This window comes from Pan paniscus, chromosome 19, assembly GCF_029289425.2.
Source record: "Pan paniscus chromosome 19, NHGRI_mPanPan1-v2.0_pri, whole genome shotgun sequence".
NCBI classification, from domain to species: Eukaryota; Metazoa; Chordata; class Mammalia; order Primates; family Hominidae; genus Pan; species Pan paniscus.
Genome location: NC_073268.2, coordinates 84,071,634 through 84,648,349, shown reverse-complemented (window position 1 = coordinate 84,648,349; position 576,716 = coordinate 84,071,634). Strand labels below are relative to the sequence as shown.

The window sequence follows — 576,716 nt, the reverse complement described above, 5'->3', positions numbered from 1 at the left end:
CTCTTTTACTTCTTAATAAATTCCATAGATGACCAGGCCTCCTGATTCTCCAAATGCTATTTTAAGCCTTTGTATTTCTTTTGTCATCCTCTCAAAATACCGGCAAACCTACCTTTTTCCATCCTTCCCTCCAGCCTTGAATTATATGCCTGTCTTCCTCTTTTCTATCCCCCATAGTACCTAGCATATCCACTTTTCTCCATTCCTCTTACATCCTTTCTATCTCTTTTTCTCCACTGATTCCTTCCCCCCTACCTTTAAACATAGCCAAATGTATGAGTCCATTATCATGTTGCTTTAAGGACATACCTGAGATTGAAAAAGGTTTAATTGGCTCACAATTCAGTATGGCTGGGGAGCCCTCAGGAAACTTACAATCATGGCGGAAGGGGAAGCAAACACATCCTTCTTCACATGGCAGCAGCGAGAAGTGCCAAGCAAAAGGGGGGAAATCCCCTTATAAAAACATCAGATCTCGTGACAACTCACTATCACAAGAACAGCATGGAGGTAACCGCCCCCATGATTCAATTATCTCCACCTAGTCCCCCCCACAACATGTGGGGATTATGGGAACTACAATTCAAGATGAAATTTGGGTGGGGACACAGCCAAATCATATCACCAGGTTTCCCTGCTTTGAAAAAAAAACTCTCATTTCTCACTTTATTTGCAGTCCCCTCCCACCTCTAGCTATCTTACCCTTTCACTCACCTTCTTTTCACTCTCAGAAAACTAAAAACATCGCCCCATATGTTCTACCTGTGTTTCCACACTGTTGGATTGCTCCATAGCTCCCTGACCTTCTGCTTTCAGCCTAATCACTCAACTGAAATAATTGCTGTTAGAGTTCAAGAACAATTTCTTCATTGTCACTTCTCAGTCTTTCTTCAGTCCTCATTTGTCTTGACATCTTTGCTACATGTGACATTGTTGATCACATTCTGACCTTAGCCTCATGTTCTTTCTTTTAAAACTGTGGTTCAATCCTAAGTCTTGGTGAACTCTGTGGCGGGCACTTTCAGTTGCCATTCTCACCATCTATCAACAACTGATCAGCCCCAATCATGGAAAACTCTCCCCCTTTGGCAGCGATTGATGTAAGGGCAGGCACATGGCCCATTTCTGATCAATGGTAAAAGGAAGACCTCCAAGAGGGTCTTGGGAAATATTTGACTCCCTATAAAAGGCACATAATGAGAAAAAACATTTCTTCCTTCCCTTCCCTTTCTTCTTGGGATATTCCCACATTAAAAACATAAAGCATTGAGCTGCATCATCCTGCCACCATGAGAAAAGGTCAAGAAGAATACAGAAGCCAGTGCTGTGTCCTGACATCTGGAACTGCCAAGTCAATGTTACAACTACACACATACTGGAATGACAACAGGTATAGATATAAGTAGGGAACTATTGGCTATGTTTGTATTATTTGCAACCAAATACATTGAAGCATTCCTCTGAAACTTTCTGCCTCATTCATTTTCACAGAATATATTGTGAGGTCTATGCTGACCTTATGAAAATCTTTATTTCCAAACTTCCCCACCCCCTAGACTCTTAGGGCACCAGATGTTTCCACCTGGATTTCATACCATCAGCTTAATGCAGCATATGCAAATCCAACTCATCAGTTTTCGCCTAACATCAAGAAGCCTTTTGTCATTTTCATTAGGATGAAGAACTCCGTTGAGCTTTGTTAGAAGGACAAGAGTTCCAAGAGCTCCAAAGTAGGGGGTATAGTACAGATAGGTGAGACAGACAGAATTTCAGATTTGTCTTAACATGGCTTAGCTCCGCCTGGGTGTTCTGGCCATTTCACCATGGCATGGATGAGACACAGAGTATATGGTAAGACGTGGCCAATGATAAAGCCAAAGTAGAAGCAGTTGTCAGATCATGAAAGATGCCTTCTGAAAGAGCTTGGCCTTAATAGTGTAGATGGTGTAAGACTCTCAGCTGTGGAACAAGATGATCAGATTTGTGTTTTGCAAAAATAGTTTCAGCAACATTATGAAGGATGGATCAGAATGTTCAAGACTGAGATTAGTAAAGCAAAATAAAAATTCTCTAGTCAGAAAATCATGAGGTCCTGAACAAAGACTCTGAAAGTGGCAATGGAGGGGAAAGGATATATTCGAAAAATAATTAGGAGAGAATTCATAAGATTGAGTATGGAAATTGAGGGAAACAGAAAAGTATAAAATGAGAATGTAGGTTGACCAAGTAGTTAACGGCATAATTGTATAAAAGGGAAGATTGTAATTATTGTGGGTCAATATACTGGAGTTCAGTTCAGCACATGTTCAAATTAGTTGCCCATGTAACATACAGGTGGAAATATCTAGTAGCCAGGGAAATACATGTTTCCAAAACTCAGAAGAAAGATTTGGAAACCCAGGTTTGGGAGTGTGAAAGATACTGAGATGTACATGCTCAATACCCATTCCAAACCCCTTCTTGCATGATTTCCTCTCCTGCAGAGGCTACAATGTTAAAAAAAAAAAATACGTTTCTCAGTTTCCCTAGTAACTAGATGTAGCCATGTTACTATGTTCTGTTCATTAATGTTAAGTAGGAATGCTGTGTGGGACTTTTAAGAAAACTACTTTAACTAGTGTAACTCAAATGGGAGGTAGACTTTTTGCCCTCTCATTCTTCCTTTTTTCTTCTGCTGAGGTCAAGAATGTGATAGCTGGAGCTCCAGCAGCCATTTTGGCCATGATGTGACCTTGAAGATGGAAGCCATATAGCAGGAAAATAGAGCAGAAAGATAAGAGGACCCTTGATTCCTAATTACTGTGGAGCCTCCATACCAACCCTGGACTGAGCACCCCCAGACTTGTTTTACATTTCGGTTTTATGTTTTATCCCCCAAAGTACAATCCTAAATGATACATTAAATCACTATCAGTTTATAGGTAATCCCCACAGAGGATGAGAGGTCACGTTAGAGCCATGGAAGTGGAAGAGATCTTCCAGAAATAATCTATACGATGGGGAGGAAAATAAGCACTGATTTCTAGAGAACCTCAATGCAAAAAGCAGAGGGAGAGAAGTCAGCCAATGAGACTTGGAAGGAAGAGAGAGAAAGTTAAAACGATGTGTCAGACCTAGAGATGGCCTGCTCAGATTCCTAGCTACAAGAAGTGTGAGGTGAGAAAGGACTCACTGCCTAGCTGAAAGGAGTGGGATTGGTTGACAGCTCCATCACGGTCTACCTCCAATTTAAGGTCATACTCTTCTTGGGCTAGCTCCTGGCCAATCACTGAGTAACACAGTAAGTGAAGATCACTTCTCAGTGCAGCTCTGCCAATGATTGAACAATGCATGGCACAAAACTTCCACCCACAACAGGACTTCTCTAACAGGCCCTCTTTGTTCCAGAGCTCTCTATTGGGCTGATAGAGACCATCAGACCTGCATCACCATCTATCTGATCTTAGTTCCTTCTGCCCAACTAATCTTTTGACGACCTAACTCTGTTTCAGCATCTCCTTGCCAGAAAACCCAGCTGGATATTAAGAGGCTGTACAAGTTAACATGTATTATTTGATTTGATTAAATATGTATAAAATCATTTACTTTCAAAGCGAAGAGGTAGGTTAATGATTTCTTCAACTTACCAAAACTGCCAAACACAGATGTTCTTACTCAAAGCAGTTCACTTTCCAATTCATGTGCTCAGTCCTCTCTGGTTTTTTATCTCTCTTAACCCAGAATAAAACCATATTCCATCAACAGTCCTTCCAAAATGTCCATTTCTGTTGTCTTACTTTCCATTTAAGTTTTATCTTGCAATCAAATATGTAGGAAAAATGAGTAAGAATGAATTAATAACATCACAAACAAAGGAATGCATTCGAGGCCCTTTGCGTGCATCATTACCGAATACTGTCCAGATTCAGCTATATTATGGTATAAATCACAATCACTCAACACATAACTCCATATGGTAAAAGCTCAATATAATAAGATTAATTTCTAAGGCAGGTATTAAATATGTTCCCAGAACATAATGGCCAAGAGTATTGTCAATAGAATTCATTGAAAAGGTCCTTGTTTCTGAGAATCCAACCATTTATTTCACAAAGGTTCATTTTCTCTTCCTTCCTTTTATGTCAATCATCACTTAGCACAAATTAATCTCCCAAGCAAAGTATGAATACCTGCAAATATGTTGGCATTTCCTTCTTATAAGAAAAGCAACAAAGCAGATAAAAATCTGCTTTCCTCAATTTCAGAGAGCCACTATTATTGGTGTACTATTGAAAACCTCTGATGTTCTCTTTGGAGGTCAGCAAACTACCACCCATAAGCTAAATCTGACCTCTCATCTGTTTTTTAAATAAAGTTTTATTGGCACACATTCCTGCCCATTAGTTTAAATACTCTCTATGGCTGCTTTTGTAGTACAAGAGCAGAGTTGAGTCACTGCAACAGAAACCATTTGGCCTACAAAACCTAGAATATTTACTATCTGCCCCCTAACAGAAAAGATTTGCCAACCCCTGTTCTAGTTTAAAAATTATCATGTACTTTTACATTTCAGGTATTTATCCACTCATTTCACTGACATTTTAACATGTTAACCTCACAGTTAATAGATGTCAATCTGAAATCAGATAACTCTTTTTAAAGATCATAATACATGCTCTTTTTCTTTGATTAATAGGTGGTTATTATTTTTAATTAATCTATTTTTAAAATTATCTTCTACCCAGATGACAGTTGTGTTTTTTCTCGGATGACATTAGAATCTTGACTCCAACACTTGATATTCGGCCATGTTTTAAGATAGAGGTTTAAACTTCAGGTTTTGGAATAAATAAATAAATAAATAAATTTTTAAAAAAGCTAGTCCCCAAAAGAGACTGGAAATAAAATATCTACTGCTTTAAGAGAAATAAAAAGATGAGTATGCCCTAATTCCAATGTTTTTCTGTCTTTCCTTTTGAAAAGATTGCCTCTCTAAATAAAAGAAAAAAGATGACAGCCTTTTAAAATGCCTTTTATCCTCAGATCTTTTGATGTCACAGACCTTCCTATTTTAATGGAGCAGCACCTTCTAAGAATTCATCAATGAATCGTAACACAAAAAGGAAGGGGAAGAGGAGGTCCGGAGTGCAGGAAGATTCCAAACTGCTGTCCTAAATGGCAAGTGTTATGCAGACCACAAGTTTGCTCAATTCAGAGATGCCCAGAAGGCTAAGCATGGATTTCTGGTTATCAGCTTCCTTCCGTGTGTCAGCTTTCGGCTGGGAGGTCTGTAGCTTACCCATAGAACATAAATTAACTTAGGTTTCTGTGTGATGACTTTGCCCTCCTCCTGAGGCTCTTTATTTTCTCTTACTGTTTCCTTCTCTGTAGTGCACACAACTACTTGGAGTTTGTGAACCATGGGTTCAATCATAACTTCAAGATGATCAAATCAGCATTTTTGAATGTAGTCTCTCAGTTTTCATATGCCAAGTAGATTTTTACTTTCCTTTTATTTCTAAAGTAGTGTAAAGATCTTTGCATAAAAATCATAAAATACTAGTAAGTAAAAAAAAGGAAAAAGAAAATTCAGATTATTCATAAATCCCACCACCCAAAGAAACCAATGTAAAATGTTGCTATATATTTATTTATGCATGCAATGGGTTGAGTGGTACTCATCCCTCACCTCACCTTCCAAAAGATACATCCACGCAAAACTTGTAAATGTAACCTTATTTGGGAAAAGAGTCTTTGCAAAGACAAATGTAATTATGTTAAGGATCTCAAAATGAGAAAAGTCTGGATTATCTTGTAGGCCCTATATGTAATGGCAAGTGTTCTGATTTCAGACTCCTGGCATCCAGAATTACGGAAGAGCACATGTCTGTTGCTTGTGGCAACTTAATAGCAATTTGTTACAGTAGCCTGAGGAAGCTAATATATTTATTCAGTAAATATTTATTGAACGATTGTAACTCAGATATTATACCAAGGAGCTGGTGTATAACACACCAAACAGGCTGGGCGTGGTGGCTCACACCTGTAATCCCAGCACTTTGGAAGGCTGAGGCATGTGAATCACAAGGTCAGGAGATTGAGACCATCCTGGCTAACATGGTGAAAACCCATTGCTACTAAAAAAAAAAAAAAAAAAAAAAAAAAAAAGCTAAGCATGGTGGCAGGCGCCTGTAGTCCCAGCTACTCGGGAGTCTGAGGCAGGAGAATGGCATGAACCTGGGAGGCAGAGCTTGCAGTGAACCGAGATCACGCCATTGCACTCCAGCCTGAACAACAGAGTGAGACTCCATCTCAAAAAAAAAAAAAAAAAGAAAGACACCAAACTTCTCAAAGTTTTAATCTATGCATACATAGAAATATATATATAAATATGTTTTTAATGGGTAATGATATGATTGTTATTAACACACCTTTTCCATCTAGTGATATAAACATCTTTTTATGAAAATAAATAAATATAGCTTAATCTTATAGATAAACCATTATTTTGCTCAGTTTTCAATTTTCAAACATTACACTTATTTCCATTTTTTTCTATACTGTAATAACCATTTTTTATCTAAATATTTACATACAACTTTAATGATTTCCTCAAATTTTTATAAATGGAATTCAGAAGTCAAAGTCTGTACCAGTTACGAATTTGTTGCCTCTCAGTTCCAAACCTACCTTTCTCTGTTGGGCTTTATGAAACTGGAGCTGGACCCTCTAGACATTCCTCCTTTACCAGTTGTCACAATAATAGGCTTTGTCAATAGAGGGCGCTGGAGGAACTCTGCAAGGCAGTAGTGGCAGGAAGACACTTCTCTGGGTCCCAGTCCTCAATTTTACTTCAGCATGGGAGCCCTGCAGCCTTCACCAACTAGCTCCAACCACACTATCAAGTCGCACTCCCCACCACCACCACTCTGTGGTTGTTTCCACAGTAGCTCTGACCATGGCCTCAGGCATCGGTAGCCCCTCCCATGGGCTCTTTGACAGATCAACATGGCCTGCTATCCAGAAAGTTTCTTCACCAACAGTGGCTGTTTTTTTCCAGTGGTAAACATGCTCTCTATAACGAGGTCTAAACTTCAGCCTTGGCTTAAGGGTAGGGGAACCCTCCTAGTCCTTAGATCCACTTTTCCTCAGCTTAGATGTAGCAGCTTCTTTTTTTAATTTTTGCAGCTGCTACTTCTAGATCCCTTTTACAGGTAGGTGTCTTATCACTTTTACTAGTTAATAATTCTTTTTATTAAATTTTTCCTTTTCAAATAATTGGTATGCTTTTCATCTCCTAACTGGATCCTGACTGATATAAAGTCTGTAGGCATTTACATTACCAAATTAACCTCCAGAACAGTTTCTTCAATTTACAATTCCTTCCCCAAGTCCTAGTTAATTCTGGATATTTTGTTGTTGTTTTTTTTTTTTTGCAATGAAAATGTGATAAGAAACAAATTATCTATTGTCAATTGTTTTAATTTGCATTTATCTGATTACTATTAAGGTAGAGGCAAAGCTACTTGAGTATATGTAGCATTGGAAGGAGTCATATCAAACCAACAATGGTTACCTGTGGGGAAGAAAATCAGATAGGGAAGAGGAAGAAGGAAGGGAGACTTTCACTTATTACTATAAAATTTTGTCTATTGTCCAAATATTTTAAAAAGAGAGAATATTCATATATTATTTGTAGAATTAAAAATAAATACATCATGAAGATATGGTGCTACTGAGTCCTCTGTCTGCCTAGATTCTACTGCTGCTAGTCGGAGTTACTGCCTTCCTTTGCAAAACTGAGCACTCACTTTGAAACTGGTTTGTCCAGACCTGATACCATGGGCTCCAGTTGTGTCCACTGACTTCTCCCTCTAAGGCTGCATCCAGAACATCAAAGGGAAGTGAGGGCTTAGCATATGTGCCTAGTTATGGCAACTATAGTTCCTGACTCTTCTGGGATAGATGACTTATGATTTTTAATACCCTGTTTCATGAGTTTGACCCCAAGTCCAGATTTCCAGTTCATAAAATATGGCCAGCATACATCTGTGAAAGAACAGAGGGAGAGTGTAGAAGCCATGGGGTCCATTTGCCTTTTCCTAGTTATCAAGTGAACACTGTGGAAGGTTGTGAAATGTAGGACTTAGTCTAACCCAGAGAAAGGAAGAGAGCATGATTGGTTCACCACAGACTTAGGCTGTAGTCATGCATCTATTTCTAAAATGATTAATCATCTTTTACACCTTTCATCCTTGCTTCCAAATTTAAAAAACAAAAGCAGCATGAAGAGAGTTAAGATGATGTCATTGTATTTGTCCCCACTGTAACTTATAATTTTATGATTCTTCATTTGTCAGAACTAAAATATCATAAAAACATAAATATTTGAAATTCTCCTTCCAAGACAGAAGAGTCCTTTAATTACTCAGCCAGCTAATAGACCTCCATCAGGCTGAACTGCATTGGGAATGGAGAGGGAGACAGAAGCCATTAAGAATGGAGACTATTGCCCTATGTATGAAAGGACTGAAGTGGGATGAAATAAAGAGAAGAGAACAGGCATAGGTGGGGAGGAGTTTATGGGAATTGGGGTGAGAGGTAAAAAGGAAAAGGAGATTACAAAGCCTGAACTTTGTGGAGAGAGACATGTATTGTGGATGTTTAGAAAGGAATACTAACAATTGTATACCTCCATAATGTAATTCCCCTTTTCCATTCCCTCAAAAATTACTGAGTGAAGACCCATGTTAATTTTCAAAGCTTTTTGGAGTCATTTCTATTTATTTTAGCTGTATTGACGTTCTGACACTGAACTTTGAGCCAGACCAAGATATTTATTTGTGTTACATTTGTTTAATGTTTGTCTCACCCACTAGCTGTGAATTCATACAGTGGATTAGGAGTTGCTAGAAAACAGTTATGATACTTTAAGACATGACATTCTAAAGACCCAAGAAGTCCCAGCTTCCCACCTTCTAAGAATAGCTGTACTGTCAAGGTAGTAAAAACTGAAACAGGGAAAACACATCTGTTGTTGTTCAGTCTGGCATGTAAAGCTCACATAATATATGCAAGAGTTCTGTTCAGATGAATTGCACAGTCTGAAAGCAGCCACGCATAAAATCTGTGAATTTCTTCCCCTTTTAAAATATAAATTCAGTTAATTTAAGTTGAAATTGCTCTTACACATATTCCTTGCCCTCTACCATGTATCTCCTTTAAAATAAAATAGAGCAAATTTCTTTGACTGCTGCTGCTTATTAACCTGCTTCACCTTAATGTCAAAGCCCAACGCTTTCTTTCAATGGTCTCTTTAAAAACCTAGAATAGCCCAGGATATGAGGTCACAAAATGAATCAAGTCAGATTTTTAATAAATATTGTAAATATGAAAAGTAAAGAGAATGAGTCATAATGTGATAGAGAATAATGTGACCAACATCCATATAGCACTACCCAACTTTGTCAAATTTTAACATTTTGTAATATATGCTTCAGATCTTTTTTCTAAGAAATCATTTCAGTTACTGCTGAAGCCCCATGTATAATCTTCAACAAGTACTTTTTTCTCACTTTAATTCCATATGTAATCACTGTGCTGAATTTGGTGTTTGCTAAGAACTGAATATCTGTGTTCTCCTCAAATTCATATGTTAAATCCCCAATTTGATGGTATTAAGGGGTGGGGTCTTTGGGAGGTGTCTCAGTATTTTAGTGTTGCTATAAAGAAATACTTGAGGCTGGGTAGTTTATAAAGAAAAGAAGTTTATTTGGCTCACAGTTCTGCAGACTATACAAGAAGTATGGCACCAACATCTGCTTCTGGTGAGGGCTTCAGGTTGCTTCCACTCATGGCAGAAGGTGAAAAGGAGCCAGTGTGTACAGAGATTACATGGCCATAGAGAGAAGCAAAAGAGAGAGGGGAGGGAGATGCCAGGCTCTTTTTTAACAACCAGCTCTCCCGGAAACTAATAGAATGAGAACAGTCTTCCTTACCCTCCCAGACATTAATATATTCATGAAGGATATGCTCCCATTACACAAACACCTCCCATTAGGCCCCACCTCCAACAATGGGGATAAAATTTCAACATGAGATTTGGAGGGGTCAAACATCCAAATCATATCAAGGAGTAATTAGAGTATGAGGATGGGGCCCTCATAAATGGGATTAGTGCCCTTATTAGGGGATGAAAGGACCAATGCTCACTCTTTCTTCAGTGTGTGAGGATACAACGAGAAAAGGGCTATCTGCAAACCAGGGAGAGTGTCCCCATCAGACACTGGATCTGCCAGCACCTTGATGTTGGAATTACCAGTCTCCAGTACTGTGAAAAATAAATTTCTTTTATTTAAGCCACCCAATCTATGGTATATTTGTTATAGCAGCAGACTGACTAAGACAGTATTCATTGTTCTTATGCATGTTTTTATAATTTTACCAATTTTTTGTTTGTTTCTTTTTCAGAGACAGGGTCTCCAGGCACTGGAGTGCAGTTGCATGATCATAGCTCACTGTAACTTCAAACTCCTGGGCTCAAGAGATCCTCCTGCCTCAACCTCCCATGTAGCTAGGACTACAGATGAACACCATTGCACCTGACTAATTTTTAAAAGTTTTTGTAGAGAGGGGTCCTATTATGTTGCCCAGGCTGGTCTCAAACTCCTGGCCTCAAGTGATCCTCTCTCCTTGGCCTCCCATAGTGCTGGAGTAATAGGTGTAAGCCACTGTGCCTGGCCTAGTTTGCCAGTTTTGAAGGTTATCTAAATAGTATCATACGCTACACACACACACACACACACACACACACACACACACACCATATTCATGTTTTCTTACAACTTAAAGATGTATCTTTGCTGAGAAAATACAGTTGCACCTCCTTCATTTTAACTGCTCATTATATAATAATACCACAATTTATTAACATATTTCCCTGTAGATGGATGTTTACTTTTTTGTGCAATTATTTGCTATTATGAGCCAGGCTACAGGCAAAATTCTTTTGGATGGAGGTATGCAACCTTTGTTTTTTATTTTATTTTATTTTGTTTTAACATAATTGAATAATAGGGCCAATAAAGTTGCCCTTTTTTTAATGTACAGTTCTGTCAGTTTTAACACATGGATGGATTCACATGACCACCATCGTGATAAGGATACAGAATAGTTCTATCACCCAAAACAACTTCCTAATGCTGTACCTTTGTAGTCATACCTTCATCATGGTCCCTAATGCCTGGCAGCCAATGACCTATTCTCTGTCACCATAGCTTTTCCATTTCTAGGCTATCATATAAATGTAATCACACAATATGTAACCTTTTGAGACTGGATTCTATCACTCAGCATAATGCCTTTGAGATGCATCAATGCTGTCATGTATACCCATATTTTGTTCTTTATTGTTTCTAAGTAGTATTCCATTGTATGATGTACAACAGTTTATCTATTTGCCCATTGAAGGACATATGCATGACTTAATGTTCGCAATTATTAATAAAGCTGCTATAAAACTTTCATAAGTAGGTTTTTATGCACACATAAGTTTTCGATTCATTTGAGTAAATACCTAGCAGTGGATTACTGGGTCATGTGGTAAGTACATATTTATGTTTTCAGATGTTTGGAGATTTACCAGATATCTCTCTGTCATTTATTTCTAGTCTATTTCTATTATGAGCAGAGAGCATAGTTTATATGATTTGATTATTTTAAATTTAAATGCTTGTTTTATAACACAGAATATAGTCCATCTTGGTAAATGTCATGTACACTTAAAAATAATGTGTATTAGGCTGCTTTTGAGTGAATTGTCCTATGAATGTTAAATTAGATTTAGTTGGCCAGTAGTATTTTTCAGTTCTTCTGTATCCTTGCTGATATTCTGTCTACTTGCTCTATGAGTGGCAGAAAAAGAAACACTAAAGCCTTTAGCTATCATTGTTGAATTTTCCCATTTATCCTTTCAGTTTTATCAGTTTTACTTCATGTACTTTGAAGCTCTATTGTTAGAGGCATACACATTTAGGATTATTATGACTTCTTGGTAAATTGTCTTTTTGATTGCTACTTTGAGTAATACTAATATAATTATGCTGGATTCCTTTTAATTAGTGTTTGCCTGGTATGTCATTTTCTATCCTTTTAAGTTACCAGTTGTCATATATACACCGGGTTTCTTGTAGGCAGCATAACACTGAGTTGTTTTTTAATTCATTCTGAAAATCTCTGTCTTTTAATTGGTGTGTCTAGGCCATTTATATTTAATATAATTATTGGTATGTTTGCATTTAGGGCTACCATTTTATAATTTGTTTTCTGTTTATTTCCTATATTTTTGTTTTTCTTTCCCCTTTTCTGCTTTCTTTTGTATGATTTGGGTATTTTTAGTGCTTCATTTTAATATATTTATTATTTTTATTATGTCTCTCAGCATAGTTTTTAATTTTATTGTATCTCTTAGTACAGTATAGTATTATAATCTAGGAATTATAACATATACATTTAATGTTTCTCAGCTATTTTGAATTAATATTTTACCACTTCAAGTGGAATGCAGAGTTCTTACCAACATACAAGTCCCTTTACCCTCTTCCCTTCGTATTGTAGTGGTCATATGTATTACATCTCTGTATACTGAATCTCTATCAGATAATGCTATAATTTTTGTCTTCAATTATTATATTTTGTAAAACTTAAGATGAGAAAAAATAATCTGTTATATCTACCAATATTTTCACCATTTCTGTTGCCCTTCCTTCATTCCTGATGTTCCAGGTTTCCCTCTGGTGGCATTTACCTTCCATCTGAAATCTTTCTTTAGCATTTTTGTTACAGCAGGTCTGCTGGTGATTGTTTCTTTTAGTTTTCTTTCATCTAAGAATGTCTTTACCTCATCTTCACTCCTGAAGGAACTAAATGCTGGAAGGGAACTTTGAAATTGTCTACCACAAAATACTTATTTACATGTGAGGCAAAGGAAGCCCAGAGACATTAAATAATTTGTCCCATGCCACCAAGCTAATGACTGAGCCAAGATTACAGTGTAAGCTCCCTAACTCCCAATCCAGTGCTCTTACTCTTCCTACAAAATGCCTTGGTTTGCTTTCTCAAGTATTTGGTTTATACTGGAAATAAAGTTGTGTGAAAAGATCTAGATTAATATATGCTTAGTAGAAAAAAATGTAAAATTCTCATTCTTCAGAGCTGAAAAGGACATTAAAGATCATTCACTTCAGTGTTTCATGTTTCAAATGAGGCAACTGAGACCCAGGGAAGGTAGTTCAGTTTCCCAGGGGAAATTTACCAATAAGTACAGCCATGACTTTTTATAGCAAGATCACACTAAATATCCATCATTTGTAAAGAACAGGCACTTATTTGTTTATTTGTGTTCCCCAGTAGCAATGATGGGGAAACACGTACTCTCTGTCTCTCTCTCTTTAGCGCCTTAGAACCTTATGACACAAGTTGGATGGCCAGTGTCAGACAATCGATCCTACCTAGCCTATCTGGAATCAAATCTGTGACTTTGTTCTCATTAGCACTGTCCTTTCAACCAGTGATTCCCAAACTTCAATGTGTGTCAGAATCTTATAAGCTGGTAAGAATCAGCTTATTGAAAATGTACATTCCTGGCCCCACCTCCAAAAATATACTAGATCTATGGTGTGGCCCTGGAATTTGCATTTTTATAAACACATCAGGTACTTCTGATCCACAGGCTGCACTTTGAAAATCTCTGGCTTATGTTGAGGCATTATGTGTTGGTCATGAATAGAAAATTTTGGACTTTCTACCTCAGAATAAGGTGTTGAGTACAATACTAAATCAGTTTCAGTTTCTTAAGTTCACTCCATTCTAGGTCTTCCATTTATAGTAATTTCAATTGCATCTCTTGCTGATTACTGAGACAGCTAGCAGGTAAAGGTAACATTCTTCACATGCATCTATACTATAATAAAAACTGTGAGGGACATAGATGTCTACATTTAGTTATTTCTTTATGTGTCTCTTACCTATTGGTTTTCCAATAGGACCAAGGCAATTTCCATTGATGTTCTAAGTAAACATCTACTGGGGCCGGGCACAGTGGCTCATGCCTGTAATCCCAACACTTTGGGAGGCTGAAACAGGCAGATAGCTTGAGCTCAGGAGTTGGAAACCAGCCTGAGCAACATGGTGAAATCCCATCTCTACAAAAAAAAAAAAAATTAGCCAGGCCTGATGGCATGAGCCTGTAGTCCCAGCTACTCAGGAGGCTTAGAGGTGGGAGGATCACTTGAGGTCAGGAGTTCAAGGCTGCCATGAGCCAGATCACACTCTGCCACCCTGCACACCAGCCTGGATGACAGAGAAAAACCCTGTCTAAAGAAAAAAAAAAAAAAAAAAACATAATGGATGTTTAACTTAACACTTATGTAGATATTCTAACTTAACACTTAACACTTATCTTGAGCTAGATTATATACATTTATGTTCTTATTTTAAGTGCTCTTTTCCAAACCACTTCCCACCTCCATATATGAACACACATAAACCCACAAACATCATTTATTCTGCAGGAATTTGCTAATTCTCATTTGCATGCCTTGCTGTGTCTAAGATCCTATGAAGACAGGAAAATAAAAAAAGAAAACATGTTACCCTTGAACTCATGGAGTTATAGTCTAGTATAGAAAACTGCCTACACAAACAAAAAACAACTAGTCAAGTTCTAAGCAACATGGGAACATGGGCAAGATAAAAATAGAGTCTAACCTTCACAGATAGAGGAACTTGGTGTTTAAATGTTGACTCTATTGTCTTCATGATTTAACTCCTGCAAGTAGAGAGCTTGATATTTAGCTAGACTGAAAGGAAACACAGCTGCCCTTTGCATTTGCTCCTCTTAATGCATGCAATGGCACAGATTGCTAATCTGCTCTGTGTACTACCTCATACTTTTTTCCCATTGGCTTGTGGGTACAGGTATAGCTGGACTCTCTGATGATCACAAAAGACTCTTGAAGGCAGGAAAGAATTGTGTCATATATTTCTTTATGTCTCCTACGGGTCCAAAGCTATGTCATCTTATTGTAAACAATAATTTAGCCCCTACTGTATACTAGGCCCTACGTGAGATTCTAAAGTTGTAGAGATGTCCAATATCTCTGCCTTCACTCAGCAAACATTTCTTGAGCATTTCTCAAATGATAGGCCCCATCCTCGGAGCTCTGTGTACATATATAAATAGCATTCTCCCTCTACACTCAGGAGTAGTGCTCCAGTGAAGATGGCAGACATGTGTACTGTGTAAATTTGCAATGGCTGCTGTAACAAAGTACCAAAAGCTGGGTGGCTTAAGCAACAGAAATTTATTGTCTCACAGTTCTAGAATTATAAATCCAAGGTCAAGGTGTCAGTAGAGTGGGTCTCTTCTGAGGGCTGTGAGGGACAAATTTGTTCCATGCCTCTTACCTAGCTTCTTGTGTTTGCTGGCAGTCTTTGGTGTTCCTTGGCTTATAGAAGAATTGCCCAATCTGTCTTTTATCTTCATAGGGCATTCTCCCTGTATGCATGTCTCTGTGTCCCAATTTCTCCTTTTTATAAGGACACAAGTCATATTGCATTAAGGGTCCACTCTACACTAGTACGATATCAGCTTAACTAATTATTTCTACAACAACCCTATTTCCAAATAAGGTAACGTCCTGAAGTATTGGAGGTTAGGATTTCAACAAGTGAATTTGAGAGCAGGATATGGTCAACCCATAACACATACTAAAAAGGAAACCCAACATGGCCAACGTTGTAATAGGCGAATATATGAGGAGCTGTGGGGGCACATGAGAGCACAAGGCACTGAGTTTAATGGGTATGAAGACAAGCATCAGAGAAAAATTGGACAAGTGGCCAAAGCTTGGGTGGACTAATGGGTGTTTTCCAGGTGGGGAAAGGAGAAAGAGCTTTCGGTTAAAGACACATCTGTGAGAGGTTGGAGCACTTGGGAATTGCAGAAAGTCTTGTGGAGTGAAGACCAAAGAGGGGGCATATAAAGAAGAAGGGAGGTAGAAGCCAGACCACGAAGAGCTGTGTCACAATGAGTGACCTAATCCGGCAACAAGGAGAAGCTCAGGGGGTTTTCAGGAGGAGAATATCCTGGTTGCCTCTGCATACTAGAAGTCTCACTCTGGCAAGAGTGTGTGTGGGCACTGAACTAAGGTGCCATGGAAGCAGAGGGACCAGTTAGAAGCCTATTTGCAAGTATGAGCAAGAGATTATGAGACTCTAGATACATCAAGATCAGTAGAGATGGAAAAGGAGGGAGGGGCTTCCAATGAAAGATTTTAAACAGAATGATGGGTCCCAGCAAACAGCAATTTAGGATACCTTCAGTGTGAACGGAGAGGATGTATGTGAGGCTGGCAAGTAAGCCAGGGCCCAAGACATGGAAGATCGGAGGAGCAGGAGAAGGCTCATTTCTAGGAGGGGTAAAGGTAGATTAGAGGCAAACCTGAGGAAGCCAACATCCTATTGGCCAATCCTACTGGTAGGATTTCCACTCTCCTATCCAGCTTCATTCACACTTAATATCTAACTCCCACACGCAGTTCTGCACTTGACTGTGACCTTTAAAGGGCATGGAAAATATGTTTACATAATTTCCAAGCAAGTTACACTATTGTTCCCTAAATTGGGGCCAGAAAAAAAAGAGTCTACTAAGCGAGTATGACCCCATGGGTTGAGGAGAATTGAAGTCACAAGACCTGCAGTGTCATCACATCCACGTCCTTTGCCAGCCGAGAAAAATGCTCACCAGTTTGCCACACAGTTACTGCAGTTACATCACCACCATTCAATGCCTGACTTCTTCATTCGCTTGCCGTGACATCTAATTAAACACATTAGAAGTTGCAACGTCTCTCAGAAATTGGAAATCAGTTAAAATTTAATTCCAGATAAAAAGGAGGAGGTTCTAGAACCCCTCAAAATGCCCACCATCATACCCAGAGGAGTGGAGTAGCTGGGAATAGTACCGTCTTGGGCTTTTTCACTTGGACTGGGCACTCAGGCCACAATGTTACGCCCCTGAAAGCAGGTTCCTTCCTGCTATCTTCCTTTTCCATCCTTTTCTATTTTTGTCCTAGCGATGAGCAGTCTCTAACCAAGCCTAGTGTACTACAGGAACTAATAAGTAATCATAATGATAGCAAACACATATTTCACACTTACTTAGGATGAGTTAGGAGCTCTTCTAAGTAATTTATACATAGTCAAGTGCCACATAACATTTTAGTCAATGCAACAGTGGTCCCATAAGATTACAATACTGTATTTTTACTGTATGTTTCCTATGTTTAGACACACAAGTACTCACCACTGTGTTACAACTCCCTACAGCATTCAGTAGTCGCATGCTGTACAGGTTTGTACCTAGGATCAACAGGCTATGCCATGTAGCCTCCGTGTGTAGTAGGCTGAACCATCTAGGTTTGTGTAAGTACACCCTGATGTTCACACACACAGGAAAATTGCCTAAGGATGCATTTCTCAGACGTGACACATAATTGTACTTCAATTCATTTAAGTCTCATAATAACCTTAGGAGGTAGGTTCCATCATTATCTTCATTTACATTTGAGGAGACTGCAAAGTCCCGAAGAAATCTTACACTGAACCACGGGGAAAAGAACTCTGGTCTGAACCCACAAGTCAAAGTATGTCTGAGGGTTCTCAATTCCAGCAAGGGAAGGGAGGGGGTTAAAGAGTAGAACTAACTTACATGGGAAGCTTTGCTGCCTGGGCAAGCAGCTTCTGGTGGATTTCCTGAAATTCAGCAGGGTGGGGCCGCCTCTCCAATCAGACTTCACTTTACTATACTATGGGGTCATTAAATAGAGGAGCCAGGAGTTCAGGACTCCCTCCCTCTTCTTCAAAAGGAAAACTGGGTGTGGGGAGGGTACATTACCTCACAGAATATCGGAGAAAGCCTAAATGTGTCCTCCAGTGATTCATTTGGGTGGACTACTTTCACACCAAGCTAAACTCAAAAGTTCGGAGTGGGGTCATCAGGGCCCCTCCCTCCCTGAGTGCAAGAAACATTTCCTCTTTTTAAAGTACAGGCAGAGTTGGAATCAAACTCCTTCCAAACAGGAAATCAGCAAGATTCTAGGTAAAACTGATACCTTACTTTTAAAGGTCAAGCTCTTTCCTTCACCAAGAGCGTGTTTCCTGAGCACCTACTATGTGCCAGGCATGTGGTAGGTAGTTGTTATGAATCTTGATGTGCCCTGCGCTCTGCAGGGGGGCGGAGGTGGAAGGGAACACAAAGAAAGAACAGATACCAACACTGCCACCCCCGCCTCCCCCCACCCCCCCCCCCACACACACACACACTCATTTGGCAAAGCTTACAGGAAAAAAAGGGTTTTAGGGGGCTTGTGGTGGTTTTTTTTTTTTTTCCTAAAAATAATAGAAATGGTAAAAAGAGGCTTCGGACCCCTCGCGTGAGTCCCTTAAAGTGACTGGATTGAGACCTGGGCAGGGAAAGTGGGAGGCCCGAGCAAGGGGGAGGGCGCAGGCAGTGGGTGGGTGACAAGGTGCAAGGGCAGCGCCGGCCTCGGATCAGGAGTTGGCCGTCAGCTGCGCCAGAGGCAGGTGCCAGCGGAGAGTGGGTGGGGGTGCCGGCGCCAGGCCAGGCTCGGGGAGGCCCCGCGCTACCTCTGCCTCTAGGAGTCCAGGCGCACAGACAAGCTCCCCGGAGCCGCTCCTGCTTCGCCAACTCCCCACTCGCGCCGCCCGTGCCAGCCGCCGGCACTGGCGTCTCCGCCGCCCGCAGGAGGAGTCGCGGGAGCAGTAGCAGCCGCCGCCGAGCGACAGCATCCTCAGGAGAGACGCCCCGGGCTCCGCAGCCGGCGGCCTCCGTCCGCCCTAAACGCTGCTCTTCGCGGTCGCCCACCGCCCCGTCGCCCGTCCGCCCGCGGTGGCAGCCGGCGCCGGCGCCCCGGGGCCCTTCACCTGCCGCGAGCGCCCGGGCGGGCGGGCGCACGGGAGAAAAGGTGCAAGAAGCGGGCACCCCGGGAACCCCATTCCCTCGGCTCACTCGGCGCGGAGAAGCGACGCCCGCTGACTCCGAGAGGCCCGGCGCTCCGTGCACCTGGTCCCCAAGTTGAGGAGCGACACCCCTCCACGGGGGACTAGCCCGCGCAGGGAGCATTCCGGTCTCATTGACCCCGGCCCACCCGCGGGACTCCAGGCACCTCTTCTGCCCGCACCCCGCGACCCCTCCCAGGACCCCGGAGACAGCCGGCCTGCCCCCGGCGTCCCCCTTGGCCAGCACGCCCCGCCGCTCCGCGCCCCGGCTGGGCCATGCCGGGGCTGCGCCGGGACCGCCTACTGACTCTGCTGCTGCTGGGCGCGCTGCTCTCCGCCGACCTCTACTTCCACCTCTGGCCCCAAGTACAGCGCCAGCTGCGGCCTCGGGAGCGCCCGCGGGGGTGCCCGTGCGCCGGCCGCGCCTCCTCCCCGGCGCCGGACTCGGCCGCAGCTGCCTCGGACCCCGGCACGATCGTGCACAACTTTTCCCGAACCGAGCCCCGGACTGAACCGGCTGGCGGCAGCCGCAGCGGGTCGAGCTCCAAGTTGCAGGCCCTCTTCGCCCACCCGCTGTACAACGTCCCGGAGGAGCCGCCTCTCCTGGGAGCCGAGGACTCGCTCCTGGCCAGCCAGGAGGCGCTGCGGTATTACCGGAGGAAGGTGGCCCGCTGGAACAGGTGAGGACCCCGCCCGGGACGCGGGAGAGCGGGCGCTCTGGCCGGGGCCTCCCCGCGCCCCAGTCTCGAGTTTCCTGACGCCCCCGGCCCAGGGCTGCAGCGGCTCCACCCACGGCTCCAGCCCTGGCGCTGGGCTTAGAGTGTGTTCCCCACCCGAACCCCACCAGCTGTTGCAGACCTCACAGTCCAGTCCCGGAGTCAGATAGTACGAGGAAAAAGTTTCTATTGCAGCCGCGCAGCGAAGAAACGCTCTCAGCCCCTCCCCTTGAGCGCCTGGGTCGTCGTTGAGCCCCACTCCTGCTCCCTCGTCCACTCCCGCTCCCTCGTCCGCTCCCAAACCCCACTCTCTGTCCTGATGTGGAGGAAAGCTGCCGCTGGACTTCGGGTTTCCAGAATGAGGCCCCAAACAGGGTGACTCCAGAGCTAGTTGGAATTCAGCACTTAACTGTGCTCTTTGGGTAAACCTGGGCGCCTTCCAGAAAGCATGTTTCTCCCCAAAACCCAGTTCTTTCCCTTTCCTTATTCCTCTGCCCAGTTTCAGAGATCACAAGGGGGTCATCTGAGGCAGGAAGTAAATGGTCAGTTCTCTGCCGCAGCCACCCCATTGTTCACATTTAAAACGCGGCTTGGGCCCCTCCAGCAAGTATTAGAACTTGAAGGCACTTTTATCATCTTGTATGATCCTGGTGATTTGGACTGACTTGGATCTGCGGCTTGATGCTTCCACAGACGAGAAAAAAATCTTTCAGGGAATTTTTTAAACCCAAAGCAAAATACAGAGGAAAAAATATCAAATATATTTAGGATAAAATTAAGAATCTTTCTGGAAAAGGATGGGGGTGTTAGGGAAGGCAGCACGCTCATTACTGAGATCCCTAGCTAGTGGCAGGAAGCCTTCGTATGAGTTAAGGACTCTGTTTTGAAGTACAGAACTTGTCTAAATACCACTCACATGCAGAGTTCACTATCGCACCACACCCATCTCTTTACTTAATACAAGAGATTTCAAAGTAAGATGTCATCGGTGGTTTTATAGTCCCTCCAGAGGATAAGCAGACCATAAATCTCTCTTGAAACTCAGAGCTGGGCCAATTTAACTGTTTGCTCATTATTTTGTAATGCTGAGATTGAAGGGAGAAAAAAAAACCTTCAGAAATTTTTGCAAAGGAATAAGTTGAGTTGTTGGCTGAATCACTGTGGTGAATTTCAGTAGTAACTCTACGGCTCACGATTTTATGTTAGAAAGAAAGTGATTCTCAATTCCACGTTAACTGTGTGCAGTAATAAAAGGCAGTTTGAGATTGCTTCTCAGACACTGTCATTTTCAATATTATCTTTATTTCGTCAAGAACATGGAAGTCTGGCTTAGTGAACCAGGAAATTTTGCCCTTAGAAAAAGTATCTATATGTCTACTATGGATCTGAGAATGAGAGACTTTGGACAAAGTCACTTGCTTTTGTAAATGTGATCAGCATTCATTTAGTCACATTTCTGTGGTCTTAAACTTCCCGGTGTTACTTTGGACCCGAAGCAAAGTCCAGGGGAATATTATGGCAGAAAAGCAAAAATCTTTCTCACCAAACTGTTCTACAATCAGTTTTAAGCTTGATTTCTACACCATTATGTGTCAACAAAGACAAAAAAAAAAAACTCGCGAAAACACACATACTTTCTGACCAGAAATGATCTTGGTCATTTAACAGAAGATCAAGTGGGGGCTGGTGACCTTACTATATTCAGAGATCACAGAGTAGTTTTGTGTGGTTGCTCAAATGTGACATTTTCCCAAGTAAGGTTTGTGGGCCACAACAGGAGGACCCGCTGCACTTATAAATGTTAAAACTGGACCTCAGAGGCAGAGAACACTCTCCTTCCACCCAAACTGGATAGTAAATGTTAACATGAACATATTAATAAGCAGATGTGTTGTTACTTATATCAGGGTTAAAAATGAAATACAAGGCCGGGCAGGGTGGCTCACACCTGTAATGGCAACATTTTGGGAGGCAGAGGGAGGATCACTTGAGCCCAGGAGTTCAAGATGAGCTTGGGCAACATAGTAAGATGTCGTCTCAAAAAACAAACAAACAAAATAGCCAGTGGTGACACATACCTGTAGTCCTAGTCACTTGAGGGACTGAGACAGAAGGATTGCTTGAGCCCAGAAGGTTGAGGCTGCAGTGAGCCATGACTGTGCCACTGCACTCCAGCTTAGGTGACAGTGAAACCTTGCCTCAGGAAAAAAAAAAAAAAAAAACATACAGAAGATTCATTAGCCAGGGTGAATTTGAGCCACACTCAGAGTTCTATTGTGAAAGGGAGTCACTCATTACCTTAAATGAGAGTGCTCCCTGCCGAATATGAGGATGTAGCAGTGCTGATGAAGACAGGGGGCCTGCTATTATGTGCAGGGTCGAGGACACCCCTAGATCCTAGCAGCAGACAAATAAATAGAATGGACAGCAGAGGAAGAAACAATGAAGGATCTTGCTAATTGTTTTTCTCTTCACAGACAAGCTCTCCTTGTTTGTAGCCCTGCCAGTATTTAAAATCTAGTGATTTATAAACATATGTGGGCCAGGCACAGTGGCTCACACCGGTAATCCCAGCACTTTGGGAGGCTGAGGCAGGCAGATCACCTGAGGTCAGGCGTTCAAGACAAAACTGGTCAACATGGTGAAATCCCATCTCTATTAAAAATACAAAAATTAGTTGGGCATGGTGGTGGGCACCTGTAATCCCAGCTACTCAGGAGGCTGCAGCAGAAGAATCACTTGAACCCAGGAGGTGGAAGTTGCAGTGAGCAGAGATCGTGCCACTCTACTCCAGCCTGGGCAACACAGTGAGATTCCATCTCAAAAAAAAAAAAATTGTGGATGCCTCCATGCCAATACCTAACATGAAGTCCTATCCAAAATAATTGTATCAGCAAACTGTCCACCACACCAGGAGAAGTACAGAGAATAAAATAAGCCAAATCAGTGTTCTTCGCCACTTGCCCACAAGAGACCATTAGTCTGAGTGATTTTTTTTTTTTGTAATTTTGACCATCATACTAACAAGAAATGGTATGAAGTCAGAAAGTATCCTTCCACAATTCAAGCTCATTACCAATAAGAGGTAGGTTATGGTGTGTCTCCCCACCTCCCCACTCACCCGCATGTTCCTTTTTGATTTCACACAATGGAAGATGACATTTGTGCAGTTTTGAATGTCTTGGGTTTTTAATTAATATTTGTTCACTGGATGTCAACATTTAGACATGTAGTTAAGTTACAAATGGGAAGACGTGTTGATTTTTAAGGTGGGCTGTCTGTGTGCTATCTGGCCCTGAAGCTTTCTGCAAACCTCCTTCACTCACTGTTCTTCCCTCCCTTCCTTTCCCCCCCAAAAATGTAACTAAGTGTGGCACAATCCAAGTTAAAAATGTAATTAGGGAGTGTTTTTGTCAGGTGGTCAGCTGCTGATCACAGCCAGCCAGCCAACGCCAGGCTCCATCAAGCATGATGACACATTTGGCACCTGTCTTGAATAGTGACGAGGAAAGTGCACAGGGAAGAAGGGAAATGAAGTCTTCACTTTCAGGCCATACACTAACAAGCTAGAATTGTGCTGCTCTTAGTCCTTTGCTTGAATAAGTGATGACCCAGGGCGGGCAGGCTTTACCTGGAGCACAGGTGATGGTTCACACTGTTGCTCGCCTTTGCATTCTTAGATACTGAGCTTTGGATTTCTTCTCTGGCCCACAAGCTGCCCAAGTCAGACAACATCTGTCTTTTGACGTGTCAAACTGATCAGCTTGGCCAGTTTTGCCCACATATCATTGGCCTTTTGGCCACATATCTTTGGTCAGTCTCTCTGTAACCCTCTGGTCTCGACAGGCAAGGTCAAACAGGGTCAGCTCTCCCTAGTGTAGAAATCCCAGCAGCTATAACACAAATGTGAGTTTTTGCTTTTCTTTCTTGACATCTTCCTCAGATGTCAGGAAGGTTATATTGTCTTGCAATTACAGATTCAGCATTTCTTGGGGGGGGGGGTGTGTGTGTATGTGTGGTTTCCCACATCAGAAACTCCTGTCTTCTTCACCCCTCCTCCTACCAATTGCTGTCACTGAAAGAAAACCTAGTCCTGGGTCTCTCTTTGAAAATCACCGCAAAGAGACTGGGCAGCTTTTCAAAAATGACAGTTGGTCAAAGGGAGTAAATTGGCTGAAGTTTTTCTGGGGGATGCTTTGAGAAGATCCAGAAGCCAAGGCAGATAGAGGAGAAGGGTGGAGAAGAAGTCAGGAGAGATGAAAAGGAATTCAGCTAGAAATAAGAATTTCCTCGTCTAGGAGCTTGGGGAAGATAAGCTCCTCCCTGCCCCAGCTCCCCCATGGCATCTGTGGAAGGAAAAATACAATCTCTCCATTCTCACTCCCATCTTTTTATCTCTGTCCTGCTTATTTTGTGCCTGCCCTAGAACGCTCTGAACCTAGATTTCTTGTGAGCAGGCAATTCAACCCGCAGGCTGGATGAAAGTCCAGGTTCTTACTCATGGATGGTGGCCATTTGCTTCTCTCCCAGAGTCAACAGGGCCTTGGCCCCTTGTTGGATTCTCCCGCCAACGATGCTAAGACAGGAAGTGGCCTCCTGTGATTTGGAAATGGACCTCAACCACGGCCCGTGTGTGGTTAGCAGAGAGAGTGGGGAGCCTGACTTCCATTTCCCATTTCTCCCAATTAGAGCCTTGCTGGACTAGTTTTGGAAAAGATATTATTTTAGTGGTTTCCAAATCCCTGAACTTGTAGTTGGAGGAAACCTCTCCACTCCTCTCAGAATCAAAAGCTTCAAGCAGATGGTTTCTGAGAGAGCTGGTCCAGAAGGCCATTATCAGGTTTTTTCTCCCTCATTCCAAAGCCTGTCCTCACTGCTGTTGCCACAGCAAAAACCTAAATCAGGGAGAGCATCAGTGTCATTCATCCAAGAAAGACAGGCACTTCCTGCTTCCAAATAGATCAAAATGAAGCCCTTCAGCTGAGAACCAGAGGCTGTTCCATTGTTCCCAACAACACTCTTCTTTCACCACAACCAAGTTCTCATCAATCCTGAGAACCCAAGTGGCTAATTTTTTGCATGCAAATGCTCCTACCTAAAACATGCTTGTTATGTGCCAGGCACATTACATACACTTATTTTAAGCCTCATAACCTCTGTAGAAATAGGTGCATGTGGTAGATGGAATTCCAAGACAGCCTTCCAAGATTTCCAGCTCTGGCATACACACCTCTCCTAGTTGTTCAGCCCACTGCTAATATGGGTACTGCTATAAAGGGATTTTACAGACGTAATTAAGGCCCCGTACCAGTTACCCTTGGGATATGGAGATTATCTGGTTAGCGTGACCTAATCCATGAACGATTTAAAGCAGAGAGTTTTCTTGGGCTGATCACAGGAGAGGAAGTGAGAGATTCAAAGCAGAATAAGGATTTGATGAGCCATTGCTGATTGAAGATGGAGGGGCCATGTGGCAAGGGATAGGAGCGATCTTTAGGCTAAGATTGGCCCCAGCTGACAGCCAGCAAGGAAACAGGGACTACAGTCCTACTGCCACAAGGAAAAGAATTCTGCCACCACCAAGAATGAGCTTGGAAGCAGATTTTTTTCCCCAGAACCTCCAGATGAGAAATCAACCTAGACACCACCTTAAATTCAGCTAAGTCCCTGTGCAAAGCATACAGCCACACCAAGCTGGACATCTGACCTACAAAACTGGGAGCTAATTAATGAGTGTTGTTTTAAGTTACTAGGTTTGTGGTACTCTGTTATACAGCAATAGAAGACAAATACAATACTGTTTTGTTTTTTTTTTTTTGAGACGGAGTCTCGCTCTGTCGCCCAGGCTGGAGTGCAGTGGCACAATCTCGGCTCACTGCAAGCTCCGCCTCCCGGGTTCACGTCATTCTCCTGCCTCAGCCTCCCGAGTAGCTGGGACTACAGGCGCCCGCCACCACGCCCGGCTAACTTTTTGTATTTTTAGTAGAGACGGGGTTTCACCATGGTCTCGATCTCCTGACCTCGTGATCCGCCCGCCTCGGCCTCCCAAAGTGCTGGGATTACAGGCGTGAGCCACCGCGCCCGGCCAGTACTGCTCTTTACTTCATTTTATAGAGGAAACTGGAAACAAGAAAGTTATATAACCTGCCCAAAGTCAGGCAGCTAGAAAACCACAGGCAGGGTTTATACCCAAAGGGTCTGGCTTCAGAATCCATGCTCTTAACCACCAGCTCCACCACCCTATGTCCTTTGATGCCCAGATGTCCCAGCTTTTCCTCCTTTGGGAAGGCTTTTCTGAATACCTCTCCCCACTGTGGTCCCTCCCTGACTATATACATCCTCTCCATATGTACCATATAATTTTTTGATTTTCCACTATGTCCAGCTGTAACTTCATGGAAGCTGTCTGGACCTTCACGTGAGAAGGAATGGTCACTTGCCCTTGGCATGAAAAGCCCCCAGCTTGCCCTGGTCGCTCTCATATAGCTGTTGCAGAGCCAGAGTAAATATCTGTGGAACAAATCATTGGAAACAGATGACACCAGGATTTAGGGGCTGTTAGTCAATGGCCTGTTATCTTCTTTGAAAATAGCCTTGAACAAAAACAATTCCAACTGTAAAATCATCCCACTTGTCTACTCCTCCCTGTAGAAGTCTAGAGCAAAACCACCCTGCTGAGACATTCTGAAATTTGGATGTGGAGTGCTCTTCTTATTGCAGTAGCCTAAATAAAATCAATGTCAAAAAAAGCCATGAAGGAAAGTTGAGAAAGCATCATTTGCCAAGAAAAGAGGGAATTTCTTCAGCTTCCTGTGCTTTCTGAGGAAGAGCAGCCAAGAAGTCTTGCATTAAAGAAAAATGGGAAATACAGAGACCTTGATTTAGCCAAAGCTATCCCTGCTCTGCCCCCTTGGCAGGTGCTGACCTGTATTTTTTGTAATTATTCATTAAGCTAGAGGCTGATGAGAGCCTGCGGATTCTGCTGAAGTAGGCTTGCATATGGCCAAAAGCCAAGTAGGGATAACATTCTAACCAGCTGCAGCTGTAGCAGAACAGAAGTTACTAGACATAAGTTCTTACCTGTTATTATAGGCAGGCACACACATATGCGCTTAATGAAAACCACAGTACAGAAAAGAGGCTTAGCTCTTTTTGTGCCCTGTCACTTGGCAGAACATCCTATAGTTGAAATGTGAAATCAGGACAGAACTGAGTTTGAAGTGCTATGGAGATGGCAGCATCCCTGACTTTCAATCCCTGTAGCCTGGCTTTGGAGACCAAGCACTGGGGGCAGCCAGTAGACTCGGGCTTGAGCAAGAGGCAAAGTCAAGTCCCAGGGAAAAGCCTGTTTTATTGAATTCACTAGCAATAAGCCAGATAATAAATTTAAGAGGCCCCAGGGAACACAGCATAGTAGAGGAGTACTGTTCCTAAGAAGCCAAGAGCCTGTAATAAAATTCAGCAAAATACGGAAAGTAAAAAAGAAATTTAAGAAGTGTTGGCACAGGGTACATGGACTGAGAAGCTAGATCATGAAAAACAAGGTGGTGTGGAAAGAGATGAGATTTTTAAAAGCTTGGGAGAGGTTGATGGGATAGGAAAGATGTCCACTGAAGAAAAACAGCGCTGTTCAGCCCTGGCAAGTGAAGCGCAGCTCTCAGATTGCAAATTTACCTTCAATCGTCAACACCTAGGTTGAGCTCCACAGGTTGTAGGCAAATCTTTTTGATGATACCAACCAAAATGGAATATATACGGAGGGACAGATTGTCTCTCCTGGCCAATTCAAGTGTCCTTACAGGGTCTCAGTTTCACCAGTTGAAATGGAATTTTTTTATAATTCTGATTTTCTTCAGTGGCTGAATACTCATAAATCCCATAGGGAAAGTATGTCTATCTGCCTCCACAGCTGGCTCACGTACTTTTTTTTAACCCCATTCATAGTTAACTCATAGCTCAGAATTATGCACAACCAGTAGCTGCTTATTTTCACATTCCATGCAGCCCTGAGCACTCAGATAGGAGAAAAGTTAGATTGACCAACCTCAATTCCATAATCAAATCCAGCCCCTTGTTAACCAGAGTTTCACTGCAGAAGTTTTGTAATTGGGGTCATTGGATCCCACTGAGTCCAGTTGGTGAGGTCCATTTTTCCCTTAAGTTTCATGCAAAATCTGCATCCAGTGCATATGTTCATTTTCCTACTGTTGCAGAACTTTCTCCTTAGTTCAGCTAAAACTGGGCTCTTTTCACACCACCAGGAAAGATTAGGTTCACGCACATATAGAAGGGTGAGGAAAACGGAATTTACTGGGCAAAAAGGAAAAAGGAAAGATACCTCTCAGCAGAGCAAGAGAGTCCTGCTAGCAAATTTCCCGCCTCACAGACTGAATCCCAGGTCACCACACAGGAACAGGAGAGGCCAGGCTCCTCCCCACGCAAACGGGGTGAGCTTCCCGAGGCTCCACCCCCATCCTCCCAGTGCGCAGGCGCAGGTCGGCGTGATTAAGAAAGGATCAGCTGGGAAAGGGAGGGCTTCACGTGGGACCAGCAGTCCGGTTGTTCAGCCTTCAGGCTGTTTTAGGCTTGAAGGTGGGGTTTCGCCAGGGACCCTTAACTGTCTCCTGTCTCTATCACTAGCAAATAAGTCATTATATTTTTTAAGTATTCCCCACATTCATCAGGATTCTGCGGTTTCATGTGACAGAAACCCAATTCAAACTCACTGTAGGAAGAAAAGGAAGTTTTAGACTCAGTAACCAAACCTCAGTAAGGGCAGAAGGAACTGCCCTCACAGCATTAAAAAGAGTCCTTGGGGCCGGGTGCGGTGGCTCACGCCTGTAATCCCAACACTTTGGGAGGCCGAGGCGGGCGGATCACGAGGTCATGAGATTGAGACCATCCTGGCTAACACGGTGAAACCCCGTCTCTACTAAAAATACAAAAAAATTAACCGGGCGTGGCGGCGGGCGCCCAGCTACGCGGGAGGCTGAGGCAGGAGAATGGCGTGAACCCAGGAGGTGGAGCTTGCAGTTAGCTGAGATTGCGCCACTGCACTCCAGCCTGGGCCACAGAGTGAGACTCCCTCTCAAAACAAAACAAAACAAAACAAAAAAGAGTCGTTGGACTCTGTGTCTTTGTCTCTATTCCCTCTTTCCATAGTTCATCTGCTTATCTTCATCCCTTCCTGTGGCCCATGTACCCAAAGCCTTGGGACTAGACAGAGAAGGTTTCTCTGATTTCCAAAAAGAAAGATCCTGGGCAAAGATGCTCATTGGCCAGGTCTGGGAATACAGCCAGGCTTCAGAGGGCTACAGTTGGCCCAGATGGAGGCTGATGCCCACCGTCCAACCAATCACTGATGCCAGGGAGGCGGAGTCATTAGAAGCACGTGGCTCAGAGTGGGGAAGAGCAGTTCCCCCGAACCAAGATGGAAATGCAGACTGACAGGGTGGTGGAGGGGCTTTAGTGACTAACATGGTACCAGAAAGTTTCTCAACTTGTGTCTGCTACAGTCACTGACTCCTATGGCTGCTGCTCTAAGGTTTTAAGAATTTTAGAAAGCAAATTCAATCATAAATTCACATGTGCAGACTTTTTATACCAACTATTAAAATCCTCCCAAGGAAATAGGAATCTTTATTTGGGCATTCTTTTAAAGCGACTTTGGTCTTTTTGTGAGAGCATAAAAAAGAAACTGATGGGGACCCAGCTCCTTCACGGGTTCATGTCTCTTTCTCCCACGGGTTCATGTCTCTTTCTCCCATGGGTTCACGTCTCTTTCTCCTGAAAAAAGAGGTCTCAACCGGGAGCAAAGATACCTGTGTGTAAGTCCTGAGAAAAGTGTTTTCTTCCCCAGGCCTCAGTTCCTGCTTTTGAAAGGAAGAGGGGGAGTCTGTGACCCCTGAGGCCTCCTTGCAACTCTGTTTTCCAAGCTTTGCACATCTTCCGAATTTCTTCTTCAAAGTCTACCCTAATGAAATATCAGACAATTTTCCAAGTGTGCTTCATGAACTTCTGGGAGGTGCTTCACAGTTTCTGCAAATGATTGATTGAATTTTCACTTTGAAAAAATATACTTTAAGGTAATTTTTATATAATTTAAGAAAACCTACACCCAATTGTGTTATGCATCATTATGATCCTGCCTCCAGTAACTGTGCTGACAGATGGCTTCTCCTCTCATCTTTGTTTAATTGAGGAGTATCCTGAGATTGCAAAGTGAGCTGTTAAAAGCTGTTTCCTGCTGCAACTACTTACAGATGTTTATCAGGATTTTCAATACTCTGCTACCAAAATAATATATAGAAATTGATTGGGTGCTAAAATAAGATTATTCCTGTCTCCCCTTACATCCAATTTTGAATGTTTGCATTAATAATCGTATTAACCTTCTTGTTTTCATTGATTAACTTTTTAAACAATTTTATATATTTGACCATATGTTAGATTTATATCAATAAATTACAAATTGTATCTATTTCATACATTGAAGTTTCTGTATAATATTTCTTTTGAAAAGAAGCTTCCACTTCTAGAAATTTTTTTTAAACCACTGATTTGCAATATTTGAAAATAGAGTAAACTTCCTTCCTTTCTCCAAAATTGATGTGCCCAAACCCAAGACTTCTGCTCCCCTTGCCCCCAACTCCAAACTATTATCACTAGTAAGAACATGGTATTGGTCTCTGATAACTCCTTTCCATGACTTTGACAATGCTTCTACCACTTGAGCCTAAGAGAGTATCTTTTAGGCCCTGTGTACTGTTAGCTTTTGCTGTATAACAAACTATTCCAATACTTAGTGACTTAAAACAAAAGCCACTTATTTAACCCCTGATTCTGCAGGTCAGCACTTCGGGCTGGGTTCAGCTGAATGGTTCTTCTGGTCTCTACTGGACTTACTCAGGTGTCTGTAGTCAGCTACTGCATTGGTTCCACTGATCTTGGCTGTACTGCCTCCCATGTCTGGGTTCTGGGCTGGAATGGTGATCTTGGCTCCACGTGGCCTCCACCTCTCATTCTCCAGGAGGCTAATGCAGACTTGTTCATATAGTGGCAACAGGGTTGCAAAAGAGGGTAGAAGCCTCCACAGCCTCTTGAAGTACAGGCCAGAACCTGTTAAATGTCATTTCTGCCATACTATGTTGGCCAACATAAATCAAAGGCTATCTGGGGAGATTCAGGAATCCTGGCCATTGAAGAGAAAGTGGTCTACACAACTTAGTTCTCTTCTACTGAGCAAAAGCTCAAGGGAAATCCATTCTGCCGGTAAGTTGTCCAGCAATGGGCAGACAGCTGATAGTGGTAAGACCCCGCGCCATATGTTAAAGTGAAAGAAATTGAATACAACCCTTCAAAAACCTAATAAGGCTGGTATAGACTGAATTGTGTCCCTTCAAATTCACATGCTGAAGTTCTAAACTCCAGTACACCTCAGAATGTGACTGTGTTTGGTGACAGGGCCTTTTAAGAGATAATTAAGGTTAAATGAGGTCCTGTGGGTAGGTCTTGATCCAATATGATTGGTGTCCTCATAAGAAGAGAGATACAAGGAACGCATGCACACAGAAGACCATGTGAAGACACTGAGAGAAGGCAGCCATCTGCTAGCCAAAGAGAGAGGCATCAGAATGAAATCAACCCTGCTGACACCACGAACTTGGACTTCCAGCCTCCAGAACTGTGGGAAAATACATTTCTGTTGTTTAAGCCACCTAGTCTGTGGTATTTTGTTATGGCATCCCTAGAAAACTAAAACAGAGGCTAACTCACCTGGAATGGCCAAGGACAATCTGCTGGCTTAGGCCTGCCTCCATCTCAGCTCCCTGGGGCAGGGGCAAAGCCATATCTGAAATTTTCTTTTTCCTCCCATATGGTTCTTACAGCCTCAAGAGGCCTCTTGGCCTTCCCTTCCTTAAAGAAGTGACCCCAGCCTCTCTGCCTCCCAGATGAGACAGACAGTCTGGAGCCTGGATCCTCTCCTTAAAGCAAAATATCTAGTTCATCATTTATTATCTTTTTAATCTATTTGTTTATGGATGGGCTTTGAGCTCCCCTTCTTCTGGGGCCCCCCCCCCTTTTTTTTTTACGTCAAAAGCTGAAAACTGGCTCTTTGTCTCTCTTGGCATTCCTCCTGTAATTGTTTTACTCCTACCAAGGCTGCAGATGCTGTGGTTGGATGAATCAAGCATACAATATCATCTCACAAAGGTTTTAAAGCTTGCTTTGTAAACTCATAAGCACTTCCTTTCATATTAACCAACATAATATGTAGAAACAAAAGTGAAGGTTTGTTTTTCTTCATCAGTTCTGCTGACAGCCTATATTTTATGTGTATTTCCAAGACCATTATCTGTTCATTTATCTATAGGGCACTTGTGATAATAGTTGTTAAGATTATTAACACCATGAACATGTAGAGTCCTTTCCACTTCTTGAAGCTCTTTTAAATCGTATGTCATTAGATCACCACAGCAAAATATTGGTCTTTATAATTCGTAAGACTCTGGCCTGAAAATCTCCATGGAAAGGCATCCAGCCAATTGATGTTTTATTATGAAGCAGCTTGCCCATTGCCCCAGACTAACTGGGCTTTAGTTGTCCACAGGGGATTCCATGTAGGGCCTCTGGTGAAAACATTCGGCAGGAAACACAGGGGCTGCCCTTGCAGTGACACCTCCTAGAGGCTGAACCTCTTGGAGAGCTCTCCACTCTCCACTGAAATGGATAAAAATGCCCTCAGTGCAACTTAATGATATCAAAGCAACACAGGTAAAAATTTTGTGCTCCATAGGTATTATAATGATAATCATTATGTTACTTTAATGTAATGGTGAGAAACTGAGACTGGATCTTCTGGTATAATTTGCTGTCAGAAAATTAGATATATCATCAAGGATGGATTTTCTGCTACACACTTTGCTGCACTAGCCTAGACCCTGTGGCAGAGAACTCTCTGTGAGCTGTACAGCCAAGGGTGAATGCCCGAAGTGTCACACTCCCAAAACATTGGAGGTCAGTCAGGCGCGGTGGCTCATGCCTATAATCCCGGCACTTTGGGAGGCCAAAGCAGGTGTATCACCTGAAGTGTCAAGAGTTTGAGACCATCCTGGCCAACATGGAGAAACCCCATCGCTACTAAAAATAAAAAATAAAAAATAGCTGGGCATGGTAGTGGGCACCTGTAGTCCCAGCTACTCGGGAGGCTGAGGCAGGAGAATTGCTTGAATCTGAGAGGCGGAGGTTGCAGTGAACGACATCACACCACTGCATTCCAGCCTGGATGACAGAATGAGACTCTGTCTCAAAAGGAAAAAAAAAAAGAAAGTTGGAAGTCAAGTCTTGAACCATCAGATCTCTTAGCATTGCCTGAGCAAGGTCTGAAAGGGAATTTGGTAACTATATTTGTTCCCTAGGGCTGCTGTAACAAATTGTCACTGTTTAAGCCACTGTGGGTGGCCTAAAACAACAGAAATGTATTATTTACAGTTCTAAAGGATAGAAATCTGAAATGAAGGTGCCAGAAGGGCAGCATGCCATCCAGAGGCTTGAGAGGAGCATCTGTTCTTGTGGCTGCCAGCTTTCACTGGCTTCTGGCTGCATCACTCCAATCTCTGCCTCCATGATCACATTGCCTCCTCCTCTTCTGTCTTTGTCTGTCTGTGTCTTCTCCTCCTCTATGTGGGTCTTTCTCCTATAAGGACACTTGTCATTGGCTATCAGGTCCACCTAAATGATTCAAGATGATCTCAAGATCCTTAATTTAGTTAAATCTGCGAAGACTTCTTCCAAATAAAGTCACATTCACAGGTTCCAGGGATTATCTTTTGGGGGACCATTCAGTCCACTTGAATCATGTTCCATGACAAATACAAAGGCCATGCAGTTACCATTTATCTTCACTCTTGTAAAAAAAATTTAATCTTTTAGATAAAAGATTATCTAGTAGATTATCTATACCTATATCTTTATCCAAGAGTTAATCTTTTAGGTAAATCACAAAATAATTCTGATATATCACAGTATAAAATGGTTGAGAAAAATGTGCCAAAGGAAAAAGAAGGATACACAAGACCAGTGGAGCCAAGAGTGAGGAACTTCTCAGAACACTTGCCATGAGAACCTTCCCACCACAGAGTCAGCCCTGCTTGGTGGGGAGGAGCCACCAACCATGTCTATAAGGTAAAAAGCAGCCAGTGACCCAGGAAGGGCACTGGTAGTGACTAGGTAATTCACTGGTAATTCCTGGTAGTGACTAGGCAGATGAATACCTTCCTTGTCCTTCTCGCCTCACCTCCTCCAAGAGAGGACACTGTATGGTGTCAGGACTAGCATTTTCCATCACATCCATAGGGGAATTACCCAGCAATGGCTCTCAGTGAGTCCCTCTGCTAGCACTGTGCCCCACAGCAAATTCCAAAGTCATGTCCCAGGCACCACCCCACCCATTCGCGGTCGTGGTGATCAAGCCTGCTTTCTTGTCTCATCTCAGGAGAGAATTTAAATTGCTGAGGCTCCAGAGGAAAGGGCAGCAGGCACATTCTTTGGGCAGCCCTCCATGAACCTGGATTTTTTTAGCAGGGCTTTTCACTGACATTGAGTGGCAGTGCATTTAGGATAAAACTTTCAGAAACACTTTGAGTGCAGTTTTTCAGGGTTGTCATTCAGTACAGAAAAATAGCACGTTTTGCCCATGTACCCTAGAACTTAAAGTATAATTAAAAAAAAGAAAAATTAACATAAAACCTAAAAAAAAATAAATAAAGCCATGGTATTGGTGGAAAAACAAAGAAGAATGTGTTTGCACGGATGAAGAGAGTGCAATAATACACAATGAAGACTCGGAAGTGTGGGAGGCAGAGGGGTTGAATAGAGGGATATTAATTAATAAACATAGTGTTTGTTATTTGAAAAAAAAAAATGGATTTACCAATTAACTGAACTTGGAGGTAGGAACAAAAGGCTCTTTCTGAAGTCATGGAGTCAAACAGGATAGGCAAGTGAACTCAAAGCCACTGACCTCTGTCTACAGGGAAGCCACAGGTCTAAGGGCCAGCCTAGATTCCACTTCAGACAATACCTTTGAATCTGCTGTGACAGGCGAGCCAGCGGGTAATCAATACCTCAAAGCCACATGCCATGGAATGTGGCTGCAAAATGTTTGGCTGGAAAAATACTCCAAGAGACTGTAACCAAACGCCTACCTTAGGTATTAAAAAACATCAATAAAGCAACCATTGAATGCCTAACTTTATCAGCGTAACTCACCAGTGGCCTCTCTGGGTTTAACTCATTGCAAAATGTACACCCCAGGTAACTGAATGAGACGACATTCTGTTCTGTTATTAGCTATAAAATCATTAAAAGGCAGGGGAAGTCAGCCAAATATGATGAGCTAGGATTTATAGCAGTTGGTCCGCAGCAGCTCTTTTTGGCAATTGTGAAGACAGTGGTCTGTTAAGGCTGCTTGCAGTTTATGATATTAAAGCCATTTTATTTGCATATAAGAAAATGCTTCTTCCTCCCTCTCCTGGCAGGAGATGCTATGCCCAACTCATCCAGAAGTATTATTTACTCATTAAGGCATAAATTAAGCTGATGAACCAGAATGGTCAGGCTCTACTGAAGATGTGAAGATGATCAGCAGGCTGCTTCTTGTCCTTTGGGTCTACTTTCAAAACTGCCCACTCAGAGAGAACTTTCCTGTCCTGCTGACCCACAGGGGTCCCAGATGTTGTCCTTACCAAGCCCTGTTTTATTTTCAGCTGGGCTCTTAACACCACTTAATGCCTTTTTGTGTATTGATTTGCTTAGTGTATAGCCTCATTAGATCTTAAGCTTTTTGTGTTTGGGTTTTTTTTGTTTTGTTTTGTTTTTGAGATGGAGTCTCACTCTGCCACCCAGGCTGGAATACAGTGGCACCATCTCGGCTCACTGCAACCTCCACCTCCTGGATTCAAGTGATTCTCCTGCCTCAGCCTCCCAAGTAGCTGGGATTACAGGCGTGTGCCACCACACCTGGCTAATTTTTGTATTTTTAGTAGAGGCAGGGTTTCACCGTGTTGGTCACGCTAGTCTCAAACTCCTGGCCTCAAGTGATCCACCTGCCTCGTCCTCCCAAAGTGCTGGGAATACAGGCGTGAGCCACCACACCCGGCCAGATCTTAAACTCTTCAAGGGTTGAATTGGTTTGAGTGGTGGCTCTATTTTGCATTCCCTAGGATGGCCCTTGAGGTAGGCCGAATAATGGCTCCCCAAATGATATTCATGTTCTAATCCCCAGAACCTGTGACTATCATCTTTTTTTTGAGACGGAGTCTCACTCTGTCACCCAGGCTGGTGTGCAGTGGCACGATCTCCACCTCCTGGTTCATGCCATTCTCCTGCCTCAGCCTCCCGAGTAGCTGGGACTACAGGCACCCACCACCACGCCCGGCTAACTTTTTCTATTTTTAATAGAGACAGGGTTTCACTGTGTCTCGATCTCCTGACCTCATGATCTGCCTGCCTTGGCCTCCCAAAGTGCTGCAATTACAGGCATGAGCCACCACAACCGGCCAACTATCATCTTATATGGTTAAAAAAAACATGTCTTTACAGATATAATTAAGACTCTTGAGATGAGGAGATCTTTCTGACTTATCCAGTGACCCCTAAGTTCCATGTCAAGTGTCCTTATATGAGGAAGGCAGAAGGAGATTAGACACAGACAGAAGAGGAGAAGGCAACGTGACCACAAAGGCCGAGAGTAGAGTGAGGTGGTCACAGGTTGAGGAACACCAATAGCCACCAGAAGACAGAAACAGCAAAGAAGGGGCTTTCTCCTAGAGTCCCCAGAAGGAGCACAGTCCTATTGCTACCTTGATTTCAAACTCTCAGACTCCAGAACTGAGAGAAGGAATTTTTTGTTATTTAAGCCACTAAGTTTGTGGTAGTTTGTTAGGGCCCCAACAGAAAACTAATAGAAAGATGGAGGCTTCTTTGTGTCTTCATCATTGTAACCCAGGTATCTAAAATGCTGTTTGTATATAGTAGGCACTCAACAAATATTTGGTAAATGAATGGTTAAGAGAAACTTGGCAGTCAGGCAACTCTGGGTTTAAATCCTGGCACTAATCTCAGCACTTTCGGAGGCCGAGGTGGGCAGATCACGAGGTCAGGAGTTCAAGACCAGCCTGGCCAACATGGTGAAACCCTGTCTCTACTAAAAATACAAAAACAAAATCAGCTGGGCCTGGTGGTGTGTGCCTGTAATCCCAGCTACTCAGGAGGCTAAGGTAGGAGAATTGCTTGAACCAGGACCTGGGAGACAGAGGTTGCAGTGAGCCTAGATCATGCCACTACACTCCATCCAGCCTGGGCTACAGAGCGAGACTCTGTCTCAAAAAAAAAAAAAAAAAAAAAAAAAATTAATCCTGGCTCTTCCACATAAGCGCTATGCAGGGCCAAGGCTCATTTCCTCCAAGCCTCAGTTTCCTGGTCTATAAAGTGGGATGTAATCTGGACCCCAAGAGGTGGCTGGGAAGATGGAGTCAGATCATGTACAGAACGCACTGAGCAGGGTGCCTGGGTTCCTACAGCACTGATCCTCAAGCAGATAAAGGACCACTGCTAGTTGATTATGCTTTAATATTCCTTACAGGTTATTTGATACTTATCGATATGCAGCCTTATCCATTTACGTTTGATGTTTGGGTGGATGATGATGATGAAATGGCTTTTGTGGCCTCCTGTTGTCAGGGAAAGGCACCAGTGCTTCCAGCCCAGCCATCGCCCTCACTTGACTTAGCTGCCTCTCTTGCTTCTAGCGAGAGAGAAAACACACATATTGATCTCTCCTCCATCACTTCGACGTCAATTACCTAATGCTTGCAAATGGGGAGAAAACACAGAACGCAATCAATCTACTTATTTTGGAAACTCTGCCCCCCTTCCCCTCCTACATGCGCATACCCTTCTCAGTGCAAACTGCTGAGCCCATGTTTCTCAATGACTTTCCTTGAAATGACAGGAATTCTGCTAATTCTAGGAACAACTCTTTTTCTTTTACTAAAGCATTTATTAAACTGGTTAAACAGGCTAATCTCTGCTCCCTGGAGACCTTCCCTTCAAACCGTGCCTCTGGTGAGTCAGTGACACTTTGATGGCAGGTGACACTTGTGCGGCACTTACTCTATGTTAAGCACAGTGCTGACCACTTCACACACCACACATTTACTCCCTGCAACAACCCCATAAGCAGGTACAGTCCTTATCCTCATTTTCAGATGAAGAAAGTGGCTCAGACAGAGTATGTTACACAAGAAACTGGATTTTGGCTGGGCACAGTGGCTCCCACCTGTAATCCCAGCACTTTGGGAGGCCAAAGCAGGCAGATCGCGAGGCCAGGAGATCGAGACCATCCTGGCCAACATGGTGAAACCCTGTCTCTACTAAAAATACAAAAATTAGCCGGGCATGGTGGTGCACACCTGTAGTCCCAGCTACTCAGGAGGCTGAGGCAAGACAATCGCTTAAACCCGGGAGGCAGAGGCTGCAGTGAGCAGAGATCACACCACTGAACTCCAGCCTGGGCAACAGAGTGAGACTCTGTCAAAAAAAAAAAAAAGAAAAAGAAAAAAAGAAAGAGAGAGGAAAGAAAGAAAGAAAAGAAAAGAAAAGAAAAGAAAAGAAAAGAAAAGAAAAGACAAACTGCATTTCGGAGATACCTTTTCAGCTCCAGAGCCGAAACTCAACACTGAGTTTAACTTTATTTCATGTCTGAGCCTGAGTCCTGGAAACCAATTTGAGAAGAGATTTGTGTCCAGGAGGCTTAGTGGGCCATGCTGTCACAGTACACCCCTTTGCATCAGGGCCCAGAGATTATCGAGGCAGAATTACTCCCAGTACCGTGCTCTGGAAGTATAGGTTGCTTTCTCTTTCTGGAGGGCAAGTTGGCAATAAGCATCAGACGTTTTAAAAGTTATCCAACTCATCCCTCCTTATGCACCATAGTTTTTTATTTTTATACAAAAGTTTTTTGGTTTTCCTAATCAGGGGGAAAAATCATTATTGGTGGTATCTTACACATATTCAGATGTCATACTCGGGTGTCATCGCAACGCTGCCTCGTACTAGCAGTGCCACCTTGGAGGTGTAATTTTTGCTGCCTATATCTGGTTCCCATATGTTTACAATGGTGGTAATAATAATAATACTGACCTTATAAGGAGTTTCTGTGGGGGTGAAATGAGTTAAAAGAGCAAAGTGCTTAAAACTGCCTGGCCCCATGTGAGTGCCACATAAGAGGTAGTTAGCTATTTTCCTCATTCACACTGTAGGCCCATTTTGGGACAATGGTTCCTCTTGAGTCTGATTTTTGCTCACCAGGGCAGAAGTCCAGGTGGTTTCCACCCTGGGACAATCCATGATATGACCCTTCTCATTCAAGTCCCCTCCAGTTCGGGGCCACTCCAGCTCAGAAGCCCCATGCCCCTCTCTGGGCAGGTTTTACTTAAGTGCTGAGCCAGGGCTGTGGTTCTATGAGGTCAGGATAAGGTTAAGGACACAGTTAGCTGGAGTGGAAACAAGAGGTGCATTGCAACATAGCATAAAACCAGCTCCCAGAAGAGGAAGCAATTGTATTTTAACGAGAAAGGAATGAGTTTTTGTCGGGAAACCAGCCCATTTCGCAAAAATCTCAGTAAAATCTTGGTACAGTCATTGCTTTCTCAACAGCAAACAGTTAATTAGGTTCTGTGTCTCCCCCCCACCACCACCACCATGATCTTTAAGAAGGCTCCAAGGAAATTCAAATTAAATTCTTGACAAAGCATTCGTTTCTCTGCAGCCACTGTGGAAGAGCAGAAAAAGCTCAGGTCACAACCCTGGCTTTTATTCCTCCTTTCCACTTATTATGTTGTTACTTCCACTTTGTGGACCTTAGTTTCTTTAAGAGCTTGAGGAGAGGAGACTAAGACAATAAATGGAAATAACCTAAAATGCCTTTATAATGAGATTTATGCAAATACAAACTATTAATAGTATTAAATCAAAAGACACATCCTATGTTCAATAAGTACCAAGAGGCTGTGGCAGAGGCATTTTCTGCTCACCAAAGTCCACTTGTTCTCCCGTGTGTTCCAGCCCCCAGCAGTTAGTTGGGGTCATGTGACTAGTCCTGGACAATGGGTTATCAGTTGATGTGATCTGCGTCGCTTCCTGCCAAAGCATTGAAGAGCCAGCACTTCATCTTCCAGTTCCTCTCTTTTCTTGCCCTGATGACTGTGAAGACCATTTGTTGGGATCTTGGTGTGTTCATCAAGCTGGGTCCCTGAGTCAGTGTGTGGAGCAGAATCCCTACTGACCTTCACGAGACAAGTAGCATGAGTGAGAAATAAGCTCTTGTTTTGATAAGCCACTCCGATTTCAGGATTAAGTTGTTGCTCTAACAGAACCTACCCTACTCTCACTCAATAGGTAAATGAATTCAGATGGATTTTGCTCTACAAACTCAAAAATCAAAGTAACATAGCATTGGTTTATTTTTCAAAAGTCCAATCACCTTGGACTCTAGGCCCTCTTTTCTGTTTGGTTGGCTAGAAATTTAGTCTGAGTCATCACTGGAGCTCCTTACCCCAAGCCCCTCACGTTGGGTCAATGTCCTTAGGGTGTCTGGGAGCACATTTGAGGAGGACCCATAGTCCATGTTCCATCACCTGGTCTCGTGCAGGTGGGTGGCACTGTTGGTTCTGCATCAAGTTCAAGCACAGGATTATTGGCTGAGACTCGGTTTCTGGTGCCTAAAATGAGTCTTTCTCTGCACACACCTCACTGTTCCCCAGCACATTGGATCACCTCCAAGAAACAGGCCAGACACAGACCCCAGTCAACTCTCCTTTCCTAACCTTGGAGTCTCTTCATGCTTCCCCAAAATTCTGTGCTTCTTTATGCACTTTCACATTCTCTGTTAAATCCCCCTGCCTAGCAAATGCCTTCACTGAGCCTAGACCTTTTTTTTTTTTTTTTTTTGAAACAGAGTCTCGCTCTGTCACCAGGCTGGAGTGCAGTGGCGCGATCTCTGCTCATTGCAACCTCTGCCTCCCGGGTTCAAACAATTCTTCTACCTCAGCCTCCTGAATAGCTGGGACTACAGGCACCTGCCACCATGCCCAGCTAATTTTTTTTTTTTTTTTTTTTTGTATTTTTAGTAGAGACAGGGTTTCACCATGTTCACCAGGATGGTCTCAATCTCTTGACCTTGTGATCCGCCTGCCTCGGCCTCCCAAAGTGCTGGGATTACAGGCATGAGCCACTGTACCTGGCCAAGCCTAGACATTTTTTAAAATCCAAGGAAGGAGTGAGAGAAGCCTGGCTACCTGTCTAAACTTCCCCTTGGTCCTGGATCCTAAAAACACTCTGAGGCAAGGAACACAAAGGCCCAGCTATCTTCTGAGAACAGGGGTGGGTAAAATTCCGGAAGAACAAAAAACACATTAATATCTCAATAAATTATCCTACCACATGGGTGACTGGTCATGCTGAGGAGGAAAGGAGGCCAACATTTGCTATCATTCTCTTGGTTTGCAAATCAGGTGGAAAAATAATACCACGCAAATTAGCACTAGCTCACAGGCCAAGGACTTGAAAGAATTTAATCTGAGTGAGCCACAAGGAAATTTGCTTATGAACCATGAAAATATGTGCCCCAGCCTAACCCCGTATTGTACCCACCTACATGCAGATTCCCCAACATTCAAATCCATCTCTCTTTCAAATGCCCATGCCTGTATGATAGGCGGTAAGGCAGAATTCAGACACTTTTGAAAATAAATATATTCTGGTAAATCTTTGATTATTAGAGGACCCAGGGGGTGGATTTTTAAAGCTCCTGCTTTGTCTTGGTTCTCTCAGAGTATTGCCTTTACACCACGTTTCTTCTTTTTGCATTCAGGAAAATGGTAGAGGAAAGAGAGGACACCTGTCTATCCAATGTCACTTGCTAATAGTGTGCGTGTTTGTGTGTGTGTGTGTGGTGTGTGAAACATATATTTATTTATTTTAGGATTACACAGTTGGAAGATTGAAAAGCACCACAATGATGACATTTAAATAAATCAATATTGCATCTTTTGCAACTAACACGTGTGTTAGTGTTTTATCAATATGCTTGTTAGGTTGGTAGAAGTCTGACAACTAAATGCTTGCTGACTCAAATTGGTTTCTTTTTTTAAACAATTAAGTAACATTTTTAATTTTTGGCTGTGCAGAAGCTATAGAAGGAGTGGAGAGGCTCTGAGGAAGGCTTTTATGCTGTCTATGGAAAATATTAAATTACACCGAGTCCAAAATCCATCAGAGCAATTTTCAGGCCATCATCAGAGGATTAAGTGCTTTATTTGCTCATTATTCTATGGCTCTAGCCCAGGATTTCTAACTCAGCATTACTGACATTTGGGGCCAGATCATTTTCTCTTGTGCAGAGCTGTCCTTTGCATTGGAGAATGTTTACAACAGCCCTCAGCACTCTCCCCACCAACTATGACAACCAAGTATGTCTCCAAACATTGCCAAATGTCCCCTGAGGGGTAAAATCGCCCCCAGTGGCGAACCACTGGTCTACAGCAGGGAGGCAACAGTTCTGCAGAAAGGGAGATTCTGCAGCTGCAAGTCCCCTGTGCTGCGTGAATCATCACATCACAATTAGGTTGAGGAGCTCCGCAGTCCAGCTTTAATATTTCATGTTTCCCAAAATGTGTCATGTACCATGCAGAATAGAGGGGAATTGGTGTGTGCTACGTAAGGAAATGGTTTAAGAGATGTCCTCTGAGCAGGAGCCGTCATGGCAGGACTTCTGCAAGCCTTGACTGTCTTTCTGCACATGGTCACTCCCCTCAGAGTCGTCACCGTTGGCAGCTCTTTCTAAGTTTATTTGTGTGGAGCTAGATGTTTTGGATCTTAGCTCTATAGCCAAAACAAGAATCTGGGAAACTTGGCCCGGATAGAAGGCATCTGCTAGTTCTCTGACTGGACTCCGGGGACTCTTAGATGAGGGATCATTCTTTCATTCTTCTCCAGGGTGTCTGAAAGTTGTTGTGAGGGCAGATAAGCAGACTTTTTACTATAGACAGAGTCCCAGCTCCTAGAATGTCCCTCCTGGCCTGCCCTAGGCAACTAGCTCAGCCTGGGGCCGTTTTGACTCAGATCTGTTAGGCTATTCAAAATGAACAGGGCTGAGCAAAATCAACAGGGCAAGTCTAGCCACTTTGATAAAACCATTTAAAACAATCATATTTTGATTCCTAATTTTTTCTCAGATTTGCTCATCAGTTAAGCAAGTCGTTTTGTCCCTAGGTCCCCAACTACATGTAACTAACGTTTTCTGTAGTACCCACCACTAAGTGTCTGAAAGGTGTCCACAGCGAGGATCTCCCTGCCCAGACTGAGCACCCTCACAGCATTTATGGACTTACAGGTCTCTCTCCCTGGGGAGGAGGCTGGGACAGTCAGAAGGGAGCCTTGGGCTCAGGGCTGCAGCATGAGGAGCCAGGAGGTGCCAGATGGACCATGATGCAGTCAGCATGTAGGGTCATGATGAAGAGCTTGGCCTAGGAAGCCAGTCGGCCAGGTCCAAATCACTGCACTGTGCCTGCCACTCACCAGGCAGGTGACCTTGAGCTAGCTCAAGTCAGTCTCCTCATCTATAAAATTGGCTAACAATGGACCTGTCTTATGGGGCTGTTGTGAAGAGTCATGAGCCAGCACATGTGAAGTCTTCATAAAAGGTGCTGGCAGAGAGCCATGGCTCCAGAAATGGTGACAATTATTACATGTGAGGTGTGGGGGATTGAAGCAAAGAGTGCTTGAGGCAGGTATGGGGGCAGGGTCTAGAGAGCCAGAGAGGACCATGGCACTACGAATTTGGAGCTGGCTGAGCTCTGGGCTTTTGTGCTCTTATGGGAGCTTGTTCCATTGGCTGGCCAGACCCATTTAAAGGGCTCAGCATGCAGCCAAGTTTCAGAATTCGGGATGAGATGAAGAAGCAAGAACCTCTCTCCAGCCTAACACCATCCACTTCCCCAGGGTTAGCTCCTGGGCAAGGGAAAAGCCATTCTTAGGGGGCACCCTTTGGACTTGGTTCTCAGAAACAGCAGTGCCTAAACATCACGCCCTGCCCAGTGGCAGCTGTAACTGCCAATGGCTGATTATGTGTGTGTGTGTGTGTGTGTGTGTGTGTGTGTGTGTATAATATAAAATATACAATATATAAAATATATATAATATATAAAATATATAAAATATATAATATAAAATATAATATATAATATATATAAAATATAAAATATAAAAAATATATAATATATAAAATATATTATATATAAAATAGAATATATTATATATAATGTATAAAATATAGAATATATTATATAATATATAAAATATAGAATATATTATATAATATATAAAATATAGAATATATTATATAATATATAAAATATAGAATATATTATATAATATATAAAATATATATTATATAATATATAAAATATATATAATATAATATATAAAATATATATAATATATAAAATATATAATATATAATATATAAAATATATAATATATAAAATATATATCTAATATATAATATATAAAATAATATATAATATATAAAATATCTAATATATAATATATAAAATATCTAATATATAATATATAAAATATCTAATATATAATATATAAAATATCTAATATATAATATATAAAATATATTATATATAATATATAAAATATATTATATATAATATATAAAATATATTATATATAATATATAAAATATATTATATATAATATATAAAATATATTATATATAATATATAAAATATATTATATATAATATATAAAATATATTATATATAATATATAAAATATATAATATATATAAAGTGAAGACATATATATATAAAATATATATATAAATATATATAAAATATATATATAAATATATATAAAATATATATATATAAATATATATAAAATATATATATATAAATATATATAAAATATATATATATAAATATATATATATATGTAAAGTAAAGTGAACCTGTGTTGGCCAGGTTGGTCTTGAACTCTTGGCCTCAGGCAATCCTCCTGCCTTGGACTCTCAAAGTGCTAAGATTACAGGCATGAGCCACTGTGCCTGGCCTGCTTGTATATTTGTAAAAGCCACCAAAACACATTATTACAAACTGAGTGGCCTAAAACAACATAAATTTATTGTCTTACATTTCTGGAGGCCAGAAGTCCAAGCTCAAGATGTATGCAAGGCTGTGTTCCCTCCTGAGGCTCTAGGCGAGAATCCATTTCTTATCTCTTTCAGCTTCTGGTGACTCCAGGAATTTCTTTTTTAAAAAAATATTGATACATAATAGTTGTACCTATCGACTAGTGGCCACCTCATGCCAGTCTCTGCCTCTGTGGTCACATTGCCTCATCCTCTTTTCTCTGTCTTCTTGTCTATGTGTCTGTTTTATAAGGGTTCTTGTAATTACATGTAGGGCCCACCCAAATAACCCAGGATCATCTCTCCATCTCAAGATTCTTACTTTAATCATATCTGCCAGCCCATTTGGACACATAGGGTATGTACAAGCCCAGAGATTAAGACGCAGATCTCTTTGGGGGCACCATTATTCAGCCTACCCCAGGGACCATCCTAGGGAATACCAAATAGAGCTCTTGACTTCACCTTGGTAAGCAGAACTCAGGTAACTGGGAAATTAAGCAGAAGTTGGAAATAATTCTTCACAGTATTCCTTCCCCTTTGTAAAGGATAAAGTTACCAGTACTGAGTCCCAGAAGTCATAGTAACAATAACTCACATGATGTTACGGTTTGAATGCTTGTCTTCTCCTAAATTCATGTTAAAACTTAATCTCCAATGTGGCAATATTGAGAAGTGGGGTCCTTAAGAGGTGATTGAGTTATGAGGGCTCTACTGTCATGAATGGATTAACTCATTTATGGATCCATGGATTAACAGATTAACGGGTTATCATGGGAGTGGGTCTTGTGGTGCTATAAGAAGAGGAAAGGAAACCGGAGCTAGCACACTCAGCCCCCTCACCATGTGATGCCCTGCACCACCTCAGAACTCTGCAGAGGATCGCTTAGGCCTAGGAGTTTGAGACCAGCCTGGACAACATAGGGAGATCTTGTCTCTATAAAAATAAACAAAATTAGCCGGGCATGGTGGCACACGCCTGTGGTCCCAGTTACTTGGGAGGCTGAGGTGGGAGGATCACTTGGGCCTAGAAGGTTGAGGCTGCAATGAGCCATGATAGCTCCACTGCAGTACAGCCTGAGTGACAAGAGTGAGACCCTGTCTCAAAAAAAAAGAACTCTAGAGAGAGTTCCCACCACGAAGAAGGGTCTCATCAGATATGCCCCTCAACCTTGGACTTCCCAGCCTCCAAAACTGTAAGAAATAAATGTGGTCAGGTGTGGTGGCTCACACCTGTAATCCTAGCACTTTGGGAGGCTGAGGCAGGTGGATCACCTGAGGTCAGAAGTTCAAGACCAGCCTGGCCAACATGGTGAAACTCTGTGTCTACTAAAAATACCAAAAAAATTAGCTGGGCTGGGCATGGTGGCTGGCACCTGTATTCCCAGCTACTTGGGAGGCTGAATCACTTCAACCCAGGAGGCAGAGGTTGCAGTGAGCCAAGATCACACCACTGCACTCCAGCTTGGGCGACAAGAGCTTAACTCTGTTGAAAGAAAAAAAAAGAGAAAAGAAAGGAAGAAAGAAGGAAGGAAGAAAGAAAGGAGGGAAGGAGGGAAGGAGGGAGGGAAGGAAGAAAAGAGAGAGAAAGAAAGGGAAGAAAGAAAGGAAGGAAGGAAGGAAAGAAGGAAAAGAGAAAGAGAGAGAAAGAAAGGAAAGAAAGAAAGAGAGAAAGAAGAAAGAGAAAGGAAAGAAAAGGAAAGGGAGAAGTGTTATTTCTTATAAATTGCCCAGTTTCAAGTATTTTGTTATAAAGCAACAAAAAACAGGCTAAGAAACATAAACTTTAATTCATTTAATCCTCACTAAAATTCTATAAGGTGGGTACATTTATTATCCTGACTTTTCACATGAGGTGAGGCGCAGAGAGGTTAGATAACTTGCCCTAGGTCACACAGCTGTGAGTGGCAGAGCCAGGACTCGGGATGAGGGATCTGCCTCTCCCACCCTTTCCCCTTTCTAGAGTCACAAACCCATCACTAATGGTGACTCTGATTTACAGATACAGCAGCATTTACCACCTATCACCTGCTCCTTAAAATCAAGCTTTGATTCATGAGCTAGCTGAAGCAGATAATCTTTCAGGGCTGGAAGGACAGCCTCCAAAGGGGGGGTGCATTTCTCTTTGGGGAGGTGACATGAGAAGGAAGTGGGAGCTCACTTTGGGGTCTAGCAGATCACTGCAGCTCTGGCTCACTCACATTGCCTCAGAGCTTTGTTTGGACTTCCCTTGGCCTCTAGGACACAGAGATAAATGGGCGAGGAGGCAGATGAACAGAAAGGGAAGCAATGAGAAATATGTTTTTTGAGCCCATGAGATGGAGCGGTGGGAAGAAGTCAGTCAACAATTCTTAAAACAAAAATAAATAAATAAAATTAAAAGAAAAAAGAAACAATTCTTCAGCCTGCTTATGACAACCCATAGAATTCTGATGATGAGTCAGCTCGTTCTGCTGAAGATGCATTTTGGGGAGAGTTGATCGTTCTGCATAATTCTATCATGAACACAGGCAGCCGGCACAAACGCAGTGCTGAGGTTTCAGAAATGAAGCCCATTCCAACAGTGAACACCAAAAAGCCATTTCCAAAAGCCCATGCCCTTCTTGGCCCAGTTACTACTACTCAGTGTTACTGCTCTGATGTTCTCATACTCAGAAACTGGTTAGAAGAATCAAGAAAGTCCATTGGATAAGGACCCAGACTTAATGTCTCTGAAAGTGCTCAACAAATACGTCTGGATTGTGAATTGCACAATTGCCTGTCAGAGGCAGATTTACTATGAAGCTGATGAAGCCTCAGCCCACTTCCCCTCACTTCCCCTGTGGGTGCTGAATGCTGTGGAGTTGAGAAGGGAGCCAGGTTATGATCAAGAAATATTTCTACATACAGCTGGGCACTGTGGCTCACACCTGTAATCCCAGTACTTTGGGAGGCCAAGGCAGGTGAATGGCTTGAGCCCAGGAGTCCAAGACCAGCCTGGGCAACACAGAAAAACCCTGTCTCTACAAAGAAATAAAAATAAAAATAATAGCCAGTTGTGGTGGAATGCACCTATATTCCCTGCTACATATATATATATATATATGTATGTATATACACACACACATATATATACACACACACACACATATATTTCTACATAAGTTTGATATCTTAGAAAAAAGCCTTCAAGTCACCAGTAACTTATTGATTCTTTTTCATCCTAAATAAACCTTTACTCTCATACCTGGTTTTGTATTCGTAATTTTGTACTCTTTTGCTTAAAGATGGTCCTCCAAATCGTATTAGCTTCAGGTCTCACAAAACCTGAATCCTTCCATGTCACAGGAGAAATAGAACAGTATGAAGGAGGATTCTTCCAAATTCATCACAGCCATGGGGAAAAAAAAAAAAAAAAACCTTGAGAAAATGTTCTTTCTAGGACCCACGTCAAGGATAAGAACACTGAAAGAGACATATGGATCAAACAGATGCAAGATTTAATTTAAAAGCCGAGTGCTATAGAAGTTCACTATAATGCTTTTCTAATTGTCTGTGTGACAGAGTGCTCTTGGAAATGTATTAAATGAGTGAGACCAACCTGATGAACTCCATGGATAGAATTCAAGTGCAATTCCTGTGTCCAAGGGATTTTCTTCCTCAAGTTTTGATACTAGTGTTTTGGAGTATGATGGAGCTTTGGCAGCAGGAAACGTGTTCAAGCATCTAATAATCGGTTATTTATAGAATATTTACTGTGTGCATAGCACTCCTGAGTGCTCCTTCAAATACTGAGGAGGATGCAAAAGAAATCCAGGGTAGATCCTTGCCCTCAGGAAACTTAGAGCTTAACTGGGAAGAAAGCACATGGCTCCAGATCTTTCATTGCTGTTCCATTTCTCTTCTGCTGGTATAGCACAATGAGCAGTAAATTCAGTTTCCAACGAAGAGATTTTTCCTGAGTGCTGACAGCCCCATTCTCATTTTCCTCTCACTATTTGGGATCCCAGGCACTGATGACTAGAGCTTCATGAACCTCTGCAGGTCAACCATCCTAACCCAGGTGATGGGACTGCGCGGACCCCATCATACCTCTCCATCTGACACAGTGCCTCCTAGAATTGCTCCGGAATGAACAGCTCCAGGAAATGTACAGGGGTTCAAATAATTAGAAAATACTTAATGGATTATCACCAAATTCCTCCCCAGGAGACCTCAGTATGAGCTCTCAAAACAGAAAGAGTGCCATTTCTCATAATAGCTTAGTAACCAGTGAATTTAGCAAAATATAAATTCTGTGGCATGCAATTTAAATAGCTATACTTGAGAGGACTTGGCATCACTACTTTTGGAGGAGAATGTGTGGCCAGATGCCAAAGGGAGACTAGTTATTTCAGCAGAAAGGACAGAAGTTATTTCTCGTTATCATTTCGGTTCATCCTAACTCAGGAAAGCCCCAGGAAATTTAAGATGTGACAAAGTTGGAAAGAAGGAAGAATGGGAGGCAGGATTTCTGGAAATTTTAACATTATAGCAAACATATCATATCCAGAGAGCATGCAAATCAACTTCTCCTATACTGGGCTTGAGTAAGCTTATGGTTCCCATTAGCTGTCTTTCCAGAAAAATACAGAAAGTCATTCTCCTGAAGCTATCATCCACTAGGTGTGAGATAAGGAGCACATTAATTCATTCAACAAATATTTATTGAGCATCTGTTGGCCAGGTGTAGTGGGTCACACCTGTGATCCCAGCACTTTGGGAGGCTGAGGCAGGCAGGTCTCTTGAGGTCAGGAGTTCAAGACCAGCCTGACAAACGGTGAAACCCTGTCTCTACTAAAAATACAAAAATTAGCCACGTGTGGTGGCAGGTGCCTGTAATCCCAGCTACTCAGGAGGCTGAGGCAGGAGAATCGCCTGAACCTGGGAGGTGGTGGTTGCAGTGAGCTGAGATCACGCCACTGCACTCCAGCCTGGGCGACAAAGCAAGACTCAGTCTCAAAAATATATATATATTTATTGAACATCTGTTATGTGCTCAGGATGCTAAGGATTCAAGGGTTAAGCAGAAACAGAAATAGACTCTACCTTTGTGGTGTCTAGGGTGGACGAACACAAGCAAATGTGAAACTGTAAGTGCAGCATAGATAAAGGAGAGAGACACTGTGCAACGCAACACAGAAACAGAGACATGGGACCTCTCCGGAGGCCAATGCAGACTTCCAAGGAATGAAGGCCTGAGCTGGTAGACATAGGAGACAAATGAGGAGGCAAAGATGAGGAAAGTGTGCCCCAGGCCAAGGATATGGCTGTTCCAAGCACCCATGGTGGATAGATCATTGCCTTTGTAGCTGGGATAGAAGAACAAGAACCTAGACCACTGAGTCCAATAGAACTTTTCACAATGATGAAAATGTTTTATCATCTGTGCTGTGCAAAAGGGTAGCCACTAGTTACACGTGGCTACTTAGTAATTAAAATGTGGTGGGTGTGGCTGGTGTGACTTTGATTTTTATTAGTTTAAATGTAATTAGTCACATGTGACTAGTAGCTACTGCATATTGGCCAGTGCAGGCCTAAGGAAGCTTGTTTTTATTTAACATCAATAAAGAGACATTGAGTGCTTCTAAGCAGGAAGCTAAAGGTTTAGATTTGCATTTTGAAAAAGCAATCATTCTGGTTACAGTTAGGAGTGCTGATCAAAGAGAGTCCCAATGGAACTTCCAGTTAGGAGGCTATCGGAAAAGTCCAGGTCACAGGCTAGGGTGAGGGTGGTAGAGAAGAGGGGTGGACAGATTCAGGAGCTGTTAAAGGAGGTAACATCTACACAATTTGGTGATGCAGGGGACATTTTGGGAAGGGAGAGAGAAATTTCAAGGATAACTCCTGGAATTCTGACTCCAGGATAACTCCTGGAATTTATGAGTCCTTTGCACACAAGTGATCATTGAAGCTAGGGGGGTGGATGCAATCTCATCCAAAGCAAGGCTAGAGGGAGAAAGAAAAAGAGCCAGAACAGAAGCTTTCAGAATTGTAGTGTTTAACGATGGACCAAGGTAGACTGAAAAGGAGGTAGCTTCTGTATGCTTTGTGGCTAGTGGCTAAGACACTGACCTCACCCTTAGAAAGATCGGGCAGTGCCTAGGAATTTTATTCTGTTAGAAACTCCCCACCCCTACCCAAAATATATCCACGTCAAATCCCTGGAACCTTTGAATGTTACCTTATATGGAAAAAGGGCCTTTGCACATATGATGAAGTTAAGAATCTTGAGATGAAGAGATAATCCTGGATTATCTGGGTATCTCAGTGCTTGCACAAGAATCCTTATAGGAGAGGAAAGAATAAAGAGAAGAGGAAGAAACAAGGTAACCACAGAGGCAGAGATTAGCATGATGTGGCCACAAGACCAGGGATGCCTGGAACCACCATAAGCTAAGAGAAACAAGCAATGGATTCTCCCCTAGAGAGTGAAACTCCCCTAGAGTCTTCAGAAAGCATAAGGTCTTGAAAATACCTTGATTGTGCACTTCTGGCCTCCTTAAGTATGACACAGTAAGTTTCTTTTATTTATTTTTAAAATTTTTATTTATTTATTTTAGAGATGGAGTCTCGCTCTGTCACCCAGGCTGGAGTGCAGTGACGTGATCTCCGCTCACTGCAAGCTCCACCTCCCGGGTTCATGTCATTCTCCTGCCTCAGCCTCCCGGATAGCTGGGACTACAGGTGCCCACCACCACGCCTAGCTAATTTTTGTATTTTTAGTAGAGACGGGGTTTCACCATGTTAGCCAGGATGGTCTTGGTCTCCTGACCTCGTGATCCGCCTGCCTCGGCCTCCCAAAGTGCTGGGATTACAGGCGTGAGCCACTGCACCTGGCCGTTTCTTTTATTTTAAATGATCAAGTTTGAGGTCATGTGTTATGGCAGCCTTAGTAAACTCAGACACTCCCCCCATTCTCTCTTTCCCCAAGAACAGTCATAGCCAATGACTGACCAGAGTAAGAGTATGTATTAGTCCGTTTTTGCACAGCTATAAAGAAATACCCAAGGCTGAGTAATGCAGAAGAAAAGAGGTTTAACTGACTCACAGTTCCGCATGGCGGGGGAGCCTCAGGAAACTTACAATCATGGCGGGAGGTGAAGGAGAAGCAGGTACCTTCTTCACAAGGTGGCAGGAGGGAGCGAGTGCAAGAACAAGGAAGTGCCACACTAAAACCATCAGCTCTCTTGAGAACTCACTCACTATCATGAGAACAGCATGTGGGAAACCACCCCCATGATCCAGTCACCTTGACCTGGCCCCTTCGTTGACACGTGGGGATTACAATTCGAGATGAGATTTGGGTGGGGACACAGAGCCAAACCATATCAGAGTACAAAGGCTCAGCTCCTTTGCTTCAATGCAGGACAAACTTTCAGGTATACCAAGCCTAACAGCTCCCCAAAGGATCAGACCAAGACTAGGACTTCTTTGTCTGGCTTCTTCCTCCCCTGTCCTCACTTTCTTACTGGTTTCTCCAGGGAGCGCCTTCATAATGAATCACCTGCTCCTAAACCCAAAGCCCAGGGCCAGCTTCAGGGAGAACCTGACCTATGACAGGTGGCCTTCACTGGGCAGAACAGAAGCCACAACTGAGGCCCAGGCTTAGAGAGACAATCAAGAGTTTAGTTTTAAACATGTTGAATGTAGATGTTTTTAAGGCAGGGGTTGGCAAACTGTGGCCTGCAGACAAAATCTGGCCCATGACCACTTGATTTTGTAAAAACAAACAAAAAAAAGCAGCATTAGAACACAGCTTTGCCTGTTCGTTTACAGATTGCCTAAGGCCCCTTTCGTGCAATAACAGCAGGTTTGGGCAGTTGAGACAGAGACCATATGGTCCACCAAGGCTAAAATATTTGCTATCTTGTCCTTTACAGATATGAGCAGTGGAATTTATGAGTCTACAGCTGAGAGAGCTGGAAGAAAAAATTTATGAGTCCTTTGCACACAAGTGATCATTGAAGCTAGGGCGGTGGATGCAATCACATCCAAAGCAAGGCTAGAGGGAGAAAGAAAAAGAGCCAGAACAGAAGCTTTCAGAATTGTTGTATTTAATGACGGACCAAGGTAGACTGAAAAGGAGACACGGACTAAGTGACCGAAGATGCAGAAGTAAATCCAAGGAAGTTCCTTAAATTTTGAAAGATCAGAAAAACATCTTTCATGTTGACCGTTTATTTTCATATCTGAAGACACTGAAAGCTTTTATTTTCTCCTGGAGAGTCAGCATTTAAAACTACCCATCAAAAGAAATGTGTTTTCTCCAGGGCAATCAAAATGATTTTGAATTAAATTATTTTGGAGTTAGTTTGTCCCAATGCAACTAAAAACAGAGAGATACATCGTATACCTATGCAAACCCTTAGCTCTGAACTACCCAGTGATGTTCAAACTCATAGAGAAGTGTCTAATCCTGACTCACGCTTTTGCTATTTTCCCTCTTTGACCCTGCTGTACCATTGCCTAACTCCTGGGGAGTTCCTTTATTTAGAAAGTTTTCTTTGTACACAACTTGGAGCGAAATACTCTGAAAAAGACCGTATTTGTCTTGGATTATAAACCATCAAACCCCTAAAATATTTTGTAACCCACTAATACCAAAAATATACTCAGGCCATAGTAGCTGCATATGTCAGTACTAGTGGAGAGCTTCCAACTTCTTTCCATAATCAATGTTAAGTACCTTCTGTGCACAAGGTGCTGTGCTAAGTTTTGGACGAGGCACAAAGTTGAGTAAGACATTGCCTCTGCCCACCCTCAGTTAGAAGAAATGAGAAATATGCCTAAATCACTATTACTCAAAATATGGCAAGAACAATAAAAGAAATTGGAGTTTTATGAAAATTTGGGGGAGTGAGAAAGAAAGCTCACATCTGGTTGGTTGTAGGACTGGAAAAGATTCAAGGAGGAAGTTCCATGGGAGTTTGGCTGGGAGGAATTTCTGGAGATGAAAATGTAGAAGAAGGCATTCCAAGGTGATGGAACAGCATGAGGTGGGAGGAAAGTACAGGAACACTAAACATAGAACTTAGGTAGGAGGGCAACGGGTGGGGAGGAAGATTTAAAGAAGTAAAACACTTGGGGAAATGCTAAAGTAGGAATTTGGATGAGAGTCCATGGACAACAAGGACCTATTGAAGGATTTCATAGGAGGGAAATAAGTGCTTGCAGCTGTGCCCTGGACAGTGAATTTGGCAGCGATGGAGGCCTGGAGTGGAGAAGGGAAGAAGACTGAGTTCGTGAATATCAGTAAAGAGACTATTCCAGGATCCAGATAAGAGGGTTAAGGCACAGGCAACAGAAAAAAAGGGGAAAATTAAGAGGTAATGGATGGCTGGGCATGATGGCTCATGCCTGTAATCCCAGCACTTTGGGAGGCAGAGGCAGGCAGATCACCTGAGGTCAGGAGTTCAAAACCAGCCTGGCCAACATGGTGAAACCCCATCTCTACTAAAAATACAAAAGTTAGCTATGCTTGGTGGCACACACCTGTAATCCCAGCTACTTGGGAGGCTAATGCAGGAGAATTGCTTGGACCCAGGAAGCGGAGGTTGCAGTGAAACAAGACCGGGCCACTGCACTCCAGCCTGGGCAACAGAGCAAGACTCCATCTCAAAAAAAAAAAAAAAAAAAAAAAAAAGGAGGTAATGGAGGTTAAACTCCAGGATTTAGAAATGATTGGGAAGAGGCAGGAACCGAAGATGTCTGTGCTTTTTAGCTGGGAGACCTTAGGAATGAACAGCTAGCTATATAGTTTTGGAGGGGAACAAATGGGGGTCTCAGCTTCCCCTTCTGATACTGCCCCACTTCTCCACTGTAACACCCATTGGAGAGGATTGCTGTGTCTATATTTGCATGGTCAGGTATCAAAATTACTCCAAAGGGGCCTGACCTCAATCCCCAAAGAACTGTTGAATATAGCAGCCATAAACCTTTGCTCTAAAACTAAGTTGGAGGCGGGGGGTCCAAACCTATTCCTTCTATTTCCTCAAAACAAGGAAATTTAGGCACTGGGGAAGATTTTCAGACCTGAAGCCGTGTGGTTAGTGACTAGGAGCATGGGGAGCCGCCCAGTCTTCTGAGAACCTTCCAAATCCTCCCTGAACCCTGTGAGTCACAGCCGTCTCCCCTCCCTGTCTGGAGCACTCGCAGCACCCCAGTGACTCTGCCCTCAGGGTCCCAGAAGAAAACAGGGTGCAGATTGGCACCCTCCTCACGCCCTCAGCTCCCATATCCCAGGAAGCAAATGGGACTCCAGGCTCCCGTTTAGGCCACCGAAGCTCCATTTCCAGGCTTCCTGCCATCCCCATGCCTGCAGACACCCACCTCCTAAGGCCCAAGCCCAGACTTGCCTTGGTTCTCCCTCTAATGCCTTGATAACCTGCCTATTGCTTAGTCTGCACACCAAGAGACCACAGAAAAGCTACAGCAGGATTCCAAGGTCCCTTGGATGATCTGCAGTCTCACACACATGCCAAGGCATGCAAATTGTGGTGGTGTCTAATGCAAGTATGACATAGATGCCATTCCCTTGCTTATGGGATGTTCCAAGGGATTTTGCAGTGGCTTGCAAAGCTGGTTGTTTCTGGTTAGCCAGTAGAACAGATTTTTGAAAAAAATCATCATCCACCTGGTCTCTCATCTTTATAAGTGGTAAAAATCATGATTAAAAATAGCCACCATTCTTGGATGCCTGCTCTATGGTTGAATATTACTGCACTTAATTCTGATGGTATAGGAGGTAGTATCAGCATTCCCCATTTCCCACAACAGGTAAACTGAAGCTCAGAGGGCTTAAACTACTTTTTAAGCCTGTACCCCATCTTCAGTCTTCTCATTTGCAAATTGTGGATAGGAATATGTATCTCGTAGGGGGCTGCAGGATCACATGAGACATCGTGTTCATAGCAACGACACTAGCATTGATTTTTGATGCTCCACTGGTAAGAGGCAGAACCAGGTCCTTGTGACACAGACTCTGCATCCCTTTCTGTTACTGCACTACCGATTAGTTCTTGTTCGACTTGCTGTGCATTCTGTGACCCTCTCACTTCATTACAGCAGGGGTCGAACTATGTCATTGTCATCATTGTCACCAACCAGTGACACCAAAACAGAGCCCTGTGTTTGGCCTTTGTGCTGTTTATCCTTTATTTGGGACAGTCAAAGAAAGGTTAATGCTAGAGATGGAGACATTTGAGGTGGTCCTTGAAGGACTTCTGTAGGTGAAGATTGATATTGAAATGGACTGACATCTTGGAACCATCTCAAGAAAAAGATTTAGGGAGATTTAAAGAGGTTAAAACAACAACAGTAACTCTAAATTAGTCTGGAGATGAAACAAGGGCACTGCGTGATAATGAAGGTTATTGAGAAAGATGCCTATCATGTTGACCCACCTATAAGATCATCTTAGGGAAGTGGTTTTGTTTGTTTAAGAAAAAAAAAAGCCCCTAAAAACTGTGGACATGGGGAACAAATTTCAGAGTCTTGCATGGACATCATGGGGCAGACGAGATTCTGTCCTTCCAGGGTGTGGGCTGTGAAAAGTGGAAGCTGACACCATCTCCCAGAGCCAGTGCAAGTGCATGGCACATCAGGAAGGGGTTTGCATCTTTCTTTTTTTTTTTTTTGAGACGGAGTCTCACTCTTGTTGCCTCGGCTGGAGTGCAGTGTCACGATCTCAGCTCACTACAACCCCCGCCTCCCGAGTTCAAGCAATTCTCCTGCCTCAGCCTCCCAAGTAGCTGGGATTACAGGCGCCTGCCACCACACCCGGCTAATTTTTGTATTTTTAGTAGAGACAGGATTTCACCATGTTGGCTAGGCTGGTCTTGAACTCCTGATCTCAGGTGATCTGCCCGCCTCAGCCTCCCAAAGTGCTGGGATTCCAGGTGTGAGCCACTGCGCCCGGCTATTTGCATGTTTCAAAGGGCAGCTTAAAAACTTAGTCCTAACCAGCTGGAGGAAAGGGATCCATTCCGTTCAGATAACTAAGTCCAAGTATGATGGCTGCATCCAGGCACTCAAACGATGCCTTTGAGCAACCTCTTGCCCTCTGTTGCTTACTTCACTGTTCAGTTTTCCTCAGTGGTGGCAATACCAGGCAGGCTTTCTGGTCATTGGCAGCTCTTCATGTACAGTCTTCTCATAGCTGAGAATCCCAGAAAATGAAAACAGCTCTTCTCTGCTAGCCTTTGAAAAATCTTTAAGAATCCTCAGATTGACACAGCTTGGGTCATTTGCACATGCCTGAATTAACCACACGGACTCAAGGAGATGGGGCATTGTGATCTGAAATTGTGGGTCACAGATCATGCAAGTACAAGAGGAAATATTTTTTTTGCCAGGTCTGGGAAATGTAATTCAAATGAGAAGATGCAATGCTTAAAATAAAAGGGGGGGGGATGGAAAAGGATGCTAGATGGGGAGACACATGGAGGAGTGAGAAAGAGGTATGCAAAAACAACTTGCAGTGTAATTTGTTTAATTGTACAATTACAGAAATATATAAAGTAAAAATGAAGCTACTCATGCATACCCCCAAGGGGCACCATCATTGAGTTTGGTATGTGCTCTTTTCATGCACACTAAATGAAAGTGTCTATGTCTATATAAGCACCTGTATATGATATTTTTAGCAAAAAGAAAAAGACCCACTCTACACTGTTCTGAAATTAGACATCCTTCTACGTCACTACATATAGAGATATCTCTTAAATACCCCTGTCCTAGATATTTCTCTTTTCTCCAGTTTTTACAGTTACAAACAATAATGAACATCTTTGAACATATTTTCTTGCACAGTTGTGCAAATCATTCTACAGGATAAGTTGCAGAAGTGAAATTGCTAAGTCAAAGGGTACACTCATTACACGTTTTGAAAGGTACTGGGGGCCGGGCGTGGTGGCTTATGCCTGTAATCCCAGCATTTTGAGAGGCCGAGGCGGGTGGATCACCTGAGATCAGGAGTTCAAGACCATCCTGGCCAACATGGTGAAACCTCGTCTCTACTGAAAAAACAAAACTTAGCCAGGTGTGGTGGCATGCGCCTGTAAATCCCAGCTACTCGGGAGGCTGAGGCAGGAGAATTGCTTGAATCTGGGAGGCAGGGGTTGCAGTGAGCCAAGATCATACCACTGCACTCCAGCCTGGGTGACAGAGGGAGACTCTGTCTCAAAAAATAAAACAGAAAGAAAGAAAAAAGAAAGAAAGAAATGTACTGGGAAATTACCCTCTAGAACGATGTGCCAACTACACTCTCATCAATAATTCAAGAAAACATTATAATAAGGCTACTTGATAAGCCTGTTTAAAACTTTTTAAGGTTTCCATTTTGAAAGCGTTTATATAATTGTAAAATTCATGTGGATAAGTATACAAGTTGGACTATATAGGAAAACTCTTTAAAAAAAAAAAAAAAGAGCAATCAAAAAGACTAGCCCCACCAGCTGTTAAAGTGTTTTATCAAGTTAAAAAAGTTCAACAGCATTGCCTTGGAATATGGCCAGACAGAGCATGAAACACAATGGAGCTTCCAGAAATAGACCCAAATACAAATGGAAATGTTTTGTCTGATAAAGATGACATTTCAAATCAGTGAACTAAAAAATGAATTTGTTTAATAAATGATTGTTAAAGAACTAGCTAGTCATCTTGGAGGGCGGAAAAAAGGTGAACCCATACCTAACACATTTTATCTAAATAAATTCTAGACCTCTCAGATATTTAAATGGAAAAAAATGAAACCACAAAATACTAGAGGAAACCATGCTTTGGTTTGGTTTCTTATTCTTGTAATTTCAACGTGAGACTGGCCTAAGAATTTCACACAAGTTGGAGCCATGAATAAGTGGGTTGGTCATTTCAACCTTATAAAAAATCAACATTTCTGCATTTTAAAAAATCACCATAAGTGAAGTCAAAAGATTGACAACAAACTGGGAGAAAAATGCAAATCACATGAGAAAAAAATGTAATTTTCTGAGTGTATAAACTCAATAGGAAAAAGACTAACAACTCAATACAAACATAGGCAAATGTAATGCAAATGACTCTTGAACAGAGGAAAAGATGTTCTGCTTCCCTCATAACAAGATAGAGATGCAAACTCAAAATGCACTGTGATACCATTTTTCACCTATTAGATTGACAAGGATCAAGAAGTGTCACTACACTGTTGGCAAAGCTTCTTGAATATAGTCTCATACAATGCTGAGGGAGAGGGATTAGCAGTATCTTGCCTTGGCAGAGGGTACTTTGGCAACATCAGTAACAATTATAAATGCACCTACCCTCTGACCCATCAACAACACTTACAAGAATTTATCATACCGATACACTCTCACACATGCAGAACGTCATATTTATAGGTAGAATGTCCCAGCATCGCTCGGCATAACAAAACATTACAAACAACCTAGAAGTTTGCAAGTAGATGATGTCTTCATCTATTCAGACTGCTATAACAAAGTAACATAAACTGATTGGCTTATAAACAAAAGAAATTTATTTCTTGCAGTACTAGAGGCTGGGAAGTCCAAGATTAAGCCACCAGCAGATTCAGTGTCTAGTGTGAGGACCTGCTTTCCGGTTCATAGATGAAGCCTTCTCTCTTCACATAGTGGGAGAGATGAGATAGCATTCCGAGATCTCTCTTTTTTTTTTTTTTTTTTTGAGATGGAGTTTCGCTCTGTCGCCAGGCCAGAGTGCAGTGGCGTGATCTCAGCTCACTGCAACCTCCACCTCCCAGGTTCAAGCAATTCTCCTGCCTCAGCCTTCCAAGTAGCTGGGACTGCAGGTGCATGTCACCATAACCCCAGCATTTTGGCAGGCCGAGGCGGGTGGATCATGAGGTCAAGAGATTGAGACCATCTGGCCAACATGGTGAAACCCGTCTCTACTAAAAATACAGGATATTTTTTAGAAGGGCACTAATCCCACCCATGAGGGCTCTGCCCTCATGGCCCAATCACCTCCCAAAGGCCCCACTTCCTAATACTATCATACTGGGGATTAGGTTTCAACATATGAATTTAGGGGTAACACAAACATTCAGACCATAGCAGGTTAATGATGTGATTTTCATACACTGGAATATGATGTGATGAACTTAACAAAGAATGAGGAGATTTCTGTGTACTGAATTGGAAAAATCACCAGAACCTATTGACAGGAAAATAAAGCAAGTTTCAGAACAGTGTGGATTTTATATTATCATACCTATAAAAATAAAAATGGAAAAAAACAATGGGGAAAAACACCAGCAACATTAGTTGCCTCCAGAGAGGGGAAGCGGGTTAACTCAGGGACAGGATGGAAGAGTCTTGACATTTAACATTTTGAGCCACGTAAATGCATTTGCTACTTAAAAAATAAGTAAAATCAAACGTTTTAAAATGCTCTTTTTTTCTGAAAGAAATACTCTTCTTTTTAGGAAACTATTTCCAAGGAAAATTCCAGTATTGCAGAGTCAGGAGCAAAGTGATTTCTACTTCTCCCCTGAAGATCATGTGATTTGTAACTAAGGTTTTATTTTTGTTGATGAAAGCAACAGCCATGAAGACTTTGTGCTTTATTTTTGTGATATATACTTTTTCTCTTTCCTTAAAAGTAAGGCCAGTGTTACCAGGCAATGGCCTCACTGTCCTACACAAATAGAAGGCAATACTATGGCATGGCTTTTGAGGGAAAATAAAAGTTTTATTGCAGAGTATGAATAGTTTTCTAGATCTAATAAAAAATATTACTTAGGGTTATTTTTAAAAGAAATGAAAGCATATGCTTAAAATAAGAGCATTTAGCTTTTGAGCCTTTCTGTGAACAAAGTACGTATTCGTTTTTTATTTTTGAGTACAAATTGCCACAAACTTAGACACTTAGAACAACACCCCATTTGTCCTATAGGTCAGAAGTCTGGGAGAATGTTTCAGGCTGTTTTGCGTTGCTATAAAGAAATATCTGGCGAGGTGTGGTGGCTCACGCCTGTAATTCCAGCTCTTTAGGTGGCCAAGGCAGGCAGATCACCTGAGGTCAGGAGTTCAAGACCACCCTGGCCAAGATGGTAAAACCCCATCTCTACTAAAAATACAAAATTAGCCAGGCAAGGTGGCATGCACCTGTAATCCCAGCTACTCAGAAGGCTGAGGCAGGAGAATCGCTTGAACCTGGGAGGTAGAGGTTGCAGTGAGCCGAGATTGTGCCATTGCACTGTAGCCTAGGCAACAAGAGCAAAACTTCGTCGAAAGAAAGAAAGAGAGAGAGAGAGAGAGAAAGAAAGAAAGAAGGGAGGGAGGGAGGGAGGGAGGAAGGAAGGAAGGAAGGAAGGAAGGAAGGAAGGAAGGAAGGGAAGGAAAAAAGAAATACCTGAAGCTGGGTAATTTATTTAAAAAAAAAAAAAGATGTAATTGGCTCATGGTTCTGCAGGCTGTACAGGAAGCATGCTGCTTCTGGTGAGGGCCTCAGAAAACTTACTCATGGCAGAAGGTGGTAGAGAACAGGCACATCACATTGGCAAGAGCAGGAGCACAAGAGAGTGAGCGGGGAGGTGCCATATGCCTTTAAACATCCAGATCTCACATGAACTCTGAGCAAGACCTCATTCATCACCAAGGAGATGGTGCTAAGCCATTCATGAGGGACCCACCCCTATGTTACAATTACCTCCCACCAGGCCCCACCTTCAACACTGGGGACTACATTTCAACATGAGATTTGGAGGGGACAAACATCCAAACCATATCCCATGGTATGACTCATTTTCTGCTAGGATCTCACAGGATTAAAATCAAGGTGTTGGTTGGCTGCATTTTCGTCAGCAGCTCAGGGGTCCTCCTTCAAGCTCATTCTCGTTGTTGGTAGAATTCAGTTCCTTGCCCCCATTTCCTTGCTGGCTTTAGCCGGGAAGCATTCTCAGCTCCTCATGGTGGCTTTCTGGTCCTTCCACTTGACCCAACAATAGTGGGTCTTCAAAGCCAACAATAGTGTGTCAAATGCTTCTGATGCCCTGGATCTTTTGGACTTCTGATAACAGCCAGAAAAAAAAACTTTACTTTCAAGGGCTCATGCGATTCAATCAGGCCCACCTTGACAACCTCCCTAAATTCAACAATGCCATCAACACAGCATAATCATGGAGTGAGAGTGCTTCATAGTCACAGGTTCTGGAAATGAGGGCATGGAATCTTAGAGGCCAGTTTTAGAATCCTGCTTACCATAAAATCATGTTTTCTTAGAGATACGTGACATGATTTCCCAAAGATTTTCAGTCTTGGGTTACGTTCATACAAGGAAAACGCCATGAATGGGGGTGGTGATTACCGTATTCTCCTCTGCACTGGGCAATCACGTCTGGGGATATTACACTTAATTCTGGGTGTCAGAAATAGGAGAGAAATGGTGAAGCAAAACTGCCTTAGTCTGTTTGGGGTGCCGTAACCGATACTATAAACTGGGTGACTTGTAAACAACAGAAATGTATTTCTCACAGTTCTGGAGGCTAAGAAGTCCAATACCAGGGTGCTGGCAGATTCCATTTCTGGTGAGGCCTCTTTTCCCGGTTCACAGATGCTGTCTTCTTGCTATAACCTGACATGGCAGAAAGGCTGAGGGGTTTCTCTGGGGTCTCTTTTATGAAGGCATTAATCCCATTCATGAGGGCTACCCCCTCATAACCTAATCACTCCCCAGAGGCCCCATCTCCAATACCATCACCTTGGAAGTTAAAATTTCAACATATGAATTTGAAGGAAACATAAACATTCAGTCCATTGCAATCACTAAGATCACAAATGGATTCAAATCCCTGTGGTATATTTTATTTCCTTCCCCATAATACATCTATTTTTATTTTGATAGAAAAGTAATTTTTTTTTTTTTTAAGTCAGAGTCTCACTCTGTCGCCCAGGCTGGAGTGCAGTGGCGCGATCTCGGCTTGCTGCAACCTCCACCTCCTGGGTTCAAGTGATTCTCCTGCCTCAGCCTCTCAAGTAGCTGGGATTACAGGTGTGCACCATCATGCCTGGCTAATTTTTGTATTTTTAGTAGAGACGGGGCTTTATCATTGTTGTCCAGGATGGTCTCAAACTCCTGACCTCAGGTGATCTGCCTCAGCCTCCCAAAGTGGTAATTTTTAAAACTCTCCACCAATGAGAAAATCGGACACGCCCAAATCTGCCATGTTTGTTTTGTTTTTCACCCCACCCCAGACCCGAGGTATACTATCACAGTTTGAGAAATAGGGATATATAGGAACTGCAAAACCCTGCCCCTATAATCCCACCTACCTCTCCCAATCAGCTTTTCCCAGCCAGATGACATCATACTAATTTGCCTTCCCTTCCAACCCAGAGGCCTCCGTCTTCTCATTCAACAGTGCATTTATTCAACCTGCCTCTCTCATCCCCAGATACATCCGTTTCTTGCCTACCTCTCACAGTGCTCATGTCCTTAATGCAGGAGTATCCTCCCTGTCCCCTTCAAGCCAAACACCCCCCCGTTCTTTAGGATCCAGCTGAAGTCTGCCTTCTTCACTGTGGTTGTCCTCAGGCTACTTCATCATGGATTCATCTTTTCCCTTCTCCAAAATGTTAAGGCGTTTCCATCTGAGCCACATGTTTAGCAGTTGATTTATAACAGCTTTGTATTTTGCTCTGGTTATTTCATAAACATACAACTTGTCTCCTAAATTACAGTCTACATCTCTAAATGGTAGAACCATCTTTTTTATTTTTCTCTTTTTTTCCTGGGAGAAAAGGCTACCCAAGCAGAACAAACAGTAAATGGCTCATTAATTCTTCTTTTCGTTTATAATCTAACTCAGCTTCCAGCCCCACTTAAAGATCTGCACCCTCTCTTCTTTTTATTCTCACCAATTGCCTTCTCCCCTCTATCTTCTGATTCTTTGGAACATAAAATACTGGGAAATGTAAGATAGAGAGTTTTAATGAGAAAGTGCATAAAGAGGCCCACAGTCTCACCCTGAGATCCCAGATTATATGAGGCCCTAGTTTTATTCTTAGCAATCTGCCTTTTTTCCTTCCCAGGATTTGTCCTGGTTTGTAATTAAGTATTTGTGTATGATATTATATAACTATGTGTGTGTTTGGCTCACTAGAGTGTAAGCCCTCTGAGGGTAAGAAAGGACCCCACAGGTGTTTTGCTCCCCAAGATATCCTAAGCACAGCTTAAAGCCTAGCCCTCATTAGATGCTTAATACACTTGTGGAATAAATGAAAGGATGAATAAAAAACTGCAGACAAGGTATCTTGGTGGGTCTTTGCATTCTTGTTCCTCTAATGAACAACTATCTGGCTCTTTCAGGCGACACAAGATGTACAGAGAGCAGATGAACCTTACCTCCCTGGACCCCCCACTGCAGCTCCGACTCGAGGCCAGCTGGGTCCAGTTCCACCTGGGTATTAACCGCCATGGGCTCTACTCCCGGTCCAGTCCTGTTGTCAGCAAACTTCTGCAAGATATGAGGCACTTTCCCACCATCAGCGCTGGTAAGGTTCATGGGATCAGGCAAGGGGGGACTGACTTTCTCCCAGAGAGTCTGGGTAAAGCATCCCAGGCTAGGCTCCAGAGTGGAACATTAGAAGCTTGACATGGACACCTGAGAGAAGAGGAACATATGCATTGATCTTTTTCCCTCTGGAAGAGATCCTATAACGATAATCTCATCCTGACCCCATAAGGAGGTATGCTGTTGTTTGGTACACCTAAAGGAAGGTTATCGCTACCATTTATTGAGTGTTGCTTTTGAAGCAGGCGACATTCTCTTTCATCCAAAGACCTTATGGCATGGATATTACCATTGCCATTTTACAGACAGGGAAACTGAGACACAGAAAGGTTAAGTAACTTGGCCAAGGACCTAGGGAGTGGAGCTGGAATTCAAACACAGGCCTGCTGATACCAAGTCTGTGCTGTCAAGCACTAAGACAATCTAAGTGACACAGCAAATTATTAGCAGAGACAAAAGCAGACTCAGTCTCCCAGCCAGGTATTGCTGGAGTGCCCACTGAAGGGCTAGAGAGCAGGGGTCTGGGACACAGCAGGGAAGGAGGCTACAGTCTCCTGGGCTCCAAGAGACCTCCTACGGAGTGGTCAAGGGCCCCAGGCTACATCACAGTCTCCCCTCTGGTGATCTGAACCAGAGTCAAGGGACCTCCATGTTGTAGGCTCTCCCAGGAACAAGACTGGAAGTTCTCATTGCCCTTCTCCTCCTTTGCAGATTACAGTCAAGATGAGAAAGCCTTGCTGGGAGCATGTGACTGCACCCAGAGTAAGTGACCTAGCCCCACCCCCACCCAGCCTCTTCACCCTCACAGCTGTGCAAACCCCAAAACCCACTCCAGTGGCGACCTTGGGCAAGAGTGGAAGGAGCATGGCTCTCTGCCTAACCTCTAAGAACTCAACGTTTCTCCCCATCCACCCACAACAAGAAAAAGCACTTAAGGGGAAGGGTTGTATAGGCCCCGCTGGGCAATGCGTGGCCCAGGAAAAGCATCATCAACATCACTGAGGAGCTCATCAGAAATGCAGAGCCTCACTCTCTTTCTGAATCAGAATCTGAATCTTAAGAAAATCCTCAAGTGATTGGAGCACGCTTTCAAATTCAAGAAGCAAATGGTGCCCACTATTGACAAAATATTAGAATCAGCCAGGCTCAGTGGCTCACACCTGTAATCCCAGCACTCTGGGAGTCCAAGGCGGGTGGATCACTTGATGTCAGGAGTTCGAGACCAGCCTGGCCAACAGTGAAAACCCGTCTCTTCCAAAAAATATAAAAAGTTAGACAAGCGTGGGAGGCTGAGGCAAGAGATTCACTTGAACCTGGGAGGTGGAGTTTGCAGTGAACTGAGATCGTACCACTGCACTCCAGCCTAGGCAACACAGTGAGACTCCAGCTAAAAAAATATATATATATGTGTGTGTATACATATATGTGTATATATATGTGTGTATATATGTGTGTATATGTGTGTATATATGTATGTGTATATATGTATATATGTGTATATATGTATATATGTGTATATATGCATATATGTGTGTATGTATGTATATATGCATATGTGTGTATATATGTATATATGCATATATGTGTATATAGGTATATATGCATATGTGTGTATATATGTATATATGCATAAATGTGTGTATATGTATATATGCATAAATGTGTGTATATATGTATATATGTATGTGTATACATGTATATATGTGTATATATATGTATATATGTGTATGTGTATATATATGTATTAGAATCACTGGGGGAGCTTTAAAAAGTGCTCCTGCCTAGCCTCCACCCCCAGGGGTTTTGATTCAAGTTCAGATGGTGAGGCCCAGGTGATTCTAATATAGCCAGAGTTGAGACTCACTAGGATAAGTGATTAATGGCATCAAAAAGCTAGGACTGAGAGTGGCAGAGCTCCCCTCCAGGAGTGCTGTGACCTGGTTATAGGTGGGTCTGGACCCTAAAGCCCTCAGGCCAGTCATCACCAGCCATGAGTGGCCCCATCCCTTTACTTCAATGTGTGGAACACACATCAGAAATGTCTACATGTGACTACATCTGATGGAGTGTGTCAAAATGTATTAGTCCATTTTTACACTGCTGTTAAGAAATGCCTGAGACTGGATAATTTATAAAGGAAAGAGGTTTAATTGACTCACAGTTCTGCAGGCTTAACAGGAAGCATGGCTAGGAGGCCTCCGGAAACTTACAATCATGGCAGAAGTGGGAGGGGAAGCAAGGCACATCTCACATGGTGGCAGGAGAGAGAGGATGCAAAGGGGGAAGAGCCCCTTATAAAACCATGAGATCTCGTGAGAACTCACTATCACAAGAACGGCACAGGGGAAACTGCCCCATGATCCAACCACCTCTCACAGCATCCCTCCCTCAACAATTTGAGATGAGATTTGAGACAAGGGGATTACAATTTGAGACGAGATTTGGGTGGGGACACAAAGCCTAACCATATCACTAAGGTTTGAAAATAAAGGTTTACAGGGCTCCAGGCTTCCCTTTTCTTCAGTTAAGCACCTGCCTTGACCATTTTATAGAACACAAGGTGAGTGAGGTATTGTCCTGACCCTCCAGAACCAGGGAGAGGGTAAGAGAAGTGAGGTGCCCAGGATGCAAAATTTAAGGAAGTAGCACTCCCTGCACCTAAGAAGCCCTCACTTGCCAAGCCCTGGTCCCAGCCCAGGTGTACAGTCTTAAGTAGAAAGAGGCATAAACAAACTAGTCTAATATAACAGAAGGCATAAGTAGAATCTACAAAGGTGTAGTTGAAACACAAAGAGGAAAGGGTTCATTCTTCTTAGGAAAACATTCTTCGGGGTTTTCAGTAAATGTCTTCATTGTATTTTTTGCTCTTTTCCCATACCAGCAGAAAATGTACTTTTTTTTTTTTTTTCAAAATGGAGGTCTCACTATGTTGCCCAGGCTGATCTCAAACTCCTGGGCTCAAGCGATCCTCCCGCCTTCACCTCCCAAAGTAAAAAGTACTGTCTTGAGCCCCTGGATACCGTCACTATGGCCTGACACCATGGCATTTACCCTGCAGGCTATGGAGAGCACATCCTAGTCTTTAGGGTCTCATTACATAAGAGGAAAGCGAAGTCAGCTGGGCTTATTGAAGGAACAGAGTCACAAGCCTGGGCTGAGGCCCGGAAGCATGGTTAACTCACCCTTCTGCCTTTCACAGTTGTGAAACCCAGTGGGGTCCACCTCAAGCTGGTGCTGAGGTTCTCGGATTTCGGGAAGGCCATGTTCAAACCCATGAGGTAAGTGACTGCCTTCCTCCTTTCCACACCCAGTTGGGGTGGCCCTGGGAAGATTTGGACCAAAAACTAATAAAAGTGACCTAAAGTCTTTCTGCCAGTTATTCAGAGATTCTCTAATCTGCCCAAGCACAGAACTGTTTGGGGTGATAATAATAATAATAATAATAATAATAATAATAATAATAGAAAATACTAAGAGCTTGTCTTTATCAGGCCCTTACTATCATCTATGCCACACAATGACCTAAGTTGTGTCCTTGGTTCACGGGCAAGCTTATGAGCCAGATACTCTTACAATGTCCACTTTACAAATAAAGATACTGAGGCTGAAAGAGACCATCTCATCCCAATCTTCCAGCTGCAAACAGCGGACCCAGGATTCAAACCCAGGCATCTGGGTTGCTAAGTTCACACTCCACCACTTTAATTGATCCCCACTTTTTTCCAGGGAAAGCACTCTCTTTTTGACATCAAAAAGTTTACAGACTTGTATACCACAATACTTGTTTCAACTGAAAAACTAGACAATCAAGAAAGGCTACTAGGAAGTCAATTACATGTTTACATTAATTTATATTTTATTCATAACAACAGCAACTACATGCCTTGAAAATTTTGTAAAACATAGAGATGAGTGAAATAATATGTATTTAGTCCTTAGACAGAGCTTGGTGTGAATTTGGGTTTCTGGCCCCCAGAGGATCTGCAGCCCATAGGTTAGGGTCTCCTAGAGTTCGGCCCCAGTGCCTTAGCCCAGGGGAATGCTCCTCCTTGAGATGATGAGGTGACCTGCAGAAAAGAAAATCGCCCCAAGAGGGGCCACGTTACCCAAGTCATGCTTTCCTCCAGAATGTGCTTCTTCCAGTGGAATACAATTAGACTGGCAGATTCCAAACCTTCAGCCATTCAAGGGGAGGCCCATTGAAAGCCCCAGTAGATGGTTCTAAGGGCAGGGCCTACTTGAATAAGCACCGAATAAAGAGTTTCAGTCCCAACTGCTTTGGCGAAAGCACCTCCTTAAAGAAGGGGTTGGAGTGGATCAGCTGCACGTTAGATTCACTTAAGGAGGCTTTAAAAATCCTTATGCCTGAGTCCCACCCTCAGGGAGTCCAGTGGACTAGCTCTGGGGGCTCTCCCTGTGATCCCAAGGCCCAGGCAACCTTGAGAACCACTGCCGTATAAAGAGTTCCTCTGCTGGGCACGATGGCTCACACCTGTAATCCCAGTACTTTGGTAGGCCAAGGCGGGTGGATCACCTGAGGTCAGGAGTTCGAGACCAGCCTGGCCATCATGGTGAAACCCCGTCTCTACCAAAAATACAAAAATTATCCAGGTATGGTGGTGCGTGTATGTAGTCCCAGCTACTCGAGAGGCTGAGGCAGAAGAATCTCCTGAACCCAGGAGGAGGAGGTTGCGGTGAGCTGAGATCGCACCACTGCACTCCAGCCTGGGCAACAGACGGAGACTCTCTATCTAAAAAAAAAAAAAAAAGTTCCCCCATTTTTCCTATGTGAAAGATCCCAAATCCTAGTTGTTAGATCAACTTAAAATTCTCCAGAAATGTACATGAGACAATTGAATGTCTGCTTATATTTATATTGATTTTAAAATCCCATCATATAAAACAGTATATAGATTTAGAAATATTGCTTTTGTCCTCCCACTATAGATTTTACTTGTCAAAAATCTGGGGAATTGGTTGTCATCATCACTTAGAGTCAAGTTGGGGGTGAATGTCAAATCAATATTAACTTATTTCCCCACTCCCCTCCCCCATCACCACCATCAACCTGTTGTAACCAGTTACACTAGGCAGTAAAACCAGCGCAAAGTCAAGTCATTCCAGGTTAATGTATCTGTCCCAAACAAAATAAAGTGGTTGACTAACTATGCCAGGACTTGAATATAGAGACTCCTTTCCAAGGGACAATTTCAGGAGAGACCTCATCTTGTATTCAGACATATAGAGTACTAAAATATGTAAATAAATACATTGTGTCCCTTTGAAATGACAGCTATAACAGCAAATACACATGGCAATTAGCAGAGGTTCCACAAGTAGACATGTGACTCTTTGGCACAATGCTCAGCTGAACACAAGAGTCACCAGTGAGGTTCTGGTTGTCATAGAGTTTAAATTATTGTTACAGTTAGTCGAGCACATATAATATATACTCAAAAGACAGCCCCAGTTAGAGAGAGGCAACCTAAGGAATACTGATAGAGAAACAGGAGATGTTAATGAGAAGCATAAAAGTAATGATAAATCTGCAAATGCACCACAAATCACCAGGTCCATAGATTCTGTTCTCCGAGCAAAATTTTTATGTGGCACAATAGGATGTCTCTAATATATATATATATATTTTTTTTTTTGAGATGGAGTTTTGCATTTGTTGCCCAGGCTGGAGTGCAGTGGCGCTATCTCGGCTCACTGCAACCTTGGCCTCCCAGGTTCAAGCAATTATCCTGCCTCAGCCTCCCAAGTAGCTGGGATTATAGATGTGTACCACCACACCTGGCTAACTTTGTATATTTAGTAGAGACAGGGTTTCATCATGTTGGCCAGGCTGGTCTTGAACTCCTGACCTCAGGCGATTCCCCTGTCTTGGCCTCCCAATGTGCTGGGATTCCAGGCGTGAGCCAATGCACCTGGCCGGATGTCTCTCATTTTTTAAAACTGGAAGCTAATATGCAATGGATGAGCTCCACTCTCAGTTCTTTTGTATCAGGGAGGAAAAACTGCTAGAACCTGTATGTAGCATTTCCTTTGCAGGAAAATAAATTAACATAACGCACAGCCTAATACATCTCTGCCTGGTCAGTTAAAACAAATACAGGCAGGCTGGGCACGGTGGCTCACGCCTGTAATCCCAGCACTTTGGGAGGCTGAGGCGGGCAGATCACGAGGTCAGGAGATCAAGATCATCCTGGCTAACACGGTGAAACCCCGTCTCTACTAAAAATACAAAAAATTAGCCGGGCGTGGTGGCGGGTGCTGGTAGTCCCAGCTGCTCGGGAGGCTGAGGCAGGAGAATGGCGTGAACCCGGGAGGCGGAGCTTGCAGTGAGCCAAGATCGAGCCACCGCACTCCAGCCCAGGCGACAGAGCGAGATTCTGTCTCAAAAAAAAAAAAAAAAAAAAATACAGGCATAGCTCGCTGTATCTGCGTTTCACTTTATTGTACTTTGCAGATACTAGGTTTTTTACAAAGTGAAGGCTTATGGCAACCCTGCATCAAGCAAGTCTATCGGTGTCATTTTCCCAACAGCATGTGCCCACTTTGTGTCTCTGTGTCACATTTGGTAATTCTCACAATATTTCAAACTTTTTTTTTTTGAGACAGAGTCTCACTCTGTTGCCCAGGCTGGAGTGCAATGGTTCAATCTCAGCTCGCTGCAACCTCCGCCTCCTGGGTTCAAGCGATTCTCTTGCCTCAGCCTTCCAAATAGCTGGGACTAAAGGCGCCGCCCACCACACCTGGCTAATTTTTGCATTTTTAGTAGAGACGGGGTTTCACCGTGTTGGCCAGGCTGGTCTCGAACTCTCGACCTCAGGTGATCCGCCCACCTCAGCCTCCCAAAGTGCTGGGATTATAGGCATGTGCCACCATGCCCAGCTAATTTTTTCTATTTTTAGTAGAGACGGGGTTTCACTGTGTTGGCCAGGCTGGTCTCGAACTCCTGGCCTCAAGTGATTGCCAACCTTGGCCTTCCAAAGTGCTAGGATTACAGGTGTGAGCCACTGCGCCTGGCCTAAATGTGTGTTCTGACTGCTCCAACAACTTGCTGTTCCCCCAGTCTCTCCCAGTCCTCGGGCCTCCCTATTCCCTAAGACACAACAATATTGAAATGAGGCCAGTTAGTAACCCAACAAGGGCCTCTAAGTGTTCACATGAAAGGAGGAGTGTCATATCTCTCACTTTAAATGGAAAGCGAGAAATTATTCAGGAGGCTAGTGAGCAAGGCACGTTGAAAGCCAATAAGCCAAAAGCTAAGCTTTTTGTGCCAGTTAGGCAAGTTGTGAATGCAAAGGAAAAGTTCTTGAAGGAAGCTAAAAGCACTGCTCCACTAAACACACGAATGATAAGAAAGCAAAACAGCCTCATTGCTGATATGGAGCAAGTTTAAGTTATCTGGATAGAATATGAAACCAGCCACAGCATTCCCTTAAGCCAAAGCTTAATCCAGAGCAGGGTTCTAACTCTCCTCAATGAAGGCTGAGACAGGTGAGAAAGCTGCAGAAGAAAACTTGGAAGATAGCAGAGGTTGGTTCACCAGGCTTAAGGAAAAAAGCCATCTCCATAACATAAAAGTACAAGGTGAAGCAGTAAGTGCTGATGGAGAAGCTGCAGCAAGTTATCCAGAAGATCTAGCTAAGATCATTGATGAACGTAGCTACACTAACAATAGGTTTTCAGTGTAGATGAAACAGCCTTCTATTGGAAGAAGATACCATCTGGGACTTTCCCCATAGCTAGAGAAGAAAAGTCAATGCCTGACTTCAAAGATTCAAAGAACACACATGTATACATATGTAACAAACCTGCATGTTGTGCACATGTACCCTAGAACTTAAAGTATAATAAAAAAATAACAATAATAATGATAAAGATTCAAAGGACAGGCTGACTCTCTTGTTAGGTGATAATGTCGCTGGGAACTTAAGTTGAAGCCAATGCTCAATTACCATTCAAAAAATCCTCAGGCCCTCAAGAATGATGCTAAATTTACTCTGCCTGTGCTCTAAATGGAGCCACAAAGCCTGGATGACCACACATCTGTTAACAGCATGGTTTACTGAATATTTTAAGCCCACTGTTGAGACCTTACTGCTCAGGGGAAAAAGAAAAAAAAAAAGATTCCTTTCAAAATATTACTGCTCATTGGTAATACACCTAGTCACTCAAGAGCTCTGCTGGAGATGTCCGAGGAGACTAATGTTGTTTTCATGCCTGCTAACACAACATCCTTTCTGCAGCCCACAGATCAAGGAGTCATTCTAACTTTCAAGTCTTACTTTTTTTTTTTTTTTTTTTGAGACGGAGTCTCACACTCTCGCCCAGGCTGGAGTCCAGTGGCTCAATCTCAGCTCACTGCAAGCTCCACCTCCCGGGTTCATGCCATTCTCCTGCCTCAGCCTCCCGAGTGGCTGGGACTACAGGCGCCGGCCACCATGCCCGGATAATTTTTTGTATTTTTAGTAGAGACAGGGTTTCACCGTGTTAGCCAGGATGGTCTTGATCTCCTGACCTCGTGATCCGCCCGCCTCGGCCTCCCAAAGTGCTGGGATTATAGGCGCAAGCCACCACGCCCAGCCAAGTCTTACAATTTAAGAAATACGTTTCATAAGGCTATAGCTGCCACAGTTAGTGATTCCTCTGATGAACCTGGGCAAGGTCATTTGAAAACCTTCTGGAAAGGAGTCTCCATTCTAGATGCCATTAAGAAAATTTGTGATGCGTGGAAGGAGGTAAAAATATCAACATTAACAGGAGTTTAAAAGAAGATTGATCTCAATCCCCATGGATGACTTTGAGGGGTTCAAGACTTCAGTGGAGAAGGTAACTGCAGATGTGGAAATAAAAGAGAACTAGAATTAGAAGTGGAGCCTGAAAATGTGACTGAATTGTTGCAACTGCATGATCAAACTTGAACAGATAGAGTTGCTTCTTTTTTTTTTTTTTTTTTTTTTTGAGATGGAGTCTTGCTCTGTTGCTCAGGCTGTAGTGCAGTGGCACAATCTAGGCTCACTGCAACCTCTGCCTCCTGGGTTCAAACAATTCTCCTGCCTCAGCCTCCCAAGTAGCTGGGACTACAGGCATGCGCCACCATGCCTGGCTAATTTTTTGTATTTTTAGTAGAGACAGGGTTTCACCGTGTTAGCCAGGATGGTCTCAATCACCTGACCTTGTGATCCGTCCACCTCAGCCTCCCAAAGTGCTTGGATTACAGGCATGAGCCACCGCACCCGACCAATAAGGAGTGGCTTCTTATGGATAAGCAAAGAAAGTGGTTTCCTGAGATAGAATCTACTTCTGGTGAAGACGCTGTGAACATTGCTGAGATGGCCACAGAGGATTTAGAATATTATGCAAACTTAGTTGATAAAGCAGCAGCAGGGTTTGAGAGGACTGACTTCAATTTTGACAGAAGTTCTACTTTGGGTAAAATGCTATCACACAGCATTGCGTGCTACAGATACATCTTTTGTGAATCGATGCAGCAAACTTCATTGTTGTCTTATTTTTAAAAGTTGCCACAGCCTCACCAACCTTCAGCAACCACCACCCCAGTCAGTCAGCAAAAAGATTATGACTTGCTGAAGGCTCAGATGAGTGTTAGCATTTTTTAGCAATAAAGTACTTTTTCCATTAAGATGTATACATTTTTCAGACATAATGCTATTGCATATGTATTGGACTCCAGTATAATAAAACATAACTTTTATATGCCTTGGGTGGGGAACCAAAAAATGTGCATGAATGACTTTATTGCCATATTTGCTTCATTGTGGTGGTCTAGAAGCAAATCTGCAATATCTCCAAAGTGTGTCTATACAAAAATTGTTCCAATTAGCCAGCTTTTTTCCCAAATACAATGCAAAACCCTCCAACATTCAGTGGCAGGACCAATTTTATCTATTTTTATACCATAACAAAGTGTAATCTACATTTTTATAAAATTCAGTCCAAAATCTAAAATACTATCATTTTAAAATGTATCTCTTGAAAAATTATGCGTTTTGTATTTTTCTGTAAGTAATTTAAGGCGAACACCATTTTTTTTCTGATTAAAGAGAGAATGTAGAACTTTAACTTTGGAAAATAAACATTAGGAACATAAAGATTTATATTTTTAAAATGTAATGTATACAATATAATGTGCAATGAGACGTGCATTAGTGCTTCTCAAAGTATGAGAAGCACTGATCTAAAGTAAAAACAACCTCTGAATTTAAAATTACTTATCTTACATCATACAAAAATGAGAAAATGTTTTAGAAGACCCTAAAAGGTGTCTGAAAGATGATATGTTCCTACAGATGGGGCTCAGGAATTAAAACGAGACTGGGAAGAGGGATTGTCCCTGCTAGCCTGGACATCCAGTGATGATGATGAGAAGCTGGCCAGGCCTGAGCACGGAGGGTTGTGCTGTAATGGTGGCTGCACCTTTTAAAATAGAATCTCTACTTTTGGCAGCACCTCACTGTGGTTTCCAGGACTCACTCGTGTTTTTTGGCAAAATGCACAACACGGTTTAAATTGCCAGTGCTTCTTATTTATAGATTTCTGCAACACTACGTTTATTTACATCTAAATCGCCTTGCAGTCGTTTCAACAGTCCCACACAGTGGATTATAAAATTATTCGAAGATCATCTTCTTCCATGTTTATTAGCCTCAAGGCAAAGTCAGCCTAGAGGCCAGAACTCACACCACAAGGCCCTTAATGATTAAAAAGCACTTTCATGAATGTACACACCCAGCAGGCCCCACCACTCTCAGGCAGCCTGGTGCTTTTCAGGAATTCATTAGAGATTTAATGTATATAAATCAATATCCTCTGCACCAGCTGCCCCCAGCCCTCATGATCCGGCTGTGTTTCTCTGAGGGGATGATGGTCCACGTATTTCCCCCACACCCCCCTAAGACCCAGAACTTTTCTGTTCTTCAACCCCAGCATACTAAGTTGCATTTCTGGGCCACTTTTCCATTACCAATTCCTGGCTCATACCCCATCTTTCTTCATCCTTGGACATCTGGATCTGCACTACCTCTGGTTCTGCTAACCATTCCCCTCTCTTCTGTTTATACCTGCAGAAGAATGTCTATTTCTTCCCTCTCAACTGCTGGGTTTTGAAAATAATCAGCCACTGTCACCAAAGCTTCTTAAGCAGGAAACTTGGTATTGGTGGTGCCTGCAGGACAGTGTCTTGCAAGAAGCCTGTCTCCTCCCACTTTGCTTGTCTTCTCCTGGCGAAGGGAGCCACAGGCCATTCCTGACTTGCCGTGCCATCGCCTGTGTGTACATGAAAAGCATAAAAGCCCGTTTTCCTTTCTCGCTGGTCATGCTCATCAGCTCTCTTCTCAGGCTCCCAGCTGAAGTCTGAGTCCAGGGCGTGATTCCTTCCTTCCTTCCAGACAGCAGCGAGATGAGGAGACACCAGTGGACTTCTTCTACTTCATTGACTTTCAGAGACACAATGCTGAGATCGCAGCTTTCCATCTGGACAGGTAGGGTCTGGCCCCATGGAGATGGCATTGCCTATAAGGACCAATCCTCTGGGAGGGGTGGCTAGACAGACCCTCAGGTGGGAACTCCCTGGCATTTCTTCCTTCTGGCTTTCTATCTTCTTCGTGCCTCATCGTGGTGTCTTTGAACTCAAAATGTCCCATGCAACCCCCCAGGTTGAAAAACACAAGGCCTTTTAATGAATGCAACGAAAACAACAATTTACAAAGAACACGCTTCCCGCCATGCTGCTTGGGGCAGTTGCTCTAGTTTCCTGATCTGAGAGCGAGGAGAATGCACCCACTCCTATTTATCCAAGGAGTCTCACTGTTATGATATTAGGTGAAAGCACATTCCTAAACATTCCACTCCCTCTATTTGCTCAGTCATTGCTACCCAAAGTGTGGTCTGTAGCGTCATGGGCACTTCCAAGAAGCTTTTTAGAAATAAGGAATCTCAGCCCCACCCTAGAACCACTCAATCAGACCCTGTATTTGAACAAGATTGCCAGGTGACTCACAGGAACATTAAAATATGAGAAGCACTGACCAAGAACACAGTTGGGATGGTGGGAAGGTTTGCCCAGGAGGCTTGACGGAATAAGGATTCATTTTCAACTCCATCTCCACTCCTTTAGACCTAGGTTTAAAGGCCCAGTGTTGACCTGGGCACTACCAGCTCAACAGTGCAGAGTCACGCCTCACTGGCCACCCTCCTGGGTACACCAGCCAATTCCTAATGTGCACTGGCCGGGGGACAAAACCCCTCCTCCTCACTCCCTGATCATCCCTCAGATGGAACAGAGCTTCCTCTCTTGCAGGATTCTGGACTTCCGACGGGTGCCGCCAACAGTGGGGAGGATAGTAAATGTCACCAAGGAAATCCTAGAGGTCACCAAGAATGAAATCCTGCAGAGTGTTTTCTTTGTCTCTCCAGGTAGAGTACTGGCCCGAGTGATATTCCGGGTCTGAGTAGATCGTAAGCCAGAGTGTCCACCCCTCCATTCATCAGTGGCCTGACACCCTGCTGCTAGCACTATTCATTACTGGGATGGGCGTATGAAGTTGTAAGACACTCCCACCATGGTCTGCCTGACCATAACACAAGATGAACTGGATGGGAAAGGTTGTGTTTGAGATGCTACCTAGTCTGTGTGGGCATTGACCCTACAATGCTGGCCTCCCCGGAACCAGAGGTTATCCACCCAGGGTAATAAAGAGTGTTCTACTCATAAGGATAGAATGCAGTGAGGTTGGGACATTTGAAAGCAGGTACCCAGGAGGTTCAGCTTAGTAGCATTCACACCCTCACTTCTGGAAAAGTCAATGTTTCCTTCTTCTTCTGCCTCTTCCCGAGCTGTGAGTTCAGGGTTTCCCTTCCCTCCCAGTGGATTTCCTAGGCCAGGAAGATGTCATGCCTCCAGAGCCCTCCACTTACTCCTTCTCCTCTCTCCTCCCCATCCTCCAGCGAGCAACGTGTGCTTCTTCGCCAAGTGTCCATACATGTGCAAGACGGAGTATGCTGTCTGTGGCAACCCACACCTGCTGGAGGGTTCCCTCTCTGCCTTCCTGCCGTCCCTCAACCTGGCCCCCAGGCTGTCTGTGCCCAACCCCTGGATCCGCTCCTACACACTGGCAGGAAAAGAGGAGTGAGTTGGTCCCCAGGCCACACAGCCCAGTCCTTGACAGTAGCCACAGACCCTGTACCAGGGACTTGTTGCTAGCTTGGCTTTTGAATCTGAAAAGCTGCCTCAATACTCCTTTGCCCCATTTCATATTGATCCTGGGATCAGCAGGCCTGGGTCTGTTCTCTCCCTTTAGTTCATTTATTCAGTTCTAAAGAACCTTCCATATACCCAACACTAGGTATTATGGGATACAGAAATGGAAGACTCAGACTCTCTCCTTGAGAAGCTCCTTGGTCTAGTGGGGAGAACAGACATGTAGCCAGATCACGAAAACACAGCACAGCACTTGCTATAACCAGGGAGCACACGAGAATCCCATGGGAGGGACACCTGGTTCCCTTGAGCAAGCCCTGGGAGACCAAGGACCTCACTGCTGTATCCCCAGGACCTAGCACCCTCCCTGGCACATAGCAGGTACTCCACACTAGCTGACTGAGTGAATCGATCCATCAGTCAAGCCGTCATGATCATAGTGGGAAAAGAAGTAACCAGGCAGAATTTCTGGAGGACATGACAGATGCTAAGGGACTCTGTGAAGGCTGAGAAGAGCCCTCGGATGAAAATGGGCATCGGAGCATTGTAGGCAGAAAACCATGTGTGAGAGAGAAAGGGCAGGAACAGCCCATGGAGGTGCTATGAGTGGCGCAGGGTCCAGGAGGCTTGGTGAGAGGGACTGTGGAGGGACGAGGAAGCAGGTGAGGGTCACTGCCTCCTCCTTTCCTGCCTGCCCCGACCTCTACCCTCTGTATCCCAACCATGGGTTTAGTGTCCACCAGGACTTAAAGTACCCAGGACCTTCTCACCACATAGAATATGCAGCCTTACGCGTCCTTGCCCAGGGCCTTTCTGAATTTTAGAAGCTGCCACCAGCCCAGGGCAGGATCAGGGAGGCAGGGATTGGGGGGCAGGGGGAGGTGCGGGGAGACCCCCGACACCCTGCCATCTTGGCTTTTCCAGCCCCAGGACTTCTTCTCCCCCTCAGGTGGGAGGTCAATCCCCTTTACTGTGACACAGTGAAACAGATCTACCCGTACAACAGCAGCCAGCGGCTCCTCAATGTCATCGACATGGCCATCTTCGACTTCTTGATAGGTAGGTCCCCACACGCAGGCCCCCAGCAGAAGTGGGCTCTGCTGTGTGGCTGGGGTTCCCCGTGACCTTGAGCACAAACTTACAAACTGGTTCATGAGGACTGAGTAACTCTGCACCTCCCACAGCCTCAGAAGTGGCGGAGGTCCCAGAGGACAGAAGGTAACAGGCTCCCCTCTCTTCAAAGAACTGGAAGAAGCTCAAGGGTCGTCACTCATAAGGCAGGCATCTCACCCTGCCACGGGCCTGAGTGGGCGTCAGATTGGAAGTTGTATGTTCACTTCACGAAGTGAGGGGAAACCAGGTAGGAAGGGAAGAAAGTACACAAATATGTAGCAGGGAGGGCCTCAGGCGAGGCCACGGACACACAAGACTAGTAATTCCACCTTCCAGGTCCACAGGGACTTCTAGGGAGACACTTACGAAGGTGGCCATCACACAGGAGCTTAGGTCGGAAGCAAGTCAGACAGCTGGCTCATCATCGTGCCTTTCAGGAAGTTTAGCTGTGTCTGTTTACTATAACCAGGCTCAGCTGAGGCTCTCTGGGCTGAGGAAAGCCAATGTCCATACATACACGAGGTGCAAAGGTGACTTTCTGCACATTCAAATCTCTGGCCAAAGGCTGGGGTAGGGGCAGGGGCAGGGGTGAAAGCCTTAGACTTGAAACCAGTCCATTTAGGGTTTGCTTGTTTCGCTTCCTTCTCCCTCCTGCGGCTGCTTCACTGATGGCCCTGAGGAAATGACAGTGTGAGGCCCAGCTTCGTTCAGATCCCTGCCTCTCAAGTGATGACAGGCCTCCGTTCCCTGGAGAGAACTCAGGTCAGGAGCACCTGTCCCCCTGGCCTGCTGGTTCCAGCTAAGTCCTCCCCTCCTTCACAGGGAATATGGACCGGCACCATTATGAGATGTTCACCAAGTTCGGGGATGATGGGTTCCTTATTCACCTTGACAATGCCAGAGGGTGAGCTTCCCCATGTGTGTTCAACACTCCCCTCTCCCAGATGTGCTGCTCTGTGCAGCCAGCTGCTCAGGGGAAACAGACGCCCTGCAAATGAGGGCCTCCACCACCACGTGCCTTGTCTCCTTCGAGCCCGGCTTCTTCCATTTCCTTCTCTTTACCTTTGCAAGAACCACTTGATCCTCCTCCAGCCTGAGAGCACTCGTGTGCCCTCTAGTGAAAGAGGGTGAGGTTTTCGAGAGCAAGGTGCATCCTCAGTGGCTGGCCCTCTGCAGCTAGTGAATGAATGAAGGACTGCTTAGCTCTAACATCTCTGTACAGAGGCTTTTGTGATCTGACTGGGGAGAGGGGCTGGAGAGGCAGCTGCCATGATCCCTGGCATTTTACCCCAATCTCTGATTCACAAAATGCTGAGAGGAGAGAGGAAGCCTCAGGGGAATGCAAAGGATGCTGCCGGCCACCCATAAAAGCCTGTTTCTCCTCCTAGGTTCGGACGACACTCCCATGATGAAATCTCCATCCTCTCGCCTCTCTCCCAGTGCTGCATGTAAGTTTTCCTGCAGCAGATAATACGGGCAAGTAACAGTTGTGACCCTTCATGCTGCTTGCAGCCGAGGTCTGAAGGGCTTCATCAGTTTTCACTGGTCCAGGACGTAAGTGGGTAGAATGACATGAATCACCTTATTTCCTACACATTTGTGCACTGCATGACATCTCAGCCAATGACAGACTGCATATATAACGGTGGTCTCGTAAGATTATATTAATAATATGGTATTTTTACTGCATTTTACAGTTTTACTATCTTTTCTATGTTTATATACACAGCTATCCACCACTGTGTTGTAAAGGTTTGTAGCCTACAAGCAGTTATCATATAGCCTAAGAGTGCAGGAGGCTACACCATCTAGGTTTGTGTGAGTACACTCTCTGATGTTCACACCGTGACAAAACCTGCGCTTAAGGATACATTTCTCAGAACATATCCCCATCACTAAGCGATTCATGACTGTACTACAACTATCAAAATTTCCCCCACAACGTTTTGTCTTTTTCATCCTTCCACATAGGATGAATTAGGATTTAATCCTTTAAACCTTTCAATTGCCAACTTTAATCGTTGACCCACTCAGATAATCACCTATTTTTGCAGTCTGCTGGGTTTTGATATTACTAATCAGACCTCTGCTTTGCCCAGCATTCATATCGGCTCATAAATATTACTACTTGATCACCATCTAAGCAAAACCCTGATTAAAGTCCTGTAAACCTGTGCAGACTGGAAGAAGGCACGAAGGCCCTTGCTTGCCCACCATTTCTCTAGAGAATGTCTAACTTACTTCCACACTTCTCCAGTGTTTCAGCCAGGCTTGTAAAATTGACCACCTGCTCAGCTGCAGTATGCAGAGCTAATTATAAATATGATATTCACACCTAGCAAAAACATCTCATTTGTTTCCAGCTGGAAAACTCGAAGCAGAGCATGAGTATTCTTCATCTATGTCTTAGGTTAATTTAAACATGCTTCCCTCTGGCCTCCCTTCCCTGCCTCCGGAGCAGGACTGGATGAGCAGTACCTGTTTTTGACAAAAGTCAATTAAGCTGCTTACACATCAGAGTCCAGGTCAGATTCCCACATAAAAAGAAACTGAAATCCTAAAGATGGGTCCTACCACATTTTCATCTCTGTGATTTTAAAATCTGACACACAGAAATAAAGTTAGCAAGAAACAACTTAAAGGCTGGCAGTACTGGGGGATATTGAGACAGCAAATAGCTCATCAATTCACCTACTAGAAACTTCTCCCATTAGCTTTAAATCTCCTTGAAAAATCCTAAGTATCACTTTGGTTTTGATTCCCTTAGTGTTGTCAGAGAAAATGCATACAGCCCAGCATCACCATTATTAGAGCACAAATGGCTATGCAGGCTCTTGACCAAATCGCAATTGGGCAAAGGACTGCAGGATACTGGATTTTGCCTTTCATTTGTTCCCTTTTTACCTGGTTTCCATTAAAATGTGCCTGAGAAGACACAAGGAGAGGCGCCAAGAGTATCAGCTACAACAGCTGTTTGTGGGGAAAGAAGGTCAGGCAAGTTATTTTCTTTACATTTGCTTATTTGGTTCCTATAACTTTGTCTTTTCAGGATAAAAAAGAAGACACTTTTGCACCTGCAGCTGCTGGCCCAAGCCGACTACAGACTCAGCGATGTGATGCGAGAATCACTGCTGGAAGACCAGCTCAGCCCTGTCCTCACTGAACCCCACCTCCTTGCCCTGGATCGAAGGCTCCAAACCATCCTAAGGACAGTGGAGGGGTGCATAGTGGCCCATGGACAGCAGAGTGTCATAGTCGACGGCCCAGTGGAACAATCGGCCCCAGACTCTGGCCAGGCTAACTTGACTAGCTAAGGGCTGGAAGAGTCCAGTTTCAGAAAATACGCCTGGAACCAGAGCAGTGGACTCGAGTGCCGACCCTGCGTCCTCACCTCCACCTGTTAATGCTGGGAGTCAAGTCAGCTAGGAAGGAAGCAGGACATTTTCTCAAACAGCAAGTGGGGCCCACGGAACTGGATCTTTACTCCTTGGTGCACCGCTTCTGTCGTGCATTGCCTTGCTCCGTTTTTCCCAAAAAGCACTGGCTTCATCAAGGCCACCGATGATCTCCTGAGTGCACTGGGAAATCTGGGTATAGGTCAGGCTTGGCAGCCTTGATCCCAGGAGAGTACTAATGCTAACAAGTCAAATAAAAGGACATCAAGTGGATACCTGACTTCTCCGGATCCTTATTCTATCTACAAGTCAAAGATAACTCCTGGTCCAGACAAAACACCTGGCCTATCATAAGCTGACTAAAAATCTGCACTTTGGGCCAGCACAGGCAACAGTAACTCTGACAGGTTCAAATTAGACCTCACACTTTCTACTCATATTCTAGTCACTGGCCCCATCTGAATCAGTAATCCCTACTGCCTGGTCCTGGAGTAACTTCTTAGAGATATTATTACAAGTGGCAAAAATAAAAGAGGGATTTGCTAAGAATATCAGAAAAGGAGTGTTCCAATTTGAAGAGTATTACAATTGAAATAACATCAAATATGTCACACTAAGCAGCCAGTAACAAAATAAATAATTACAATGAAGGAAAAAAAAGGAAAGTCCTCCAAGGTCAGGATGGCATGGGAACAGGCCTAGCAGGGACACAAGCCTGGAGTAAGGCAGGAAAAGAGCCAAGGCTGACCACAGCCCACCAACCACAATCTTCTTCCCTAAGACCCCAGGATTGTCCCCGGCCCATCCCCAAAAGAAGAAAGGGGCTATGTGGAAAGGTGAGGCCCTCTAGATGCCCCTCCCTGTGACGGCTGGCTCAAAAAAGACTAAGTCAGGTTTTTTATTGAAGCCTCCCTTAGAAGAAAGTGTAGTAGGGATTCCTTGTCTCCTCTACCTTCTCCCTACTGACTTGCTGATATCTGAAACTCCTTTTAATAGGAGGCTTTGTTTCTTATTCCATAATTAATAACCGAAAACACAAAGGACAGTAAGGTCTTCATTCCATAGAGTGACTAGTCAGTCAACAGAAGTAAAAATGCCTCATTTCATCAAATCAACTTTTCCAGTAAAGGCCAGAGTTCAAATACTGTAAGCATGAGAGTAGAATGGAGCTGTCACTAAAGAGAGTACAAGGTCAAGAACCAGAAATGTCTCCAAGCTTTCTGCAGTGTGAGCAAAGATAGCCTCAACTGGACAAATAACACTTCTGACCCCGTGGTACCCCCACATGACTGGTATGCTGCCCCTGGACTTTGTGTCTCTCTAAAATCACTACCATTCACTGAGATCTGACCAGGTGAGGCACTCACCAACGCTACAGAAGCAACACACAGGTTTCCAATCCTCTCAAACACAGATACAACCCCCATCTTCCAATGTGCACGGAAGAACTTTAAGGCTCAGAGAGAGTAAGCAAAATCACACAATTTAGTGGTTTAGACCTATTCCAAAGTCTTCTTTTCACTGTAACACAAAACCCAACAGTATCCCACCCAATTTATGAAGTCAAATTTGTTTGCTTAAAAAAAAAAATCAGCTGGGCATGGGCTCACACCTGTAATCCCAGCACTTTGGGCCTAAGCAGGCAGATCGCTTGGGCTCAGGAGCTCGAGACCAGCCTGGGTAACATGACAAAACCCTGTCTCTACAAAAAAATACAAAAAAAAAAAAAAAAAAATTTTTTTTTTAAATCAACTCTTTAACAGAGAAACCTTAATCCCAAAGATTTCCTTCACTGTTGTGGCCCTACTGCAGCATAGGGCTCCCCACTTCATTCACTGTCTCTCCTGCTTCAAGTTGTTTCTTCCCTGTGGATGAAGAACCAGGAGATCACACACAGAAATGGGAAAATATCTGGGTAAAAACGTTCAAAGAATAGCACAAAATGGTTTGGGACTTCCAAATAAGACTCTCAGGAAAGTAGGCTACAGCTCTACCTCAAAACCCGCCACCTCCTATAACGAAGGACCGGTTTTCCAATGGCCTATATACACATTTTGCTGCACTCTACAAACAGAAAGCAATAGGCTTGAATTTCACCATGATATGTGGTACACCTACCTTATTATTCACTTATCTTTCAACCTTCCATTACTTTTTGATTAGTAACAAAATTAAGACTCATTTCTCAAAAATATCAGAAAACCAACCATTTCATTCTTACTCGAGTTCTTCCAACGTGTTCATTTTGAACTGTTTACGTCCCATGAAATAAAAAGTCTCGACTCTGAGAACTTTTCAAGTTACTACTGACAGCAAACTAAAAAATGAACGGGAACTGTACAGCATGTAAATTGATGGAAAGAGGCATTTGGAAGAATTCGTTTTAGCCTTCTCAAAAGTCAGGAAGACAATATGAGTTTGAATATTACAAAAAAAATAGTCATTCTCTTACGAGTTAGTTTTATGTTCCATAAAGTCACCACAAACACTGCATTGGCAAATACTGAACATTGCTCCTAGGGGAAATACAGGGTTAGGTTGCTGGGAGTCTCTAGTTACATTTTTATTGACCGATCAATACATAATCTTGCTGTGTGCGTGTTTTATGTTAACGCATGTTTAAGACACTTTATTTAATATATACTGATTCATTAACATTGTACTCATGGCAAACAGCACTGTAACCCAGACCTAAAAGAAACATCCAATATACATATTTTCTACATATGGCACAACACAGCCTTCTTGCACTTAGGAACACTAGTCAGCACTTCATCACTACACTTAGGGGCTTTTAATAGTGAAATCACCAACAAAAAAAAAAATACAAAAATGCAAAAAAAAAAAAAAAAAAAAAAGGCACTAAAAAGACCCAAGAAAAGGACACTTATTCACAGTATGAAAGATGAAACAAAGCTGAGCATCCCTTCGTTCCACCTCAGTTGGGAACATGCGTGTTGGGAGGCTCAAACTTTTCACTTCCCAGCTCATGTCTGCAAAAGCCCTGTGACTTTTGATTTTGGGGTTACAAATAAAGTTTAGCAAGTAGGTAAATTACAAATACAGAATCCATGAATGATAAGGATCAACAGTTAACTCATTTGAGATTAACAAAGATTAAAAAAAGCCCTCCATCTAGTGGCAACCTTTAAAATCACACAGCTACTTAAGCAAAATTGGCAGAACTTTCACATAATGAAAAAATCTTACTCAGCGGTTTTGGTTTTAGGTGTAGTCAAGATGAAGTCACAGCTCTGAACTTATGTCAAGAAACAAATGTTAGCGGTACATGTACATAACAATGCTGCTTTCTATGTAAAAATCACATAGCATAGGAAGGAAGAGATTTAAGAAATTCACATAGCTACAGCCTTTACTGATAGCTATTATAATAATACCTTTGGGAGACGGGCACGCTGGCTCACACCTGTAATGCTAGCACTTTGGCAGGCTAAGGTGGGCAGACTGTCTGAGTTTAGGAGTTCGAGACCAGCCTGGGCTACATGGCAAAACCCCACCTCTACTAAAAATACAAAAAACTAGCTGGGTGTGATGGCACACATCTGTAGTCCCAGCTATTCCAGAGGCTGAGGTACAAGAATCACTTGAATCTGGGAAGCAGAGAGGCTGCAGTGATCATGCCACTTCACTCTAGCCTGGGTGACAGAGTGAGACCATCTTAGATAGACAGATCGATAAATAGACAAATAGACAGATAAAAACGTACCTTTGGGAACAAATTAAATGGTTATCTAGCCATTGCTTCTTGATGTTGTCTTAGCCCATCTAAACATATACTGCCAGGGCCTAACATAAGTACAAAAGGTTCAGCTATTATTTGTGGTTAGAGATAAAGAAGTATGAAGAAAACTGACATGCTACTTCAATTTTTAAATGTCAATATTTAAATCATTAAAAAATAAAAGAAACAAAAAAAAGAGTCTACTTGGGCCACTGTTTAGAGAGAATTCAACTATAACCAGGACTGTCAACCCAGAGAAATTTTCTTTAGTTATATTCTATCGTGACTCTAAAGGTTTCAAAATCCAGAGGACGGGGGGAAGGGATTACTGAATCTAGAAAAGGTACACATGTTCAAAGCAACACAATTTAAAGAATGCTCTTCTAACATACAACACATCTCCAATTTCACTGGATGTGAAGAAATACTAATACACTAATGAATACAACTTAATCATCTCACTCCTCAGAAATCTAAGCGCATCAGAAATAAGGCTTTATATATGCAAAATATAAAAGTATCCCCAAGTAACATTAAATGTATATATTAAATTTATACCAAAGAGTATGCTAATCTAGAAATGATGTTTCCCCATTAAGTCTGGGAAAGTTCCAAGGCCACAGAACCAATCTGTCTTCAATCAAAAGGAAATCTTTAGCTTTTGACTGAATTTTTTTCTTTCCATGACTAAGTAAATAAATCTGCTACGTCTCAATTACCCTTTAAGCAAGATTTTGAGATCCACTCTTTGACAAACTGAAAAGCACTGGAAATAAACATTGCTCTTTCAAAACACCGATCCCATAATTCACTTTCCCCCTTTTCATTTTTGCCCACCAGAGTAGACTTTCGGGGAAGGACAGAGAGAGGAAAGACGGAAAGGAGAAAGGGAAGAAAAACTGATTCATTTAAGAATTTAAATTATTTCATCTCTTTTTATTACTTGACCTACCATTAAGACAATCTATAACAAAAAAAGTATATTAGCACACATGGTATAATCAGACTGGTAATCAGGAAGCAATACAAAACGGTCCTTTGGCCATCTATACTTTCTAGAGCAGTAAATCTCATAAATTCACTTACCAAGCCCAGGAATAATGACTTTCAAAGCCTTGAATATCAACTAAGACAAATTATGCCAATTCTGATTTCTCACATATACTTAGATTACACAAAGATAAAGCTTTAGATGTGATCATTGTTTAATGTAGACTTATCTTTAAAGTTTTTAATTAAAAACTACAGAAGGGAGTAAACAGCAAGCCAAATGATTTAAGAGTAAAACTCACTCAGAAAGCATTATATGTATCTAAATATACATGAGCATGATTATATACATACATGAAACTGCAATTTTATGGCATTCTAAGTAACTCATTTAAGTACATTTTGGCATTTAAACAAAGATCAAATCAAGCTTTAAGCTTGTAAGAACATAATTTTCGTTTTTAATTTTTTAAATATAAAAAGGTAGCTAAACACAAAGTACAGATCAGAAACCCTCATTTAATATAGATTATTTTGGAAATTAAAAAATTTGTTAACAAGGTGGCTTTCTTACCCACCCTAAAATGTAAATAAAACCTCTTCCCCAGATTTATACTTCATACTTGGTAACAACCTAAAAGTTTTTCAAATCTATGAAAAAAATCTACCATGACCAATTTAAATTACCTGGGAAAGGGCAGGAGAGGGGATCGATAATCAGAGTCAGTTAGTTGCACACAGATGGAAAAATGCTTGCAGTCACTCCCAAATATAACCCTACATTACCTTATATATAAATCACAATGAAAATAAAAGTGCCTACATTACAGAACTGTGAAATTTTGTTTAAAAAAATAATAAAAATAAACTGTTGGGTATCATTGGAATAATGTAACACATAAGGCTGGAAAATACTGAAATACAGTTAAGACTCAATACACAAGTTTACTTTAAAAAAGAAAAGAAAGAAAAGTTTGCCAGAGAAATAAATGCCAGATAGGAAAGCAGGACTTTCAGCAGGATAGCCTTTTAGACCAATTTGAAGCAACACAGACACATTATACCCTACCATCAACCCACCAGAAATTCTAGCTGAATAAAAAGGAAGGAAAAAAAGACTAAACCAAAGTAAAAAACTTCTTCCAAAATCTCATGCCCCAGTGAATGTCACGGGGAAAATTCCCGACACTGAACTTTGTCCGCCTGGCATTTCTCCCTTTAGCAGCATCACCTCTATTTCTCTGTTAGGACATTTGCTCCATCTGTATCTAGTCACAGCAAATCCAATCTCCTGGAATCAGTTTAATGAGCAGAGGAGATTATACTGGAGTCAGCTGAAGGACATACTTTAACCAAAAGCTCTAAATTAACAACCAAGAATGTAGACCTCAAATTCTTATTCTCAATTCAGCATCTGATCAATTATTTGGCACTAGCTGGATAAAGGTCTAATCGGAATTTGTGAGCCGAGGCAGATGTAGTTAAATACTAACCAATATTTGCAATCTATGAGTTAGTTTCAAACTTAAAAGGCAGATATAGATAGCCATACTTAAAAGTATTTCAGAATTGGAGAATAAACATTAATAACAAGATATAAATAAAACCAGGCAGATTAGCTTGGCAAACAAAAATTCTGGAAAAAAAAATTGAACCAATCATATCCCATTGATAATTAGCAAAAATGGGCATTTTCCCACCCTTAAACTAGTTTAATTACAGGCAGATGTCTTTCTACTATACTAAGATTTTCTATATCCATTTTCCCTAATCTTTAGAGTTTAATGAGAAACCATTTATTCTACAAAGAAATACAGCATATATGGCCACAGTCTAAATATGCTTATAACTGGAAAATTATGTCACTTAAAAAAAAAATCTTGCACTGTTACATCATTATTCTATGGTAATTCAATAGGTGCTGGGATCTGCCCTCACCAAAAAGCATGGCACTCACTGCCCAGGGTGAATACTAACACTGCACAAAGAGAAGCAGTAACAGCAAAGTCTCCATAGAACTCTTTCTATTTATTTAACTGTGTATGAGCATTTAGTTAATGCTCCAAATTGAAAATGGTGCAACAAAAGCAACTTTCAATATATAAACAGACAGGAAGCTGCGATGCCAGTGGCCACTTGGCGCTGCAAGTAGGGAAAATAAAGCAGTCTGCATGAGTGAAGCATGGATTGGGGAGAGGAGAAAAGGGAGGCACAGGAGGCAGATTTCAGACAGACAGTGACACAAAACTGTTGTACTGCTGGATGTTTCGTTTGAGGATGTCTGAGCATGGGCCAAGAACACGTTCAAATCTAGGTCGGTCCAGCTTAACGCACTTCAAGGGGCCACGAGCAACAACTGTGGCAGCACGAGGACGATTCATCAGTAGTGCAATTTCACCTGGAGAAAGCAAAGATGGGTAACAGGCTAACTTCTATGAAAAACATTTCCTTAAAGCAGTGCACTTCTGAGAAAGAAGACAATAGATATGAGACAATCAGTAATTTCATTAAATGAGTAAAGATCAAAATCTCACACCTTCTCTCTCAGAGCCAAAAAAGACTGCAATTAGAAAATAAAATTCAGGAGAAGACAAAATTATGGAAGACTACAATATCTCACTGAGATGTGACTTAAAGAAACCATGTATTTATTGTGAGGGAATTCATACATACCAAAATAATCAGAAGGCCCCAATCTTCCCACTTCAACAAACTCTTCATTTTCTGACCGACGTTGTAGCACAGCAGCTGACCCCTATAATAAAATCACCAAAAAGCTAAACAAACAAACACTCTCAAACCCAGGGTGGCATCTTAAACATCCTATGCAATTTTAACTACCTTGCAAATATGTGTGCATATGATAAAAAATGACTTTAAAGTTAGTCACCACATGAGCTTCAATTTCTATTTCACCAGCATCTCCTGCTAGCGAGGTTCTTCGTATCAAGCTAAGGTGCTTAAAGGGTGCAGACTTGGGTTAGCAAACTGTAGATGAAGGGCTAAATCCAAGCTCACTGTCTCTTTCGCAAATAAAACTTTACTGAAATACCACACACATTCATTTACATATTATTTGTGGCTGCTTTTGCACTATGACAAGAGTTGAGACTTTACGAATGAAACCCTATGGTCCACAAAGCTTAACTTACTTACCACCTGGCCCTTTACAGTCTCCTGACCCCTGATTTAAATAAAATCAATTAGCAACTACGGAGCCACATTCATAGAAATCTGCCATTTGGATCTGCTTAGCAAGAGTATCTGCTATACATTTCCATGGAATGTGGAGATATACAAACACAGTAATTTTTCAAATTTAAATAATTACCTTTAATCCTTATTTGCCAAATAGCCCAAACACTTGCATTTTAACAAGGATAGTGCAGAATCATCACAGTTTGTTATGTTAAATGGTTTTTAGAATTTGGCTTTTCATGTCTAGGGCCCTTCAAGAATTCTGACTCAAACTCATTTAAAAATGTAGTGACCTGGCAGAAAACCAAACAACAGCATTTCAAAGTAAAAGATAATTTTAAAATAAAATGGTCAGGTATTCTTAAAAACTAAAGCTATAGTTCAGAATTAGCCCACTCTTTCCCTCTTAGAGTGTACAACTTTTTAAAGTATTAAATTCTGAGTTCTTTACCTCTAAAATAATGAAAAACTCATCCCCTGGTTCTCCCTGCACCACAATCTTCTGCCCATCTTCAAACTGCACTGGTTCCAATGCATCAGCTACAGTAAGACGCTCCCACTTGTCCAGAGACTCTGAAAGACAAGAATCAAAACAATTGCTCTGTATTATTTGGTGCTGTTATAAAGGTAAAAAGAAAGTATAAAAAGATTCAACCAAATAGCCATGCCCATTCAACATTCTAGTAGTGTCTCAGATTAAACATGGTACCTATCTTCAATTACCTCTAGTCTGAGCAGGATTCTCATACTGCCTGCAGACAGCCCTTAGATCCTTACTTCGGTAGCCCAGGGGCTAGGTTAATTTATACCAACTGTACCCAATGGCAAGGGAATAAGAAAATGTAATCCTTAAGTATTCCTGAAGATTGCCATCAATGCAAATCAAACCTACAACTACAATACTCAAAATTCATAGTTTCCCCATCCATATCATTCCAAAGTTTCATAGAAATAATTTAATCTATTTAAATTTTTGGTTTACTTTATGAAAAAGAACTAGAAAATAACTTTTATTCCCAAAGGCCAAACTACTATCCAAAACACAAAGCATATGTAACCAATTCAAAGAAAAGACAAAGAAGAGGTGAAAAATTCACTGTAATAAACAATGGCAGAAGCCTGTTACCTTATAAAAATCCCCATTCCCCTTTCATGAAGAACAAGTTCTAACATCTCCAAGTCCACATAACAAAATGCACAAAAGAATATCTTCAATTAATCTGCTTTACTCTAAATTTCAACAAACTTCTGGCATGTTTTCAGAGGATTCCAGCAAATGATACCTAATCTTTCCACAGAGGAAATGTATTGTTGGAAGTACTCACTTTTCTGAACCAATCAACTCAATGATGGAACAAGAGAGACGGGAAGTCACAGAGGAAATAACTGTGAATGTATGTCCACAGTCAGAAGGACTTTCAGCCCTTCTGTCTTTTCAGGGGGAATGAGTAGCAATTATACTTTCAGAAGGCTTTTCCCAAGTCCATCCAATTCTAATTCAGGGGTATCTCATATACTAGCAAAGTTAACACGCTTTACAACTCACCTAAAATAGAGACTTTACTAAGGAATTCCTCATACATCTTCCGCTTTCTCAGTGTGCTTCCCTAAAAATAAAAATAACAAAAGTGATATCCCCAAGACATGTAATTATCACCACATAATGCTATGGAATAATAAATATTAAGTTTCAAATAAATTTTAAAACCAGAAAGTCAAAGCTTGTTGCTTTTAATGAGGAAAGTTTAATTTTAACTAATTCATTTTTATTTTATAGGTAATGAATGATATGACATTCTTGTGATTTTTATTTTCTGCCAATATTATGCCCAATTCCTAGCATTTGCAACCAGTATGTTGACATATTTCACAAAGCATTTCCCAACTTCCAAATACAGTCGAAATACCGGTTTATACCTGAGCCCTATCACTCAAGATATTTTTCCACACACTTTAAACCGATGTCCAATTTCCATGTTTACTCTCAAACTGATTTTGTGCCACTGCCAACCCAATTTATCTCTGAAAATATTTTCTCACAAAAGTAATGTAGGTCATTTACAACCCAATAATCCTAGTGTTCTTCCTGTTCAACGCTGATATTTAAATGCAGATTCCTCCATTAGTTCTGGCTTCTCACCTACACAACTGACATGTCTTTATTCTATAAAAAAGGACCATATCCTCCCCTACCCAGCTATATAGATATTTCACCCCATATCTACAGTTCCTAATTCCTGTCCACAAAGCCAATGCATTGTGAGGCCCTAATTTCCTTTCAGGCCCACTATGAGAAAGTAAAATATTTTATTTCAAACCAATAGTTCCAGGTCCTACCTCTTCCTTCTTTGGCAATGAGATAAAGCTGTAAACATTCTGTTTCCTTTTACTAATAGTATTCCTGTAGAGGAAATGCAGAACTAACTGTATGGTCAATTTCTTCTCCAGTAGACTGTCATATCACTTCAAAACCAATCTTTCTAAAATTTAGACTTATCTTTGCCATAAGCGTTTTTGTGTGTGTGTGTGTTTTTAAGGTTCAGGGGTACATGTGCAGGTTATATAGGTAAACTGGGTGTCACAGGGGTTTGGTGTTCAGGTAATTTTGTTGCCCAGGTAATAAGTAAAGTACACCACAGGTATTTTTCCTGATCCTCTCCCTCTTCCCACCCTCCATCCTCAAGTAGGCCCCAGTGTTTGTTGCTCCCCTTCTAGTATCCACGTGTTCTCATTGCTTAGCTCCCAACTGTAAGTGAGAACATGTGGTTTGGTTTTCTGTTCCTGTGTTATTTTGCTTAGAAAAATGGCCTCCAGCTCTATCTATGTTGCTGCGAAGGACAAGACTATCTATCTAATCTAATCTATCTATATATCCCAAATGCAGAAAAATTTCAAAGTACATCAGGCTGTACATTTTCAAATGGTCAGATGGACACTGCACAAATTTAAGAAAACCATTGAAAATGACCAATGCATTGGCTGGGACTTAAAAGGTATCCTATAAATTTATCACAACATTCTCAAAAAATCTGACTATCACCAGAAAGTTCCAATGGTTTTAGTATTTTGTTTATTCCTTTAACGAGAGGGGACATGACATACATATACATTACTGATAACCCACTTTCACAGGTTAGGGAAGCTGATTATATCTGAATGGCCCCAAATAACTTTAAGCACTTAAAAGCAGCACCTATCATGCTGTAATGGGTATAATTAGGTAAATTAAGATGTGCCTACCAGCAAATGGACAGATTTCCAAACATGAGATGACCAGCACATATATACCAGATCTTGTTTCCCAAGGTTTTGTTCTAAAATATCACTGCCTAAAATGGCATAATGAATAATGCTAAGCTGGGCTTAATGCAAAGTATTTGCTCATTAAAAGAAAGAAATATTCGCTTATTAAAAGAAAGAAATATTTGCTCATTAAAAGAAAGAAATATTCTCTTTTTAATTTGGTAATATTCAAACATTAGTTACGTAGATGAGAATTCTAAATCACACTCTCAAACACCATGGTCTCTTACCATGAGGATTCTTCTATAGCTGTCTCGGTCGATGCCCCACAATTTCACATTTGTCTTTGCTTTGACAGTGGCTGCTCTAGGTGTTCCATAAATCAAAGCAAGTTCTCCAAAGCTCCCTCCTTCCCCAACACTGGTTGCCCATTCATTGTTGACATAGACCTAAAGTGCAAGTGACATCAAAAAAGTTTATTTTCTAGATACAAACACTTAAATGTTAAAAACCCTCAAACCTTTTTAAAAGGTCACAATCCTGAACTTCGTTTTAAAAAACAGAATATATTATGTTTGCAGTACACAACAGAGAAGAATAGGTGATTTCTGATGACTTAAATGAGTTAAGTGTGTCTATAATTTACCTGATTTAATTATCTGATAAGAAAAAAGCACTCTGTAAGGATGTAAGGGAAAAAGGTCGGCTAAGCACTAATACCAGTCATAGATACTTAGAGAACCGTGCTGAGCACTATGCTAAACATTTTACTTGCATTAGGTCACTGAATCTTCTAATAATCCTAAAAGATCAATGCTATTATTGTCCCCATTTCATTTGTGAATAAGAAAGGTATATTAATTTTGCTAGCTAATGGCTGGGTCTAGAATCTTTTTTTTTTTTTTTTTTTTTTTTTTAAGAGATGAGGTTTCACTTTGTTGCCCAGACTGGTCTTGAACTCCTGGGCTCAAGCAACCCTCTTGCCTCCATCTCCCAAAGTGCTGGGATTATAGGCATGGGCCACTGCGCCCAGCTACACACACTTCTTCACCACCACTCCAGCAAAAGTTCTGAACAGAAAATTACCTTTAAAGAGTTTCTCTGTGTCATAAAAATACTTGGCAAAAGGTATTAATAAAATCTGACATACAAGGGATGTAATGACCCTTCAAAATCACTATTCTTATTGCTCGGAAGCGCTCAATACATTGGCTTTTAAGATCAACATATTTTTGATATTGGTAAATCTTACATCCGTCTCTCCTTGATCAATCACATAGAAGTTATCCCCTTCATCACCTAAAAGAGGGTAAAAAAGTTAGAAGCATATTCCAAATTAAAGAAAGAAATTATCAAAATTATTACAAAACAATAAACTTATTTTACAGTGGTACTGTGAGAGTGTGTTACAAACTAACACAATCTTTCAGGGGAAAGAAAATCAAGCAACATATTTTAAAAGTCATAGAATTAATCAAAATTTTTTCAGTCATCTCATGGTAAAGAATACCTCTGAAAAAAATTTTTAAAAGTTACATATGTGTACAGTTATTAACTGCTATGGCATTTATAGCAAGGACATTAGAAACAACTCAAATAGTTAATAACAAATTATCAGGCTGCCACAAAATGAAAATATATACCCACTCATAAAATGTCAAGAATAAATAAGAAAAAGAGGAAGATAGTCAAAAAGTTAGATCCATGTTAGTCTATATAGGCAAACTAAGAATCTATAGAAGTCCTAGAACCTTTTTAATAGACAGGGCTATACAATGAAGAATGTAGGTGTTTCATTTATTTCTTACTTTAAAAGTGATTAACAATATAAAGAACATGAGAGATATATATGATTCTGTAATTCTATATGACATTCAAGGTAAGACAATGTAGGCATTTCCTTTAAATTATAAACAAAACTATATCAAAAATATTAGTTCCCAATACAAAGTGTTCTGTCCATCTCAGAAAATCTTAATTTAAAAGAAATAGAAAAATCCAATAGTATAACAGAAAAAAAAAAGTGGTAGGATCAAAGAGGAAAACAAACTTCAATAAAACAAAATCAAAAAAATCCTCTAGTCTCGCCTCCTCTCCCGTAACAATACTGCATGCTCCAGAGGCCCTTACCTTGCTGAATCACAGTCTCTCCTGCGATAAAGGAGACCGAAAACATGGCATCAAAAATATCACTGCAAAAGAGAGAAGGCCTCGTGTTACATTTCACATGTCTCTTCCGTGAATTTCAAACATTAAGCTTAGAATTAAAGACCCCAGACTGTCATCTGGTGAACAATTACTAAGAGCTCTAAAACTTGCAACAAGTGTTGAAAATAATTTGGGATCACACCCTTACTTGAAAAATAGTGTTAAGAAAGAGCCTGTTCCTACCTTCTCTCATTATCATCAAGATGTGAAAACAGCACATTCTTTTCAATGGCTTTGGCTAAAGCGGCCATTGTCTTGTAATCTTTTGGTATAACCTAGAAAAGAATTGAAGGTCAAATGACAATTCCATAAACCAAAAACATTTCACGTTTGCAACCTGCGCTTCAATTAAATGTCAAGCCACATTATGGTATTTAAACAAGACTGCTTTGAGTTAAATATTTTCACTACAACACACTTGTACTATCTTTGATCCATAAACTACTCAACAAGTATTGACTAATTAATCCCCTTGCCTACAGCCAGGCCTAAATATAAAGTCTGGTACTTGGTTCCCAGTTAACAACTAAAGAAACAAATCAAAACACCTTGACCAAGGTCACTATTCTGAGGCAAAACTAAGTATTTTATAATAATTAGTCATTTTAAAAATCTGTGATCTGTTAGCTTCACAAGCCTCAAGTGCCAGGACAATTCTGTTCCCCTTTAAGGCTAACAGCATAACTCAAAATAGCCTGGCTCTGAGGAAGAGGAGAATACAGGACAAATGAGGCTCGTAGAATAAAAGGTTAAAAGCCACAACATTTAATAGGATAGCAAAAAAAGAACATCACGATTCAAGAGACAAAGCAATACTGCCCACCTCCTTCTACTGCAAAACAACTGCAAGGAAATAACAAACCCCAAAATGCAATTATTCACTAGTTTATAATCACTATTAGTTATTTCCTCTGACAGCATGCTATTACAGAAACCTGTTTTCCAGTACCCAAGAATTGTACAGGATGGATGAACTTCCACCCTGTTTTGTATTTTATGATTCATTCATCAAAGGAGACTAGATGACCACCAAGTGGGTCCCAAAAGCATCCCCCCGATGTTCAAATATCAAAACTACCTTTCTAACATATGATGCCGCATCTTCCTCCGTGTAGACCTCAGCGCTGATAGCACCTCGTCGCCTCCTACCTTTAACCACTGGGTTGGGTGGAGGAGGAGAAATCTCATCCTCCCTTGAGTCTGTACGAGTGCCTGCTTTCTGCAGATTCTGAATCTGTTTTGCCTCCTCCTGAAAGAAATTACGAGTTTGCAAAATGAGATCCTTCGGCATGTAAAGCTGGCACTCTCATGTTCCAATGATAGTCTATCTCAGTCACTTCCAATCTCTTCTTCCATTAACAATGTAAGTTAAGAGGAAAACACCAATTCCAAAGGGGAAAAAAAGAGAGTAACACTTGAAACACTCTCAACAGAATGTACCTCAGATGATAACAGATGCTATCCTTTATTAATGGGCAAAAGCCATTAGTACAAGCCATTAGTACTCACATAACATGTGAGTAACAAATCAGATATTCATTAATGTCTTGACAACAATTATCTGTGATGCACACAACAGTAACACACTGCAAGACAAAATCCTGAAAATTGGGTTTTTTTGGATGCTACTGCAGATAGCAAGAGACCCTCCTGCCAAAAGAAATGTTATCAGGAAAAATAATTCAAGCCCAACATAGTGATCCAAGAATGTCTAGATTACTGAGTTATTTCATTAACTCAATAAGCCATTTTCTGGATCTGCCAGGCCAAGACCTATGCTAGGCAACAGGAAATTAAAAACAAATAGGAGAGGGTCCTGAGCCTGTGGAATTCACATTCTAGTTTGATCCCAGATAAAAACAAATAATGAAATGATGTGATGGTAACCACGAATTTAAACGAGATCATATCTATAATACTTCTCCCAGCAGAGCTAGGATCATTCTTTGTAATCAAGGTTTAAACTTGAAGTTAAAAGACAAAAAGAGTTTACTTGCTTTTAAAAACTACTTATTGGACCAATTCAAATAAAACCTAAGATAAACTATTAAACATTCCTTTTTTCACATCTAGAGCCTTAAAAACAAATTCCTCTCAGATCTAAAGAATTAGTTGTTGTGCCTGAAGTAAAAGGGAAAAAATAAAAATGTGTTATCTTCTACTTTCTCATTCATTTGACCTGTTATTTCTTTTCTATATATAAATTTGTAAGTGCCCATATATTAATCTCCAGAACATTGGCAGCATTCAAGAAAAGCAATGGCGTGGGAGGGAGACCTTTCATTATTATGCCCTTTTGTACCTGCACAACTTTGAAATATGTGAATATGTAACCTACTTTTTAAAATATGGTTTTTAGAAAACTCATTTCATGTTAATTCTGGTTGTTCCAATAACCAGTAAGGTTTTCTCATTTCATATTAACACAGAGCTATAAAACTCAAGTCTCTCCCAAGTTTAAAGTTTAAGAGTACATGACTGGGTACAGTGGCTTACGCCTATAATCACAACCCTTTGGGAGGCCGAAGGGGGCAGATCACTTGAGTCCAGGAGTTCGAGACCCACCTAGGCAACATTGTAAAACCTCATCTCTACAAAAACACATAAAAATTAGTTGGGCGTGGTGGCACACACCTGTAGTCCCAGCTACTTGGGAAGCTGAGGCAGGAGGATCACCTGAGCCTGGAAGGTAGAGACTGCAGTGAGCCATGATCGCACCACTGCACTCAGGCCTGGGTAACAGAGTGAGATCCTGTCTCAAAAAATAGGCCAGGCATGGCGGCTCACACCTGTAATCCCAACACTTTGGGGGGCCAAGGCGAGCAGATCACAAGGTCAGGAGTTCAAGACCAGACTGGCCATTATGGTGAAACCCCATCTCTACTAAAAATACAAAAATTAGCCAGGTGTGGTGGCAGGCACCTGTAGTCCCAGCTACTCAGGAGGCAGAGGCAGGAGAATTGCTTGAACCCAGGAGGCGGAGGTTGCAGTGAGCCGAGATTGCACCACTGCAGTCCAGCCTGGGTGACAGAGCAAGACTGTCTCAAAAAAATAATAATAATAATCAACACACACACACACACACAGTTTAAGAGTATAAATGAAAACACAAATTCTCCCCCCCCAAATTTGTCACTGAGCAAGACTCTCAAAAAAAATAAAAATAAACACACACCACACACACACACACACACAGTTTAAGAGTATAAATGAAAACACAAATTCTCCCCCCCCAAATTTGTCACTGAGCAAGACTCTCAAAAAAAAATAAAAATAAACACACACACACACACACAGTTTAAGAGTATAAATGAAAACACAAATTCTCCCCCCCTCAAATTTGTCACTGAGCAAGACTGTCTCAAAAAAATAATAAAAATAAACACACACACACACACACACAGTTTAAGAGTATAAATGAAAACACAAATTCTCCCCCCCCAAATTTGTCACTGACATTTCACAAAAATTTCAGGAAAAATTCCACAAATAACATTTCACTTGGGACTACATTCTACTTCACTGAATTTTTAAGATTAATTTTGAAGTAACAAAAACATTCTGATTTTAGCACTGTCTCATGGATTCTAGTGAGTCTTTTAAAAACAGCAATCTGAATATAACCTAATCTGACGACTCAGAGCCATCACTCAGATCATGAGTTTTCTAGTATATACTATGATATATTTTTATATCCTTTCTCTTGCTGTTGTCATCCTTCTGTCAGTCTCCTTCCTCCTCAGCTCTTTAAGTGAGGTGATGAATAACCTAAATACCTTGACGTGATCATTACACATTCTATGCCTGTAAAATATCACATGTACTCCATAAAAACATACAAATGTTATATATCAATAAAAAATTAAAAATTAGAAAAAACCTCCCAGTCTACTCAGTGGTTAATTATGTTCTTGACTCTGAGGTTCAAATTCTGCATTCGGTTTTGCATTAAATTCTGCACTATCTTCTTGACTCTTAGGTTCAAATTCTGTCCCCACTACTATGTTTTCACGACTATTTGTTCCCTCCCTGCTTCTGTCACTCTTCCCTGTGGGTAAAGTATACTTCCCACCCCACTGACTTAAGGCTTGGCTACAGGACTTGCTCTGGCCATGGAATGTAAGTGGACATGCCATACCATGGTTGCCTGTGTGGTTTGGCTCTGTCCACCTTGAGCTTCTGCCCTCCCTCTGCTTTGAGAACAGCATGCCCTATATAGGGCTGCTCCTTCTGCTCAGCCCCAGAACAAGATATGTGGTGTCAAGAACACAAGACAGGCTGATACCAGAAGAACTGCACATGACTGGTCTGTTGTAGTAACCACTGAAATTTGGGGGTTGTATGTTGCTCCAGCAAAAGCTGACGACTACAGTCTATAACCACAGCCACATTACTTAATTTCTCTCAGTTTTACTGCTATGTCTATAAAATGCTGATACCTCGTACATTTGAAATAACGAGTATGTATGTATATAAAGTGCTGTACACAGTACCTGACACAGCAGACACAAGGTCACTGTTATTTTAATTCCTCTTACCTAAGGGTCTAATAAATACAAGAGTAAAAGAAGACTCAAATTCCAGATGACTGAATTAAAATGCAGAAGCTTTCAAAAGACCAACTGTCAAGAGTTTTTGGTACATTTCTTATGGAGTAGTTGAAGGTAACAGAAACACAACCCCCCAGTAATGACGAAGAAGGTGATGAGAATATGACTGTATTTTCAGACTGATATGGTTTGGCTGTGTCCCCACCCAAATCTCATCTTGAATTATAGTTCCCATAATCCCCAGGTATTGTGGGAGGGACCTGGTGGGAGGTAATTTAATCACAGGGGTGGTTACCTCCATGCTGTTCTGGTGATAGTGAGCTCTCATGAGATCTGACGGTTTTGAGGGGCTTTTCCCCCTTTTGCTTGACCCTTCTCCTTGCTGCTGCCACGTGAAGAAGAATGTGTTTGCTTCCCCTTCTGCCATGATTGTAGCTTCCTGAGGCCTGCCCAGCCATGAGGAACTGTGAGTCAAACCACTTTCCTTTATAAATTACCCAGTCTTGGGTATGTCTTTTATTAGCAGCATGAGAACAGACTAGTACAGTAAAATGGTACCACAGAGCGTGGAGTGCTGCTACAAGGATACCCAAAAATGCAGAAGCAACTTTGGAACTGGGTAACAGGAAGAGGGTGGAACAGTCTGGAGGGCTCAGAAGAAGACAGGAAAATGTGGGAAAGTTTGGAACTTCCTAGAGATTTCTTGTACGGCTTTGACCAAAATGCTGGTAGTAATATGGACAATGAAGTCCAGGCTGAGGTGGTCTCAGATGGAGATGAGGAACTTGAGAACTGGAGTAAAGGTGACTCTTGCTATGCAAAGAGACTGGCAGTATTTTGGCCCTGCCCTAGAAATCTGTGGAACTTTGAACTTGAGAGAAATGATTTAGGGTATCTGGTGGAAGAAATTTCTAAGCAGGAAAGCATTCAAGAGGAAGCAGAGTTTGAAAAATTTGCAGCCTGACAAAGCAATAGAAAAGAAAATCCCATTTTCTGGGGAGAAATTCAAGCCTGCTGCAGAAATTCACATAAGTAACAAGGAGCCAAATGTTAATCACCAAGACAATGGGGAAAATGTCTCCAGGGCATGTCACAGACCTTCAGGACAGCCCCTCCCATCATAGGCCCAGAGGCCTAGGAGGGGAAAATGGTTTCCTAGGCCATGCCCTGGGGCTCCTGTACTATGCAGCCTCAGGACATGGTACCCTGCGTTCCAGCTGCTTCAGCTCCAGTCTTGGCTAAAAGGTACAGCTCTGGCCATTACTTCAGAGAGTGCAAGCTTAGAAGTGGTGCTGGGCCTGTGGGTGCACAGAAGTCAAGAACTGAGGTTTGGGAACTTCCCCCTAGATTTCAGAAGATGTACAGAAATGCCTGGATGCCCAGACAGAAGTTTGCTGCAGGGGTGTGGCCCTCCTGGAGAACCTCTGCTAGGGCAGTGTGGAAGGGAAATGTGGGGTCGTCTGGAGCCCCCACACCAAGTCCCCACTGCGGCACTGCCTAGTGGAACTATGAGAAGAGGGCCACTATCCTCCAGACTCCAGAATGCTAGATCCACCAAAAGATTGCACCATGCACCTGGAAAAGCAACAGACACTCAATGCCTGCCCATGGAAGCAGCCAGGAGGGGGGCTGTACCCTGCAAAGCCACAGGGGCGGAGCTGCCCAAGGCCACGGGAGCCCACCTCTTGCATCAGTGTGCCCTGAATGTGAGACATGGAGTCAAAGGAGATCCTTTTGCAACTTTAAGACTTAATTACTGCCTCGTCGGATTTCGGATTTGCACGGGGTCTATAGTCCCCTTGTTTTGACCAAGTTCTCCCATTTGGAATGGGTGTTATCTACCCAATGACCCTAGGAAGTAACTAACTTGCTTCTCATTTTACAGGCTCATAGGTGGAAGGGACTTGCCTTGCCTCAGATGAGACTTTGGACTTGAACTTTTGAGTTAATGCTGGAATGAATTAAGACTCTGAGGGACTGTTGGAAAGGCATGACTGTGTTTCAAAATGTGAAAACATGAGATTTGGGAGGGGCCAGAGGTGGAATGATATGGTTTGGCTGTGTCCACACCCAAATCTCATCTTGAATTGTAGTTCCCATAATCCCTATGTGCCCTGAGAGGGACCTGGTGGGAGGTAACTTAATCATGGCAGGGGGGTTACCCTCATGCTGTTATCATGATAGTGAGTGAGTCCTCACGATAGCTGACGGTTTTATAAGGGACTTTTCCCATTTTGCTCTGTACTTCTCCTTGCTGCTGCCATGTGAAGAGGATGGGTTTGCTTCTCCTTCTGCCATGATTGTAAGTTTCCTGAGGCCTCCCCAGCCATGCTGAATTGTGAGTCAATTAAACCTCTTTCCTTTATGAATTACCCAGCCTCGGTATGTCTTTATTAGCAGCATGACAACGGACTAATAGACTAACATACAAATTAACACCTAATACACAGAACTATGACCCACTAACAAGTTACTTAAAGGTCCAGGTATCTATATTCAACCCCGGAAGGAATGTATACATGTGAACAAAGACCCTTGAATTACAGCAAAAACCATGTTGAACTGTGACTTTAATTATTAAAAGTTAAAGAAGCTGAAACACATTAAATCTAAAAATTCCATCTGCAAAGAAACCATTTTAATAATTATTTATTGCTTTCCACCTTTGTTAGTCTTTAAACAGTACTGTGGCAACTACAAGCTTTGAAACTAGCATCACACATTCAACACTCCCTATAAAAAGATACACACTTAATGTCTCACCAACTTAATCCTCTCATTTGATGGTTTCTATTGATGTCCAAAGAAGAGGGATCATCTTACAGTGACCCATTTCAACACCGGATCTCCAGGAACGCACTTGACTTCAAAACAAGCTACATCTATGACCTGGCTCTACAATACTTCCATGATTTGGAAATTGCATAAATAAGAGAAAGCCAGAATATCTACTATAATTCCAAGATAGCAAAGCAACATTCACAGTGACTAGTTGTTTTTGTTTTTTTTTTAATTATTCTGATCATGGTCCTAAATATAAATTTTAACAATCGGTTTTTAAAGAAAATAGAAAATACCTGATCAATGAGCTACCCAAATACTTTTTAAAGCTTAGTACAGATTCTTTTACTAATAAACTATACTGATTATAAGAAACTATAAAAACCAATGGAAAATAACGCAAATTATTTCTATTATACAATTAGATAATCATATACCAAAAGAAATGATTCATTTCTTTTGGTATATGATTCATTTCAATTGATTCATAATCATTATGAACCACCTCATAACTTCCACATGCACAAGAAAATCAGTAAGTTTCTCTCACTGATTTACAGAAGCGAATCACATAAACTATTCAAAATATTTGGTAACCCAGACTTTTTCATTCATCGTTTCTTGAGGGAGATGAATTGAAGCATTCAATTGAAGCATTCATTTGCTTCAATTATCCCTGATGTAAAATTATCACTTTGCTTAGAAAAACATATGCCATATACGTAGGTCACAATGACCTACATGCAAGGAGGAAGAGCAAAAAAGCATAAAAATTGGATTAATTTTTTTCAAGGCGCAACAAGTCCTGACCAATAAAATGGAGTAAAATTTTTGAGGAACATCAATATCAATCTCTCTACAGTAATTTATCAGATATACTCTACACTAAAATAGGCCGAATCTAATTGAAAATTTCTGATATATCATTCACAAGCTAGATTCATGTTTCATTACACTAGTTTTAAAAGTGGGATAAGATTTACTACGCTTACTTGCTTTGTTCAAAACGGGAGGCGCATTAACTGCCTTTAAGAACTATAGAATTTCTTATTCATAGAACCGCTATACTAGTTCTGATCAGTTTTATCTGTTATAGTTCTACGCACTAATTTAAAAAGTTACAAAGAATTGTTTGGAAACCCTTTATTAGCCAAGTACAGTTAGCATACAGGTTCATTTTTCTGATAAATTCTACTAATTAAGAATTTTTAAATTACTACAAATGCCTTAACTGTATTTCTTATTTGAAATTGTTTTAGACTCTTTATTTAGTCAGATTCCTTTTCTTCCAAAAAATACAAATTAGTAACATTCCAGTTATTAAATTTAACAACTGTCACAATCACCTCATCATCTCCCCACATTTATTTTTACCTTCTCCAACCTCTCAAAGTATTCCCTGAGGAATGCCATGGGTCTCTCAGGTCGAGCAGTGCACAACTGCACAATAGAATCTTTGAGCAGTGCTTGAATGTTATGCTTCTGGACGTAGAGTTCACATTCTCGAAGGCTGCGTGCCTCCTCACTGGCGGCGGTACTGCCAGACTCCATGGTTCTCTGCGAGAAAAACACACACACACGCTTGTATAAACTATAAAGCAAAATGCCAATCTGGCATTTAACTTGCTAAATTCATGAGGCAACTGATTCACAGGGATTTTTTTCTAAGTAGATTTTCTTTTTAAACAGGGAAGTGGGGACTAGGGAATAAAATATGTACAGAATTAGCATTATTCCAAGTAAATGTTTCATTTAGTTCAGGATCTGTGCTCTGTAGGCAACAGTGAGAATCGATAACCTCAGCTCCTGGGAGGAAGTATGAGCCACTAAAGCTCTGCAGAGACGGGTGCTGAAGTCAGGCCCTTAAGGGAATTTCATTCAGTTCTCCCTCAAAAGAAATCATGATGACGTGGGAAGTAGGTAAACAGGACACACAAGTCAACTGTAAGCGAAAGCAAGTCAGCACAATGAAGAATATCTGACATTCCCTATACGTAACTTCTATCCCATGGGAGTATCCTAACGTCACAGAGCAAACCACTGGAGTGAGGATCTGATTAGCCAACTACTAGCGTAATCAAAATTTTTAAAAACACACAAGAAAATTAGATGAGTTTTAAAAGCAACCTTTATTCCAGACTCGTTTGCCAGATTCCACCCCTAAATGATAATACACTAGTGGTAAAAGAAGGAAAATCCTTAGTTGGGGGGAGGGGAGAATTCTTACCACATAAACTGTAAAACATTTGGACAGAAAATTGTCAAAATATTTTCTTCATCTTGACAGGAGAATGTTAAAACACTTAAGTTTCAAACTTGCATGAAGATTCAATAGATAAATTGCATTTAATGGATTACATTTAATGGATAAATTGCATTTAATGGATTTTAGAGGATTCGAATTATGGTACCTTTATGTAAAGTAAAGCAAACAGAGATAATGATGAGCAGCTAACCTTACCCTAGAATTAAAAGTTTACTAATTTAACAACAGGGTCATATACTGTTTTCCTTCCAACTCCTAATTACTAAGCACTTAAGAGTAGAAGACAAGAGTGTGGTCCCCTCCACTCAGCAACTGAATTCAATACTAATCAGACTTTTCCAATTATAATGCATTGTAAACTATTGAGATGAAACTGTAAATTTAAAAGAACTTATAGAAAGAATTAACAGAGTAAAGAGCTATTCTAAAGTGCTACACTGTCACTCATTTTGTTTTGACAACTTTCACCATAGAGGTCAACAACAAGTAGACTAATTAACAGACCATTAGAAAGTTTGTGGCTCCAAGACAAGCACATAAATTAGAAGCCATGGAAAAATAATCATGCTGCTACTTTAAACAGGCAAAACAAAAACAAAAACGCGCATTTACTTTAGGATAGATTTATACAAGCCACTTCTCCAGGTCAGGCAATCATATGAACTGAAAATCCACTTCAGTAGAATTGTCTGCATTTCAAATAATACTTAAAGGCCACCAAGAACAATCATAAATCAGATCTTTCATGCTTCAAAGCATTGTCATATTTCAAGAACATTCAAATGATCAATCATTCTAAGATCAGGTCTTTGGCTGGTAGAGATGAGAGAACTGGGCCTAAGGAGTGAAACTGTGTTTTTGTTTGAAACAACTAATGTATTACGAAAACCAAAAAGATAGCCACTGGTAATAAGACAGTATACGAACAGAAATGCACCAAAATTAATGCAGTCACCATGTAAATCCCTGAATAACCAGACTTCACAGTCTTAATATTTTTAATCGAGTTACCTGGATTCTCTATGTGTACTTATTTGTAAAGCCCAACAACCTAGCCTTCCCTCCCCACACACAATTATTTTAACTGTTTTAAAACTTTCGCTGCATTGTCTCTATGTAAAACAAAACACTCAGATTCATTCTTTTGAAAATTCAGTTGTGACAAAATCGTTTCGAAAGGATTACATTCTGGGAAATAAATAAAAACACTTTGAGAAACTGTTCCTGATTCAGACCGCACCCCCTTAGACCAGCCAAGTTACGGCTCCCCTAGGGTCATCTTGAGGAAGTGTCTGCTTTCCTCGCTCTGCTAAGAAGACGGATCTCTTGGGAATCTCTCAAGGAGTAGGACGGTCGTCACCACAGGCTCTGAGCTGAAGAGGTTAATAGGTACCGTGTATTTTCTAGAAGAAGGGCAGGAAAATGCCCTTCACTTCACGTAGGCCACGGTCATGACCACAAAATGAAGGGAAGCCGAGACTTCAAGCTACGCCAGTCGGAAGGCCACAGTGGTGGCGAGGCCGCCTCAGGGGGAAAAATTGGGAAAGGGAGAGAGGTGAAAGGGGACAAAAGGAAATTCAGGAGCCCGACTAAGACCGTCGTGTTGGGGGAAAGATCACCCCGCTATGAAGAGGAAAGGCTACTGCTAGCAATGACGAGTCGTCAAAAGTGGAGAGGAAAACTGCCGGCTTACAAGAAGAGCCAGGACCGGCGGACGAGACGATGGCGGACCCCAGTAAAATAGAGCCGTTGTCCTTCAGGAAATGGGGGAGGGTGAGCGAAGAGGCCGCGGCGCGCGGGGGCGAAGGCGGCCGGGGAGGGCCGCGGAGGGCCCAGGGCCCCAGGAGCCGTGGGGTGGGGGCAGCGAGCGCGAGCGGGGCGGCTGGGGAGCCCCGCACCAAAGCCGACGCCCAGACGGCCTTGAGGATGCAGACTCGGAGCCGGGGGCGTGAGGCCTGCGGGGAAGCGCCCGCCGGGCCGGGGAGGGGCAGGGGGTGCGGCCGTCCCCCTGCAGGTCGCTCCCCGTGACGCCATCTTGGATCGGTCCAGCTCCCGCAAACCGGCTGCGAAGCGACGAAGCTCACCTCGCCTGAGCCCCCGGCCGACCCCACTCACCTGGGGACGGGCGGCGGCGGGCGCGAGGCTGCGGGTGCGAGGCGGCGGCGTACCGAGCTCCCTCAGCGCTTTGCTCCCAGCCCCGCTCCACTCTGCGGTAGCGGCTAGGCGACAGCTCCACCGGAAACGGCCTGGCCGCAGCCAATCAGCGTTCGGCTACTGACGTCAATGCGCCTCGCTCTGGCCAGAACCGTCGCCTTAGCAACCTTAAGGGCGCAACAGCCCCAGTTCCTCCCCCCTCGTCGCTCTCGGAAGGACCCTCACTCTGCGGTCGTTCGTCTTCCGCCATTCTTTCCATCTTACTCGTCCCTTATCCACAGCAGTTTCCTCACGCCCGCCACTTCTCCTTTCCGCAGTCTCCCTAGCCCGGTTCTCTCCTCCTTCCTGCTCACCTGCCCCTCCTTACCTGTCCCTCTCTGGGTGTCTTGGGTCGCCTTTGTTCCTCCTCCTGCTCTTCGCTCTTTCTCCGCGCAGCTATCGTGCGCTTCCCTCTCGTCCCTCCGCTCCTCTGTCCACCCCACTCTCCCTCCGGCCTCCCTTGACGCCTCTGCCTTTTCTCCCTCCTTTCCACCCCCTCCCTGGCCGACCCACGTGGGGCTTCTCGGATGACAGGTGGGCGACTCCTCCCCGCAGCCCCTGCAAGGGAGGGCCCTGGGCCGGGGCGGGGAGAGTCCTGTCGCTGCCAGCCCCCGGAGGAGGTGGCGGCCCCCGCGGATCTGCAGCAGCTGCGCTGCGGGGCCGAGCGCGGGCGGATGGCCGGGATGCGCTCTCCGGGCCGCGCATCCTGTGCCCGGCCAGCGCCGCCCGGGCCCCGGGCTCAGGTCAGTCATCCGGTCCAGGAAACCTGAGCCCTGCCGAGTCTCCGCTGGGGCCGCTCTCCCCGCCGGAGGTGCTGTCGTCTGTGCAGGCAACACCGTCCCTGTGGAAACCAGGCACGGGAAAGGACTTTGTCAGGGTCCAAGAGGAGGCCTGAGTCCTTCTAGAACCTGAAGTGCCTCCCCCCATCACTCCTTGACCTCACAGGGGGAGAAGTGCAGAGTGTGTAGATTGTCACAAATGCCCTGTGACCCAACAAGAAATCGCAGCTGTCCAGACAAGCTGCACTAATGGGGGAAATTCGGAGGAAAAGCGACTTTACTCTTTCAGCCATTTTTTTTTTCCATCAGAGTATCTGTCTAAGGAGGAAGAAAAGGGAGACGGTACAATTTTAGACACATCAAGTCTGTAACTCAATAAAGAAGGCACATCAAGGAAACATGTCCAAGTGTCTGGCTAGGGGCTGCTGTAGTAGCATTGTATATATTTCTAGGGCTGTGTGCTTAAAATTCATAATGGATTCAACACGATACAAAAAAGCAAAATACACACATATGCAAGTGTCCAGGAGCTGTTGTAGTAACATTGTATATACTTCAAGGGCTGTATGTTTAAAGTAAATAATGAACTCAACACAATACAAAAAAGTAGCTCAATAGTGTTTATATTGATTCCAGATTGAAATGATAATATTTTTGATATATTAGGTAAAATATTAAAGTTAATTTCACTTGTTTTTTAATTCTTAATGTAGCTATTAAAAAGTTTAAAGTTACACAGATGGCTCCCATTATATTCCTATTGGGCAGCGCTGCCCTCGGAGGCCGACTGCTCCCCCAAATCCACCAGGCTCTAAGGGTACTGTCCATCAGATAATTTATTTAGTTATGTTATTCACTGCCTTCTGATAGGGATACATAGGCGATATCAAAAGGGCAATCAGGCTTACAGGGGGGAATGGAAAAGGGAAGTTTCTCCTTTCACTGACTCCCCAAATGTTGACCATTGGCCCTTCACCAGGGTTGATCGGAATTGGGGATAAAAGAGCCTCAGTCAGATAGGATTTCACTCTTGACAGTACAAAGAAGGGTTGATAAACTGAACCCTACGCTGGCAAGCAGCAGAGGGAATTTGATAGCATTGAGCAGGCCCGGTCATGTTATGGGAAGAAAATATTGCAGTCAGGTAAATCTGAGTTTGGTTTCAGGCTCTGCCATGTCCGGTAATTGACTTAATCTCCATGGGTGTCCGTTTCCTCGGTCATAAAAGGATGAACAGGACTCTGTTGAAGTTAACTACTAAGGGTAATAACAGCAAACACATGTATAGCACTTACTGTGTTCCAAGCACTGATCTAAGGGCTTCACACATAATTAATTTAATCCTCATAGTAACTCTTAACATAGGTAATATTGTTATTGTTACAGAAAAAAACATGAGACATGGAGAAGTTAAGTGACTTGCCCAAGGCCACACAGCTAGCATGGCTTAAACCCAGGCAGTGATCTTAATCACTCTCCATTGCAGAATAGATAGATCTCTCTCTCTCTCTCTCTCTCTCTCTCTCTCTCTCTCTCTCTGTCTACATATATATATATATATAGTGTTCAGTACAGTGGGGGATATATTAAATGAATGTTAATTTACTTCCCATTTCTCCCTCTTCCTGCAGAGCTACCCAAACTACAAGGTTAAGTCAGAGTGACACTATGTCCCACCATTAGTGTTACCTTCCAAGTGCGGTTAAGACACTAAGAATAAGGAAACAAGCAAGCTGGTGACATTGAGCTGAGCACTTTGAGTGACAGCTGCTTCCTTGCTGAGGCCTGGCTGTGTGTCCCCATTCAGCTGCATGCAGGCGCCAGTCCAGCCACGGGCCATTTCCTGTGTCAGTCACACTCAACCTTGTTCTAGGTGCCAAATCCTCATATGCTGGGGCCTTAGGAGACATAAAGGGAAATGGGCAGTAGACAGTTGAGCCCGGGGAGAGTTCAGTGAGACAGCTGTTCTGAAAAACTAAATAGCCTCAGTGCTTTCCAAATGGTGCAAATGTTCTTTCAGTGCCACTGTGCCACTGTGAGAATACCAACTTGTTGGTATTCGTAAATTATGTTTCAGAAATGTCATTTGTTCCACTGTAGTTTCTGTATGGTTTCCCTTCTCCAGAGGCCTTCTGCCCTTGATTCAAAGGTCTGTTAGCCTTTCCTTTGGACTGTGTCCTTGAGAAACTCAGTTTAAAAATATGTTTCTAGAGTAGTGGGATTATAAGTAAATTTTCCTGTTTAACTGGTGGTTAACATCTGTAATCCCAGCACTCTAGGAGGCCCAAGCTGGAGGCTTCCTTGGACCCAGGAGTTCAAGACCAGCCTGGGCAACACAGTGAGACCGCCGTCTCTACAAAAAAATTTTAAAAATTAGCCACATGTGGTGACCCACGCATGTACTGGGAGGATTGCTTTAGCCCAGGAGGTCAAGGCTGCAGTGAGCCATGATCGCACCACTGCACTGCAGCCCTGGCCACACAGCAAGACCTTCCCACTCAAAAAACGAAAAAGAAATTGCATAATTGCTGTTACAATGCTTGTGAAACAATACCAAAAACCATAAAAGCAAAATAAACACGAGTGATAAGCAGAAATAGAACTAAGAGAGCTAAAACGTGAAAGGAAGGAATACTTTGGTGGTCCATTTCTTGGTGGTTCTTGCACCTAAAGTTTCCATTGGCGAAACACAGATCCACGTATTTCCAATTTCAAAGTCCATCACCACCTACTTATGGTGTACAATGGTACTGAGTACTTATACTTCCTAGGAGACCCAAAGTTGCGGTTTCAGACATAACTAATCCCAGCAAACACCCGAATGCCAAAATGTCTTCCTACTTTCCTCACTGGCAAATGCTCATTTAAACTAAGGAGGGGTGTTTATCTCGAGCATTAATTGAAAATATTAACCAAGAAACCAGAAGGGTGGCAAACTTGGATCTAACACTAAAGCGTTCCAAGTAAAAATATCTTAATCTAAAACATATCTTCATCAAAAATAGCATATTTACTTATTCATTCAACTTTTATTTTAGATTCGGGGGTACAGGTGCAGGTTTGTTACCTGGGTATATTGTGTGATGCTAAGGATTTGGGTACAAGTGATCCCATCACCCAGGTAGTGAGCATAGTACCCAGTAGTTTTTAAATCCTTGCTCCCCGACTCCCCCTTCTAGTAGTTCCAGGTATCTATTGCTGCCATCTTTATGTCCTTGAGTAACCAATGTTTAGCTCCCACTTACAAGTGAGAACATGCGGTAGTTTTCTATTCCTGTGTTAATATGCATAGGAGAATGGCCTCCACCTGTATCTGTGTTGCTGCAAAAGACATGATTTGATTCTTTTTATCACTGAATAGTATTCCATGGTGTATATGTACCACATTTTCTTTATCCAGACTACCACTGATGGGCATTTAGGTTGATTCCATGTCTTTGCTACTGTGAATAGTGCCACAATGAACATAAGCATGCATGTGTCTTTATGATACAATGATTTGTATTTCTTTGGGTATATACAGTCCAAAATCTGCAGGGCAGGTCAGCAGCCTAGACTCAAGGAAGAGTTGATGCTGCAGTCTCAAGTCCAAGGCAGAACTCCTTCTTCCTCAGGGAACCTCAGTCTTTTCTCTTAAGACCTTCAACTGAGTGAGGCCCACAAACATTAAAGAGAGTAATCTGCTTTACTCAATGTCTATTGACTTAAATGATAATCGCATGTACAAAAAAAAAAATACATTCACAGCAACATCTGGACTTGTGTTTGACCAATAACTGGGTAGCATGGCCTACCCAAGTTGACACAAAATTAACTATCACAAGCATGTATTCAGTGAAGTCCAGATATTTGTATGAATCTCTTCTAAAATGTTCTTCCTTTGAATACTAATCTCCTAGGCCTAAGCTGTTTTTAAACAAGGCTGACCTTTTGTCATGGATTTGAGGCTTTAAAAAATAGGGATGAGTCAGTCACCCACACAGATCTTTTTTTTTTAATGTGAAAAGATAGCGGTTTTCTTTTTTTCAGATGTATGTATGTTTGTTTGTTTTTTAATTTAATTTAAGTTCGGGATACATGTGCAGAAGAACGTGCAGGTTTGTACATAGATAAACGTGTGCCATGGTGGTTTGCTGCACCTATCAGCTCATCACCTAGGTATTAAGACCCACACGCATTAGCTGATTCTCCCCCTCCCTGCCGCCCCAACAGGCCCCAGTGTGTGTTGTTCTGCTCCCTGTGTCCATGTGTTCTCATTGTTCAGCTCCCACTTGTAAGTGAGAACATAAGGTGTTTGGTTTTCTTTTCCTGTGTTAGTTTGCTGAAGATAATAGCTTCCAGCTCCATCCACATCCCTGCAAAGGACACGATCTCGTTCCTTTTTATGGCTGCATAGCATTCCATGGTGTATATGTACCGCATTTTCTTTATCCAGTCTATCATTGATGGGCATTTGGGTTGATTCCATGTCTTTGCTATTGTCACACAGATCTTTGTGTCATGGATGGTATGATTGTTGACTAGGATCAGTAACTTTCTTTGTTTTTGTCAATCTGACAAAGTCAACAAATCTTGTCAATGTATCCAGGTTGGCACTGTACTGACCATGTACCTATACTCTTCCAGGAATTCTTCATTTTTTTCTTTGCTGGAGGCTGGTCATGGTTCCCTTTGAGAAGCTCATGAAAACAATGGGCTTTCTCCCCAGGAAATAAGCCCAAACAAACATACACACACAGCCTTTTTCATCCCATTTCAAGGTGGTCACAGATCCTGAAGCCCATCCATGTATGGACTCCAAGTTTAGAATCCCTTATAAAATGATTCCTGATCATCCACACTAGTGGATACTAGCAGGTACTAGGTAACAGGGATGCAGAGATAAATAAGCCATGACCTCAAACTTAAAAGTTCACAGTCTGGGCCAGGCGCGGTGGCTCACGCCTGTAATCCCAGCACTTTGGGAGGCTGAGGTGGGCAGATCACGAGGTCAGGAGTTTGAGACCAGCCTGGCCAATATGGTGAAACCCCGTCTCTACTAAAAATACAAAAATTAGCCAGGTGTGGTGGTGCACGCCTGTAGTCCCAGCTACTCAGAAGGCTGAGGCAGAAGAATTGCTTGAACCAGGGAGGCGGAGGTTGCAGTGAGCCGAAATCGGGCCACTACACTCCAGCCTGGGCGATAGAGCGAGACTCTGTCTCAAAAAAAAGAAAAAAAAAATTTCACAGTCTGATGGGGCCAGCAATAACATGAGTTCTTTCAATAAAATGGCCAAATTATGGGGGTGGGATTGGAGGGGTACATTGAAAGGGCATCTAACTCAGGCATCGGTGATCAGAAAAAGCCAGCCAAAAAAAGGTGTCTGGGATATAATGGTACCCAGTTAGTCCTGCCTGGTATTTCAGGTAGAGGAACTAATGGGCAAGAGAGCATGGATTTCTAAGGAAAATATTTTTCAAGATGGCCTAAGGATAAGATGGAAGATGGTGTGAGGCTGGAAGAGTGATCAGTGGCCTGTGGTAGCGGGGAGGGGCAGATAGTAAATGCTTTAGATGTTGTAAGCCATCTGGGCACTGTGGCAACTTCTCAGTTTGGTTATTGTATCACAAAAGTGGCCATAGGCAATATGTAAATGAATGGGCGTGGATGTCTTCCGATAAAAATTTATGAACACTGAATTTGAAATTGATGTAATTATCCTAATTAATAGACTTTTGGTTTTAGCAATTCTAGGTTTACAAAAAAATTGGCAGAAAATACAGAGAGTTCCCAGATACCACCTCATCAACCCTCCATACATGGTTTTCCCTTATATTGACATCTTGCATTCGTGTGGTACATTTGTTATACTTGAAGAGCCAATGTTGATACTTCTGTGTGTGTGAAACAGGATCTGGCTCTGTTACCCAGGCTGGAGTGCAGTGGCACAATCTCAATCTCAGCTCACTGCAACCTCCCATCTCCTGGGCTCAAGCCAGTCTCCTATCCCAGCTTCCTGAGTAGCTGAGACTACCGGCATACAGCACCACGCCCAGCTAATTTTTGTATTTTTTGTAGAGTCAGGGTCTCACTATGTTGCCCAGGCTGGTCTCAAACTCCTGAGCTCAAGCAGTCCATCCACTTGGGCCTCCCAAAGTGCTAGGATTACAAGCCTGAGCCACCTCACCTGGCCTGATACATTATTATTAACTGAAGTCCATAGTTTACATTAGAGTTCACTCTTTCTGTTGTATATTCTATGAGTTTTGATAAATGTGTAATTACATTTACATCTACCATTACAGCATCCTGTGGAAGAGATTCACTGCCACAAATATCCCCTGTGGTCCACTGTTTATCCCTCTCTCCTTCCCCTAAGGCCCTGATAACCACTGATTTTCGTTTTATTTTATTATCTACATATATATTTTTTGAGACAGAGTCTGGCTCTGCCACCTAAGCTGGAGTGCAGTGGCACGATCTTAGCTCACTGCAACCTCCGGGCTCAAGCCATCCTCCCACCTCAGCCTCCCAAGTAGCTGGGACTACAGGTGCACACCACCATGCTCAGCTAGTTTTTGTATTTTGGGGGGTAGAAACAGGGTTTTGCCACATTGCCCAGGCTAGTCTTGAACTTCTGGGCTCAAGAAGGCCTGCCTTGGCCTCCCAAATTACTGGGATTACAGATGTGAGCCACCACGCCTGTCCAACCACTGAATTTCTATACTGTCTCCCTATGTTTTTCTCTCTATTTTTTATTTGTGTGGGTACATAGAAGGTGTATATATTTATGGGGTATATGGGATATTTTGATACAGGCATACAATGGGTAATAATCACATCAGGGTAACTGGGGTATCCATCACCTCAAAGCATTTATCCTTTACAATTATACTCTTTTAATTATTTTTAAATGTACAATTAAATTATTTTTTACTATTGTGCTATCAAATACTATGTCTTATTCATCCTTTATAACTAGTTTTTACCCATTAACCATCCTTACATCCCCTCCACCCTCCACCGCTACACTTCCCAGCCACTGGTAACCATCCTTCTGCTCTCTATCTCCATCAGTCCAGTTGTTCTAATTTTTAGCTCCCACAAATAAGTGAGAATATGTGAAGTTTTTCTGTGCTTGGCCTACTTCACTTAACAAAATGAACTCCAGTTGTTTCCATGTTGTTGCAAATACATCTCATTCTTTTTTATGGCTGAATAGTACTCCATTATGTATTTGTACCACATGTCTTTTTTTGAGACAGAACCTCACTCTGTCGCCAGGCTGGAGTGCAGTGGCACGATCTCAGCTCACTGCAACCTCCGCCTCCTGGTTTCAAGTGATTCTCATGCCTCAGCCTCCCAAGTAGCTGAGATTACAGGTGTGCACCACCATGCCTGGCTAAATTTTTTTTTTTTTTAGTAGAGATGGGGTTTCATCATGTTGGTCAGGCTGGTCTCAAACTCCTGACCTCAAATGATCTGCCTGCCTTGGCCTCCCAAAGTGCTGGGATTACAGGTGTGAGTCACCACGCCCAGCCTTGTACCACATTTCTGTATCCACTCATCTATTGACAGACATTTGGGTTGCTTCCAAATCATGGCTATTGTGAATAATGCTACAGTAAATATGGGAGTGCAGATATCTCTTTGATATACTGATTTCCTTTCTTTGGGGTATGTACCTAGCAGTGGGATTGCTGGATAATATGGTAGCTTTATTATTAGCTTTCTGAGGAACCTCCAAACTGTTCTTCATAGTGGTTGTACTAATTGACATTCCCACCAACAGAGTACAAAGTTTCCCTTTTCTGCACATCCTTGCCAGCATTTGTTATGGCCTGTCTTTTGGATAAAAGCCATTTTAACTGGGGTGAGATGATACCTCATTGTAGTTTTGATCTGCATTTCTCTGATGATCAGTGATGTTGAACATCTTGTCATATGCCTGTTTGCCATTTGCATGTCTTCTTTTGAGAAATGTCTATTCAGATCTTTTGCCCATATTTAAATTGGATTATTAGATTTTTTCCTATATAGTTGTTCAAGCTCCTTATATATTCTGTATATTCTGTCTCCATATGTTTGCTTTTTGCAGAATGCCACATAGTTGGAAGCATACACTATGTAGCCTTTTTAGACTGACTGCTTCACTTAGTAACATGCAATTAAGATTCCTCCTTGTCTTTTTGTGACTGGATAGCTCATTTCTTTTTATTACTGAATAATATTCCACTGTATAGATGTACCACAGTTTATCCATATTTACTAAAGGACATCTCGTTTGCTTCCAAGTGTTGGCAATTATGAATAAAGCTGCTATAAACATCCATGTGCAACTTCTCTGAGTAAATAGCAAGAAGTTCAATTTCTGGATCACATGGCAAAAGTACCTTTTGCTTTGTAAAAAAAAAATTGCCAAACTGGATTCTAAAGTAGGTGTACCCTGTACCATCTTGCATTCCCACCAGCAATGAATGAGAGCTCCTGTTGCTCTACATCCTTGCCAGCATTTGTCAGTGCTTTGGATTTTAGGCATCCTGTTAAATGTGTAGTGGTTCCTCCTTGTTTTAATTTATAGTTCCCTAATGGCATATGCTGGTAAGCATCTTTTTTTGTGCTTATTTGCCATCTGTGAGTCTTCTCTGAGGTGGTGTCTGTTTAGGTCTTTGGCCATTTCTCTTTTAATCCAAAATGATTTTATTATTTTTCACTTTCCCAAAGCTTGTGAGCATGAATGCTTCTGAATCAGACCAATAAAGTCTATATTTTGGTTGAATACATTATTAGACTAACTTGTATGATCAAGTCCAGCTCGATTATCAGAAATCATAGAAGTTAACAATTTACTCTGAGAATCTGTTGCTAATATAGATGATGGATTTCCAATTTTTTCTTAGCTAAGAATTTACTCAACTTTAGCTCAGAACCAGATTCAAAATATCTTTTTTTTTTTTTTTCCTGAGATGAAGTTTCGCTCTTGTTGCCCAGGCTGGAGTTCAATGGTGCAATCTCAGCTCACTGCAACCTCCACCTCCCAGGTTCAAGCGATTCTCCTGCCTCAGCCTCCTAAATAGCTGGGATTACAGACGCCCACCACCAACCTTGGCTAATTTTTGTATTTTTAGTAGAGACGGGGGTTTCACCATGTTGGTCAGTCTGGTCTTGAACTCCTGACCACAGGTGATCCACTTGCCTCAGCCTCCAAAAGTGCTGGGATTACAGGCGTGAGCCACTGTGCCTGGCCCCATTTTAGCCATTTTTTAATTGAGTTGTTTGTTCTCTTGTTGAGCTTAAGAGTTCTTTGTATATTTTGGATAAGGTCCATATAATTTTCATGTGTCACATTCTTTGACTTTTTTTTTCAATAATTTTAAAATGTAAAAAATTTCTTAGCATTTATGCTGCATGAAAACAGGTGATTCAACCCATGAGCCATAGCTTACCAACCCCTGCCTTAGAAGTTTAAATTGTCTTATAGCTGTGGGGATTTACTGAATGGCCTCATGCAGGGAAGAGATGTGACCAAGTGCACACTTTATCTTTTGGGTTCTAATGAAGCAAGGACATGAGTAGGGACTGCGAGGGCTCTCTGGAGTCTGGAGCCTGAACACTTCTCAGGAGTCTGTTGCAATGATCCAAGTAAGGGATGATGATAGCTAAAACTAAAAGATTTTGATGCAGGTGAATGAAGCTGGGCAGATTTGAGAGATATTAAGAAAATAAGAGTGAGAGAACCTAGGGATTGATGTGAAGGATAAGGAGGAGACAGGAAGGACTCAAAGATGATACCTAGATTTCTAACTCAATGATTCTGCTGCTATTCACTGAATCAGAGAACACAGGAAGAAGCAGCAAGGGTTTCATTTGGAATGTGTTCAGTTTGAAGGGCTGCTGGACATCCACAAAGAGCCGTCTAGTTGCTTCCTTGCTGGTCGGAAGTTTAAGAGAGCTGAGTTCTGGGCATGGTGGCTCATGCCTGTAATCCCAGCACTTTAGGAAGCTGAGGAGGGAGGATCACTTGAGGCCAGGAGTTTGAGACCAGCCTAGGCAAGATAGTGAGATATCCCTCTCTACAAAAAAATTTAAAAATTAGCCAGGCATGGTTATGCACATGTGTAGTCCTAGCTACACAGGAAGCTGAGGTGGGAGGATGGCTTGAGCCCAGGAGTTCAAGGCTGCAGTGCGCCATGATTATACCACTGCACTCTAGCCTGGGCAATATAGCAAGACCGTGTCTCAAAAAGAGAGAGAGAGAATGCTGAGGGTTTTGAAATCATCAGCTTATTGATTATAACGCCATAGGAGTGAATGCAGCACCTCCTGGGACAGGCTATTGAGAGAGAAGTGGGAAGAAGAAAGGCAGCTGAATATAGAACCATGAGTAAGGCTAACAGTGAGAGGTTAAAGGGAGGAAGGGAGCCCAGAAGGAACATTTAGAAAGCAGGTGGCAAACCTGGAGAGGAAGGAGGTCACAGAAGCCAAGGGAAGCAAGTGTTCTGAGAAGCAGACAGATGCTGCAGAGAGTCAGAGTGAGAAATGAAGAGTCAGGGCAATTCACAGCTCAGGCAGGATACTGGAAACCAAGATGACACTTCTGATCCACCGTCAAGGAGGAGTATGCTCCGAGCTCTCTCCACATGGACTTATGTGCATTGACCAACCAGTAAGAGATGAGAGAATAAATAAACAGGAAGCTGTCATGCTGTTAAATGTTCATTTGGAACTTGTATCAAAAGGCACAGGGAAAATATACAGAATGTGAAAACTGCGTTGTTTCCATTAACTGCTTTTCTACTCACATCTCAGGGAACAAATCCTCAATAGTGTCCTTACCTGAGCACTTTCACGGTGTGTATATTTGTCCATTTTCATGCTGCTGATAAAGTTATACCTGAGGCCGGGCGCAGTGGCTCATGCCTGTAATCTCAGCACTTTGGGAGGCCAAGGAGGGTGGATAAGCTGAGGTCAGGAGTTCAAGACCAGCCTAACCAACATGGTAAAACCCCATCTCTACTAAAAATAGAAAAAAAAATAGCCGGGCGTGGTGATGGGCACCTGTAATCCCAGATACTCAGGAGGCTGAGGCAGGAGAATCACTTGAACCCAGGAGGTGTACGTTGCAGTGAGCCAAAATCGCGCCATTGCACTCCAGCCTGGGCAACAAGAGCAAAATAACTCCATCTCAAAAAAAAAAAAAAAAAAAAAACTCGAGACTGGGTGATTTACAAAGGAAGAGAAGTTTAACGGACTCACAGTTCCATGTGGCTGGGAGGCCTCACAATCATGGCGGAAGGCAAAAGGCATGTCTTACATGGAGGCAGACAAGAGAGAAAATGAGAACAAAGCGAAAGGGGTTTCCCCTTATAAAACCATCAGATCTCGTGAGACTTATTCACTACCTCAAGAATAGTATGGGGGAACCGCCCCCATGATTCAATTATCTCCCACCTGGTCCCTCCCACACACGTGGGAATTATGGGAGCTACAATTCAAAATGAGATTTGGGTGGGGACACAGCCAAACCATATCAGTGTGATTTTGAGAACTGTTTCCAATTGGTACAGCCCTCAAGCCTTGTTCTCAAACCTTCTCAGAAGTCTGTGAGTCATCCAGTATATAATCAATAAATTCTGATTCTACTTAGATCACCTAGGTTATGTTTCTTTGTTTGCAAATAAGAACTCTGGCTGATATATGTCCCATATCCTGTCCTGGGTATAAAAATCTCTAGGTTCCTGTTTGGATGATTAGGAAGTGACCTGTTAGTTAATGTATGGTCTTCATGTCATCCAAGAAGGGAAGGCCATGAAAGAGTGACTGTGGTCAGTTAGTCAAAAGTCGTAACTGCATGGCGAGCCTGGGCTGGCTGGCCATACTTTGACCAACGCTGATTCACCCACACCACTGGCTGGGGTGGCAGCCCACAGCAAAGAGCTGTGATCAGTGGCCACCACTTACAACTCATTACTCTATAGCACAGTGGCGATCTTAACTCTAGAGGACCAACACAAGCAATTCTCCTCTGTATACTGAAGAAAATTGTAGAAGAAATTCCAACACCTATTCTGAGAAACCCAACGTGCATTTTCCACCTTGAAATAAACATTTTACATGCAATGGTCTTAATAATGGTCATTAGTGAGCTGTAGTAAGCAACCCTGATGGATAGCCCATCTGGTCGGAAGCCTGGCTTGCTGTCCCAGCCCTGCCTGCTCCTAGATTTGGATTCTGGAATGCAATTCAGCACCCAATTTGTGAATATTTTCTCATCCCTTGTTGCTGAGTTTGTCTTGCTTACTTATATCCCTCCTCTCTCTCTCTCTCTCTCTCTCTTTTCCTCCCTTCTACTTCCATGACATCCCTGCTCTCTGATATAAGAAGAATGAGGAAGAATAGGTTAAGAGGGAGAAGGAACACTTTCCAGCAGAGGAAATGTGCAGAACACCCAAAGATGAGCAAATTCAGGCTGGAGGACATTTAGGAAACTACAAGTAATTCCACTGGATGTGAAGCCAGAAACTGTGTGAAGGGCATTGGCAAGAGGTGAGTCTGAAGAGCTCATGACAGTGACAATAACACATGGAGAGATCTTCTGTGCCTGGAACCGTTGTCAGGTTTCACATAGATTCCCACACCCTACCCTCACAGCACCTTTTGAGGTACGTACTATTGTTGTTCCTATTTTACAGATAAGGAAACTCCGGCATACAGAAGTTACACAACTTGCCCAAGTCATGTAGTGAGGAAGAGGCAGAGCTGGGGTGTGAACGAGGACCCTAAGCAAAGCTACTGAACTTGGACTTCCACCTGAGAGCTACGGAAGACCTTTAAAGAGGAGAGGGATCTGATGGGCCTGTACTTTAGAGAGATTGTAGGATGCCAGTGTGTCCCCTGATGCCAATAACAAGACTGAAACTGAGGATGTTTGGGAGTTAACACTCGAAGAAGATGTCAACAGACATCAGAGCCAGCACAGGAAGCAAGCGGGCAGTGGCGTGGGATGGAACTAGGGCCAATTGCCAGGTTTCCAAGAACTGAGTGGGGAGCTGCCAGGATTGCAGCCAAGGCTGCAGGAGATAAGGGCATGGGGATGGCACCTAACTGGCTCAGGCTATTTCTCAAAGGCAGGAGCACCCACCAGCTTCCTTGACCCTGACTGTACCCAGTGCCTGACACCAACTTATCTTTTCCAATTTATCTCCCTGCGTTCACATCCTCCCACAACCAGAACCTATTCTGTCATTTATACCCACACGTATTCACAAAACGACCCAGGGGCATTGCAAGAAATAAATACGTAATGAAATGATGTTAAAATATGGATAAAAACAAATATTAAGACCAGAGAAAACACTCATCAGAGCAGAAATTGAGCTTTTGGGGAGGAAAGGAGAAGAAACTCAAATATTCAAGCTGTGTGGTTCCTTGCTCTTGCTCAAGTTAAGCTCAAGTTTGAAGCTAAACTTCCAGTCAAAGTGAAAACGAAGGCAAGGTCATTTACATGGTCGTTACAGAGAGAAAAGAGGAAGTGCACCAGCTGCCAAGAAAACTTGTGGCCCTTTGCTAGCAAAGGTGTGGCATGAATTTTCAAAGTGGACTGCTTTCCAATCCCTTAACCCCCCCTTTACTTCCCCCATCACACCTGTGTTTAGGTGGTTGCATCCATCTAGCTTACAAGCGTGTAAGTGTCAATCAAAATCCTGCCCAAATTTTAGAGCCCATCTTAAGTAGTTTGGCACCCATGAAGAAGGTGTCTTTTCCCTCCCTGGTCAGAAGTTTTTCCCCTTAATTATTTCTCTGCCTTGTTGTTGCTTCTTTCATAGCACTCATTACATTCTCTCACATGTTACAATTCAATGTCTATGTGTCTTGTCTTTCGTGAGGCAGCATAGCCTAATGGTTAGAGCCACAGCTCAGGAGTCAACCTCCCTGGGTTCTAGCTTGCCCCTCTCTGGCTGTGTAACCTTGGGCAACATACTTGATCCATCTAAGCTTCAGGTTTTTTTCACCTGTAAAATGAGAATTATAAGAGCATCATCCTTGTTCTCTTAGCACGGCACTTGGCACATGGTAAATTATCACATTTTTACCAGCATCTTCATAATTATCATCTCATCTCCGAGGGCTGTCAGTATAGTAGCCACTAGCAACAGGGAGCTCTTCAAATCTAAATTAATTATAATCAAATAAAGCTTAAAAGTCTTTTCCTTAGGGGTACTAGCCTCATTTCAAGTGCCAGCTGTAGCTAGTGACTACCATATTGGACAGCCCAGATACAGCATATTCCCACCATCACAGAAAGTTCTAAAGTTCCCTCTAGAACAGGGACTAGCAATTTTTTTTCTGTCAAGGGTCAAATAAGTAATTATTTTAGACTTTGTGGCCATAAGGTCTTTGTTGCAACCACTCACCTTCACCACTATAGTGTGAAAGCAGCATAGACAACAAACAAATGAATGGGCATGGCTGTGTTCCAATAAAAGTTGACTTATGGACACTTTAAAGTAAATTTCATCTAATTTTTATGTCACAAAATATCATTCTCCATTCGAGCTTGTTTAGCCGCTGAAAAATATACAGCCAGGCGCAGTGGCTCACGCCTGTAATCCCAGAAATTTGGGAGGCCTGGGCAGGCAGATCACTTGAGCTCAGGAGTTCGAGACCAGCCTGGGCAGCATGGCAAAACCCTGTCTCCACAAAAAATACAAAAATGGGCCAGACATGGTGGTGTGTGCCTATAGTCCCAGCTATTTGTGGGGCTGAGGCAGGAGGATCACTTGGGCCCAGGAGGTCAAGTGCAGTAAGCTGTGTTTGCACCACTGCACTCTAGCCTGGGTGACAAAGTGAGACCCTGTCTCAAAAAAAAAAAAAAAGTAAAAACTAAGCTTACAAGCTGTACAAAAACAGGTGATAGATCGAAATTTGTTGACCCCTTCTTTTAGAATATAAACTCCATTTGAACAAATATCATGTCTTCCTCATATACTACATAGCAGGCTTCTGTTCTACATTAGAGGAGAGTGATACATAGGTCACAGCCTTTTTACCATAGGAGCTCACAGACTGCAGTCAGCCAAATGATGACCCCTGCAAGAATGTCCACGTCCTACTGCCCAAAACATGTGAAAGTGTTACAGTACATGGCAAATGGGAATTAATATTGTAGATGAATTTAAGGTTACTAATCAGATGATCTTAAAATACAGAGATTGTCCTGGATTATCTGGACGTGGCCGGTGTGATCACAAGGGTCCTTCCATGTGGAAGAGGAAGATAGAAAGCTAGTATCAGAGTGATGCAGCATTAGGAAGACTCATCTGGCCATTGCTGGCTTTGAAAATGCAGAGAGGGCCGGGCGCAGTGGCTCACGCCTGTAATCCCAGCACTTTGGGAGGCCAAGGCAGGTGGATCATTTGAGGTCAGGAGTTCAAGACCAGCCTGGCCAACATGATGAAAACACATCTGTACAAAAAATACAAAAATTAGCCAGGCGTGGTAGTACATGCCTGTAATTCCAGCTACCCAGGAGTCTGAGGCAGGAGAATTGCTTGACCTTGGGAGGCGGAGGTTGCAGTGAGCCGAGATAGCGCCACCGCACTCCAGCCTGGGTGACAGAGTGAGACTCCATCAGAAAGAAAGGAAAGGAAAGGAGAGGAGAGGAGAGGGGAGGGGTGGGGGGAGAGGACGGGAGGGGAGGGGAGAGAGGGGAGGGGAGGGGAGCGGAGGGGGAGGGGAGGGGGAGAGGAGAGGAGGGGAGGGGAGGAGAGGAGAGGAGAGGAGAGGAGAGGAGAGGAGAGGAGAGGAGAGGAGAGGAGAGGAGAGGAGAGAGGAGAGGAAAGGAAAGGAAAGGAAAGGAAACGCAGAGAGGGACCAGGAGCCAAGAAATGTGGCCTGCCTCTAGAAGCTATAAAAGGCAAGAAAACAGATTCTCCCCCAGAGCCTTCAGAAAAGGATGCAGCCCTGCCAACATCTTGCTTTCAGCCTATTGAGACCCATTTAGGATTTCTAAGGTTCAGAATTCCAGATAATAAATTCGTATGGTTTTAAGGCACTAAGTTTTCTGTAATTTGTTATAGCATCAAAAGAAACTAATACACAGATAAGTAGAAGAAATAGACATGAGAACAAACGTGCTACAATGTATGTGATGAGTAAATGAGTATAATAAGAGAAGCACGTGCAATAGAAACATTAGCACAGGGAAGATATAGAACCCTGTATGGGAAGAAGTAAGTCTTTCCAGAAGCACCATCAGAGGTAAATTTTGAAAGCTCAACAAGAATTTACCAGGGAGATGGAGGAGCTGGTGGTGTGATAGACAGGTGAGGACAGAGGAATGGAGTAAGGATGGAAACGTCAGTCCAGGCAAATGGAATAAATAAGAAAAGGAGGCTGGCATAGACAATGGCACCAAGGTAAAGACCATAGTTGGTTCAGGAACCTAGAAGAAGCCTGGGGCCAGGTATGATGGCTTTCACCTGTAACCCCAGCACTTTGGGAGGCCAAGGTGGGAGGATCACTTGAGGCCAGGAGTTTGAAACCAGCCTGGACAATATAGCGAGACCCCATCTCTACAAAATAAACTTTTAAAAAAATTCAGCAGGGCATGGTGGCACACATCTGTAGTCTTAGCTACTCGGGAGGCTGAAGCGGGAGGACCTCTTGGGCTCAGGAGTTCGAGGCTAAAATATTCTACACTCGAGTCTGGGAAACAGAGCAAGATCCAGTCTCAAAAAAAAGAGCCTGAGATATAAAGAAGAGTACAGTAGGAAGGGAAGGTAGACAGAGGCCAGATCTAGGAGGATCTTAGCCCTGCTAAGAAGACTTTCTTTGTTTAATAGAATTCCAATTATCTACGGCTATCTAACAAGTTAACATAAGGCTTAAAACAATAATTATATCTCATTTGTGGAGCAGGACATTTGGCAGGCCCAGCTAGGGGGATTCTTCTGTTCCATGTGGTGTCGACTGAGGTCAGGGGTGGCATTCACCTGGAGGACGGGCTGGTCTGAAGGATACCAAGTGGCTTCTGCTTGGTGGGGAGGATTGATATACCAGGCCCAGCTGAGACCGTTTGCCGGGCACTTACATTACGGAAGTCTCAGGGTATCCAACTTTTCCACAGTGGTCAGGGCTACCAGACAGAATGTTCCATGAGAGGCAGGCAAAAGCTGCATGGCTTTTTATAACTTACCCTTGAAGTCCCAGCACAGCACTCCTGCTATTTTATTTTATTTTATTTATTTTTTGAGACAAAGTCTCCCTCTATCTCCCAGGCTGGGGTACAGTAGTGCCATCTTGCTCATTGCAACCTCTAACTCCTGGGTTCAAGCGATTCTCATGCCTCAGCCTCCCAAGTAGCGGGAATTACAGGCTCCCACCACCATGCCTGGCTAATTTTTGTATTTTTGTAGTAGAGATGAGGTTTCTCTATGCTGGCCAGGCTGGTCTTGAACTCCTGACCTGAAATGATCCACCCACCTCAGCCTCCCAAAGTGCTGGGATTACAGGCATAAGCCACCACACTCGGCCCATATTTTCTTATTCAAACAAATTACTTAGGCCAGCCTAGATTCAAGGGGAAGGGAATTAAACCCAGTCCGTCAACGGAAAGAGTGTTAAAGCTCTTTGGCTGTCTTTAATGTGTCACAACTAGAACAGGGAGCCAGTAAATGGCATTTTTGATTATATATTTTTAAACATTTTCAATATAGAAAAATACAAAAAAGAAAATTAAAATCATCCATAATCCTCCCACCTAGAAACTATTCACAACGTTGTGAAGAATTTTCTTTCAAAATTTTTGATGGACGATGTTGCCACATTCTCCATTTATCTTCATGCTTTTCCACTCAAGGGCTTTAAGTAGGAAATAGATACTATTAAATTTGCGTGTTAGGCCAGGTGCCGTGGCTCACACCTGTAATCCCAGCACTTTGGGAGGCCAAGGCAGGCAGATCATGAGGTCAGGAGTTCAAGATCAGCCTGGCCAACATGGTGAAACCCCATCTCTACTAAAAATACAAAAATTACCTGGGCATGGTGGCACGCACCTGTAATCCCAGCTTCTTGGGAGGCTGAAGCAGGAGAATCGCTTGAACCCAGGAGGCGGAGGTTGCAGTGAGCCGAGATCACGCCACTGCACTCCAGCCTGGGTAACAGAGCAAGACTCTGTCTCAAAAAAAAAAAAAATTGCAAGTTGAAAAATATCTTTGGCATCAGTGCAAAGAATAGTTTGGCAAGGAGACAAAGTGGGAAGCGATTGCTACAGGGCCGGGAGTGGCCACTCCGAGGCTTGGCTGCAAAAAAGTAAGAACACGTGCGGGGGGAATCAGCTATTCCATGAGCTTCTCCCTATTTAATTTTTTGATATGGACAACTTAACTTTTAAAAAATATTACACAGCACTTGCCTTTCAAGTCACCTGCTTGGCCCTCTTCCAAGTGTATTTTCCTTCCTTTTGTTCCTGCTCTAAAGCTTTCTTTTTCCTTCAACTTTTAACTTCAGGGGCACATGCGCAGGATGTGTAGGTTTGTTCCATGGGTAAACGTGTGCCATGGTGGTTTGCTGCACAGATCAACCCATCGCCTGGGTATCAAGCGCAGCATCCATTAGCTATTCTTCCTGATGCTCTCCCTCCCCACAACCCCCACCCCTCCGACAGGCCCCAGTGTGTGTTATTCCCCCCCACCACATGTCTATGTGGCAATTCCTCAAAGACCTAGAGGCAGAAATAGCATTTGACCAGCAATCCCATCACTGGGTATATACCCAAAGTAGAATATAAACCATTCTGTCATAAAGATACATGCACACATATGTTCATTGCAGCACTATTCACGTAACAAAGACATGGAATCAACCTAAATGTCCATCAATGATAGACTGGATAAAGAAAATGTGATACATATACATCATGGAATATTATGCAGCCATAAAAAAGGAATGAGATCATGTCCTTTGTAGGGACCTGGATGGAGTCTAAAGTTTTTAATAAACTTTCACTCCTGCTCTAAAAATTGCCTTGGTCTCTCCTTCTGCCTTATGCCCCTCAGTCAAATTCTTTCTTCTGAGGAGGCAAGAATTGAGGTTGCTGCAGACTCATACTGATACAGATTCACCGCCAGTAGCATACTTGGGTGCTGTGTGACTTGGATACGTTCCCAAGCGCTAACACACTTTGGCGCTGCATAGCTCACATATGTTCCCTAGTGGTTAGAGACCTCTACACCTTCTTCAGCTGCAGGCGTTCAACCCCTGTACAGTTTTCTTCTCCCTTTTTGCTCTCCTGCTCACTAACCAACACCCAGAACAATTCCTCTCAGTCACAGTGGCTCTGCTCCCATGGCTGATTTTCAGCTCACCCTGACGGCTGGCTCGCGGGGGTGGGAAGAACCTTGGGGTCTGCACCAAGTAGAACTAAGGCACTAATGACCCTCCTGGACAAGAGGCTCATGAGGGTGGTAAAGCTAAAGCCTCAAACCGTGCAATATCTGGGGTGTCCTCTGCTTTTTCAAATAAGATCGGCTCTTTCCCAAGAACCCGCACTGCCTGTTCTCCTGTTTTCCTGTGTCTTCTGAAAAGCGGCCTTGAGCACCCGCCGAATGAACCATCGGCCTCAGGAGCAAGTCAGCCACTTGGCTTTCACTTCGAATGCCACAGGACTTCTTAAACACACGCTCCCTGTTATTCATGTGCCTGCGGCTTTTGCACAGCAGCAAAGACACAGGCTTCCTTGTGGATGTCTCCTGAGATTTATACTTGGTTTTAACCTAACAGCTTGGATGACCTCCGACCCTTCCCCTGTCTGCTGGCGCATGGCCAGGACAGACACTAACTGGAACTCTGGCTCTGCCAGCTCCTTATGACTTACCATAGGCTTTTCGTTCCTGTTATGCCGCAGGGCCAAGTTTTCTGGTGGCTTTTGAAGCAGTTTGTCCGCCTCCATAGGGCCTTCTTCTGGCCCTTGAAGGATCCCACCTACTGGCTTTTTTTTTTTTTTTTTTTTTTTTTTTGTGCGTTAGCACCACTTGGGGAGGAGGGGAAATTCTGCTTTTGCTATTTGTGAGTTCTTACTCCAAGCCCCAAGTCCTCCAGAGGTTGCTACTTTATGTCAAGAGGGCAAATGAATATTGCCCTCTTGAATCCAAGGGCTGCTCTTTTTGCAAGCATTTGAAGGCTTTCCACGAGTGTTCCTCTCACTTCCTCCCACTTCCTCTCACTTCCTCCCACTTCCTCCTGGAGCCTCCACTTCTCTAATTACTTCCACGCCCTTCTCAACAAGCATCAAGTCCTGCAAGGTCATATTCAAATCTTGCAGGGAGGGAAGTCCAGCCCCTTTGCAGCAGTGAGCTGAAAAACAGGCTTCTTGTCTACTTGAAGAACATGGGAACCAGGCATCTGACAAAAGAAATAATCATTTTGGCTGGGCGCGGTGGTTCACGCCTGTAATCCCAGCACTTTGGGAGGTTGAAGCGGGCAGATCACCTAAGCTCAGGAGTTCAAGACCAGCCTGGCCAACTTGGTGAAATCCCATCTCTAATAAAAATACAAAAATTAGCTGGGCATGGTAGCACATGCCTGTAATCCAAGCTACTTGGGAAGCTGAGGCAGGCAAATCACTTGAACCCAGAAGGCAGACGTTGCAGTGAGCTGAGATCATGCCATTGCACTCCAGCCTGGGTGACAGAGCCAGACTCTGTCTCAAAAAAAAAAAAAAGAAAGAAAGAAATAATCATTTTTTTGCTAAAATGCTCTGAGTGAGAGTCTTGGAGACAAGGATACAGGCTGGTCCAAGGCCACAGGCACAGGAGACCCATAGGACAGAGATGAAGGTTGATCCCAGGCTAACAGATTACCATTAGAACAGAGATGAAGGCAAGGTTAGAGGTATACAGTAAGACAGTTCACTCTAGAACCTCAAGGATAAACATGGGACCCACTCTTCACTCCAGTATCTCCTCTGTTCTCAAGCGGGTAATGTGACGAGATGGGGCCAAGGGTACATGATAAGACTGCTTCATTCTGGAACCCAAAGGATGATGAGGGATGCCCCATTCAGGATAATAGGAAAGTAGAGGGAATGCTTTCTTTTTTCCTTTTTCTCCTCTATTCTCTCTTCACAGATGGGTAATCGCGTCTCCATACCACAGGACACGCCCCTCAGATGCATCCCCAAAACTGGGAAAAGTTTTATTACCCCAAACCTTAAGAAAAAAAAAAAAAGTTTTCCTTTGTGATACTGCTTGGCCTAAAAATGAACTGGAAGGAAATTACAAAACTCAGCCATGGAACCCAACACTCCCTGTGCAGGAGGTCCTCAGATTAGCCTCCTCTGTCTTCTATAACCCAGATCAGAATAGGAGGACAGGGCTAAGAGGCAGCCTCAACAACTGGCTGCTTTACAAGCTCTCCAGCACTCTCCATGTTGCCCTAAGGATACTTCTCCAGGTAACTGCCAAAGGTACAAAAAGCCAGGACACTGGAAAACAAAGGGCCCCAATGGGATAAATGGGGAAAGGCCCCGCACGCTTGCCCCCTCTGCCACAAGCTCGGCCAGTGAAATGGGACTGCCCAGAGGACCAAAGGGACCCTGGGACAGAATCCCAACCCCTGTTAGCCTTGAGCTGAAGGGCTGTCTGCTCAGGCCGGCTGGCTTCCAAACCAGACATTGTCATCAACAAGACAAGCCAAGGGAGGCAAGTAAAACGATGCATTTCCCTTTTGGGTTCAAAAGCTGCCTATTCTGTGCTCATCTCCTTTTCTAAACAACTCTCCTCCAAATCCTGTTGAGTAATCAGAGCAAATGGCATTCCCTCTCTCTAAAAGAAAAGATTCACACCCCTTTATATTACTTAAGGGACCAGTTACCATTCTCCCACCAGTCCCTGGTAATATCTAAATACCCCACACCTCTTTGGAGCAAAAATATACTCTCCGGCCAGGCGTGGTGCCTCACGCCTATAATCCCGGAATTTTGGGAGGCCAAGGCGGGTGGATCACTTGAGGTCAGGAGTTCGAGACCGGGCTGGCCAACATGGCGAAACCCCGTCTCTACTAAAAAAAAAAAAAAAAAATTTGCCAGGTGTGATGACACGCACCTGTAATCCCAGCTACTTGGGAGGCTGAGGCATGAGAATCACTTGAACCTGGGAGGCAGAGGTTGCAGTGAGCTGAGATTGCACCACTGCACTCCAGCCTGGGTGACTCTTTCTCAAAAAGAGAAGTATGTGTGTATATATATACTTTCCATATATACATATACATATACATATATATATACTTTCCATATATATATACTTTATATATATATATACTTTCCATATATATATATTTTCCATTTATATATATATACTTTCCATATATATATATACTTTCCATATATATACTTTCCATATATATATATACTTTCCATATATATATATATACTTTCCATATATATATATATACTTTCCATATATATATATATACTTTCCAAGATGGGTGCTTACTTAGTATTTACCCAACCTCTATCCTATTTCCCCTAGGAAAGCTACCTAAATCTTTAACCAATAACTTCAATCTGGTCAGCCCCACCTCTGGGGTTTAGAAATAGCCCAAACTTATTCAGACAAGCCTTAGGAAAAATCTGAGCATTTTTTTTTCAAATTTTTAAAAAATAAAAAATAAATATTTTAAAAATTGTGTAAAGTGCTTTACACACACAGCTTCAAGACAAGCCCAATTCAGACACAGGATAGAGAAAGAGCCCTCTGAAAGCTTATTTCTCACACGCATATCCACCAGGGAGCCTGATATCCAGTTCCATAGTTTCTTCACTCCAGAGCTCAGGTCTAAAAGGTGACCTCTTTATAGAACCATGTGGCAGAGGGAAAGGAATGATGGAGAAGCCCACGCTGGCCCTTTTTTTTTTTTTTTTTTTTTTTTTTTTTTTTGAGACGGAGTCTCACTCTGTTGCCCTGGCTGGAGTGCAGTGGCATGATCTCAGCTCACTGCAACCTCTGCCTCCCAGTTCAAGCAATTCTCCCGCCTCAGCCTCCCAAGTAGCTGGGATTACAAGCTTGAGCCACATCACCCAGATAATTTTTTTTGTATTTTTAGTAGAGATGTGGTTTTGCCATGTTGGTCAGGCTGGTCTGGAACTCCTGACCTCAAGTGATACTCCCACCTCGGCCTCCCAAAGTGCTGCGATGACAGGCATGAGCCACTGCACCCAGCCCCATGCTGGCTCTTAAAGCTTCTTCCTGAGAGGGACACTTGCCACTTCCTCTCACATTTCATAGGTCAAAGCAGGCCAGAAGCCAATCAGGTTGTAATATGGGACAGAGAAACCTTGCAATGGCGTGCAAGCTCCTTAGATCTGGCCACTGTCAGCCTCGGACCTCAGCTCTTCTCTCCTGCTCACACCTTTCTCCAGCCACAGACATCCTGGCTGTTGCTCAAATAAGCCAGGCCCACCTCGATCTCAGGGCTGGCTGTTCCCTCCACCTGAAACATAGACCTCCCCAAACAGCCTCAGGGCTCACTGCCCCACTTCCTTGGGTCTGTGCTCAAAAGCCACCTGGCCATCTTCAAATTGCAACTCTCCCCATGCCACCCCCCTACTCCCCTGTGCTTCGTATTTATCACGATCTGACGTATTACATGAATTTCTCTAGTCTGTTTATTCCCTCTCTCTCTCTTTCATACGAATGTAAGCTTCATGAGTGCATTTTTAAATTTATTTTTGAGTTTTTTTTCATTATTATTGTTGTTCACTGTTATGCCTCTGATACCTAGAACACTATCTGGCACAAAGAAACACAAAATAACCACAAAACCACTTTTCTTTCCTTTTTCTTTTTTCTTTTTTTTTTTTTTTCTGAGATGAGGTCTTACTCTGTCGCCCAGGCTGGAGTGCAGTGGCATGATCTCAGCTCACTGCAACCTCCGCCTCCTGGCTTCAAGCCATTCTCCTGCCTCAGCCTCCTGAATAGCTGGGATTACAGGTGCCCACCACCAGTCCCGGCTAATTTTTGTGTTTTTAGTAAAGATGGGGTTTCACGATGTCAGTCAGGCTGGTCTTGAACTCCAGACCTCAAGCAATCCACCCGCCTTGGCCCCCCAAAGTGCAGGGATTATAGGCGAACCACCGCGCCCGACCCCAAACCACTTTTCTGATAAGTCAATAATGAATGAATGAATACAGAAAAATTATTAGCACAGGAGAAAGTCAGGAAACGTTGGCTTAAATTATAACTATATGCCTCTCAATACATACCATAGTGTTAGGCTAAGTAAATATTGATTAATTAACTTGGTAGCCTTCATTTGAAAACACTAGAATGTAAAAATGTACCTGGAGGTAAAGTTTATTTCCCAGCAGTTGAATTATAATGTTGGTTATCTACATTTTTCTGATTTTTATTAATAAAACCATACTTTGAGATTTCCCTATGTGCCAGGCACTGTGCAATGTGTGTACATGAATGTCTTATTAAATCCACACAACAGGCCGGGCGCAGTGGCTCACGCCTGTAATCCTAGCACTTTGGGAGGCCGAGGCGGGCGGATCATGAGGTCAGGAGTTCGAGACCAGCCTGGCTAACATGGTGAAATCCCATCTCTACTAAAAATACAAAAATTAGCCGGGTGCGGTGGCAGAAACCTGTAATCCCAGCTACTGGGGAGGCCGAGTTGGGAGAATTGCTTGAACCTGGGAGGCAGAGGTTGCAGTGAGCCGAGATCATGCCACTGCACTCCAGCCGGGGTGACAGAGCAAGACATCATCTGAGAAAAAAAAAATCTGCACAACATCGACTTTGGGAGGTAACTAGCATTAGTATACCCATTAACACTTGGGTACCTGAGGCACAGGCATATTAGATGAGTGACTTCTGTAAGGTAATGCAGCTGGTTAGCAATGGAACCAGATTTTCAGCTCAAGTTTCATTCCAGAGCAAAAGTACACAGTCACACTATATTTTCACTTTCTACAATGAGCATAATTTATTTTTATAATAGGAAGAGGGAAGAGAAAGCTAATTAGAAGAAGGAGAAGGAGGAAGGAGAGAAAAGAAGGAAAGCAGAAGAAAGAAAGAAAGAAAGAGAGAGAGAGAGGGAAGGAAGGAAAGAAAGAAAGAAGGAAGGAAGGAAAGAAAGAAAGAAGGAAGGAAGGAAAGAAAGAAAGAGAAAGAAAGAAAGAAAGAATAAGAGGAAGAGGGGGATGAGAAGAAGGAGGAAGAGGCAGCCCCAAGATAAGGAGCTTGTGCCTCCTGATGCTATGACAGACTTCAGCCCAATCACTTCATAGAACAGTTTCCTGCAAAGCCAGGTATACGTCCAAGACTCCTTAATTATGCGGACATTAAAAAAAAAAATCTCATGAGCTCTTCTCTTAGTCCAGGCACCAGTGTGACTGAGGTGAAACTGATTGCAAAGTGGCTGATTGCTGGGAGAATGTCTTCTTTCCTCTTGATGAATCAACAGTTCACTGAATCACTAAACATGTTACGGATTGTGGGGCTCGATCACTGAAACTTAGGCTGGGCACGATGGCTCACGCCTGTAATCTCAGCACTTTAGGAGGCTGAGGCGGGCAGATCACTTGAGGTCAGGACTTGGAGACCAGCCTGATCAACATGGTAGAACCCCATCTCTACTAAAAATACAAAAATTAGCCAGGCATGGTGGCACGCATCTGTAATCCCCGCTACTTGGGAGACTGAGTCAGGAGAATCGCTTTAACCCAGGGGTGGAGGCTGCAGTGAGCTGAGATCACGCCACTTCACTCCAGCCTGGGCAACAGAGTGAGACTCTGTCTCAAAATAAAGAAACTTAAAGTATGTTTCTTTAGGATCAGCGGAATGATTCTAAGTAAAGTTTTAGATGAAAAACCGTAATTCTTTATGCCTCGCAAGAATAATTGGAGTGTTTTCTCCTTCAGCCACTTCAACCCCTTATCTCCAAAAGCTTTGGATGTAAAACGGAGTCTCTTCTTCTGTGGTGCGGGCATTATCATCATTTTACAAACACAGGGAGGAAAGTAGAAGAGTTTCAAAGGTCCTATTTCCAAAGCAAAAGATCAAAGGGTCAAAATAACAAGTGGTCACTAAAAGGGAAATATTTTTAGAAGGCTTAACTCAATAGAAGTAACAGATGTCTTCTTCCCCTTTTTTACTTTGGTCTTTCTCTTTTACCAAGCAAACCCACTGCTGCATTATACAACACAATCCAAGGATAAAGGGGAACTCTGAGGTCTAGGACAATATCCTTGCCCAATATTAGCTCATTTAGGGGTCACTCAGCACTCAGCTATTTGTGGAAGCGAAGTTGATCTTTGTTTCCCACTCTCCATCTGTCTTGAGCTTACCTTCAATTCTAGGCAAATAGTTCTATGTGCGTAAACTACTGCTTGTTTGATCATTTTTCCGTGATAGTTTGGTGGGTAAAATAATCTAATTAGCAGAAAGGCAGCCCACAGTATGCCCTTGAATCCAGCAAATCATAGAAGTTCAAGTTGTTCTTTGAGTCCTTGGTAAAACAGATAACATCTGCAATGTCTTAATATATTCCGTGGATCTCTTACAAACTAAATTGCTAATTTGTTAATTCTTTGCCATTGTGGCAGAAAACACATTCATTTTAAAGTGAACAGAGCACATTTAACTTTGCCTTGAACTATGAAAGTGAACAATATCCTTTGACTCCCCACTTTTATTTTCATGACAAATTTAGGGACATTTTGTTAGTTTGGATTGTCTCCAGAATCTGAGACTTCACCCTCACTTGCTTTCTCTATCGGGATGGAAAACACTACTTTGTTTGTCAGCCTTTCTTGCTACATTTGATGAGATTCCAAAACTGACCCAAATGGAGCTTTTTCAACCTGTTAAAGGACATCTATGAAAAACCTGGAACATTTTAGTCAATGATGAAAGACTGAATGCTTTCTATCTAAGATCAGGATCAAGTCAAGGTCATCCACTCTCATCACTCTTATTTAACATTATAATGGAAGATCTAGTCAGTTCAACAAGGCAAAAGCAAGAAATAAAAGGCATCCATATCAGAAAGGAAGAAGTAAAATTGTAGAAAACCCGATGGAATACCAAAAAAAAAAAAAGATACCACGATAAGTGAGTTTAGCAAGGTTGTAGGATACAAAGTCAAAATAAAAAAATTAATTGAATTTCTATCTACTAACAATGAAAAATTTTAAATTTAAAACTCCCATTTCTAATACCATCAAAAATACAAAACATTTAAAGATAAATCTGACCGATGTGCAAGAGCAGTACACTGGACACCACAACACATTACAGAGATGAATTTTTAAAGACCTAAATAAATGGAGAGACTTAATTTGTTTGTGAGCCAAAACAGTCAGTATTGCCAAGATGTCAGTTCTCCCCCATATTACTCTATAGTTTCAGGGCAATCCCAATAAAAATGCCTGCAGTTGTTTGTGGGATTTTTTGTAGACATTGACAAGCTGATTCCAAAATTCATAAGGAAATACACAAATACCTAGAATAACAAAAACAAAGTTGGAGGGCTAATGGTACCTAATTTCAAAAGTCATTATAAAGCCCCAGTAATAAAACAACATGGTATTGGCATAAATATTAACAAATAGATCAATGAACTGAACAGAGTCCAGAAACAAACACACACATATATGGACAATTGATTTTTTTTCTTTTCTTTCTTTTTTTTTTTTTTTTTGAGACGGAGTTTTGCTCTTGTTACCTAGGCTGGAGTGCAATGGCATGAACTCAGCTCACTGCAACCTCCACCTCCCGGGTTCAAGCAATTCTCCTGCCTCAGCCTCCCAAGTAGCTGGGATTACAGGCATGCGCCACCACACCCAACTAATTTTGTATTTTTAGTAGAGATAGGGTTTCTCCATGTTGGTCAGGCTGGTCTTGAACTCCTGACCTCAGGTGATCCACATGCCTTTGCCTCCCAAAGTGCTGGGATTACAGGCATGAGCCACTGCACCTGGCCTGACAATTGATTTTTAACAAGGATGTGAAGGCAATGCAGTGAAAAAGGACCACCTCCTCAACAAATGGTGCTGAAGCTTTTTTTGTTTTGTTTTAAGACGGAGTCTTGCTCTATTGCCCAGAGTGGAGTGCAGTGGCATCATCTCAGCTCACTGCAAACTCTGTCTCCCGAGTTCAAGTGATTCTCCTGCCTCAGCCTCCTGAGTAACTGGGATTACAGGGGCTGGCCACCATGCCCAGCTTATTTTTGTATTTTTAGTAGAGATGGGGTTTCACTATAATGGCGAGGGTGGTCTTGAACACCTGACCTCAGGTGATTCACCCACCTCTGCCTCCCAAAGTACTGGGATTACAGGTGTGAGCCACTGTGCCTGGCCCGGTGCTGGAGCAATTTGATGATTTGTACGAACCAATATGAACTTGGGTCCATGCACATCATAGACAAAAAAAAAACTCAAACTAGATCATGGATCACAATGTAGAGCTAAATTAACGAATATGTAGAAGACAACATAAGGAATTTTTTTCTGACTTTAAGTTAGCCAACGATTTCCTATGTTTGACACCACAGCATGATTTGTTCAAAAAAACTCATAAATTGGACTTCATCAAAACTAAGGACAATTAGCCACATCCAGATATGATCAGACATCAAGCTGGAATCATAAAGAAATACTTTCTGCCTGGAAAACTCATAGCTTGCTCCAGGTGGTCTGTCACCCCAGTGTGGGAATCGTTGATACATTTGCTGAGAGCAAATAGTTTATATGCTGAAGGCAATTTGAGGACACCTGGCCCTTCCTTTGTCCACCGATTGACCTTAGTAAAAACAGATAAGGGAGCCAATGGATAGACACACAAAGCCTCCTTCTCTGCCCATTCTTTTTACCTTTATTGTACGGACAATATTTGGTTTGATAACACTAAGCTTAATGAGCTATTTAACCTTCACCCTGTGTCTAGGGTTATTGCCCCAAAGTGAAGGAAGTACAAAACTTGAAAACAAAGAGGAATTTTAAAATCCTAAATGTCTTTGCCATTTAAAATATTTATTTTTTTCTCTTGAAAAGCTAGTGAATGCTTCCTTATTACAGCACCGTAAAAAAAGTCCCAATAATCCTTGTTTCTATATTATAACATATACATGAGATGAAACTGTATTTGAATTCCAGTTTTACCTCCCAACACTTGTGTGTCATTGGGCAAACAACTGAGCCTCAGTTTCCTTATCTGTCAAAGAGTAAGAACATCTTCATAAGGTTTTTGTGAAGCTAAAATGAGAATGTGTGCAAACATGCACCACTATGCCAGGCATATAGTAAATTGCCAATAAAGACGACATAAGTTTTAAATTATATGCAGTCAAATCCATCTGTCTTTTTCCCTGTCGCTTCATCCTACTCACCGCCACTCATCTTTCAAAATTCAACTCCAACATCTCCTTGGAGACATCGTCTCTGACCTGCCCTGTCTTCTTGCTCCCCTGGCGGCTTTTACATCCCCCACTGGAACACACAGCACTTGCCACACAGTCAGGACCCATCTCCTAGTCTGTCTCTGGTTCCACCCACTGGATTATAAACTCCTTAAAGGTAGGGCATTTCTTCCACTTTGTGCCCTGGCACCTAGCGCATTGCCTAGCACATACCAAGCAAGCACTCGACACACATCTGTCTCCTTTTCCATAATCAACAAATCTCTGTTTAAGTTCCATCCATCCGAGAAGTGTTCCTTGTCAACTCAAGCTTCCACTGGCTTTGACATGGTCTATTCATCTGTGTATATCCCCACTGACCAGCATACAATGGGTGCCTAAATAATATCACATGAAAAAAATGAATGAATGGCTGGATGAATAACTATCCCAGGGTTCCAGAAAGATGGAAGACTATGATAAAGAGAAAATTGTCTGGCTACCTGGAAATTCTGGATCAATTAATATGTTTTAATGCAGGGGTACCCAACCCTGGGCTACAGACCAGTACTGTGAGCTCTGCTCCTCTCAGATCAGCATGGGCATTAGATTATTATAGCAGCAAGAACCCTATTGTGAGCTGTGCATGTGAGGGATCTAGGCTGTGTGCTCCTTATAAGAATCTAATGCCTGATGATCTGTCACTATCTCCCATCATCCCCAGATGGGACCGTCTAGTTGCAGGAAAACAAGCTTAGGGCTCCCACTGATTTTACATTATGGTAAGTTGTATAATTATTTCATTCTATATTACATGTCATAATAGTAGAAATAAAGTGCCCAATAAATGTAATGAGCTTGAATCATCCCAAAACCATTCCACTTTACCTTGGTTGATGGAAAAATTGTCTTCCACAAAACCAGTCCCTGGTGCCAAAAAGGTTGGGGACTGCGGTTTTAATGCATAACTAAGCTTTCAAAAAGGAAAGGGAAACCTCAAGGGCCAAAAACATGCCACAGGCAAACAGGCAAAATAAAAAGCACAAACAAAAATGGCACTGAAAATACGACCACCCACAAGAGGGTGAGCTGTTGCTATAACTGGGTAGGGAGACACCTGACTGTTAGACCGATAAGCTACAGGCTTATATTTTCTTACCTATATAGACATAGAGATGAAGCTGTGGACCTGCATGAGGTAGAGAATTGAATCTAAGATTCCTGAATAAAACTGAGGACTTTGAAGGTCTACCACCAAGTAAAAAAGTAGAAAATTATCCAGTAGCTCAGGAAGATAAAAATCCTTGTGTTGGCTGGCCACGGTGGCTTGCACCTAGCATTTTGGGAGGCCAAGGCACACAGATTGCTTGAGTCCAGAAGTTCGAGACCAGCCTGGGGAACACAATGAATCCCCATCTCTACAAAAAAATTACAAAAATCAGCCAAGCCTCATGGCACATGCCTGTAGTCCCAGCTACTCAGGAGGCTGAGGCAGGAGGATCACTTGAGCCCAGGAGGTTGAGGCTGCAGTGAGCCATGATTGCACCACTGCACTCCAGTCTGGGCAACAGAATGAGACACTGTTTCAAAAAAAGTAAAAAAGCTTGTGTCATCTGAGTCTGGGTAAAATAGTTTTCCCCTGAGAAACTAAACACCCTAGCCTGCATTTCCAGTGGGTTTGGATCTGAAATATATAGTAGCAGGGTTGTCTGGGAACCCCTGAACTGATAAATTAATGTTTAAAAATGTCCCAGGATAATGATATCCCTGGGGCACCTAACAGAAGAAACATAAACCTCCCTGGAAGGTCCTTCCCATAACTCAGGCCACAGGGATTCTCATAAATAGCACTACCCAGAAGATGAGCTCGCAATAGAAAATTAATGCTCAAAACTTTAAATTATAAAACAGTCCAAAAATACTTTCAATCAAGTATGTTTACATAATCGAAGACATTAAAGAAAAAATCTAAGGGGAAAAACCTAGGATTTAAAAGAACTGCTATATTTTTCTCAAGGATCAAATAACTTCTAGAAATGAAACATGAGATTGATAAGGTTTGGCTGTGTCCTCACCCAAATCTCATCTTGAGTTGTAGTTTCCATATTCCCCACATGCTGTGGGAGGGACCTGGTGGGAGGTAATTGAATCCTGGGGATGGTTACCCTTCTGCTGTTCTCATGATAGTGAGTGAGTTCTCACAAGACCTGGTGCTTTTATAAGGGGCATTTCCCCCTCTGCTCAGCACTTCTCTCTCCTGCTGCCATGTGAAGAAGGACGTGTTTTCTTCCCCTTCCACCATGATTGAAAGTTTCCTGAGGCCTTCCCAGCCATGTGGAACTGTGGGTAAATTAAACTCGTTTGCTTTATAAATTACCCAGTCTTGGGTATTTCTTCATAACAGTGTGAGAATGGACTAATATAGGAATCACTGAAATTAAAATCTCAGTAGACTAGTTAAACAGGATGTTAAATGCAGAAAAAGAGAAAATGTGTAAATTTGAAGAAAAGACTGATAAAATTACATGGAATACAGCACAGAAAAATAAAAAATGGAAAATAGGAAAGTTAAGAGTCATAGAGGATGAAGTACATTTTTTAAAATAACATATTCTCAATGAAAACCCCAGAGATGATGAGGAAGAAGTATCTGAAACACGATGGCTGATAGCATCCAAGACTGATGAAAACCATAGATGTGAGCATCAGAAAACATGCCAGTTCCCATTCAGAATACATAAATCCAAACCCAAAAAATAGCAAAGCAAAATAGCAAAATCACCAAATACAAAAAGAAAATGTAGAAAGCAACAAGAGGAAAAAGAGATTATGTCATCTGTACCTAAAATGGAACAGCAATTCAATCCACAGCTGACTTCTTCACAGTACGAAGATGAAGGAATAAAACACAAGAAATAAAAACAAAAGAAAATATTAAGACTGTGAATAAACCTAAACAAGTTTTTACTGGATAAAAATAATAGCTGTAATTACCAATGTGAAAAGTATAAGAACAATGTAGAAACTAAAATACTGGACAAAAAGAGAATGTGGATAACTATAGTTAAAGCATTCTAAGTTTTTTCCCTACAGTAAATCTACATGGAGAAATGGATTAAGACTGCCTGGACTGGGCGCGGTGGCTTATGCCTGTAATCCCAGCACTTTGGGAGGCCAAGGCGGGCAGATGGCCTGAGGTCGGGAGTTCGAGACCAGCCTGACCAACATGGTGAAACCCCGTCTCTACTAAAAATACAAAAATTAGCCAGACATGGTGGCATGTGCCTGTAATCCCAGCTACTCGGGAGGCTGAGGCAGAAGAATTGCTTGAATCCAGGAGGCGGAGGTTGCAGTGAGCCGAGATTGTGCCACTGTGCTCTAGCCTGGGCGACAGAGCGAGAGTCTGTCTCAAACAAAAAAAAAAAAAAAAAAAACTGTCCAACATATACATATTAAAACCATAGGGTTTAACACACCTAGGCCTAGTATTATGAAAGTTCCGAACATTGAATATAAAATATAGACACATTCAGATACACACACACACACACATATTTCTAAATGGTCATAACAAAAGAACAATAATCAGATCGCAATACAAACTTTCATCAACACAGTGGATGTTAGAATGCAATCTGATATTGCCTTTGATGTGTTGAGAGAAAAATGGTTTTTTCGGTTTGTTTTTTGTTGTTGTTGTTGTTGTTTTTGAGACGAAGTCTCACTCTGTCGCCAGGCTGAAGTGCAGTGGTGTGATCTCAGCTCACTGCAACCTCCGCCTCTCAGGTTCAAGTGATTCCCCTGTCTCAGCCTCTCGAGTAGCTGGGACTAGAGGCACACGCCACCACGCCCAGCTAATTTTTTGTATTTTAGTAGAGACAAGGTTTCACCATGTTGGCCAGGATAGTCTCGATCTCCTGACCTCATGATCCACCCGCCTCGGCCCCCCAGAGTGCTGGGAATACAGGCATTAGCCACCACACCCGGCCAAGAAAAATGTTTTTAAACAAAATATTACATTCCAAGCCAAAATATCAAAGAACATGTGAAAACATAATAGATATTTTGGGGCATTAAAGGACTCATAAAGTTGTGTCTCAAGTACAGTTTGTTAAAGCTTACTTGAAAATATAATCCAGGCCAGGCACAGCGGCCATCCTCTGTAATCCCAGCACTTTGGGAGGCTGAGGCAGGCGGATCACCTGAGTTCAGGAGTTTGCGACCAGCTCGGCCAACATGGTGAAACCCTGTCTCTCCTAAAAATACAGAAATTAGCCGGGTGTAGTGGCGTGTTCCTGTAAGTCCAGCTACTTGGGAGGCTGAGGTGGGAGAATCGCTTGAACCCGGGAGGTGGAGGTTGCAGTGAGCCGAGATGGCACCACTGCACTCCAGCCTAGTCGACAAAAGTGAAACTCCATCTCAAATAACATAAATAAAAATGGAAGATATACCAAAAAAAAAGAATAAAATTGTATTTGAAGCATTAGATCGAACATAGGAGAAAAAAATGAAGGGAAGTAACTGAAAATCATCTGCCTAGAAAACCAGAGAGCACTGAATCTGAATTTGACCAGATGGGTTGAATAATATGGAAATAAGTACACACGGGGAAAAAAGATATCTGTCAACTCTGTCAACTTGCTGGGCTGATAAGAGTTTGGAAAAAGATCTGGAGTAGCATTAAACTGGAGAATTCACTTGAACCCAACACTTGAAACATTCTCCAGACTATGACATTAAGATTGTAAAACTGAATATTTACTGGTGCAACTGTAGTCTCATAGTGAGTCTTGGCTCTGAAGTGAATAAAATTTACATGATAATGATGAATTAATGGCAGAAAATGTACAAGCAGAGATACAGCAGAGAAAAGAGGAGAATTAAATGAATTAGAAGTGATGGAGGGAAGGATGAGTGTTCTGATATCCTCTAATTGTCAACCAGATTTGATGCATGACGAATAAAGGAATAAAGGTTTATGATCATTACTGTCATATGCAAAGATGATTGTTGTGGATTTATAAAATTACTATATGACTGAAGAAGAGATGTTTGGGACTTCTCTATTGTACCAAGACAATGAAAGGCCTTGTCTAAAAATTTGTAAATGAATAAATAGCAAAAGCCATATTATTTTGATATACTGCAGAATTCAGAATTTGGGAGAACAAAACAGACATTAAAAGTAGAAATCTCGGCCAAGCACGGTGGCTCACGCCTGTAATCCCAACACTTTGGGAGGCCGAGGTGGGCGGATCACAAGATCAAGAGATCGAGACCATCCTGCCAACATGGTGAAACCCCATCCCTACTAAAAATACAAAAATTAGCTGGGCGTGGTGGCACACACCTGTAGTCCCAGCTACTCAGGAGGCTGAGGCAGGAGAATCGCTTGAACCCAGGAGGCAGAGGTTGCAGTGAGCCGAGATTGCCTCCAGCCTAGGTGACAGAGTGAGACTCCATCTAAGAAAGAAAGAAAGAGAGAAAGAGAGAGAGAGAGGGAGGGATGGAGGGAGGGAGAGAGGGAAGGAGGGAGGGAAGGAGAAGAAGAAAAGGAGAGAAAATGAGAGAGACGGACAGACAAATTCCAGAAGGACTGGTAAAAAGCTGGTAACAGTGGTTGCCCCGGGAGAAAAGCTGAGTGGCCACAGCCCAGAGAAGGGGTCAAACACTTTTCACTACATGCCTTTCAGTACTTGTAAATTTTGAACAATGTGCATATATTATCTATTTCTAAAAATATCTCTTTTAATAAAGAAAGGGGGAAAATGGAGACCTCCACTTCCTGCAACATGACAGGCTAGATAACCTGAGATCCTTCTGCCTTCAAATACCTGGTAATGGCAAATAGAATATGACAACTTCTAGCCATAGTGAGAGTTTTTAACATACCATCTCCTAGTATTGGTTCAATCACGCAACCCAAACATAAGCAAGGTGGTAAAAGCTTTGAACAATATAATGTAAAAGCTTGACCTAGTAGATTATACTAGATTATAAATATTATAGTAGATTATAAATATTATATTATAGTAGACAGAGCTAGGCACTCAACAATTAGTGCATTAACATTATTTGTAAACACTATAGAGCAATTGCCAAAATTGACCAGGCCATAGGCATCAAAACATATTAAACTACAGAGAAGGCATCAACAAAACATAATAACCCCCCCAAAAAATCAACATCACATCACCATATTCTCTGCAAAATTTGAAATCAACTTTAAAGAGAACAACAATAACAAAAAACTTTAAAATATTCTACATATATATGCATAAAAATATATGTATCAAAGAAGTGGCTATAATGAAAATCAGAAAATGTTTAGACCTGAGATACAATGAAAAGTCTGTGTATCAAAATGGCTAGGATGGGCTGTGCGCGGTAGCTCACAACTGTAATCCCAACACTACCCCGCGTGGGGCAGATCACCTAAAGGTCAGGAGTTTGAGACCAGCCTGGCCAACATGGCAAAACCCCATCTCTACTAAAAATACAAAAATTAGCCAGGCGTGGTGGCACACGCCTGTAGTCCCAGCTACTCAGGAGGCTGAGGCACGAGAATCGCTTGAACCCAGAAGGTGGAGGTTGCAGTGAGACGAAATTGTGCCACTGCACTCCAACCTGGGCAACAGAACAAGACTCTGTCTCAAAAAATAATAATGAATAAAAACAAAATAAAATGGCTAGGATGAAGCTATACAGCAGGACTTAGAGAGGAATTGTTTCATGTTATACTCATCCTGCTGTTGCTTGCTTTGTTTGTTCAGTATTATGTTTTACACAAGGGGTTGTATTGACATATGAAGATTTAATTCACCCATTTAACTACAATGTAGAAACAAGGGCACAGGTGTCCTGCCTGATGCCAAGGAAATTCTTTCCATGTTTCCACAACAAGTATAGTATTTGCTAGAAGTTTTTGGTAGATTTTTTTTTATTAGGTTAAGGAAGTTCCTTTTTATTCCCAGCTGGCTGAGAATTTTTATCAGGAATGGATTGGAAACATATCAATCCACTAAGAGATCTGTTGAGAGGGTTATATTTTCCCTCTTTATCGATTTATATGCTAAAAGTGCATTAAATGTATTCATTGATTTTCAGATGTTGAGCTATTCTTTCATTACAAAAATAAATCCAACTTAGATTTTAGAATTTAAAAAGACATTAAAATTTTTTTTTAATTTACTTAAGTTAGCAAATAGGAAAACTTGGGCATTTTGATTGTGATTTTTTTATTTTTATTTTTATTTTATTTTTTTTGAGATAGATCTTGCTGTGTTGCCAGGCTGGAGTGCAGTGGCGCGATCTCGGCCCACTGCAACCTCCACTCCTGGGTTCAAGCGATTTTCATGAGTAGCTGGGACTACAGGCGCCCGCCACCACGCCCGGCTAATTTTTTGTATTTTTAGTAGGGACGGAGTTTCACCGTGTTTACCAGGATGGTCTCGATCTCCTGACCTCGTTATCCGCCCGCCTCGGCCTCCCAAAGTGTTGGGATTACAGGTGTGAGCCACTGCTCCCGCCCTATTTATTTATTTTTGATAAGCTGATTGAGAAATCCTTGTAGAGAGCCGCCTGACACGGTGCACTGCTGACCACTCGTCACGGGATCAGCCCGAGGCCGCGCTGCCTTCCTGTTGCCAGACTTCTCACTATGTGTGACATCAGACAACCGGAGATCAAGCGGGCCCCGGGGCACTGCTATACAAGTCACTCAAGCCTCAGACACCTCCTGTACACGCCCGGGGAGTCCAACGCAGGAAGTAACCTTCTGTCGGCATCCTTTTTATTTGTTAGGAAGCACACTTCACCTTTTTAAAAACAGCAGAAATGACAGCTGACTCCCTACCTTTCCAAAAACTTAGCCCCAGGGAAAAGCAGAGTTGATGTGACTAAATGCTCTAAATTTGGAAATGTTTAGGCTTAACATTTTTCAGCTGAATTGAAGATACCTAAACTATATATAGTTATGTATAATACACATGAATATAGAAATATATTTGGTGGTTTTTAGAAAGATTAGCAAGAATGAAAACAGTATCAATGATCAACTGAGTATGAAGATCTTATGTTAACATGCATTTTTTTCTTCAAGAGTTCCTTTTCTTGTTAACAAGTTTTTAAATCAAAAAACGAATACATGCACATGTTTAAAAAGCCAAACAATGGCAAATTATACCAATAAAGAATAAGTTCTCTCCCATCCCATTCTCCCAGTTTCCAAGGTTTAGGGAATGAGAAGAGACTTGGAAATCACCTTTTCCAGTTTCTCTCCATCTTTCCAGAAATCGACAATCCATATAAAATAGATAGGTTGGCCAGATGCGGTGGCTCACGCCTGTAATCCCAGCACTTTGGGAGGCCGAGGTGGGCGGATCACAAAGTCAGGAATTCGAGACCAGCCTGGCCAATATGGTTAAACCCCGTCTCTAGTAAAAGTACAAAAAATAACCGGGCATGGTGGCGCACACCTGTAGTCCGAGCTACTTGGGAGGCTGAAGCAGGAGAATCGCTTGAACCCAGGAGGCAGAGGTTGCAGTGAGCTGAGATCGTGCCACTGCACTCCAGCCTGGGCGACAGAGTGAGACTCTGTCTCAAATAAATAAATAAATAAATAATAAAATAGATAGGTCAATTGATTTACCAAATCAACTGTTTTCAGATAGATCTGTAGCTAGATCAGTAGTTTTATCTTTTCACACTAATCAGTTCTATGTGAGTCTGAATTTAAGTGTATTTATTTATTTATTTAATTTTTGGAGCGTTGAGGTCTCACTATGTTGCACAGGCTGGTCTCCAACTCCTGGGCTCAACTGATCCTCCCACTCAGCCTCCCATAGTGTTGGGATTACAGGTGTGAAGAGCCATTGTGCCCAGCCTTAATTTTAGTTTAAATGTAAGTGTGTACAATGACATTCTAATATTTGCTCTGACACCTCCTGTAACTTGTGGAGGCTGTAGCAAGAGCCAAAAGTTGCATCTACAGAATAATTTTTCTCATTATTAAAAATTATTTGTGATCCAGCATTTGCCAAGAGAGGCTGATATCACTTTCAATTATATCAATTAAAAATGAAGTTGCTGAAAGTATGTTGATGACCTAGTGAATGAATTTGCAGAAAAGTGAGCAGAAAAATCTAATGATCAATCAAATACCACATTAACAATTTATTATTTATTACTTTTTTTTTTTTTGAGACAGAGCCTCACTCTGTCACCCAGGCTGTTGTACAGTGGCATGGTCTTGGCTCACTGCAACCTCCACCTCCCGGGTTGAAGTGATTCTCGTGCCTCAGCCTCTGGGTAACTGGAATTACAGTGGCGTGCCACCACGCCCAGCTAATTTTTGTATTTTTAGTACAGACAGGATTTCACTATGTTGGCCAGGCTGGTCTCGAACTCCTGGCCTCAAGGGATCTGCCCACCTCGGCCTCCCAAAGTGCTGGGATTACAGGCATGAGCTACTGCACCCAGCCATTACATAAAATGATGACACGAAAATGTTAACTTTTTTGCAACTTGTAAGTTAAGTGTGATGCTCACGCACCACTCTTTTCCCTATTACATTTTATTTAGAAATAAAATATTTTTAAAGAAAAGCTTTATGTTTTCGTGTCTTTAACAGCAGTTTCTCCTGTTTTTTGGACAGGAAACCCTACGTTTCCATTTTGCACTGGGGTCTGCAAGTTAGGTCACTGGCCCTGATTGGAAAGTTGGTAGTTCAGTGAAGACTCACACGCCCGGAGCAGGAAAGTTCCTGGGAGTTCCACCTGTGTCCCCCGGAACATGGAGGGGTGAGGAAATGGTAGTGTGGGGAGGACTTCTCCACCCATGGCAAGGTGAGGGTCTGAGAGCTTCGAGAGTCATAGAGGCTGGGGGAGTTAACAAGGCTGGAGCCATCCTGAATGGCCTTACTTGCCACCTGCCTGGGCCACAGAAGAAAGGGGTTGTGTGGGTGGGGCACTGGGGAAGGAGCTGAGCACAAGAAGTCAGCTGAACCGCACCTCCTCACTCCTATTAGAAACTAGGCAGTGCAGGCTGGGCGCGGTGGCTCAGGCCTGTCATACCAGCACGTTGGGAGGCCCAGGCGGGCAGATTGCTTGAGGCCAGGAGTTCAAGACCAGTCTGGCCAACATGGTAAAACCCCCGTCTCTACTAAAAATACAAAAACATTAGCCAGGTGTGGTGGCGGGTGCCTGTAATCCCAGCTACTTGGGAGGCTGAGGCAGGAGAATGGCTTGAACCCGGGAGGCAGAGTTTGCAGTGAGCCGAGATTGCGCCACTGCACTCCAGCCTGGGCAACAAAGCAAGACTCTGTCTAAAAAAAAAAAAAAGGAAAAGAAAAGAAACTAGGCCATTCAGAAGGTCTCACGGGAGTCCTCTGAATAACCACAAGTGGGGGGCCTCTGAGACAGCCAGGCATTTGCAGACATTTGGAGAGCTCCCCTAGTAGAAAAGCATTAGGCAAGAAAGTACTACAGGGACATCCTTGGTGAAGACTTCCCCCCTCTCCCAGTAATCCCCTCTCATGGCCCCAACTCAGACAGAGAGAGAGATGGAACGGAAAGGAGGAGGTGGGAAAAGAATAGAGGGGCTTAGCCATTTTGAATTGGCTGTGAGAGTGATGTTTTGATGTTACACATGGCTGGATGGTTCTGCTCTCTGAAAAGTTAGGGTTTCTGTCCATACCACACATCAAGGTCTATGTCTGGGGGAGGAGGAGATTATGGTTACAGAAAAATAAGCTGCCTCCTGCTTGTCCCTCTACTGAATTCACAAAAGCAACCAGTTACCAGTGCATATTCATATATACATTTTAAATACAAATGACAGCATACTGTAGAACTTGAGCCACCTTATTTTTTCCCATCTTAGAGACAGTTCTATTTCAGTACCAATAGAGCTGCTTTGTTCTTTTTAATGACTGCATAGTATTGCATCCACAAGTGTGTCGCAATTAATGCAACCACCCTGTCCCCTACTGATGGACATTTAGTTGTCTTTCAGTTTTCTGCTGTAGGTGTATTACTTTTCAGATCGGGGGGAAAAAATGCATTGAATTTTTAAATTTACACATCACTAGAAGAAAAAAAGGAGTTAGATTTTTTTATTCATTTATACAAAACAATAAGGCTAATGTGTACAGTGAACTCTTCATTGTTTCTGAGTTTTCCCCTCCCATTTTGTGGTAATCTAGAATTTGATGGTCAAAAAGGCCATGCTTTTGGAGGAAAAGAGATTTGGGGGTGGCAGTCACCTCTCTATTACTTATTAGCTTGGCAATCTTTCATACATTATTTTGGTTTTCTGAGCCTCCATTTCTTTGTCTATGAAATGAAGCTGATAATTCCTGCCTGGAAATGTTGATATAATAATAGAGATAATCTTTGGAAAATATAGAGCACACAGTGCATGCTTCACAAAGGCACATGTTTTTATTGTTTTTTTGTTTGTATGTGGATGTGTCTGTATAAAAGCAACAAATTATTAACCTTTGGTTTGTTTTTCCATCACCCCTTCCTCACTATGTATCTTGGCCACCTTTGGCAAATTTGAGGAATGCAAATGTATTTTAATATTAAGCTAAGCAAAGGATATCGAAGAGAAAAGTAGTGTTTAAAGATAATGTAGTTCAAAGACAAAGAAAAATATTCCTCTCCACTAATATCAATCTTTGGTTGTCAATGTGCTTCAGCAATCCCTGGGTTTACCCAAGACTCTCTTGGGGCATCTATAAAGTCAAAACTATTTGCAAAATAATCTAAGATGGGCCGGGCACGGTGGCTCATGCTTGTAATCCCAGCACTTTGGGAGGCCAAGGCGGGTGGATCACGCAGTCAGGAGTTTCAGACCAGCCTGACCAATGTGGTGAAACCCTGCCTCTACTAAAAATACAAAAATTAGTCAGGTGCGGTGGCACGCTCCTGTAATCCCAGCTATTAGGAGGCTGAGGCAGGAGAATCACTTGAACCTGGGAGATGGAGGTTGCAGTGAGCCGAGGTCACGCAACTGCACTCCAGCCTGAGTGACAGAGTGAGACTCTGTCTCAAAAAAAAAAAAAAAAAAATCTAACATGTTATTCGCCTTTTTTACTCACATTCTCTCACAAGTGCACAGAGGGGTTTTTCAAAGGCTACATGATGTTGTGATATGATACATTGAATACAGAAGCAGATATAAGAATTCAGCTGTCTTCTATTATACCAGACATTAAAGAGATATGCAAAAATAAAAAACGATGCCTCTGTTCTCCCTGTTTTTTGTATGTTTGGGGGTATAAAAAATAATATTAATGTTAACATATAATGGGTTTATTATTACTTTAATGCATTAATAAATATTTTAAATTCTCAGTTTTAATTTCTATTTCACTAAGTAATGATAGATATAATCCATACAAACAAAAGCTCTTTGGGGTCCTTAATAATTTTTAAGAGTGTAAAGAGCATCCAAAAGCTTGAGAGCCACTAATACAGTTAATTGGCATTTGTCAATAATGCTAGTTAAATCAGGACAACATCCTTACTCAAGAGAGGGAAAAAAAAAAAGGACATTCAATGATGGAAAGTTTTGTATGATATTTAAGCAACTGATTCTGTAAGTCAGTCAGCCAACAAACATTTCATGAGCACCTATACATGGGGGCATTGCTCTAGGTGCTAGGAGAAGACAGGAGACCCCATCCTCATGGAACTTTTTTTTAGATGGAGGAGACAGATAGTAAGCATGTAAACCAAGAAATCAACAAGATAATTTCAGTTTTGATAACTGTTTTGGGAGAAATACACAGGCTAATGTGATTAAAAAAAAAAAAGTTCCTGGGGGTAGAAGAAATTGAGCTATGTGGTTGTGGGAAATTTTACACTTCAAAAGGACTTAACAATCTATACTATGTTCATGGATTGGAAGAACAGGAGAGAAAAAAAAAACCAGCCTACCTTGAAAATAGGCAGTGCCTAAAATGGTGCAAAATGAGTGATTCCTGTTTTGGTGTGGGATAAATCTCTTTTTTTAAAAAAATGACTCTCTCAATATTCCCTGGGAGTCACTGAAGCAGGACTCTTTCAACTGCTCAGGAGAAAGAGATCCCATCAGGAATGCCAGCGGAAGTGGGTGTTGATGTTCCCTGGGATGAAAGTCAGAGGCATATGGAGCATTCCAGAGTATAAGGTCAGACAAGGGTCACCTATAGATAGAGGCTGACTTAAGCCCCCATCTGTGGAACAGATCCCTGGAGAGGAAGTGGAGAGAGAAGAGCTGAGAGCCTAGGAATGGGCCACTTTAAATATTTTGAGATATGTCTTGTCTGCTTGATGTTTTTCCTAACAGCATGTAAATAGTCTCTGGAACTGACCTTTCATGAAAAATTAGAAACCCACCAAAGGACATTTCTAACCTCAGAGAAATAATGAAAGGTCCCATCTGCACCCTCTTTAGATATTCAGCACTGAAAACATTCAGTCATGTTTTTGGAAAGCAAGCCAGCTTTTTATTCCTCGTGCGTATTTGCAATCAATAAGGAAAATAGGAGATCATGGACATAATAGGTACCAAAATAAACTGGTGCATTCAGCTTTAGCCAATGAGCATTTGCCAGTTCACATTTCCATTTATAACAGAGGTTCTCACTCATCAGCAATGTGTGGTTTAGAGCTGCTGCAGCCGACTCAGCTCAGAAGCTAGCCTCTTTTCTGATAGTGTTCCTAAAATTAAAGGAATACTCAAAACGTCAAACCAGGACATTTCATTCCAGTTCTTCACCAACTGACACATTTTCCATTACAGCCTGCCTCCTCTCACAGCTTCAGCTACTACATCTTCCCCCAATGACTCCTAGATCTCTCTCCCAATCTCACATATCTACCCTTAGCCCCAGATACAGATATCAAATACCTCCTAGACATGCCCTCTTTGATGTCACACAGGGTTTTCCTTACAGCCAAAGGGACCAAAGTTTCTGGTCCTCAGTGTTTATTTTTCTGTATCATCTGCATGATTGGCCCCACTCTCCATCCTAACAAGGACCTCCATCATAGCCTGGGTGACATGGCAAAACATCATCTCTCTAAAAAAAATGTATATCTATAAATTAGTTGGGCATGGTAGTATGTGCCTGTGGTCCCAGCTACTTGTGGAGGCTGAGGTGGGAGGATCAGTTGAGCCTGGGAAGTCAATGCTGCAGTGAGCCATGATGGCACCACTGCACTCCAGCCTGGGTGACAGAGCAAGATCGTGTCTCCAAAACAAATGAACAAACAAAAACAAACAAACAACAACAACAACCCCTGCATAATAGAGATCCCTGGCCGAAGCTAAGCAGCTAAGTTTGGAAGCAATCATATCCCAGTGTACCTAAAGAGCTGGTGGTATATCAAGAGATTTCAGCTAGGAGAATGAAAGATAAGATTGGAAAGAACGGGCCAGGAAGGAAAGCCTGGGATCTGCTTCAGATATCAAGTTCTTGAACTCCCATTTGAGCTTCATAAAGAGAGAGCTCTGTGTTGAAACTTATTGTCCAGGTGTCAAGAGTGTGACCCAGAATGAGCACAGGGATCTTGAGAGTACAGTAGGGCTTTGACTCAGTGAGAATGCTGGGGCATCGAGCACTGGTTAGATGTCCCAAGGGTTTGCAGTTTGCAGGCATCTCATAAAACTTTAGTGTTCATGACACCCACAAGGATGGCTATAGTAATTAGGAAAACAAAAACAAAAAACACAAAATAACAAGTGTTGGCAAGGATATGGAGAAATTGGAGTCCCTGTATGCTGCTATAGGAATGTAAAATGGTTCAGCTGCAATGAAAAACAGTTTGCAGTTCCTCAAAAAGTTAAACATAGAATTACCAGGTGACCCAGCAATTCCACTCCTAGGAGTTCAGAGTGTTCTCAAGAGAATTGAAAACAGGTACCAAATAAGTACATGTATGCACATGTTCATAATATTCACAATAGCCAAAAGATGGGAACAACCCAAATGTCCCTCAGCTGATAAATGAATAAAATTGTGATATGCGTATTCAAAGGAAAACTATTCGGCCATAAAAAGAAATGAAATACTGACACATGCTACAACATGGATGAACCTTGAAAACATTCTGCTAAGTGAAAGCCAGACACAAAGGGCCACGTATTGTGTGATTCCATTTATATGAAATATCCAGAATAGATAAATCCATAGAAACAGAAAGCTGACTGGTCATTGCCAAGGGCTTGGGGAGGAGGGATGGGTAGTAGCTGTTTAAGGGGTACAGGGTTTTCTTTCGGAGTGATGGAAATGTTTTGGAACCAGATGACGGAGGTGGATGCACAACACTGTGAATGCACTAGATGTCACTGCATCGTTCACTTAAAAATGGTTAACTGTATGTGAATTTCACTTCAATAAAAAATTACTCAATATAATTCTCCACATTAACATAAGATAGGAGAAAACATGGTTGGGCACGGTGACTCACGATTGTAATCTCAGCACTTTGGGAGGCCAAGGGGGGTGGATCACTTGAGGCCAGGAGGTAGAGAAAAGCCTGGTCAACATGGCAAAACCCTGTCTCTACTAAAAATATAGAAATGAGCCAGGTGTGGTGGCAGGTGTCTGTAGTCCCAGCTACTCGGGAGGCCGAGGCACTAGAATCGCTTGAACCTGGGAGGCAGAGATTGCAGGGAGCCGAGATCGCACCACTGCACTCCAGCCTGGGTGACAGAGTGAGACTGTGTCTCAAAAAAAAAAAAAAAAAAAGAGAGAGAAAACGTAAATAACATTTCAATACAAGCAGAAAGGGTGTGTACTGGTGGGAAGAAACACTTCAGTGTTGTTACAGTGGACTCCAGCAGGTGGCAGCAATTAGGCATCAATCACAAGGGCCTTCATCAGCAGAAACAAAAATCCCTATGGGCAAAGCCTAAAAGGGCAGGTCCCCGCACGTGCGAGGCATTTCCGGGGACTCCCAGTAATTAATAGGAAAGGCTTTGGAGGGAGCTGTATGTTCTATAAAAGGTAGAGGAAGAAGCCGGTGAAATTTGGGTAAGTGATAACACAGGCCCATTTGCACGACAGGCCCATTTGCATGCAGAAGTCAGTAAGGTCAGGGGAAACCCAAGTTACACTGACAACCAATCTCCATGCTGACCTGCCTCTCCCAGTTCCCTCATGTAATAGGCCACTGAGTCCTATACATTCTACCTCCACCCACAGCAAGCACCTAAGTTCCAGTGTCTGACTTGAATTGACATACCAGCCTCTCACCTGGTCTCTGCCCCCATCACCCGCCCCTCTCCGACATCCTCTACTGCTGCTGTAGGGAGCTTTCTAAGATGCAAGTCTGCTTTTGTGAATCACCATTGCCTATACACTCACCACAGCTCAAGAAAGCTGAGACAGGCCGGGCGCGATGGCTCATGCCTGTAATCCCAGCACTTTGAGAGGCCCAGGCGGGTGGATCACCTGAGGTCAGGAGTTCGAGACCAGCCTGGCCAACATGGTGAAACCCCGTCTCTACAAAAAAAAAAAAAAAAAAAAAAATTGCTGGGCGTGGTCGCGCACCGCACGTCTGTAATCCCAACTACTCCAGAGGTTGAGGCAAGAGAATTGCTTGAACCCCAGAGGCGGAGGTTGCAGTGAGCTGAGGTCACACCACTGCTCTCCAGCCTGGGCAACAGAGTGAGACTCCATCTAAAAAAAAAAAATAATAATAGAAAGCTGAGACAATGTGCTTTGTTTTGCCCAGAAACAATCTGGTCTGTCTCCAGACATCTGTGCATTGCCCAAGAAAGTCCAAGGAGGCTCCCAGCAGAAGGGAAGCGTATTAAACCCTCATCAAGCCAAGAGATCCCATAGTACAAATGTTCAGCCAAAAATGTTAGCAGCAGAAGGGACCAGATAGACAAGGAGTAACTTATAAAAATAACCCGGCCGGGGCCGGGCGCGGTGGCTCACGCCTGTAATCCCAGTACTTTGGAAGGCCGAGGCGGGCAGATCACGAGGTCAGGTGATGGAGACCATCCTGGCTAACACAGTGAAACCCCGTCTCTACTGAAAATACAAAAAAAAAATTAGCCGGGCGTGGTGGCGGGCGCTTGTAGTCCCAGCTACTCAGGAAGCTGAGGCAGGAGAATGGTGTGAACCTGGGAGGTGGAGCTTGCAGTGAGCGGAGATCAGGCCACTGCACTCCAGCCTGGGCAACACAGCAAGACTCCGCCTAAAAAAAAAAAACCCCACACTTCCTCACCCTTTTCATTCTTAAAATGCTGTTTTTGATTGGTATACAAGACAGTTTTGGGGGGGATGCAATGTCTTTAGACTCAGAATTTCATAATAGGAAGTGATCATTTTGTCCAGCTGTTCTTACACCTCGTTCTATGAAACGCTGGGCTCTGATAACACCTACAGGTAAAGTATAAGAGGAATGAACCTTTTCAAGGTTAGGGTTTTTTTTGTTTTTTGGTTTTTTTTTTTTTTTTTGAGACGGAGTCTCGCTTTGTCGCCCAGGCAGTACAGTGTGCGGCGGCACGATCTCGGCTCACCGCAACCTCCACCTCCCGGGTTCAAGCGATTCTCCTGCCTCAGCCTCCCGAGTAACTGGGACTACAGGCACGTGCCACCACACCCAGCTAATTTTTGTATTTTTAGTAGAGACAGGGTTTCACCGTGTTGGCCAGGCTGGTCTCGAACTCCTGACCTCATGATCCATCCGCCTCGGCAATGTCAGTTTTATTAACTTCCTTCAGCAAGAGGGTGTGCACATCAAGTGAACCATGAGGCATCTCAGTAAGAGGCTGTGGGAAAGGGCTTTTTGCCAGGTTTGTGTTAAGTGATGCTAGGAAGGGAAAGGTAGAAGAAACAGGAATCAGGTCAGGAATGGATGCTTTGTGAAGCAGGTGGTTTCATCATTGGATATCTCAGAAATTTTTGTTCAGCAAGTGGAGAAATCGAGTGGGTCTGGGAGAGGCTTTGATAAGAAAGGATTAGATATGCCAATGTCAGTAATTTTGCAGCTACGGTGTGGCCTTGGGTTAAACACAGTTTTCACCTGGCCTTGTGCTGGCCTTGTTTATGACTGTTGGGAACATTCCAGTCTGCTCATCTGAGCTGATTTCCATTTTCTCAGGTTCCCACATGAAGTAGTGGGTGTTCCTGGAAGAAAGGGAATCTATCTTTAAATAAGCTTGGAAAGTACTTGGGAAACAATGTTAAATAAACATAATGCTGGGCTTTCTGGAGACTTGAACGTGCTAAAGTGAATTGTGAATCTCCCAAGACACCTTCAATTTCTTTTCAACACAGCTGCCTGTGTCGAATTCCAGTGTAAGTCAGAACTTCCAGTGATTTCTTAGGTCACTCTGACCTCTTTGCCTGTAGTTCTCCCCACTCTTCTCCCCACTCCAGCGGCCCTGCCTCTTCGCTGCTCTTTGAGCTTTTTCCCATATGACTGCATAACCTGCTCCCTTTTCTTCCTGAGGTCTTGTTCAAATGGAAATTTTCAGTGGGGCCTTCCCTGCCCACCCTATGCAAAATTTCTCCTCCCTACACCCCACACTCCCAAACACACTTTCACTGCTATACGTTTCTTAGCACTTATCACCATCTAAAATACTATACATATCATTTTTCTTGTTAATGGTCTCTCTTCCCAGGTGGGCAGGGGTTTTTATTTATTTTGGACAGTGTCATATCCCTAGAACCTGGAGCCATGACTGGCACACAACAGGCACATGATAAAAATTGGTCAAATGAATGAATGAATATACAAACTCCTTCCAAACTTCTCCTCCTTCAGAGGAAGTGGTGAGGGAGGCTTCTGTGTTTTCCATTTACAGACAGTAAAGAGGTTTTGGAAAAATACACAAGGGAGCCTCAGAGACTTTTCTTTTGGGGCTTTAGGACTGACTACCCATATCTTATCACTCAAGCCAGTTTTTCCTGAGGTGTCCCCCCAACCATCCTAGAACTAAATCATACAGACCACTAGATGGCACTGTTCACCAAGAATCTCGGGATTCTTAGCCACGCCCCTCTCACCCCAACCCCAAAGCCTTTGAATCCACCTTCTTCCCAGGGGTGACTGATTCTAGAGAATGATTACCACTCCCTACACCACCGCTAGACTAGAAAGAAACCTAAAGTCGTACAGCACGTTCCAACAAGCCATGCCCAGCCAGGAGCACAGGCTAACTCTCTGCCTGGGAGCAAAGGACGTTTTTGAATATTTCTAGATGTACCCTTGGTAAATGTAGGCAAAGTGCTGGTGCCCTTTGAAGAGCTGCAGGACTCCACACTCTCCCCCTTGTACTTGGCCCGTGGCCCTCTTGGCACAATTCTGCCTCTATCTCTTCACCCCTTGCTCCTCTGTCCCTTCATAGGATGAAGCACAGGTTAAGATGCCAATTCTATTTCCAGCCTTGAGCCAAAGCAGTCCAAGAGACAGCGTGACAGGCAACCTGGGCACCCAGTGGAAGGGACAGAATACAAACTACACCTGCATCAAAAACTGTCCTAGGGCCTTTGGCAACTTACTCGACAGTCTCCACTTTGGCATATGCAGCTGCCTGATGGGGATAAACATTCCTAGACCAGATAGATGTGGTTAGCGTCACATGAGAAGATGTATGACGCTCCAAACCAAGCTTTCTATAAAGCTTGGTTTTCTATTTTCAAGTATTGCCTATAATTATATTCTAAAATTTAAGGCAGGGTGATTGGCTGACCTGCTGAACCCGTCTCTGTGTTCTTGACCAGTGCAAAGATGCCTCGGTGAACAAAAACACCTTGATTGAACCTCTCTGCACTGGCATGGGTAACAGACTCTCAGCTCCAAGGACATTAGCAAAAGCACTTGTAGAAAGCAACTGTCTTCGTGATCATCAGCCAATCAGCAAACATTTATTGAGAACCTGTGATTCACCTTGGTGTTTTAGGAAGGCTATTCTGGAGGCAAAAATAAGACAGGTGAGGGGAGAGAATGAAGATTAAGACATCAATTCACTCTTTCATGAAATAACATTTTTCCTGACTCTTGGGAAGGAATATATAAGTCAAGGAATATTAGAAGTGTTGTTAGTTTTTGCTCCCTGTCTCTCCCCTTTTAATCAATAAATCCAGAAATAATGGTTCCATTTGGGGGACAAGGGCACATGATAGGGCCTCTTCATTCACTGCAGCCATGCTATCTCACACACACTGTCTATAATTAGAAACAGAAGACCCAGTTGCACCTGCTGCTCGGCCAGACTTCTGGCTGGGGCTTCCTGCTTGCCAATCAGTTCGATCATCTCCTTTCCCAGAAATCACCCCACAGCCCAACCCCTCCTCTTCTACCCTGGCACCATAGGGCTGACTCCTTGAGCTTCCTCCATGTACTGACACATCGCCCTTCCCTCCCTCTCCCTCTTGGCTCCATTGTCCCAAGGCCCTTCCTCCTTTACCCTTTCTCAAAGGGCTACCATACACTGGCCCATTAGAGTTCAACTCGTTCTCAGTTCACGTTCTGAGTGTTGCCCAATAGCAGAAAAGAAAAAGGAGATTATTTCCTGTAACTTGATTTTATAAAAATAGAATGGACTTTATAAAAAGAAGAATAGGACAGGAGTGGTGTTTGTTCACCTAGTAGTTACTTTAATTATAGATGGTTGGGTGCCATGAATGACCATATGGGGTGACAGGAGTGTTGCATCAGACAGGATGTCTCATTTCCACCTTCCCCTGTGAATGCCCTGTGCATGCCCTAATCAGCATTTTAAAATTACAACCTGATTGTTATACAAATAAGAAGTCTCTCCATTAGATGAATTGTGGCCTGCAATTTTGTATTACCAAACATGTTTTTAATTCCCAGAGCCCAGCTTTATTTTCCCAGATTTTGCTGACTGGTAAGTAACTTACTAGTTACTTACGAGTAAGTTTTCCTAGAAATAATGGAGTTTTTTGTTTGTTTGTTTGTTTGTTTGTTTTGTTTTTCAGGGAAAAGATAGACATTTAGGAATTTCAGTTGAAAGAAAGAGAAAAGGCCAAAATCTTATTCCCATTGGAACAAAGCATTGTCCCCTGCCCCACCTACCCCATTACCTTTTGCTGATGTTATTTAGTAGTGAAATTGCTGTTGCAAGAACTTGTAAGACTTAGGTTGCCCATAAGCCCAACATTCAAATCAAGAGTGTCCTCTCCCACAGAACCCAGAACTAGAATGTTAAAAAAGAAAAACCAGCCTGACATTAAATGGATTCAGCACCTCTTAAGTTATTTATAAACTTGTCCTTGGCTTTTTATATGAATGGACTTCTGGGAAATTTTTTGAGGGTGGAGCTCTTCAAAGTGGCTGCTTACACCTCTAACAGAAATCACAAACCAGCCCTCCACAAACCACATCCAGCTAGCTGATGTATTTAGTTTAGCTTACAAGGTACTTTTTGAAAATAAGAATTAGTTTTCATCATTATTTAAATTTACCTACAAATACACGTTTTTAATAAAATAGGCACAGATTTATATAAAAATACAGACTTACATATTGTCTTGGGAAAAATGAAATCAGATGAGGCAGCCCTGAGATGTTATTTCCACATGGCTGGTGGCATAATGGACCATTAGCCTGGAAAGAAACATATAAGGGGGACCATTCACAGGAAAGGCTGAGGCTGGGAAGGTGACCATTTTTCTCCCGTGGCCATAGCTCTAGATCCAAACCTTGATTCCAGTAAGCATGCAGTTCTACTGCTAATGAAAAGTGTCTGAAATGAAATACAACTTCCTGAATACCTGACTGAAGATCTAGTTTCTAAAAGCAACCCAGTGGGCTCCCCCTTCCCAACCATGAAATCAGCTTTGACTTTTCCCTCTTCTTCCCTGCCCCTCCCCCTTCCCCATCAGTTGCCATGCCTGTCATTTAGTCCCTCAAGACTCTACTGAGAATAAGGTAGCCACCAGCTACATGAACACTTAAAATGTGGCTCATGTGAACTGAGATATGGTGTAAGTGAAAAATACACACCGGATATTCAATATTTAGTTCTAAAAAAAATTAAAATCTGAGGCCAGGCGTGGTGGCTCACGCCTGTAATCCCAGCACTTTGGGAGGCTGAGGCAGGTGGATCATGAGGTCAGGAGTGTGAGACCAGCCTGACCAACATGGTGAAATCCCGTCTGTATTAAAAATACAAAAATTAGCTGGGCATGGTGGCGGGGGCCTGAAGTCCCAGCTGCTTGGGAGGCTGAGGCAGGAGAATCGCTTGAACCCGGGATGGAGAGGTTGCAGTGAGCCTGGTGACAGAGCAAGACTCTGTCTCAAAAAATATATAATAATTAAAACCTGAATTAACTGATTAGTAACTTTATATTGATTATCTTTATATTGAAATGATATTTTTGACATATTGGATTAAATAAATGATATTATTCCAATTAATTTGCCTATTTCTACCTTTTAAAATGTATCTTCTAGAAAACTGAAATTTACAATGTGGAGTTCACATTTGGGGCTCATTTTATCTACTGGACAGCAATGCCTGAAAACAACTCTATGATTTGGTCTAATTTTCTGGCCTTGTTTTCATCACTTTAGCCTAGTCTCTCCTGTCCCTTTACTTCCAGAATTTCACATTAGTCCCCTAAAGACTTCTAGGTCTTTTCCCACTTCTAATTTGTTCTGCACACCCTGGCCAAGTTTATCTGACAAAGACACTGCTTTTTTTATCATGAAACACTCCTGCTCAAAAACTAACACCAGCTCCCAGGTCTATCCCATAAAGTCCAAACTCTTAATAACAAACTGATAATAACAGCTTACACTTTAAAAACTTTATGGTACACTTCATGTAATTCTCCAAACAACGTAGCACCTAGCATGCCAGATTCTAGGTTTTCTAACCAGGACAGAAATGACTGCAGCATTTGACAGAGCTGGAAGGTGGGGGGAAGCACCTTTGATCTGAAAAGTTACAAAAATGGCACAAAGTATCTAAACAGCAGTTCCATTCACTTCTGATAGTTTATACAACACCTCACAATCAGCCAAAGAGCAATAACATCTGTGAATCTATGAGCTGAACTATTTTTTACATCAGTGGAGAGAAAAAAATAATAAAGTTGAGAAAAGAAACTGTTACATTTGCATCTCAGAAAACACAAACCGGAAATCCAACCAGAAAGGTTTAGGTGAAATAGTGCCCTTTGCTCATCTATTCTAGGTCCAAGGTTAAATATATATATATATATATATATATATGTAGCTTTGTCATAAACTGGGTATTAAAAGTGGGAAATGGGGAAAACCGCAATTACTTTTGCACCAACCTAATAAATTTGAATTATGCTGATTTGAGAGACTGTCATATAACAATAACTAAAATATCATCTCAAAATTTGAAAAAATGAATTAAAAATCCATCAGCAGTTATACAATCCAAAGCTGGCAGAGCTCCTGCTTCATAAACTGTATTGACAGTAATTCCGCATGGGAACATGTACAGTACTCAGCTTTTAAAAAGAGATTCTTTGTTAAGGTTTATCTCGAATTACGTGAGTTTTGAATTGTGCTATATCTTCAAGACGTTACCCCTTTCATAAACTACACTGCCCTACACACACTCATTTTTTTCAGCTGCGGATCGGATAGGTCTTGTTTAGATACTTTGTGCCATTTTTGTAACTTTTCAGATCAAAGGTGCTTCCCCCCACCTTCCAGCTCCGTCAAATGCTGCAGTCATTTCTGTCCTGGTTAGAAAACCTAGAATCTGGCATGCTAGGTGCTACGTTGTTTTTGCAAATTACTGTTTAGCAGTTATTTAGTGCACAGGTCTTGAAAGCAGACATATAGACATTCTACCATTTACTGTTACTTTAGACAAATTGTTTAGCTTTGGAGCTTCAGTTGCCTCTTCTGTATATTGAGCACAATCGTATTTTCCACACAAGTTTTATAAGAATTCAAGATGACATACATAGTACGGCGCGCTTGGCAAGTAGTGAGGGTTCTCAACCGCTCGGCAATGGATAAGATAACTTGCTATCTCTCTGGCTGAGGCAGCCCCATTTCAGGAGCTTCTCTCAATGCGGCTTGAGGACTCGACAAAAGGGTGGGGCTTTGGAGTCTAACGCTCTCTGCTAAACTCTGTAAGTTTAATAGGCAGAGTTACACATGGCAAGGGGTCTGGGCGGGGTGGGAACTAGCGCGTCCTCCTGTCACCCTTGCGGCGGCCCCGACGCAGTTGCCGGACTGAAACCAGCAGGTCTGGCCCCAGCCGCAGTCGTTCTTCCCTCTCCCTCCCAGCTGGGCGGCTCCGGCAGTGAAAACACCGCCACGTGGGCCTGCTGCCTTTGCGTCACGCGCCTTTGTCCAATGGAGAGCTGCGTTACGAAGCCAGGGGCGTGTCGCCAGCCGGGCGGGTCCGCCCACAGCTGCCACGGATTGGCCAAGGGGGGCGGTGCCCGCCAGCCGTGGCTTGGGCTTGTGGCCAATGGTGGCCGGAGGCAGGGGCCCCGCCCTGTCAGGTGCTCTGGTTCTCGGGACCAGCTGGAGGGGCGAGAAGGGGCGGGGCGAAGCCGGGGACGCGGCGGGGACGGGGCGGGGTAGGGGCGGGGACGGGGCGGGGTAGGGGCGGGGCAGGACCGGCGACCCGGCCCGTGGAGCCGGCGCGGGCGGGCTGCTGAGGTGGCTGTCGCCGGCTCCGAGCTGCGGCTTCCCGGGCCGAGCCCCCGATGGAGGCCGAGGCCGCGGACGCTCCCCCGGGCGGGGTTGAGTCGGCGCTCAGCTGCTTCTCTTTCAACCAGGACTGCACGTAAGCTGCGACTCGGCCCCTGCCAGGGAGGTGGGGGACAGAGTGTCAGGACCCAGGGGTGTCGTCCTGAGAGCAGCTTGTGGCTTCCGCCTCGAGGCGGCCTCGGCGGGAGGGCCGGTGTCTGCTTCGGACGCATTGGGATCTTGTTATCCCCGCACCCCTGCAGTGGGGTTTGCCCCACCCCCCACCCCACCCCACTCCCAGTGTCCTCCCAGAGCCACAAGGTTGGGCCAAGGGTGAAAGCAGGGAGTTCGCTAAGGGAGTGGTGGGGCTGCGGGGGCCACGGAATATGGGGGGAGCAGGGCGGTGGGAAAGCCAGTGACCAAAGTGGGTGTCTGGGGAAGAGAGACAGTGGCCAAAAGAAAGAGATGAGAAAGGAGAGGAAGTTGCAAGTTGACCCAGGACTCTGTAGTTGGGGCCCAGGAAGATGAGAGTACAGGAAAAACTTTCCCATTTGTCCTTGAGCATCTCAACGTGGCATCTGGGCAGGGCCTCGGACAAAGAGGCAGCCTATCCCTGCGGCCAGGCCAGCCTCTGTCCCATCCCCGACGCAGGGCATCGTGCCTGCCCGCTCTGGATGGAAGAAACCTTTGGATTTCTTTGGCTGTTTTCACGTCGCCCACCCAGCCAGGCAGGATCTCCTTCTCGGAGTCCAAGACTCTTTTCCCGGGCGCAGACTGCTTTCTCTCCAGGAAACAGGAGCTCCACCCTGTTGTTTTTGAGTGGATTTTTAATGTTTTACTTTGATGTTCACATTTGGGCTTTGAGAGGGAGCTGGGCTGAAGTGTGTTTCAGGCATCTGCAGGATTCTGTGACTTACAGGCAAACGCCTGTTTCTTTCCCTATTTTCATGGAAGCGAGCCCTGGGGACCATATGGAATCATCTTTTTGGAATGTGCACCCTGAGCATCAGGCGGGGATGACCGATTCCCAGTTTCCCACTTCCTGCTGTACCAGTTTCTGTGCCTTGGCTGCTGGTGACTGAGCTATGCTAATATTGATCCTTCAGTGGTGTAATTAAGGCCATTATGTACCATGAGCCACCCTGGCTTCCATTCCCTTTATGTTTCTGTTTAAAAACACCCGGTGCTGAACAATATGCCTTTGTTTGAAAAAACCATATGTGTAATCATGTAATCGAGTAGCTCTACAGCTTGGTTATTTGAGTGACTTTCAAGTTTTTCTTGACCACAATCCACAATACGAAATATGTATTGCAACATCACCCAATACCCATAACACATACACTATTCACAAAATATCATGTGCAATTTTCTGTGTCCTTTTTTTCTAAGCTGCTTGTGACTCACTGAATTGCGTTTAAGGATCCACTCATGAGTTGAGACCTGCAGTTTATAAAAATGCTGGTATAGATAAAATCCTGATGTTCTGTAAGAAACATTTTGCAAGAGGGCATGGCTGTTGAAATGCCTGGGTGATGTTTTCCTTCCCAATTGAACACAAGTTAAGAAAGGTGGTTAGTTTGCTTGTAAGTAGTAAATGTTCTAAATTCTGCTTTGTAACATCATTAGATTTGACAAAAAAGGGTGTTAATTTATACTCTAGTCATTAAATAACGCAAAGTCCCAGCTTTCTACAGAAATTGAATAAGAATGTTATTTTCAAAACGGTAGGGTGCTTTGAAAGTTAATTTCCTTACTCCCTACTGTTAGTTTTATTTTCTTGGATGGAGGCTCTGCTGGGCAGCTTTGCCTTGCCTATAAATAAAAGTTCTTGTCACAGTCAGTTGCTTTGAGCCACAGAGGGTATGACACTGGATTTTAAAATAAGTCAAGCCCCTTACTGAATACATTTAGGTGTATTGCCATGTCTTTTTCTATAAATGTAGGCTGAATTTGGGATCCAGTATTTCCAAAGAAGGTAGGTGAAAACAGCAAACCCTTACCAGTCCCCTACGTTCATACTTCGTGCTTGGTACTTGTGCTATACACTTTGGGTACTTTTTTTTTTTTTTTTTTTTTTTTTGAGACAGTCTTGCTCTGTCACCCAGGCTGGAGTGCAGTGGTGTGGTCTTGGCTCAGTGCAGCCTCTGCCTCCCAGGGTTCAAGCGATTCTCCTGTCTCAGCCTCTCAAGTAGCTAGGATTACAAACATGTACCACCACACTCAGCTAATTTTTTGTATTTTTAGTAGAGACGGGGTTTTGCCACATTGCCCAGCTTGGTCTTGAACTCCTGACCTCAAGTGATCCACCCACCTCAGCCTCCCAAAATGCTGGGATTACAGATGTGACACACTATGCCCAGCCTACTTTGGGTACATTTTAAATTTGATTAATGATAAATATTTGTCCCAAGCTCTGTTTCCATGAGTGGTGATTAGAATTTTGTTTCTTCAGAAAGACTTTATGGATGAAATAAGGTCTAAGTCTAAATTCCTTGATTCAGAGTCTTTTGTGGCCATTGATCAATCACGTAAAACATCACATAAAACATCACTCTGCGATTTTCTCATATGTAGAATTCTTCTGGTCCAGGAGCAGGGCTTATGTTTGAAAATTACTTTAAATTGCTGTCACTTTGCATTAATGTTATAAGACTCTAGTTACAGTATTTCTTTCTTTACTTGCAAACTTTACAAACCTCATTTCGCAGCCAAACACATCTATATTTATGTGAAAAAGTTTATGTGAAGAAAGTTTAAAAACAATAACACTACAAAATACATTTTGAAGTTTTAAGATGCTCTGGGCTTACTTTTCCAGTTGCTGTTTGTCATCATGAATACCTCAGTCTAGGTACTAAATGCCAGTTCTAAGTGCACAGCTGCAAATGTCTAACCCACCAGTTTAGCTACTTAGCAGGTTGGAGGGCTGCAAGACGTCACCAGCTACCTTGTGGATTAAAAGTTTACTGTAGTTGCCCTATCCCTGTGTCCCAGGGAAGAACAAATGTCTGGGTAGGGAAAAAAAATTCCAGGGAAAATCATGTGACCTTCTCTTTTTTAGGCTAGTGAAACAAGAGCCTTGGCCATCCAGGCTTGTAGTAGTAAGTTGCTTATTTTAGTATATGCTTCCCTGTAAAGAGTGAATTTCACCTTGCCTTCCAGAGAAGCACACTTCTGTGAGTGTGCTCCGGGTCAGATTCTGTTCATCACTTAGGTGCGGAGGGCACAGCTGGAAAGAGCTGGGTGAGGATTCCCAGCTGCTGAACAAAGCTGACTTTGATGTTTACTTTCAACACAAGGCCAAGAAAATCTGGATTCACGTCCTGTCTTTATCTCCTCATTGAAAAATGAAAAATTAAGAGAACCAGATTTTTTTTAAGAGGCACTTTGATTGTCCTAGATAAATGTTTAGTTTGTATTTTGTTTGTTGGTTGTGATGATTGCTTTGTAGGACATAGTAGAAAGCAGAGTTCTCCAACTTGGGCTGCTCATTAGAGTACTTGAACTTCAAATCCAATTGAACTTCCCAGCTGAGTTTAATGTACATCCAGGTGTGAGAGCTACTAGTATGAAGTATCAGGACATTTTTCTGGAAACTGATGAAAGGAAGCATCTATTAAATTTTACCTACTAATGACCTACTATGCTTACTATGAAAGTGTATTTCTTAGACCAGGCACGGTGGCTGACGCCTAAGCACTTTGGGAGGCCGAGGCAGGTGGATTACTTGAGGCCAGGAGTTCAAGACCAGCCTAGTCAACATGGTGAAACCCTGTCTCTACTGAAAATACAAAAATTAGCCTGGCGTGGTGGTGCATGCCTGTAATCCTCACTGCTCGGGAGGCTGAGGCAGGAGAATTGCTTGAACCCAGGAGGCGGAGGTTGGAGTGAGCTGTGATGGCACCACTGCACTCCAGCCCGGGTGACAGAGCGAGACTCCCTCTCAAAAAAAAAAAAAAAAAAAAGGAAAAGAAAAGAAAAGCATGTTTCTTCTTATAAGCAACAAACAAATAAAGTTATGAAGGAAAGAAAAACTGATTTATCTGGTAAAGTGCCTCTCAGACAACAAGAAGGCCCCCTCGTTGTGTTGGAGGTAGAGCTTTCAGCTATTATGAATATTCTTAAACATTCAATTTTTCCTGTTATCTGCCCAGTGGGAAAAACATGTCTGCTAGATTTGACATTTTGTTGGATGACAGAGCTCATGCAGTTTCATGCCCCTTGATCATTTCACTTTTTTTTTTAAGTTGCCTTTGACTTTTTCTTCTTTTCTTTTGCTCTTCCTGCCTGTCAAGACATGCGTTGCCATTTAGGAAGTTACCAAGGATCTAAGCTCCTGCAGATGCTTGTTTACCTGTACCCCTGAGGCTAGGGGGCAAAAGGCATCTACTTGCAGACAGATCTGTTGTTAGAATACCTGTCGTCATTCCCATGCTGTCATTATCCTCCACAGATCCCTAGCAATTGGAACTAAAGCCGGGTATAAGCTGTTTTCTCTGAGTTCTGTGGAGCAGCTGGATCAAGTCCACGGAAGCAGTAAGTGTGTGTGAGAGAGACCTCAGGGATCTGCAGGAGAACCAGAGCCTCCTTCTAGGCTTTAATGTGCGGTGCTACCAAGCTGCCTATTTTTCCCTTCCTTAGCCATGAAACTTAGGGAGTCAAGATTTTTAGATTTAAATATAAATCGTTGCCACTACTTGCTTTAAACCACAAGCACTTAGATCTGGCAACAGTTTAAGTAACATTTTCTTTTTATAGAAGAAATTATTTGTGTGAAATCATATTATTGAGACTTTTTCACATGCTTATACGCACAGTCATTAATTTTTATAACTGTCAAACCTAAAGGACACTTGTGACATTTTTCTTTCTTTTTTTTTTTTTTGAGATGGAGTCTTGCTCTGTCACCCAGGCTGGAGTGCAGTGGCACGATCTTGGCTCACTGCAACCTCCACCTCCTGGGTTCAAGTGATTCTCCTGCCTCAGCCTCCCAAGTAGATGAGATTACAGGCACACGCCACCAAACCCAGCTAATTTTTGTATTTTTAGTAGAGACGGGGTTTCACCACGTTGGCCAGGCTGGTCTCCAACTCCTGACCTCGAGTTATCTGCCCATTTTGGCCTCCCAAAGTCCTGAGATTACAGGCGTGAGCCACCTCACCCAGCCACCTGTGACTTATTTTTGCCATTATATTGGCACCATAAGATACTGATAACATTGATTCCGTTTTGGAAGTATTTGTTTGAAGAAGGCAACGGTATCCTATTTACATAGCCCATGTCAATGATGTTGAAGCACGTCTAGTGAACACTGTAAATAATTCACTAGAAATGTGACTTCCTTATTTTGTCAGGGTGATGGTTTATGCCACCATAATAGTGAACAATATACAACCTTTCAGTTTCCTGGAAAAAAAGTGGTTCAGTAAATAATATTTTGGGCTCCTACTTTATTTGTAAGATGTTATTGTTATTACACCATTTTTGTGAATTTTTTGCTCTATGTCTGTCCCACATTGTTCCCTGTGGGCCTTTTCCAAGTGGAAGAAAGGCACACATAAGAAAAGAATGTGCTCAGAAAGATACCAAAGCCGTAACCTTTGTGCTCAGGAGGGTCATTAACTAACTTCTTCCTGAGTACAGAAGTACTTTCCTCGTCATAATACTGATGTCCAGATGGTTTTCAGCAGGAAAGAGATCCAGGGAGCACAGCAAGATGGGGGGTGGGGGGAGTACAGATTTAACTGTGTTACTGTCCCCTCCCATATCGGCACCCCTCTAGCAGGACAAGAAGAATTCTGAAGCAGAAGTTCCCAACTGAGAAGTCACGCCTTTGAAATCTCTCAGGGAAAGGGTAGATGAAAATTGTTCAAATATTCCAAACATGTTTGACAGAGCAAACAGTGGAGCCCTAGGGTCTGGAGGGGGGATTCTGCCACTCAGACAGCATCAGAGGCAGCTGTCTGCCTTTGCTCTGACTTGCAGTCTAGTCACTAGTGTTTTCTTTTTCTTTTCTTGAGACGGAGTCTTGCTTGTCGCCCAGGCTGGAGTGCAGTGGCGTGATCTCGGCTCACTGCAATCTCTTCCTCCTGGGTTCAGGTGATTCTCATGCCTCAGCCTCCCGAGTAGCTGGGATTACAGGTGTGCACCACCATACCTGGCTAATTTTTAAAATATTTTTAGTAGAGATGGGGTTTCGCCATGTTGGCCAGGCTGGTCTTGAACTCCTGGCCTCAAGTGATTCTCCTGCCTCAGCCTCCCAAAGTGCTGGGATTACTAGGCATGAGCCGCCAGGCCACTAGTGTTTTCTTTACTTTAGATATTTGGAAAGGACTCTGAAAGTGCTCCCTGGGAGAGGGTAAAAAGCCACCTGGCAGGGTGGGGGGCATGGTGGATCACTGTCAATGCAAGCTCAGAGAGGGCGCCTGGCCGGCAAGACCCGGAGAACCTTTGGAACCTGGCCTGCGCCGGGCCCAGTGTCATGGAGGCTGGAATCCTTCTTGGAAGTGATCGATCCATGTAACCTCCCGGCTGCTTTTCCTCCCAGATGAAATCCCGGACGTCTACATCGTGGAGCGCCTCTTCTCCAGCAGCCTGGTGGTGGTAGTCAGTCACACAAAACCACGGCAGATGAACGTGTATCACTTCAAGAAAGGCACAGAGATCTGTAATTACAGCTACTCCAGCAACATCTTGTCCATAAGGCTGAACCGGCAAGTAAGTGGGGAAATCCCTCAGGGTTTCAAAGCTTCTGCTAACGGGAGCCAAACAAAAAGATGGACATCTTTCAAGATCAATGTCTGTAAAACAAGCTTCCAGTTCTAATGAGAATGTTAACGCTCAGGCCCCGTGTCCCGGGGGTATTGTAAACAGAGTCTACTCCAGGTGCTGGTTGTAACGTTGTTTTCCCTAGACCTCTGGCTCATGTTTCCAGAACGTTGGTCCCTGACTGGTAGGCTGCACCCTCTCCCTAGGGTACAGATTGGGCACCGCAGGGATGGGTCAGAGCTGTGGCTTGGACAGTCCCATGAGCCACCGCAGGAGCACCTTAAATCAGAGGAGCGACTCTTCTGGTTTTGCCCCAGATAGTGTCATTCATTGCAGATGTTGGGGCAATACCACTGAGCAGGAGACGCCTGAGAGTGAAGTGGGGGCTCCCTGGGTCAGGAAAGCTGCCCTTCTCCCACCATGTCCTCAGCTCTCCTGGAAGGTCCGCTATTCAGCCTTGGGTTCTCATTTTTCTTTTTCCCAGCTAATCCTTGAAGACTTTTTGGTTTTTTTGTAGTATTTTCTTTGTTGAAGGATTATTCTGATCTCAAATAAGCAATATGTTCTCTTTTAAAATATAAATTCTTATTCAGTAAGTATTGGGGGTGTTAGCAGATTTCCTTTTGAATTGCTGGGTTTTCATTTGGGGTTGTTGTTTCTGTTTTTGAGACAGGGTCTTGCTCTATTGCCCAGGCTCGAATGCAGTGGCACAATCTTGGCTCACTGCAGCCTCCATCTCCCAGGCTCAAACAATCCTCCCACCTCAACCTCCTGAGTAGCTGGGACTACAGGTGGGCACCACCACGCCCAGCTAATTTTTCTGTATTTTTTTATATTGCCAGGGTGTATTCGTCTATTCTCACATTACTATAAAGAACTACCGGAGATTGGGTAATTTATAAAGAAAATAGGTTTCATTGGGTCAAGGTTCTGCAGGCTGTACAGGAAGCATGGCAGCATCTGCTTCTGGGGAGGGCTCAGGGAGCTTTGATTCATGGCGGAAGGCAAAGCGGGAGCAGGCGTCTTACGTGGCAGGAGCAGGACCAAGAGACGGGTGGGGGGTACTACCCACTATTAAACAACCAGGTCTCGTGAGAACTCACTCACTCTACAGTACCATGGTGGGGGATGGTGCTAAACCATTCATAAGAACTCTGCCCCTCTCCTCCAACATTGAAGATTACAATTCGACATGAGATTTGGGGAGGGACATTGATCTGAATCATATTACAGTGTTTCCCCATGTTGCCCAGTCTGGTCTCAAACTCCTGGGTTCAAGGATCCTCCTTGGCCTCGCAGAGTGCTGGAATTACAGGCATGAGCCACCACGCTTGGCCAAATTACTGTGAAGGCAGGGACTGTGCTGGTGTGCTCACCATTATAAGACCTGGTAGAAAAGACAGTGCTTGGTAGATACGTGCTCATAAATATCTGTTTCCTGACTGACTGTTAAATAAGTAAATAAACAAAGAGATTCTTTATGTGACCATGCAGATTTATCTATTCAATTAAGTATTCCCAGAGAGGTTGCTGCATTCATTGAGGACAATGTTTTCTTCTGTCTTTGTCTAAACTCTTAAGTACTAATTAATTTTTTTTAACAAATGAGACAAATAAATGCTTTTTAAATTTATGAGAAGGAAGGGATTGTTTCTTTGAATTGATCAACTCTTTCAAATGAAAATCCACTTAAGTCCACCTAAAGCAGTGCGGTGAAAAATAGCTGGAGGAAGAGAAGTGGGACCTTTTAAGTAGGGAGTAGCAGGAGTAAGAAAGAAAAGAAACCCGCATTCTTGGCAAGGGAGGGAAAGGCAGTTTGAGAGTTTTCTGATTGAAGGCTTTTAGATGAAATTCTTGACTCAGGTGTTTTCATTGAAATCTGTTGGTAGCAGATTAAGTTTCGCTGCTAAACTTTTTATCCTTGCATATAGTAGTAATCCGTATACAAGGTTAAATGTCTGTTTTTGGCACCCGATGATCCTTTTAAGATCGTTTAGGCAAATGATCTGTAAAGACCGGAACCCTCAAATAGCGTCTATTGTATTTGCTTGTATGATTTCTCTCTTTCTGTCTGGTATATTCATTAGCAAATGGGACAAGGAAGGCCTATTTGAGTGTCCGAGTCTGTTAACCTTTAGGTGCCAGCCTCCCCTTAATATAACACTCATTAACTGTGAGGTTCTCCTCCCCCACCTTCTAAAGAACACTGATGCACCAGGAACTGTCAGCAATTCATGGCAAAGCCATGAACCAAGATCTAACAGTTCTCGGAACCAAGATCTAACGTCGGAACCAAGATGAACATCGGTTCATTGGAACCAAGATCTAAAGAGTTCTCCCTTCCTTTACATTTCTTCTCCGACAAGAATGATCTGAAACAGGTCTGGGAAGTATTGGGGGTTTGCTTTTCTTAAAACTTTCAGGTTTGGGACTTAAATTTTGGTTTAAGCAACTCAGCTGCTGCAGCCTGTCTTGCCAGGTAGGGATTCTGCGGTGTCCGGGAGGACTGCCCACTCTGGGGAAATGATAAAGGCCCAAGGGCAGTGTGTCCTGTTCTATTCTATAGCACTCAGTCTGCTACTTCCTCAGGCCTTCAGACAGCACAGTTTCTGTTTTGAAAAACAGGAAAAAGTTAAAGATTTGGATAAGGTGTTATAAGGATCCAAAATCCCTTTTATCTTTTTTTTTTTTTTGAGATAGAGTCTCACTCTGTTGCCCAGGCTGGAGTGCAGTCTCAGCTCACCACAACCTCTACCTCCCGTGTTCAAGCAATTCTCCTGCCTCACCCTCCCAAGTAGCTGGGACTACAAGCATCTGCCACCACGCCCGGCTAATGTTTTTGTATTTTTAGTAGAGATGGGGTTTCACCATGTTAGCCAGGATGGTCTCGATCTTCTGATCTCGTGATCCACCCACCTCGGCCTCCCAAAGTGCAGGGATTACAGGTGTGAGCCACCGCACCCGGCCCCAAATCCCTTTTTTCTAAGTATATAGAAAGGAAAGGGCCAAGTGTGGTACCAGCACTTCAGGAGGCCGAGGCAGGAGGATCGCTTGAGCCCAGGAGTTTGAGTCCAGCTTGGGCAATGTAACAAGACCTAGTCTTTACTAGGTCTTTACTATAAAAATAAATTAGCTGGGCATGATGGCACTTGCCCGTAGGCCTAGCTACTTGGGAGGCTGAGGCAGGAGGATCGTTTAAGCCCAAGAGTTGAAGGCTGCAGTGAGCTATGATCACGCTGCTGCATTCCAGCCTAGGTGACACAGCAAGACCCTGTCTCTATAAAAAATAAAAATTTAAAAATGTAAAAAAGGAAGAACACTTAGGAATGGTCATATGTTTCATTTTTAGTTAATGTTATTTCTCTTGTATTGAACTGAGGAAATATATTTTATGGAATCAAGACAATAAACCAGCTGTATGATGTATTTAGATTTGCATACTTTTACAGTTCTTTTGCAGTCTCCTCCCAGGGGCCCTTGCTATCCACATGGAGGCTGATTGGCTCGAAGCCTCTGAGGCCAAATCTGTGGTGTTCTAGGGCAGATGCTATAAATATTTTGTAATTGATAAAAGGAGCTATTGCTTATAAAACCTAGAAAAGTAGATGAAATTCAAAGCAACAGACAAGGAGCTGAGTTGAAGGCAAGACCATGGTTCTGCGGGGGCTGAAAACTGATAGTTAAAAAAGCAATTAGCAGCATCGTGCCCACCCCAGAAGCACGCTCTCACACGAACTAAGAGTGCATCCTCGTTCCCTCCCAGTGTTTTCTCTCTGTTTCCCTCTGCGTTTAGTCTTCTCTGCAGCCAGCATGAGGGTGACCTGAAATTCAGCCGAGTGAGCCGCAGAGCAGATGGTGCCCTCAGAGCTCTTGGGAAAAAAATGCAGATCAGATCAGATGGGCTAGATGTAGATGCTGTTCCTAGGAGAGGCATATGTCAAGGCCCCGCTATCCCAGGGATTGGGTGTGGGGCTGGGAGGGGACACAAGAGGATATCAGAAACCTCTGAACAGAAGGAAGCATAGAACCACGTAGTTCTAACCACGGCATGTGCTGGCAAAAGGCACAGTGATTGGATAAGTCAGAGAATATTTCACAGAGGAACACTCATATTTATCATCAATTTTGAGACCCTGTTAGAATTTTTTTAACCCTCAGTCCCCAGTCTCAGACCTACGACAGAGCCTTAGGTAAAACTGAGAAAGGGCCGGGCACAGTAGCTCACGCTTGTAATCCCAGCACTTTGGGAGGCCGAGGCAGGAGGAGCTCTTGAGCTCAGGAGGTAGAGACTAACCTGGACAACATAGTGAAACCCGGGTCTCTACAAAAAATACCAAAAAATTAGCCAGGCATGGTGGCGCACACCTGTAGTCCCTGACACCCGAGAGGCTGGGGTGGGAAAATGGACTGAGCCCCAGAGGTTGAGGCTACAGTGATCTGTAATCCTGCCACTGCACTGCAGCCTGGGTGACAGAATGAGACCCTGTCTGGAAAAAAAAAAAATTGATAAATGTGTTTAAATTTTATTTTTCTGCTTGGTTAACACTGATGACCTTCATCATTCTGAGCCATGGATAGTCTTCCTTGGGGAATAGCAGGGCAGGCTTTTCCCAGGAGCAGAGCCTGCCTCTTTTGTGTGGTATTTTTGGTACCTTCCCTTCCAGCTGATGTTCCCTGGAATAAAAGGAGCTGGCTGAGAGCAGTGGTTCTCGAGCCTCAGTGTGCATCGCAATCACCTGGGTATTTGTCTAAAAACTTCCCAAACCAGAATCTCTGGGGAGAGCCCAGGGCTTGCTCCTTGGGCAGCTCCTTGGGCATCCAGGTCTGAGAAACACTGGCCTGAGGGGAGCCAAGTCAGGCATGTGCAGGGGTGGTTGGCAGCTGCTCAGATGTGCAAGGAGCTGCCCAACCAGAAATGCCTTCCTGACACCTCCTCACCAGCACCGATGTCTGCCCTTGTACTGGGCTATGCGTTATATTCCTTTAAACACCCGATACATCAACCCTGTGGCCTGTTTTCACTTAGCTGAGAGCACAGCCATTGGGAAGAGGCTCTGAACCTGACAAGCTTTCATGTGGAGAGGAAGAGAAGGGTCTGGCAGCAGTGGGGAGAGCAAGCACCAGAGAGAGGAGCCCAGGAAGGAACAATGGGGACGTGGGGCACTGGGGCGTTCACATGAGGGCTGAAGCCCTTCTCCTTTTCCCTTTGCCAGGGCTGCAGACAGCGGCCCAAAAGCAGGCCTGGAGGAGAGTCTGAGTAGAAATAAGTTAGAGCTGGTAATTATTCAGAGACGGGTAAAACCTAAGATTTGGTGATGGAGAGAAAGCAAAGAAACCGATTTTTATATAGGAGGGAGACCTGTGCTATAAACACTGAAAGGCAGCCTGTTAGATGGCAGTGGAAACTACAGAGGGCACATGAAATTGTCTTACATGGCACAGGGGGTCTGATCAGAAAGTGTTCAGAAGTCCTGTTGAACGCGGTGGCTCAGGCCTATAATCCCAGCACTTTGGGAGGCCGAGGCGGGCAGATCACCTGAGGTCAGGAGTTCGAGACCAGCCTGATCAACATGGTGAAACCCCGTCTCTACTAAAAATATAAAATTAGCCAGGTGTGGTGGTGCATGCATGTAATCCCAGCTACTCAGGAGGCTGATGCAGGAGAATTGCTTGAACCCTGGAGGCAGAGGTTGCAGTGAGCTGAGATTGCACCACTGCACTCCAGTCTGGGTGACAGAGTGAGACTCCTTCTCGAGAAAAAAAAAAAAAAAAAAAAAAGTGTTCAGGATCCCTGTTCTAAGGAAAGAAGGAGAAGGAAGAGAGGGAGGGAGGAATGGAGGGAGGGAAGAAGGAAGGAGAGAAGTAAAAACAATCTTAATTTCTAATAAAATTTCTTAAGATCTTGCATTTTATGCTTGTGTTCAGGTGGATGATTACATGTGTATGTGTGTACATCCATAAACACAATCTTCAAAATGCATCATCAAAATTCTGCTTTAGGCTTAGAACCAAGTTAGGACTCATATGAAAGATGAATGATTTGGATTTGGTCAGGGTCTTTGTAAGGAACGGTTCGGTAGACTGATAAGTCTGTGTGATTACAGAGGCTGCTGGTTTGCCTAGAAGAGTCCATTTATATTCACAACATTAAAGACATGAAGCTGTTGAAGACCCTCCTGGATATTCCTGCAAACCCAACAGGTGAGCTCCAAAAATGGAATAAATGTCCCTCAAATTTCATGTCCTGGTGCTTCTTTCCCAAGCTTTATTTTCCTCCAAATTGCGAACGTGAAGCAGTGTTTGCTTTTTGAGTCTTAGTGAGGTTTATCTCGAAGCTTTGTCTTAATGGTGGCAGATTCAAATTATGTCAGGCTGTGTGTCCTGCAGGGGGGCTGTGTGCCCTTCATTGCAGTCCAAGAATAACAACACCCTTTGTCTGGGACCCATATCAGCAAATGTGTCAAGGCACGTAAGGTAGACATGTAAAAGATTTCAAGCATCTGATGTTGAAAAGTGTTTACCCCTAATTGTTTTTTGTGGTTCGTTCAGTACAGAGTAGGCGTGATAATTAGAAGCAGGTTTCAACTTGGCGTGTCTGCATGGCCAGCAAAAAGACAATCTGAACCATAAAGAATATGTTTTATTACATGACAAAGAAATCTCTCTACTTCGACGATATGCTAGGATATTAAACCTTACTGAATTCTCGGGATTTAACACTATTTAATACATTCCTGGTGTATAAGAAGAGGAATGGTTTGGATTTGTTATATTGAAATAGCAGATGACATTATATGAATTCATCAAGCTAGGAGTAAACAAGAAAGAATTCCTTCGTTGTGTGGTGGGGTGAGGAGTCAGCACACTGGAACAACTTGTACATTTAATGACTCCAGATTAATATTTGCAGATTATATTTCAGTTTGGTATCATTGAACAACTGCTTCTATTATATTTCAGTTTAGTATCATTGAACAACTGCTTCTATTTGCTGTTTCTGAGTTATTTGGCTTTCACTGAATTTCAAGATCTATCTGGGTGCCATCCAAGTCACCTAGACTTTTTGAACCTTGGTTCCCTTATGAATAATACCCATCTCCCAGGGTTGGCTGAGAATTAAACAAGGTAATGTTTGTGAAAGTGACCAGCACAGGAACTGCCATGCATGAAATACTTCTGATGCCTTCTCTTCATTCCAATTCTATAAATGGCCCTTGGCTGTTGATTTTGGTGCTTTCACATTTCAGCCATGGCAAAAGGATATTTTAAAAGAACAAAGCTAGCTGGGTGCGGTGGCTCACGCCTATAATCGCAGCTCATTGGGAGGCTGAGGCAGGTGGATTACCTGAGGTTAGGAATTCAAGACCAGCCTGACCAACATGAAGAAACCCCGTCTCTACCAAAAAAATACAAAAATTAGCTGGGCATGGTGGCGGATGCCTGTAATCCCAGCTACTTGGGAGGCTGAGACAGGAAAATTACTTGAACCCAGGAGGCGGAGGCTTCAGTGAGCTGAGATCGCACCACTGCACTCCAGCCTGGGCAACAGATGGAGACTCTGTCTCAAAAAACAATGAATAAATTAAAAATAAATAAATAAATAAAAGAACAAAGCCATTGAGGCTGTTAAGGAGTTCTGTGAGATAATGACTTTGAAGCATATTTTCTGAAATGGAAGACGGTACGTGAAGAATCTGTGGGTGGTAAGTTTTTCCCTTAGAAATGAGAGGCTGAAATCATCTGGACAAGTATCTATTGCAGACATTCTTTGTGCTTGGCACCATAGTAGGCACCATTAGGCAACCTCATACCAGGAGCCTAAAATCTAGTTGTCACGAGTTCCCTTCAACAGTCTGTCTGAGGTGGTCTGAGACAGGTGCACCAGCAGCCTTTGTCAGGGGTGGAACCATGTTTAACTCTGGGGTGCGGACACAGTTGAAGGGAGCATGTGCTCTTCTGATCAGGAATGAGAGGCCCCTGAATCTGCATAGAGCTTGAGGCTGGCAGGGCCTGAGCTGAGCCTTCAGGGATTTGGGGAGGGACATCGGGCATGCAGAAAGCTAGAAGCTGCCTGTGGCTCTCAGTTTCTCTGAAGAGAGGGGAGGGACAGTAAATGCCACTTACTCCTCACACCTGTTGCACACTTGACCCCCAGAGGACAGGGTTGCTTCAGGACTGAGCACCCTCCCTTGCAAACAGATGTTTCTCCTTTTTTTTTTTTTTTTTTTTTTTGAGACACAGTCTCACTCTGTTGCCCAGGCTGGAGTGAGGTGGTGCAATCTCAGCTCACTGCAACCTTCGCCTCCCGGATTCAAGCGATTCTCATGCCTCAGCCTCCTGAGTAGCTGGGACTACAGGTGCCTACCACCACACCCAGCTAATTTTTTGTATTTTTAGTAGAGATAGGATTTCACCATGTTGGCCAGGCTGGTCTTGAACTCCTGTCCTCAAGTGATCCGCCTGCCTTGGCCTCCCAAAGTGCTGGAATTATAGGCATGAGCCAGCATACTTAGCCACCATTTACTCTTATTTTTTAGCAAATATAGTTGTTTTTCTGTAGTTCAGAAAACTCACTGGTTGCCTTACTTTCTGCAGCTTAAACAGAGAGAAAATAAGGTTTAAAAGTGCAGGGCTATTTGTGTTCCCTGTTAGAGACAGTGTATATTGTTTGTAAAGGGAATCGATTTTATCTCAAGAAAAATTAGAAACAATAGCAGAGACTTCCTCTGTCTCAGATAAAAGAATGCCTCCTTATGAAAGGATCCAGGGATAGGTTGAGTATTTCTTCTGAAAGACCAGGAGCAAACTGTGTCTTTTTAGACCTCTGATGTTCTTTGGAGATACAGCCCAAGGTGTTTTAAATGCTCACATTTATAATTATCACCTCAACTTCTCCTGAGCTCCCTTTCTACTGCAGTAAAATGGAGATGATCATTTTTAGCCCCCAGAGTTGCCACGGAGAGTGTTACCTGAGGTTGTGGCCTGGGTGGGCAAAGGTGGGTCCGCCCTGTCCATGCGGGCAGTCAGACTCACTCCGCAGCCCTCTCTGTCCCATAGGACAGCCTTGCACAGGTCAGAGCTGTGCTTCAGTGACACGACCAGGTCCTCACTTGGGAACCTTCAGAGGACTCCGCCCTGCCAAAATCATGAATATACACTCCCCAGAGGCCAGGAGTCGCCTTATCTGTTCTCATCCTCTAGTTTATTTTCTGAACAAAGAAATAAGATGGAAACTGTGACTGTTGATTTTATAAATCCTTGCTGGGTACGGAAGGAAGACACAATCACTCGTCTAATTGTCTTCAGCACACAAATCCTGAATGCATTTTGACTTCATAAACTACAAGTAAATTAGCTATACAGAGTTCGCCTGTTGCCTCACACTTGGTATCTAACGCAGCTGTAAATTTCCTTCTTTCTGTCTGTTTGTGTCATGCCCATTCCTGTTGTGTCAGAGATTGCACGCTGTTTCCTTTAAAGAGCTTGGCCAGACAGGGGCTCGAAGTTAATTTCCTGCTAGCATAGCAGTCTGCTCTGAGCAGTCAAGGGTGGAAATCTCCATGAAAGTCCTGCCAACTGCAGACCTCCCAGTATGGACGAGGTGGTCACAGAGCTGACCACCTTTTATGGGATTTGGAGGGAGTGTTCTATACCACACAGCAATGCAGATCATTGAACAGTTCACGGTTTCTTCCCCAGCAAGACCTCTTTCTTGCTTGAAAATGCTAATAAAAGTGGTATAAATGCTTCCCTTTTGTAAGAGCATAGGGCATTTGCTGTACAAAGAAGATGTCTTTCTATTTTTGAAAATCGGAAAGCGTAACCTGAGACATTAATCAACTCAGAGGGAACTGCATTTTATAAATCACTGTTAACTTACCTAAAGTTTGACATGCAATACTTTAAATACCAAGATGAGAATCATTTAGAATCATGGGACTTCCTTTGAATTCCACTGATGATGCCATTGGTTCTTGAGTTGAGAGCAGGCACTTCTTTTCCAGCTGTAGAAGAATTACAGCCAAACAATTACAGTGGAATTATAGCTGCCAGTGACTTATGAAAATATGTGTCAAGCTATAACACATCCAAAAGCCCCATCAGAACCTCATTCCTAGGTAGAAAAAAGACTGGAAGAAAATATGCTCAGATGTTGAGAACAGTGAAAAGCCTCTGGGTTTTAGAATTGTGGGTGATTTTTTTTCTCCTTATATTTTCTAGGCTTTGCAAATGTTCTACACCATCACTTTTATATTATACAATAATATTTTTAAAGCCCATATCCTTCCTTAAAAAGGCTTTGTGTAACACCTGTAACAGAAAGAGGAGACTGGCAGAATGGCAATAGCCAAGCTAAGGAAAACTCTTCTTGCTTGCCTTGGGTGGTTCCCAAGATACGAAGATACATTCGTGTGGCTGGTTGGATTTTTCTGACACTTGGGCCATAGGGAAGTCACAGTAGGCTTTTCTGGGGACCTTCATTAAGTCTGTAAGGGTAGGAAGGCAGGATTCCTTGTCTAAATTCAGATGGATTGGTAGAGGTACGAGCCTGGAGGCAAAACTGTCAAATAAGTGGTATGTGTCAGAGTATGCCTGCCCTCACTCTTATCCTTTGTCCCTTTCTTGTTAGCATCTAGTGTCAACCAGTTCTATAATAGGTATTGCAGAAAGTTCAATGTTAGCTTAGAAAGTTTAAACCTTTCTTCCCTTCTGGGAATATTTATGTTTTAACATAAGACTCTGAAGCACAGCTGGAGGTATGCGTCCAAGGCTTCTGCTCCAAGACTGCTTAGCTCTCTCTGCCACAAAGACACGCCCCAGTATTTTCAGAGGGAAGAAGTAAGAAACGAAGGCTTGGCATCTTGAAGTGTTAAATCTGGAAAGACCTCTATATCACGGTAGCCTTCATTTCACAGACAGGAAACAGGCCTGAAAGAGCAGCAAATAACTCGGCCAGAGTTTCATAGTACATAGCAGACCTCAGTCTTGAACTCATGTCCTCAGCCTATCTCTAACCAGATAAATATTCCTGAAACATGCCTTAAAATAAAATTTGAAAATCTTTTTTGAGATAAAATTCACATCCTATACAATTCACCCGTTTAAAATGCATGGTTCAATAGCTTTTGGTATATTCACGGAATTGTGTAACCATCACCACAATTAATTTTAGAGCATTTTCATCGCCCCAAACCTTGTACCTCTTAGCCATCACTCCCTATGCCCCCAGCCATAGGCAACCCCTAATCTACTTTCTGTCTCTATTAGATTATGGATTTCTCTATTCTGGACATTTTATATCAGGAGACTCATACAATATCGGTTCCTTTGTGACTGACTTCTTTCACATAGCCTAATGTTTCCAAGGTTCTTCTGTGTTGTAGCATGTATCAATACTTTATTTTTCTTGCTGGATAATATTCTATTATAAAAATATATCACATTTTCTTTATCCATTTATCAGTTGATAACATTTGGGTTATTTCCACTTTTTGACTTATGAATAATGCTGCCATGAACATTCATATACAAGTTTTTGTGTGGACATATGTTAAATTTCTCTTGGGTGTATATGTAGGAGTGGAATTTCTAGGTCATATGAGAACTTTATGTTTAGCTTTTGAAGAACTGCTAAACATTCCAGAGCACTGCCCCATTTTACATTCCCACCAGCGGTGCATAAGATCCCAGTTTCTCCATATCCTCACCAACATTTATCTGTCTTTTTGACTATAGTCATCCTAGTGGTTGTACAGTGGTATCTCATCGTGTTTTTAACACAGCCTTTTTAAAAACATATGTGCTAGGCCAGGCACGATGGCTCACGCCTGTAATCCCAGCACTTTGGGAGGCCGAGGCAGATGGATCACCTGAGGTCACGAGTTCGAGACAGCCTGGCCAACATGCTGAAACCCTGTCTCTACTGAAAATACAAAAATTAGCTGGGCGTGGTGGCACACGCCTGTAATCCCAGCTACTCGGCAGGCTGAGACAGGAGAATCGCTTGAACCAAAGAGGCGGAGGTTGCAGTGAGCCAAGATCGCACCACTGCACTGCAGCTTGGGCAACAGAGTAAGACTCCATCTCAAAAAACAAAGCAAAACATATGTGCTGAGAAACCTTCAGCAGTTACACACTGCATTTGTAAGGTCTTAACTCTTTAGTTTGGTATGCTAGTCCTTGTAAGATTTCCACAGTCTTCACATCTTTTCTGCCAGCCGCCTCTATGGGAACCCAGCACACAAGACAACCAGATCTCCTGACTGCCTTCCCTCCCCAGTTTCACAAGACTAGAATCCCTTCTGCCTGCCTAGCTGTTCTTGAAATTTCATTTGGGTAGCAAAGAACTCAGAAGGGGTGAGGAATTGGGGTTTCCAGAGCAAAACTGGAAATGGACGAGTGGCCTCTTCTAAGTCTTGGGGCCAGGAATGACCTTGTATCGCCAAAGGGGTGGCAGGGCTGCCAGAACGTGCAGTTAAAAGTTCCGGGGCTCAGCCACTTCCTTGCCGTAGCTATGCATGGCAAGTGATAAGAGGACAGCCCCGCTGTGGACTCAGCAAAGCCAGAGCAGGAAATGAGACCTAGGTTCCAACTCTAAATGTTTACTTTCTTTTTCCTTTGCTCCCCTTCCTCAGCAGATTAGTTGAGGTATGTTTCAGCCTGACCTAAAGTTTTTTCTTATACTTTTAGAAGACACCCACTTAATATACTAACTTGTAATAGACGCCAGTCACTTTTTTTTTTTTTTTTTTTTTTAGAGAGATGTCTCTCTTGCGTGATCTCAAAGTTTCTGGTAACACTTTGGTTTCTATGGAATTGCTGGAATTCACTGCTATCATGTGCACCTCTATTCATCTAAACCATTGTTTTGAAAATCCTTTACTTAAATGCTCCCTTCTTGAATCCCCTTATAAATAAAAACAGCTTATGTTGGTTCAGTGGTTTGATGGGCTGTTTACTCTTCCGGAATATTATTGAAGCATCTTAAATCCAAAATGTCCTCTTTATTTAGTTTGTCTCAATGTCTAGGCACACCATCTTGACTGCAGACGCAGACCTCAAATAAACTTCCTCCTCGGGAGGTACCCATTTCCCTTATCAAGGCAGGGCATTTGGCTCAGAAATTGCTGAGTTTCTTTTTTTTTTTTTTTTCTTAAGACAGAACCTCACTCTCACCCAGGCTGGAGTGCAGTGCCACTATCTTCACTCACTGCAACCTCCACCTCCAGGTTTAAGCAATTCTCCTGCCTCAGCCTCCCGAGTAGCTGGGACTACAGGCACATGCAACCACATCTGACTAGTTTTTGTATTTTTAATAGAGACAGGGTTTCACTATGTTGGCCAGCCTGATCTCGAACTCCTGACCTCAGGTGACCCACCTGCCTCGGCCTCCCAAAGTGCTGGGATCACAGGTGTGAGCCACCTTGCCTGGCCTGAAATTTCTCAGTTTCTAAATAGGTTCTTGGCGGCTCCTCTTCCCCAACTTGAAGTTACTGGCCAACAGTATATAATCATCTGCAGAAAGACCAATATGTACTGACTTTTCACAATAGGAAGATTTATTTCAGTTTTGAGGAAATCTCTTGTAGCCCTAGAGGATAATGGAATTGGAAGAAAAGTAGATGCTGTTTCAGAGTCCTGGGGTAAAATGTAAAAATGAGCAATACACACACACACACACACACACACACACATATATATATATATATATTTTTTGAGACAGGGTCTCACTCTGTAGCCCAGGCTGGAGTGCAATGGCACGATCTCCACTCACTGCAACCTTTGCCTCCTGGGTTCAAGCGATTCTCCTACCTCAGCCTCCCAGGTAGCTGGGACTATAGGCACGCACCACCACGCCCAGCTAGTTTTTGTATTTTTAGTAGAGATGGGGTTTCACCATGTTGGCCAGGCTTGTCTGGAACTCCTGACCTCAAGTGATCCGCCCGCCTCAAAGTGCTGGAATTACAGGCATGAGCCACTGTGCCCGGCAAGTCTCATTGTTTCACTGTAGCAAGGACGCAGCCAGTGTTAAATCAGGAGGTCTTCCCCTGTGAAGTTGCTTTATTGGGACCCTTAATCGGAAGAATCATCAGCGGAAAGCAGTTGTCTGCAAAGCCATTCCTCCCCTTGCCAGTAGATGGCACTGTAGCTGTACTGTTTTCAGATGCCCTCTCCAGCCGTGCAATCTCTCCCTTGGCCCCAGGCTTCTCATGTTCTGTTTCTTCTTTGCCAGGTCTATGTGCTCTCTCTATCAACCATTCCAATTCTTACTTGGCCTATCCTGGAAGCCTGACTTCAGGGGAGATTGTGCTTTATGATGGAAACTCCCTGGTAAGTTGACGGTGACCTGGCTGAGCCAACCCACCTGGCTTGGCTGTGTGGTCATGGAAGGAGATAGATAAGGACGCCCTGCCGTGGGGGGCTGGAGGCGGTGGGAGTAAGCAATACTGGGGAGTTGTTCAAGAGAAGGTGATACTATTTCCCCTCGGGCTTGCTGTCAGTCAACATCACCATAAGCCAGCTGGCCAGGCCAAGTCAGACATCTGCAGCATAATGAAAACCACTTGCCAGCAGGAGGCCAGTTGTCTGCCTGAATGTGTCACCCTGTCCCATGCCACAGCCTGAGACAGTGTGCAGGTGTTTCATATTCCCTGCCCTCTGGTCTCTGAGGCATCCCTGAGCGGGACAAGATTGCTGTGGGAAGTTGCCTAAAGATGCGTGCAGGGCGCGCCTGCGACGGCATCACACTGCATCGGGCGCTCAGTTCGCGGCCACCTTCCCGAGGGCAGGAAAAGGGATGGAAATGGAGTGGCCCTTGAAGCCAAATCTTGATTCACCAGAAAATGACACACAGCTTACATGCAGATGGCCTGGGGGACACAGGAAGAGACAGGGAGCTGGACAAAGGAGGGAGAAAGGAGAAAAGAGGAAGGGGAGGGATGTGAAATCCATCTTCCCTCCTCCGCAGCATCTGTATCCATTTTTCCTTTTCACCAACAGAAAACAGTCTGCACTATTGCTGCCCATGAGGGAACACTAGCTGCCATCACCTTCAATGCCTCAGGCTCCAAACTAGCAAGTGCGTCTGAAAAAGTGAGTCCACTCCCACCAACACCTCTGTCTGGGGTTCGCTGGATGGCTCCTGCCGTGCGCAGGGATGGGATTGAACAAGCCTGGTGACATGAAGACTGACTGGTCTCTGGGCCCACTCAGAATTTGTTTCAGAGGGAGAATTTCTGGCCTCTGCATGTGTGGTATATTCATGCATTTGTTAATTCAATAGGCCAGGGGCCTGCACTATGCAAGATACAAGACACTTTGCATGAAAACTCGTGGTCTTATGAAGAAATGTACATGTACATCAGCCATAGAGACGGACAAATGCTACACCTTATAAACACAGTACAGTGCAAACCAAATGCTTTACTTTGCTATTTAGAGAAATTGATGTCTTCTGCCTGGAATAATCAGAGAAAGTGATCCAATTGAATTTTTTTTTTTTTTTTTTTTTTTGAGGTGGAGTCTAGCTCTGTCGCCCGGGCTGGAGTGCAATGGCGCAATCTCGGCTCACTGCAACCTCCGCCTCCCAGGTTTAAGTGATTCTCCTGCCTCAGCCTCCCGAGTAGCTGGGATTACAGGCACATGCTGCCACGCCTGGCTAATTTTTTGTATTTTAGTGGAAACGGGGTTTCACTGTGTTGCCCAGGCCGGTCTTGAATTCCTGAGCTCAGGCAATCCACCCGCCTTGGCCTCCCAAAGTGCTAGGATTACAGGCGTGAGCCACCACACCCGGCCTCAAATTGAAATTCTAAGAAACCAGAGCAGTTGGGTGAACACACACATGCACACACACATACACGCACAGCCTTGGGCACAGGTGGAAGGGAAAAGGTAGACAGAGGGTGTTTAAAACATTTTCCAAGAATTGTTGATAGGGCACATAAATAAAAATGCCTCTATGCTCAACATGGTGTTCTTCCTCCTCAGAGACAGATGTTCAAAACCAATAAAACAAACTCCTCTCTAAAGGGACATCTCTGTGTAAAGCCATTAATGGTTATGAAATGTCCACCTGCTTTCTTTTCCAGGGCACAGTCATCCGGGTGTTCTCTGTCCCTGATGGGCAAAAGCTCTATGAGTTCCGGAGAGGGATGAAAAGGTCTGTGTTCAATGTCAAACTCATTTTAAAGTCCCCGCAGAAGTCCCGCAGGGGCCGCTGGCAGCTGTCTAGGGAGAGGACAGAGTGGCTCTGTGCCCTCCACTCACCTGGAGGAAGTGTAACTACTCTCCCAGGTAATTGACTCCCAGGCTTTACTTAGGGCTCAGCAAAACTGAAAGCCGAGATGCTGTTTTAACACAGTTCAGCCATGAGAGTCCCTTTTTGATGTGTGTGTGGGCGGCCGGCACAGGAGAAATGAGAGAGCCAGGGAGTCACAATCCAAAAATAATTTCTGATTTCCTTCCATGGAAATAAAGGACGATGCAAAGTGTGACTGTTTGGGATCTTATCGGATGTAGGTTTGCAGCCAGATCAGTGCACAGAGCAACTGGAAGATTCCAAGATGCCAGGAAGGCACAGTTCCTCCCTTCTGCTGACAGAGGCAGGGCTATACCTTGTTTCTTCTCACATAAATAAGACTATGGGCCGGGCGCGGTGGCTCACGTCTGTAATCCCAGCACTCTGGGAGGCCAAGGCAGGCAGATCACCTGAGGACCAGCCTGGCCAACATGGTGAAACACCGTCTCTACTAAAAATACAAAAATTGGCTGGGTGTGGTGGTGTGTGCCTGTAATCCCAGCTACTTGGGAGGCTGAGGCAGGAGAATCGCTTGAACCCAGGAGGTAGAGGTTGCAGTGAGTTGAGATCAAGCCACTGTACTCCAGCCTGGGCAACAGAGCGAGAGACTCTGTCTCAAAAAAAAAAAAAAAAAAAAAAAAAAAGACTATGACCCTTTGTGAATCTTTCTGACATTAATTTCTAAATATGAGCACCACAATGTTTAAGGGATCTGGGGCTACCTAGGCTCTTCAGGATACATCTGATTTTCTTATAAAGCTGATCTCTGAGTTATAAGGCCATAACTCTCATTTCTCTTGCTCACTGACCCATGTGTTGCTGTGCTTGTAGGTATGTGACAATCAGCTCTCTAGTGTTCAGTATGGATTCACAATTCCTCTGCGCCTCCAGTAACACCGAGACGGTACACATCTTCAAGCTGGAACAGGTCACCAACAGGCAAGTACTCCACGGGGCACCAAATGCTCATTAAACGAAAGGAGTCAGGCCTAGGCTCTTCTACTGGCATGAATGATCTCTTTTCTTTCTGAACACCCAATCTTGGCTTCACTTGGGACTTCACCTAAGTGATGGAGTGTGTGTTAGCAAAACTTTGGGGGCATGATGCACAAAAGCAAAAAACTGGGAGCCACCCACGTGAGTTCACGTTCTGGCTCTGCCTCTTAGGAGCCCGGAGATCCTGGGAAGATAATTTAGATCTGTGTCCTTCAGTTTCCTCATCTACAAAATGAACATAACAGTAGTATTAAATGAGTCTGCAGATCTAAAGTGTTCAGCATCGTGCCTGGCACATAGTAAGCACTAAGAAGTGTTAGCTGATATAGCTGTAAATATAACAATATATTTATTTATCATTGTTGCCAGCAGCACCACTGAGCGCTTGGGAAGCACTGCAATTTCTCAGGGCTTAAGAAGCTGTCTGAAAAGTGAAAGAAAAGCCTAAAAAGTGGATAAAATCTCTAGGGAAAGAGTAAAAAGAACTTCAGGGCAGACAATGAGCTTTGGGTTACACCTGTGCAGAATGGGGGGTTGGAAAGTTCTGGAAAGATGGAGGAGTGAGAAAGGAGCAGCCCCCAGTGTTTCATACCCCACGGTGGGGGGCAAGGATTCTAGAGAAAGAGCGCTTTGAAAACGTTACCCCAACCTGCAGAGAAAGGCAGGATCAGGACAGAAAGCCTACTGTATCTGGGGAGTTGGTTGCTGGTACCCTTGGATGGAGTTTCAGAAGAGGAAGGTGTAGAGGCTGGGCACCATATCACACTGATACATGCTAACACATACATAACAGAGGCCGGGCACCTTATCACGCTGATACATGCTAACACATACGTAACAGGCCGGGCACCTTATCACACTGATACACACACGTACATGACAGAGGCTAAGCACCATATCACATGGATACATGCTAACACACGTAACAGGCCAGGCACCTTATCACACAGATACATGATAACACATACATGACAGAGGCCAGGCACCTTATCAATGCTGATACATGCGGACCTCATGATCCACCTGCCTCAACCTCCCAAAGTGCTGGGACTATAGGCAAACAGCCACATTTATGATCTCACAGTTCTGCAGCCCAGAATGGCAGGACTGGGTCTTCTTCTCAGCATGACACAAGGCTGAAAGAGAGGTGTCAAGATTTCTCTGACTTGCCCTTCTGCCATCTTTTTCTGCCACCAGTTGGAGAAAGCTATTTTTAAAGGCGTGTGTGATTAAAGCAAGCCCACGCTGCCTGAAGTCACCTGAGCCATGTCACATATCACAGCCATGGGACTGACGTCCCCTCATCTCTAGAATCCTTGTCTCCCCCCACCCCCAGTGGTGTATGAAACACTGGGGGCTGCTCCCTTCTCGCTCCTCCATCTTTCCAGAACTTTCCAACCCCCAATCTGCACAGGCGTAACCCAAAGCTCATTGTTTGTCCTGAGGTTCTTTTTACTCTTTCCCTGGAGATTATATCCACTTTTTAGGCTTTTCTTTCACTTTTCAGACAGCTTCTTAAGCCCTGGTCTTTTTTGGAGCCTTAATTCATCATCTGTTGTCATGGGTTTGAGCACTAGAGGGCGGCTGAGCTGTTAAGATGCCGTTCAACCCCAAGGTTCCACGAGTGAGTGGTCGCAATTGCTGCTGCAGCCCCGTCTCCACTGGGGATTATTATCAGAGATTCATTTTCCACTCCAGGCTCTCCTGTTTCTGTCTGTGAGCACAGGTGACCAGGAGCAGAACCTCCAAGCTGTTCTGGGTTCTCCGCTCAACCTGTCCACAGGTGTTCATATGTCCCTGGCGGTTACGGCTCACATGTGCCTCCCCCCTCAGCCTGTCCACGGGTGTTCATATGTCCCTGGCAGTTATGGTTCACATGGGCCCCCCCTCAGCCTGTCCACGGGGCGTTCATATGTCCCCAGCAGTTATGGCTCTCATGGGCCTCCCCTCAGCCTGTCCACAGGGTGTTCATATGTCCCCAGCAGTTATGGCTCTCATGGGCCTCCCCTCAGCCTGTCCACGAGTGTTCATATGTCCCCGGCGGTTACGGCTCACACGTGCCTCTTCAGCCCTGCTTCGCTGGCCAGGGCCCTTGAACGTGTCTTTAGCACCTCGTGCTGGTCCAGCCGTTACTCTTACATTTGGTCTGACTTTCCAGTCTCTTTCAACCAATACCAGTCCATCCTATATCATCTTGCTGATTAATCTTCTGAAAATGTCCCTTTGAACGTGACACCTCCTCCTCAGACACCTTTATTCCCCTTTGACCTTGGGAATGAAGTCCCAGCTCCTCCCGTCCCCCTGAGTCAGACCTGCTGCAGAGCCCAGCAGCCACCACCCCCAGAACCTCCTCATTTCCTCCAGCCGCAGAGACACCATCCCATAAAACAGTATGCGCCACGTGCCGGGCTCCATGCTCAGTCCCCAGCATCCTTAATTCTCCCAGCAACCCTGTCAGGAAGGTTGTGATGATGATTCCTGTTTCCCAAATGAGGAAATCTGGACACGGAAACGTTAAGGAACCTCATCCGCCTCTCCCTTCCTCTGTGGTCCTGGACTAGCTCCTGCCTGGACCATCTGTGCAGCACCGCATATTAACTGCTCACGTGGTTTTTCTTTGTATACACCGGTGCTCTCTCAATCTGGAATGCAGGGTCTGGATCGTACACCTCTTTGTAAACCCCAGCCCGGAGCACAGGGCTGTGGGACAGACAGTACAAGGATGTCTCAGGATGCTTCGGATCACAGAACCCTAGCAGTGCACCTAGCATAGTCACTTTCAGATGAGAACATGAAGGCCCAGAGAGGTTTGTCCAAAGACCCCCTAGCCCATTGGTAGCATAGTAAAGAATACCTCCCAGAGCTCTGAGCTGCAGGGCGAGCTTCCCACCAGGACCTAATCCTGCAGACAAGCAGCCTCTCAGCAGTTGCCTGCTCCTGGGAACTCATATGGCAACCTTGGTTCTCAATGTGCCACCCTCTGTGTGGGGCAGAGCTGGGGGTTGTCTCTCACCAACAGAACAGTCACCCCGTTTGTCTGGCAGAGGCCTTGGGATGAAGTTCCATGACTGTAGGCGACATCCCAGGTCCCTTTGCATGATCTCCATCATTACACATGCTGGGTACCTGGGTGACTCCAGGGTTATCTACAATCAAACACCACCCAAAGTGTCTTGCCCGGAGGTTTGCTACCCACTCAGTCTGGCTCAGGAGGCCTTCACGTTGAGATCTGTCTGTTCTTCCATGAGCCCGGCACAGTCCCAAGCTTATTTAATGGTACCTGGATATCAAGTCCATCTCACTCTCTACCCTAACTCTCTTCTGGAAATCTGGGAATCAGACTAGTCATCAGATAAGCCTTCTTTAATAGGGGAAAGCAGTAGCATTGGGAACCTTTTAATAGCTTTACAATGGCTCTTCTGAAGAACAAACAAGCCCTTGATGCTCGTTAGTTATTGCCAGAATAATACATCCTGGATTGTTCTCAGTGGGCAGAACATTATGCTAAGGCACAGTCTCTTCCTGCTGCGGGGAGTGTGGCTAATGACGCTTGGGTGTGGAGATTCCTGGGTGCGTGTGGGGCCTGCAGCCCAGTCCCATCGTTGCCTGTGCATTACTCCCTAGTCGACCAGAAGAGCCTTCGACCTGGAGTGGCTACATGGGAAAGATGTTCATGGCTGCTACCAACTACCTCCCCACCCAGGTGTCAGACATGATGCATCAGGACAGGGCTTTTGCCACCGCACGCTTGAACTTCTCCGGACAGAGGAACATCTGTACCCTCTCAACGTACGTACAATGACACCCACTCTAAACAAGATCACGCTTTCGTCAATGTATTTTTCCAAAGCACAAAAATCCCCAAACCTGAAAAGAAAAAAAGAAAACTTGCCCCAGGCTGGGCACGGTGGCTCACATCTGTAATCCCAGCACCTTGGGAGGCCAAGGCAGGTGGATCATCTGAGGTCAGGAGTTTGAGACCAGCCTGGCCAACGTGGTGAAATCTCGTCTCTACTAAAAATACAAAAATTAGCCGGGTGTGGTGGTGCGTGCCTGTAGTCCCAGCTATTTGGGAGGTTGGGGCAGGAGAATCGCTTGAACCCAGGAGGCGGAGGTTGCAGTGAGCCGAGATCATGCCACTGCACTCCAGCCTGGGCGACAGAGTAAGACTCCATCTCAAAAAAGAAAAAGAAAACTTGCCCCAAAGGAAGGGTGAGCAGAATCAAACCCCTGCTTTTCCTATCTGACTTCAATACGGATTCTCAGGGGGCAGCCAGAAGTTGGCATGGGAATTTTAACCTTCTGGTTATAACGACACTGTCTTAAAAACAATTCTTATTTTTATGTAATTACGTAAAAAGCCTCCAGGTCTGTTTTCTAGGTTCGGACTCCTATGGGGCTGACAGATGTTTTAAGAAGTTTAAAGGAGTTTATTCAAAAGTTGAACATTTTTAAAATTTCACAAAACTAACCAGCAAAGACAGTAAGCCAATCCTCCATTTACCCCCTTTCTGTCTTGGTTAAGGGCAGAGACACATGTCAGAGGGAGACTGCGTCCCATGTAGGGAGCTAATGTGTCACTAGCTATTGCTTCTCGCAGGGTCGCAGCATCTACACTCACTTGCCTCATCCACACTGTCACGTTCAAAGACAAGAAATAATCCTGAAAGTAGATCCCAAGGCCAGAATGCAAAGGGATAGCCAGAAGCCCAGACCAGATCAGTGGGCTAAGGGTTTGTCAAAGGCAGAATCTGGTGACAGCTAGGGTGAGGGGGGGCTTTGTCATTGGAAGTGAATCCATCGCCCATCTTCGTTGTCATCACGGTTTATGTTTTCCTTGGCCCTTAGGATCCAGAAGTTGCCACGGCTGCTAGTTGCGTCATCCAGTGGACACCTTTATATGTACAATTTGGATCCTCAGGATGGAGGAGAGTGTGTCTTAATCAAAACCCACAGGTGAAGAGACTGCTTTTCAAAAGACAGCCTTTCGAGGGCTGGTCGTGTAGAGTTGTCCCTTCGCCAAGAACAACGACAAGCTTCAGTGCCCTTGCATTGATTTGTTCTTCACTGGCAGTCTCAGTGGCAAACCTCTAGTGGGCAAGTGCTCTGCACCAGGCTCTGTGTCAGGTGCCCTCAGCATGTGGTAATCATCTGGAAAAGTGCCAGGATTAATAACACACAAGATGGTCTCCCCCTCAGCCTATGCTCCTAACACAGCCCTGAGCTCACAGTGGGTATTCAAAAATATTCCCTGCCACCAGGCATGGCGGCTCACACCTGTAATCCCGGCACTTTGGGAGGCCGAAGCGGGTGGATGGCTTGAGTCCAGGTGTTCAAGACCAGCCTGGGCAACATGGTGAAACCCCATCTGTGCCAAAAACAAATACAAAAATCAGCCAGGTGTGGTGGCACACACCTGTAGTCCCAGCTACTCAGGAGGCTGAGGTGGGAGAATCACCTGAGCCTGGAGAGGTTGAGGCTGCAGTGAGCCATGATCACACCATTGCACTCCAGCCTGGGCAACAGAGTGAGACCCTGTCTCAAAAAAAAAAAAAAAAAAAAAAAAAAAAACCTATTCCCTGCATGGAATTGAAAAGTGCTCTACCAGGCACGTTGACTCATGCCTGTAATCCCAATATTTTGGGAGGCCAAGGAGGGCAGATGGCTTGAGCTCAGGAGTTTGAGACCAGCCTGAGAAACATGGTGAAACCCCAACAAAAAGAAAAAATATAAAAATTAGCCAGGCATGGTGGCACATGCCTTGTAGTCCCAGCTACTTGGGAGGCAGAGGTGGGAGGATCACCTGAGCCCAGGAAGGTCGAGACTGCAGTAAGCTGTGGTCACACCACTGCACTGCAGCCTGGGCAACAGAGTGAGACCCTGTCTCAAAAAAGAAAAGAAAACAAAAGAAAAGCACTCATGCCTTCTGTGAACGGGCACAGACTGAGCTCTCCTGCTGTGGCCAGAGCACCAGAGCTGCCACCGCCCCCCACCGATGGCCACTCTCCTTGCTAGCATGTCCTCACCTGTGTGTACTGGGAAGAGCAGAGGACTAATCTTTGTTTAGCCAATGTAAGAGAAAGGCCATTTTGATGGTGTGTGACTGCCCCTGGCAGTTGCAGGTCACTTCAGCTCATCCTGGCCCAGCAGCATGTGGGTAGGTCTACAATTTAAACCCACAGAGTTGGTGGGCGGATCACCTGAGGTCGGGAGTTCGAGACCAGCCTGGCCAACATGGTGAAACCCAGTCTCTACTAAAAATACAAAAATTAGCCAGGCGCTGTGGTGGGTGCCTGTAGTCCCAGCTACTCGGGAGGCTGAGGCAGGAGAATCGCTTGAACCCAGGAGGCGGAGGTTGCAGTGAGCCGAGATTGCGCCACTGCACTCCAGCCTGGGCAATAGAGCAAGACCCTGCCTCAAAAATAAATAAATAACCCACAGAGCTGAGCACAGGCTTCCTCATGCTTTTCCTTTGGAAGGTGTCCTAGATATATGATGATTTCTTTTTTCTTTCACCTCCTCTTGATTGTCACAAGTAGCTTGCTTGGCTCAGGAACAACAGAAGAGAATAAAGAAAATGACCTCAGACCTTCTTTACCTCAGTCTTATGCAGCAACCGTAGCCAGACCAAGTGCATCTTCAGCCTCCACGGTGCCAGGTGGGTGGACACGGGGCCAACAGGGGAGCATCTCCAACAGTGACCTCCCTCCCCTTCTCCCTGCACGCTCCCTCCCCTTCCCCCTTCACTGTTACCTGGGGGTGGAGTGCCCTCCCTCTGCTTCTCCCTCTGCCCTCCCTCCCCGTCTCCCTTCACCCTCCCTCCGCTTCCCCCTTCACTGTTACCTGGGGGTGGAGTGCTCTCCTTGAATTTTTTATTTTCTCACAGGTGAGGCCATGGTAATAGCCTTTAAACCTGGGACCCTCAACCTGGCAAGGCATCACACGATACGGTCTTTTTCCTAACAAGTGGTGTTAACCCTTTGCCTCTTCAAAAATTCCAATGAGGCCAGGCACATTGGCTCACGCCTGTAATCCCAGCACTTTGGGAGGCTGAGGCCAGCGGATCACTGGAGGCCAGGGGTTTGAGACCAGCCTAGCCAACATGGTGAAACCCCATCTCTACTTAAAAAATAGAAAAATTAGCTGGGCATGTTGGCACACACTTGCAATCCCAGCTACTCCGGAGGCTGAGGCAGGAGAATTGCTTGAACCAGAGAGGCGGAGATTGCAGTGAGCTGAGATACCACTGCACTCCAGCCTGGGTGAAAGAGTGAGACTCCGTTTCAAAAAATAAAAACTAAACTAAAATTTCCAAAGAGCCTGTAGTCCTAGCCACTCAGGAAGTTAAATTGAGGCAGAAGGATCCCTTAGGCTCAGGAGTTCGAGACCAGCCTGGGCAACATACTGAGACCCTACCTCAACAAAGAAAAATTCAAAGAGGTAGGATGCCTCAGGCATCTGAAGTGGAAAGGCAGGTCAGGCTTAAAGATGGCAGATGGTGAGGATTATGACTTGTCCTAGGCACAGTACCTCCAGGGGGAAGACAGACAGCCCCTTTGCTTCCTTTGCCCTTTATTTGAGCCCCCCCTCCCCACCCGCCAGGTCATGGCATAAAAGCAGATCCCCAGTGCTTGTTTCATGTCTCTCTCTTGGTTTCCAGGTTATTCTGAGGACGGCGGGGCGCTGCGAGGAGAAGTTATTCCTGAACATGAGTTTGCGACGGGACCAGTGTGTCTTGATGATGAGAATGAGTTTCCTCCTGTGAGCATTACGAACCCGTAACTGGGCGGCTCAGTCTGTGTGCTTAGAAGGAAACCTTCGCCTCATACGAGAGGCAGAGTCCCTTTCCCTGTTTTCTAATCTATAACAACTAATTCTCTGCTCTAGTATTTGGAAAGCCATAGGATATCTGTTGTACTGTGTGCTTCGAATCCTACAGGGTAGGCTTTAGGTGTCGAGCTAAACCCTGATGGCATTAGAGTCACCGAATACTAATCCAGGGAGTCTTGGTGGCCTCCCTCCAGCCAGAGGCCTGCGATCCCTTACTTTGCTTCTGTAGCACTGACTTTGCTGCCTGGATGGTAGGAACACGTGACTTGCCTAAAACTTATTTTCCTGAGGCTCCCATGGATGCGTTTGCAGAATGCTGCCTTCCTTGTGCTGGAGGGGATGGTTTCAGAGGGCTGGGCTGTGTGTTCAGGACTCTGAGCTGAGTTGCTGCACTCTGTGAACCAGCTTGACCCTCACTTACCTGCAGCTGTGGCCGGCAGGCCCGCACCTCCCCAGCAGTTGCAGACACTCATTAAGAAACAAGTGGCCGGGTGCGGTGGCTCACACCTGTAATCCCAGCACTTTGGGAGGCCAAGGCTGGAGGATTGCTTGAGCCCAGGAGTTAGAGACCAGCCTGGGCAACACAGCAAAACCCCATCTCCACCAAAAAAAAAAAAAAAAGAAAAGAAAAAATTAGCCGGGTGTGGTGTCACGTGCCTGTAGTCCCAGCTATTGAGGACGCTGAGATGGGAGGATCACCTGAACCTGGGAGGTCGAGGCTGCAGTGAGCTATGATTGTGCCACTGCACTCCAGCCTGGGTGAAAGAGTGAGACTCTATCTCAAAAAGAAAAGAAAAGCAATTGTGTGCTCTGTGGAGGGCAGCAGGTGCAGGGCAGGAGCTTGCCCGAGCACCTTTAGCTGGGTTTCCCAGCAACCTGCTCAGGCTGTTCCCACAGCTAGGGCCCTCGGGGCTGGCTGAGTGCTGGGCGTGGCTTCTTCCATCACCTGGAACTGAAGGCAAGATTCCCTCCTGAGAGCCTGCCGGGGCTTCCTTAACTGCTGATTCTTCAGGCTCCCATCTGGAGTAACATATAGACCGCTCTTGTGAGCTTCAGTCAAAACATCCCAGATAGTCAACCTGAAATCATTTCAAGCTGGAAGTACTGATTTGTTTTGTTTTGTTTTTGAGACGGAGTCTTGCTCTGTCACCCAGGCTGGAGTGCAGTGGTGTGATCTCGGCTCGCTGCAGCCTCTGCCTCCTGGGTTCAAGCAATTCTCCTGCCTCAGCCTCCCGAGTAGCTGCAATTACAGACGTGCGCCACCATGCCCAACTAATATTTTGTATTTTTAGTAGAGACGGGGTTTCACCATGTTGGTCACGCTGGTCTCAAACTCCTGACCTCAAGTGATCCACTCGTCTCGGCCTCCCAAAGTGCTGGGATTACAGGCGTGAACCGCCGCACCCGGCCGGAAGTAGTGTTTGGGCCAAGACTTGGAGCATCAGCTCCTAGAGCCAGAGAGGAGCTGCCACTTGGGCACTGAAACAATGTCCATTAGGCTTTGTTATGGAAACTTCTCCTGATCATTGTTTTGTGTCCATTGAGCTTCCAATTGTAAAAGGATGGAGTGCAGGTCTGGCTTCGTTCTCCCGCAGATCCGTGGAACCCTCTAGTGAGCACATTTGGCTTAGAAAACAAAGCTGCGGTGGGGCCCTGCATGCAGGGCTGGGGCTGTTGTTTTGTGATTTCCCACATTGGCTCTGCGGGTCGGTCGCAGCGTGAGCTTTTACATTTCTGGCTTTCAATAGGCAGGCTGTCAGAGACGTGGCTGGCAAGTGAAGTTTATATCTCAGTGGCGGACAGCAGTTGTTCTTAAAAATACTAATTATAAACTTCAAAACCTCTGTTGGCATGCTGCCTAACTATAAACCAGTTGTTTTACCTTTGGGTTCTCATGGCCCCAACTGGCCTTAAAGGGCGTTCTTCTGCACCCTCAAAAGGCGGTGGTTATTTACCTGAAGTCGAGGCTTCCAGGATCCAGAGCACTCTAGGTCAGACACCGTGGGGACAAATGTGACCATTCCACTCTGTCAGGGTTTACCACATCCAGACACTCACTAGGTTCCGTTTCACTAATTTTGGTAAAAGTCTGTAACTACTATAAAATATTATTAGATTCTTAATTGTAATCGCAGTAAGCCTTGCAACCTCTTATAGTTACAGAATTGGGGTAATGTGGATATTAGTATCTAGGAGGTAGTTCCTTGCCAAAGAACCTGTATAAAATAATAGGTACCTTGTGCAGATCATTTATTTGGGGTAAAAAGGAAAAGGGGAGTTGCTTAATTGAAGAACCAGTGAGAAAGTTTGTCCTGAGGCCTGTGTGCCCATTCAGTGCCAGGAAGCTGGGCATGAGCCAGTTGTTTCTTCTCCCTCCTAAGGACCAAATGAGTGAAAGTTGGTTGAAATTGCATCAGGAATTCTTATTTATACGCAAGAAATACTTCCTGCCAGTGACAGTGGTCACCGAACAAGGTCCCTAGAACAGGTGTTAGACCCTTGTGAGTGTCGGGCAGCCCCTGTGTGCAGGGCTGTGTCATAGCAGCCACCAACCTCTCAGTCTGCCCTCCAGCCTGCAGGTAGATGGTGATGAGGGGCAGTGCTCCCACTAAGGCACTGTCTCAGTAGCAGGCAGGCTTCTCCATCTCACCATGTAAGGACCAGAGGCATGCATGCTCCTGGGATGCTCTATTAATATGGCCCATCTCAGTCATGCCTGAATTGGCAGAAATGTTCAGCGAGGGATGCTGGGGAACTTCCTCTCTGTGTCCTTATTCTGAATTGTCATGCCTATTGTAAATCTCTGTGCAGAATTCACATCTTTACTCACATTCCTTAAAATCTTCTAGGACCACAAAAGGCTCTTGGAGTCTCAGCTTGGTTAAAATCGCCTCTCTTGTAGTGACGAACATAGGCTTGCCTGAGTAGTCTGCTGCAGGAGCTCTGTGAGCCGCTGCCTTAAGAACGCGAGTCATCACTAGTGATCTTTTTAGAACACATACTGACACTTCCCTGCGTAGGATCATGCTTGCCTCCTTGGGATTTACTTTTGCTCTGAGAGCAGTGAAAGAAAAGAGACTTGATCATTTCTGGTGCCTTAGAAAGCTGCTACATTCAGGAGGATGAGAAGCTTTTGTTTCAGGAACAAGCCAACCTGTACAAGTCTCTGTATTTTGTGAGACTAGTCCCAATCTTGTGAGCAAGAGTCAGGAAATCAGGCCCAAGGGTATAAACTGACCTTCCCTTTTTTTTTTTTTTTTTTTTTTTGAGATGATAGAGTCTCACTCTGTCCCTCAAGCTAGAATGTGTTGGCGTGATCTCCACTCACTGCAACCTCCACCTCCTAGGTTCAAGTGATTCTAGTGCCTCAGCCTCCCAAGTAGCTGGGGTTTCAGGCATGCTACCATGCCCAGCTAAATTTTGTATTTTTAGTAGAGACAGGATTTCACCATGTTGGCCAGGCTGGTCTCAAACTCCTGACCTCAGGTGATCACCCACCTCAGCCTCCTAAAGTGCTGGGATTACAGGTGTGAGCCACTGCACCCAGCCTAAACTGACTTTTTTTTTGAGATGGAGTCTTGCTCCATCGCCCAGGCTGGAGTGCAGTGGTGCGATCTCGGCTCACTGCAGCCTCCACCTCCCTGGTTCAAGCGATTCTCCTGCCTCAGCCTCCCGAGTAGCTGGGATTACAGGTGAGCGCCACCATGCCCAGCTAATTTTTGTATTTTTTAGTAGCGATGGGGTTTCACCATGTTGGCCAGGCTGGTCTCAAACTCCTGACCTAGTGATCCACCCACCTCAGCCTCCCAGAGTTCTGGGATTACAGGCGTGAGCCACCGCACCCAGCCTAAACTGACTTTTTAATAGTGATTGAGCAGTCCATGTTTACAAGTAAGATGAGCCTTTTAAAAATATATACATATACATATAAATACATACACACAGAGACATTTTTATAGTCAGTATTTTCTAGAACTGTGTCATACTTGTCTACACCTAAATAAGCTGGGTGACCATTCTGTGGCCATGAGCGAGTTCAGACAGAAAAATTCCACAGTGCCCAGCCTCTCCCTGCTCACTCTGCATGGGCACAGACCTGTTGATAATGCACCTGCCTACCAGCCTCTTCCTGAGAAGAGTAAGGCCATTCTGTTTTGATTTTGGTAGATAATCTTGTGCCGTGGAAATCAGAAGGGCAAAACGAAGCAGTCATGATGAGAAGCACACCTCAGAAATCAGGACATCCCCCCTATCAGGTGGTTTTGGAGAAAACAAGGAAGGTGGAAGAATGGAGTGCAATTGTGTGAGCAGAAAGGGGGGCAGGAATCCCGGGTGCTCCACTGCTTAAACCACAGGACCTGGTTAACTCCTCACCAAGCTTCCCGCGACCCTGGTTGCCAATGGGCGCGGGAGACATTGTATACACATCATGCTATTTAAAATATGTTCAAACTATAGTGTAAATGCTAATTAACCATATTGGTATATAACCGGAATTTTATATTAAAAGGGGCCTCCTTTTTAAATATATGCCGTGTAAAAAATGTACTTATAGGAACATCTCTTTGAATTGTGTTTCTTGTATATTACATACTTAGAGAGAGACTATTTTAGCCAGGCAAAGTCTTTTTTGGCTGTGACTGGAATAAATCATTTATTACTTGGGAGTCCCATTTTGGACACTAATAATAAAATCATGGCAATGCATTTTTGAGGTTTTTATATATTTTTTTGTTTCCTTGTGGTTATAGGGGACAGGAGGAACTCTTTAACTTCTTTTAAATACAGTCATTTCACCCTAAAAAGGAGAGGAAGGGGATTGGGCCACAGACTTATCCATGGACTCGTCTGCTCTGAGATCTGGAAAACGACCTAACTTTGGTCTAAGTCTGTGCTCCTCAAGCCATTGTTTGATAGAAATGTAGGATTTCAGGATCTACTCGAGCCCTACTGAGACGGAATCCGGATTCTCACAAGATCCCAGGTGATTTGTTTGCATATTAAAGATGGAGACCAGTGAGTACACTGGTTTGTGGAAGGAAAAAAAGAGAAAAGAGAGCGAAGCTCTGCCCTAAATACTAATTAGAATAGATTTACACCAAAATGACCAGAGAAACTGGGAACCAGAGAAACAAGGAAACTAAAATGTATTGAATGTCTGCTCTGTGTCAGGTAACTTGCCAGGCATTTTCATGTATGCCTTTATTTAACCCTCAAAATCAACTTGCAGGTTAGGTTAAACAATTGCCCAAGTTCAAAAGCTGGAGCTGGCACCTGTGCCTGACTCCAAAGCCCATGTGCTTCCCATTAAGGCACACTCCCTGCCCAGAGCCAGCGTGGCTCAGCTGCTCTCGGGTCGGCGTGGAGGAGGGAACAGGATACAGAAGGGATATGCAAGGCTAACTCCAAAACTAAACTCCAAGACTAAACTAAAGCGTGTGTTTGTAAAGAGGGTAAAAATGAAATTTGGAAGCAAACTTGCCTAATTTCCAGATACTCCTCCTCGTGGAATAAAAATTGGTCTGTTATGCGGCTTGACAGCGGCAGGCAATTTGGTAGGGATTACAGCAGGGAGTTACTGAAGGGTCCTGAGTGTAATCTGCGCTGGAGATGTTGTCGTTGGCAATGTCTTGGAGGACGTCTGCAAGAACCTTTCTGACCTCGGGCAGCACAGCCTGGTACTCCGCACCACCTCTTTCTAGGGGCACAGCTTCTGCGGTATCGTCTTCCAGGTTGAAAATCAGAGGAAACTTATGCTGCAGCTCAGGCCCGGTGCTCCCATCACACGCCCTGGCTCCACCTAGAGAGGGAATGACAACAAATGCCTCGCTAACCCTGACAGTTGCCCTGTGTTGTAAAGACGAGAGCTGCGAGTGATTCTACATTAATTCAAACATACCAGATAACCAAATGTTCCAATGATGGCTCTCTCTGTCAAAGAAATATTACCTTGAGAATCTATTTGCTCCTTCCAGTGATGATCCTGTGGTCCAAAATGTTTTGCTTTTTTCATTTCTGTTTTTGTTTTTTGAGGCAGGGTCTGGCTTCGTTGCCCAGGCTGGAATGCAGTAGCGTGATCCTAGCTCACTGCAGCTTCAGCCTTTTTGGGCTCAAGTGATCCTCCCACTTCAGCCTCCCAAGTAGATGGGGCTACAGGCATGCACCACCATGCCCAACTTTGTTTTTTTTTTTTCCAGAGACAGGGTCCCGCTATGTTCCTCAAGCTGGTCTCAAACTCCTGGCCTCAAGCAATCCTCCTGTCCCAGCCTCCCAAAATGCTGGGATTATCAGCAGGAACCACTGCAGCCACACTAAAATGATTTGGAAGTTCTCCTTGAACTCGCCTTCAGGGCCAGTAGAACATTCATTCAAGTATCTTTATTGACACAAAATCAGGATATAATTATTTTTTCAAGTTGGAGTCTCGCTCTGTCACCCAGGCTGGAGTGCAATGGCACAATCTTCAGCTCACTGCAACCTCTGCCTCCCAGGTTCAAGCAATTCTCCTGCCTCAGCCTCCTGAGTAGCTGGGATCACAGGCACCTGCCACCACGCCCGGCTAATTTTTGTATTTTTAGTAGAGATGGCGTTTCACCATATTGGCCAGGCTGGTCTGTTGGCCAGGCTGGTCTCGAACTCCTAACCTCATGATCTGCCCACCTCGGCCTCCCAAAGTGCTGGGATTACAGGCGTGAGCCACCACACCAGCCAGGATATAATTTTTTAAAGTATCTTTAACCTCTGCCCTTTAGGAGTAAATTTGATTTTTTTGAAAATCGATTTCTTGACTACCAATTGGTGAATCAAGTAGAAAGGCAGGTGAGTCATTTCACTTTGGGTTGAAGATGACAGTCTTACGTGGATTCGAATCTGGCTGTGAAAGCCATCCAGAAGAGGAAGGACAAAAATGTTTGGAATGATAGCAGCTTCCTTGGCTCTTTATGATTCCAATGACTTTTTTTTTTTTTTTTTTTGGCTTTGCTATAGAAAAAGCAGTTAAGGGTCTGATGGAAATAAATATGACATAATTAAATAAACAAAGGGAATTAAAGCAAAAGATAGCCCTCAAAATTACAAGAGTTCCTAAACACTGACTTTGCTTCTGAGCTTAGCAGCAGCCAAACATTAATGAGATAGAAACTTATCAGTTGCTCAGGAGAAGCAGAGCTTTTTCTGGCACTAAAATCTGAGAGAAATTCTTCCAGTGGCTCCTTCTCCTACAGGGGACCCTGTAGGATGGAATGCTCACTGGCATTCTTATGAAAAATAAAACTGAGATTAGGATGGTTCCACTGACGACTTCTTATCACATCCTTTACTATATGATGAGGGCAGGTGCCAACATGCAACTCAATACAAGGAAGTCTATAGGGGCAAAGCCGTACCACCTAAGGATTCAGCCTTCTGGTCCAATCTGGCCAGAAATAAAATTTGAAATATTTAGGAGAATGGGTAGATCTCAAAGCCTTTAGACAACCCTTTTTTATTACTGGTTTTCCACCTGTGGCTGAGAGTCAAGTTGATCAGTAGAGATTAATAGTTGCTGTCTTTGCCTACAGTTTGGAATAGAATTTGATTATTCTTCATTGCCAGTACAGGGCAGTGACATGAGCTTTGACAAACAGTTCATGCTAGGAGTAAAGACTGTGTCCCAGGACTGAGGGATCTGCCTAAGATCAAGGGAAAAATCTGAAAGACTCGTCCTAACAAAGTGTAAAACTAAGGCTTTATAAGTTCAAGGGAACTGACTACTGATTAGCTGCCAGTGAAAACAAAAATCAACACTCTCAGGTAACAGAAATCAGAATTGCTACAATGCATCACCAACAATGTCCAGCTTACAATTTTTAAGGACTACTAAATAGGAGACTCCCAGTTTCTAGTCTGGCACATAAGGAGGTCGGCAGTCATCACTTCATTCTAACAAGTAAAAAGCTGAACAAACTAAAAAATCAACAACTCAGCCGGGTGCGGTGGCTCACGCCTGTAATCCCAGCACTTTGGGAGGTTGAGGCAGGTGGATCATGAGGTCAGGAGTTTGAGACCAGTCTGGCCAACATGGTAAAACCCCGTCTCTACTAAAAATATAAAAAATTAGCTGGGCATGGTGGTGGGCACCTGTAATCCTGGCTACCTGGGAGGCTGAGGCAGGAGAACCACGTGAACCCGGGAGGTTGCAGCGAGCCGAGATCGTGCCACTGCACTCCAGCCCAGGCAACAATGTGAGACTCCATCTCAAAAAAAAAAAAAAAAAATTCAGCAACTCTTATTAGGTCTTTTGGAGAAGTGAAGTCACAGGGCAAACTACTGCCCCCAAAATTAGAGAGACAGACAAGCAAATAGAAACAATCACAACTTAACAGAGCAGAAACCCACAAGCAGAAACCTCTGCAAGAACCAGTGCCAGGAGTAGGGAAGCCCTGAACTGTAATTGACAAATTGCTGGAGGCTCAGTGTGGACAAGTCTGAGAGATGAAAAACTCCAGTGGGGCCCAGTTATCAAGCGCCACCCCCCACCGCGGCACCCCAAACACACACACTTTTGTGAGTTTTACCTCCAGGAGCTCAACCAAGTTCTTACAGTAAATATTGGAGAAAAATCTCTTCATCCTTCCAAAAGGGGTAGGAGAAAAGTAATTTTTAAATATACCAAAACATTCTAGTTTTCTTAACAAGGCCTGCCCTCAGGAGAAACTAATTTACCAGAGCTTAAATTACTTAGGTTTTTCTCACAGCCTAACTGACCTAAGGGTAGGGGGATACCCAGCTGTAGCCACTCTAGCTGTTCCACCTAAGGGGAGGGAAGGGATAGACTAAGAAGCACTTGTGAAGTTCACAGTCCAAGGGCCCAGGCTCACCAAAACTACTAAGACTTAATAATAACCTACCCAAATGAGAAGGAACCAGAAAACCAACTCTGGTAATTAATATGACAAAACAAGGCTCTTTGACACTCCCCCAAAAATCACACTAGCTCACCAGCAGTGGATCCAAACCAAGAAAAAAATCCCTGATTAACCTGAAAAAGAATTCAGGAGGTTAGTTATTAAGCTAATTAGGGAGGCACCAGAGAAAGGTGAAGCTCAATGCAAGGAAATCCAAAAATCAATACAAGAAGTGAAGGGAGAAATATTCAAGGAAATAGATAGAATAAAGAAAAAACAATTAAAACATCAGGAAACATTGGATATACTTATAGTAATGCAAAATGCTCTGGAAAGTCTCAGCAATAGAATTGAACAAGTAGAAGAAAGAAATTCAGAGCTTGAAGACAAGGTCTTTGACTTAACCCAATCCAACAAAGACAAAGGAAAAAGAATAAGAAAATATGAACAAAGCCTCCAAGAAGGCTGGGATTATGTTAAACGACCAAATCTAAGAATAATTGGTGTTCCTGAGGAAGAAGAGAAATCTAAAAGTTTGGAAAACATATTTGGGGTAATAATCAAGGAAAACTTCCCTGGCCTTGCTAGAAACCTAGACATCCAAATACAAGAAGCTCAAAGAACACCTGGGAAATTAATTGCAAAAACATTACCAGGTAACCTATAAAGAAAAACATGAGACAAAAATACCAGGTATCCTCTAAAGGAAAACCTATCAGGATTAACAGCAGATACCCTACAAGCTAGAAAGGACTGGGGCCATATCTTCAGCCTCCTCCATCAAAACAATTATCAGCCAAGAATTCTGTATCCAGCAAAAATAAGCATCATATATGAAAGAAGGATACAAACAAATGCTGAGAAAATTCACCACTACCAAGCCACCACTACAAGAACTGCTAAAAGGAGCTCTAAATCTTGAATCAAATCCTGGAAACACATCAAAATGGAACCTCTTTAAAGCATAAAGCTCACAGGACCTATAAAACAAAAATACAATTTGAAAAGCAAAAACAAAAAAACCAAGGCACATGGGCAACAAATAGCATGAGGAATTGGAATGGTACTTCACATCTCAATATTAACACTGAATGTAAATGGTCTAAATGCTCCACTTAAAAAATACAAAACAGCAGAATGGATAAGATCACCAACCAACCATCTGCTGCCTTCAGGAGACTCATCTAACATATAAGGACTCGCATACATTTAAAGTAAAGGGGTAGAAAAAGATATTTCATGCAAATGAACACCAAAAGTAAGCAGGGGTAGCTATCTTATATCAGACAAAACCAACTTTAAAGCAACAGCAGTTAAAAAAGACAGAGACATTATACAATGGTAAAAGGCCGTGTCCAACAGGAAAACATCACAATCCTAAACATATATGCTCCTAACACTGGAGCTCCCAAATTTATAAAATAATTACTAATAACGTAAGAAATGAGATAGACGGCAACACAATAATAGTGGGGGACTTCAATATTCCACTGACAGCACTAGACAGGTCATCAAGAAAGAAAGTCAACAAAGAAACAATGGATTTAAACTATACCTTGTAACAAATGAACTTAACAGATATATACAGAACATTCCAACCAACAACTGCAGAATACACATTCTATTCAGTAGTGCATGGAACTTTCTCCAAGACAGACCATACGATAGGCCACAAAATGAGCCTCAATAAATTTAAGAAAATTGAAATTATATCAAGCACTCTCTCAGACCACAGTGGAATAAAACTGGAAATCCATTCCAAAGGAACCTTCAGAACCATGCAAATACATGGAAATTATATAACCTGCTCCTGAATGATCATTGAGTCAAAAATGAAATCAAGATGGAAATTTAAAAATTCTTCAAACTGAATAATAGTGACACAACCTATCAAAACCTCTGGGATACAGCAAAGGAGGGGCTAAGGGGAAAGTTCATAGCCTTAAATGCCTACATCAAAAAGACTGAAAGAGCACAAACTGACATTCTAAGGTCATACCTCAAGGAACTAGAGAAACAAGAACAAACAAAACCCAGCAGACAAAAGGAAATAACCAAGATCAGAGCAGAACTAAATGAAATTGAAACAAAAAAATAAAAAAGATAAATGAAACACAAAGCTGGTTCTTTAAAAATATGAATAAAATTGATATGCTGTTAGCAAGATTAACCAAGAAAAGAAGAGAGAAAATCCAAATAAACTCAATAAGAAACAAAACAGGAGATATTACAACAGACATCACAAAAATACAAAAGATCATTCAAGGCTACTATGAACACCTTTGCATTTAAACTAAAAAACCTAGAAGAGATGGATAAATTCCTGGAAAAATACAACCCTCCTAGCTTAAATCAGGAAGAATTAGATACCCTGAACAAACCAATAACAAGCAGCGAGATTAAAATGGTAATTTTTAAATTACCAACAACAACAACAAAAGTCTAGGACCAGATGGATCCACAGCAGAATTCCACCAGACATTCAAAGAAGAATTGGTACCAACCTTTTTGACACTATTCCACATGACAAAGAGGGAACCCTCCCTAATTCATTCTATGAAGCCAGAATCACCCTAATACCACAACCAGGAAAGGACATAACCAAAAAAGAAAACTACAGACTGATATCCCTAATGAACATAGATGCTAAAATCCTTAACAAAATACTAGTTAACTGAATCCAACAACATATCAAAAAGATAATTCACCATAATCAAGGGGGTTTCATACCAGGGACGCAAGGATAGTTTAACATATACCAATAAATGTGATATGTCAATAAATGTGATACACCACATAAACAGAATTAAAAACAAAAATCACATGGTCATCTCAATAGATGCAGTAAAAGCATCTGACAAAATCCAGCATCGCTTTATGATTAAAACTCAGCAAAATCGGCATACAAGGGACATACCTCAATGTAATAAAAGCCATCTATAAGAAACCCACAGCCAGGGGGAGGAGCCATGATAGCCGAATAGGAACAGCTCCGGTCTACAGCTCCCAGCGTTGAGCGACGCAGAAGACGGGTGATTTCTGCATTTGCATCTGAGGTACCGGGTTCATCTCACTAGGGAGTGCCAGACAGTGGGCGCAGGTCAGTGGATGCGTGCACCGTGCGCGAGCCGAAGCAGGGCGAGGCATTGCCTCACTCGGGAAGCTCAAGGGGTCAGGGAGTTCCCTTTCCTAGTCAAAGAAAGGGGTGACAGACGGCACCTGGAAAATCGGGTCACTCCCACCCGAATACTGCGCTTTTCCGACAGGCTTAAAAAACGGCGCACCAGGAGATTACATCCCTTACCTGGCTCGGAGGGTCCTACGCCCACGGAGTCTCGCTGATTGCTAGCACAGCAGTCTGAGATCAAACTGCAGGGCGGCAGCGAGGCTGGGGGAGGGGCGCCTGCCATTGCCCAGGCTTGATTAGGTAAACAAAGCAGCCGGGAAGCTCGAACTGGGTGGAGCCCACCACAGCTCAAGGAGGCCTGCCTGCCTCTGTAGGCTCCACCTCTGGGGGCAGGGCACAGACAAACAAAAAGACAGCAGTAACCTCTGCAGACTTAAATGTCCCTGTCTGACAGCTTTGAAGAGAGCAGTGGTTCTCCCAGCACGCAGCTGGAGATCTGAGAACCGGCAGACTGCCTCCTCAAGTGGGTCCCTGACCCCTGACCCCCGAGCAGCCTAACTGGGAGGCACCCCCCAGCAGGGGCAGACTGACACCTCACAGGGCCCAGTACTCCAACAGACCTGCAGCTGAGGGTCCTGTCTGTTACAAGGAAAACTAACAAACAGAAAGGACATCCACACCAAAAACCCATCTGTACATCACCATCATCAAAGACCAAACGTAGATAAAACCACAAAGATGGGGAAAAAACAGAGCAGAAAAACTGGAAACTCTAAAAAGCAGAGCGCCTCTCCTCCTCCAAAGGAACGCAGTTCCTCACCAGCAACGGAACAAAGCTGGACAGAGAATGACTTTGACGAGCTGAGAGAAGAAGGCTTCAGACAATCAAATTACTCCGAGCTACGGGAGGACATTCAAACCAAAGGCAAAGAAGTTGAAAACTTTGAAAAAAATTTAGAAGAATGTATAACTAGAATAACCAATACAGAGAAGTGCTTAAAGGAGCTGATGGAGCTGAAAACCAAGGCTTGAGAACTACGTGAAGAATGCAGAAGCCTCAGGAGCCGGTGTGATCAACTGGAAGAAAGGGTATCAGCGATGGAAGATGAAATGAATGAAATGAAGCGAGAAGGGAAGTTTAGAGAAAAAAGAATAAAAAGAAATGAGCAAAGCCTCCAAGAAATATGGGACTATGTGAAAAAACCAAATCTACGTCTGATTGGTGTACCTGAAAGTGACGGGGAGAATGGAACCAAGTTGGAAAACACTCTGCAGGATATTATCCAGGAGAACTTCCCCAATCTAGCAAGGCAGGCCAACATTCAGATTCAGAAAATACAGAGAACGCCACAAAGATATTCCTCAAGAAGAGCAACTCCAAGACACATAATTGTCAGATTCACCAAAGTTGAAATGAAGGAAAAAATGTTAAGGGCAGCCAGAGAGAAAGGTCAGGTTACCCTCAAAGGGAAGCCCATCAGACTAACAGTGGATCTTTCGGCAGAAACTCTACAAGCCAGAAGAGAGTGGGGGCCAATATTCAACATTCTCAAAGAAAAGAATTTTCAACCCAGAATTTCATATCCAGCCAAACTAAGCTTCATAAGTGAAGGAGAAATAAAATACTTTACAGACAAGCAAATGCTGAGAGATTTTGTCACCACCAGGCCTGCCCTAAAAGAGCTCCTGAAGGAAGCGCTAAACATGGAAAGGAACAACCGGTACCAGCCACTGCAAAATCATGCCAAAATGTAAAGGCCATCGAGACTAGGAAGAAACTGCATCAACTAACGAGCAAAATAACCAGCTAACATCATAATGACAGGATCAAATTCACATGTAACAATATTAACTTTAAATGTAAATGGACTAAATGCTCCAATTAAAAGACACAGACTGGCAAATTGGATAAAGAGTCAAGACCCATCAGTGTGCTGTATTCAGGAAACCCATCTCACCTGCAGAGACCCACATAGGCTCAAAATAAAAGGATGGAGGAAGATCTACCAAGCAAATGGAAAACAAAAAAAGGCAGGGGTTGCAATCCTAGTCTCCGATAAAACAGACTTTAAACCAACAAAGATCAAAAGAGACAAGGCCATTACATAATGGTAAAGGGATCAATTCAACAAGAAGAGCTAACTATCCTAAATATATATGCACCCAATACAGGAGCACCCAGATTCATAAAGCAAGTCCTGAGTGACCTACAAAGAGACTTAGACTCCCACACATTAATAATGGGAGACTTTAACACCCCACTGTCAACATTAGACAGATCAACGAGACAGAAAGTCAACAAGGATACCCAGGAATTGAACTCAGCTCTGCACCAAGCGGACCTAATAGACATCTACAGAACTCTCCACCCCAAATCAACAGAATATACATTTTTTTCAGCACCACACCACACCTATTCCAAAGTAGACCACATACTTGGAAGTAAAGCTCTCCTCAGCAAATGTAAAAGAACAGAAATTATAACAAACTATCTCTCAGACCACAGTGCAATCAAACTAGAACTCAGGATTAAGAATCTCACTCAAAACCGCTCAGCTACATGGAAACTGAACAACCTGCTCCTGAATGACTACTGGGTACATAATGAAATGAAGGCAGAAATAAAGATGTTCTTTGAAATCAATGAGAACAAAGACACAACATACCAGAATCTCTGGGATGCATTCAAAGCAGTGTGTAGAGGGAAATTTATAGCACTAAATGCCCACAAGAGAAAGCAGGAAAGATCTAAAATTGACACCCTAACATCACAATTAAAAGAACCAGAAAAGCAAGAGCAAACACATTCAAAAGCTAGCAGAAGGCAAGAAATAACTAAAATCAGAGCAGAACTGAAGGAAATAGAGACACAAGAAACCCTTCAAAAAATCAGTGAATCCAGGAGCTGGTTTTTTGAAAGGATCAACAAAATTGATAGACTGCTAGCAAGACTAATAAAGAAAAAAAGAGAGAAGAATCAAATAGATGCAATAAAAAATGATAAAGGGGATATCACCACTGATCCCACAGAAATACAAACTACCATCAGAGAATACTACAAACACCTCTATGCAAATAAACTAGAAAATCTAGAAGAAATGGATAAATTCCTCAACACATACACTCTCCCAAGACTAAACCAGGAAGAAGTTCAATCTCTGAATAGACCAATAACAGGATCTGAAATTGTGGCAATAATCAATAGCTTACCAACCAAAAAGAGTCCAGGACCAGATGGATTCGCAGCTGAATTCTACCAGAGGTAGAAGGAGGAACTGGTACCATTCCTTCTGAAACTATTCCAATCAATAGAAAAAGAGGGAATCCTCCCTAACTTATTTTATGAGGCCAGCATCATCCTGATACCAAAGCCGGGCAGAGACACAACCAAAAAAGAGAATTTTAGACCAATATCCTTGATGAACATTGATGCAAAAATCCTCAATAAAATACTGGCAAACCGAATCCAGCAGAACATCAAAAAGCTTATCCACCATGATCAAGTGGGCTTCATCCCTGGGATGCAAGGCTGGTTCAATATACGCAAATCAATAAATGTAATCCGGCATATAAACAGAACCAAAGACAAAAACCACATGATTATCTCAATAGATGCAGAAAAGGCCTTTGACAAAATTCAACAACCCTTCATGCTAAAAACTCTCAATAAGTTAGGTATTGATGGGACATATTTCAAAATAATAAGAGCTATCTATGACAAACCCACAGCCAATATCATACTGAATGGGCAAAAACTGGAAGCATTCCCTTTGAAAACTGGCACAAGACAGGGATGCCCTCTCTCACCACTCCTATTCAACATAGTGTTGGAAGTTCTGGCCAGGGCAATTAGGCAGGAGAAGGAAATAAAGGGTATTCAATTAGGAAAAGAGGAAGTCAAATTGTCCCTGTTTGCAGACGACATGATTGTTTATCTAGAAAACCCCACTGTCTCAGCCCAAAATCTCCTTAAGCTGATAAGCAACTTCAGCAAAGTCTCAGGATACAAAATCAATGTACAAAAATTACAAGCATTCTTATACACCAACAACAGACAAACAGAGAGCCAAATCATCAGTGAACTCCCATTCACAATTGCTACAAAGAGAATAAAATACCTAGGAATCCAACTTACAAGGGATGTGAAGGACCTCTTCAAGGAGAACTACAAACCACTGCTCAAGGAAATAAAAGAGGATACAAACAAATGGAAGAATATTCCATGCTCATGGGTAGGAAGAATCAATATCGTGAAAATGGCCATACTGCCCAAGGTAATTTACAGATTCAATGCCATCCCCATCAAGCTACCAATGACTTTCTTCACAGAATTGGAAAAAACTACTTTAAAGTTCATATGGAACCCAAAAAGAGCCCGCATCGCCAAGTCAATCCTCAGCCAAAAGAACAAAGCCGGAGGCATCACACTACCTGACTTCAAACTATACTACAAGGCTACAGTAACCAAAACAGCATGGTACTGGTACCAAAACAGAGATATAGATCAATGGAACAGAACAGAGCCCTCAGAAATAACGCCACCTATCTACAACTATCTGATCTTTGACAAACCTGAGAAAAACAAGCAATGGGGAAAGGATTCCCTATTTAATAAATGGTGCTGGGAAAACTGGCTAGCCATATGTAGAAAGCTGAAACTGGATCCCTTCCTTACACCTTATACAAAAATCAATTCAAGATGGATTAAAGACTTAAACGTTAGACCTAAAACCATAAAAACCCTAGAAGAAAACCTAGGCATTACCATTCAGGACATAGGCATGGGCAAGGACTTCATGTCTAAAACACCAAAAGCAATGGCAACAAAAGCCAAAATTGACAAATGGGATCTAATTAAACTAAAGAGCTTCTGCACAGCAAAAGAAACTACCATCAGAGTGAACAGGCAACCTACAAAATGGGAGAAAATTTTCACAACCTACTCATCTGACAAAGGGCTAATATCCAGAATCTACAATGAACTCAAACAAATTTACAAGAAAAAAACAACCCCATCAAAAAGTGGGCGAAGGACATGAACAGACACTTCTCAAAAGAAGACATTTATGCAGCCAAAAAACACATGAAAAAATGCTCACCATCACTGGCCATCAGAGAAATGCAAATCAAAACCACAGTGAGATACCATCTCACACCAGTTAGAATGGCAATCATTAAAAAGTCAGGAAACAACAAGTGCTGGAGAGGATGTGGAGAAATAGGAACACTTTTACACTGTTGGTGGGACTGTAAACTAGTTCAACCATTGTGGAAGTCAGTGTGGCGATTCCTCAGGGATCTAGAACTAGAAATACCATTTCACCCAGCCATCCCATTACTGTGTATATACCCAAAGGACTATAAATCATGCTGCTTTAAAGACACATGCACACGTATGTTTATTGCGGCATTATTCACAATAGCAAAGACGTGGAACCAACCCAAATGTCCAACAATGATAGACTGGATTAAGAAAATGTGGCACATATACACCATGGAATACTATGCAGCCATAAAAAATGATGAGTTCATGTCCTTTGTAGGGACATGGATGAAATTGGAAATCATCATTCTCAGTAAACTATTGCAAGAACAAAAAACCAAACACCACATCTTCTCACTCATAGGTGGGAATTGAACAATGAGAACACATGGACACAGGAAGGGGAACATCACACTCTGGGGACTGTTGTGGGGTGGGGGGAGGGATAGCATTGGGAGATATACCTAATGCTAGATGACGAGTTAATGGGTGCAGCACACCAGCATGGCACATGTATACATATGTAACTAACCTGCACATTGTGTGCATGTACCCTAAAACTTAAAGTATAATAATAATAAAAAAAAGAAATATGTAGAGAGTGTTTAGTTAATGCCAAAGGCTAGTGCACATTTGTTTTGCATAAGGAATAAATAATGCTTAATAAACAGTAATTTGCACCAATAAAAAAAAAAAAAAGAAACCCACAGCCAACATAATACTGAATGGGGAAAAGCTGATATCATTCCCTCTGAGAACTGAAACAAGAAAAGGATGCCCACTGTCACCACTCCTCTTCAACATACTACTGGAAGTCCTAGCCAGAGCAAGACATGAGAAAGAAGTAAAGGGCATTCAAATCAGTAAAGAGGAAGTCAAACTCTCACTGTTTGCTGGCAATATGATTGTTTACCTCGAAAACCCTAAAGACTCCTCCAGAAAGCTCCTAGAACTGATAACAGAATTCAGCTAAGTTTCTAGAAACAAGATTAATGTACACAAATCAGTAGCTCTTCTATATACCAACAGCAACCAAGCGGAGAGTCAAATCAAGAAGTCAACCCCTTTTACAATAGCTGCAAAAAAAAAAAAAACTTAGGAATATACCTAACCAAGGAGGTGAAAGACCTCTGCAAGGAAAACTACAAAACACTGCTGAAAGAAATCATAGATGACACAAACAAATGGAAACACATCTCATGCTCATGGATGGGTAGAATCAATATTGTGAAAATGACCATACTGCTAAAAACAATCTACAAATCCAACACAATCCCCATCAAAATACCACCATCATTCTTCACAGAATTAGAAAAATTCATACGAAAACAAAAAAGAGCTTGCATAGCCAAAGCAAGACTAAGCAAAAAGAACAAATCTGGAGGCATCACACTACCTGATTTCAAACTATACTATAAAGCCATAATCACCAAAACAGCATAGTACTGGTATAAAAATAGGCACATAGACCAATGGAACAGAATAGAGAACCCAGAAATAAACCCAAATAATTACAGCCAGCTGATCTTCGACAAAGCCAACACAAACATAAAGTGGGGAAAGGACACCCTTTTCAACAAATGGTGCTGGGATAATTGGCTAGCCACATGTAGGAGAATGAAACTGGATCCTCATCTCTCACCTTATACAAAAATCAACTCAAGATGGATTAAGAACTTAAATCTAAGACCTGAAACTATAAAAATTCTAGAAGATAACATTGGAAAAACCCTTCTAGACATTGGCTTAGGCAAGGATTTCATGAACAAGAACCCAAAAGCAAATGCAATAAGAACAAATATAAATAGCTAGGACATAATTAAACTAAAGATCTTTTGCACAGCAAAAGGAACAGTCAGCAGAGTAAACAGCCCACACAGTGGGAGAAAATCTTCACAATCTATACATCTGACAAAGGACTAATATCCAGAACCTATAATGAACTCAAACAAATCAGCAAGAAAAAAACAATACCATCAAAAAGTGAGCTAAGCACATGAATAGACAAGCCTCAAAAGTATACAAATGGCCAACAAACATGAAAAAATGCTTAATGTCACTAATGATCAGAGAAATGCAAATCAAAACCACAATATGATACCACCTCATTCCTGCAAGAATAGCCATAATCAAAAAACAGTAGATGTTGGCATGGATGCGGTGAACAGGGAACACTTCTACACTGCTGGTGGGAATGTAAACTAGTATAGCTGCTATGGAAAACAGATTCCTTAAAGAACTAAAAGCTGAACTACCATTTGATCCAGCAATCCCACTACTGGGTATCTACCCAGAGGAAAAGAAGTCATTGTACGAAAAAGATACTTGCACACACATATTTATAGCAGCACAATTTGCAATTGCAAAAATGTGGAACCAGCCCAAATGTCCATCAATCAATGAGTGGATAAAGAAACTGTGATATATATATATAATGGAATACTGCTCAGCCATAAAAAGGAATGAATCAACAGCATTTGCAGCAACCTGGGTGAGACTGGAGGCTATTATTCTAAGTGAAGTAACTCAGAAATGAAAAACCAAACATCGTATGTTCTCACTGATATGTGGGAGCTAAGTTATGAGGAGGACATAAAAGCATAAGAATGACACAGTGGACTTTGGGGACTTGGGGGTAAAGTGGGAGGGGCCAAGGGATGAAAGACTACAAATAGGGTGCAGTGTATACTGCTTGGGTGATGGGTGCACGAAAATTTCACAAATCACCGCTAAAGAACTTACTCATGTAACCAAACACCACGTGTATCCCAATAACCCATGGAAAAATAAAAAATAAATAAAGTGAAATGGTAGGAAAAGATTTTCCATGCAAATAGTAACCAAAAGATAGCAAGAGTGGTTGTACTAATATCATACAAAATAGACTTTAAATTTTAAAAAAGGTTATGAGAGACAAAGAGAAGGACATAATATATTAATAAAAGTTTCAATGCCATTTTTGCCATTTCTGTTCCACATAGTACTGGACATTCCAGCCAGAGCAATTCGGCAAGAAAAAGAAATAAAAAGCATCCAAATTGGAATGGAGGAAGTAAAATGACCTCCTTCAGATATGATATAATCTTATATGTAGAAAACCTAAATATTCCACATAAAAACAGAACTAATAAAGGAATTCAGCAAAATGGCAGGATTGAAATTCAGAACACAAAGCCAGTTATATTTCTATACACTAACAGTGAACAATCTGAAAACGAAATTGTGAAAACAACTTCATTCACAATGGCATCAAAAAGAGTAAAATAGGAATTAACACAAAAAAGTGAAAGACTTGCATAATGAAAACCATAAAATATAGCTGAAAGACATTAAAGAAGACATAAACAAATGGTTACATCCCATGTTCATGGATTGGAAGACTTAATATTGTTAAAATGTCAATACTACCCCAAGTGGTCTACAGGTTCAGTACAATCCTTATCAAAATCCTGATGATGTTTTTTGCAGAAATAGAAAAAGCCATCCTAAAATTCACATGGAATCTCAGAGGACCCAGAATAGTCAAAACAGTCTAAAAAAAAAAAAAAAAAAAAAAAAAAAGCCCAAAGCTGGAGGACTCACACTCCTGATTTCAAAACTGCAACAAGTCTACAGTAATTAAAACAGTGTGGTACTGGCATAAACATAGACATATAACTAATGAAATAGAATAGACAGTGGAAATTATCCCTCACATGTATGATCAAATGATTTTTAACAAGGGTGCCAAGACCATTCAATGGGGAAAGGACAGTGTTTTCAATAAATGGTGCTGGGAAAACTGGATGTCAACATGTAAAACAATGAAGTTGGACCCTTACTTATGCCACATACAAAAATTAACTGGAAATGGATCAGAGATCTAAATATAAGACCTAAAATACTAACACTCTTTTTAAAAATATGACAAAATCTTCACAACAATGAATTTGGCAAATCATTTCACAGATGAATTCAATCAAACATGAAAGAAATAATACTGATCTTCCACAAACCCTTTCAGAAAATAGAGAAGGGAATATTTCTCAACTCATTTTAAAAGGCCAGCAAAATCCTGATACCAAACCTTGACACAGACAAGAAAGGAAAATTATAGACAAAATCTTAGCAAATCAAAATCAGCAAGATATAAAAAGTATGATACATCATTACTAAATGGGATTTATTGAGGAATGTAAAGTTGGCTTAACACTTGAAAATCAATCAATGGAAAAAGAAAAAGAATCAATGGAATTCACACCATTAAAAGGGTACATACACAGGTATCTACATTTATAAAACCTCACCAAATTATACATTATAGATCTGGGCCTTTCACTTTGTGTACAGGTTGCCTTAACTGGACAAATAGGAACACTTTTACACTGTTGGTGGGACTGTAAACTAGTTCAACCATTGAGGAAGACAGTGTGGCGATTCCTCAAGGATCTCGAACTAGAAATACCATTTGACCCAGCCATCCCATTACTGGGTATACACCCAAAGGATTATAAATCATGCTGCTATAAAGACACATGCACACGTATGTTTATTGCGGCACTATTCACAATAGCAAAGACTTGGACCCAACCCAAATGTCCATCAATGATAGACTGGATTAAGAAAATGGGGCACATAGACACCATGGAATACTATGCAGCCATAAAAAAGGATGAGTTCACGTCCTTGGTAGGGACATGGATGAAGCTGGAAACCATCATTCTCAGCAAACTATCGCAAGAACAAAAAACCAAACCCCACATGTTCTCACTCATAGGTGGGAATTGAACAATGAGAACACCTGGACACAGGAAGGGGAACATCACACACCGGGGCCTGTCGCGGGGTGGGGGGAGGGGGGAGGGAAAGCATTAGGAGATATAACCAATGTAAATGACGAGTTAATGGGTGCAGCACACCAACATGGCACATGTATACATAGGTAACAAACCTGCACGTTGTGCACATGTACCCTAGAACTTAAAGTATAATAATAAAAAAAAGAAAAACAACAAGGTACACCTCAATTCTAGGCCACATACCAAAACAGACTGGTTGTCTTTTCAAGACCACTCCCAGTGTGTGACCATAACATCATATCCTCATCATAGACGAACACATCTTTCTCTAATCTAATGTAGTAGATGTCAATTCATCTAGCTTATCCAAAAGCAGTTGTAAGTAACTGGGATGCAAATATTAGAAGCAAGAGGAAGAGGGAATCAGAACATGCCCCTGTTTCATCCTATTCCCAGTTTTCACTGATGGATTAAAAGTTCAGTGCTCCCTACCCAGACTCTCTTGGGAGTTTGGTGACTCCTTAGAAGAGCAGACCTCCCCTGGGTGTTATAGTTCCTATCTGATTGTGATCATTTAAATAGCCCTATTACTTCATAGTAACGTGTCTGATTCCAACATTGTGGTGCCAAGGGCTTTCTGGCAGGACTTTTACTTGTGAAATTAACTCAGCCTGGAGGTCCCATACCTCTTAGATAATGTAATATAAGGACTCTAATCTAGAAACTTTTCAACCGAAAACAACAAATATCTGACTGTTTTGAGTTTTAGGTTTTAGAGAATCAAAGATTTTTGTGACATTTTTAATACCCCTCAAGTCATGTTTTGTTTTTATGCCACATTTTCTTCAGGATCACTTATTTACACTCAGGGAAAATAATTTTTTTATCATATAATTTGAAAAGCTCCAACATTAAATAACTGAATCAAGTTGGAATCTGCATTAGGTCACAGGTTTTCCTTTTTTATTTTTTGTTTTTCATTTATTTAAAAAAAAAAATTGTAGCGTTCCTACTAAGTGTGCTAAGCACTTCGAGACCACAAAGATTAAAGTGCTGAAAGAGTTCTGAATTTAGAAAGCTTAAAACCAGTACAGGATCAGGCTGGGCAAGGTGGCTCACGCCTGTAATCCCAGCACTTTGGGAGGCCGAGGTGGGTGGATCACGAGGTCAGGTGATCGAGACCATCCTGGCTAACACGGTGAAACCCTGTCTCTACTAAAAATACAAAAAAATTAGGCGGGCGTGGTGGCGAGCGCCTGTAGTCCCAGCTACTTGGGAGGCTGAGGCAGGAGAATGGAGTGAACCCGGGAGGCAGAGCTTGCAGCGAGCCGAGATCACGCCACTGCACTCCAGCCTGGGCGACAGAGCGAGACTCCATCGCAAAAAACAAAAACAAAAAACTAGTACAGGATTGGGAGGCTGAAAGGCGGGCGGATCACGAGGTCAGGAGTTCAAGACCAGCCTGACCAATATGACGAAATACAGTCTCTACTAAAAATTAAAAAATTAGCCGGCAATGGTGGTGCACACCTGTAGTCCCAGCTACTCAGAAGGCTGAGGCAGGAGAATTGCTTGAACCCAAGAGGCGGAGGTTGCAGTGAGCCAAGATGGCGCCACTGCACTCCATCCTGGGCGACAGAGCGAGACTCTGTCTCAAAACAAACAAACAAACAACAACAACAAACAACAAAAAAAACTAGTACAGGAAATAAGACGTGTACCTAAATGACAGGCATGCATGGCAGAAAGTGAGAGATAACAGAGTTCTCCAGAATTCCTACCCAGCTGGGAAGATAAGAGAGTTTTATGAAAGTGGCATTTGACTTGGGCCATAAAAGCTTAAAAGGATTTTAATATGGAGACCAAGGAAGAGGAGACTTGTTCTTGGAAAACTAAGGGTGGAAAGACAGTAGGACTCGGGATTGAGAGTCTGAATTCAATTGGCAGCAAGAAGCCATTGGAAGACCCTGAGGACCATCCTGATCCAGTATGACATTTCTAAAGTATACATCTAAGAGATAGATAGTCACAGTGAACCAAGAAGCAGAGAGACTTCTGTCGGTTTGCTAACTAGTCCTCTAAAATCTATTTTCTGAAACGGTCTATTGTCAAGTAAATTATACTTTAAAATATCTCTAGGCTTCCATTTAATGTTCATCCAAACTGGCATTTAAAGCACGACAATAGGAAATGCTCTCTATGTGAAAAGGAGCTGAATAAACGTGCTGAGAGCTCCCAGCTCACTAGAAATTCAGGTGAACGGCACAAAGACCTTATTTGCATATGGGGGATCCAGAGAGCCTGTGCAGGGACCCTGAGTTTGGAGGAGACGCTTGTCAAGAGGTGCTGAGAACCCCCCACAAAGGAGGGACTCACACTCATTCCCAGAGGCCTGGGTGAGAGTCCATGGGGTCCCCGTGCAGCTGTGACTGTGGGAGGCAGGGCTAAGTGGCCCCTCACTCACCGGTAATGTAGAAGGCCTTGTAACGCTCCAGGCGGACAGTCTGCAGGGCTCCAAACTCTCCAGCTGCCCCACTGTTGGGGTGGAACAGCACCTGAGAAAGGGTGGCAGAGCTTACTAATAGAAAAATTGGCAGAACTCGGTGACTCATGCCTGTAATCCCAATACCTTGGGAGGTCGAGGCAGGAGGATCACTTGAGCCCAGGAGTTTGAAACCAGCCTGGGCAACACAGCAAGACCCCTCCCTACAAAAAAATACAAAAGTTAACCAGGCATGGTGGTGCACACCTGTGGTCCTAGCTACTTGGAAGCTGAGGTGAGAGGATTGTTTGAGCCTGGGAGGTCAATGCTGCAGTGAGCTATGATCATACCACTGCACTCCAGCCTGGGTGATAGAGCAAGATCCTGTCTCGAAACAGCAAAAGAAAATAAAACATGCTAGATGATGCTAGATGCTCCCTGGAAAATATTACTGTCTTTTTCAGGGTCTGGTCTCCCTATCCCTGTGCCCAAACACACACTGACAGATACAAGCCTGGAGTCCACACCAGTCAACTCTAGGGAGCCTGTGAAGTTGTTATTTTGCTGGTTAATTGATGGGAGTGGGTTACAACTCTGGAAGAGTAGGCAAAAGGTCTCACTAGGTAGGTCAGATTTCTAGGCCTGAAACCTGCTATGTAATTTGCAAAGTCCACAACAAAATGCAAATCAGGGATACCTTGTTCACAAACTTAAAATTTCATGATGACCACGGCAGAGCTTTAAACCAAGCACAGGGTCCCTCCAAGTGCAGGGCTCTGTGTGTGGGGGGCACCGGTCACAGGCCCACAAGGCCACCCTGCCTGAGTTCCAACCCCTCAGGGTCAGGATGGGCCCTGGGGACTTACTTGTTTTACAAGTATTTCCAAGGGTTCTGATGCAGGTGACCCTCAGCTCTCTTTGAAGAAAGGCTTCTTCAGCATCAAGTCAATGTTCCAACTCTCCCTTGAGCAAGGATGGTACAAAAGAAGGCATCCTTGATTTCCGCAGAATCGGGCACAGCCCAGACTCTGGTCACAGACGCCCACAGCTGTGACTCAATCCGACTATATTTGGACTGAGGAAATCTTTCCTCATCAGGTCACAAATAAAAGAATTACCGTACAGAATGGAAACACCTAAATCAGGGTTCTCGAGGGAAGGATGTGAAAGAAAACAAAAGGCCAGTGTCCTTGGTAGGTTGGTGGGTCTGGGCTAAAAGCATGAGACTGCCTTGGTATGAATCACAACCGTATATAGGGCTGGAAAGGCACTTACATGATTCAAAGTTTCCACGAGACTTAAGAAAAAAATGAGAAACATCTGTTGGAGCAGTAAACAGCTGTCCCCCCGAGTTTCACAGCTCTGAGAGGATGCCGCCAAGGTGGGGCTCCTCCCCACACCTGCGGCTTCCAGGTTCTCGTGACAATCCCTGCACAAACCCAGGGCGCGCATGATGATAGCAGGTTCCTTCCAAACAGGAAAAGAAGTCGTAACTGAAAACCCTCACTTCTTCCATCCCTGCAGAAAGCCAAGCCTCTTCACCACAGGAGACTGTTTTGTTTCCTTCTTGAGACAGCAGGAAGTGGGAGACTTGGAAAATCTATTGTCAACTGACATACGATGCACGCGGACATGCAGAAGATGGGAGTGAAGTTGCTGCTTCGGATCAGTCACAGTACTTGCGTCTCAGTCACAGAAATTCCATGAGGGTGGGCTGCTATATTCCCACTATTTATGTGGCGTTACCAGAGGCAACTTCCAAAATCCACGAGGAAGCAAAACTGTGGGATGGCTCATTCTCAGAAACATAGATGGACTTTGGAGAACTTGTCTATGCATTTTTTTTGTTTGTTTGAGCAAACCCATTATGGCTTTCTTGTTTATATCAACATAGGAAGGAAGCTGTCAAAAGTACACATGAATCACAGCTCTCCAGATGCCTGGTTCAAATTTCAAAGATGACTTTATCTTCTGCAAACTTGTTTTGCCTTCCTGGTGGCCTTTCTTGCTCTATTTTATCTTGTTTTGTTTTTTAAGCACGAGAGCATTCCTTTACCTTAAGTCCTACAGGGTGCTGATATAGCATCCCCTGAAGGTGGGCTTCTTCTCCATTCAGGTGGGGATGCACAGCTACAGCCTCCAAAGGGGGTGGATGGGGGTGGTCAGTTTGCCAGCCACGCCAGATGACATCTCTCGCCACTAGGGGCCTCCCTAAGAGAAGTGATCAGCGTTCTTTCTGGACATTAAAACTCAGCTTGTTTCCTCAATGTATGGCCTCCAGGGGCGTGTCAAGCATTTGATGACCCACAGCAGCCCCAGACTGTGTTAGGCTAGGCAGATGCAGAGCTGTTAGGGGAAACGTTCCTTCGTTGACAATTTCTGGACCTGATCATGACAACCTGGGGCTAAGATACGACCTGACCAGTGATGATGTTACCACCTTCAGCTTCCATCTGGGAGCCAGGAAAGCACAAAGTGGGACCTTTGGTTCTAGGCTGTGCAGCCCTCCCCTTCCCAGCCCTCATCTCTCTCCTGGTGCCCCTCACTGCCTAGACACAGACCCATCAAGATCAGAAGCAGGAGGCTGAGCTGATGCAAGAATATGCAGCATGGTGTCAGCTGATGTGGTTTTGAACATCACAGAGACAACGTCCCTAGAGGTTGCTGGAGTGGGTTGTGAGAAGACCATCCAGTGTGGAACTGGAGCTCATTGTGCACATGACACCTCTCAACTCTCTTGCTTCTCTCCTTAACTGTTGGTTACTTGGTTTGCAATAGGGAAGGACTGGATTGCTGAGAAGCATTGGCATATTGTTCCCAGTTGAATATCCAGGAGTTACTTTGAGCTTCTAGAACTGAAAGTGTTTCTAAACCAACTCATATTGGAATTCTTGTAAGCCCAGGATGTATCTGAGGGTGAACACAAATTGTGCTTATTTTAAAATACATATGTACACATGTATGCATGTGTTACAGACATATGCATCTGTGTACACATATGTATGTGTATATTGATATATGCATATATATAGTATGTATACATGTGCATACACATGCATATAAATATGTGTGTATATCTCTATTTATGTGCCTGGACGTATGCATATGTATACATGTATGTGTGTGCATGCATGTGTATACATTATGTGCATAGACATGCATAGGCATACATATGTACACATGTATAGCGTATGAACATAAGCATGCGTATATATGTTTATATAGACACATGCATATGCAAACATGTGTATGCATGTGTGGTATAAGCATGCATATGCATACATATGTATGCATGTATGTATACAGATGTGGATATGCATACATGAATATACATACATGGTATATAAACATGCATATGCAGGCCAGGCACAGTGGCTCACGCCTATAATCCCAGCACTTTGGGAGACCGAGGCAGGCAGATCTCCTGAGGTCAGGAGTTTGACACCAGCCTGGCCAACACAGTGAAACCCTGTCTCTACTAAAAATACAAAAATTATCTAGGCGTGGTGGTGAGCGCCCGTAATACCAGCTACTTGGGAGGCTGAGGCAGGAGAATCGCTTGAACCCAGGAGGTGGAGGTTGCAGTGAGCCAAGATTGTGCTGCTGCACTCCAGCCTGGGCGACAGAGTGAGACTCCTCTCAAAAAATAAAATAAAATTAAATTAAATTAAAACAAAACATGCATATGCATACACGTCTAGAATATGCATGCACACGTATAACACACATGTATAGACGTATGCACACATATGCATACATGTAAGTATGTATAGAATATTGTGTGTGTGTGTGTATATATATAATTCCTCATATTCTTACCTTCGAGCCTCCCCCATAGCTATTCCAAATTTGAGACAATTTACTCTTATTTCTTTAGGCCTATGACTTTACTTTGATAGAGAGGACTGACTAGAGAAGACCAAACCCAAATTCAGGTCCAGCAACTACCCATGTTGTCCTCAAACTTCAGAATCTTATCTCAAGTGTCTTCACTGACACTGCAGGCATGCTCTGGGAGACTGAGTGTGACCCACAGGTGCCAGCCCCGTGTGCTCTTAACCTTGAAGATACCATCAGCTGCTTCCCACAAGCAGTAAGCATGGCTGTTTCTTTCTGGGCCATGGGGTGTGGCTGGGGAGCAAATCAGTCCTGACTCCAGCTGCATTAACCACGCCATCATACCTCCCCATGACGATGCTGTGACTTGTATCTGGTTTTCCAATCTGGTTCCTGGGCCTAACCCTGCTGGGCACTAGTTAGGATGGGGTCTCTATGAGCCTGCACAAAACTCCAGTTAGAGCAAGAGCAGAGCTCTCCCGTCTGAGAAAGGAAGTTAGTACATGAAGGAGCTGGCTCCCACAGGCAGTACCGACAACGTCAAGGAGACCACAGTCCTTGAAGCACTTCCTGATGACCCCAATTATTCCTAGCAGCCATGGTAATAAACACTCCGGAGCACCTCTCCAATGACGTCTGTGACAACCCTCCAGGGTCACATACTGCTAACTTCCAACCTCAAGGCGGAAACCATCTTCCTGCCTGGCTGCTCCTGCTTAGGGAGAAGGGCTAGGCCTGGAAGGGTCTGCAGCTCCAGCGGGCAGATATTCTGGGGAGAAGCAGGACTTCAGAACACCTCTCAGGCCTCATCCAACAACCCCTAAAAACTGCATTAATGTGCACAGAAGAACCGATGGCCCATAGGAGACCCATGTTCTGGTTTGCTGGGGGAGGCTGGGTGGGAAGGGCAGCTTTGGTAACTACCAGCCACAGGACACTTGTGTACATTTGAGTCACTTCCATGTGACCCTTAGCAAAGACACAAATAGACCCTTTGATGTGTGGGTCCCTCACCAAGAAGCCATGCATTTGCAGGGCGTTGCAGAGGGGACTCTGTGCTCCTTCCGCCTCCTTGCCTCCTCCTGCTTCCTCTTCCTTTTGGTGAAAGGAAAACACAGGGAAAAGACAAGGAAAGGCCATGAGGCCTGACATTTCCTGGCTGTCACTGCCAATGAGTGCTTCAGAGTGCAAAGAGGGGACATTGAGGAGGTGACGCTGGGAAGTGGAAGCCCAGAGCCATTGCCAAGGACTGCTTGGTCAAGAACAGGCTGCAGGTCAGATACAGTGGCTCACACCTGTAATCCCAGCACTTTGGGAGACCAAGGCGGGTTGATCACTTGAGGTCAGGAGTTCAAGACCAGCCTGGTCAAGATGGTGAAACCTCACCTATACTAAAGATACAAAAATTAGCTGAGCGTGGTGGCATGGGCCTGTAGTCCCAGGTACTCGGGAGGGTGAGGCAGCAGAATCGCTTGAACCCAGGAGGCGGAGGTTGCAGTGAGCTGAGATCACACCACTGCACTCCAGCCTGGGTGACAGAGCAAGACTCCATCTCAAAAAAAAAAAAAAAAAAACAGGCTGCCAAGAGTGTGCTGAGCCCTCTGGAGCTGGGAGAATGTTGGATGTAAGGCCCTTGCTGGACCTGCTGTCCAAAGGGTCTTTCACTCATTTGTTCATTTGTTCCTTCATTGGTTCATGCAGTTTGCATGGACTGAAATGCTGGCTGACTGCAGGCAGTGAGAACTCGGAGCTCAACTCAACAGCTCAGATTCTTGCCCTCAAGAAGCTTCCATTCTAGAGGGTGAGGCCCACAATAAACAAGTTGCAGACACTAGTCAGTCATCTCATCTAACAAAAATACTGGGTAGCTATGTTATTAAATTAAATACATGCAGGAAAAGAAATTGCCCATTATAGGGAATGAGAACCTATATACACCCACCCTAAGCCAAACTGTTAAATATAAATCTGGACTGGGGGTTGGGGGTAGAAAGAGGCTCATCTCAAATGCTTCACCTTTTGGGGTCTGAACCAGCCACTTGCTGGCGGCAACCTCTGCCTCCCGGGTTCAAGTGATTCTGCTGCCTCAGCCTCCCAAGTAGCTGGGACTACAGGCCCATGCCACCATGCTCAGCTAATTTTTGTATCTTTAGTATAGGTGAGGTTTCACCATCTTGGTCAGGCTGGTCTCGAACTCCTGACCTCAAGTGATCAGCCCACCTTGGTCTCCTAAAGTGCTGGGATTACAGGTGTGAGCCACTGTATCCGACCTGCAGCCTGTTCTTGACCATCTTCTGATGATGGTTCTGTCTGCACAGAGGTGAGAGGCAGCAGACCAGCCTCCTAAAGAGCCTACATGTGGGCAAGTACCTCCTTCACTTACCCTGTGCCCAGGCTGTGACCGGCCAAAGAGCACCTCGGAGACGTCCACACCATCAAAGCGCCGTCCTTGAGGTAAGCTGGCCTGGGCCAGGGCTACCACAGTCGGAAAAATGTCCAGCACACTGCGGAAATAACAAGACTGAGTTGTCCCCAGCTCTTCTGACTCGCTCCCTGACCCTGCCGTGTCAACACCCACCTGAACCAGCCCAGAGCAAGCACCGACAGCCTCTCCTATGGGCTGACTTAACTTCTCTACCTGCTTGTTTTTCCTTCCAGTTCCACCTGGATTTCTGCTCCTACAAGAGGCAGAATGGTGCAGTGGTTCAGCACCCAGGCTCTGCAGCCAGCTGTTGCCTGGGCTCAAATCCCAGCTCTGCCACATATCTAGCTTCTCAATGCCTCAGTTTTCAATTCTCTAAGATGGGTATGATATTTTAATAATATAGTAGTCCCCCCTTATCAGAGAGAGACACATTCTAAGGGCCTCAGTGAATGCCTGGAACCTTGGATTGTACCAAACCTGATTGCCATAAATCAAACATGTTTATTCTTAATTTTTTTAGAGACAGAGTCTTGCTCTGTCATCCAGGCTGGAGTGCAGTGTGTGATCATAATTCACTGTAACCTTGAACTCCTGGGCTGAAGTAATTCTCGTCTGACTCCAAGAGTAGCTGGGACTACAAGCACGTACCACCACACCTACAAGATTTCTTTGTTGTTTTATTGATTTTTATTTATTTATTTATTGTACAGACAAGGTCTTGCTATGTTGCCTAGGCTGGTTTCAAACTCCTGGCTTCAGGTGATTCTCCTGCCTCAGCCTCCCAAAGTGTTGGGATTGCAGACACGAGCCACTGTGCCCGATCAGAACACGTTTCTGTTCATGTCTTCCATTCACAAATGTAATGACTTTTCCATCTTAACTAAGTACTTACCATGAACTGTGGCCATAACTTTTGCAGTTTGAGGTGCAACAGCAAAATTAGCACAAATTTCTTTTTCCTTCTTTACAATTTCATGGATAGGAAATTCATTCTTGGTGGCTTATGCCTGTAATCTCAGCACTTTGGGAGGTCAAGGTGGGTGGATCAGTTGATTTTGTTCTGACATGAACAAAATCCACCAAAATGTGAATAAAGGCTGAACAATGGCCATGTGAACAATGGCCGGTTTGAGACCAGCCTGGGCAATAGGGCAAAATCCCATCTCTACCAAAAAAAAACAAAAAGAAAAAACAAAAAAATAGAAGATTCATTCTCACCATAGATCTTAACAACCTCAGCATATAATTTCTTTTTCTTACCCTTTTTTTTTTTTTTTTTTTTTTTTGAGATGGAGTCTTGTTCTGTTGCCCAGGCTGGAGGTGCAGTGTTGCAACCTTGGCTCACTGCAGCTTCTGCCTCCAGGGTTCAAGCGATTCTCCTGCATCAGCCTCCTAAGTAGTTGGGTCTACAGGTGCATGCCAACACACCCAGCTAATTTTTGTATTTTTAGTAGAGATGGGGTTTCGCCGTGTTGGCCAGGTTGGTCTCAAACTCCTGACCTCAAGTGATCCACCTGCCTCAGCCTCCCGAAGTGCTGAGATTACAGGCAGGAGCCACTGCACTCAGCCTTCTTTCCTTATTAAGTCAAGAACTTCACCTTTCACTTAAAGGAAGCACATTTCGGCTTCTCTTTGGCATATTCGAATTGCCCACATCACTGCTCTTGCACGTTGGGGCCATTAGTAAGTAAAAATAAGTGTGACTGGAACACAAGCACTGCTATATCTCGACAATGAATCTGATAACTGAGATGGCTACTAAGTGACTACCAGGCAGGTAGCGTATACAGCGTGGATCCACCGGACAAAGGGCAGACTCGTCCAGGGCGTTACGGGGTGGGTGGGATGGTGCCAGACTTCACCACACTCCTCAGAATGTGCACAATTTAAAACTTAGATTCATTTCTGTAATTTTTCATTTAATATTTATAGACCATGGTTGATCACAGGTAACTAAAACTGCAGAAAGTGAAACCATGGATAAAGGAGGACTGCTGTATTGGTGCCAGCTCACAGGTGGTTGTGTGCATGAAACACACATGTAAGGCACAGAGAAGAAGACCTGGCACTCAGAAAGTCCTCACTGGATGTTTGTGTCTTAATGATTCACAAGGGTAATCCCTGTGAGCCCACCTAAGAACTGAGGCATTCTACCTGTCACCAGCTTGGTGACAGCCATTTCCTTAGAGGAAACAGTGTGGGACAGGGGTCCACAAGAGAATATTCACTGCATTTTCCATTAGGCGGGTCTCTGTGTTATAAAAGATTTAGTTTTTGTTCAAAATGCCATGATATGTGGAACATTCCACCGGCTTTATTTTAGCTCTTTTAGTCCATTACAAAGTAGTGAATGCGGCCAGGTGCGGTGCCTCACGCCTGTAATCCCAACACTTTGGAAGGCTGAGGTGGGTGGATCACCTGAGGTCAGAAGTTTGAGACCAGCCTGGCCAACATGGCGAAACCCTGTCTCTACTAAAAATACAAAAATTAGCTGGGTGTGGTGGCACACGCCTGTAATCCCAGCTACTTGGGAGGCTGAGGCAGGTGAATGGCTTGAACCTGGGAGGTGGAGGTTGCAGTGAGCCGAGATTGCACCACTGCACTCCGGCCTGGGTGAAAGAGCAAGACTCTGTCTCCAAAAATAAATAAATAAATAAAAATAGCGAATGTTTATGGTAGAAAAAATGAGAGCATCCGGAAATATAAAAGAGAGAACAACACACACTTAGTCCATCACCCAAAGGCAGCCATTGTTCATATTTTAGTGGATTTTGTTCATGTGACTTTTTTTAAAGCCATATGGTGCAAGGTTACTCTACCTACGGCACATCTTCCTCCAGCCTGTTGTGCTCATGTTGGGGGAAAAAAAGTCTTCCGCGAGAACAGAGAGGCTGCCCCTTCAACAGAGCCGTTTATATGATGGCCAGGCCAACTGGAAGTCAGCGGGGCTTACTGGAGCCAGGAGGGCTGAGCTAATGCGAAGCTGGACTTTCCCAAGAAAGAGGCCCTGGTAGCCCTGAGGCTGGGCGCAGCAGCAGAGTTCAGGCTTTCGCATGCACCATTCATCAGGAAGCCTCCAGGGCCACAAATCCCCACTTTCCCCAATCTGATATCTGAGGGGCTGGGGGGATATCCGCCCTCTAAGGGGGCTGCAGAAAGGACCTGCTCTGAGGCTCCGTCTCCTGTTGGCCATCTCCTTCTCCTCTCCAGGGCTCTACCTACAACCCCAGGCAGAATCTCTCCACTGACTACAGTACAGAGTGTTTCTGTTTGCCTTTGGCTCCCACAGTCCATGGAGCTGGTGGCTTATCTCTTAAGAAACAAGCTCCAGGACCTGGCACCCCACTCTGATGCAAAGTCAAGAATGCAGAGTCAGCACTTGCAGAGCACGGAACAGTCCAGAAACCTGTCCAGAGTCCAAGGTTCCTGCCACAAACCGGAAAGCAAAAGGGACCACAAAGCAGTCTGAAAAGGCCGCGGTGGTTTGGAGCTGTTTGCTCGAGTTTTCTCTAAATTGTGCCCCTAAGAGAGATCAGCGTCACAGATGGGTCAAATCAGTCAGCAAGAGAAACAGGATCTGCGTTCGATTTTGGAAAGTATTGTGTACTTTCTTTTTCCATCTGATTTCCCCCCACTACTCTCTCCTGAGGTTTAGCATCCTAATTATATAGCACTAAGTCTAATGTTCACGGAATCCTAATGTCTCAGGCTTTGGCAAGAACTTCAGAGGTACCTAGTCCACCCGGAGCACAAAGAAAGCCTCTCGCCCATGAGAAAAGCTTCAACATGTCCAGTGACTCAGGCCACTCGAGGCAGCCCCATCCCGATTTGGCAAGCTTGGGCTGTCAAATAGTCCTTCCTTAAGTAACAGAAAAAGCCAAGCCCCTGAGCTTAGCCCTGGAAGAGGGAGACGGTCCCTGGCACATGCAGCCCAAAGTCATCCCAGGGCTGGGCCCCCAGCCTACATGAGAACTTGAAGAAAGCATCCGCCCTACTAAGGCTACCAAGGGCACCCCAGCTACTCCAAACCTCAAACCCCACCAAAGAAATTGGGCCTGGGAGTCTTTAAAACCTCGGAGAAAGAGACAAAATAAATACAAACCTATACTTTAAAGTTTCCCCTGTTCGTTTCGGTGCCCGGCTTTTGGCAGAGCCACACTGCAGCTTTCATGGGACCTGGGCACTTCTGCCTTCATGGGTCTCTTCCTTCATTAAAAAAAAAAAAAAAAAAAGGACCGGGCACAGTGGCTCACAGTTGTAATCTCAGCACTTTGGGAGGCTGAGGAGGGTGAATCACCTGAGGTCAGGAGTTCCAGACCAGCCCGGCCAACATGGTGAATCCCTGTCTCTACTAAAAATACAAAACAAATTAGCCAGGCATGGTGGCAGGCACCTGTAATCCCAGCTACCCGGGAGGCTGAGGCAGGAGAATCACTTGAACCCAGGAGGTGGAGGTTGCAGTGATCCGAGATCGTGCCATTGCACTCCAGCCTGAGTGACAAGAGGGAAACTCCATCTTAAAAAAAAAAAAAAATTCCAAAATTCCATGGACTCTGGCACTATGCCTCATGGGTCTGATGGAGAAGTGGTTCCCAGCCTCTGATGGGATGAAACCCCACTTCAGTGGGCTTTTTGGTTGTGACAAGGGCAGCCATGAACCCACTCGTGATAACAGGAGAAGGCTGAGATTGCTCTGCACAATGGCACAAAAGGCTGTCCTCAGAGTGGGCAGGGTGACATCTTTGCAGGTTGCATTGCCCTTATGAAAATATGTGCTTTTTCTTTCCTGTGGCTCTGGTCACCCCAGGCTCTGAAGGTTGTTCGTAGGAAGGGTGCATATTTGTGTTCTTATCCAAGGGGTTGCTGAAGGAACCTAGGAGTGGAGATGGGGCAGTGGTGGCGAGGAGGATGCAGAAAGGCCTGACCTGCCAGGCAGATCATCTGAGGTCAGGAGTTTGAGACCAGCCTGGCCAACATGATAAAACCCTGTCTCTACTAAAAAGACAAAAATTAGCCGGGCATGGTGGCGCATGCCTGTAGTCCCAGCTACTGGGGAGACTGAGGCAGGAGAATCACTTGAACCCGGGAAGCAGAGGTTGCAGTGAGCCGAGATCACATCATTGCACTCCAGCCTGGGTGACAAGAGTGAAACTCCATCTCAGAAAGAAAGAAAGAAAGAAAGAAAGAAAGAAAGAAAGAAAGAAAGAAAGAAAGAAGGAAGGAAGGAAGGAAGGAAGGAAGGAAGGAAGGAAGGAAGGAAGGAAGGAAGGAAGGAAGGAAGGAAGGAAAAAGAAAGAAAGAAAGAAAGAAAGAAAGAAAGAAAGGCCTGGCCTGCTGGACCCCAAGGTGTGCAGGTGGGGGGTAGGGAAAGGGGAGTGGAAGGCCAACAGGGGGCTCGTTCCAGAAGGAACCACATGGACTTCAGGATGCATAGTATGGGAACTGAGGTGCTGTGCTGGGCAGCCCTGGGGTGGAAGGCATCCCAGGATGAAGGTGGGGGACAGAGAAGCTGAGAACGTTTTATCTGGAAAAAACGTGGATCTGATCTAAGGACAGGAAGCGAGAGGCAGGAGGGGTTTGCTTGGGGATGGATTGGAGGCGCTTGGACCTGGACAGAGACAGAGGCTTTGTGTTCGTCTCTCCCGAATGAAGGCACGAAGAGAACTTCCTCTGAAGAAGAGGAAGGGACAGGGAACAGTAGGGATCATCCCTGGGCCGTGGGAGCAGTTCTTTCTTAGCACTGAGTTGTCAATTTCTTTCTGCATTTAGTTTTAACTTTTTTCCCGCATTGCTCTTCCCTGTCATTATCCCCAAGAAAAGTGAGGTGCCAACCCCTTCCTGGTCTCAGCCGTGGAGATATGAGGGGCAAGCCTATGCTCACATTTGATGGGCAGCTTCCCTGGCACCCTCATCCACACACGGGTCCCTCTTAGAAGCCAGCATAGCCCCAGCCACATTGATTTCAGGGAGAACCGGGGTCGCAGGGGTCCCAGAGCATCAGGGGATGCCCCCCAGCAAACCAAGCGCTTCTTACAGAGTAAAGAGAGCTGCCAAGAATGGGGGTGGGGGTGAAACCACCTCCACCAACCACCACTACCCACTGCCAGATCCAGGGAGGAGGAGAGGACTTGGAAAGGCGACATGTGGTTAGGCCCTGCCTGTAGGTGACAGCTAAATCACAAGACACTGATGTGAGCACAGCCTCCTCGTAGCTTTTACTTCCAAGACCGGTGCCTTGGGACAGGCCAGAACCAGCTGAATCCCTCTTCCACACACCTGACTGTCTTTCAGAGCCACGAGGTAGCCCAGGGAGTTACCTCTTCTGGCTACACAGCAGCTTTAGCTGTTTTTCTATTTTTTTTTTTTTTTTTTGAGACAGAGTCTCACTGTCGCCCAGGCTGGAATGCAATGGTGCGATCTCGGCTCACTGCAACCTCCGCCTCTTGGGTTCAAGCAATTCTCCTGCCTCAGGCTCCTGAGTAGCTGGGATTACAGGCACGCGCCACCACGCCCGGCTAATTTTTGTATTTTTAGTAGAGACGGGGTTTCACCATGTTGGTCAGGCTGGTCTCGATTTCCTGACCTCATGATCCGCCCGCCTCGGCCTCCCAAAGTGCTGGGATTACAGGCGTGAGCCACCGCGTCCGGCCTTAGCTGTTTTTCAAATAAGATTGTTTCAAGTCCTTTTTGCCATTCTGGTCACCTCATAATTGCCCCAGTTCATCTCTGAAGGATCGATCCTCATTCGGAGCAGAGGTAGGGGTCTCCCAGCTCAGAGGCAGAGCAGGCCCTTCCCCTTCTTGTATATGGCTAAGAGAGCTTCCGCTAAAGCCGTAGTTCTCAGCCAGAGTGAGTTCATTCTCCCCGGGGACATTTGGCACTGTCTGGAAACGTTTTAATTGTACAACTTAGGGGGTGGGGTGGGGACACGATTGGCATCTAATGGGTAGAAGCCAGGGCTACTGCTAAACATCCTATAAAGCACACAGGACAGTCCTCCAAAACGAAGAGTGATCCAGCCCAAAATGCCGACCACGCCACGGTTGGGAAAGCCTGCAGCACAGTTTTAGGTTAAAACTACTGAAACTTTTTCCCATGTGCTGCCAAAGCCCTGGCCTCCTGAAGGTAAGGTAGCCCCTAAACAAAGAGCTTTCTGTCTGGTCTGCTCATGACTGCCATCTCCCCAGTCCCTGGAGTAATGATTGACCCATAGTTGGACATGGCAATAAATATCTGTGGAATAAATGCATTTTCCCCATCCTGTACTTGTGTCTGTGGAGGCAGGTCACGTGCAAGACCCTTCTTTCATCTTATGACATCACCCAGGTACACACCGATATTAACATTGGTTATCTCTAAAACCAATGGGATCCATGTGAATGGATCCCCCGCCCCCTCTCCCACACATTCTCTTTTACTTTTCTGTATTCATATTTATATCAACTTGACCACTCTCTGATGCTCATAATTCCTCAGGGCCTCAAGGATATAGGTTTAAGGGACTCTGGCTTTAGCTCTTAGTGGCTTAAGGGAGTTATCTCTGATCTGGAAGATCTATATTCCTCAAGCAATGAAACAAGAGTAGGTGATATGCAGTCTGGGCGGAGGGTGCCGGGCTGGGCTCCCAACAACATGAAGCATTAGCATCAATGTCTTGAATTTGGATCATAGTACCACTCTCTGTCAAGCTGACCCTGAGGTGTCAAGAGAAAGAGAAACACACACACACAGCCTGTCCAGACAGTAGGAAACTCCGCCCAAATTTGCTTAACATGGATTCATATGGGAAACAGCAAGAGGGTAAATCTATAGAGGTAAAACTGGCTGGCTGAAATCCAGCCTAATTTAACACCAAAAACTAGCCTTGGCTGTGTGTGATGGCTCATGCCTGTAATCCCAGTGCTTTGGGAGGCCCAGGAGGGAAGAGTGCTTGGGACCAGGAGTTCAACACCAGCCTGGGCAACATTAAGAGTCCCCATCCCTACAAAAAAATTAAAAAATTAGCCAGGCATAGTGGCGCATGCCTGTAGTCCCAGCTACTTGGGAGGCTGAGATGGGAGGATTACACGAACCCAGGAGTTCAAGGCTGCAGTGAGCTATGATCTTGGCACTGCACTACAGTCTGGGCAACAGAGTGATGCCCTGTCTCTTAAAAAAAATAAAATAAAAGGTATATGTGTCTGTGTGTGATACACTATATATTAGGTTGGTGCGAAAGTCATTGCAGTTTTTGCTACTAAAAGTAATGGCAAAAACCGCAACGACTTTTGCACCAACCTAATGTATCTCCTAGGAGGTACCCATACGGTGTATTGGTATTATCCTGGTACAATTCTGGAGCCCTCAGGCAGACACTGCCTTGGGTCACCAAACCATCCTCTCAGTCAGTTGTCTCCTCTAAGGCCCTACATTATCAACGAGATGAGGCAGTTTTATTATGGTTGACTGTAGGTGCAAACACCATTCTCCGATGAGAAGCCACTGGTTGGCTTTCTGTGAAGCAACTTGAGAGACGGCTGAGTTACTTGTCCATGTGCAGCCCGGCCCGTGAACACTTGGCCCCTCTTGATAAGCACTTTGACTACACCAAGTCAGCCCTATAAAAGCAGCCTGCCTGGCCCTTTTCCCAGGCAGCCTGACATCACAGATTCCAGGCTCTGCTGTTGTTGTCACACCTGCTGGTACCCGCTGACAGCACGCTGCCCCCTCCTGACTGTACAGGGCTGACCCGGAATTCCTGGGGGCCCCACAGGCTGCCAGGGGTGATGCCCACCCACCCCATACTTTGGCCCTGAAAGCTGTTTACCCTTTTCCCCTGGACTTTGAGTCTCTCCCCTCCTCCCCATTGGATCTAGGGAAGTCAGAGGGTGCCAGTGAAGCTTGCCTGCCTCTACTCAGCTGTGTTCTTTACGCCAGAACTCATTAGGCTAATGGCAAAGAACCTTTGGAATTAGGAAATCGGTCTTTAACCAGCAGTTTTCTGAGCACATGAATGAGCACAGGGTTCTACGGAGGGTTCCCCTTGTTAGTGAACACAGGGCAGAACACAGAGAGGAAGGTCCTGTCTGAATTAGTGAAAAGTCTCCAGGATAAGTCATGGTTCCATAGCTGGGAAGATGTTGTTTTCACATAGACGCTGCACAGCCAAGTTCTTTGCCATGGAGATGGCCTCCTGGATATGCCTTAAGGCGGCAATAAGAGTAATGATGAGACATCACATTTACCTGATGTGATGGGTCTGCAGTGAGCTATGCAGTGAGCTTCCTTCTAATAAAGGAAGCACCCAGACACTCAGCTCATTAAGAAGCGTCATGGCCAGAGGCAGGAGGAATGTCTTCACCTAAGGATTCATTATTTCCCTGACGGCCTGGAGGGGCCACCTTTGTTCTCCACCCTCCTCCAGGGAAACTGGACATCTGGACTCCTTTCTTGGGGCCATCGGATTGCTAGAGACTAGCCGGCTTCTCACAGCCACCCCTAAGACACCTGCCTTAACCCCAAGGATGGAACAATTAGGTCTCAAAGGATCTATTGCCTCAGTCAGCTTGGCACAGGCTGAGAGGGAGATGCTGCTGCTGCCGCCTTTTCTGCACTCTCTCCAGCAGACACAGCCAGGACCCAACGCTGATGTACGTGAAACCAACCAATCCCTTCTTCACTCAGGCATTATTCCCAGAAGATGGCTCGAGTCCCACTTCACTGTTTCTCTCTCCCCTACCCTCTCCTCCCTTCTCTTCCCTTCCCTTCTTTTTAGAGATAGGGTCTTGCTATGTTGACCAGGGTAGTCTCAAACTCCTGGACTCAGCAATCCTCCTGCCTCAGCCTCCCAAAGTGCTAGGATTACAGAAGCGAGCCTCCACATGTGGCCCCACTTCACTACTACTTTCATCACTTCTACAGTCAGAGTCTTGGAAGTGTCTGGGAACACCCAGCAAAGGCAAGTGGCGAATGACCTTCCTGAGGCCTCTAGCCACCCATGCCTCCATCTAGCCACCCATGCCTCCATGACTTTTCTTGCTCTGGGCCCCAACATCTCAAGGTAGTTTTGGTCTCATACCTTAACAAGGCAGTGCTGGTGACATTAACTGGAACTCTGCCAGGCCAATAAGCCAGTGCTGGGACCCGGTGCCCTCCTTCCCAGGTCGTCTGCTTGGCTGGACTTCCCCCTGTGAGAGGAGGGGAGGCAGCTGGTTCATCCATGGTGATAACTCGAGACTTCTTTTCAGCTAAGAGCTAGTCTCTGGGAGAACCCCTCTCTGAGTTTCCAATAACCCCAACAAAGGAATGACTTTTTTGGTAACCAGCTATTTCCCTCAACTAGCTAGTATCTTTCAAAATATGCTTTTTATTTTACTGGACTTCAGATGTAAAAAGTTGCCTCACCCTACTGAATCACCTCATTTTATTTTCTTCATGAGACCTTCCCCACTGTAAATTATTTTTTCATTTATTGATTTGCTTGTTGTGTGTCTCAACACCATGAGACTTCATCAGTCTCATGCACCTAAGACATAGTGGGGCTTAGCAAATCTTTGTTGAGTAAGTGAATTTCTCTTCCTGGTGATCATAATGTGACTGTCTGTTTAGGATGAAGAAATACAACTATTAAAGAAGAGAGAAAGAAGGAAACTTCTGCAGCTATTTGATCTGCTCAACATCCAAGAACCGATCTGGCATGGATTTTATGGCTTTATTTTGTTTTGCTTTGCTTTGTTTTTCCTTGAATTAATGAGTTGTTCTGACGTTATGGAGACAGTGTCAGTAATAGTTCCAACCTCTTGCCTCCTGGGGGAGGTAAGAAACAACTACGTGCAATCTATGAATTTCCACTTTGGTTATTAAAGGAATTATTTTTGTAACCATTAAGTCAAAAGTGACCACCAGTATAATGATGGCTAGCGGGCTGGAAGACATGAGGTCATGCTTGATGGAAACATCCTGAATACATGTTGGGTTGCATTAACCACGGCCATCCCACCACCCCCACACACACCCCACCCTCATCCTGGTTGAGCCAAGGGCCAAGGATCCCACAAAGTTAGCGTGTGCACAGCCTTTCCAAGGCAAGTGCTGTGTGTGGCTCACACACACTGTGGTCATGCAATTTCCCTTTGTTTGGCTGGTGTGAATAATAAAAGCAATTATGTGGGGAGAAGCGTGGGGAGGAAGAAGATGAAGGCTTCTGTCGCCCTGTACTAGCACTGTTGCAAACGGAACCTTTGATGTCCCTGGCCCAGCACACCACACGGGAAATGCTCAGCATTCTTAGGACTCTTTCATAATCAGCTTTGGAGTCCCTCAAGTTTTGAAGTAAGAAACAAAACACAAAATAACTTATGTCCTATGGACTGTTTATGTTTAAGGGTGTGGGGTTCAAAAATCTAATTGGAGTCTCTGCAGGCTGAATGAGACGCTCTTTGATCTAGCCCAGCATTTCTCTAATACATCCTTCCTATCGAGAGCCACGTCTCCCATAAATACATATAGCTCCCTCCAATTTATTCACGCACTTGGAACAAAGAATCCAGAACTCCAGCAAGCACAAAACGCATTTCCACGTGGCTTTGGAATGTATGACTTATGCGTCAGCTTAGGGCCAAAGGGCAGGGAGGAAGCATCCGCTTAAAGGCATGTGCCAGGGCTTTGTAGATACTTCCACCCCCATGGGGGCATCTTTGTGGAAGCTTGGGGTATGGGTGGGTGAAAACGGGGAGCCTGTTTATCTGCATGTCCATGGTGTACACTATTCCAATAGTCTTGCTTAACCTTTGAGGCCAGATGCTAAGGAAAGATCATGGCTGTGGTTCCAGGAAACAGGCCATTAGCTCTATCGGTCAACCAGAAGGCACTGGGGTGGGCAATGGCACCAGGGTTGAACACAGGATTTGGTCTCTGCCTCCAGGATGTTTCCAGAAGGGTAAACTGACCTTTAATTAATAAATTTGCTAATTGGTCTTCACCAATTAGGGATTGGTCTAATTAATAAATTTGCTAATTAGTCTTCACCAATTAGGGATCCCTTCAAGAATTAGGGATTCTTCTCGTTTGCCACAACCTTTTGTGTTGCTCTCTTGTAGGTGACTGATTTTCCTAATACGCTCTTCAGAGAAAAACGTTTCAATGTGCTTGTCTTATTTCAGCAAAGGACTGAAAGCTGGAGGGGTTTGGAGGAATCCAGCTAGTTATAAAACAGGTGTAGTCAACAAAGCAGACAATCTCCTTGCAAAAGATTCAGGAATTAGGAGAAAGAAAAAGATTGGCTGAGAGAAGCCTCTCAGTGTGGCCACTTAAGGAGCAATCCCCTCTTTCTGTTGTACAGACTAGTTGGCTAGTGCAGGCTACATCCTGGGTTCCGGCTCTAACAGGAAGACACAATTATATATGCCAGCCACGCAGATGATCACAGGTCCACAGACCTTGTATTCTAAAGGGATTTATCTTAAAAGGGTCTAGAGTGTGAACAAGCAATTGTAAAATATTTATGTATCACCAACAGCGCAGATGCTGTCTTGCTATAAATCTCAACTTCTCACTGGTACTGCTAGGAGTGGACAAAACTTACAAAGATCTGACTGGCATTCTATCGGCCCCTAGGATTGTGTACTCTAATTATGAGATGCATATGCTTATATCAAACAGGCGTGTTGTGTTTTATCTGCACCAGCAAAGGCTAAATTCTAGGATAGCTACTCCTGATCCCCCAATATTCTTCAGTGATACCTGCTCCCACTAATGGATAGTTATTCTAAGTTAAACATAATAGTAATAACAACAACAATAGCATCTCGTATTTATTGAGCCCTTACTAAGTACCAAGTTAAGTGCTCCTCAGCATGATACATGCTTCCTGGCATTATCTCATTGAATCCTTATGACAACCTCTCAAGTTAGCCACTATTGTCCCCATCTTTCAGATGGGGAAACCAAAGCTCAGAGAGGCTAAGTAATTTGCCCCCAAGTCACATAGCTAGAAAATGATAGAGCCGGCCGGGTGCAGTGGCTCACGCCTGTAATCCCAGCACTTTGGGAGGCTGAGGTGGGCAGATCACGAGGTCAGGAGTTCGAGACCAGCCTGACTAACATGGTGAAACCCCATCTCTACTAAAAATACAAAAATTAGCCAGGCGTGGTGGCGCATGCCTGTAATCCCAGCTACTCAGGAGGCTGAGGCAGGAGAATCACTTGAACCCTGGAGGTGGAGGTTGCAGTGAGCCAAAATTGAGCCACTTCAGTCCAGCCTGCATGACAGAGACTCTGTCAAAAAAAAAAAAAAAAGGAAAGAAAGAAAATGATAGAGCCAAGATGTGAACGCCGGTCTGACTACACAGCCAGCACCCTCACTCACTAAACCTAGGGAGGTGGTTCCATTTTGAATATGTATTAGAATCACTGGGGAGCTTTTAAAAAATACGCATGCCAAAGTCTCTTTCCCAGAGACTGTGATTTAATCGACCTGCAGTGAAGCTCTGACATCAATATCTTCTAAAACCCTCCTGGGGATTTAGTGTGGAGAGCACCCATTCCCAGGGAAGGAGGGCAAGGGGCAAGATCGGGAAGAGAACACAGCACATTTCAAAGTTAAATGTAGCTAATAGTCATCGTCACTGCAGGCTTTCTGTTGCCCACACCTTTATACCTCTATGCCATAGCATCATAAATATGACCTTATAAGTCATAGTAAGTAAGAACAATAGATAATCCATAAATGAAACTTCTAATCACTTTTCAATTTCAAACACTATTCATTCATTTAGATAAGCCTCCATACTTTGATCAGGCACTGGCACATTAAAAGTGTTAGTTGCCTTCGGCTTTCTGTCGAGAAATGCATGTCTTATGGCCATGAGAATGCATTTCTACGCACTTGCGGTTACTTGTGACTCTAATTAAAGCAGAACCTCTTAAAGCAACAAATATTTAGCCATAGCAACCAAAATATCAACAAAACCATGATTCATGAATTTGCTTATTTGTGCTTCTCTGGTTACGGAAGTGAAGTGGCATTTTATGATGCATGAAGACAGGGGCAGGCCGGGGAAGACTCACCACTGCCCACGCGGAGGAACAGTGGTCTTTCTTGGCTGGGACCCAAGGGCCATGTTTCACTGAGTCAGAAAGGCAATGCAGCAAACAAGGAAATTCGCAAATTTCTCCATACAAGAGAATCACCAGAAGAGATCTCATCTAAGACATGGATTTCTGGGTCCTATTCCCAGGAATTCTAATTTAATAAGTCTGGGGTGGGGCTCTGATTCCAGGTAATTCTGATGTCAGTGGTTTGAAAACTAGAGTTGAAGAAGTATTCAAGGAATAATTAGGATGATGCCTTTGGGGGCAGGCAGGTCTCCAGTGCCACCCCTGCCAACCAAGTGGCCTTGGGCAGAATTCATAACCTCCCTCAGTCTCAATCATCTCAGCCAGGAAGCAGGGAAATGATTGTACAGTTGACCCTTGAATAACACAAGAGTTAGGGCACTGTCTCCCAAGCAGTTGAAAATCTGGGCATAACCTTTGACTCTCCCAAAACTTAACTACTAATAGCCTCATGTTGACCAGGAAGCCGTACCAATAACATAAACATTTAATTAAGACACATTTAGTATGTTACATGTATTATATACTGTAGACTTATAATAAAATGAGCTAGAGAAAAGAAAATGTTAGTAAGAAAATCCTGGCCAGGCACAGTAGCTCAAACCTGTAATCCCACCACTTTGGGAGGCCAAGGCAGGAGGATGGCTTGTGCCCAGGAGTCCGAGACCAGACTGGGCAACATAGTGAGACCTGTGTCTCTACTAAATAAATAAATAAATAAATAAATAAATAAATAAATAAATAGCTAAGTGTAGTAGTCCCAGCTACTTGGGAGTCCTAGCTGGTAGTCCAAGTTACTTGGGAGGCTGAGGTGGGAGGATCACTTGAGCCCAGGAGGTTGAGGCAGCAGTGAGCTCTGATTAGATCACTGCCCTCTAGCCTGGGCAACACGGCAAGACTGTCCAAAAAAAAAGAGTAAAGAAAGAAAGAAAGAGAGAAAGGAAGGAAGGAAGGAAGGTAGGAGGAAGGAAGGAAGGAAGGAAAAAGAAAATTGGAAGAAAGACAAGATATATTTTCTGTTCATTAAGTGGAAGTGGATCATCATAAAGGGCTTCGTCCTCGTTGTCTTCACGTTGAGTAGGCTAAGGAAGAAGAGGAGGAGGAAGAGGAGAGGTTGGTCTTGCTGTCTCAGGGGTGGCAGTGGCAGAAGAAAATTCATGTATTAAGTGGACCCATGCAGTTCAAATCCACATCGCTGAAAGGTCAGTTGTATGTATCTCACAGGGTTGTGGGAACAGTTATATAAGATAGTGTACATAAAGCTTTAAGCAAGGTACTTTTGCATAATGCCTGCCAGAGAAGTGCCAACCAAATTACCTGTAGGGAGAAAATAGCAGAGATCACAACCTCCGACAGTTTGGTTTGGCATGCATAGTGTTTTTCATTTAACTAATGCTGAATGTCATTCGACAGGGTCCTCTGTCCAGTATATTGAATTCCTAACACTGCCCATAACTGACAAAAACAAACATGTGTTCCTTTATATCACCTGCCTGGCCCACAAAGGCATTAGCATTTGTGACTGGGTAGAGTGCCTGCCTGTTCTGAGGAGTGCACATTCTAATAACCTTCTAAAGAAGCAGGCTTTCAGCCCAGTGCAGTGGCTCGCACTTGTAACACTAGCACTCTGGGAGTCCGATGCAAGGAAGATCACTTGGAGCCAGGAGTTCGAAACCAGCCTGGGCAACAAGGAAGACCCCTCTGCCCCATCTCTGTAAAAAAAAAAAAAAAAAAAAAAAATTGTAATGTTCCAGGCATGGTGGCACACACCTGCAGTCCCAACTACTAAGCTACTAGGGAGGCTGAAGCAGGAGGATTGCTTGAGCCCAGGAGGTCAAGGCTGCAGTGAGCCATGATCACACCACTGCACTGCAGCCAGGGCAACAGAGACCCTGTCTCTACAAAAATAAAATAAAGAAGCAGGCTTTGTTTCTAAGTGTAGTATGTCCCCTTGCCAAGGATGCCTACAGTGTACTCGTTTTCTAGAAACACAGGGCGGCCTGGCCTCTATTCAGACCCAGGACTCCGGCTGGCCTGGGGTGGCCCTGAGTATGGGATGAGGACATTCCATCAAGCCTGGTGGCCAAAGGCCCAGAAAGAGACACAGTTTGACTTCCTCTAGGTCCCTATCAGCAGGCCCTGTCCCCAGCCAGGGCCAACAGCCAGAGTCCCTTATCCCTTGCTCTGTCACCTCACAGCACCTCTGACTTTTCCCCGCCCCACCCCCTACCCCAAACTGGACAGAAGGCCCAGGATGCAGAGACTGCTTCCCAGCGGGAAAGGTTATGCAACAACCTGATAGCATCAAATTACAAACAACCAAGGTCTCCTAGGAGCCTGGATGCCAAATTCAACAGAATGTTTCCTCATCACCAAGGGGGAGGAAGGAACAGTTCTGCTCTTCAAATAAAACAAGAAAAGATTTTCCAGACAGAGGAGCAGTCAGTTAGGGGAAAAACAAGGTGTTGGTTCTGTCCTGGGTAGGAAACAGATCTGGCATGGAGAAGGGAAGGCAGCTGCTGGGAGAGCCAGGCCTCCTGGACCAGGCTGTGGACTCAGAGACAGCAGGGGTGTCTAACTCGTGCCCTTCTTCTTCGGGAGAAGGCAGGGCTGCTTTGCTCTGCACCCGCCCCAGTTCCGTTTCTGTTCACCCCTGCAGGGCACAAGCCAAGTGGAGCATTCTCAGTCCACACGCACGGGGTGAAAAGATGACTCCAGGAGACGCTGCCTCATCCCATCAGCTGAGCTGGGCGGCTCGGCCAGGAAAGGAAAGGGAAGACAAGCAGGGGGGCCTGGGGGCCCTGAGAACAGGGGAAGACAGCACGTGGCCTGACGCAGCAGCCTGGCTTCAGGGAGAAAGTTGCACGACTCCGGGTACTGTTTGTCCTACTCCGTTGCGAAAACATTGACCGCCTTCTCTCTTTCATCTGCTCTTGAGTCTGGCCCCTGTACAGTGAGCCGTGCAGATGTCCCACTGATGGGGAACTGGGTGAAGAAGAGCAGGTGACCAGAGGGACCCCAGCCCCCTTGACTCACAGGACATGGCCACCTGCCGAGCAGGGCGCTGCCTGGCTTCCCAGAGCTCCAGCAGCATTCCAGGCAGAGAGGAAGAAGGAGGCTGTGGAATAGTTAGTTGACAGGAAGCCGCTTTGGAGACTGAGGAAGAAGAAGTATTTACCCCCAGGCAGCAGCCTTTCAGGCAAAGTTCACTTTCAGACTCCCAAGAAAAGAGGGGAATGGCATCCAGCCCCAGCCCGATCATGAATTCAAGTGCTGTCACCCACCGATCCCACATCAGAGTTACTGGGAAGGCCTTGCCCCAAAAAAGAATGTTATCTTGAGGTGCCTGAAATTCAGCTTCAGAACAAAGTTTCCCAAGAGATCCTGAACACTTTTAAAGTTATCTGTATGCGATTTAAGTTGCCTGATCCTTTTGTGGGGGAATCTTTTTCAGGGTGTTTGCCAATCCCCTTCTAATGCTTCTATGGGTGGGGTCCCGCCAGGTTGTTTCAGCCAGGAATGAAGAAATTTAGTCTAATGGGGGTTATCATTAGAGGCCAGGTGCAAGGCTGGGAGCCTCCTGGGCAGTACCCCCACTGATTCTCCCAACAGTCCATGGAGAATGGTCCACAACCCCACCTAATGAGAAGAGGATGCTGAGCCCTGAGCTGAGTCAAGATTCAAGCCCAGCCTGAGCCTCCAAACCCTCTCTGCCTCCCACAGATGTAGAAAGATTCAGACTGTTGCAAGGGTTAAAGACTTTTCCTTGACAATTACTAGGTTCAAAGAGCAAGATAGGACTTTCCAGGTGGCTGAGGAGTCGGGTATAACAAGGTGTGCGTGAGAGCAGTCACGTGACTTGGAGAATGAGCCAGTGATGGTCAGAGGATGTGGACCCCTCCATTGCTGGCTGGCCTCGGGGATGCCTTCCATTCTCCTTGGCCTCCGTTTCCTCATTTGTCCAATAAGGTGGTTGGAATAAAGATCGCTGAGGTCGGCCAAGCATGGTGGCTCATGCCTGTAATCCCAGCACTTTGGGAGGCTGAGGAGGGCAGATCACTGGAGGTCAGGAGTTCAAGACCAGCCTGGCCGACATGGTGAAACCCTGTCTCTACTAAAAATACCAGACATGGTGGCGGGTGTGGTGGTGCACGTCTGTAATCCTAGCTACTCAGGAGGCTGAAGCAGGAGAATCGCTTGAACCTGGAAGGTGGAGTTTGCAGTGAGCTGAGATCGCACCACTGCACTCCAGCCTGGGCGACAGAGCAAGACTTTGTCTCAAAAAAAAAAAAAGATGACTGAGGTCTTTTCCAACTTTGGCGTTCTTTGAACTTGGGGATATTCCTGGAGATTTTGTCACTGGCTTCTCTCATTGGTCATTTTGGATCAGTGGAAATGAGGCTGGTACTTGCCCTTCTCCTTGTTCTCAGCTCCCCTGATATAAGAGGGATCTTTTAAAAAAAAATTGAATAGTATGCTGGAGGGGGAGTGGGAAATGGTGAGCAACTGTTTAAAGGATATGGGGTTAAATAAAATAAATATATATATTTTAAAAGCTAGGCATAGGCCAGGTGCAGTGGCTCACACCTGTAATCCCAACATTTTGGGAGGCTAAGGTGGGAAGATTGCTTGAGCCCAGGAGTTTCAGACCAGCCTGGGCAACATAGCAAGACCCCGTCTCTACAAAAAAAATTTTTTAAGGTAAAGAAAAATTAGTTGGGTATGGTGGTGCATGTCTGTGGTCGCAGCTACTTGGGAGGCTGAGGTGGGAGGATTGCTTGAATCCAGGAGGTTGAGGCTGCAGTGAGCTGTAATGATGCCACTGCACTCCAGCCTGGGCAACAGAGCAAGACCCTATCTCAGAAAAAAAAAAACAAAAAAAAAAACGCAGGGGGCGCAGTGGCACACTCCTGTAGTCCAAGGTACTCAGGAGAATGAGGTGGGGGGATCCCTTGAGCTCAGGAGTTTGAGGCTGCAATGAGCTATGATCGCGCCATTGCACTCCAGCCTGGGGGACAGAGCAAGGCTGTATCTCTAAAATATTAATTAATTAATTAATTAAAGGATATAGGGTTTTCTTTTGGGGTGATAAAAGTGTTTTGGAACTAGACAGATGTGGTCGTTGCACAACATTGGGAAGGTGCTAAGTGCTACTTAACTGAACAACTTAAAATGTTAATTTTATGTGATGTAAATTTCACCTCCATATTTAACATTAAATAATGTCCCTCCCACTCTTAAAATCTTCCCATGATTCCACATTTCCTTAAAATAAAAGCCAAACTGAAAAGATCGTTGAACGCTGGCCCCATCTCTCGCTATTCTCCTTGGTCGCCACAAACTCCAGACTCACAGACACAGGGGCAGCTCTAGGGAGCGGCTCCTACTCCCCGATGTTCCCACCCCTGCCCGGGCTGCTGCCCTCGCCCAGAGCCTCTTCTCCTGCCAATTCCTGGCTGTCTCCTACTCATTCTTCAAAACACAAACCACCCCCAGGGAAGCCTATTTGCTACCCAATATGGTAGCCACTAGCCACATAAGGCTACTGAGCCCTGGAAGTGTGGCTGGTGTGACCAAGGAATTGAATTTTAAATAAATTGTATTAATTTTAATTTAAATAGCCATATGTAGCTAGTGCCTGACATACCAGACTGTGTAGCTCTAGACAGGTAGTTCTCAAATTTTAACCTGCATTATCGCCCAAAGGACTTGTTCAAACACAGATTCCTGGGACCCATCCCGAGTGTTTCTGATTCTTTTGGCCCGGGGTGAAGCCCTAAAATTTGTACTGTTAACAATTTCTCAGGTGGTGCTAATGATGCTGGTTAGGGACCACACTTTGATAACCATTGGTCTAAAGTTGAAAGTTCTACACTCAGATGATTCTAGACTCATGGTCTAGATGTAGATGTTCTGGACTGGTGGTTCTCAAAGTTCGGTCCCTGGACCAACCACATCAGCGTCACCTAGGAGCACCTTAGAAATGCAAAACTCCCATCAGCAACACAGCCCTCTTGGGTCAGAACTGTATGTTAGCAAGATCCCCAGGGGACTGTCTGCATATTAAAATCAAAGAAACACTATTCTAGACTATTATTCCTTGCGGTTGGGGCTTTGTTGATCTTTGTAGCACCAGCACTAAGATAGTTCCTGGCACACAGTAGGTGCTCAACAAATAGGAGGAATAGAAAACAGTAGGCACTCAATGAATGTTTACAGGAGGAAGGAAGGAAAGGAGAGATGGTGGTTGCCCAGCTAGTAAATTTATTTTTATTTTTCTGTTTTCTTTCTCTTTTCTTTTTTTTTTTTTTTTCTGAGTCTCACTCTGTTGCCCAGGCTGGAGTGCAGTGGTGCAATCTCAGCTCACTGCAACCTCCTCCACCTCCCAGGTTCAAGTGATTCTCCTGCCTCAGCCTCCCGAGTAGCTGGGATTACAGGTGCCCGCCACCATACCTGGTTAATTTTTGTATTTTTAATAGAGACGGGGTTTCACCATGTTGGCCAGACTGGTCTTGAACTCCTGACCTCAAGCTATCTTCTTGCCTCAGCCTCCCAAAGTGCTAGGACTACAGGCATGAGCCACTGCACCTGGCCAGCTAGTAAATGTATTTCTCATCATTCCCTCAAAGAATGGCGTCCCAGTCCACATCCTTAAGCCTGACTCACTATTTCAAAACTGCCTCATAAAGAGAGAAGAGATCAATAAGGCAAGTCCTCAGATAGGAGATCAGTAGGTAAATTCTTCTCCCCACGGAGAAGCCACTTACTTACAGATCCTTCCCCCTGTATCCATGGTCTCCACACCTTCTGGACTTTTAGCCTTGGGGCTTCTGACACCAGGCTATTCCAGGCTTTCTAACTGAACACTGAAGATGACAGCCTGGCCCAAGGGTGTCCCAGGTACAGAAAGGAGGAATTGTAATCAGCTAATGCAACAAACCACTCCCATTTATGCTGTATTTCTCTAGGTTCTTGTTTCTTTTTTTTTTTTTTTTTGGAGACAGAGTCTCGCTCTGTCACCCAGGCTGGAGTCCAGTGGTGCGATCTCAGCTCACTGCAAGCTCCGCCTCCCTGGTTCACACCATTCTCCTGCCTCAGCCTCCCGAGTAGCTGGGACTACAGGCGCCCGCCACCATGCCCGGATAATTTTTTGTATTTTTAGTAGAGACGGGGTTTCACCGTGTTAGCCAGGATGGTCTCGATCTCCTGACCTCATGATCCACCCACCTCGGCCTCCCAAAGTGCTGGGATTACAGGCGTGAGCCACCGCGCCCGGCTGGCTCCTGTTTCTTGACACACCTCCATCCACCTCCAGTCCTCCTTAGCATCTTCTCTTGACCCAACTCTCCAGAAATCACAACTAAATCACAGCATTTTTGAACTGAAGAGGACCAAAAAGATCTATACATATATATATAGAGAGAGAGAGTGAGAGTGAGAAACACCAATACTCCAAGAGAGAAAATAATCTGGTCACTGAAAAGGTTAGTGGGAGGTGGTACTCAGCTCTCCTGACCCCGACTCAAATTTCCAGACACAAGATATGGCCACAGTCCTGCAGCCACTTGCTCCTAAAGTTCTCAAGATATCTGATCCAAGGGACAATAGGTTAAAATTGAAAAATAGGCCAGGCATGGTGGCTCACGTCTGTAATCCCAGCACTTTGGGAGGCCGAGATGGGTGGATCACCTGAGGTCAGGAGTTCAAGACCAGCCTGGCCAACATGGAGAAACCCCATCTCAACTAAAAATACAAAATCAGCCAGTTGTGATGGTGGGTGCCTGTAATCGCAGCTACTAGGAAGGCTGAGGCAGGAGAATCACTTGAACCCAGGAGGCGGAGGTTGCAGTGAGCCGAGATCATGCCATTGCACTCCAGCCCAGGGAACAAGAGTGAAACTCCATCTCAAAAAAAAAAAAAAAATTGAAAAATAAAAATGATCACGGCTGGGCATGGTGGCTCATGCCTGTAATCCCAGCACTTTGGGAGGCTGAGGCAGGTGGATCACTTGAGGTCAGGAATTCAAAACCAACCTGGCCAACATGGTGAAACCCCGTCTCTACTAAAAATACAAAAACAAAAACAAACAAACAAAAAATTAGCTGAGCGTGGTGGCACACACCTGTAATCCCAGCTACTTGGGAGACTGAGGTAGGAGAATCACTTGAGCCCAGGAAGTGGAGGCTGCAGTGAGCCAAGATCGTGCCACTGCACTCCAGCCTGGGTGACAGAGTGGGACTCCTTCTCAAAAAAAAAAAAAAAAAAAAATCAGCATTTCCTTCTCTGCACCAGAATCGAGGTGCACAATGCTTCAGTTTCTAGGTAACTACAATTATCCTGCCAGACTAATACGATGACGGGAGTGCTAGTGGAGACCACCTGGAGACAGCTGAGGGCCATAGGTCAGGATTGAGTTTGACAGCAGGGAAAACAGCCTGATACGGTTTGGCTCTGTGTCCCCACCCAAATCTCATGACGAATTGTAATCCCCAGTGTTGGAGGAGGGGCCTGGTAGAAGGCGACTGGGTCATGAGAGCGGATTTCCCCTTTGCTGTTCTCATGATGGTAAGTGAATTCTCATTAGCCTTGGCTGTTTAAAAGTGTGTGGTGCCTTCCCCTTCACTCTCTTCCTCCTGCTCCAAACATGTAGGACATACACGCTTCCCCTTCGCCTTTTGCCATGATTGTAAGTTTCCTGAGGCCTCCCTAGCCATGCTTCCTGTACAGCCTACAGAACTGTGAGTCAATTAAACCTCTTTTCTTTATAAATTACCCTGTCTCAGGTAGTTCTTTATAGCAATGTGAGTTTATCTCTTGGAGTATTGGTGTTTCGATCGATCGATCGATCGATTGATAGATAGATAGATAGATGACAGATAGAACAGGCAGACAGACAGACAGATAGACCTTTTTGGTTCCCTCTAATTCAAGAATGGTGCGATTGTGTGTATTAGTCTGTGGACTAATACACAGTCCCAGATCTAAAATTCTACCCCACACATCCCTCAGTGAGGGTAAACTTGCCAGGTCCACCTCTGAACCCCTTGGACACAAATACCTCCTAAACATTTAATTTATATGAAACAAACAATACCAGTTTATTGTGGGGGGAAATTCACCCCTTCAACTCTCCCTCCGCTGCCCAGAGGTAATTACTGCTAATGTTTTGTTACCCTTTATTGACTCTTTCAAGATTTTTTGGAGTCTACATATGATTATTTTTATATAATAAAATCATACTTTACATATTGTTCCATACTGGAACCTGCTTTATTCATTTAAAAATATTTCATGTAAATGTTTCCAAGTCAATAAAGATGAATTATTTTAGTGGTTCTTTGTTATTCCTTTTAATGGAGGTATAGTAATTTCTTTAAGCACTATCTTCTTACTAGACACTTGGGTTATGTCCAACTATGAAAAAAATTCACTGCAATGAGCATCCTTTTTCGTATGTCATTGAGCATGTGCCTAATTATTTCCTTAAGACAAATTCTTACAGGAGGAATTGATGCATCAAATGATATGCGTATTTTTCAAGCATTTGGTCCATATGTCAAATTGTCCCCAGCATGGCTGCAGTCTCAGAAAGTGAGGTCCTTGTGGCAAAGCTCTCCCAGAGCAGATGGGAGCTGAGTTGGAAGTTGGAAGATGTTGAAATAGAGACAGAGGCAGCTGTGAGAAGCATTATGGTACAGCAGGGCGAGCACCAACTTTAACTTCAGTGGAAAACCTGGCTCCCTCCTCACAAACTGTGTGACATGGGCAAATTACTTACCCTCTCTGAGCCTCGCTCCTTCTTTTTTTTTTTTTTTTTTTTTTGAGACGGAGTCTCGCACTCTCGCCCAGGCTGGAGTGCAGATCTCGGCTCTGTCTCTGCAAGTTCCGCCTCCCAGGTTCACGCCATTCTCCTGCCTCAGCCTCCTGTGTAGCTGGGACTACAGGCGCCCGCCACCACGCCCGGCTAATTTTTTGTATTTTTAGTAGAGATGGGGTTTCACCATGTTAGCCAGGATGGTCTCCATCTCCTGACCTCGTGATCCGCCCGCCTGGGCTTCCCAAAGTGCTGGGATTACAGGCGTGAGCCACCGCGCCCGGCCTAGCCTCTCTTTTTCTTCATCTGTAAATGGAGCTATGACTGCCACCCTCTCACTCTTGTAAGAACTGGAGACAATGTACATTAAAAACCTTGCACAGTTGTACACTAAATATTTTTTGAATGGATGAAATAAATTAATGGTTAGATGGATGGAGGGATGAATTTTTAAAAACGAAGGAGGAAGAGCAAGGGAACAGGATGAAAGTAAAGACAAAGCTCATTTGTTGGAATGTTTGTAGGTAGACTGGCTCATTGGGTGGAGGGCTGGTCGCCTTTGGGAAGTTCTAGGAGGAGAGACAGGGATAGTCCAAACTGAGCAGTCGTTTTCTCCACCACTACTTGTTCCTTCTTCTCTGGGTGCTGGTGGCTGGTGAGCAAATGTGTCCCTGTTTCACAATGATGACCCTAAGGCCCAGATATAAGTTGTCCCCCACCCGGAGGCAGAATCCCACACCCCAGCCTGGGCTCAGCATTGCAATGGGATCCACCAACCCCAGCTGAGCCCCTTACCTTGACGAGTTTGCCATAATCCAGTGAAGGGACCCACACTGCCCGCTAGCTCACACTTCTGAGCCCACGGGCCATTGTCTCCTAGAAACCAGAAAAAGCATAATGGTCACCAGTCTGGTTGGACACTTTCGCTGACCCTCCTACTCTGGCCCTATATCCCTTGCACAGAGCAGGAACTAGATAGAAAAAGGACTTATAAAGACAAACATGGGCCTAGTGCAGTGGCTCACGCTTGTAATCCAGCACTTTGGGAGGCGGAGGCAAGCAGATCACTTGAGGTCAGGAGTTCCAGACCAGCCTGGCCGACATGGTGAAACCCCTTCTCTACTAAAAATACAAAAATTAGCCAGGCATGGTGGTGGGCACCTATAATCCCAGCTACTCTGTAGGTTGAGGTGCAAAAAACGCTTGAACCCAGGAGGCGGAGGTTGCAGTGACCTGAGATCATGCCACTGCACTCCAGCCTGGGTGACGGAGCAAGACTCCATCTAAATAAATAAATAAATATAAATAAATAAAGACAAATATGATTCCCATCCGTGAAGAACAACCCTTGATATGAGACGTGTCTCTACTGGGCTTTCAGAGACAGGTGGCCTTTTCCTGCCCCAACCCAGTCCCATCGTGAGCCTCTTGCCTTCCTTGCCTTTCCTCCTCTTCCTTCCTCTTTCCTCCCTTGCCTTTTTGTAAGGTGTCAGCAATCTCATTGCCACTGTCATCAGCTTCAGCCCAGCAACTGTTTATTGAGCATCTATTATGCACCCAGTGTTTCACATACATCATCTTGTAATCCTCCAACATGCTATGGAGTAGATTCGGTTATTAGCTTAATTTTGCAGATGAGGAAAAGGAGACTTGGAGAGATTAAGGGAATTCCCCCAATAGTAGAGTATAGCTTCAAACCCTGTAGGAGTTTATAACACCTTCACTGCATGGTAGAGAGTATAAGTCTCTACTTGACCTGAAAGCAGTGCTTTTTTTTTTTTTTTTTTTTTTTTTTTTTGAGACAGAGTCTTGCTCTGTCTCCCAGGCTGGAGTGCAGTAACACGATCTCAGCTCACTGCAACCTCCGCCTCCCAGGTTTAAGCGATTCTCCTGCCTCAGCCTCCAGAGTAGCTGGGACTACAGGCGTGTGCCAATATGCCCAGATAATTTTTGTACTTTTAGTGGAGACAGGGTTTTGCCATGTTGGCCAGGCTGGTCTCGAACTCCTGACCTCAGGTGATCCGCCTGCCTCAGCCTCCCAAAGTGCTGTTATTAGATTATAGGTGTGAGTCAACCTGGCCAAAAGCAGTGCTTATAACCTCTGCAGTCGCTCCAGACAGAAACCTAAAACACACAATGCATGTGTGAGGCCTTTAAAGAGGCCACTAGTTCAGCTCGCTAAGGCCACTCAGCCAAAAGACGTGACACGGGGAGTGGCAGCAAGTAGAATCTTTGGGACCAGGGAAGATGGAGAAGAGGGAAATCTTAGAACTGCACAGGGACAACACAGGCTCACAATGTCAATGTCATTCAATGGCAATTAAGAGCAATACCCAGATAGCCTGAATCGACACACAAGGGGCCAGCAAGGTGCCTACTCTGTGTGTGCAAACCTTTCCAGGGACTTGGCCTTGGAGGCCCCAATGGACAGGTGCTCAGCATTCAGGCCAGCAAGCCTTATCTGGGCCACAAGTTCAAAGCAAGCCTCCTGACCTATGAAAGGGGATCACGGGGCCAGACTCTGCTCTTCACAGGTAATGTGCAAGGTTGTCTATTAAATGGCAGTTAGGCTGGCTGGCTTTTACTACTTTACCTGTAAACCAGAGGAATGTGTTTTCCTTCACTGTGTGGTCAACTTTGTCCTTGATCTGGCCCACCAGACTGTCCATCTCCCGGAGCCCTGCACCATACAGGCTTCTGCCCCGTGGCGCTGCTGGTAGCTGAGTCACGGGTAAGGGCACGTGCATGTGGGCCAGAGCCACATAGAGCAGGAAGGGCCTCCCGCTGGTGCTGAAACAGGAGAACCAAAAGGTGACTCTGCAGAAGGCTCTCCTGGCTCATCTGGTGCCTCAGGGATCCTCCCTCTCCTCCAGGAAAATCCCCAAAGCTCCTTCTGCCCCACGGGCTCAAGAAGGACACATTTATCCAGAACCTTCCAAGGAAATGTGAAAGCAATCTGGTTAGCCAATTAAAAATGAGAATTGTAATAACAGTTACTATCCCTTATCATTTACTGAGAGCTTATTATATGGGACTCACGTTGTCTAGGTTCGTCCTCATCATAGCCCCGTTTTTCAGATGAAGAATCAGAAGCTTAGAGATTAAAGGACTTGCCCAGGATATGCAATTAGTTACATGTCCGAATCTTGCTCTTAACTGCCACACTGTAAAGTCTAAGGCACACACACACACCTTTAAATTTTATTTTGCAGCATCCAGACTATCCTGTCCATTCTCAGCCTCTCATTCCTTTCTTTCTTTTTTTTTGAGACAGAGTCGCACTCTTGTCGCCCAGGCTGGAGTGCAGTGGCGCGATATTGTCACACTGCAACTTCCGCCTCCTGGGTTCAAGCGATACTCCCGCCTCAGCCTCCTGAGTAGCTGGGATTACAGGTGCCCACCCCCATACCCATCTAATTTTGTATTTTTAGTAGAGATGGGGTTTTGCTACGTTGGCTAGGTTGGTCTCAAACTCCTGACCTCGGGTGAGCTGCCCTCCTCGGCCTCCCAAAGTGCTGGGATTACAGGCGTGAGCCACTGTGCCTGGCCAGCCTTGTTCCTTTCTAAGAGATAAATGGTTGTCTCGAGTTGATCACAGGTATTTCAAGGACACATATGACCACCGGGTAACATCTAGATCAGGGCTCTGTCAGAGGCCTTGTTGTTCGGCTGCCTCTGTACTAATCCTGATTTCCCTGGAAAGTGCAGAATGAAAGGCTTGGAGGGAGCTGGGTGGCCTCCAAGCAAAGGTCCCAGTCCTACTCCCAGCCAAGAGCAGCTGCAGAATCACAACGGTGGCAGGGACCTTCAGGGGGCCCCTCTCCCACAGATCCATCCATGGGGGATCTTTCAGAGGACACCAAGCAAGGGTATTGGGAGAGTACAGAGTCAACAACATTCCGGTGGGGGTAGATGCATGGCCCTTTCATACTAGTTCACGCAGAGATTCAGTTGTCCCCAGGGTTCTCCTTAGCTCACCCTGGTTTACACCACCTTACAGCCTTGCTCTATAGCCAACTGTGCCCTCAAATCCCCCCTGCACCCTGGCTCCCAGGGTCTGCCGCCCGGGACTGTGCTTGCACTCAGTTCTCTTTGCTATGCATAAAACCCTGGACACAAGTCCCAAGACAGGGGCATCTGCCTTCCCCATTTTAATCCACACTTTCTCTGCAACATTGCTAGAGTTGTGTTGTTCAGGGCAGCAGCCACAAGTCACATGTAGCTATTTAGATTTAAATTAATGATAATTAAATCATATTAAAAGTTCCATGGCCCACACGCTAGCACATGGGTGGACCCGGAAAATATTATGCTAAGTGAAATAATCCAGTCACCAAGAAACAAATAATTGTATGATTCCACTTGTGTGAGGTACCCATAATAGTCAAATTCAGAGACAGAAGGTAGGATGGTGAGTGGCGGGGCACTGCGGGGAAGAAAAACTGGGCAGTTTATGTTTCATGGGTACAGTTTCAGTTAGAAAAAATGAAACAGTTCTGAAGATGGATAGTGGTAATGGTTGCAAAACAAAGTGAATGTTTAATGTGACAGAACTTTACATTTAAAATGGTTAAGATGGTAACATTTTATGATTATATATACCTGTATATATACATACCCACAATAAAATACACACACACACACACACACACACACATACATAAATTCCTAGCCACATTTCAAATGCTCAGCAGCAGCAGGTGGCTAGAGGCTAGCAGCTTGGACAGTGCAGACAGAAAACATCTCCATTCTTGCCTAGTTTTTTCGTACAGCAATGATTTGCAGTGCCTGATGCCAACTCTCCCAGGGATGGTCATGTACAGTTGTGCAGGTTGTGGCCTGCATCAGGACATCCTGCTGAGTGAATGGGTCCTTATTTCCAGCTTACAATCTACTGGCTGGTTACCCTGCACAGGGCAGTGCCTGGCCAGTGGGGGTGGCTTTTTTTAATTTTCAGGTAGATTCCATATCGCAGTGGTGCCTAGACCTGGCTCAAATTTCAAGAATTTTGCAAACCAGTTGTTAAACATGGCCATTGCTAAAAATTCAATTATAAAAGTTCACAATTAAATAAATTTTATTTTTTTTTTTTTTTGCCAGGCGTGGTGGCTCACACCTGTAATCCCAGCACTTTGGGAGGCCGACGCAGGCGGATCACTTGAGGTCAGGAGTTTGAGACCAGCTGGGCCAAGATGGCAAAACCCTGCCTCTACTAACAAATACAAAAATTAGCCAGGCGTGGTGGCAGGTGCCTGTAATCCCAGCTACTCGGGAGGCTGAGGCAGGAAGAACCACTTGAAACCAGGAGGCAGAGGTTGCAGTGAGCCAAGATTGTGCACTGCACTCCAGCCTGGGCGACAGAGCGAGACTCTGTCTCAAAAAAAAAAATAAATTAAATAAATAAATAATATTTTTTGAAAGCAGTACATTCTCACCATTTATCACTTCCCAACTACTACATTCTACTATGATGTAGGCTCATGGGGTTATTTACACCTATTGTATCTGTGTGGTGGAAATAACACACAATGGCTTGCTACTGCCCATCATTTCTCAATGCCACATTCGGTGACATCTCCATAGCTGGAAATCAGCCATGATGAGATTGAATATTTACACCTCAGGAATTGGCAAATGCTACAGACTGCAGCTGTTTTCTTAGAAATCAGCTCACCATGTGTATGGGCGAGGGGTGGTCCTGCTGTCCACCCTTCATCATCCATCATCATCTTCCAAACTCTCACCCATTATCAAAGTCACATTAGCACCCTGAGCCAGAGGCTTACAGAGACAGGCAGTTATGAGAGATGGCAGAGCACAGGCTGATGAAGAGCACAGGCTTGAGAATCCTGCATCCAAACCTCCAGATTTGTTATTTCATGACTGTATAGCCCTGGACAATTAACCTCTGTCATCTATAAAATGGGGACAATCAGACCTCCCCAACAAAGTTGTGTAACTTCCCACACTAAGCATCTAATAAATGGTAGCTTATTTTGTTGTTGTTTTTTGTTTCTGAGACGGAGTCTCGCTCTGTCTCCCAAGCTGGAGTGCAGTGGCGCGATCTTGGCTCACTACAACCTCCGCCTCCCAGGTTCAAGCAATTCTCCTGCCTCAGCCTCCTGAGTAGCTGGGACTACAGGCATGCACGCCACCACACCTGACTAATTTTTGTATTTTTAGTAGAGATGAGGTTTTGCCATGTTGGCCAGGCTGGTCTCGAACTCCTGACTTCAAGTGATCTGCCTGCCTTGGCCTCCCAAAGTGCTGGGGTTACAGGCATGAGCCACTGCGCCCGACCGCTTCCTTGTTAATAATGTTGAATACATGCCAGCAGTAGTAAGCATAAATGATGCCCAAGGATGTACCTCTTTCCCTGCATCCTGATGCCAGGCTAGATTCCAAAATATGGCATCAGTCAGAGCCCACACAGACTAGTCCCTTGGGGACATCTGTCCCGCAAGCCACCTCTTCATTATGCACCTGTGCTGAATGGAAAATAGAGTGGGGGACACCTGATGCTTTAAAAAAATACTGATTATATCACAATGTGACTTCACTTTTGTTTTCTAAAACACATTCATTTCAAGTATACCTTAATAAAACCAGGGAAACACATGTTTATGCACCAGCATAGAATGAGGCTAGAAGAACATACTCAGAGGTATTAAAACAGGTCATCCTCACACCTGTAATCCCAGAACTTTTGTGAGGCCGAGGTGGGTGGATCACCTGAGGTCAGGAGTTCAAGACCAGCCTGGCCAACATGGTGAAACCCTGTCTCTACTAAAAATACAAAAATTAGCCAGGCATGGTGACACGTGCCTGTAATCCCAGCCAGCAAGAGAATGGCTTGAACCCAGGAGGCGGAGGTTGCAGTGAGCCCAGATTGTGCCACTGCACTCCAGCCTAAGCAACAGAGCAAGACTCTGTCTCAAATAAACAAAAAACAAAACAACAACAACAAAAAAAAACAGGTTATCTCTGGGGTGGAATTCAGGGTGATTTTTTTTTGTTTGCTTGTCTCAGTTTTCCGAGATTACTAAAGGGAACACATGCTATTTTTGTGGGAAAACAAGTGGAATGGTGAGTAGAGAAGGAAAAAAACAAGATGACAGAGGGGACATTCCAGGAGAGCAAGAGGATGGGGCAGGGTGTGGAGACAGGGTGTGGAGAAGATTATGGTGCAGGGACCATTAAGGCTGGGGAAAATCATCTGATCCGAAATGGAAGAGGGCAGGTGAGAGGCACCCATCTCTCAAGAAGTGTCCCCAGATGGTGCCTGGGTGGAAGGAGGCAGGCCTGGAGGTGAAGGCAGGGCTTCCCTCATGCAGGGGGAAATGAACACCTGCAGCTCTCAGCCCACTGGCCTCTCTGGTGGTGGCTCCCTGGGGATGGATGGGCAAGGGGTCTCTCTGAAATGGACTGCTGCAATAACCACTTGTCCCCCGCCCCACCATTTTGCCATCTTCCACTAGACCCTGGCATCACAGACAACCTTCTCTAACCCAGACTTGATCTGGCAGATCTCTATTTAGAAACGTACTAGGGCTCGGCCAGGCACGATGGCTCACGCCTGTAATCCCAGCACTTTGGGAGGCCGAGGCAGTTGGATCACCTAAGGTCAGGAGTTCGAGACCAGCCTGACCAACATGAAGAAACCCCATCTCTACTAAAAATACAAAATTATCTGGGCATGGTGGTGTATGCCTGTAATCCCAGCTACTCGGGAGGCTGAGGCAGGAGAATCGCTTGAACCTGGGAGGCAGAGGTTGCGGTGAGCCGAGATCGCGCCATTGCACTCCAGCCTGGGCAACAAGAGCAAAACTCCATCTCAAAAAAGAAAAAAAGAAAAGAAACAAAAGAAACGTACTAGGGCTCATTGCAGCCTGCAGGGTCAATCCAAACTCCTCACCCAGTCTTTGCAGCTTTCCCTATCTCCGTCCCTTCCAGCCTGACCTTCCTTCCCCGTCAAAGACTCTTTCTATATGCCAGTGTCCCAAGCACCTCACCTACTTCCTGTGCCTCGTCTATGTTATTCCTCTCTCAGCAGTATTCTCCCTGTTATCTTGTCTAAAAACACTTAATCAGTTCTTAAGATCCAATTCCAAAGCCACCAATAGTCCTCCTCCTTTGTTCCCAGGTCATGGTTGGCTGCCTCCTGTCTGCCCCCATCCCTGCCATAGCCCTTTTCCCTGCTTCTTGCGGTATTAATAAGATACAAACAACCTGCATTAAAGCCATGTTTTTACATATCTGTTTCCCCACTAGCTTGGGAATCACTCAGAGACGGGACATGTCTAATTCACGTTTGAATCCCTGGCACAGCACCAGCACATCACTGGAGCTGGATAAAGTAACTCACTCATTCATTCATTCATTCATTAAATATTTATTAAGCTCTAACTGGGCACTGGGGACAGAGGAATGAGCACAATAGATACGATTTCCACCCTCTTGGAGTTTAACATCTAATTGAGACCAGAAAAGAGAAAAAGGCAACTAAAATATAAATAAGATGATTATTTAAAAAGTTAGTATAGGCAGCGCATCCCAAATCTGAAAATCCAAAATACTCCAAACTCCGAAACTGTTTGAGCGCTGACCTGACACTCAAAGGAAATACTCATGGGAGGATTAGGGATGCTCAGCCGGTTAAGTATAATGCAAATAGTCCAAAATCTTTAAAAATCCAAAATCTGAAATACTTCTGGTCCCAAGCATTCCAGATACGGAATACTCAGCCCGTAGGAGAGATGGAAGAGAAATACAAGGTGCTGTGGAAGGTGTAACAGGGGAACCAAATGGGGTTTGGGGTGTGGAGGGGAGGGAAAGATCCCTGAGACAGTGGGACCTGGAGGACGGTGTGTGGTGACCACACAAGGCAGAGAACATAGCCCTGGGGGAGACGTTCGATATGATTGCCTCGCTAGTCATTAGTTTATTTTCTCACTCACTAGAGATCCGTCTCTGCATTCAAACAGGAGAAAGGAGAAAGAGGGGTTGGGGGTGAGTATGGTCTTTGGAGCTGAACCTGGATCCCTGACATAGGTTGGTGTCGGGTGGGAGCCGGGTGAGAGGCAAGATGAGGAGGGGGCAGCACCACAGCAGGGGCACTTAGGCAAGCATGGGGGCCAGCAATGAAGACGGGTAGTGAGTCAAGGAAAACGGAGAATTCTGCAGATCCCAGGCATGAGCTCATGAAGGCTGGAACATGTCTTTCATCTCTGCATCCTGAGGACCTAGTTCCAAAAGATGCGTGTCCTGTGTCTTAGCCTGCTCGGGATGCTATAACAAAATACTACTCCCTGGGGTGGCTTAGTATACAACCATCGACTTCTCCCAATTCTGTTTTTTGGGTTTTGTTGTTGTTGTTGTTTTTGTTTGTTTGTTTGTTGTCGTTGTTTTTTCTGAGAGTTTCGCTCTTGTTGCCCAGGCTGGAGTGTAATGGCATGATCTCGGCTCACTGCAACCTCCGTCTCCTGGGTTCAAGCATTCTCCTACCTCAGCCTCTCAAGTAGCTGGGATTACAGGCATGTGCCACCACGCCTGGCTAATTTTTGTATCTTTAATAGAGATGGGGTTTCACCATGTTGGCCAGGCTGATCTCGAACTTCTTCTGACTGCATGTGATCTACCCGCCTCGGCCTCCCAAAGTGCTGGGATTACAGGCGTGAGCCACCGTGCCTGGCCTTTTTTTTCTTTTTCCAGGTTCTAGACTGCAGAAGGACCTATTTGTTTGTTTGTTTGTTTTGTTGTGTTTTTTGTAGAGATGGGGGTGGTCTCACTATGTTGTGCAGACTGGTCTTGAACGCCTGAGCTCAAGCAATCTCCTACCCTTGGCCTCCCAAACTGTTGGGATTACAGGCATGAGCCACCACGCCTGACTTTACGTCTCCCAGTTCTAGAGGCTGGGAAGTCCATTGTCTGGTAAGGGGCTGATTCTTGGCTTATTAACAGACAGGTGCCTTCCCACTGTATCCTCACATGGCCAGGAGAGAGCACACCATAGTCTCTTTCTCTTCTTTTAATACAAACACTAATCCCAACATGGGGGCTTCACTCTCATGATCTTATCTAAACCTAATTTCCTCCTAATGGCCCCACCTCCTAATACCACCCCATTAAGGGTTAGGATTTCAATGTGTAGTACATGACACCATGGAAGATTGATTTGTTTGAAAGGTCTGATTTCAGGCTGGGCACGGTAGCTCACACCTGTAATCCCAGCACTTTGGGAGGCCGAGGCAGGTAGATCACCTGAGGTCGGGAGTTCGAGACAAGCTTGGCCAACATGGTGAAACGCCGTCTCTACTAAAAATACAAAAATTAGCTGGGTGTGGTGGCAGGCGCCTGTAATCCCAGCTACTCGGGAGGCTGAGGCAGGAGAATTGCTTGAACCTAGGAGGCAGAGGTTGCAGTGCGCCAAGATTGCAACACTACACTCCAGTCTGGGTGACAAGAGCGAGACTCAGTCTCAAAAAAGGAAAACTAAGAAATGTCTGATTTAAAACATGCTGGGCCACTGCTCATCCTGATGCCCGATACACTCCTGCTTATCAAGCCCTGTATTTCCCACTTAGGTGCAATGCACGGTCCCAGACCTCAAAAGGAACAGAGGCCCAGCTAGCTCTGTGACCTAGGAGTCATGCCTTCTACCTGCTCCTTTTCCCATTCAGAGATTTGCCTGCTGCTTAAAAAACTCCAATCAAGCATTAGCATTCAGCATTGCTACCAGATAAAGGGTCTAAAGTCAAGTAAACTGAATGACCAGCAGTGATACCCAAGTACTACGTCGAGGGTCTTGGGTGAGACACTAAAGCCAACTAAAGACCCAAGTAAAAACTCCCTAAGTCCCAGGGTGGGCCCCCTTGTCAAGGAAGAGCGGGAAGCCACACTCTAGGGATAGCTGGTGGTTTTGAAAAACAGGTCCAAGGTTGGGGAGGGGCTTGAGGCAGGGGCCAGAGTCATGGAGGAGGAAGGGCATGGACCTGAGGGCCTTTTCTGCTGATGCTCAGAAAATCATTTGGCATGTGGAAATCCCAAAGAAATCAGCATTTCTGGGGATTTCCTTCTGTAAAGTTAAATGCCAACAGGACTCAGGACTTTTCACTTAATAACCAGCTAATGAATTAACAAAACTGTTCCCCTTTTTTGTATAATAAAGAGGCTGTTGGTTGATTTGCCCTTTAATGGATTAATTAACGGGTGGATGTCCAGGCCCTATGCCCACTTCGGAGGGGGCATTAAACAGCCCCGAGTCCCCATTCCTTCCCCTAAGAACACAGTGTCGTTTGAGTCACCACAAAAGCAGAAGAGACTGTCCCCACTAGCCTTGAAGCATCCACGTGCCATGGGGCACAGGGGCCTGAAACCATCCCAAAGATCCAGGGAGCTGGGAGACGCTCAACCCTCCAGATGGGAGAAGAGGCTCTGCCCTTTCTACTATTGACAATCTGAAATAAAACAACAGTGTTCTTAGAAAGTCCTGATAAACCCTTAAGATGCAATTTCTGAAGACCTTAGGAGCTGCTTTTGAGATTCAATCCTTAAATAGGTTTTATTACCAAGAAAACAGGATGCCTGGATCTCCTGCATTGCTGCCTCTACCCTCCCTGCTGAGCTTCTAAAAACGTCCAATGTGGCTGAGCGAGGGGTGGGGGATTCCTGCATATTCAAGGGGCTGCTGTGATCACTTAGCCACAGGTAGAGTCCCTTTTTAATTCTGCCCAAGTGGACAGCCGTGCAGCACGTGCTTTCTTGCCCACTTAGGTTAAGGCTGTAGAAAACACCAAGTTTCTTGGAGTCCATTGCCCTTGAGGAGTGGAATCTCCTGGGAGGAAGATAAGATGAACATATATGGGGTCATTAGAGGGCAGCAGAAGGCAGTTATGAAGGGGGCGGCGAGGGTGACTGTGTGTGCATGTGTGCAGGTACATGTGTGTGTGTGCACTTGCACCCCACAGTCTATGGGTGTGCATTCCAAATAAGTGTGCACAATTTTGGAGTTGTCCATTATTTCACAATGTCCATTCTTTGCCCTGACACCTCACAGGTATATGATTTATTAGAGATACACTGTGGTATGGTTTTGTTTTTGCTTTTTTGTTTTTTGGGTTTTGGGGGGGTTTTGTTGTTGTTGTTGTTGTCGTTTTGAGATGGAGTCTCACACTGTCGCCCAGGCTGGAGTGCAGTGGCCTGATCTCGGCTCACTGCAAGCTCCACCTCCCGGGTTCACGCCATTCTCCTGCCTCAGCCTCCCAAGTAGCTGGGACTACAGGCGCCCGCCACCACGCCTGGCTAATTTTTTGTATTTTTAGTAGAGACGGGGTTTCATCGTGTTAGCCAGGATGGTCTCGATCTCCTGACCTCATGATCCACCTGCCTCAGCCTCCCAAAGTGCTGGGATTACAGGTGTGAGCCACCGCGCCCGGCCGGTTTTGGGGGTTTTTTAAGAGACAGGATCTTCATGTGTCAGGCTGGAGTACGGCGGCACCATTATGGCTCACTGCAGCCTTGAACTCCTGGACTCAAGTGATTCTCCCAGTTCAGCCACCCCAGTTAGCTGGCACTACAGATTCACACCACTATGCTCAGCTATTTAATAACTTGTATTAATTTCTTTTTTTTGAGACAGAGTCTTACTCTGTCGCCCAGGCTGGAGTGCAGTGGCACAATCTGGGCTCACTGCAACCTCCACCTCCCGGGCTCAAGTGATTCTCCTACCTCATCCTCCAAAATAGTTGGGACTACAGATGGGTGCCACCACTCCCAGCTAATTTTTGTATTTTTAGTAGACACAGGGTTTCCCCGTGTTGGTCAGGCTGGTCACGAACTCCTGAACTCAGGTGATCTGCCTGCCTTGGCCTCCCAAAGTGCTGGGATTACAGACGTGAGCCACCGCGCCCAGCCACTTTTTATAATTTTTTGTAAAGACAAGGTCTCACCCGGTTGTCCAGGCTAGTCTGGAATTCCTGGCCTCGAGCGATCGTGGAGGATTACCCAGTGTAATCCCAAAGCACTGGGATTACAGGTAGGAGCCACCACACACAGCCCACTTCTTTGTTTTTCTTATTTACTTTTATTTTATTTTACTTTTCATTTTATATTTTTTTTGAGACAGGGTCTCACTCTGTCACCCAGGCTGGAATGCAGTGACACAATCTTGGCTCACTGCAACCTATGCCTCCCAGGCTCAAGTGATCCTCCATCCTCAGCCTACCAAGTAGCTGGAACAACATGTACAGATCACCACGCCTGGCTAATTTTTGTATTGCTTGTAGCGACAGAGTTTCACCATGTTGCCCAACTAGTCTTGAACTCCTAGACTCAAACAATCTGCCCATCTGGGCCTCCCAAAGTGCTGGGATTATAGGCATGAGCTACCACCCCCAGCCTTTTGTTAATTAGTAGTTTCTAATATTTCAAAATCAGGAGGTTTCACATAAAAGCCAGGTATCCTATCTCTGTTGTAAAATGAAAAGATGTGACATTCCAGGTTCACATTTTCACAAAGAAGCACCAAGCAGCTGGAGCTAGGTAGTAGCTGCCCCCTTCAGATGGGGCATGTGCTTACAGGTTCACTGTAGACCCCACCACTCCCTAATGCCTTACGTTCATCCTGCTTCCCTCTTTAAGGTTACCTATCTGTGCCTTCTAGATGTGGGAATTTGTAACTTCTGTCTGGTAGAATGAAGGATAGCTCCCAAAGATAAGCAGGGTCTAATTCCTGGAATCTGTGAATGTTACGGTGTATGGCAAAAGAGAGTTTTCAGGTGGAATTATGTTAAGGGTCTTGAGGTAGGGGGATCACCTTGGATTCTCCTGGTGGACCCTAAACACCATCACAAGTGCTATCGTAAGTGGGAGCCAGAGGGGAGATTTGACTGAAGACGCAAGTGAACAACAGAATTAGAGTTGAGAATGATATGGCCATAGCTCAGAAATGCCAGAAGCTGGAAAAGGCAAGGAAGGAATTCTCCCTAGAGACTCCCCAAGAAAACAGTCCTGCTGATGCCTTGATTTTAGCCCCCTAAGACTCATTTCAGACATCTGGCCTCCAGATCTGTAGCAGGGTAAGTTACTGTTGTTTTAGCTACTAAATTAGTGGTTGGTTGTTACAGCAGCAATGGAAAAGTAATACATCCTGCCAGCTAGTGAGCTCAACAAATGCCTTGAGTGCCCAGAGTGCAGTGGGCAGGCCCTACCCTCGAGGAGCTTGTACCCTAGAAGGAGAGGACAAAATGATCATGGCAGTGGAACGTGATCAAAGCAACAGAGGGATAAGCCCCAGGGACTCTAGGAACATACCTGAGGAATCTCTAATCCAGGACTGCAGATTTCCAGAAGGGGCTGTTTTCCAGCTTTACTCATAGGAGACATGTATGCATCCATCTCTGCTGAGCAGCAAAACTCTGCCATGGCCTCAAGCGTGCTGAGGCCAAGGGACATGCTGTGTGTGCACGGGTAGGTGGAGGCAGGGGGAGGCCCTGCGGAGGGAGGGAGACTCCTCACCTTGCACGCTGGATGAACTGGGTTGCTTTCTCAGCATACTTCTGGGCAAGGCTGCTCAAGTTCACCGGCTGCTCCACAATGTTGAGGTTTTCATAAAGAGGGAGGGCCACGTCAGTGGAACAGTCTCTTTGAAGGTTCCTGTGTGGAAACCACAGACCATAGAGTATTCATTTCCTACGTACTCACAGAGCAGAACTAAATGCTTTAATGCAACAATGCATATGTACATAAATACAACACTCTGGCCCCAAATGATTTTTCTGGTTGGCCATTTCCTCCAAGTGTAAAAGTCTATGCATAATGCTTTCTTCCATTCCCTTTGAATAGATATTTATGTTCCATGGACGAGCTGACCACTCTGTAAAGCTTACAAAGACTCTCGTGAGCTAGGGACATTATTTTTTATTACTTGCATTTTGCGGGGAGAGAAACTGAGGTCTAAAGAACCTAAATGATGTCAAGCAGAGTCCCACCACCAATCAGTAGCCCCATTGCTGGCTTTCTCTGCTGTCTCACTTCAATCCCAGCCTCTGTGTATGGCGTGCAACTCAGCGTTTTCCGAAGTCAACAATTGGGACTTCATGTAATACCAGGTCTGTCAATAGGACAGAATATATAAGATGGGCCAGGTGCAGTGGCTCATGCCTGTGATCCCAGCACTTTGGGAGACCGAGGCCAGCAGATCACTTGAGGTCAGGAGTTCGAGACCAGCCTGGCCAGCAGGGTGAAACCCTGTCTCTACTAAAAATACAAAAATTAGCTGGGCATGGCAGTGCACATCTGTAATCCCAGCTACTCGGGAGGCTGAGGCAGGAGAATCATTTGAACCCGGGAGGCGGAGGTTGCAGTGAACTGAGATCATCCCACTGCACTCTACCCTGGGTGACAGAGTGAGACTCCGTCTCAAAAATAAATAAATAAATAAAAAGGAATACATAAGATGGGTTGGGACAATTTTAATTTTAAGCCATGTTTGCAGAATTTGGAGAAACTTCAGCAGTTGGAAAAAAAATACTAGTCAAACTAATAACATCTCCTGGGGAAAAAAAAAAAAAAAAAAAAAAGCTCATGGCCAGACACGGTGGCTCACGCCTGTAATCCCAATACTTTGGGAGGCTGAGGCAGGCAGATCACCTGAGGTCAGAAGTTCAAGACCAGGCCAGGCACAGTGGCTCACGCTTGTAATCCCAGAACTTTGGGAGGCCAAGGCGGGTGGATCACCTAAGGTCAGGAGTTCAAGACCAGCCTGGCCAACATGGTGAAACCCCATCTCTACTAAAAATACAAAAATTAGCCGTGGTGCTGCACGCCTGTAGTCTCAGCTACTCAGGAGGCTGAGGCAGGAGAATTGCTTGAACCTAGGAGGCGGAGGTTGCAGTGAGCTGAGATTGCGCCATTGTACTACAGCCTGGGCGACAAGAGCAAAACTGCATCTCAAGACAAAACAACACAAGCTCAAGTTTTGGTCTTACAGATTGAAATGAATCCGACCCATAGCTGCCCATCAATGTGGCTGAGTCATGGTCTGACTCTGGTCATGATCTCTGGCAAGTTACTTAAGCTCCCAGAGTTATCTGCTTATCCGTGGCATTGGAGGGCCTGTGCCATCCTTACAGGGGAGGTGGTGGTCTAAAGGAGATAACAAATGGTTAGTGCATTGCACACAGCTTCAGTGTATTAGGAATTCTGAAAAATCTCAAGCTCTCAGTCCTGGTCACCAAAGAGAACCAAGAGAGAAGCTGAGAGCAATGCAGACAGAGGTGGTAATGAATGGAGTTCTCTCAGGCAAATACGTCGTCCTAATAGTGCTGGGAAGGATTTGTGAAGAAATCAAAACTTCCCATCACACCCACATGCACACACACCCCATTACAGAAATATAGGAGATATGGTCAGACTGTGTAGATAATTGTCAAAAACCACAATTTTTGTTTTGTTTTGTTTTTTTGACACAGGGTCTCACTCTGTCGCCCAGGCTGAAGTGCAGTGGCACAATCTCAGCTCATTGCAGCCTCAAACTCCCATCTTAGCCTCCTGAGCAGCTGAGACTATAGGTGTGTGCCACCACACCCGGCTAATTTTTGTATTTTTTGTAAAGAACGGGTTTCACCATGTTGCCCAGGCTGGTCTCAAACTCCTGAGCTCAAGCAATCCACCCGCCTCGGCCTCCCAAAGTGCTGGGATTACAGGCATCCCAAATTTTTTAAAAGAGAAAAAGAATTATCACCATGCTGGGCATTATAACACTAATCGCATATTTATGTTGAATTTTTCAGCTTTTTATTATACCATTGCAACTCCATGAGTCATTTACCTTCTTTCCTGTTTTTCTCTCTCTCCTAAGCCACCCATTTTTTCTCTGTTTGATTTTTTTCTTTTTTTTTTTTTGAGACAGGATCTGGCTCTGCCACCCAGGCTGAAGTGCAGTGGCGTAATCTCAGCTCACTGCAACCTCCTCCCCAAGCCATCCCCCCACCTCAGCCTCCTGTGTAGCTGGGACTACAGGCACGGGCCACCACACCCGGCTAATTTTTGTATTTTCTGTAGAGATGGGGTTTTGTTGTGTTGACCAAGCTGATCTCAAACTCCTGGGCTCACAAGGTCCACCCACCTCAGCCTCCCAAAGTGCTGGGATTACAGGAGTGACCCACTGCACCTGGCTGTCTACTGGATTTTTAACATAGATTAAAAAGAGATTTTTAACACAGATTAAAAATTAAAAAATAAAAATAAAAAAATACAGAAGGATTGAAATTAAAAAAAAAAAAAAAAGAAGAAGAAGAACAAAAAGAAGGCCAGGTGCAGTGGCTCATGCCTGTAATCCCAGCATTTCGGGAAGCCAAGGTAGGCAGATCACTTGAGGTCAGGAGTTCAAGACCAGCTTGGCCAACATGGTGAAACCCCATCTCTACTAAAAATACAAAACTCAGCCAGGCATGGTAACACAAGCCTGTAATCCCAGCTACTCAGGTGACTGAGGCAGGAAAATCACTTGAACCTGGGAGGCGGAAGTTGTAATGATCAGAGATTGTGCTACTGCACTCCAGCCTGGGCAACAGAACGAGACTCCATCCTTCCAAAAAATAAATTAATTAAAATTTTTAAATTTTAAAAAGAGACTGGCTGACATATGTCATACCTTCATATGGCCAGGTGGGATTACAGGTATGCCCAGCAGGCCACAGTGGGTGAGAAGGGCAGCAGGATGCTCTATAGCCTTGCTTCTCGTGCCATAATGTGCAGAATCCCTGGGCTGGTTTTTGTTTTTGTTTTTTGAGACTGGATCTTACTCTGTCACCCAGGGTGAAGTGCAGTGATGCAATCATAGCTCACTGCATGCATAAGTCTTGTTAAAAAGCAGACCTGGGGGTAGGATGTGAATCTGTGCACTTCTACCAAGCATGTAAGTGATATCCACCATGCTGGTTCAATGACTACGCTATGAGTAGCAAAGATAGGAAGGGCATATGGGCTCTGGACTCAGAGAGACCTGGATTGGAATCTCCATTCCTACCTCTTTCCAGCTCCGGTGCAACCTAGGCAACATAAGCTTCCTTATCTGTAAAATCAGGTATCAGGTTGGTGCAAAAGTAATTGTGGTTTTACTTTCAACAGCAAAAACCGCAATTACTTTTGCACCAACCTAAGAAATACCTACCTCACACAGTGGTCACGTGGATTACAGATAAATATAGACAGTGCTTAGAATGTAACAATTTCTCAATAAAGACCCACTATTATATTAACTATTGTTTTATAGATAGACGAGCTGAGACTCACACCTTTCCCAAGTGGCTCAGACAACTGTAGCCTTAGAAATAACCACAGTGCACTGTCCGAACAAGGGAACACGTGTTTTGTGCTGCTTTATTACCTGAGTGAGGCTTATCATCTTTTTTTTGTGATCATAAATGCATCTCAGGATACTTAGGAAATACAATGACAAAGAGGAAAATAAAGAGAAAGTGGAGAAAGAGTCACCGCTGGGTGTGGTGACTCACGCCTGAAATCCCAGCACTTTGGGAGGCCGAAGTGGGCAGATCACCTGAGGTCAGGAGTTCAAGACCAGCCTGGCCAACATGGCGAAACCCCGTCTCTTCTAAAAATACAAAAATTAGCCTGGTGTGGTAGTGGGTACCTGTAATCCCAGCTACTCAAGAGGCTGAGGCAAGAGAATCTCTTGAACCAGGGAGGCAGAGGTTGCAGTGAGCCGAGATCGCGCCACTGCGCTCTAGCCTGGGTGACAGAGCAACACTCCGTCTCAAAAAAAAAAAAAAAAAGAAAAAAGAAAATGAAAACCCTGAGTCCCACGACCAGAGAGATTCCTTGATAACATTTTGGCATATCTCCTTTGAGTCTCCGTTGATAGGACTACAAAGATAGGGTTACAGAGCTCATTAGGATCTTACTGTTGATGACTTGCTTCCTGCTTTTTTTTTTCACTTACTATTATATCATAAGCATTTTCCCATTTCATTAAATGTTTTTTCAAAACATCCTATTTGGTGCCTGTTTGGCATTCCAACATCAGAATGCTGGCTTAGTTGTCCATGCGGGGAGAAGCTCAAAAGGAATCCTGCGCACTTTCTCTCTCTCTCTCTCTCTCTCTGTCTGTCTCTCTCCCTCCCTCCCTCCTTATGTCCAGTGTCTGGGCTAGAAGCAAAGACAGCAGGCAGAGGAGGAGGGAGGCCCCACATGTGTGAGACCCTGGCAGCACAAGCCTCTCCCTAGCTGAGCTCAATAGTCTGAGGAACCTGGAAAATTTCAATAGAAGAATTTTGTGGACCTCATCGTTGAAAGGTTTCTTGCACTCCCTGCAAATAACACATTTAAATTTGCACAGAATGTACCGTGTATCTTATTTGCCGTCTTAACTGTTTCCTGTCTGCATCTTTAATTTATTGCTGATGGACCACAGTCTTGGAACTTTGCCTTGTCCTGGAGCCTATCGCAAATGTGTCAGACAGCATTACCTTGATGGTCCATCACCCTGTGGACACGCTGGACAAGGAGGGTGGTTGTAGCCTGGAGTATCAGTACAGCCCATATCATGGCTATATGGGATTCCAAAGTAGTAATCAAAACCTGGAATAGAAGCAACCGGTTAGCACCCCCACGTGGCTGCGACTCCATGTGCTTGCCTTTGTACACCCACGACAAAAATGTAATTTCCTATGATTTAATACTGCAGTGCTATAGAGTATGTAATTATAAGAGGATTTGATTAATATCCCTTTGTAGTATGCATAGAAAATCACTTTGCTGGGTTCTGGCTGTTAGATTAGATTTGCAAAACATCTTGTGATTAGAATTAACCCAGTTTGGGAGGAAGTGGAGAGAATTATTGAATGCCTAACATCTTCAACGAAATTATGGACATACTCAGTATTTGGTGAAAACCTACTATATACATGACACTTTAAGGGATAAAAAAAAAAAAAACAGTTGTTCTTAGCTGCCACAACCACAGAGAAAAAAAAATTATAAAAAATTTTTTAGAAACAATAAATTCTGCCTTCAAGAGACTTTTCATGTGAGGAGAAAATAAGATATAAAGATTAAGAAATAAGAGATGAATAGGTGAGCCAACAAGAGTGATCACAGGAAGTTACCCCCGATAGAGATGGTGGGATGGGGATGGGGCAGGAATCTCAAAATGCTCCTTGAAAGATACTGCCTTTCAGCTGGGACTCAAAAGGCTGGCAGAATTTGGGCTTGGAGTGGTGGAGTGAAGGTGAGGGATGGAAGGGTGTAAGCATTGAAACCCAAAGCCTTTGTGTTGAAGTTTTCTTCTGAGTTCCTCCTTCCTTCTATCTCTTCTCCAGCCCAAGCTTTATTTATTTATTTATTTTATTTTATTTTTTGAGACGGAGTCTCGCTCTGTCGCCCAGGCTGGAGTGCAGTGGGGAAATCTCGGCTCAATGCAAGCTCCGCCTCCCAGGTTCATGCCATTCTCCTGCCTCAGCCTCCTGAGTAGCTGGGACTACAGGCACCTGCCACCACGCCCGGCTAATTTTTTGTATTTTTAGCAGAGATGGGTTTTCACCGTGTTAGCCAGGATGGTCTCAATCTCCTGACCTCGTGATACACCCACCTCAGCCTCCCAAAGTGCTGGGATTACAGGTGTGAGCCACTGCGCCCCGCCCAGCCCAAGCTTTTAATCAAAGGCTATAGCTGCATATGCAGCTAGAATGCAAAAATTCTCCAGAAAAAGGAAACCTTCCCCAATTACCCGGGTAACTGCTTCAGCTCTCTTTATTTCCTAGAGGTAGATAGAACTCAAATCTCACAAAGAATTGCTATTTCTCATTAGCCTCAAATTCCAGGCCCAGGAATAGGGAGAGCTGTGTTTTCAGCTTCAACTCCTGCCCCTCCAAATCGTTTTTGGCCCTCTCTATAAGCACACTTCCTAAAAGAAGCAAGCTCTCTTCAGTTCCCTGTGAGCCTCATGCTTTGGGGCCTCGGTGGCTTTGCCTGGAATTCTCTGCTCTGTGTCTCTCACAGGTGAAACTGCATTAGCACTTCCCAGCCCAGTTTGAGTGTGAAGTTTCCTACAGAATTTCCCTGCTCTTCACTGCATCCCGCCTGCCACAGCCCTGCACTCAACCCATTCTCCTAGTGTAGCCTACAGACTTTTTATCATCTGGGTAATACCGTCTTCCCCATTAGTGATGCACTCCTCGAGTTAGACATTAGATCTTTGCCAACCCAATATGTGGTGTATGTAGAATAACTAGTAGATGTTTGTTGCATTTTTTTTTCTTTTTGAGACGGAGTCTCAGTCTGTCTCCCAGGCTGGAGTGCAGTGGCACGATCTCAGCTCACTGCAACCTCCACCTCCTGGGTTCAAGCGATTCTCGTGCTTCAGCCTCCCGAGTAGCTGGGACTACAGGCACCTGCCACCACGCCCAGCTAATTTTTGTATTTTTGTAGAGATGGGATTTCAGCATGTTGGCCAGGCTGGTTGCAAACTGCTGACCTCAAGTAATCCACCTGCCTCGGCCTCCCAAAGTGCTGGGACTATAGGCATGAGCCACCACGCCCAGCCTGTTTGTTGTATTTTTAAAAAATTGATACCTTCATGCTAACTTGGTTTGCACAAATGGATTTAGCTACCCCCTAGGTACACAACATAGCCCTGAAATGCTACTGCATCCGGTATCAGGATGACTCTCCACCAAGGAGAGCAAACTTCTGCCGGAAAGAGCCAAATAGTAAACATTTTAGGTTTTGTGGGTCAGATGATCTCTGTTAAGGCCACTCAACTCTGCCATTGTAGCGCAAACACACCCACAGACAATATGTACACAAATGACTGTACATATTGGCTGTTTTCTTTCTTTTTTTTTTTTTTCTTGAGATGGAGTTTCAGTTTTGTCGCCTAGGCTGGAGTGGTGCAATCTCAACTCACTGCAACCTCCACCTCCTGGGTTCAAGCAGTTCCCCTGCCTCAGCCTCCCAAATAGCTGGGGTTACAGGCATGCACCACCGTGCCGAGCTAATTTTTTATTTTTTTAGTAGAGACAGGGGTTCACCATGTTGGCTGATCTCAAACTCCTGACCTCAGGTGATCCACCCACCTCGGCCTCCCAAAGTGCTGGGATTACAGGCGTGAGCCACCATGCTTGGCCTTGCTGTTTTCTAATAAAATTTTATTTACAAAAACAGCTAGCATACTGGATTTGGACCACAGGTCTATGCCAACCACTGATCTAAGTCACAGGCATCCTCATACCCCAGTGTTAGAAAGACTTCGTTGTGTTTGCAGGAGCCCTGACCTGAGGAACAGCCCAGGGCAGCAAGAGGAGCGTGGGTGCTTAGAAGGAATGTGGAAGTGTGCTTGGCATAACCCAGGGCATGTGAAGTTTTTTTTCTGACTTCCTCCTTCATTCTGTCTCTTCTCCAACCCAAGCTTTTAATCAAAAGATTAACCAGGCATGGTGGCGGGCACCTGTAGTCCCAGCTACTTGGGAGGCTGAGGCATGAGAATCACTTGAACCAGGGAGGCAGAGGTTGCAGTGAGCCGAGATCATGTCACTGCACTCCAGCCTGGGAGACAGAGTGAGACGGGGAACCAGGACAGTGCACCACAGAGAGGATGTAAGAGGCAGGAGGGAAAAGGAGTGAACTTGGACATAAGCATGAAGAAACCTCAGAGTGTCCATGCCAGAAGGCTTTTTGGAATTGTCTGGTCCAAAGAGCAAATAGGTAGGAGGTACTCTTTCTTCCCACTTCCCACACCCACAGCAGACACCAGATCCATCATGGTACCACTTCCTGCTGCATAGGAGCTGGTCTCAGTATCCCCTCACCACAGGAATACGCCCTCAAGGTGCCAACACCTGATCTGGTCCAACCCCTCAATTGTCAAGTGAGAAAACTGAAGACCAAGGAGGAAACAAGTTCTGGAGTAATTTTTAGTGAGTGCAAAAGCCAGGTCTTCACTTCTCCCATCTGTCATTTTTTTTAAAGCATGTGCGGACGATGCCACGAATGCCCACCTGGGAAAAGGGGCTCAAGGGAGGAGAGGGAGAGGAATGAGCATCAAAGGCGAGGTAAGAGTTGAAGAAGACGTCATCCAATGGGGTTACTGACCAGTGGGTCCCTGCTGAAGGCTGGCTCCAGGCCAACCCTCTGAAAGTCATTCTCCAAATGCAAAAATCTTCCAATGCAAACCTTCCGCCAGGTCTAGGACAGAACAATTCAGCCGTTTTCCATAGAGATAGGGAGAGATACTAGGGCAAGGGAGGGGAGAAGTCTGCAAAGTAGTCAGAGAATCACATTTGCTTATAAAATGGCAGAAGAGGAAGGGGCCAGGGACAGCAGAAGCCACCAAAGCTGAGATCATGGTAAATGCCTTTAAGAGAAAGTCCATGGCTTCCTATAGGAAATGGAAAAGGTCAGTGGCACGAACTGCAACTTTGAAAAACCATCAATAATTCAGTGAATTGGACGTTTGGAGAATCCGCCCTTCAGCAAAGTGATTTTCAGAGAACCAGTTTTGGTAGCTTGATCTTGGCCTACTTCCCCAAGGCCAGAGGGTGAGGAAGCAAAGGCTGCAGGAAGAGGCCAAGAGGCAGCATCTCCTGTTTGGGTCTATGGCCAGGTTTCCTGCTTCGGTGAACCCATCAGTCAATTTTTACCTCTTCCCAGATTAGCCATGTCTGGACCTCATGGGGCAGAATGTTCCCTGAGGTGTAAAGAACTGAGAGATGGCAAAAAAGCTGATGGGCCTGTGATGGGGCAGTTGGAAGGGCAAACAGGCACCAAGGAAGGACAGTCAAGGAAGATGCCAGCAAGTGGGATGTAAGGTCCCGGAGAGCCCTGGCACCCCAAATGCACTCAAATGACCTCGTGAACAAAGATGTCCTAACTTAGGGTTGCCCCCAGAGACAGGATGGCTTAGCTGTTCATGGAGTCTTACACAGAGACCTTTATTTTCTGTTTCCCAGGCAACAAATCCCCAAAAGAATTCTTACCACGGAAGTTGGGGTGATAAGAGCCGTGGTGTCCAAGATGCCATTTGCCTGTAGAAAAACATAAGAGAGATTTTCAGAGGAATCCCCATAGGGGTACCACGGCCCCCTGAGGAGCTGATCACACACTCAGCTCTCCATTAGCTTCGCCTCGCACTGTGGACAAGCCAAAAGAAGCTGCAATGTGGTGTACAAGCCAGGCTTTGCTCTCTGGGGCCGAGACGGTGTCCACAGGGACACATAAAGGATGACTCCAGACTCACACGGGAAACCACAGTGAAAGGGGAAGACAGCCCATCACCAGGAGCCCAGAGAAGCCTGAGCCTCTGCCCCTCAAAGAGGGCTCCACAGACACAGCAACCCCACATGGGCTCCTTCACTTTGCCCTCCTGCACTGGGGCCCTGCAAAGTCACCAGGCGGCCCAGGGTGCAGGTGCACCGCCCCACATCGTCTCAGAAATGCCCGCTTCCTGCCTGGTTTCATCATCTTCCTCTCTGGCCAACATCAGCAGCCCGCAGTTCAAGCACCGAGACACCTACGGGGCAGCAAATGAGGAAACTCAGACACCCTGCTGCTCCTCGGTCTGCAAATGCGTTCAATCTGGGGGAATAATTGGGCAATGTGTGGCAAGAGCTCTGACAGTGTCAGAACTCTCTGATCTGCTCTTCCGCTCTGAGGAGTAGACCCCAGGGACGCCACCCCCATGGTGAGGGGGCAAAGAAAAGAATGTGGTACAAAGATTGAGACGCTGGCAGCATTAAACCGCTCAAACGAGAGATTAACGGGCAACCACAGGAGTATGTCTAAGTACATTATTTGATGTGGCCTCAATAAGGAACTATCGAACTATTTTTTCAAGACAACTGCATGTAGCAAAAATTAAGAATCGGTGAAACTGGATGAAGGGCCTCTAGGAGTCCATTATTCCCTCCCTGCAACTGCTCTATGGGATTGAAAAAAAAAGATTAATAAAAAATTGAGAGAAATGGGCTCTCAATTTCTCTCAATTGAGTGGCTCATGTCTGTAATCCCAGCACTTTGGGAGGCCGAGGCAGGCGGATCACATGAGGCCAGGAGTTTGAGACTAGCCTGGGCAACGTGGCAAAACCTTATCTCTACTAAAAATACAAAAATTAGCTGGGTGTGGTGGTGCACGCCTGTAATCCCAACTACTCGGGAGGCTGAGGCAGGAGAATCACTTGAACCCGGGAGGTGGGGGTTGCAGTGGGCAGAGATTGAGCCACTGTACTCTAGCCTGGGCGACAGAGTAAGACTTTGTCCCAAATAAACAAAAAAAATGGAGAGAAATGGATTAAGCATTATGTGAAATATTTGGATTAAACATTACATGGGAACATGACATTATATTAAAATTATGAAAAGTATTGTTTAATCATAAAAATTATACTATGTAAAATTATATTACATGGAAACATAGAATAATGTGAAAGGGGGAAAAGTGGAGCCCAGTGGTATTCGCACAGCTAGTCAACACATAAACATGGACCAAGATTAGAAGCAAAGTGAGTGTTGTAAAAGGATCTGATATTCCTTTGGTGGGTCTTTAATTTTTCCTAAAAGTGTACTTTCGTTCATAATTGCAACAGCTGGATATGCTTAAATATCCTGTCCAGGATGTGCAAAAGGTGTCGTGAGTGGTGAGGGGGTGAGGAATGGCAGCTAAACAGTTAAGCTGCAAACAGTTGCTTACTGGGAGTTTAAAGGCATGAAGACGGAGGGGCCAGTGAGGTCAAATTCAGCTCCAGAAGAAGCCAGCTCCACTTCTGCAGCATAGGGGCTGAGTCTGGGACAGCCCTGGGACCTAACCCTTCCTGGCTATGAGTTTTATTATTTATTTACTTATCTGTAGATACAGAGTCTCACTATGGTGCCCAGGCTGGTCTCGATCTCCTGGGCTCGAGGGATCCTCCCACCTCAGCCTTCCATAGTGCTGGGATTACAGGCGTGAGCCACTTCGTTCAGCTGGCTGTGAGGTTTACATGGACGCATGTAACTGGCCTAGTAAGGAGAGTCAGCCCACAGTGGCAGTTTCACAAATGGTGTCTTGGTGTTGATGTTGTTAACATAATGACTCCTTGGGGTATGGGAAGAAAGGGATTGAAAAAAGAGAAGTGTGTGACCTTAATTGGTCTCTCCTACAGCCTGGGACTTACCCCTTCTGGGACAAAGAATGCCGCACTCCAGGTTGAGCTTCCATAAAAGGATATCAGGCTCTTTAACCCAGAGTGGGATAAAAGGGCCAATAGCAGAGGCACCAGCCCTGGGTCTGGGTAGAACAACCTCCCACAGGTTCACACGGTTCAGACACCCAAGGCATGCCCACAGGGCCACCCGCTTGTGGTCGCACCCTCCCTCCCTTGCAATTTCCTGTATAGTGGAGGAGGCAGGGATCCCAAGGGGTCCAGCTCTTTGAGAGTTAGACTAACAAACACAGGGAGCTGAGGATTCTTCTGGGAATACTGGGCTGTCTTGGCTCCTGGAGGGGAGAAGGGCAGTGAGGCAGAGCCTCAGGGCAAGGCTGGGAACAGATATACCTGCCTAGACCTGGCCTCCACCCCTCCAGGTTAGGCAGCTTCTCTTCACCGGCCTGAAACTCAGTTCTCTTGCCAATACAATAATCATCTTCATGCCAGTAAACAGCCCAGTGCCTAGCACATAATAAATGCTGAGTAAGAGATGCCTAAAAAAATGTTTTAAAGGAGAGGAAGTCATTGGACAATGTGGCAGACGTTGCTGGTCTCCCAGCAATGCCCATGTCCCCATGTATCCTGCTAATAGAACTGTGGTTTTGTTCAAAGGGAGGAAGATTACCATGCCCAAGTTCAAGTCAGTCACTACAATGCTGTCCCCAGTTTCTCAATCTGGGAGTGCAGCAGTGAGGCGTGGCCAAAAGACCCAGCTCTGGCCAATAAGATATAAGTGCAATTCTTGGGGTACAGGCAGAGCTGAGCCACCTCCCTTCTCTTCTTCCTTCCTTGAGCCAAATCGTGGTTCAGGGGCCTAAAGTCGCTGGATGGCAGTCATGAGGCAGTGAGCATGAGGACAAACACCAAACACCAACATGCTAAGGATGGCAGAGCAGAAAGATCGAGTGAGAGCACCTGGCTCCCGGCAGCATCTTTGAGCAGCTGAATTAATGAAAGCAACCACTTACCACAAAACTTGCTATAATGGGAGGAAAATAGCTCCATGTATGTTTTAATTCACTGTTAGGTCTTTTCAGTTCCTTATAGCTGAGAGCATCCCTAACTCACACAGCAAGACATGAACAGGAAAGCAGACAGGCAGTATGTTGGGAATTTGCAAACACAAGGCGGCTGCCACTGCAGTAAATGCAGCAGGCAGACGGGGCCCAGAGTTACCTATTATCCCAGTGACGTAACCCGCCTGCTGCAGCACCTCTGCCAAGGTGGTCTCGTTGAGCGGAAGGCCTCCCACAGAGGTGACTGCAAAGTTGCGTGTGACTCCATTGCGAAGGCCAAGCCGGCCGGTGAGCAAGGAAGCCCGGGAGGGTGAGCAGGTGGAGGCAGCTGCATGGAAATCCACAAACCTGCAGGGAAAGGACAGTGGTCAGGACCGCACCAACCACAGGAAGCCAGAGTGAAAGAAAAGGCAGTGCCCACTCAGTTCCTGCAATTTCAGTGCTCAAAGATCAAAGATCACCCAGTCATGGAACAAGTCAGGAAATGGGATTTCTGGCCAGGCGCGGTGGCTCACCCCTGTAATCCCAACACTTTGAGAGGCTGAGGTGGGAGGATCACCTGAGGTCAGGAGTTCAAGACCAGCCTGGCCAACATGGTGAAACCCCGTCTCTACTAAAAATATAAAAATTAGCTGGGTGCAGTGGCGTGCGCCTGTAGTCCCGGCTACTCAGGAGGCTGAGACAGGAGAATTGCTTGAACCTGGGAGGCGGAGGTTGCGGAGAGCCAAGAGCACGCCACTGCACTCCAGCCTGGGTGACAGGAGCGAGACTCCATCTCAAAAAAGAAAACAAAACAAAACAAAAAAAGGAAATAGGATTTCTGGGTTTCAGGAAAAAGAAACCCAGAGAGGCAACACAAGTAGTCCAAGTTTCCACAACTCATTCAAATGGATTAAATCCAACAAATTCAATCTTATTTATTCGAAGATTCCACATTTCAAATGTGCCTACTTACTAACGTTGTATGTTTTTCATCCCAAAATCAATACTTGAGGTGATTTAGGGTCATTTGCGGATATAGGCAGACCTGCAAAGTTTGAGTAGCTTTGGCGCACACATTCTCAGTGGAGGCTGAAGGAGGTGACCCTCTCCCTTCTGGTTTCAGCTCTCATATCGCACTGTAAACAAATGTCCTCACAGTCTATTTAGAGCCATGGCTTTTGCATTTTTGTGTTTTGTGTTGGTGGTTTCACTGTGGAAAATGGCCCCCAGATGTAGTGCCTACGTGCTGTGTAGTGTTCCTAAGCACTCAAAGGCTTTGATGTGCCTTATGGAGAAAATGTATGTGTTAGGACCAGGTGCGGTGGCTCACGCCTGTAATCCCAACACTTTGGGAGGCCGAGGCAGGTGGATCACTTGAGGTCAGGAGCTCAAGACCAGCCTGGTCAACATGGTGAAACCCTGTCTCTACCGATAATATTTTTTAAAAAATTAGCTGGGTGTGGTGGCAGGTGCCTGTAACCCCAGCTACTTGGGAGGCCAAGGCAGGAGAATCGCTTCAACCCAGGAGGTGGAGGTTGCAGTGAGCCGAGATCACACCACTGCACTCCAGCCTGGGCGACAGAGCAAGACTCCAACTCAAAAAAAAAAATACATACATATATATATGTGTATATATATATGTACATAAAATAAGGTATCTTTACACAGCAGCATTCATAAAATACAGTTATGTATTAATTTAATTAGTGAATGAAAAAATTGTGAACAGATGCCCATAGGAAGCTAACTCCATATTTTCCCTGGGAGCAAAAGAGTCAGTATTCCCCAATTCAGTACTCACGGTGGCTTGATAGAACATAACTATTATCAATAACAAGAATTGACTGAGGTCGGGCGTAGTGGTTCACTCCTTTAATCCCAGCACTTTGGGAGGCTGAGGCAGGTGGATCAACTGAGGTCAGGAGTTGGAGACCAGCCTGGCCAACATGGCGAAACCCCATCTCCACAAAAAATACAAAAATCAGCCAGGCATGGTGGTGCATGCCTGTAACCCCAGCTACTTGGGAGGCTGAGGCAGGAGAATCGCTTGAACCCAGGGGTTGGAGGTTGCAGTGAGCCAAGATCGCGTCACTGCACTCCAGTCTGGATGACAGAGCAAGAGTCTGTATCAAAAAATTTAAAAAAAGAATTGACTGAATCTATTACCTATTACTGTATGCCCAGTCCTTTTTTAGACATTGTTGAGAAATACAAAAGAATTCTAGCCATTATCCTATCCTCAAGGAACATGCAGAAACAAGACATTGAGTGACAAGACGTGAGCAAATGTAAGTCACAACAATGCACAATGGCATGTAATTAAGACCCCAAATAGATGGATAGAGCCACAGGACATGGAGATAAAGAATGCTCTAGGATTGAGATACGGAGAAAGAACTGGATGACGGTCCAAGGTTTAGAGAAATCTCCATAGAGGAAGTGGCACAGAGGTTGGAATCAATCTAAAAGATGGGACTGTTATGAACACTTCAAAAAGCACAAGGACAGGCATTCCTGGTGGAGGAATAGCACGATATTCTTATTTTTGCAAAAGGAAACACTGAAAGGATACACCAGAAGCTAATAAAAGAATGGTTTCCCACAAGAGGAGGGAGAAACAATATGTGGAGGGGGAAAGCAAGTATCTCTGGACTATGTTGTTACACAGTTTGACTTTCACACCTTGTAAACGTTTGACATGGCCAAAAAGTAGAATTAAACCACAAGGGAAAAACAAGCAGACCCTATAATTAAAAAACAAACAAACAAAAATGCTGAAACAAATAAATCCAATCATATAATAAACAGTAGTATGACCACACAGAGGAAAGAATCATTTCAAGTAATATCAGCACCCAGTGTTCTGGCTGTACAACATTAATGGGATATAATCTAAGGACAAAGAGAACCACAAAAAAAGCTTAAACTTCACTCAGTAGCTGTTCCACTGGTGGCAATATTGGGTTCAGGATTTTGAAACTATTTTATGTGATATGGTAGAGTAAAGCAAACAAGTAATTATATTAATGTTCCTAATCAGGAACCGAGATTTCCAGGGTAAAAGGTAAAGATATAAAATAAAAGAAGATAATAAAAAACCTGTAATGTTAAAATTAATATAGAAGTCATTATGAACTCATGCTTTTTAAAAATACAGATCTCCCAGCTACTATCTGCTGAAAGGGCCTAGAATCATTGACACGCCTGTAGCAATGAGGATACTACACCTCTATCTTTGTTTTAAACCCCATCCTGCAATAAAAGGAATCGGCTCTCCTTGGAGAAATAGTTAATTCCAGATTTGAGGAAGGAGAAGAACCAGGGGAGTCTGGGACATCTGCTTGTGCCAGGAAGCAAAGAAAGACCCAAGAGCCAACTTCGAGGGGCTCCTCCTGGCCAAATTTGGGACAATGTGGGCATCAAAAAACAATTAGGCCTGGCGTGGTGGCTCACACCTGTCATCCCAGCACTTTGGGAGGCTGAGGCAGGTGGATCACTTGAGGCCAGGAGTTCGAGACCAGCCTGGCCAACATGGCAAAACTCCGTCTCTACTAAAAATACAAAAAAATAGCCGGACATGGTGGCACACGCCTGTGATTCCAGCTACTCAGGAGGCTGAAGCATGAGAACTGCTTGAACCTGGGAGGCAGAGGTTGCAGTGAGCCGAGATCGCACCACTGTACTCCAGCTTGGGAGACAAAGCAAGACTCAGTCACACACACACACACAAAAAGAACAATTAGTGTATTTGATTGTAAGCCATGAATAAATAAAAATCCATTAGTCCATACTGACACTCAGAAAAATTCATTTACCACCATTAGAAAAGAATGTTAGGCCAACTCCACACCCTAAAAATTCGTAATTAAACATTCATCTTGACACTTTAGAAGGACCACAGTCATCACTAGGTGATGAGAGAAAGCACTCCTTTTCAGAAGGATGCCAGGCAGTCAGATGCAAGGAAGGGATGGCAGGCTCAGGAAATCACCATTTTTGCAACCCCACCTCCACCTCACCCAACCCTCATCTATTTTCTTTTTTCTTTGGTGCAGCCAAATCAACCCATCCCCCAGCTAATAACTGATGATCAGTGGATGTGTTGGGAGTGGTTGTTCAGAGTGTCAACCGCGGAGCATCATAAATTGGACAGAGCTGGCGATCCCCACCTTATAAAATGATTAAGTTTAGTGTCATGCACAACGGGTACCCTGACCTCGTACATCTCCTGATGGGATGCAAGATGAAGTTTATAAAATCAAGGATTCTTGCCAAAAGCGTTTACCCTGAATCTAATCAAACCTCTAGATCTAATTTCCAGGTTACAGGAAATACAGCTCATAGAAAAACAAACTAAATGACACCACAAGGAAGTAATTTAACAAACCAGTATTTTGATATTCTACAAGAAAACTGGTCTAGTCTCTTCAAAAAGTCGGCATCATGGGATAAAATGGGATTGGGGTGGGTAGTAACCTACATCAAAGACATTAAAGAGACAAAACCAAATGTAACATGTGATCCTTGATTGGCCTGCAGTTCAAATAAACTAGCAATACGTTTGAGGATAATTAAGGGAATTTTAATACAGACCCAATGTGAGACATCAGGGAATTTTTGTTCATTTTCTGAGTATAATAACAGTATTATAGGCATATGGAAGAATAATATTCCTCTTTTTTATTTTTTTAATTTTAATTTTTATTTATTTTTCTCTTTTTGAGACACGGTCTCGCTCTGTTGCCCAGGCTGGAGTGCAGTGGTGCGATCTCGGCTCACTGCAACCTCCACCTCCCAGGTTCAAGCAATTCTTCTGCCTCAGCCTCCCAACTGAGAGCTGTAGCTGGGACTACAGGCACGTGCCACCACGCCCGGCTACAAAGTGGCTGATTTTATGTTATGTATATATCACTTCATTAAAAAAAAAATCCTAAAACTGAGTGGAGAATGCTCAAAGAGAATCTCTTAGGCAGGGGCCTTGGCCCCTTAAGCTGGCTGTCAGGAGGTCTTCAGGAGAGAAAGCTACTGATTTATAACTAAGGGATTCATTTATCATTTCACTCATTCCAAAAATATTTACTGAGCAGCAACAGCTACTGGGGCAGACCCTGTAATCCATGTTAAGGAAGCAAAGAAACAGTCCCTATACTCAATGACCTTCCAGTTTCATTTTCAAACAAAAGTCCAAGGAGGTCGTTTCCATTTTACAACGAATAGTTATAACCATTTTCTAGCTTGAACTACGAACAGAGCGCTTTACATGTGCTAAGTCATTTAATGGCATTAAATGCCCCTCCTGGGAGAGCCCTAGGATGGGCTCATATAAGGATTCCCATATATAGATGAAGAAACGGAGACAGGGGGAGGTTAAAGACCTTGCCTCACACTGCTGGAAGGGGTAGAGCCACAATTTGTATCCAGGCAAATCCAGTCCGTGCTCCTGGCCGTGGCACTATGCAGTCAGGTATCCAAGGACACACCCTGGGACTCAGGCGTGTCTGATTCCAAATCCTATGCAGGTGCCATTAAACCATGCTGCCTCTACTAAGAACTCCAGAAGCTTGTCTCGAAAGTTGAAGGGAAGGGGCAGGGGAGACTCGCCCACTCCACAGCCAGTCTTGGAAGGAGGAAACTGAGATAAAGTGAAGTTTTAAAGCAGAGAGGAAAATGTGCCCAGTCCCCCTGGCCTAATGTAAGGGAGGACAGAAAAATGAATTTGGCTTGGGCATGAGAAGAGACCTTGAGGCTTAACCATCCAAAGACAGGTGTGGGACACCCACGCGTGCACACACACACTAAAAACACACATGTATACACCACACATGCATGCACACACACACACATCTTCAAATACAGCTCAATGTGAACGGAGGAAAGTACTAACTGGGCCTGGGGAAGGCCTCTTGAAATCAGATGACACAACACTGGAATGATCTATCAGGGAAGCCAGTTTTTCAAGGTTTTTATACCCTAAAAACCATCTAGAGAAAAACCAGGCACCTGAATGCCTGGGGGGTTTTCCTCGGAGACCTGCCTGAAACAGAAGTTTCCTGGAGCGAGCGGTGCTGGGATTCTAGGAATGTATGCTTTTGGAAAGAAGAGTTTCTGCTGGCCGGGCACAGTGGCTCACACCTGTAATCCCGGCACTTTGGGAGGCCAAGGCGGGCGGATCACCTGAGGTTGGGAGTTCGAGACCAGCCTGACCAACATGGAGAAACCCCGTCTCTACTAAAAATACAAAATTAACCGGGCGTGGTAGCACATGCCTGTAGTCTCAGCTACTCAGGAGGCTGAGGCAGGAGAATCACTGGAATCCAGGGGGCAGAGGTCGCGGTGAGCTGAGACTGTGCCATTGCCCTCCAGCCTGGGCAACAAGAGCGAATCTCCACCTCAAAACAATAAATAAATAAGTAGAAGCGTTTCTGCTTAGCTTCCTAATCTCCAGGTGCCTGTTCAGGGCCATGATCATCCAGACAGCACCTTGTTTCTGGAAACCTTCCTCCTTCGCCTTCCAGGAGACCTGTCGTCATCCTCCTTTGGCCTCCCTGATGGCTGCTGTTCTCCCTCCACTGTGGGCCTGTCTTCTTTTGTCCACATCTAAGATGTTGGATGTGCCCAGGCTCCCTCCCCAGCCCTCTTTTTACTTCTAGTCCACTCACACACTCTGGGAAGTCTCAGACAGCCCCACTCTCTAAACTAATGCCTAAAAGCTGATGATCTCCAAATCCGTATTTCCAGTTCAGACTTCATGCGGAGACCACCTTCGCTCCCCTCCCCTCCCGGACATCTCTTCTTGGCACCTTAAACGCAATAATCCAGGGCTGCCCTCAGTGTTTCCCCTCCAAAATTGCTCCCATCTGCCATCTGGGGAGCAGTGCCACCACCATCCACCCCACATCCCAGCAGAGAACCCATCAGGGCTGCCTAGACGCTTCACTCCCGCTCATTCTCCATGTCAGGTGGTCACCAAGTTCTATCAAGTCTCCCAGATCTGTCCTCCCTCTCTTCCACCCACTATCACAGCCTCCATAGAGGTCCTTAGGAGCTAGAGTCAAGGTTATTACAGGAGCCTGATCTTCCTGTCACCTCAGGTCACCCTCCACACTAGTACAAATATTTTTCTTTTTCTTATTTATTTGTTTATTTATTTATTTATTTATTTGAGACAGAGTCTCATTCTGTTGCCCAGGCTAGAGTGCAGTGATGTTGCAATCTCAGCTCACTGCAACCTCCACCTCCTGGGTTCAAGTGATTATCCTACCTCAGCCTCCTGAGTACCTAAGATTACAGATGCACGCCACCATGCTCAGCTAATTTTTATACTTTTAATAGAAACGGGATTTTGCCATGTTGGCAAGGCTGGTCTCAAATTCCTGGCCTCAAGTGATCCTCCCGCCCTGGCCTCCCAAAGTGCTAGGATTACAGGCATGAGCCACTGTGCCCAACCCAAATGTTTTTCCATAATGCGAATTTGATCACACCAATCCCTTACTGAAAAACATGATCTTGGCCAGGTGTGGTGGTTCACACCTGTAATCCCAGCATTTTGGGAGGCCAAGGTGGGTGGATCACTTTAGGTCAGGAGTTCAAGACCAGCCTGGCCAACATAGTGAAACCCCGTCCCTACTAAAAATACAAAAATGAGCCAGGTGTGGTGGCGGGTGTCTGTAGTCCCAGCTACTCAGGAGACTGAGGCAGGCGAACTGCTTGAATCTGGGAGAAGGAGGTTGCAGTGAGCTGAGATCGTGCCACTGCACTGCAGCCTGGGCGACAGAGTAAGAGTCTGTCTAAAAAAAAAGAAAGAAAAGAAAAGAAAGAAGACCAGGCACGGTGGCTGACACCTGTAATCCCAGCACTTTGGGAGGCCGAGGCAGGCAGATCACCTGAGGTCAGGAGATCAAGACCATCCTGGCCAACGTAGTGAAACCCCGTCTCTACTAAAAATACAAAAATTAGCCAGGTGTGGTTGTGGGTGTCTGTAGTCCCAGCTACTTGGGAGGCTGAGGCAGAAAAATCGCTTGAAACTGGGAGGCAGAGGTTGCAGTGAGCTCAGATAGCACCACTGCACTCCAGCCTGGGTGGCAGAGTGAGACTCCATCTCAAAAACAGAAAAGAAAAACACGATATTGCTCTTCTTGCTTCTCTGGGCTTATCTGCTGCCCCGATGCCTGCACCTCCTTTGCTTCCAACACACCACATTACTCCCATGCATCTGTGCCTTCGCACACGCTGTTCTCCCCACTGGGAATGTCTCTCCCCACTATCCTACCTTCCATTCATTGGCAAATCCCAGCCGTCTTCAAGGCCTAGTTCAAGTGTTCGAATGTTAGCACATCGATGACATCCTCCCTGATCTCTCCTCCTGCAACCTATCTGCCACGCCCCAATACCCACACAGAAGCGGGGTCTCCCTTCTCCATGTAATTATATACCATTTGACATATATCTTTTTTTTTTTTTTTGAGATGGAGTCTCGCTCTGTTGCCCAGGCTGGAGGGCAGTGGCATGATCTCGGCTCACTGCAAGCTCCGCCTCCTGGGTTCACGCCATTCTCCTGTCTCAGCCTCCCGAGTAGCTGGGACTACAGGCGCCCGCCACCACGCCCGGCTAATTTTTTTGTATTTTTAGTAGAGACGAGGTTTCTCCGTGTTAGCCAGGATGGTCTCAATCTCCTGACCTTGCGATCCACCCATCTCGGCCTCCCAAAGTGCTGGGATTACAGGCATGAGCCACCTGGCCGACATATCTCTTATAACACTCAACTACAACAGTGATAATTGCTTGAGTCCAGGAGTTCAAGACCCAGCCTGGGCAATATAGGGAGACTCCCGTCTCTACAAAATATTTAAAAATTAGCCAGGTGTAGTGATACATGCCTGTAGTCCCAGCTACTTGGGGGGCTGAGGCGGGAGGATGGCTTAAGCCCAGGAGTTAGAGGCTGCAGTGAATCATGATTGCACCACTGCACTCCAACCTGGGTGACAGAGTGAGACCCTGTCTCAACAAATAAATAAATAAATAATAAAGGCCACTAATGCTTTGACATGCCTCCCATTGAGAGGTGGGGTCTATGTCCCCTCCCCTTGAATCTGCATGGGTTCTGTGACTGCAGTGACCAACAGAATAATGTGGCAGTGAGTGACCCTACATGCCAGTTTCTGGGCTCAGGCCTTACAAGACTGGCAGCTTCTACCTCCTGTCTGGAAACACTCTGTGAGCCGCCATATAAGAAGCTGAACCACCCAGAGACCATCACGTTGCAGAGGCCGTCTGTAGGTCCTCTGGCCGGTGACCCCAGCTCAGACCTTCCCCGTGGAGATGTCCGCCATGGGAGCAAGGCCATCTCAGACCTCCCAGCCTGACCATCTGCTTGCTACACTCCACGAGGCGACCTTAGTCAACGCCCAGTACTAAAGAATTGCCCAACCAAGGAGTGCCTGAATTCCTCACCGCAAAGATCATGGGCTCTAAGAAAATGGTTGTTGCTTGAACCTAAGGTTGGGGCTCTAAGAAAATGGTTGTTGCTTGAACCTAAGGTTGGGGCTGGCTTGTTACTCAGCAATACACAGTCAGAAGAATGTCTGTGTCTCTCATAAGATAAGGTTTGGTTCACTATGAAGTCTCCAGCACAGCAAAGAATAAATGGGGTGCTACCAAATGTGTGCTGATTGGATGACGCCACTATCCTCTTTGCTTTTGTACCACATAACAAGGCTTGCTAAAGAGACCTGGGCCTCAGTCCCAGAAGATGGGTTCATTCCCTGATGCTGTTTTTCAAGGTGACAAACAGCAATGGACATCATCAGAGAGCAGTGAAATTGCACTGTGAGATCCCAGTCCTGTCCATCTGGAAGCCTGGCCTGGCCTTGAAACCAAATCTTAGAAGCAGGCCATTGATCCCTCTGTCTGCCAGAATGAGGGAAGGGAAGGTGTGTGCGCCAACATATGCACTGACAGGTTGGGTGAGGTCCTCCCTCCAGAACCTCAGGGAGCTCCTGGCGCCACCCCGGCCAGCTCTTCCTTCCTGACCATCAGTCTCCTGGAGGCTAGAAGAAACACTGCAGGCTTTCTTCCCTCCATCACTGGGGGCCTTGGGTAAAATTCCCTAGGCACAGGTTTCTTTCAAAGCGTCCCTGGCAGCCACACGTATTGGGACCACCAGGACCCAACTTCTGAGCCCAGGATGTGGATATGGCTGGTAGCTAGTAACTGCTACCCTTTGATGTCCAAATCGACTTCTAGCTATTGCTCACAACTTTGCTCCCCAAATATTCATCTCTACCCAGCTTTTTCTGTTCCCTTCCTCCTGAGACTGAAGCACAAGGATCCTCTTGGCTCACACTCCTAAACATTCCTTATAACAACTCTTATTACTCTTTTATTATTATTGTTATTATTATTATTATTATTTTTGAGACAGAGTTTTGCCCTTGTTGCCCAGGCTGGAGTGCAATGGCATGATCTCGGCTCACTGCAACCTCCACCTCCCGAGTTCAAGCAATTCTCCTGCCTCAGCCTCCCAAGTAGCTGGGATTACAGGCATACACCACCATGCTCGGCTAATTTTGTATTTTTAGTAGAGATGGGGTTTCGCCATTGTTGGCCAGGCTGGTCTCGAACTCCTGACCTCAGGTGATCCACCCGCCTTGGCCTCCCAAAGTGCTGGGATTACAGGCGTGAGCCACCACGCCCGGCCTCTTATTACTCTTTTATTTTTTTTGAGACGGAGTCTCGCTCTGTCGCCCAGGCTGGAGTGCAGTGGCGCGATCTCCCTTCGCTGCAAGCTCTGCCTCCCACATTCATGCCATTCTCCTACCTCAGCCTCTCGAGTAGCTGGGACTACAGGTGTCTGCCCCCATGCCTGGCTAATTTTTTGTTGTTGTTGTTGTATTTTTAGTAGAGACGGGGTTTCACCATGTTAGCCAGGATGGTCTCGATCTCCTGACCTCATGATCCACCCACCTCAGCCTCCCAAAATGCTGGGATTACAGGCGTGAGCCACTGGGCCCAGCCCTCTTATTACTCTTATAGCTGACATTTATGTAACACTTACTATAATCCAGGCACTTTTCCAAGCACTTCACATACATTAAGTCATAAGCTTCTGTTGCCCCTGGCTTCATTTTGGTCAGAATTTGTAGCTCTGTACAAGCTGGCCCAAGCTTACTGGTGTTGTCTCTTTATCCACCACAGCATAACCAGCTTCAAAATTCATGGAACCCAGTAAAATATGAAAATGCAGGGTCAGGTGTTGCAGGAAGTCAGGGACCCCGAACAGAGGGACTGGCTGAAGCCATGGCAGAAGAACATAAATTGTGAAGATTTCATGGACATTTATTAAGTTCTCCAAATTAATACTTTTATAATTTCTTATGTCTGTCTTTACTGCAATCTCTGAACATAAATTGTGATGATTTCATGGACATTTATTAGTTCCCCAAAATTATACTTTTATAATTTCTTATGCCTGTCTTTACTGCAATCTCTTAACATAAATTGTGAAGATTTCATGGACACTTATCACTTCCCCAATCAATACTCTTGTGATTTCCTATGCCTGCCTTTAATCTCTTAATCCTGTCATCTTTGTAAGCTGAGGATGAATGTCGCCTCAGGACCCTGTGATGATTGCATTAACTGCACAAATTGTTTAAACAATATGAAATCTGGGCATCTTGAAAAAAACAGGGTAACAGCGATGTTCAGGGAACAAAGGAGATAACCTTAAAGTCTGGCTGCCTGTGGGCTGGGCGGAACAGAGCTATATTTCTCTTCTTTCAAAAGCAAATAGGAGAAATATCACTGAATTCTTTTTCTCAGCAAGGAACATCCCTGAGAAGCAGAATGCGTTCCCAAGGGGAGGTCTCTAAAATGGCCACTTTGGGAATGTCTGTCTTTCACGGTTGTAGATAAAGGATGAAATAATCCCCAGTCGCCCATAGTGCTCCCAGGCTTATTAGGACGAGGAAATTCCCACCTAATAAATTTTGGTCAGACCGGTTGTCTGCTCTCAAACCCTGTCTCCTAATAAGATGTTATCAATGACAATGCATGTCGGAAACTTCATTGGCAATTCTAATTTTGCCTCGGTCCTGTGATCTCGCCCTGCCTCCATTTGCCTTGTAATATTCTATTACCTCGTGAAGCATGTGATCTCTGTGACCCACACCCTACTCATACACTCCCTCCCCAAGCTTGCTGGTTTTGTGGCTTGGGGGCATCACGGAACCTGCCAACATGTGATGTCTCCCCCGGACACCCAGCTTTAAAATTTCTCTGTTTTGTACTCTTTCCCTTTATTTCTCAGACTGGCTGACACTTAGGGAAAATAGAAAAGGACGCACGTGAAATATCAGGGGCTGAGTTTCCCCCAATAGTCAGGCCAGGCACGGTGGCTCATGCCTGTAATCTTAGCACTTTGGGAAGCCGAGGTAGGCGGATTGTCTGAGCTCAGGAGTTCAAGACCAGCCTGAGCAACACAGTGAAACCTTGCCTTTGCACTGGGCACAGTGGCTCACGCCTGTAATCCCAGCACTTTGGGAGGCCAAGGCAGGCAGATCATGAGGTCAGGAGATTGAGACCATCCTGGCTAACACGGTGAAACCCCGTCTCTACTAAAAATATGAAAAATTAGCCAGGCAAGCTGGTGGGCGCCTGTAGTCCCAGCTACTCCAGAGGCTGAGGCAGGAGAATGGCATGAACCCAGGAGCTTTCAGTGAGCCGAGATTGTGCCACTACACTCCAGTCTGGGTGACAGAGCAAGACTCTGTCTCAAAAAAAAAGAAAGAAAGAAAGAAAGAAAGAAACCCTGTCTTTGCTAAAATACAAAAAATTAGCTGGATGTGGTGGTGGGTGCCTGTAGTCCCAGCTACTCGGGAGGCTGAGACACGAGAATTGCTTGAACCCAGGAGGCAGATGTTGCAGTGAGCTGAGATCATGCCACTGCACTCCAGCCTGGGTGACAGAGTAACACTCTGTCCCCGCCCCCTCCCCCGCAAAAAAAAAGAAATAAAGAAAAGTAAAGAAAAGAAAAAGGTAAAGAAAATGCAGCGTCCCTGGTTCAAGAATCACTAAAAGTTTTAAGACAGTGACAGCAAAGCCTGCAACCAAGCACAGGGTCTAAGTGTGCAACTGCCCAGGCCACAGTGCCCCTAAAGCTAGCCCTCCACAATGCCATCAGCCTTTTCTTAAATCTCTCAGCCCAATGGGCTTCCCAGGCCAGGAGAAAACTGCTTGTTGGTCTCAGGGCCCCAGACAGTGCTCCCATGTGGCATGTGGTTGCTTCCTTTGCCAGTTTCTGCAAGTTTATCTGGGCCTTCTTTAGATTTTTCCCTACATACCAGCTATTCCTATACCAATCTTCCCTCTCAGTAAATAGCACCCCCCACCCTGTCACTCAAGTCACAGTCATCTGAGGTTTCTCTCATTCCCTCCTGCCTCTCCACAGCTAAATTATTAGCATGTCCTACCAACTCAACTTCCAAATATATCCAGAATCTATCCATTTCTCTCCATCTATCTGCTCATGTCCTGGTCCAAGCTACCACCACCTTGTACCCAGATCCTAGGGCCATCATGTCAAACAACCCAAGGGCCACCATTCACACCACAGTCCAGAGGTGAGCAGTATACAGTCTCCCCAGCTATAAGCGGCAGCCCTACTTACTCCCCACTTCCAATTCCTGTCTCCAATTCCCCCTCCCCTCATTTTCCATGGTGCATCCAAAGTCATCTTTAAACTTTTTTTTTTTTTTTTTGAGATGGAGTCTCACTCTGCCACCCAGGCTGGAGTGCAGTGGCTCGATCTCAGCTCACTACCACCTCCACTTCCAGGGTTCAAGTGGTTCTCCTGCCTCAGCCTCCCAAGTAGCTGGGATTACAGGCACATGCCACCACACCCAGCTAATTTTTGTATTTTTAATAGAGACAGGGTTTCACCATGTTAGCCAGGCTGGTCTCAAACCCCCGACCTCAGGTGATCCACCCGTCTTGGCTTCCCAAAGTGCTGGGATTTCAGGAGTGAGCCACCACACCCAGCGTCTTTGAAAATGATTATCACCTAGCATGAGTACATACAGCCCAGGATAGCTTGAATGCGGCCCAACACAAATTCATAAACTTTCTTAAAACATTGATTTTTTTGTGATTTTTTTTTAGCTTATCAGTTATCGTTAATGTTAGAGTATTTTATATGTGGCCCAAGACAATTCTTCTTCCAACATGGCCCAGGGAAGCCAAAAGATTAGACATCCCTGCGATTAGTCCCTGGCTGGAAACCCTTTCATGGGTTCTTATTGCAGTCAAAGCAAATTCGAAGTCAGCACAGTCTACAGGCCCTCCATCACAGCCTCCCAGCAGGGGAGCTGGAGCACAGTTAGGCCCAAATGAGCCACAAGTTTTCTTAGATTGTGCTCATCTCAGCCCCTGGGGTAGCCAGTGGGGCCTGGGGCAACTCGAGGCACCAGAGCTGTCCAATGTGGGCTCTGTCTGTTACCCGCCCAGCTCCACGGAAAGCAGTCGCCTTACAGCACAATGCGGAGACAGCCCTCCACTGCCAGCCTCAGTGGAGGTCCTTGGAAAGGGGCATAAATATCACTAATTTCCAGATGTGACATGACATGGGAAAGGTGGGAACTCACCACCCCAGTGATCTGGACCCTGTGTGGCATCAAACCCCTCCTCCCCAAGCTCTCTCCCGTCCAGCCAGACAAGGTGAGTTGCTTTTTCTAGAACACCCCCAGCTGGTTCTGGCCTCAGGCGCTTTTCTTGTTCCCTCTGTCCTAATCACTCTGCTCTGGTCTCCACATGGCTGGCCCCTCTTGGTCAGCTGGACTTCAGCTCTCATTTCACCTCCTGGGGAGGTCTCCCTGACCCGGCTACACCCGCAGCAGCACTGTTCGAGTTTGTCCCTAACTCTTATCGTATCTGACTTTATCTCGTTCAGGGATTTGTCTTTTTGCTGCTGCCGGCTCCCTTATCCAGATTAGAGTTCCACAAGAGCAGAGGTATGTCTGCCTAGTCTCGTCACTGCCCTGGGGTATAATTCCAGACCTCAAGAACGCTGTTTTTCCACAATCAGCAGCTCAGGTCCTGCACTCTACCTCGTAAGACCTGTTTCTTCCAGTCTGGTGGGAAAGCCATAGCCTGCATCGACACTGGCTTCCTCAGCTGGGTTCTCTGCAGGTCCCATGACTTCATCCCTCCAGCACCTAGGCATGTAGACCTGAAGACACCACTGGACATCCCTCCCTTTGTTCATCTCTCTGCCTCCGAACAGACACATGCGTATCACCTGCCATCTCAAACCTTTCACCTACAAGCTCCTGGTCTAGTTCAACCAACCACAACAGAGCTAGCTGGGGAGCTACAGCCCTTTCCATCAACGAGTTTATACTCTAGCAGAACTGTCATATGTGGATAATAAGAGAAAATAAGATGAGCCCTATCTGAGAAATACAAAGAAAATGCTATGGGAGGCAGAGTGATAAGAAAATTAAAGGCACGGAAAGACAAGCCTGGGTCCAAATATGACCCCAACTCTGTCTAGTGTGAGACTAGACAGATAACTCAATCTAAGCCTCAGTTATCTTATTCTGCAAAATGGGCATAATCAGACCTATCTCATCAAGTTATCTGAAGAATTCCATAAGGTGATGTACATAAAGTAATTAGCAAAGCATCCAGCACAGAGTAGGTTTTTAAAATTCATGGCAGGCAACATGATGACTGCCATCACCAGCTAAATGGGAGAAAGAGAACATTTCAGTGTGTGGAGGGGCAGTAAGTGAGCAGGATGTGAGTGGATGGAACTCTGGGGGTGAGTGGCATTTCGATGCTGCTGATGCTATCCTGGTATCATGTACACTGCCACACGTATGTCACATGTCAACTCAGACTCAACATGCACTGAACCAAGCTCAGCATTCTCCCTCCAAAAGCTGTGACCACCCCCTCCTGGTCAAGCAGTGGCACTGAGGCAGTAGAGACCAAGGCATTATCTTCAAGTCTCTCTGCCACTTCCTGCATCCTTCAGATCCTCCTCATTCCCAATGACGCCACCCAGGATCAAAATGATGGTTGTCCCTCACCCGAAGCACTCCCTCTAACCCATGGTAGCACGCTCATTGGTCATGCCATTTTGTAGCCCCAAGTCTCAGCCACCATAACCCATCATGCTCTGGCTCAACCTACCTATCAGCCTCTGAGCCATGGCTGCTTGCTGTGGGTTGGGCTGCATCCCCCCAAAAGATATGTTGAAGTCCTGACCCCTCTACCTTAGAATGTGAACGTATTTAGAAAAAGGGTGATTGCAGAGGTAATTTTAAGTTAAGATGAGATTATACCGAAGTAGAGTGGGTCTTGATCCAATGTAACTGTTGTCCTTATTTTAGAAGAGCAGAGAGACACAGAGAAGAGAATGCTGCGAAGACACAGAGACACACAGAGGGAAGATGGCCATGTGAAGAAGAGGCAGAGATGAAAATGATGCCAGCACAAGCCAAGGAATGTCTGGAGCTACCAAAAGCTGGAAGAGGAAAGGAAGGAAATTCTCCTAGCGCTTTGGAGGGAGTGTGGCTCTGCCAACACCTCGATCTTGAACTTCTAGATTCCAGCACTGTAAGATAATATATTTTGGTGGTTGTAAGCTACTCAATTTGTGGTACTGTGTTACAGCAGGCCTCAAAACGAGTACACCTCCCTGCGCGTCTCCAGGGTCCAGCTCAACAGTATTCTTTTTCCTGGAACATCTGGAATCCCTCCCTCCCCCACGCCCCACTCAACTCTCCAACTCAACACGTTAACTCTGTTGTATCTCTGCTAAATAATGCATTACCCTCTTCTTGCCCTTCCAAACTCCTACCTGTCCTTCAGAACCTACTATTATCACAAAGTCTTTCCTTACCCTCCAGGAGGATAAGCCCTGACTTTGACTTCGGAAGCACGTGAAACTGTCTCGCAGCCTTTTCACGACTAATGTAGACATCTGCCTGTTGTCTGAGCACTGACTATTGCTACCATCAGTTGTGTTTTGCTGTGGAGCATCCACTCTTTCTCCGGCCACTCCTTCCACATGACTCATGGGGCTGCTGATGACTGTTGCTTGATGCACAACCACCCACCCCAACCCACCACAAGAAGTATCATTAGTTTCCAGGTGTGACACGACACGGGAAAGGTGGGAACTTGCCACCCCAGTGATCTGGACCCCGTTTGGCATCAACCCCCCTCCTCCCCAAGCTCTCTCCCCTCCAGCCAGACAAGGTGAGTTGCTTTTACTTTCTGCTTTGTTTGTTTGTTTGTTAGACAGAGTTTTGCTCGTCACCCAGGCTGGAGTGCAATGGCACGATCTCGGCTGACCACAACCTCCGCCTCCCAGGTTCAAGTGATTCTTCTGCCTCAGCCTCCCAAGTAGCTGGGACTACAGGCATGTGCCACCACGCCTGGCTAATTTTTGTATTTTTAATAGAGATGGAGTTTCACCATCTTGGCCAGGCTGGTCTCAAACTCCTGACCTCAAGATCCACCCACCTGGGCCTCCCAAAGTGCTGGAATTACAGGCGTGAGCCACCGCGCCCAGCTGAGTTGTTTTTTCTAGAACACTTCCAGCTGGTTCTGGCCTCAGGCCCTTTTTGTGTTCCCTCTGTCCTGATCACTCTGCTCTGGTCTCCACGGGGCTGGCCCCTCCTGGTCAGCTGGGCTTCAGCTCTCATTTCGCCTCCTGGGGAGATCTCCCTGACCCGGCTACACCTGCAGCAGCACTGTTCGAGTTTGTCCCTAACCCTTATCATATCTGACTTTATCTTGTTCAGGGATTTGTCTTCTTGCTGCTGCTGGCTCCCTTATCTAGGTTAGAGTTCCATAAGAGCAGAGGTATGTCTGCCTAGTCTTGTCACTGCCCTAGGGTATAATTCCAGACCTCAGGAACGCTGTTTCTCCACCAACAGCAGCTCGGGTCCTGCACTCTACCTGGTGAGACCTAATGATAGTTTCCCATGTAATGTCCCACCTGGATACTAATGTGGTGTGGGACTCCACTGCATGCTAATCACACTAGCACAAGCTTCTGTCCTTGGTGAACTGGCCCATGACCCCTGAGCCAAGCAGGGCTATTGTGAATTTAAACTTGGAATTTTCTGAACCAGAGAATGAGAAATAGCTCTTTTCTCCCCCTCTGGAATATCAAGCTATAAGCGGGCAACCCCAGAAGGGTAAGGGCTTCCTTGACTATCACATGGAGGAACTTGAAAGAATGGGCCAACTGGCTCAGAAGCACAGAGGAAAAAACGGAGGCTCTCAGGGGCTTAGTTCAAGAGCCCCACCTGTGCTTCTTTTGTGTTTAGGTTGACTGAGTTGGGTTTCCATCACTTACAACCAGAGAATCCTGGCTATTATACTGTAGGTCAGCTATCCCCCACCTTCCTGGTACCAGGGACCAGTTTCATGGAAGACAGTTTTTCCACAGACTGGGGTTGGGAGGGATGGTTTCGAGATGATTCAAATGCATTACATTTATTGTGCACTTTATTTCTATTATTATTATATTGTAATATATAATGAAATAATTACACAACTCATCATAATGTAGAACAAGTGGGAGTCCTGAGCTTGTTTTCCTGCAACTAGATGGTCCCATCTGGGGGTGATGGGAGACACTGACAGATCATCAGGCATTAGATTCTCATAAGGAACATGCAACCTAGATCCCTCACATGGGCAGTTCACAATAGGGCTCGCACTCCTGTGAGAATCTAATGCCGCTGTTGATCTGACAGGAGGCGGAGCTCAGGCGGTAATGCAAGTGATGAGGAGTGGCTGTAAATACAGATGAAGCTTCACTCACATGCCGCTCACCTCCTGCTGTAGGGCCCAGCTCCTAACAAGTCATAGACTGGTACAGTGGCCTGGGGGTTGAGAACCCCTGCTGTAGGTGATCCAGGATATATCAATGAACAAGACAAATCCCTGCCCTCAAGCTGCTCACTGGTCAGTGAGGGAGGTGGATAATTTCATTATGTAAGAGGGTTTGGAAAACATGAAGCACAGGATGTTCTCAAAGTGCACCAAGTGTGTATACCTGTGTGTTGGGAAAGCATTTCCCAAAAGAAGTTAAGTGTAAGCTGAGACCTAAGGTATAAATAGGCATTAGCGTTATCTGTCTTACAGTAACAAAAATATCTAACACGTACCAAGTGGCTACTACTCTACTCATGTTACACATATTTCTAACTTTTAAAACACTCTGTAAAGTAGGCATCCAAATTCCCATTCTACAGAGAAGGAAGCTGAGGCAGAGAGAGTTTAAATAGCTTTCCAAGACTACATAGCTGGTATGAGCTCAGTGCATTTTATGCCAAGGCCTGTCTCATCATGGTGCCATATTGAAGACTGCAGACCCCTACAGGGAGGAAATGGCAAAGCCAGAATTTGAACCCAGGCCTTTCCAACCCAAATTCCTACGCCCTTTCCACTACAGCCACGCGAGGGAAGGTTGTCTGGAGCTGGGCCGGTCCGCAGGAGGTATCGTATTAACTAGGTCATCATGTTACAGGAGCCAGTCTTTGGCTGGGAAGGTCCTGAGAGTCATGCTTGGTGGTGCCAGCCCCAAGAGCCTCACTCACATCCACACAAACCATGTGAGCCCAAGAAAGAGGCAGGAATGCCCGTGACCCATCTGACTTCCAAGGATGGGTACAGGAACCAGAATGTCAGCGTGTTCAACATGTTTTCTTCCTGTGCACAAGCTACACAGGAAATCAGAATCTGAAGTTTGCCTTAGTGAGTGTGGACTTCGTTAATGCTAAGAGAATTCAAATGGAGCATCAAAAAAGTCCTTTACTTTGTGAAGCTTGAGGGCCTTTTCTCTACTGTAGATTAACTTTTTTTTTTTTTTTTTTTGATGGAGTTTTGCTCTGTTAACCAGGCTGGAGTGCAGTGGCATGATCTCAGCTCACTGCAACCTCCACCTCCCAGTTTCAAGCAATTCTCCTGCCTCAGCCTCCCAAATAGCTGGGATTACAGGCACCCGCCACCACGCCTGGCTAATTTTTGTATTTTTACTAGAGACGGGGTTTCGCCATGTTGGCCAGGCTGGTCTCGAACTCTGACCTCAGGTGATCCACCCGCTTCGGCCTCCCAAAGTGTTGGGATTACAGGCATGAGCTACAGCACCCAGCCTGTGGATTGATCTTTGACAGTGGGTCTGGGATACTCAAAGGCTGTTGAGCCACCATTTCCTCTTGCCTGGTTCCATGGACTGAATGTTTGTGTCCCTCCGAAATTCATATGTGGAAACCCGAATCCCCAGTGTGTCCATATGTGGACATGGGCCCTTTAGGTGGTAATTAGATTTAGATAAGGTAATGAGGGTTCCATCAGCTTCCATGATGAGATAAGTGCATTTGTGAAAAGAGGACTTGGCTGGGCGTGGTGCCTCATACCTATAATCCCAGCATTTTGGGAAGCTGAAGTGGAAGGATTGCTTGAGCCCAGGAGTTCAAAATCAGCCTCGGCAACATAGCAAGAGCCCATCTTTACAATAATAATGATTCATTAATTAATAAGAGGGTTCTTTCTCTCTCTCTCATTAAGTATGTCTATGGCTTTGGCGTAAAGTCAAGTTAATTTGAGTCCTTTTCCTAGTTTTCATTGACTTCTCAGACCTAGAATTTATAAATTAGAGTCTGCAGTGACTCAAACTAACTGAACTTCATTTTACTCATATGTAAGTGAGGATAATAATGCTAATCTTATAAAATCCCTGCAAGGATCAAATGAGAGAATTTATAAATCACATTGATAGGATATGGCACCAACTAGATGCTCATTCGAAATCTGTTCACTCCAAAAAAAAAATAATCAGTTCTCCTCCCAGACCCTCCATGTCTTCCAATAATTAGGATGATAACATCAGAGAGAGAGAGAGAGAGAGCCCTCTCTTATTAATTTATTATTATTGTAGAGATGGGGTTTTGCTATGTTGACCAGGCTAGTCTTGAACTGTATTCTCCTTGTGAGAATACAGCAAGAAGGGGGCCATCTGCAAGCCAGGAAGAGAGCCCTCACCAAAACCTGACCATGCTAGTACCCTGATGTTGGACTTTAGCCTCCAGAACTGTGAGAAATAAACATTTATTGTTTAAGCCATACAGTCTGTTGTATTTGTTACAGCAACCCAAGCTGACTAATATGGCTGGTCAGTGCCAAAAACACACTGCCTGAATGTTATCCCTGCTTGCCCAATTTTAATGATGGCCCTAAATGTAATCTCCCCGTGGGCTTGTTAACGTCCTCATCTTGGGAACAGCTATCTTAATTTCTTTTTTTTTAAATTTATTTTATTTTATTTTTTTGAGACGGAGTCTCACTCTATTGCCAGGCTGGAGTGCAGTGGCACAATCTTGGCTCACTGCAACCTCCGCCTCCCAGGTTCAAGCGATTCTCCTGCCTCAGCCTCCTGAGTAGCTGGGACTACAGGCACGCAACACCATGCCCAGCTAATTTTTGTATTTTTAGTAGAGATGGGGTTGGCCAGGATGGTCTCGATCTCTTGACCTTGTGATCCGCCTGCCTCAGCCTCCCAGAGTGCTGGGATTATAGGCATGAGCCACCGCGCCCGGCCAGCTATCGTACATTTCTACAGCGGGATGCAGTTTTGAGTTCCTTTGCCAGGTGTAGGTTTCATGAGATGGGGCTTAGAGTTGCGACTCCAGCCCCAAGCACAGCACCTTGGTGGGTCAGGGCTGCCCCAGCAATATCTGGTGAACAAACAAACAAAACTTGGAGAAACTCAGGTGGTTTGATTGGAAAAAACATGTCAGTTCATTCTTCATGTAATCACTTAAGCGGATGCTTTCAGGGCTCAATTCCTTCCCCACAGTGTGTTAAAGTTCATAGCTTAACTCTCAGAAACAATCTCGTTTCCTTTATTTGCAATTCTTTGGAGACGCTGTACCCACCCCCAAAAATGCAGCTTTATGAACTGGCCTGCACGTCACCTTTTTTCCCCCTCCTGGCCACTGTCTCCATTTAGTTGGACTAATTAATAAGCAATAAAATGACCTTGTTATTTGGAAAGCTTTCTTTCCTCCCAAGTCTATCTGGGCAGGCTCAGGCCAGTTCATCATCAGGGGTCCTAATTAAAGTCTGAAAATACATTGTAAAGCAAAGCTGGAAATACAGAGCCAGACATTACAGCAGCCTGTTAACAAGAAAATCAACGCAAATTAAGACACAGCCAGACAGAAACCAAAGCAACTTGCCATTGCATAAATTATGTGTATTAGAATCAGAGAAGGCTAGCACTGGAAAGGCTGCCACAAAAGCCCCGGAGAGACATAACGTTGCAAAGTTAAGCGTGTCCAGCCTTCATTTACAAGGAATTTAAAATAGATGATGGGGCGTTCTGTGGCAACTCTCTACATTGCTATGTGACTGGAATAAAAACTGTCCTTGTTCCATTCATAATTTAAAGGCATGGACGTGAAAATAGGTTTTTAAAATCTTTTGCTGTGGCCTTTGTGTGTAAAGGGACAGGGTTGGGAGATGGGAACTGGAAAGTAGCTGAAGTAAAACTCAGAGAACCAGCTCAGCCCAGCCTCCACATTGCCTTCTGTTAAATGGGAACACAGCTGACTTATTCCTCAGAAGGTTGTCAAGTGAGATCATTGAGATCATGGATACGCAGGCCCTTTGTAAGCTACAAGCAAATGTGGCAGCAAATAGTGAACTTGGTGCCTTTCGTCTACTCATTCATTCATTAATCCATTTATACTCTTTTTCTTTTTGTTTCTTTCTCCTTTTTTTGAGATGGGGTCTTGCTATGTTGTCCAGGCTGGAGTGCAGTGACTATTTACAGGAGCAAGGATAGTGCACTGCAGCCTCAAATTCCTGGGCTCAAGCGATCCTCCTGTCTCAGCCTCCTGGGTGGCCTCCTAAGTAGCCACCACAAGTCACCACATCCAGCCTCTTGTTCTTTTCCAGAAAGGATTCCTGGCAGCTGAGCTTGGTTATGGTCCTTGGCAAATTTCTCCTTTCCTTTTCACAGTCTCATATATATATGCACATTCACATTCAAGGAAGCACACACACAAGGTATACGACAATGCGACATACACATAGGCATCTATAAGCCTCCTGAATCTGACATCTCTCTCCATTGCCACAGTTCTGAGTCAAGCCATCCTAGAGATCACTGCAACGTGACCCCCACCCTTCCAGCCACCCAGGTGGGCCATCCTGGTAAGCTGGAACATCCCATCTCAAATTCTCAAATGTAGGTGGATGACTTCATTCAGGATCCCCACAGCTTGCAGGATCATGTCCAATCCTGTAAACATGTATATGACACACTGTACCAGATGCCCAGTCCCTCCATCCAGTCTCACGCTCCCAGCCCTGCCATACTCAACTGCTAGAATGCAACACCCCCCGGAGAGTGAGGGCTTTTGGTTGTCTGGATCACAGCTGTGTTCCCAGCACCTGGGACAGTGCCCCAAGGGAGACCCTAGGAATCAGGTCTGGGTCTTTTCTCTTGCCTTCCCTTCTGCCTACAACACTCTCCTCTCCCTTCATTTTAAGTCTCAGCATTCAAGTCTTAACAGATAATCTTTATTGATGACCTCTTGACTTTGCTCTAGAGAAATGACTTTTCTCTTCCTGTAGCCCCACGGCACTATCTTTTTTTTTTTTTTTTTAAGACGGAGTCTTGCTCTGTCACCTAGGCCAGAGTGCAGTGGCACGATCTCGGCTCACTGCAACCTCCAACTCCCAGGTTCTAAGCCATTCTCCTGTCTCAGCCTCCTGAGTAGCTGGGACTACAGGCACACGCCATCACGCCCGGCTAATTTCTTTTGCATTTTAGTAGAGATGGGGTTTCACCGTGTTGCCCAGGCTGGTCTCGAACTCCTGGGCTCAGGTAGTCTGCCCACCTTGGCCTCCCAAAGTGTTTGGATTACAGGCGTCAGCCACCGCACCCGGCCACGGCACTATCTTTAACAGGATTCCTCACTGCAAGCTTTATCACCTAAAAGGTGAGAAGCCCAGCAAGGGGCCTTTCTCTTTCTTGACTGAGACCAATCTATAAGTGATATGCTAGTTCTATCCCCTAAGCTGTCAATTCAGATACATCTACCTCAGGTTATAAAAGCAAAAGGAGCAGGAGATATGGCAGGAGTCTCCACTCTCACAGCACACTACCCTCCTGCATTCTAAAGGCTGGTTTTCTTGTCTTTATCTGCCATCAGGCCATCGGTCCCTTAAGGGCAGAGCTGGCTAGGGTCTCCCAGCATTTGTCTCATGTCCTCCTCTTCATAGAGATTCACTGTTGAATGACTGTATTTGGGAGGCTTAAAAGAGGAACTATTAATAGCAATTGGACAGGCTACTTTGAACTTGCAGTTGGTTAAGCCGGCTGGCACCAAGGCCCCACTGGTTAATATTTCAGTTCCTTTTCTTTTCTCTAAGATTGGCTACCATCTAGGTCATTGTGTTCCTGCCTGTCCCCATCTATTAAACAGAGCCATGAGGTAAAAACCTGAAGTCCCTTTTGTTCAGCACTTACCTGGCCCCAGTTGAAAGGTGGGCATGACATGATTTTGATTCTATTTGACCTATTTACTCAAGTGCAAAAACATAAAGTCGCCTGTCCCACCATGCCGAGAGCTTACAAAGAGAAGTCAGGATGGGACCTCCCAAAGCTGGCATCTCAGGGATAATGGTGAAGGTCAGAGGACAAGAGGATTTCTCTCCAGTGAGGGTCCTCCCAACCCTGAATCTGAGTTACTGTCAGGGTTAGGAATACAGCTGAAAAGGAATTACATGAAAGAGGAAGCGGCCTGCTCTCCCTACTGGTCTTGTTTAGAATGTCCTTTCTGCCCTCGTCCCCATACTGTCCACCAGATATCAAGACCTCATCACAATCTCCTGCAGTGTGACTGCCAACCTGGTTCGCATCTTCCATTAGGTTACTGCCAAATCCCCAAGGCAGCAGGGTGGCTGAGAAAAAGAGGTCTGAGAGGTAACAGGGTGCATGAACTCTTGCAAAAAGCCAATTCTGAGAACACAAATCAAGCCAAGTGTTCAACTAAATTGACAGCTCAATTCATTGCTCACTGAGGCCCGTTTTAGAAACAGCCTCAAGTCCCTGGGAGCCCCTGACCTTCCTGTGGCAAATATTGATCTTTGATTCCTAGCTAAGCCACTGCCTGTAACTCCTAGCAGCAGCAGCATTGACTTGACTCAAAATTAAACCAGGGGTAGAGAAGGGGGAAAGCAGAGAAGAAATGAGATCAAGGCGCAAAGTTAACATATTGCAAATCAATGTACATAAGTAAACATGATTACAGTGTGCTGTCACCTGCACCTCTGAGTCAGCCTGGCAGACAGTTCAAGCAAATGGGAAGTATCTGGGCTTCGCTGCCTGTGGCCACCTCTCTCTCACGATCACTGGGCATTCTCCGTCTCTCTCCCAAGAGACCTGTGAGTCATTACTGCCCAGGAGCTCAAATCCCCATTCAGAAATCCTAGGCCATTGCCTGAATCCAGCCACCCAGCCAGGAGTCATATGCAAGGCACTTCCCAGCCTGAGAATTTTCAAGAAATAATGTCACTTGTTTATCACAGGTGAAACCAGCACTGGCTTTCCCTGGGTCTGAGATGTGCTGCCAGCAAGAACCAAACTAGTGTTGTATCATCAGGGTTATTCACCGAGCTCTCAGAGTTATCTTAAATAATTTCAGACTGCATGAAGAGCTGGAAATGATGCCAACAGAATGAGTTTGTCCTCTTCTCTTTTTTAAATCATGAGCAATTCATCCCTCTGTCCCCTATTGTAATGCAAGTTGCTTTTCATCTCCTGTTTTACTTAATTTTTTTTTTCCAAGACAGAGTCTCACTCTTGTCGCCCAGTCTGGGGTGCAAAGGCACAATCTCAGCTCACTGCAACCTCCACCTCCCAGGTTCAAGAGATTCTCCTGCCTCAGCCTCCCGAGTAGCTGGGATTACAGGCACCCGCCACCACGCCCAGCTAATTTTTGTATTTTTAGTAGAGACGGGGTTTCACCACATTGGCCAGGCTGGTCTTGAACTCCTGACCTCAGGTGATCCACCAGCCTTGGCCTCCCAAAGTGCTGGGATTACAGGCATGAGCTGCTGCGCCTGGCCAATTGCTTAAAATTTTTAAGTTTTCGTCGATTACTAAGTCCCTGACATTTTCATTTAAATTTCATTTCAATTATCTTCTGGCTATCTTATAATTTTTAAACTGATAAGTGTTCAACAGCACAGCCCAGCTCAGATCTACAAATGACATTGGCAAAATGACATCCCACAAGGTCAACGGCAAAATAGGTTGGCTGCTTAACCTACTGACATGTGCGAGGGGACTTGGGGCCTTAAGGTGCATACATGAGCAATCTCTCAACAGTGGGGGCCCTAAACGACAACGCCCTCTGATAAAGAGATGTTTGCTGATTTGCAGTAGCTTTGGGTTTTTCACATACAAAAAAAAAAAAAAAACAGTTCATCATTATTTTTCATGTAGCCAATCTTTAAGCTAGCAAACCACAAACCAGATAATCTACCCCCACCTGGCAGAGAGCTGATTATAACAGTAAAAACACTTCGTCTCCCTCGGCCTCAGTTTCTCCCGAAGGGATATGGTGACATGAATGCTCTTTGACCTGGGCTACTGTAAATGGGCTTAAGGCTGTGGGATTTTAGGCCATAATCCCTATTTTATCTCCATGTAAATGGAGTTTAGAAGTCTGAAAAGGGATACCAAAATATGAAGTCACCGAAAGATTCTGCTTTTCTTCCCCCAGATTCCTTTCTTCCTTTAACAAATAACGACATCATAATTGTGGTACGGATGGTGCCCTTTCTGTGCAAAACTGGGCAAATCACATCTCCTGCAGCCAGGTTAAAAACAAACAAAAAACGAATAGTGTGCGCTGGCCACAAACTAAAAGGGAAATGTTACTGAGACCTTTAGGTGTTGACTTGGGGATTTGGTCTAGGAATGAGAAGAAACAAGCAGATTCTAAGAAGACAGATGAGTCCTACAGCTCAACCTGGGGAAGGGTGAGAGTCTGGGAATAGATAGAGCAAGGTGCTTTTGGAACAGACGCTGAGAAAACAGGCCTCACCCTCCAGCCAGAGGAGGGAATTGTGATGAACAGGGGAGCAGGGCCGGTGTCATAGGGAATCATAAGAGCTAGCACCCATCAAGCACCAATACATGCCAGGGACCCTTTTGCTGCCTTATATGACCTAACTTATTTCCTCCTCACCATAGCCCTGTGATGTAGGTGCCATTATTTTCCCATTGCAGAGATGAGCATACTAAGGTCCAGCAAGGTTTAATAACTAGCGCAGTGTCCCAGAGCTAGCAAGTAACAGACCAAGGCAGTCTAGTTCCAGCTCTCATGCTCGGGTTAACCCATGTGTGCACACCTAGAAGTTTAGATCCAGGAATTCAAGTACGTGAACAATTATTGTTTGAGCCCCTACCATGTGCCAGGCATTGTTTTAGCCACTGAAGACATAAATAAGACAGATAAGGAGGCTCCTGTAAGGAGGCAATATTCCAGTGGGAGAGACAGGCAACAAAGAAGTAAACAAAGAAGATCAATTCAACAGTGATACTGGTCATGGAAACAGAACAGGAGAATGGGTAGGAGATGTGCATGGGGAAGGAAGGCAATGTTGGAGAGAACGGTCAGGAAAGGCCTCTCTGAGGACATGGTATTTGAGTGGAGGCCAGAAGGATGAGAAGCGATCAGCTGCTTGAAGCCTGAGGAGAGACCTCGCCAGTAAGAGGCAACGGCCAGTGCAAAGGCCCTGAGGCAGGGAAAAGCATATGTTCAAGGAACAGAAACACGTGCAATGTGAGGAACATGAGGAGAGGGTTGGAGATGAAGCTGGAGTAGGCGGGATAAGATTGCAGGCACCTGAAACTGCAGCCATCATACATCCCTGGCTGGGTGAGCCTCCTGAACGATGGTTGCATCAACCATTTTGATGACTGACATCTAAATCCCATTTCTGCCTGGGTGCCACCCACGCACTTTGTAATCCCAGCACTTTGGGAGGCCGAGGCAGGTGGATCACCTGAGGTCGAGTTCAAGATCAGCCTGGCCAACATGGTGAAATGCTGTCTCTACTAAAAATACAAAAATTAGCCAGGTATGGTGGTGCACACTTGTAGTCCCAGCTACTCGAGAGGTTAAGGCAGGAGAATCACTTGAACCTGGGAGGCAGAGGTTACAGTGAGCCAAGATCGTGCCACTGCACTCCAGCCTAGGCGACAGAGCAAGACTTCATCTTAAAATAAATAAATACATACAATCCCATTTCTCAGGTTGCCTCTTATGCTTGGACAGCACAAAAATCCTTCATTAGCACCAAAGGGAGAAAAAAAATGATGAGATTCCAATCTCCTTTTTTTTTTCTTTTGAGACAGGATTTCACTCCATCACCCAGGCTGGAGTGCAGTGACACGATCATAGCTCACTGTGGCCTCAACCTCCTGGGCTCAAGCAATCCTCCTGACTCCGCCTCCGGAGTAGGTAGGACCACACCCAGCTAATTTATTGATTTTTTTGTAGAGATGAAGTCTTGCTATGTTGCGCAGGCTGCTCTCAAACTCCTGAGCTCAAGCAATCCTTCCGCCTCGATCTCCCAAAGTACTGGAATTACAGATGTGAACCACCACGCCTGGCCTCCTGCTCTTTTACAGCCATATGGGAAAGCTGGCCAAATCTTGATGGATTCTCTTTGCTGATTCCCCAATTCTGCCCAGCCCTGAAAGAATAAGGCTCTAGAATGAGGAAATCTGAGTTTGAATATTGGCTTGGCCACTCACCAACTCTGGGCGTGTTACTTAACCTCAATTTCCTCATCTGAGATATAAGAGAAAAGTAGGGTGGTACCAAGAATTAGCCAGGGTAATTCCTAGAGCCTGGCACCTTGCAAGAGCTTGGTAAGGGTTAGTGATTGTTGCAGCTGTTGTGTTGATTCAAATAAAGGTGTTGGCCCCAATGCACAGCCAGCATAGGGATTAACAGGAATTTGTCACTGGAACTCCACCTCATCCTTCCAAGTTTTGTCACTGGACCTTTTATCATGCAGATTAGCCAATTCACACTGACATTGCATTTGGACATTTCTAGTAACAATAACAAAAATAACCATAGCTAACATAGAACCCTATCTATTGTATGCTAGGCTCTATGCTAACTGATTACATAGATTACTTAATTTTTTATTTTTTATTTTTTTTATGAGACACTCTGTTGCCCAGGCTGGAGTACAATGGCATGATCATAGCTCACTGCAGCCTCGAACTCCTGGCATTAAGGGATCCGTGTGCTTCAGCCTCTGGAGTAGCTGGGACCACAGACATGCGACACCACACCTGGTTTACAGATTAATTTTTTTTTTTTTTTTTTTGAGATGGAGTCTTGCTCTGTTGCCCAGGCTGGAGTACAATGGCGCAATCTCGGCTCACTGCAACTTCCGCCTCCCGGGTTCAAATGATTCTCCCGCCTCAGCCTCCCGAGTAGCTGGGATTACAAGCATGTGCCGCCACGCCCAGCTACTTTTGTATTTTTAGTAGAGATGGGGTTTCTTCTTGTTGGTCAGGCTGGTCTCAAACTCCTGACCTCAGGTGATCCATCTGCCTCGGCCTCCCAAAGTGCTGGGATTACAGGTGTGAGCCACTGTGCCCGGCCCAGATTACTTAACCCTCACAACATCCTGTGAGGTAGAGGTGCTATCATTGTCCCCACTTACAGAAGAGGAAAGCAAAACTCCAGGGGATGATGCAGTTTGCCGGGGGCCACAGATAGGAAGTGGCAGAGCTGGGATTTGAGCTCAAACTGTCTGGCTCCTGCCCTCTTAAGCATGACATTTAGTCTTTAATGCGACAGATACTGACTGACCACCTACTACATTATAGACTGCGTTAGAAGTGGAGGAAAAAGAGATATGTAGGCCAGGCATGGTGGCTCACGCTTGTAATCCCAGCACTTTGGGAGGCCAAGGCAGGTGAATCACTTGAGGTCAGGAGTTCAAGACCAGCCTGGCCAACATGGCAAAACTCTGTCTCTACTAAAAATACAAAAATCAGCCGTGCGTAGTGGCAGGTGCCTGTAATTCCAGCTACTCAGGAGGCTGAGGCAGGAGAATCGCTTGAACCCGGAGGCGGAGGTTGCAGTGAGCCAAGATTGCACCACTGCACTCCAGCCTGGGCAACAGAGTGAAACTGTGTCTCAAAAAAAAAAAAAAAAGAGAGAGAGAGAGATACGTAATACAGCTAATTGCACCAGACTGAACAGTGTTCCCCTCAATTTCATATTAATCCAGAACCTGTGACGTGACCTTATTTGGAGATAGCGTCTTCACAGATGTCATTAAGTTAAGATGCGGTCATACTGGAGTAGGGGGGGCCTTCAATCCAAAGACTGGTATTTTTATTAGAGGAGGGGAGTCTGGACACTGGCATGAAAGACGCCTCATAACAACTGAGGCGGAGATAGGAGTCTAGAAGCCCAGAATGCCAAGGATTCCAGCAGGCACCAGAATCCAGGAGAGAGGCAAGGAATGGATTCTCTGTCAGAGCCTTCAGTCATAACCTTGATTTTGGACTTCTGGCTCTCCGAACTGTGAAAGGACAAAGTAATGTTTTTTTGTTTTTATTTTTGTTTTTTTTGAGACGGAGTCTCACTCTGTCACCCAGGCTGGAGTGCAGTGGTGCAATCTCGGCTCACTGCAATCTCCGCCTCCCGGGTTCACGCCATTCTCCTGCCTCAGCCTCCCGAGTAGCTGGGACTACAGGCACCTGCCACCATGCCCGGCTAATTTTTTGTATTTTTAGTAGTGACAGCGTTTCACCATGTTAGCCAGGATGGTCTCGATCTCCTGACCTCGTTCGTGATCTGCCCGCCTCAGCCTCCCAAAGTGCTGGGATTACAGGTGTGAGCCACCGTGCCTGGCCAGAACAAAGTAACATTTTAAGCTGTCCAGTTTGGAGTAATTTGTTCCAGCAGTCCTAGAAAATTCATGCACAAATAAAAAGGAGCCAACAGAACCGGGCGTGGTGGCTTGGGTGTGCAGTCCCAGCTAGTCACCCCAGACCCTGTTGGGCAATAAGAGTTCGTGTCTGAAAGTCATGGTTCCCCACTGGCCGTGAGTAGGCAGTGGGAGAAACCAGCGATGAATCAGTTCATGGCCTCACAGGAAGCCCGGCTTTCCTGTCAACAAAGAAGAATGAAAAGCCGTCGACCTCAGGCCAGAGGGCTATCCACCTGGCCACTGTCACAAGGCTCAGATGGAAAGAAACACTTTCATAAGGGGGTAGGGAGAAGGAGAGCCCAACGAACCACATTTGGCATCTGACCCCTGAGTCGCCCTTTCTGCTCAGGATGAGAGTGTGACAGTAGAGACAGCACATGAGAAAAAAAAAAATGTGTAGGCCTCGCAAATCTCAGCTTAAATAATGGGACTAATACTTCCCCACTAACCTGCTAAACACTGAAAGCGGAAGTTCCTAAGCATTTGGCAACCCAGGCCCTTTGGAGAATCTGGTAAATGTTCATGAATGGATGAACTCTCTCCCCAGAAAAGTATTCCTACATGCAAAATTTGGGGTGACATTCCAGGGCATCTTGAGCTCCTAGAGCCCATTTATTGATGAACAAATATTTATTAATTGCCCACTACGTACCAAGCACTGTGCTACATGCTAGGAATATAAGCAGGAAAGAACAGATGAGGCATTTTTCTTCCTGAAGTCCAGAGCTAGGAGGGAGGTGTGTAAGTTTTCTGTGGCTGCCATAACAAATTACCACAAGCTGTGTGGCTTAAAACAACAGTACAGGCCAGGCGTGGTGGCTCAGACCTGTAATCGCAGCACTTTGGGAGGCCAAGGCGAGTGGATCACTTGAGGTCAGGGGTTCGAGACTAGCCTAGCCAACATGGTGAAACCCCATCTCTACAAAAATACAAAAATTAGCCAGGCATGGCAGCAGATGCTTGTAATCCCAGCTACTTGGGAAGCTGAGGCTGGAGAATTGCTTGAACCTGGGAGGTGGAGGTTGCAGTGAGCCAAGATCGCACTACTGCACTCCAACCTGGGCGACAGAGCAAGACTCCGTCAAAAAAAAAAAAAAAAAAAAAAAAGTACAGTACAGGAGGCTAAAAGTCTGAAATCAAGATGTCGGCCGGGCTGGTACCTTCTGGAGGCTCTGAGGGAGAATCTGTTCCATGCCTCTCTCCTGGTTCTGGTGGTTGCCAGCGGTCCTTGGTGTTCCTGGCTTGTAGAGGCATGGCTCCAACCTCTGCCTCCATCTTCACGTCACCATCTCTCTCTGTGTGTCTCTGTGTCTTCTCCTCTTCTTATAAGGAAATGTCACTGGATTTAGGACCCACCCTAAATCGATTCTGAGATCATCGAGAGCCTTAATTAATAACATTTGCAAAGACCCTGTTTCCAAATATGGTCACATTCTGAGGTTCTAGATGGACATGAATTTAGGGAGGATGCTATTCAACCCAATGTAGTGGTCAGATGATTGAATAGCCACCACAGAAAGCAGCAAGGACCATCACAGAACACCCAAGGCATCCACGAAAGCTTTCCTGAGGCCCTCGTGTACAACTGAGACCTAAGTAGTGAGTAGAAACTAATTAAACAGAGGAAGTGCAGAGTGCACCAGGATGAACCCATCACACAGATGAAGGGAGGGCTCATCCAAAGACCACTGCAAGAGAGAAGAGTGGAGAAGAAATCAGTTTGGGGTTTTGTTGGTTTTGTTTGTTGGTTTTGAGACAGAGTCTCAGTCTGTTGCCCGGGCTGGAGTGCAGCAGTGCAATCTCAGCTCACTGCAACCTCTGTCTCCCAGGTTCTCCCGTGCACCGCCACATCTGGCTAATTTTTGCATTTTCAGTAGAGATGGGATTTCGCCATGTTGGCCAGGCTGGTCTTGAACTCCTGTCAAGTGATGTGCCCACCTTGGCCTCCTAAAGTGCTGGAATTACAGGCGTGAGCCACCACACCCAGCCAAACTCCAGTTTGTTAGCTGTGGTATGGGGTATGGGTTTTATCCTTAGGGCTAAAAAATGTCTTTGAAGGACTGGAAGCAGAAGAGTGTTTCTACAAAGTTCACCTTGATGGAGGTGAGGAAGAACTGGAGTCGGTGAGACCAGATGCAGAAACTACCACCCACCAAGGGCGCGTATCTCAGGAAAAGCATCAAGCTCTAGGATGCAAGTGGCCAAAACTCTGTGGAGATGCCCTATGCGTCATCCTAAGCGGTGAGCTGAAATGATTCCCCCCGAACCACATGGAGGAGTTTCGCCCAGTGTAGACAGAATCCGAGCTGGACAATCAGACCAACGTTAGCCCAAGAAGAAAATCCTGAAGTCTGAAAGCTCTAACGCTTGTTCTCCATCTAAGCAGGGAAAGGAGCTGGGCGTTTTAACAAAAATCTGCAAGAGCTGTTTTCTAAACACTTCAACTCATCAGATGCATAGGCTCCTCTTTTGTGGTCCCTTAGAGTTCAGTATGCCTTAAACGTAAGCCACGCCTTTCATAAATAAGTGAGTCACATCTCCCACGCCTCACAGACTCCCTTTTGCTCTTCAAAGGCCATCTCCTCCCTTGAAACCCCAGGTTGGGTTCCACACCCTCGCTTCTGTTCTCCAAAAACTCTGGATGTTGGGGCTCGGTGTGGTGGCTCACGCTTGTAATCCCAGCATTTTGGGAGGCCGAGACGGGCGGATCACCTGAGGTTGGAAGTTTGAGACCAGACTAACCAACATGGAGAAACCCGATCTCTGGGGTTTCTCCCCAGGTGGCACACACCTGTAATCCCAGCTACTCGGGAGGCTGAGGCAGGAGAATCGCTTGAACCCGGGAGATGGAGGTTGCGGTGAGCCGAGATCGTGCCACTGCACGCCAACCTGGGCAACAAGAGCGGAACTCCATCTCAAAAAAAACACAACAAAACAAACAAACAAACAAACAAAAAACTCTGGATGTGAGCTCAGAAGCTATTTGCTTATAATTCTTATTTCCCTTTATTTATTTATTTATTTACTTTTTTTTTTTTTTTTTTTTTTAGACAGAGACTCACTCTTATTGCCCAGGCTGGAGTGCAGTGGTGCGATCTCAGCTCACTGCAACCTCTGTCTCCCAGGTTCAAGTGATTCTCCTGCCTCAGCCTCCCGAGTAGCTGGGGTCACAGGTGCCTGCCACCGCGCCCGGCTACATTTTGTATTTTTAGTAGAGAGAGGGTAGTGTTGGCCAGGCTAGTCTCGAACTCTTGACCTCAGGTGATCCACCTGCCTCAGCCTCCCAAAGTGCTACAGGCGTGAGCCACTGCACCCACCCTATTTACTTATTTTTTAAGAGACAGAGTCTCGCTCTGTGACCCACACTGGAGTGCAGTGGCACAATCATAGCTTACTGCAACCTTGAACTCCTGGGCTCCAGTGATCCTCCTGAGAGGTGACAGCGTGCTGGCAGTCCTCACAGCCCTCGCTCGCTCTCGGCGCCTCCTCTGCCTGGGCTCCCACTTTGGTGGCACTTGAGCCCTTCAGCCCACCGCTGCACTGTAGGAGCCCCTTTCTAGGCTGGCCAAGGCGAGAGCCGGCTCTCTCAGCTTGCAGGGAGGTGTGGAAGGAGAGGCGCGAGCGGGAACCAGCGCTGCGCGCTGCGCTTGCAGGCCAGCTGGAGTTCGGGGTGGGCGTGGGCTTGGCGGACCCCACACTCGGAGCAGCCAGCCGGCCCTGCGGGCCCCGGGCAATGAGGGGCTTAGAACCCGGGTCAGCAGCTGCAGAGGGTGTACTAGGTCCCTCAGCAGGGCCAGCCCACCAGCACAGCGCTCGATTTCTCACCGAGCCTTAGCTGCCTTCCCGTGGGGCAGGGCTCGGGACCTGCAGCCCGCCATGCCTGAGCCTCCCACCCCCTCCGTGGGCTCCTATGCGGCCCGAGCCTCCTCGAGCGCCACCCCCTGCTCCACAGCGCCCAGTCCCATCGACCACCCAAAGGCTGAGGAGTGCAGGCGCATGGCGCGGGACTGGCAGGCAGCTCCACCTGCAGCGCCAGTGCGGGATCCACTGGGTGAAGCCAGCTGGGCTCCTGAGTCTGGTGGGGCCTTGGAGAACCTTTATGTCTAGCTCAGGGATTGTAAATACACCAATCGGCACTCTGTATCTAGCGCAAGGTTTGTAAACACACCAATCAGCACCCTGTGTCTAGCTCAGGGTTTGTGAGTGCACCAATCCACACTCTGTATCTAGCTGCTCTGATGGGGCCTTGGAGAACCTTTATGTCTAGCTCAGGGATTGTAAATACACCAATCGGCACTCTGTATCTAGCTCAAGGTTTGTAAACACACCAATCAGCACCCTGTCAAAACAGGCCACTCAGCTCTACCAATCAGCAGGATGTGGGTGAGGCCAGATAAGAGAATAAAAGCAGGCTGCCCGAGCCAGCAGTGGCAACCCGCTCAGGTCCCCATCCACACTGTGGAAGCTTTGTTCTTTCGCTCTCTGCAATAAATCTTGCTACTGCTCACTCTTTGGGTTCACGCTGCTTTTATGAGCTGTAACACTCACCGTGAAGGTCTGCAGCTTCACTCCTGAAGCCAGCGAGACCACGAGCCCACCGGGAGGAACGAACAACTCCAGATGCACCGCCTTAAGAACTGTAACACTCACCGTGAAGGTCTGCAGCTTCACTCCTGAGCCAGCGAGACCACGAACCCACCAGAAGGAAGAAACTCCGAACACATCTGAACATCAGAAGGAACAAACTCCAGACGTGCCACCTTAAGAGCTGTAACACTCACCGCGAGGGTCTGCAGCTTCATTCTTGAAGTCAGTGAGACCAAGAACCCACCAATTCCAGACACACTCCCACTTCAGCCTCCCGAGTAGCTGAGACCACAGGAGTGTGCCACCACCACTGGCTAATTTGCTTTTATTTTTTGTAGAAGTGGGATCTCGCCAGGTTGCCCAAGCTGGTCCCAAAATCATGGGCTCAGGTGAACCTCCCGCCTGAGTCTCCCAAAGCATTGGAATTACAGCCATGAGCCACTGTACCTAGCCCCTTACTTTCCTTTTAACCTGTCTTCTCCACCAGACAATGAATAACTTGAGGGCAAAAATGTTTTATCTTGTTCACCTCTGTATTCCTAGCTCCTAACACATAATGAATGTTACTAGATAGATGGGTGGGTGCTAGATGGCTGGATTTCTTCACGATGCTATGCTGGCTTCAAACCAAATTAATTAATAAATTAACTAAATCAGAATGGGTCCATCAATGACTCTTTATGTGCTTTGCATGGCCCCTTCCCCTCTCAAGAACAGGAGTAAGACATCCAAAGAAAGGCTGGCCTGGCATCTCAAGACTCACCTCATTCCCTCCGAAGCCATCTTATCAAGGTTGGCAGTGTCCTTTGTTTCTGCCCAGTTTGCTCCCAGGTCACCCCACCCCATGTCATCGGCCAAAATAATCACAAAGTTTGGCTTCTGTCCTCTTGTTTTCCCACTGATGCAAAAATCCACAAGAGGATAAAGAAATCCTGAGAAACTCACTCCCGCCAACAAAACCTTTAGAAAAAGCCAGCCCATGGTGGTTAAGGCAGGATTCCGATTGTCTGGAGCGACGGCAGCCACCACTAGAGATTTTTCTGAGAGCTTCCTTTCTGCTCACTTTCAAAGCAGGAAGTCTCTGGGGATCAGGGGTGGAGTCTGCAAGAAGATGCTGGTGGCAGTGGTGATGGCAGTGATAACGGCTATAGGAATATTGGGGGCTATAGAAATGAGGCCCCCATCTGGAATCCTAATTCAAAAGAATCAGGAAATTTGCAATCCCTAATTTGGCTTGATCTTCTATGGTCAGTGTTTCCTCACCGCAGCTCAGTAAAATGACTGGTTGTGTTCAATAATTAGACATCAATGTCAACAACTGCTCTTTGGCCACTAAGAAAGTGACCCTTCTGTATTCAGGGCCTCAGAGCCACAGCACAGGCCTTACATCTGTTTGGCTGTTTGGGACTCCATCTGGTGACTACAGGATGAGTTCTCGCATCTGCAGAACACCTGGATGTTCTAGAAGCCGCCGTCAGCCCCGAATAACTGAGTAGCAGATGGTTGAGGGCTTCATGTTTCTGTAAGGTTTCCTGAAAGAACAAAAATTGACAAGAAAACACAGTTAAAACTGCCAGTGCAGCTGTGTTTTACTCAGTAGCTTAGGAAATAATCACTTTTCCATGCCAACAGATGTTTTTATTCAAATATTTAACTGGTTCATCAGTTTCTCCACCTGAAAAATAGTGATGATAATAATATTCGCAATGGACCTATAGCGACAGGGTTGGAAGTAACATTAGAGATGATCTCTGCCAACCCACTCACTGTATAGATGAGGATATTGAGGCCCAGTGTTCTGGGTGGGACCAGGACCAGCCCCCAATGCTGCTAAATCCCAGTGTGCCACTGAGAATTCCAGAAGGAGAGGTGAGACCCTTATTACCAAGACATGGTTATTTGTAACAGTCATGCTATAACCTAATGTTTCTACATTTAAAAAAACATTTTTGGAGATAGGGTCTTGCTACGTTGCCTAGGCCAGTCTTGAACTCCGGGCTCAAGTGATCCTCTTGCCTCAACCTCCCACATAGCTGGGATTACAGGCATGTGCCACTATGCCCAGCTAAAATTCTTTTTTTTTTGAGACTGAGTCTCACCCTATCACCCAGGCTGGAGTGCAATGGCACAATCTCGGCTCACTGAAACCTCCGCCTCCCGGGTTCAAGAAATTCTCGCCGGGAGCGTGGTTCACACCTGTAATCCCAGCACTTTGGGAGGTCAAGGCGGGCGGATCACCTGAGGTTGGGAGTTTGAGACCAGCCTGACCAACATGGAGAAACCCCAGTTCTACTAAAAATACAAAATGTGCCAGGCGTGGTGGCGTATGCCTGTAATCCCAGCTACTTGGGAGGCTGAGGCAAGAGAATCGCTTGAACCCAGGAGGCAGAGATTGCAGTGAGCCGAGATCGCACCACTGCACTCCAGCCTGGGCAACAAGAACAAAACTCCATCTCAAAAAAAAAAAAAGAAAAAGAAAAAAGAAATTCTCATGCCTCAGCCTCCTAGTAGCTGGGATTACAGGTGCCCACCAACACACCCCAGCTAATTTTTGTATTTTTGGTAGAAACGGGGTTTCACCATGTTGGCCAGGCTAGTCTCGAACTCCTGACCTCTCAAGTGATCTGCCCGCCTTGGCCTCCTTAAGTGCTGGGATTACAGGTGTGAGCCACCACACCCAGGCCCAGCCAAAATTCTTGACAGAAGTTAATCTGGGGGGAAAGGAAATGGTTTTAAAAAGTTAATAATAGAATCTAGGTAGCAGATATATGGGTGCTTACTAAAGAACTCTTTTAATTTTGCTGTATGTTTGTAATTTTCATAATAAAATGTTAGAAAAAATTTCAAAAAATTTTTTTCATGGAAATGTGTCCCTTTGCATCCTAGCCATGTAATTTTAATACGAAAATCTAAAGACATGTTCAACCAGCGGTGCATCTTACACATGGGGTACATATGAATCTGCTGTGGATTTTATGTTGATTAAACCGCAGATTCAGTAGGTAAGGCTGGGCCTGGGATCTGTATTTCTAACAAGCCCATGTGAGGCCTGTACTGCTCGTCTTTGGATCACACTTTAAGCAGCAAAGTTGCTGGAAAACAAAAACATCATGAGTCTAGTGCAAGAAGAAAAAGGAAACTGCTTAATCTAACTGATGACTCAACTTCAGTGGACAAATGAAAGCGACAAATCAGACTTGAGTTTTGAAAGACGGGAATTGAAGGTTATACTTTAAGCTACAGGTTGCAAATGGAGCCAAGGATAAAACTAGATTAGCTCTAGTTCACTTAAAAGCCCTAAATTTGCAAGTTTATTTTATTTATGTATTTATTTATTTTTAAAGAGACAGATCCCAGCTCACTGCAATCTCAAACTCCTGGGTTCAAACGATCCTTCTGCCTCAGCCTCCCGGGTAGCTAGAATTACAAGTGTATGCCACCACGCCCAGCTAATTTTTTTATTTTTTGTACAGACTGGATCTCACTATATTGCCCAGGCCAGTCTGGAACTCCTGGGTTCAAGTGATCCTCCCACCTCAGCCTCTCAAAGTGCTGGGATTACATGCATAAGCCACCATATCCAGCCAATTTGCAAGTTTAATAAGGAGGAACAGAGGTGAAATTGTGGACCAAATAAAAATTTCAGTTGGCTGGGCATTGTGGCTCATTCCTGTAATCCCAACACTTTGGGAGGCCGAGGCGGAAGGATTACTTGAGGCCAGCGGTTCAAGATCAGCCTGTCCAACATAGTGAGACCTTATCTGTATTTTTTAAATCTAAAATTAACAACAACAACAACAACAAAGCTTCAGTTGAACATCCAATGTATGGAGCAGATTAAAGGAGAACCACTGTGTAAAAAAGATAGGCCTGGGATTATGACAGGCACTTTTTCCAGTTGTACATCCTTGCAAGCCAACCCAATTGATCAATCCACATGGATGGGGGTGGTTAGAGGTATGTAAATTTTGGAAGACCGGGATAAAAACCAAAAGAATGGGCAAATATGTACTTAATCAAACTAAAAGGAAATCCAAGTAAACAGTCATGTCATCTGGAGGCCAATGAATCAATTGTTCAGAAATGCAAATTCTTCTGTTTCCCAAAAGGAGATGTATTATCTCAAACTCAATTAGACTCAACTGGTATTTGTTGATCTTAAGACTCCAAAGACATCTCCCTTTTCAGGAGAAAGAGCCTCAGCACAAGGAGGGTGGTTAACAAACACCTGTGGACCTGCTGCTTGATTCCGAGATCATTCTACTGGCTTCTGACCATGTGCAACAGACACAGGAGACTTTTCCTCTTAAAGCTTCTTAGCTTGGAACACTAGAGTGGCCTCATGCCTGGTCAACAATCCATTTCAGAATGGATCCCATGTACAAGACTTCAGGGAAAAAAAATTCACTTAAGAAAGAAGCTAAAATTTAGGTGGGAATATAAATAAACAAATTGTGTTTCTTCAGTGTTCCATGATGAAACATTCCATTGAGGATTTTCAAAGAGAATCATTACTTAAAATGTTCATAGAATGGAAATAAGCGAATCTAGCCAGCAGACCATTGCATTATTCTTCACACCCACACCTCCAGGGAAACATTTAATCCTTTCCCCATTTTTGTTAACTAAATGGAAAAGGCAGACCAGACACTCAAAGAATGGATGCCCAGGTGCAGACTTTGATTAAGATCTAAGCTCAAACGTTGAGCTCAAGTGCTATAAGGAAAATGGGGCTGGGTGCGGTGGCTCATGCCCATAATCTCAGCACTTTGGGAAGCCAAGGCAGGCAGATCACCTGAGGTCAGGAGTTCAAGACCAGCCTGGCCAACATGGTGAAGCCCCATCTTTACTAAAAATACAAAAAATTAGCCAGGCATAGTGGCGTGCACCTGTAGTCCCAGCTACTTGGGAGGCTGAGGCAGAAGAATCGCTTGAACCTGGGAGGCGGGGGTTGCAGTGAGCTGAGATTGCGCCACTGCACTCCAACCTGGGTGACAGAGTGAGACTCCATCTCAAAAAATAAAACAAAACAAAAATATAAGGAAAATGGTTCCATAGCCAGACTCAGTGGCTCATGCCTGTAATCCCAGCACTTTGGGAGGCAAGGTGGGAGGACTGCTTGAGCCTGAGAGTTGGAGACCAGCCTGGGCAAGATGGCGAGACCTGATCTCTACAAAAAAATTTAAAAATTAGCCACGCATGGTGGTGTACATCTACAATCCCAGATACTTGGGAAACTGAGGTGGAAGGACCACTGGAGCCCAGGAGTTCAAGGCTGTGGCGAGCTATGATGGTGCCATTGTACTCCAGCCTGGGCAACAGAGCAAGATCCTGTCTCTGAAAACAATGCCTCCAAACATACAGCTATATAAGCCAAGCATTTGATTGCATCTAGCCCTTAGAACAAAGGAAGAAAAGAAAATGGCCTTACTTGCTACCCTCAGATCTTATCTGATGTTATTTTGCCAGCTTTTTCTTTCTCCATCACTCTCAGAAAGGAGAGTAGACACAGGGAAGGAGCACTCCTGGCTATAAAGAAAGGCAGAGTCTTTGGCAAATACAGCATTCACCCCTCCTTCCACTGGGGCAGAAGGTACTCGGCCACGTCAGTCAACAAATCCCACAACGAAGGCCCATCTGCTCCATCAGAGCACAACTGACTGTGAAAGATCCTTGTTGAGCACAAGCATAAACAATTTCCCATGTCTCATGCTCCCCAAGCAGGAGCAGAGTGAACTTTAGTTGACAATCAGCTTTACCCATGATTCCTATTCTTCTCCACGACCCCCATTTTAAAGCAGGGCTGCTAAGTGTGCTCAAGTTTGACCTCCCTTCAGTTTCCAGGCTGGCTTAGGGGTAAAGGTACTGATAAACAGCCAAATGACCCACAGGCAGGCTGTGGGCCAGAAGCACTGAGAAGCGAATGGAATGCAGCAACCTGAAGATCTGCTGAGCAGCGTCTGAAAACACAGACCTGAAGTCCTTGGGCTTCCTGAGCCACTCACTTCATCACCTGACCCTCGTTTCCCATGGGCCTCCCTGTGGCCAAGCATCCTCCTAGAGAACCTTGAAAACAGCTGAAATAACAAGAAGGTCGGGCAGACCTTTCTGGCAGAGGGTTCTGTTGGTTTTCCAGAGACAAAAGCATCTGATGAGCTGAGGCCAAAAAAGACAAAAGAGCAGGGGGGAGCAGGTCTCTGGGATGTGGACTCCTGTTGTTTTACTCCCCAGATCAGAACATGGTCTGTGTGCTGGCTGGTGGCCACGAGCCATCGGGGGCTGTCAGAAGGGGCCTTGGGCATCAGCTGCTCACGTGTTGTCGGAAGCAACTCCCCAACGCATTCTGTCATCTGTCCACCAAATTTGTACTGACTTGACAGGTTTTAAACCAGGCATAGTGCAAACAGCCGTAAATGAAACAGACAAAAGTCCCTGCCCTCACACCACTTACTTTTTTGACAGTGAGGGGAGAAATGAAATCAATAAAATGTAAATAGCATGAAGAACATCAAAGAAGGAGCTCAGGCATGGGATGGAGGCTGCAAAGTTAAAGGGGGTGGTCTGGGACAATCTCATCGAGAAAACACAATTTGGATAAGGATCTGTGTGAGGTCAGGGAGGAAGCTACGCAGCCATCAGGAAGCCATGCAGGAAAGGCAGAGAAACTGGGAAAGGCTGAGGTCTGGCACAAGCAAGGAGCGGCAAAGAAGCCACTGCAGAAACAATGGAGAAAGGAAGGGCAGGGATTAGAGTCAGAGAGGAAAGAAAGGCTTTTGCTGCGAGAGATGGGAAGCCAGAGGGATTCAGCAAGAGCAGCAGGCTCTGGTTTACATTGTAACAGAATCCCTGCCCTGTTGAGAATACACAAATGCCCCGCAGGGCAGCAGATGAAAGAAGCAGCTGAGTTAGGAGTCTCTTGCATGGGTCCAGGTGAGTCCAGGTGAGACAGTGCTAGAGCGAGACAAGCAAAATGCCTAGGGCACAAAACGTCAGGAGGTGGCCCTTCTGCTCAGGTAGCCACCCTGTACTCGCACGACCTGGGCAGTGAGCACTTCCTTACATGTTGCCTCACCCTAGTCCATCGAGGTGAAAAGGAAAACCCAGTTACCACGATAGCCAGGACAAAGGGTTATTTATTATCTACATGTAATAAACATCCTTGTGTCCCAGGCTTTTGCCCATAGACCCCAATATGTAATTTTGAGGCTAGCCCAACTTGGAAAGACTGCTTTCTTAGAGTGTAGGGGCCAAGATGTAGTAGTCTAAGCTCAATAGAAGATGCAAAAGACATCTTTGAATGCCTCTATCCAGCCTGGGACAGCAATTTCACTTACATAATTAAAATGCTTTTTTTTTTTTTTTTTGAGACGGAGTCTCACTCTGTCACCCAGGCTGGAGTGCAGTGGTGCGATCTCGGCTCACTGCAAGCTCCGCCTTCCAGGTTCACGCCATTCTCCTGCCTCAGCCTCCCGAGTAGCTGGGACTACAGGCGCCCGCCACCACGCCCGGCTAATTTTTTGTATTTTTAGTAGAGACGGGGTTTCACCATGTTAGCCAGGATGGTCTCGATCTCCTGACTTCGTGATCTACCCACCTTGGCCTCCCAAAGTGGCTTTTTTTTTTTTTTTTAAAAAGCTCGGAGACCTCACACCAGACACTGTTTCGGGCAATATCATTTCTGTGAACCCAACGATGCCAGGAAACCCATCCACAGGGGGCATATGACATCCTGCCTAGTTTTAGGCTCGAACCACCTGTTGAGACTGTCACAGAAGAAAGCCATGTTGCAGGAGCCAGTTTGAGAGAGCCGAGGTGGCATCACGCCATGCATCTAAAAACCCAGTAGCCCTGCGGAAATTCTATCTGTGTCCTCGCTCACAGATCAGAGAGAGGAGATGGACCTCTGAATAACGTCTAAAAGTCCATCCTCCACTTGAGAAGAAAAATCCTGAGGGGTGTGAACAAGAAGAAAGCTCCAGGTCAACGTCTGAAATTCGCTCACTGGAAGCCTGTTTGCCACATTTTTAAGAACCTTTTACAAAGCTGTATTTACTTATCACTTATTAAACATTTTATTATGGAAGCTGTCAAACACACAGAAGTTGAGAAACTCACATGTACTTATCCAACATTTCAATTCAACCATTATCAACACATGGTCAGGCTGGCGCTCTCCTTCAATTTCCCTTAGCCTCCCTCTCCACATATGCTGGATTATTTTGAAATAAGCCCCAGGCCAGGCGTGGTGGGCCACACGTGTAATCCCAGCGCTTTGGGAGGCTGAGGCAGGAGGATCACCTGCGGCCAGGGGTTAGAAGCCAGCCTTGGCAACAAAGCGAGACCCCATCTCTCTGCAACAACAACAACAACAACAAAATAACTGGATATGGTGGCATGTGCCTGTAGTCCCAGCTGCGAGGGAGGCTGAAGTGGGAAGATGGCTGGAGCTCAGGAGTTCGAGGCTGCAAGTGAGCTGTGATCATGTCATTGCACTCCAGCCTGGGCAACAGAGCAAGACCCTGTCTCTTAAAAAAAAAAAAAAAAAAAAGCAATACCAGATATCATATAATTTTATCCAGAAGTATTTTGGTACAATTCTCTAAAAGTTAATTCTTACTATATAACTACAATTCCATAACACCCTCCTTTTAAAAATTAACAATTGGTTAGTATCATCAAAAATCCAATCAGAGTTCAAATGTCCTCCATTATCTCATCAGTATTTTTTTTAACAGTTGGTTTGTTCTAATCAGTATCCAGACAAGGTTCACAACACACTGCACTTGGTTCACATGTCTCTTTTCTTTTCATTTATGGCTCCCCTCCTCCTTACTCTGCATAGATTTGTAAATAAATTACGGTGTTTGCCCTGTAACATTTCTCAAATTTTGGATTTAGCTGATTGTATCCTTATTGAAATGTTCCCTGGACCCGTTTTCCTGGTAAACTGGCTTGTAGATCTAGGATGAGATCCGATCCAGGTTCGATTTTTTTTTTTGGCAGGCCCACCTTATGCATCATATCTTTCCCCTTGTCATGTTCAGCCTGATCAGTGGTTTACATGTCAAAATTCCATTTTTTCAGCTAGGCGCGGTGGCTCATGCCTGTAATCCCAGCACTTTGGGAGGCCGAGGTGGGCAGATCACCTGACGTCAGGAGTTCGAGACCAGCCTGGTCAACATGGTGAAACCCCATCTCTACTAAAAATATAAAAATTAGCCGGGCGTGGTAGTGGGCGCCTGTAATCCTGGCTACTCGGGAGGCTGAGGCAGGAGAATTGCTTGAACCCAGGAGACGGAGGTTGCAGTGAGCCAACACAGTGCCACTGCACTCCAGCCTGGGCAACAGAGTGAGACTCTGTCTCAAAAAAAAAAAAAAAAAAAAAGTTCAATTTTTTTCCCTTTGTCATTTTTGCATGAGAATAGGAAACTTTCTCTTAAGAAAAACAGTGCTTTGTACTATCTTTTCTATTTTTGTAGATTTATCCTTGCCCTGGATCCATTCTACTTCCTCAATGAAATACGTTTTTATAAACTAAAAGTTTGTGTGCCCCCAAAATTTGTATGTTGAAGCCCTAACTCTCAGTGTGATGATATTTGAAGACAGGCCTTTGGAGGGGTGATAAGGCTTAGATGAGGTCATGAGATAATGGGATTAGTGCCTTTACAAGAAGAAACATCAGAGAACTTGCTTGCTCACTCTCTCTGCCATGTGAGGACACAGCAAGAAGGTGGCTGTCTGCAGGCCAGGAAGAGAGCCCTCACCAGGAACCAAACTGGCCAGCCTCCAGAACTGTAAACAATAAATTTCTGTTGTTTGGGCTGTATTTTTGTAAATTTCTGTTGTTAATCTACAGTAGTTTTCTTTTCTTTTTTCTTTTTTTTTTGAGACAGGATCCCGCTCTGTCACCCAGGCTGGAGGGCAGTAGAGCAATCTCAGCTCACTGCAACCTCCACCTCCTGGGTTCAAGTGATTCTCGTGCCTCAGCCTCACAAGTAGCTGGGACTACAGATGCACACCACCATGCCCAGCTAATTTTTATATTTTTAGTAGAGACAGGGTTTCACCAGACTGGTCTTAAACTCCTGATCTCAAAGTGATCCACCCACCTCACCCTCCCAAATTGCTGGGATTACAGACGTGGGGCACCAAGCCCAGCCTAGTCCATGGTATTTTATTATGGCATCCTGAGCACCCCAAGACAGATTCCCCTAAAGTTTTAGGAATCTCTGAAGCCAAGGCTCAGGTAGGGGCAGAAATAGGGGTAAGACCCAAATTTAGGAAAAAAACAATTTAGTGAAGCAGTTACTTAGCAAATTTGCCTTTTGGGGAATTGACTTTTGAGATGTGTTGTCTTATTTCCAGAGGAGTATGTATCCAGGATTCAGCAGTGATTTGCCAGCTGTGTGACCATGGATATGTTACAGAATCTCTTTGTGTCTCAGTTTCCTCCCTTACCTGAAAAATGGAGTTTTGGCCTGGAATTAGATATCAGGGGAAAAAAAAAAAAAAAAAAAAAAAGAGTCACAGTAAACTTTCTCAACCCCAAACACAATGTGAGAATGAAATAATCCAACCCAAGTTCTCAGTAAGTGCTAAGAAATATTGGCTACTGTTAGTCCATCTCTTGATTGTTTTGAGGATAAAGGGATAATAAATATGAGAACACACTAAAAATGTGCTATGCAAGCCAAAGCATTACTAACATTAAAATAAAACATAATGGCTGGGCACAGCGGCTCACGCCTGTAATCCCAACACTCTGGGATGCCGAGACAGGAGGATCACCTGACCCCAGGAGTTCCAGACCAACCTGGGCAACATAGCAAGACCCCATCTCTATTAGAAAAAAAAAATGTTTTAATTTTAAAAAAAGATAAAAACATAACTATTCTGAGTATAGATGGCAAAATCCAGACTCCCTGCAGCTACTGGCTGGATCTGCCAGAATTGTTTGTTAAGCAAGCTCTGATGCTGGTTTCTGAACCTAGAGAAGACAGAAGCTACAAACACGCCACCATAGTCACAAACAAGGCAAAGAGGAAATAAAGACTGATTTCAGTTTACATTTTCAACGTTCCAAACTATGGTTCCTTGTTACACAATCCCATGACTATCTGTGCCATCTTGGCTAAACCTGAGCCAGGTCCCTTCAGCTAAGCAGACTCTAATAATAGCTGGCATCCTTGGAGTATGCTGCCTTCCAGCAAATCTGGTTTCGGACAATTTAACAATATGAGGTCAAGATGTAGGATGCGTGTGAGGGGAATCTCCCCTTTGTTGATGTTAATTGAAAATGGAAGTTACATTTCCATATCAGAAACATTTCAAAAGAACTCTTTGTCCAGGATGCTTGGCTAGCTAGGTGCTCAAGCAAGAAAGATCTACAACTCCAGGGCGGAAACTCTGTAAAGGCAGGGACATTCTGTATAGTTTATGCACTGCATAATTCCGGCACCCGGCCCAGAAGGTATTCAGTCAATATTTGCTGGATGAGTGCATGTAACATGAACATCGACAGCCCAGCCTGCTCTGCCTCGCCCTGCCAGCTTCATCTCATCATTCCCCTCAACTTAGATGACTTTTCTTTCTTAGAAGACATTCACTTGTAATTCTCACTTGTAAAATTGCACTTGTTGAAATGCTGTTTTACGTAACAATCGCATGTGTCCTGTCTTCTGAACTAAACTATACACACTATGAGAGAAGGAACCACATCCTCTGAGGTGTGGTTTTGTGGCCTGGGAGACAACAGCAGTTGTCAGTGCTCACGAGTGGGCTATGGATGAGCAGAGGCCGCTTGGGTGGATGGACGGATGAACGATGGGCGTGGGAGGGAAGGATGGAGGGATGGATGCTCCCTGGACCCAGTCCTGCTGTGTATCCCTACAAAGCTCACCTAACTCCACAGGCCCCCACCGATCACAGCAGGGCGGGGCCCCTCCTCACCATTTGCCCACAACACAATCCTGCAGCATCCTTGTAGTTTCTTCGCATCGTCCCCTAGCCATCTGGAAACTCACGGAGGCACTGCTCCTAAAGGGTTAAAATGGAAGCTTAACATTGCCTATTGTTCCTGGGAATCTAGAAACACAGGACAGGAGGTACCTGTTTAGACAAGATAGGGAAAGTCAGCATCTCCCTTTAGGCAAGAAACACAGCAGGAGAGCAGGTTTTTATTCCTTGGGCCTTGAGGAACAGGGCAGGTGGAGCAACTTCAACAACTATCCGAAGAAAGAAGAAAGCGTGACTCGATCGGGGCAAAATCCACTGGTCCCACACACAGCCCTTCCCAATATTGCCAATGAGATCCCACGACCCACAACTGTGTCACACAGTTTAATGTGACGTGCATTCACTCCTAAATGTAATGTGATTTAAATAATTTTGTTCTGAGATTTGGAGTTGGTTGGTTGGTTTGAGACAGGGTCTTACTCTGTTGCCCAGGCTGAAGTGCAGTGGTGTGACAGCACCACCACACCCAGCTAATTTTTTAAAAATATATATTTTTTAGGCCGGAGCAGTGGCTCATGCCTATAATCCCAGCACTGTGGGAGGCTGAGGTGGGTGGATCACCTGAGGCCAGGAGTTCGAGACCAGCCTGGCCAACATGGTAAAACCCTGTCTCTACTAAAAGTACAAAAATTAGCCAGGCATGGTGGCACACACCTGTAGTCCCAGCTACTTGGGAGGCTGAGGCAGGAGAATTGCTTGAACCCGGGAGGCAGAGGTTGCAGTGAGCCAAGATCGCGCCACTGCACTCCAGCCTGGGCAACAGAGGAAGACTCCATCTCAAAAAAAAAAAAAAAAAAAAAAAAATTTGTCTTAGATATGGTGTCTTGCCATGTTGCCCAGGCTGGTCTCAAACGGTCTTCAAGCAATCCTCCTACCTTCATGCCAAAAGCACTAGGATTATCACACTCAGCCTGGGTTTGTTTTCTAGGACTTTTGCAACAGGCTTGAGATAATTTATAGAAGCCTCCCGGAGGCTAGTTCTCTATTTTTTTTTTTTTTTAATTTTTAAGCAGTAATAGATGGCAAAACTACAGGAGCAGTCAACTATGAAGACTGAGAAGCCTAGGAATGAAATTCAGTACTGATCAAGTAAAAGTTACTTCAGAGTTAATGACAGACACCAACGATACATCGATACTGCACCAAATGGTAACGGGTATGACAGAAATCAATCATCGGCCGCCCACACACACGAGTGGGAAGGTGACCTCACTGTCCCCAAATACAGAATGGCCTCACATACCTCCTACCTTCCTCTCATGCTGTTCACCTCTCCCTTGGCTCAGCACCCCTTGCCAGTTCTCCCAAGGTCCTCTCTGCCAGTTGAAGGCTTCCCTGATCGCCATCCTCCTCAATCCCCCAGGACTCACAGGTTGAAAGAGTCGCAGCCAAGAGTTAGGGAACCTGACCATGAGCCAATCCCAGTGCTAAGCCCCTTGCACGTGTTAATTCAGTTAACTTAGCAACTGTACTAAGCCATGCACACAACTCTGTAGTATTATTATTATCATCGTCATCACTATCTGTGCCTCAGAACCCCTTGGCAAATCTTTAAATTCTCCCAGAAGTGTGTGTTTCCCAGTTTGAAGGGCCCTGCCTTCCTACAAACTGTGAAATTTGGCGGGGTGCTGCAGGGGAGGACCCCAAATCACAAAATAAACCTAGCAGAACTACCTGGACCATCGGTTCACTGTTGCTAGATGGCAGAGTGTGTGAAGTTCCTGGCCAACTGGAGAAGCAGATATTAAAGTTTTAAAGCAAGAAATTGCTTCAGTGGCATACAAGTCACTTGCCCAGAACACAAGCCCCTGGATGGGAGCATGGTGGGTGGAACAGAGACTGGAAGAGGAAGAATGGAAGGGTGGGTGGGCCATCGAAGCCTCCCATGGAAGCCCCCTTCACATATTCTCCCCCTTTGATGGCTGCCCTGAAGAGTCAGCCCCCAAAAGCAGGCTTGCGGGACCCTCTTCCCAGAGGTCCAGACCAGATTCCTTTCAGTCTACTTACCCAAGTTGAAGTTCTCACAGGCTGGTAAATGCAGTGAGCTTATTTGCAAGCCAGGGTCATATCTGCCTAGCAACCCAACACGAAGACTTGAAGGACTATAAACGTGGACAGAGAACAGGCAGGCCAACTTTACACAAAGGAATCTGTTCTCATGCAAATGACCCTATGCAAGAGGGCTAAAAGAGGGAGCCTTGGGGACAGCTCTGAAGAGCCAATTTTTTCCCCAAGAACATGTTGGGGGTCTTCTTAAGGGCATCATGATGGTCTTGCCCACTGTAAAGGAAAGCCGAGAGGGGGCTCTGCCTGCCACTTGGGATCAGGCAGACACAACAGGAGAGGCTAAGAGGGGAGCTGAGCCCTTCACTTGATTTCCTGATTTTTCTGGTCCTGTACTCCAGACTCCAAAGGTTCTTTTGTTCTTATTTAGAACTAAACAGAGTTAGTTTTGTTTGGGGGCAAGGGGGTGTTGATTAGCATGGCAATGCAGTGCTTTCTCTGGAGAAGTTAAAAAAGCAGGGGTTTTCACGCTTGGTCTCACTAGGATTGAGGGAACAAGGTGAAGCCAGCCTCTAACTAGGGTGGGCAAAAGTCATGTTGCGTGACTTTTTTGTGACTAGCAAGGCTGTGCGTAGGTTGGGTTTCCAGCCACCTCTCCATTATTCAAACACAGATGGCAAATGTCATCTTTGGATGAGCTCTAGTGGTAAAAAGTGCTAGTGTGTATCTATAAACATGGTGTAACCTTAGGTCAATCCCTCCAGTGCTCAGTGCCTCCACTTTCCTCATCTGTAAAATGGGAATAATGAGTGTCAACTACAGAAGGTTACTGATGCGGTTAACATTGCATTACATGTATGGCACTTAATGCAGTGTTGAGGACAAAGCAAACATTTAAAAAAGATTAATATTAATAAAATATAAGAATAGTAACACATTAGTAACAAAAATCTATTATTATTATTATTATTATTATTAGAATCATGCTCCCCAAAAGCCAGGTTTCACTTGCTCAAACATTCAGATGTGATTTTTCCAATCATTCATTCACTCCTGAGGCTTTAGGCATAATTTGAGTCATTTTTTAAATCAAGAGACTGAAGTACAGAGATTTTATGTGACTTGCTTCGAGTCACTCAGGTATAAATGGCCGGCTGCACCTTTAGGTTCCTAAGACATACAGAATATGCTGTCATATTGCACATGATATTTCCATATAGAGTACAGTAACAGGTCCTAAATATTAAAGTGTAAGATCCTAAATATCAAAGATTATCTTACAGGCAGCCCTGCATTAGCATGAAGTGTTCAAATCAGTTTCTAAATATCATTATATATGGATCCTTTGAAGAACAACTCAAAAAAGGGCTCTCTCTCACAGGGAGTGTGTTGGAGTCAGCAATTAATTGGCCTTGGTAAAGCATAAATCGTAACAGCAGCAAGAGCTAATGGGTACTGAGGCCTTACCAAATGCCAGTCACTGCGATCCGCACTTTACAAGTACCATAAATTAAACCCTCCAATTCTGGGAATACCACCTCCATCCCCATTTTACAGATCTGGAGAAATTAACGCTCTACGAGGTTAAATTACGCCTACAAGGTTGCAAAGCTGCTCAGCGGCCCCCTGGCTGTACACTACTGGCCATACAAGGCACCCTGTACCAACGAATCTTCTCCCCACTTACACAACCAGAACTTGTCAACGGCAAAGGATGGCATTTAACTCAAGAGAGCCTATCCCAAAATGGTGAGAGAACTCAGCGAGCAAGGAAGGATTTTTATTAAAATTCAGATCGCCGACTCCTCCCGGTGGCGACCCTCCGTGCAAGCACTCCCAAACTAGGCTCTCTTGAGTTTCTGACATCAGAACCACATTCTCCGAACCCCAATGAAGGCAGCAGCCGGCGCCAAAGTCTGCATACGAATGCAAATAACATGGCCTTTGCTTCCGAGCAGTTTCCAAATTTGCCCTCGGGATGTGAGGTAGAGACCAAGAAGCTAAGTTTGCGCCCCCGCAGGCTCTGAAATGTCTAGGATCTGACACATGCTTTGTCCCCATGAGGAGCTCCTGAGATTTCGCGTGCATCATCCGCTTAGTTCACAGTGACCTTGGGGTCGGGGACTACGGGATGAGGGGCACGGACTGTCTAAACCTCCAGGTCCCTTACAGAGGGCTCCCCGCGGGTATGGGAGCCATGCACCTGTGCCGACGCCGCCACTGCCTGGAGGGTGCGCGCGCGCCCCGGGCCGGGGATGCTGACTCAGCCCGGCTGCTCACATTCCTTTCGCGCAACGCGGATGCTGTTGCTGCCGCTGCTGCCGGTGCAGCAAAGTGGGGGAAGCAAGGCACCCGCAGCGGCCCGGCCGCTCGCTCCCTGGGGCCCACTGCGGCACTCCCTCCCCACTGCCGGAAGGGGAACTGTGGGGGTGCGCGAGTTGACGAAACTAGGGGAAGTGGGCGCTGCAGGAGGAACTCAGGCGCCGCGCGCGCAGCTCACACCCAAACTGGAAGGAACCTGTTCTGCCCGGGGCGGGCGCGAAGCCGCCGCAGCCGCGAGCGCCGCGCGGGATCAGCCCCGGCGCGCGCGTGTTCCCCCTCCCCGCGAAATCCCTAAATCCTCAGGGCGCGGGCGGGACTGGGCGGTGGGCGCGCCTGGAAGGCGCCCGCGGGTGGGGACGGGGACCCGCGCGCTCGCGCCTGGCCGAGGTGCTCCGAGACAGGATGCAGGCACCCCCAACACCCTGCACGCTCGCGCTCCTACTAGCGTTGCAGCAAAGCTCTGGGGTCTGGGCGGGTCACGCGCGCAGAGGCGCACCCGGGTTGGGAGATCGGGGCGTTGTGCCAAGGACCCCGGCGGCGCTGGCGGGGGCGGCCCGGCCCCGGACCGCGACGCGGTTACCTTTCGTGACCCCCAGCCCAGGCGGCAGGCTGGCGGGCGCGCGACCGGCGCGGCTCAGGTCCACGTGGGCCGGCGCGCGCGCGCCAGGCAGGCCCCCTCCTTGGCTGCGCTCGGCGCTCGCAGCACATGGTCGGCGGCGGCGCGCCCCCGAGGCCGGCGGAGACCGGCTGCAGCCGGTATAGGATAAGAGCTAGGCAGCGACGCGGGGCCGGGGCGCGGGCGGCAGCACGCACGGCCCGGGTCGCAGGCGGCCGGGGCGGGGGGCGGGGGGAGGGTGTGGCTCGGGTGCCGGAGTCGCGGGAGTGGGTGGAAGGCCCGGGCGCTCCGGCCTCACCAGCCCGAGCCAACTTGCGCTAGAGTCGGGCCCGCCCCCTAAGGGGTTAATCCTTTTCTCATGTTACCGAGCGGCTTATAAGGAGGGGGAGGCCAAGCCTCTGCCTTATTGGGAGCCTTTTGGGGTTTATTCTCTTCCCTTCTAACTTGGTGAGTTGGTTTATTATTTTACATGTTTAAAAGTTTGATTGTGGGATGTGGGTTGTTTTTTAAAAAATATGTGTTGGGGCCTTTTTTTGGGATGGGAGGCGGAGGAGACCACTGAACATCTTCACATTTTGGAGAGGTTATTCCCAAAAATATTCGCTCTGACAGTTAGGAATGCCCAGGGCCACCGGGATGACGCGCTCGCGCCGGTGTGGGTAGCTGAGAGTTGAATGTCCGTGACCCTGGTACAGTTGGGTCCCGGAAGATACCTAAAGGCACGCCTGGCCTTTGAGTGCCCCCCCTGCCCCGGGTTGGGGGCTCCGGGACGTCGGAAGAGTCGGGGGCTCCAGGCTCAGCCCCTCCGCGGATTTTCCGCATGAAGTTGCCTGCGCGTCGCAGGAGCGAAATGTCAGAGGTACCTTCCTTCCCCAGGCTGGCGCGCGCACGCAGGCCGGGCACTGAGGCAGCGCGAGGGAAAGTGGGGCTCCCTGCCTCCCCCGACCCCCAAACACAGCACTCCCTGCGGCGGCCACCGTTTGTCCCCAGCGGGAAGGCGGGGATTTCCCGGCAGAGCACGGGTCCTCCACCTGGACTGTCAGAACTGTCAGCGGCTGACGGCCGGTCCCGCGCAACTTCAAGGTTCCCGGGCTGCCAACCGCAGGAAAGCGCTGGTGTCGCCGAGCAGTTCCGTGGCAAGGGAAGATGGTTTTGCAGAGGAAATGGGTTATTTCCTTCTAGGTTGTTGTCGTCTTTTCTTTTTATTCCCCCCACCCTAGCAAGACAGGTCATAGAAGTTTGTTAGGTGGCGTATATAAAATGTCACCAAACACGGGGGGCGTCAGTCTTAGAAAAAGCTCCCCGGAGCCAACTGGGGAAGAGCAATTACAACTTGTCAACCTGGAAGCCGGTTTTGTTTGCACGGTTAGACACTCCGTGCCAGCTCCTTCTCGCAGGAGATGGTTTCTACCCCGGGAATGAGATTTCTCAGTGATCTGATTGTTTTTGCAAATCATGGTAAGATAGGTGTCTTGCTTGTAAAAAAAGATGCCAAGTGCTTATGCTGAAATCTCTAAACCATGCATCTCCCCATGTCCCAAGCACCGTTATGTGGCATTTTTGGGGTCAACAATACATCCGGCCAGATGATATAATAGAAACCCCTCTTCTCATAATTAAGGGAAGAGTGTCCAAAATAGGAACTTACAGTGTGTAAATAAACAATGCAGCCAAGTGGAAAAGCTCCTTCCAGTGTAATGAGTACCACTAACCCTGAGTTTTCCTTCTGTGGTTTCCGAAAAAGGACTTTCCTCAGTGGAACTCCTGAGGAGGACACTTAAATTAGGGGCTCAGGTTTCAACACCATAGTCTTGTAAAATGGTGACTCGGTTGTAGCCAGTGATTCAACATCGTGAGGCAGCTATCCAGGTTAGGTTTGGAAATTTTTTTTAAATAGAGAATGCAGATGAACTTTAGCCAATTACAGACTGGTTTTGACAACTTGGGCCAGAAACAACTTGTCAAAGCTGTTCTCCGGGCTACGCCTTTAAGAAGAAGAGAAATCCGCAGTGCTTTTGCTCGGGGTCTGCCTACAACAGTAGCCACCCCATTTCCATCCAGAGCCTGCGTTTTGAACCTTGCTCTTAGCTGGCCCTGGAATAACACTCTGATGGTCTACAATAATCCAATTTTTTTCATGCCCTCGGACCAAATCTTCTCTCAACAAATTAAATCACAGTGAAACTCCCAAGGATAGCGGATTTCCAAGCCTTTGGCAAGATACCTACTTATTTATTTGTTTAGAGGCAGGGTCTCACTCCCATCATGGGAGTGCAGTAGCCTGATCTCTGCTCATTGCAGCCTCGACCTCCCGGGCTCAAGCGATCCTCTCACCTCATTTTTAAATTTTTTTGTAGAGACACAGTCTCACTATGTTGCCCGGGTTGGTCTCAAACTCCTGGGCTCAAGTAATCTGCCTGCTTCGGCCTCCCTAATTGCTGGGATTATAGGCATGAGCTACCGCACCCGGCCAATACTCATTTATTTAAGGGGACACTTAACCACATGCTACTAGGAAATCCTCCAAACTGCCCGTGGATTGTGTCATTGTACTTCCTCCAGAAGAACACTAGGGTGAAGGGAAGATGGCTGCCGGGAACCCCCATTCAGAATTGTCGAGTTTTGTAAGTTGGAAAAGGCTTGAGAGACTCCCCTGACAACCCATGCTTTACAGATGATAGAAGTTCTAGAAGTTCAGGATTCTGTGGTTTCCATAACTGTGCAGCCAGTTAATGGTACACAGAAATTAACAAATATGGCCTAAGAGCTTTAAGAAGACCAACTCTTCGGCCTTGCCTTCAAAGGGCTTAGAAGGATTAAAGCAAGTGACGGTCAAAGGCTGTCATAGAAGTATAGACTATTAGGGCAGGAAGAGATCTAAGCTCATCAGAGTCTAGTTCAACTCCCTTTTTTACATTTACCTTGATTTTACATTGACATTGAAAATGGGGAAGTGAAGTGATTTGCCTAAATTCCATCATCCGTAAAGCAGGGGTTGATGGGCAGGATGACTCAGCTTGCCTCACCAGTTAGATCCCTACACAGCTGAAAAATATCCCTACCCATCAGATAAATTCACATGGCCACAGACCAAAGTGGACAGATAAACTTTTATATTCTGGAACTTACAGAGGCTTCTGCATAAATAAGTTCAAAATTCAGGCCTCAGTTGCTTTGTTTGCAGAGACAGAAGGTTTGGCCTGCTGAAGGAATGGAAAAAAAGAAAAGGAGAAGGCCAGGCACAGTGGCTCACGCCTGTAATCCCAGCACTTTGGGAGGCTGAGGCAGGTGGATCACAAGGTCAGGAGTTTGAGACCAGTCTGACCAACATGGTGAAACCCTGTCTCTACTAAAAATACAAAAAAAAAAAAAAAAAAAAATTAGCCGGGTGTGGTGGCATGCGCCTTTAATCCCAACTACTCAGGAGGCTGAGGCAGGAGAGTCGCTTGAACCCGGGAGGCAGAGCTTGCAGTGGGCTGAGATCGCACCACTGTGCTCCAGCCTGGGAGACAGACTGAGACTCCATCCCCCCCCCCAAAAAAAAAAAAAAGAAAGGAGGGAGGGGGGGGGGAGAGAGAGAGAGAGAAAGAGAGAGAGAAGAGAAGAAGAGAAGAGAAAAGAAAAAAGGGAGAAGAGTCCAGGAAGGGTTTTATTCTGCAACCAAGCACTTTCTCCCCTTATGACTCGGTTTTTTAAGGAAAGACCTGTGCATGACTTTACTTAAATACAGGCATTATCACCCAGGAAGGTTCAGAAACCAGGTTATCCTGTTATTACTTTATCTTGTGGTCTTATCTTCAAAGCTAAATATAATAGGACATAGGATGCTTTAGGATGATAAAGGCATAAACCTTGGGGGTAGGATGGGGTTCAGGGTGTCATCTTTCCTTGATGGAGATCTCAGTTATAAAAAGAAAAGAAAGCTTCTGTCCAAAAACCCAAGAATGCAGGTGAAAGTTATATGTGGCTCTAGCTAGAGTAGAATAGCTCAGACATAAAGCAGAGTTTTTTAAAAAAACTAAGGAATTAACTTTCCAGCAGTGGCTCAGAAAGGAAATAGAAATGAATAGTCCACCATCTGGCTAGGTGAGGTGGCTCACACGTTTAATACTAACACTTTGGGAGGCCGAGGTGGGAGGATCGCTTGAGTCCGGGAGTTCCAGACCAGCCTAGGCAACATAGGGAGACCCTGTCTCTATTAAAAAAAAAAAAAAAAAAAAGAAGAAGGCTGGGCATGCTGGCTCACGCGTGTAATCCCAGCACTATCGTTTAGATACTATCTAACGTTTAATACTATCACTTTGGGAGGCAAAGCAGGCAGATCACCTGAGGTTAGGAGTTCAAGACCAGCCTGACCAACATGGTGAAACTCCATCTCTACTAAAACAAAATTAGCCGGGCATGGTGGCGCACGCCTGTAATCCCAGCTTCTTGGGAGGCTAAGGCAGGAGAATCACTTGAACCCGGGAGGTGGAGATTGCAGTGAGCTGAGATCGTGCCATGGCACTCCAGCCTAGGCAACAAGAGCGAAACTCCATCTCCAAAAACAAAAACAGAAAGTCCACCATCTTCTAAACAGCTGTCATAGAATAGATCTAAGCAATGACTAGCTAGCTACTTTACACCCATGTTTGCAAGAACCATCTAGCATTTACACTTTCTCCGAGCTCAGTTTCCTTGGGCCACCAGGCTTCGCTTAAGCCATCAGTTGATTAATAGAATTCAGTACTAAATTCAAAAGTATCAGCTGTTTCTCACACCTGTAATCCCACACTTTGGGAGGCCAAGGCGGGCAGATCACTTGAGGTCAGGAGTTCGAGACCAGCCTAGCTAACATAATGAAACCTCATCTCTACTAAAAATACAAAAATTAGCCGGGCATGATGGTGGGTGCCTGTAATCCCAGCTACTCGGGAGGCTGAGGCAGGAGAATCGCTTGAACCCGGGAGGCTAAGGTTGCAGTGAGCCAAGATCGTGCCACTGCACTTCAGCCTAGGTGACATAGCAAGACTCCATCTCAAAAAAATTAAATACAATAAAATGCTCTCCTGTAGGCTTGTACAGCAGGAGCCCTGGAAGGCAGGAGATTCAGTATTGGGCTATTTCAGTCAAGTGACTTCACCTCTTGGGGATCAGTTTCCCGATTTTACAAAATGAGTAAGATTTTACAAAAAGGAATTGAAAAAGATGACCTCAATTTTCCCCTTCAGCTTTAACATTCAATAATTCTAACTCTATTCAGGGGTTACAGATTCATCCTAGCCCCATCCCTTTTGCAAGTGTAAACATCTGATGATACAGGCAAGGGAAGAGAGGAAAGGGGCAGCTGGCACCAGAACTTCAGTGCTGGCCAGACAGAGTCTTCTCATGATGGCAGGTAATCTCAGCTCATACAAAAACTGCAATCTGGTCCCACTCATCTAAATGCAACCCACAGCCCGGTCCACATGGTGAGACCCTGTCTCTACAAAAAATAAAAATTATGCCAGGCGCGGTGGCTCACATCTGTAATCCCAGCACTTTGGGAGGCCGAGGGGGGTGGATCACGAGGTCAGGAGTTCCAGACCGACCTGGCCAACATGGTGAAACCCTGTCTCTACTAAAAGTACAAAAAATTAGCTGGGCATGGTGGTGGGCGTCTGTAATCCCAGCTACTTGGGAGGCTGACGCAAAGAATTGCTTGAACCTGGGGGGTGGAGGTGGCAGTGAGCCGAAATCATGCCACTGCATTCCAGCCTGGACTCCATCTCAAAACATAAATTTAAAAAAAAAAAAAATTGGCTGGGCATGGTAGCACATACCTATAGTCCTAGCCACTTGAGAGGCTGAGGAGGGTCACTTGAGCCCAGGAGTTTTTTTGTTTTTGCTTTTTGAGACAGAGTCTCATTCTTATCACCCAGGCTGGAGCGCAGCGGCACAATCTCAGCTCACTGCAACCTCTGCCTCCTGGGTTCAAGCAGTTCTCCCACCGCAGCCTCCCGAGTAGCTGGGAGTACAGGTGCGCACCACCACACCAGGCTAATTTTTGTAATTTTAGTAGAGACGGGGTTTCACCATGTTGGCCAGGCTGATCTCGAAACCTGACCTAAGGCAATCCACCCGCCTCGGCCTCCCAAAGTGCTGGGATTACAGGTGTGAGCCACCGTGCCCTGCAGGAGCCCAGGAGTTTTGAGGCTGCAGTGAGCTATGATCGTGCCACTGCACTCCACGTCTCTCTAGGGTCTTTATCAAATTTTATCACTATATGTTTTGTTTCAAGGTGGTCCTGAGCCCTCCATTAAAACTCTTAAGACCTTCTGGGCACATTTCTGGGTTAGAACAACTGTGCCAATTTGACCTTGGTCTTAGTAGCTACTGAGTCCTGACTGCTTGTCAGAAATGTGCTGAACTCTGGCAAGATGTGGTTGAATCATTTACATAGGATGCATTTCAGATGCATTCATTTTCCTTAGCATCATCATCAGCAAATATTTTAGTCCATGGAGGCAGAGACCATCTCTTGGTCTTTTCACTGTAGTGCTCCTATAGTGAAAGCAAGGACCTGGCACCTGATAGGTATTTTGTTGCAAAAATAAATACAAGCTGTGTACAAGGTACAGGCGGGGTCCGGGGACATGGGGTTGTACAAAGAGAAATAGACCTCAGATTTTGTGAGCATATAATTTATGACATATCAACACACATCAAAATGCAAAGGCCTTTGCTGCAAAGAGCATACTCACCTTACAGCATCTTATGCCTTATTTTAATCAACCAAATATTTAGCCATAATAGTGTATAAAGTGAATATATAGTCCTTCCCAAGTACTAGGCTACAGTGGGAATGGTGCTATCAGTAGGATGAATGATATTAAGTTAGATCAGATTTGCTGCTTTTTAAGATTTGTAGAGTAAATTCAGAACATTAGATTTTAAAAATAGAAAACCAGCAAGTCTGTTGGATAGATGAGGTTGTGTCCTGTTATTTTTCAGTTGCCTTCTACTTTCAATAAAACCTTTGCCTTAGTAACTTTGACCCAACAACTTATGGCTAGGAAAGGATATAAAGGATATAATGCACCCTGACCCTGAAAATTCACCTGTATACAATTGTATAATTGTAAAGAATTTTCTTTTTACATTTCATTTATTATTTTATTTATTTATTTTAGACAGAGTCTTGCTCTGTCACCCAGACTGGAGTGCAGTGGCACGATCTTGGCTCATTGCAACCTCTGCCTCCTGGGTTCAAGTGATCCTCCTCCCTCAGCCTCCTGAGCAGCTGGGACTACAGGCACGTGCCACCACACCTGGCTAGTTTTTGCATTTTTAGCAGACACCGGGTTTCACCATGTTGGCTAGGCTGGTCTCAAACTCCTGACCTCAAGTGATCCACCTGCCTCGGCCTCCCAAAGGATTACAGGCATGAGCCACTGCGCCCAGCTTTTTTTTTTTTTTTTTTTTTTTTTTGAGACAGAGTCTCACTCTATTGCCCAGGCTGGAGTGCAGTGGTGTGACCTCGGCTCACTGCAACCTCCGCCTCCTAGGTTCAAGTGATTCTCGTGCCTCAGCCTCCTGGGTAGCTGGGATAACAGGCTCATGCTACTACTAATTTTTGTATTTTTAGTAGAGACAGTGTTTTGCTATGTTGGCCAGGCTGGTCTTTTTTTTTTTTTTTGAGACGGAGTTTTGCTCTTTTTGCCCAGGCTGGAGTGCAATAGCACGATCTCGGCTCACCACAACCTCTGCCTTCCAGGTTCAAGTGATTCTCCTGCCTCAGCCTCCCGTGTAGCTGGGATTACAGGCGTGCGCCACCACACCCGGCTAATTTTGTATTTTTTTTTAGTAGAGACAGGGTTTCAAGACTATACTTTCAGGGATCATTTCTATAGTTTGTTAGTAGAGACAGGGTTTCTCCATGTTGGTCAGGCTGGTTTCAAACTCCCAACCTCAGGTGATCCACCTGCCTCAGCTTCCCAAAGTGTGCTGGGATTACAGGCGTGAGCCACTGTGCCTGGCCTTTTTTTTTTTTTTTTTTTTTTTTTGTTACGGAGTCTCACTCTGTCACCCAGGCTGGAGTGCAGTGGTGCGATCTCGGCTCAATGCAAGCTCCGCCTCCAGGGTTCACGCCATTCTCCTGCCTCAGCCTCCGGAGTAGCTGGGACTACAGGCGCCCACCACCACGCCTGGCTAATTTTTTTGTATTTTTAGTAGAGACGGGGTTTCATCGTGTTTGCCAGAATGGTCTCGATCTCCTGACCTTGTGATTCGCCTGCCTCGGCCTCCCAAAGTGTTAGGATTACAGGCGTGAGCCACTGCGCCCCGCCCACCTCAAGTGACCCATCCACCTCGACCTCCTAAAGTGATAGGATTATGGGTGTGAGCCACCACGCCAGCCAACTTAAAAAAAATTTTTTTTTAGACAGGGTCTTGCTCTGTCATTCAGGCAAGAGTGCAGTAGTGTGATCACTTCTTACTGCCGCCTCAAGCTTCCAGCCTCAACTCAAGCAATCCTCCCACCTCAGCCACCCAAGTGACTGGGACTACAGGTATGTGTCACCACACCCCACTAATTTTCTTTTTTTTTTTTTTTTTTTTGAGGTGGAGTCTTGCACTGTCACCTGGGCTGGAGTGCAGTGGCACAATCTCAGCTCACTGCAACCTCCACCTCTGGGGTTCAAGCAATTCTCCTGCCTCAGCCTCCCAAGTAGCTGGGGTTACAGGCACCCACCACCACACCTGGCCTTTTTTTTTTTTTTTGTATTTTTAGTAGAGATGGGGTTTCACTATGTTGGCCAGACTGCTCTCAAACTCCTGATCTCATGATCCACCCATCTCGGCCTCCCAAAGTTCTGGGATTACAGGCATGAGCCACCATGCCCGGCCCTGCTAATTTTTTTTTACACTTTTTTGTAGAGACAGCGTCTCCCTATATTACCCAGGCTGTTCTCAAACTGCAGGGCTCAAGCAATCCTCCAGCCTCAGTTTCCCAAAGTGCTGGGATTACAGGCGTGAGCCACTGCGCCTGGTCCTATTTGTAGTTTTTTTTTTTTTTAATTTAAGTTCTAGGGTACATGTGCACAACGTGCAGATTTGTTACATATGTATAGATGTGCCATGTTGGTGTGCTGCACCCATTAACTCGTCATTTAACATTAGGTATATCTCCTAATGCTATCCCTCCCCCTTCCCCCACCCCACGACAGGCCCCGGTGTGTGATGTTCCCCTTCCTGTGTCCAAGTGTTCTCATTGTTCAATTCCCACCTATGAGTGAGAACATGTGGTGTTTGTTTTTTTTGTCCTTGCGATAGTTTGCCGAGAATGATGGTTTCCAGCTTCATCCATGTCCCTACAAAGCCTTTTTTATGGCTGCATAGTATTCCATGGTGTCTATGTGCCACATTTTCTTAATCCAGTCTATCATTGATGGACATTTGGGTTGGTTCCAAGTCTTTGCTATTGTGAATAGTGCCGCAATAAACATACGTGTGCATGTGTCTTTATAGCAGCATGATTTATAATCCTTTGGGTATATACCCAGTAATGGGATGGCTGGGTCAAATGGTATTTCCAGTTCTAGATCCTTGAGGAATTGCCACACTGTCTTCCACCATGGTTGAACTAGTTTACAGTCCCACCAGCAGTGTAAAAGTGTTCCTATATTTGTAGTTTTTTGAGGAAGCTCCATACTGTTCTCCTTATTGGCCGTACTAGTTTACATTCCCACCAACAGTGTATAAGAGTTCTTTTCTCCGCATCCTTGCCAGCATTTGTTATTTTTTTGTCTTCTGATCATAGCCATCCCAAATGAGGTAAGATGATACCTCACTGTGGTTTTGATTTGGATTTCCATAATGATTTGTGATGTTGAGCATTTTTTCATATATTTGTTGGCCATATGTATGTCTTTTGAGAAATGTCTGCTCAGATTATTCGCCCATTTTATTTATTTATTTTTTTGAGACAGAGTCTCGCTGTGTCACCAGGCTGGAGTACAGTGGCACGATCTCGGCTCACTGCAACCTCCACCTCCCGGGTTCAAGTGAGTCTCCTGCCTCAGCCTCGCGAGTAGCTGGGACTACAGCTGTAGAGGTGCATGCCACCACGCCCAGCTAATTTTTGTATTTTTAGTAGAGACGGGATTTCACTATGTTGGCCAGGATGGTCTCGATCTCTTGACCTCATGATCCACCCGCCTCAGCCTCCCAAAGTGCTGGGATTACAGGCGTGAGCCACCACCACCAGCCTGTTCACCCATTTTTAAGTCAGATTGTTGGGGAGTTTTTTTGCTGTTAAGATGTTTGAGTTCCTTGTATATTCTGGCTGTTAATCCCGTCAGATGAATAGTTTGCAAATATTTTCTACCCTTCTGTGGGTTGTCTTTTCATTCTTTTTTTTTTTTTGGAGGCGGAGTCTCCTTCTGTCACCCAGGCTAGAGTGAAGTGGCATGATCTCAGCTCACTGCAACCTCCACCTCCTGGATTCAAGCAATCCTCATCCCTCAGCCTCCCAAGCAGCTGGGACTACAGGTGTGTGCCACCAGGCCCAGCTAATTTTTCGTATTTTCAGTAAGGATGGCATCTCACCATGTTGCCCAGGCTGGTCTCAAACTCCTTAGCTCAGGCAATCCACCCACCTTGGCATCCCGAAGTGCTGGGATTATAGCGTGACACACTACACCTGGCCTCACTCTGTTGATATGTTTCCTTTGCTGCGCAGAATCTGTTTAGCTTAATATAATCCCATGTTTATTTCTGCTTTTGTTGTGTGTGCTCTTCCAGTCTTATCCATAAAAATCTTTCCTCAGACAAATGTCCTAAAGTGTTTCCCCTATGTTTTCTTCTAGTAGTTTTATAGTTTTAGGTCTTACATTTAAGTCTTTGATCCATTTTTGGTTGATTGTTGTATAGGGTGAAAGGTGGGGATTTAGTTTCATTGTTTGTATTGATATCCAGTTTTCAAAGTGCCATTTATTGAAGAGACTGAACTTTCTCCAATGAATGTCTTTGGCACCTTTGCCAAAAATCAGTTGGGTGCAGACACGTGGATTAATTTCAGGGTTCTCTCTTCTGTTCCATTGGTCAGTGTGTCTGTTTTTATGCCAGTACCATGCTGTTTTGATTACTGTCGTGTTGTCATATATTTTGAGGTCTGTTAGTGTGATGCCTCCAGCTTTGTTCTTTTTTTTCAGGATGGCTTTGGCTATTCATGATCTTTTGTGGTTCCATACAAATTTTAGGATTTTTTTCTTCTATTTCTGTGAAGAATGTCATTGGTATTTTGATAGGAATCCACTCTGTAGATTGCTTTGGGTCATATATAAATAATTCTTTTTTTTTTTTTTTTTTTTTTGAGACAGAGTTGCTCTGTTGCCCAGGCTGGAGTGCAGTGGCGCAGTCTCAGCTCACTGCAACCTCCTCCTCCCAGGTTCAAGCAATTCTCCTGCCTCAGCTTCCTGAGTAGCTGGGATTACAGGTGCCTGCCACCATGCCCAGCTAATTTTTGTAGTTTTAGTAGAGACGGGGTTTTGCCATGTTGGCCAGGCTGGTCTCGAACTCCTGAACTCAGGTGATCCACCCGCCTCGGCCTCCCAAAGTGCTGGGATTACAGGTGTGAGCCACCGTGCCCAGCCATAAAGAATTCTTAAACTTGAAGTTGGTTGCCATTAAGAGCTCGAAGACCATGGACTCATTGATTATTATAGATATCATTAATTTTTAGTTAGGCTAAAAATACACATGACTGTTTCAAAGTATATGTAATTACAGAGGCTTTGAAAAAGACAGTATTCATGTGCTAGAGCCCAATCCAGAAGACTTAAGTTAAACCAATGTCAATGTCAATGTCTCCTTAGAAGTGTTAAGACAGGTCAGCTTGTTCTGATGTTTGTTGCAGTTTGAATGGAGAGGCACAGTGAGGTTAGGGGTAACTCAATTAACTGGTGTCCAGATGGGGCCCTACAGGCTTGTATAATAGTACCTTATTTAGACACCATATTCTAGAGTATCATCATGTACTTGGAAATTCAATTGCTAATATACTAAGTGGTGGTCAACTTTGAGGAAATTACTCCTGCTTAACAAACTCCCAGAAGACAGAATGCCCTCATTTTGATTTATAGTGACATTGTGTCTGTGTAGGTACATCCACATGGAACACCAAATCATAATCAGAATATTGCTTACTGAGTAGAAAATGGCGGGGAAGAAGAGTTGACTGGGTGATCACGGTGGCCAGGGACATCAAGCAGAGATGCTTATGGTATCTCAAACACTTACTCGGTGGAAGGTGCTGGATGCATGGCCAATGTTTGCTTTTCAGCCTCCGTTTTCTAGGCTTCATTTCTGATCAACATTCCCTATGGTCAATTCAGTCTTTTTTTGCCTAAGTTGAGTCCTTCAAGGTCAGCATTAATACTTGGTCTGGTGGCCATTTGGTGTCCTTCAATATGCTTCTAAATATTCTGCTCTTGTTCTTCATGTCTGTTTTTCCCATTTAACTTTCTTTTTGGGAGGCCCCATGTACAATACCAAGATTTGTATATACATATATATGCATAAAATTATCCAAATACTTTATACTGCTTGTACATGATTTAAATATTCAACAATCAGCCGGGTGTGGTGGCTCATGCCTATAATCCCAGCATTTTGGGAGGTCAAGGCGGGTGGATCCCTTGAGGTCAGGAGTTTGAGCCCAGCCTGGCCAACATGGCAAAACCCCATCTCTACTAAAAATACAAAAATTAGCCGGGTGTGATGGTGGGCGTCTGTAATCCCAGCTACTCGGGAGGCTGAGGCAGGAGAATCACTTGAACCCGGGAGGCAGAGATTTCAGTGAGCCAAGGTCACACAACTACACTGCAGCCTGGGCAACAGAGTGAGACTCTGTCTCAAAAAAAAAAAAAAAAAAAAAGGAAAAAGAAAAAACATTAGCTGGGTGTGGTGGCACATGCCTGTAGTCCCAGCTACTTGGGAGGCTGAGGTAGGAGAATTGCAGAGGTTGCAGTGAGCTGAGATCATGCCACTGCACTCTAGCCTGGATGACAGAGCAAGACTCCATCTCAATAAATAAATAAATAAATAAATAAATATTCAACAACTTAAGAAATGGGGTAAGTAGTTCTTATCTGTTGTTTGCTTAAGAGTATGAGAATCATCGATCCTCATGCTATTGCTGATCTGAATTGCTTTTAACTTTTTCTTTCAGATTAAGAATGACCCAAAATAAATTAAAGCTTTGTTCCAAAGCCAATGTGTATACTGAAGTGCCTGATGGAGGATGGGGCTGGGCGGTAGCTGTTTCATTTTTCTTCGTTGAAGTCTTCACCTACGGCATCATCAAGACATTTGGTGTCTTCTTTAATGACTTAATGGACAGTTTTAATGAATCCAATAGCAGGATCTCATGGATAATCTCAATCTGTGTGTTTGTCTTAACATTTTCAGGTTAGTACATCTTTCGGCCTAACCACGACGTAAGTATAGGGCCCTTTTAATTTGGCTACCTTGGTAATGGTAGTCGATGTGTTTGTGATGCTTTCATTCCCTTATATGCCTGTTGGTCCTTCCTAGCCCTGACTAACAGGGTTTTCAGAGCATTGAGGATTGGCAAGAAACAAAAGGCACTGAAGAAAAAAAGCCTTATTTGCCAGCCATGACAGCCTTCAGTTTAACACACATGTATTAAACATCTGCTGTCTGCACACTCTTAGGATTCTGTAGATTCCCTTGAGGAGTGCAGTCAACCTCCTTTTGTGAGGATGTGAGGATATAGTCACTGTGTAAGAAGCAACATCAAAAAGTTGCTGATGGCCGGGCACAGTGGCTCACACCTGTAAGCACTTGGAGAGGTCAAGGTGGGTGGATCACTTGAGGTCAGGAGTTCAAGACCAGGCTGGCCAACATGGTGAAACCCCATCTCTACTGAAAATAGAAAAATTAGCCAGGCACAGTGGTTTGCACTTGTAATCCTCGGTACTTGGGAGGCTGAGGCACGAGAATTGCTTGAACCCGGGAGGCGGAGGTTGCAGTGAGCTGAGATCACACCACTGCACTCCAGCCTGGGCGACAGAGCGAGACTCCGTCTCAAAAAAAAAAAAAAAAGAAAAAGAAAAAAGTTGCAGCCGGGCGCGGTGGCTCACGCCTGTAATCCCAGCACTTTGGAAAGCCGAGGCAGGTGGATCACGAGGTCAGGAATTCGAGACCAGCCTGACCAACATAGTGAAACCCCCTCTCTACTAAAAATACAAAAAATTAACTGGGCATGGTGGTATGTGCCTGTAATCCCAGCACTCAGGAGGCTGAGGTAGGAGAATCGTGTGAACCTGGGAGGTGGAGGTTGCAGTAAGCCCAGATCGTGCCATTGCACTCCAGCCTGGGTGACAGTGTGAGACTCCATCTCAAAATAATAATAATTGCTGACATACCAGGCCCCAATCTCATAATTCCAAGTGGAAACATGTAAATGTAGATGCATGAAGCAAAATGAGATGTGTACAAGGAGATAAGGTGAAATTACAAATATTGTTCTGAGGAGACCTTCTGAATTCCAAGCACCTGTTTCCCTAAAGGACTTCACTGATTCATCATTACATAATATACTCCCAGACCCAATCGCATAAAATAAAATGGGGCTTCAGTATCATTTTTAACATACTAATCTTCACTTGGTCCTATAAAGGGCTATTGGATATACATGCCAGGTCTCATGAGTTCATTGGTCTGTCAGAAATAATTGCCAAGGGTTTTCTAAGAGAAAAGGGCTGTTGAACTCACCTCAGAAAGTTAACCAAGCTGGGCATGGTGGCTCACGTCTGTAATCCCAGCACTCTGGGAGGCCAAGATGAAAGGATTGCTTGAGCCCTAGAGTTTGAGACTAGCCTGGGCAACATAGCAAGACTCCATCTCTACAAAAAATTAAAATAAAAAATTGGCCGGGCATGGTGGTACACACCTGTGATCCCAGCTACTCAGGAGGCTGCAGAGCGAGGATCGCTTGAGCCTGGGAGGTCAAGGCTGCAGTGAGCCATGATCATGCCATTGCATTCCAGCCTGGGCAACAGAGCAAGACCCCATCTCAAAAAATAAAAAAAAAAAGTTAACCAGGCTGACCTTAAACTTCCCTAAGTTTACCCTTACACACTGTCATGGAACTGTTATCTCTGAAGTTATCGCTGAAATTAAAGCCCTTCTTTAAATGTAGTCCATTTTTAGCCATAGAATGTCTTTACAAGGCAGTTCTACATGTTTTTACCCTTTGCGTAAGGTAGAAATTTCTCGTTAGCCGAGTGTGGTGGTGGGCACCTGTAATCCCAGCTACTCGGAAGGCTGAGGCAGGACAATCACTTGATCCTGGGAGGCAGAGGTTGCAGTGAGCTGAGATTGTGCCACTGCACTCCAGCCTGGGAGACAGAGCAAGACTCTGTCTCAAAAAAAAAAAAAGAGAGAAATTTATCTTGTTAGTTCTCATACTATCCCTTACAAGTTTCATGAAGTCGTTCCTGGTTCTATTTTAAGTGAGTATCAAGATAACTTAATTTTTTTTTTTTTTTTTTGAGACGGAGTCTTGCTTTGTTTCCTAGGCTGGAGTGCAGTGGTGCGGTCTCAGCTCACTGCAATCTCCGCCTCCCAGGTTCAAGTGATTCTCCTGCCTTAGCCTCCCGAGTAGCTGGGATTACAGGCACCTGCCACCACGCCTGGCTAATTTTTTGTATTTTTATAGTAGAGACGGGGTTTTGCTATGTTGGCCAGGCTAGTCTCTAACTCCTGAACTCGTGATCCACCTGCTTCGGCCTCCCAAAGTGCTGGATTTACAGGTGTGAGCCACCGCACCCAGCCAAGATAACTTAATTTTTAAATTGTGGAATGCTTAATTACCTTCTTAGAAAGATAACAAATGAATTAGGACTAAAATGTTACATTTGGTAATCCAAATAAAAAGAAAATCCCAAAGCTTAAGTTTTAGGTCTTTTATAACTAAAAATAAAAATGTAGTCAACAAGAAATTTCCACTTAATACTATTATACCAGAAGATAATTCTTCCAAATGCTATTATTCTAGTTGTTAATGCTTTGAGCTAACATCCTGGCTCAAAATGATGAGAGTGGTTTTATTATGAGCTACATCCAAGATTACTCTGTATTCTAATAGTTAACATAGTAGATACATATAGACTAACCCAAGAAAATGGAATCCTTTTTTTCCCACTTCCTTTTCTAGCATGTTGTTGTTCCTTGACTCAACTCTCAATGGCTCACTTACGTCACTGTTGTCAAGTTAATATTAAGTAACCTATAACTAGGAAACTAATTTGCCAGATTTAAATGTCCTAGGGGATACAGCTTATAGAAGCCAAGCAAATGATGATTCACTTTCAATTATCTATCCCATAGCAACTCTCCTTCAGGAGTGCATAACTTAGAATTCACATTCTTTCATCCTGTCAAGAAACTAACTAGGCTGGGCGCGGTGGCTCACGCCTGTAATCCCAACACTTTGGGAGGCCGAGGTGGGCAGATCACCTGAGGTCAGTAGTTCGAGACCAGCCTGACCAACATGGAGAAACCCCATCTCTACTAAAAATACACAATCAGCCGGGCATGGTGGCACATGCCTGTAATCCCAGCTACTTGGGAGGCTGAGGCAGGAGAATCACTTGAACCCAGGAGGTGGAGGTTGCAGTGAGCCGAGATCACACCACTGCACTCCAGCCTAGACAACAAGAGCAAAACTCCATCTCAAAAAAAAAAAAAAAAAGAAACTAACTAGAATCTGACCCCAAATGGAGCTTTTTAAAAAGAATCCAAAGTAGTGAGTAGAGAAAAAATAATTCACGCAATCATAGGAAAACCAATTTTTATTATAGAATAACATAAATTAAATACATATCTAATTTTATAGGTGCTCATGGTGAGTCAGAGTCATCTAAAAATATAGATAAAAGTTTTATACTGTTATTCTGGCTTTCTCTTTCAGGAGTCTGACAAATCGTGTTGAATTTGAACAAACAGTAAAATAATTCCTGCACTGACTTTGCATGAAATGTGTTATGGTTTGGTTTTGTTTTTTCTTGAGACAGGGTCTCACTCTGTCACCCAGTATGGAGTGCAGTGGTGCAATCTTGGCTCGCTGCATCGTCTGCCTCCCAGGCTCAAACAATCCTCCCATCTCTGCCTGCCAAGTAGCTGGGACTACAGGTGCACACCACCATGCCTGGCTAATTTTTGTATTTTTTGTAGAGACGGGGTTTCACCATGTTGCCCAGGCTGGTCTTGAACTCCTGGGCTCAAGCGATCCTCCGTCCTCAACCTCCCAAAGTGCTGGGATTACAGGCATGAGCCACTGTGCTCGGCCATATTTGTATTTGACATCATTTCTCCATGTGCAAGATGTGGAGGAAGGAGTCTTATGGCAGCTAACCCTGAAGCCTCTGTGAGTTAAAATATCATTTTGTTCTTTCCCGGCAGCTCCCCTCGCCACAGTCCTGAGCAATCGTTTCGGACACCGTCTGGTGGTGATGTTGGGGGGGCTACTTGTCAGCACCGGGATGGTGGCCGCCTCCTTCTCACAAGAGGTTTCTCATATGTACGTCGCCATTGGCATCATCTCTGGTAAGTGTTCCTCTTTGGCTCAGAAGTTGTCTAGACACTTAGTTTGAAGAACAAGGAAGGGGAAGGAGGAAATTAAAGCCAAACTATATTTCTTTCTCTTTCTTTTTTTTCTTTAACATTAACAGTGTCTCAGATCAGTAGTTTTGAACTGAGCTATATGGACTTCAGGGGACCTGGGAATCTGTTCTCAAGTGCCCAAGGGCTTTTGTTTGATCTTCACCAAAGATGATGATAATTTCTCTTTTGCTGTATTTGCAGCCAAAAGATAGCATTTTTACAAAGTAAGACGAATTTCTGTAGCCAGTATTTCTCACATCAGTGTCTGAGGATCCAGGGCTGTAGGGGAAGTGCAACATGCCAGACTTATTCTTGGGGGCCTAAGAAAACCTTTTTCCATTTAAAAGGAGTAGCCAGCATGGTGGCTCATGCCTGTAATCCCAGCGCTTCGGGAGGCTGAGACAGGAGGATCACTTGAGCCCAGCAGTTTGAGACCAACTGGGGCAACATAGGGAGACTCCATCTCTACAAAAAATAAAAACTAGCCAAGCATGGTGGTGCGTGCCTGTGGTCCCAGCTGTAACCATCCTATCACTTTGGAGGCTGAGGTGGGAGGATCACTTGAGCCTGGGAGGTCAAGGCTCCAGTGAGCTGTGATCACACCACTGCACTCCAGCCTGGGCAACAGAGTGAGACCCTGTCTGTTTAAAAAAAAAAATGAAATGAACAATAAAAGGAGGCCATATATTCCTCATAGATGATAGATACACACACAGTTGTTAAGATTTGCAGACTTTTTCCTGTATTTCTGCACATATGAAATGACTTATTTCTTTCTAGATACAAATCTTATATAAAATTTCATGCAATAATAGTTTCATCCATTGTGAATTATATCAATTTGAAAAAAAGTGTTGCAAAGATAAAAAAAAAAAGTTATATTTTTAGTATCCCAAACAACCACTGAAGTTTATCCAGACCGTTAATGAAACCCATTTTTCTTTGCAACATCACCTTTGTCCAGAATGAATTACTTGGCTCCTAGAACTCAAGATTCAAAAAGCAAAACCAAAAATCCCAGATCTTTTAATGCATCCTTCCAGTCTCAAGCAGTATGTGGGTCTCATTGGCTTTTTTGACTTTTCTTTCACAGGTCTGGGATACTGCTTTAGTTTTCTCCCAACTGTAACCATCCTATCACAATATTTTGGCAAAAGACGTTCCATAGTCACTGCAGTTGCTTCCACAGGAGAATGTTTCGCTGTGTTTGCTTTCGCACCAGGTAGGTGGACTACAACAGTCTAAGTATGAATGTGGATGAGAGACATCACTCAGGTATTCTTGCTACGCTAACTTTTGCCAACGGTATGGATGACTTTAAGTGTATGTGTAATGAGACGTTATTTACGTCTCTTCTCCAGCTCATTTTTAGGATCTGTCCTCCCTAACCCCCACTTTAGGTATTCAGACCACCTTAATAATAGGTTTCAATTCCTAACTGGGCACATATGCAGTGGTAGGGCTTTCTTGACACATGCATTCCAGAATAATCTAGTAATTTGCAATTATTCACCTGTTATGTCCTCTCGTTTTTCAAAAGAGCTACATTCAATGTGGATTTAGATTATGCTACTAAACACAGCATTCTTATCTGTGTGTAGATCATCTCAAAACAAAATCTGTAACTGAGCACGGTGGCTTACACCTGTAATCCCAGCACTTTGGGAGGCTGAGGTGGGCGGATCACCTGAGGTCAGGTGATCGAGACCAGCCTGGCCAACATGGCAAAAACCTGTCTCTACTTAAAACACACAAAAAAAGGCCAGGTGCAGTGGCTCATGCCTGTAATCCCAGTACTTTGGGAGGCCGAGGCAGGCGGATCACAAGGTCAAGAGATCGAGACCATCCTGGCCAACACAGTGAAACCTTGTCTCTACTAAAAATACAAAAATTGGCTGGTCGTGGTGGCGCATGCCTATAGTCCCAGCTACTCAGGAGGCTGAGGCAGGAGAATCGCTTGAACCCGGGAGGTGGAGGTTGCGGTGAGCTGAGATCAGGCCATTGCACTCCAGCCTGGTGACAGAGTGAGACTCCGTCTCAAAAAATAAATAAATAAATAAATAAAGATTGAGTACATTCATACTGCTGAGTATAATAAATTTCCACAGAACTTATAACAAAATCTGGATCCATATTTCTTCTCGATGGCTTCTCCCGGTGAGTCCATTATTGACCTTATATTATTTCTTCTTCACTCCTGCCTATTCAAGCAATCATGGCTCTGAAGGAGCGCATTGGCTGGAGATACAGCCTCCTCTTCGTGGGCCTACTACAGTTAAACATTGTCATCTTCGGAGCACTGCTCAGACCCATCATCATCAGAGGACCAGTGTCACCGAAAATAGTCATCCAGGAAAATCGGAAAGAAGCGCAGTATATGCTTGAAAATGAGAAAACACGAACCTCAATAGACTCCATTGACTCAGGAGTAGAACTAACTACCTCACCTAAAAATGTGCCTACTCACACTAACCCGGAACTGGAGCCGAAGGCCGACATGCAGCAGGTCCTGGTGAAGACCAGCCCCAGGCCAAGCGAAAAGAAAGCCCCGCTATTAGACTTCTCCATTTTGAAAGAGAAAAGTTTTATTTGTTATGCATTATTTGGTCTCTTTGCAACACTGGGATTCTTTGCACCTTCCTTGTACATCATTCCTCTGGGCATTAGTCTGGGCATTGACCAGGACCGCGCTGCTTTTTTATTATCTACAATGGCCATTGCAGAAGTTTTCGGAAGGATCGGAGCTGGTTTTGTCCTCAACAGGGAGCCCATTCGTAAGATTTACATTGAGCTCATCTGCGTCATCTTATTGACTGTGTCTCTGTTTGCCTTTACTTTTGCTACTGAATTCTGGGGTCTAATGTCATGCAGCATATTTTTTGGGTTTATGGTTGGAACAATAGGAGGGACCCACATTCCACTGCTTGCTGAGGATGATGTTGTGGGCATTGAGAAGATGTCTTCTGCAGCTGGGGTCTACATCTTCATTCAGAGCATAGCAGGACTGGCTGGACCGCCCCTTGCAGGTAATTTAAATACACAAAATACAAACGCTTGTCTACTTTCCCTTATGAATTGTGCTAGCTTCCTGTTCAAGCCATAAAAAAACTTACTGCCGTTTTATATTTCCATTGAATTTTAGAGCTGCCAGGGATTAGAGATTACCTGAGCCAGCCCTCTTGATTTAAATATGAGGAAACTGAAGGCCAAAGAATTGAAGCTAAAGGTCAGATGGTAAATTAGTGGTCGAATCAGGACTGGAAGCTGTGTCTGTAGTCCAGATTGACCCAGGCCTTTTTTTTTTTTTTGAGATGGAGTCTCGCTCTATCACCCAGGCTGGAGTGCAGTGGCGCAGTCTCAGCTCACTGCAACCTCCACCTCCCAGATTCAAGTGATTCTCCTGCCTCAGCCTCCTGAGTAGCTGGGACTACAGGCACCCACCACCATGCCTGGCTAATTTTTGTATTTTTAGTAGAGATGGGGTTTCACCATGTTGGCCAGGATGGTCTCAATCTCTTGACCTCGTGATCCGCCTGCCTTGGCCTCCCAAACTACTAGGATTACAGGTGTGAGCCACCGCACCCGCCAACCCAGGCTTTTTCTATCACCTTGCCTTCTCTCATGCTAGGCAAGAACTCATGGATTTATCACCTTCAGAGCCCACCTGACTTTTGGAATGATAGAACTAATGGACTTCTGTAAGTCATCTTCCTTTCTTAGGAAAGGTATTTGGGAATGGATGGCAGCACTCTGTAAATACCTAACTGATTTGTACAGAATATTTCCTTGTAGGAGGGACATAGGTATGTTTCATATCTTAGATCCCAAATGGGTCTTTAAAGTGTTTGTGATTAGAAATCGTACCCCCTGTCAAAAGATACCTAAAACGGGCCGGGCGCAGTGGCTCATGCCTCTAATCCCAACACTTTGGGAGGATGAGGTGGGCGGATCATTTGAGGTCAGGAGTTCCAGACCAGCCTGGCCAACATGGCAAAACCCCGTCTCTACTAAAAATACAAAAGTAGCTGGGCATGGTGGCAGACACCTCTAATCCCAGCTATTCGGGAGGCTGAGGCAGGAGAATCGCTTGAACCTGGGAGGCAGAGGTTGCAGTGACCTGAGATTGCACCATCGCACTCCAGCTGGGGCAACAAGAATAAAACTCTGTCTGAAAAAAAAAAAAAAAACCTAAAGTGAACTCAAGTGAAAATAATACAGTTCCTTCCTACCGAAGAATATTACCTTTTCAAAGAAGTATGCATCGAAATGTCCCAGGTTTTAGGTCCTCTGCGAGGACAGACTTAGCCCAAGAAGAACAAGTATATTGTGTGTTTGTCTCTTTCTCCTCTCCAGTCTAGTAAAGATTTCTGCCCTTAACACCCATTTTTCTTTAGAAACACAAAAGAAAACAAGGAAGGCAATGAAACTGAGAGGCTTCTGAATGGGATGGTCGCCTGGGTGAGGGGCTTATGTCTAGGAAGGATGCTGTTAACGGACGCCATGCTCTCTTCCAGGTTTGTTGGTGGACCAAAGTAAGATCTACAGCAGGGCCTTCTACTCCTGCGCAGCTGGCATGGCCCTGGCTGCTGTGTGCCTCGCCCTGGTGAGACCGTGTAAGATGGGACTGTGCCAGCGTCATCACTCAGGTGAAGCAAAGGTAGTGAGCCATCGTGGGAAGACTTTACAGGACATACCTGAAGACTTTCTGGAAATGGATCTTGCAAAAAATGAGCACAGAGTTCACGTGCAAATGGAGCCGGTATGACACACTTTCTTACAACAACAGCCACTGTGTTGGCTGGAGAGGGATGGGGTGGGCCCAACGGGGACACAAGGAGGTAGAGGAGCTAACCCCTCTACTCCACTTTCAAAACTACATTTTAAAGGGAATGTGTATGTGAAGAGCACTACCAACATCGCTTTTGTTTTGTTTTGTTTTGTTTTAAGCTTTTTTTTCTGCTTGTTTTTAAAGCCAAAACAAAAAACAACCAAGCACTCTTCCATATATAAATCTGGCTGTATTCAGTAGCAATACAAAAGATATGTAAAAAGACTCTTTGGTTCACATTCCGATATTAAAATAGTGACATGAACTGGCAAAGTGGTTTTAAAAGCTTTCATGTGGGATAAATGATTTTCTTTTTTTCTTTTCTTTCTTCCTATGGTCTTGTCTGAATAAACTACTATCTTGAATAAAACAACATCCAACCCAGGTCACTGAAATGAAATTGGCCAGTCAAAAAAAAAAAAGACTTCAATCATTTTAAAAATTCCTAATTTTCAGAAATATGAATAAATAGTTTTTGTTAAACCTTTTGTAAAATACCAAGGTTCCCGTTAACAAATTACGGCCTCTGCTTGCTGGAAATGAAATATAGTTTAAGACCAAACATTTTACTAATAAACAAATTTTAAGTATATATATATATATAACTTGAACTTCATAAATGTGAAGATTACCACTTCTTTTTATGGCCAGTCCTTACCAGAAGTGTTTCAGTACAGAATATACAAAATGGCATTTAAAAATGTGTTTCCTGTTGCTTTTAGTTATACAGAAATATGTGACTGTAGTGTCTTTAATTTAAACCGCTATTTATTATTAAGTTATTCTAGGATGATTAAAGTAATCAAAAGAAATAAAATCTGAGACATAAGCAGCATTTTTACCTCCTTTCTGCAGTCCTTTAAATGCCTCACAGAATACGTCTTATCTTGTAAAAATACTTTCATAAAAGGCCAAGTTGTCATGATTCTTCCATTTGATTAGGGGCAACGCGTGCTATTAAAGGGGAAAAAATAATGGATTGCAAATCGCCTTAGCTTTCAAAACTAATTTGTTTTATCATCTAAGAATACTTGAGGAACTTCTTTGATCAGAATTATATTTCAGAGAATTGTTAAAGCATTTCTGATTTAAAGAAAAAACCATCTAATTATTGAAGCATTTCTGTATTTCACATGGGGGTAACAGAGACAATTATGTTATAGCGAGTTACAAGTTGCAATTTACATCTTCTATAACACATGACTTGATTGCTCTAAGTTGCCAGAGGTATCGGGTAACTGGTCATTGTTTTGTTTTGTTTGTTTTATTCTTCCTTTTTTTTGGAGTCACACTACATGTATAGTATTGCTCACGTTAGCAGTTTTCTGTAAAGAGGGCAAGTGTCAGGATAATAGGTGGACTTTTTACTCACCTATTTTACCACAATCTCACCCTGCAGGTGATGGTCAATGCTTGCTGCTCCATCTTTATTCATCGTTAATGTTAATTTATGACAACTCAGGGGGAAAAACATAACAAGCCTAGTTTGGTTACAGGTACACACAAGCTTGAATATTTCTCTGCACTGAAATGAAAGTGGCATAGTTCATCACCACCTGCTACATTTTGTAGAGCATCTTATCAGCCATAGAAATAGGACAATCTATAAAACTTTGGGGAGGGTGGGGGAGGAAATGACAAAGTGTCTGTCAAAAACAGGCATAATCTAAAACAAGGTGGATGTAGCAAATCTCTGTCACTGCTTGAGAACTTTGAGCTTGTGGCAGTTTTGCAGACTTACATGACTTCAGCACTTTACGACATATTTTTTACTATGAATGTTCAATACAATTTAATATTTATAACTGATTTCTGAGGGATCTGCTCCATGTCTATTCTGTTATCTGCATGAAAACAAAATGTATGCCAATTTCAGTATGTCAATAATCAAGGTTTTAAATGTTTGGAAGAAAATACAAACAAGATTGCTGATCTGTTCTGTATTAGTGACATTCTGGTACTTCTAGATTTGCAATAAATTTATGGATTTTTTATTTAAAGAGACTGATTTTCTTCTAAGATTTTTTATCGATTCTCACAGCATTCAGTGTTTGAGGCAATTAAAGTTATAAAAACTCACCAAAGATTCACTCCAAATAAATAATTTTTTAACGTTTATCTTCTGCAAAACCTTTTAACTCTACTAGAGACACATAAAGTTTCCCAAGAAGTTTCTACTGAACTTTTTATTTACTTATATTTATTATTATTATTTTTTGAGATGGAGTTTCGCTCTTGTTGCCCAGGCTGGAGTGCAATGGCACAATCTCAGCTCACTGCAACCTCCGCCTCCCAGGTTCAAGTGATTCTGCTGTCTCACCCTCCCGAGTAGCTAGGATTACAGGTGCCCGCCACCATGCCTGGCTAATTTTGTGTATTTTTACTAGAGATTGGGTTTCACCAAATTGGCCAGGCTGGCTTCAAACTCCTGACCTCAGGTGATCCACCTGCCTCGGCCTCTCAAAGTGCTGGGATTACAGGTGTGAGCCATCGTGTGCAGCCTAAACTTTTTTATGTCTTTTTTTTTTGTATACTTTTTATACAAAAAAAAAGTATATATATACATATATATACTTTGATCATTGAAAACAGGACGATTTTATTTTGAGTTTCATACGAACTATTTTAAAGCACCTTAGAAAAAGACTAAATAATTCAAGGGAAGTATTAAGTAATGAATAACAGAAGAGGGAAATAAAAATTAAACAATATAATCAAATGAAGAAGCATATTTTCATCTAAGAATTGAAATAAGAATGAAAGCATCAATGGAATTTAATTATTAATCAAAAATACATGAATGAAATGATATCATGGTAGCCAGAGTAAGCCTATCAAAAGTCATAAAGGCAAAGAGTTAAAGACCACAATCAGTTACAGAGTCGTTCCAAGAACTGTTGCAACCTGTAAGTAAACAGCACAGACTCTACATGCCAGGGGTTGGCAAACTTTTTCTGTAAAGGTCCAGATAGTAAATATTTAAAGCTTTGCAGGCCATGAGGCCTCTGTCTAGTCAACTCTGCCATTGAGGGTCAAAAGCAGCCACAGACAATATATAAATGAATGAACGTGGCCATGTTTCAATGGAATTTTATTTACGGATACTGAAATGTGAATTTCACAAGATTTTCACACAGGAAATATATTTTTTTTCAATCACATAAAAATGTTAAACACACACACACACACACACACAATTAGCTCTCAGGCTGAAAAAAAACAAAACAGTGGACTGGATTTGGCCTGTGGACCACAGTTTCCAGCCCCTTCACCACACATCTGTAACACCGGCACAGGTCAGTACCGCCAGAAGCAAAGCTCTGAGAACTAACATCCTGACCCATGGGAAAGGATTCATTGTGGTCAAAGTAATTCTTAGATCATAACTGCCCCAAAATAGGAAAGATCAAGCAGCTAACACTTTTTCATTGTTGTTGTTGTTTTGAGACAGAGTCTTGCTCTGTCGCCCAGACTGGAGTGCAGTGGCACAACCTTGGCTCACTGCAACCTCCACCTCCCGAGTTCAAGCAATTCTCCTGCCTCAGCCTCCCAAGTAGCTGGGATTACAGGCGTGCACCACCACACCCAGCTAGTTTTTGTATTTTTAGTGGAGACAGGATTTTGCCATGTTGGCCAGGCTGGTCTCGAACTCCTGACCTCAAGTGATCTGCCCACTATGGCCTTCCAAAGTGCTGGGATTACAGGCGTGAGTCACCGTGCCCAACATTATAGCTAACACATTTGTTAATTATGTTTTCTTTTTTCTTTTTTTTTTTTTCTGAGATGGAGTTTCACCCTTGTTGCCCAGGCTGGGGTGCAATGGTGTGATCTCGGCTCACTGAAACCTCCACCTCCTGGGTTCAAGTGATTCTCCTTCCTCAGCCTCCCAAGTAGCTGGGATTACAGGCGTGTGCCACCACGCCCAGCTAATTTTTGTATTTTTAGTAGAGACGGGGTTTAGCCATCTTGGCCAGGCTGGTCTCAAACTCCTGACCTCAGGTGATCCACCCACCTCGGCCTCCCAAATTGTTGGGATTATAGGCGTGAGCCACCACACCAGGCTGCTAATTATGTTTTCATTTCCCCTGATTAAAAAGATTCTGCTTTAAGCTTGTTGACTTCAAGAGGTTTCAGTATAAACCTTATGTAGACTTTCTCTCCCCAAAAGTAAAATTATTCTAGTTATAAAAATGAGTTGGGCCAGGCGCAGTGGCTCACGCCTGTAATCCCAGCTCTTTGGGAGGCCGAGGCGGGTGGATCACCTGAGGTTGGGAGTTCGAGACCAGCCTGACCAATATGGAAAAACCCTGTCTCTACTAAAAATACAAAATTAGGCAGGCATGGTGGTACATGCCTATAATTCCAGCTACTCGGGAGGCTGACAGGAGAATCGCTTGAATCCAGGAGGTGGAGGTTGTGGTGAGCCAAGATTGCGCCATTGCACCCCAGCCTGGGCAATAAGAGCGAAACTCCGACTCAAAAAAAAAAAAAAGTTAAGATCATGTACTCTTTAAGACCTATGTATCCGTAACTAATACAAAATGTGTCCAAACCTTTTAACAAAGTTATACATTTTATACTCCAATAATATGTAATGTAGCTTTTGAGCATTTATTTGCCTTTCCCTTTGCTTAATACCTGGTGATAAAACAGAAAATGGATTCTATGTCAGCATTCTTGTGATGCAGATTCAAATCACCAGGTGGTATTTATTACATTTAGATTTCCATACTCCAATTCAACTATTGTAAATCAGAAATCATCATGATCCTTCAGCTGGGCATGGTGGCGCACACCTGTAATCCCACCCAGCACTTTGAGAAGCCGAGGCGGGTGGCTCACTTGAGGTCAGGAGTTCGAGACCAGCCTAGCCAACATGGTGAAATCCTGTCTCTACTAAAAATACAAAAATTAGCCGGACATGTTGGTGCACGCCTGTAATCCCAGCTACTCGGGGGGCTGAGGCAGGAAAAGCACTTGAACCTGGGAGGTGGAGGTTGCAGTGAGTCAAGATCACGCCACTGCACCCTAGCCTGGGCGACAGAGCAAGATTCCATCTCAAAAAATAAAAATTAAGAAAAAATAAAAAAGAAATCATGATCCTTAGTTTCACAAGTTTGCAAATATGGGGCTCACCAATAGGGAACTAGAGTTTAGAAGCCATTGTCTTTAATTCTTTAAACGGTGGCCAGGTGTGGTGGCTCATCCCTGTAATCCCAGCACTTCAGGAAGCCAAGGTGAGTGAATTGCTTGAGCTCAGGAGTTCAAGACCAGCCTGGGCCACATGGCGAAACCAAAATTAGCCAGGTGTGGTGGCTCATGCCTGTGGTCCCAGCTACTCGAGAGGCTGAGGTAGAAAGAGCACTTGAGCCCAGAAGGCAGAGGTTGCAGTGAGTCCAGATGGCACCACTGCACACAGCCTTGGCAAAGAGTGAGACCCTGTCTCAAAAAAGAAAAATTGTAATGGTTATGCACATTACTTAAAATGACCTATTTAAGGAATTCAGACATGTTACACGCAAAAATGATCACTGCTATAAGTATACATTGCATTGAGAAAAGAGAAGCTGCCCTTGTTTTCAGATTTGTGTTTATATTGCATGTGTCCTAAGTGAGGGCGATCATAGGTAGAGCTGGGCCAGCCGCCGTTGCATAAGTAAGGAAACTGGGTCCCCCTAGTGTTCAGTTCTCATAATGACTCTCGAAAGGTGCAGAACAAGAAAAGTGGCAAGAGAACTTACAACTTCGCTATCCGTGTAACAACTCACCCAAATCAAAACTACTTCAATGACTATCCGTTTCCTACAGGGAAAGTTAGACGGGAAACCTGATGCCCAGAACATTTCCCCAAATATTATTGAGAAAATACACATTGTGGCCATGTATTTGTGTCATTTATATGCCTTTCCAGCAACTCAAGAACAAGCACGCTAACTTCCCTAACAACTTATACACCCTGGAATTCAACCAAAACTTTAAGCACCTTCTCTGCACTGGCACCTCCCATTCTCAGTCCCAACTTTGTCCCTGAACTCCTGATTTACATCTGCCCGCATGGCAGGGCATGGATATAAACTAGGCATCTTCTACTTAAAGTGTCCTCAGCAGAACTCTGGATCCTCCTCCTCAAACCCACTCCTCCACACATCCAATCGGCTCTCCTTTCTAAATATATCCAGGTGCTGACTGCTTCTGCCAACTGCACCAGGACCCTCGATCCAAGCCAGTATCATCTTAGCTGGATTATTACAGTAGTCTTCTAGCTGGCCTGCCTGCTTCCACTCTTGCAACACGCCACCCCCACCTTAATTTTCCATACAGCAGCCACAGTAATCCTCTTACAGCACAAGTCTGAAATAAATCCTTAGCAATGGGCCCTGCATGAACTGCCTGATGGATGCTATTACTTTTCCCTCTGCTCCTGCTACACTAGCCTCACTGGCTCTTTTTCTGGGGGGGGTTGGGGGGGCAGTCTCGCTCTGTCGCCCAGGTTGGAGTGCAGTGGTGCAATCTTGGCTCACTGCAACCTCCGCCTCCCAGGCTCAAGCAATTCTCCTGCCTCAGCCTCCCGAGTAGCTGGGACTACAGGCGCCCGCCACCACACCTGGCTAATTTTTTGTATTTTTAGTAGACACGGAGTTTCACCGTGTTAGCCAGGATGGTCTCGATCTCCTGACATCGTGATCCGCCGGCCTCAGCCTCCCAAAGTGCTGGGAATTCAGGCGTGAGCCACTACGCCCGGCCCTTTCTTTTTTTTTTTTTTTTTGTTTTCGTCTGAGATGGAGTTTTGCTCTTGTCACCCACGCTGGAGTGCAATGGCACAATCTCGCCTCACTGCAACCTCCGCCTCCAGGTTCAAGCAATTCTCCTGCCTGAGCCTCCTGAGTAGCTGAGATTACAGGCACCCGCCACCACACCTGGCTCATTTTTTTTTGTATTATTAGTAGAGATGGGGTTTCGTCATGTTGGCCAGGCTGGTCTCGAACTCCTAACCTAGGTGATCTACCTGCTTCAGCCTCCCAAAGTGCTGGGATTACAGGTGTGAGCCACCACGCCCAGCCTCTCTTACTGTGTCTGGAATAGTTCTTACTGTTGCAAGCTTCAGGCCTTAGCATTTGTGGTTTCCTTTGCTTGGTACTCCCTTGCCTGAGATGTATATGCAGTGTGACCCTTCAATTTGATCACTTCCAAATGCCACCTCCCTAGGGAGGCATTCCTGTCTATCCTATTCAAAATGGTACTTGTTTCTATCCGTTTACTTTGCTGTTATTAGGTTATAACAGCATCCACTTTGGGAGGCTAAGGTGGGCAGATTGCTTGAGCCTGGGAGTTTGAGACCAGCCTGGTCAACATGGTAAAACCCCTCTCTACAAAAACTACAAAAATTAGCCAGGCATGGTGGCACATGCCTGTACTCCCAGCTACGTGGGAAGCTGAGGCGGGAGGACCACTTGAGCCCAGGAGGCAGGGGATATAGTGAGCCAAGATCACACCACTGCACCCTAGCCTGGGTGACAGGGCAAGACTCTGTCTCAAAAAAATAAATAAAATAAAACAAAGCATCTGTTTACTCCTTGACTCTCTGTCTCATCCACTAGTGTATTAGGGTAGGAGTTCTTTGTTCACTGCTGTATTCCCAAGGCTTTGAGCAGGGCCTGGCACCCAGTAGGCGGTGCTCCATGAATATTGTTGAAGGAAAAAATACATGAATGAATGAATGAGTTATAGACTTTTTTCCCTTTAGTTACACGAGACAAAAAAATGTTATCTATCGACAGTTACAGTTCAAGAGAGTCTGTGCTGCTATGAAACAGCTGGATAACCACAGGACACTGAAAGCACTGTGCTGAGAACCCACCGGCTCAGCATCTGAGGATGGATGGGTCTCAGAGTGCCCAGCAGTAGTGTACTATATGGGTGGGTCAGTTGTAAAGAAGGAAAAACTGATCCATGAGCAGACACTAAAGAAAACAGTGGGATGAAATCAATACTGGGTTAAGTATGGAGGTCTGTGGGTTTTAACATACTGCCTCAATAGATTTTGTTTCAACTATTTTCCAGTAGACTTTTTCTTTCCATAATGCTTTCTTTTAATGCCTCAACTAGTCACAAGAGCTTTACTAAATATTGCAACTCTTGGCCGGGCATGGTGGCTCACATCAGTAATCCCAGCACTTTGGGAGGCCAAGGCAGGCAGATTGCTTGAGCTCAGGAATCCAGACCAGCCTGGACAATGTGGAAAAAACCCCATCTCTAAAAAATAAAAATAAAAAAAATACACCGGGCATGGTGGTGCACACCTGTTATCCCAGCTACTTGGGAGGCTGAGGTGGGAGGACCACTTGACCACGGGAGGTGGAGGCTCCAGTGAGTCGTGATCATGCCACTGCACTCCAGCCTGGGCAACAGAGCAAGACCCTATTTCAAAAATAAATAAATATTGCACCTCTCTTTTTTTGGTACTAAGGCAGAAGTATATAGACTGATTTCTCCAACTTTGAGCAACCCCAGATGACTCTACTTGAACAGAAAAGAAATTGACAGTTTAATCGTGTATAATCCCTTGTAAACAATCTGGGGGAAAAATGGTTAGGTTCTGGTTGGTGATATTTTACTTCAATGAGGTCATGCAGCACAGTGAAAACAACAAATAACTCAACATTAGGGAGACTTGGGATCTCATCCCATTTTTGCCATTGGTTAAACAAGCAAGTTTACTCGGCTGCTGCAGGCTTGTGTCCTCATGCATGAAATGGACTAAATAATCTCCACATTATTAATGCTTTACGACTCTGCTTTCCAAAAATGGAAATGCATTTGAAGACACTATCAGGCCCTTGAAAATGAAGAGGGGAGGGTAAAAAACAAGCTGCAACAGAGAACAGTATCAAGCTTTTAAAGAAACAAGTTAATACCAAAGCCAGAGGCCTTTAATGTAGACGTTAAAGGGTGTCTACATACACCCTTTCAGCTTGAATGTCAGCACTGGCTGTACTGACAGAAGATTTACATGACCTTTTCCTGAAATAAGCCTTCCTCTCCTAGTAACTCAATATCACGGGTACATTTTTCCAGGTACACTAGAGTTGGGTACTGCTCTAGAGCTGCACTGTCCAATACAATAGACACAAGCCACATGGGGCTGTTGAACACTTGAAAATGTGGCCAGTTGGAAGTAAGATGTACTGCAAGTGTAACAAACACACGGGAATTTGAAGATGGTACAAAAAAAGGACATAAAACATTCAGCACTGATATTGATTGAAACAATATTTTGGATGCACTGGATTAAACAGACTATACTATTAAAATTAACTCCACCTGCTTCTTTATGCATTTGCTAATACGACTACTAGAAACATTAAGCTTACATAGGTGGCTTGTATTATATTTTTGTTGGACGGTGCCACTCTAGATATCAGAATCTACAAAGTGACTGAGATTCAAACTCTTCAATGAAGCACTTTTTAAATGCTCTACTTGAGAATTAATTCCACTCACTGCTCTGCTGCCGTCGCGGTCCTGACTTTCCAAGGCTGTGCCCAGAGCGCGGCACACGTGGCTCTCACACAGGCAGGCCTGCACGGCACGCAGCAGTGGAGGAGGTTACCCTGGGTCGCTGACGCCAGGGGAAGCCAAGCGACCGACCCCACACTTCTGGGCCCCGCCGGGGAAGTCCCCGGGCGCGGAAACAGGTGGTGCGCCGGCGGTTCGCAGCTGCTGGGCCCGCTGGCCTGGGCGCAGCCGGGGACGGCGACGCGCTTCCTGCCCGGGAAGGGCCCGAGCGCAGGGCCGGCTATAGCGGTCCCGCAGCTGCCTGCTTCGATTTTAGCACTCCTGCTCCCAAGAGGGAGCAACGCGGCCCTCTGTCCCTCGTAGGGCTTGAAATGTAAATTATTCATATCAGGGGAATGTGTGTTTCAAAAAGCAAGCTGGACAAGAACCGACGGGTAATCCTCGCCAAATTCTTCTACTTAACCCTCACCATTAGAAGTCTGAGGCCTGAAAAATCTCTTGACCGGAGAGATACTAACTCCACAGGTGCCCAGGATCAGGATCTATGACATAAATGAAAAACATTCCAAATTCACTGATTTTTAAGAGTATTTAGATAGTAGAAAATTATTAATTCTCTTTATTAGCTCAATACTTTGTTCAGCCAGCATTTGCAGAGCAAAATCTGCGTGATTTAGTGAAAATTATCTTTTAAAACCACAAAGATTTAACCATAGTAGATAAAATTTAGTTGCAGTAAGCAAATTATATTTTTAAGCTGAACCCTAAGAAATTATCCAAAAATATATAGTTATACACAGCACTTATGATTGCTGAACAAATGAATCATATAAAATTTATGTTTAGTTCAATTTTTAGCAAGAGTGAATGACTTCTTAGATGATTTTTCTCCTGGTCTCATAGTGCAGTGTAGACACAAATGGACCTTATTTATTCAACTAGGCAAATCTTAGTTCAAAAGAGTTTGTGACAAAGGCTGACCTACAGGACTAAAACGGTGCTTGCCTTGTAGGAAAATAAAAAAAAATGTAATCGAATGGACAATAATTTTTTAAATACATTATTCAAGGAGGAATAAGCCCTGTAACAGAATCCATAAAACACCATGCTCCATCAGTCTCTTTTTCCTAATAGAATGACCAAGTATTCTCTCCAATTAATTTTAATAGCAAACCACCATTTTCTAAAATGACTTAAATGGGTTCAATCAAGTAGAATGACTCCAAGGGAAACCACTGACTCAGATATAAAATGTGCCTTACATCATACTCCATACATCAAAGACTATACTTTCAGGGATCATTTCTATAGTTTGTTACATCATACTGCATACATCAAACAATGAAGAATCCAGGTTTCAAATTACAAATACATATATACCTTTAAGTCTTACCCTCAAGGTAAGATAGGAAAGTAGGAAATGCTGTCTGCTCACTGATATTCCATAAAATATTCACTGTAATTTCTAGATTCCCAAGACACATCTAGCAGAGGTGGTTTGTCAAGTCTGAGGTTTTCCACCCGTCCACCCCCGTAGCAATGGGGCTGATGTTCACACTCTGCAGGCCATCATCAGCATTCATGGCACCCCAACAGATAACCCCGTTAAACTCTCTCCCTGACTCAAGTAAACACTTCACAATGTAATGTGAGAAGGACATTATTACTGAAATAAACCTGAAAGCCGCTCTAAATCTATGGAAAAAGTGCAACACTCACAAATATAAATACCATTACACACTATTTGTAAGATCCCTCATAAATGACTATGTTATAGCTGAGACCTGCAACGGAACTCCCACCACCAAATGTTGTGGTAGTGTAAGGACCATTGTTATTTTCACTTGCAAATATTCCTGATAGGTCATATTTTAAGCTGCTAAAAACTGATACAAGCTGTTCATTCTTTCAGGGATAAGGTGACAACCAGCAAGAGAAAAAACAAGGTAATGCACTTGAGAGAGTAAGGTAGGCTCTCGGAAAAGGAGGGCTGTGGTGATCAGAGCCCACGGACGTCCAAAAATGTGACTTGGCTGGGCCTAACAGAGGGGAGCGGCTCTTCTAAAAACAAAATCACCCCCTGGAAATTATGTTGGTTGGTTCCTTGGGGCATTGAACGGTTCTTTTTCAAGTTATTTACTTGCTCGTTACCGCCAGTCCCAGCTTTCTTGGGAGACCTAAACATATTTGGGGAATGGAAATAATGTGCTTGCTGCCACAGACCAGGCCAGTAAGATGAGAAGATAAAGAGTTTCTAGAGTTTTGTATTATTCAAAATGAGTTTCATTTCAATTCAGGTACTTGAAAGAAGGTTCTAGTCTGTTACTTTGACACAGCACAAGATCAGTAGTTTATTCCAATGAAGTATTCCACCCAAATGAAAGCATAACATGCAAGTAGTTATTTATTTCAATCACTCCTATTTGAAGGTCCTTATTTTTGGAGAACAGCCAGGCATTTTATTATCCACTCTTTCCATTCCTTAAAGGCTTCCACGGGTTTCGGTAAATTCCCATTATCCTCGCGACTGTGTTCTGGAGTTGCTCCAGGTGTGTCAGAAGATTCATCATCAATCCACCTCACCAGTGCCTGGAAAAACATGAAAGATGCGCATTTCAACAAACCACAGCAAAATACCATCAGGCAAGAGAGAAGCATTGGCTTCTAGATCATAGGGTGACATATTATCCCATGAAGATGCTGCATTTGATAATGATGGTGTGAATATGAAATAATGCTAATGATATACTGAGTGAAATGGCACGTACCAAATATACATAGAATTACAAATGATGTCAAAAGTACGCACTGAAAAAAGATGAAAAAGAAATACACTCATTCTTACACTTTGTTACTAGCATAATAGGATATTATTTTTTCTCAACTTGCTAAATATTCCACAAGGCATTATATTAATTTGACATGTACGTATATACATATATAAGTGTCCACACAGGCATGGGTAGACATATGTATGTGAAAACACGTGTGTAGACATTTCTGTGCAGTCACCTGAATGCAGTCATACCCATGAGTAGACACATGAATGTATATTGATGTTTGTGGGCAAGTGTGGGCACACACACACACATACTGAGATTAGGTACTTTCCTTCTTCCTTTTTAAAGAAAATCATTTTTTTCCTCCTAATGAACATCATACCTCTGTCCCATATTTGGAAAGGTAAATCCTGTCCACACACTTATAGGGTTTAAAAAATGAACTCTGCCACACATATCAATATTTATTCTGTTCTGCAAAGTCAAGCTCTCTTGCCCTAAATGGAAGAGAAGCAAAGAAACTTCTTCCACTATTTCTCATTGAACTGTAAGCATAAATCACTCAAAGGCAAGCTGAAGTTTTTAAGAAGAGCATTTCTTCACATTTTTAAACCGCAGCTTCCTGCTTATCTTTACACTAATTTCCTCTGATAAATTACAACTCCAGAGAAGGATATAATAGAAACATGAGTTTGCTACTCAGATAACCACTTCCCCCTCTTTAGACTGTCCACCCCCCAACTTACTTTGTATCTTTCTACAGTGCTGAAGCCAATAGCACACTGCAACTTGCGCAAACAGATAGGGCAAAGGTTTAGAGGGCGCCGGTCAGCTTCTTCCAAGTGGTTGGAGCCTTGCATGAGGCATGCAAGCCACTGGCAGTGTCGCAGTCCAAATATGTGTCCGATCTCATGGGTTAAAGTCTGCAAGACAATCATGTTGAGGCTTTATGAGACCACCATCACATTAGGCTACACGTCTCTTCTTTTTCTTGCTTTTCCAAGAAACATAGGAAGCAACTCCCTTACCATTACCACCAAAACTTCACCCTGTCCAGACCTTCAAAGACTTAATCCCTCATTTCCCCAAATGTCTTACTGCCTTTCTTGCTATAGACTTCCTCAACCTCAACATCGCTGACATGTTGGACTGATAATACCAGGTTGTGGGAGGCTGTCCTGTGCATTGTGCGATGCTTTGCAGCATCCCTGGCTCTACCCACTAGATGCCAACAGAACTCCCTCCCTGATTGTGAAAATCAAAAATGTCTCCAGACGTTGCTAATATTCCCTGGATGGCAAAATCACCCCTGGCTGAGAACCCTTGATCTACACTAGGGTACTTGTTGTAATTCTGATTCTGGGGCTCTTCCCCTAGAGATGCTGATTTCAGTAGGTCTGGGAGAAAGGGGGCTTGATCTGCATGCTAATGAGAACATCAGGTGGCAATGACACAGGGGGCCCATGAAACACACTGTGAGAATGTAGTTCGCAGAGGTGTAGCTGTCAAACCCCAACAAATAGTACAGGTAAAAGCAGAATTTCTCTAGCTGAAGGAAAAGCCCATCTCTCTGGCTATGGAGAAAGGGGAAATAGGCTTTCCACAAAACCGAGTTGGGGATATCAGGAACTGCCAGGACAACTACAGTCAAGGGTAACCTGGAGCCCAGGGCAGGAAGGCCCAGGCTCCCAGAGAGGCCAGAGCAGAGGTTCTCCAAAGGCCTGGGGAAAGCAGCTTTGCCCAATGACCACAGTAGCTTGAAAAAGTAGGTTACCCACTCACACCAGAATTCAGAATTACACTAATAGCACATGGGTACAGCCAAGGCTGTAACTAGTAGTACAGAAAAACTGGCACTGATATTGTAAATTTCAATACGAAGGTATCCATTTAAATTGTTTTACTGATCATTTCAGTCAAGCACTATGCACCAAAATTATACAAATGATACAAACTCATTTATAATATTCCCTTACGGACTGACAATATACAGTTTACGGAACTAAGATCTCTTTTAAAGAACTGTCCTGTCAGATTTTTGTAATAACTTACCTTACAGGATCGAAGTAGTAAAACACTAGTTATTTCTGGAATATAATAGTTGTCGAAAATTGAATAGTCACTTGAAGATGTTTTCTTGAGCTTCTTCACTTTGCCTTTATAGTGCATGCTATAAAAATCACTGCCATACCTGGCAAAGCTGAATATCCCCACACCTACAAAAAAAGGACAAACAGTGACAGAATGAGAGTAAGGTCCCTGAAGAAAGACCAAAGAAAGAAGAGACTGCTGGCCCATCTGGCCAGTGAGTGCACCTCTGTGTCACTGTGTCCACACCATCTGATACACTTATGGTTTGCCACCAAAAAGGAAGACTTTTGCCCCAGATTTCCCTATCAAAATCTTTTGCTGCTATCCACTTTGCCTTGCCTTGTAAAACTTAATGGACTTGAGGTCAAATGCTTGAGAAACTCAAGTTTCAGAGAGTCTTTTCCCACAAAAGAAGTCTTTTTCTGAAAGTAGCAAGTACTCCAAATCAAGTACTCAAAAAGGAATCATAAAAAATAACCACATGGGTTGGGCGTGGTGGCTCACGATTGTAATCCTAGGACTTTGGGAGGCCGAGGCAGGTGGATCACCTGATGTCAGAAGTTCAAGACCAGCCTGGCTAACGTGGTGAAACCCTGTCTCTACAAAAATTAGCCAGGCATGATGGTAGGTGCCTGTAATCCCAGCTACTAGGGAGGCTGAGGCGGGAGAATGGCTTGAACCCATGAGGCAGAGTTGCAGTGAGCCAAGATCGCACCATTGCACTCCAGCCTGACGACAGAGTGATACTTGGTCTCAAAAAAAAAAAAAAAAAAAAATCACATGAACAATAGGAAGTCACGATTTCACTATTTAAGGACACACTAAGCAGATCTGTTACACGTGTGTCTGGAGGGGTTGCTGGCCTTCCCTCACGCAGCACTGACTGAGGACAACTGCCCCTGATGTCTTGAAGCCCATGCTTTAAACCACGGCTTTAGACAGAATAACCTCATCCCCTTCCCCACCCCTACCCCCTTTTTAAAGAACAGCTCAACTCTATTCTGTCACTAGTGTCTGGTGACCAGAATAAATACCCTTGTAACTGACTTCCTGTGTTACATTTAGAGTTATATCAACCATCTCTGCAAGCACAGAGAACACGGTTTGCTACATAACTCACCCTACAGGGTACTGCTTCATAATTCGACTTGTTTACATGATCACTTTTATTTATGTCTCTCGTTCAGTTTTTAAAGTAATAAACCCATAGTAGATTTGTCCAATCTAATTTGATTCAAAAACAAACTTCCTCACCTCCCTTTACCCAGAAAATGTAGACTGATATTCGAAAATTAAGGAAAGATAGCATTCTGGAAATTAAGAGCACACTAAATCTATTCCTGTATCACAAGTAACCCCTTCTGGCCAATCAAGTGTGAGCATATTTCACTACTTTCAGCAAGGACATTTCCTTCTTCCAATAATCCTACAAATAGATTATTTTTTTTCGTAGTCAATGCGTCTCACTTTAAAAATATCAATCTTTGTAAACTCGGAGAAAACAAGACCACTGTGTTAAGATACTGTCACTGTCTAATCCTGCTACTTTCCTATGTAAATCTTTCATGTCATGTAATATTTAAGAAACTTACCAAAAAAAGAATTAAAGTAAATACAGTTTGGGGAAATGTTTCCTGACCTCCTCAAATACATAAGATAAATTAGCTAGCAATATCTAGATAAACGAACATATGGTTTGAAAATTATTTTTTTAGCTGGGTGTGATGACTCACACCTGTAATCAAAGCACTTTGGGAGGCTGAGGTGGGAGGATCGCTTGAGCCCAGGACTTCAAGATGAGCTTGAGCAACACAGGGAGATCCCATCTGGCCAAAAAAAATCCCATCTGGCCAAAAAAAAATCCCATCTTGCCAAAAATAAAATAAAATAAAATAGCCGGGTGTGGTGGTCCTGTGGTCCCAGCTACTTGGGAGGCTGAGGCAGGATGATCCCTTCAGCCCAGGAGGCTGAGGCTGCAGTGAGCCATGATCACACCACTGCACTCCAGCCTGGGTGACAGAGGGAGACTCTGTCTCAAAAGAAAAATAAAAGGTAGATAGAATTATTTTTCAATGTTTCCATCTCTATCAGGTTAATAATAAAAGAGAAAACTTATGATAAAAAGCTACCTCACACCACCAAAATCAGTAAGAAAGTAGTGACCCACGTCTCCAAGAGTGCATGTTGGTAGGGCCATGGGGGCCACAAGAAACCTCACATAAATGGAGAATAAAGAATAAACGAGTAAGTGGGAAGAGGCTCTATAGCCCTACAGCCCCCACCTCTAGTAGAAACATTTGTCCCAAAAAGCTTACCACCCCACACAAATCCTAAGGCTAATGTAACATCCAGACAGACCATAAACTCTCAGGATAGTCCCTGTACTTACTCCCCATCCCCAGAACACTAATGAACCACTCCCCTTAGGGGGCCTTTTCCCTTTCAAGTCTGTGTTGGATTCTTAGGGATGAAGTTAGAGAAATAAGAACAATAATTAAAGGGAGGGGAGAAGTAGAGAGATGACAAAAAAAAAAAAGGTTAAAAATATGACCTGTTTCCAGAACCTTTCCCATCCCTAATATTACCATGCAGAGTTCCTAATGAGTCAAGGTTTATTACATATCTCAAATCAAAGATGGACGTTTTGACTCTTTAAATTAAAAAACAAATGTCGTATGATGAGAAAGAAGCATACACTTAGTCTATGGCTATTCTAACTGTGCAAGATGACTATGAAAAGAATGGAAAAACAATTAGCAAGATTTTCACATCCATTGATAGCTCAAACTGTAATTGGTTTAATTCACCTTGCTACTGAATTACTGACATTTACTAGCCGTTATGCTGAATGCCTATATATATGCCAGGCCTATATATACATTTTTTTTTGAGACACGGTCTCACTTTATTGCCCAGGCTGGAGTGCAGTGGCTCGATCATGGCTCACTGCAGCCTCAACCTCCTGGGCTCAAGCAATCCTCTCACCTCAGCCTCCTGCGTAGCTAGGACTACAGGTATGTGCCACCATGCCCAGCTAATTTAGTTTCTTAAATTTTTATTTTTTTGTAGACATGTGGTCTATGTTGTCCAGGCTTATCCACACTTTTTATGTACAGGCACTTTTATGTAAATTATCTCCAAATGACTCCATGATGTGGGTATTGTTACCTTTAAGGTCCTGTAGGTAGTGAGTGGCCAACCAGAACCTAGATTATCACAATCTACCAACAGCACACTTCCCATTATGGCATAATGTCTCAACTGAAAATACTATACAGTTTTAAATATCAATATGATTCTTGGTTGGAATTTTTTCCCTCTTCTAACATCTTCAAATATTCTCAAGCTGAAGAAGCTTCTAACAACAATGCCAAAAACGGAATACCATCTGTCAAAGAGGCCTGTCCAAAGACAAAATTCCACGAGTCTCTTGGGTAAAGATCAATCATTGTTATTCCCACAACACAGAAGGCATCTTCAGGTTTCTTCTTTTTCAAGAACTTCAGGATGTCCCCTATTTAAAAAGAAATACATAAATGTATGAGTGTATATTATATACATATACTCAGTTCGAATTGCAAAGTTGTGTAATTCACCTGCATGAATTTGTAGGTTGTGTGTGTTCTCATTGACTCTAAAGGAACATCTTGTTACAGAAACAGGAACTGGTTCTAGGAGTTTTACTCTCAAGCCATAGAAATATGCTTTACAGTAGCCCGTGAGCCATTTAATATATTCTTCACTGATAATTCTGGTGTTTCCTAGAGAGCCTACAATATGGAAGAACATTTAAAAACAGACTTTAAGATGATTATTCAGTGTTTACCCAGTCTATGAGTAAGAAGATTCAAATTAGAAACAAAACCAACTCTAAATTTTCAATAACCTTTATCATTCATTGGTGTTGCTATGAAACAAAAAGAAACAAAATGTTATCTTTTAAGTCAGTTTGGCTACAAAACTTGTACCGCCGCAATGAATATCAAAAACGATCCTAAAACGGCCCATCTGAATCAGACCCATAGCCTGGACTATTCCTGACAAGAGCGCCACTGCAAAACTGAACCAAAACCAGCACATTACCGGTATTTACCAATGGACTGTATATAAATGCTGCGTTTGTTTGGAGAGGGTGTCTTTCTGTAAGGATCACTGAAGAACTGTTCAAAGTCTTGGGGAGCCTCAGGGTGGGAGGTGATCCAATCTGATGGAGAATGCAAGGTAATGGGTCCAAAGAGATCACTGGCTGGCTGGAAGGCTTCATTCATTAAACGTTGTTCCCCAGCATCTAATTTCTCATACTGTGATACAAGCACTGGGTTCTTTGAGATGAGAGCTGTTTTTAGTGTCTGTTCGGAGTGCCGTATTATTTGCATCTAACAAAAAAAAGCAAGTAATCAAATATAAAAATACATATCTACATTGGGGACTTTACCTATCCTCTATATTTCAGCTCTGATTTCTCCCTAGAGTGAAATGACTGATTGCTAATGCTTTAGAGTGGTCACACTTAAGAGTGGTTTCCTCATGTCCAATCAATTTCTTGGGGATCTAAGAAATTAAAAAGATAATCATGAAATCCATTCCTCCATCTCATATGGAACCTGCTCCCGTTACAAAAACTAGTGGTGGCCAGGTGTGGTGGCTCATGCCTGTAATTTCAGCACTTTGGGATAGGAGGATTGCTTGAGGCCAGGAGTTTGAGAACAGCTCAGGCAACATGGTGAGACCCTGTTTCTACAAAAAATTTAAAAATTCCCTGGGCATAGTTGTGCACATCTGTGGTCCTAGCTACCAGGGAGGCTGAGACAGGAGGATCACTTGAGCCCAGGAGCTTGAGGCTGCAGTGAGCTATGACTGTGCCACTGCACTCCAGCCTGGGCAAGAGTCCAAAACAAAAAAAAACCTCACGGTGACCACAGGAGCAGGACCTCACACCCAACTTCCTTCTTTTGGGGAATAATATTGGCCTGGCACAGTGGCTCACGCTTATAATCCCAGCACTTTGGGAGGCCAAGGCAGAAGGATTACTTGAGCCTAGGAGTCTGAAATCAGCTTCGACATCATGGCAAAACCCCATATCTACAAAAAAATTAGCCGGATGTGGTGATGTGCACTTGTAGTCCCAGCTACTTGGCAGGCTAAGATGGGAGGATCATCTGAGCCCAGGAGGTCGAGGCTGCAGTGGGCCATGATCGTGCCACTGCAGTCCAGCCTGGGCAATAGAGACTCTGTCTCAAAAAATAATAATATGAATTAACTCATTAGTGCCACATGAAAAATACTCATCGTTTCTAATGTGACTCAAAGATCTTCAACATCAAATAAAAACAAAACTAACGTAAGCCCTATCATTTCTGCAATTTAACTGCAGGCTGAGAAACTACAGCTTAGCCACTGAAGTTTATGGCCTCAAAGTCATGTCACATTAGGGAAGACATCAGATGACTAATCAAAAGCCAGCCTCACAATGACAGGTTTCTTCCATTCACATCGTGCTCCTATATAGAGCTTTCATCCTTCCTCTTGAATGGGTCCGATGTTCCACCACAAGGCTTTTTGAATTAAGGAAAAAGTTGAACATCTCTGTCTGGATCATCTTTGTCATATTTTCTAATTATCTAGATTTTGCCAGTTTAATGATAGACGATTGATGGGAAAACTTAAGCTAATGTCTGTTCTGATTGAACCTATAAATTCTGGGGCTGAAGAGGCTGGCTAAAATTCCAGACCAAATGTCTCTGTACTCAAAGCTCTGATATGAGCATAGGCTCATCCTCACTCCTACACAACTGGGCTGAAATCTGACTTCTACAGGACAAAATATAAAACAAGATGTACCTTCCTGTAGTCTACCTACCTTGATTAGGAAGGAAGGCTCCCATGGAAGCTTTTAACTTACAAGGACGGACATGTCTGGGCCTGGCTGGAAGAAAGTTGTGGAGTGTGCCTTCATCTTAATATTAAAAAGGCAGTGTGAAAGGTCAGGAGGCCTCCTCTTGCCTCCCAAGCCTAATCTAGGGAAGCTGCGGGAGAAGATGGGCAGGGCGCGCAGAATTCGGTCACTGCAGTGGGCTGGAGGCCTAGGATGCTTTGGTCCCAAAACCAGAACATCACGGGCAAACGGGGAGGAGCTGGCCACCCTGGCTGGTTGCCTATAGCAACTCGCACTGTGGGCTCTGGTCCATGCAGACACAACCCAGTCTCCGGCTGGGAGTGGAGTGGGGGTTCCCCAGGGACTCTCGCTTCGCCTCTTCTTCCCCAGGAGCCTCGGGAAAGGCCTCCCTGGCTCCCTAGAGGCGCGGACCCCGCAGCTTCCGCCACGTCCGCCCCTCCTACATCCTCATCCCGCTCCACCGACCGCGACCGGCCCCCGCCTCTACGACCCGGCTACCCTGCCTAGGGTCCCCGGCCCAGCTCTGACAGCACCCGCGAACCGCCCTGACCCGACAGGCCTCGATACCACCCACCCGCGGCAGCCCTCAGGCGCGTGCGCACCCCGTCCCTTCGCACTACGCCACGCCACGCCCACTGGCGCCACGCCCCTTACGCCACACGCCGCGCCGCTGCGTCGCGCACGCCCTGTGGGCCCCGCCCAACTCACGACCCGCCCATGCCACGCCCCTGAGCGTACGGCCGCCTGGGCAGGCGCAGAGCTGGAGTTCAGCGACCGCGACCCGCCTCTTCCAGAATAGAGGGTAGCGAGGGGATTACAAGCCCCAGCTGTCCGCCCCCGCAGTCGCCGATTCCCCGCCTGCCCTCGCGGGGGCTCCGCGGCCCGGTTCTCGAGAGCTACAGATGCGCCCGCGTCGCTGGGGTCTCCCGTGTGGGAACGTCCTCGGCAGGCCGCGGGTTTGAGAGGCATCCCCGGCGTGACGAATGCAACCAGCGTGGCCCCAAATGAGTCGGCGGCCGCCGCAGGTTGACGTAGAGCCGCAGCGCTCCCCGGGGCCGTCACCCTCAGCACTTTCCCTTCTTTATTTGTTGGGGGCCGCGGGGGCTGGAACCCAGAAGCGCAAGTGTGGGGCGTGTCCTCGTGGCGTCCCTGGCGCTCCGAGGCCGAAACCCGGATGCCGAGGGGAGGCCGTGAGCTCGGAAAGGCACCGCGGGGCCGGCATTAGGGCTGAGCTAGCTCTGTACCCTCTGGTGGGACTTTCGGTCTCTCTGGGCCTCGCCATTCTCTTTCTTTTTCTTGCCTTTTTTTTTTTTTTTTTTGCGGGGGAGACGGAGTCTTGCTCTGTTGCCCAGGCTGGAGTGCAGTGGGACAGTCTGGGCTCAGTGCAACCTTTGCCTCCTGGGTTCAAGCGATTTTCCCGCCTCAGCCTCCCCAGTAGCTGGAACTACAGGTGCCCGCCATCACGTCCGGCTAATTTTTGTTATTTTTAGTAGAGATGGGGTTTCACCATGTTGGCCAGGCTGGTCTCGAACTCCTGACCTCAAGTGATCCGCCCGCCTTGGCCTCCCAAAGTGCTGGGATTACAGGCGTGGGCCACCGCACCCGGTTTTTTTTAAATACGGGTTTTCACCCTGTTACCCAGGCTGGTCTCGAACTCCTGCGCTCAGGTGATCCACCCCCCGCCCCCCGGTCTCCCACAGTGCTGGAATTACAGGCGTGAGCCACTGCGCCCGGCCTGTTATTTTGAAGTCAAGCTATTTTACCATCCTCTGGATTTTCCTCATCCTAATTCTCCTTCCCAGTTTCAAGGAAAGACAGGCACATTTTCTTGATGACTTCAGCACTTGTAACCCCTTGTTGGCTCTCCTTAGAGGACATTAACTCTGAACCTTTCAACTTCGAGGATCTCTTTAGCCCTTCCTTATTTGTTCACTCTCCTGGATCATGAATTCTTCAAATTTGTCCTTTGAACCCAGTGCCCATATCCACCCTCACCTGAACCCATTCGTGAATAAAATGCATTCCTACCATGACTGTTCTCAAAGTTTGAAGTTGAGAATACCGATGCGCCACTCCTGCTTCAATGCTTGAGAAGTCGTGGGCTTTCTTCCATGTGCCTTTTGACTGGGCGCCTATCTCCCGACAGCCTGAGGTGGTGTAGCACAGGGGCGAAGGTGGTCTGTGCTTGAATCCCAAAACCCTCACTAGCGTGGGACCTGTGCCAACTACTTGACCTCTTTTGTAAAACGGAGACAATTACAGCACATCTTTTTTTATTATTATTACTTGACACGAAGTCTCGCTCTGTCGCCCAGGCTGGAGTGCAGTGGTGCGATCTCGGCTCACTGCAACTCCTGCTTCCTGGGTTCAAGCGATTCTCGTGCCTCAGTCTACAGAGTAGCTGGGACTACAGGCACACACCACCACGCCCGGCTAATTTTTTTTTTTTTTTTTGAGAGAGAGTCTCGCTCTGTCGCCCAGGCTGGAGTGCAGTGGCGCTATCTCGGCTCACTGCAAGCTCCGCCTCCTGGGTTCACGCCATTCTCCTGCCTCAGCCTCCCAAGTAGCTGGGACTACAGGCACCCGCCACCACGCCCGGCTAATTTTTTTTTTTTTTTTTTTTTTTGTATTTTTAGTAGAGACAGGGTTTCGTCATGTTAGCCAATTTTTGTATTTTTAGTAGAGACGGGGTTTCACCATGTTGGCCAGGCTGGTCTTGAACTCCTGACCTCAGGTGATCCACCTACTTCGGCCTCCCAAAGTGCAGGGATTACAGGCGTGAGCCACCGCGCCCCACCTACAGCACATCTTAACAGAATTTTAGGGATCAAATGAGTTCCTTTGGATACTGTGCCTGTTTTTGACTGAACGGCTGTCTTCTGACATCCTGAGTGGCTTCTTTAGCTTAGTTGTCACCTCTTCTATAGCCTCATCCTGCCTCATGACAAAACTTTACTTCTGCCTGTTCATTGCCTTGTGTGTACATAATAATACTGCAGTTGTCCTTGTCACAATGATTGCAACCTATTTCTTACATGTCACCCTTACTCAACTGCGAGATGCTTGAGGGTAAAGGCTCTCTATACGAGGTGTCTGAAGCATAAAAGGTATTCACTAGATTTTCAGTCAGTTTTTTGGTATTCATTAAAAAGAACTTCATTTTGCGTTTAAACTGTTTAAATTTCTAAATCATGAACTTTGTACTTGCTCACAAATTTTAGGATAGCATTATTTCTGCATGGTCTAATATTTATTTTCTTAAATAACTGACCAGGCATGGTGTCTCATGCCTATGATCCCAGCACTTTGGGAGGCTGAGACAGGAGAAAGGAGAATCACTTGAGCCTAGGACTTCCAGACCAGCCTGGTCAACATAGGGAGACCCCATCTCTAAAAAAAAAGAAAAAAGAAAAAAAAAAAGCCAGGTGTAGTGACACATGCCTGTAGTCTCAGCTACTTGGGAGGCAGAGGTGGGAGGATGGGTTGAGCCTGCGAGATCGAGGCTGCAGTCAGCTGTGATTCACAGCACTTCAGCCTGGGCAACAGAGTGAGACCCTGTTCAAAAAAATAAACAAATAAACTCCTTAGTGCTTCGGGGGGGTTAGGTTTTTTTTTTTTTTTTTACATTAGAAGGAAAAGACACTTTCTCTTACTAAGGTATTTTTGCCTGTTAACTAATATGCAGTTGCAGAATGAACCATAGGCTGTCTGCATTTCAAAGAGCACTACAAGTTCTGATATTTAAAATGAGTGTATATGTCAGTGGCCCAAGGTTGGAGAAGAAAGTTGGTAACAAATTGGAAGGTGGCAGAAAGCAGGAAAGAAATGTAACATATATGGCAGATGAAGGATTTTAAAATAGCTTTTACAAATCAGCACAGAAAAGATAAACACCATGACATAAAAATGAGCAAAAAATATGAACCATATAACCCGAATGGTCCATTAGCATCCATATGTTCAACTTTACTGAACACATGAATGAAATAAAATAAAAAACACTCTAATAAATTTTTCTTACCTGCTAATTTGGCCAAACTGTTTGTTTTGAAATAATTTCTAGCTAAAAGAAAAGTGGCAAAAATAGTATAAAGAATCCCTACATTCTCTTCACCCAGATTCCCCAGTACTTAACATTTTACCTCATTTCTTTATCATTCTCATCCTTTTTGTGTCTTTATCTCTGTCTCTATATGAAAATATACATTGTTTTCCTGAACCATTTGAGAGTAAATTACAGGCTGGACAAGGTGGCTCATGCCTGTAATCCCAGCACTTTGGGAGGCTGAGGTGGGTTGATCACTTGAGGTCAGGAGTTTGAGACCAGCCAGGCCAAAACGGTGAAACCCCGTCTCTACTAAATATACAAAAATTAGTGGGTCATGGTGTTGCATGCCTGTAATCCCAGCTACTTGGGAGGCTGAGGCAGGAGAATTGCTTGAACCCAGGAGGCGGAGGTTGCAGTGAGCTGAGATGACATCACTGCACTCCAGCCTGGGCAACAGAGCAAGACTGTCTCCAAAAAAAAGTAAATTGTAGACATGATGCCCTGCACTCCAAAATATCTCAGAGTATATTCCCAAAAATCAAGCACAGTTTCATAAGTAGCCACAGTACAACTAAAACATGAGTCCATACTGACATTTCCAATTCCAGTCCAGCCTGACACCACAGAGTTCATTCATTCTAGCCTTCCATTTTTCCATATGTATGATGTCCTTCATCAGTAGAGAGAAACCTGGCTCCTGTTATTCACAATTTATTTGCTCTGTACTAGAATATGTACTAAAAATAATTTCAGAATTCCTAATCCATAGCACTGCAGGAAAACAATTCTACCAATTAGTATTTATTTAAGGTTCTTTATAGCCAGAAGATATATATTAAAACCCAGTTACCTACCTGGGTTAGTTCTTCCCCCTCCCAATTCTGCCCTTCACTGTAGTATTGTTATTAACATGAAATATAGTTAGGTTCATTTATTTTTGTTTGCATTCCATTTTACGAAATTCCCCCCAACCTTGATCTTTTTTGAATGTGTGATATATTAACATGGTTACTAAAAAGTTGTCTTTGATGATAATGTCCAATGATGGTAGATTGTCCTGGCAGAACGGTGTATAAACAGGTCGAATCTTTCTGGTGAACAACCTGACATGGAGTATTAATAGCTTTTAAAATGTTCATACCCATTGACCCAATAAGAGATCTCACAGACTTATGGTTAAGGATAGTCACCAAAATATTATTTATAATTATGAAAATTAGAAACAATCAAAGTATCCAGCTATTGGAGACTGGAAAAGCATAAATTATTAATCATAGACCATAAATTACATGTATGTTCATATGTTAGAATACTAAGCATCTATTTAAAATCATTTCTCAGCTGGGCACAGTGGCTCATGGCTGTAATCCCAGCACTTTGGGAGGCCAAGGCAGGCTGATTACCTGAGGTCAGGAGTTCGAGACCAGCCTGGCCAACATGGTGAAACCTCATCTCTACTAAATATACAACAATTAGCCAGGCATGGTGGCACATGCTTGTAGTTCCAGCTACTTAGGAGGCTGAGGCAGGAGAATTGCTTGAACCCGGGAGACGGAGGTTGCAGTGAGCTGTGGTCCCACCACTACACTCCAGCTTGGGCGACAAAGCAAGATTGTCTCAAAAAAAAAAAATCATTTCTCAAAGACAATAGTGACCTACAGAAATGCTAAGGGGAAATAAAGTGTGACACAGAAATGTTTACACATTGTCATTTTTTTTTTTTTTTTTTTGAGACAGGGCCTCACTCTTTCACCCAGGCTGGAGTACAGTAGTGTGATCACGGCTCACTGCAGCCTGGACCTCTTGGGATCAGGTGATCCTCCCACCTCAGTCTCCCAGGTAGCTTGGATTACAGGTATGCACCATCACACCTGGCTAATGTTTTGTGTTTTTTTGTAGAGAGGGGGTTTCACCATGTTGCCCAGGCTTGTTTTGGTTTTGAACTCCTGGGCTCAAGACATCTGCATGCCTCCACCTTCCAAAGTGCTGGGATTATAGGCATGAGCCACCTTGCCTGGCCTATACATTGTAATCTTATTTTTGTTTTAAAAAGATGTGCTTGGCTGGGCATGGTGGCTCATGCCTGTAATCCCAGAACTTTGGGAAGCTGAGGCAGGCAGATCATCTGAGGTCAGGGGTTTGAGTCCTGCCTGGCCAACAAGGTGAAACCCCATCTCTACTAAAAAATACAGAAATTAGCTGGGCATGGTAGCACACGCCTGTAATCCCAGCTACTCGGGAGGCTGAGGCATGAGAATCACTTGAACCTGGGAGGTGGAGGTTGCAGTGAGCCGAAATCGCGCCACTGCCCTCGCTCTGTGTCAAAAAAAAAGTGCTGATAAGTAATAATCTATGAATAATGAGATATTTGGTGGTTTTGATTTCTTTCTCTGTCCCTCTTTAGTTATTAATTTGCATTTTCCAAACTTTCTACAATAAGTATTATTACTTTTACAGTCAGAAAACAATTTAACAAGTCAGTAATGTATTAATATTTAGGCATTCCTAAATATACAAATGACCCTGAGGCATAACAGCTTCTCCATGCTTTCTAGGTGGTTCCCTGCCTCTGTCTTTCCGCCTACCCTTTCAGCTGCTCCTCAATCTATTTTTCTATGGTCTCTGAATTTTACTTACACCAACACACCACTAACTAGAGATTCATTTAGATTAACAACCAAGCCATCCTTTGTCTTCCTAATTTGTTGACTTTATTTTAAAATTACTATATGGACCGGGTGCAATGGCTCACGCCTGTAATCCCAGCACTTTGGGAGGCTGAGACAGGCGGATCACTTAGGTCAGGAGTTTGAGACCAGCCTGGCCAACATGGCGAACCCTCGTCTCTGCTACAAAAAAAAAAAGAAAAAGAAAAAAGAAAATTAGCCAGGTGTGGTGGTGCACACCTGTAATCCCAGCTACTTGGAGGCTGAGGCAGGAGAATCGCTTGAACCTGGGACGCAGAGGTTGCAGTGACCTGAGATCATGCCACTGCACTTCAGCCTGGGTGACAGAGCGAGACTCCATCTCAATAATAATAATAATAGTAATAATAATAATAAAATTACTATATGTATGAAAATATTCCAAGTACACATTTTTAAAAGCTAAGAAGTACTAAAAGCATTGTAATGAAAAGTAATAGTCCCCACCCCATAGGCCATCTTCCTAGAGGCTACTGTTCTCAACTCTTTAGCTGTTTTTTCTGGTATTTATCTCCATGTTTCTCAACAATGTGTGTATAATGAGATTTCTTGATCTTTTAATTTTAGGTAGCATCTGTTAGTTTATTGCCATGAGAGATGAGGACTTAACTCTCATACATCATACTTTCCACCTATCATTCCTCTTGTGATTCTATCATAAATTTTGGTTGAATCTGGTGGTCAGTGTTTACATTATGATAATTATGCAAACATTGTGCACTACAGAGCCAAGTAGTGTGCCATGACCATGCTTTCGTTCTTGTAGAACCTCTTTATTTTTGCCTAGAGTTAATCATCACTTGATTTCTATTATTTATTTTCTTAAAAAATTATATAATATGCATGTGCCTCATTTTTTATGATTCTCTGATTCTGTGTTTTTTAATGCTTCTCTACATGGCCCATGCACACTGGTTACATTTTTTTTCTGGGTAACTTCATCTCCCCATTCATATCTATACTGGTTGTCCATGGGCCTACTGCATAGCTGTTCCTAGGACTGCAACTACACTTTGCTCTGTTGGATCCCCTGTTTCTTAAATTATTAAATTCTGTGTCTTCCTCTTTCCTGGCTGACTCCTTTGGTTTCAGCAGCACATCCCCAGAACCTTCTGGAATAAAGGTACATAGAGATAAATATTGTGAGATCTTTGACATCTGAAAATGTTTTTATTCTGCCCTCATACTTGATTGAGAATTTATCTGGGTTGGTGTGGAATTCTAGATTGCAAATCATTTCCCCTCAGTATTATAAACAGTTTGCTCCAGTTTCTTCTGACTTCCAATGTTGCTACTGAGATGTTCAATGCCATTTTGATTCCTAGTCCTTTGTATGTTATCTGTTATTTTTAGGAAGATTTTAGTATCTCCTTTTTATCCTTAGAGTTCTGAAGGGTTATGAAGATGTGCCTTAGCCTGAACCTTTCTTCCCATTCATTTTGTGGCTCACTTAGCAGGCGCTTCGATACTGAGACTCTTATCCTTTCATTCTGAGAAATTTTCTGGTATTATTTCTTTGATAATTTCCTGCCCTCCATTCTTGCTGGATGTTGGACTTTCAGAGTGAATCCTCAGATTTTCTTCTCTCTCACATTTTTCCATCTTTTTGTACTATGGTCATCAATTATTTTCTATCTTTTCTTTTGAATACTTACTTTCAACTATTCTGCTTTTTCATAGCCAAAATCCCTTTCTTGTTATGATTATTTTATTTTGCATCCTGCTATGGTTTGAATGTCTGTGTCCCCACAAAATTTATATGTTGAGACCTTACCCCCAATGTGATAGTATTTGTAAATGGGAACTTTTGAGAGGTGATCAGGTCATGAGAGTGGAACTCTTATGAATAGTATTAGTGCCTTTATGAAAGAGACCCAAGGGAGTCAGCTCACCCCTTCTGCCACGTGAGACCACTGCAAGAAGACACTATCTCTGAACCAGAAAGCAGGCCCTCCCCAGACACCAGATCAGCACCTTGATCTTGGATTCCAGTTCCTAGAACCGTGGGAAATAAATTTCTGTTGTTTGTAAACCATCCAGTTTATCATATTTTCTTATAGCATCCCAAACAGTCTAAAATACACCCTCTCATTTCATAGATAAAATGTCTTTTCGTATTTCTCTATAGATAGTAACTATACTACTTTTGAAGATTTGTTCTGTTGTTTCCTCTGTTTGGTCTTTTTGTTTCATGTTAGAACTTTCCATCAACATCTGGTAATCTTTGGCTGTTAAGATTTCATTATGATGCACAAAAAACTGGTGGGGGGTTCTGTGTGCATGAATGTGGCTTATTCTCAGAGGCGATCTGGCAGATAATCAGCTTATTCACTGAGGGGATTCTCCCAGTGTCTGAACCTGAAAGTTTCTTCTCTGCGACCATCCCATTTTTTTCCAGAGTAGGATCGTTTCCTAACTGACTGCCAGTGTTCTGGAAGCAGGTGCAGTGAAGAGCCTAAGAGTCCCACTAATGTGTGTGTGAATTCTGAATCCTTAGTCACCGTGTTCATCCCTAACCCATACTGCCACAAGGACTCTCAAGTCTCACAACCAATTCATTTTAACACAAGAAGATATTAAGAGGGTTAAGAGGTTCTCCATGATTCACCTACTAGTGTGAATTCATATCTTCTCCTTTTGCTTTTCCCCTGGCCCTTAGCTGATATCAACTGCCCTGAGGAAATGGAAGTCTGATTGGTCAGGAAGCAGGAGTAAGTGGGTAATTTGGGGTCACAGACCCCCCTCAGCAGGCAAGCAGCCCAGAGGTGGGTAAAGCACATTAGGAAAGGGTGCTGCAATCCAGGGACTAGGGCCCTGGACCTGGATGCCAAAAGGGAGTTGGGAAAGTAGAAAAGAAAACAATTTATGCTTAAATTGTGCTCAGAGCCAGGGCTCTATGCAAAGAAGCAGGAGGTGACCTGTTTTCTCCCTCCTGCACTGCAGAGAACCTGCCCTCAAAGACCCAGAGCTCAGCTTCAGTGGAAGTTGAACAGCACTGTACAAGCGAAACTGAGAACCCAGTCACCCTGAGAAAAACGGTTTCTAGGGGGAAACACATTCTTTGGTCCAAACAACCAACTTACAAATGATCTTTTGGACCACATCCTGCCTGCAAACTGAGGCTCGATTCACCTTTAATGGACCAGTTCTGGCAGTGCCAAGGGAGAGAGGCCATTAGCAGAAATGAAAAAAGCAAGAAATCTTTTAGTCCACTAGGTTAAGATTTTTTTATGCTTTGTTGTTTATGATTTGCCACTTTAGTTACTCTTTCCTGGAACAAATGTTATGATTCTACTTCATCTCTATTTACTGAAGCAAATAGATGCTTATCAGCAGTCATGCTACAAATCGCAAAGCAGTCAGTAAGGCCTTTGGGGCTGTGGTCCCTTTTGCAATTCTTTGATGTCTTGTCAGGCAACTTATTTTCTGTGCCTCAGAGAGTTTCCAAAAGCTACCACAATCTGATTGTGTGTGTGCGTGTGTGTGTGTGTACATATGTGTGTGTATATCTATATGCACTCTTTCTCTCTCTCTCTCTCTCTCTATATGGCATATAAATACAGTAAAGTCAAAGAATTGAGCAAAAGCAGATTTTGGTTTTTACTTTAAGAATATCATTTCACTTCCTGAAAAATTAGGAATTAGGAGTCCCAAGAATACCACATAGCATTTAGGAAGACTTGAGTGGGAGCTAAGAAAGTTCGAATGAGGGGAGGAAGAAAGTCCCTGGTCAGGCCGGGTATAGTGACCCAAGCCTGTAATCCCAGCACTTTAGAAGGCTGAGGTGGGAGGATTGTTTGAGCTCAGGAGTTTGAGATCAGCCTGGGCAACCTAGCAAGACTCTGATTTCTATTTAAAAAAAGAAGAAGAAAGAAAGAAAATAAAAGAAAAAGGCTGGGTCAGTGGCCTCAGTTGAACCCTGGAGGATGCTGTGATCCTCTTGGTGATGTCCCCAGCCTCTGCTTCAGGATGACAGCATGGTCTCCTGCACTGTAGCTCGGTTTGAAATTTTCAGTTTTTCTTTCAATTTCCCCTTTTTCAGACTCCAAGGGGGATGGAGGAGATGGTCTGAATAAGACAAATATGAAAGAGGAAGTGTCTCAGCACCAACCAAACATAAAACAGCAACCCACTTCACTTGTGACCTCTACAGAAATACTGAAGATGTCCTCTGTGTCCTTTTAGACTTTCTGGGGGAGGGAACAGCTGCTGCCCAGAAGCAAGCAGCTTCCTTTTGGCCAGGTCAGTGCAGGGAACCAATAAAGACAGGGACCTGTGGCCAGAAGAAGCACAGCCGCAGCAGGTGTCTGATTGGACTGAGCCAGGAAAGGCCTTCTTGCCCTTAGGGACCCCTCAAGGCTTTTTTCCCACAAGCTGGAAACTGCTTGGCTCACTGCTGTGCTAAATGCAGGTGCCAGCCGAGGGGGTTACCCTAGGACTGTGAGCCATTAACAGCTTGTCTCAAATACGCTTCTCCAAGGCAGTCAGCGACTCCCCACTGAACACCTGTGGGTTCCTGCTGGTGCTAACTTAGGCACGGGGCTAACAGGTCCCTCCCCTGTAGCAGATGATGAGAGCAAGTGTGGTGCAGGAGGAACTGAAAAGAGAGCGTCGTCAGAGGTGACACTTACGTGGATTAAAACCATATATTCTTGTGCAATGTAAAAATGCCAACTTGCATCAGCATAACGAAGGACACACTTAGAATAGAAAAGCTGAGGAGGACAGAAGAATAGGAAGAACAACAAAACCATGCCTGGTCCTTTTGCCCAGAAATGACCCATGTGAATCTTGGCTGAACTTTTAGACTTTTTCGTGGTGCACATTTTTCAACATAATTTGACAATGTGGGACCTCTAGAATTGTACATTCTAATTTTTCAGTCCATTTATTTCTTATTCCAGAAAGAATCCATGTATAAGGATGGCTCATCACAGTGTTGTTTTTAATTCTGAAAAGCTGAAAGATGGATGCTCACCACTAGTGTTTATACATAAGTTCAATAAAGTTATGCTTTCACAATAAAATATTATGTAGTCATTAAAAAGAACAATCTCATGCTATGCGTATTATCATGGAAGGATGTCCCCAAGATCTTGCTGAAGTTTTTTAAAAAGTCCCAAGCAGTGTATATATAATTTGAAGCTATTTATATAAAAATATGGGTGTATATGTGTGTAAAAAAGGATGTTTGGGCCGGGCATGGTGGCTCACGCCTGTAATCCCAACACTTTGGGAGGCCAAGGTGGGTGGATCATTTGAGGTCAGGAGTTGGAGACCAGCCTGGCCAACATGGTGAAACCCCGTCTCCACAAAAATATATATTTAAAAAATTAGCTGGGATGTGGTGGTGGGTGCCTGTAATCCCAGCTACTGGGGAGGCTGAGGCAGGAGAATCACCTGAGCCTGGGAGACGGAGGTTGCAGTGAGTTGAGATCTCCCCAGTGTGCTCCAGCCTGGGCAACAAAGTGAGAATCCGTCTCAAAAAAAAAAAAAAAAAAAAAAAAAAAAGGATGTTTGCCAAATGTTAATAATGTTAGAAGGAGGGCTTTTTGTGCTGTTTTACTTTCTTCTTGATATTTTTTAGCAATATTTATTTTGCAATGAGCATTTACTAGCTTTATATTTTTTTAACTATTTACCTTGAAAAAATTATGTAAATCTATACTTACTACATAAAATACATTTATTTTGTAGTGAGTGAAAATGAGGGTTACCAAACATATACATAGTATAATATCATGTTCATGTTATAGTTTTATATATAAATTTACATAGTTTAAGTGTTTATAAACACAAAAATACATATTCACACATTTGATATATATAATGTGCATATAAATTTTACATGTATATATAAAACGTTTTAAAACTTTTTTTAAGATTACTCTTATATTTTGAATAATAATTGTATTTCCATTCTGGGGAAAAGAGTAATATTTTGGAAACCAGATGCAGTGGCTCATTCCTGTAATCCCAGCACTTTGGGAGGCCGAGGCGGGTGGATCACCTGAGGTTAGGAGTTCGAGACCAGCCTGGCCAATGTAACAAAACCCCATCTGTACTAAAAATACAAAAATTAGCCAGGCATGCTGGCGGGCACCTATAATCCCAGCTACTTGGGAGCCTGAGGCAGGAGAATCACTTGAGCCCGGGAGATGGAGGTTGCAGTGAGCCAAGATTGTGCCACTGCATTCCAGCCTGGTGGACCAAGTGAGAAACTATCTCGAAAAAAAAAAAAAGTAAGATTTTGGGCTAAGTCTTGGAGGGGTAGGGACGGCCAGTCCACGGCAGCCCAGGCTGAGGGCACAGCACGTACCAAAAAGCCACAGCAGAGCAGGGTCACACATGGCACACGCTGCTCCTGGCAACTGATAGCACCAGTGTTCTGTCCTCCTGGAAACTCTCCTCTTGCTTTTCTGGGTCACTGTTCTCTCTGGGCTGCCCAGTCAGCCAAGCAGGCACCGAGAGGGGCCCTGAGGGATTGAGGCTGTCCCGGATAGCGGCTCCGTAAGGGGGAAGCCAACCTACTTTGCAGTGTTCCTGAGGCTCAGGCCCGTGTGCCACAGTGAGAGGGCGCGAACTCCACGGTCCGTGGACTTGGGTTCAGCTGAGGCACCACCAGCTCCTGGGTGGCCCTCAGCCAAGGCACTTTACCTCCCTGGGACTCAGTGTGTTTATCCAGGGGTATGAACAATAAGAACCTCTGGCCCACAGGCTTAATGAGAGAATTAAATAAGACATGGGAACAGCTCCTTTCAACTGTTTATTACCAGAAGGTGCCCAATAACCAGGCATGGCAAAAGCCCAAAGGCAAAAACACAAAGCCCTGACATTTAACAAGTTCTTTTTTTGCTAAGAAACCAGCGCTGGAGACAAGTACTTGTGATATATCCTCGTGGTTGGATGTGTTGGTCACAAGTTCTAATTATGGAAATGTCCGCTGACAAAAGGGCCTGTTGATGTGAGTCACTATGAGTGGTTTCACTCTCTAGGCCTGGGCTGCTCCTAGGAATCATTTGCAGATACATCTATCTACCTATCTTTTTTCTTTTTTTTAAGATTGGAGTTTTGCTTTTGTTGCCCAGGCTGGAGTGCAATGGCACAATCTCGGCTCACCACAACCTCCCTCTCCTCGGTTCAAGTGATTCTCCTGCCTCAGCCTCCGGAGTAGCTGGGATTACAGGCACCCGCCGCAATGCCCGGCTAATTTTTGTATTTTTCTAGAGACAGGGTTTCACCATGTTGTTGGCCGGGCTGGTCTCCTAGCTATCTTTTTTCTTTTTTTTGAGACAGGGTCTCACTCTGTCACCCACTCTTCACTCTGTGAAGTGCAATGGCACCATCAGGGCTCACTTTAACCTTGACCTTCTGGGCTCAAGCATTCCTTCCGCCTCAGCCCTCTGAGTAGCTAAGACTATAGGTGTGTGCCACCATGCCCAGCTAATTTTTTTATTGTTGTTTTGAATTGTAGTATAGATGTCTCACTATATTACCCAGGCTGGCCTTGAATTCCTGAGCTCAAGCAATCCTCCCACCTCGGCCTCCCAAAGTGCTGGGATTACAGGCATGAGCCACCGCACCCAGCCAATAAGATACATGTTTTTATTAAAATAATGCAGTGATTTTTTTTTTTTTTTTGAGACAAGGTCACATTCCGTTGCCCGGGCTGTGCACTCACTGCAGCCTTGACCTCCTGGGCTCAGGCGATCCTTTCACCCCAGCCTCCATGTAGCTGGGACTACAGGTATGTGCCACCACACCTGGTTAATCTTAATTTTTTTTTTAGAGATGGAGTCTTGCTATGTTGCCCAGGCTGGTCTTGAGCTCCTGGACTCCAGTGATCCACCCGCCTCAGCCTCCCAAAGTGTGCCACCACACCCAGCTAATTTTGTATTTTAAGTAGAAACAGGGGTTCTCCATGTTGGTCAGGCTGGTCTCGAACTCCTGACCTCAGGTGATCTGCCTGCCTCAGCCTCACAAAGTGCTGGGATTACAGGTGTGAGCCACCGAGCCCGACTGCTACTTGTTCTTGTTACACATTTATATGCTGAAGAAATGGAATCTACGATTTGCTGTAGTAGCAATCCAGAAAAACAAAGCGTAGTTGTTGGAATAAAACACGACTTATTGACATTGAGTGTCACCTGGGGGTGACCCAGCACAACAAGAATGGATCAGCTTAAGCAGGTGTGGTGGCGTGCACCTGTGGTCCTAGCTACTCAGGAGGCTGAGGTGGGAGGATCGCCTGGGCCCAGGAGGTTGAGGCTGCAGTAAGCCAAGATCATGCCACTGCACTCCAGCCTGGGCAACAGAGCAAGACCCTGTCCCAAAAAAATAAATAAAAATAATAAAAATAAATTAAAAATAAAAAATAAATAAAAGAATGGACCACCCTCGTAACATCCAAGCTCATAGAGAGAATGATGTAGAAAAACCCCAATGGCTTTGTATTGAATCATCACCCTCAGAGGGCTGGGGACATAGGTTCATAGATCAGCACCTTCACTCCCAGGAGGCAGGGGAAGACAATTTCTCTTTTTTTTTTTTTTTTTTTTTGAGACATAGTTTCGCTCTTGTCGGCAGGTTAGAGTGCAGTGGTGCGGTATCGGCTCACTGCAACCTCCGCCTCCCAGGTTCGAGTGATTCTCCTGCCTCAGCCTCCTGAGTAGCTGGGATTACAAATGCCCACGACCACGCCCAGCTAATTTTTACGTTTTTAGTGGAGACGGGGTTTCTCCATGTTGGCTAGGCTGGTCTCAACCTCCTGACCTCAGGTGATTCACTTGCCTCAGCCTCCCAAAGTGCTGGGATTACAGGCGTGAGCCACCATGCCCGGCCAGGAAGCCAATTTATAACAAGCTTTCTTGGTAAACATGGGTAATTAGTTGATGACCCTAATGGTCCCTACCCCTCAAAGTTTGGTGCATCCTCTTTGTCCCAGCCATGTGAGGACACAACATGTAGCTGGCCATCTGGGGACCAGGAAGAGAGCCCTCCCCAGAACCCAACCATGCTGACACTTGACTTTGGACTTCTTAGCCTCTGCTGTGAGTGATAAATGCTTGTTGTGTAATCCACCCAACCTATGATACTCTGTGATAGCAGCCCAAGCTGACTAAGACACTTGGCAAGTGCATCTCCACAATAAGATCCGAGCCGTCTCAGCCTGGAAGTTGATGCTTCCAGATGGTGTTGAGGAGAATGAACAAAGTTTGTCTCTCTTTTTTTTGAGACAGCGTCTTGCTCTGGCTGGAGTGCAGTGGTGCAATCTCAGCTCACTGAAACCTCCACCCCCTAGGTTCAAACAATTTATCGTGCCTCAGCCTCCCAAGTAGCTGGGATTACAGGCATGCAGCACCACACCCAGCTGATTTTTGTGTTTTTAGTAGAGATGGGGTTTCGCCATGTTGGCCAGGCTGGTCTCGAACTCCTGACTTCAAGCGAACCACCCACTTGTCCTCCCAAAGTGCTGGGATTATAGGCATGATCCAAAACCACACCCAGCCCAAAGGTTTTCCTTTGACCTTTCATTTTCTATTGTTGATCAATCTCATTTTTTTTTTTTTTTTGAGATAGGGTCTTGTTCTGTCACCCAGGCTCGAGTGCAGCAGTGTGATCACAGTTTATTGTAGCCTCAGACTCCCAGACTCAAGCAATCCTGCTTTAGCCTCCTGAGTAGCTGGGACTAGAGATGCAGGCCACCACACCCAGAAAATTTTTATTTTTTTGTAGAGATGGGGTCTCATTATGTTGCCCAGGCTGCTCTCATACTCCTGGGCTCAAGTGATCCTCCAACCTTGGCCTCTCAAAGCACTGGGATTATAGACGTGAGACATCACGTCCAGCCCTAACCCCCTTTCTGATTGGCACGTTCTTAAGGTACCTTACAAGAGGTTAGAAGTGTTTTTGTAAATATACCTTTTTTTTTTTTTTTTTTTTTTTTTACAAACTTCAGTTGTAATCAAGTCTTGCTAAAGAACCCATTCTGATCTCTTAAGGTAACCTTACATTTCTTTACATTAGAACTTTATATTTCTTCTAATCCATATGCATTGGTTCTACAGTTTTAGTTTTGTAATTGCCAAAAAAAATACAGGATTCTCAGTCACATCAGAATTTCAGATGAACAATGAGTGATTTTTTAGTATAAGCATGTCCCATAAATTTCATGGGATATATTTACATTAAAAGTGATTTGTTGTTCATTTGAAATTCTGTTTAACTAAGCACCCTGTATTTTTATTTGTAAACCCTGACCACCCTCTCTCCAAGGGAAATCCTAGTTCCCTAATTTCCAAATTGGTGGAGGTGGTGGTGACCTCATGATTGCTCATATAATAACCTATCCACAGTTTCAAGAAGAAAAGAAAGGTAATTCTGTATGCTAAAAAGACACATACCACACAAATAGCAAGTATGTCCCCATGCAAGGCACAGTGCTGGATGACTCACAGAGAGTGATGTCTGGTCAAACACAAGCCCTTGGGCACAGTGGCTCACGCCTGTTATCCTAGTACTTTGAGAGGCTGAGGCAGGTGGATCATGTAAGCCCAGGAATTCGAGACCAACCTGGACAATATGGGAGAAAACCCTCTCTACTAAAAAAAAAATACAAGAAAATTAGCCGGGCGTGGTGGCGCATTCCTGTAGTACCAGCTACTCGGGAGGCTGAGGTAGGAGGATCACCTGAGCCCAGGAGGTCCAGGCTGCAGTGAACCACGGTCACACCACTGCACTCCAGCCTAGACAACAAAGTGAGACCCGGTCTTGGAAAAAAAAAAGAAATTAAAAATTAAAATAAAAAAATAATAAAATTAAAATGTAAAAAATACATATATGTCTTGGTCTACAGATGAGATGCATTCAGAGAAATTTACCTGAAAATCAATTTCTGAAAAGTAAATTTATTTCCGTAGTTTTCAATAAAAAATGAGCATAACTAGGCTTTCAACCTCAATCTGCCAATTTATCATTTGGTCCTTGGCAAGTGTATAAACTAAAAACTTCACTGAGACTCAGCTTTCTCATTTATCAAACGTAGCCCAAATGGCTACCTTTCCCTCCAGCCAATGCCAGGGGAAGTGCTTGGTGAGGAAGGGGTAAGCAGCATGACAGGCCCTCCAAGATGCCCCCATGGCATCTGTGATCTCCCTGTTCCCTTCTCAATAAAATGAATGTAGATCAAGCAACTCCTAGGTGTGAGCCATTCTGAAAGGGGCTGTGGGATAGAACACATCCCTGCATCCCTTGAAGAGTTAGACTCCACCTGGAAAGATAGGACATGTGTAGTCATCTGTTACAGTGGTAGCCCCCAGTGAAATGCACCTCCTGGTATTCATGCCCTCTATAGATCACTCCACTGAATCCGGGCTGCCCGAAACAACAGAATGTGACAGAGATGACACTGTGCCAGCTGTGCCAAGGGGCACGCATGGAGGGGCTCACTTCAGGGTGCTGGATGAAGAACAGGGCAGGAGGCCGGACACAGTAGCTCACGCCTGTAATCCCAGCACTGTGGGAGGCCGAGGCGGGTGGATCACCTGGGGTCAGGAGTTTGAGACCAGCCTGGCCAACATGGTGAAACTCCCATCTCTACTAAAAATACAAATATTAGCCAGGTATGGTGGTGGGCACCTGTAATCCCAGCTATTCAGGAGGCTGAGGCAGGAGAACTGCTTGAACCTGGGAGGTGGAGGTTGCAGTGAGCCGAGATCACACCACTGCACTCCAACCTGGACAAGAGGGAGACTCCATCCCAAAAAACAAAACAAAACAAAACAAAAAAAACAGGACAGGGACAGATGCTCGGCTTTGAAGACTGCAGAGCTCTAGGGCTACGCCTTAGGATATCTTGGTGGATTCCACATTTGTAGTTCTGGGAACCCTGAGCCACCAGGTAACGGGCCTTACTTTCCTGTTGGAGAGGCCACGTGGAGAGTGAGAGGCCCCTGAGACTATATGGAGGAGAACGAGAAGCTCAGCCAGACATGTGCACATGTTCAAGCTGACCCAGCCATCCTCCGGACGCCGGAGCTACACCAGCCGGGACCCCTGACATGGGGGTGGTGAAGCCACATCTCCAACTCATTCCTGGGTGTGCAAGATGCAAGTTAACATGGAACTCATTCTTGGGTATGCAAAAGATCAGGAATGTTTAAGCAAAGCAACCAATGTCTAGGTGAAGGTGATGCTCCCCAGACAGGGAACAGCACCCAGTATCCCCTGTTTAAATTCCAGACCCACAGATTTGTGGGCAAATAGCATTTTGGTTGTTTTTAAGGTACCTCGCTTTTGGGTACTCTGTTATGTAGCCATAGGTAATAAAATCTCAAACTCTCAGGAAAAGTAAAATGTCCCTCAAAATGTTAGGCATCTGTGCCTTCCAGCCAGACAGGTTTCTCAGGGTCGAAAGCAAGGACAGACCCAGTTCTAGCACAGGCAGGAACACTTCCTGTTGGGGACTGAGCAGGAACTCCCTGTGAGGTCCCCAGGTTTCTGGATCCTGGGTGGGTGTGGGGACAGGCACCCGGGCTGAGGGGCTCGCCTGTGTCTGTTCAGCAACGGCTGTGCTTCCCCAGAGAGGAAACATCATGGGGGGCTGTGTTTGAGGTGGGGGTGTCAGTGCCATGGAATCAGGGCTACCTCTACTGCACAAAGCACCGTGACGTCCCCTACCTTCCAGGCAATAGCAAAAACCAGAAGAGACAGGCGGTAGCAAAAAGGGAGGGTGGAGTGGAGGGAGAGAGGGATAGAGGCCAAAAAACACCCCATGAGGCAGCAAGGGCAGCTGCCAAGGCTTCAGTTAACCCAGGACAGAAACAGGACTCGACACCTGGCCACGGAGGCCAGAGGGCTGCAGAAGGGCGTGCATGCAGAGGGGCTGACTTCAGGGCACTGAAGACAGCACAGGCTCTTGACGGGGCCAGGATACTACACACACAGGGCCAACAGGCCAGCACACGCGGAAGCAGCAGTGCAGGCATCCCGCTGTGGATGTAGGCTGCTTGAGGCAGTGGTGGGTGGGTGTAGCGGGCAGGAGGAGCAGGTGGAAATGTGAATGCCAGGCCAAGGCAGCATATGGGCCAGGCTGATTGAAGGCTGGGCCTATGCCTGGTTCATCTTGGGCTCCCCAGCCCCTAGCACATAATAATAGATGCTCAATAAATGCTTGCCAACAGATGGACTTTGCTTCTAGGTCACTGGGAAACACTGAAGCTATCTCCACAGGGGTGACCCAAATGAAAGCAGCGAAAGGAATGCTGGAGTGGCCAGAGTGGCTGGCTGGAGAAGGCCCACAAGGCTTCCGCAGCCTCCCGAGGAGGGGAGGCAAGGGCAGGGCTGAGGAAGGGACAGAAGGATGGAGACAGCCTCGTCCTCAGGAAGCATTTTGCCGATGGGCAGTCAGGGTAGGAGTGGATCCCAGGGGCCTGGGCTGTGGTCCAGTCTCGCCATGAAATCACCATGTGACCCCAGCAAGTCACTCCCTATCTCTAGGGCTCAGCTCCATCTCTGTGCATCAGAGGAGTCAGATGAGAAGTTTCCCTTTTGGTCAGACTGTGATGCTGAGATTTGGTGACTGATGTAAGGCGTAGGTGGAGTGGCATCAGGAAAGGGTAGGAGCACCAGGGGTCAAAGATAGTTCTGAGGAGGATGGTGGAGAAAATGATGTGGCTGTGGGCAGAAATAGGAAGTCTCAGGATGGGGAGCTGAGCTCGGGCAGGAAAGATGATGTGTGGGTGGCTAGGGGAGCTTGAAGGAGACAAGGGCACAACTCCACAGCAAACGGGCTGTGGAGGCAAAAAGGACAGCCAACTTGAACATGTCCCCCGCAGCTGGGTGTGACAGGCTGAAAATGTCTCCCTCCCCAAAATATATCCACACCCTGATCCCCAGAACCTGTGAATACAAGGGTCTTTGCAGATGTGATTAAGTAAGGGTCTTGACATGGAAGGAGATTATCCTGGATTACATGGATGGGCCCTAAATACAGTTCTTTTCTTTTTATTTTGTAGAGACGGGGTCTTACTATGTTGCCCAGCATAATCTTCAATTCCTGGCCCCAAGTGATCCTCCCGCCTCAGCCTCCCAAAGCACTGGGATTACAGGTGTGAGCCACTGCATCTGGCCAATGCAGGTATCTCTGTAAGAGGGAGACAGAGGGATATTAGACACACCGAGGAGAAGGCCGTGTGAAGATGGAGCAGAGAGAGATTTGAAGATGCTGACCTTGAAGACTGGAGCGATGCAGCCACGAGCCAAGGAATGCGCTGGCCACCAGAAGCTGGAAGAGACCAGGAACAGATTCTCCTCTGGAGCCCGCAGCCAGTGCACAGCTGAGCAGTATGGAGTTTAGACTTCTGGCCTCTAGAACTTTGAGAGAGTAGATTTCTGTTATCTTAAGCTACCAAGGGTTTGTGGTAATGCCAGCAGTCACTGGAAGTGCATACACTGGCCATCCCACAAATCCCGGGCTCTGAACTCACAGCCAGGTCCCTACCCGGGCTCCTGGTTAAATGCTTTGCATGTGTTGCCTCTTACTCCTCCAATAAGCCGGGGAGGAGGACCTATTAGTATCCCCACTTCCCAGAGGAGGAAAACCAGGTGTCCAGAGGTCAGATCATCTTCCCGAGGTCACGGAGCAGATCTGTGACAAAGGCTGATTCTCGCTGAGACGGGTGTGACACCAGTGGGAACACTTCACCATTCTGCCACTGTCCCCAGCTATGAACATAGATTCCTAAAAATGTTATGTACACAAGGGTTCGAGTTCTGGTAAAGGAATTAGGGCCTCCCTCTCTCAGTGCCCGAAATCATAAAAATTATTATGTATAACAACAGCAGTTCAAAATCCCAACTCAGCCACGGGGTGATGGCAGGTTAGTTTGTGCTCCTCCCTCCTAACCCTGCTGTGCCACAGGGCAGCAAACTGGGACTCTAAGTGGTGGCGGCTTGCTCCAAGTCTTAAGGCTGGTCCCCTGATGTGACAGCCAGAATCAGAAGCCAGTTCAGAATTTCCCCACCCAGCACACAGAGTACATTTTAGGGGTAAATTAGGCAGCTGAAATGTGAAAAGAAATGGGGACTTGGCCACATGATCCTTGCTATTGAAGACAGTCCCAAGACCACTGTCCAGAATTAAACTCTAAAATCAAATGTATTTTCCAAACACATGCATGATGCCTGCCCTCCACCAGAGGCGGAAGGTGGCCAGGCAAGCCAGACTGGGAGCCACCTAGGTCACTGGAGATCAGGGGAGGACACTTGACCAGAATAGGTCCATTGGCTGACAGGTGGCCCAGGAGGACTCCCTCCAATGGGGCAAACTATTGAATCCATCAGACTGGCTCCCTGCAGTGGGCTGGACAATTTGTAGAGGACTGGACAACAGAGAAAGAGACACAGGGGCTGGGGGACAGGAGAGAAGAACCTGTTGCCAGAGCAGCCTTGCATCCTGGCAGCTTTCCCTCCTCACTCTTCATCTTGAAGGAAGCCTCCCTGGGTTCTCCATTCTAACCACGTTACATTCAGCCTCTCACGTAACTCTTAAGGCACAAAACAGAGTCAAATGTACACAGTAGGCAGGTCTTCTCCCAGTCCTTTTGCTTGGCATCTTTGCATTCAGATTCCTGCAGTTTTGACTCCTTTGTGAAGTGATACACTTACGAATGCCTTACTGAATTAATTTTGCTGCCTGTCACTCTAGCAAATCCACTTCGGGCCAGTCGGATTTGCCAGGGTTTGTTCTCCTCCTTACGGGTCCAGGAGGGCTCCTGGACGAGCCAGCTTCAGGCGGAGACCACAGCACGTCCCCCTTTTCATACTCCAAAAGCCAAAAGAAGATGGGGTTGGGGCAAGGCAATCTGGGACCCCATTTTCTTTCTATTAATCTTGCCTTAATTACGTGCTGAAAAATGAACATTAAGGCCGGGCGCAGTGGCTCATGCTATAATCCCAGCACTTTGGGAGGCCAAGGTGGGTGGATCACTTGAGGCCAGGAGTTCGAGACCGGCCTGGACAACATGGTGAAATTTCATCTTTACTAAAAAATATAAAAATGAGCTGGGCATGGTGGTGGGCACCTGTAATCCCAGCTACTTGGGAGGCTGAGGCTTGGACCTGGGAGGCGGAGGTTATGGTGAGCCGAGATTACACCACTGCACTCCAGCCTGGGCAACAGAGTGAGACTCTATCTCAAAAAATAAAAAAAAAGAAAAGAAAAGAATATTAAAACTCTCACCATTGAGGAATGTTTACTATGTGCCTGAACACAATGCTAACTTTAAAAAATAGCTATTGCTCTTCGGCTCGAGTCACAGAAGGAAAAAGAAAAAAATTAAAAATCAAAATACACAGCTATTGTGTGTTTTCCTATAGTAAAAATAGAGGAGAGCTGAATTCTGTTGGGCATGGAGTTAATAATTTACACCTGTGATGCTCAGCCAACCACACAGTTGGGGTGCTTGTGAATTTTACTTACAGATCCTATTAATATAAGGCTGAACTTCTCCATTTCCACCCTCCCACTTCAACCACCATCAACACGACTCCTCTCTCAGGGGACTTTTACCTCCCCTATCACTGCAGGGTGGCAAAGGTGATGCTACAGCCCGTCAATTTCACACATTGGTTTCCAGTTTTGTTTTTGTTTTTTTAAGACAGAGTGTCACCCTTCACCCAAGCTGGAGTGCAGTGGTTCCATCCTGGCTCACTGCAACCTCTACCTCCCAAGTTCAAGCGATTCTCCTGCCTCAGCCTCCTGAGTAGCTGGAATTACAGGTGCACGCCAGCATGCCCAGCTAATTTTTGTGTGTGTGTGTGTTTTTTTAGTAGAAACGGGGTTTCACCATGTTAGCCAGGCCGGTCTCGAACTCCCGACCTCAGGTGATCCACCCGCCTCCACCTCCCAAAATGCTGGGATTACAGGTGTGAGCCACCACGCCCAGCCTGGTTTCCAGTTTCTTTGGGGGGAACTGCCAAAGCAAAAGCCCAAATGAAACAAAGAGGACGATAGATAAAGAGGAAAGAAGGCAGGCAAAGAAAAGGGAGTAAAAAAGCAGCAGATAAAAATAAAAATAGCTGCCCCTCAGCCCGGGCAACATAGGAAGACCCCAACTCTAAGAAAATTTTAAAAAATTAACCAGATGTTGTTGCACGCCTCTGTAGTCCTAACTCCTGGGGAGGCTGAGACTGGAAGATTACTTGAGCCCAGCAGGGTGCAGTGAGCTATGACTGCACCAGTGTACACCAGCCTGGGCAACAGAGTGAGACCCTGTCTCTAGGAAAAAAAAACCAAAAAGCTACCCCCAATTCCTATCCCATGCCTGGCACTGTAGCAGTTTCTGCATTTGATGTTTAACAATAAACTGAAACTGCCGCATAGGTGTTACAGGTAAGGCAAGCGACACGCAGAGAGGCTGGCATTTGCCTAAGGCCACACAGCTCAGTAAACACAGAAGCCTGGATTTGAATCCAAGTCCCTCTTATGGTAAAGCCCATGTTCTTGTTTACTGATCACAGAAGCACCCTACTCTCATTCCTTAAAGAATCTTACAAAACAAAAGAAAAATGCAGCACAGCAATTCTCTAGAAAATCCATTAGCGGGCACAGTGGCTCACGCCTGTAATCCCAGCATTTTGGGAAGCTGAGGCTGGCAGATCACCTGAGGTCAGGAGTTCGAGACCAGCCTGGCCAACATGGCAAAACCCTGTCTCTACTAAAAATAGAGAAATTACCAGCCTGGCCAACATAGTGAAACTTCATCTCTACTAAAAATATAAAAATTAGCTGGGTGTGGTGGTGCACGCCTGTAATCCCAGCTACTCAGGAGGCCAAGGCAGGAGAATCACTTGAAACCAGGAGGCAGTAGTTGCAGTGAGCCAAGATCACACCACTGCACTCCAGCCTGGGTGACAGAGCGAGACGCTGTCTCAAAACAAACAAACAAACAAACAAAAAAATTAGCCAGGCATGGTGGCAGGCACCTGTAATCCCAGCTACGCAGGAGGCCAAGGCAGGAGAATCACTTGAACCTGAGAGGCAGAGGTTGCACTGAGCTGAGATCGTGCCACTGCACTCCAGCCTGGGCAACAAGAGAGAAACTCCATCTCAAAAAAGAAAAAAAGAAAAGAAAATCCATTAGTTAGAATTGAAAGCTTGAGTGAAAAAAATGTAGTGAGTTATGCCTTATGCTGGAATCAGCAGTTTGGATCTCTTGTATTGTTGAGCAAAAAGGCCATTAAAGAAATGGAGCACAGTAAGGCTGGCAAGAAAGCGCTGCCCCGCAGGGCTTCATTATAATGATGCCACGAGGGGCTTCTGGCTGAGATGAAAGATCTTGATGTCATGGATCCAGCATAACACAGTCCTTCTTGCCTTCTGGTATGGACTCTACTCAAGCCCAGTCTTCGAAACTGACTACGTTTACAACCTTTCCCCAATGAGGGCATGATCTCCTTATTCTTTCTGACTTTTTATGATGAAAAGTTTCAAACATACACAAAATTTGAAAGAAGAGAATCATGAACACCTTAGAATAACGGACAATTAATATCTTACCACTTGCTTTATTTCTCTGTCTCTGTCTCTTCCTCGATTTCCTCCTTGGCTTCCTTGATACCCCTCCCTCCGAGAGCACATGCCTCTCTGCTGCTCCTACTTGGACAGTTCTCTGTCCTCCTCTTGAAGGCAAGGTTTCCTGCAAGCCCACTTCTCTCCTGACTCTAGGCAGTCAGTTCCCTAGGACAGGGGTCCCCAACCTCTGGGCCACAGACCCGTATTGGTCCATAGTTTGTTAGGAACTGGGCCACACAGCAGGAGGTGAGCAGTGGGTGAATGAGGAAAGCTTCCTCTGAATTTACAGCCACTCCTTATTGCTCGCATTACCGTGAGCTCCGCCTCCTGTCAGATCAGCGGTGGCATTAGATTTTCTTAGGAGTGCAAACCCTATTGTGAACTGTGCATTCGAGGGATCTAGATTGAACACTCCATATTAGAATCTAATGCTCGATGATCTGTCGCTGTCTCCCATCAAGCCCAGATGGGACCGTCTAGTTGCAGGAAAACAAGCTCACTGCTCCCACTGATTCTACATTATGGTGAGTTGTAAAATTATTTCATTATATATTACAATGTAATAACAGAAATAAAGTGCACAATAAATGTAATATGCTTTAATCATCCCAAATCCACTATCCCCACCCGGTCCGTGGAAAAATTGTCTTCCACAAAACCGGTCCCTGGTGCCAAAAAGGTTGGGGACCACTGCCCTACAACAATCTCCCTACAACCCACGGCTTCAGCCACTGTGCGTGTAGCTTACATTCTGTGCTTTTATCTATCAGACCTCTCCACTGAGCTTGAGACCTGTAGATCCAGCTGCAGTTAGATACCCCAAAGGGACCTCAGACTCAGCATGTCCCTCAGAGCCTACCTGGCCCACCCAAGTCTGTTTCTCCCCCAGACGTCCTATTTCAGGAATGGCTCCATCCAGTTGCTCCACCAGAAACCTGGGCAGCCTGCTGGGTTTCACCCTCTTCCCTCCACCTGCTGCTTCCAAGTGCTCCGTCCAGTTTTCTGCCTGAAGTATCCTTTTCATTCACCTCCTTCTAATTCCATTGCTAATATATAAGCTCAGGTATCTTGCTTTTCCTGTACCTCAGCAGCCCTAACTTTACTTCTAGCCTCTGGCCAGTTGTCACCCTCACTGGGATTACTGTAATACCGCTGAGGTCGTGTCATTCTGCTTCTTGTTTTTCTTTTTCTTTGAGATGGAGTCTCACTCTGTCATCCAGTCTGGAGTGCAGTGGTGCGAACTCAGCTCATTGCAACCACCTCCCGGGTTCAAACAATTCTCCTGCCTCAACCACCTGAGTAGCTGGGATTACAGGCATGTGCCATGCCCGCCTAATTTTTTTTTTCTTTTTTCTAAGACAGAGTCTTGCTCTGTCGCCCAGGCTGGAGTGCAGTGGTGTGATCTCGGCTCACTGCAACCTCTGCCTCTCAGGTTCAAGCGATTCTGTTCACCTCAGCCTCCGGAGTAGCTGGGACTACAGGCACCCGCCACCACACCCAGCTAATTTTTTGTATTTTTAGTAGAGATGGGGTTTCACTGTGTTAGCCAGGATGGTCTCAATCTCCTGACCTCGTGGTCCGCCTGCCTCGGCCTCCCAAAGTGCTGGGATTACAGGCGTGAGCCACCGTGCCCTGCCTCTGGCTTTCTTACTGACGCAATGTTCCACCATCTGGCATGCACCCTTTCCTGCATCTTAGGTAAATTAAAGACATCTTTAAAGCCCCAGCCCAAATACCTTCTCTTCCATAAAAGTATCCCTGCCAGCCTGGGCAACACAGTGAGACCCTGACTCTACTAAATAAATAAATAGTTGGGCACGGTGGCATGCACCTGTGGTCCTAGCTACTTGGGGGGGCGCTGAGGCAGGAAGATCACTTGACCCAGGAGGTCAAGGCTGCAGTGAACTGTGATCCCACTTCTGCACTCCACCCTGAGTGACAGAGCGAGAGTCTGCCTCAAAAAAGAAAAAAAAACAGCTGGGCACAGTGGCTCACGCCTGTAATCCTAGCACTTTGTGGGGCCGAGGCACGTGGATCACCTGAAGTCAGGAGTTCAAGACCAGCCTGGCCAACATGGAGAAACCTTGTCTCTACTAAAGAATACAAAAATTAGCCGGGCGTGGAGGCATGCACCTGTAATCCCAGCTACCCCAGAGGCTGAGGCAGGGAAATTGCTTGAACCCAGGAGGTGGAGGTTGTAGTGAGCCGAGATCGCACCACTACACCCCAGCCTGGGTGAGACAGATTGAGACCCTGTCTCAAAAAAAAAAAAAAAAAGAAAAAAAAAAGAAAAAGAAAAAAAGTGTCCCTGATTGCACCTAGATGGAAGGAATTGCCTTTCTCTGAAGGCTTGAAGCATTTTATCTAGTCCCCTCGAATGGTATCTTGGCTTAATATGCACCTGTATTTTCTCCCCTGCTGGACTGTAAGCATCTTAAATTCAACTCCATAAGTGGATCATTTTCTTATCACCCAAAGTGTCCAGCACATGGGTGACATAGTAGACATTTAACAAATTCAGTTAAATTCTACAAACATTTTTTGAGCACTTATACTTGATGGGTATATACCCATCAAGCTACCAGACTGAGGATTCAGAGGCAAATGAGACAAATACAGTGATCTCTGACTTCCGGGAGCTTACAGTCTAATCTAGAAGTCAGACTGGAAGACAAATAGTTACACATGTGATGACCGAGATCAATGCAGTAGGTGAACTCTTGTAAAGCAAGCAAGGGGAGGCATAGTCTTTGCAGGTCAAATGCAGGGCTGATCTTCTGCCTCTAAATGTTTATTAAGTTTTTTCTTCATATAAAAGTAACCAATGCTCTTTGTAGAAAATTTAGAAAACAGAGAAGTATAAAGAAGACAAAATATTTTGTGATTCCCATCACTCAGAAAAGCTAACATTTTGCCATATTTACTTTTAATCTCTTTGCTAACTTTGTGGAGTGACTGAAGTCTCAGATTCTTTGAACAGCCTTATTGAGATATAATTCATATGCTATAAAACTGGAGAACCAGTCTCCATACTGGCAGGGTGGCATTCTCTCCACTCCTCCACAGTCAGATTCTCATCACAATTTGATTGAGATTTGAATTAGATTGAGTCTGATGGGCACTCAAAGAGCTTAACAGGAGCATCTGTGTAGCAATGTCGAGTTCACAGCACAGTGGAGTGGAGGAGCTAAGAATCTATGAACAATAATAGCTTCAAAATAAGGTACAGAGGTCAGGCGAGGTGGGTCATGCCTACAATCCCAGCACTTCGGGAGACTGAGGTGGGCAGATTGTTTGAGCTCAGGAGTTAGAGACCAGCCTGGGCAATATAGCGAGACCTCATCTCTACAAAAAAAAAAAAAAAAATTAGCCAGATGTGGTGGTGCGTAACTGTGGTCCCAGCTACTTGAGAGGCTGAGGTGGGAGGATCACTTAAACCTGGGAAGTCAAAGCGAAAGTGACTTATGATTGTGCCACTGCACTCCAGCCTGGGTGGCAGAGTGAGACCCTATCTCAATAAATAATAGTAATAATAATAATAGCAGTAATGTGGAATGATTTAAGTTCCCTGAAAAAGCAATAACATGGGATAAGTACTCAGAGAAAGAACTGCTTCTAGCCCAGGATGCATAGCAATTGGGATATCCTCCCTTGAACTGGGTCTTGAAGGATGAGTAGGATTTGCCATGTGGCAAACAGAACCAGACAGAAGAGGTGAGAGGTGTGGGGCAAAGAAGCCATCTAGTTTAGCTACAGTGGAGGAAGCTGGAAGGGAAGGCCAGTTAGAAAAAGGCTGATGCAGCTGGGCACGGTGGCTCACACCTGTCATCTCAGCACTTTGGGAGGCTGAGGCGGGCGGATTACAAGGTCAGGCGTTCAAGACCAGCCTGGCCAACATGGTGAAACCCTGTCTCTACTAAAAATACAAAATTAGCCAGGTGCATCTGTAATCCCGGCTACCTGGGAGGCTAAGGTATGAGAATTGCTTGAATTTTTGGGGGTTGCAGTGAGCCGAGATTGGGCCACTGCACTCCAGCCTGGGTGAGACTCCATCTCAAAAAATAAAAAATAAATCTTGGAGGGTTGAGGTAGGGGGTTACATATAGACCACTTTAGGGGTGACTGACTAGTCTAATCGAGATGACACTGGCTTGTATCATGGAGGGACAGTGGGAATGGAGAGAAACTGATTCAATATTTATTTTAAAGGCGTAGCAAACAATAAAGGAAAAAGTTTATTCCCATATTTCTAGCTTGAGCAGCTGGTGGGACAGTAATCCCATTTACTAAGATGAGAACACTAGATGAAGAGTAGGTAATGGGGGGAAATGATGAGTTCAGTTTTAAACACATTTGAGGTGCCTGCTTTGCAGACATGTCCAGGAGTCTGCTGGACATACAGAACTGAATGTGGACAGAAGAATTCAGACACAGGTCTGATGGCAACTAAAGTCAGTAAGCTCACATGTGGCTTGTAGCTAGAAAGGGGAGTAGAAAGCTGTATAGATTTAAAAGTATAGTTTAGTTCATTTGGAAAATGAAAAGAATATAGATTTTTTAAATGCTGCTTAAATGCGTGTGGTGGTTCACGCCTGTTGCAATCCTAGCACTTCGGGAGGCCAAGGCTGGAGGATCACTTGAGCCCAGGAGTTCGAGACCAGCCTGGCAACATAGTGAGACTCTGTCTCTACAAAAAAAAATAAAACATAATGCTGTGTTCACGTAGTTTTATTTAGAATGGACAGTGACAGAAAGACATGCTAATCTTATCTGCCCATTTCTATTTTAGTAGGTCCTAATTTCAGAGCAAAGGATTGACAGGATAAAAGCAATAGTTAACAAAGATTGGTCCACTTACATAATGAATGAAAACTGACCTCTAAGTTATATGCTGAATATGTCTTGGTTCCTCAGGTGGACCATAAATTCATGTATAAGAACCTTTTTTTGGCCGGACACGGTGGCTCACGCCTGTAATCCCAGCACTTTGGGAGGCAGAGGCAGGCAGATCACGAGGTCAGGAGATCAAGACCATCCTGGCTAACATGGTGAAATCCCATCTCTACTAAAAATACACAAAATTAGCCGGGCGTGATGGCGGGCGCCTGTAGTCCCAGCTACTCAGGAGGCTGAGGCAGGAGAATGGCGTGAACCCGGGAGGTGGAGCTTGCAATGAGCTGAGATCACGTCACTGTACTCCAGCCTGGGCGACAGAGCCAGCCTCCATCTCAAAAAAAAAAAAAATCTTTTTTATTATATGCTTCACTAACCTATACAAATAACATATTTTTAAGCACTTATTAAATAAAACCAATAATGGAAAACTTAATCTCTATAAATTGCTGACATTACAATTAAAACCTCTGCATACTATAAACTGCATGAAAATTTTACATGGCTTTAAAACTATCATGAGGAGTCCACATATAATCTACCACAAAAGTACAGTTAAACTGAAATTACTTTAATCTCATTTTCATAAAAGATGTAAAATCTTTCAGATTTGTCAAAATTGTTGACATAGAACACTTAATTATCACTGTGTTTAAAGTTTCCTACTTGACTTTACATAGAAAAATACTCAAGATATCACAGCATGGAAAAAGATAATCCTATTTGCCTGAAATCATCTTTAAAATCTGTGCACTTTATTATGCATCAAAAAAGGCAATTTGAATGACGACTATAGCTTTTAAAGCAAATAAACTTAAATGAACAGTTTTATTGACAAATATAACTTGAGTAAAGAATTTTACTGTTCCACTAAGAAAAACAGAATATTTGATTTCCTCGACAATGTATCAAAAATTCACCCACAGGTACTTAAAAAGTCATCTGAGTCATGTGATTTCAAAGGTTTGCATTTATGTAACTATCAAATAGTATATATTTTGCTTCCCTGAATGCTGTTTCATATATTGATACTGATATATCAGGAAACAGAACTTTTCTGAAAGGCCACTTAGTTGAGATTTTCTTAAAACGCCTTTATTTCAAAATTTTAAAGACTTTTTTTTTTTTTTTTTTTGAGACGGAGTCTCGCTCTGTACCCCAGGCTGGAGTGCAGGGGCGCAAACTTGGCTCACTGCAAGCTCCGCCTCCCGGGTTCACACCACTCTCCTGCTTCAGCCTCCCGAGTAGCTGGAACTACAGGCACGTGCCACCACGCCCGGCTAATTTTTTGGTGTGTTTTTAGTAGAGATGGGGTTTCACCGTGTTAGGCAGGATGGTCTCAAACTCCTGACCTTGTGATCTGCCCGCCTCGGCCTCCCAAAGTGCTGGGATTACAGGCATGAGCCACTGTGCCCGGCCTAAAGATTTCATAAATACTCACTGCAGATATAACAAAAACCATTACAGTATCTTTCTCCTCAAGTTATAAGCATTGGTTTTAACAGCTAAAACAATGCAAGTTGCAGATTTCTCAAGAAGGTTTGAAAACTAGACTACGGTATAAAATAAGGTATTGAAAATACTCTCATAAAACACGTTCTGAAAAAAATTCCAGGTTCTACCTAAGAGCCACAGGGTCTTGGGCAAATCAAGGGCAAATTATTTAACCTCTTTGAGATTTAGTCTCTTCATCTATAAAATGCAGACAAAAATAGTGCCTGCAAGGCAGGGTATGGTGACTCAGGCCTGTAATCCTATCACTTTGGGAGGCTGAGGTGGGAGAATTGCTTGAACCCAGGAGTTCGAGACCAGCCTGGCCAACACAGTGAGACCTCTTCAAAATAAAAAATAAAAAAATCAGCTGGGCACGGTGGCACATGCCTGTAGTCCCAGCTCCTAGGGGGGCTGAGGTGAGAGGATGGCCTGAGCCTAGGAGACTGACGCTGCAGTGAGCCATGATCATGCCACTGCACTCTAGCCTGGGCGACAGTGAGACCCTGTCTCCAAAAGTGATTAATTAAAAGTAAAATGAAAATTAAAAATATAGTACCTGCATTATTGGGCTGTTGGGAGGATTAATTTTAAAATACATAAAATGCTTAGGACACTGTGAGGCACACATGAAGTGCTCAATAAATGTTGCTCTTGGCTGTTACTAACTTATCACAACTACTTCTTTTTACAGGTCTCTGAAACTAAGACCTATACCACTGATTACTGTGTAATGAGCCTTACAGATGTCAAGGTTTTTCTGTATGTGGACAAGACACCTTTGGTCTCTATCTGGCCAAAAAGGGCAGCACAGGGAAAGAAAGAGGCAGTGAGAGTGAATACCCAAAGGGTAAGGACAAGCAGCACAGAAAGGAAGGCACAGGAATGGGAGAATTGGAGCATGGACTAAATTTCACTTACTTCCTAATTTGTTCCTAGCCATCCTGATGACTATGAGCTCCTTTCAGGAGGGCACTTGAGATTGCGTGAACGTGACCTGCTAACTGCTGAATGTCTATACAGAGTACAAGCACCAGGCTCCCTGACAGGCAGCATCACTGAATTTCCACTTACAATGACAACACAGCAGTAAACTTTCTTTTTTTTTTTTTTTTGGAGACAGACAGAGTCTCACTCCATCACCCAGGCTGGAGTACAGTGGCGCCATTTAGGCTCATTGCAACCTCCGCCTCCTAGGTTCAAGCGATTCCTGTGCCTCAGCTTCCTGAGAGCAGTAAACTTTAAACTTTAAAAATGTGGTTACAGTTATTTCACCATTTGGAATGACCTTGCTGACAAAGGTTTCCATGTTACCACCTCAACAGCGAAATGTTAAAACAAAGACAAAAGCAAAAAACGGCACAATGAATACCATGACCAGATGTTTGGGAGGTAAGGGAGCAAGAAAAGAAAAAAGTTACACATATTTTACACATATTTCTTAAAATATCTGATCCAAACCAAAAGACATAGAATATACATTTAAAACCTTATGTATTGTTTCTCTTAGCAGTTTCTGGGTTAAGGTGACAGATTTCATTTTGCTCCCTCCTGAAACCTTCTTAAAACCGTGTTAAAGAAATATTGTTAGTCTGGACGCAGTGGCTCACGCCTATAATCCCAGCACTTTGACAGGCCGAGGAGGGCAGATGGCTTGAGCTCACAAGTTCGAGACCAGCCTGAGTAACATGGTGAAACCCTGTCTCTACAAAAAATGCAAAAATTAGCCGGGCGTGGTGTCACACACGTGTAGTCCCAGCTATTTGCGGGACTGAAGCAGGAGGACTGCTTGAGCCCAGGAGGTCGAAGCTGCAGTTAGCCAAGATAGTGCCACTGCACTCCAGAGCCTGGGTGTCAAAGTGAGACCCTGTCAAAAAAAAAAGAAATTGTTAAAGACTAACTCGTAAGGATAAAGTAGGAGACACACAATTAAAAAAAAAATTCTGAAAGTAGATGAACAAGTGATTACTGCCTCAGCAGACCCAAGAAAGTCTGATCTCCAACTAAAAAGGAAGGTGAAGTTGAGAACACAATCCTCAAAACGCAATGATAACAAGGAGGGGTGTCTCTAGAATAGGGAACTGGCTGGAGCAGATTCCTAAACCATCTCTCTCCCCTTCAAGCTGCCAAAGGTCTAGTCTCTAGAGGAGGTAAACTGAGGTTCCCTGGACTGGGAGAAACCACGCTCAGTTGTGAACAAAGGTACTGTACAGAAAACTGAGGATTTAAGTGACGATACACATAGTAAATGCTGTGTGCACAATAAATGAAGCTTTCTTCCACCACTCAGCCACCAGAATACCACCAGCAAGACCTTCATGCTTCAAGCAGGACACAGGAAAAGACCCTTCCATGCCATTGCTCCTCTAGAGCTTACTCTCGAGGACAGACCTCAAGATACTGACAAGAGGGATTTCCCCCAATAAAAGAGACAATGAAAATCATCCAATGGTTAAGTCAAAATTGATAAGGCCCACCCACTTGCTCAGAGCTTCCAATTGGCTACATAGTACCACAATGTTAATGAGGAGCAGAAAATTAAGAATTAATAAACATCTGAGTAAGTAATAAAAAAAAAGAATAGGAAGAAGCAACTTAGAAGAAACAGACCATGCACAGAGGAGAAAAAAAAAACCTGTCATTAATAGCCTCAGAAAGGTAAGAGAAAATACTATATCCAAGACACAGAAACAGGATTTTACTATTTTTTTAAAAGGAAGATTCTAAAAACAAGAGCTCTTAGATAATAAAAATATGGTAGCAGAAAGGAAAAACTGGATAGTAGGGTTGGACGACCAAGATAAGGAAATCTTAAAAAACTAAACATATACAAATACCCCAAAGAGAAAAAGAGACAAAGAGGAAAACTGGAGAGAAATGATAAGAAAGTCAGAAGACCAAAATAGGAAGTCCAACGTTCAATAAAATCATAGCTCAAGATAAATACAAGAGGGAAAAGAGAAGTTGTCAAGAGAAGTTCTCAGAATCAAACACAATTGCCAGATTGAAAATGCCCACCAAAAATACCTCGTGGATGAAAGCAGCCCACACAAGGGCGTATCACTGTAAAACTGCAGAACACCATAGACAGCGAAGATTCCGTAAGCTTCCAGCCACAAAGAATCAAGAATCAGTGTGGATTCAGACTTCTCGACAGCACATTGATAAAGTTTCTACTCTCCTTTCCATGCCCTGCTCTGACATTCATTTCATCCTACCAGATTTTTTCATGTGACCTAATTCTAAGAACTGGAAGAGAGCTTTGAAGACTTCAGAAGCTGAAGACACAAAGTAGCCCATCCCTCTTGCCCAGTTTGTTTTATTCTCCCCATTTTGGTTATTATGATTTTTTAAATCCTTTCATTCTTTTCACTCAGAAAGAGGCAAGTAATTGATTTCCTTATGAAGAGGCCAGGCAGTCCATTTTTCATGGCGTTCAGCGTGCACAGCAAATCTAAAACCATTGTCTGGCAAATGCAGCTCGCAGCCGCAATCATTTTTTTCACCAGGTAAGCCGGCTGGCGTATGTTTTTAAAATTTTATTGTTAAGTATTGTCTTTTACTGGTTAAATCAATGATAACATTCTTTACTTTGTGGTTGTGTTACTCAAAACGAGGATTTTTAACAATGATAAAAAATAAAGCTTGTTAGATCATTTTTAATGGTAATAAATTGGTTCCCGAAGATTTGATTAAAGAGAACTAGGCCAATCTAAGCAGAGTCCAAATGAGGTAGAAAGTCCATAGAGAACAGGAAAAAAGGAAGTTGTGGAACCACAGACACAGTAAAAAGAAAAAATTGGCCAGGTGCAATGGCTCACACCTGTAATCCCAGCACTTTGGGAGGCTGAGGTCGGTGGATTGCTTGAACCCCGGAGTTTAGGCAACATGACAAAACCCCCATCTCTACAAAAAATACACAAACAAAAAACATTAGCCAGGTGTGGTGGTGTGCACCTGTAATCCTAGCTACTTGGTAGGCTGAGGTGGGAGTATCGCTTGAACCTAGGAGGTGGAGGTGGCAGTGAGCTGAGATTGAGCCGTTGCACCCCAACCTGGATGACAGGGTGAAAGAGACCCTGAAAAAAGAAAGAAAAGAAAAAAAATTATTTAATTAAATTATTTATTTTTGTGACAAGGTCTCTTTCTGTCTCCCAAGCTGGAGTGCAATGGCATAATCATAGCTCACTGCAGCCTCAAACTCCTGGGCTCAAGGCATCCTCCTGCCTTAGCTTCCCAAAGTGTTGGGATCACAGGCATAAGCCACCTCAAGGCTAGATTTTTTTTTCTTCTTTGAAACAAGATTTGGCTCTGTCACCCAGGCTGGAGTGCAGTGGTATAATCTTGGCTCACTGCAACCTCTGCCTCCTGGGCTCAAGCGATCCTCTTGCCTCAGCTTCTCAAGTAGCTGGAACTACAGGCACGTGCCACCATGCCTAGCTAATTTTTGTATTTTTTGTAGAAAAGGGGGTGTCGATATGTTGCCCAGGCTGGTCTTGAATTACTGGTTAAAGTGATCCACCCACCTCGGCCTCCCAAAGTGCTGGGATTACAGATGTGGGTCACCACACCTGGCCAAAAACATGTTAAGTTTTAAAATCAAAAGAAAAATCACCAAGCCATTTTGCATATTTTTCTGGAGAGATATAGATACAGATATATATAGATAGAGATAAAGATATACAGATAGATCTGGACTGGACACCTTATGATAATATAGTATCAGTTGGGTATAACTTAAAAGGACAAAGGGAACTGATTAAAAATGACTTAAGGCATATATATATATATACACATATATATACATATATACACATATACATATATACACATATATACACATATATACATATATACACATATATATACACATATATACACATATATACATATATACATATATACATATATATACACATATATACATATATACACATATATATACATATATATACACATATATATACATATATATGTTTTCCCAATTCCTCATACCACTTTTTATTTTTATTGAGATATAATTAATTTATACACCATAAATTCACCCTTTTAAATAAGTGCACAATTTAGTGGGTTTTAGTATAGTATTCACAAGGTTGTAAAACCATCACCACTATTTAATTCCAAAACATTTTCTTTTTTTTTTTTTAAGACGGAATCTTGCTTTGTTGCCCAGGCTGGAGTGCAGTGGTGTAATCTTGGCTCACTGCAAGCTCCGCCTCCCAGGTTCACACCATTCTCCTGCCTCAGCCTCCCGAGTTGCTGGGACTACAGACGCCCGCCACCATGCCCGGCTAATTTTTTTGCATTTTTAGTAGAAACGGGGTTTCACTGTGTTAGCCAGGATGGTCTTGATCTCCTGACCTCATGGTCCTACCGCATCGGCCTCCCAAAGTGCTGGGATTACAGGCGTGAGCCACCACGCCCGGCCAATTCCAGAACATTTTCATCACCCCAGAAAGAAGCCCCAGAATCACTGGCCCTACTCAACCATTTCCCCTCCCATTTCCTGGCAAGTATTTACTTATTTCCTGTGAATTTGCCCATTTGGGACATTTCATATAAATGAAATCATACAATATGTGATTTCACTAAACAAGATTTTTGTGTGTGGCTTCTTTCAAATAATTTTTAAAAATTGTGGTAAAGTATGCATAACATAAAATTTACACTCTAACCACTTCCCCCACCCCTTTTTTTTGAGACAGGGTCTCACTCTTTCAGGCTGGAGTGCAATGGTGTGAACACAGCTCAGTGCAGCCTCAACCTCCCCGGGCTCAGGTGATCCTCCTACCTCAGCCTCACAAGTAACTAGGACCACAGGCACGCACCACCACACCTGGCTAATTTTTGCGTTGTTTGTAGAGACAGGATTTCTCTATGTTGCCCAGGCTGATCTTGAACTCCTGGACTCAAGTGATCCTCCCACCGTGGCCTCCCAAAGTGCTGGAATTACAGGCGTGAGCTACCACACCTGGTTGTCTCTAACCATTTTTAAGTGTACAATTCAGTAGTGTTAAGTATATTCACATTGTTATACAACCAATCTCCAGAACTTTTTCATCTTCCCAAATGGAAACTCTGTACCTATTAAGCAGTAACTCCCCATTCTCTCCTTCTCCCAGCCCACAGTAATCACCCTTCTACTTTCTGTCTTTACGAATTTGACCACTCTAAGTACCTCATGAGTGGAATCACACAGTATTTGTCCTTTGGTGACTGGCTTATTTCGCTTAGCATAATGCCCTCAAGGGTTCTCCATGTTGTAACATGTGTCGGAATTTCCTTCCAAGGCTGAATAATGTATCTGTTATATGGATCAATCACATTTGGGTTATCCATTCATCAGTTAATGCACATGTAGGCTGTTTCCACCTTTTGGTCATTGAGAATAATGCTGCTGTATACATATGTGTATACATTTTTGCATGACCATTTGTTTGCAATTCTTTTGACTATATATGTATGAATAGAATTACCGGGTCATATAGTAGCTCTAAGTTTAACTTTTTGAGTAACTGCCAAAGCATTTTCCAGTGTTACATGGTTTTACATTCTCACTAACAATACATAATGGTTCCAATTTCCCCAAATCCTCCCCAACACTATTTTTATTTTTTTAAAACATTACAGCCCTGCTAGTGAATGTGAAGTGGTATCTCATTGTGGTTTGGGTTTTAATTTTATAATATTTTAATTTTTAAAATAAAAAGAATATACTGGGACTGGGGTGGTGGCTCAAGCCTGTAATCCCAGCATTTTGGGGGGCCAAAGTGGGTGGATCATCTGAGTTTATGAGTTCAAGACCAGCCTGGCCAACATGGTGAAACCTCATCTCTACTAAACATACAAAACTTAGCCGGGTATGGTGGCAGGCACCTGTAATCCCAGCTACTCAGGAGGCTGAAACAGGAGAATCACTTGATCTGGGAGGTGGAGGTTGCCATGAGTCAGAATCACGTCACTGCACTCCAGCCTGAGAGGAGACTCTGTATAAAAAAAAAAAAAATATATATATATATATATACATATACATATATACACACACACACACACACAATTATTTTCTTCTATAATATTATTTTACAAAAGAAGTCCATCACTAACACACGCTTGCATGCAAAGCACAAGACACATCTAAAGGCCGGGCGTAGTGGCTCACACCTGTAATCCCAACACTTTGGGAGGCTGAGGCAGGCGGATCACTTGAGGTCAGCAATTTGAGACCAGCCTGGCCAACATAGTGAAACCCCATCTCTACTAAAAACACAAAAATTAGCCGGGCATGCTGATGGGTGCCTGTAATCCCAGCTGCTGGGGAGGCTGAGGCAGGAGAATCGCTTAAGCACAGGAGGTGGAGGTTGCAGTGAGCCAAGATCGCGCCATTGCACTCCAGCCTAGGCGACAGAGCAAGACTCCATCTAAAAAAAAAAAAAAAAAAAAAAAAAAGGTACTAAAATTTAAGTTGGCAAAAATTTACATGTAGTCCTTTCTACATATAAGACATAAATATCTGACACAGGATTCATTCCTTTTATTCTCCATACAGCCTCCCCAGACAAGTCTGGCAACGATTCTGACCATCCGGCAAAACAAATTACCTTTTTCCAGTTTATGTTAGTGTCCAGCATTGGTGGGTTCTTGGTCTCACTAACTTCAAGAATGAAGCCGCGGACCCTCGCACTGAGTGTCACAGTTCTTAAAGGCGGCGTGTCCTGAGTTTGTTCCTTCTGATGCTCGGATGTGTTTGGAGTTTCTTCCTTCTGGTGGGTTCGTGGTCTCGCTGGCTTCAGGGGTGAAGCTGCAGACCTTCCCGGTGAGTGTTACAGTTCATAAAGGCAGTGTGGACCCAAAAAGTGAGCAGCACCAAGATTTACCACAGAATGAAAAAACAAAGCTTCCACAACATGGAATGGGACCTGACCGGGTTGCCACTGCTGGCTCGGGCAGCCTGCTTTTATTCTTATCTGGCCCCACCCAAAATCCTGCTGATTGGTCCATTTTACAGAGAGCCGAGTGGTCTGTTTTGACAGGGCACTGACTGGTGCCTTTACAATCCCTGAGCTAAACACAAAGGTTCTCCACCTCCCCGCTAGATTAGCTAGATACAGATTGTCAATTGGTGCTAGATACATATTGTCAATTGGTGCATTCACAAACCCTGAGCTACACACAGGGTGCTGATTGGTGCATTTACAAACCTTGAGCTAGATACAGAGTGCCGATTGGTGTATTTACAATCCCTTAGCTAGACAGAGGTTCTTCAAGTCCCCCACCAGAGTCAGGAGCCCAGCTGGCTTCACCCAGTGGATCCCGCACCAGGGCCGCAGGTGGAGCTGCCTGCCAGTCCCGCGCCCTGTGCCCGCACTTCTCAGCCTTTGGGTGGTCGATGGGACTGGGCGCCGTGGGGCAGGGGGCGGTGCTCGTCAGGGAGGCTCAGGCCGCACAGGAGCCCACGGGGGCAGGGGAGGCTCAGGCATGGCAGGCTGCAGGTCCCGAGCCCTGCCCCGTGGGAAGGCAGCTAAGGCCCTGCGAGAAATTCAGCACAGCAGCTGCTGGCCCAGGTACTAAGCCTCTCACTGCCCATGGCCGGCGGGGCCTGCCGGCTGCTCCAAGTGCGTGCCTGCCGAGCCCACGCCCACTGGGAACTCACCCTGGCCCGCAAGCACCGCGCGCAGCCCCGGTTCCCGCCTGCGCCTCTCCCTCCACACCTCCCCGCAAGCTGAGGGAGCCGGCTCCAGCCTTGGCCAGCCCAGAAAGGGGCTCCCACAGTACAGTGGCGGGCTGAAGGGCTCCTCAAGCGCGCCCAGAGTGGGCGCCAAGGCCGAGGAGGCGCCGAGAGCCAGGGAGGGCTGTGAGGGCTGCCAGCACGGTGTCACCTCTCATTAGGACAACCTACATGAGTTTATATTTGGCTCAAGATAATACTACTCTACTTCTCCAGTAAGTATTTAAGCATTTATAAAAAATCAGAAACTTTTCAAGTTAACCACTTCTACTACCGCAGTCTCTCAGAAAGACATGACACACCTTACTTCAAGGAAAAAAGGGTCCTTTTTCCTCACAAGTATTTTCTCATAAACTTTATTTTTTTAATGCTTTTAAAAACAGATTCTAATTTAATTAATCTAGATGTGCAAAATTATAAAGGAAAAGTCTTGCCGGTTGTTGCTTCGGTTATGTTAATTTCACAATTTAGTAAATTCCAACTACGTATTTAATACAAAGCAGCCTTTGTTGGGGGGTGGGGGGTATTTAACAAAATGCATCTTAGCAACAGTCTAGAGAAACTTTTCTGTGTGAAAACAGAAGAGGGGTTACCATGGAGAAATTCATTACGGATTTCGGGAAGGCTTTTTCCTCAGAAATAGAGTGGGAAAAAAAAAGTCGTTGTGTAATAAATCTGATAATGATGCTGTGTGACTTAGAAGTTGGTCCAAAAGTTCATCTTCGGCAATTATGTCTAGATGATCAACTACATATCTTCTGCAACAGGTGACACGAAACTGCATTTCCCAAGCAAGGCAAAGCGATCAAATGAGCTAAGATGCGCGTTCCTGCGGTTTTGTACTTTTATTTTTGACTTAACCAAAAACAATTTTGAATCGAATGAATAACCAAATTTGGTTGGGTCTTGTTTGGCTTTCTGCTTTGCTTTTTAATCAGCCATTTACCAGCAACTGTTGCACAGGCCCATTAGCACTCGAAGAATAAAAGCAAACATACAGGACCAGATAAAATTCCCCTACTAACCCAAATGATCCGTTTCCTTAACACAATTTTAAAACCACAGCTAGGGATGTGAAAACAGACATGTTTGTGTGTGTGTTTGTATGCCACAATCTGTCCAAACCCTTAATTCCCTTTTAAGTAACATATCTAATAAAAATCTGAAAGAAACCACATTAGAAATGCAAAGAGGTTTGTAAAACAAGAGGCTTCTTTCATTCCAGAAAACCAGACCAAAACAAGGGGAAAGAAATGAATGCAATGGATACGTGTTTGCCAAAGTTTCAATCCTGCCCGGTGGAGACACTGCACTGGCACAAATTTTGAAGAGGAAAAAGAGGAGGTTGGGGGGGGAGAGAGAGGGGGAGCGAGTGTAGCCTGCAAACTGCAACAATGCAATCTCCATTTTTAACAATGCGCCTCTTTCCTCTTGTAAATCTAGTTTTTTGCCACTTGATGTGCCGTCGCATTTCCCCTCTGTTTGGGGGGGAGGCGGGGTTGGGGGGAGATCAGAGCAGGATGCGCAGCACACGAGTGAGCAAGGGGGTAGGGCAGAGGAGGTGGGGAAGGAGTCTGCAGCAACCGGGCTGGGTGGGTACCTGGAGTGCTGCTGTAGGTACTCTGGCTCCTGAAGCTGCTTTCTGTGCAGTAACTGGCGTCGTCGTCGTCTTCCAGCTCCTCCAGATAATCGGAATCATCCTCGTCCTCCTCCATCTCATCCTCCTCGTTGTCCTCAGACTCCTGGGTCTCCTCGACGTCGCCGTCCTCTTCCTCCTAGCTCCCGTGGTCATCGTACACCACTTTGTTCACGGCCCTCCGGGCCGCGGTGGTCCGGGCCAGGTGGCCGCCGCCGCCGCCCCCGCCTCCTTGCCCCTTCCACCCGGGTGCTGGTGCTTGGGGGACCAGCGGCGGCTTCCTCCGGCTACTGCTGCTCCCCCTGGGCGAGCTCAGCCACGGCTTGGAGGCTGCCTCAACCTAGGCGGCGGCCCACCTGCCCCTGCTGCTACCGCGGTGCCGCGAGCTGAGCCCCCCGATGGGTCCGGACTTGGGCGGCGGCGGCGGTGGGGCGGGGGCCGGGGCCGGGGCCGGGGCGCAGCGCTCCGCAGCGGAAGCCGCGGGCTGCTTGGGCTGCCTGCCCGTAATGTCGGAGCCGAGGACGGGGGAGAAGGGAAAGCGGAGGAGGAGGGACGGGGGCGGGTGGGGAGGCCTGCGAGGCCGCGCGGGAGGGCCCCGGTCGGCAGAAGCGGGTGGAGGGAAAAGGCTCATTCCGAATTGCTGGGGCCCCACTCAGGATCGGCTTCAGCCGCCCTCTTGGTTCATCCCTCTCCAGCAGCGCGGTCACGTGAGATGCGCCACAGACGAGCCTGAGACCGAGTGAGGCGGCGCGGCGGCCGCTAGGGGGAGCGCGGGGGCGTCGAGTCGGGAGCGCGGAGCCCGGATCGCCTGGGCTCGGCGCAGCGCGGTGCGCCTGGACTCGGGGCGCGGATGGCGCGGCTGAGAGGGGCGCGTAGCTCGCGAAATGCCTGGCGTCAAAGGCCTTCGGAGACCAGTCTCCGCAGACCCCTGGCTGGAGCCCAAAGCCGGCCAGACCTCCTCCCCGCGTCTCCCCTTCCGCGGCTCGGAGAGGAAGGCAGGGGAGCCCCCAAATATCATTCCCCTCCCGCCCCCTAGGGAAACTGATGCTGAAAAAGCCAGCGAGAGAAAGAAAAAAAAAGTCGTAGAGGGGGGCGGCCCGAGCGACCGAAGGCACCGGACAGCGCCAGCGACGGAGGGAAATGGAGAGGGGGGGGACAGGGAGACAAGCCCCCAGAATTTTGGAAACCCCAAAGCTTGGAGCTGGAGTCCTGAAATTGACTCCGATGACAACTGCTACGGATCTGTGCCAGGAGCCACGCCCCGGGCTGCCACGCCCGGAGGGAGGGGCGCCCTAAGACCTGTTGCGTGGAATGCCCACTTGGAAAGCCTCGGTAAACTCCAGAACGCAACTACTGCACGTTCCAATGTCCCGCCACCTTCCCAGTGCCCCAGGTGGGACTTTGACCACCTCAGCAAGAACTTACCTCTCCTTTGCAGTGGAAAAGAGGGAATCCTGCCTAAAACCTACTTCACGGTGTTAAGTGTTTGTATTATTGGGAAATAACCTTAATTTATTGACCTGACAAGTCACTAGGTTTCAGCTTAGCCCAAAGGACGAATCATGATGACATTTCAGGCACCCTCAAACCTTATCACAGCGACTCAACCCTGAGTGGTTGAGGTCAGCTCTTCAGATAAAAGAAAGGTTTTATAAACATATTAATATTTATTGAGAGAAGTGACAACCGAAAAGTAATTTAAAGAAAAATAGTTGGCAGGGCATGGTAGCTCACACCTGCAATCCCAGTCCTTTGAGAGGCCAAGGCCGGATGATAGCTTGAGGTCAGGAGTTCAAGACCAGCCTGAGCAACATAGCAGGACCTCGTCTCTAGAAAAATTTTGAAAAAATAAGTCGGGCATGGTGGTGTGCACCTGTGGTCCCAGCTACCCGAGAGGCTGAGGTGGGAGGATTACTTGAACCTGGGAGGTGGATGTTGCAGTGAACTGTGATTGCACCACTGAACTCCAGCCTGGGTGACAGAGCAAGACCCTGTCTCAAAATTTTAAGAAAAGAAAGAAAAATGCCTAACAGGATTCTGTATATCAAATGGCTTATTTCAGTCTAGTTAGGAAAATGGAACACATATGTGAAATGAAAATTAAAATACAAGAACTAATTGTCAAATAAATGCATTCAATACAATTTGGTTGAGCACTAAGGGTGACAAATGTGTATATGTCTCCAGGGACCAGGTAAGTAATGTAAGTCAATAAAGTAGGCAAGATGAAGACCTAGGCCAATGGAAATGCCCATATTTTGTTTGAAGAGGATAGCCAGGCACAGTGGCTCAGGCCTGTAATCCCAGCACTTTAGGAGGCCAGGTGGGCAGATCACTTGAGCCCAGGAGTTCGAGATTAGCCTAGACAACATGGTGAAATCCTGTCTACTAAAAATACAAAAATTAGCTGGGCATGGTGGCACGAGCCTGTAGTCCCAGCTGCTTGGGAGGCTGAGGCAGGAGAATTGCCTGAACCTGGGAGGCAGAGGTTTCAGGGAGCTGAGATCGTGCCACTGCACTCCAGCCAGTCTCACACACATACAAAAAATAATAAAACTTCGTGTATGAAGGATTATCACAATTTGATGATTCCAGAAACTCCACATCAGTGGCTTCTAACATACTTTGTGTCACAAAACCCTATTAGAAATGGATAAATACTATGATCCTCTACCAAGGAAAAAAGTATGTATATAAACTTTTGTAATCTATTTCAATGGTTCTTGGACTCCTTGAAGTTTATATAACAGAATAAAAAGACTGAAGAAAAATAAAGAAATGCAATGTGTGGCCTTGTTTGGACCTGGTTTACTGCTAACAGTAAAAAGGTATCTCTAAGAAAACTAGGGCAAGTGGAATATGGACTGAGAATCAGATGATTAATTCGTTAATTACAGTTAATTTATTGAGTGTGATAATGACATGATGGTTATGGAAAAAATGTCTACGTAGAGATACATACTGAACTTCTGGTGAAACGTGATTTCTGGGATTTGTTTTAAAACACTATAGGATTTTAAAAAGTGGTCAGTGACAACTGAACCAAGAGTGATAAATTTGGCTGGGAGCAGTGACTCATGCCTGTAATCCCAGCACTTTGGGAGGCCAAGGCAGGCAGATCACTTGAGGTCAGGAGTTCGAGACCAGCCTGGCCAACATGGCGAAACCCCGTCTCTATTAAAAATACAAAAATTAGCTGGGCGTGGTGGCAGGTACTTGTAATCCCAGCTATTTGGGAGGCTGAGGCAGGAGACTTGCTTGAACCCAAAAGGTGGAGGTTGCAGTCAGCTGAGACCATGCCACTGCACTCTAGCCTGGGTGACAGAGCAAAAGTCCATCTCAAAAAAAAAAAGTGATAAACTTTGATAATTGTCACAGCTGAATGATGGTTGCTTGGGAGTTCATTATTCTCTTCGTATTTGTGTAGTTTTAAATTTCCCATAGTAATTAAAAAAAAAGCCTCCCAAAACAGAACTACTGTCTAGATGAATTTTCTTGGGCCTTAAAGGCTTTTTTGTTTGTTTGTTTGTTTGTTGGTTTGAGACAGGGTCTTGCTCTGTCACCCAGGCTGGAGCACAGTGGGTTGATCTCAGCTCACTGCAGCCTTGAACTCCTGGGCTCAAACGATCCTCCCTCATCAGCCTCCTGAGTAACTGGGAATACAGGTGTGTGCCAATATGTTTGGCTAATTTTTGCATTTTTTGTAGAGATGGGGATTTGCCATGTTGCCCAGGCTGTTTCTTGAACTCCTGGGCTCAGTTGATCCTCCCCTGCTTTGGCATCCCATCACAGGTGTGAGCCACAGCACCTGGCCTTAAAGGCATTTTCCTATTCTTTACCTTCTTTTTCACTTGAACCTAAATATCCGAAGGACCTAGCAAGGTATATCTATTTTTTATTTAAATGAATGATTTCTTCCAGAAAGATCTGGCTGAAGGGAAGAGAGTGCAAAGAAACCATAATCCTTTCAAGAGCAGGATACTGGTGAGAGAAAATAGATATAAAAAATATATCTATTTTTAATTTAAATGAATGATTTCTTCCAGAAAGTCCTGGCTGAAGGAAGGGAAGAGAGTGCAAAGAAACCGTAATCCTGTCAAGAGCAGGATAGTGGTGAGGTAAGAGAAGAATCACAGAAAAGGGCTTGGGTCCTGCCAGCGTTCTATCACTCTGTGCATATGTGGTCTTCACTATGTCACCTGGCACCCTCATGAAATAATCGGCTCATTGAACATGAGTTTAAAAACACATGATCTTTTAAAAGAGCAGTTCATCTCTATAGAGTTCGGTGATTCTAAATACTAAAGCTCATTAGCCGGTTGTAAAAATTCAATTAATAGCTCATTTATGTGACAGTGTTTTGGAAGCCTCTATTACTTCCTTTCTGGTTTTCTCTTACGTGCAACAATGCCAAGGTTACCAGATACATGACTCTCCTCGAGAAGTGAATTAGAACTGAATTAAGATTTTTTTTTTTTAAGAGAGAGAATCTTGCTCTGTCATCCAGGCTGGAGTGCAACAGCACATTGCACAGGGGAGGAAACAGGACCGGAGTTGCAAAGTGACTTGTGGAGGTCACACAGTGAATTAGGGCCACAAGTGGGGCCAAGGAGCAGCCTGTCTCTGGCCAATGTCCTAGTTCCCCCCTGGGTAAGTCCCCTGCCCTCATTACCTGTGCCCCTCCCCCCATACGCCACTGCAACTGGGAACCTGCTGGGAGCTGGAGGAAGGATGGGCAGAGGGGCCACCTGGCAGGCGCCCTGGCAGCTAGGGTCATCTGTCTTCTCAGGAGATGTCAGGACCTGGGCAGTCTCCTTCCTCTTTGGTCCTGGGGCCTGGTGGTGGCCCTTGGGCAGACCTACAGAGGCCTGGCTCATAGGTAAGGGGCTGCCGCACCTCCGCCCTCCTCAGCGCACACTCTCTGTGCACTCTGCCTGAGCCAGACCCTGGGCCAGATACGAGGTTCAAAGAATAAGGCCATTCCCCCACCTCCAGGGGCTCCGCTCAGACGGGCAGGAACCCTCCTACAGTCACCAGGACAGAGAATGTGGAGAGGCCAGGAAGTGCGCCACCGGGAGCCTGCGCAGGAAACGGAGGGGCGCTGCGGGGGAAGAGCGCTGGCATCCAGCCATCCATCCCAGAGAAGCTGCCTGGCTGGCTGGCAGGGGCGCGAAATAGGAACCAGCCGTGGTCTCCAGCCCCGTCCGCCGGGTGCCGTTTTCCACCCTGGCCACAAGGCGGCGGGCTACCGCTGCAGGAGCTCGAGTGAAAGCGGCACAGTCCTAAGGAAGCCAAACCAGGACGACCCGGACAGTCTGGGTGGACCCCCTGCTGCTGCCAAGTGCTTAGAAGCCTTACCTCGTTTAGGGCTCACAACCCTAATCCTTAGGTATTGTGCTTACACCAGAGGACGCTGGGCCTCGGGGAGCGTCCTCGCGTGTAAGTTAAGTGGCTGTCAGCAACTGGCAGGTGACCCAACAGAGTCCAATTCCCCTTTCCCTAGTCTCGAAACCTGAGCTCTGCATTGTAACGAGTCGGGCGGAGGGAACATCCAGCAGCGGGCCTACGGAGGCGTGTCTCCTTCGTCTGGGCATCCCGGACTCAGTCCTGGCACATGGTGGGCATCAGTGTTCATGGTAATGACATCAGGCACAGCGAAAGAAATCAGAGGCTCCCAAGGTTCAGCGGTCATCTGTCCATCCCCTCCCTTTGGGCTAAAGAACAAACCGAGACCCTGAGAGAGGAAGGGAACTGCCCCCTAGATCATCACACAGCTGGTGGCAGATGAAAGAACGGTTCTGAGCATCCCTTTTTCCCACTCGGGCTGCCCCTCCTTGAAAAGTTCCTAAAGTTCAAAATGTCAGGGTCGCCCAGAGTGTTCTAAGGATGTAAGCGTGTTTTTAAAACGTGCTTTATTTTCGATTTCCCTGATTAACACAACCGGATTCTGAAGAGGGGAAAAAAACAACCTCACCATAACCGGACGCCTTTCTGAAACAAACCCATCTATGTTGGAAGCACCCAAACAAACCCATCTGAAATGTTGGAAGCACCCTCAAAGGGAAGCAGACGCCTGACTTTCACATCCACCCTCTCATCTGACCCCAGGCTCCTGGGAGACTGGCAAGGCTGTTGAGCCGGCGGCAAGCCCGCAATCCCGCAATCCCCCGTTCCGCGCCCTGATGCGCTTCGGAACACAGAATAGCTGGGACTTGGAAAGAGACTATGGGGCACACACCTGCTGTAGGTTACATAACCTCCCAGCAGGGCTTGGGGCAGCAGCCGGCCATCGAGCTCATTTGCATTTCTGCAGCAAAACATGAATAGTCACACAAGTTTGACAAATAAAGACCATCAACAGCCTCACATCAGTTCTAGCGCAATTTTGCCACCAATTGGATTACGAAAAACTTCTGGGCTTCCAGGCAGCTTGGAGCCTGGGAATCGCAGATGAGGGACTGGGGGCCTGCACGGCTCCCGTTTCGCGGCTGGGGAGAGGGAGCTCATTCCAAGTCTTCAGACAGAGGTGGGCATCGTGCCCGACGCTGAGCGTGGCAGGTCTCCTCGCGCCCCGGCTCCGTGCGGGCGCAATCCCCAGCGCGCCACCCCTGTTCCCCGCTCTCCTCCCGCGGCGGGCCGTGCACATCCTGGATGGCCTCGTAGACGGTCTCTGAGTCGCTGCGCGCCAGGGGCCGCGGGCACATCCAGGAACCCGCCACACTGCAGGCCTTGAAGCTGCCGTTGCTTCCGAGGTGGCCGGCGGGAGGCGAGACGGCGGCGCGCGCCAGATAGTCCAGGGACTGCGCAGGCCGCAAGAACAGGCAGGCGGGCAGGCCGGGCGCCAGGCTGCTGCGCTGGGTCGCGGCGCCGCGTTGCGAAGGGCAGCACAGGGAGCTGGCGCGGCCTCGGGGCTCCGCGGGGGCGCCGTCGGGGCCCGCTGCCGCCGCCGCGCTCACAAGCCGGTAGTCGTAGGTGAGCGGCTCGGTGGCCGAAGGGACTGTGGGGGGGACCTGGCGGCGCGGCAGTGGCAGGTTGTCTCGTCCGGGCTTTCCTGTTCGCGGGGAGGTCATTTGCCCAGCGCAGGCAGCTCGCGCACGTACTGCGCGGGCAGGTAGAAGGGGTGGCCGCCGGGCTCGCGCCGCACGTGCCACCAGTGCTCCGTGCTGCGCCGCAGCAGCCAGTAGCGCTCATTGGGCCAGATGGCCACGCGGAGCCAGTCCTTGCGGGTATACTCGAAGGGGTGCTCCACGAGCAGGTACACATCCCCCCCCACATACGCCGCCATCGTGGCCGCGGCATTTTTCTGCAGGCAACAAGGAGGAGGGCCGTAGAGGTCAAGACCACCGAGCCTGGAATAGCTCCGCACTCGGGGACAGACTTGGGTTCGAGTCCCGATGCTGCATTCGCCGTTCGCCTTCGGGCCTGAGTTTTCCCATTTCTAAAATGGGGACTTGAATAAAATCACATGTAAGGCTTCCATTCTTACACTCAGTACTGGAATTAGGACAACCCCTTCATTCCGTGGGGTTGATTCTAAGATTTCAGCCTCGCTTCAGTCTTGCGGTGGGGAGATTGTGAGTAGTCTTGGTCCAAATCGACTGCGAGGGAAACTTTGGTTTTAAAACGCGGGGTGATTGCCCGCTCTGAGGTCGACACCACGCTTACTCAGTTGACTGAGCCTTAGTTTTCCATCAGTCAAGTGGAAAGAGCAGCCCATTGCCTGCCGCTCCCCGGGCCCTGTCCCGCCTGGACGCCTCCCGCCCGCAGAGAATCCGCAGAGTCCCGTAGCACCGCCTCCCTCCAGGAGCCTGCGCCCCGGCCCCTGGGTCAGGGTTGGGATGCGGGCTCTGCAGACGCCCCGGAGAACAGCTTTACCTGCGGGCTGTCCCTGCCCGGTTTAGTCCAAGGGCCTTGGTGTGAGGGCCTCCGCTGTCAAGGCGGGGGAACCGGTTCTCTTGGTTTCTCTCTCCTTCCCCAGCGGCTTCAACGCAGACGTGAGCCCCAGCCGGGCCCGCCCCGCCCCCTGCTCTCCGGCTCTCACACCGCACCCCCCCCCGAAAAAGGCTGCCCACCTGCCCTGGGACCCCCCGGCTTCCTCCACGAGAGTGGCCCCTGGAGAATGCACTCTGAGACAGTGACTATCCGTGCGGAGTCCCAGAGCAGGGGCCCCCAAAGCTCTCCGGAGTGGTCACAAGCCCCGCTCCCGCCCCGGCTCCAGTGTGTCAGGGATGGGGGAGAGCCTAACTAAATCTGCCTGCACCCCTCCACCAAAGCCACGAGTCGGTGGTCTTCTCCGGAAGTGCATGGCCCCTCCAAGCTCCCACACTGACCACATCTCCTCCTGCCTCCTCCGGACCAGGGGCCAGGAGACCGCCGCTTGCCGAGGCTGAGGGACTGAAGGAGCAGGGTCCAACCAGGCCCCCCGTAGGGCTCCTTCGCCACTTTCTCAAGCGTTCCTCGACGAGGAAAAAGTGTAAACTGAGTCACTAAGCACACTGGGTCCCGGAGGCGGGGTCATCGAGCTGCCCAGAGCTGGACCAACAAACCCCAAGGAGGACACTGCCCCGGCGCCCCTTCCCCATGGACCCCGCAGCGCACTCACGTCGGCTGGGCGGGCCTCAGGGAGCCCAAGGGCCGGGTGGGCGGAGCCGGCAGGTTAGGCCCCGACCATCGCCCTGGGCGGGGCTTCCAGGGACGAGGCCGGAGAGGCTGCACGGAACCGGAGCTGGCAACGGGAGCGAAGAGGGACAGGGACACTCAGGAGTGCTGTCACCGATACCCAAAGCAGCTGTGTCTGGGCGGGGCGAGGAGGAGCCAGAATGCCTCTGCTGGGGACCTTGGGGGCATGGGGAAGACGAGGCCCGAAGCAGAAGGCCGGGGCCTGGAGCCGGGAGGGCTGCGTCTGAAGGGGCGCTGGCTGATCGCTAGCAGAACCCAAGGAGGGTGAGGCCGCCCCTGCCCCGCCTTCCCCCTTATCCCCTCACCTGGGGATTTGCTGTCCCGGAGTCCCTGCGTCCCTCCCGCACGCGGCTCTGGGAATGCTGGGCTGAGGTTGGTTGTCTTGTCCGGGCGTTCCCGCTCGCGGGGAGATCATTTGCACCCTGAATCCCCCACTGCGAGCACTTCCCACCGGACTGCAGACCGCCAGCTCCGGGCCCACCTCCCTCACCAGGGCCTTTCCCCGCACAGCCCGGCCGGGCTTGGAAAAACTCCGAGCGGGATTCCCAGCGCAGGGACGCCCACCGGGCGCGGTGTCTCGGGCTGGATAAGAAGGGGACCCGGCCACGGCTCCTTCCCTGACCTGGGGGCACACAGAGAAGGAGAGAGATTGGTGGGGGGGGGGGCGGGGTGCCGGGAGGATCCCTGGAGCGCGGGAGCGCACCAGTCGCCAGGAGGTCTCCTGCGTCCACCGCCCAGGCGACGCAAGATACAGCGGCGTCAACGCCTGGGTGGGCGTTGGGGGCCTCCCTGCTGCCCTCCCGCCCAATGGAGGGCAGCCCTTCGCCTACCTTCTGCTTCGCGTGGGATGCGGCCCGCGCAGATCCTGCCCCAGCGTGGAACTAAGGGGAGCAGGCGCGCGGAGCTCCCAGGTGCGGACCAGCCACCTGCCGCACCCTTTCCTCCCCCGCCCTGTCCCCTTCCCCACCCCCTACCCCCACCCCTAACCCCACTTCCCACCTCAACCCCCGCTCGGCGCCTAACTCCCGACCCTGCCTGCCCGGGCAGCTCGGGGCGTCCGCTCGCCGGCCTCGCCTCCACTTGCCCCTGCAGACGCGCGTGGGCTCGGCGTTCCGCGCTCCCTCCTCGACCGCGCGGCTCCCGCGCTGCCAGGTTTCCTGTATAACAGTATAACCAGGGAGGCACCGGCGGAGAGCGCCTGGCAGAACTTCCCGGATTGGGTCTGGGCTGCAGTTGACAGAGACAATCCCCGGCGCACTGGCTTCCTGGCGCCGGGCCAGCGCCTGAGGAGCGAAGACGCCACCCCCTCCCCTGCTGCATTTCCCGGGATCCTGGGCCACACCTGGCTGTCTCCAGGGAGGAAGAGGCCGCGGGGCTGAGATGGTGGGACTGGGGATGGCGGGAATCTCCCCCGCAGCTTCTCCTGGCCAGATTGCCTTCCCACCATCCCCCAGTCCCTCTTGATCCTTGTGGGGAAAGAGGGCCACCTCCAATCCGTCCACAGGGTAAGCTCAGAACAACCTCCTGGAGGCCAGGACTCCAGCCCCAGGGCCCTCTGCCTTGGAGGTCTTCTGTTTGGGAATTATCTGCTTCTCTGGACAAGCTGCCTCGCCCTGATCTGAGCCTGCGCTCACTCCACACATCACAAGCCACAGCCCCAGCAGACCCCCTGCCCTCAGGGGCCCCAGGAAATAGTTGTGCCTGTGGACCTGGCTGTGTGTGTGCAGAGCTGGCTGATTCAGGCTAGTGTTCTGGGAGGAAGAGACGCCCGCACCCCAGGCCATGGCCCCTCTTGACACCACCTCCTGGGGGTCCAAGGTTGGGTAGGAAGCTGAATCTGGCCACACTCGTTCTGGAACTCCGTTATCTCTATATGTTTGCCCCTGCTAGGCGTTGCCCACCCGTTGAGTCCACACTTACTCTGAGAATCTCAATGTGTCTGAGGCCTGGTGGCACCTTGGGACCCTCCAGGGTGGGCACACAGCAGAATTCAGCATTGGTCTTTGGTGCCTGACCTGCTTAGAAAATAGCGACTGGAGGAATCTTCTCTCCCTCCCTACCTTTTAGGTCTCTCCCCACCTGCAGCACAGCCAGGCAGCGGCTGGCAGTGGTGATGGTCTTTGCGTGGGGTCAGGCATGTATGATGCCCCACTCTGCTGCCTGGTGGCTGGTAGGCCTTGGGAGTTCTGCCTTATCTCTGCAGCTCAGCTTTCTTTCCTATCAACGGGATAGTAACACCCACCTCACTGGATTATTGGGAAGATTAAATGAGGTCCACTAAGCAGTGCTTATCACATGCCTAGCGCATACCATATATCAGCTTTTTTTTTTTTTTTTTGAGACGGAGTCTCGCTCTGTTGCCCAGGCTGGAGTGCGGTGGCACAATCTCAGCTCACTGCAACCTCCACACCTCTGGGTTCAAGTGATTCTCCTGCCTCAGCTTCCTGAGTAGCTGGGATTACAGGCACCCGCCATCAGCTATTTGATTTGAGCTATTATTTGAGCTCAAATCAAGGAAACTTGATTTGAAAATTACATGATTTCTTTGCTTTATAAGTTAAAAAAATGGTTTAAAAGTTTAACAAATGGTTGAACTAAAATGAATAGAGCCTCAGTGACCAGTAGGAGAATTCTGAGTCTACCATATGTGTAACTGTAAAAGGAAAGGAAAGAGATATTTTGGCAAATAACTCCTTGGCAAATATTTGGCAAATATCAAAAGAGGCTGAATTAAAATTCTGGTAGAATTTTTAAAATTGACAGGTGAATTCTAAGATTTATATGTATATGCAAAGGATCTAGAATAGTCAGAACAATTTCGATAAAGACTAAGAAACTGGAGGACTTGTTTTACAGAACCTCAAGTTTTAATATAAATATACACTATCAGGAGACACTAGTATTGGCTAAGGAAAGAAAAATAGACCAATATAATAGAATAGAGATTACCGAACTAGACATACACACATATATGTTTAATTTACTTTTGATAAGATGCCAAGCAAATCTATGGGTAAAAGAAAGAGTTGCCACATGGTGCCGAACTATATTTCCATATATTAAAAAAATAAACCAACCTTCCATGAAATGCAAAAATTAACTGAGTGGATAATAAACCTAAACAGAGGGCTAAATAACTGTATGTATTCTAGAAGAACGCATTGGAGAAATTACTTCTGACTTTGGAACATGCAAATGTTTCCTAAAGAAGGCACAACACCTACAAAATGTGTTTTAGAACGATAAATTGATTTTATTAACATTGCAAACTTTTGCTCATCAAAATACGTGGAAAAAATAAGGTGGCCGGGCGCGGTGGCTGACGCCTGTAATTCCAGCACTTTGGGAGGCCGAGGTGGGTGGATCATGAAGTCAGGAGATTGAGACCATCCTGGCCAACATGGCGAAACACTGTCTCTACTAAAAATACAAAAACAAAAACAAAAAACATTAGCTGGGCATGGTGGCAGGTGCCTGTAGTCTCAGCTACTCGGGAGGCTGAGGCAGGAGAATCACTTGAACATGGGAGGCAGAGCTTGCAGTGAGCCGAGATCACCCCACCGCACTCCAGCCTGGCAACAGAGCGAAGTCTCTAAATAAGTAAATAAATATCAAAAAAATAAAAAGCCAGAGACAGAAAAAAATTATTTGTACTATATGCATATCTGACAAGTGACTTCTATCCAGGACATATAGTTTTTCTACAAATCATTAATAAAAAGACAACTTAAAAATGGCAAAGTAAGTCAGCCATATTGGCTTTCAAGGGCTGTAGGATATTACGAGCCTTATATAAATACACAGATACACATTATTAAATATTTCATTGACATTTTCATGAATAAACCAGAAAAGCAACTTATTAGTTTAAGATCAAAATAATTGGAGTCAAATAATTCCAAATTATAACTATATTTTTGCCATTTCCTCAAAAGCCAAAATAGAGATGAGTTTATTTTATTTACTACTTCATGTATTTTCTGATAAAAAGAAAGGTGCATATTAAATAGTATTTAAAAATAACCAAAGGACATGAAATTAGTATACCAAAGGCATAGCCACACCCCCATACTTATTATAGCATTATTCCTAATAGTCAAGATATGGAATCAACCTATATGTCCATGAAGAGATGCTTGGATAAAGAAAATGTGGTCTATATACACAATGGAATACTATTCGGTCATAAAAAGAATGGAATCCTGTCCTTCCTGGCAACATGGATAAACCTGTAGGACATTATATTAGGCGAAAAAGATCAGGCACAGAAAGATAAATACTGTATGTTCTCACTCAAATGTGAGACCTAAGTAAAATTTAAGCTCATGGAAGTAGGGAGTAGAATTGTGAGTATTAAGACGCTGGGAAGGGTAGGGAAAAGGAGGATGGGGACAGTTTGGTTAATGGATACAAAATTATAGCTAGATGGAATGATTTATGGTGTTCTACAACACTGCAAGGTGAATATGGTTAACTGTAATTTATTATATATTTTCAAAAAGCTAGAAGAGAGGATTCTGAATGTTCACAACACAAAGAAATGATAAATAAAGTGATGGATATGTTAATTACTCTGATTTGATCCTTACATATTGTATAGATATATCAAAATATCACTCTGTATCCTGTAAGTATAATTATTGTGTCAACTAAAAAAAGGAAAAAATAAGTATTCTATACATTGAACAACGATAAAAAGACATTCAAATTGGCATACACATATATCTGTTTAATAACTTTAGCTAAATTATATGCTTTACTAAGCATTCAAGTCTTTTCATTTTATACTCAATTTATACTCTCATTTCTCAATGCAAGCAATAAAGTTTCATTAGCATCCTGGTATCTCATAATTATCAATAATTACTATTTATTAAGTTTATAGTCTACACTACCTTGTTGGTAGACACAAACTATTTTGAGACAATTTATAGTAGGGTGGAGAACACTTAGAAATAATGTTTTGCCAATAAATCTATGGAGGATTCATCACAATGGAGGAAATTAATTGGAAGGTTCAGAGGAACATTCCGTTCTTTATCTGGATGGAGTATGGTAGCAAAGGAAATTGTTCATGTTAATAATCGATACAGAGCCTTTGCTTTTAAATGTTATGTTATTGTGGATTATGCTGTGCTTGGAAATAAAAGTCACCATCCATACTAATAATTATCATAGTGACTAGAGAATCAAGAAGAAAAATACTACAAAATAAAGTTTGACTATGTAAAAGTAATAGCAACCCAGAGTAAACTCATATGAACTCCTACCTATTCAATGCCTTAAAAACTATTTACCTTATTAAATGTGTTAAACATTTGCCATAAATTATCATCCCAAATTTTATAAATGCTAAGCCTTAACATTGACTATGCATGTGTGCTTATCAGCTCATGTAACTCATTATTTTTTAAAATTCCACTTATGAGAGCGAAGGCTAGTTCAATTCTCTACATGGCAGGGGGTTAGAGATAGGGTTAAACTGACAGATTAATTTTCCAACTTCTATCAGAATTGAGTCTCAAAATAGGAGTAAAGTTCAGTTACTAAATATGAAGAAAGTTATATCTGATTTAGTTCCTGCCTGCTTTTCTTTCCATGAACCAAATTCTATTCTTCATAAATTCTACCCACTGGTGAGGATTATGCAAATGGAGAAATATGTACTTTACATTGGAAAATAATCTGTCTACCCTCTGATTTAAACTGCTAACTATTCTAAATGTCTTACACTATTCTCTACTAGTCAGATTGGATCTCGTTATCTGTCCAAAATGGTAACTGAAGTTACTGAACTCTAAAAATTTTTTATTCATTGAATGCCATTGCAAAACCTTTTTAACATCACTCATCTCGGGTTCAAACATCCCAGCATCCTTACAAATAAACTTTCCTATCTTGAAACTAAATTTCTTTTTGGTAGCTTTAATTTAGTCTTAAACTAAAAACAGAGTTTATTTTCTGATAATCACCTGTTTCTACATCACATTCATGTTTGAAAATGTGTCATGAACTAATAATGTATAGCATAATAATTTTAACATTTATCTGCATTGATCAAAAATACACCTTTAAAAATTGGCAAATCTTATAAAATTACAATAAATCACTTTCTAATGAATGCATAAATCTTATATAACGTTTTCAAATTTGAGATTACAATGAAGAATAAATTTTCATGTGGTTTTAGATTTTAATTCTTAATTTTACTTTTATAATGTTTGAAATTGAAGTTTGACCTCATGGCTAATTATTCTTAGTTATACTATATTTTACAGTATTTGAGATATCTGAAAAATCAAGAATTTGTTTTTCTAAGGGCTCTGTGGTTTTGAAATAGGATTGTCATACTCTACACCATAATTATTTAATTATGTAAAATCTTAATGTAAATTTGCATTAGATGTGGGTTATTAAACTAATTTAGGTATGACAGCTATAATATTCCAAATAATATGAATTCCAAAATTCTGTTTGGAATGAAATTCAAGAGCAATGAGAACTTGACATAAAGGCTAGTTTTATAATAATCATCAGTTGATAAGGCATTAGAAATATTAACTTTCTGTACTTTTACTATGACTCATTGGAACATAATCTCAATTATGAATCCAGATTCATATACCAAATAATATATATTAATATGCACAGTTGATCATGGTGGAAAATATACATATATTAGTTTCTGAAGAGTTTTGAAGAAACCAATAATAAAATGCTAGAAAATATGTATGAAATAACCAGATAGATGATGTATTAGAAGGCAAGGAGGAGCAAGTCACGTCTTACATGGATGGCAGTAGGCAAACACGGAGAGCTTGTGCAGGGGAACCCCTTTTTTTAAAACCATCAGATATCGTGAGACTTATTCACTATCATGAAAATAGCACGAGAGACTTGCCCCCATGATTCAATTACCTTCTACCGGTTCCCTCCTACAACACGTGGGAATTCCAAATAAGATTTGGGTGGTGACACAGTTAAGCCATATCAGATGGATATAGACATATTTTATACATCTTTTAAATGTGATGCTTCCTGTTCACTTTTGGCACAGGCTGTAGGTCTCAAACTAATGCCAAGAATACCCCTATTATAGTTACTGAACCTTCATAGGGTAATCATTCTAGTTTGCTCAGGATAGCATCAGTTTATGCTCATGGAGTAGAAGATAGAATATTGCTGAAGTATCAATTCCCTCCATTGGAGCCAAGTTTGAAGAGGCTGTGTGATAAGATTTAATGGGGTGCTGGGCACGGTGGCCCACGCCTGTAATCCCAGCACTTTGGGAGGCCAAGGCGGGCAGATCACCTGAGGTCAGGAGTTTGAGACCAGCCTGGCCAACATGGTGAAATCCCCTGTCTACTAAAAATACAAAAATTGTCCAGGCATGGTGGCACACAAGGCAATTATCTATAAACTCTGTGACAAGACTGGTAGCCTCAATTTTCCTCTCATATGTAACATAAACATAACTCATAATTTCCTGTGGTTCCCACTGACCAAGCTCACTGACAGCCCAGAAGACTTGTGCTGGAAGAGCAGCATTATTAGTAACCTTCTCTTCATACCAACTGAAATAAGGAGGAATTAGCTATTTTTTGGCTGCTTGGGTCTTCAAAGTCCTACAAGCTGTCCTTGAATGATTGATACAATACAATTTGCATCTGGTAAGCATTGAAAAAGAGAGGTAGGTTATCACTGGTTACATTATCGTATTATCCTCATGTTAAAAAAATTTTTCTGCTTATGTGTATCTCTATATCTTACACTCCTAGAAAAGATGATGGCAGAATTTAAAGCACCAAGTGGTGACTTATCAAACCCATCCCTATTTATTGTAACGCAACTATAAATAATAGTGCTTGGTTAAAAAATCCAGGACAAAGCCGGGCACAGTGGCTCACGTCTGTAATCCCAGAACTTTGGGAGGCCGAGGCGGGCGGACCACGAGGTCAGGAGATCGAGATCATCCTGGCTAACACAGGTGAAACCCCGTCTCTACTAAAAATATAAAAAATTAGCCAGGTGTAGCGGCGGGCACTAGTCCCAGCGACCCGGGAGGCTCAGGCAGGAGAATGGCGGGAACCCGGGAGATGGAGCTTGCAGTGAGCCGAGATCGCGCCACTGCACTCCAGCCTGGGTGACAGAGCTAGACTCCGTCTCAAAAAAAAAAAAAAAAAAAATTCCAGGACAAATGGTATATGTATGTATACATTTTTTTATCTGAAAATTGTTTATCACATTCACAAATGAAACTATTTGAAGTAATATTGCTGCAGTTTCCATGGAAACAGATATGTGGTTGACATTGGCCAATCAGTTGAGCAATTCATTCCTATACCAATGAAAAAAAGTTTATTTACATTGCATATCAATATTGTAACCATCAATTTTCCCTCAATTCTTTAATGATGAAAAGATCAAATTCTGACAAATGTAATTTCAGTTATGAAACTATGTTATATGATGGTGCTTTTAAATTGAAATAAAAATTAATTTTGATACTTTACCTAAGTTTTTCCTCTTCTGACCCCAGACTATAATATAAAATATTTTTTCTGGCTAGTGGTATTTGAACTTTATTTAATTTACATAATATTTTAAATTTTTAATTGTTTTTTGCATGGTAGATAGTATTAGTACATATAAGTACCAGTTTTTCAACATACAGAAAATATTGCAGTGGTAACTTACACAGTGACACATTCAAATGTGTATTGTGTCTCACCCTTATCCCCTAGCCAAGAGAACAATTCAAAAGGAGAAATAGCTGCCTGGATTCTCAGAATTATGTGCATAAACTTGCAAATTCAACACTTCTTTGTCCTTGCTGGCATATCAAATTTTCCAAACCTCACTTACACATACTATTGTGGTCCCACTATATCAGTTAACACAGCCTTCCATAACATACTTGCACTATGCATATTTAATCATCTTATAATACGCTTAGTAGAGGAATGTGCCTTGGAAATCTCAGGGCATAGCAAGTGGACAAATGCTGTTACAAAACAACTGCATGTAATTTGGCAATATGCTTTTTTCCTCAGTTTAATTAAGCTCTTAATTTAATTTATAAGCAGCCTTTGCCATTATCATTGATGTCTTTCCAATTCCTTATATACTGACATCCCTGCCTCACTAATGCGGAACTCTTCTTTCTTCATTTACCTCCAAGCAACCCTAAACATAATGAAAATATAAATAATGAAATTGTAAATAAAAATCATTATGTTTCAAAATGCTTTCCAAACACAAAAACTAAATTAACAGTAGAATGCTCTATAGTCCATGCCCTAATTAAACCTTAGTGAGTTTTATGAGCTAAATTGTGCCCACCCACCCCCGCCAAATTCATGTGTTGAAGTCCTAACCCTCAATGTCACAGAGTATCTGTATTTGGAGACAACGTCTTTAGAGAAGTACACAATTAAGGTTAAATAAGGTGAGTAGGGTGCGTCCTAATCCAATGTGACTGCTGTGCTTCTAAGAGGAGAACATTTACACACAGACACATACAGAGAAATGACGATGGAAAGACACGGGGAGACGATAGCAGTCTATGGACCAATCGAATAGGTCTCAGAAGAAACCAAACCTACCAATACCTTTAATCTTGGACTTTTGGCATCTAAAACTGTGAGAAAATAAGTTTCTGTTTAAGCCATCCAGTCCATGGCACTTTGTTACGACAGCTCTACCAAACGAATGCAGTGAGCTTTCTCAATTGTTTTGGCAATTCTACATATTTCATTATCTTCTGAGATTTTAAAAATGAAGTAATTATAATTAAAGTTGCAAATGGAGTATTAATGTTATAAAAAATAAGCACTCTTTAGATATTTTTATAGTGCTCAAAGTTTAATGACTTAAAGCACCTATGGCTGTAAGAAGGAGAAAGAACGAAAGAAAAAAAGAAAGATCTTCAGTAAGAAGCAAACCATTCTATGCAGTTATAATAAAACCACTAAAATAATATCCCATGAACTATGAATGCATACATGCAAATTAATATTCTGACACATGGTAGAAATTTTCTGGCCAAATATCCTTTAAAACTCTTCGGACGGGCAAAAACGGATGCTTTAGAGATGGTCTATTAAATTGCTTTATCATTCACTCCAAATCAGCAATTTGAGTGCTTTCACTTTTTCTCTAGCCTGCCTTAACTTTAATCACCTGATATACCCCAGCGTAAATCAGGGGTATAACTTGCTCCTTCTATCACCAATGCCAGTACGGTCAAATGAGAATTTGATCCACATTATAGAGACAATATATTCAGTGGCTATTATTGGTATTAACTTCTGTAATGATCTTGGTACTGAGCTACTATCAAGTCCAAAACGACTCTTTGGAAGATTGCACTAGGTGAATTTTACAGCCTACAATGGCTTATTGAGGTCTTCCATTAAATCTTTTCTTGTTTTATTTTGTTGTTTGTTTTTGAGACAGAGTCTGGCTCTGGCCCAGGCTGGGGAGCAGTGGCGCGATCTCAGCTCACTACAACCTCCGCCTCCCGGTTCAAGGGATTCTTCCGCCTCTGCCTCCCGAGTAGCTGGGATTACAGTTGCCCACCACCACGCCTGGCTAATTTTGTATTTTTAGTAGAGACGGGGTTTCTCCATGTTGGTCAAGCTGGTCTTGAACTCCAGACCTCAGGTGATCCACCCACCTCAGCCTCCCAAAGTTCTGGGATTACAGGCATGAGCGATCACACCCGGCCTCGAGTCTGCTGGCGTCTTTATCTTGATTTTCTCAGTTTCTAGAACTGAAAGAAATACATTTCTGTTCTTTATAAGCCACCCAAATTATGGTATTTTAGTACAGCAGCCTGAATGGACTAAGATACTCACTCTGGCAGAAGTTATTGATGATATTGCCTTTGTCCTAGGTACAAATACAGATCAATCTCAACTCATTGGCATGGGCAGTGATAGACAATAACATTACCCTAGTTTTGTTTTTGTTTTTGTTTTTCTTTTAGTCATCCTGGTGTCTGTGCCGTTGCTCATACTTCTTGTCCTTGGATCAAAGAAACAAGCAAGTTGGAACTATTATATATTGTTTCATGGTATAAGCTATTTGGCTAAGGTTGATCCCATAATCTATCAAATTTGTTATTTTGGCCTTGATTTGGCAATTGAGGTTCCTGGTTCCAAATCACCTTATAGGAACTATTAATTATTCTGGCTTTGTAAGAGTGGACATGATGCTGCGTGCTATCTAGATTCTTAAAAGCTTCTGCATATCTGCTCTCTAGTCAAAATCACCATGATGATACAAAAACAAAAAGGTCAGGAATATTTTGCAATACAGTTTTATATGGAGTTTACTGAATAATCTCTGAGTGATAAAGAGCTAGATTTCCAGCTTTCCTTGAATTGGCCAACCTCTTGAAAGTAAGAGAATGACCGAAAGGGGTGACTAAGAGACTGAATATACAAATACAATGGCCAGACCATAGATTAAAGTAAAACTCTGACCCACCTCTACAGCAACCAGTCCAGAAAGTCAAAAAACAACCCTATAGCAACCAGCTGAAAAACAGCCAGGGCTTCATTGACTCACAGCTTCCTTAATTTTTGCGCCTGCTTGCAACTTAGGACCCAATGAAGAAAGACAAATATGCACACATAACCAATCACATTGGATGTCCTAGTTCCAGTTAGCTGACCTACAGCTTCTCCATGCCAGTGGCCTCCAATCAGGGCATAACTGAAGCCTTTGCCAAGCCTATGAGGCCCAGGTGACTGCAGCCCCCTGCAGGTCCTGCATGGGCTTATTGATTTCATGTTTTTGAAAAGCACTTTTTCTGTGGCTCCTCCCATTATTAAGATAATACATGTCTATTAACATTTTAAAATTAAAGAAAAGCCCAAAGACCAATCAATATTTTGTGTCATAACCCAGAGATCACCATTATTAACATTTTAGGGTATACCCTTTTCTGTGCATTTATTGACATATGCATCTATTTTTTATAAAGTTGGAATCAGACAGGACTCATACTGCTTTATAACAAGCTTGGTTCACTTAATATTATACCTTGGGTACATATTTATGTTCACCAAATGCTTTTGAATAAGATGGATCCTAAAGTCTTTCAGAATTTTCCTTTTCTCCAGCTGAACGTAGCCACTTTCCTAGCTGTGTTACCACGAGCAAATTAACTTCAGTTTCCTCATCTGTAAAAGGAGGGTTAACAGTGTCTGTGTCGGGGTTGTTGGGAGGGCAGATGTGGCAGTGTGTGCCTGTCACACCTCCTGCCCATTCACCCACCCATCCACCCATCTACCTAATTCATTTGGTCAAGTGTTTGCCTCAAGGGGTGCAAATTCGGTTTTCTCCCAAGGGCACAGATTTCTACTAAGAGACACAGAAACACAAGGAAGAAGCTGTTTGCTCCTCTGGACAGCCAGCACCTGCCAGCTGTGTAGTCCTGATGTGTGGATATGTCTTCATCACAGTGCAGGGAGGGTGATTCTCTCAGTCAGTTCTACCTCAGCCTCCACCTCCCTGGGGTGGGGAAACCCCACAGAAGTTGGCTTGATTTTGGCTTTTTTGTTGTTTGCCTTATCCCCACCCCTGCTCTCAGTGTTAAATAGTTAACTAACTACATAGAGGAAATTAAACGTCAAAATCACCAAAAATGCAAAGAACGGTTTGATCATAAAACACGTTCCCTATTTACAGGACCCTGGTACTTCCGTTGAGCCATCTCCTTCTTCGTTGCCCTCATCTTTGTGCCACTTCCTTTTCACACTAGAAAATTACAATCCTTCTGTAGGCCTATCTGAGATCAGGAAATCCTCAGCTCGCTCTCCCTCTCAAACATTGCTGGCCTAGGAAAGACAGGGAAATTCAAGATAGAAAGTCGGGGGCCCACGGGTTTGGGGCCTCATTGTTCGCCGTTGCTGTTCTGGCTGACCCACTGGTGCTGAGGCCTGGCTGGCACTGACCGGATGTCAGCCCAGGAGTGGGGCTTCTGTCTCCTCCATTCCCGCAGGAGAGGAACAGTCGCTGGGGAGCACAAAGCCCCTGCCCACCTGCAGTGCTTGGCAGTGTTCAGCGCACATTCCTGTGTGTTATTTCATCGGAGCCTCACCCAAGGCCTGGGGCCAACTCACGGGAAGAGCCGAGTTAGGACTGGAGAACAGCAGCTTGACCCAAGTCACCAGGAGTTTGCCACTGGGCTGTCCCTAGGCTGGGGGGCTGGTACCTCAGGGCCCTAAGCTATGGGAAAAGAAGGGGTTGTACATTGCTGGGGGAGGTGAGAGATGCTGGTGGAGCTAGGAGACAGGAGGTCAGAGATCTCCCCAGCCCCCGAATACACAGGCAGGCTTCCTGAGGGCCTGTTTTGTCCCCCAACCCTCAAGGGGACAACAGGGCCACACCAGGCACTCACACAGCAGCTGACAGCAGCTCACATTTACTGAGGATGTGCCACCTGCCAGGCCCTGTGCCAGGAGCTCTCCTGGATTACCTCTTTTCATCTAAATTCAAAATAATCCCATGAGAAAGAAGCTCCAGTCCTGGGCTGACATCCCGCCGAGTGCCAGGCCTCAGCACTGAAGCAACAGCAGCAGCAAGCGAAAAGGCCCCAAACCTGTTAGTTGCTTTCAATTTTCCCATTTTACAGATGAGGAAACTGAGTCACAGAGAGGGATAAGTTTCACCAGGTCATATAGGTAGGAAGTGGTGGAGGCAGGATTCAATTCCGTTCTGACTCCGAAGCCAGACTTTTTTTTTTTCCCTACACAATTTATTAGAATTTGAAAAGGTTGCTGGATACAGTCAAATAAATCAATTTCATTTCTATATATCATCAAAGTATTATTTTAAAAGATAATCATTTATAATAGCATCAAAGACAAAGCCACCAGAAATATAACAAAATATGTTGACAGGACTAGTTCAGATGTTAAAGATCTAAGCCGCGCCAAAACCAGACTTCTAACCGCTAAGCACCTGTCAGCTGTGGAGACAACAGCTCCTCCGTCCTTACGATGCAGCGAGGCCACTGCAGGGGGGGGAGGGGTCTTCTGGTTAGTGCAGCAGCCTGGTGTTCAGAGATGACACCTCAGCTCAGACCTGGAAGGTTCAGCAGGCAGGTTGTATAAGCCACGTTAGCTGCTCTAAGCCTCCATTTCCTCATCTAGAAAATGGGGACAGGGAGGCCCTCCCTAACGGGTTGTTCTGAGGATGAAGGGAGGATGTGGTCAAGTTCCTGGCCCAGTGTTTTGCAAATAGTAGGTGCTCGATTATTGGCACTGGTATTAGGATCAGGGCCAAGAGTAGAACCTTCAACTCCCTGTCAGCCGGGAGAGACTGAGATGGATCACTTATCTGCACACGGAACCCGGCGTTGCTGCTGGTGTGAGCCGAGGGGGCTCAGGGAAGCCTGTTGTTGAGCTGTGTCTGATCTGCGGCTTCCTGTGCCGCCTGGGGCCTGACTCAGCACGTTACCTGGTTCCTGAGTCAGGGCACAGAGTGGAGTGCTGGGATTACAGGTGTGAGCCACCATGCCTGGCCACAAACTGCTTTTAAAAGGTTCAGGCCCTTTGCTCCAGCAATTCCACTTCCAGGAATTTATCCTATTGCAATGATTTTCAAACTGTGTTCCCAGTGGAACCCTGGGGTTCTATAGAGTTGCTTTGCTAGTTCTGCAAAACTTTGATTTGAATGTCACTGGTGCTGAGTCTGATTTAAAACTGCAGTCATCTGGCCAGGCACGGTGGCTCATGCCAGTAATCCCAGCACTTTGGGAGGCCGAGGTGGGCGGATCACAAGGTCAGGAGATCGAGACCATCCTGGCTAACACGGTGAAACCCCATATCTACTAAAAGTACAAAAAATTAGCCAGGCGTGGTGGCGGGCGCCTGTAGTCCCAGCTACTCAGGAGGCTGAGGCAGGAGAATGGCGTGAACCCGGGAGGCAGAGCTTGCAGCGAGCTGAGATCGCGCCACTGCACTCCAGCCTGGGCGACAGACCGAGACTCCACCTCAAAAAAAAAAAAAAAGAGGCAATCATCTGCAACCCCTAACTGGCCTTCTAAATACTGCACATTTGAATTTATAAAATATATTTATGCTAACAATGACTTACCTGTTGCTTATATGAATCTTGTTTCATTCAAAGAAGGGTCCTTCTAAAAAGAAAGTATAAAATCACTGTCACAAGAAAATAACAGAATGACTTCTTACTTGTTGCTTATATGAATCTTACTAAGTTTCATTCAAAGAAGGATCCTCCTTCTAAAAAGAAACAGTATAAAATCATTGTCAGAAGAAAATGATCATTTCATACTAGGAAGGTTTGGCTTCAAAAAGATGTACCACACAATGTTTATACACAGTTGGTTCAGTGAACCATGCCATGGCTCACAGGCCAGATCTGGCCACCACCTGTTTTTCTAAATAAAGTCTGATTGAAACACAGCCATGTGCATTCATATATGCATTGTCTGTGGCTGGTTTTTTGCCATAATGGCAGAGTTCAGTAGTTATAACAGAGAACTTGTGATCTGCAAAGGCCAGAACAAATACCACCTAGCTCTTTACAGAAAAAGTATGCTAATTGCTGGTTTATAATGATATAAAAATTGGAACCAACCTAAATGTCGAAGAAAAGGGGATTGATCAAATTACAGTGCATCCCTTCAGCAAATGGAATGCAAAGCCCTTGCTGAAAAAGAATGCTGGCCGGGCACTGTGGCTCATGCCTGTAATCCCAGCACTTTGGGAGGCTGAGGCAGGTGGATTACCCGAGGTCAGGAGTTTGAGACCAGCTTGGCCAACGTGGTGAAACCCCGACTCGACTAAAAAAAAAAAAAAAAAAAAAAAAAAAATTAGCCGTGTGTAGTCGTACACACCTGTAATCCCAGCTACTCAGGAGGCTGAGGTAGGAGAATAACTTGAACCTGGGAGATGGAGGTTGTAGTGAGCCAAGACTGCACCACTGCTCTCCAGCCTGGGAGACAGAGCAAGCCTCCACCTAAAAAAAAAAAAAGTTGCAGTTTAGCAGCTCTTAGGTTTGGCTGCATATTGAAACTACTTGGGGAGTTTTTTTTTTAAATTCCAAACCTCAGGCCCCCTCAGATGAATTAATTAAATTTGACTCTAGGAGTGGAACCCAGGCATTAATATTTTTAAAGCTTCCCCAGGGGTTCTAATGCAGTGCCACTGTTGTAGAATATTTAATGAGGCCAGGTACAGCGGCTCATACCTCTTCTCCCACCACTTTTGGAAGCTGAGGTGGGAGGAGCACCTGTAGTCGGGAGTTGGGGTCCAGCCTGGCCAATGCTGTAAAACCCTGTCTCTAATAATACAAAAGCTACCCCGGCGTGAACACCTGTAATCCCAGCTACTTGGAAGGCTGAGGCAGGAAAATCGCTTGAACCCAGTGTGTCTACAATTGGTGGGTTCTTGGGCTCACTGACTTCAAGAATGAAACCGCGAACCCTCGCAGTTAGTGTCACCGTTCTTAAAAGCGCCCTGCCCAGTTTATTCTTTCTGATGTCGACATGTGCTCTCACTTTTTCCTTGTCGTGGGTTCGTGGTCTCACCAGCTCAAGAGTGAAACTGCAGACCTTCACCGTGAGTGTTACAGCTCTTAAGACGGTGCCTGTGGAACTCTTAGCTCCTCTTGGTGGTTTTGTGGTCTCGCCAGCTTCACGAGCAAAGCTGCAGACTTTCACAGCTAATGTTACAGCTCATAAATGCAGTGTACATCCACAGTGAGTAGCAGCAAAATTTATTGTAAACAAACAAAAAAAAAACCACCTTCCTTTATGTGAAGGGGTATCACAGCCGGTTACCACTGCCGGCGCCAGCAGCCTGCTTTTATTCTCTTACCTGGCCCCACCCACATCCTGCTGATTGCTCCATTTTACAGAGAGCGGATTGGTCTGTTTTACAGAGAGCTGATTGGTCCGTTTTGACAGGGTGCTGATTGGTGTGTTTACAAGCCCTGAGCTAGACACAAAACTTCTCCACGTCCCCATTAGATTAGCTAGATACAGAGTGTCAATTGGTGTATTTACAAACCCTGAGCTAGACACAGAGTGATGATTGGTGCATTTACAAACCTGTAGCTAGATACAGAGTGCCGATTGGTGCATTCACAATCCCTTAGCTAGACATAAAGGTTCTCCAAGTCCCCACCAGATCAGCTAGACACAGAGCACTGATTGGTGCATTTACAAACCCTGAGCTAGACACAGGGTGCTGATTAGTGCATTCACAAACCCTGAGCTAGACACAGGGTGCTGATTGGTGTGTTTACAAACCTTGAGCTAGATACAGAGTGCTGAATGGTGTATTTACAATCCCTTAGCTAGACATAAAGGTTCTCCATAGTCCCCACCAGACTCAGGAACCCAGCTGGCCTCACCCAGTGGATCTCGCACGGGGGCTACAGGTGGAACTACCGGCCCGTCCCATGCTCTGCCCCCGCACTTCTCAGCCCTTGGGCGATGTATGGGACCGGGCGCCGTGGAGCAGGGGGCCGTGCTCCTCGGGGAGGCTCAGGCGGCGCAGGAGCCCACGGCGGCGGGGCAGGGCAGACTCAGGCATGGCGGGCTGGAAGTCCTGAGCCCTGCCCCGTGGGGAGGCAGCTAAGGCCCGGCCAGAAATCGAGCGCAGCACCCGTGGGCCAGCACTGCTGGGGAAACCGGCGCACCCTCTGTAGCTGCTGGCCTGGGTGCTAAGCCCCTCACTGCCCGGGGCCGGCAGGGCCGGCCAGCCGCTCCGAGTGCGGGGCCCGCCAGGCCCACGCCCACCTGGAACTCTAGCTGGCCCGCAAGCGCGGCGCGCAGCCTCGGTTCCCGCCCATGCCTCTCCCTCCACACCTCCCCGCAGGCTGAGGGAGCCGGCTTCGGCCTCGGCCATCACAGGAAGGGGCTACCACAGTGCAGCGGCGGGCTGAAGGGCTCCTCAAGCACGGCCAGAGTGGGCGACGAGGCCGAGGAGGCGCCAAGAGTGAGCCAGGGCTGCCAGCATGCTGTCACCTCTCACCAGGAGGCGGAGATGACAGTGAGCCAAGACTGTGCCGTTGCACTCCAGCCTGGGCAACAAGAGTGAAACTCCATCTCAAAAATAATAATAATAATAAATAATTAATGACACAGAAAGATGGCCACTATATATTATTAACCGAAGACAAAGAAGATTTTGACAATGTGTAGCATGTGACTCCTTTCTGGTAAGTTTCTACACACACATGTAAACAGACTCACATGTATGAAAATATATGCCCACACATTGACAGTGGCCATCTGTGTAGGCTGGGACTAGGACAGATTTTGATTTTTTTTTCTTTTCGCTTATCTGTATTTTTTAGATGTTCTACAATGAACATGTGATATCTTATAATAGGTGCAAAGAATAAAGTTGTCAATGGCTTAAAAAGCCATGTACTTTTTGTTTTAGGCAAAACTACAAAGATGAGCATCTAATCAAACAACACATCCCCAGGTCACTCTGTATGCAGCATGCCTCAGGCATGCATCCCAACAGAGGCAGATCCCAGGCTCATGGGGACACCAGGTTTTCCTCGGTGAGGAAGTCAGGCACTGCAGCCTCCAAGTCTCAGGCTCCTCAACTTAAAAAGGGATCAGTCTGACTGCTCCCACAATTTAAGGCATGCAGGCAGTGTCTGGCACGTAGTATGTGCTCAACAAAGGTTGCTTCTTTCTCCATAAGCAGCTTTTAGCATCACAGCCTGCAGCCAGTCACTGTTCTTGCCAAAGGAAGATTGGCTTTGCCAAAGCTGGGCCTGCCCAAGTTCATCTGCAGCCACTGGTCTCTGATACCGTCCACCTCGGCTTGGAATCTGCTGCTCTTGGAATTTTTCTGTGTTCCCTAGAAGGACCGTGACCTCTCATCAACAAAACCTGTGTCCCCTATCCCCAGAATGGGTTCCATCTGCGTAAAGGAAGTGAGGGCTTTACATCTTCCTGGGGCTGCTCACTTTTATTTATTTATTTATTTAATCTATTTTTTTTTTTTTTTTTTTTTTTTTTGGACAGAGTTTTTCTCTGTCTCCCAGGCTAGAGTGCAATAGCGTGATCTCAGCTCACTGCAAGCTCCACCGCCGGGGTTCTCCTGCCTCAGCCTCCCGAGTAGCTGGGACTACAGGCGCCCACCACCACGCCTGGCTAATTTTTTGTATTTTTAGTAGACACGGGGTTTCACCGTGTTAGCCAGGATGGTCTCAAACTCCTGACCTCGTGATCCGCCCGCCTCAGCCTCCCAAAATGCTGGGATTACAGGCATGAGCCACCGTGCCCGGCCGGGGCTGCTCACTTTTAATAAGAACAATAGTGGCTGCCACGTATCAGGAGCCCCTACATGTGCCTGGGCTGACATCCTCTATCTCTCAGCCCCAACTGTGCAGGAATGTGATCGTGTTCCCATTTCCCAGATGAGGCTGAGAGAGATGAAAGAACTCCTTGAAGGTCACACAGCTGGTCCATGGCAAGTGCCACTCTGCCTTCTTAGCTATCTTGGTTCCATCTTCTACTTCAAAAGACAGACATTCCCCAGTGGATTCTAACTTGCAGCCAGGATTGAGAAGCATTGTTATGAAAGTAGTGGTTCTTAACATTGACTATACTGTGGAATCACCTGCACTGATTTACAAAAACGCTGGTGGGGGCCGGGCGCGGCAGGTCACACCTGTAATCCCAGCACTTTGGGAGGCCGAGGCGGGTGGATCACCTGAGGTCAGGAGTTTGAGACCACCCTGGCCAACATGGTGAAAACCCGCCTCTACTAAAAATATAAAAAACTAGCCAAGTGTGGTGGCACGCGCCTGTAATCCCAGCTACTTGGGAGGCTGAGGCAGGAGAATCGTTTGAACCCAGGAGGCGAAGTTTGCAGTGAGCTGAGATCACGCCATTGCACTCCAGTCTAGGCAACAACAGTGAAATTCCGTCTCAAAAAAAAAAATGCTGGTGGGGGTTGGTGGTTGAAGACTGGGAAGGGTGGGAAGAGGACAGGAAGAAGGGGATGGGGGCGGCTTCTGAAGTTCTAGGTAATGTTCTATTTGTTGATCTGGGTGCTAGCTACTTGGGTGTGTTCATTTTGTGAAAATCATTGAGCTGTACATTTATGATTTATGTACTTTTCTACATAGATGCTATTCTATAGTAAAATTTTAAAGAATAAAAGAAGCTGTCATCAGCCACATCACTGCCTCCTGGGAAAAGGCAGTCCCTGGCCTTGACCCATATTTTGAGGATACTTTTCTCAGCATCAAGCAGCTGTTGGCCTCTGAGTCTGTGCCTGTCCCTGCCAATGAGCAGACTAACCCTACTTTCTTGCCATTGAGGCTTCTTCCTGGGCTAATGCTGGGTTAGCTACAAAAAAAAAAAAAAAAATGGCCAGTTGCGGTGGCTCATTCCTGTAATCCCAGCAGCACTTTGGGAGGCCAAGGTGGGTGGATTGCTTGAATCAAAGAGTTTGAGACCAGCCTGGGCAACATGGTGAAACCTCGACTCCACTAAAAATACAAAAAATTAGCCAGGCATATTGGTGTGCGCCTATGGTCCCAGCTACTGGGGAGGCTGAGGTGGGAAAATTGCTTGAGTCTGGGAGGTAGAGGTTGCAGTGAGCAGAGATTACGCTACTACACTCTAGTCTGGGCGACAGAGTGAGACTATCTCCCCCCACTCCCCCAAACAATACCCACCGTTGCTGTGGTTGCAGGTACTTGGACAGCCAGGCACTGTGGTTAAGCTCCACAGCCCCTCCCTCCCACAGTGGGAGTCATATGACCCCAGCCTGCCTAAGCCCCAGGACCTAGGGCAGCAGGGGTGTAAATGGCTGCAGCCCAGCACCCTGGGCTTGAACTGTGAGTTCCCTGGTTGATCTCTGGCTTGTGTCATAATTTGAGTCAGTGGAGTTATGTTCTCTTGTTCTTCAGTTACAGGTTCTGATTTTTAGCTAGGCTCATGAATATGTGAAAAGAAGACAACATTTCCAACCCTCTATTGCAGCTAGACATGGCCATGTGACTCAGTTCTGGCGAAAAGAATGTAAAGAAAACCATCTGTGCAGTTCTGGGAATTGCTGTTAAAAAAAAAAAAAAAAAAAGGAGAGTACTCTTCTCCTTCCCATACTCCTTCCTGATACCTGGGATATAGCATGGAAAGGCTGAGCTCCAGCAGCCATATTGTATCATGGGGTAGAAGTCATGTTTGTGGATAGCAGAGCAATAAGACAGGAGCCTTTGCATCATGGAGCACCCTGTTGGCTCTGGATTGATTCCCTCAGGACAGCTAAACATGAGAGAGAAACTGAGCTTTGAACTTGTTTGAGACAATGATATTTGAGGGTTTTCATTCTTCTCAACCCAACTGAATCCTACCTGATACACAGGGCTTCTGACTTGCTCCTTGGGCCTGAGTTCTCACCTTGGTCACTTGCCCAGTGTAAGGATGGGGGCCTGGCCTGCTCCATCCTGCAACTGGAGTTCTGCCCTCACCCCAGCTCAGTGGCTGGTCCCTGCTACCTGCTGGAACCCCATCTATGCTGCCTCCCCACCCAGCAGGATTCTGTTCCTCGGCTGGACCCTTGCCAGGGTGGAGGGCAGGTCTCCCACTCTGCTTGCTTTCCTGGAGTGAGCTCTCTTGCCTGCCTCCCACTCTCTGCTTCCCACTCATCCCTGTGCCCTTGGCTCCTGCGCTGGGCCTGCCAGGGTGGTGGCTCTCTGGACATCCCAATGCCTCCAGTATCTTCCCCAGTGGAGAGGTCCAGGAGCAGCCTGTTCCTGACATACAGAAACAACGGCTCCTTCATTCATTGACTCATTTCAACAGATATTTACCAAGCATTTGTTATCAGCATTGAGAACACCACAGGAAATAAGATCAGGTCGAATGGTGGGCCTAGTGCAAGCGCTTACAGGCACAGGCTTTAGAGTGAGAACATCAGGCCCAGCCAGCAAAGACACTGAAACCCATCACAAGGAATTTTCAGGAGTTTCTTTTAAGGATATGCCCATGACCTGGGTGACGTGTGCAGGCCTGGATGAGTCACTATACCTCCCAGTCCTCAGCCGCCCCATCTGCACATGGCGAGGCTGAACTGCCTGCTCTTGATGACTCTGTGCAGGTCTGACCTCCTGTGAAGGGAGGAAAGGGCCCAGGGGCCCCTAGGCCTGGTTTTGCCATGCATGGGCTGCTGCCGGATTTAGGGCCTTAAAACAAGCACTTGATTATTAATTTCTTTAGAGACAGGGTCTCACTGTGTTGCCCAGGCTGGAGAGCAGTGGTGTGACCGTAGGTCACTGCAGACTCAAACTCCTGGCCTCAAGCCTCCCGCTCAGGCCTCCCAAAGCACTGGGATGACAGGCATGAGCCACCACATCCAGCCCTCGCTTTCTAATTATTTATTATGATTTTGTCGGTTGGCTGGGCCAGCCAATTCTTCTGCTGGTGACAGTTCCTTCAGCCCCTCTGACCTCTGGCCTAACATGGAAGTGGGGATAATCCCACGTACCCAGAATCTTCCCAGAATTGATGAGATAAGACTCCAGGTAATGGAATAGTTAACAAGGAGGAGTTTCTCTTTAGAAGTAATCCAGCTAATAAATGAAGACAGGATGATAGAATTAGAATATTACCATTTCTGTGCCAGGCGCAGTGGCTCACACCTGTAATCCCAGGACTTTAGGAGGCCGAGGCAGGCAGATCACTTGAGGTCAGGAGTTCGAGAGCAGACTGGCCTACATGGCAAAACCCCAACTCTACTAAAAATACAAAAAAATATATCTGGGCTTGGTGGCGAACACCTAGAATCCCAGCTACTGGGGAGGCTGAGGCAGAAGAATCACTTGAACCCAGGAGGCGGAGGTTGCAGTGAGCCAAGGTCGCGCCATTGCGCTCCAGCCTGGGCAACAAGAGCGAGACTCCGTCTGAAAAAAATAAGTAAATAAAAAAGAATAAAGGGAAAAAGAGAAAGATGAAAGAGGAATCCATGGATTAAAAGAGATTTAAGAGACATCAACTAATCATATTGTGTGCATCTTGTTTGGATCTTGATTTAATAAAAATGTTAGAAAATGCTTTTTGACATAAAATAGTTGGAAATTTGAACACTTACTGAATATATAAAGATATTAAAGAATAATTGTTTTAAGAAAGACAGAGAGAGATAATGTGTAACCAACCCTTAATAAAGAAAAACCAAGCAGCCTATCTATTATTAGAGAAGTCTACAGGGTATGCTGGAGTCCTAACCCGGCTCGGCCATCAGTGTGCTGTGTATGTGGCCTTGGCTGAGTCCCTTTCCCTGCCCAGACCTTGATTTTCCCATTTATGAAATGAAGGAAGGGACCCAAGGGGCCTGTTTAACTCTGGCCTGCTTTTGCTTTGTCTTGTCACGGGCAGCCATGGATCCTTTAATTCGGGGCCTGTATCAACACCACCATGCGTCCACAAGAGTATGAAATGGGCAGAAGAGTGCTTGATGGGCACAAGCCCAGAGCTGTTGGTTTCTGCAGAACCCAGAACAGGAAGGGTGACCTCCCTGAGGCATCTGGAGTGGAGAACCAACTGCATAATCCCAGGTAGGCTGGGTCAAAGCCAAGGGGAAGGAGAGAAACTGCTGGAGGACTTCCCCCCACAAACCAAGGGCACGAGTTAGCTGCTCACCAGGATGCTTCGACCTTGTTCTGATGCATGGGGACTTCTGGTGAGTTCCCTGGGCCTCCATCCTGGTCTGGTCACCTTCTCAGGACTCCAGTTGAGTTGGGCTGTGTGTGACAAACCCTTTTGAGTGCAAATAAACAATGTCACTGGATTCCTGCATCACTGACCCCTCAGTTCCATGTTGCTGGCCTCTCCCCACCTGCCCTTCAGACACTGTCATCATGAAAGTATCATCCTTAGCATGGAAACTCACACACTGTAAATGCTCCATGTAAAGTGGTGAAGGGGTGGAGAGGGGAACCTCCCTCATGGACCATCACAGATGCTAAACATTCTCTTGAAGCCTGACAAGCTTTCTCCAGAAAGCTGAACTACAATACTGACCATCTGCTACCAACACCAACGAGTGTAACACATGAACTAAATAATCGAGAAGGACACTTCCGTTTAAGTGGGTACTACAGAGCAGTAGCGAGGCCCACGTGTTAGGGTCAAATCTGGATGCAAATCCTTGCACTGCCTCCTACCAGCTCTATGACTTTGGGTGTTTCTTAACCTGTCTGCAGCTTATTTAGTAACAATGCTGTGAAGATGAGATGATTCCCTTCATACAGTGTTTGGCATCATGCCTCACCCACTGGGAGGGCTCAATGTGTGTCCACAATTATTTTTTTTGAGACTGGGTGTCACTCTCACACCCAGGCTGTGGTGCCATCATAGCTCACGGCAGCCTCGAACTCCCAGGCTCAAGGGATCCTCCTCCCTCAAGCTCCTGAGTAGCTGGGACTACAGGCACGCGCCACCATGCCCGGCTAATTTTTGTAATTTTTTTTGTAGAGAAGGGGTCTTGCCATGTTGCCCAGGCTGGTCTTGAACTCCTGGGCTCAAGTGATCCGCCCACCTTGGCCTCCCAAAGTGTTGGGATTAGAGGCGTAAGCCACCACACCAGATTCTTTAGGCGTTTCTTAAACCTCTCTGCAGTTAATTTAGTAAGAGTGTTGTCAGCCAGGTACGGTGGCTCATGCCTGTAATCCCAGCACTTTGGGAGGCTGAGGCAGGCAGATCACTTGAGGTCAGGAGTTTGAAACCAGCCTGGCCAACATGGTGAAACCCCATCGCTACTAAAAATGGAAAAATTAGCCGGGCGTGTTGGCACTCGCCTGTAATCCCAGCTACTCAGGAGGCTGAGACAGGAGAACTGCTCGAACCTGGCAGGCAGAGGTTGCAGTGAGCTGAGATAGTGCCAACTGCGCTATAGCCTGGGCGACCTCCCTGTGCTCCCGGTGTTGGGGGACCAACAAGGTGGAACCAGGAGCCAGAAACCAAGTCCCAAGTCTCAGCTCTAACTGAGTATTATGGGGGTATTAACGCCCACCTCCCAGGATAGGGAGCACAGAGCAGGGAATTCTTAGTATTGAAACCCTGAAACGCCGACTTCCTGTACATGAGTCGCTGCTGTCCTCTAGTGGCCACTGGATAAATTGCACAGCACGCTGGCCTGAAGAAGGGGAAGTGGGAGATGCTTTTCCCCACTTCTGAATCTACCTGATGCTGGGGTTCTCAACCATGCTCCACTCATGACTTCCTTCTGAATCTACCTGATGCTGGGGTTCTCAACCATGCTCCATTCATGACTTCCTTTTCATAAAATGTATTTTGTATGATTACAGTAATTTTTAAACATTTTAGGCAGATTTACTGAGGTACTGACATATAATAAACTGTGCATATACCGAGATTACAATTTGGTATCTGACCCTTGGTATACAGCTCAAATCATCACATTCAAGATAGTGAAGATATCCATCCTCTCAAAAAGTTTCCTCATTACCCCCGGTGATCCTGCTTTCTGCCCTTTCTACTTCCCCATCACCCCCAAACAACTACTGATCTGCTTTCTCTTTTTCTTTTTTCTTTTTTTTTTTTCTTTTTCTTTCTTTTTTTTTTTTTTTTTTTTTTTGAGACGGAGTCTCGCTCTGTCACCCAGGCCGGAGTGCAGTGGCGCGATCTTGGCTCACTGCAAACTCTGCCTCCCAGGTTCAAACAATTCTCCTGCCTCAGCCTCCCAAATAGCTGGGACTACAGGTGCCCGACACCATGCCTGGCTAATTTTTGTATTTTTAGTAGAGACTGGGTTTCACCACTTTGGCCAGGCTGGTCTCGAATTCCTGACCTCATGTGATCCGCCTCCCAAAGTGCTGGGATTACAGGTATGAGCCACCACGCCTGACCCTGATCTGCTTTCTGTCATCATAGGTTAGTTTATATTTTCTAGTGCTTTCTAGACATGGAATCATACAGTGTGTACTTTTTTTTGTCAGGCTTCTTTCACTCACCATAATTATTTTGAGATTTATCCATGTTGTTTTATGTGCCAACAGTTCATTACTTTTTAAATTTTTAATTATAGTTTTTGTGGGTACATAGTAAGCGTATGTATTTCTGGGATACCTGAGATGTTTTGATACAGGAATGCAATGCATAATAATCACATCATGGAAAATGGGGTTTCCAGACCCTCAAGCATTTATCCTTTGTGTTACAAACAATCCAATTATATACTCTTATTTTTATTTTCATTTATTTATTTATTTTTGAGATGGAGTTTCACTCTTGTTGCCCAGGCTGGAGTGCAATGGTGCTATCTTGGCTCACTGCAACCTCTGCCTCCTGGGTTCAAGCATTTCTTCTGCCTCGGCCTCCCAAATAGCTGAGATTACAGGCACGTGCCACTAGGCCCAGCTAATTTTGTATTTTTAGTAGAGACAGGGTTTCACCATGTTGGTCAGACTAGTCTCGAATTCCTAACATCAGGTGATCCACCTCCCTCTGTCTCCCAAAGTGCTGGCATTACAGGCGTGAGCCAGCATGCCCAGCCATTAGTTATTTTTAAATATATAATTAAATTATTATTGATTATAGCCACCCTATTGTGCTCTCAAATACTAGGACTTATTCATTCCGGGGTTTTTTTTTTTTTTTTGGTACCCATTAACCATCCCCACCTCCCCTCATTACTTTTTATTGCTGAGTTCTATTCCATTGTATGAATGTACCACAATTTGTTATTAATTCAGAATGATAGTAATTTAAAAAATCAATATAATGCCCTAACTAGAATATACAACAGAACCTAACTCAAAGGCGAGTTCTGTATAAAGGCTCAGGGAAGCTGGGTGTGATGGCTCACACTTGTACTCCCAGTGCCGAGGCAGGTGGATCACTTGAGTCCAGGAGTTCGAGACTAGCCTGGGCAACAGAGCTCCGCCCTCCTCAACCTCTACAAAAATTTTAAAAAATTAGCCAGGCTTGGTGGTGCAGGTCGGTAGTCCCAGCTACTCAGGAGGCTGAGACAGGTAGATCACTTAAGGCCAGGGATTTGAGGCTTCAGTGAGCCGTGATCGTGCTACCGCACTCCAGCCTGGGCAATAGAGTGAGATTCCCCCCACCAAAAAAAAAAAAAAAAAAAAACTCAGGCATGACCATCCTGGAACATACAATGATACAGTCGGGCACATATATAATATACATGTACTAGCTACAAGTACAGCCAGGCAGAGGTGGGGCAGATGGGCACATCAACTACTAGCACCATTATGCCGGACATCACACAACAGAGAGTCAGGGCTGGACTTTGAGCCCAGGTTTGTTTGGCTCTGAAGCCCAGTGGCTGGCCATTCCATGCAGGAGGGTACAGTGCTCTGTGTCCCAAAGCATGGGGACTGGTGTTGAGCAGACAAGATGGACACAGGCAGATTTTAGCTGGATGGAAGGATGCGTTTCTCACAGGGCTGACCATTGGAGTAGCAGTTCCTTTTTTTATTCCACGGATGGTGTGTTTGGGCTGGCTCACCCTGGGATTTCTCCGGTCCAGCCATGACCCAGACTCATTCACTAAGGTCCATATTTGTCTTTCAAAGGTATGTTTGTATTTCACCCACTTTGCGTTTCATGGTGACCCAATCCAGGGGCTTTTCCCTGGCACTTCCCACAGCAGAGACATGCTCCTTCCTTGCCCGCTACCCTCAGGGGCCAGCAGCAGGAGGTGGCACTTCACAGTCTGGCTGGGGGCCTCCCTCAGGGCAAAATATAATTTTATGGAAGAAAGTGTTTAGCAATGCTTTCTTGAGACAAGATCTCGTTCTGTCACCCAGGGTGGGGAGTGCAGTGGTGCAATTGAGAGGTGACAGCATGCTGGCAGTCCTCACAGCCCTCGCTCGCTCTCGGCGCCTCCTCTGCCTGGGATCCTACTTTGGCGGCACTTGAGGAGCCCTTCAGCCTACCGCTGCACCGTAGGAGCCCCTTTCTGGGCTGGCCAAGGCCGGAGCCCACTCTCTCAGCTTGCAAAGAGGTGTGGAGGGAGAGGCACGAGCGGGAACCAGGGCTGCGTGCCGCGCTTGCGGGCCAGCTGGAGTTCCGGGTAGGCGTAGGCTTGGCAGCCCCGCACTCGGAGCAGCCGGCCGGCCCTGCCGGCACCGGGCAATGAAGGACTTAGCACCCGGGCCAGCGGCTGCGGAAGGCGTACTAGGTTCCCCAGCAGTGCCAGCCCACCGGCGCTGCGCTCAATTTCTCGCCGGGCCTTAGCTGCCTTCCCTCAAGGCAAGCCTCAGGACTGCAGCCCGCCATGCCTGAGCCTTCCCCCGCCTCCGTAAGTTCCTGTGCAGCCCAAGCCTCCCCGAGGAGCGCCGCCCCCTGCTCCACGGCGCCCAGTCCCATCTACCGCCCGAGGGCTGAGCAATGCGAGCGCATGGCGCAGAACTGGCAGGCAGCTCCACCTGCAGCCCCCGTGCAGGATCCACTAGGTGAAGCCAGCTAGGCTCCTAAGTCTGGTAAGGACGTGGAGAGTCTTTATGTCTAGCTCAGGGATTGTAAACACACCAATCAGCATCCTGTGTCTAGCTCAGGGTTTATGAGTGCACCAATCGACACTCTGTATCTAGCTGCTCTGGTGGGGCCTTGGGGAACCTTTATGTCTAGCTCAAGGATTGTAAATACACCAATCAGCACTCTGTATCTAGCGCAAGGTTTGTAAACACACCAATCAGCACCCTGTGTCTAGCTCAAGGTTTGTGAGTGCACCAATTGACACTCTGTATCTAGCTGCTCTGGTGAGGCCTTGGAAAACCTGTGTGTCAAAACTGTATCTAACTAATCTGATAAGAACGTGGAGAACCTTTATATCTAGCTCAAGGATTGTAAACACACCAATCACTGCCCTGTCAAAACAGACCACTCAGCTCTACCAATCAGCAGGACGTGGGTGGGGCCAGATAAGAGAATAAAAGCAGGCTGCCTGAACCAGCAGTGGCAACCTGCTCGGGTCTCATTCAACGCTGTGGAGGCTTTGTTGTTTTGTTCTTTGCAATAAATCTTGCTATTGCTCACTCTTTAGGTCCACACTGCTTTTATGAGCTGTAACACTCACCGTGAAGAACTGCAGCTTTGCTCCTGAGCCAGCAAGACTGCAAACCCACCAGAAAGAAGAAACTCCAAACACATCTGAACATCAGAAGGAACAAACTCCAGATGTGCCACCTTAAGAGCTGTAACACTCACCGCAAAGGTCTGCGGCTTAATTCTTGGAAGTCAGTGAGACCAAGAACCCACCAATTACCAGACACACAATCATAGCTCACTGCAGCCTTGACCTCCTGTGCTCAAGAGATCCTTCCACCTCAGCCTTCCGGATAGCTGGAACTATAGACACACAGCACTATGCCCCACTAATTTATCTCATTTTATTTTTTGTAGAGACAGCATCTCACTATGTTGCCCAGGCTGGTCTTGAACTTCTGTGCTCAAGCCATCCTCTCACCTCAACCTCCCCAAGTGTTGAGATTATAGGTGTGAGCCACTGCACCTGGCCCATAGCAATGCTTCTGAGACAAGATTTTAAAACCTATAAGATAATCAGTTATATTTGCCTTCAGGGGTAATTTACCTATTGTGTTGTTATTAAAGGAATCTGTTGGTGGTAACTCCTTGGCTTTAGAGTGGCCGTCTCCTTGCAAGGAAACTTTGAAGAATTTAGTCCAACATTGGTGTTACAGAGAAGACCCAAGGTCCATAGGAAGTGGAGTGTAATACACAAGTTCTCCAGTCATTTCCTAACTCCATTTTTAACATCTCACCCCAACAGTTTCCCCTGGATCCAATTAAATATACATGTCATGCTTTTATTCTTAAGCTTGCTTCTTCCTGATTTCCTTGGAAATGTTTTCCTTCTGCTCCTTATAACTTTTTGGGTTGAACGCTCAGTTCATTTATTTTATTTATGGGATTTTTGGTTTTTGTTTTTAGTCCCCTTTCCTCCTCTCTGTTGCTCACAGTGCAGACAACTTTGTGCAGTGGAAACAGTGCAGCCTTTGGGGCCTGAAAGTCTTTTGTTTTGACTCTTGGTTCAGCTTCCCATGAGCAACTGTTAAGCCTCAGTTTTTTCGTGTGTAAAAGGAAGGCAGTGGTAGCCCTCTGCAGTGTTTTTTGATTAAATGGGATCGTGGTATGTAAGGAACATTGCACAGTGCCTGATACACGGCAGATGCTCATTGGATACCTGTCTCCTGATCGTTTCCCACCCTGCACATGTACAATGCCTACCTAGTTAATAAAACAAAACCCCATGGTTTCTTTTTTCTTTTGTGTCGTTTATATTAATACTTCTTGCTGTAATGTCACAATGCTTGAGCTGAGAGGTGAGTTGCCAGCAATAAGACGGGGACATAGCATAGAATAGCTATTAACATGGGGGATTCTGGAGTCCGGCTGCTTCTTTCTGTCCCAGGCATCTCCACAGACCACCTGGATTAAGCAAATAGCATCGAAGCCTGAGGATCCTGCTCTCTATTTTGTTTTATTGGAACAAAAGCAGTTAAGACAGGGTTTCACCATGTTGGCCAGGCTGGTCTCTGTGGGATTTTAATTGTAGTCAGAATATTTATCTCTATAATTTCTCCTTGGAAAGCCTGAGGTATTTTTTGTAACCCAGTTTATATCAATTTGTATACTTATTCCTAAAATATCTGAGAAGGTATACCTTCTGTGGAGTAAAGACAAGCCTGATAATAAAGCCAAAAATTCAGTCTTATTAATCATATGATTTGAAATATGTCTAAGCAGTAACGGTCTTTTTTTTTTTTTTTTTTTTTTTTTTTTTTGGAACAAAGTACACCTGTCAGCTCCACAGACCCACCTTTTGTCATCTCTGGTGTGTTTCTCCAGAATATCTGTCATTCAACTTCCGAGCTCCAATCTTTGTTGTCCCTGGCCATCCTTCTCTGGTTCACTGTTTTTCACACCTTTCTCCTCTGCCTTCTCGAGGAATGTCTCAGGTGTGCAACTACAGCCTTGATCGATTTCATTTTTGTCACTGGATTTCAGTTCCTTGAAAATTCTTTTATCATTGCTGTCAGAATTTCAGCAGACTGTATCATTTTTGGTTTTGTCTTATATTTTATTGAGTATTCAAAGCAGACATTTCCTTAAAATTTCCTCTGTAGGGTGGGCGCTGTGGCTCACGCCTGTAATCACAACACTTTGAGAGGCCTAGGTGGGCAGATCACAAGGTCAGGAGTATGAGACCAGCCTGGCCAACATGGTGAAACCCCGTCTCTACTAAAAATACAAAAATTAGCCAGGTGTGATGGCAGGCACCTGTAATCCCAGCTACTCGGGAGGCTGAGGCAGGAGAATTGCTTGAACCCGGAAGGGGGAGGTTGCGGTGAGCCAAGATTGCGCCATTGCACTCCAGCTCTGGGCAACAGAGCAAGACTCCATCTCGGGGGGAAAAAAAATCCTCTGTTTTCTACAGCAATTTATTTCCAGAAGTATATTTTCCCAGTCCTGTCCTTAGAGCTGACAAGAGGAGCCCCTAACTGGGCCCTGCAATTTAGAGAACTCTACATACAAAACAACTAAATTAATTAAGGACTACAAGGCTGGGTGTGGTGGCTCATGTCTGTAATCCCAGCACTTTGGGAGCTCAAGGTGGGCAGTTCACCTGAGGCCAGGAGTTCGAGACCAGCCTGGACAACATGACAAAACCCCATCTCTAGTAAAAATACGAAAATTAGCCGGGTGCGGTGGCACATGCCTGTAATCCCGGCTACTAGGGAGGCTGAGGCATGAGAATCATTTGAACCTGGGAGGCAGAGGTTGCAGTGAGCTGAGATTGCACCACTGCGCTCCAGCCTGGGTGACAGAGCAAGGCTCTGTCTCAAAAACAAACAAACAAAAACAAACAAACAAACAAACAAAAAAATTAAGGCCCACAGAATGCCTCTGCTAGTCCGGATCTGGTGCCTGGCGTTGGTGCAGCACCACCTAACCCCATGCATCCTCTCTTGACTGACAATTTTCAGGCCCCAGAGGGATGCTTCTCTACATCTTATCCTCTGTCCATGGGAAAAATTATAACTAAATCTAAAGGTTGAATGGGGCCTCTGGTAGGCACTATTTTGATGTACAGAGAAGCTGTGGGCAGAAAAGGACTTAGATAAGAGAAAGACAAGTTAACATCATGGTTCCAGAGGTCCTCATGAGTTAGCACAGTATTTGTCTCAGTTGCATAGAAGCTGAGGAAAAGTTTGCAATATTAACCCTTTTCCCGTTTAGGAAAAAAAGGGCAGCTCACTGCCAGTGCTCATTTAATTTTACAGAAACATGCTCTTTGAGGCTGAAGCAAATATCACGGATTTCCTTCCTTCCCCCCCTCCCTCCTCCCACCTCCCTCCCCTTCCCTTCCTTTCCTTCCTTTTACAGAAACTTGCTCTTTGATGCTGAAGCAAATCTGACTCCTTCCTTCCTTCCTTCCTCCCTCACTCCCTCTCTTTCTTTCGACAGAGTCTTGCTCTGTCACTCAGGCTGGAGTGCAGTGGTGTGATCTCAGCTCACCACAACCACTGCCTCCTAGGTTCAAGAAATTCTCCTGCCTCAGCCTCCCGAGTAGCTGGGATTACAGGTGCCTGCCACCACAGCTGGCTAATTTTTCTATTTTTTAGTAGAGTCAGGGTTTCACCATGTTGGCCAGGCTGGTCTGGAACTCCTGACCTCAGGTGATCCATCTGCCTCTGCCTCCCAAAGTGCTGGGATTGCAGGCGTGAGCCACCATGCCTGGCCACAAATCTGAATGATTTTCAGTTTGAAAATAAAATATAAAAACTGTTCTTGGAATTATTTATAAACAGAACTAACATCAGAATCATCTGAATCATCAGAATAGTCTATTCTGGAAAAATCAGATTCATCAAATGAATCTTTGGCCAACAACTGTTCGAGAATGATGTTAGTATCGTGTAGGAATGCTACGTTTTCTAGGATTTGATATTTTCAGCCATGGACAATTACTGTATTTTGTAAATGGAAATCCCGCTACTAAAAACACAATGCTATAAATAGAATGATGCCTTTTGTTTCCAAAGTGGATATACTAGAGTGATGCGAAAATAATAATAAAGTGAGATATTTCATGGCAAAGTTATCTTCGGGAAGATGCTGCAGCTGCAGGTGCCACCAGTGAGTCTTCTCTGGGCAAACGAGAAAAGGATGAAGTAAATCACATTACACATTACTCTTAAATTTGTATCTATGTCTAGCCCTCAGACAAACCGTGATGCTTACTCTTTTTTCTTTTTTTTTTTTTTGAGATGGAGTCTTGCTCTGTCGCCTAGGCTGGAGTGCAGTGGCGCGATCTCAGCTCACTGCAAGCTCCACCTGCCGGGTTCAAGTGATTCTCCTGCCTCAGCCTCCCAAGTAGCTGGGACTACAGGCACCCACCACCACGCCTGGCTTTTTGTTTTGTTTTGTTTTGTTTGTATTTTTAGTAGAGACGGGGTTTCACCATGTTAGCCAGGATGGGATCGATCTCCTGACCTCGTGATCTGCCCCCCTTGGCCTCCCAAAGTGCTGGGATTACAGGCGCGAGCCACTGCACCCGGCCACCTTTTCTTTACATTGGCAATGAGGTGGTCATTGAATGCTAGAATTATGAATTTTAATTTAATGTAATTTAATTAAGTTTTCAAAAATCAAAATAAAATGGATTTCAATCATTTTGATTTACAAATTTGATTAATTCTAATTTGTATGTTGCCTTTTCATTTAATAGGTACTTTTCTTTCTCTTTTTTTTTTTTTGAGATGGAGTCTCGCTCTGTCGCTCAGGCTGGAGTGCAGTGGCACGATCTCGGCTCACTGAAGCCTCTGCCTCCCGGGTTCAAGCGATTCTTCTGCCTCAGCCTCCCAAGTAGCTGGGACTACAGGTGCGCCACCACACCTGGCTAATAGTTTTTGTATTTTTAGTAGAGATGGGGTTTCACCATATTGGCCAGGCTGGCCTCAAACTCCTGACCTCATGATCTGCTTGCCTCAGCCTCCCAAAGCGCTGGAATTATAGGCGTGAGCTACTGGGCCCAGCAATAGATACTTTTCAATATTTGAAAAGAATATTGTTTGGGAAAACATTTCTGACAAAATTAAATTTTTTACATAAACGTATTTTGATGAAAATATTAAGATACTTGTACTTTGAATATGACTGTTTTAATCCTTACATGTATTTTTTTTTTTTTGAGATGGAGTCTCACTGTGTTGCCCAGGCTGGAGTGCAGTGGCGCCATCTTGGCTCACTGCAAGCTCCGCCTCTCAGGTTCACGTCATTCTCCTGCCTCAGCCTCCGGAGTAGTTGGGACTACAGGCGCCCGCCACCACGCCCGGCTAATTTTTGTATTTTTAGTAGAGACGGGGTTTCACCTTGTTAGCCAGGATGGTCTGGATCACCTGACCTCGTGATCCGCCTGCCTCGGCCTCCCAAAATGCTGGGATTATAGGCGTGAGCCACCGCGCCCAGCCTTCTTACATGTATTTTTAAATCTTGACAATAATAATTGATTTTGCTGAAAGGAATAAAAATAAATGTCATGGAATAGTTTCAGTAATTTATAAATTACACATATCTTTATTTTATTACGCATCTCAATATTAAGAATTGCTTGAACCCGGGAGGCAGAGGCTGTAGTGAACCGAGATCGCGTCACTGCACTCCAGCCTGGGCAACAGAGTGAGACTCCGTCTCAAAAAAAAAAGGAAAGAAATATTATGATCTTTGATATTTGGTAACTTTCTGTCATGTACAAATCATAACTTCATACACATTTTTAAATTTTATCATTTTAAAGGAATATTTGTCAGGGGATGAGGTTAGAACATACTTTATTTAACACCCTGTTAATTTAATTTATAATTTGGAAATATTTAGACAGATGGCCTGTGGCGTCCATCTGTCCTCTTGCCCCAAGCTGCACGTCCAGACTTGACTCATGGGCCCCAGCTTGGGTTTTTGATAGGAATCTTCCCAGGGCTCATGTTTGTAATAGCTGGGGGGGCCAGGGGTGGAGGGTCCCTCTGGTCCCCCTTTGAATGCTGCAGACACCATCTTCTCTCAGATTTTAAGCTGCAGAGACCAAATTTCCAGCATGTGGTCCTGGGCTATGGAAACCTCTCCTCCTGCCCAGGACTCTCACTCTACAGAGATGAGTTCATTCAGGTCCCTGAAGCCCCTGTAGAGTTCTGGCCATAAATGGTTCCTCATAAAGTGGTGCCCCCAGGATGTTCAGCCTCCCTGCCCCCGCCCCTGCAGACCTCCTATCCCAGGGTGCCATATGCTGCTGCCCTGCTGGGAGGAGAAGCCCGGAGGGCACGGGGCAGCACTGCCTGCTTAGAAGCCCCTTGTAAACTTTCTTTCTGCCAGATCCTGCCGCCCTGTTTCAGAGGGTAGAGTGGGCCAGCATTAACAAAATGTTTCCTCCCTTGCCCCTTTCTGGTAGAAATTTCTCCCAGACTTCCTTGGTGACTAATGGTGTTGGGATGTTGTGGCCTTCACAGGGAGGGGACAGGTTGTCAGCTCACCGTTTCACAGATGGTTGACCGATGCTGACAGTAGCTGGCAGGTTTCTTTTGGCTGCAAGTGACAGAAACCCAACTCAAACTTGTTCGCAAGTAGGGACATTTACTGCTTCTCAGAATTGAAGGAAGGGGAAGGGTGTGTTTGGGTCCCAGAAAGGGTGGACCGTGGGACTGGAATCCCGTCCAGACTCCACTCCCTCTTCACAGAAGCTTAGCACCTCAGATGGGCTGTGTCCTCTGGCCCTGCACACATGGGCTTCCTGTTGGAAGCTGAGCAGCCCCACCAGCTTCCCCTTATAAATGTAGTGACTGGCGCAGAAGCGTTCCTATGACTATGGGGGGTGACAGGGGACAGGGCCCTGGCACTGGCAGCCACCGCCTAAAACCCCATGAGAGAAGGAGTTACCTCAAAGGTGGTGCTATTCCCAGAAAGGAAGGGAACAGCCCGTGCTCTCCACCCTGTCCCACCCAGCCATTTTCCTCACAGATGTCACCTGTGCTTCCAGGCCCAGCTGCTATTTCTGCCTGATGCTTAACTAATTTGCATGGTTAAAACCAGCATATTTCCAGGAGATGGATAATGTCACAGAACTGGGGTTCCAGAAGGCTGGGGTGGTCCAGCACTCCTGCCTTCTTTAGAACATGGAGAGCTGTTAGTTGGGCAGGGCTGAAGCATAGGTGGTGAGGAACAGGAGGCTCCTGCTGCAGATGGCCTTGTTCTTCAGATCCTCCCAGAAATCCCCAGGCCAGCTGGAACCTGGGGTCAGAGAGGGAAGGGAGAGAGGTAGGCTGTGAAAGGGGGTGGGAACACACCTTCTGGAACCACTGTCTTCCTTGAGGGGACCCCAAGAGGGGGCTTGATGGGCAGGGATGGAGCTTCCTCCTTCCTGAGGCTCAGTGACACTTATCTCTGAGGGACCCTCCTGAGACAGTGTGGGGTAGTTTATTGTTTGTCCGAAATTCTAATTTAACAGGATCTTGTAAATTTTATTTGCTAAATCTGTCAGCTCTAGGGGTAGGAGGATGAGAGGAGCAAAACAATGGTCCCAAGCTCAGGCTGGTATGGAGTGAGTCTTAGACAGAAAAAGAGACCAGAGAGGAAACAAGCCCACTGGAGTAGCCATCTTGTCCAACCGGAAGCCGCCTGACACTTGAAGGCGATGGATGGAAGAACTCAGCCCTCTGCCTCCTCAGCAACATGAACCTAGTTTAAGGGGAAAGACACACCTTCTCTCAGTGACAGAAATGGCCCCAGATTTTCAGATTTATCAAAAGTATTATTTTTTTCAGGCCAGGTACAGTGGCTCATGCCTGTAATCCCAGCACTTTGGGAGGCCAAGGTGGGTGAGATCAGGAGTTTGAGACCAGTCTGGCCAACATGGTGAAATCCCATCTCTACTAAAAGTACAAAAATTAGCCAGGTGTGGTGGACGGTGCCTGCAATCCCAGCTACTCGGGAAGCTGAGGCAGGAGAATTGCTTGAGCTCAGGAGGTGGAGGTTTCAGTGAGGTGAGATTGTGCCACTGCACTCCAGCCTGGACAACGGAGTCAGACGAAAGAAAAAGACAGACAGACAGACAGAGACAGAGACACAGAGAGAGAGTGAGAGAGAGAAAAAGAATTTAAATCAGCCAGTTGTGGTGGCATGCACCTGTAGTCCCAGCTATTTGGGAGGTTGAGATGGGAGGATTGCTTGGGCCCAGGAGTTTGAGGCTGCAGTGAGCTATGATTGCATCACTGCACTCCAGCCTGGGCAACAGAGTGAAACCCTATCTCTAAAAAATGAATGAATGAATGAAATTTTCACCAGAAGAGTTCTGCTTATATTTACTTTTTAAAATATTTTAGAGACACAGTATCACTGTGTTGCCCAGGCTGGTCTCTAAGTCCTGACCTCAAGCAATCCACCTGCCTCAGCCTCTTAAGTAGCTAGGTACAAGCCACCATGCCTAGCTATATTTACCTTTTTTTTTTGAGATGGAGTCTCTCTCGCCCAGGCTGGAGTGCAGTGGCGCAATCTTGGCTCACTGCAACCTCCGCCTCCCGGGTTCCAGCAATTCTTCTGCCTCAGCCTCCTGAGTAGCTTGGATTACAGGCACACACCACCACACCTGGCTAATTTTTGTATTTTAGTAGAGATGGAGTTTCACCATGTTGGCCAGGCTGGTCTCCAACTCCTGACCTCAAGTGATCCGCCTGCCTCAGCCCCCCCAAAGTGCTGAGACTACAGGTGTGAGCCACCACACCCGGCCATATATTTACTTTTATGTGAATTTAAAACATGTAGGTGTGACCAACTCTTCTGCCAGCTCTTACATAAGAAGACTTTATCATCATCATCATGCTCATCATCACTCACAAACTGCTTATTTGGAACTCCCTTCAGTTCTCAGAGGATGGAAACATTCTTTAAGCGGCCTTGTAGAAATCCTATTCCATGCTAACATGCCAACCAATTTACTTTCCCAGAGCCACAGAATGATATCTCATTGTATGCCTCGACTCAATCACCTTTCCTTTTTCAAGGACCATTTCAATGCCTGATTGGCTACTTGATCTGACTGCTTCCTGCTAATCTTGCTGCCTACTCTTGTCTATATTCCATTCCTCATTGAATTAACCTTGATCAAATCTGAGAACTCTGCTTAGTAATGACTCCGGGTATTCTATACCCACTTCTGTAGCTTGTTCAACACCCTCTTCAATCCTGGTCCCACTTCCTGTGACTGAAATGATTACCTGTAAGATATTATTTAACTTTTGGACTATGATCTGTTTCTAACCTGTGACCATTTCACATAGCCACTCAAATATTGTAAAGGTACGGTAAAGATGATGAAACAGTTAGTTGGCATCATTTTGTAAGTAATGAGTTTGTAGTGCGCTTTGGACATTGAGACCACTTCATAAGCTTTAGGTTTTGAGAATTTCACAGCATAAAGCTCATCGCTGATGCAGTAATGAAGGAAATGTTCTACAAGTCAATAGATAGGTGAAAGGAGAGGGCATTCATATTAGATTTACTTACTGAACTCAGAGCCTTGGGTTACTACCTGACCACCACTGCCATCTAGTTTAAGTGTCCTTTTCTTTTTCTTTCAAATCTCTGGCAGGTTGTGATATTTATGGGTCTATCTCTTGTGACTTTAGGTTCGTCTTGGCAGCAGACATAAGGCAGTTCCACATCAGGCTCTTGCCCTAAACAGCTCCTGATGCCAAGAACTGCCGAATTACTACTTTGATTTCAGTGGATGTCAAAAAGGATCATCAGGGTAAACTTTGTAGATTTCTTTCAATAACCACACTCTCCTTTCAACATTGAAATTCTAGACTGTAGACAGAAGTATTGAAATGGGTTATAGGGAGGAGATGTGAGAGGCCTCCTGCCATTGATAAGTGGACATGTCTGAATTGGCCTGCTACCTAAATTAATAATCTCAATCACTTGGATGGTGGTATCCATAATTTTCTCCACTGTTTGTGTGGCATATAATAAAAAATGGTTGTATCTAGCAATTCCTTTGCAAATCTTACTTGATTTTGAAGCCATAGAATGCCTCAACTCTTAGCTTGAATGACTGGAGTTTAGTTTTTATTTCTCAGAACAAAACAGTTTGAAGCCTAATTAATATCCTCAGAAGGAACTCACACTAAAAATCCTAACAGCTTCAGGAGTTTTCTGAAGGAAATTTCTTCAAGGATTTTCCCTTGAAGAAAGGGAAAATGAAGAGACATGGTGCCACTTCCGAAGCAAAGCCTGAAGTTCTGTGCTTTAGAGGTGGTGCTGCCATCCTATGATTGCAGGAGTCTGGCATTGGCTTGGTGGAGGAACCTGTGGGTAAGGCGGAGGAAGGTCTGTTTTCAATGGGGGTAGAGTAGGGTAAGGAGTTGAAGTGGGAATGATCTCTTTTTTCTTAATTTCTAAAACTCATCTTTTCAGACACATATTAAGTCCTTCCCTCTCTGAGCTACTGAAGTCCTAGGCAGAGTTTTTCTGTCTCACAATATAGGTTTTCACCTTAGGCAATACCTGACAGAACCTTTAAATTTAAAATTGTATAGTCAATTTCCTGCCAGGAAGCTTAGGAGGAAGAAGGAAGTAATGTTTTTCCAGTTTTGGGTTAAGAACTTGTTTTGTACTAAAATAGTCCTTCACATACGTATCTCTTGTAGCCTTCAGTTATCCCAGCAAATCATCTAAAGATTTATTTATTTATCTATTTATTATTATTATTTTTTTAGAGACAGGGTCTCGCTCTGTTGCCCAGGCTAGAGTGCAGTAGCATGATCATAGCTCACTGTAACCTCAAACTCCTGGGCTCAAGGGATCCTCCTACCTCAGCCTCCTGAGTAGCCAGGACTATAGGCATGCACCACCACATGTGGCTATTTTTTCTAGAGATGGGGGATCTTGCTGTGTTGTCCTGCCTGGTCTCAAGCTCCTGGCCTCAAGTGATCCTCTTGCCTCAGGATCTCAAGATGCTGGGGTTATAGGCATGAGCCACCCACCATGCCAGGTCATCATCTAAAGATTTACAAAAACTTTTGTGTTAACATTCAGTCCTTTTTTTTTTTTTTTGAGATGGAGTCTCGCTCTGTCGCCCAGGCTGGAGTGCACTGGTGTGATCTCGGCTCACTGCAACCTCCACCTCCCAGGTTCAAGCAGTTCTCCTGCCTCCTGCCCACCACTACACCCAGCTAATTTTTTTTTTTTTTTTGTATTTTTAATAGAGACAGGGTTTCACCATGTTGCCGAGGCTGGTCTCAAACTCCTGACCTCAAGTGATCTAAATGATCTGCCCATCTTGGTCTCCCAAAGTACTGGGATTACAGGTGTGAGCCACTGTGCCTGGCCTCTTTTTTTTTTTTTTTTTTAAGAATAGTCTCACTCTGTCGCCCAGGCTGGAGTGCAGTGGTATGATCTCGGCTCACTGCAACCTCCACCTCCCAGTTCAAGCTATTCTTGTGCCTCAGACTCCCAAGTAGCTGGGATTACAGACACGTGCCACCACACTTCTCTAATTTTTGTATTTTTAGTAAAGATGAGGTTTTACCACGTTGGCCTGGCTGTTCTTGAACTCCTGGCCTCCACCCACCTTGGCCTTCCAAAGTGCTGGGATTACAGGCATGGGCCACCATGTCCAGCCAACCAAACCTTTTTCGGTGAGTGATTTCAGCCCTTGATGCATAGGAGGGTAGGGTCTGTAGGAGTGTAGCCTTAACTGATGAATTTGAAATCTCTGGGTGATGTGAGCATGTGCCAGGTTCTTGGCTTGTATCTCCCTTCTAGTACTTCCGGAACTTCCCAACTAGATGGAGGCAGTAAAAATGGGCCCTGCCAGGATGTACCTATAACAGAGCCATTCAACCATACCCTTGTGCTGTCTACCCTTAACCATGAAGATTATGAGCTAAGAATCGTGGATGCATTTGTATTTTTTAAACGTGTAGCAATTATCACTCAGATAGGCATCTTAAATCCATTTGTTTTGGTTGGATTTAAGACCGTTATTGTTCCTTATGAAAGGGAAGACAGCCCAGAAGCTTGCTATTCAGAAGGTTTTGTCAGATGCATTCCAGAAACTGTTGATTGTGGTTCTAGGTAAAACTTTCTTAATTTTAACTTCAGTTTCAATGAGCAAATAAACTCATTTTGAAAAGTTAATTGGATAAAAATATCGATATCTAAAACACTCCATAGTATGCTTTCATTTGCTAAATTCTTTCACAGAGACAGGCTCAAATTTGTTATTTGTGACATTTGTAGAAAAAATGGCAGCAACTATTGTCCCTAGTTTATAGTTGTAAAAGGACTTGCCTCAGTTCACACGGAAAATGTTTGAGGCAGGTCTTCTTTAATTGCATGCCTATCATACAGAATAGTGATTATAAGCTTTGGACACATGGACTTGAGTCCTAACTCTGTCTCTTAGATTTTTTTTATTCAATTTTAAGTCTTATAGCCAGAGAGATTTGAAGATATTTAATATCTCTAAGCTGCAATCTCTTTATCTGCAAACTGGGGTTAGTAATCCAATCAACCTTATGGGGGATATTGTTTGAGAAAATGAGATGACAAATGTAAAAACTCAGAACTATACTTACAAGGTAAGCGACAAAATATGCTATTGTTGTTTTCTCTCTGAATAAACTCTCTGCCGAAGAGTTTACTAGATTTTGTTTCCCGAATCGAGAATTCAGTTCCAGCTTTCATTTCTGGCACTGACATATTGGCCAAATAGGATTCTTATGCAATAATCAGCTGCTTTGCTGTGAGCCTTGGAAGTGGTCATGCTATTGAATGGCATTGCTTGTATTCCCTGTTCAGTTCTACAGTGGTGCAAATGTTATAGGCTGTGCCCAGAGGAAGCCCGATGTTTAGCAAAGAGTCCCTGAACAGAGTTGCTCTTCTGGTCACAGCCCTGAAGACTTAGAGACAGATCCTAATTAAGTTACCACAGACCTTTATTTGCTTGTAAGAGGTGGCCCTGATTGCTCTCGGCTTTCCAACCTGGGCCGCCCTTCTAGTGAAAGTCTTACTTCCTTGGTCATCAACTGTCAAGTCTGAGTAACAACCTTTAATAACCAAGCTAAATGTGTGGGTTGTTTACCTCTCCCTAGTATACAAAGGTATCCCCTTGCACACACTCAAAACTTCTTAGACCAAAAGCCTTATATCTCTAATTTGTCTTGAAGGAAGTTGTATTGTCTATAGAGTATGCGGGATATTTTCTGCCAATAAAATATTCAAGTGTTCTCTCTCTCTGAAGCTTTGCTTATTGTATCTGGTGGAATTTTGGTTCTCAGGGAGTAGACACCTAGCCGTGCTTCTAATGTGAAGTGTCTACTAGCCCAGTGGTCTCCATTTTGGATTTGAACTTCGACCCCCCACCTGATGCCTTACTATTTAATCATATTGTGATTGAACATTTTTGTTTCCAAATTTTTTATTTCTTATGTTATTATTCCTTAGTTCCTATCTGTAAGATCATAAAGTCCTTTGAACCAAACACAGTTGATATTTCATACATATGTTAAAAACTGAGGTGTGAGACCGGACATGGTGACTCACACCTCAAATCTCAGCACTTTGGGAGGCCAAGACAGAAGGACACTTCAAGTCAGGAGTTCGAGACAGCCTGAAATAACAAAGCAGGACCATGTCTCTAAAAAAGAGAATTAGCCGGGCACAGTGGTGTAGTCCCTGCTACTCTGGAGGCTGAGGCAGGAAGATCACTTGAGCTCAGGAATTCCAGGCTGCAGTGAGCTATGACAGTGCCACTGTACTCCAGCCTGGGTGACAGAGTGAGACCCTGAAAAAGAAGAAAGGGAGGGAGGGGAGGGGAGGGGAGGGGAAGGGAGGGGAAGGAAGGGGGAAAGGGAAAGGGAAAGGGAAGTATGTGATGAGATGAGGAAACTTCCAGGGAAATGCTCTTATTTTCTGCTTTTAGAAACCAAAAGAATGTCTCACTGTGGGGTGCTACCATTATATGCAGGAAGTTTTAGAATGAAAAAGATTCTGAATTGCTCCTTGCTAACTTTATTTCAGAAAGTGGTAAAATAGCTGTGGAGTACAGACCCAGTGAAGAGATTGTAGATGTCAGATGGGAAGAAGAACTACACGGCTTAATTCAAGTATGTGGAGATAAAAACTCAAGGGTAACAGAGCCAGGCGTGGTGGCTCACACCTGTAATGCCAGTGCTTTGGGAGGCCGAGGCCGGCGGATCACCTGAGGTCAGGAGTTCAAGACCAGCCTGACCAACATGGAGAAATGGTGGCGCATGCCTGTAATCCCAGCTACTCGGGAGGCTGAGGCAAGAGAATCACTTGAACTGGGAGGCGAAGGTTGCTGTGAGCCAACATCATGCCATTGCACTGAATCCTGGCCAACAAGAGTGAAACTCCATCTCAAAAAACAAACAAACAGGCCAGGTGCCATGGCTCATGCCTGTAATCCCAGCACTTTGGGAGGCCAAGACGGGTGAATCACGAGGTCAGGAGTTCAAGACTAGGCTGGCCAACGTGGTGAAACCCTGTCTCTACTAAAAATAGCCTAGGTGTGCTGTAGGCTATACCACCTAAGTTTGTGTAAGTATACGCTATGATGGCAAGCAACTCATGACTGTATATGAAAGCTCTTAAATAGGGATTAAGTTTCTAAATCTCAAAAAAGTCATTATTTACTATATATGGAATTTAAAAAAAAAAAGAGCAAAAGTTTCTTTTCAGTGAGAACTTCATTTGGGGCTAGAGTGTTTTATTTAACTTTTACACCAAAGTTGCAAAGTGTTTTGAAGTTTTTCCCTGTAAAATAATTATTTTAATTCAATTTAAATAAAACCCACCAAGAAAACTTCAAGCTTTAAGAAGTCTAGCTTCCCGTGAAATGTGAGAGGAAGTCAGCACTGATTTCAGAAATCTGATTATAACAATAGATCTATCCCTAAATGAGGCGAATCTTGGAATCCCTTCAATTTTATTTTATTTTATTTTATTGAGGCAGAGTTTCACTCTTGTTGCCCAGGCTGCAGTGCAATGTCGCGATCTCGGCTCACTGCAACCTCCGCCTCCCAGGTTCAAGTGATCCTCCTGCCTCAGCCTCCCGAGTAGCTGGGATTATAGGCATGCGCTACCACACCCAGCTAATTTTGTATTTTTAGTAGAGACAGAGTTTCACCACGTTGGTCAGGCTGTTCTTGAACTTCTGACCTCGGTGATCCGCCTACCTCAGCCTCCCAAAGTTCTGGGATTATGGGTGTGAGCCACCGCACCTGGCCCCCTTTCAATTTTAAAATCATCACTGTGCACGCTACGCCTATGCTAGTCACTGGAAGAAGATGAAGCACCTTCTTGGAGTTTACATGCTGGTAATTGTGCCAGACAGTAATACAATAGGTAAGAACGGCTGTGGGGGAAGTCAGCTGGGTTCTAGTTATAGTCGCATTTCAGGAAATTATTTAACATGCTGACTTTAACTACCTAAGCCTCTTCTCCATGTGTACACACAGGGTAGATCTCTGAAGGGTGGTGCTGTAACTTCTAGGGTAATGGCTGTGTTAAGTCAAGGCAGGATGACAGTTCAGCCTCCTCCCAGGCTAGTGCAAAGGATTCTTCACTCTCCCAGACTGAACTGCCTACCCCCAACGCCCCTCCTACAGAAAATTTGGAGTCCTGGCTTACTCCCTGACAGCCCCTACCTAATAGGGTGGTGAATTATCAAACATGCAACAAAAGATACCCAAAGTTTGGCGAAAATGGCAAATTTTGGAATAAATGACTGTAATGTGCGTCCTCCCTGCCACCCTAACTGGCGCCCATTTTGCAGGTCAGTTGCTGTCCTTGGAAGGAAGCGTATTCTTGGATTTCACCTTGGAGGAGGAAGAGTTCAGGCTGCCAGAACTGGACTAGAGCTTCTGAATATCCTGAGGCGGGGTCCCGTGACTTCCTTGGGAAGCTCTGCCATGCCCCCACCCCACCCCACCACAACAGGCCCCAGGAGTCCTGGGACCACCCGGGTCTGCAGCCCAAATCCTACCTCGCTAAGGGGAGGAGAGGGGAGGGGGGAAAGGGGAGCTTAGGCGGGATTGTGACATAAGATTGCCATGGAGACATGGAGCAGATCTGGACCCAAGCCTAATAAAGGTGGCATAAAGATGTCATAAAGACTGGGCGGGGCGCACGCTTATCGCGGGTGCGAGCCTCTCCAGGCTGTTAGAATGGCTCCCACTCACTGCGCGGCGCCAGCGTGTGTCATGTCCCAGCTGCGTCTCTGGGGCCCAAGGCCCTTCCTCACGTGGCAACTATTGTGGCTACTAGTCCAGGAGGCTCAGCCTCTGGAGTGGGTCAAAGACCCGCTCCAGCTGACCTCTAACCCCCCGGGGCCTACTGAGCCCTAGTCTTCCTGCTCCTCCCATCTCCCATGGGAATCTCCCCATGCGTCTACTCCCTCTGCTGACCTGGAGGGCTTTGATTACGTGGCGTCGTCTGCTTCCTCCCAGATGTCAGCCCCGCCCCAGGAATCGACTGAAAATTTGGTTCTGTTCCTGGACACGGATTCAGCTGGAGAGCTGCCCCCCGGGCCAGAGCAGTTCTCGGCTGCACACCAGGATCTAAATGACAAGTTGACTCCGAAAAAAAGGCACCCAGAGGTGGTTCCAATGCTGGACTGGGATCAGAACTAGACCCTAGTTCAACTTCCTCACCTCAAAAGTAAGTTTCAAACTGCAGACCTAGATCAGGCTGCAGATCATCAGGCAGATGAAATACTTGTTCCACTAGACAGTAAGGTTTCAAAAACCAACCAAATTTATTGTTTCGCCCAAGAAGCTGAAGAGAGATCTAGCTCAGCACTGGAGCCTTGCTGACCAATTATCCAAACCTCGGTGTCAGAAACAAACTTTGCTGGATGAATATTCAAGTGTGGATATACTGTATCCCAGCAGCCTGCCTCCAGAACTCCGGTGAACTCTGATGAGCCTCTAGGGCTGCCTCCAGAGTCCTCTATGGAGAGTCTAGCTCAAACTCCACCAAATCATGAGGTGACAGTTCAACCTCCGGGTGAGGATCAAGCTCATTATAACTTGCCCAACATTACAATTTAAACCTGCAGATGTGGATGTTACCATAACTTCAGAGCCTACCAATGAGATAGAATCTTCCCAAGCCTAGCAGGAGACCCCAATTCAGCCTCCAGAGGAGGTGGAACCTTCTGCAACCCAACAGGAGGCCCCAACTGTGCCTCCCATTCCTCCTATGGAGACTTAACTTTCCCCCAGTGAGCAGAAGTAGCCAGCTCAGCCTTCTGAGTCTTCTAGGGAGGTTGAATCTTCTCAGACCCAGCAGGAGAGCCCAGCTCAGCCTCTAGAAGAGATGGAACCTTCTGCAATCCAAGATGAGGCTCCAACTGAGCCTCCAGGTCCTCCTATAGAGCCTGAACTTTCCCCCAGTGAGCAGAAGCAGCCAGCTCAGCCTTCTGAGTCTTCTGGGGAGGTTGAATCTTCTCCATCCCAGCCTGAGCAGGCTGACTTTTCTCTAGCCCAGCCTGATCTCCCTTCCCCACCTCTGTGTTCTCCTGAAAAGACTGAATCTCCAGTCCAGCAAGAGGCCACAACTCAGACTCCAGATCCCCCTAGGGAGGCAGAACCTTCTCCAGTCCAGCAAGAGTTCCCAGCTGAGCCACCAGAGCCCCCTAAGGAGGCTGAACCATCTGCAACCCAGCAGGAAGCCTCAAGTCATCCTCTGAAGTCCACTGAAGAGGTCAGTCCTCCACCACAGGGGAGATACCAGCTCAGCCATCAGAGCCACCTGAGAAGGTCAAACCATCTCCAGTCCTACAGCAGGCCCCAACTCAGCTTTTAGAGCCACCTAAAGAGGTAGAATCCTCTCCAGTCCAGCAGGCAGTCCCTGCTCAGTCTTCAGAGCCCCCTAGGGTGATAGAACCCTCTCTGACCCAGCAGATGGTCCCATCTTTGCCTCCAGAGTTCCCTCAGTAGGTGGAACCATCTCTAACTCAGCAAGAGGTTCCAGCTCAGATTCCAGAGCCCCCTATGGAGGCAGAACCTTCTCCGACCCAGCAGGAGGCCACAGTTCAGGCTCCAGAGCCCCCTAAGGAGGCAGAATCTTCAAGCCAGCAGATGGTCCCAGCTCAGCTTCCAGAGCCACCTAAGGAGGTTGCAGCTCAACCTCCAGCTCATTATGAGGTGACAGTTCCAACACCAGGTCAGGATCAAGCTCAGCATTGGACATTGCCCAGTGTCACAGTTCAACCTTTGGACCTGGGACTTACCATTACTCCAGAACCCACTAAGGAGGTTGAACATTCTACAGCCCTGAAGAAGGCTATAGTTCCTCCAAAGCACCCTAAGGTGACACTTCCACATCCAGACCAGGTTCAGATTCAGCATTTACACCTGACTCAAGCCACAGTTCAACCTGTGGACCTGGGGCTTACCATCACTCCAGAATCCACTACGGAGGTTGAACTTTCTCCAACCATGCAGGAGACCCCAACTCAGCCTCCTAAGAAAGTTGTACCCCAACTTCCAGTATATCAAGAGGTAACAATTCCAACACCAGGTCAGGATCAAGCTCAGCATCAAATATCACCCAGTGTCATAGTTCAACCTGTGGACCTGGGACTTACCATCACTCCAGAACCCACTATGGAGGTTGAACATTCTACACCCCTGAAGAAGACTATAGTTCCGCCAAAGCACCCTAAGGTGACACTTCCACATCCAGACCAGGTTCAGGCTCAGCATTCACACCTGACTCAAGCCACAGTTCAACCTTTGGACCTGGGACTTACCATCACTCCAGAATCCACGACAGAGGTTGAACCTTCTACAGCCCTGACTACAACTCCTCCTCCAAAACACTCTGAGGTGACACTTCCACCTTCAGACAAGGGTCAGGTTCAGCATTCAAACCTGACTCAAGTCACAGTCCAACCTCTGGACCTGGAGCTTACCATAACTACACAACTTACTACAGGGGTTAAACCATCTTCAACCATGGAGGAGACATCAACTCAGCCTCCAGACCTGGGGCTTCCATCACTCCAGAACCCACTACAGAGACTGGACATTCTACCGCCCTGGAGAAGACTACAGCTTCTCGTCCAGACCAGGTTCAGACTCTGCATCGAAGCCTGACTGAAGTCACAGGTCCACCTACTGAACTAGAACCTGCTCAGGATTCATTGGTGCAGTCTGAAAGTTACGCCCAAAATAAGGCTTTAACTGCACCAGAGGAACAGAAGGCCTCCACAAGCACCAACATATGTAAGCTCTGTACCTGCAGATATGAGACGCTGCCTTGTATTGATCTCAGTCCAAAGCAGAGGTTCCGCCAAGTGCCTGTGCCACAGCCCAACACCCACAATGGCACCTTCCCCATCTTGTAAGAATCACATTTCCTCAACTGTCCTCTGTGTCCTGCCTGACATGGCAGCCTTTTCCTGGAGGCCTTCCTGGGCCTTCTTTATCTCCCTAAGCCATATTGACAACTGACTTTCTGCTTTCACCTTTGCTTGTCAACTCTCCCTTCTTTTCATTCTCCTTTACTGTTAGGCCCTTTCTCCAGTCTTTTCCTTTTACTCCAGTCTTTTACTCATTTCTTATTCATTTTTATTTAGCCCCATCACATCATTGCTTAACCGCTGCTCTCCTCCCATTTTCCCTTCACTCCCTTTACAGCAGCCTGTCCCTCTCCCGATCTCAGTGATGATGCTGTAAGTGGTTAAGGGTTTATTCTGGAGCCAGGCTGCCTGGGTTTGAACCCAGGTCTGTCATTTATTAGCTTGGTGACCCAGAGCAAGTTATTCTGCTCTGTGACTCAATTTCCTCACCTTTAAACTGAGGATTATGCTAGTTACCATTTCATAGGATTGTTGTGAAATTTAGGTGAGTGAATATATGAAACACTTCATCAGTGCCTAGCATATGTAGGATGTGTTGACTGTTAACATGATTACTCAGTCCTTTAGTTATGTCCAGAACTCATCTTTGTCCCTGGCTTTCTATATGTAGCACTCGTTTTGTGTCACACCCAGGGCCAAGTATGCTACTGTCTCCAGAACATGAAAATGATAGGAGGGAAGAAAGAGAATAGGCATAAAAAGGGAGGTATATATAATTAATTACTAAAAGATAATGCAGACCATTGGTGCTATAATTTACCAGAATCTGTGATCCTTGAGGTGTGGAGATCAGGGAAAGCCACATGGATAAGCTAAAACTTTACTTGGGTCTTAAAGAGTAGCTATAATTTGTTAAATAGAAAAAAAAATGGGAGTACAGTCTAGGCAAAGGCATGGCTACAGGTATGGTTGGAATTTAGTAGACCAATCTGGCTGCAAAGAATTAGGTGAGGGAGCAATGAAGATATGATTATGTAAAACCTTGACTATCAGCTATAGGAGTTTGAAAGCTACAAAATGGGGTATGGAAAGCCATTGAAAGTTTCCAAGCAAGAGAGATTAAATGATTAAAACAAAAGGATTCTTTCATTTTATTTTGTTTTTTGCTTTATGTTCAAGTGTAAACATGCAAAGGATTATTTTAGAATCCATATGTAGAGTGCTCAAAGGGAAAATCTTATTTCAGGGAGACAAAATAGAAAGGAATAGCAAAATGTAGGAGTAAGGTGTGAAGGGGCTAAATCAGATCAGTTGTAATAACAATGGAAAGAAAAAGCCTAGGATGTTGCAACAGAGGGCAAAGCTTTGGTATCACCTGGCATAGGGTTTCTTTCTACTTATTTATTGATAATGATAAGCTTTTGCCCATTTTTCTGTTGAAGTATTTACCATTTTTTATGTGTAGAAGGAGTTAGTTTAGACGCATAAGTGCTTTTGGATAAAGGCCTTACATTCAAAGTAATTAACTGGCATCGTCTGTCCAAGAGATGGGATGGATAGGAAGTTAAGCTTCCAGGAGATGCCTCATCATTTGTGCCAGTGGCCCGGCATTACTTCTTGATGAACTGTGCAAACTGGGAAGCTAACAGCTCTGGAGGTGAGAAAGCAGGTGTTATTTTCTGTTTCTGAATATCCCCGACAAGGTTGCCATGATTCTTTTACTTATCCTGTTCATTCTTTTCCTACCTATTCAAGGATATAAACTGTGTTTCTTCACAGAAATTACCAAGAAAACTATATTTCCTACATTGATGGAAATGTATGGAAAGCATACAGTTGGACCAAGAAACTGTGAGTATATTCTCTCCAAATGTGACAAAAAACTAACTGCATTGTAAGATCCTTCTTGGTCCAGAATTTTGAGGTCGGTACCTCTGAGAAAAGATATTTCTCCTCCATATCCCAAATCAACTTCTGTTGATTGCGATCCTATGGTTATTTTAAAATTAAATTTGGTAGGCTCTCTTTAAAATAAGAGGCAATTTAAATTTATTTTTTATCACAGAAATAATACGTGGTTATATTCTCTTTTTTCCTTCTTTTGTTTTTTAAGAGACAGGGTCTTACTTTGTCCCCCAGGCTGGAGTGCAGTGGCACAATCACAGCTCACTGCAGCCTTCACCTCCCAGGCACAAGTGATCCTCCCACCTCAGCCTCCCAAGTAGCTGGGACCACAGGTGCATGCCACCACGCCCACCTCATTTTGTATTTTTTGTAGAGACAGGGTCTTCCTATGCCATTTAGGCTGGTCCTGAACTCCTGAGCTCAAGTGATCCTCCCACCTTGGCCTCCTGAAGTGCTCATATTACAGGCATGAGCCACCACCCCCAGCCCATGATTCTATTTTTAATGTATAAAAATGCAATAACAGGTATAACAAAAACTCTCCTTGTGCCCTACTCCCTCATCCCTGAGGTAATGCTGCTCTGCATTTAGTATACATGCTTCCAGACTTTTTCCCATTTGCCTACATACATATTTACATAAGGCAAAATAGATTTGTTGTGTGGTTTTTAAAATCTTTTTTCTTTACCTAAATGGTAACTTCTTGCAACTTGATTCTTTTACTTCATGGTTATATATCTAATTTGACAAGTGTATCACCTATATGATATCATATACGTGTATCACTTATTGTATGACATGATATTCTTTCACTTCATGATTTCTTTCCTTCCCAGTACTTAGAGGGTCACCCCATTCATTTAAACTCCTGCATAATCCACGGTATGGATGCACTGTAGTTTATTTAATAATTCCCCCATTGATGAATTGTTAGATTAGGCTTAGTTTTCTTGTTACAGGCGTTGCTGCAATGAAATCCCCGTACATGCTTCTTTGTGAATATGGGCAAGTATTCCTGTGGAATAGATATCTAGAAATGGAATTATTGGGGTGAAGACTATGTAGACTATGTAGATATAAAATTTTAATTGCCCCCAAAAAAGACACTTCTGGAGAGTTTATATGATGACTGTGTGCAGGATAGTTTAGGAAGGGAGAGACTAGAGATGGAGACACCAGCCAGACAACGTAACACCATCCAGGTAAAGAGGGAGGGACAACAAGCCCCATCACTGTATAACTGAAGAAATCGCTTTCATGAAATATTAAAGCAATATAAAACCAAAAATGAATTTATATTAATATGATATAAATTAATTATATTAATATGATTTGAATTAGTTCAAAGTTATGTATTAGGTAAAGGGGCAACTTCCTTTCAAATGCTGTGAAAGGATGTCTTTTATTTCTTCTGATCCTGAACTGGCTTAGGAAAACAGACCTAAACTAGGAAGGTGTATAAATGTGAGGCTATTTGTTTTAATATTAGAAACTATATATAGAGATCAAAACTTTGAGCTCATAATCTAGGATTTGATGAGACTACAAAAGGGCATCTAATCAAGTCTACTGCTCTCAGGAAAAATTAATTCCGAAGTCTATTAAGTTGTGTATTTTATTTATTAAAACTATGAAGGTAAGAGGTATGGGCAGGGTTAGGGCTCTGGAAAGTTCAAATACAAGTCCAAACGTTTAGAGTTGAAAAATGTGTATTCAGTATTATTCTAAACTCTATTATTCATACTAATCGACATCTAATAACTTATCAAGGCAATATTTTCCTTTTCCTAGAGATTTATCCTGCAATAAAATACAGTCTATTGAAAGACATACATTTGAACTCCTACCATTTTTGCAGTTTATGTAAGTTACAAATATAACTTTATTACATTTGGAATTTTTATAAAACTTAATTATAAACCTCTTTGCTATTCATTTTGAAATATGATTAAAATTTGACCAGTAGAAAGGTACTAAAATTATATAGCAAACTGTTTTTGTCTCTAGCAAAGATTAGTGTGAGAATTATTACACAGATCATAGTGAATCATCAGAGAGCAGTGGTTCTCAACTGGTGTGATTTTGTACTCAGGTGACATTTGGTAATGTCCAGAGACAGTTTTGGTTGACAAAACTGTGGGTGTGCTCCTGGCATCTGGTGGGCAGAGGCCAGAGATGCTGCTAAACATCCTCCAAGGTATAAGACAAACCTCCACGGCAAAGAGTTATAGAGTCCAAAATGTCGATGGCACTGAAGTTGTGAAATCCTGTTCTAGAGAAATAAAGATCACTCAACACAGGTATTTACTGAGCATTCACTGTTTTGTATCTAATGCACCACATGTGCAGTGTTAAAGTATAAATCATAAGCCAGTATCTTCCACAGGGAGATTTCCTTAGTGCATAGAGAAAGGATTGAGGTTATGTTCCATCCTATATAAATTAAACTCACGGCAAATGATAAATGCTCTGAAATAATTTTTTTTTCCTTTGGCTTATGTTTTTTTTTTTGTAGAAATCTTAGTTGCAATTTACTAACAGAACTGAGCTTTGGAACATTTCAGGCCTGGCACGGAATGCAGTTTTTACACAAGTTGTAAGTGAAACAGAAGATGAATAAGTGTAAACATCTATTTATGTATAAAAACTCATACAATTATTAGTTAGCTGGGTATAAGCCCATTATGAACTCTGAAAAGTATGTCTTAAGATCCATTTGTTTTTTTCAAATGGGGAAACTAAGGTACAAAGAGGCCAAGAGACTTACATAGCTTATATATGACCTGCTCTGCTTGTCCTAGTTCTGACCTATGGCATGGGCAAGAAAAGGCATCAAACAAGTGACCCCCAAATTAGTCTTGTTCCTGGGTGGGGTGGCTCAGGCCTGTAATCCCAGAACTTTGGAAGCCGAGGCGGGTGGATCACCTGAGGTCAGGAGTTCAACACCAGCCTGGCCAACATAGTGAAACCCTGTCCCTACTAAAAATGCAAAAAAATGAGCTGGTTGTGGTGGTGCAGTTTTTTGCTCCCTGGAGGACTTTGTGTTAAGCTTCCTTCCTTGCAGCTAAATGTTGCAGACATTTAAGCAGTTAGAAACTCTGCATATGAGCAGGAATCAAAGTTAAATCCAAAGTGTAGGGCCAGGCGTGGTGGCTCACGCCTGTAATCCCAGCACCTTGGGAGGCCAAGATGGGAGGATCACTTGAGGTCAGGAGTTTGAGACCAGCCTGGCCAACATGGTGAAATCCCGTCTCTACTAAAAATACAAAAATTAGCAGGTCGTGGTGGCAGGTGCCTGTGATCCCAGCTATCGAAAGGCTAAGGCACGAGAATGGCTTGAACCCGGGAGGTGGAAGTTGCAGTGAGCCAAGATTGTGCCACTGCACTCCAACCTTCCCTCCAGGCTGGTCTCGAACTCCTGTGACCTCAGGTGATCCACCCATCTCAGCCTCCCAAAGTGCTGGAGTTACAGGTGTGAGCCACCATGCCTGGCCAAGATAGTGTTTATATTAAGCAACTGTGCCAAAAAAAAAAAAAATTTGTGAAGAAAATACATCGCTCTATTTTAATTCCATATACTTTCCTGACTACTCTTCTACCATAAGTGCAAGAATTCTATGATTTCTCTGTATAACATACCCAGCAAATCAGAGTGGGTATATTCAATCGCCTGAAGGGGAGTTTAGACTCAAGGTGAAGATTCTCCTCCACATCTGACTTTAGAAAAGACTTTCCACTTCTCTTGTGGTTCAGAAATCTAGTTTCACACAGTTCATTTTGAGGTAGAGGGAGGCGTTCAGGATGTGTCTGGGCTAGAGCAGCAGTTTCTGCAGATGCTCCTCTCTGTCCTCATTAATTTGCTGATGCTTAACTTAGGGAAGGGGCACTGAGGGTCTGTTTTTCGTTTGCTCTCACACCAGAGAACAGGCTCATTAGGTCCCTCCATCAAGAGGTTTAGGTAGCATCAATACAAATGTCTTAAATTCACCACCTTTACTAAACACTTTATACACTGGGAGTCCCTCAAAAGAATCTGGCAGCCAGGAGCAGTGGCTCATGCCTGTAATTCCAGCACTTCTGAAGGCTGAGGTGGGTGGATCACCTGAAGTCAGGAGTTCAAGACCAGCCTGACCAACATGGTGAAACCCCGTCTCTACTAAAAATACAAAAATTAGCTGGGCGTGGTGGCGGGCACATGTAATCCTAGCTACTCAGGAGGCTGAGGCAGGAGAATCACTTGAACCCAGGAGGCAGAGGTTGCAGTGAGCCAAGGTCATGCCATTGCACTCAAGCCTGGGTGACAGAGCAAGACTCCGACGGAGATTGGGTCAGGCTGGTCTGGAACTCCTGACCTCAGATGATCCACCCACCTGAGCTTCCCAAAGTGCTGGGATTATAGGCCTTAGCCACCAGGCCCAGCCAATAAATGGAAACTTTAACTTAAAAGAAGGAAGGAAGGAAGGAAGGAAGGGAGGAAGGGAGGGAGGGAGGGAGGACAAGGAGGGAGGGAAGGAAGGGAAGGGAAAGAAGGAGGGAGGAAGGGAAATGAAAGAAAGAGAAAGAAAAGAAAAATTTAAAAAACCATAAGGTTAAAGTAAACCCTTTTTCTTCATACAGATTAAGCACATGAGTTCAGATTACAGCTTTGTTTCTTAATAGCTTGGTGACCTAGGACAAGTTATGTTACCTCTCTGTGCCTCAGTTTCCTCATTTATAAAATAGGGCAATAATATCTACCACATAAGGTTATTGTGAGGATTAAATGTGAAATGCTGATCACAAATACCTAGCAGCCCAATAGATACTCACTGTAATAATTATTATTTTTATAATTTCTGCAAAAGTACAGTGATTCTTGGGTTAACCTAAGGGGTGGTTTTCTTTTATTTCTTCCTATTTCTCTTCTTTTTCTCATTCACTTTAAAGAATTAAAAAGAAAATAGATTCCAGCATTTTGGAATAAAAATTCATATCAAAATGAATTTATTCATTTATTGACATATAAACAAAATGTCATTTGTTTATTCAATAAACATTTATTAAATCCCTAGTAAATTTCAGACATGATGCCAGTCACAGGGATGACAATGACAATAAGACGTGGTCTCTGCCCTCAAGGAGCTGATAGCCCAGGAGACTGACAAGTAGGCAGATGATTATATGCAATGTAACAAAGGCTGTGATGTCATACAAGACAAGTGAGAGTATGTGATAGGAGTATGGTTTTGACCAGTTCTCCTCTTAGATTTATCCCTTTTACTTTGGCTATAAAGCAAAAGAATTGGTCCTATTTTTTTTTCCTTAACTGTGCAAATTAAACCATAAAATTTAAAAACTTTATGAAGATAAAAGGCAAGCAGTCAGGCGCAGTGGCTCACGCCTGTAATCCTAACACTTTGGTAGGCCAAGGGGGATGGATCACCTGAGGTTAGAAGTTTGAGACCAGCCTGTCCAACATGACAAAACCCCGTCTCTACTAAAAATACAAAAATTAGCTGGGCGTGGTGGCAGGCACCTGTAATCCCAGCTACTCAGGAGGCTGAGGCAGGAGAATCGCTTGAACCCAGGAGGTGGAGGTTGCAGTGAGCCGAGATGGAGCCATTGCTCTCCAGCCTGGGCGACAGAGCAAGACTCCATCTCAAAAAAAAAACAAACAAAAAAACCAAGCAACTTGAATTATGGAGGACACTAGAAATAGTGTTTCCTGCAGAGTCAGGGCTTCCTACCAACATAGTCACTTCTAGGGTTTTTGACCTGAAAAGTTCTGCAGCATATTTTTTCTTTGCTATCCACTTTTTGTTTTTTTTTTCTATTTCTTCCCCTCTTTCTCTCCTCTATCTTCTAGAGACCTAGGTAGTTCCCAAAGGAATAGTGCTTTACAGATTCTAATGGTGATTTATTAGGTAAAAACAGAAAATGATTTTTTTAACCTAAAAGTTCCATAACAAAAAATGAATATAAACTTTTGATGCAGTTTCACACATTGAAAATGCAGGTAATTTTAATTTCATTGCATTTTTTTTCAGAATTCTCAATCACAATCCTCTGACAGCTGTTGAAGATCCATAGCTCTTGGAACTGCCGGCATTAATATATCTGTAAGTACTATAGTACTCTCATGAGTCATGAGATGATTTATGCTCTTTTTAAATTTGTCATCAAAGATTAAGTATTTTGCATTTAGGCTAAAAAGTCATAAATCTTAACTGAGTTATTGAAAAAAGTTATTGGCAAAGAAAAGGATTAAGAAAAGATGTGTAATGGTCAAGACAGCCAGCAGCAGCAGAGGAAGAGAACCGTGTTGAAAAACCTGTATAGATTTGGAACATGTAGACATATGGAGGAATACTACTTAACCAAGAAAGCAAAGAGGAATAGGTGTTCATTATTCTAAAAAGGAAGAAAAGAGTAAATAATCAAAATGGGTGAATGCAATATGAAATGAGAAGATAATGGTAAAAAAAAAAGTGTAAGTTCTACTCTTAAATATCATTAAATTTGATGATGCAGATCAACTTAAATTTATTTAATAAGAGCTCTCTGGAATTTTACAGCAAATAAACTGTTGAACTGGCTTGTTTTATAGAGAAGCCAAAATTGAAGTAGTCACATGTCCTTGAAATATCTTTTTAAGTACAGAATTTTGGTATTGGGCTTCATATCATGAATGTTTCGGCTTTCTTCTTCAGATACATGGGAACAACACAAGTCCCACTTACAACAATTAAGAACATTCTCAGGATGACTGTTGAATTGGAAAAACTGTAAGTTATTTTTTTCTTAGATTTATTTTTACTTAGTTGGTTTTTTAGGTTTGTTTTATTATTTTCTTAAGTCAGGTTTATTGAGATATAATTTTCACATAACATTCACCCTTTATAAGTGTATAGTTTGATTAGTGTTTTTGTTTGTTTGGGTTTTTTTGAGATGGCGTCTCACTCTGTCGCCCAGGCTGGAGTGCAGTGGCGCGATCTTGGCTCACTGCAAGCTCCGCCTCCTGGGTTCACGCCATTCTCTTGCCTCAGCCTCCCGAGTAGCTGGGTCTACAGGTGCCCACCACCACGCCTGGCTAATTTTTTGTATTTTTAGTGGAGACGGGGTTTCACCGTGTTAGCCAGGATGGTCTCGATGTCCTGACCTCGTGATCCGCCCACCTCAGCCTCCCAAAGTGCTGGGATTACAGGCGTGAGCCACCACGCCCGGCCCTAGTTTGATGAGTTTTGACAAATGTATAGTTACATAACCACCACCACATTCCCAATATAAAGCATTTCTGTCACCTCAAAAAGGCCCCTCGTGTCCCTTTGTAGGCAATCCCCTCCTCCCACCATCAGCCCCTGTTAGCTACTAATCTGATTTCTGTTCCTATAGTTTTACGCTTTTCAGAATGTCTTATAAATGAAATCATGTAGCATGTAGCCTCTTGTGTTTGGCTTCTTTCACTTAGTACTGCTTTTTTTTTTTTTTTTTTGAGATGGAGTCTCACTGTCACCCAGGCTGCAGTGCAGCGGCGTGACCTCGGCTCACTGCAACCTCCACCTCCCAGGTTCAAGCAATTCTCCTGCCTCAGCCTCCCAAGTAGCTGGGATTACAGGCGTGTGCCACCACGCCCAGCAAATTTTTGTACTTTTAGTGGAGACGAAGTTTCACCATGTTGGCCAGACTGGTTTCGAACTCCTGACCTCAAGTGATCCGCCCACCTCGGCCTCCCAAAGTGTTAGGATTACAGGTGTGAGCCACCTTGCCCAGCCTCACTTAGCATAATTTTTTTGAGATTATGCTACCATCCATGTTGTTGCACCTATCCCTACAGCTGGCCCTCCATATCTGCAGGTTCCTCATCCATGGATTCAACTAACAATGGATGGAGAATATTTGGGAAAAAATAAAAATATGTAAAATAATAATACAACAATAAAAACAATAGAAAATTTATGGTATAATTATTTACATACCATTTACACTGTATTAGGTATTTAAAGTATACCCGAGGCTTATGTCATTTATTATATCAAGTATTATGTCATTTCATATAAAAGACTTCAGCATCTGTGGACTTTGGTATCTGCAGGGGGTCCTGGAGCCAATCCCCTGCAGACACCGAAGGACAACCGTTCACTCCTTTTTATTGCTCAGTAGTATTTCACTTGTGTGGATGTATCAATGTGTTTATCCCTTCATCAATGTATGGACATTTGGGTAGCTTCCAGTTTTTGGCAATTATGAATAAAACTTCTAAAAACACTCATATACAGGTCTTTGTGTGAACCTATGTTTTCATTTCTTTGGGTAAATACCTAGGAGTTGGATTGTTCACATGCTTAGTGTATATTTAACTTTTTAAGAAACTGCTAAACTGTTTCCTAAAGTGGCTGTGCCATTTTACATTTCCACCAGCATTGTATGAGAGTCACAGTTGTTCCACATCTTCAGCATTTTTTTTTTTTTTTTGGCAACACAGTCTTGCTCTGTCCCCAGGCTGGAGTGCAGTGGTGCCATCTTGGCTCACTGCAACCTCTACCTCCTGAGTTCAAACAGTTCTCCTGCCTCAGCCTCCCAAGTAGCTATAGGCACCTGCCACCACACCCAGCTAATTTTTGTATTTTTAGTAGAGACGGGCTTTCACCATGCTCGCCAGGCTGGTCTTGAACTCCTGACTTCATTTGATCCACCTGCCTAGCCTCCCAAAGTGCTGGAATTATAGGCGTGAGCCACCATGCCTGGCCCAGCAGATTTTTTTTTTTTTTTTCTGAGACAGAGTCATTGCTGGAGTGCAGCAGCAAGATCTCAGCTGACAGCAACCTCTGCCTACCAGGTTCAAGCGATTCTCCTCCCTCAGCCTCCTGAGTAACTGGGATTATAGCTGCGCACCACCACGCCCAGCTAATTTTTGTATTTTTAGTAGAGATGGGGTTTCATCTTGTTGGCTAGGCTAGTCTCGAACTCCTGGCCTCACTTGATCCACCTGCCTTAGCCTCCCAAAGTGCTGGGATTACAGGCGTGAGCCACCATGCCTGGCCCAGCCCAGCAGATTCTTATATTTGAGTTTTTAAAGAAATATTCACCTTTCTACTACTAGATGTGTAGTGGAATCTCATTCTGGTTTTAATTTGCATTTCTTTAAAGCTAGTGATATAGAATATTCATGTGCAAATATCCTTACTAAATTGTTCAAATCTATTCCCATATTTTAATTGGATATTAATATTTTTATTGAGGTTTTTTTCCCTGTAATCCCATGAGACATTCGTCATTATTGAGTTTTAAGAGTGCTTTAGGCCAGGCGTGGTGGCTCATGCCTGTAATCCTAGCACTTTGGGAGGCCGAGGCGGGTGGATCACGAGGTCAGGAGATCAAGACCATCCTGGCTGACATGGGGAAACCACGTCTCCAGTAAACATATAAAAAAAAAAAAATTAGACGGGCATAGTGGCGGGCACCTGTAGTCCCAGCTACTCGGGAGGCTGAGGCAGGAGAATGGCGTGAACCCAGGGGGCGGAGCTTGAAGTGAGCAGAGATCACGCCACTGTACTCCAGCCTGGGCGACAGAGTGAGACTCCGTCTAAAAAAAAAAAAAAAAAAAAAAAAGAGTGCTTTATAGATTCTAGATACAAGTCTTTACAGGGACTAGGTACAGTAGCTCATGCCTATAATCCCAGCACATTGGGAGGCTGAGGCAGGAGGACTGCTTGAGGCCAGGAGTTTTAGACCACTTGGGCAATATGGTAAAACCTTGTCTCTACCAAAAATATAAAAATTAGCCAGGTGTGGTGGTGCTCACCTGTGGTCCCAGCTACTTGGGAAACTGAGGTGGGAGGATTGCTTGAGCCTGGGAGGTCGAGGCTGCAGTGAGCTATGATTGCCACTGCAGTCCAGCCTGGGTCACAGAGTGAGATGCTATCTCAAAAATTAAATACGTAAATAAATAAAAACAAAAAACAAGGCCTTATAGATATGTGTTTGGTAAATATCTTCTCTCCAGTTGTGGTTTGTCTTTTCATTCTGTTAAAAGTGTTTTCTGGCTGGACACAGTGACTCACACCTCTAATCCCAGCACCTTGGGAGGCCAAGGCGGGTGGATCACTTGAAGTAAGGAGTTTGAGATCAGCCTGGCCAACGTGGCAAAACCCCCATCTCTACTAAAAATACACAAGTTAGCCAGGTGTGGTGGCCCACGCCTGTAATCCCAGCTACTCCAGAGGCTGAGGCACAAGAAGTGCTTGAACCTGGGAGGTGGAGGTTGCAATGAGATGTGATTGCACCACTGCACTCTAGCCTGGGTGACACAGTGAGACTCTGTCTCAAAAAATAAATAAATAAATGTTTTCTGAAGAGCGGACGTTTTAAATTTTGATCAGCTTTAAGTTAGCAATTTTTTCTTATATGGCTTGTGCTTTTTTGTTTCTTACCTAAAGAAATCTTTAAGAACCTGTTGTTTAATCCAAAGTAGAAAAGATTTACTCTCTATGTCTTCTCCCAGAAATTGTATAGTTACATCATTTAGGTCTATGATCCATTTTGAGTTAATTTACATATATGGTGTGAGGTGTTTTTTTTTTTTTTCAATTTTATTTTTTGGAGAAACGAGGTCTCACTGTGTTGCCCAGGCTGGTTTCAAACTCCTGGCTTCAAGTGATCCCCCTGCCTCATTCTCCCAGAGTGCTGGGATTACAGGCATGAGGCACCATGCCTGGCCTTCTTTGTAGATGTAGCTATAGATATATATGTATCTATCTATATATATATATCTATATCTTCGCCAGGTGTGGTGGCACATGCCTGTAGTCCCAGCACTCTGGGAGAATGAGGCAGGAGGATTGCTTGAATCCAAGAGGTAGAGGTTGCAGTGAGCCAAGATGGCACCACTGCACTCCAGCCTGGGTGACAGAGCAAGACCCTTTCTAAAAAAAAATACATATATATATATATATATATATATATATGTATTTCTCCAGGGCCCTATTGGGAGTTTGTTACACAACTTACTGCAACTTAAATTGTGCCACCACCACCCCCATCCCCCCACAATATGCAAGCTAAATAGAAACTCAGTTATGCTAAGGCTGGTTGAGGGCATTATACAAGATTAGCCCTTCATTTAGTACTCTGCTCCATTTATTTTTGTCAGGTCACTTTCTTACCTTCACCACGTTGTTAGATCTGTTTTACTGCTCTAGGTTCACTTTCCTCAGCCTCCTGCAGCATCTTTCTGTCAGCTAGATCCCTTCCTCTCTGGATGAAGTCCTCTTCACCGACCAGCTTTCTCACTTAGTTCTCTAAGATAGCGATGATCTGTCTGCTTTTTTCTTGACCATTAGTGTATAGGAAAAATGCTCTCATTGTCTGTAACCATTTGTCGCCAAGGCCATAAAGACATTGAACTAATTGCCTTATTGGAGTTCATTATTGGAAGTCTTCAGGAGTTTACACATTTATATACAAAGTAAGTAGACCAGCTCATTTGTCTTAGCTCATGTGTAATGATCTTTAATGCATATTGAAAAATTACTATTCTCAAGTAAAGACAATGTATACCTCAGGTCATTTACAGTCTCAAAGGTTTGTCAGTATGCTTTTAAACAATCCTGGGAACAGATCTAGATTGAAGGAGACTAAAGAATCATGAACTCGAGGCGGCGCCGGGACGGGCGCCGAGCTGGCAAGCGGGTGGTGGAGGCGGTGCTGATGGGGGCCGCTGAGGCGCGCAGAGGGTTGGTGGTGCCCGGGAGCCTGTCGCTGGCGGGGTCTGGGCAGGGGGGTCTGGGCGGAAGGTTCCGCGGCAGGAGGCAGCATGTCGGTTGCCGGGCTGAAGAAGCAGTTCTACAAGGCGAGCCAACTGGTCAGTGAGAAGGTCGGAGGGGCTGAGGGGACCAAGCTGGATGATGACTTCGAAGAGATGGAGAAGAAGGTGGATGTCATCAGCAAGGCGGTGACGTAAGTGCTGGCCAGGACCATCGAGTACCCGCAGCCCAACCCAGCCTCGCAGGCTAAACTGACCATGCTCAACACGGCGTGCAAGATCCGGGGCCAGGTGAAGAACCCCGGCTACCTGCAGTCAGGGGGGCTCCTGGGCGAGTGCCTGATCCGCCATGGGAAGGAGCTGCGCGACGAGTCCAACTTCAGCGATGCACTGCTGGATGCCGGCGAGCCCATGAAGCACCCGGCAGAGGTGAAGGACTCCCTGGACATAGAGGTCAAGCATAACTTCATTGACCCCCTCCAGAACCTATGTGAGAAAGACCTGAAGGAGATCCAGCACCACCTGCAGAAGCTGGAGGGCCGCCGCCTGGACTTTGACTAAAAGAAGCGGCAGGGCAAGATCCCCGAAGAGGAGCTGCACCAGGCGCTGGAGAAGTTTGAGGAGTCCAAGGAGGTGGCAGAAACCAGCATGCATAACCTCCTGGAGACCGACATCCAGTAGGTGAGTCAACTCCCGGCCTTGGCGGAGGCGCAGCTGGACTACCACCGGCAGGCCGTGCAGATCCTGGACGAGCTGGCCCAGAAGCTCAAGTGCAGGATCCGGGAAGCTTCCTCACGACCCAGGCGGGAGTATAAGCCCAAGCCCCGGGAGTGCTTTGACCTCGGAAAGCCTGAGCAGTCCAACCGGGGCTTCCCCTGCCCCACAGTCCCCAAGATCGCAGCTTCGTCCTCTTTCCGATCTTACGACAAGTCCATCTGGACTCCTAGCAGGAGCATGCCGCCCCTAGACCAGCCGAGCTGCAAAGGCTGTATGACTTGGAGCCGGAGAAAGATAGGGAGCTGGGCTTCCATGAGGGCGATGTCTTCATGCTGATCAACCAGATGAACGAGAACTGACACGAGGGCATGCTGGATGGCCAGTCGGGCTTCTTCCTGCTCAGCTATGTGGACGTGCTCGTGCCTCTGCCCAGTGACTCAGGGGCGCCCCCGCCCTGCCCCTCCATCCACACTGGGTGGCACCCCCTGCTGGGTATCCTGCCTTCCACGGGGCCCCTGCTGCCAGGGCAGTGTCCAAGCCTGCTGGCGCCACCCAGGCCGGGGCCCTTGAGGTACTCCCTGAGCAGGGCCCCACACTTGGGTGGGGGGCTTATCTGGGTGGGTGGAGACGCTTGTTTACACTAGCGGCTGATCCCCAACGGTGACGGCTCCCTTCCCCACTCCATGGCGCCGGCCTCCTCCCCGCTCCCCAACTCCTCACCCAGCTGGCTGAGGCAGAGCAACACTAAGGTGCTCTCAGAAACACTAATGTTCCTCCAGGGCAGCCCCCACACCTCCATCCTGACCCCACGGTGGCCCAGTCCACTGCCTACCCCCGAGTTCCACGGCCTTAACAGGCTTGGATCAAGCGTCCCTGTGGGGTGGCTCAGAGACAGGACTCTGGTTTTAAATCCTCCCCGTGCCTGGTGCTGGCGATGAGCCCTAGCCCCACTCCAGGGCCACTGTATCCCAGCCTCACACATGCACTCCTTCTCCCCAAGGCCAGGGCAGAGGGCCTCACTGCTTCCCTGGCCTGCTGTCAGCTTGCAGCCCAGGGACAGGGGCCAATTGGGATCTGCCCCACCTTCCCCCCCGCCACACCTCCCCCCTCCTAACCAGGACAGAGAACATGACGTCCTGCAGGGCCCTGCCTCCCAAGCCTTGCCCTCACAAAGCCAAGTACCTTTTCGGCTTTTTAACTGCCCCCAGCCAGGCCCACGGAAGCCTGTGTCACTCTGGCACAAGCTGCCACCACCAGCCACCTACACAACCCTCAGCACACCTTGCACAGGACCACAGCCCCAGCTGTGCTGCCCAGGGCCAAGCACAAAGGCTCCAGTGAGCAAATCTTCAAGCCCCTAGTGGCCAGGCCTCCCCTTGCCGAGCTTCTGCCACCCCACCCTGTGGGAAGTAGCCTCAGCCATCTCCTCTAGACCATGGCAGGCAACCCCGGGGTTCCCAAACCCCTGCCCAGACCAGCAGGTCTGTAGCCCAGACATCTGCTTCCTCTGTTGCCCAATCCAAAATTGATGAAATGGAGGGTCGTCTGGGCTGGGCCACATTCACATTCCCCTCCCCCTGAGGCCCAGCGAAGCCTCCAGACCCCAGGCTCTGCTCTGCACCCTCCTCGTCAGCAGTACATGAGGGCACAGACATCCTGGCAGAGATGAGCACACAGCCTTGGGCACGGGTCAGGGCAAACTGAAATGTATGCCTGAATTTTGTAAACAGAAGTATTAAAGGTCTTTCTACAAAAAAAAAAAAAAAAAATCATGAACGCTAAATGCAATGTCTGATGTTGGATTGGATTCTGAATTTTTTAAGCCATGTTTTGATTGGGACAATTGTGAAAATGTGTATATGGACTGCATAGTAGACAATGATAATATGAAGTTCCATTGGGTGATGATAGTCCTCTGGTTATGTAGGAGAATGCCTTGCTTCTTAGGGGCTGCACATTGAAGTCTTTAATGGCAAAGGGTCATTTTGTCTGCAACTGACTCTCAAATGGTTTGTCCAGAAAATGTATAGACATACACACATGGAAAGCAAATGTGGCAAAGTATTAGCAACTGTTGATTCCAGATGAAAGTTATGCAGGTGTTCATTATACCATCTGAAAATGCTTCCTAGCCATCCTAAGGCTTAAAGGAAAAAAAGAAAATGTTTAAAATCAAAAGTCGGGGGCAGGAAAAGCATAACAAAAACTTTAGGCTCATGCCTGTAATCCCAGCACTTTGGGAGGCCAAGGAGAGAGGGTTGCTTGAGCTCAGGAGTTTGAGACCAGCCTGGGCAACATGGTGAAACCCCATCTCTACAAAAAATACAAAAATGAGCCAGGCATGGTGGCACTCACCTGTAGTTCTAGCTACTCAGGAGGCTGAGGTGGGAAGATCATTTGAGCCCAGGAGGCAGAGGCTGCAGTGAAGTGAGATTGCACCACTGCACTCAGCCTGTGTAACAGAGTGAGACTTGGCCTCAAAATAAAAGAAACACTTTTGTGTCAGAGTTAAGGTTGCTATATAAGTAAAATGCTAGGTTACGGTTCTGGGTACATTCAATCTGTATGAAGATCAGAGACTTCTATTGGACCCAAAGGAATACTAGTCACTTGTGATTATTCCTCTATAGCTTTGAAAGATGTGTCAGACCAACTTATTGGATGCAGTTTTAATCTAAAACTCCATAAATTGTACCCCCAACTCATAGACTTCATTTATCTGTTGAATACTCTTCTGTTTCCACAGTCTTAATGTGGCCCTAATAAAGTCATCCTTTTGGAGGACTCAGAAAAGGCCCCCCCACAACCTCTGTAACGTAATAATTACAGTAGTTAACATTTATTGAGCACTCACTGTGTGTCAGGCATTTTTCAGGTACTGATTCATCTAATCCTCAAATCTCATTAGAGGTAGGTACTATTATAATGACAAGGCCAAGGAACAGAGATTAATCAATGTGCCCAAATTCACATTATTCACAGAGCTGGGATTTAAGCCTAGTCTGGCTGTGTAATCTGTATTCTTAATGACCATGCTATATTGCTTAAGATTAACCTTGAGAATTTACTCCAGTTACAAAGATTGTTTTTATTTCTCTGAAACTGCCCCCAATGAGCCATAACAATAAATTAATCAATTATCTTGGTTATCTCTTTTGCCCGTTTATATTTCAAAAAAAAATCAAACATACCAGAAAGATCAAAGAATAGCACAGAATCCAATCAAAGATTAGGCACTGCATGTCATGTCTTCATTTCCTTTAATCTAAAACATTCCTCTACTTTTTTTGATCTTTCATGACATGGCATTTTTTAAGAGTCAAAGATAGTTGTTTTGTAAATTGTCCTACAATCTGGATTTGTCTGTTTCCACATGATGAGATTCAAGGTAAGCATTTTTGGGAAGAATACTGCATAGGTGATATATCCTTCCTGCCTCGTGATTGCAGGTGGCTCATAATGCTAAGTTTGATCACTTGTTTAAGGTGATCTTCCAGATCTCTCCATTGTAGTTATTTTGCTGGGTGTGGTGGCTCATGCTTATAATCCCAGCACTTTGGAAGGCCGAGACGGGCAGATCGCTTGAGTCCAGGAGTTTTAGACCAACGTGAGCAACAAGGTGAAACCCTGTCTCTACTAAAAATACAAAAAAAAAAAAAAAAAATTAGCTGGGTGTGGTGGTACAAGACTATAGTCCCATATACTTGGGGGGCTGAATTTGGAGACTCACTTGAGCCCGGCGGGGGTCGAGGCTGTAGTGAGCTATGATTTTGCCACTGTATTTCAGCCTGGGTGACAGAGTGAGACTTTGTCTCATAAAAAAATAAAAAATAATTTTTCCCTTTGGTAATTAATAAAATATCTGTGTGGTGGTACTTTGAGATCAGTAAAGATCCTGTTCTCAAATGTCTTCTCACCCAGCTGTGTCCATCAATGATAATCCTTGTCTGAATCAATTTTTATTACATTGGTGGTTGCAAAGTAACACTTTTAAAAATTCTGTCATTCCTTTTACATTCATTAGCTGGCATTATTTCATTAAAGAACAACTCCCTCTCTTTTTAAATATCATTCTTCATGGATTCTTTTTTATATATTAATTATGTTGTAGCTTATTGTTACTCTTTTGAATGTTCAAATTGTCGAGATTTGGCCAATGCAATCTGTTATTTTTTTAACCCCACAATCCAGGTTAAACTGAGCTATTTTTAATGCCCAGAGTAATTTCTAATATTTCCCACTGCCAACAGAAATTGAGAAAGGGACTCCAGAAGTTGGGGGCTTATTCAGACTCTTCTTAGAAGTCTACTTTCTTCCTGTGTACTTTCAGCCCAAAGTGAGACTTTTGAGTTGGGAAGAGATACTCCTGAATTAAACTACTGATCAGTGTCACCCAATTCTAATCCCAACCACTTTTATTCTAGGCATACCATACTCACTGCCATGCTTACCCTTCAGTTGGGCACCTTTGTCCTCCTTCCCATTGCCCTTCTGGTTCCTACCCAACTGTCCAGTCCACAGGCCTCAGTAACACCTTTCTGCCCAGCCCTGTGGTAGCGTTGGCCTGCCTCCTTTGCCTACTCAAGTAACTGCTTTACCACTATTTATTGTTTTGTGTTTTCATCTTATAGGATCTTACCTAGCCATATGGCCTGCTGCCTCTGCCAATTTAAAAATAGCATTGAGGCTGTCTGCAAGACAGTCAAGCTGCATTGCAACAGTGCATGTCTGACAAACACCACACATTGTCGTGAGTCCAAATTGCCTGGTGATAAATTGTTACATTAAGTATTTGTTTTTAAATTTATTTTTAATTGATGATAAAATTTTAAGCTAATGATATAATTGCTTTATTTACTCATTCAGATTTAAACTCCCTCAACTTCTGAACTACTCCCTTGCTGGGAGTCAGGTTCTCAGTTATTATTACAAAATTTAATAATGGAACTGTTCCATATGCATAAAGGACCAAGAGAAGGGAATGGGAAGGCTAGGGAATGACATTAACATCCACACCCTGTGTATTGTGCTCCCTACTTGGTGCTTTGCCCCCAGTGATAATTTCTTCATATAGTGCGATGTAGTTTGTAAGCTGGTTTTATATGCATGAGGTCTCAAGTACTCTCTGCCTTTTAGGACAGATGTAGATCCAGTTTTGTTTTTGTTTTTACAATTTTATAAGAGTACAAGTGATGCTGTTTTATTTGAAGCCTGAGAGCTTCTGGTTCCATAACCAGAAATTGCTCCCTGGCTCTTCTAATGGAATGGAGGGCTTTTCCATTCTTAGACCATCCAACTCTGAACTTGCTCTGAATCTCAAACCTTTCTATTCACAGAACAAATGCTCAAGTGCTTTCAAGAGTTTTTCTGTAGATTAGGTTTATTAGCACCAACTTCATGACTTCTAAAATGTGACTGCTTTTATGTCCACATAGCTTGAATACAGGTATCTACCAGTGATATGGGGTGGATAATTAATAATGCTTGGCTACTTATATAAAGACAGAGTTGCCTATTTTTCAAAACTTTTTTTTTTTTTTACCAACTAAATTATTCCCTTCTCCCCAAGAGGTGGGCAGAAAAGCATTGTTAATCTCCTTTTACAGATGAGGAAAAACAAGATCAGAGGTGCTAAGTGCTATAGCTTAGTGCCAGGTCTTCTGTCCCCAATTCTAGGTTCTCCCCAAGCCCATGTTTCTCCTTTCTCACAATTTTTACTTCTTCCTCTGACCCTCAGCACCACCCAAAATACTTTTAATTCTGGAAAAGAAACCCAGCTGCACACTGGCACACTTGACCTTCATGCGGCCAGAAGCTTTGGATGGTTCCCCATCCAAAATATTAGAGATGAAATGAAAGCAAAGTAAGCATCTGACAAAAGCTGCTTTTTCCCTTCTGCATTTTAGGACCTCAAGTAATGTTTATCCAGAAACTGCTATCATACCATAGATTCATTGTATATTTAACAACATAGGCATACCATCTGGCAAATTAAAAATCTCTTAACCTATACCCTGGATCTCTGCCCAAATTTAAGAAAAGGACTAGGGTGGGCACAGTGTTTTTTCCGTGTCGCGTCTTCTTTAATGGGGCTACGATATGTGGTAGCAGAGAATGGGGTGGGTGGGTGGAGTGCATGCCAGATGAGGATCTATCAGCAATGGGAGGGGGCCTCCACTTTAGCATCTCCACCCTGCTCCTCTCAGAGGATAGCCTTTCATTGCATTCAGCTGTGATGGTAGCAAGAACACAGGCACACTGAGGATGAGGAGGGAGCCTTGTGCTCTCTCTGCATCTGAGGCAGGACAGCACAGGGTACGGAGCAGTCTGCAGAGAGGACAGCTCATCAGCTCATCACGGAAGCACTTGTCTTCCACCTTGGGCTTTGACTGAGCAGTGGGCAATTGGCCCCTGGGGATCAACGAAATAATCCTAAGCAGAGTTACTCTATGTCACACTAGGAATGTTCCAAGTAGGTAGCCATATTTTCAAAAGATGTCTTTCCTCCTTTTGTTGTTGCCATTTCATAGGTTTAGGCTTGGGTGTGTGTTTCTCCTCTCTGAATGGCACTCTAATGTTTGCTGACTCCTACTTTGTGTGACTGGGGCATACAGCTGTGGACTGATGCATGCCGTTCCATTATCTTTCATGATCAAAGCAGTCTCTTTTTTTTGACAGGTGAAGAAGCATCTGTAGGGAATCCAGAAAGAGTGTTCATGAAGGTGTTACAAGCCCGGAAGAAGCACGTGAGCATTGAGCTGACTACTGAGCCGGAGGCAGCCTCAGACAGCAGTAGCATCAACTTGTCAGTCTTTGGGAGTGAGCAGCTAGACACTTATGATAAGAGTGATGTTATCACTACGCTAAATTACATCTTGCCTTATTTCTCAGCAGGAAATCTAGATGCGGAATCAATGTTGTTACCATTCATTAAACTGCTTTTTTCAAATGTGCAAGATGGAGATAAGCTCCTGTTTTGAAAAACAATACAAAGAGCCCCTTGTTTCAACCTGCATCCAACAATTCAACTTATGAAAATAAATTGAGAAAGGTGTATTTGCTAGAAAAGATGTTAGATGCAGAAATACAAGAAAAAAAATCGATGAAGTTAAAAGGGAAGAAAAAACTGCCATGCTTATGCAGTCCAGCCTTCTAGGTAACAAATTTAAATGCCAAATATTTGAAAAGAAATTAGAAACTGTCCAACCACAGGAAAACAGCCTGGCAAAGGTTCAAAGTGTAGGCAAAAACCTGCAGAGAGTGAACAGAGTCCTCATGGGCCCAAGGAGCATCCAGAAAAGGCCCTTCAAAGAGGTGGGAAAGCAGAGTATCAGGAGGGAACAGGATGCCCAGGCATTTGGGGAGAATGCTGCCAAAGAAAAAAGGCTCGGGAGTCCAGCCCCAAGGGAGCTGGAATAGCCTCACATAGTGCAGGGGCCCGAGAACGTAGCGGGAAACGCCGTCTACACCAAGCCTTCATTCACCCAAGAGCAGAAGCCAACAGTCTCCTCTTTGCTGAAACCCTTCTCCATGGGCATGCCTTCTGCCTTCCACAACTGCAAAAGCCCTACCTCAGGTCATAAGACAGATCGAAAGACTTAGCCTACACCATTTTAATTTTAGAAAATGCAAAGGCTAGAGTTAAAAAATATGAAGGCTGCTAAACGAGTCGTACATTCCAGAAAAAAATACCACTTTCATAAAACTCACTCCCGTGTGGCCCACAGAACACCCAAGGCCAAAAAGATTAGAAAATTGAGAAAGAAAAGTTATCTCAATAGACTGATGCTCGCAAAGAGGCCGCCGTTCTCTGCAGTGAAGAGCCTCATAAATTCCCCTTCACAAGGGGCTTTTTCATCCTCAGGAGACCTGAGTCCTCAAGAAAACCCTTTTCCAGAAGTACTTGCTCCTTCAGAATGTTTTATAGAAAACACTACTGTAAAAAACACAACTGCAAGAAATGCCTCTGAAGAAAACGTTTTTATGGAAAACACTACTATGCCAGAAGGCACCATCTCTGAAAACACAAACTACAATCATCTTCCTGAGGCAGATTCCCACTAGGACTGCATTCAACTTAGAGCCAACTGTTAAACAAACTGAGACAAAATGGGAATACAACAACGTGGGCACTGACCTGTCCCCCGAGCCCAAAAGCTTCAGTTACCCATTGCTCTCATCCCCAGGTGATCAGTTTGAAATTCCGCTAACCCATCAACTACAGTCCGTCATACCCAACAACGATGTGAGAAGCTTCATTTCTCATGTTATCTGGACCTTGAAGACGGACTGCTCCGAGACCTATGTGCAAGTGACCTGTGCCAAGCTCATCTCCAGGACAGGCCTCCTGATGAAGCTTCTCAGTGAGCAGCAGGAAGTAAAGGCGTCCAAGGCAGAATGGGATACGGACCAGTGGAAAACTAAGAACTGTATCAATGAGAGCACAGAAGCCCAGAGTGAACAGAAACTAAGAACTGTATCAATGAGAGCAGAAGTCGAGTGAGGCGAGGACCACACAGAAACATGAGACCCAGACTTTCCCATCATTTAGCATATGCCAGGAAAGTGCCCACACAGGAGAACCTGGGACTCCCAGGCCATAGTTTGTCTTGGCCATGTAACTTTGGCCATGACAGTGATCTCCCACTTTGTTCATTTAGAGAGTGAAACAGATTAGTGCACAGGATGAACTGTAGGCCGGGCATGGTAGCTCACGCCTGTAAACCCAGCACTTTGGGAGGCCGAGGTGGGTAGATCACTTGAAGTCAGAGGAGTTTGAGACCAGCTTGACCAATATAGTGAAACCCTATCTTCACAAAAAATACAAAAATTAGCTGGGTGTGGTGACTTGTGCCTATAATTCCAGCTACTCTAGAGGCTGAGGCGGGAGGATCACCTGAGCCCAGGGAGGTCGAGTCTGCAGTGAACTGTGATCACACCACTGTACTCCAGCCTGGGTGACAGAGTGAGACCCTGTCTCAAAAAAAAAAAAAAAAAAAAAAAAGAACCTGTAAGCTACTCAACTGGAATACTGGGGTTTTGAAAAGTTAGCTTTCACTCTTTTTTTAATTGTTCTTTCTTTTTTTTTTTTTTTTTTTTTTTTTTTTGCTCACGAAAGAAGTTCCAGGATATGGCTATAACAACAAACTAATCTTGGCGATATCTGTGACTGTAATACTAACGATTTTGATTCTAATTTTTTGTCTTATCGAGGTAAGGACAATAATTAATTCAGGTTTTCAGAAAGCAATCCTGTCTTTGTGTGGATTCAGAACCCACAAACTGAAAACCAAAGCCACTTCCCCACTTGACATTCTTCTTCAGTCGTTTAAGGCTGAGGTATGCTTTGTTCTTTTACTGCAGTGTATATTCCAGGATTTTTAAAGGATCCTCGCTTCCAAGAGATCTCTGTGAATTGAAACAAAGTTAATCCCACTAGACCATTTTAAGAAGTTGATATAATAGCAAAATTTCTCCTACCCAAAACTATGTTAACAATTGGATGTACTCACCAAGTCACCCTTACTCTGCCACTAATTTATTTCCTTGTTGCTGAAATGATGAGAGATGTATAATCTCCACCCTCACGGAGTTGTCATCACCCTGGAGAGGAAGGAGACAGCCAAAAGAGAGAAGTATTGTCCGGTAGATTTATTAGAGTCACAAAGTATCATCCTTCTCCAGTGTGTAAGGCGTTGTCTAAATAGGTCCAGTTAAAGCACTGCAGGGTAACCATCTTTTAAAAAAATTGTTGGCCACATTTTTAAGTTCACAGGGGAGGGGAAATGTCTCATACTGTAGCCCTCCTGAGTCTAGGCCCTCTGTGAGATGTGTCCATTTCTTGGACACCATATGAGACATTCCCCCTCGGATTAGAGATGCTCAACCTGCATTAACATATCTAAAGTCTACATCTGGCCACTCTAGGGTGAGTCCTGTTTACAGTGCCCATTCCTGGAGCTTGCCTCTGTTTGCCTTTTGTTTGATTACATGATGCATTACTTTTCCCAATAGGCCAGTGCTAGCATATTGGAAGAGTGATTTAATAAGCTGGCAACCTTGATGCTATGCTACCAATCCAACCTTATTTGCTTCATTTACCATTTCCACTATTGTGGCAGCCAGCCCTCCATTCCAGCCAGAGCAGCCCCTCACCATCCCCCAGTCACACCATCTGCATTTCTGCTTTTGTCTGTGCGTTTGTTCATCTAAAATTCCCTTATTTCACTCTGCCTGTGGGAATCCTATGAATCTCTCAAAAGCCAACTCAAGTTCATCTTTCTGCTTGAAACCTTCCCTGAATATTCCAGCCCTCCTGAAACTAGTCCCTTTGTGAGATTTGTCCCCATTTCTCGGACACCGTATGAGAGACTTCAGAGGCTGAAGTGGGAGGATTGCTTGAGCCTGGGAGGTCGAGGATGCAGTGATCTGTAGTCATACCACTGCACTCTAGCCTGGGCAACAGAGCGAGGCCCTGTCTCAAAAACAGCCACCACCAAAAACTATCTGAGGATTTGAATAGGATTACATTAAATTTGTAGACTAATTTGAGAACTGACATCTGTACAACATTCTAGGAATGTGCTGCCTCGTGTATTCATTTCTTTTTAATGTCTTTCAGAAGAGTTTTAGGGTTTTCATCATATAGATCTTATATATTTTTTGTTAGATAAAAGATCTTTGTATTTTTGTTCCTACATACTCCATACATTTGTATTGCTATTGTAAATGGGATCTTCCTTCCATTTTCTAATTAGTTATTGGTGGTACATGGGAAAAGTAGTTGAGGTCTGTGTGCTGCTGTCTTGATTTTTATATAGCCACTGTATTGAATTCTCATATTACTTCCAGTAAAATTAACTTAGTTGATTCTCTTAGGCTTCCTTGGCTGTCTCACATTTATCATTTCATATGCAAATAATCAGTTTTGTCTCTTCCTTTTCAATACTTATATTCTTTCCTTCCTTTCCTTTTTCTTTTTTTTTCTTCTTTCTCAGGGCCTTGTTGTCACCCAGGCTGGAGAGCAATGGTGTGATCTAGCTCACTGTAACCTCAAGCTCCTGGGCTTAAGGGATCCTCCTGCCTCAGCTTCCTGAGTGGCTGGGACTACAAGCAGGCAGCTAATTAAAAAAATTTTTTTTTGTAGAGACAAGGTCTCGCTATGTTGCCTAGGCTGATTTTCCTGTCACTTTAGAGGAAGGACTTTTTTTCCTACTTTTAAGAGTTTTTTATTAGGAATTGTCTGTTGAATATTAGCTAAAATAGTCAATAAAATGTATTAAGTGCCAGCTGCACGCAAGACCCTAAGTTAGATACAGTCAGCCCTCTTCATCAGCAGGTCCACATCTTCAGATTCAACTAGATGAGGCTGAATATTTGAAAAAAGAAACAATAAAAATACAAATAGAAAAGACAGCATAACAACTGTCACCATTGTACAATATCTATACATTTTATTAGTGATGACTTAAAGTACATGGGGCCAGGTACCGTGGCTCACCCTTGTAATCCCAATACTTTGGGAGGCCAACCTGGGCAGCATAGTGAGAACTTGTCTTTACTAAAAATAAAAATTTTTTAAAAATTAGCCAGGTGTGGTGGTATGCACCTGTAGTCCCAGCTACTCAAGAGGCTGAGGTGGGCGGATCACTGGAACCCAGGAGGTTGAGGCTGCAGTGAGCTGTGATTGTGACACTGCACTCCGGCTGAGCAACAGAGGGTGATCTTGTCTCCAAGTAAATAAAGTATATGGGGGGATGTGTGTTGGTTATACGCAAATACTGCACCATTATATGTAAGGGACTGAGCATCCACAGATTCTGGTATGGCGTGGCAGCAGTATCCTAGAACCAATCCCCTGCAAGATATCAAGGATGACTGAACTGTGGAAGAATCAAAGCACTGTTAAACAGCATACAATTCCTATCTTCAAAAAAGTTATTTCATCAGGTAGATGAGACTTATAATGAATAATGAATAGAAACAATGAATACAGATTTGGAGATAGTGGTTGTTGTGATGGATAATCTTAATTGCATTTTCTTCCAAAACAGATTCATTCTCATAGAAGGGCATCAGAAAAAGATAAAGAAGGATCCTCAATGTCAGGCCGCTGAGCCCAAGCTAAGCCATCGTTAACCCCTGTGATCTGCAGGTATTCGTCCAGGTGGCCTGGAGCAACTGAAGAACCACCAAAAAAATGAAACAGCCAGTTCCTGCCTTCACTGATGACATTCCACCATGGTGATTTGTTCCTGCCCCACCCCAACTAATCAACTGGCCTTGTGACATTCCTCCCCTGGACAATGAGTCTCATGATCTCCCCACCCTGCACCTTGTGACCCCTGCCCTGTCTGCAAGAGATAACTACCTTTAACTGTAATTTTCCACCACCTACCCAAATCCTATAAAGCTGCCCCACCCCATCTCCCTTTGCTGACTCTCTTTGTGGACTCAGTCCACTTGCACCCAAGTGAAATAAACAACCTTGTTGCTCACACAAAGCCTGTTGGTGGACTCTCCTCACATGGACATACGTAACAGTTGGGAGTTCAAGACCAGCCTGACCAACATGGCGAAACCCTGTCTCTACTAAAAATACAAAATTAGCTAGGCGTGGTGGTGCAGGCCTATAATCCCAGCTACTTGGGAGGCTGAGGCAGGAGAATTGCTTGAACCCAGGAGGCGGAGGTTGCAGTGAGCCAAGATCGCACCGTTGCACTCCAGCCTGGGCAACAAGAACAAAACTCTGTCTCAAAAAAACAAACAAAAACAAGAAACCATGAAGCTGCATGACAAGGAGTCTTCCAATGAGGATGAGATCTTCAACAGGGACACCAGGTAGACGACAGGGCCCTCACGGTTCCCATCTAAAATGAGGAGGGGGTGAGAAGCTTAATTGCTCCTTTCAAGAATCAAAACCTTGGCACTGTTATTCTTATCCCAGGGACACTGAATCCCCAACAGAGAAGACCCCAACTGGAGAGTCGGCTGCTGAGGGGGAGGAGAATGAGGCCCTGCTGTAGGAGGAGAACACAGAGTGACTCCAGCCCACATCAGGCCTCCTGCAAAACTACTTATTTTTTTTCATTCATAATTGAGATTTTATTGAGGATCAGTACAGACATTTCAATTTGTACACAATTCTTAACACACATAAAGAAAATCTAAAAAGCCAGGTATTGTAATTCTTTTTTAAAGTTATTCCAGTGACTTTCCAGCTTAAAATTTGGAAGCAAATTTTCCTTAACAGGCTATCAAGTACCAGTATCTTCACATGTTGATCAGCTGTGACATACATCCCAGCAGTTCACAACTGAACTGTTTCAAGCAATTCTCCTGCCTCAGCCTCCCAAGGTTTGTCAGTATACCTTTTTTTTTTTTTTTTGAGACAGAGTCTTGCTCTTTCACCCAGGCTGGAGTGCAGTGGCACGATCTTGGCTGCAGGTTCAAGGGTTCAAGTGATTCTCCTGCCTCACCCTCCTGAGTAGCTGGGATTATAGGTATATGCCACCTCGTCCGGCTAATTTTTGTATTTTTAGTAGAGACAGGGTTTCACCATGTTGGTCAGGCTGGTCTCGAACTCCTGACCCCGTGATCCACCTGGCTCAGCCTCCGGAAGTGCTGGGATTACAGCCGTGAGCCACTGTGCCTGGCCTACTGTCTAGTTTTTTAAAAAATTATTATGATAGCCATCACTGTGGGTAAGAAGTGAGAGCTCATCGTGGTTCTGATCTATGTTTCCCTGACAGTTAATGAAGTTGAACATCTTTCCATGTGCGTATTGGCCATTTGTGTATCTTCTTTGGAGAAATGTCTATTCCAAACCTTTGGCTTTTTTTTTTTTTTTTGAGACAGGATCTCACTGTGTTGTACAGACTGGAGTGCAGTGGCATGATCACAGCTCACTGCAGCCTCAACCTCCCGACCTCAAGTGATTCTCCCACCTCAGCCTCCCACGTAGCTGGGATTATAGGCATGCGGCACCATGACCAGCTAATTTTTTTGTAGAGATGGGGCTTTGTGATGTTGCCAGGATGGTCTCAAATTCCTGGGCTCAAGTGATCCTCCCGCTTCAACCTCTAAAAGTGCCAGGATTACAAGTGTTAGCCACCACATTCAGCCTACCTTTGCCCATTTAAAAACTATGTTTTGTTGTTGTTGTTGGATTATAATAGTACTTTTTTTCTCTTCTTTTTTATTTTTATTTATTTTTGAGACAGAGCCTTGCTCTGTCACCCAGGCTGGAGTGCAGTGGCATGATCTCAGCTCACTGCAGCCTCAACTTTCCAGGCTCAGGTGCTCCTCCCACCTTAGCCTCCTGAGTAGCTGGGACTACAGGCTCACACCACCAAGACCAGCTAATTTTTTAAATATTTTTTATAGAGACGAGGTTTCACCATGTTGCCCAGGCTAGTTCTTTAAATCGTATCTATTCTGGATACTAGAACCTTACCAGATACATGATTTACAAATATTTTCTCCCATTCTGTTCACTCTTTTGATGGTATTGTTGGCAGCATAAAAGCTTCTAATTTTGATGTAGTTCAATTTATCTAGTTTTTGTCACTTGTGCTTTTGGTGTGGTATCTAAGTACCCATTACCTAATCCAAGGTCACAAAGATTTACTTCCATGATTTCTTCTAAGAATGTTATTTTAGCTCTTACATGTGAGTCTGTGGTTCATCTTGAGTTAACTTCTGTGTATCAAGGATGCAGATACCCAGTAGAACCAGCACCATTTGTTAAAAAGGCCGTCCTTTCCCCCATTGAATTGCCCCACTTTCTCCTTTAAAAACTTTTTGAGGAATGATGTATCTAAAGTACCAGATCTTCAGTGTCCTCCACCTTGGTGAGTATTTACATATGATGTGCACCCTGTGACCACCACCTAGATCAAGATCTAGAACATGTCTAGCCCACCAGAGGCTCCTGTGTACCTTCTCCCAGTCATTGTGCCCCTTGAAAACCACCATTCTGACTTCTAGAGCCGTGCATTAGTTTTTCCTGTTGTTGAACCTCACGCCTATAAATGGAATCACACAGTATGTACTCTTTTGTGTCTGGTTTCTTTCACTGAACACTACATCTGTGAGCTTCAGCTGTACATACAGCATAAGACTGTAGTTCATTCTTTTCCATTGTTCTGTAATACTCCATTGTAAAAATATATCACAGCCTATTACCCATTCTCGTTAATGGACATTTGGGTTCTTTCCAGATTTGTTTGAGACGGAATCTCACTGTGCTGCCCAGGCTGGCGTGTAGTGGCATGATCTTGGCTCACTACAACCTCTGCCTCTCAGGTTCAGGTGATTCTCCTGCCTCAGCCTCCCACGTAGCTGGGATTACAGGCACGTGCCACTGCACACAGCTAATTTTTTTATTTTTAGCAGACACAGGGTTTCACTATATTGGCCAGGCTGGTCTCGAACTCCTGACCTTGTGATCCGCCCGCCTCAGCCTCCCAAAGTTCTGGGATTACAGGTGTGAGCCACCGCACCCAGCTGTTTCCAGGTTTTGACTATTATGAAGAAAGCTGTAGTGAACATCTTGTACATGCTTTTGGAGAACCTCAGTGCTTATTTCTGTGGGTATATACCTGGGAAAGGAATTGCTAGGTTCTTGGATAGATTTACTTTTTTTTTTTTTTCCTGAGACAGAGTCTCTCTCTGACGCCCAGGCTGGAGTGCAGTGGTGTGATCTCGGCTTACTGCAACCTCTGCCGCCCCGGTTCAAGCAATTCTCCTGCCTCACCCTCCTGAGTAGCTGGGACTACAGGCGCGTGCCACCACGCCCAGCTAATTTTTTGTATTTTTAGTAGAGATGGGGTTTCACTGTGTTAGCCAGGATGGTCTCGACCTCCTGACCTCATGATCCGCCCGCCTCAGCCTCCCAAAGTGCTGGGATTACAGGTGTGAGCCACCGTGCCTGGCATGTTTAGCTTTAATAGATACCACCACCAAACAGTTTTCTAAACTGTTTGTGCTAATTTATACTCATATTGGCAACAAATGAGCATTCTAGTTGCTCTTTATCCTGGCCAATGGTGTTACCAATCTTTTTCATTTTAGCCACTCTAGTAGATGTGGTTTTAATTTTCATTTCCTTGATGACTAAAGATGATACTTTTTCATTTACTTATTGGCCAGTCGATCCTCTTTTATAGAATGTCTGTCCAAGTTTTCATCCCAGTCTTAAATTGAGTTGTATGTGTATGTATTGATTTGAAGGAGCTCTTTGTATATTATAGATATGAGTCTTTTACTGGACAAAAATAGTATATATATCAAGTATCTTTTTCTAGTCTATAGGGCTTGACTTTTAAATGTCCTAATGGTATTTTTATTGAACAGAGATTCTTTTAATGATGTGCAGTTTATCAGTATTTTTGTTTATGGCTTGCTTGGTTTTTGTCCCATTTAAGAGATATTCATCTCCCCCAAGGATCTGAAGGTATTTGCCTATATTATCTTCTAGAAGCTTTAGTGATTTATCTTTCACAATTAGGTTTATGATCTTTCTGGGATTAATTTTTGTGTGTGGTGTGAGAAGTCAAAGCTCATATTTTTCCATATGGATATGTGATTGGCCTCGCTCTGTTTCTTGAATATGATCATGTAAATCACAGAACTGTCAGTGTGGGTCAGCCTCTTCATATTTGCTATTCTGAAGATGCTTCAGTACATCCTGAAGATTTACTTCCTGAAAATGAATGCTCTAGGACCCTGAAGGTTTTGACTGTGCACCTGCCAACTCAAGCTGAAGGTTGAAGAGGAAAGCTCTGCAGCCCCTGCCTCGAGCTGGAGGCAGAGTGACGTCTGCTGGGGATGCAGGCTGGGCGCCCCACAGGGCTCCACAGAGTGGCACTGACCATGTTGAGTTCACTCCTGCCCAAGGTCTAGCTTCTGCTTTGCAGGCTCAGGCATCCTGTCTTGCCAGGGCCTCAAAGCTTGATGGGACAGGGTAGCATCTCTGCTCCATAAAAATCTTAAAATTCACATTTGTCTCCTTCCTTCCAGTTCCCTTCACCTACCTTTGTTATTTTATGTTAAAGACATTGGGATGGTCATAATTTATTCCCTCATCTTGTATGATTCTGGGCCAGGCACTTGCTGGAGATACCAAGAAAAAGAACCATTCCAAACAGCCTTATAGCTAGGATGGGGGAACAAAATAAACTTACGATTGGCATGTCAAGAATCTCTTGGGAGTTCAAGAACTATTCAAGAAGGAAGACTCTTAGTCTTCCTTCTCTTTGAGTGCCTGTTTACAGTGGTTATGGTCTCAGCACTAGCTTAATGCTGACACTAATTATTCTAATTTTTTTTTTTTTTTTTTTGAGACAGTGTCTCACTCTGTCACCCGGGCTGGAGTGCAGTGGCACGATCTTGGCTCACTGCAACCTCCACCTCCCAGGTTCAAGCGATTCTCCCGTCTCAGCCTCCCGAATAGCTGGGACTACAGGCACGTGCCACCACGCCCAGCTAATTTTTGTGTGTATTTTTAGTAGAAACGGGGTTTCATCATGTTGGCTAGGATAGTCTCAATCTCTTGACCTCGTGATCCGCCCGCCTCGGCCTCCCAAAGTGCTAGGATTACAGGCATGAGCCACCGTGTCTGGCCAAAAAAAATTTAATAGGCATAGAAGCATGTGCCTACAGTCCTAGCTCTTTAGGAGGCTGAGGCAAGAAGATCACTTGTACCTAGGAGTTTGAGGCTGCAGTGAGCCATGATCACACCACTGCACTCCATTGAGCCTGGGTGACAGAGAGAGACCCTGTCCCTAAGAAATTAATTAATTAAACTACTTATTTGACCTATACATATAATTATAGTACTTAGATGCCACCAGCAGATGATCATGATTAAGTTTTCCCAATAAACATTCAAACTCTAGTTATAACACAAATTCCACAAAAACTATCAAGTCCTAAGTATGATGTGCAAGAGATTATTTTTAAAAATCCACGCTAGCTCTCCCTCTCCCTCCCTCTCCACGGTCTCCCTCTGATGCCGAGCCGAAGCTGGACTGTACTGCCGCCATCTCGGCTCACTGCAACCTCCCTGCCTGATTCTCCTGCCTCAGCCTGCTGAGTGCCTGGGATTGCAAGTGAGTGCCGCCACGCCTGACTGGTTTTCGTATTTTTTTGGTGGAGACGGGGTTTCGCTGTGTTGGCCGGGCTGGTCTCCAGCTCCTAACCGCGAGTGATCTGCCAGCCTCCGCCTCCCGAGGTGCCAGGATTGCAGACGGAGTCTCGCTCACTCAGTGCTCAATGTTGCCCAGGCTGGAGTGCAGTGGGGTGATCTCGGCTCGCTACAACCTCCACCTCCCAGCCGCCTGCTTTGGCCTCCCAAAGTGCCGAGATTGCAGCCTCTGCCCGGCGGCCACCCCGTCTGGGAAGTGAGGAGCGTCTCTGCCTGGCCGCCCATCGTCTGGGATGCGAGCAGCCCCTCTGCCCGGCCGCCCAGTCTGGGAAGTGAAGAGCGCCTCTTCCCAGCCGCCATGCCATCTAGGAAGTGAGGAACGTCTCTGCCCGGCCACCCATCGTCTGAGATGTGGGGAGCGCCTCTTCCCCGCCGCCCCGTCTGGGAGGTGAGGAGCGTCTCTGCCCAGCCGCCCCGTCTGAGAAGTGAGGAGACCCTCCGCCCGGCAGCCGCCCCGTCTGGGAAGTGAGGAGACCCTCCGCCCGGCAGCCGCCCCATCTGGGAAGTGAGGAGACCCTCCGCCCGACAGCCACCCCGTCTGGGAAGTGAGGGGCGTCTCCGCCCGGCAGCCGCCCCGTCTGGGAAGTGAGGGGCATCTCCGCCCGGCAGCCGCCCCGTCTGGGAAGTGAGGGGCGTCTCCGCCCGGCAGCCGCCCCGTCTGGGAAGTGAGGGGCGTCTCCGCCCGGCAGCCGCCCCGTCCGGGAGGTGGGGGGCCGCCCCGTCCGGGAGGTGGGGGGCAGCCCCCGCCCGGCCAGCCGCCCCGTCCAGGAGGTGGGGGGCAGCCCCCGCCCGGCCAGCCGCCCCGTCCGGGAGGGAGGTGGGGGCCTCTGCCCGGCCGCCCCGTCTGGGAAGTGAGGAGCCCCTCTGCCCGGCTGCCACCCCGTCTGGGAGGTGTACCCAACAGCCCATTGAGAACGGGCCATGATGAGGATGGCGGTTTTGTCAAATAGAAAAGGGGGAAATGTGGGGAAAAGAAAGAGAAATCAGATTGTTACTGTGTCTGTGTAGAAAGAAGTAGACATAGGAGACTCCATTTTGTTCTGTACTAAGAAAAATTCTTCTGCCTTGGGATGCTGTTAATCTATAACTTTACCCCCAACCCTGTGCTCTCTGAAACATGTGCTGTGTCCACTAAGGGTTAAATGGATTAAGGGCGGTGCAAGATGTGCTTTGTTAAACAGATACTTGAAGGCAGCATGCTGTTAAGAGTCATCACCACTCCCTAATCTCAAGTACCCAGGGACACAAACACTGCGGAAGGCCGCAGGGTCCTCTGCCTAGGAAAACCAGAGACCTTTGTTCACTTGTTTATCTGCTGACCTTCCCTCCACTATTGTCCTATGACCCTGTCAAATCCCCCTCTCCAAAAAACACCCAAGAATGATCAATAAATACTAAAAAAAAAAAAAAAAAAAACCATGCTAAAGAAACCACCCATCTATAGGTTTAAAAGATAACAGAATGAAAATAAGTCTACAAGTACACACATGTAATGCTAAATAATAATTAATGGGAATTATTGAAAACATAATTTAATTTTGGTTGGATTTAAGATTAGGGAAAGCAGAATTACAATGATCCTTAAAACATTTCAGTAGAGAGCTACAGTGTTTATCCTACATTTATATAAAACTAATTTTCATATTTAGAAAAGAATTCTTATAGTAAATATAATATCAGAAATAAATCACTGGCTGGGTGCGGTGGCTCACACCTGTAATCCCAGCACTTTGGGAGGCCGGGGCAGGCAGACTACTTGAGCTCAGGAGTTCGAGATCAGCCTGGGCAACATGGCGAAACCCCATCTCTACAAAAAAAATACAAAAATTAGCTGGGTGTGGTGGCTTGTACCTGTAGTCCCAGCTGCTCAGGAGGCTGAGGTGGGAGGATCTCTTGAGCCCAGCTTGGGGAGGTTGCAGTGACCCGAGATCGCGCCACTACACTCTAGCCTGGGTGACAGAGGGAGACCCTGTCTCCAAAAGAAAAGAAAAGAAAAGAAAAAGAAATCAATTTGACTTGACCTGTGAGTTACAAATGTAGCAGAAGCATTATACCTTCTGTACTGAAACATTCTGAGGACCATCATGATATGTACATGTGTATACACACATGCATGCATACACATTCATTTAACAAGGAAAAAAGGCATAACAATGGAGGCAAAGAGAACCAGTATTCAGTTCGTCATATATCGTTTAAATCTCAAAACTGTTCCTGACAATGTAAAGCAGAGGCAATAACATGCTGAAGGAGAGAGATGGAGAAAACACAGGGCCTGCAGTCTCATTGGACTCAGATGATCTATTGGGGAGTTCTAAAATACTTGTCCAGTAGCAGTACTATCCTAACCTCATTATGAATATATCTATTAGGATATCCTCAGTAATACAAACATTAGGGAATAGAATACCCAAAAAATAAATGTCGATGAGAAAGTTACACCGCAGGAAGTATCTTAAGTTGGTAAGTACAAAGATGCGTATGTCATAAGCTGGCAAGCAAGTCCTTACCTGGCAACCCCTCCATAGTCAAGGCCTTCTTCTCCATGAAATTTTATCATTAATCGCTTCCAGAGATCTTTTGGTCTCATTTTCATGACCTGTCAATATGATTCCTGAAAAAAATAATTTTTAACACACTATTACTATTAGGTCCTGTTAGCCTATTACTTAATTAATTGCTCCCTGCCAATCTGCTCAAAAAACTCAAGTCAAAATAAGGTGAAATTTGGCCAGGTGCAGTAGATCACACCTGTAATCCTCAGGTGGAAGGATCACCTGAGGCCAGGAATTCTAGACCAGCCTGGGCAACACAGTGAAACTCTATCTGTACAAAAAAGTTTTTTCTTAAATAGCTGGGCATGGTGGCAGGCGCCTGTAGTCCTAGCTACTTGGTAGGCTAAGGTGTGGGAGGACTACTTGAGCCCAAGAGTTCAAGGCTACAGTGAGCTATGATCATGCCACTGCACTCCAGCCTGAGTGACAGAGCAAGACCTTGTCTCTTTTAAAAAAATAAAGAGGCCAGGTGCAGTGGCTCACACCTGTAATCCCAGCACTTTGGGAGGCCGAGGCGGGCGGATCACGAGGTCAAGAGATCGAGACCATCCTGGCAGACATGGTAAAACCCCATGTATACTAAAAATACAAAAATTAGCTGGGCGTAGTAGTGGGTGCCTGTAATCCCACCTACTCAGGAGGGTGAGGCAGAATCGCTTGAACCCAGGAGACGGAGGTTGCAGTGAGCTGAGATCACGCCATTGCACTCCAGCCTGGGCAACACAGCAAGGCTCTATCTCAAAAAATATATACACATATATATTTGTATACGTGTATACAAATTTGTATGTGTATACACATATATTTGTATATATGTGTATATATTTTTGAATATATATATGCTTACATTCTAATAAAATTAAGTTTCTTCCTTTCTTTTGCCTTTTAGAAAAAATATACACATAAAATAAGGCAAGCAAAAGCAGGCCAGGCACAGCAATGGCTCAGGCCTATAATCCCAGCACTATAGAAGGCCAAGGCAGGGGATCACTTGAGGCCAGGAGTTCGAGACCAGCCTGGGCAACACAGTGAGGCCCCATCTCTACGAAAAATTTAAAAAATTAAAAAATTAGCTGAGCATGGTAGTGCATGTTTGTAGACCCAGCTATTCAGAAGGCTGAGGTGGGAGGATCACTTGAGCCCAGTTCAAGATCACAGTGAGCTCTGATTGTGCCACTGCACTGCAGCCTGGGTGACAGAGACCCTGTCACAAAAATAATACAAGCAAAAACGATAAATACTCATAATCCAACCCATACTTAACACACCAATCACCTCCTTTCTTTTCTATGGTCACATTTTAGATATGTTTATTCTTTATATCCCACCTTTTTCCAAAAATGATTTGAGGGGACTGACAGCTGGTAAACAAGCAAACTTTGTTAAGTCCTGGTTGTCATAATCCTCTTTCATCACATCAGTAAGAGATGAAAAAGATTAATTAATTTAAAAATGTAAGGTTCATAATAGAAATTCTGAAAGGAAAACTACAGGACCCCATCTAGGCTTTTTCTGATTTCTTATATCTCCATTCATGGTACCACATAATAAAAATAATATCTGTCACAGATCAAAAATGATACTTATTGGCTGAACAAATTAAACAATGGCTCCAAAGCATTACAAGATCCTAAATCAAAGACTCAATTTGTTTGAAAGCTGCTTTATTTTAAAGCTATAGTAATCAAGACAGCACGGTGTTAAAAAGAATAAACTTAAAGGGGTAGAATCATAGATAAAGAAAACAGAAGACAGTCCAGAAATAGAATTATATATATATTGTCAACTCATTTTTTTGTTTGTTTTGAGACAGAGTCTCATTCTGTCACCCAGGCTGGAGTGCAGTGGCACCATCTGGGCTCACTGCAACTTCCGCCTCCTGGATTCAAGGGATTCTCTTGCCTCAGCCTCCCGAGTAGCTGGGATTACAGGCGCCCGCCAGCATGCCCAGCTAACTTTTGTATTTTTAGTAGAGACGGGGTTTCGCCATGTTGGCCAGGCTGGTCTCGAACTCCTGACCTCAAGTGATCTGCCTGCCTTGGCATCCCAAAGAACAGGCATGAGCCACCACACCTGGCTTGTCAACTGATTTTCTACCAAGGTGCCACGACAATTCAATGGAGGAAACAAAAGTATTTTCAACAAATAGTGCTACAAAAATGGAATATCCATATGAAAAAAAAACCATGACTCTTACTTCTCACAGCATATTAAAAAATTAACTTGAAAATAAGTTTAAATGTATGAGTTAAAATTATAAATAATGCTGAAGAAAACACAGAGAGAATCTTTAGAACTCTGGGTTAGAAAAAGAGTTAGGGCCGGGCACGGTGGCTCACACCTGTAATCCCAGCACTTTGGGAGGCTGAGGCAGGTGGATCACCTGAGGTAGGGAGTTCGAGACCAGCCTGGCCAACATGGGGAAACCCCATCTCTACTGAAAATAAAAAAAAAAAATCAGCCGGGCGTGGTCGCGGGCGCCTGTAATCCCAGCTACTTGGGAGGCTGAGTAACGAGAATCGCTTGAACCTGGGAGGCGGACGTTGTAGTGAGCCAAGATGGCGCCACTGCACTCCTGCCTGGGTGACAAGAATGAGACTCCATCTCACAAAAAAAAAAAAAAAAAAGAGTTAAGACTCAAAAAACATGAACCACAAAAGAAAAAAAATTGATAAACAGGTTTCATCAGCATTCAAAACTTCTTCTCTTTGGGACATCTTTTGGGGGCCGGGTGGGAGCTACACTCCAGGAGGAAATATTTGCAAAGTATTTATCTCATAAAAGGCTTATATCCAGAATACATAAAGAATTCTCAAACTTAATAAGAAAACAATCCAATTTTAAAACATGAACAAAAGACTTAGATATTCACCAAAGATTATATGGACAATAAATAAGTGCATTAAAATATGCTTAAAACTGTAGGTTATTAATGAAGTAAAAATTAAAGTATAAAGAAATATCTATACCTACCAATTAAGAATGGCTAAAATCAAAGACAATATCAAGTGCTGACTAGGATGAGGAACTACTGAAACTCATACAATGCTGGTAGAAATGCAAAATGGTACAACTTTGAAAAAAAAATTATTATTATTTTTTTTTTTTGAGACAGGGTCACCCATGCTAGAATGCAGCGGTGTGAGCACAGCTCACTGCAGCCTTAACTTCCCAGGCCCAATCAATCCTCCATCAGCTTCTTGGGTAGCTGGTACTACAGGCATAGGCCACCACACCTGACCGATTTTTGTATTTTTTGTAGAGACGGAGCTTTGCCATGTTGCCCAGGCTGGTCTCAAACTCCTGGGCTCAAGCAATCTGCCCAGCAGATTTTTAAAAAGTTAAAATGCATACTTTTTGTATGGTGCAACAATCCCACTCATTTACCCAAGGGCAAGAAAAACATGTTCACAAAGAGCCATGTACTCAAATGTTTATTCGTAATGGCCAAAAACCGGAAACAACAAATGTCTGTGGATATTTACAAACAGATAAACAAATTGATGTACAATGCAATATTCCTCAGGAATGAAAAGGAACAAAGTACTGATACCCAGCATGGATGAATCTCAAAAGCATTATATTAAAAGAAGCCTCACCCAAAAGACTGCAGACGGTATGATTCCATTTACACAAAATCCTAGAAAAGGCAAAATTATAGTGACAGAAAACAGATCAGTAGTTGACAAGTTCTGGGTATTAAAGAAGACAACCTGCTATGAAGAGGTAAGAGGAAACTTTTTGGGAAGAAATGGGAAGAGCATTGCATGATTGCAATCATCTATGTGGTAATTCCTCCCTAAAAATGAATCATCACGGTTTATTTAAAAATTTAAAATTTTGGCCAGGCGCGGTGGCTCACACCTGTAATCCCAGCACTTTGGGAGGCCAAGGCAGGCGGATCACCTGAGGTTGGAAGTTCGAGACCAGCCTGGTCAACATGGAAAAACCACGTCTCTACGAAAAATACAAAAAAAATTAGACTGGCATGGTGGCACATGCCTGTAATCCCAGCTACTCGGGAGGCTGAGGCCGGAGAATCACTTGAACCCGGGAGGCGGAGGTTGTGGTGAGCAGAGATGGCGCCACTGCACTCCAGCCTGAGCAACAAGAGCAAAACTGTCTCAAAATAAATAAATAATTTAAACTTTATGTCTGCTATCAATTTTTGTATAAAACCAAACCAAACTGCCAATCAAACTTAAGATTAGGTTTTGATACTTTTTAATACAATATCAAAGGTGGTTTTTAAAAAAGGTAGCCAATGCCATCAGAAGCTAATCTAAAACAGAGAGTCTGTCTGAAACTATTCTTGTTCAGGAGACTGCTCGTATTTTTAAAAATTTTAATAAAATAAACAAAATTTCTCACTTTGTTCAACTACTTATATGTTGGGGAGGAATCCAAGAGAAAAGAAAAATTTTAAGTGTTAACATTCAACTGTAACAAGTACCAAACACTGATACCTAGAAAACTAGCATCAGCCGGGCACGGTGGTTCATGCCTGTAATCCCAGCACTTTGGGAGGCCAAGGCAGGCAGATCACCTAAGGTCAGGAGTTCGAGACCAGCCTGACCAACATGGAGAAACCCCGTCTCTACTAAAAATACAAAATTAGCATGCCTGTAATCCCAGCTACTCGGGAGGCTGAGGCCGGAGAATCGCTTGAACCCAGGAGGCAGAGGTTGCAGTGAGCCAAGATGGCGCCATTGCACTCCAGCCTGGGCGACAAGAGCGAAACTCAGTCTCAAAAGAAAATAATAAATAAATAAATATATATATAGATGAGGTCTCACTATGTTGCCCAGGCTGGTCTCGAACTCCTGGGCTCAAGTGATCCTCCCACCTTGGCCTCCCAAAGTGCTGGGATAACAGGCATGAGCCACCACGCCCAGCCAAAATTGTTCTAATCAAGCAAAAATACATATAACTGCATTCCTAAATACAAGCAATAACTAGGATTAGAAAACACAATGTAAATCACACAAATGTAAATTATCTGAAATTAAATTCAAACATAGGAAGAAAATTATAAAGCTATCCTGAGCAATATGAGCCAAAGCTTAAATAAACGTAAAAACTTAGCATGCTCCTGGGTAAGAAAATAAACTTAGATGCCTCTTTTTCCCAAAGTAAGGAAATTCTAATAATAATCCCAATTAAATGTCTTTTTTTTTTTTTTTTTTTTTGAGACACAGTTTCACTCTGTCACCCAGGCTGAGGCTGAGTGCAGTGGCATGATCTCGGCTCACTACAACCTCTGCCTCCTGAGTTCAAGTGATTCTCGTGACGCAGCCTCCCCAGTGTGCCACCACGCCCAACTAATTTTTGTATTTTTAGTAGAAACAGGGTTTCACCATGTCGGCCAGGCTGGCCTCAAACTCCTGACCTCAGAAGATCCACCCTCCTCAGCCTCCCCAAAGTCCTGGGATTACAGGCGTGAGCCACCACGCCCGGCCCCAGTGAAATTTCTTATTAAATTTAACAAGTTTAATATTTATGTGGAAACAAAAAATAAGAATAGCAAAAAAAAAAAAAAAAAAAAAAAAAAAATTGGGAGGCCAACGCAGGCAGATCACTTGAGGTCAGGAGTTCGAGACCAACCTGACCAATATAACCCCATCTCCACCCCAAAAAAATTAGCTGGGAGTCATGGCATGCACCTGTAATTCCAGCTACTAGGGAGGTTGAGGCAGGAGAATCACTTGAACCCAGGGGTTAGAGGCTGCAGTGAGCCAAGATCACGCCACTGTACTCCCTGGGTGGCAGAGCGAGACTCCATCTCTTAAAAAAACTGGCCTAGTGAGAATATTAAACTAAATTATAAAGCTACAATAATGAAAACAGTATGGCACTGAACAAGAGATATATCTGACTCTATTATAATTAACTGAAAAGATACTACATCACTGTGGAAAGGAAGAACTGGTTAATAAATAATGATGAGACGGCTAAATAGGAATTGAAGGGGGAATAGTTTATTAAAGCATTTTTTAAAAACACTAAATATAACGTACTTATTCATCAAACTCCTTGAAGTAAAAGGTTTTCCAAGTATAGAACAAGAAAAACAAAACAAAAGTTGGACAGATTTTGACTCCTAAGATAACACATTTCTACATGTCCAAACAATGACCAATATTAAAAGACAAATAATTCACCATGGAAATGTTTGTAGCAAATATGACAACAGATTAATATATTTGTAAGTATCAGGTAGATCAATAAGAAAAACACTAAGGCTTTAACATAACTAGGACAAGGCCAAACAAATCAATGAAAATAAGTATGATTAGTAAACAGACAGGAAAATATTCTGCTTCACGAATGTTTAAATGGCACATACCATGAAATTAGCAAAATATTTAAAATGCAATTAGCTAATGCTTATAACAGAATAGTAAAAAGGGACATCTTTATTTACTGCTGCTCTAAACAGTCCCAACTCTTTTAAGAAAGAGCCTAAAGGAAAAATTAATCACAAAACCTTAAAAATATCCACACACTTGAACTCAGTAACACTATTTTTATGGAAGCATCCTAAAAAAACAAAAATCCTTTTAAAAAACTCAAAGTTACCTACACCAAGATGTTTACAGCAATTATTTGTAATAAAAAATTTGGAAATAAATGTTCAAACAAGAAAAAAAATCTGAACGATGGCTGCTGTTGAATCTTCTTAACCAGTTATCCTAAAACCAGTCTTCACAGCTCCCATTCCAGTCCATCCTCCATATTGCTCCCAGATTGTGTCTAAACAACAAATATATCAATGCTTAAAATCCTGCAATGGCTCCCACCACCTTAAAAAAAATGAACCTCTTGGCACACTATAATAAGGTCCTAAACTAGGTTGGTCCCTGTCCAAGAGCCTCACCTCTTGCCACTCATCCCCAGTGCATTAGCCATAAAGAACACACGCAGAACTATTTGGAACTATTTATAGCTCTCCAGCATTCATTAAATAAAATGCCAAAAAGGTCTTAATCCATGCTCACACAAGGATCCTGACTTCATGGAACTTAAAGCATAGGAACAATAGATGCCTATCAGTGGGTTAGGTCTGATACTAAAAGAAGAGTTTCTTAGAGTCACAGAGAACAGTTCAACTCAGGTCAGGGAAAGTTCTAGGGCTAACAGTAATCCTTGACTTGAGCCTTAAAAGATGGGCAAGTATTGCTAGGGGCGAGTGCAATTCCAAGTGAACAGAATATGTCAATTTTATTTTTCCACACAAATTCTAATAAACTTGTAATAAGCTTTCTAGACAACTTTGGTTGTGACATGTACTTCTCCAACTTTCAGTTTCTCCTATCACTTAGAGCTACTATGAAAATTAAAAGTGATAATAGATACGAACTTAACATAGCATCTGGCACTTAAACTTTCAATACATGTCAATCATACAGAAACACGTAACAATGCTGATTACAACGGCGTATTTCAAGGGTTCAGCATTCTTAGACAAAGAAAGTATCAGTAAACAAAAATGAAGGCAAAGAGAAAAACTAGTAAGAACAAGTTAAATGACCTATCACCATTTAGCCAGGGTGAAATACTTCTCTCTACAGGCCCTAATGAGATCCTCACATTGCATATGCAACAAAACAATAATTTATATTCATAATTATATTGAATCATAAGTAAAACATTAAGTTCTAAGTATGATCTATTTGAAAAGAGGAGGACATATTACATCTTTAAGACTCTCACCAAGAAAGACTAAAATAGGCCAGGCATGGTGGCTCACACCTGTAATCCCAGCACTTTGGAAGGCGGAGGCAGGAGGATCTCCTAAGTGGAGAAGTTCAAGACCAGCCTGAGCAACCTGGAGAAACCCCATATCTACTGGAGGGGAAAAAAAAAAAGTAAAAAAAATTAGCCAATCACAGTGGCGCGTACCTGTAGTCCCAGCTACTTGGGAAGCCAAGGTGGGAAAAGCCCTTGAGCCAGGAGGTCAAAGCTGCAGAGAGCCGGGATCACTCACTGCACGCTGTTGCCACTGCACTCCAGCATGGGCAATAGAATGAGACTCTGCCAAAAAAATAAAAAAGGCTAAAATAAAATCTTGTATGCCTAAGTATGACCCTTCATTTATCTTGAAAACTGAGTTATGCTAAATGAGATGTTAGTATGCTGTGATAGTAACAGCTCAACCAACAAGAAAAAAGTAAAAGTGATGACTAAAATACACAGACTTTACTATGAATACCAAACTACATCAAGGACCTTGACATGTTCTACTGCCTGCCTGAAGAGGGTTAGACTAGTAGACAGGATTTAAGAGAAAAGGAAAGAGCTCAGCTACATTGTCTTCCTCCTCAGAAACCAAGAAAAATAAAATGAACTGGGGACATTCAAATCACTAACACCTGTAGTATGTAAAAGTCATTATGGGCTCGGTGCAGTGGCTCACGCCTGTAATCCCAGCACTTTGAGAGGCCAAGGCAGGCAGATCACCTGAGGTCAGGAGTTCAAGACCAGCCTGGCCAACATGGGGAAACCCCATCTCTACTAAAAATACAAAAAAAATTAGCCAGGCCTGGTGGCGGGTGCCTGTAATCCCAGCTACTCGGGAGGCTGAGGCAGGAGAATCGCTTGAACCTGGGAGGCGGAGGTTGCAGTGGGCCGAGATTGGGCCATTACACTTCAGCCAAGAGCAAAATTCCATCTTAAAAAATAAATAAAATCATTATGGTGTATAGGCATACTTAAAAACCTGTCAAACAGAATGAAGCTATCATTTTTAAAGCCTTGACTCGATAAAATATGTAGTGTAGATTACATACATAAAAGATTAAGATGCTAGCATATCTAAAGGAAAATTTTTAAAGTTAAATTTCCTTACATTATAGACAAGTTTAACCTCCTTATTGCCAAGGGCTTTGAAATTAATAACATGAGAAACAGCATACAAAAACATTAAATGTATTAAAAAGTCTGAAATAAATGTTCTGGAGGAGTAATCTTATTCTACTTCTCCATACCTAAGAATTTAAAATATTAGAAATTACACTAAGCTGCTTTTTCCAGCCTTTGGTTTTCAGAAACAATAATGGTCTAAAAAATTATCCCAAAGTTTTCACTGTAAAGAATATTTTTCTAGGCCGGGCACCGTGGCTCATGCCTGTAATCCCAGCACTTTGGGAGGCCAAGGTGGGCGGATCATGAGGTCAGGAGATCGAGACCATCCTGGCTAACACGGTGAAACCCCGTCTCTACTTAAAATACAAAAACAAAGTTAGCCGGGCGTGGTGGCGGGCGCCTGTAGTACCAGCTACTCGGGAGGCTGAGGCAGGAGAATGGCGTGAACCTGGGAGGCGGAACTTGCAGTGAGCCGAGATTGCACCACTGCACTCCAGCCTGAGCGACAGAGCAAGACTCCAACTCAAAAAAAAAAAAAAAAAAAAAAAAAAGAATATTTTTCTATCCAACCCATTGGAAGAAAAGCCTGTATAAGACAGTCATATAAACATAATGATATAGAAATTATACATTTTGTCATCAATTTGTTATAGAAATATTAGTTGAAGTTAATAGTGTTACCACACAGCCCATTTTAATGATCATATGTTAATGTGTCATAAAGAACAGAAGTAGCTTGATGGATGAAATCGGATTCTAACCCCCAATTGCCTGAGGAATCTAAAATTTGGGATTAAATTGTTAAATTAGCCCCACCTTGTTAGCGTTGACAAACACCAAACAGTTCACTGATAGTGGTTTTAAGAATAGTATGTGGAAACGTCTAATATCAATTGTGGGCAGAGATCTCATGGTTTAAATGTTTCCTTTTCTTCAGAAAGAGAGAGTGTGTATGAGTGTGTGAGAGAGTGTGTGTGTGTGTGTGTGTGTGTGTGTCACCATGCAAGAAATGTTGATACCTTTCAGTAAAGGGGCAATTCCACAATAAGGTTATTACCAAGTAACTGAAGTTTATACAGCATCTTGAAATCAAAGGTACTCTATAAATTTAAAATACTAATATGTTATTAACTTAAAGCAAAGAACAATAATTTTAAAACATCTTATAGCCCAAGTGTATTGTAAACCAAATATAAATTCGCTGTGGGATCTGTCTTTTTTTAAGTGATTTTTTTCCTCTATTAGGGAACCCAGATCTAAATGAACTGTCACTTAGTCTAAAGGTATGCCAAACATTTCTTAAGGTCTTCACAAAGAATCAACTTTTTTTTTTTTTTTTTTTGAACAAAATGAGGCCTAGGTTAAGTATTTTATTTGGCTTCTCAAGATGGACTGAGAAGTTGGGCACCAGCTCCAGACCAATTCCTGGACACACATCAAACACAGCCCTGTCATTTATCCAGTCAGTCAAAACAATCTTTTCCATCTAACCCTTTAATGTTTATGTCCTTAAAAGCTGCTAATTGAATCCAGTTCTTGAGATCTATTTGCTAAAATCTATACCATCTAATTTGTAAATGATGAACAAAAATGAAAAAAAAATACGTTAACTTTCCTGGCAAAACAGAAGAGACTCCACTGTAACCAAAGAAGGAAGGACAATGTTTTTAATATTTGTCAAATTTTAAGAGAAAACTATTCAGAGACAAATAGTTGTAAGAAACTCAGAGTACCTCAAACTGTTTTTACTATTAAGAGGACACAGGGTATTTAAAATTCCTCAGAAAAACCTGAAACAAAATCACTCTATAAATGTAGCTCAATATTCCCTCTTCCCCTAAAAGATAAGCATAATCTTTCCTCTTAACAAACTTTACATACAGATTTTTATAATGTATCTTAGGCAGTACAGAAACTGCAGATAAACACTTTAAGATCTATTGAGTCATACTTAAAACCTCAACTCATTTTATCTGCAGAAAATCAAAATCCCTACTTTTTCCTCATTTTCTCTATATAGCCCAGAGGAAAGTAAATGGAAACAGCCTATTTCTGATGCTTTCTGCACACCTGGGATCACATGTTCTTTCCACAATCACTGACTCCAGATAGTAACAGCAACAGATAAACTCCAAAGCAACAAAGATCCCCTACAAAGGTTTCCACTGACTCCTCCCAATATAAGGACACTGAATGGGGGGGTGGGGGAGGAATATAAGTATCCTCCAATCCAGGTTTTCCATTAAGAACCACTCAGTTAATGATTCCTGGCAATTTTCCCTAGGGAAAGGAAAACTGTCATGAAGGTAATACATTATCTAAATTGCAGCCAACATACATTCAAGCTAAATTCTCAAATACCAAATTCACTGCAAGTTTTCATCCAGCAAGTTTAGCCAGTGGACTGGGATGTGACACACAAGCATTCAACTGCAAAATTAGTCCAAATAAATCTCAAAGTCTAGTGTGGGCAAATATAATTACAGTTTATTAGTACATGTGCACGCACACAAAAATCCTCTACGGAAAATTATCTTTCTCACCACTCACCCGAATATAAACGTGGACAATTTATCAGGGATAAATGGTGAAGGTAGGATAACGCCATGATTCTAATTCCTTCTCAAACCAAATACAAGTTCTCCTAAAACGGGGGTGGCATGTCCCTGTAAGAATACCAAAAATGGCACTGTAAGCAAAACGTACCTGTAATGTTAAAGATTTCATGCACCTGGAATCATAAACACTTTGTAAGTGTAGTCTTCTATCTAGCAACCCCTCCGGACACTCTTTTCCATTTCGAAAAAGGAAGGGGGAGGGTGGGGAGAGTAACAAAGTTTGTTCGAAAATTTGTATGAGGACATACTTAGAATTGTACCCTCTCCGCCCCCCCACCAAAAAAAAAATTGTGTTTTTAAAGCAGGTCTGGAGCTAGAAGTGAGACACAAGTTCTGCGGCCTATAAGGAACAACCCCAAACATGCCACCCTACAATCAGACACTTCCAAAACACAGTGTACAATGAGCCCGAGCGGTCGGATCAGACAGGCACACCGGAAGTCAACCTGTCTCCCCTCCTCAGAGAGACGTGAGTTTAAGGTGTGTGGCCCCGGCAGCGGTGGCCGGCGGCGGGGAGTAAAGGTTTTTCACGCGGGCATAAGTGGGTGTGTGCAAGGTAACAACCCAGGAACACACACGCACACCCTCCCGTTAAGCGCTCCATCTTTAAGGAGTGTTTACTGCGCGCAGTCAGCAACCGGATTCAATAATCCTCGCCACGGGAGCTCTTCATTCCCTTCACGATCTCACCTGGGCTGTAGCCCAGGGGCTGCTCCCCCGAGCCCCAGGAGGCAGCGTCGGGCTCCTTGACCAAGACTTTCCGACCTGAAACCCGCCTGCGATGCGAACCGGTGTATTCTCCCCTCCACAAAACACCAGCCCCCCGCCCCGAGTCATCCTCGGCTTTTTAAACAATGTCCAAATCGGAACACGTGGTTTCCCAATTGCTCTCTCTGAACTAGGCCTTCCCACACCTCTGACCCCCAACTCACCACTACTCGCGACCCTGGCCCTTCCCAAGGCCACAGGCACCCCCGCCAGCTCGCCCACCTCGCGGCTGCCCAGCCCGGCCCGCCGCGCCCCCCTCACCTGTCAGGCGCACTTCGACAGGCCCGTTCCTACGGCCTCCGAGGTTAGACATGTTCCTGGCGGCTGGGGCGGCGGGCGGGACGGGGGCGACGGCGAGGCGCGGCGGAGTCACCACAGCGGCCGGGGCTGGGGCCCGAGCAGCCGGCGACGCGACCGCAGCGGCCTGAGGGTCCCGGATGTGCCAAGCGTCGTCGCCATGAGCCGCGGAGGAAGCGGACGCCGCGGCCTTTCCCTCCTCTAGGCGAGGCCCAGTAGAGGACAGGGCTGGTCAGCTGAGGTGAGCGGTGATCGGCGGCACCAGAGCAGGACTGTGGACTTGGCCGCTTCCTCCTCTACCCGCCCTCTTGTCTGAGTGACGCCGGACCTGGGGCCGCCGCGGCCATTTGTCGGCTCCGGGGGGCGAGGGGGAGATGGGAGGCGGGGCCGGTGGGGTCAGCGGGGCGGGGCCGGCAGGCGCGCGCTGGATGCCCGGAGCGGGCACCGGCACTGAGGGAAGGTGTGAGCTGCCGCCGACGGTCCCAGGCGGAACGCGGGGAGGGAGCAGGCAAGGAGCAAAGTGGCGGCGGGAGCGGCAGCTGTGACACCTGGAGGGGTTTAGTGTCCGGTCCACTCAAGGGAGAGTTTTAGGCCAAGCAGGGCCGACTGCATTTATTAGACGCCCACAGCGTGCAGGGCGCTCCAACAGGCTGGGGCGAGGAAAATTAGAACCGAGTCTGCTACCCGCCGGGAACTTGGCGTATTTCGGGCGAGGGAAGAGACAGCATTCCCACGCCGATGGTTCCAGCAAAGCCCCAGGAGTGCTGTTCCTGGTCCTGTAGTTGACGCCTCTATCCGGGACTCACCTGGTGGAGAAGATCGGGTTACCTGCAGAGTCCCGCTCTTTTCAGGTGCAGCCAAGGATAGGGAGATGATACGTCTTAAAGGATTAACAAGATAAACCTTGGAGAGTAACGTATGAAGAGTTGTTCGTACACTACTGTATTTATCTCAGGAGCAGAAAGATAATAAAAACTTTCTAAAAACGTACCATATCCTTTGACCTTGTAACTGTACTGCTAAAATTTTTTTTTTTTTTTTTTTAGACAGGGTCTCCCTTTGTCGCCCAGACTCACTGCAGTCCCAACTTCCCAGGCCCAGGTGATCCTCCCACCTGAGCCTCTGCAGTAGCTGAGACCACAGTGTGCACCACTACACCCCACTAATTCTTTTATTTTTAGTAAAGACACGTTTAGGAGGGACATTTAGGTTTCTCTATGTTGCCCAGTCTGGTCACGAACTTCTGACCTCAAGTGATCTGCCTGCCTTGGCCTCCCGAAGTGCTGGGATGACAGACTTGAGCCACCGCACTCAGCCCTATTGTGTCCGGAACTGGTGGGCTCTTGGTCTCACTGACTTCAAGAATAAAGCCACAGACCCTGGTGGTGAGTGTTACAGCTCTTAAGGTGGCGCGTCAGGTGTTCGTTCCTTCTTGACGTTAAGATGTGTTCAGAGTTTTTTCCTTCAGGTGGGTTCTTGGTTTCGCTAGCTCAGGAGTGAAGCTGCAGAGCTTCCTGGTGAGTGTTATAGCTCTTAAGGCGGCGTGTCCGGCGCTGTTCATTCCTCCCGGTGAGCTTGTTGTCTCACTGCCTTTAGGATAGAAGCTTGAGACTTTCATGGTGAGTGTTACAGCTCATAGAAACAGTGTGGACCTAAACAGCAAAAGACTGAAAGCTTTCACAATGTGGAAGGAGACCCGAACGGGTGACCACTACAGGCTCTGGCAGCCTGCTTTTATTCTCTTATCTGGCCCCACCCTCATCCTGCTGATTGGTAGAGCCAAGTGGTCTGTTTGGACAGGGCGCTGATTGGTGTGTTTACAATCCCTGAGCTAGATACAAAGGTTCTCCATGTCACCATCAGATTAGTTAGATACAGAGTATGGACACAAAGGTTCCCCAAGGCCCCACCAGAGCAGCTAGATACAGAGTGTCGATTGGTGCATTCACAAATCCTGAGCTAGGTACAGAGTGTCGATTGGTGCTTTCACAAATCCTGAGCTAAACACAGGGTGCTGGTTGGTGTGTTTACAAACCTTGAGCTAGATACAGAGTGCTGATTGGTGTATTTACAATCCCTGAGCTAGACATAAAGGTTCTCCAAGGCCCCACCAGAGTAGCTAGATACAGAGTGTCCACTGGTGCACTCACAAACCCTGAGGTAGACATAAAGGTTCTCCAAGACCCCACCAGACTCAGAAGCCCAGCTGGCTTCATCCAGTGGATCTCCCACCGGGGCTGCAGGTGGAGCTGCCTGCCAGTCCTGCGCCATGTGCTCGCACTCCTCAGCCCTTGGGTGGTCGGTGGGACTGGGCGCCGTGAGCAGGAGGCGGCGCTTGTCGGGGAGGCTCGGGCTGCACAGGAACCCACAGGGGCGGGGGAAGGCTCAGGCATGGCGGGCTGCAGTCCCGAGGGCTGCCCGGCGGGAAGGCAGCTACGGCTCGGCGAGAAATTGAGCGCAGCGCCGGTGGGCTGGCACTGCTGGGGGACCTAGTACACCTTCCGCAGCCGCTGTCCCGGGTGCTAAGTCCCTCATTGCCCGGGGCCGGCAGGGCCGGTCGGCTGCTCCGAGTGCGGGACCCGCCAAGCCCTGGCCCACCCGGAACTCCAGCTGGCCCGCAAGCGCTGCACGCAGCCCCGGTTCCAGCTCGCGCCTCTCCCTCCACACCTCCCTGCAAGCTGAGGGAGTGGGCTCCGGCCTTGGCCAGCCCAGAAAGGGGCTCCCACAGTGCAGCGGTGGGCTGAAGGGCTCCTCAAGTGCCGCCAAAGTGGGAGCCCAGGCAGAGGAGGTGCCGAGAGCGAGCGAGGGCTGTGAGGACTGCCAGCACGCTGTCACCTCTCACTATTCTTGACAATAATACAGAAGATGTTCTTTGCTCTATTCCATTAAAAACAAAAGGGGAATGAGGGAACAGCATAATGGTCCAGGAACCGCATGGTTTTTTATGCAGCCATTTAACTATTTTAATGAAGATCATATAATATGGAAGAATGTATATGTAATGCAAAGTTTAAAAACAGAATAAAAGTTGTATGCATATACATGCGAAAGTGTCTAGCACAAAGTAAACTAGTAAGGACAACAGCGTGGGGAATTTTTTTTTGAGACGGAGTCTCGTTCCGTCGCCCAGGCTGGAGTGCAGTGGCGCCATCTCGGCTCGCTACAAGCTCCACCTGCCGGGTTCACACCATTCTCCTGCCTCAGCCTCCCAAGTAGCTGGGACTACAGGCGCCCGCCACCACGCCTGGCTAATTTTTTGTATTTTTAGTAGAGACAGGGTTTCATCGTGTTAGCCAGGATGGTCTCAATCTCCTGACCTCATGATCCGCCCGGCTGGGCCTCCCAAAGTGCTGGAATTACAGGCGTGAGCCACCGTGCCCGGCCACGTGGGGGATTTTTTATGTGATTCATTTGTTTTGCTTTAGGCTGTTATAACATTAATGCAATTTTAAATGTTTTGGATTAATATATTTTAATCCTTATTCCATGCCAGTCATTTATTTTAATGAATCAGTGAAGTCACTTCTCCAAATAGTTACCTCCGAGAGCATTTGATCAGTTTGGATACAGCCCTACAATTAAAGTAATCCAAAAAGTATATGAAGTTCTAGACATCACACTAAAAATACCACAGATAGGCTGGGCACGGTGGCTTACGCCTGTAATCCCAACACTTTGGGAGGCCGAGGCGGGCGGATCATTTGAGGTCAGGAGTTTGAGACCAGTCTGGCCAACATGGTGAAACCCCATCTCTACTAAAAAAAAAATACAAAAAAATTAGCCAGGCGTGATGGCTTATGCCGGTAGTCCCAGCAATTAGGGAGGCTGAGGCACGAGAATCGCTTGAACACAGGAGGTTACAGTGAACCGAGATCACACCCCTGCACTTCAGCCTAGGTGACAGAGCAAGACTCCATATCAAAAATAAATAAATAAATAAAAATAAAAATACCAGAGATAGTGCCAGCAATTCATTCAACAAATATTAAGTGGCCATTTTGTGCAAAGCAATGAACAAGGTCCTTTAGAAATGCTTCCTTGTACTACAAACATATACAAATCAATGTGAACAATAGCTGCTACCACAATTTAAGAGGCCAGACGGTGGCAAAAAGCTTAGCAAACTGTTTCACACATTCACATTTACCTTATTTTTATGGCATACACTTTGTTCCCAACCATCCAATGAACATAATTTGTAGTCTTGTATTAGGTAATAGAAGTTAGGATTTCAGAACGTAATGGGAGACTTGGGGGAGACTGCTTGTTTTGAAGTTGAAAGCAGTACATTCAAATATGTAAGTAACAGCATAGAAAAATGTATATAGGGTTAACGTGCAGAGGTTTGTATTTAGGCTTTCCTGTAAGGTTAAATCCTGTTGTTTAAAACAAATATTCAGATAAGAATAACACTTTAAAACCATTCAAGAGCTGGGCATGGTGACTCATGCCTGTAATCCTAGCACTTTGGGAGGCCGAGGCAGAGGAATCACTTGAGCCCAGGAGTTTGAAACCAGCCTGGGCAACATGGCAAAATCCCATACCTACAAAAAATTAGCCGGAAGTGGTGGCATGCAACTACAGGCCCAGCTACTCAGAAGGCTGAGATAAGAGGATCACCTGAGCCCGTGGAGGTCAAGGTTGCAGTGAGCCGTGATCATGCCACTCATTCCAGTGCCACTGCATTCCACCCTCAGCAGCAGACTGAGAATATCACACACAAAAAAAGAAAATCAATATACTGGTAATGATTTTTTTTTAAGTAGTTACATGGATGTTCATTTTATTGTTTTCCTTGCCATGTTAAATATTATTTGACATTGACCGAAACCTTTTTTTTAAAGTAACTAAACATTTAAAATGAAGTAAAATAAATGAAAAAATAAAACAGAATAGGGGCCGAGCGTGGTGGCTAATGCCTGTAATCCCCACACTTTGGGAGACCAAGGTGGGAGGATCACTGGAGCCCAGGAGGTCGAGGCTGCAGTGAGCCCTGATTATGCCATTGCACTCCAGCCTGGGCAACAGAGTAAGACCCTACCTCAAAAAAACAAACACACACAAAAACAGAACACTCCTAATAGGAAAATCATTTTGAAGGCCTCTCTTAAGTGAGTGTCCACAACTAGTCCAGGCTCAGATTTCAGAGATGATTGGGTTAGAAACCTTAAAAAAAAAAATAAAAGTCTCCATGTTTCTCTTCCCTTGGGTTTATGTTTATGTCTCCAAAGGGGGATATATGTACATTATAATGACAACATGTAGGGAATTACCAAATTAATAGCCGGAACTTGGGAAAGATAAGACGGAAAATTAAGGGATGGGAATCTTACATAAAATGAATTATATACATTCAGGTGTAAAATCTTTGAGGAAAGGAAAATACCATTGGACATGAAAACAGGACCATTCTTTATTTTTTATTTTTTTATTATTTTTTTTAAAAATGTTTATAGGTTTATTTAACAATGTGAAGTAGTCCTGGGAAGTTGTACTTTGAGCAAGGTCCGCAAGCAGTATTCCTGCACTTCTCCAGTCATGCCCCAGCGCCAGGTCGGAAGCTGTCCACATGCGGGGATGGAGCCTGGCGTCCTGGGCCCACAAGGACAGGGCCCTGAATATGGACTTAGCAGAACAAAGTTGGGAAGGCAACTGCACTCACCCCTTGTGCCTCCTGTGGTACCTGCCCTTCACGGTTCCTGGTGGGGACACTCAGTCACCAGCTTCATGGCTGGACTCAGATGACACAACGCCAGGAAAAAAATTAAAAGCCCCATTACCCTTTCCAATGCCTAGATAAAATAGATGTCTAATAAAAACCTGCTAATAATCATTTATTGTTTGTTTATATACAATAGAAGCCTCTTTTTTAATGAGTGTGGGATAAGGACGATGATGGCCTATGGGGCTCCCTGTCTTACAGCCCTTGTCCTCAGGCCATGATTTGACCTCAGAATGATGGTGACTCTAGCAAGGCACTGGGAAGCCAGATTCTGCTGCATTTGTGTGCAAATCCTCTATGAGTTACAAATGGCTCCATGCATCAGCAAAACCTCTTAGTTCTTAAGAAAAGGGGACAGAAGAGATTTGGACACTGAAGAGAAACACAGCCATGCCTCAGCTCCCTGCTGGTAGGAAAATGTGTGCCTAAGGTTGCTTTTCTCTCAAGCTTCCATATTTTTGTTTCCTCTTGCGGAGCTGCCGCTGGAGCTGGAGCTTGTTGGTGAAGAACAGCTATCTCCAGCCCGTGTCCTCCGCCAGGGACCTCACGTCAGGAGTGATGGTGTCGCAGATCGACTGGACTATCTGTTCCCACAGTTTATCAGACATGCACAGCTTCTCCAATTCCTGCAAGGTGTGAGCACTTCTTGGTCTTGAATGTAGAAGATATTCTATTCTTCTGTTAACTTTTGCCATTGCACACCATAAAAAAAGAATGAAACCATGTCCTTGCAGCAACATGGATGCTGCTGAAGGCTGTTGTCCTCCTATCCCAAACAGCACCAGCCCTGGCCAGCCCTGTTGTGCTGTGGCCCTCTGTGTCCTGACTTCCTCCTTTGCAAATCTGTGTGATGTTTGACAAAGCCTAGCAATATCTTCAAGATCCAGATAAGAAATGATATTCAGGAGCAAATCGTCTGAGAGCCGTTCAAGGAAGTCAAATTTACCTTTGCACAAATTGATTACATAGTCTAATATTCTTGCACCAAATATTAAGGCAGTTTGACCTTGAAGATGTAAATTCTCTAGGAAGTCTTCATGGGTTTCTTTTGCTTCTCCAGGTTTTGTTGATCAATACTCACTCCTTAGAGAGATCTTCCACCATCCAAAGATTACCTCTCTGTTGAGTCAAAGTCCAAGTTTCTCAGGAATAGTGGTGAGTTCTCCATGTCATGATCTACTGGCCAGCATCAGGTAAGATGCCCTCCATCCCATCTGTAGTTCATTATCAGTTGCACAGGTCAAGGCTGCAGGATTCTCCTCCTGGTACCCTCTTGGCAACACTGCCCCACTGGTGGCTGCAGAAGAAGGTGCCTAATGGCTCCCTGAATACCGCAGGAGGCTAGGGGGCTGGGAGGGTGTCTTAACCTGTCCAGCCACCACCTCCTTTAGCAAAGTGCTGGGGATGCGAGGCACTTTAGATTTCTCGGCTGGCTCTCCCATTCATCTGCAGCCCTGTGAGAAAGGTCGGGGTGGAGGTTTGCTCAGCCACTGGTTTACTGACCTTCACTCCCCAACTTGATTGAAAGCTGAGGATGCCTCACGGGAAACAGGCATGAGCCACCGCGCCTGGCCTGTTTTGTTTTGTTTTGAGACAGAGTCTTACTCTGTCGCCCAGGCTGGAGAGCAGTGGCATGATCTCCGCTCACTGCAACCTCTGCCTCTTGGGTTCAAGCGATTCTCATACCTCAGCCTCCTGAGTAGCTGGGATTACAGATTATAATCTTACAATTACTTACAAGATTCTATAATTACTTACAAGATTATAATCTTACAATTACAAGATTCTATAATTAACTGCAAGATCATAATCTTACAATTACTTACAAGATTCTATAATTATTTACAAGATTATAATCTTGTAAGTAAAGAAATTCTGATACTGAGGGGAAACCCCCTGGCCCCTATAAAGATATCACAAGTCATTCTGGAGAAGATCTTTAAAGATAGCACCTTGTAGCCGGGCACGGTGGCTCATGCTTGTAATCCCAGCACTTTGGGAGGCCGAGGCAGGCGGATCACCAGGTCAGGAGATCGAGACCATCCTGGCTAACATGGTGAAACCCCGTCTCTACTAAAAATACAAAAAATCAGCCGGGCGTGGTGGCATGTGGCTGTAGTTCCAGCTACTTGGGAGGCTGAGGCAGAAGAATCGCTTGAACCCAGGAGGTGGAGGTTGCAGTGAGCCGAGATTGTGCCACTGCACTCCAGCCTGGGTGACAGAGTGAGACTCTGTCTCAAAAAAAAAAGAAAAAAAAAATAGCACCTTGAAAATTAAGAACATTCCATTCATTTCAAGTTTGATAGGGTTTGGTACAAATATCTACTTTACCAGGATAGTAGAAAATATGGCACTGGCTGGACACAGTGGCTCATACCTGTAATCTCAGCACTTTGGGAGGCCGAGGCAGGCAGATCACGAGGTCAGGAGTTCGAGACCAGCCTGGCCAAGATGGTGAAACCCTGACTGTAAAAATACAAAAATTAGCCGGGTGTGGTAGCATGGGCCTGTAATCCTAGCTACTCGGGAGGCTGAGGCAGAGAACTGCTTGAACCTGGGAGGTGGAGGTTGCAGTGAGCCAAGATCACAGCCACTGCACTCCAGCCTGAGCAACAAAGCGAGACTCCGTCTCAAAAAAAAAAACAAAAAACAAAACAAAAAAAACCATTGTGGTCTAATCCATATGTCTTTTTTCTGAATTCATTTGAACTCATTCGCTGCTATCACTGACAGTTTAAAGGCTGGGCGTGGTGGCTCACGCCTGTAATCCCAGCACTTTGGGAGGCCAAGGCAACATGGCAAAATCCCATCACTACAAAAAATACAAAAAATTCAAAAAATTAGCCGAGTGTGGGCCAGGCAAGGTGGCTCACACCTGTAATCCCAATATTTTGGGAGGCCAAGGCGGGCGGATCATGAGGTCAAGAGATCGAGACCATCGTGGCCAACATGGTGAAACCCCATATCTAATAAAAATTTAAAAATTAGCTGGATGTGGTGGCAGGCGCCTGTAGTCCCAGCTACTTGGGAGGCTGAGGCAGGATAATCGCTTGAACCCAGGAGGCAGAGGTTGCAGTGAGCTGAAATCACGCCACTGCACTCCAGCCTGGCGACAGAGCGAGACTCTGTCTCAAAACGAAACAAAACAAAAAATTAGCTGAGTGTGGTGGTGCACACCTGTGGTCCCAGCTACTCCAGGAGGCGGAGGTAGGAGATCACTGGAGCTCAGGCAGTGGAGCCTTCAGTAAGCTGAGATCACACCACCAAGAGTAAGACCCTGTCTCAAAAAATCAAAACAAAATTTAAAAAGCACACAGTTTAAATATTGTATGTAGGCATTGAAAACATTTTGGAGTTAATTTCTTTCTTTTTTTTTTTTTTTCTTGAGATGGGGTCTTGCTTGGTTGCCCAGGCTGGAGTGCAGTGGCATGATCTCGGCTCACTGTAAGATCTGCTTCCCAGGTTCAAGTGATTCTCCTGCCTCAGCCTCCTGAGTAGCTGGGATTACAGGCACACACCACCACGCCAGGCTAATTTTTGTATTTTTAGTAGAGATGGGGTTTCACTGTGTTGGCCAGGCTGGTCTCACTCTCTTGACCTCAGGTGATCCACCCACCTTGGCCTCCTAAAGTGCTAGGATTACAGGCATGAGCCACCGTGACTGGCCTTTGGAGTTAATTTCTAAGAAAAGGAAGTGGGCACAAGTAAGATGTATTTCATCTTAAGAACTCATTCAGAAATTTACAGTTTTGTTTTTTTTTTTTTAAGATGGAGTCTCACTCACTCTTGCCCAGGCTGGAGTACACAGGCGCGCTCTTGGCTCACTGCAAGCTCCGCCTCCTGGGTTCTCACCATTCTCCTGCCTCAGCCTCCCGAGTAGCTGGGACTACAGGCGCCCGCCTCCACACCTGGCTAATTTTTTGTATTTTTAATAGAGACAGGGTTTCACCATGTTAGCCAGGATGGTCTTGAACTCCTGACCTTGTGATCTGCCCACCTCGGCCTCCCAAAGTGCTGGGATTACAGGCGTGAGCCACCACGCCCGGCCAATTTACAGCCTTTTTTAAAAAAAATAGAGAGTGGGGTCTTTCTCTATTGCCAAGGCTGGGGTGCAATTGCATAATCATAGCTCACTGCAGCCTCGATCTCCTGGGTTCAAACCATCCTCCCTGCCTCAGGCTTCCTAGTAGCTAGGATTACAGGTGCATGCCACCACACTAATTTATTTATGTATTTATTTTTAGAGGGGAAGACAGCGGGGAATCTAGCTGTGTTACCCAGGCTGGTCTCTAATTCCTAGCCTCAAACGATTGTCCTTCCTCAGCCTCCCGAGTAGCTGTTATCAGCATGAGCCATTGCCCCTGGCTGAAATTTATAGTCTTTATGTATGAATTCATGAACATCATGAAGCTTTGCCCATAGCATTTCTGAAAGTGGAACTTGGCTCATGTGAATTCTCATAACAAAAGAGCAATTGCCAAAACAAGCAACTTTCTCTAAATAGAGGCGAAATAATAGTCTTACAGAGTAAATCTCACAATGTAAAAACATACAGAGTCAGTTCACTAAATATTCTCTAAAACATGCTTCCAACATGCTGTTAAGTGGAAAAAACCTTTATGATATAGTATTACTGTATAAATTCATCTCTTAACAGAAAAATATACCATATAGGCAGATTTAAAGTTTTATTTTTTTTTTTTTTGGAGACAGAGTCTCACTCTGTCACCTAGGCTGGAGTCCAGTGGTGTGATCTTGGCTCACTGCAACCTCTGTCTCCCAGGTTCAAGCAATTCTTCTGCCTCAGCCTCTCCCGAGTAGCTGGGAATACAGGCACCCACGCCACGCCCAACCAATTTATGTATTTTTAGTAGAGACAGGGTTTCACCATATTGGTCAGGCTGGTATCGAGCTCCTGACCTCAGGTGATCCACCTGCCTCAGCCTCCCAAAGTGCTGGGATTACAGGCGTGAGCCACTGCGCCTGGCCGATTTAAACATCTTAAAGGAAACACATGCAAGTGTAACTAGGGTTGTTTCTAGATAATGGGACCATGGGGATTTCTATTTCTTCTTTGACATATTTGTATTTTCCACTTTTTTCTATAATGAACATCTATCGTTAAAACAGTTAAGATACTGAGTATTAGTAAGATAAAATATGCAAATATAAAAGAAATAAAAGAAATATACCAAATGTCAACAGTGGTTGTCACCAGATGATGGCATCATCTGAGATTTTTATTTTCAACTTTTTTTTTTTTTAAGACGGAATCTTGTTCTGTTGCCCAGGCTAGAGTATAGTGGCACAATCTCGGCTCACTGCAATCTCCGCCTCCTGGGTTCAAGCTAGTCTCCTGCCTCAGCCTCCCAAGTAGCTGGGACTACAGGTGTGTACCACCATGCCAGGCTAAGTTTTGTATTTTTAGTAGAGACAAGGTTTTGCCATGTTGGACAGGCTGGTCTCAAACTCCTGGCCTCAAGTGATCCTCCTGCCTTGGCCTCCCAAAGTGCCGTAATTACAGGGGTGAGCTACCTTGGCAGGCAAATTTTCATCTTTAACGTCTATGTTTTCTGAATTTTCCACAAAAAGCATATATTAGAATTATATTGGTAATATCACATATTATATCACCTCATAGTAGATGAATGGGAAGAGGAAGATAAGTGGTTACAGAGTTAGAAGGGTCACTTCAATAAACTAAAACTAATAACTTCTCATTATCGTCAACTGCTATAGAGTCTTTCTTTTAAAGATGTGTAATTGTCAATAGCAGGATTCCTAAATGAAGCAGGTAAAGATGTGATTTGCAAGTAGCAATGACACCTTCATACTGGTCCAAATGGTAGAGGGGTTCCCTAACTCAACACTGCCCCGTTCCTGTGGTCAGAGCACCTCTCTCTGATGTCGTCAGGAACAACCCCTGGCCAAATTCAAGTGAGAAAACTGGAGCTTAACAGGGGTTCCTAGGGTTACTTGGATCCAAAGAATCAATTGCTGAAGTAGAAGTTGAGGGACGTGTGAGTCAAGAACAGCCTCTGTGGAAACAACTTCAGGCTTTTAGTTGACGATGGGCTCGGTATGAGTCATTCTAGTGACATGAGCTCTTGGCCAAAGAATTGCACTGAGGATGAGGGACATGATGGTGACCTGCTGCCAGCAGCCCAGCAGCCCAAGCCACAAGCAATACTTTCAGTTCTGGGTGTTTTACTGTAAATGGGACAAGGAGGAGAGGAATCAAAGTGCTTAGGGACGTCAAGTCATGTACCGCAAGGAATGTTTGGAGAAGCTGAGAAAGAAAACTCAGGGGGCGGGGCACGGTGGCTCACGCCTGTAATCCCAGCACTTTGGGAGGCTTTGGTGGGCAGACAGCTTGAGGCTGGGAGTTTGAGACCACCCTGGCCAACATAGCAAAACCCCATATCTACTAAAAAATACAAAAATTAGCCAGGTGCTGGCGCATGCCTGTAATCCCAGCTACTGGGGAGGCTGAGGCATGAGAATCACTTGAACTTGGGAGCCAAGATTGTGCTACTGCAGTCCAGCCTGAGCGACAGAGTGAGACCCTGTCTCAAAAAAAATAAAAAAGAAAAAGAAAAGAAAACTCAGGGGACCCTAACAGCTAGCTGCCTTAACATACCTGGTATGTTACCTGGTAAGCTATCAAGTTCAGGTCAATTAAATCTGTTCCATGTGGTTCTACAGGAAGTAGCCAGGACCAGTGTGGTGGAGCTGCAACTGGAATTATACTGAGACAGACCTTGAAACAGGAGAAAGGATTTTTGAGTAGTTTGAAATGGCGGAAGATACACTGGTCTTGAACCTGCTCCTCAAAGTGTGGTGCAGAATTGCAGCCTGGCTTCAGAGGACGCCTATTAGACAAGTACTAGGTCTCAGCCCCCAGCTCAGACCTACTGAATCAGTGCCTGCAGTTTAAAAAGATGCCCAGGGCCAGGCACGGTGGCTCACACCTGTAATCCCAGCACTTTGGGAGGCTGAGGCAGGCGGATCACCTGAGGTCAGAAGATCAAGACCAGCCTGACCAACATGGTGAAACCCCCGTCTTTACTAAAAACACAACAATTAGCCAGGCATAGTGATGGGTGCCTGTAATCCCAGCTACTTGGTAGGCTGAGGCAGGAGAATCGCTTGAACCTAGGAGGCGGAGGTTGCAGTGAGCCAAGATTGTGCCACTGCACTCCAGTCTGGGAGACAGAGTGAAACTCCATCTCAAAAAAAAAAAAAAAAAAAAAAAAGATACTTTGCCTGAAAACATAATGAGCATATTTGAAAATGTCAGTAGCATACACTTTTAAAAATAAATGTAAATAAGTAAATAGAGACAAAAGACAAATCTCCCATGTAGTGTTCCAGATAATTTCGGTAGATACTCCACCTCCTAACTCCCACTCTTTATACATGGGTTGTACATGGTGAATGACCAAAGAGGATGGTATGGAAAATGGGGGAAAAAAGAGTAACTTTACAGTGGAGAAACTGACAAACACTACTTCAGCCAGGTAATTAATAGCAGAGAGAGCAAGCGTGTATGTCCTGTGTTTCTCAACTTTGCTGACACCCCGTAGTCTTGTGGGGAACAGTCTGGTGAAGCATAAAGATCTTAGATCTGGAGTCGGCCAGCTCTGAGCTCCAATCCTACCTCTGTGTGCTCTTGGAGCAGTCACTCAACCTTATTGAGTCTGTTTCCCCATCTGTGAGAAGAGGATTAGAATGCAGCGATGAGGCCGAGTGCAGTGGTTCAAACCTGTGATCCCAGTACTTTGGGAGATCAAGGCAGGAGAATCGCTTGAGCCCAGGAGTTCAAGACCAGCCTGGGCAACATAGAGAGACCTCCATCTCTACAAAAAATTTAAAAATTAGCTGGGTGTGGTGGTGCACACCTGTAATCTCAGCTACTTAGGAGGCTGAGTGGGGAGGATTACTTGAGCCTGGGAGGTTGAGGCTGCAGTAAGCTATGATGGTGCCACTGCACTGCAGCCTGGGTGACAGAGTGAGACCCTGTCTTAAAAAATACATGACATTAAAAAAGAAAAAGAATGCAGTGACGTCTGTCTGGCCCTTAGCAACTGTGAGTGCTGTTGGAATCATATTCTATTTGAAGGCAGCTCCAAAGTACTGGAGTGGAGTCAGGGGTGGCTTTGCAGAAGGGTCCTGCTGTTGACACACTTTCCCTCGGGCAGATCCCCTCATACTGCCAGACTTTCCAGTCCTTCACTCATTCTTCACTAAAGCTGCAAGGGGCCAGGGTGAGATGGCTCACGCCTATAATCCCAGCACTTTGGGAGGCTGAGGTGGGTGGATTGCTTGAGATCAGGAGTTTAAAACCAGCCTGGCCAACATGGCAAAACCCTGCCTCTACAAAAAAAAAAATACAAAAATTAGCCAGGCGTGGTGGTGTGCGCCTATAATCCCAGCTACTCCAGAGGCTGAGGCATTAGAATTGCTTGAACCCAGGAGGCAGAGGTTGCAGTGAACTGAGATCGCGCCACTGCACTCCAGCCTGGGCGACAGGGCGAGACCCTGTCTCAAAAAAAAAAAAAAAGCTCCAAGGTCAAGGGCTTTTCAGACCCTCTTGGTCCGTTTGGTTAGGGGGTATTTTCACAAAGCTTTGCCTGTTAGCTTTATGGGACCCGGAGGGCATACTTTATAGAACACAATTTTCATACCAGTGTCTCTAACCACAAACCCCAAGAGTCTGAACGTTGAGACACTCAGGAAGTTGAAAGGGACCTCTCCTCTTCAGAGGCCCGGCCCAGCTCACAGGAATGGCATGCATCAAAAGGCAGGAAGTCCCTCACAAGTCTGTCCTATCAAGCCACCAGACACTGGTTACCTTTATGTGGCTGCACAACAGGCTGAGTTCCCAGGGAGGGGCGAGGTGGTCTGGGGCCTTCAAGCCGTGGTGGAACCCACGCCTGAGAAGCGAGGCCTGCTGCTCCCACCACAGGAAGCCTGGCCCCCGCCAGCAACAGAGAGACTCAGAGCCCGGGCCTCGATGCCCTCATGGGATAAGTGGCATTTTGGTTCCTGTTTCCTTCCCTCTCTGTTTTTCTTTTCATAGATTCTCCATGCAAATATTAAACATGTCCTACAAATCTCAGGAACCAGCACACAGAGAAACACAGAGAAGAGTGAGTGGCCTTCTTCCAAGACCTGGTTTATCAAAGGTCTGAGGCAGTCCTGATCCGCTGCTCTCCTCCTGCTGGCTGAGCCTCGCCGCTGGCTCAGTGGCCCAGGGTGCCAGCTCCCTTTCCTGGGCCTCCCGGGAAAGGGGAGGGAGAAGGTTGAGGGAGCAAGAGGGTCCCAGGGCTGCCTCCAGGGCTGGCCTGGCAAGTTGCAGCTCTGCCCCCTGGGGATTTCCCTGCAGCCAATGGCTGTGGAAGAGGAAAGGAGAGGACCTTTTGATGTGGTGGAGAAGCATCACTGTAGAAGGAAGAGGAATGAGTAACAGGTTGGCCAGGGAACCATGGTCGGGCATGGTGGCTCCTGCCTGTATTCCCAGCACTTTGGGAGGCCAAGGTGGGCCGATCACTTGAGGCCAGGAGTTCGATACCAGCCTGGCCAACAAGGTGAAATCCCTCCTCTACTAAAAGTACAAAAATTAGCCAGATGTGGTGGTGGGCACCTGTAGTCCCAGCTACTCGGGTGGCTGAGGCAGGAGAATCACTTGAACCCGGGAAGTGGAGGTTGCAGTGAGCCGAGATCGTGCCACTGCACTCCAGCCTGGGCAACAGAGTGAGTGAGACTCTGTCTCAAAAAAAAAAAAAAGTAAAAGGTTGGCCAGAGAGCCTTGCTGGCCTCCTGAAGGCAGCCAAACATTAAACACACCTGCAGTCACAGAGTCCAGCTTAAGGAAGAGGCAGACCAGAAAGTGAAAGTGAAGAAAGAACAGGAGGAGAGATGGGTGGGGGCGCGGATCAAGGCAGAAAAGGGAGGCAAAAGGCAACGCTCCTAGGGACAGAGAGTGGTGACGTGCCAGCTTCTGTTCGTTAAAACCCTGCTCTGGATCATGAACACTGCTAGGCAATTTTGTTATGACAGCTCCTTGCATCCTCCCAGCATTTTACAGCTAAGGAAACTGAAGACCATGAGGTTAAATTCTTCACCCAAGGCCCACAGCTAGGGATTAGCAGAATCAGCATTTAAAGCCAAGGCTGCCTGACTCCAATGTCACACCCAAACTCTTCCTATCTCTCTGTTAGCAGTTCTTAGTTGCTGGGGATTCAGACTCTATTTTGTTGCTTGTATAGTTCACTATAGCTCCCCCCACTGTGGCCACATTGCAGCCTGCAGAGGCAATAAAAGGGAGGGGAAGGTATGCATTTCCTCTAAGGGCACAGCCCAGTGGCTGAATACATCATTTCTTCTCACACTTTACACACTGGAATGTCGTCATAAGAGCCACATCTGGGGGCAAATGGATTATAGGTAAGCCTGAGAGGTTGCTCCCCTCGGCCCTTCAGGCAGACCTGAGATAATGGGTGTCTCTAGCCACAGGCAGCAGGTTCATTACCCCAGCACACCATGCAAAGGAATGACTTTCTCTAGGAGTATCGTCCTGTGCAAAAATTGGGCTCCACTGACCTAGAAGACTAAAACTAGGTGGCCTAGAAGTCTGGAAAAAGAATAGGAAAACATTCCCATGGTGTTGTCGGTGGGAAAAAATGGATATCAAGGACAAGAGTGATGGTCAGGCATGGTGGCTCACATCTGTAATCCCAGCATTTTGGGAGGCTGAGGCAGGCAGATCACTTGAACCCAGGAGTTTGAGACCAGCCTGGGCAAAATGGCAAAACTCCGTCTCTACAAAAAAATATTTTTAAAAATTAGCTGGGCGTGGTGGCATGCACCTGTTGTCTCAGTTACTCAGGTGGTTGCAGAGGGAGCCTGGGAGGTCAAGGCTACAGGGAGCCAAGATTGCACCAGCACTACTGCACTCCAGCCTGGGTGACAGAGTGAGATTCTGTCTCAAAAAAAGAGTAAAAAAAGGACAAGAGTGTGAAGACAAACTCCATCAACTTTCACAAAAAGATAATCATCAATACAGGGACATTTCTGCCAAAATTAATTGCAACTTGGGAAACCCTTCTTTAAATTGGTGAGAAAATAAGAAAAAGGCCTGGTGCAGTGGCTCACCCCTGTAATCCCAGCACTTTGGGAGGCCAAGGCAGGTGGATCACCTGAGGTCAGGAGTTTGAGACCAGCCTGGCCAACATGGTGAAACCCCGTCTCTACCAAGAAATGCAAAAATTAACTGGATGTGGTGGCACATGCCTGTAATCACAGCTACTTGGGAGGCTAAGGCAGGAGAATTGCTTGAACCCGGGAGGGGCAGGTTGCAGTGAGCCAAGATCGCACCACTGCACTCCAGCCTGGGGGACAAGAGTGAAACTCCATCTCAAATAAATAAATAAGAACAAAGATTTTAAAATCCTAAATAGTATGTGTGTGTGTGTGTATATATATTATATATATATAATATATATACACTATATATAATATATATACACTATATATAATATATATACACTATATATAATATATACACACTATATATAATATATACACTATATATATACATATATTTATATAAAGTGAATTCATTAGGGAATTTTTAAAAATTAAAATGATCAAGTAAGATTTATCTCAGATTAGCAGGGGTTACTACAACGAAGGACATCCCCTCAAAATAGAATCCTGGAAAATGTGTAGTGGGGATGGAATGGGTCAAGTGCAATCAATGGCATTCAGTGGCATTAAAATCACACAAATTATCAGCAGTGGCATGGGATGAAGGGTAGGTATAGAGGATAAGGCACTGGGATTTGGAATGGCTTGGGCACTTAGACACTGTGACAGTGATGGTCATTATAAAGATTATAGAGAGTCACTTGGCCTCTCTCAACAGCACTGGAGAGATTACACAGGGAAAAGGAAAAGTCAAAAGCTATGAATGAGGGCCTGGCACAGTGGCTCATGCCTGTAATCCTAGCACTGTAGGAGGCCGAGGTGGGTGGATCACTTGAGATCAGGAGTTCGAGACCAGCCTGAGAAACATGGCGAAACCCAGTCTCTACAAAAAAACACAAAAATTAGCTGGATGTGGTGGCTCGTGCCTGTAGTCCCAGCTACTTGGGGGGCTGAGGCAGGAGAATCACTTGAGCCCAGGAGGTGGAGGCTTGCAGTGAGCCGAGATCTCAACACTGCACTCTACTGGGTGATAGAGTGAGATCCTGTCTCCAACAAAAAAGGAAAAAAAAAAGGCCGGGCACGGTAGCTCATGCCTGTAATCCCAGCACTTTGGGAGGCCAAGGCAGGCGGATCACCTGAGGTTGGGAGTTCGAGACCAGCCTGACCAACATGGAGAAACCCTGTCTCTACTAAAAATACAAAATTAGCCAGGCATGGTGGCATGTGCCTATGATCCCAGCTACTCGAAAGGCTGAGGCAGGAGAATCGCTTAAACCCGGGAGGCGGGGGTTGCGGTGAGGCCAGATCATGCCATTGCACTCCAGCCTGAGCAACAGGAGTGAAACTCCATCTCAAAAGAAAAAAAAAAAAGCTGTGAATGTTGAACTGAGAATGCAATAGACAGCAAGAAAGGTTTGGTGGCATCTTAGAAGGAGACTTCATCTCCTGTACTTTCAGGGTGGATATGATGGAAGACTCAGTCCAGGGCCTCATTGTTCATGTAAGAGCTCCAAATAAATGCTTAGGAAAGGGCATAGTGGGGACGTAGTGGGACCTTGAGACTTAGAATAGGAGCATCTAAGTGGTCACAGACAAGGCTGAGACTTTGGCACTTTTGAATTCTCAAATCCTGTCTGTTCAGGTAGGTCCTCCCGTGTAGAGGTAACCAACTTATCCCTGCCTAAGGGACCTTCTGTGACTGCACCTAGGACAGTTGCTTCACTAAAAAGGGACACCAGATCTTCTCTTCATTCCTCCAGCATCAAAAGGAGAGTTAGATCCCAACATAGCCCACTTGGGCAGTACAAGGCCTGCTCTAGAAAAAGAATGTCTATACACTAAAGTAGTTCCAAGACCTTGCCAATTCAAACCCACAAGGCTCTTGGGAGCACGTGTGGAGTGGATTCTAAGCATTGTGTTAGCCGAAAGATGGTAAATACAAGGCTTGGCTGGGCACAGAGGCTTGCGCCTGTAATCCCAGCACTTTGGGAGGCTGACGCAGGCAGATCACCAGGTCAGAAGTTTGAGACCATCCTGGCCAACATGGTGAAACCTGTTTCTACTAAAAATACAAAAAATTAGCCAGGTGTGGTGGTGGATGCATGCCTGTAGTCCCAGCTACTCAGGAAGCTGAGGCAGGAGAATCCCTTGAACCTAGGAGGCGGAAGTTGCAGTGAGCACAGATCGTGCCACTGCACTCTAGCCTGGGCAAAAGAGTGAGACTCTGTCTCAAAAATAAATAAAAGGCTTGATTGGGCTGAATTGACTGATACACTCACCCAGGTTTGGGCTTTGGAGTTGGCATGAATAATCTACAATGGCTAAGTCGGGACTTGACTTATAGAGACCTGAAGTTCCACCACCCAGAAGCAGCTGGCTTAGAAAGCGGTGAAATGGCTGCTGAAAGTTAATTTACAGGGTTAGCCTAAAGACGACACCCCGTGGGCTTCAAGTGTTGGCCTACAGGATGCAGTTATGTCTTTTAAAAGATGCTAACATTTGGAGTTGTCTCCTTCGTAACTATAAAGTGTACACCTAGAGGCCGGGCAAGGTGGCTCACGCCTGTAATCCCAGCACTTTGGGAGGCCGAGGGGGGGTGGATCAGGTGGTCAGGCGTTTGAGACCAGCCTTACCAAAATGGTGAAACCCCATCTCTACTAAAAATACAAAAATTAGTCAGGCATGGTGGCAGATACCTATAATCCCACGTATTTGGGAGGCTGAGGCAGAAGAATCGCCTGAACCTGAAAGGCAGAGATTGCAGTGAGCCAAGATCGCACCACCACACTCTAGCCTATGACAAAGCAAGACTGTCTCATAAAGAAAAAAAAAAAAAAAACGTACATCTAGGAAACAGGATGAAGGAGTAGCTGCTCTCACTCTTACACGTAAGAACACTCTCGAACTCTCACTGCCCATCCCTATTGTGTCCGGAATTGGTGGGTTCTTGGTCTCACTAACTTCAAGAATGAGGCCGCGGACCCTCTCGATGAGTGTTACAGTTCTTAAAGGCAGAGGTGTCTGTAGTTTATTCCCTCTGATGTTCAGATGCATTTGGAGTTTTTTTTTTTTCTGGTGGGTTCCTGGTCTCGCTGACTCAGAAGTGAAACTGCAGACCTTCACGGTGAGTGTTAGAGCTCTTAAAGCTGCACATCTGGAGTTGTTCGTTCCTCACGGCGGGTTCGTGGTCTCGCTGGCTTCACAAGTGAAGCTGCAAACTTTTGTGGTGTTACAGCTTATAAAGACAACGTAAACCATAAGAGTGAGCAGTAACAACACTTACTGCAAAGCACCAAAGAACAAAGCTTCTACACTATAGAACAGGACACATGCAGGTTCCCACTGCCGGCTTGCGCAGCCTGCTTTTATTCTCTTATCTGGCCCCACCTACATGCTGCTGATTGGTCCATTTTACAGAGAGCCAATTGGTCTGTTTTACAGAGAGCTGACTGGTCCGTTTTGACAGGGTGCTGATTGGTGCATTTACAATCCCTTAGCTAGACACAAAAGTTCTCCATGTCCCCACTAGATTAGCTAGATACAGAGTGTCTATTGGTGTATTTACAAACCCTGAGCTAGACACAGAGTGCTGATTGGTGCATTTACAAATCTTGAGCTAGATACAGAGTGCTGATTGGTGCATTCACAATCCCTTAGCTAGACATAAAGATTCTCCAAGTCCCCACCAGACTAACTAGATACAGAGTGCTGATTAGTGCATTCACAAACCCTGAGCTAGACACGGGGTGCTGATTGGTGTGTTTACAAACCTTGAGCTAGATACAGAGTGCTGAGTGGGGTATTTACAATCCCTTAGCTAGACATAAAGATTCTCCAAGTCCCCACCAGACTAACTAGATACAGAGTGCCCATTGGTGCATTCACAAACCCTGAGCTAGACACAGGGTGCTGATTGCTGTGTTTACAAACCTTGAGCTAGATACAGAGTGCTGTTTGGTGTATTTACAATCCTTTAGCTAGACATAAAGATTCTCCAAGTCCCCACCAGACTCAGGAGCCCAGCTGGCTTCACCCAGTGGATCCCACACAGGGGCCGCAGGTGGAGCTGCCTGCCAGTCCCGCGCTGTGCGCCCGCACTCCTCAGCCCTTGGGTGGTGGATGGGACTGGGCGTGGTGGAACAGGGGGCGGCGCTCCTCGGGGAGGCTGGGGCCGCACAGAAGCCCACTGCGGTGGCGGGGAGGTTCAGGCATGGCAGGTTGCACGTCCCTTAGCCCTGCCCCGCGGGGAGGCAGCTAAGGCCCGGCAAGAAGTCGAACACAGCAGCTGCTGGCCCAGGTGCTAAGCCCCTCGCTGCCCGGGGCTTGCGGGCCGGGGGCTGCTCCTAGTGCGGGGCCTGCCGAGCCCACGCCCACCCGGAACTCGCGCTGGCCCGCAAGCAAGCGCAGCGCGCAGCCCCGGTTCCCGCCCGCGTCTCTCCCTCTACACCTCCCCGCAAGCTGAGAGAGCCGGCTCCAGCCTTGGCCAGCCCAGGAAGGGGCTCCCACAGTGCAGCGGCGGGCTGAAGGGTTCCTCAAGCGTGGCCAGAGTGGGCGCCAAGGCCGAGGAGGCCCCGAGAGCGAGCGAGGGCTGCAAGGGCTGCCAGCATGCTGTCACCTCTCGCTATGACCTTGGATTTGGGAGTTTGAATATTCTAGTGCCTACGGTGGGGACTGTTTCTACCAGGGAATTGTACTACCATGGTCATGGTTCTGATAAATTGGAAGCTAAGGCTTTCCTCAGGCCATCTGGACATACTTATGTCATTGATCCAGCAGGCACGGAAGGAAAGACAAATATCTTTCCTTTTGGCCACCCAACACCTGAACCTTCTTCCTATATCTCTAGGGTACAAGCAGATGACCTGGGCTCAGCCATATGAAAACACTCAGCGCCTGGCCAGGAGTGGTGGCTCACGCCTGTAATTCCAGCACTTTGGGAGGCTGAGGCAGGAGAAGCGCTTGAACCCGGGAGGAGAGGTTGCAGTGAGCCGAGACGGCACCACTGCACTCCAGCCTGGGCAATAGAGCAAGACTCAGCCTCAAAAATGAAAAAATAAAAACTAAAAACACTCAGCCCTAATTCGAATGGAACATGAGTTGCCCCACCTGCAGTGGCATAGGATAGAGTTCCTGGAGCAGGTGCAGCAGTGCTACTGGCAGTCTGAAGGCTTCAGTGCTGGAGAGGTGGGAGGAGAAGCAACAGCATCTACAGTTCAGAGAACCAGTCTTCCCCGTAATTCAGAGAGATGCCACTCTCCTCCTCATGAATCATCTTACCGCTAAAGTTGATTCCTATGGCCTGCGACTGACAACTCTTATTGAAGCTGTTGTACTGTTCTCTATTTCTCTGTTTTTGAAGTATTCCATAATAAAGAAAATGAATAAGGAGGAAAGATGCAGGATCATCTTAATAAAAGCAGAAAAAGCATGCAATAACATTCAACATTCATAAATAACAGTAACAGGCTGGGCGCAGTGGCTCACGCCTGTAATCTCAGTACTTTGGGAGACCGAGGCGGGCAGATCACAAGGTCAGGAGTTCGAGACCAGCCTGGCCAATATGGTGAAACCCTGACTTTACTAAAAATACAAAAGGGTGGCTGGGCACGGTGTCTCACGCCTGTAATCTCAGCACTTTGGGAGGCCGAGGCGGGCAGATCACGACGTCAGGAGTTCAAGACCAGCCTGACCAACACAGTGAAACCCCGTCTCTACTAAAATACAAAAAGTTAGCCGGGCATGGTGGCAGGCGCCTTTAATCCCAGCTGCTCGGGAGGCTGAGGCAGGAGACTCGCTTGAACCCGGGAGGCAGAGGTTGCAGTGAGCTGAGATTGCAGCACTGCACTCCAGCCTCGGCGACAGAGGGAGGAGACTATGTCTCAAAAACAAACAAACAAACAAAAAAACAGTAATAACAAATTCGTAGGAAACAGACTAGCTGCCAACTTCCTTAACATGATGAACATTTTCTATCAAAACACGCAGGAGAAATAATAATGGAAATGTGGAAGCCTTCTCTTTAAGAGCAGAAACAAAGAATGAAAGCCCATTGTCACCATTTCTATTTAACATTGGAGGGCCAGGCCGGGCGCGGTGGCTCATGCCTGTAATCCCAGCACTTTGGGAGGCCAAGGTGGGTGGATCACTTGACGTCAGGAGTTCGAGACCAGCCTGGCCAGCATGGTGAAACCCTGTCTCTACTAAAAATACAAAAATTAGGCAGGCGTGGTGGCGGGCGCCTGTAATCCCAGCTACTCAGGATGGTGAGGCAGGAGAATTGCTTGAACCCAGGAGGCAGAGGTTGTAGTGAGCTGAGATCGCACCACTGAACTCCAGCCTGGGCAACAGAGCAAGACTCCATCTCAGACAAAAACAAAAAAAATCCCATTTACAATAGCAACAAAAGTTATAAAAGGCTTAAGAATAAATCCAGCTGGGTGCAGTGGCTCACACCTGTAATCCTAGCACTTTGGGAGGCCGAGGCAGGCAAATCACTTGAGGCCAGGAGTTTGAGACCAGCCTGGCCAACATGATGAAACCTCTACTAAACCAAAAAATTAGCCAGGCGTGGTAGTGTGCACCTGTAATCCCAGCTACTTAGAAGGCTGAGGTGGAAGGACTGCTTAAGCCAGGAGGTCTGCAGAGGCTGCAGTGAGCCATGATGGTGCCATTGCACTCCAGCCTGGGTGACAGAGCCAGACCCTGTGTCAAAAAAAAAAAAAAAAAAGTGTAGTATTTGTTCAGGGAGAAACAAAGAACCTAGTGGAACAAAATATAATCAGAAAATGACCCATGCCATATGAAAATAATATATGGCAGAGAAGACATTACAGATCAGTGAAAAGAAGATAGTGGTGCTGGCCTAATTAGTTACCCAAATGGAAGAAAATAGTTTGATCCTTACTTCATAGCATACACAAAAATAAATTATAGGTGAATTGAAGACCTAAATGTGGAGGCAAAACTCCAAAACGGGTAGAAAAAATACATAGGGGATTTTGTTTATAGCAGAATAGAAAAGAGTTTCTCAAATAAGACACAAAAAGGATAGACTATAAAATTATTTTAGAAACTTCTTACCAAAAGAAATAAAGGAAACAAGAAGGAAAATTTAAAAGCCATAACAACAGTGAAAATAAAGCCACAGACTTTAAGATTCATTTTCAGAAAATTTGTTTTAAACTCCTATAAAATCAAGAAAATAACAAACAACCCAAGTGGAAAATGGGCAAAGGATATTAAAAGGAAACTCACAGAATGGTCAAGGGCATGTGAAAAGAGCCTCCAAACTCATTAACAGGGAAATGAAACTTAAAACAACCCGGAAAGACCACTTTGTATCCCTCAGCTTGGCAAGAGCTTGAAGGACTGACAATGGCAAGTGTTGGCAAGGACACGCAGAAATGGGAACTCACACACACTGCTGGCCAGAGTGTAAATTATTACAGTCACTTTGAAGAACAATTTGGCCATAGCTAGTAAAATCAGTGGTGAACAAATCCTTCAGTCCACCAGTTCTGCTTCCGGATATACACCATAAGCTCACACACTTGCCCGAAACGGAGTAAACAACAATGCCCATTGTAACTCTGTCTGTACTAGTAAAAAACTGCAAAACAACTCAAATATTCATCAACAGAAGGCCAGAGAAACAAGTTGCATACAGTTGAAAAAAAAAGAACGAGAGCCACATATATCACTATGGATAAATTTCAAAAACAAATTTGAAAGCATGCTGAAGTTTTTGTTTTGTTTTGTTTTGTTTTGTTTTCAGACTGAGTCTCGCTCTGTCACCCAGGCTGGAGTGCAGTGGCACGATCCCGGCTCTCTGCAATCTCTGCCTCCCAGGCACAAGCAATCCTCCCACCTCAGCCTCCTGCATAGCTGGGACTACAGGCACGCACCACCACACCTTGCTACTTTTTTGGTTTTTGTTTTTTTGTTTTGTTTTGTTTGGAGATGGAATTTCACTCTTGTTACCCAGGCTGAAGAGCAATGGTGCAATCTCGGCTCATCGCAACCTCCACCTCCTGGGTTCAAGCAATTCTCCTGCCTCAGCCTCCTGAGTAGCTGGGATTACAGGCACCCACCACCACGCCCAGCTAATTTTTGTATTTTTAGTAGAGATGGGGTTTATGCAGGTTGGTCAGGCTGGTCTCGAACTCCCGACCTCAGGTGATCCACCCGCCTCGGCCTCCCAAAGTGTTGGGATTACAGGCGTAAGCCACCATGCCTGGCCAAGTTTTGTTTGTTTGTTTGTTTTTTGGGTTGTTGTTTTTTTTTTTTTTTTTTTTGGTGGAGACGGGTTCACCATGTTGATGGCTTTCTCAAAATCTTAAACACAGAGTTGCCCTATATCACCTTATGACCCAGCAATTCCACTTCTGGCTATACATCTAAAAGAATTGCAAACATACATTTACACAAAAAATTGTACACAAATGTTCATGGCAGCATTATTCATAAACGCCAAAAAGTGGATATAACCCAAATGCTCTTCAACTGACAAATGGATAAACAGAATGTGGTATCTCCATACATTGGAATGTTGCTTGGCAATAAAAAGGAATGAAGTACTGATCCATGCTACAACAGGGATAAACCTTGAAAACACACTAAATGAAATAAGCCAGACACAAAGGACAACAGAGAGTATGATTCCATGTATATAAAATGTGCACAGTAGGCAAGTCCATAGACACAGAGAGTAGATGAGAGGTTGCCTAGGGCTGGGGAGGAAGGGATCAGTGGGGAGTGACTGCTAATAGATGCTCAGTTTCTTTTAGGGAATGAAGAAATCTTCTGAAATTAGATAGCGGTGATAGTTGCATAACTCTGTGAATACAGTAAAAGTACTGAAATGTACAGTTTACAAGGGTTAATTTTATGGCACGTCAATTATACCTCAATTAAAAACACACACACACGGAGAATCTTATGTTAAAGTTTGTGGCCTGCTCTGCCCATTTCTATATCGCCTCCACCATTTGCCCCTAGAAGGAAGTTCAGGACAGCACAATGGGAGTGTGAGCTGCACACTGTTCAAATGCTTGCCCTCCTACAAAGACCCTGAGGAAATGAAGCTGGAGCCCAGTGTCAGAAATCCAGTTTTATAGGCTGCAGTGTGGTCATCAAGAATGTTTGTCCCTGTCTCCTATAGCCAAGCAAATGTTTAATTGTAGGAAACAAGTGAGCTTTGGAGTGGCATATGTTGGTTTAAAATGTTATTCCACATTTTATTTTATTATTTTATTTTATTTCATTTTTTGAGACAGAGTCTTGCTCTGTCGCCCAGGCTGGAGTGCAGTGGCATGATCTCGGCTCACTGCAGCTTCTGCCTCCCAGGCTCAAGCGATTCTCATGACTCAGCCTCCTGAGTAGTTGGGACTACAGGCATGTACCACCACACCTGCCTAATTTTTGTTTTGTATTTTTAGTAGAGACAGGGTTTCACCATGTTGGCCAGGCTGGTCTTGAACTCCTGGCCTCAAGTGATCCACTCGCCTTGGCCTCTGCAAGTGCTAGGATTACAGTTGTGAGCCACCATGCCCAGCCTAAATGTTACTCCATATTTTAGATCTGCTTAACTACTCCAAATTTACTTATAAGACTGCTATAGTCATGTCACAAAGTCATGGTAGTTTCTTGATAAGCAGTCGTTTTCATTCATTTTGTAAGCAGATCTGAATGCTGTAGTATTTCAAATGTCTAAAATATTTGTAAATAAAAATATGAGGCCAGGTGCAGTGGCTCATACCTGTGGATCCCTGCACTTTGGGAGGCTGAGGTGGGAGGATCACTTGAGCCTGGGAAATCAAAGCTGCAGTGAGCCGTTATCATGCCAGTGTACTCCAACCGAGGCAACAGAGTAAGACCCTGAGAAAGAGAGAGAGAGAAACGGAGGGAAGGGAGGGAGGGAGGGAGGGAAGCAGGCAGATGGGGGACTGGGCGAAGTGGCTCACACCTGTAATCCCAGCACATTGGGAGGCCAAGGCGGGTGGATCACCTGAGGTCAGGAGTTCAAGACCAGCCTGGCCAACATGGAGAAACCCCATCTCTACTAAAAATACAAAAATTACCCGGGCATGGTGGCAAGGCCTGTAATCCCAGCTACTCAGGAGGCTGAGGCAGGAGAATCGCTTAAACCCAGGAGGCAGAGGTTGCAGTGAGCCAAGATCAAGCCGTTGCAGTGAGCCAAGATCAAGCCATTGCACTCCAGCCTGGGCAACAAGAGTGAAACTCTGAATCAAAAAAAAAGACAGATGGGGTTATTCATTTTTATATGTCAGAATATAACCTCATCATAAGTTGAGGAACATCTGTATAAAAATATATTAACGAGATACCCTACATTCATTATCCTTTGTATACCAAGTCTTACCATGTGGATTTTGCACTTCCCACACATCTCAATATGGACCAGCCATATCACATGCCCCCTGCCAGATGCATCTAGTGGCTTTCACATCGGACAGCTCCACACTAGAATGACAGTAAGGCACAGAACCAGACAGTCCCCCCGCTTCCAGCTCCTGATCAACCACTTGTAGCCATGGGAGCTTTGGAGAGTGCCTTAATAGTTATGAATCTAGGCTAGGTGTCGTGGCTCACACCTGTAATCCCAAATCTTTGGGACGCCAAGATGGACGGATAGCTTGAGGCTTTTTTTTTTTTTTTTTTTTTTTTTAGACAAGAGTCTCGCTCTGTTGCCAGGCTGGAGTGCAGTGGCACGATCTTGGCTCACTGCAACCTCCGCCTCCCAGGTTCAAGGGATTCTCCTGCCTCAGCCTCCCCCTGAGTAGCTGAGACTACAGGTGCGCACCACCATGCCCAGCTAATTTTTCTATTTTTAGTAGAGACAGGGTTTCACCATGTTGGCCAGAATGGTCTCGATCACTTGACCTCATGATCCACCCACCTCAGCCTCACAAAGTGCTGGGATTACAGGCGTGAGCCACTGCGCCCGGCCAGCTTGAGTCCAGGAATTCAAGACCAGCCTGGGCAACATGGTCGAAACCCTGTCTCTACTGAAAAAAAAAAAATTAGCCGGACATGGTGACACACGCCTGCAGTCCCAGCTACCCCAGAGGCTGAGGTGGGAGGATCATTGAACCCCTAAAAGTCAAGGCTGAAGTGATCCAAGATTGCATCACTGCACTCCAGTCTGGGTGATGGGAGTGAGACCCTGTCTCAAAAAAAAAAATAGAAAAGCTCTGAATCTATGGGTTCTAGCCCTGGGAAATTCTGGATAACATGGAGTTAAGAGTTCACCTGCCTCAGGTGAGATAATGTAAAACTAGAAAGGTCCATACCATTGTGATGTCTAATTGAATGTATTTATCAAAACAGTACCCAAATGCAGTATGTTCAGAAACCTTATAGTGTTAGGTAATAATAACCATAAACAAGATAAAAAATATGGGCTGGGTGTGGTGGCTCGCACTGTTATCCTAGCATTTTGGGAGGCCAAGGCAGGAGGATCACTTGAGGCTGGGAGTTTGAGACCAACCTGGGCAACATAGCAAGACCCCATCTCTATAAAAAAAATATAAATATAATATACAGATATATATATTTTATATATATACATATATTTGTACATGTTAAAGTGGGGTGAGGGGTGCAGGGAGGGTGGAAAGGAGAAAGTCATAATATTAAGCATCAGTAGGCCGGGCGCAGTGGCTGATGCCTGTAATCCCAGCACTTTGGGAGGCTGAGGCAGGCAGATCACGAGGTCAGGAGATTGAGACCATCCTGGCTAACATGGTGAAACATCATCTCTACTAAAAATACAAAAAATCAGCCAGGCATGGTGGCGGACGCCTGTGGTCCCAGCTACTTGGGAGGCTGAGGCAGGAGAATGGCGTGAACCCGGGAGGCATAGCTTGCAGTCAGCCGAGATTGCACCACTTCACTCCAGCCTGGGCAACAGAGCAAGACTCTGTCTCAAATATATACATATTTATATATATTTTTATATTTATTATATATAATATATATAAATTTATTATATATTATATAATATATTTATTATATATAATATATTATATATTTATTATATTTATTATATATTATATATAATATATTATATATTTATTATATTTATTATATATTATATATAATATATACTATACATTTATTATATATTTCATATATAATATACTATACATTTATTATATATTTTATATATAATATACTATACATTTATTATATATTTTATATATATTATATATAATATACATTGATTATATATTTTATATATATTATATATAATATACATTGATTATATATTTTATATATATTATATATAATATACATTGATTATATATTTTACATATATTATATATAATATATATTTATTATATATTTTATATATATTATATAACATACATTTATTATATATTTTATATATAATATATAACATATATTTATTATATATTTTATATATAATATATAACATACATTTATTATATTTTATATATAATATATAATTATTATATATATTTTATATATAATATATAATTATTATATATATTTTATATATTTTATATATAATATAGAGTTATTATATATATTTATATATTTTATATATAAGATATAGTTATTATATATATTTTCTATATAACATATAATATATATTTATTATATATATTTTATATATATTATATAATATATATTTATTATATATTTTATATATATTATATAATATATATTTATTATATATTTTTTATATATTATATAATATATATTTATTATATATATTTTATATGTATTATATAATATATTTATTATATATATTTTATATATATTATATATAATATATATTTATTATATGTATTATATATAATATATATTTTACATATATTATATATAATATATATTTTACATATAATATATAATATATATTTTACATATAATATATAATATATAATATATATTTTACATATAATATATAATATATATTTTACATATATTTTATATTTTATGTATAATATATATTTATCATATATATTATATATTATGTATAATATATATTTATCATATGTATTATATATTATGTATAATATATATTTATCATATATTATATATTATATATGATGTATATTTATCATATATAATATATATTATACACGATGTATATTTATCATATATAATATATATTATACACGATGTATATTTATCATATATGTTATATATTACACACGATGTATATTTATCATATATATTATATATTACACACGATGTATATTTATCATATATATTATATATTACACACGATATATATTTATCATATATAATATATATTATACACGATATATATTTATCATATATAATATATAATACACGATATATATTTATCATATATAATATATATTATACACGATATATATTTATCATATATAATATATATTATACACGATATATATTTATCATATATAATATATATTATACACGATATATATTTATCATATATAATATATATTATACACGATATATATTTATCATATATAATATATATTATACACGATATATATTTATCATATATAATATATAGTATACACGATATATATTTATCATATATAGTATATAGTATATATATGTATTTATCATATATAGTATATAGTATATATGATATGTATTTATCATATATAATATATATATTATATATAACATGTATTTATCATACATATATAATATATAACATGTATTTATCATATATATTATATATATTATATATAATATGTATTTATCATATATATTTTATATATATTATATATAATATGTATTTATCATATATATTTTATATATCATATATAATATATATTTATCATATATATTTTATATATATTATGTATAATATATATTTATCATATATATTTATTATATATATTTTATATATATTATATATATTATATATTTTTATACATATTTTATATATATTATATATAATACATATTTATTATATATTGTATATATATTATATATAATACATATTTATTATATATATTTTATATATAATATATAATATATATTTATTATATATATTTTATATATAATATATATGTATTTTATATTTAGTATATATTATGTATATTTTATATATTATATATAATATATTATATATTTTTTATATATTATATATAATATATATTTATTATATATATTTTATATATTTTATATATAAGAGATATTTATTATATATATTTTATATATTTTATACATAAGAGATATTTATTATATATTATATATTATATATAATATATAATATATATTTATGATATATATTATATATAATATATAAGATATTTATTATATATATTTTATATATTTTATATATAATATATTATTATATATTATATATAATATATAATATATATTTATTATATATTATATATTATATATAATATATATTTATTATATATATTTTATATATAATATATAATATATATTTATTATATATATTTCATATATATTATATATTATATTTATTATATATATTTCATATATATTATATATAATATATATTATTATATATATTTCATATATATTATATATATTTATTATATATATTTCATATATATTATATACATTTATTATATATTTCATATATATTATATATAATATATATTTATTATATATTTCATATATATTATATATAATATATATTTATTATATATATTTCATATATATTATATATAATATATATTTATTATATATATTTCATATATATTATATATTTATTATATATATTTCATATATATTATATATAATATATATTTATTATATATATTTCATATATATTATATATTATATATTTATTATATATATTTCATATATATTATATATAATATATATTTATTATATATATTTCATATATATTATATATAATATATATTTATTATATATATTTCATATATATTATATAATATATATTTATTATATATATTTTATATATTATATAATATATATTCATTATATATTATATTTATTATATATTATATATATTATATAATATACATTTATTATATCTATTTTATATATAAGATATATTTTATATATAATACATAATATAAATTTATTATATATATTTTATATATATTATACATTATATATTATATATATTTTATATATATTACACATAAGATATATTTTATATACAATACATAATATATATTTTATATACAATACATAATATATATTTTGTATATGATACATAAGATATATTTTATATACAATACATAAGATATATTTTATATATTATATATTAAATATTTTATATAATATATAATATATATTTCATATATTATATATAATATATATTTTATATAATATATTATACATTATATAATATATATAATATATATAATATATAATATATAAATTATATATTATATATAATATATAATATACAATATATTATATATAATATATTATAATATATTATATATAATATATTGTATATTATATATAATATATTATAATATAATATATATTTTATATATTATACAATATATATTTTATATATTATATAATATATAATATATATTATACAATATATATTTTATATATTATATAATATATAATATATATTATTATATATTATATAATAATATATATATTATATATTATATATATATTTTATAATATATATTATATAATATATATTATATAAAATATATAATATAAAATATATATTATATATTATATAATATATAAAATATATTATATAATATATAATATATATTATATAATATATATTTTATATATTATATAATATATAATATATATTATATAATATATATTTTATATATTATATAATATATAATATATATTATATAATATATTTTATATATTATATAATATAATATATATTTTATATAATATATTTTATATAATATATATTATATATTATATAATATATATTTTATATAATATATAATATATTATATAATATATATTTTATATAATATATTTTATATAATATATATTATATATTATATAATATATATTTTATATTATATATTATATATTATTTAATATATATTTTATATGATATAACATATATTTTATATTATAGAGAATATATTTTATATATTACATTTCATATATTTTGTATATTATATATTATATGTTTTGTATATTATATATTATATATTTTGTATATTATATATTTTGTATATTATATATTATATATTTTATATATAATATATTATATGTATTTTATATATATATAAAGCATCAGTAAACAACTCTAGAGCCAGGCACCGTGACTCACTCCTGTGATCCCAGCTTTTTGAGAGGCTGAGGCAGGAGGATCGCTTGAGGCCAGGAGTTCAAGACCAGCCTTGGCAACATAGTGAGACTCTCCTGTCTCTAAAACAACAACAACAAAAGGTTAATTAAAAATTAAAAGAAAAGAAAACTCCACAGCCACCTTCTCCAGGAAAATAAGTCCCAAAGCCACTTGCCACTGATGCAGAGGTGCGCAGAGCCCGAGGAACACGGAGTCATAGCAGCTCTGCAAATTGATTTTATTCCAGGCTAAAAGAAGCTATTTCTCAAAAAAAGGAGCTGTGAGCGTCTCTGTTCATGAATTCATTTTTCAGGGGTGGGGTGATTTCAAGAGTCCAGGCTGTTTCCTGATCATGCACACTGTGCCGGCCTGGAAGCCTCAGACCCCAGCCAGGCTGACCACAAGCCAGACCCGTTGTAAGCTTCGTCCCATGCTTCCTGTCGGTCTGGGCAGCCTGAGTTTCCTGGTGACCCTTCCCTGCACCCAGCCAATTCAAAGGCCTGGCAAGGCCTGGTGCCAGCCAAGAAAATCTGAGGCAGCCAGGTTTGTTATTTCAAATCTCTAAACCTTCAGACCTCTGTGCTTGGCTTACATATGTGAAAGTTAAAACAAGGATGTGTGTCGCCGTGGTGATTATAATTCATGTAAGCAAAGATCCCTGCATGACCAGCCTTCAAATGTTAGCTCATGCTGAAGTTAACACATTTAACTCATAGAACAAAATAGTTAAAATGAGGAGTGGATGCAAAATGGTGCTGCCATTCTAGAAAACAGTTGGCAGTTTCTTATAAAGTTAAACATATGGTTACCACAAGACCCAGCAATCACCCTCCCAGAGAAATGAAAATTTATGTTCATATAAAATATTGTACACAAATAATTATAACAGCTTTATTTGTAATAGTCATGTATCAATCAGGATTCTCCAAGGAAACAGGACCAATAGAAGAGAGATACATACATAATAAATCATATATATAAATGATATATATAAGAAGTTATATATATATATACACAAACACATACATATATTGTGATAACCTACCTTGTTTTAACCTGAGTGACTCTCTCCTAGCAGAGAGAGCCAGACAGACTCCATTTTAGTTTCTTCATTCACAGCCCCCTTTATCCCCCTTAAGGGAATAACTAGTGCAAGCTGACTCTAAGCACATCCAGTAATGCACCTGCTGATAAGATATTGAGGCAAGCTGTACCGGCAGCTCCTGGGAATGTGCTCGGTGGAAGGTACCTAAAAGCCCCTGCATTTATCTCTTAGTGATAGTTTAAGCCCCTGCACCTGGAACTGTTTATCTTTTACAACTGCTTCTATAACCAATTAATTTTTTAACTTTTTGCCTGTTCTGCTTCTGTAAAACTGCTTCAGTTAAACTCCCCCTCCCCTATTTAGACCATAGTATAAAAGAGAATCTAGCCCCTTCTTCGGGGCTGAGAGAATTTTGAGTGCTAGCTGTCTCTCAGTCGCCGGCTAATAAAGAACTCCATAATTTGTCTCAAAGTGTGGCGTTTCTCTATAACTCGCTTGGTTACAACACTATCTCTCAGGGATCTCCAAAGAAATAGAACCTATAGGATATATCTATCTATAATAAATCATTGCCAGGCATGGTGGCTCACCCAGTACTTTGGGAGGCCAAGGCAGGAGGATCACTTGAGCCCAGGAGTTTCAGGCCACCTGAGCAACATAGTGAAACCCTGTCTCTACAAAAAACAAAAATTTTTTTAATTAGCCAGGTTGAGCCAGGCACGGTGGCTCATGCCTGTAATCCTAGCACTTTGGGTGGCCAAGGTAGCAGATCGCTTTGAGCTCAGGAGATCAAGACTAGCCTGGGCAACATGGTTAAACTCCATCTCTACAAAAAACACAAAAATTAGCCAGGCACGGTGCCACATGCCTGTGGTCTCAGCTACTCAGGAGGCTAAGGCTGGAGAATTTCTTGAACCGGGGAGGTGAAGGTTGCAGTGAGCCAAGATCATGCCACTGCACTCCAGCCTGGGTGGCAAAGTGAGACCCTAGCTCAAAAAAAAAAAAAATTGTCCAGGTGTGCTGGCGCACACCTGTGGACCCAGCTACTCAGGAGACTGAGGTGGGAGCATTGCTTGAGCCCAGGAGGTTGAGGCTGCAGTGAGCCATGATCACACCATTGTACTCAAGCCTTGGTGACAGAGCAAGAACCTGCCTCAAAAAAAAAAAAAAAAAAAAGACATAGGGATAAGAAATGATATATATTGATCTATATAGATAAATGATATGTATATAATAAATCATATATATATATAATATATACATTTATTACAAAGAATTGGCTCACGTGATTATGGAGGTTGACAAATCCTAAGATGTGCAGTCAGCCAAGCTGAAGACCAAGGAGGATCGATGGTGTTGTTCCAGTGCCAAGGCCAGCAGGCTGGATACCCAGGAAGCGCAGATGTTTCGGTTCCAGTCCAAAGGCAGAAAAAAAACTGATGTCTCAGCTCAAAGGCAGTCAGGCAGGAGGAATTCTCTGTTATTCAGGAAAGATAGTCTATTTGTTCTATTCAGGCCTTCAACTGATTGGATGAGGCCCACCCACCTTAGGGAGGGCAGTCGACTTTATTCAGTCTATTGACTTAGATGTTAAACTCACCCAAAATCACCCTCACAGAAACACCCAGAATACTGTTTGATCAACTGTCAGGGCACCCCATAGCCCAGTGAAGTTGACACATAAAATTAACCATCACAAGCCAAAAATTGGAAACAAGTCAAATGTCCCTCAACAAGTAAACAGATAAACACATGATGGTCTATCCATTCAGTGAAGTAACTCAGCAATAAAAGGTAATGAGCAATTGATCCATGCAACAATGTGGATGGGTCTCAGGGCTTTTTGCTGAGTGGAAAAAGCCAATCTCGAAAGGCCACACACCGTCTGATTCCATTTATATAACACTCTTTTTTTTTTTTCTTTTTTTTTGAGACGGACTCTTGCTCTGTCACCCAGGCTGGAGTGCAGTGACACGATCTCGGCTCACTGCAACCTCCACCTCCTGGGTTCAAGCAATTCTCATGCTTCAGCCTCCCGAGTAGCTGGGATTACAGGCGTCCACCACCACGCCCAGTTAATTTTTGTATTTTTAGTAGAGACGGGGTTTCACCATGTTGGCCAGGATGGTCTCGATCTCTTGACCTCATGATCCGCCTGCCTCAGCCTCCCAAAGTGCTAGTATTACAGGCGTGAGCCAACGTGCCCAGCCAACATTTTGTTTTGTTTTGTTTTGTTTTGTTTTGTTTTGAGACGGAGTCTCGCTCTGTAGCCCAGGCTGGAGTACAGCGGCACGATCTCAGCTCACTGCAACCTCTGCCTCCCTGGTTCAGGTGATTCTAGGGTCCCGGCCTCCTGCGTAGCTGGTATTACAGGTGTGCACCACCATGCCCGGCTAATTTTTGTATTTTTAGTAGAGACAGGGTTTCAACACGTTAGCCAGGCTGGTCTTGAACTCTTGACCTCAAGTGATCTGCCTGCCTTGGCCTCCCAAAGTGCTGGGATTACAGGCATGAGCCACTGTACCTGGCCTTATATAACATTCTTGAAGTGACAAAGTTACAGAGTTGGAGAATAGATCAGCAGTTCCAGGGGTTACAGTTGGAGGAAGAATGTGACTGAGGGGTAACAGGAATAAATTTCTTTTTTTTTTTTTTTTTTTGAGACAGAGTCTCGGCTCTGTCGCCCAGGCTGGAGTGCAGTGGCACGATCTCAGCTCAGGGAGACCTCTGTCTCCCAGGCTCAAGCAGTCCTCCCACACCAGCCTCCCTCATAGCTGGGACTGCAGGAGGAGTGTGCCATCTGCACGCTCAGCTAATTTTTGTATTTTTTGTAGAGATGAGGTTTCACCATGTTGCCCAGGCTGGTCTCAAACTTCTGAGCTCAAGTGATCCACCTGCTTCGGCATCCCAAAGTGCTGGGATTACAGGAATGAGGCACCATGCCCAGCCCCAGGAAGAAATTTCTTAGTGGTGATGGAATACTTCTGTATTCTTATTGTGGGGATGGTTACTTGATGCACGTGATAAAATTTCATAAAACTTGTCCAGGCTCAGTGGCCTGTAATCCCAACACTTGAAGAAGCCAAAGTGAAAGGATCACTTGAGACCATGAGTTTGAGGTTATAGTGAGCTATGATTGTGCCACTTCTCTCCAGCCTGTCTCAAAAAATTTTTTTTCATAGAATTATATACCAAAAGAAAAAGATGAGTGTCTCTTTGGTATATATCTATTACGTTCCCAACACTGCTTTTGGGACTTTACACATATTACACGCAACATTGACAGTAACTGGCCAAGTGCGGTGGCTCACACCTGTAATCCGAGCACTTTGGGAGGCCAAGGCAAGCAGATCGCTTGAGTACAGGGGTTCGAGAGCAAACTGGGCCATAGTGAGACCTTGTTTCTACAGAAAAAAAAATATATATATATGGTGTGTGCCTGTAGTCCCAGCTACTCAGGAAGCTGAGGTGGGAGGATTGCTTGAGCCTGGGAGGTCAAGGCTGCAGTGAGCCAACATTGAGTCACTGCGCTCCAGCCTGGGCAACAGAGTAAGATTCTGTCTCAAAAAATAAAAACAAAAACAAAAACAAACCAGACAGTCACCTTAGGAATAAACACTATATCTCCAACTTTATAGTCAAGGAAACAGAGTGTAATCACCACCCAGTCACATAGCCAATAAATGGCAAAACCGGATCTAAACCTAGTCTACCTGACTCCAAGGCTTTGGCCCTTTCTCATGTTGCCTGCTAACATACACACAAGCTCCAAGAATGGGGCCTCCATGCTGCCCATGATAGATCTTTCTAGCCCTGATGTTGCCTCACACCACAGCTGAGTGTCCTGCACTGTGTTTTCTGCACTCCCTGGATAAACACAGAAAGTCCTGCTCTGTGAAGAGGCCATCAAAATCAGCACAGAGATGAGGCATTGGAGAGCAAACTCCAGGTCAAGTCCAGAGACAGATGGCTCAGCCCGAGGTCAGGGTCCTTTTTATACCTCACTTGAATTTAGACGGCAGGCCGGGCATGATGGCTCACGCCTGTAATCCCAGCAATTTGGGAAACCAAGACGGGTGGATCACCTGAGGTTAGGAATTTGAGACCAGCCTGGCCAATATGGCAAAACCCCGTCTCTACCAAAAAAACTAGCCAGGTGTGGTGGCATGCATCTGTAGTCCCAGCTACTCAGGAGGTTGAGGCAGGAGAATCCCTTGAACCCGGGAGACGGAGTTTGCAGTGAGCCAAGATCGCTCCATTGCACCCCAGCCTGGGCGACAGAGTGAGTCTCTGTCTCAAGAAAAAAAAAAAAAAGAATTTAGATGGCAACCAACTTCCCAGGGGTGTGCGTCTCTGGGATGCCTCCCCTGACTCCCTCCAGGCTGAGCTGCAGACCCCTCTTCCATGCTCCCACATCAGCAGGATTTCCCTTAATCAAGGACCTAGTGTGTGGCTCTAGAATCACCAGTGTATCCTTTGTTGATGCGGGAGCCTCTCACAGAACTTGGCCTGGGTAGAAGCGCAGTAAGCGTTTGCTGAGTGAATGAATGAACTGCAAGAATCTCATGCAAGGGCTGTGGGCTCAAACGCTTTCAGAGGCCAGGCAGACACCACCAATGAATGAGGTTGGGGGTGGTGATTCGTGGGGAGTGGAGAGGACAGGGGTGGAGTGGGGACATGTGCCCGAGCCACCGGGGCAGCTGCCACTCCGCTTGCCCTCATGCTGCCAGGTGGGAATGTGGGCCATCTATTACCACATCTGATTTTTCAAAAGAAGCCAAAAGCCAGTCTTTTATGATGAGCTCCTGATTTTTTCATGTTGTGGACTAATTTTAAGCTTTTTAAATTAAGTGAGGGCCAAATGAAACACATATGCTTGTTGAATACTGCCCAGAGGACATGGTTTGGAATTTCTGCTTTGAAACTTCAGGATGTTCCAGCGTTCCTGATGCAGTGACAGTGATTTTCCTGATGACTACGAGACAAAGGTGTCCACAGCAGGTAAAGGAAAGCCAGTGTCACCAACAGCCATAAGCCAATTCCATGTGGATGGCCTCCTCTGCTGGCATCCCACTGGGAGGGGCTCCAAGAACTGGTAAGAGCTCTGAAGGCAGGGTTGCAGGGAGGGCAGGGAGGAGGGTACAGATGACCTATGACTGCTGGTTGGCATAGTATAAGACTCTTGTATAACTTGAATTCTCATGAAACATGCATTTTTGATGGATTATTAGATTATTTTCATCTTTGCACTAGTGGCACAAAGACCAGACAATCCCATGTAATGGATAAAAGATAGTGCCACTTGCACCAGACAGAGAGAAGCTAAGACAAGACTGGACAAGGTCCTGGGAAAGAGGCCACAGGTGGCAAATCCACCCCACCTGAAGGACCTCATCTGGGTGCAGACTTCTACCTCCCACCGTTGCTTCAATACTGGAGGTCTTTCCTTGTTTTCCTCACCAGACAGTTCTTTTTCTCAAACTAAGGAAACGAGCACACATCTCAGAGTGGCCCCAGTTCAAATCCATTCGCTGACTGTGACGAACAGCTTTGGAATCCCCATTTGTCCATCTTTCCAACATGACTCATATATGTTGATATCACACATCCCGGACGTGATAGGATGAGGGCACTTCATCTCTTAGGTGTTCTTCCCAAAATTCTGCAGTCCCAGTCTAATCATGAGAAGACCAGAAACTGTCACCAGTCAGCAGAGACTAAGGAGACATGGACACTCAACGCACCACGGTGTCCTGGATTAGGTCCAGGAAGGGAAAGAGGCCATTATTAGTAAGATAACTGCTGAGACCTGAAGAAAGTGTTTAGTCCAGTTGAAAAATCATGGATCTAGGCCAGGCAAGGTGGCTCACACCTGTAATCCCAGCACTTTGGGAGGCCAAGATGGGTGGGTCATTTGAGGTCAGGAGTTTGAGACCAGCCTGGCCAACATGGTGAAACCCCGCCTCTACTAAAAATACAAAAGTTAGCTGGGCCTAGTGGCACGCACCTGTAATCCCACTACTCAGGAGGCTGAGGCAAGCGAATCACTTGAACCTGGGAAACAGAGGTTGCAATGAGCCGAGATCGTGCCACTGAAGTCCAGCTTGGGTGACAAAGCGAGACTCCTTCTCAAAAAAAAAAAAACAAAAAACAAAACAGCCGGGCTCAGTGGCTCACCCCTGTCATTCCAGGACTTTGGAAGGCTGAGGTGGGCAGATCACTGAGGGTTGAGAGTTTGAAACCAGCCTGGCCAACATGGTGAAACCTCATCTCTACTAAAAATACAAAAAATTAGCCAGGCATGGTGGCACACGCCTGTAATCCCAGCTACTTGGGAGGCTGAGGCAAGAGAATAACTTGAACCAGGGAGGCAGAGGTTACAGTGAGTGGAGATTGTGCCATTGCACTCCAGCCTGGGCGACAAGAGCGAGACTCCATCTTAAAATAATAATAATAATAAACAATAAATAATAAAATAAAAATTATGGGGCAGGGTACGGAGGCTGACACCCATAATCCCAGCACTTTAGGAGGCTGAGGCAGGTGAATCACCTGAGGTCAGGAGTTCAAGACCAGCTTGGCCAACACGGTGAAAAAATGCAAAACTAGCCAGGCATGGTGGGGTGCACCTGTAGTCCCAGCTACTTGGGAGGCTGAGGTGGGAGGATTGCTTGAGCCTGGGAGGTGGAGGTTGCCATGAGCTGAGATCGCATCGCTGCACTCCAGCCTGGGTGACAGAGTGAGACTCTGTCTCAAAAAATAAAAATAAAAGTGAAATAAAAATAAAAATAGTTAAGATTGCCAAATAAAAATAGTTAAAATTTTATATTATATGTATTTTACCACACTTTCTTTTCTCTCTCTCTCTTTTTTTTTTTTTTAAGACAGAGTCTCGCTCTGTTGCTCAGGCTGGAGTGCAATGGTGCAATCTTGGCTCACTGCAACCTCCATCTCCCAAGTTCAAGCGATTCTCCTGCCTCAGCCTGCCGAGCGGCTGGGATTACAGGCACCCACCATCATGCCCGGCTAATTTTTGTATTTTTAGTAGAGACAGGGTTTCACCATGTTGGCCAGGCTGGTCTCAAACTCCTGACTTCAGGTGATCTGCCCAACTCGGCCTCCCAAAGTGCTGGGATTACAGGTGTGAGCCACTGCACCCAACTCACAATTTCTTAAAATAATAAAGAAATCAACACAGATGTGACTGATTGTATATGTGCATGTGCATGTGTGTGTACACATCTACATACCCCAGCTGTACCCACTGAGAGGGACAAGGAACAGCCTCATCCTAGTGGCAATGAGCATATGTAGCATCCAGATCTTGACTTCTAAATACCATTTTCAAAAAGGAGAACCAGGATCTTTGGAGAACAGACTGATTCCAGGGCTAGGACAAAAAAAATACGGATGCTTCTATAACAGCTTGTACTAAAAAGCTCAAAGAATGATGGGTCACCAAAAAAGGGCACAGCTGCGAGCTTGAGTGGGTTCCCACTGGCCAAACTGGAATTATTATTATTTTTTTTTTTTTTTGAGATGGAGTCTCACTCTGTTGCCCAGGCTGGAGTGCAGTGGTGCAATCTCAGCTCACTGCAACCTCTGCCTCCCAGGTTCAATGGATTCTCCTGCCTCAGCCTCCAGAGTAGCTGGGACTACAGGTGTGTGCCACCACACCTGGCTAATTTTTGTATTTTTAGTAGAGACGGGGTCTCACCATGTTGGCCACGCTGGTCTCGAACTCCTGACCTCAAGTGATCCACCCGCCTCAGCCTCCCAAAGTGCTGGGATTACATGCATGAGCCACTGTGCCCGGCCTGGGAATAATTTAATTATTACAGTGAATAGTGAGAGTCATGGATTATAACCTATTGCATTCACGAGTCCATGCAGACATAGATAAATCACTTGCCCAAGATCACAATGGGATAAGATAGCACTGGGGACGAGGGACGCTCACTCTCATTTTCCTTTAGCACTTCTTTCCCCCCAGATACTGTGAGTGGGAAGGACATGACACAGAGCAAGCTGGAGGCCCAGGAAATTCCTAGAGAGAGTGTCCAGGACATATGGACTTTTGAGATCTGCCCAGTGTCATTTCCTGTTTCAAATCGTGCTGGGGGAAGGGAAGGTGCAGGAGGTGCAGTGAGGGAGGGGCTATGGGGGTGAGAGAGGCCGGAGAGCAGGGAGGAGGCTGGTCCATCAGCTGCAGCTGCCAATGATGCCTGCTGGGGGGGGGTACGGGCGAGGGACCTCCTGGAGAGCGAGGTGCCCACATCTGGTTCACACTGAAGGGTAAAAACAAACAGGTTTGTGAGCTGGAAGAAGCCCAGTGGACTGAGCCAAGCCGTGCTGCTCGGACACTAGGGCACAGCATCCTCTCTTCCATGGGTCACTGGGCCTGGCCAGCTCCCAAGGGCTTGCAGAGGGGACGCAATTGGAATAAGGCCATCTTCTCTGCTTGGAACCACATTATCTGGGTCCAGCTCCTCCTAATGTACAAACCAGCCTCATTCTGTGTCCAGAGAGGCTGGTTCTTTGATTTGTAGATGACTCATTTCAGGCCCTTGAATGAGACTGAGACTGCACACGTGCCAAATGTCACCATGTCCACCCACAGGGCTTGTTTGTGCTTCGTGTAATGTCTCCCTTGGCTGGGAAGAGACAATGGCTTGCTGTAGGATCTGGAACAACTTTCTTAACTTCTATGAGCCTCAGTTTCCCCTGCTATAAAATGGAAACAACAGTTCCTCCTTAAGGGGTCATGGTTGGCCTACTAGAGTTACTGAGCATCAGGCCCAGCCACAGTGCCAAAAAGCTCGCAATCAGCGTCCACCATTTCTACTGGTCATTTGGACTCCAGCCTTCTCTCGTCTATTGGGTATTTAAAGTTAGCCTGTAGCCCCAGCTACTTGGGAGGCTGAGGTAGGAGGATCACTTGAACTCAGGAGGCAGAGGTTGCAGTGAGTCAAGATCGTGCCACTGCACTCCAGCCTAGGTGACAGAGCAAGATTCTGTCTCAAAAAAATTTTTAGGAGAAAAAGACTTTCCTCTAGGCCAGGCGTAGTGGTTTACACCTATAATCCCAGCACTTTGGGAGGCCGAGGCATGTGGAACACCTGAGGTCAGGAGTTCAAGACCATCCTGGCCAACATGGTGAAACTTTGTCTGTACTAAAAATACAAAAATTAATTGGGCATGATGGTGTGTGCCTGTAGTCCCAGCTACTTAGGAGGCTGAGGCAGGAGGATCACTTGAACCTGGGAGGTGGAGGTTACAGTGATCCAAGATCACACCACTGCACTCCAGCCTGGGTGACAGAGCAAGACTCTATCTAAAAAAAAAAGTTTTAGGAAAAGAAGACTTTCCTCTAGGATTTGTATTCCAGCAATTAGTACTATCCCTGGCAATTTGAGGCAAGTGGCAGGCAGACCACAGATGACTTTCCAGTTTTGTTATTTGGTGGCTGTGTGACACTAAATAGCTTCCTTAACCTCTCTTAGCCTCAGCTCCTTCTTCTGTAAAAGCAGAATTCTTGCCCTGCCTCTCATGTATTTGTGAGAATTCGGAGGGGTAATGCATATCAGAGAAGGGTATGGTTTGTAGTAAATACTATTTTCCTTCCCAGGCCCATATTAAAGGCTCAAAGAATAGTTGTTGGGTGGAGGTGAAACACACCAGGAAAGCACCTTTCAAAACCACCTGGGTACAGCCCTTTCTCTGCTCAGCGTTAGTTCTTTCCTCTTCAGTAAGTGGCACCATGGCCAGGCACAACAGCTCACACCTGTTATCCCAGCACTTTGGGAGGCCAAGGCAGGGGGATCACTTGAGCCCAGGAGTTTGAGACCAGCCTGGACAATATAATGAAACCCAATCTCTACAAAAAAAATTTTTTAATTAGCTGAGCATGGTGGCGCACACCTGTAGTCCCAGCTATCTGGGAGGCTGAGGCAGGAGGATCACTTGAGCCCAGGAGACAGAGGTTGCAGTGAGCCATGATCGTGCCACTGCACTCCAGCCTGGGCGACAGAGCGAGACTCTGCCTCATAAATAAATAAATCGACAGCAGGGAGCAGATTCATTCTGGAGAGAGCCCTGAGGCCCACATCCTGGCCAGCACCTTGTAGAGACCTCAGCTTCCTACCCTGAACTCACCTCTTGCTGTCCCCAAACTTACAGAAAAGGACGTTGCCCCTTTGCCACATGCAACCAGCTTGCTCTCCTCCAGCACCCTCCAGGGTGTTCCTGGGGAGTCCGCTTCCGTGGGCCCACTTGTCCGCTGTCGAAAGCCCTTGGCCGGCCGGGCTTGATGGCTCACACCTGTAATCCCAGCACTTTGGGAGGTCGAGGTGGGCGGATCACAAGGTCAGGGGCTCAAAACCAGCCTGGCCAATATGGTGAAACCCCGTGTCTACTAAAAATACAAAAATTGGCCCCGTGTGGTGGTGCATGCCTGTAGTCCCAGCTACTTGAGAGGCTGAGGCAGGAGAATTGCCTGAACCCAGGAGGTTACAGTGAGCCAAGATCGTGCCACTGCACTCCAGCCTGGGAGACAGAGAGAGACTCTGTCTCAAAAAAAAAAAAAAAGCCCTTGTCCAGGAGCCCCTACAAAGCAAAAGCCCGGGACACCATCCGCCTTGGTCCTTCGGAGAAGGTGAAATTAGACAAACTGGTTACACCTTGGCAAATCATTTGACCTCATTGTGCCTCAGTTTTCTCATCTGTAAAAATGACTTTTTTGTTTTGAGATGCAGTTTTGCTCTTGTTGCCCAGGCTGGAGTGCAGTGGCACGATCTCGGCTCACTGCAACCTCTGCCTCCCAGGTTCAAGCGATTCTCCTGCCTCAGCCTCCCAAGTAGCTGGGACTACAGGCGCCTGCCACCACGCCTGAATAATTTTTTGTATTTTTAGTACAGACGGGGTTTTACTGTGTTGGTCAGGCTGGTCTCAAACTCCTGACCTCAGGCGATCTGCCTGTCTCAGCCTCCCAAAGTGCTGGGATTACAGGCGTGAGCCACCACGCCCAGCCCCTTCATGCAGTTTCTCTCACTCCTTTCAGAAGCAAGGAGTCTGATATTCCATCAACATGGAATCCACTCCTATAAACCAGCCTGCAGTCCCAGCTGGTGAACTACAATCCAATCAGGGATTAAATCTAAATTCCTCCCATCTGATCAGTGGGATCCCTACACATCCAACTCACCCCTTCCTCTTCCAGAAATGTTATCAATCCCCTACATGCCTCCAATAACCTGTTTAACCACCAGCCAAGAGCTTACTACTCCCCCTCTCCCAAGCTTAGACACTCAGTGTAATTAATGGACACGCAACATTGGGAGCTTTCACATTAAGCTCTTACTTTGAAACTTTGAACATGAAAAAGAGCAGAAAAAAGCAGATCTCCTAATCTCGGTGAAATTGTAGGTAAAACTCCAAGTAGAATACCCAAAATAAATTGTATAAGTAATGATAATATATCATAATGTATTTATCATATGCATATATATTAGATATATTTGGAATATATAGGTATTATGTATTCTAAATTTCTATCATCTATCTATCTCCATCTGTCTATCTATAGTCACCCCAAAGGCTAAAAGAAAGTTTTCCACACTCAAGAGTGAAATGGGGCTGGGCTCAGTGGCTCACGCCTGTAATCCCAACACTTTGGGAGGCTGAGGCAGGAGGATTGCTTGAGGCCAGAAGTTCAAGACCAAGACCAGCCTGGGCAACATAATGAGACACTGTCTCTACAAAAAATATAAAAATTAGCCAGCTATGGTGGTGCACACCTGCAGTCCCAGCTACTTGGGAGGCTGAGGTGGGAGGATTGCTGAGGACAGGAGGTGGAGGCTGTAGTAAACCATGATTGCTCCACTGCACTCCAGCCTGGGTAACAAACTGAGACCCTGTCTCAAAAAAAAAAAAAAAAGAAAGAAAGAAAAAGAGAGAGAGAGTGAAATGGAACAAATTATACATCCTTTGCATGACAAGAAAGAGCTAGAAGAATAACATTGTGGAGGGCCTGGTTTCTCTGAAGGAGCTGTTGAAATCTGCTTTATGATCAGAAGGGGACATGATTGTAGGTGGAGGCTGGAAAAAGGCTGTTTGAGCAACTGTTTAGATTTTGGGTTAAACCATTTGGCACAGCTTGAAAAATATTATGCTCTCAAAAAAAATCTATTTATCCAAGATCCATCTATCTATCTATCATCTATCTATCTATCTGAAATGAAATTAGTTGCCCCCTTAAACTCCTGCTTTGTAAACTAACACTGACTGAGAGCTTACTTGTTGAGCTGCGTATTCAAATCACCTTTAAAGCACTGGTAGGAGTTAGATACTAGTTTTATCCTCATTTTGCTGAGTTGAAAAGTGAGGCACAGAGCAGTTAAGCAACTTGCTGGAGATCACACAGCTGTTAGGTGTCAGAGCTGGATTGAAATTCAAATCTGATTCCAGAGCCAACGCTATTTGCCACTAAGCTCTACTGCCTCCCTGTGGCGGTTTTCCAGTCAGGAGGGAGTCTTCAGCTTTCACAAATACTATACCTCCCTCGCCCACAACACATGGAACTCAGTCTCCCCCTGTTGCTTTTCATAGCAAACCCTATGCCCTGTGTTCATATTTTTGACATGCATAAAATCTTGGCACACCATGAGAAAAAAAATACTTTGTTGATGTGTGTGTGTGTGTGAACCAATAACTTCCACTTTCTGTCTTTCTAAACTATTAGAAGGAAAAACATTTGTTCTCACCCTTCCCATTTTTTGTTCATTTGTTTTTTGAGACGGAATTTCTCTCTTGTTGCCCAGGCTGGAGTGTAATGGCATGGTCTCAGCTCACTGCAACCTCCGCCTCGCAGGTTCAAGTGATTCTCCTGCCTCAGCCTCCCAAGTAGCTGGGATTACAGGCCCCTGCCACCATGTCTGGCTACTTTTTGTATTTTTAGTAGAGATAGGGTTTCGCCATGTTGATCAGGCTGGTCACGAACCCCTGACCTCAGGTGATCTGCCCACCTCAGCCTCCCAAAGTGCTGGGATTACAAGCGTGAGCCACCGCACCCGGCCCTCACCGTTCCTATGTAAAGCCAAAAGCATTCACTCACTGTCCATCCACAGCACAGGTTGGAAGCCACTTAGGAGCCCTGGGGGTTGAATCTAGTGAAGAGAATCTGACGATGCCTGGTGCACTCTGGGGTGAATTCATTTTGACACCTAGCTCTGAATTTTTAGAAATATCGTTGTTCTTAATATTGGTGTTTTAGATAAAGGAGGCACGTTAGTTTTCTTTTTCTTTTTCTTGAGATAGAGTCTCACTGTATCACCCAGGCTGGAGTCCAGTGGTACAATCTCAGCTCACTGCAGCCTTGACCTCCCTGGCTCAAGCAATCCTCCCACCTCAGCCTCCCAAGTAGCTGGGACTACAGGTGCACACCACCATGCCTGGCTAATTTTTGTATTTTGTAGAGACGGGGTTTTGTCATGTTGCCCAGGCTGGTCTTCAACTCCTAGACTCAAGCAATCCTCCTGCTTTGGCCTCTCAAAGTGCTGGGATTATAGGAGTGAGCCACCGCACTGAGCTGAAATGTTCCATGTCTTTATCTGGATGGTGGTTACCTGGGTGTCCATGTAGGTAAAAATGCATTGAGTGGCTGGGTACAGTGGCTCACTCCTGTAAAATCCCAGCACTTTGGGAGACTGAGGCAGGAGGGTCACTTGAGTCCAGGAGTTCAAGACCAGCCTGAGCAATATGGCGAAACCCCATCTCTACTAAAAATACAAAAATTAGCTGGGCATTGTGACTTGGGCCTGTAATCCCACATACTCATGAGGCTGAGGCACAAGAATCACTTGAAGCCAGGAGGCAGAGGTTGCAGTGAGCCAAGATTGCACCACTGAACTCCAGCCTGGATGACAGAGTGAGACCTTGTCTGGAAAAAAAAAAAAGCATTGAGCGGCACGCTTCAGATTACGGCACTTCACACTCATTACTGAATACAAATTGCACCATAAGGCCAGGTGTGGTGTCTCACACCTGTAATCTCAACACTTTGGGAAGCCGAGATGGGCAGATCACCTGAGGTCAGAAGTTCGAGTCCAGCCTGGCCAACATGATGAAATCCCGTCTCTACTAAAAATGCAAAAATTAGTCAGGCATGGTGTTGGGCACCTGTAGTCCCAGCTACTTCGGAGGCTGAGGCAGGATAATCCCTTGAACCTGGGAGGTGGAAGTTGCAGCGTGCTGATATCGCGCCACTGCACTCCAACGTGGTCGACAGAACAAGACTCGTCTCAAAAAAAAATTAAATTAAAAAGTTGTACCTTATTATAATAAAGACAATATAAAGGGAGGAATCTGGGAGAATAAGTTGTTATAAGGGCGAACAAGGTTCATAAAACACACACGCACACACCCTGTGGTGGTTGTGAGGACTGGTGTGGGACAACAGAGGAAGAGAAGGCAGGGAGACCAGAGTTGAAGGCTATTGCATGTTGTCCACGTTTTAATCTCTTAGGCAGAAAAGGGCAAAGTCATGCCCTTTTCATTATCACCAGCTTTACTTTTACCTTTTAAAAGTAAATTGTTGGCTGGGCGTGGTGGCTTACGCCTGTAATCCCAGCACTTGGGGAGGCTGAGGCGGGTGGATCACATGAGGTCAGGAGATCCAGACCAGCCTGGCCAACATGGTAAAACCCCATCTCTACTAAAAACACAAAAATCAGCCAGGCCTGGTGGCACACACCTGTCAGCTACTCAGGAGGGTGAGGCACAAAAGAATAGCTTGAACCCAGGAGGCAGAAGTTGCAATGAGCCAAGATCGCACCACTGCACGCCAGCCTGGGCAACAGAGCGAGACTTTGTCTCAACAACAAAAAGTAAATTGGATCAGAGTGCAGTGATTCACACCTGTAATCCCAACACTTTGGGAGGCCGAGACGGGGATTGCTTGAGGAGTCTCCCTGGCTGAAGTGAAGGTTTCCCAGGCTTTCTCATGAGAGAATGTCTTTTAAGTTTACAAAAGGAAAGGCTGAAATTAAATTCCCTGGTTTCTTTCCATTGGCTTAATTTCCCTGTAGCTGCCTCTTGCTGAAGCCTGGGGTCTCCCTGGCAGCTGGGCCCGGAGGAGGCAGGAAGTAAATAGCTGTTCTCTGAATGGGCTCTTCGGAGAAACGGGAATGCCTCACTGTATTCATTGCGAGAAACACAGGACCTCAAAGCTCTGGGGCCCAACCGGGAACTACACAAGTGGTTACTTTTCCAGAAAGCCCACTCATAAGATGTAGAGACATCCAATTTCCCAGGAACATATGGCACACTGAGAGGCGTGTCTTCATCACCCAGAAGCTCAGGACAATGTCATCACTCACAGAGACATCGATGGGAGGGCTGAGCTCAGGAACCCACGAGAGGCTCAGGGTGCTGCCATGAGCTCAGATCCTAGACTTGAGTGGGCTGAAAGGTCACAAGGCTAAGATTTAGGGGTAACACAGAGGAGACAAGCCAACGCTGAGTCACTTTGAAGCTTGAAATCAGGGTTTTTAATCCCCACGCTATTGACATCTTAGACCAGAAAATTATTTATTGTGGGGCTGTTCTGTGCATTATGGGGTGTTTAGCGGCATCCCTGGTCGCTATCCACTAGATGACAGCAGCATCGCCCTCCCCCAGAAGTGACAAACAAAAATGTCTCCAGGCTGGGTGCAGTGACTCACACTTGTAATCCCAGCACTTTGGGAGGCCAAGGAGTTCAAGACCAGCCTGGCCAACATGGCAAAACCCCATCTCTACTAAAAATACAAAAAGTATCCATATGTGGTGGCAGGCACCTGCAATCCCAGCTACTCGGGAGGCTGAGGCAAGAGAATCGCTTGAACCCACGAGGTGGAGGTTGCAGCGAGCTGAGACCATGCCATTGCACTCCAGCCTGGGCAACAAGAGCGAAACTCCGTCGCAAAAAAAAAAAAAAAGTCTACAGAATTTGTCAATTGTCATCTTGGGGGGCAATATCTCCCTCGACTGAGAACCACTGCTTTAGATAAAAGCAAAATCTTAGGCCAGGCTTGGTGGCTCACGCCTGTAATCCCAGCGCTTTGGGAGGCCGAGGTGGGTGGATCATCTGAGGTCAGGAGTTCGAGACCAGCCTGACCAACATGGTGAAACCCTGACTCTACTAAAAATACAAAATTAACTGAGTGTGGTGGCACGTGCCTGTAATCCCACCTACTTGGGAGGCTGAGGCAGGAGAATCGCTTGAACCTGGGAGATGGAGGTTGCAGTGAGCTGAGATGGCGCCATTGCACCCAGCCTGGGCAACGAAGGCAAAACTCCACCTCAATAACAACAACAACAACAAAAAGCAAAATCTTAGACTTGTCCATTTTTGGGCCATTGTCTGAAATCCTGGACAAAGGCCTAACTGACTCAGTTAAAATGCCAGTATCTGAGCCCCACTGTTACGCTGAAGCAAACCAAGGAGGCAATTAATTACGTGTTGCCTAACTTGCTTCTCCCTGGCAGTTTCAATTGCGTTAGGCAGCCAGCTTCCCTTCCTCTCCACTGTTTGAATTGTTGCTGTGCGGGGCAAAAACTGCAGCTGGTCCACCTCAGAGCTGGCCTCATTTCAGTAATAGCCAGGAGGACTGGCATGGGGCTTTCCAAGCTTAATTAGCTCATGTTTGTAAATTTCCTTAGGAAGCTCAGGCCAGCATGCTATGGGAACTCCAAGTTAGTAGGATTCTCGCCACACTTAGAAAAAGAACATTCCCACATAAAAAGGCTGGTAGAGGCAGAAAAGAACGCCTCGGAGCGTGTGTGTGAATAGCGAAGGGTCCTTGTGAACCACATTTGAGACCATAAAGGACGAGAGTAATGCATTCCAAGTTTCAGGCCCTCCTCCTATTCTCTACAGCAGGAAATTATTTAAAGTATTTCCTGAACAGCTGAAGTATGTTAGAAACCTGCTAGCATCCTCCACAGTATCTCCAGGAAATGGACACCAAAGAATTTCTTTGTAACGAGAAACTATTTGAGCTCTACTGGCCATTTCTACCTGAACAGGTTGGATACTCTCAGCCTGGGACCTGCAGAATACAATCTTCTTATATCATTTTTATGTCAAACTTAGCATCCTACTGCAAGAACACATGCTGGAAGAGAATTCCTCTTGTGTATGCACATATATATGAAGAATTCTCTTATATATATAGTATACATACACATATATTAGTATATATCGACAGAGACAGAAAGAAGAACTTTGTTAGGTAATTTAGCAATGTCAGTAATAACTTGCTAGTTAGTTATTCCCGCTCAATCTTCGGGTGGGGCAAGAATGAGGTCAGCCTCTTGTTTTACGCAGAATTCTAGAACATGCAACACAAGGAAACTGCTTGGCCCCATCCGACCTCTAGAGATTTGTTCTCTCCAAGGCCTGCCTATAAATCTCCCAGGGTGGGGTTCCAGAAGCATGGTGCCCCGGCAAGCCAAGTTTGAACCTCCCAAGCAAATCAGCATTGGAATGTTGGTGGGGTCACAGGATCAAGAGCCATCTGGGAGCCAGCTGTGACTGGGGCTGATTCCCATGATTTCCTATGAGAAGGGCAAGTATGATCACTACAGCAGAAATACCAAAGAAAAATGGCAATTGTTACCTCCAGAGCAAAAAACAAGGCCTAGAGCAGAGCCAGTTCCTAAAGAGAATGACAGATCTGATTATGCTGGTGAAGGCCAGGCAAGTTCTGTGCTTCCTAACTACAGTTAGACTTTCCTTCTGCGGCAGTGAAGCTCGGATCCGGAGCTTGGGAAGTGTGGGACTTGCGTCTCTGAGACCTGGCTGTCAGCAGGAGGATGAGGAGCCAAACACGTCCCATTGTCACCACCCACCTTCTGGGGCTTACAGGGAAACTGAACTCCTGGCAAAACGAGATATAAGCCCTTGCCATCTTCCCTTTCCTGGGACAAAGGAACCACACAGATTTTCAGTGTTTCATCATGCTTTTGGAACGAATGTCAACCAAAGGCCATCTTTTAGGGACAGCAGCTAAAACGCCTGTTCAACTAGAGTTCTTTAGTCAATGGCAGTTACATTCATTCATCTGAGGTCTTAAACTACTTAGGCTCAGGGAGTGACATTAAAAAAAAAAAAGCGGCAGGGTGCAGTGGCTCATGCCTGTAATCCCAGCACTTTGAGAGGCCACGGTGGGCATGTGTCCAGAATTGGTGGGTTCTTGGTCTCCCTAACTTCAAGAACGAAGCTGCAGACCCTCGCTGTGAGTGTTACAGCTCTTAAAGAGGCGTGTCTGGAATCTGTCCTGTCTGATGTTCAGATGTGTTGGGAGTTTCTTCCTTCTGGTGGGTTCGTGGTCTCGCTGGCTCAGGAGTGAAGCTGCAGACCCTCGCAGTGAGTGTTACAGCTCTTAAGGTGGCGCATCTGGAGTCTGTCCCTTCTGATGTTCAGATGTGTTCGGAGTTTTTTCCTTCTGGTGGGTTCATGGTCTCGCTGGCTCAGAAGTGAAGCTACAGACCTTCACGGTGAGTGTTAACAGTTCTTACGGCAGCGCATCTGGAGTTGTTCATTTCTCCCGATGGCCTTGTGGTCTCGCTGGGCTCAGGAGTGAAAGTTGCAGACCTTCTCGGTGAGTGTTACAGCTTTTAAAAACATCGTGAACACAAAAACTGGGCAGTAGTAAGACTTATAGCAAAGAGCAAAAGAACAAAGCTTCCACAACATGTAAGGGGACCTCAACAGGTTGCCAATGCTGTCTCGGGCAGCCTGCTTTTATTCTCTTATCTGGCCCCACCCACATCCTGCTGATTGGTAGAGCCGAGTGGCCTGTTTTGTCAGGGCGCTGATTGGTGCGTTTACAATCCCTGAGCTAGATACAAAGGTTCTCCACATCCCCATCAGATTAGTTAGATACAGAGTTTCGACACACAGGTTCTCCAAGGCCCCACCGGAGCAGTGAGATACAGAGTGTCGATTGGTGCATTCACAAAGCTTGAGCTAAACACAGGGTGCTGATTGGTATATTTACAATCCCTGAGCTAGACATAAAGACTCTCCACGTCCCCACCACACTCAGGAGCCCAGCTGGCTTCACCCAGTGGATCCCACAGCGGGGTCACAGGTGGAGCTGCCTGCCAGTGCTGTACCATGCGCTAGCACTCCTCAGCCCTTGGGCGGTCGATGGGACTGGGCGCCGTGGAGCAAGGGGCGGCATTCCTTGGGGAGGCTCGGGCTGCACAGAAACCCACGGAGGCGGAGGAAGGCTCAGGCATGGCGGGCTGCAGTCCCGAGGCCTGCCCCGTGGGAAGGCAGCTACAACCCGGCGAGAAATCGAGCGCAGCACCGGTGGGCTGGCACTGCTGGGGGACCCAGTACACCCTCCGCAGCCGCTGGCCCGGGTGCTAAGCCCCTCACTGCCCGGGGCCGCTCCGAGTGCGGGCCCGCCAAGCCCACGCCCACCCGGAACTCCAGCTGGCCGGCAAGCGCTGCGCACAGCCCCGGTTCCCGCTCACGCCTCTCTCTCCACACCTCCCTGCCAGCTGAGGGAGCCGGCTCTGGCCTTGGCCAGCCCAGAAAGGTGCTCCCACAGTGCAATGGTGGGCTGAAGGGCTCCTCAAGTGACGCCAAAGTGGGAGCCCAGGCAGAGGAGGTGCCGAGAGCAAGCGAGAGCTCTGAGGACTGCCAGCACGCTGTCACCTCTCAGGCAGATCACAAGGTCAGGAGTTCTAGACCAGCCTGGTCAACATGGTGAAACCCCGTCTCTAAAAATATAAAAATTAGCTGGACACAGAGGTGCATGCCTGTAATCCCAGCTACTCAGGAGGCTGAGGCAGGAGAATCACTTGAACCTGGGAGGTGGAGGTTCCAATGAGCCGAGATCGCGCCATTGCACTCCAGCCTGGACAGCAAGAACAAGACTCCGTCAAAAAAAAAAAAAAAAAAAAAAAAAAAAAAAGGCCGGGCGCGGTGGCTCACACCTGTAACCCTAGCACTTTGAGAGGCCTAGGCCGGCGGATTGCCTGAGCTCAGGAGTTTGAGACCAGCCTGGTCAACAACAGTGAAACCCCGTCTCTACTAAAATACAAAAAATTAGCCGGGCATGGCAGCATGCGCCTGTAGTCCCAGTTACTCGAGAGGCTGAGGCAGGAGAATCGCTTGAACCCGGGAGGTGGAGGTTGCAGCGAGCCGAGATCACGCCACTGCACTCCAGCCTGGGCAACAGAGTGAGACTCCATCTCCAAAAAAAAAAAAAAAAAAAAAGCACATTTACAAAAGTGTAGGAAATAGGCTGGGCGCATTGGCTCACATCTGTAATCTCAGCACTTTGGGAGGCTGAGGTAGGTGGATCACCTGAGGTCAGGAGTTCAAGACCAGCCTGGCCAACATGGTGAAACTCCGTCTCCTACTAAAAATACAAAAATTAGCTGGTCATGGTGGCGCACGCCTGTAATCCCAGCTATTCGGGAGGCTGAGGTGGGAGAATTGCTTGAACCTGGGAGATGGAGGTTGTAGTGAGCCGAGATTTTGCCACTGCACTCCAGCCTGGGCAACAGAGTGAGACTTCATCTCAAAAGAAACAAAAAAAGAAAAGAAATGGAAAGGAACTACACCTGAAACTTGTAATATTTTGAAGGTAGCTCTGCTTTTGAGGGCCTAATTTTCCCCAGGCTATGATCCCCTTTCTTTGAAAAGCACCCACATGTATTTAACAGTAAACTGTGCATACAGTTTCAGAGGTTCAGGAGCCCCGTAACCTATCTTGGATCTCAGGTTACACAGGTTAAGAATTCTTATTCATGCCAAAATATACAATCCAAAGGTAGAATTTTAGGTTATTATTTTAATCTTTGTGGTATTCTGTTTTTCAAACTTTCTAAAATTAGTATTATTTCTGTAACTAGGAAAATACATTTTAAAGAGTTACCAGGAAGAAAAGGAAGAAAGAGGAAGGAAGGAAGGAAGGAGGGAGGGAGGGAGGGGAGAGAGGGAGAGAAAAAAGAAAGAGTGACAGAGAGAAAGAGAAGAAGGAAGGAGGGAGGGAGGGGAGAGAGGGAGAGCAAAAAGAAAGAGTGAGAGAGAGAAAGAGAAGAAGGAAGGAGGGAGGGAGGGGAGACAGGGAGAGCAAAAAGAAAGAGAAGGAGGGAGGGAGGGGAGAGAGGGAGAGAAAAAGAAAGAGTGAGAGAGAGAAAGAGAAGAAGGAAGGAAGGGAGAAAGAAAGGGAAGGGAAAGGTATGGGAAAGGGATGGGAACGGGAAGGGAAAGGGAGAGAAAGTAAGGAAAATGAATTAGCTTTGTGTTCCCCAAGTTAATCTTTGCTGAGTGGCTGAGATGTTGGTTGAAAGGATGGGCAAGAACAGAGTAGGGTGACAGTCATTGGTCACCTACAACTTTAGTCTAAGACAAAGGGTTGAAAGAGACCATCTTGGCCAGGCATGGTATCTCATGTCTGCAATCCCAGCACTTTGGGAGGCCCAGGCAGGCGGATCACCTGAGGTCGGGAGTTTGAGACCACCCTGACCAACATGGAGAAACCCCATCTCTACTAAAAATACAAAATTAGCCCGGTGTGGTGGTGCATGCCTGTAATCCTGGCTACTCGGGAAGCTGAGTCAGGAGAATCTCCTGAACCTGGGAGGCGGAGGTTGCAGTGAGCTGAGATCACACCATTGCACTCTAGCCTGGGCAACAAGAGCAAAACTCCATCTCAAAAAAAAAGAAAAAGACCATCTCATTCATACATGTTTTTCTACATTTCTCCTCTATTTCAACAGTTTTGCTTTTAAAATATGTATTTTTGCAGCCACTATCGGGAGATGCCTTCTGGATATCATCCTTTGACCATTAATTTTAATTTTGAATTGATTCAAAGTTTTCTCATTCATCCAATCTTTCCTCATATTCCCTTGTTTTTATGGATAAGCTTCCAATATTTCTGCCTAAACTTGTTCAAGTTCTAAACATGAGTTTCTTCATAGTAGAAAATATGGCTTTGTGGTGGCTGTCTCAACAGTCAAGTGTTTGCTCATTCAAGAAACTTCATTAACACTAGTATTAGGGCCCTATCAGGTATTGATACTGACAAGCTTCCATCACCAAGTTGGACTTGGGTGGTTCAGTCCTGTTCTCATGGCCAATGAGAAGTTAGGTGAGGAGGTGCTCCAATTATTCTGTCCAATAGAATTAAGAGAAAGGGAACCAGTGGGCACAGGAAGACAGCTGGACCTCTCACTGGGATACTGCAAAGGCTAACAGCCAGTCTAGGAACTTAGTCACAGTGGGCCCTCCTTGAGCTAGTTCCACTGTTCAGAGAGCTATGCCAAGCCCCTAAAAGACCTAAAGGCTGACAAAACATCTGACTTTTCGGTAGAATCCTATCATTAAGTATATGAACAATCCAGTATGGTCATCTTGTGTTATGTGTATCTGACTGATAAGGGGGAAAAAAAAGAAGAGTAATAATAAACTTAGCCTAGAAGGTAAAATATATCAAACAAGAGTCTATGTAAGAACAAACAGAAATCTTTGGTGTTAAAAGGTTAGAGGCAGCCGGGTGCAGTGGCTCATGCCTGTAATCCCAGCACTTTGGGAAGCTGAGGCAGGAGGATAGCTTGAGGCCAGGAATTTGAGACCAGCCTGGGCAACACAGCGAGACTTTGTTTCTTCAGTTATTACAGCTATTCCCAACAACAAAAAGTTTGGAATAGCCGTAATACTCATCTAGGATATTTCTATTATGTAGGAATTAGTATCTATACTTTTCTTATGCCAGCACTTAGCTGCCCCACCAAAAGGTCTTTCACTGACACAATAAAGAGGCAGGATTTGAATTCAGACAGATCTGTCTCTTAAATACTAGTCCACTTCACTGCACCATGCTACCTCCCACAACTAGGGTGGGAAAAGACATTTACGATTGTGAAAAGCCTGGAACGCACGAACTGATCAGTTTAAGAGGGTTCGATGCATACACCAGTTACGAAACTGTCCCAAATATTTAGGAGGAACTGAGCGTTCAGACACTAGAATTAGCTTTCAAACTATGCCAACATGTCATTTAACATGCAAGTGCTCAAAATTAAATTGCACTTCTGCCCTCAAAAAACCCTAGTTGATAGCTTGGGTGTTTCTTATCATTTTTATTAGCTGGGGTTATGAAACTTAAATGGGTGATGTTGCTAAAACACTTTTCTCTAACACTTTCCCATGGGGAGTTAGAGGGAGGCTGCATGATTTGGCCGGGTTTTGTTCATCACAAATTAGGTCAACAGCCCAATCCCAAAAGAAAGCACCATTAGTGAAATGACATGTTTCAAGGGCTTTCCAAAATCAGTCCACTGGGTTTTGGCAAGCTCCAGCAAGGGTGGAGAGGGGTAAGGAGCAGCCAGGCCTTAATGGCCTTCTGAACTTGGGTCCTGTATCTGACAAGGTTTCCAATGGCTCATATGAACAAAACTGACTTTGCTCTTACTGCTGTTATGCAATTAAAGCAGCCAAATGCTGAAATAAAAAATCTTAACAATAAGGATTTACAGTAACGAAAAATTACCCCAAGTTTTTTCTTCAGTGATGATGCAGCCAGATTGATGAGAGAAAAAAAAAATCAACATTAGGAAACAGAATGTTGATTTCCTTTGTTCTAAAAATAATCAAGTAGCTTGATTATTTTTAGCCAAAATGCAATATAGCAATGAAAGAATACTTTGTGAAATGTTTAACACTGACATCTTTTAATGTTACTCTTTTCAGATTATTTCAACAAGCAAAGTAAGTGTCAGCAGTTTTTACTATAATTGCCAAATGGTATTAGGAATATTACCTTTCCTCCCTTGCTTACAACAAAAACAAATACAAAAATTAAAGTTATAGGTAAAGATATATTATCAAAGGGGATTTTTTTTTTTAGACAGAGTCTCGCTCTTGTCACCAAGGCTGGAGTGCAGTGGCGCAATCTCGGCTCACTGCAACCTCCGCCTCCGGAGTTCAAGCGATTCTCCTGCCTCAGCCTCCTGAGTAGCTGGGATTACAGGCTCCCACCACCATGCCTGTAATCCCAGCTAATTTTTTGTGTTTTTAGTAGAGACAGGG

General features: G+C 44.6%; 6 protein-coding genes, 2 long non-coding RNA genes and 6 pseudogenes across 42 annotated transcripts; 7 read left to right on the top strand and 7 right to left on the bottom strand.

The window, feature by feature from the left end:
* Positions 1-18,588: 18,588 nt before the first annotated feature.
* FAM20A (FAM20A golgi associated secretory pathway pseudokinase) lies at positions 18,589-82,600 on the top strand. The gene is made up of 11 exons (XM_003808935.6): positions 18,589-19,739; positions 64,384-64,568; positions 65,300-65,350; positions 67,788-67,866; positions 76,009-76,101; positions 76,920-77,035; positions 77,567-77,747; positions 78,769-78,878; positions 79,755-79,836; positions 80,321-80,380; positions 81,982-82,600. The coding sequence occupies exons 1-11, from the start codon at positions 19,336-19,338 to the stop codon at positions 82,244-82,246; spliced, it is 1,626 nt and encodes a 541-aa protein (XP_003808983.4). The 5' UTR covers positions 18,589-19,335; the 3' UTR covers positions 82,247-82,600.
* PRKAR1A (protein kinase cAMP-dependent type I regulatory subunit alpha) lies at positions 68,410-108,233 on the bottom strand. Of its 6 annotated transcripts, none has more exons than XM_063599349.1 (11): positions 107,421-107,579; positions 104,414-104,596; positions 96,787-96,957; positions 95,892-95,983; positions 95,631-95,692; positions 94,753-94,799; positions 93,791-93,949; positions 91,804-91,864; positions 90,709-90,830; positions 89,733-89,814; positions 68,410-68,655 (listed from the first exon to the last, which is right to left on the bottom strand). In XM_063599349.1, the coding sequence occupies exons 2-11, from the start codon at positions 104,588-104,590 to the stop codon at positions 68,615-68,617; spliced, it is 1,014 nt and encodes a 337-aa protein (XP_063455419.1). In that variant the 5' UTR covers positions 104,591-104,596; positions 107,421-107,579; the 3' UTR covers positions 68,410-68,614. The 6 variants fall into 6 exon arrangements, with proteins under 6 accessions (XP_063455419.1, XP_063455420.1, XP_063455421.1 ...); XM_063599350.1 differs by lacking the exon at positions 107,421-107,579 and adding an exon at positions 107,827-107,984 and having other exon boundaries at positions 68,417-68,655; XM_063599351.1 differs by lacking the exon at positions 107,421-107,579 and adding an exon at positions 106,999-107,050 and having other exon boundaries at positions 68,417-68,655.
* Positions 108,234-162,241: 54,008 nt separating this feature from the next.
* On the top strand, positions 162,242-198,935 carry WIPI1 (WD repeat domain, phosphoinositide interacting 1). 2 transcript variants are annotated; one of them, XM_008961083.4, is made up of 13 exons: positions 162,242-162,431; positions 166,791-166,873; positions 168,885-169,054; positions 175,210-175,306; positions 183,339-183,436; positions 184,106-184,198; positions 185,194-185,264; positions 186,234-186,341; positions 190,023-190,187; positions 191,247-191,354; positions 192,938-193,056; positions 194,059-194,159; positions 198,396-198,935. In XM_008961083.4, exons 1-13 carry the CDS (start codon positions 162,352-162,354, stop codon positions 198,441-198,443), a joined length of 1,341 nt encoding a protein of 446 aa, XP_008959331.2. In that variant the 5' UTR covers positions 162,242-162,351; the 3' UTR covers positions 198,444-198,935. The 2 variants fall into 2 exon arrangements, with proteins under 2 accessions (XP_008959331.2, XP_003808982.1); XM_003808934.6 differs by lacking the exon at positions 166,791-166,873 and having other exon boundaries at positions 162,249-162,431.
* ARSG (arylsulfatase G) lies at positions 175,785-363,057 on the bottom strand. Of its 14 annotated transcripts, XM_034942763.3 has the most exons (13): positions 328,010-328,223; positions 312,551-313,319; positions 276,308-276,495; positions 272,927-272,974; positions 268,421-268,532; positions 263,448-263,585; positions 251,527-251,723; positions 249,729-249,809; positions 235,083-235,191; positions 224,984-225,104; positions 218,746-218,836; positions 199,711-200,028; positions 178,975-179,109 (listed from the first exon to the last, which is right to left on the bottom strand). In XM_034942763.3, exons 2-12 carry the CDS (start codon positions 312,766-312,768, stop codon positions 199,754-199,756), a joined length of 1,578 nt encoding a protein of 525 aa, XP_034798654.1. In that variant the 5' UTR covers positions 312,769-313,319; positions 328,010-328,223; the 3' UTR covers positions 178,975-179,109; positions 199,711-199,753. The 14 variants fall into 14 exon arrangements, with proteins under 14 accessions (XP_057156280.1, XP_054957685.1, XP_057156281.1 ...); XM_057300297.2 differs by lacking the exons at positions 199,711-200,028; positions 328,010-328,223 and adding an exon at positions 328,709-328,783 and having other exon boundaries at positions 175,785-179,109; XM_055101710.2 differs by lacking the exon at positions 199,711-200,028 and having other exon boundaries at positions 175,785-179,109; positions 328,010-328,226.
* Positions 328,984-353,225, top strand: SLC16A6 (solute carrier family 16 member 6). 3 transcript variants are annotated; one of them, XM_034942770.2, is made up of 7 exons: positions 328,990-329,191; positions 337,146-337,272; positions 341,934-342,172; positions 346,193-346,336; positions 347,487-347,615; positions 348,604-349,419; positions 350,908-353,225. In XM_034942770.2, the coding sequence occupies exons 3-7, from the start codon at positions 341,941-341,943 to the stop codon at positions 351,156-351,158; spliced, it is 1,572 nt and encodes a 523-aa protein (XP_034798661.2). In that variant the 5' UTR covers positions 328,990-329,191; positions 337,146-337,272; positions 341,934-341,940; the 3' UTR covers positions 351,159-353,225. The 3 variants fall into 3 exon arrangements, with proteins under 3 accessions (XP_034798660.2, XP_034798661.2, XP_063455416.1); XM_034942769.3 differs by lacking the exon at positions 337,146-337,272 and having other exon boundaries at positions 328,984-329,191; XM_063599346.1 differs by lacking the exon at positions 328,990-329,191 and having other exon boundaries at positions 334,893-337,272.
* Positions 362,018-362,093, top strand: LOC112437707 (small nucleolar RNA U3; annotated as a pseudogene).
* Positions 363,058-363,059: 2 nt separating the features above from the next.
* On the bottom strand, positions 363,060-413,937 carry AMZ2 (archaelysin family metallopeptidase 2). Of its 14 annotated transcripts, XM_055101716.2 has the most exons (9): positions 410,817-411,150; positions 392,487-392,630; positions 392,287-392,400; positions 369,702-369,984; positions 369,205-369,378; positions 368,994-369,122; positions 365,570-365,733; positions 364,264-364,440; positions 363,060-363,326 (listed from the first exon to the last, which is right to left on the bottom strand). In XM_055101716.2, the coding sequence occupies exons 3-9, from the start codon at positions 392,299-392,301 to the stop codon at positions 363,171-363,173; spliced, it is 1,098 nt and encodes a 365-aa protein (XP_054957691.1). In that variant the 5' UTR covers positions 392,302-392,400; positions 392,487-392,630; positions 410,817-411,150; the 3' UTR covers positions 363,060-363,170. The 14 variants fall into 14 exon arrangements, with proteins under 14 accessions (XP_054957691.1, XP_054957695.1, XP_034798667.2 ...); XM_055101720.2 differs by lacking the exon at positions 392,287-392,400 and having other exon boundaries at positions 369,692-369,984; positions 410,817-411,151; XM_034942776.3 differs by lacking the exon at positions 392,287-392,400.
* A 5,557-nt stretch (positions 413,938-419,494) lies between these two features.
* LOC100974716 (rho GTPase-activating protein 27-like) lies at positions 419,495-420,864 on the bottom strand (annotated as a pseudogene).
* Positions 420,865-425,103: 4,239 nt separating this feature from the next.
* Positions 425,104-445,895, bottom strand: LOC103784515 (uncharacterized). Its single transcript, XR_010110709.1, has 5 exons — positions 444,891-445,895; positions 438,136-438,257; positions 437,370-437,412; positions 436,233-436,355; positions 425,104-425,678 (listed from the first exon to the last, which is right to left on the bottom strand). It is a non-coding gene; the product is annotated as an uncharacterized LOC103784515 (long non-coding RNA).
* A 21,918-nt stretch (positions 445,896-467,813) lies between these two features.
* Positions 467,814-469,173, top strand: LOC129393004 (leucine-rich repeat-containing protein 37B-like; annotated as a pseudogene).
* A 173-nt stretch (positions 469,174-469,346) lies between these two features.
* On the top strand, positions 469,347-493,539 carry LOC117974313 (leucine-rich repeat-containing protein 37A3-like; annotated as a pseudogene).
* Positions 484,371-486,377, top strand: LOC100967380 (endophilin-A2-like; annotated as a pseudogene).
* LOC134729528 (uncharacterized) lies at positions 489,140-520,207 on the bottom strand. Its single transcript, XR_010110708.1, has 5 exons — positions 518,312-520,207; positions 517,215-517,330; positions 505,755-505,858; positions 494,549-494,639; positions 489,140-494,444 (listed from the first exon to the last, which is right to left on the bottom strand). It is a non-coding gene; the product is annotated as an uncharacterized LOC134729528 (long non-coding RNA).
* A 2,965-nt stretch (positions 520,208-523,172) lies between these two features.
* Positions 523,173-540,552, bottom strand: LOC134729434 (F-box only protein 36-like; annotated as a pseudogene).
* Positions 540,553-576,716: the final 36,164 nt, after the last annotated feature.

Bases quoted from the DNA above. Each gene is read 5' to 3' on its own strand.
- WIPI1 (XM_008961083.4), top strand. From the start codon at position 162,352: ATGGAGGCCGAGGCCGCGGACGCTCCCCCGGGCGGGGTTGAGTCGGCG. The intron at 185,265-186,233 runs GTCTGTGTTCAA...CTGTGCTTGTAG, and splicing joins TTCCGGAGAGGGATGAAAAG to GTATGTGACAATCAGCTCTC. The intron at 194,160-198,395 runs GTGAGCATTACG...TGATTTTGGTAG, and splicing joins ATGAGAATGAGTTTCCTCCT to ATAATCTTGTGCCGTGGAAA.
- FAM20A (XM_003808935.6), top strand. From the start codon at position 19,336: ATGCCGGGGCTGCGCCGGGACCGCCTACTGACTCTGCTGCTGCTGGGC. The intron at 19,740-64,383 runs GTGAGGACCCCG...TGGCTCTTTCAG, and splicing joins AAGGTGGCCCGCTGGAACAG to GCGACACAAGATGTACAGAG. The intron at 76,102-76,919 runs GTAGGGTCTGGC...CCTCTCTTGCAG, and splicing joins GCAGCTTTCCATCTGGACAG to GATTCTGGACTTCCGACGGG.
- PRKAR1A (XM_003808937.5), bottom strand. From the start codon at position 104,590: ATGGAGTCTGGCAGTACCGCCGCCAGTGAGGAGGCACGCAGCCTTCGA. The intron at 93,950-94,752 runs GTAAGATTTACC...CTTGCACTTTAG, and splicing joins TTGATCAAGGAGAGACGGAT to GTCTATGTCAACAATGAATG. The intron at 89,458-89,732 runs GTATGTATGAAT...TGCTTTCTCCAG, and splicing joins GGGGCCTTCTGATTATTTTG to GTGAAATTGCACTACTGATG.
- ARSG (XM_034942764.3), bottom strand. From the start codon at position 312,768: ATGGGCTGGCTTTTTCTAAAGGTTTTGTTGGCGGGAGTGAGTTTCTCA. The intron at 276,496-312,550 runs GTGAGTCTTGAG...CTTTCCCTGCAG, and splicing joins ATGGCTTCGGAGGGAATGAG to GTTTGTGGATTTCCATGCAG. The intron at 272,975-276,307 runs GTAACTCTGGGC...GTTTTTCTACAG, and splicing joins TTACGTCACTGGGATAATAG to GCAAATGGCATCTTGGACAC.
- AMZ2 (XM_063599347.1), bottom strand. From the start codon at position 372,473: ATGCCTCTCAAACCCGCGGCCTGCCGAGGACGTTCCCACACGGGAGAC. The intron at 369,379-369,701 runs GTAAATACCGGT...TCCATATTGTAG, and splicing joins CATTTATATACAGTCCATTG to GCTCTCTAGGAAACACCAGA. The intron at 364,441-365,569 runs GTAAGTTATTAC...ATTGTCTTGCAG, and splicing joins TACTACTTCGATCCTGTAAG to ACTTTAACCCATGAGATCGG.
- SLC16A6 (XM_034942769.3), top strand. From the start codon at position 341,941: ATGACCCAAAATAAATTAAAGCTTTGTTCCAAAGCCAATGTGTATACT. The intron at 342,173-346,192 runs GTTAGTACATCT...CTTTCCCGGCAG, and splicing joins GTTTGTCTTAACATTTTCAG to CTCCCCTCGCCACAGTCCTG. The intron at 349,420-350,907 runs GTAATTTAAATA...GCTCTCTTCCAG, and splicing joins GGCTGGACCGCCCCTTGCAG to GTTTGTTGGTGGACCAAAGT.